The sequence below is a fragment of the Lissotriton vulgaris genome, chromosome 5 (genome assembly GCF_964263255.1).
Source record: "Lissotriton vulgaris chromosome 5, aLisVul1.2, whole genome shotgun sequence".
NCBI classification, from domain to species: Eukaryota; Metazoa; Chordata; class Amphibia; order Caudata; family Salamandridae; genus Lissotriton; species Lissotriton vulgaris.
In genome coordinates, this window is record NC_141693.1 from 402,418,523 (window position 1) to 402,995,238 (window position 576,716).

Below are 576,716 nucleotides of genomic sequence, written 5' to 3' on the forward strand. Positions count from 1 at the left end.
TGTTCCTACTAATCCCGGTTAAAGTTAACCAGAGCCTCAGCATCACAAAATGGATGCTGCTGCCACAGACACAAGTCTGACCTCCTGCTGCTGGGAGTCCTTCCAGCGAGGGAGGCTTGGGCAATAGGTTTCCTGCCTTGGGAGGTGCTAGCACCACCCCAGACAGGCTTTTGTGCATTGGGGCAGGGAGGGCTGAAAGAAATGAGACACTGCCTGGGGCACACAAGGTGTCCCATGCATAGTCCAGTTCAAACCGGTGCTGGGGCTTCCCAGCCCCAGCTCTGGCGCGAAACTGGACAAAGGAAAAGGGGTATAACCACCCCCTTCCCTGGTCCCACCCATAGAAAGGACCTAGCAGGTAATCCAGCCCCTAGATTTGGTATATAGGTAGGAGCTGAGTCCCAAGACTTTAGATTTTATCCTGACTGAAACTTGAAACAAAACTCTGGACCTTCGACATTCTACCTGAAGATAGAAGACTGAAGAATCTCCCTTGTGGTCAAGGAGTGACCACCCTGTGCAAGCAGGCACCATCCAGCGATCAACGGCTTGATTTGTGGATGCTCCCGCTGGAGCCCGAGCACAGAGCCTGACAAGAACCGGACTTCCAGACTTCCAACAGCCCGATCCACAGTCCCAGCAGAGCTGAGACCCGTGGAGGCGACGAGAGACGTGGGACCGGCCATCTTAAAAAGTCGGTGACTTGCTTTTTGTGCAGCATCCGAGGCACCCTCGAAGCTGTGCATTGGGGATTGAGAAGCCCCAGCCCGAGCATCATTTGCACCGAAGATCAGCCCTGCACCCTCCACGAGTTCTGCGTGGGGCCCTTCTGCATTTTCCCGCTCGACGCGTCTGTCCGGTAACTTGCCCGTTGGCTAGTGGCCATATTGACGACGAATCTTTGAATTTCCACCACTGGTCTGGTTGCTCAAGACTGGCCCTTGCTTCCCTGAAAAGAAGCAGTCCATCAGACCTTGCTGGTCTGATTAAGAAGCCAACTTCGTTTCCTGCGGGGTTGCCTTTGTCAAGGTTTGTTGACTCCTATCCGGAAGCCGACACCGCCGACAGGTAGAGCTTTCGTGGGACAGTCCGTGCTTGACTCCTGGTCGTCGTCGTCGACGCCTCCTGGTCCATGTGGCTGCAGAGACAAGCTTCACGACATCACCTGATTGCTTCACGACATCGCCTGGTTCCTTCCTGGCTCCTTCCTGGTCACTGGCTAGTGACCCAGACTCTGTCCCCTCTGCTTTCAGGTCCTCTTCATCCTCGATCCGCCCTTGGATCCAACCGGACACTTCTCTCCTGGTCGCCTGCAGCATCTTTCTTCAAGGCTCCATAGGATTCAGCGACGAAACCCGACACACTTTGACACCTATGCACCCGCTTCCTGTGGGTGAGGTAACGTGAGTGCTCCGGTGCTCCTGTGGGTATTGACTATCCAACTGTCTAGGTTTCAAGTAACTTTCATCGAGACCAGTCAGAAGTGCCCTAAAAGAACTAGTTTCTATCTTTTACGTTCCCATTCTTTCTCTATGGTAACTCGCGTGTGTGTTTGGACACTGAACACGCATCCTGTGGACCACCTGCTTCCTAACTCTTGGTAGTTCAGCATAGCCCCAGCGATTCCCTAGGCCCTAGGCCTATTCACTTTCCGTGTAGTGGTCCTTTTACCACTATTTTAATATATGGTTTAGCGTGCCCCTAGGGCCGTACTGTATTTTGTGCAACTTATTGTATTTTAATTAAGAATCTTGTATTGTGCTTGTGCCTCTGACCTCATAAAGAGTTCATAGGGATTGTCTAGAAATAAATAACATATCTATTTTATATATATCCTGTGTGGTATCCTTTCATTTGGTATTAAAGGGGTTACATATGGTAAAACAGCTGGCTTCACATGCCCTATTGAGTTTAGCCTAAGACTGCTTTGTCCATGCTACCCCTAGGATAGCTGGTCTATAAGGATGACTTTACAACCATCACCATAAGGGTTGTTTGGACTGGTGCAAGGTGCTCACTAGAATAGTGAACATCATATACCAGGCCAACTTCTCACATTGGTGTGCAGCGGTTGGGATTTGAGCTTGCTGTTGTTTTACCAATTGTAATCTTTGCAATATCATTTGAAAGATCACATAGGTACCTATAGGTGCATATAAAACAAGATTAGAATACTTAAGTTCTACTGAACTTAGTTGTTGTAGAGCAAAGTGCCTAGCACACCCTGACTACAACTCCTAGAGAGGTTTAGTAGGAAAACACTTAGGGTAGGTAGCTGCACACACCCACACCTCACTAGAGAAATGTCTGGCACAGGTGAGTCCAGTGGACCTCTACCTGTGGTGAGTGACCCTCCCAGGGCACCCTCCAAATTAGCTATCCTCAGTTTTAAGGAACTGAGGCACTTGTGTACCACAAGAAAGCGGAAACAAGGGGCTAGCCCTACCCTTCAGCAACTCCTAAAGCTCTTAGATGAGTCTGAAGCTCCAAAAGCCTCTGGTTCAGGCCCTACAGGGAATGCAGATGAGGTCCTACCATCTTCAGATGATACCACCGACCCCCCTTAGATGATGAGGAGAATGAGGTTGAGGAAGAGTCTGGGGATGAGGTAGGTAGCCAGGTCGAAGTTAGGAGACTTAGCCAGGCTAACCTAAGCCTACCTGGGGCTGCAGATGGGCTAGCCCCATACAGACCTATTAGTAGACTTAACCAGAGGTATAGGAGGGATAGATCTCGCTCAGGAGACTCTATTCACTCCAATGCTTCTAAGGGTTCTCAGAGGGGAATGACTTCTCCTCAGAGAAGAGAACACCAGGCTAGGATGAGGGAAGTCAATCTCAGAATTGAGAGAGAGGAACTTGCCCTAGCCAAGGAAAAACTTGCTTTTGACAGAGAAAGGAAGTTAGGTGGGTTAGAGCCCATTGGTGACAGCAATATCCCTCAGGATAAAGACAGGTCCTATGACAATAGACACCTGAGTAAGATTGTACCCCCCTACAAAGATGGGGATGACATCCACAAATGGATAACTGTTTTGGAGAGGTCCTGCAAAATACAGCAGGTACCCCAAAGTCAGTGGGCAGCAATCCTGCGGCTCATCTTTTCAGAAAAAGGTAGAGATAAGCTCCTCACAGTTAGTGATGAGGATGTTGATAACTACAAAGTCCTGAAGAGTGCTCCGATTGATGGGTTTGGCTTATCCACTGAACAGTACAGGTTGATGTTCAGGGATACCCAGAAGACACAGACTCAGGACTGGACTGATTTTGTAGATTGTGCTACTAAGGCTCTGGAGGGCTGGTTATTGGGCAGCAAAGTACATGACTATAAAGGATTGTATAATTTGATTATGAGGAAGCAGATCTTTAGTAATTGTCAAAACCAGCTTCTACACCAGCACATGGTGGACTCAGATCTGACCTCTCCTCAAGAATTGGGTAAGAGGGCAGACAAATGGGTCAGAACCAGGATTAGGCCTAGAAATCAGGGTGGTGACCAGAAGAAAGATTCCACCAAGCCTCAAGAGAAAGGTGGGGATAAATCTAAAGACAAGATGTCCCCAGGGCCCCAAAACTCCAATGATGGGGGTGGGTCCCAGAACACTTCCTCTAACCAAAAGAATCCTTATTGCCATGACTGTAAAAAGCCTGGCCACTGGAAGACTGACGTTTGAAAAGAACAGGGGTCCTAAACTTTTTCAATAAAATTAGAAGTAATAAACATAGACTTAAATCCGGACTGTTTAAACAATACTGTACTTGTGAATTGTCTAACTGTTGTTGCAGTAGTTGTTGGTTTGAGCTTACACAAGATTGCATTGTATTGTAAGCCACCTCTCTCTCCACTCTGTTTGCCTGTTATTTTTTCCCCTGTATTGTCTTCTTGTCACTTGGTACAGGCTTGTGCCCAGTTGTTTGATTCTTTTCGTGCCCCACGTTATTTGTCAACCTTTACTTAATCCTGGCAATAAACATTCCTCTATCCGGCTGGACATTGGACCAAAAAAGCAACATAGTCCTTATTTAAGTCTATGTTTATTACTTCTAATTTTATTGAAAAAGTTTAGGACCCCTGTTCTTTTCAAACATTAATTTACCCAAGCTCCTCAACTACCTAAACGGGTTCCCTTGCTGCTGATACTACCACTGGAAGACTGACAGCAGTTGCCCAAAGGCCAACAATAAGGAAAACATTCCCCCAAGTAATACTCCCAGACCTCCTGTTACTATTAGTAGTAATCCCCCAGGTGGTGGGAGTGCCCCCAAGAATGTGGCTGGGTTTACTTTGGAAACCCATGGGGACTCTGGCCTAACCAGGTCCCCTACCATAGCTACTCTTGTCTGTGAAAATGGCATGGGGTTTGCCAAATTCACTGCTTGTCCCAACACGTTGGGCAAGTACAGACAGGAGCCCCACATCAATGGCCAGAAAGTTAAAGCCTACAGAGATACAGGGGCTAGCATCACTATGGTGACTGACAGTCTAGTCCCCTCAAGACAACTTTTACCTGGGTTCACCTATCCGGTGATCAACATTGATGGAGTGCAGAAAGATCATCCCATGGCAGTAGTTAATCTCAGCTCGGGAGGTGTCACTGGCCCCAAGAGAGTGGCAGTGTCTACAAACTTGCCTGTGGATTGTCTACTGGGGAATGATCTAGAGATCTCAGCCTGGGCTGGGGTAGAACAAGAAACCCATTCTAAAATGGTAGGCCTTCCCGAAATGGTTAGTGGGGCTGTGATGGCCACAGCCCCAGCCCAAGCAGACTTCCTTCCTAAAGAGGTTGGAAGGGCTGTGAGGGTCACAGCCCAAGCTCAGGCAGACTTCCCTGAAAAGGTTGGCAGGGCTGTGATGGTCACAGCCCACACCCAAACAGAGTTCCTTCCTGAAAAGGTTGGTAGGGCTGTGATGGTCAAAGTCCAAACTCAAACAGATTTTAGTGTTGTGAAGCCTGAAACTATGGATCACTCCACTCAGACAGAGAGCATTGGGGAGTAAGAAAAGTCTCCCTCACACCAGACATTAGGTGAGAGTCAGCCTCCTCAGGGAACTGACCCTACCCCTTGTGAAGGAACTGCCCCAGAGGTAGTCAGGCCTAGCCTGGCAGAGCCTCTGATGTCAGTGGACCCTTCCAAGGTGGGACCCAGTCTGGAACAGGTAACCTGCCCCTCCCTACCCTGCCTCAGTCATCCCAGGGCTGCAGAGATAATGGAGGCCAGTGGTGAACCCCAAAGGGCCCCCTGTCCACAAGAACCACCCCATCAGCAGATTAGCGGCACCAAAGCTAGCTGCCCTAGCAAGGCGAAAATGTCAAAAACTCCTAAGGGATCTCCCTTACACTTAGTTAGGAACCACCCCCAGATGGATTCTGTTGGGAAGGCCCCAAACCTGACCTGTCCCTCCAGTAAGCCAACAAAAGGGACCCATCCTCTGGCTGTAGGCAGCCAGAGGTTGACCCTGAGAGCACAGTGCAACTCAGTCCTGGAAAGAAAGGCATACATGGTGGAAAATGATTGGAGGAAGCTGAGGCCTAAATTAGAGGAGTCTAACTTCAGTACTCCATCTCAACACCAGCCTTTTACTTTGCCAAAACACACCACAGGTAGAGATTCCCTATGGTGGAGACCCTATGATACCCTTAGGGTAAGGGATTGCTTAGTGGACCATAAGACAGGGGGTAACCATGCTAGTGCAGGTACTTCCTTATATGGCTACTTAGGCAATATAGGCTTACCTGGTCAAGAATAGCCTTATCTCCTTTCGTTTGGGGGGGGGGGGGGGTTGTGTAGGAAGGTGGATACGGGACTATGGTTACCCCAGATTTTTTGCCTAGTGTTTAGCTGGTTTTCGACTTAGTTGGCCTGGAATCCTGCTAATCAGGGCCCCAGGGTATCTGCTCTCTCTGTAAAATGGACTCCATGTACTTTAGGTACATCTCCAATTGGATATTGGGTCACATTATGAGCCCCTGTACAGTGTATTTAGATACCCAGGGCATAGGTGTATCCAAGGCCTACCAGGGGCTGCAGCATGTATTATGCCACCCCTGGCTGGCCACTCACATTGACACAACTGGCTGATCACTCAGCTGAGGCAAGGTTGTGTAATCACCCCTTGCTTAGATATAGTATTCCTATATCTAACCTTATATCTAGACACATATACACCTATAAGCCACTTCTATGGCAGGCCTTAACAATCCTGGAGGCAGAGTGCTTGGTTTTATGTGAGATGGTGCTCTAGCATGAGCTGAGCCTGTCTCCAGCTTTTGGAACCATGTCCCTATAGCTGTTCTAGGATATTGCCATACCATATACTCTTAAGTGCATTATGAACCTCGCGGTTAAATGCTAACTCTGGTTTGGCTTTATCAAAACATGTCGAGTAAGGTGTCATACTTTTTGGAATACTATCCCCTCACCAGTTCTGGCGACGGGGGTAGCATTTCACCCTTCTAGAGGGAGAAGACATGTTGTTCCTACTAATCCCGGTTAAAGTTAACCAGAGCCTCAGCATCACAAAATGGATGCTGCTGCCACAGACACAAGTCTGACCTCCTGCTGCTGGGAGTCCTTCCAGCGAGGGAGGCTTGGGCAATAGGTTGCCTGCCTTGGGAGGTGCTAGCACCACCCCAGATAGGTTTTTGTGTATTGGGGCAGGGAGGGCTGAAAGAAATGAGACACTGCCTGCGGTACAAAAGGTGTCCCTTGCATAGTCCAGTTCAAACCGGTGCTGGGGCTTCCCAGCCCCAGCTCTGGCGCGAAACTGGACAAAGGGAAAGGGGTGTAACCACCCCCTTCCCTGGTCCCACCCATAGGAAGGACCTAGCAGGTAATCCAACCCCTAGATTTGGTATATAGGTATGAGCTGAGTCCCAAGACTTTAGATTTTATCCTGACTGAAACTTGAAACGAAACTCTGGACCTTCGACATTCTACCTGAAGATAGACGACTGAAGAATCTCCCTTGTGGTCAAGGAGTGACCACCCTGTGCAAGCAGGCACGGGGAAACAGCGGCCCTCATCCTCCTGGACCTCTCTGATGCGTTTGACACTGTCTGCCACCGCACCCTAGTGAAGCGCCTCAGCAACATCGGAATCTGAGAGAAAGCACTGGAGTGGATCATCTCGTTCCTCGCCGGAAGAACCCAGAGAGTCCGCCTCCCTCCGTTCAGATCCGAGGCCACCGAAGTCATCTGCGGTGTACCACAATGATCTTCACTCAGTCCAACCCTCTTCAACGTCTACATGAGCCCCCTCGCAGCCATCACACGCCAACACAACCTCAACATCATCTCCTACGCTGACGACACCCAGCTGATCCTCTCCCTCACCAACGACCCCACCACCGCCAGAGCCAACCTACACGAAGGGATGAAAGACGTCGCCGACTGGATGAGGAACAGCCACCTTAAACTGAACTCAGACAAGACGGAAGTCCTCATCCTGGGATCATCACCCTCCGCCAGGGACGACTCCTGGTGGCCCCCGGCCCTGGGCACCGCTCCCAAACCAACGGACCACGCACGCAACCTGGGCTTCATCCTGGACTCCTCCCTGTCGATGACCAGACAAGTCAACGCCGCCTCATCTTCATGCTTCAACACCCTGCGCATGCTCCGCAAGATCTTCAGATGGATCCTCACTGAAACGAGGGAGACCGTCACCCAGGCACTCGTCACCAGCCGACAGGACTACGGGAACACCCTCTACGCCGGAAACACAGCCAAACTTCAAAAAAGACTCCAACGCATCCAGAACGCCTCCGCACGACTCATACTGGACATCCCCCGACACAGCCACATCACCGGACACCTGAGAGACAGGCACTGGCTACCCGTCAGCAAGAGAATCACGTTCAGACTCCTCACCCACGCACACAAGGCTCTCCACGACCTGGGCCCCAAGTACCTCAATGACCGCATGACCTTCTACACGCCCACCCGCCAGCTACGATCGACCAGCCACGCCCTCGCCACCGTACCACGCATCCGCAGAGCCACCGCCGGAGGAAGATCCTTCTCCTACCTGGCAGCCAGACTTGGAACTCCCTCCCCACCCAACTTCGGCGAACCCAAGACCATCTCTCCTTCAGGAAGCAGCTCAAGACCTGGCTGTTCGAGCAGTAGCATACCCCTCTCCCCCAGCGCCTTGAGACCCTCCCGGGTGAGTAGCGCGCTTTACAAATGCCGTGATTGATTGATTGATTGATTGATCCCGCGATCAACGGCTTGCTTTGTCGACGCTCCCGCTGGAGCCCGAGCACAGACCCTGACAAGAACCGGACTTCCAGACTTCCAACAGCCCGATCCACAGTCCCAGCAGAGCTGAGACCCGTGGAGGCGACGAGAGACGTGGGACCGGCCATCTTGAAAAAGTCTGTGACTTGCTTTTTGTGCAGCACCCGAGGCACCCTCGAAGCTGTGCATTGGGGATTGAGAAGCCCCAGCCCGGAGCATCATTTGCACTGAAGATCAGCCCTGCACCCTCCACGAGTTCTGCGTGGGGCTCTTCTGCATTTTTCTGCTCGACGCGTCTGTCCGGTAACTTGCCCGTTGGCTAGTGGCCATCTTGACGATGAATCTTTGAATTTCCACCGCTGGTCTGGTTGCTCCAGACTGGCCCTTGCTTTCCTGTAAAGAAGCAGCCCATCAGACCTTGCTGGTCTGATTAAGAAGCCAACTTCGTTTCCTGCGGGGTTGCCTTTGTCAAGGTTTGTTGACTCCTATCCGGAAGCCGACACCGCCGACAGCGAGAGCCTTCGTAGGACAGTCCGTGCCTGACTCCTGGTCATCGTCGACGCCTCCTGGTCCACGTGGCTGCAGAGACAAGCTTCACGACATCACCTGTTTGCTTCCCGACATCGCCTGGTTCCTTCCTGGTTCCTTCCTGGTCACTGGCTAGTGACCCAGACTCTGTCCCCTCTGATTTCAGGTCCTCTTCATCCTCGATCCGCCCTTGGATCCAACCGGACACTTCTCTCCTGGTCGCCTGCAGCATCTTTCTTCAAGGCTCCATAGGATTCAGCAACAAAACCCGACACACTTTGACACCTATGCACCCGCTTCCTGTGGGTGAGGTAACGTGAGTACTCCAGTTCTCCTGTGGATATTGACTATCCAACTGTCTAGGTTTCAAGTAACTTTCATCGAGTCGAGTCAGAAGTGCCCTAAAAGAACTAGTTTCCATCTTTTACGTTCCCATTCATTCTCTATGGTACCTCGCGTGTGTATTTAGACACTGCACACGCATCCCGTGGACCTCTTGCTTCCTAACTCTTGGTAGTTCAGCGTAGCCCCAGCAATTCCCTAGGCCCTAGGCCTATTCACTTTCCGTGTAGTGGTCCTTATACCACTATTTTAGTATGTGGTTTAGCATGCCCCTAGGGCCCTACAGTATTTTGTGCAACTTATTGTATTTTAATTAAGAATCTTGTATTGTGCTTGTGCCTCTTACTTCATAAAGAGTTCAGAGGAATTGTCTAGAAATAAATAACATATCTATTTTATATATATCCTATGTGGTGTCCTTTCATTTGGTATTAAAGGGGTTACATATGGTAAAACAGCTGGCTTCACATGCCCTCTTGAGTTTAGCCTAAGACTGCTTTGTCCATGCTACCCCTAGGATAGCTGGTCTATAAGGTTGACTTTACAACCATAACCATTAGGGTTGTTTGGACTGGTGCAAGGTGCTCACTAGAATAGTGAACATCATATACCAGGCCAACTTCTCACATTGGTGTGAAGTGGTTGGGATTTGAGCTTGCTGCTATTTTACCTATTGTAATCTTTGCAATATCATTTGAAAGATCACATAGGTACCTATAGGTACATATAAAACAAGATTAGAATACTTAAGTTCTACTGAACTTAGTTGTTGTAGAGCAAAGGGCCTAGCACACCCTAACTACAACTCCTAGAGAGGTTTAGTAGGAAAACACTTAGTGTAGGTAGGTGCACATACCCACACCTCACTAGAGAAATGTCTGGCACAGGTGAGTCCAGTGGACATCTACCTGTGGTGAGTGACCCTCCCACCCTCCAAATTTGCAATCCTCAGTTTTAAGGAACTGAGGCACTTGTGTACCACAAGAAAGCGGAAACAAGGGGTTAACCCTACCCTTCAGCAACTCCTAGAGCTCTTAGATGAGTCTGAAGCTCTGAAGGCCTCTGGTTCAGGCCCTACAGGGAATGCGGATGAGGTCCTACCATCTTCAGATGATACCACTGCCCCCCCTTAGATGATGAGGAGGATGAGGTTGAGGAAGAGTCTGGAGATGAGGTAGGTAGCCAGGTCGAAGTTAGGAGACTTAGCCAGGCTAACCTAAGCCTACATGGGGCTGCAGATGGGCTAGCCCCATACAGACCTATTAGTAGACTTAACCAGAGGTATAGGAGGGATAAATCTCTCTCAGGAGACTCTATTCACTTCAATGCTTCTAAGGGTTCTCAGAGGGGAATGACTTCTCCTCAGAGAAGAGAACATCAGGCTAGAATGAGGGAAGTTAATCTCAGAATTGAGAGAGAGGAACTTGCCCTAGCCAAGGAAAAACTTGCTTTTGACAGAGAAAGGAAGTTAGGTGGGCTAGAGCCCATTGGTGGCGGCAATATCCCTAAGGATAAAGACAGGTCCTATGACAATAGACACCTGAGTAAGATTGTGCCCCCCTACAAAGATGGGGATGACATCCACAAATGGATAACTGCTTTGTAGAGGTCCTGCAAAGTACAGCGGGTACCCCAAAGTCAGTGGGCAGCAATCTTGGGGCTCTCCTTTTCAGAAAAAGGTAGAGATAAGCTCCTCACAGTTAGTGATGAGGATGCTGATAACTACAAAGTCTTGAAGAGTGCTCTGATTGATGGGTTTGACTTACCCACTGAACAGTACAGGTTGATGTTCAGGGATACCCAGAAGACACAGACTCAGGACTGGACTGATTTTGTAGATTGTGCTACTAAGGCTCTGGAGGGCTGGTTATTGGGCAGCAAAGTACATGACTATAAAGGATTATATAATTTGATTATGAGGGAGCAGATCCTTAGTAATTGTCAAAACCAGCTTCTACACCAGCACCTGGTGGACTCAGATCTGACCTCTCCACAAGAATTGGGTAAGAGGGCAGACAAATGGGTCAAAACCAGGATTAGGCCTAGAAATCAGGGTGGTGACCAGAAGAAAGATTCTACCAAGCCTCAAGAGAAAGGTGGGGATAAATCTAAAGACAAGACGTCCCCAGGGCCCCAAAACTCCAATGATGGGGGTGGGTCCCAGAACACTTCCTCTAGCCAAAAGAAACCTTATTGCCATGACTGTAAAAAGCCTGGCCACTGGAAGACTGACAGCAGTTGCCCAAAGGCCAACAATAAGGAAAACATTCCCCCAAGTAATACTCCCAGACCTCCTGTTACTATTAGTAGTAATCCCCCAGGTGGTGGGAGTGCCCCCAAGAATTTGGCTGGGTTTACTTTGGGAACCCATGGGGTCTCTGGCCTAACCAGGTCCCCTACCTTAGCTACTCTTGTCTGTGAAAATGGCATGGGGTTTGCCAACTTCACGGCTTGCCCCAACACTTTGGGCAAGTACAGACAGGAGCCCCACGTCAATGGCCAGAAAGTTGAAGCCTACAGAGATACAGGGGCTAGCATCACTATGGTGACTGACAGTCTAGTCCCCTCACGATAACTTTTACCTGGGTTCACCTGTCAGGTGATCAACATTGATGGAGTGCAGAAAGATCATCCCATGACAGTAGTTAATCTCAGCTGGGGAGGTGTCACTGGCCCCAAGAGAGTGGCAGTGTCTACAAACTTGCCTGTGGATTGTCTACTGGGGAATGATCTAGAGATCTCAGCCTGGGCTGGGGTAGAACAAGAAACCCATTCTAAAATGGTAGGCCTTCCTGAAAAGGTTAGTGGGGCTGTGATGGCCAGAGCCCCAGCCCAAGCAGAATTCCTTCCTAAAGAGGTTGGAAGGGCTGTGATGGTCACAGCCCAAGCTCAGGCAGACTTCCCTGAAACGGTTGGCAGGGCTGTGATGGTCACAGCCCACACCCAAACAGATTTTAGTGTTGTGAAGCCTGAAACTATGGATCACTCCACTCAGACAGAGAGCATTGGAGAGGAAGAAAAGTCTCCCTCCCACCAGACATTAGGTGAGAGACAGCCTCCTCAGGGAACTGACCCTACCCCTTGTGAAGGAACTGCCCCAGAGGTAGTCAGCCTAGCCTGGCAGAGCCTCTGATGTCAGTGGACCCTTCCAAGGTGGGACCCAGTCTGGAGCAGGTAACCTGCCCCTCCCTACCCTGCATCAGCCATCCCAGGGCTGCAGAGGTAATGGAGGCCAGTGGTGAACCCCAAAGGGCCCCCTGTCCACAAGAACCACCCCATCAGCAGATTAGCGGCACCAAAGCTAGCTGCCCTAGCAAGGTGAAAATTTCAAACACTCCTGAGGGATCTCCCTTACACTTAGTTAGGAACCACCCCCAGATGGATTCTGTTGGGCACAGCACAAACCTGGGACCTAAAGGCCCCAAACCTGACCTGTCCCTCCAGTAAGCCAACAAAAGGGACCCATCCTCCGCCTGTAGGCAGCCAGAGGTTGACCCTGAGAGCACAGTGCAACTCAGTCCTGGAAAGAAAGGCATACATGGTGGAAAATGATTGGAGGAAGCTGAGCCCTAAATTAGAGGAGTCTCACTTCAGTACTCCATCTCAACACCAGCCTTTTACTTTGCCAAAACACACCACAGGTAGAGATTCCCTATGGAGGAGACCCTATGATACCCTTAGGGTAAGGGATTGCTTAGTGGACCATGAGACAGGGGGTAACCATGCTAGTGCAGGTACTTCCTTATATGGCCACTTAGGCACTATAGGCTTACCTGGTCAAGAATAGCCTTATCTCCTTTCGTTGGGGGGGGGGGGAGGGGGGGGTTGTGTAGGAAGGTGGATACCGGACTATGGTTACCCCAGATTCTTTGATTAGTGTTCAGCTGGTTTTCAACTTAGTTGGCCTGGGATCCTGCTAATCAGGGCCCCAGGCTATCTGCTCTCTCTGTAAAATGGACTCCATGTACTTTAGGTACATCTCTAATTGGATATTGGCTCACATTATGAGCCCCTGTACAGTGTATTTAGGTACCCAGGGCATAGGTGTATCCAAGGCCTACCAGGGGCTGCAGCATGTATTATGCCACCCCTGGCTGGTCACTCACATTGACACAACTGGCTTATTACTCAGCTGGGGCAAAGTCGTGTAATCACCCCTTGCTTAGATATAGTATTCCTATATCTAACCTTATATCTAGACACATATACACCTATAAGCCACTCCCATGGCAGGCCTTAAGAATCCTGGAGGCAGAGTGCTTGGTTTTATGTGAGATGGTGCTCTAGCATGAGCTGAGCGTGTCTGCAGCTTTCGGAACCATGTCCTTATAGCTGTTTTAGGATATTGCCATACCATATATTCTTAAGTGCATTATGAACCTCGCGGTTAAATGCTAACTCTGGTTTGGCTTTATCAAAACATGTCGAGTAAGGTGTCATACTTTTTGGAATACTATCCCCTCGCCAGTTCTGGCGACAGGGGTAGCATTCCACCCTTCTAGAGGGAGAAGACATGTTGTTCCTACTAATCCCGGTTAAAATTAACCAGAGCCTCAGCATCACAAAATGGATGCTGCTGCCACAGACACAAGTCTGACCTCCTGCTGCTGGGAGTCCTTCCAGCGAGGGAGGCTTGGACAATAGGTTTCCTGCCTTGGGAGGTGCTAGCACCACCCCAGACAGGCTTTTGTGTATTGGGGCAGGGAGGGCTAAATGAAATGAGACACTGCCTGGGGCACACAAGGTGTCCCATGCATAGTCCAGTTCAAACCGGTGCTGGGGCTTCCCAGCCCCAGCTCTGGCACGAAACTCTGGACCTTCGACATTCTACCTGAAGATAGAAGACTGAAGAATCTCCCTTGTGGTCAAGGAGTGACCACCCTGTGCAACAGGCACCATCCAGCGATCAACGGCTTGCTTTGTCAACGCTCCCGCTCCCGCCCGAGCCAGAGCACAGAGCCTGACAAGAACCGGACTTCCAGACTTCCAACAGCCCGATCCACAGTCCCAGCAGAGCTGAGACCCGTGGAGGCGACGAGAGACGTGGGACCGGCCATCTTGAAAAGTCTGGGACTTGCTTTTTGTGCAGCACCGAGGCACCCTCGAAGCTGTGCATTGGGGATTGAGAAGCCCCAGCCCCGAGCATCATTTGCACCGAAGATCAGCCCTGCACCCTCCACGTGTTCTGCGTGGGGTCCTTCTGCATTTTCCTGCTCAACGCGTCTGTCCGGTCACTTGCTCGTTGGCAAGTGGCCATCTTGACGACGAATCTTTGAATTTCCACCGCTGGTCTGGTTGCTCCAGACTGGCCCTTGCTTCCCTGAAAAGAAGCAGCCCATCAGACCTGCTGGTCTGATTAAGAAGCCAATTTCGTTTCCTGCGTGGGTTGCATTTGTCAAGGCTTGTTGACTTCAATCCGGAAGCCGACACCGCCGACAGCAAGAGCTTTCGTGGGACAGCCCGTACCTGACTACTGGTCGTCGTCGATGCCTCCGGGTCCACGTGGCTGCAGAGACAAGCTTCACGACATCACCTGATCGCTTCACGACATCGCCTGGTTTCTTCCTGGTCACTGGCTAGTGACCCAGACTCTGTCCCCTCTGCTTTCAGGTCCTCTTCATCCTCGATCCAACCGGACACTTCTCTCCTGGATTCAGCGACAAAACCCGACACACTTTGATACCTATGCACCCACTACCTGTGGGTGAGGTAACGTGAGTACTCCGGTGCTCCTGTGGGTATTGACTATCCAACTGTCTAGGCTTTCAAGTAACTTTCACAGAGTCCAGTCAGACGTGCCCTAAAAGAACTAGTTTCCATCTTTTACGTTCCCATTCATTCTCTATGGTAACTCGCGTGTGTGTTTAGACACAGCACACGCATCCTGTGAGCCTCCTGCTTCCTAACTCTTGGTAGTTCAGCGTAGCCCCAGCGATTCCCTAGGCCCTAGGCCTATTCACTTTCCTTGTAGTGGTCCTTATACCACTATTTTAGTATATGGTTTAGCGTGCCCCTAGGGCCCTACTGTATTTTGTGCAACTTATTGTATTTTAATTAAGAATCTTGTATTGTGCTTGTGCCTCTGACCTCATAAAGAGTTCAGAGGGATTGTCTAGAAATAAATAACATATATATTTTATATATATCCTGTGTGGTGTCCTTTCATTTGGTATTAAAGGGGTTACATATGGTAAAACAGCTGGCTTCACATGCCCTCCGGAGTTTAGCCTAAGACTGCTTTGTCCATGCTACCCCTAGGATAGCTGGTCTATAAGGGTGACTTTACAACCATCACCATAAGGGTTGTTTGGACTGGTGCAAGGTGCTCACTAGAAGAGTGAACATCATATACCAGGCCAACTTCCCACAGAGAGCAAGAGACAGACCTCTAGGGATGGATGGCCAAAGGGTTGTTGAGGAAGAGACAGTGTGGTAGGGAAAAGTGGAGAGACAGCGAGACAAGGGCTGATGTCTGGAATGCAAGTGAGAGGTCTAGAGGAGATAGATGGAAGTATGGTGTAATACGGGGCAGGCAGCAAGGCATACCTTTGTAGCAAGAACTATTGGCTAATGTTCTGTAGCCCCACACCTGTGATATGGATGCTCAATAGGATTTTCTTAATATAGTGTTGTGAGGCCACACTGAAGAGTATGCGCTACATAGAAAACTGTCAAATAACGTAATGTGAATGATTTAGAGGTTGTTGGATGGGCAGCATCGATCATATTTGTTAAAACCGGATATGCATTTTTAGCCTAGAAGCCTGCCTGAAAAATGTGGCAGACACTCTGAGCTGAGGCAGCCACATTATATGGCACTAAACACCCCCTCCTTCTTTACTGTGATTTGAAAACCCTGCAGCAAAAGGCACCCGCCTTGAATTCCATGGCAACAGCAATATTTCACTGTCCTGACCCCAGTCCGAAGTGCAGCTGTAGGGTTATTTCTGGGACGAGTGCCTGGGGAGCCAGTTGCATACCCATAAGCTTTTAGCAAATGTTTCTCTGTGGCTTGTTATCATGGCAGGCTGGACAGCTGACCGGAGGTTAAAAAGGCCCAGGCAGCAAAAGGGGAAGTGCCCCTAAATGGATATATATTATAAAAAGTGAAACACATGTAGCCCAAGGAATCCAGAAACAGAATGCACAGTCTAAAAATATTTAGAAGCATATATGTGTCTGTATGGTAAGGCGACTGTGTATGTGCCCATATGGTATGGGACTGTGTTATAATGTCAACTTAAATGTAATTCCCCTTCTCTGGTTATTATTGACTATCACTCACAATGGATCGTCACACGTGTGGTACCCACTATAACCACCAAAGTGATGAAAGATTTCTTTAGAGACACAATTTCTGTGGAAGGAGTTCCTAGTGTTATTATTACAGATAATGGGGTGCAATTCAATTCCCAAGTGATGGAAGACTTCCTAAACCACCTGTCCATTATCCATCTCACCACAGCATTATACTTTCCTAGAGCTAATGGGTTGGTAGAAAGAGTAAACAGAATGATTAAAGAAAACTTACAGCTCACCTCCAGTTTGGGTATACCATTGCAAAATTCTCTAAGAGATTTATTGTGGTCTTACCACACTACTTCTAATGCGGTCACAGGAGTATCACCTTTTGTACTACTCTAGGGAAAAATACCAGGCACCAAACTGAAACCCAATTGGTTAGGTGGGAGACAACCGGTTTGGGTACAAAGAGAGAATATTGAGGATGGGTTACAGCTGCCCAAGAGAGGATGCATGAGATGATATAATTCTCATCACTACTCTGAGATAAAAAACATGGAGAGTAGGGGACAAGGTCATGGTACATCTTCCTGTAGCATGCAGGAATACTCACAACAAGGGTTCTGTGCCAAGGGTCATAACAGAAGTACGGAAAAATGTTGTTGGTTTGAATGATGGCAAGGTGTGGAAATTGGACAGAATTGTAAGGTGTTGTGAAACCAAACACAAGGATGTTTGTGTCTAGAAAACATGGAAGGTAAAGAGATGGATGTATCCACGTTCTATTCCACTAGAATGAGACATGAACTTCAATACCTTGAAGATTATGTCACACCATAACTTTCATTACCTTGTTGTCAGGTCCTCTTCTTTATTATATCCATGCTATAATTTGTAGCGGGTAATACAGTATCCAAACCTTCTGTGCATTGTTCTTTTTATTAGTTAGGAGGGACGTGTGTTATAATGTCAACTTAAATGTAATTCCCATTCCCTAGTTATTTTCTTTACACTGCCTTTTATCCTTCCTTGTGACCCCCCACTTTTTTCCTCATTGTTGTGGCCGGGAGTGCACCTTAGAATGTTCAGGTGACACTCCTGCATTCTGCTGAAGTGACATGGAGGTGTCAGTAGAATAATGAATGTTCTCCTTCATGAGTGTTCTTGTCTTAATTACAACAGACTGTATGTGTGTCCGTGGTGGGATGGGGAGACTGCAGACACATGCACTCTTAGGGCCCCCTTAGGATGCCGGGCGGAAAACCACCCCGACCGCCATGGAGGCGGTAAACAACCGCGCACCGGGACCGTGGAGAAACCGGCGGTCAGATTAGGAACAACTGCCAAAAAAGACAGACCGCTGCAGTAGCGTGCCAACAAAAAACGCCCGACGTGGGCGGTGACGTACAAAAACTGACCGCGGCGGTCGGAAAAGCAGCGGAAAAACTACAACCCGCCGCAAGCAAAGCGGAGACACCGCACGGGAAATTATCCCGATGGTCCCTTGGTAAGAACCGCTGTTACCGAGCATCGTGGTCGCACACTGCAGTGAATGGGAGAGCCAACGGGATTGCTGCAGCATGGCCACCGCTGCGCACAATCCTCATAAAACATGGCGGACGATGCAAAAACACCACAACAAAGGCAAACAGTGCACACAAAAAATTTAGCCATGCCCCCCAAATACACAAAACACTTCCAAATGATAGAAATCTCTAAATGCCAAACGAAAACATACAAATTCCAGGACAACTCCCACAACACACCTGACAGCAATACCCCATTATGACACACCCACACAGCTGAGTATAAAACCAGCCCCTTTACTGACCACAATCCTTTGCAACACTCCAGAAGCGAAGGGCACACACCAGACCTGATAGGAGAGGCAAGACAACACAGAACACCCACCACCACCACCTCCACCACCACCATCACACCAGCACCAACAACCCCGTAGCACATAACACACCTCACACAAAAACACAACACCCACCACCTACACCCTTCCACCCACAAACACTTCAAACACCACACACAACCTCCTAAAGTAAGCCACCATAGTTTTGTCCCGACTAGGGAAGGCCAGGGTACCCACTCAAGACCGGGCTCTCATATGGGAAATGCCCCCTTCGAGAAATCTCTCCCCACAATCTATATGACCAAGGTTCCAAAACTCACGAGCGATCAAAGCTATGAAAGCCGCAAATCCCTTCAAAATAAAGTTATTCATTGGGTGAGACATATAAGGGGATGTAGGTCAGTAATAAGGGAGGATGTGGCAAATGTAAGGAGGGTGACAGTGGGAAGTTCGCAGACTGACTGTATTGAGATACAGATATTTAATCCCGTAATTGCTGAGAACCTAGTGGCACTAGAGTTCCGCACCTCTCCACCAGGGCACTCTGCAATACAGATACGCTCCTCTCCACTATGGTCATTAGAGAGGGAGGGGAGAGAGTCTGGATTAGGCATAGTTGATTGACTGGATGAGGCCCGGATATTGGATCCCAGTAAGGCCCAGGGAAGACAAGCCTGCAATTTCCAGTAGTTTAGAGAATAGCAGAGAGGAGGGGAGGAGTACTAGTGACAGGTGCATTAGGACAGTAAGGGAATCTGGGGTAATCAGCCTTCTCTCTTGGAACATAGCAGGACTACAAAAAAAACTGCTGATCCCAGAGTTGAATGATTTTATTGACACCCAAGACATCTGCTTATTCCAAGAGACATGGAGCTTGGTCCCCTTATATAAACCTGGGTTTGCTACTTACTTTATCCCAGCAGTAAGCCAGGGGAGGGGTCGTCCATCGGTCGTCCATCGGGGGGGTCTCCATTTGGCTAAGCATTTCTCTAAACTGGAAAACCACCATGCTTATTACTCCATCAAACAACATTTTACACCTGTCAGTGAAAGGTCCTCCTAATAGTCCCAATGTGGAAATTTTTAATGTGTATGCCAGAGGGTCACCCGGGAACCAACCATCAGCTACCATAGCAGAATTGGAGTCCGTACTGTCTACCATCCCTCCCAACTCTGTCATCATCGTGGTGGGAGATCTTAACTGTACCTTCGAACCGCTGAGTGGGGAGTATGTTTTGGGTATTGGGGAGCAGGATAGCAAATTAGCTATTCCGCCGCTCAGTTTAGCCCCAATTAAAAAGTAGACTCAAAGGGCCATCCAATTGAACGCCCTAACCGAGGAGTACTATCTAAGAGCGGTGAATGGTAGGACACGTTCTGATCTAAAAGGGTCTAATACATACAATAGGTCTTGCTGCCCCTCACAGATTGATTACATCTTGCTGGACATTCGGCTGTGGGGTGACCTTTTGGATTTGGAAGTGAAGGCAACCCTGGATAGTGACCACAATCCCCTTTGTAGGCAAATAAGAAACAACTGGGCTGTGTCTAAGTCCTCCAATTCAGTGAGGATGCCAACAAAAGAGGTAGTACCCTCTAATTGTAACCACCTTCTTAAATGGCATAAGGTTGCATGTCAGGAGGATAAATTGAATAGTATAAGAGAACTCATTGAGCATAAGACCATAGAGTTGGTGTCAATTAGGGATGCCGTAGAGGATATAGAGAATTCCCTACTGCCTGAATTCTATCAAAAGATGATAGACGGATTGGGAATGTTCTTTGCCATTCCAGACCCTAGCAATCAGAGTACCAAAAAAAACCATCTCCCCAGGCCTTCTAACCTGTGGTACTCAGACGTTTGCAGGGAAAAAAGGCGTAGTCTTTCTTTGGCACTACAAAGTAACAACCCCTCTAAAATAGCTAGGAAAGAGTACTCTCGGGCAGTAGAGCTAGCTAAGCGCAATTGGGAAGAACTGCATTGGCAATTGAAAGACACCGCTGTGTTTTGGGAAATACTCAACAAGGCATCCGGAAGGGATCCGATCCGATCCCTAACCACATATCAGAACATGAATGGTATGCCCATTTTCTTGGTCTATATTGGGATGTTGGAACTATCTCACCAATCTATAATGAGAACCTCTCACTACCAGCTGGGGGACTTACATCAGATGATGCACATGAGGACTCTAAAGTATTTGAACCTTTTAACCTCAAAGAAGTTGCTTCTGCTATAGCCGGGCTAGCCGCAGGAAAGGCGGCGGGTCCAGATGGTCTCCCTGGCGACCTCTTGCTACGCGAAGCAAAAGTGTGGGCTGACTTCATTCTGCTTTTAATGAACCTGATAGCTAGAGGCCATCCAGTCCCGGACTCTTGGAAGGGTGCAGAGGTAGTGGCAATATATAACAAGCATTGGAAATGCAATAGGTCTCGCATTAGGAAAGTTTGAGCAATTGGTATTGTAAATGACACTTTTTTTATTTATGTGTTGGTTTTGAAACTAGCAAAAGTAATAGCTTTGTCAGTTACAATGTCAATAGTTTTAACTTTCGCAAATGTGACACCTATAGCATTTGTAATGCAATGTGTGTTGTCTTTACGTGACTTAGATGTATTGATATTGCAAATAACAATGGCTTTCAATTTTGTAAATAATTAATACTTAAATAAAATTTATTGTAATTTATAAATGGCAATAGCTTAAACGTTTGTAATTTAATTTTGTGAAGATTATGTTCAGTGTATTTTATTGTGACGAAAATCCAAGAACATTGCATTTGCACCTGGTGGTGGATGTGGTGGTGGATGTGGTGGCGGTGGTGGATGTGGTGGTGGTGGATGTGGCGGTGGATTTCATGGTGGATGTGGAGGTGATGGTGGATGTGGTGGTGGATGTGGTGGTGGATGTGGTGGTGGATGTGATGGTGGATGTGATGGTGGATGTGGTGGTGATGGTGGATGTGGTGGTGGATGCGGTGGTGGATGCGGTGGATGGGGTGGTGGTTGTAGTGGATGTGGTGGTGGATGAAGTGGTGGTGGGTGTGGTGGTGGTGGTGCATGCGGTGGTGGTGGATGCGGTGGTGGTGGATGTGGTGGTGGTGGATGTGGTGGATGTGGTGGTGGTGGATGTGGCGGTGGATGTCACGGTGGATGTGGAGGTGGATGTCGTGGTGGATGTGGAGGTGATGGTGGAGATGATGATGGATGTGGTGGACAGTGCACACAGTCAGAGCAGCGTGCACCAAAAACAAACACAGCCCATACAAAACCGAAACAGCATGTATCAAATGCAGAGACGGTTCACACAGAACATGAGCACCGTGCACCTAAAGAACACACAGCCTATGCACAACTGAAGCAGCATGAGAGGAGAGGGCATTGGAAGTCGTGGGAGTGGGACATCTGTACGCATATGCCCTCTGCACAGCAACCCCACACAGGACAACAAGACAGTAAAACCGAGGGACTCTGCAGTGGCACCTACGCCTCTTAATCACTTCACGAGTGCTTACCTGAAACTGATTTGGAGGCAGGTTTGGGAGTTTGTTCAACCGCTGTGTAAGAGATGGGTCTGCACTGTAAGAATGTCAGCTGTATCTGACCGTATACGTAATTACACTAATGATTTGGAAAGTAACTTACCAATTTATTTTTGTATTTATTTAATAGCGCAGCGCTAGTACTAGTCCCACTGGAGTGTGTTGGAGTGGTGGCACTATGCATCAAACACACAGACATAGAGAATGAATCATGCAACCAAACGTGGTTGCCGTGATAAAAAATAAAGCGCCGTCCGTTTTTTAAATATGAATGCGTGCGGCAATATCAACCCTCTGAAGCATATGGCAGGCTGGAAGTGCTTGGCAGCCTATAATAATGAGCATGACTGGAAAAGAAGAAAGTTTACCGACTAGAATGCTCTGAATTTCCAGCGGCTCACAAAGGCAGGTGATTGTCATCACAGCACGGTCCTGCAAAGCTGGCAACTGATCCCTTGTTGTCTTCTGCGGAAAATACGGGCAAGCCTTTTTAAGGTGTGCATGCATGCAATGGCAGGGTGTAATGGAAATAAGCGGCGCCATGCTCAAATACAGCACGGACCCCGTGTTTAACAAGTATGAAAACAAGAATATTGAGAAAAGGAGAGGGGAGGACGGAGAGATGGGAAAAGAACGGAGAGAGAGGGATAGAGAGGAGGCGGCGAGGTAGCGAGACTTGGAAGTGTAGTTAGGACACTAATGGGGGTGGGGCAGTGGGGAGATTAAGTGACAGCAGCCTGGCGGCAGTGAAAGAAGTGTAATTAGGGGGAGGAGAAGTGAGGCCGGGTGTGCTGGAGAAGCAAGACGGAGGGAAGAGAGAGAAGGGGAGGAGAAATGCGACACGGCGGGCAGGGGAGGGGGCGGAGTGGGGAGAGGGAACAGACGGAGGGAAGGCAGATAAGGGGAGGGGGGAGGAGAAATGCGACACGGCGGGCAGGGGAGGGGGCGGAGCGGGGAGAGGGTGTGAAAGCAGCAGGGGCCTGGAGTGCGGCTGAGGGAACTGATGTGCACGCGCTTTTAAGCTCAATGCGCATGCGCATTGAGCTTAAAAGTCACGGGCACTGCAAGGAATCGCCACGATTCCTTGCAAGTTAGTTAAAGAGTGGTTAAGCCCCCATAGTCTCGCAAGCTCGATGCGCAAGCGCATCGACAGGCGAGACCTAAAAAGGGCAATAGGGAGGATCCTGCCAACTACAGACCGATTAGTTCAATCGACGTAACACAGAAGGTGGTTGGCAGGGTCCTCCTAATGAGGATAAGGTCATGGATGGATGACGGCAACGTCCTTTCGCACTTCCAAGCCGGGTTTAGACAGAAAGTCGGCACAATGGACCAAGTGTTTAGATTTTGCATGTTACATTGGAAAGTAGTGACCATCGGGAAAGCCAGTTTATATCTAGCCTTTATCGACCTCAAGACCGCATTCGATCTGGTCCCTCGAGCCAAGCTTTGGCAGGTGTTGTCTGATTTGGGCATCCCACCTATGATTCTCGATTTTACCAAGCGCCTCCATAAGGGGAATTACGCTAGAATCAGGTGGGGTAACCAAGGACAGCTGACTGGAAGGGTGGCGGTGAATAGGGGGGTTCGCCAGGTTTGCGTGCTGGCTCCAACTCTCTTCTCTCTCTTTGTAAATGAGGTGGTAGACCATTTGAGAGATGTTACAACTGACGCGCCTACCCTTGCGGGGGAGAAATACCCCACCCTCCTATTCGCCGACGACACCCTATTGGTGTCAAAAAGCCCTAGTTGTCTACAAAAATTGTTAGACAGGTTCAGTCAGTTTTGCGATTTACGGGGACTTTCCATTAATACTAGTAGAACGAAATTAATGACACTCTCCCCGTCTAAATGTTTTAAGAATGGCATCACTTTGAATGGCACTCCCCTAGAAACCGTAGAGTCTTTTGACTATCTGGGCATTCGGATGAACAACTTGATGAAGTGGAATGCCCATCTGGCCAAGATGCTCCTTAATCACAAGCGGGTAGCGGGGGCAATCTTGAGAGAACAGCAGCTTTCATCTAGCAGACAAATAGGCCCGGCTCTTGTGGTCTACGATGGTAAAGCTTTGCACTCAGCACTCTACGGGTCGGAATTATGGGGATTCAAGAATGTCAGCGACTTAGAGAAATCAGAAAACACGTTTTACAGAGGTCTGGTTTCTCTTCCACTTTCTACCCCTCTAACGCCACTCCGAAAGGATTTTGGGAAGCACTCCATTTCAGAGATTGTAAGATTACGCCCGCTACTTATTTGGGTGCGCCTAAGATGGACCCCAGAACTGGCCAACTATGCTGCTGCACTGAGCGAGATTATCAGTTTAGACACAGGGAGCAAGATCAAATGGATCTGCAAATTAAAACAGTTAGTAACAGCGATAGGGTATGGAGATTCATGGGCAAGTCAGACCCCACCAGCGAAGCAAATAATCAAGAAGGCATACTGGGAGAGGGTAAAAGGGGAGGAGACACGAAAATCCAACTGGGAGACTCTCACAGAACAGTTTCTGGAGCATAAGCCCAATGCTAGATTTGAATACTATCTCGATTATATACAATCTCCACCAGATAGAACGCTATACATGAAGCTCAGGTTAGGAATTCTCCCTGTTAATGAGTTGGTAGCAGGCTGGAGAAGCAAAAGTTTATTTTCTGTGAAATGCCCCGGTTGTTAGGCGCCCTCAGAATCTATCTCCCATTTCCTCTTTGCTTGTCCCGCATATAGGGCTGCCAGGAGGAAATGGCTTAAACCCACTTGTAAAAATCTGGGGTTTATGGATTACAGGGTAGCATTACGCATATTTAAAACAGATCCTTCTTCTCTCAGTATGACCTGTACGGTAGCCAAATACTTGGGCAGTGCCTGGTTGATACGTACTAAGCTGCTAAAAACACAACAAGAGTTAGTGATTCAAGGGTCCCAAATCTGTATTATTGCACCCATTATATGACATGTGTTTTTTTATTGTATATACTGTATTAATTTTTTTACTGACTTTTTAGATAAATTATTATTGTCATTAGTTGTATGTAATGATGGTTTTCTTTGATTGCTAAATCACATATGTACATGCTTCTATGATATTTTTATATCGAATAAAGTACATACAACACACAACATGGCATCACAGAAAATGGCCAAATTCACAGAGAGTGAGTTGACAGTCATGGTAAATGAGATAGTCAGAGTGGAACCACAACTGTTTGGTAGCCTGGTCCAACAGACACCATTAGCAACAAGGACACAAATGTGGGAAAGGATAGTACAAAGGGTCAATGCAGTAGGGACCAGCCCGCGATCCAAGAAGGAGATCATGAAGCAGTGGCATGATCTGAAGAGGGTTGTCAAAGTGAGGAGGAGCAAAAACTGGGAGCTGGCTAACCGGACTGTCAATGACCCTCCCATCCCACAGAAAACATTCACACCATGGGAGGAGAAGGTGCTTGCCATACTGTATCCTGAGAGTCTCACAGGAGTATCCCGGGGAGTGGAGGCTGGTAAGTACAAACAAATGTTAACCAACACACCAATATGTACTGTCTTGCACAAACAAAAACCCACACCACCCAAGACAAATCCCACCACACACCCACCAAAAACCTGTCTCACAGATCCAACCTTCAATCACTCCCATTTACCCTAAACATAGCCACCAATATTACCATGGGAGCATGAGCACAGGCAGCCTGTACCACTACTCCCACCATACTCTCTGGCCCACACCCCAGCAGGAAAGAGCACTCCCCCACGCACAAGCAGTTGGAAGCCATTGCATTGTCCACCCTCACCTTACAGGTAGGTAGCCATCTTGCTTGGGAGGCTTGTATGTGGGAGGGAGGCCTGTACCACTACTCTCACCATGCCCTCTGTCCCACACCCGAGTAGGATGGAGCTCTCCTAACACACCACCCAGGAGCCCATGGAAGCCATTGCATTGTTCACCAAACAAACTTACAGGTAGGTAGCCATCTTCCCTGGGAGGTCTGTTTGGGGGAGGGAGTCCTGCACTACTACTCCCACTCTGCCCTCTGTCCCACACCTGAGTAGGATGGAGCCCTTCTCCCACACCACCCAGGAGCACATGGAAGCCATTGCATTGTTCACCAAACAAACTTACAGGTAGGTAGCCATCTTCCCTGGGAGGCCTGTTTGGGGAGGGATGCCTGCACTACTCCTCACACCATGCCCTCTGTCCCACACCTGAGTAGGATGGAGCCCTCTTCCCACACCACCTAGGAGCACATGGAATCCATTGCATTGTTCACCAAACAAACTTACAGGTAGGTAGCCATCTTCCCTGGGAGGCCTGTTTGGGGGGAGGGAGGCCTGTACTACTACTCCCACCATGCCCTCTGTCCCACACCTGAGTAGGATGGAGCCATCCTCCCACACCACCCAGGAGCACATGGAAGCCATTGCGTTGTTCACCAAACAAACTTACAGGTAGGTAGCCATCTTCCCTGGGAGGGGCCTGTTTGGGGGAGGGAGGCCTGCACTACTACTCCCACCATGCCCTCTGTCCCACACCTGAGTAGGATGGAGCCCTCCTCCCACACCACACAGGAGCACATGGAAGCCATTGCACTGTTCACCAAACAAACTAACAGGTAGGTAGTCATCTTCTCTGGGAGGCCTTTTGGGGGAGGAAGGCCTGCACTACTACTCCCACCATGCCCTCTGTCTCACTCCCCAGCAAGATGGAACCCTCCTCCCACACCACCTAGGAACACTTGGAAGCAATTGCATTGTTCACCAAACAAACTTACAGGTAGGTAGCCATCTTCACTGGGCTGGCTGTTTGTGGGTGGGAGACCTGCATCACTACACACAGCACCAATTGCATGCAATGCATTGATACCTGACATGTACGAGTAATTGATGTTCCTCTGCACCATGTAATGATGCACAGTATTGCACTTAATAATAATAGTGAAGATCTCTCAATTGTGTAGTGTACAGACAGTGGATGACACGCACTTAACAGAATACTTGCACAGTGCCCAACACTGACCATTCCCCATCTAATCCACAGGTGATGAAGAACTCACTGCTGAGGACAACAACGACCAGCAGAGCCAGTCTCCACCCCCAGTACATGGACTCTTGGATGTTGACTCCCAGGATAGTTTGGACGATGAGCTCCAGGCCGCCCCATCTGGTGTGCCAGGGACCAACAGGTCCCAGGACCCCATCCTCCCCACCACCACGTCTGCTGCAACAACAACAGCACATCAGACCCCTGCAGTCACGGCCTGTGCCTCCACCGCTGCCACCTCCACCACCACCACCAATACCACCTGCAGCACCCCCCCTGTCCCAGGGGATGACCAGGCCACACCAACAGCTGTGGGCGGCAGGGAGAGTGTGCGGGGACCCACAGTGGTGAGGCAAAAGGTCCGTGGCAGCAGGACAGGTGGGAGGGCCAGGGTCACCCCTCCTGAGGGTCAGTCGCCACACAAACTGGAGCCAGCCCTGATGGCAACCCTCTTCCCCACTGCATTGACTGTTTGGACTGTCCTTCCCCACACTGCCTTGTGAAGACACCTGTCTGTTGGACTGGGTCACATCGATGTGGTGTCTACTCTTGCATCTCATTTACCATGACTGTCATCTCACTGCTCCATCACCATCTTCATGTAAATATGCCCGCACCCCTCACATGTCAACTTAGTAAATAAAATACCTTACACGCTTCAATTGGTGCAGCTTTGTCTTTAGTGCAATATTTACAGTGTTCAAAATGTCCATGATGTATCCAAAAGATGTACAGTATGTAGGCCTGGATAATTTTGAGGCACCTATGGAGACACAACAGAACAACAGTCACTGGCGTTAGTGTGGCATCACAGACATAACACAACACCAAACATCCACATACTTCTACAGGCAGACAACACAATGTGCAACAAGTGTCAACAAACAGAGTTCTGTATATGTTCACATGTGAAATATCACTGCCACATTTCTACACACAGGTGACTCAACATATGCCTGTCTGTACCATCCGCACATAGCCCTTCACAACAACAGCATTCACACCAGACAATGTACAAGTCGTATCTCGTCACCCACCTTCAAGTGAAGTAGCGGATGATGAGCTGTTGACGCATGTCAACTCCTTCCTCCTCTCCACTGTCCTCATCACTGGACTCAGGGCCCTGAACAGGCGGGGGCCTTGGGTCCTCACCATCATCCAGGAGCAGGGGAATCCCCTTGTGAATGGCCATGTTGTGGAGCATACAGCATGCCACAATGATCTTGCAGACCTTCCCAGGCAAGTATGACAGTGCACCTCCAGTCCTGTCAAGGCAGCAGAATCTTGACTTGAGCAGGCCAAAAGTCCTCTCAATGACACGACGTGTCCTGCCATGGGCCTCATTGTACTTGACGTCAGCCGGGGTCCTGGGATTCCATAGTGGGCTCAGCAGCCATGGGCGGCTGGGATATGCAGAGTCACCTGTGAATGACAAACACACATTGCAACATTGCACAGGCAGAGGGCAGCAGGTCACACACAGCACGCCATATCACTAGGCATACTCACCCACAATCCAAGCACGTTCGTGAAGCAGAATAGTCATCAGCCTGGGCACAATGCTGTTCCTCAGGATGTAGTATGGGCTGAGCCAGGGAATCTGGCACACACATGCGCTACAGTCATGTCCTCAAGGCACACCACCTGCACATTGATAGAGTGATAATGTTTTTGATTCCTACAAAATGTGCTCAGTCGCCTGTGGTGGCACCAGACCAACATGGGTGCAATTGATGGCATCAACAACATTGGGGATGTTCCCAAGCGGATAGAAGTTTCCCTTCACAACTGCCAATTCTGCCCCCCTGGGGAAATGTATGTATCTATCCTTATAGATCATCATGGCTGCAAGTACATCCCTCAGCACCAGGCTGAACATGAGTTGCGACATCCCTGCAGCGCTGGCCACAGTCTCCTGGAAGGAACCAGTTGCAAATAAATGGAGGGCTGCCATCACTTTGTACGTTGGTGTGAAAGCAGTTGGGTAGTGGCGACGAGGCTGCAGGTGGGGCTCCAACAGATCACAAAGAGTGGGTCTGTCGAGGCGGAATTTTTGAATGATCGCAACATCCTCCATGTCCTCCAGCAGTGTCAAGTGACATAGGAGATTAGGCCTCCTCCTAGTTGAGAAGAACATGGACAAATGTCAATGACAACCTTCATGAGATGCCCACAGCACATCCCGTCAAGGATGTCACAGAAAAAGAAAGACTGCCATGTGAAATGCGTGACACTCCAGGTTACATGGGGGGTACATTTGTGACACACAGAGGGGACACCATGCACAAGTCCCGCAAACAACAAATAGGTCAATGTGAATGCACACATACTGAACCCCACATTTCACATGTGCACGCCTTGTAGCGTGCCATCCAGCCAATGTGTGTAAAATTAACATGACTGTCTCATATTCATCTGCTGTACCTGTCACACCTCAATGCATCATGTAAACTTGGCACACATCCACAATGATCACAGTAGGCGGCGAACTGTCATTTGTGTGCATGATCAGATATGAAAGCACAAGTAAGTAACAACACCATACAGTGAGACAAGCCTTGCCAAGGTCAGCAATGACACACAACACATTGATTTGTTACACATTGTTGAGTCCACTACAACACTGTCACGCATCATCAACCATCAAACGCATAATTGACATGGCAGGGACCACAGACCAATGTACGTCACACATAGCCAACCATGGCACGTGCGTCAACCTGTGGATTTGATGGAATAATGGCATTATGTGCACAATGATTTGCCCTTAACCATGTCTCCGCTGTGTACTGTAGAAGTGTTCACGATGGACATTGCCATTGCACATGACCCAAATCGCGGTAGCTACCGCCTGGCCCCGGCGGTGTGACACCAGCACCACCACCCCCTTCACAAGTGCGGTAGTCATTGGCATGAAGACATGGGTAGATGGTGGTGGGCATGCTCCGTCACCTAAATCGCGGTAGCTACTGCCTGGCCACGGTGGTGTGACACCGCAATGGAGCATTGCCTACAGCTAATGGGAGTGATGATTGCGGTGGCAGGATGCAGTTTTGAAATCGCGAAAGGCGTGCACTGCCACTGCGGAGGCTGTCATTTTATGGGTTTGAAAAAGGCAGACTTGGACAACCAATTGTTGCAGCTTGGCACCTAAGAAACCCATCCCAGGGGGCTATAAATCTGTGGGAGTGAGCCTCACATTTCCACTGCTCACAGAGCGTGCTGCCTGGGACCCTCTCCTGCTGCTGCGTCCAGAGCCTGCTGCCTTGGACCCTCTCCTGCTGCTGCCTCCAGGGCGTGCTGCCTGGGACCCTCTCCTGCTGCTGCCTCCAGACCGTGCTGCATGGGACTTTCTCCTGCTGCTGCCTCCAGACCGTGCTGCCTGGGACCCTCTCCTGCTGCTGCCTCCAGTGCCTGCTGGCTGGGACCCCTCACCACTCACTTCCACCACAGGTATTCCATGACCACAGGGATGGCAAGGACAGAGAAGATCTGTGCCAGTCCATTCACAAGCGAGGAGCTGGAGGTCCTTGTGGACGAGGTGCAGGCACAGTACCCAAGGCTGTATGGGGCACCCAATGTTGTGGTAAGTCATCGTAAAGGGAGTAGTATGGGGTGGGGTCAGAGATGCAGTTGTACTGCTGCAGTATAAGCCTGAGGGTGTGGGGTTGTGTCGTACACTGACAAACATGCTGTCTCCAGGGTGAGGGAGTGTGTGTGTCCCAAAGTCACCGTTTACCCTGCCTGCAGTTGTATGTCTGAGTCGAGTGTGTTACATTGTCAGCCATACAGAGCCACAGGATGTTGGACATGCAGGTGCCAGGACAGTAATTGCTTGGGTGATCATCTCTGTGTGCCCCTGTTGTCCAACTCAGCGGGTACCCAGAGACTATGCCCAGTGCCCACCAACCAAGACGAGATGACATCACTGCACTTACTGTGTCCTTACTCTTGTTCATTCACACTGAAATAAAGATATGCACCATTGCAGCCCTGTATAATTGCACACGACCACACTTGTATAGATGGCTGTTTTGTTGGTGAGTCGATGTACCCCGATGCCACACACATTACATACACATATGTTCACAGGCCATGCTCATTGAATGCTGCCCAGTCATGCACACAGTGATTATACACACAGACACAGGTAGATATGTGACGTTTGTAGTGGCCAGACGTGCATAGGACTGGAGATGTGTGCAAGCCACTTAGGGGGTTCAGTGCAGTCATCCTGCATGTGTGTGAGATTATCAGGGACCCTGTACGCCCTCATAAATGCATACAATCACATTTGTTTGGACCATGCAGAGTGCCCTTGTGAGGTGTACCCCAGTTTGGGATGGTAGGAGATTACAATTGGTAATGAGTCTGTGTCTTGCTACTGTACTGATAGATGTTGGTCCATGACACTGTCTCCCTGTTCATGTCCCCTTCTCTTCTCCCATGCCTGCAGCTCACGGTACACCAGTGTAAGGCCGTGTGGAGGGCCATTGCAGCAAAGGTGCAAGCCCTGGGGGTATCCAACCGATGACCACCCACTGCCACAAGAGGTGGGACGACATCAGCCGGCTGGCTATGAACGTGGCAGAGATGAACGCAGTTCGCGGTGTTGCAATTCGTATAACCTCTCATTTCCCAGGTGAAGGAATCATTCAGCTTGATGATTTTATGTGTGGTCGTGAAGGCACAGGCGCTGCACATCCCACAAGGGTAGTGTCCCTTAACTGCGGGCAATTGCCACAGGGTTGTTTGGTGGTCCACTGCCTTTCTCTTTGGCCTAGTTTGGATAAGAATATCCTTGATGTTCTTAGATCTCTTGAACGCGAACCGTTGTGGCTGAAACTCAAGGAGTCCTGTGTTCAGGATATCCTAGTGTTTCATCAGGATTTTCTTGAGTTTGTCAGAGGCTGGTGTGAAGGTGGTCACACATGTCATCAGTTCGTTATCCTTAGGTTCCTCTGTTTTTCGTTCCAGGAGGCTTTCCCTGTGGTTGTTTTGAGCTCGTTTCCTTGCTAGAGAAACATTCCTGCGGGGATAGCCCCTGTCTGTGAGGACACTAGTGAGGATTTTGGATTCGGACTTGTATCTTTCAGTGCTGCTACAGTTTCTCCTCACCCTTAAAAATTGCCCAAAAGGCAAGTTTTCTCTCAGTGCTTTCGGGTGGTGGCTCCTGAAATGTAGGAGGCTGTTGCGGTGAGTACTCTTTTCGTACATTGTAGTGGTGAGGTTGTCCCCTTCAATGATGATGGCCAAGTCCAGAAAGGCTATTTGGGATAGGGATGCCGTGATTGTGAAGTTCAGATATGGATTCAAGGTGTTAATCCATTGAAAGAATGTGTTATATGACTCGCTGTTGCCTGCTCAGAAGATCAGGATATCGTCTATAAAACGTCTCCATAAACTGATGTTAGTCTGGTATTGGTTGGTGTCATGGAAAATGTGTTTACCTTCGAACTCTGCCATGTACAGGCAGGCCACACTAGGGGTGAAGGTACTCCCCATTGACGTACCTCGGTCTGGTGATAAAACTGTCCCTTGAACTCAAAGAAATTTTCGGTTAAGGCTAATGTTGCACATTCCATGACAAATGCAGGTGGTGTCGGTGACTCCCAAGGAGAAGCGTTGAGTACTTCCGTGATCACCCCCTGTGTGGCCCTCTGTGGGATGTACGTGTAGAGGGCCTCCAGGTCTAGGGTGATGAGGAAGTCAATCTGGTCAGTGCTCTGAAACTGGTTAAACAGACGTAGAACATCTGTTGTGTCCTTGATGTATGAGGGGATGTGCTTAACCAGCGGTTGCAAAAAATGATCGCAAAATTGCAATTATGGTTCTAGGACCGAGTCTATCCCTGATACTATAGGGTGGCCTGGCACTGGTGTGACCCCCTTGTGAATCTTGGGGAGTACGTAGAAGTACGGGGTTCTTGGGTCCTTTTTATCTAGGAAGGCTGCTTCCTTTTTGCTTATCCATACTTGACACTCCGCTGACTCAACCAGTCCCACGATGGGTTTTTTGAGACGTTCATTAGGGTTAGCAGGAATCAGAGTGTAGTAGTGTCTGTCTCCCCATTGTCTGAGACATTCTGTCTCATAATCTGTTGTAGCCATTATGACAGTGGCGCCCCCTTTATCTGCTTGTTTGACTGTGATGGTGTGGTCATTGGCTAGGGATTCTAATGATAGCATCTCCTTCTTTGATATGTTGTTAAAGTGATTCATTCCTGTCAGGGCTTTGACGTCTTTTAGTACTGCCTGTTCATAGGTAAGCTCTTCGTTGGGGACCATTCCACTGTGGGGTGTGATGTTGATGGATTGTGTAGCCCTGAGTCTTCAATTGGTTCAAAGGTTTAACCCTCAAAGAGCGCTTTGAGCCTTATCTTGCTAAACTGTCAATTTTGGGAGTGGGGACGAACTAGAGTCCTTTTTGAAGGACTTCCTCTTCAGTGTCTGTTAGCTGGCATGTAGATAAATTCACTACCAGGCTCATTTCTTGCTGGTTTTGCTCCTGGTATCCATACCCTGTGCTGGGGATTCTTCCCACTGCACTCTTTTCTCTTGTTGGCTGCCTCTTTTTCGCCCGCGCCCTCTGCCCCAGCCTCTGCCTAAAAAAGCAGGCTTGCGCCTTGGGGGACAAACTGTGGTGGGTACTGAGGTCCAAATTGGGGTGGGGCCTGAGAAAACATTGGATATTGCCAAAAGGGGGGACCTTGTTAGTGGGGTGGTGGGTACCTGTTCCGGCCCTGTCTTCCACCTCTTCCCCTTTGTTGGTTGGGCATCCAGTCATCTCCACTGGAGTCACTGTTGCTTTTGGAGCCTCTCCTTGAGGATGTTGTGCTCGAGTCTGACAGGTAGCTCGTCCCAGGCGGGACATATCCGCTTTAAGGTAGGGATAGACCTATTCCTTTTCAAAGCGCTTGATGTCTTTTTGCAACTTAGTGATTTTTTGCTTCATTAAGTATTCCTTGTGTTCTGCCAGCTCGTTATTCAATTCGAAGACTTTAGCTTTAAAGCTTGGACTCAGGAGTGTATTTTTAAGGGCACTTTCAGCAATTTGAATGCGGGCTAGTAGTTCATCTGCTAGTTTCTTGGCTGTGTTTACAATGAGGATTAATAGGTCGCATGCACATTTCCAGGAGATTTGTGACCATTCCACCTTGAACTGTCCGTCCTCCCAGAATATCCTAGGGACATTTTTACTACTAACCCATTAGGTGAAATGTTTGCCCCGAAGTATTCTGCCATTAATGCCCCCTGTAGGGTAATTTTGACCCATTCTCTTTTCATATCAGATAGGGTTTGCCAATCTGCTGAGTGGCTTCCAGTCGCTCCATCACTTTCCATACCAAGGATGGAAGGAGTCCTAAGAATTGCTGCTGCTTCATCCTCCCCATAACTTAGACCTTGACCTTGCATGTTATGGTGGCCCAGGATCTATTAGGGCAGGGGGGTAAACAGACACCCTAATGTGGAGGGTGTGTTAACACTTGGGGTGAATGAAAGTCAAAGTCGGGGGATAGAACAGATCTTATCTGCCTGAGGGAACTCCCACAGGGGTTAGCCGTGCATAAGTCTGTGTTCAACAAGGGCGAGAGAGAAGGGGGCAATTTCCACTACTCAGGAGTGGGAGGTCCAGCACCAGCGTGTGCCCCAATAGAGTTATCAAAAAAGGATTGCTGTGCCGTTCCTCAGGGGAAGGAAGTACGAGTCACACTTTTTTTATCTGGATGCCACTGGTCTCACTGAAACTTACATCCAACAAAATGGATGCCCAACTGTAGGTTTCAGTGAGACCAGTGGCATCCAGATAATAGTGTGACTCGTACTTCCTTCCGCTGAGGGAGGGCACAGCAATAGTTTTTTGATAACTCTATTGGGGTACACGCTGGTGCTGGACCTCTAACTCCTGAGTAGTGAAAATTGCCCCCCTTCTCTCTCCCCCTTGTTGAACACGTACTCTCACCTGTGCCATGGACACTGGCCCTGTTGCTCTGCTGTGTCGGACTCTCACCTGTGCAGCCTCTCATGTACCTGCTGTGCCACCTGCCCTAGACACTGGCCTTCCTGTTTGGAGTTCGCCTGTGCAGATTATCTTGCATATGATTAGCATTTTGTGCCTTGCTCTTGTCTACGGTTGATCTACTGTCACATCTGTGCAATATGTGAATAAAGACAGTTACTCCTGTTGTCTGTTTTGTCAGTGTCCTTGCTGATTAAAGTTATTTTGGTGTGTGCATTTGGTTGCCTGTGCCCCATGCTCTATGTGTTACTTCAACATTGCCAAGATCTTTACCTGCATCAAATTTGTATACAGTGTTGAAAAGGGTGTGTGACTTGCACATCAGTGTTGTGTTTGTTTGATCATCAATGTGTCTTGAGTGTGTTTGTGTGGACGGTGTGGGCCTGCTGCTCCACACTGCCATTGTGGTTGTGTTTCTCATGCATTGCATGCACCCAGTGCCTTTTCTCCTCCTGTGTGGCATGGTGTGTGTGGTGTGATGCCATCCCCTATGTGTGCCGCTTATGGCTCCCCATTGTGGCTCAGCACTCCCTCTTTTTGTGTATGGTAAACTCCTTCCATGTCTACTACTGACAAGCAAGTGAGTTCACTTTGATGTCAGCTGTCCCCTTGGTTTACATGTGTGTGTGCCTCCCCATCACTTCATTTGTGACACTGTGCGTTGTGGTGCAGTTCTTGGGCCAGGGCAAATGTTCAACTCTGGACATTGCCCCAATGGTTTATGTGTGGTGTTCTTGTGCTATTAATCAGTGAGGATTGCTCATGTGCACTTCAGCTGTGTGTGCTGCCCAGTGCTCTGGTCAAGATGGTTCTGCTCTTGTGTCCCGGAGTGGTGTATCTGTTGTTGTTGTGTTGGATGTATGTGTGTTGGCTGTGGTATTGCTTCACTTCCTGGGTGTGCGGTTGTGCTTGTGCTGTGCTGATTAGTGTTGTGTGTGTTGATTTGTGTAAGTCATGTCTGTGTGTGACTATTCTGCTTGTTTTGCACACACTGCTTGTTGTGCATACAGTGCTGTGTGTACGTGACCTTGGCATTGCCTGATGTGCATCCCCTGATGTCCTGTGGTGTTTGTTCATTTTTGATTTGATGTGCATCTGTGGTTGGTTTCATGTGGCAGTGTAGTTCTGTGCTGGTGCTCTTCTTGTGTGATTTGTGGTATGTTGTGTGTGTTTTGTTCCTGTGTGATGAGGTTATGCACTCCTGTTGTGTCTGTGCTCCCATTGCCTTTCCACAGTTTGGCTGACGGGGTATGTCTGTTTCTGATGTGGATCTGTGTTTGTTCCTGTAGTGTTTGTGTGTAGTTTTTGGGCAGGCATCCCTGTGGGTGTGTTCTGTGTATGGCTACACCCAGGGTGTGTGTTTGTTTGTGTGTGTATGTGCTGGCAAGTATTGGCAGCCTTCAGTGTGTGAGGCACTGGTGTTGGGTGTTCCTTGTCAGCCACTCCTACAGTGGCTGTCTCCATGGTTGTTTGTTGTGTGGTGCAGGGTATGTATTGTGCTTGCTTGTTGCTGTGCATGGGGGTGCACAGGATGGGCACCTGTCCTGTGACTTGATGGGGTGTGTTGATGTGTGGTTGGGTGAGGTGTGTCCCTGTGGTGTTTGTGCCCTGCCCATGCCTTGGACTGGCCCTGCCTTGTGCATTGTGCGCATGTGTTGACCGCTGAGATGACGGGACCGGGACGTTGCTGCATGGTCGTGGTCGATGTGTGTCAAGGATGCAGTGGGGTGACTTGGTGGCAGGAGGGTCATGTGTGGGTGCCCTTGGGGATGTGTTGTTGCCCCCAGCAGGGTGTCTGTTATGGTTTTGGACCCAGCGCCAGCCCGTGTGTTGTGTGTTGTATATTTGTGTATTTGCCTACCTGCGGCGGCGTCCGCGGCGGCCCATTAGATGATAGTGATGTAGCAGGTACAGCACCGGAAACACATGTAGAGCTGGGTCCATGGTGGTCGTGACCGAGTGTTGTGGACCGGGTCTCTGCTCTCGTGCTCCGCTGTCAAGTTTCCGCCGTCTGTGGTTGGGCGGTTTCTCCGCTGCGGTGCGTCTGCCTGTTTGGGCCATCCTAATTTGTGGAGCGAGGCGGACGTCATTCCGCACGGCGGAGATTATCCATTGGCTCCCACCGCCGCGGTGGCGGGCGCACTTTGATGGCGGTGCATGGCGCTCCGCGGCGAACAGGAAATGACCTATGTTTTGCTATACTAATATAGCGGAATGAGTACCGCTGCTCGCTGGCAAAAAAAGGCATTTTTCCGCCCGCCAGCACCACAGTGGTGCCATCCCCCAACATCCTAATGGAACCCCTAGTGTTTATTTAAAAGTAAAACAAACAAGCATTTCATTCATCATATTTTTGTATACTTTCTCAAACAAGGCTTCCGGACTCCAAAACCTCGTGAGCAACAGCAAAGTATCAACTGGCACGATGAGCACGCAAATCTGTTTACCTAATTTGGGATTTATTTATTTAGGCTCACGCTCTCTCATACCTCAGTTAATGACTGTGAAAACAACCTTGCTGAACCCAGATGAACAAAACATACTCAGTGCTTCGTGGTCCTACTTTCTCCTCTTATTTTAAATTAGTAAGAGGCAGAGAAATGGACGAAGGACTCAAGAGCCCATTATGAGCCCGAGAGAGAGCGGGCACCATCTTAAAACTAGCGCAATGGGCCAGAGGCAGAGCAGCAGCACCCGCAGTAGTCGCCGCCCAGAAATAGAGAGCCTTATGTAGCACAGGGCTAGAGTGGCCGACCTTTAATTGGTGCTCGTGTAAATCGGTCCAATAAGGATTGCAATACACAAATAACATTACCTGTGCGGTACTCAGCATGTCCCCTTCCTGCGGGTCCTTGTCCGAGGAAAAGCTTTGGGGCCTAGGGCGCAGGATGGGCAGCTTGGTGAGCACAGAGCCCCCATGATGAGAGCGTGAGGGGAGGTCAAGCTGCTGCACCTGGGTAAGAGGTTGGGGGAGGAGGGGATAAGCAGAAAAGCTGACATGCTTGCTCACATGGGAGAGAGTTAATTAAAGAAATGCGTGCAGACAAAGAAGGTTGATTAAAATCCCAATGAAATTAAAGTTTTCGAAGAAACAAAAAAATGTAGACGTGCAAGCTGCAACAAAAAGATTTCTTCAAAAATGCAAGGTAAAGGGAATCAGATGCCAGCCTTAATGTAATAAAAGTAGTTCCAGACATAAAATCAGATACATGAGAATGAGTATGAGTAATTGGGCAACGGGATACTGAATACACAAGCGCCCCCTAAAAAAAGCTACAGACAATAGAAATAAAGACAAGCATTTGCAATGCAATAGGTCTCGCATTTGCGAGAGTTTGAGCTATTGGCATTGTAATGACAATGCCTTCGATTTATGTGTCGGTTTTCAAAGCAGATAAATAAAAAGCATCGTCATTTACAATGCCAATAACTCAAATTCTCGTAAATGTGAGATCTATTGAATTGCAAATGCTTGTTTGAGGTGTGTAATAAGAGCCAAGTCTAGAATTTGCCAGTAATCCCCTTCAGCGGGAACTGACCAGGACCCGACGTTGCAGAATTTCCTTTCCTTGTTATGGTGACAAAAGTGAAAGAGGTAGAGGTGAAAGGCAGGATGGAACAATGGAAGAAAGAGTGCACGGAAGGATGGAAGGGAGAATAGATGGAAGAGTGAAAGGATGAATGAGTGAAAGGATGGATGGATAGATAAAGGGATGGGTGGATGAAAAATGTAAGGTCTAGAGTGATAGAGCGTATGAATAGACGAAGGGTTAAAGAATGGAATGGGTGAAAAGAAGCATAGATGGAAGCGTGTAAGAAAGAATGGAAGAGTGAAAGGATCAATAAGTGAAAGGGTTAATAGATGAAGACTTGACAGATGGGTGACAGGAATGAGGAAAAAAGAGAGAAAGGATAGACGGGTGAATGGTGAATGGATAGGTACATGGATGGATGAATGAGAAGGTGAAGGTGTAGAGAAATGGGTGCATGACTAGATGGAAGTTTGAAAGGATGGATGCATGGATGGATGGAAGGAGGATGGAAGTTGAGAGGTACTATTAGCTTTACTCGCTTCACATGCGCGAGTGATTAGAGGCAAGGTTCAAATAGAGTTATTTTCATTAGTTACATTTTCTGGCTACTTCTATGGAAGGGTAACACCGTCCACCTCTAGCTTGTGCCAGAGCGACGACGAGGCCCAGGTGGGAGAGCTGTGATTGGTCAAATACATGATCACATCGACAACTCCACTCAATCAATTCTGGGAATCCAATGAGGAGGACATGGATCTAGTCAAGTGTCCACCCCCGATTTACTACAGCAAAATTACTCAGGGGGGGGCCGAAGTAAAGGAAAGACAGGTATACCACAAGTTATCCCATAAAAGCAGTGGACCACTGAATATACAGTGCAGATTGCGTTAACAAATAAACAAAACCATAAGAAATAAAAAATAAAAAAATTGGTCACTTTACAAAGCTTACCGTTAAGGCTTTTTCTTTTTTTACTCAAAGCAAGTTATGTCTTTATAGACCTCAAATGGCTGAGTGATGAGAACTGGTAACTATAAGCAATCACGGGACAGCCACATCTTTATCGTGGTTCGACCCACTGAACTAACTTGTCTTGATTGACATCTATGTGGGAGGAAACTCTGGTCTAGCCATTGAGTTACACTGAACTGAAATGAGGATCTTTAAAACAGGAAGTGTTGCACCCATTTAAAGCCATGCCGGGTGCTGGTCTAAACAAGTGTTTCTGCAGCTTTCTAATGACTCCCCACGGCTGTTTCACCTGCTCTTCTACATGTAAACACAATTTCGTAATATGGGTGTTTTTGTATCGTGTTAACTTCCTCATGTAGTGTTTGTTCTCAGTGGTTTGCTGTATGTTGTTAAGGATCCTGGACCCGAAATATACCCGATTCTTTAGGTTTGATTACGTAGACAGTTTAGCGCACCATTGGGAGTGTTCCAACCAACAGCAATACAAAACTGAGGGACAATATAATGACCTAAGGCCTATTCAAATAAGAACCACAGCAAACCTCCAGTCCCCCACACTCTTCGTGCCTCGCTTTTGATCGTCCTCATGGGGTCTCCGTAACGGGCAGGAGAGGCTCGAGCCTGAGATGCAACGAAGAAGTCTGAAAGCATTTACCTTAAATTTGTCACGGACGCCTCTTAGCCTCATCCCGCCAGCGCACGATGCCTCGTTTAGCGAGCACAGCTCCGTGTCCCCTGGAGGTGAATATGACACGACGCTGGCAGCAGTCTGGTTTAATATACTAAAGCGGTTATCCCATCAATAACTGTTGCTCCTCGGGCCCACATCTCATACCACCAAGGGATCGGCATTCCCAGTAAATCCCAAAGACACCAAATCATTTTTCGATCAATGTTCCCGTGGGTTTCATCAACAGTGACGTTTTGACTGATTTTCTCCAACTGTGATACCAAGTTTTATGTTGATTTTTAATCACAACTCAACCTGCAGCTAATGGTAACACCAGTACGGCAGCAGTACCACGGAGTGAGGAGTTTTTTTTTAGCATATTCTCCCTTCCTTTATTTTTGATGTACATTTTCTCAGTACTGGTACTGATTTATCTTGGTAGGAAACGTGCACAGTAAGTAAAGTGTTGTTCTACTTTTTCAGTAAGTTTCAGCCTGAGACCTGTAGCACTGGAAGGTTCATGACGCATATATGGGCATACTGCTCACGTTGGGGTTGTTCAGTGAGTAGGCTACAAAATGATGGATGAAAGGATTGAATTCGTTTTACTCATGGTTAATAACTCTGGGCCACAATTTTAGTCAGTGTTTTTATTCACTGGTCCTCTGCAAACAGAAGATCCACCAGATGCAAATAAGTCACACTAAAAAGAGACAGTGCGATTTGAAATGCTAGGGCTCGTTCCATCTGTATTGGAAACAATCAGTGACTAACACTTCTTGGTGGTGTTGAGGCTCTCTAGTGAGGTGACGCTTTAGTGCTATGGCAAAGCAGTCCCCCTTAAGGTTATTTACTAAAAAGATCAAAATTGATGTGTGTGTGCGTGGATGTGCGTGTTTTGGAGGGAGGGAGGGAGGAATGTGGTGCACCCTATAATTGGTGACGTAGACAACCTTTTCCTTATTAAAAAAACAGATATTTCTTGGCATCGTGGGAGAAACAAGCAATTGCAGCAAGAAGGTGAAATCATCTCTTCGCAGGCATTGCAAGAGCGACTCCGGGGGCGGGCGAAAGTCACAATGTGTGGGAAGCAGGGGGGCGGCGAGCGGAAAAGGAGGTTCGGTTAGCTGAGTAATGGAGGTGGAAAGCCGGAACCCATGACCCAAACCACGAAGTTCCTATGAAAATAGAAACTTCCAAAGCCTACTAACAACACTTCCTTTCCCCGAGACTTCTAAGCTTTTTTTCTGCAGCCTGTTCTGTGGCCGCTCACAGACGATTGTTCCTGCCCTACATAACACGGCTGTGTGATCCTGCGCAGAACAATGGCGATTATCTGACGCTGAGGGCACCACTCAAAGGTGTTTCAGTGGTGCGCACAGCCGGAAGTCCATGTATGGCGGTTTCACCTCGCTGGAGCAGCACAATAATTACTAACAGATGGCACAGCTGCTGGCTCCCGCGAGGTAAACACCATACATGCACGAGTACTAATAGGAAACAGTGCAAAACATGCACGAGTTTCAACTAAAGCCTGAAGCGATTCCAAGAGGTCCTTCCTAGCAGTGCTTGCGCACTGCCTAGGCGAGACCTAAAAAACGAAAGTGACACGCACAAGGGAAAATAACAAGAGAAGGGGGACTGTAAGACCCTGATCCTTTTAAGATATATTGAATACAATAGATTTCACAAGCACAGTGCAAGTGCTGGGCAGGCAAAACCTAAAAGGCTGCAATGAGCATCGAAGAGATCCCATTCCCAAACACTCTATACGTTTGATCCATTTTCTGATAACCCTGTTGGGGTGCAGGATTAGGTATTGAGTAGGAAGTGTGTGGGGTTAATAAAATTGCTAGCTATCACAACAAGAATTTCCAATTCTTTTAAGGACATGGAGGTGAGGATTATTCTCTCCATTTTTACTATAAAACAGAGAGCAGCTACATACATGCCAACATTTTAGACGCGAAAAGGGGGCGATTTGAACAAAAATGAATGGGAGAATGTATTTTTCCCATTGACTTCCATTGAGGCCTGAATCAGTTCAGTTGTTATGTGTGGGACTTGTAAATGTGCTGTTGAAGGATAGGGCGGATTCCAGAAATGCAAATATAAATATTTTTCTTGCAGGTTCCTGGCAGTGCATACTCCCAGTCACAGAAGACCAGTCCCTGTCGGCAGAAGAACAGGAGGAATCAGGCCTTTACATTCAGGAATCGGGAGAAGAGAGACTAGCCTTGAAATTGGTGGTTTCCATTCTGAATCAGGAGAGTTGGCATGTATGGCCGCTAATCAAAATACAGTCAATTTAAACTACACATCATTGAACAATGTGTATACTTGTCACAGATCACGTGCCAATCACCTTATGACTATCTCTTTCAGTACTTAACTCACCCTCTTTCTTGCACATAGAACAGTTAGCTTACAAGATTACACTTTTGAGCACACAACAACCTTTACGGCTGTTAGACCTGGCACCATTGGCATGGGTCTCCCTTCCATTTTTGCTGTTGCCTCATGTGTTTTTGCTGGTGTTAGATGCTTTGGGCACTGTGCCACTGCTGTCCAGTGCCACAGTGCCAGTGCTCCCTACTGTAAATTAATGAATGGATTAGTGATTCCATGATTGGCTTGTTTGGTTTACTTGTCAGGCCCTAGTATAGAGCACTGAGTGTGCCCAGGGCTTGTAAATCAAATGCTGCTGGTGGGCTTGCAGCACTGGTTGTGCCACCCACAGAAGCAGCCTTGTAAACTGTGTCTAAGGTCTGCCATTGCAGAGCCTGTGTGCAGTCTGGTACTGTCATGCTGACTGGGCAAGTGCATCCACTTGCCAGTCCCTAAACCTTCCCTTTTCTTCATATCAGACACCCCTATGGTAGGCCCACGGGCAGGGTGCATTGTAAGTATAAGGTAGGACATGCCCTGGTGTGTGTGGCATGTCCTAATAGTGAATTATAGCCATTTTTGTGTTTCACTATTGCAAGGCTACCTGTTCTCTATAGGCCAGAATGGGCAGTTAGATTATTACATTCTTATAATCCTAACTGACTCAGGGAACATGGTAGAAATTCGAGTTTAGTATGCCTGAATTCAGAATGATAAAATACATCTTTTAGCAAAGTTGTGTTTAACATTCTGTGTTTGAAAATACCACTTTTAGAAAGTAGGTATTTTCTTGTCTAACAATCCAAAGCCTGCCTCTGCTAGATTGTGTATTCCTTATCTGGAGTTTGAGTGACAGGGCTGGGGGATTCCAAGAGACAGAATGAGTCAGACCAGTGGTGAATCGAGAGATCTGCATCTAGATGAGTGGGAAGAGTTGCACCTGAACCTTGAATAGGGCTGTGCCTGCCTTCCACAATGCTGGCTTCACCTCCCGGGGTGCAGCTGATGCCTCTGCCCTGTACAGTGAAAGAAGAGAAGGAATCCTGTCAACAAAGTGCTCCAGGGCTGTGCCTTTCCTCCACAATTCTGGCTCCACCTCTTGTGGGGCGTCTGATGTTTCTGCCCTACACTGCGAAAGGAAAGAAGGAGTCTTGTAAACAGAGTGCTTCAGAACTGGTTTGGACTGGGCAAAGGCCCCTCTCCCCTCAGAGAACAAAGGATTTTGGGGTATAAATATTGGAACCCTGATCCCATGAAATCAGATCACTTTTGGACAAACAAGAAGAAACCTCTGCTGAGGTGAGGAACCTGAAGAAACTGAGAAGAGACTATTCCTAAGCTGAAGTGCTACTTAGGGGATTGGCCTGCAGTGGTTGTCTGACAGCCAAAGAAAGGAGAAAGAACTTTGCGTGCTTTACTTTCAACTTGTGAAGGATTTCCAAGGGCTTGGAAAAGAGCTTGCCTCCTGCTGAAGACTTCGGGACAACAGACTTCACCTCCCAGCTCCCCAGAGTTCTTTAGAAGTGCCTGCTGCTGTTTTGGGCCTTCTGAGGGACTGTGTGTTGCAAGGAGATGGAAGCGCACCTCAACGAGGAAGAAGCGTCTCGCTGTCGCTGCTGCTGCCGTCGCTTCTCTGAACAAGGGTGTCGCCGCTAGAGCTGCCGTATTGCACCGTATCGAGAGAAGCGTCTCGCAACGAAGAGGAAGCATGTCGCCATCGCTGCTGCTGCTATCGCACTTCTGAACAAGGGTGTTGCCGCTGGAGCTGTTGTATTGCACCGCATGGAGAGACGTTTCTCACAATGAGGAAGAAGTGTGTTGCCTTCGCTGCTGCTGCCGTCGCATTTCTGAACAAGGGTGCCGCCGCTGTAGCTGTCGCATTGCACCGCATCGAGGAAGAGGGCCTTGCAACACGGGGGGCGTGGCTTGCAGCGAGCATGGCGGCAGCCTAAAAGGCAAGCTCAGTGGATAGAGCGGCCTCTCCAACTATCCGACCATCAATCCATGTAAATTACGAACTCCAGAGGAGGGACCTGAGGCCCAGGACCAGGCGGAACAGACGGCAGCGACTCCGGTCACGATCCGACACCGGAGGGTGAAGCTGTGGTCGGCGGTACTGGTGGCCTGGGCAGCACAACGGATCCGGGAGCTATCCTGTGGATGTAGCCGGCCGGAAGTGCAGCTCAGTCGGAGGCCCTGAACAGGAAGTTTCCGGTCGGGAGGCACGGAACAGAAATACATCGGCAATCAGCCGGATTGGAGGACCGGAGTATGCGGAGGATGCGGGGGCACTGAAGTAAGGCGAAGTGTGGCACCGTAACACCGATGGAGAGTCGGGCCCCGGCCTGTGGCTGCGGCAGGCAGGGAACGTACGAGGTGTCGAGCCGCCATATTTACCGGAGCCAACGAGCCCCTGGCATGGGAAAATCCCGGCGCACGCATAATTGGGTGGAACAGTGGTGAGTGGCCAGAACAAGGCGCCCAGGACTAACGCGCACAGGGTTCAAAGGCGCCTTAACCCTAGACTACGCAGGGAGCACAGAGGAAGCTCGGGGCACCGGGGAATATCCTCAGACTCTGAGCGACCGGCCGCTTGTTACCCTGATAATACCTTAGTGCGACCCAAGACTAAGTGGTGGAAGACGCGGGAGAGGTGGCAATTTGAGAAAGTACCGGTGGGGGAGAGCTGTCCCGTGGACGTAGCCGACCGGAAGTGCAGCGAAGTCGGACACCCTGCACAGGAAATGCCCGGTCGATAGCAAAGGAACTAAAGTGCATGGGTAACCAGCCGGACTGAAGGACCGGAATATATAGAGGCTGCGGAGACTCTGATGTGAGGCACGGGGTGGCACCGTAACACCGGTGGAGAGTCAGACTTCAGGCTGTGGCTGCGGCAGGCAGGAAATGAACGGGATGGCGAGCAGCCATATTGATCGAAGTTAACGAGCCCCAGACACGTACAGATCCCGGCGCTCGCAAAGTGGGGTATAACAGCGGTGAGTGGCCCGAGCAAGACACCCAGGACTAACCCGCAAAGGGATTGAGTGCCCCATACCCTCAAATGACACCGGGACCACGGGGGGAACTCAGGATACCGGGAAATACCCTTAGGCATGAAGCACGCGGCTGCTTACTACCCTGCATATTTTCGGGAGACCCAAGAATAAGAAGACACAGAATAAGTGACACACTGAGAAATTACCGGTGAGAGAGAGAAACCGTATCGAGTCAGGAGCCCCGGGGGTACCAGAAGCACGATCGGAGTAGGTGAGCTGCCTGGGCGAAACAGTGCCCGGAGTAGCACCCCGAAAAAACACTGAAACATACCGGCACTCCTCCAACAAGTGCCCTCACGAACAAGGTCCCATCATTGAACACGGGAACAAGTCATCATGGCGGGCAAGGCCGGGAAAGTTAGCACCATGCAAACCCGGATTGACAGATTCGCCTGCGACAAGAGCACACCGCCCTCGACTGACGGGAAATCACCGGCTGGTAAAGCGGCGGAGGGCGCAAATGGAAAGAAAGCAACACTGGACGATGTGATGAAGGCTTTGGCGCAGGTCCAGGCAACAGTAGGCACGATCTCCACCGAAATCACACTCATTAGGGCGGACTTCCACAAAATGTCCGAGAAGGTGAGCTCCATGGAGGTGGTAACGAAGTCTAGGGTGGAGGACGTTTCAGAGCTCCAAACTGCGATGGAAAAGATGTCGGCGGAAAATAAGGTGTTGCGAGAAAGACTTGACGACCAGGAAGGACGCTCTCGAAGGAACACCGTGAGAATCCTTGGGGTTCCGGAATCTGAAGGCACGAGAGCGATGGACCTATACGTGGAGGACTTGATCAAGAACGAACTCAAACCCAAGGGCCTGTCCACTTTCTTCTCAGTAGAAAGAGCACATCGAGTCCCAGGGGGTCAGCCGAAACCCGGCGCAGCTCCGCGACCGATCCTGGCCAGACTATTCAATTTTAGGGATCACAATGCTATTTTGCAAACGGCACGAGTGGCACCACCAATTAAAATCCAGAACTCAACGCTGGCCTTCTTTCCGGACTACACAGCAGAGGTTGCTCGTCGCAGGAGAACGTTTTTGGATGCTAAAAAGGAACTCGGGACACAAGAGATTCCGTACTCAATGCTGTTTCCAGCCAGGTTGCGGGTGGTGGCAGACAATAAAACCTGGTTTTTCGACAATCCTGAGATTGCCCGAGACTGGTTGGACGGCTGGAGACCAGCAAGTAATCCACGTAGTTCACAAAGGTTGCAGAAGAACCGAGACAGGACGCTCTCCAAACTCCCAATCGTCTGGGCATGAAATGGGGGAAAACTCGCTGCTGGAAAGAACTGAGGCGGAAGATGATGAAGAAGAGCAGTAGCTGCCCGGCGCACACAGAACGTTATATTGTTTCACCTAGCTGCCCGATGGACTGCCTCTGGACACTGGGCTGAGGGCATCCAAGGAGAGGGAGAGAGGCCGTCGTCTCTGGAATGTCCTTTACGCCAGCGAGCAAGTATTGTTGAAAGTGGGGTTGGGGTTAAGCACTCTGCTAAGTTGGGGGGGCGGGCAGTTCATGGTCCGTATAGCAGGGAGGCAGGGAGGGGGGGGAGGAAGGGAGTGGGTTGCGTTTGTTTTATTGTATTGTTTTGGTTTTCTGACTCAAAGTGATAGGATGTGGCACATTACTCACAAGAATAGAGCATGCAGTCGTCGGACCTTGCTGCCGCACGCCCCTCACTCGGTTCAGGCTAGACACACCGCACAGAGGTCAGCTACACTGGCACCAGACGACCCCATCAACACATAGTAAGGAGGGGTCCCCCCGAATCCCAAATGGCTAGTCAAATGCAGACTAACACACAAAATGGAAATTCTCCAGGAACTCCGGTGTCACCACTGCATATCATGTCCTGGAATGTCAGGGGATTGGGCGATAAGATCAAGCGGGGACTGGTGCTGCAGGGTATAAGAAGAGTGGGGCCCACTTTAGTCCTTCTTCAGGAGACACAACTTACGGGCGCGGCCAGGCAGTCCCTTGACAGGCGGGGATATTACATGGTAGCGCACTCGGAATTCACCTCTGGATTGCGGGGGGTGGGTATTCTGTTGCGTAAATCTTCACAGTTCATAGTCCAGACGACCAAAGTGGATGAGCAGGGCCGCTTCGCGGCCGTACATGGGCAGTGGGAGGGTACTCGGTTAAACATAGTATCGGTGTACGTTCCTCCGGCGTTACATGCGGTAGCCTTACCTGACCTGGGAAAGTTCCTTCTGGAGCTTCCGGAAGGCGATCTGATCATTGGAGGGGACTATAATGCAGTCATTGACAACACGCAAGACAGATACCCACATCGAACACACCCACCTGGCACCTCACGCTTTGGTGCTTTCCTGGAAGCACAGGGGCTAATCGATATCTGGCGCCACATGCACCCAAATGAACGACAATACACCTACTACTCAGCTACACATAATAGCCTATCCAGAATCGACTACTTCTTCACCTTAGGCACCGGCCGTCTAACGATACAGGAGGTACAAATTAGACCGAGAGGCATCTCAGACCACTCACCGTTGACGCTAACCTTGTCCAGTAAGGAAAAGGCTCGCAAAAGAATATACCCAATACACCCGGGATACCTCAGGATACCATCCGTGGGCAAAGATATGACGAGGGCCACACGAAACTACTTCGCGGAAAACCAGGCCTCGGTTGAGTCCCTCTCGATATTGTGGGAGGCCTACAAGGCGGTCCTAAGAGGACAGGCTATATCTAGCATTGCAAGCCACAAACGTATTCAAAGGAGGGAGTTGGTGGAGCTCGAGATGGAACTCGGCAGAGCGAATGAGGCCCACATGGCTGACCCGTCAGACGACACACTGCATGCTCTTCAGCTGCGTCAGCGTCTCCATGATGACCATCTAAAACGCCAGACGATGGCAGACGTAGCGGCCCCCGCCCACAAGGTATACGACATAGGGGACAAGGCCAGTAAGCTTCTGGCTTGGCTAGATAAGAAAAAAGGGGGTACCAAGACTATCCTACAGATAGCAGATGTGAACGGGGTAATGCACACTCATCCTGAGAAAATTGTAGATATATTGGCGGATCACTTCCAAGGGGTATATTCCCCGATGGTGGAGGTCTCGGCAGACATGGTGGTAGCGGCGCTCTGCGGTGGAGGCGGCTGCGGAGCTGGATGCCGACTTGACGACTGAAGAGATTCAGTTGGCTATAAATGCAATACGGTCAGGCAAAGCCCTAGGGCCCAACGGGATACCAATCGAATGGTACAAAAAAATGTCGGAATCCTTGTGTGAACCCTTGTTGGCAATGTACGAGGAAAGCCGGGAGACAGGTATCTTGCCCTTCGATCAACGAATGGTGACTATTGTGGTGATCCCGAAACCGGGCAAACCACCTGGAGACTGCGCGTCCTACAGACCGATATCGCTTCTTAACGCGGAGGCCAAAATCCTAGCGAAAGTATTAGCGAATAGGTTAATACCCCATTTGGCACACCTGATCCACCCTGACCAGTCGGGCTTCATGCTGCACAGAAGCACGGCACTCAACTTACGTAGAGTGCATGGAGTACTGGCGCGTGCCCCGTTATTAAAGGAGCCGGCCGTTATACTGTCCCTAGATGCCAAAATGGCGTTTGATATGGTGGAGTGGCAGTACCTCTTCGCGGTTCTGGCCCACATGGGGTTCGGCGCCACATTCAACTCCTGGGTGAGGCTGCTCTACACGAGTCCGGCTGCACGTGTGGTGGCAAACGGACATATCTCCCGTGAAATACCGCTGGCGAGGGGAACCAGACAGGGATGCCCGCTCTCCCCACTGCTATTCGCGCTCGTTCTGGAGCCATTGGCCGTGACAATTAGGAAGACCCCACTGCTAAGGGGGATTTGTTGGACCAAGGCCTGGAAAGACAGAGTCTCTCTGTATGCCGATGACATGCTGATTTATCTGACAGACCCAGTGAGTGGAGTCCCGAACTTGTTGGAAGTGTGCGACACGCACGGGCGTGCATCGGGATACACCATAAATTGGGCAAAGTCAGTCATCTATGGCTTAAACGGCTCCGCTCCTACTCTTCCGGAGGTATGCCCATTGACGGTGGCAACCACCTCCTTTAAATACCTAGGGATCTACGTTACTCAGGACCCCAACGAATTCTTTCTGAATAATTTGCAACCCCTGCTTGTCAGGCTGCGGAATGATGTCCAACACTGGAAGGCCCTTCCGCTGACGTTGCTGGGTAGAGCGGCACTATTTAAAATGATGGCGCTGCCGCGCTTCCTTTATGTGCTTGAGAACACACCAACATTGATACCTACAAGTTACTTCCAAAAGGTCACCGGGATAATGACAGATTCGTTGGGGGGGGGCAGCCCGTATAATGCACGTAAAACTGAATAGAAGCTGGTATGATGGTGGCGGCATCGCTCTGCCCAATGTGCAGTTGTATTATTGGGGAGCACAACTCAAGATTATTAACCAATGGTTACATGCCCCACAGGACGATCCGGCCTATCTTGCAGACAGGACCCAGCTGGGCCCACACAGCTTACTGGCACCACTATATCACAAGGGAGCAGTGGCTAAATTAATAGGACCCACCAGACACACGGCAACATTGTGGCACAAGGCACAGGCGAGGTTGAAGTGGGAGGGAGTCATAAGAAAGCTAACACCGTTATGGGACACAAGGGCTCTGGGATTCCTACGCCGCTCCAAAGGATTCACCCAATGGGACAATATAGGGATCTCTACAGTAGGAGATTTGTGGTCAAGGGAGGGAGTAGTCCCATTCTAACACCTTCAACTACATTACAACCTAGGTCCAAAGGAAACATATAGGTATGTGCAAATTAGGCACGCCCTAATGGCAGTCATCCCAGCAGGTACTGCAGGGCTGGAGGCCTCACCGCTTGAGGATCGCCTGCTCACTGACTTCATGCAGGATGGTGCGACATCCCTTACATATCGTAAAATCATAAATAACCTACCTGACCCATTAATAAAGCTGCGAGAAAAATGGGTGGACGAGATAGGTGACTTGGATGAATCAAACTAGAATGTAATGTATGTAATGTATAGGCATTTATATAGCACACTACTTACCCGGAGGGTCCCAAGGCGCTTCGACCGCTGCGAAACCCTTCCTGGCTTCCCTGAGAGATGGTCTCTTAATGGGTATCTCCAGGGTGAGACCAGGCATCCCCAGCGGTCTGGTGGGGCCGTTAGTGAAGATGAGGCAAGCTAATGCCCAGAGTTGCCGAGTGTGATCACTGATCAGAGTGGGCACCGAGGCGAGAGAATTATCGAGTCCGCTGACCCTGGTCCAGAAACCTGCCGCGCCGGGAATCGAACCCTGGTCCGGGCCGTCCCCTGCTCTCGGGTCTGCCGCCTCTAACCAGTGATGCGGCATTAGCGTCTCCGCGCAAGGCGGGTATCTCAGCTAGATTCCGCCTGGTACAATTGAAAATACTGCATAGAATATACTACCCCAGAACGACCCTATTCAAACTTTGCAGAGCAGTACACCCACTCTGCCTCAGGGGCTATGGAATGGAGGGTACCTTTCTACACACACTTTGGGATTGCCCAGCTTTGATAAGATACTGGCAGCAGGTGATGCGTACCATTTCGCAGACACTGGGACTGTCCCTGGTGCCCGACCCGCGGATATGCCTGCTGAATATATGGGGCCCGAATGACTTAACGTTCCAAAGTAGATTATGGGTCACGATAGGTACAATGACAGCAAAGGGGGATATAGCACAGAGATGGGGGGCGGCGGAGTTACCAACTCTGTCACAATGGTGTAGAAATATGGATGCAATTATGGTGACAGAGTGGGCGGTGTATCAACTGAGAGCAAACCCCCCGCAAATGGAACAAAGTATGGCTGCCGTGGAACGCATACAGGGGTGATCTATGTGAACCCTTGGAGGAGGAAGATATTGACAGCTCGGGGGATGAGATGGAAGATATTTAGCACATGGAGTGACAGATTACTGGACTCATTAGACGGAAGGGGAAGATCGGGTCGTAGACCACTCTAGTAGTTTAGAGCCGGGGCTGGGGGGGGAAATGCGGGGTGGTTGTGAGGGGTGTAGTAATTGCCGTATGGTAGAGCAGATGATGAATAGCACACAATGTCACTTATATAACTATTGAGTCAAAAGTTTTGTTATGTTATTAAAAATACAAAAAGCGGGGGAGGAGCTACAACACCAACCAAGATGGCCGCATAGTCTCCCGGCTCCGCTGACCCCGTCCTACGCTCGCTTATCCTGTCGAATATCCTGATCTCCTGCCCCGGATTCGTGTGGGTGAACTAGTCGGCACCCCGATGGTGTGATCACAGAATTTTTCTGATGTTCTGGGGCTAAGTAACATCGAAAATGTTTTGAGGCCTAACTCAGACTGGAAGCCGGGGTCTCGATTGCTGGTCTACCCGGGTCCAAAGTGAACAACAACGGACTGCTGAGGGTGGTCGGGTCCGGTCCCTGGAACTTTTGAGATTTTTCTGGACTGCTTTGCAACCATCTGCCGCCTGGCGCTATACCTGAGGTGAGGTGACGGGTGGCGCGCGGCGCTGAGTCGCGGGGGGCCCCGGCCCGGAGGCCCGGCACTAGCACCGCTGGCGCCCCGGGGTGGGGATCCCGCCGTGTGTTGCTGCGTGCTGCTGGCCCGTCCCTCACGGCTTGTTTCTGCTCCGGCGTATCCTGCCCCGGAGAGGGTGCCCCTCCGTGGGGATCGTTATACCTGTGGTGGCTGTATGGAACCTGGCGGAACGGACTCAATGTGGCCCTTCTTTGCGGATGGTAATGGCAGAACTTGCGGCGCTTCACGCGATGGTGAGGGCCCAGGTTAATCATTGGCTGTCGGCGACAAATGGGATCATAGAACCGGGAGCAAGCCCTGATCTGATTTTTGAGACCCGGCAGCCGACTTGCCCCCCGTTGGAAGCCTTACCTGCGCATCTGGACCCGGTGTTGGAAGCTATGTATGCCCCCGAAGGAATGGAACTCATCGTGCGTGCTGTGATTGGTGACTCTCTCACGTTCTCGGAAACATCAGTCCTACAGTTACCGGAGCATTTCTCTGCTTCCCCCATCCTGGACACTGTTGACCCATACTTTGATCTGTATCGGAACGAGTCGCCTTCCCTCCCCAATCGGTCTCCCAACATGGTGGATGGAACGATGCTTGGCCTCGGAGACGGGGAGGGACATCATTGGTGCAAGCCATGTGCGTCGGGATCTGCTATTCCTCTCCCATTTGCTGACTCAAGCTCCGGCTGCTTCTGTGTGACTTTTGATTTTCTGGGGATGGGGCTTTTCTTATCCGAGGGACTCTGCAACTTTGTTAGACGGGGCCAAGGCTGAGATTGTGGGTTGAATTGTTTACGATGGATCTATTGGTAACGGGACTGCTTCATTATCAGACGGATTCCGGGACCGGGGTTTGTGGTTCCCCCCGGGGTATTTATGTAAGGTGGGCGACTCTAATCGTGTTGGCTTAGGGTGGCCCCTTTGTTAGGGCGGGGGGGGAGAGACCGGGAGCGCATAGACTATTGCCCTCCTCCACTTCCCCGTTAGGTAGGGTTTCCTTTCTTTTTACTTTTCCCTGTTTCTTCTATATTTCGGGTTTGGTTCTCGGGCGACAGGCACACTGCCGGGGGGGGCGTAGTCATCTGCAGGGGTGCAGGGTGGGGGGTTGGGGGAGGGGATTTTTTGCTTTTCGTTTGTTTCTATGGCCTTTTTTCACTTCTCTTCTCTTTCTTTGTCTTTTTCTTTTCCGGGTCAGTGCAGTGGGTTTCCTATGGTATCAAACACTGCTTTTTCATCTGTGCCTCAATTTTAGTGCTGTTCTCTGGGTCTTAGGGCAGGTGACTGCAGGCGCGAATTGACCGTAATATTCCTTCATATCCTGTACCTCCTGTTTCTGCGCCATTGATTTGATCGATTACTGTTTACTGTGGACATGCTTACTATTCTGCCTGCCATTTTTCGCTGCTAGGAAATTGTTTGGCACCTGATCCTACCATCCTATACAATAAAATGAAAACCTTTTATATCCTGTTTTCCTAATTGTGTTGCTTAGTGACCAAGAGTACGCTAGCATGGAGATTCTGCTCCCCGAGGTGCTGCATGTGATTGCAAATTGCTCTCTGCTACTCTAACTGTTTAGCGGCCGGCCCGGGGGTTGTAGGCCCATACTTGTATTTGGTTGAAATGTCAATAAAGGTTTAAAAAAAAAAAAAAATACAAAAAGCAAGATGATACTTATTTATGCATACAATAGTTATGACACAATTGCAATGTATATTAAAAGATATTCTGCCGGACCGATGGTTGTCGGCTAAATAGCTGTGTAATTCTTGCCTAGACTAAATAAGGTTGATTGTAGCCGGCCCCAGGGTTGTAGGCTTGATACGGTACTCTATTGAGATGTCAATAAAATCTTGCAATAAAAAAAAAAAAAGAAAAGCGCCTTGCATCCCCCAGAGAAGCGCGCCGCCGTCGGAGCTGCTGTTGTCGCATTTTTGAACATACGATGTCGCCGCTGTAGTTGTCGCATCGTGCGGAAGCTTCTTGCAAACGTCGGAGAAGAGTGTTGCAGCTGAAGCTGTTGCAGTCGCATCGCTGAGCAAGGTTGCCGCCGCTACAGTTGACACATCGACCTAAGACTTCTCGCATCATCGAAGAAGCGCGCCGCATCTGGAAGATCTTCACGTCTTTATTTCTTTGCACCGGAACTTTCCTGCATTTCCATCGCTGCAACATTGCTTGTTGTAGAAGCGCAACACATCGTAAGGTTACATTGACGCAAAGTGTCGCATCTTAAGTACTGAACTAAGCTAAAACTACTATCTTAAGTATAGTATTGTGTATTTTTGTCGCTTATGGTCTTGTGTTAAATCTACATAAAGAATATTTATTTTTATTATACAACTGTGTGGTGTCCATCTGTAGTGTTGTCACTGGGTTACTGTATGTGGTGACAAATGCTTTACACACTGCCTCTGAGATAAGCCTGTCTGCTCGTGCCAAGCTACCAAGGGGGTGAGCAGGGGTTGTTTTAGGAGTGTATCCCCTTTACCCTGACTAGAGGCAAGGGTCCTTATTTGTCACAAGTACCTACCTGTGCCAGCTAGAGACCCCCAAATCTAACAAAGGCCAATACTTTATAACTCAAACTGTCTGTCAAAAATATGCTCTACTCCGACACTCATTTTCACAAACTTTGACAAAGGAAGTGTAGTGTCTTGTGATTTAGAGATGACAGGACCATTTTGGTTACTGACTAGTCTGTAGATCAGTGACATAAGTGCTTGGGTGTGGTTGATAGACTTTGTGATGAAGAATTAATCATACCCGATTTGTAAAGCGCTGCTTATCATCCGTGAGGGTATCCAGATGCTGGCGTGTTGAGGAGGAATGTTCACGGTTAGAAGCTTAGATATAAAGATGTGTTATACCAAGCTCTATGTGTGATGTGATTATTTACATGCTTCAAGCCTGGGGAGGACAATACAGCTGGCTACGAGGTAGGAGGTAGGTAACCCGAAGAACCAACAGTGCACTCCAGAGAGTTTGCCATGGTCCAGCAAGCTGCTTGTGCATGCCACACTTGTCTCAGTCGAAGTGAAGATTGACAGGTTGGTGTATGTAGAGTCAAAGCGTTACTCCAGCTAGTGCAGAGATTTCGAAGAAGATGAAGGCCTTACAGAGAATTTTTTTTATTATCGGTCCAGAACCTGCTGGTGAAGCTGTTAAACGGGTACTGCCACACAAAAAAAGAAGGAGCTGCTCATCTGATAAATGGGCTAAATAACCTGAGTTCAAGTACTGAGCCAGCACTTCCAGAAGGTACAAAAGTAGGCGGCTCATAAGCGCTGTCCGAACAGTACATACGCCAAGTGTCAACAAGTTCCATAACTGGTTACAATCCACTGCTTTCCTGAAACCACAGATTTCATTCGATACTGCCAAAAAGCAGAATATTGGCACCAGATGGACAGCCTTGTTTGAAAATGTTGATGACCTCATTGATACATTGAAAGAAGCAGCTAAGAAAAAGATAATCAAATATCTCAAGAATCTTGTAGGTGAAGGCATAAAGGAAGCAATAAAGAAAATACCACACACTGATGACATCTCATACCATGAAATCAAAGAGGCGTTAAATATCAAGCTCAATCCAATGCCATATTTGGATTATGAGAGATACATTTTCAACCAAGAAAGGTAGAAAGCTAGTGAAACGATATACAAGTTTGTCAAAAGACTTGATATGCTCTTCAAACATTGCAAGTTCAGTGAATTCAATAATGAAGATCAAAGTCATATATGCTTGCCTTTTTGATTCCTTCAGATGACAAATTGATGATAGAAATGCTTCCTCTGAAATGAGTACTCATAGCTGCAAGAGCCGAAGAACGTGCAGACCTGCAAGCTACTGACAAGGAGGCCAGAGGAGCCCAGATCGAATCAGCACTGAAAATGAAAAGTAAGCAGAGACACAAGATCGATAGCCACACAGGGATGTCCCCAAAGAAAAAGAAACTATGTTTCAGATGCAGTTTTTTATTTCCACACAAAGGTAAAGATCCCGCCATTGGTCGGGGATTTAAATCTCTGGTTTGATAACATCCTATCAGACCCCCAAGCAGCAGAGACTAGGGACCTTCTGAGTGATCTGAATTTAATACAACATATAGATACTCAGACCCATCAAAAGGGCCACAGTCTCGATCAACTTTGGTCATTGAATTTAGCCATTGATTTTATTGATATTAAACCTTGTAGCTGGTCTGATCATTTTATTATTAATTTCTCATTTTGTGTTGAGAAAGCTCTTCAATTTAAGCTGAAGGCTACCAGTCTGACTCGGAAATGGTCCTCGCTGGACTTGTCTGCTTTCTTAAATCTGTTAAAGTCTACTCTGCCAGAGCAGAGCTCAGATGTGGAGATAGCCAAAGGTAGGCTTCAAGACTGGCTAAATTCAGCCATTAATGTTTGTGTTCCCCTCACTCGTTTTGATAACTCGCGTGGCGCGGATGCGCATAAATGGTTTACACCGGAGTTGAGGAAACTAAAACTTGAAGTGAGGCAGCAAGAGAGAACATGGCGCTCCAATTATTGTCCTCAAGCAAGGATCGCTTATTGTTCTACCCGTAAAGCCTACCAAAAAACATTGCACACTCACAAAACTGCTTATTTCTCTTCTAAAATACTTAATGCCACCAACAAGTCGAAAGAAATTTTCAGGATTGTGACGGAGTTGTGCAATGATGAGAGAACTTCTCCCCCGGTTGTCCCTTCACAATTGCTCTGCAATTCGCTGAATGACTATTTTAATGATAAAATAGTGCTGATTAAGGACACTTTATCCAAACTTCCAGTTTGTGCCCCGATAGACGACACTTTTTTAAACCCTCTTACCCTGCATTCTTTTCCCTTAATCACTCACCAAACCCTTCAAGACTTACTCACTAGAGTTAAATCAGGATCTCCTCAGGATGCCTGCCCTCCCCAAGTAATGAGAGAAATTGGTCGGGCGCTCCCAAATAGCCTGATTCCACTGCTTAATAACTCCCTCGTGTCAGGAAGTGTCCCTAATAGTTTTAAACAGGCCTTATTGATTCCTCTGAAAAAAAAACCTGGCATTGATTCCTCAGACCTCTCTAATTACAGACCAATATCGTTACTGCCTTACTTATCCAAAATATTGGAGGCGCATGTAACCAACTGCCTATCAAGTTTTGTGGAGGCTTCCGGGTATTTACAACCCAACCAGGCAGGCTTCCGGCCTGGTCACTCCACTGAGGCAGTGATATTGGCCGTTCAGAATACTCTAAGGTCTAATGCAGACAGGGACTTACACCAGGCTTTGGTGTTACTGGATCTGTCTGCGGCGTTCGACACGGTTGACTATACCATCTTGGTCAACCGTGTCGAACAGGCCGGTCTTCGAGACTCGGCCTTGGCCTGGCTCAAGTCTTTTATTTCTGGACGTACTCAATCGGTTCGACTAGGTTCCTTCACAGCCCCTAAAAAAATCTCCTTCTGTGGGGTCCCTCAAGGATCCTCCTTGTCCCCTTTATTATTTAATTTGTACATGCGCCCACTGTTATTCTCTCTACGAGAGTTCAAGGTCGATGTCTATAACTATGCAGACGACCTGCAGTTGGTTTTTGTGCTAAACTCCCACAATGCTGCCGAGGAATTTCGAGCCACCATGTCTTTTATCCAGAGGTGGATGTCTCTAAACCACCTTAAGTTAAATCCGGGAAAAACGGAGCTCATTCTACCTGGGAAGAGTGAGATCAGCTGGAGTCCTAGTTTCTGGCCATCGGACATGGGCTCGCCCCCAAAAAAATCCCGTACAGTGAAAAGTCTGGGAGTGACTCTTAGTGAGGACCTTACCTTGGTGAGCCAAGTTGGAACTGTGGTCTCCTCGGGGTTTTTTCAATTGAGGAAGATCAGAAAAATAGCACATCTTCTTACAGGCCTGGCTTTAATTCAGACAGTCAGTGCTCTAGTCCTGTCTCATATTGATTTCTCCAATGGCCTCTACTTGGGGGCGCCTATTGGCCAACTCAAAAGATTGCAGTACTTGCAAAATCAAGCTGCGAGACTTATCTGCAAAGTACCTAAGTGGGAGTCAATCAGACATGGACTAGAGACCTTGCACTGGCTGCCTGTGGAACAGAGAGCCACTTTCAAGGTGGGTTGTATTGTGTTCAAGGCTCTGGAGGGCAAGGGCCCTATGTTCCTTAGATCACTACTGCGCAAATATACACCTTCGCGCAGTCTGAGATCAATCCACAAAGATCTACTCGAGGTCCCTCGTTTCAAAAAGAAACGTCAAGGAGGCAGCAGTTTTCAATTTTTAGCCTCCTCATTGTGGAATTCCCTCCCCTTGACCCTGCGACATAGCAAGGATCTCCTTGCTTTTAGGAAGGCATTTAAAACTCTTCTTTTTTCCCAGGCCTACTGTAAAAAATAATTGTATTTCTTTTATGTATTGTTATGTTTGATTCTCTCACCAGCGGCAAGAAGCCCCAGGGCGTATGCGCGCTTAACAAATAATAAATAACATAACATAACATAACATTGGACAAGTATGCAAGGGCTATGGGAAAGAGAACCATTTTGTAGGGGTCTGCAAAGTGAAGAAAAAAACGAAGTGTGCCCCGTTGAGAGAACAAAAATGACACCCGAACGTTTCAGAAGCGAAGTTCTACTCACGCTCACAAGGCCAAGTGGTGATATCAGTTGAGGCACATGGAAACTAAACTAAATTAATGAGGACATTCGTCCTGTTGCTCAGCGACATTGTCGAATTGCATTTCATTTACAAGAAACTGCTGAAAAAGAATTTGAGACATTACTAAAGCATATTGTCAATGAACAATCTACTGGTCTGACTCCATGGGTTTTGCCATAGTGATAGTGCCTAAAAAGGACAGTAAAGGAGCTGTGCGCATTTGTGTTGATATGTGTCAAGCTAACAAGGCAATTGAAAGAGAACGACATTCAGGTTCACACATTGCCGAAATGATAACCCAGCTAAATTGTGCCAAATCCTTTTCTTGCTTTGATTTGAACAAAGAATACCATCTGTTGGAACTAGAAGAATATTGCAGGCACATTATTACCTTTTCTACCCATATTGGTTTGTTCAGATATAAGAGGTTACGTTTTGGCGTTTCATCAGCTGCAGAACTGTTTTAAGATGTCTTTCGCTGCATAAACAGCCTATCAGTCATGCTTTCAATTACAGTGATACAATATGTTTGTATTTGGGATCACATAAAAAGAATATGATAAAGTTCTTATACAAGTGTGTCTTTGACTTGCTGATGCAGAACTCACTTTGAAAGCAGAGTAGTATAAGTTCCACAAAAGGAAACTCAAATTATTTGGCCATTCTCTGTTGGGAAATAACTCCAGAACCGGATAAAGTCCAGGCTTTGTCTGCCACCTGTCCCTCGCAAGATGTTCCATTGTTATACTCTTTTCTTGGCATGGCTGGCTACTGTTCTTGGTACATCCATTGTTTTGCCTTAGTAAGAGCCCCATTAAGAGACTTAACAAAAAGATATGCTTAATTTCAATGGTCACATGAATGCAAACAAAACTTCAAGAAAATCAAACATACACTAGAGAACGCCACTGAAATGGACTACTTTGATCCAAAGCTAAATACTAAAATTGTTGCTGGTGCAGGCCTGCTAGGGTTGGACGTGATTCTTTCCCAACACACTGGAAATACAAATGCTCTAAGCCATATTGTGGCTTATGCTAGCAGACGTTTGCCACAAACTGAATGTGTGTATTTACAACATGAAAAAGAAAGCCTAGCTGTGTGTGGGCTTGTGAATATTTTCAGGTGTTTCTATATGGAAAACATTTCACTCTTCTCACAGATCATCAAGCAGTGCTTACCTTCTTTGGCAATCCTAAAGCCAAGTAGCCTCCTCGCATTGAGAGGGAGGGGTTGCGACTGCAGGAATAGGACTACACTATTGTGCACTGACCAGGGAAAGATCGATACTCTGCTGACTACTTTTCACAAGTGCCAGTGCAGTGTCTATGTTGCTAAATCCTACATTGACTTCATCATAAAGTCCGATACACCTGCCTCTATATCAGTGGAACAAATCATTGCTGCCATGAGCACAGACAGTGATATGCTAATACTTGAAGACATTATTGCTCAAGCCAGGAAACAGCACACATGACCTCTTACAAATGGCAGTGAATATCACAAGTTAAAAAATGTCAAAGATGAACTTTCCTTTACCTAAGAAGGCATCATCTTGCGAGGTTTGAGAATTATCATACCAGAGAGACTGAGACAGCAATTCATTGAAGTGGTACATGAGGGACATTATGGAAGTGTTGCCACTAAGCGAGCTCTCTGTGACTGAGTTTGGTTGCTCATCTTGATGAAAGAGTTGAAAGGGAATTAAAGGCCTGTCATTTGTGCAACGATTTATCTCCCAAAACAACCCAGCATCCATTGAACATGTCTGATCTTCCAAAATGTGTGTGAGAAAAGAAAATCATTGTAGAAGTCTTTGGGCCCCTGGCCAATGGGCATCATTTAATGGTAGTCATTGATGAGGATTCTTGTTTTCCCTTAGTAGAAAACCTCTCGTCTATCACTCAGGAAAAAGTCATATAGAGGCTAGATGGTATTTTTGCACCAAAAAAAAGACTGTTCAGCATGCTGCATTGGAAAAGCTTAAATCAAATTAGCTCTCCGTTCTGCTCTTCGTGCTTACCGGTAACCTCCCCATTCAACTACAGGTAAAAGTCATTCAATCCTGATATTTGTGAGAGCCATGATGACCAAGTTGCCACAATGGACCACTGCAAGATTGATTGAAGATTGTGAACTTCGTCAAACAGATTCATATCACAAGCACAAAATGAAGACCTATGCAGACAAACGTCACTCTGCGAGGATCACTGTCTTTACAGGAGACCGAGTCTTGCCGGACAGAAACTAAAATGCAAGTTTGATGCTCCTTTTGATGCTGACCCACTGAGGACTGTGTCTAGTAAAGGACACATGGTGACTGCTCCTCATCCTGGAAAAACAATTACATTGGATTCTTCACAATTCAAGCACCTTACTTGACATTCACCAGGTCCAGATGTCAGGAGCGAGACTTTTCACCTGATAATCCTCACAGCTCAATGACTGTACCTGTGTCTCTTACATCAGTGCCAGTCATGGACACTCCTCCTATATCTCCGCAGGCTCACATGACAAGATCTGGACACTTGATTCAAGCACCAAAACGACTTATTGAAGAGTTATAATGTATATATGTATTATTTATATATTTGGGATATGTAGTGTCTTGTAAGTTAGAGATGACAGAACTCTTTTGGTTCCTGATGGGCTCCATAGAACAGTGACGTAAGTGCTTGGGTGTGGTTGATAGAATTCATGATTTAGAATGTTCAGTTAATGGTTACACACTGAGAAAAAAAGATGTCTAATACCAAACTCTGTGTGTGGAGTGATCATTTACATGCTTTGAGGCTAAGGAGTAAGCAACAGGAAATACCTCATGGCTTCATGTCATCACTTTCCATTGAATAGGGTTGCCACCTGCAGCCCTGTCAAGTGCCACACATTTCATGTTAGACTAACACATTATAGGCAAGGCCACTAAATTTATGTGATTGTGCAGCCGCTGCTATTTTTCATAATTGTAGATTTGCCACGTAATCTGTCATCTGCCACATAATCTGCAGATTTTAACCCCCCCCCCCCCAAAATTGTTTCTAGCTCCAGTTAACACGTTTAAAAATAACTAAATTATGAGGTACTACTATCATAAAATGTGCAGCACAATTTGGCTTTTCTTTCCCCATAATTCACTCAGCCCTGCTGCATAATGTAACCCTCTGCTGTCACATAATTCCAATGGCTCTGATTATAAATTTTGTTACAGCATCCCCTCCAGACATGCTTACTGTCACACAATGTATGGCACTTGGCAGGGCTGCAATCAATTGAGCTAACGCCTCTGCTTGTCCCTGTACAGTAATATGAATTGCCGAAATTTACAGTGCCAGAGAAGAGCTGCTTTAATGCGTGTGCAGAAATGTGGATATGTTTTTTTAAACACTAGTACATTGCAGAGCATACAGCTCCCTACTTTCACAGCATGCTACATTGTATGCACCTGCTTGCAAAAACCAAAGCAACTGAGATCACTATGAGTAAGTAGCCGTATTTTCTATTACCTCAAACCTCGAAGGCTCCATTCTAACGGCATACTGTTCAGCCGGTTCATAAAAAAAAGACTATCAATTTGATAAAAAAAGAAAAATATGAAATATCATCAAATTTCTTTGACAGATTATGCAGCCTTTCTGTGGTCCACTTAGGTAGAAGTTTTGAAACTGGAGCCTAACTAAGCTAAGCGTGAAAGAACATTTTAGCCCATATATTTTTTTCTAGATAGGAATCTGTTACACCTAGTTCATCTGGTTTATCAGTAACGCATACATATATTCTTTGACACTCTTATATTGTTATTTGTAAACATGCTCTAATTCCATCAATTTATGCCACTGTCATATGTTGCCAACTTGGTACATTCCACTCCCCTGCCCTGCGCTTCTAGTTGGCACTTTCCAGTTCTGAGGAGGCTGCTTTAGAATGTTGTGATGTGGTGCTTGACTGGTGGAGAGAGGAGCAGTAGAGAATAAAGACTACTCAACAATTCTTCTTCTTGGAGTCTTTTTATCAGTGGCGACGATCTGTGAAAGGGGACAGATGGTTCCTGCTCCTCCCCTTCTGATTGAACTCCATCATCAACTCTATTTCTTCATACTACTTTGACAAGTTGTGGAATATTTCCTTCCACGTCTCCAAGCAAGCTTATTGAGAACCTGATTTCATCTTCTTCTTCTTCAAACTTGGCGATGAGGTCTTGTTTAAGTACTTTTGGGATTTGGCTGGTGAACCTCTTCACGTCTCCCTTCGTCATCGTGGAATATCCTGGATGATTCTAACATTAATTATTCGCCATTCATTTATAAGAGCACCTCTTATGACTTTATCGAATCTCCTCTTAATTGCCTCTTTGTAACATCCTTGCCACACTGCATTTCATCGACCAGCCGCGTTGCCCTCTTAGCAGCATCAACGTTTAAGAGTACAATAGGCTAGAACTCAACCCACTCCGTTAGTGTCACCTCAGCTTGCCACCTCCGTCACGCTGCCTTCTCATGCGGCCAGCCGCAGTGACTCCAGAGCTGCTTCCCTGTCTAGGCTGTATTTCCGGCTCTTCACCTCAGCTTGCCACCTCTGCATCACATCAGTCACGCTGTTTTCATAGCGATCAGCCGTTTCTACAAAGCGACTTCCCTGTCTCATACGAGCCTCTGGCTCCTTGGCGGGATTCTCCTCAGGGCAGGACATATCAAAGCAGCTAGGCTGCGCCTCGCTCCTTCAAAGGAGCTCAGGCGCACCAGACCTCGACAAATCCTCAGCGGCAGCCTTTCTTTCATGGGCCAGTCCAAGTACGTGTGGTGTTTCCTCACGGCAGCTGCGCAGTGCGGTCCCTAACTAAACTGCCGTGTTTGACATTACCTCCGGCGCCCCAGCCGCATTAGAACCTATGTTAATCCCTTGTTGTAGCGTTGTTCGGAGATACACACACCTCTTGCGTGTCAATATCTGGAAGCTGGCGCATTTATTGCGGTGACACTCGCATTTCCCGACCTATTTAAAAGTCATTATATCTTTCAGGAAGCTACCATCGGAGATACGCACTCCATATGCGTGTCAGTAACTTTTACTTGCTCATCTACTGCGGTGACACGCACACCTGATTCGCACAAGCAATTTCAAAGTATTTGTCTGGCAATCTTCCCGGTGGCACGCTCACCTAGTTTCTCAGCGTGTCAGTTGATTTATTATTCATTTGTGCATAGAGGTTATACTGAATGAAGCTTTATTTACCACACAGTATAATCTCAATTGTTTGATTATTCATTTGTGCATAGATGTTATACTGATTGAATCTTTATTTTATACACAGTGTAAATTCAAGTTATAATGCAAGTGAATAATTTCAAGTTATAATAGTTATTTGAAGTACACTAAAATTTCTTTCAATTGGTGATACAATTCAATTTTGGCCATGCGAGCTCTGTATTAAGTCCTTAGCTATAATTACAGCCTACCTGAAAGGAAACTTATCTTGTTTTTCTCCTTTAATGTGCTCCTGCTTTAAGGCACAGTAAATTCCTCCTTCCATTTTGGGCATCCCTTCCCTGGATCACCTTTCTCCTCTTCTTTCTGGGTATTCACCATGGCAGCTGCCAGCATGTCACAACCAGCGCCTTTTCTAAATGAATTTGGGGAACGCAGTGTTCCATGGGAAGACTGGGAGAAAGTTTTTGAGTCCTACCTGGTGGCCATTGGAGGGAAGAAATTTAGTGCGTTCAGGAAGTAACATATTTTATTGCACAACTTAGGCCCCACTGGTAGGAAAGTGTTTGAGTCACTCCCAGAACCAGAATTAGAGGATGAAGACTACGACGTATACAACCTTTCGCTAATTAAGTTACGTTTTCATTTTGGAGACAAGGTGAATGTGGTGCTAGAAAGACATAAATTCTTTAGTCGCATTCAGGGAAAACAGGAAAGCATTTCCACTTACGTTGCAATACTCAGGGGTCTCAGTAAGCTGTGCGAGTTCCAGGACTTAAATGATTCTTTAATAAGGGACCAATTAGTAAGTTGCACAAACAACAAAGAAATTCAAAAGAAGTTGTTACAAAAGCAACCGGATCTCCAGGTAGCTATTAAAATAGCTAAATCAATTGAACATACAAACATTTGTATTAATGAAATAAACACTGACCCCAGTGAAAAAGTAGCAGAAGTAGTCAACATAGAAGAGGAATCTGAAATCTGCAAAATAAGAAACGATCACTACAAATCAAAGAAAGACCACGGGCAAAACCATGCTGGGGACCAGGAGAGTATAAAAGTAAAATGTTATCGTTGTGGGAGCAACAATCACTTGGCTAATGAGCCTAATTGTCAAGCAATATCCGCATGGTGCAGGAAATGCATCAAGAGAGGGCACCTATCCAGGGTGTGTGGATGCTTCCCAAGGAAAACTTGGAGCAATAAACCAAGTGATGATAGAACGCAAGTGAAAACCTGGAGCAACAAATCAAGTGATGATAGACCGCAGGTGAAGAGATCATTCTGCAAGTCAACGAAATAGGAGCTGATGAAAGGAAATATCCGGAATGCGATGTAAACATTGAATCGAAAAACTTCAAAATGTTTGCAGATTCTTGCTCTCCTTTCACCCTGGTGAATTACTCGGACTTTAAATCTTTAACAGATCATGATCAAAATAAACTCTCCAAGGCTGATATAGCCCCCAGTGGTTACAACAGGAACCCCATTCCCATGAATGGAATGTTCAAGCCAATCATTTCTTTCAAGAACAGTTCCACAGTTGGCAAAGTCTATGTGGTGGAAAAGGGTTCTAACTTGTTGGGGTGGCAACCAAAAAGAGTTAGAAATCAAGCTCGACCCCAACGATCCAGAGCAAGTGTTATTCACCAACCCTGCAAATAATAGTGAACACATTGTCAAGGAATTCCCTGAAGTGTTCTCTGAAAAGTTAGGGCTACTTAGAAAGTTCCAACATAAAATTCAATTGAAGCACAATGCCTGTCCTATGGTTCACAAAACTAGACCGATTCCTCACCTGATGTGGGAACCATTAAAGAAAGAGATAACCAGGCTGAAGAAGTTGAACATCCTTCAACCAGTGGATTGCTCAGAATGGGTGGCCCCCATTGTGATCGCGAAGAAGAACCATAGTCAAGACATCAGGATGTGCATTGACTTACGAGATTTAAACAGCAGCATTTTAGTGGAAAGACATCCCTTACCCCGCATCCACGAGATGTTGAGCACTATGGGGAAGGCTACGCACTTCAGCGTTCTGGATCTCTCCATTGCCTATCATCAGGTGGAGTTACACCCTGATTCAAGGAAACTCCCGGCGTTTAACACCCCTCTAGAAACTTTCATGTTCTGTCGCATGCCGTTTGGGCTAGCTTCGGCGGCAGCCATCTTTCAGAAAATTATACAGCACATTCTCGAGGGAGTACAAAAAACGCTATGTTTTCAGGATGATGTTCTAATTTATGGTGCAAGTGTTGAAGAACATGACAGAACATGACAAGATCTTGAGACAAGCACTGCAGAAGTTCAAGGAGGCCGGTCTCACACTAAAAAAAAGAGAAATGTCTGTTAGGATTGGAGTCAGTGGAATGCCTGGCACACTGCATTTCAAGAAATGGATTCAAACCAAAGCTCTGTCTTGTTGAAGCGGTCAAAGAAGCCCCAGCACTCACCAATAAAGAAGAACTTAAATCCTTCCTGGGGCTGGCTGAATACATGGCGAAGTATGTCAGTCACTTTGCAGAACTCACTGCCAATCTAAGAGATCTCACAAAGAAAAATGTTCATTTCAATTGGTTGGAAGAACACCAAACGTCATTTTCAAGAGTAAAAGAAAGCATACATTCGGCACCATATCTTTGTAATTTCGAACACAACCGCAAAACTATTCTCACCACAGACGCTAGCGGGAAAGGCTTGGGAGCTACCCTGTCACAAAAGATTGATGGAAAGGAAAGAATTGTAGCATTCGCCTGACGTTCTTTGACCAAAGCGGAACTGAACTACTCAGTAGTAGAAAGGGAAGCATTAGCTTGTTTCTGGGGGGTGAAACACTTCAAGTTTTTTCTGTTGGGTTACAATTCTGCATACGCACCGATCATAAACCATTAGTATTTATGTTCAACCCGAAAAACAATTCTTGCAACACACCCCGCATAGCAAAACTAGGTGGTTGGTTAACAGGTATCAATGTGAATGACTAAGAAGGACTTTACAATTTAATCATGAAAGAGCATCTGTTGAGTGACTGTTACAATGGGAAGTTACCTCAATATCTGAAAGACGCAGGTCTACCTTTTTCTCTAGAATTGGGGAAGAAGGCAGACCACTGGGTCAAAACAAGGGTAACCAAAACTACCACTGGTGGGGGTGACCAAAAGAAAGAGGCCAGTAAGACCTCCAAGGGATAGATGGTGATGAAAAAGAGAAAAACAAAACTTCGTCTACAGGTCCTCGAAAAATTGGACAGGAGGGTGGACCCAGAATCTCTTCACAGCCCAAGGGTGGGTACCAGGGTAAGAACTCGGATTCCTAAAAAGGCTTTGTGTCATGAATGTAAGGCCCGTGGACACTGAACTGGAGGCCCTAGCTGTATAATCAAAAACAATGCCTCTAGCAAATCAGCAGTAAATCCAGTAGTGAGTCTCCAGATGTAAGCTTAGGTGAGCCCCGGCCATGTCAAGGTGCTCACTGAGGCAACTCTAATCTCAGAGGATGTAGCTACCCTGGCTGTCTAGCCTAGTAATCAGGAGAGGTACAGACAAGAGCCAAATATCAATGGGGTTAGAGTGGAAACCCTGAGAGACACTGATGCCACTATCACCATGGTGACTAAGCAACTGATGTCCCCAGGCCAATATTTGTTTGGAGAGACCTATAAAGGCCTCAACACTGACAAACAGGCTACAGTCAATCCACTGGCATTGGTGTCAGATTGGGGAGGGGTTACTGGCCTCAAAAAGGTAGTGGTATCTTCTGCTATCCTTTACAGTGTCTGCTTGGCAATGATTTGGAGTACTCAGTATGGGCTGAGGTAGAAAAGAAAACCCATGCAGCAATGTTGGGAATCCCTGAATGGGCGTGTGTGAAAACCAGAGCACAGTGTAGAACCCAGAGTGAAAAAGAGGTGTTGGAGCCTAAAAGTATGGACCAACCTTCCAAGAGAAAGGGCAAGAAATCTGGGAAGCCAGCTTCTATTATGACACAGGATCAAGTCCTCTCTCCTCAAGGAGAAGGCTTGTCAGTCCTAGAGGGAACTGAGACCCTGGAGCCTTTCACAACAGAGCTTTTTGGCTCAGGGAGACCCTCTAGGGAAGATCTGTGCTAGGGGCATAGAACCTGTCCCACTCTTGAAAGCCTGAGGCAGCAAGCTGCTGAACAGGAAGTGTCAGTGGTTCCCACAGGACCTATTGGGAAGAGGTACTATTAAACACTGAGACCAGAGACCCCAAACCTGGATCCATTAGGAGAGTGGTAGTGTCTCCTAAAATCGGCCCATGACATTCGCTAGCTGAGCATCTTAACCAGACCAAAACATGGCGTAGGTTGGTGAACCACTTCTACTGGCCAGGAATGTCTCAAAAGGTAAAATCCCATTTTTTATGAAAATCGATGACCTCAGACCTTACAAGACTTCTCAAACTGGGCAAAAGTTGTGATGTTTTTTAAATTTTTCATGTTTTGACTGTACATGGCTTTTTTATATGAATCGTCACGTTTGGAACTAAAATAGGCATGTTTAGGGTCTATTTAATGTTGAAAATAGACCAAAACACAAGTTTCTGAGTAGGAGGAAAAGTCTATGAAATGGCATATTTGTTGAGTTTGTAGCCTTAAATTGTCTTTACTCCCTACGGGGTGTCTTATAAATGAAATTTGGCGTAATTTTCTGTTCATGAATAAAAAACAATTTTTGGATGAATATTGATGACCCCGGACCTTAAGAAACTTCTCAAACTTGCAAAAAATGTAGATTTTTTAAATGTTTCATATTCTGACTGTATATGACGTTTGGGTGTGCATCATCACTTTTGGACCTAAAAGAAGCGTGTTTAGAGTTATTTTTATGCTCGAATTATGGTATCACACAACCTTCTGAGAAGGGGAAAAATCTATAAAAATGACACATTTGGTTACTTTGAGGCCTTAAAAAGCTGTTATTCAACATGAGGCATGATACACAAGACATTTGGAATAATTTTTTGTTCATGCCCAAAAATCCAATTTATGATTGAAAATAGTTGATCCTGGAACTTACAAAACTTCTCAAAATGACTAAAAATTGTGATTTTTCAAATGTTTCATCTTTTGACAGTATATGACTTTTGGATGTGAATTGTCACTTTTAGAACTACAACACGCATGCTTAGAGTCTTGTTTGAAATAGACCAAAACACATGTTTCTGATTAGGAGGAAAATTCTATGGGGCCGATTACGATGGCAGGAAATCCACGACTGCCGGGTCGGCGGTGAGGACCGCTGGCCCGGCGGTCGCGGATTTCCCGCCATCACCCTGAAAATTCCCACAATTCCCACAATGTGAAAGGTACTGCGGCGGACGGAAAGACTGTGTGCCGTGGTCCGCAAGGCGGGCCTTTTCCACCCGCCTTGCGGGACCCGGTACCATGGGCATTATGATGCCTGTCTTTTGCCGCCGCAAAAAGACAGGCGGAGAATGCCCTTGGGGGCCCGTTGCTCAGAAGTTAGGAGTCCTAACTTTAGGACTCCTAAATGCCTTCTGTGAATACCAAAAGTCTTAAAGTTAGGATTTTTCTCAGTTTAGGAGTAGTAAAGTTAAGACTCCTAACATTAGGACTCCTAAATGCCTTCTGCGAATACCGAAAGTCTTAAAGTTAGGTTTTTCTCAGTTTAGGAGTAGTAAAGTTAAGACTCCTAACATTAGGACTCCTAAATGCCTTCTGCGAATGCCAAAAGTCTTAAAGTTAGGATTTTTCTCAGTTTAGGAGTGGTAAAGTTAGGACTCCTAAACTAAGAAAAATCCTAACTTTAAGACTTTCGGTATTCACAGAAGGCATTTAGGAGTCCTAAAGTTAGGAGTCCTAACTTCTGTGAATACCGAAATGAGTAAGTGCCTTCTGTGAATACCGAAATGAGTAAGGGCTTTCTGTGAATACCAAAATGGTAGTAAGTTTAGGATTTTGTCTTAGGTTAGTTGAGTTAGTTCTGTGAATCGGGCCCTCTATGTCATAAACTAGGCATTCTCAGAGCTTCTTGGCCTTCTGGTCTCCATCCACATTTCAATGACCACAAAGAAATTAAATAAAACCCTTGAAAAGTTTTTAAGGTGTTACATTTTTCCCACTCAAGACAATTAGAAATCCTCCTATACTACATCTGAATTTGCTTACAAGATTTACAGAATGCTCTCCCATTTTCACCTTAAATTAGTTATATGCCCAAACCTTTCCACATCTCTCAGAAACTGGGGATTCTGTACCTGCCATATGAAATTCTTTAGAGAAATTAAACATTTTCAAGAAAAACTACTCAATAATATACAAATTGCTTTAAACAAACAAATGTCTTATGCGAATAAACATAGAATCCAGCTCCTATTTACAACGTGGATGACAAAGTCTGGTTGACCTCTATGAATCTACTACACTTTATTACTGGTTTAAATCCTCTCCAAGACATTATGGTTGTTAGATCTGACATCCTCGGTGTGGTGTTCTCCCAAAACTTTTTGCCTTCACCCCTGCTCTTTCCTGAATTCATTGTTGTTGCATTGGAATTCTGTCCACTTTACCACTGCTAATCAGTGCTAATGTGCTTGTGATCTCTCCCTAAAACATGTTAAAATTGGCCTACACCTGCTTGGCACATGTAATGTACTTGTAAGGAAATAGTTTATGGTACTACATGTACCTGGGACCTGTAATTTAAATGCTACATGTGAGCCTCCAGCAATAATTGCGCCACCCACAGGGGCGTGACCTGCAGGGGCAACATGGCGGACATGCTCTGGTGCGACTCCGCCATGGATCCCCATAATCCGTTAAATGTCTACACTGCTGCACAAAATCAACCACCAGACACTCTGGTGGAGATCCCTACTCACCCTTGGGGGGGCTGTCCTGTAGCGGTGGAGGCAGGGGGCTGTTACCCAAGGCTATGGCTGGCCCCGGAGAAGTTTTTGTCAGCTGGCAGGAGTGCAGAAGTGCAGTGGAGAGCTATGTGAAGAGGCTACGGCAGCTGGCCTCGGAGAGCGGGCCGCCTAAACAGTTGGAGACTGAAAAGGGGAGCTGTGGGAGTTGAGTGGACCGTGCTCCACAGTTAAGGAATAGCACAGAAGGCGGCTGTTGAAATGTGGGAGGAGCGGCAGCTGAGAAATGCAGAGGCGCATCACGCCACAGGCATCGGTGTTGGGTGTACAACAGCCTGGCCATGGGACAGGGAGCGGGCGAAAAAGACTAAACTTAAGACACAGCAGGCGGGCACCTGGGAGGTGGAGGAGGGCGCCCGGCCCTGCCGAGATCGTGAACACCCACTTTGAACACACCATTAAGATCAATGGGGTCACCCTGTCTCACTCGGAACCTGGCTCACTTTGAAAACACAGCAGGGGAGGTGTGGGCCTCCAACAAGCCGGGAGGTGACTCATTGTGCTCAGGCCTGGATATAACGGCCCAGGACCCTGCGAGCATGGACCCTATCAGTCAATGAGGGCGAGACACAGCCGGACTCAATAGACTGCCAGCAACAGCATGCGCCCGTTGGGATGGACCGTGGCTGCACACTGAGGCCCAGTACATAACACAGTGCTCCCTGCCAGGCGTGCGCCGGACTCACGATGTCCAGCTGGAACCTGTGAGATGCTTGGAATTTAGCCCTCTACCTCAGGTGCGAAATGAAGTAAGTGCCCCTTGGCACCAGGGTGTGACGTGGACACCGAAAATCTAAATATTAGTGTCACATTGACTCTGCAACATAACACCAAGGCCTGCTAATAGGCGCATACATATGTGGCCTTAGCTATCATTGCTCATCTGCTTAGTTGCACCCACCTGCACAGAACCCACAACAAATTCATTGTGACCATCAGAGAGAGGCGATAGCGCTGAGCCCTGGTGGGCTAGGACACAGGTTCTCCCTCTCTGCACTGCTGCCATCGGAGCTGCACAGACCGGTGTGCTGGGTGCCCTGGCAGACAGCGCTCACCCCATCCTCTGCTGCACCGGGTGGGCCAGCGGAACGCCGCGTGACTGTCAGGACCAATTATTAATGAAACTACAAAGATGGAGCCTCACAAGGGGAGCTGGTGCTCGCAAACTTCACGCACAACAGACATGGAACAAATACTGCACACTGACCAGCCTCACCCCCCGGTGGATAGACTGGATGCAATTCTGAATGCCATTGAGAGATCCAGAGAATCACTAGAATCCAAAGTCCATAAAGTAGCAGCGGACCTGACGCTACTACACACAGACCACAGGAAGCTGAAAGACTGAGTAACATCCACGGAGCAGGACTTGGCTGATCTCAAGCCGGCCACAGACTTCATTAAAAACAGCAAAACGCACATGAGGCCAGAATATGCTACCTGGAGGACCGGGTGGAGGATGCGGTGGGCCGCTACAGGCAGAACAATAGGCGATTGATTGGATTACCGGAAGAGGCTGCGGGCCAAGACTCAGTCGCATTTGTAGAACAATGAGTTAAAGATTTGCTACACTCTACCGCTGTATCCCCATTCTTCACGGTAGAATGGGCGCATCGCATCCTCTCTAGAAGACCGACGCCTGGTAGGAGCGCCCTCCCACTCATCTTCAAGGTGCTGCACTAAAGGGGCAGGGATGCGATGCTGAGAGAAAGGAGGAAACTCCCAGCAATTCAAATAGAGAATGTGAAAGCCCTTTTTTTCTCCAGAATATACATTGAGAGTGCAATGCCAGAGGTGCTCCTTTTTACAAATAAAACAGAAACTTCAGCAACTGGACATTCAATACTGGCTGTTATACCCAGCAAGGCTTTGTGTAGTGGCAGACGGTAAGGCAAGATTTTTCGACACGCCACAAGACACATGGGATTGGTTGGAAACCACAGACTAGTTTTGAGGACCTCATCAGGTATGACCAGAATTTGGAACAATGCAGCAGTAGTACCCAGGACTTGCAGCCGACGTACCAAGAAACTCCCATTCAGCCTGGCAGCGATGCCGGACCTGGAACAAATCATGCAGGAACTGCATAAGCCTGCACGAGAAGCAGAGCATATTGCTTTGATCCTGGAGGCGACTGGCAAAGATGCAATACCAATCCCTTCTTTTGGTGATGAGGGCTTATCAGTGACAGGCCCATCAGACACTGCCTCACTAAATTTATTTATATATTTAAAGAGTTTTATATAGCGCTGGCTAGACCCGGAGGTATCAGAGTGCTTTACATGAGAATCAACAATGTAACAGAAAAAGTTCAACAATTACACAATAAATCCCCAAAAATAGGCAATACAATTAGGAGAGGAGAGAAAGGAGAGAGAAAAGTAGTGGAGGGGGCAGAGGAGGTGACAGAGGGAGAATAAGGGAAGAGACAATAAGGAGAAATGAAAAGAAGTCTGTCTAAAGACCGACTGGGTAGGTGAAGACCAAGGAGGGAATCCAAGGCCCATCTCACCTATAGCTAAACCAGGTAGCTCCATCGGGTATCAGACAAAAAAGTTCAGTCTCAATACAATGAGAGAGGGGAGAAGGAGAGACATAAATAGAGGGAGGATGTGGTAGGAGACGACAGGAGGGACGAAAGGAAGTGCAACAATGTGGTTTAACAGTATAACAGAAAAAGATCAACAATTACACATTACATTAAACCATCAGTAATACATTAGGAGAGGAGAGGAAGGAGAGAGAAAAGAAGTGGGGGGTAGGTGAGGTGAGAACGTGAGAATAAGGGAAGAGACAACCGTAGAGACGAGAGGAAGTCCGTCTAAAGATCGACTGGGTAGGTGATGACCAAGGAGGGAATCCACGGTCCATCTCCCCTATAGCTAAACCAGGTAGCTCCATCGGGTATCAGACAAAGTAGTTCGGTTTCAGGTGTCGAGGGAAGAGGTTCGCAGAAAAACAGTATGGGAGGGAGAAACGGCAGAAAGACGAAGGAAAGCCTGCCCAAAGACCGGCTGGGTAGGTGACGGTCGAGGGGGAAGTCCCAAAACCCATCTCCTCTATAGCTATCGGGTAGCTCCACCGGGCTATGGCCAAATAGCTAGGTCTCAATGGGAAACATTTAAATAACATGAAGGGCAAAATAAATGGAGTGTAGAGGGGAGGGAACAGGGAAGGTGAGAAAGGGAGGATAGGGGAAGAGACAACAAGGAGAAACAAAATGAAATCTGTCTAAAGGCCGACTGGGTAGGCGACGACCAAGGAGGGAATCCAAGGCCCATCTCCTCTATAGCTAAACCAGGTAGCTCCATCGGGCATCAGACAAAATAGCTTGATCTCAAATGACAAGGGAAAATTCACAGGTAAACAGGGTGGGGACTAGGGATAGGACACGGTGAGGGCAGATGTCAGTAACAGGCAAGGGGAGAGGAGTAGAGCAGGGAGAAAAGAAAGAATTACAGATGTTCTCAAAAGGGTAGGCGCAGTCCTAGACGGGTAGAGTAAGTCAAAGTTCAGCAGGGGGGGGGACGAAGTCATCTTTAAAGGCCATGATGGGGTCAGGCATCCTTGGACCCTGTTCCATATAAAAGAGTGTCGAGAGCGGCGGATCTTTGCAGGGTTAGGGGCAGCCATTAGTTGTAAGACAGCCAACAAAGAACACCCCTGGCGTCCCTGGGCGCCCTGCCCTGTTGGTGCGCTGGGACACAGTGGGGGCCACCATTTTGCTTCGCGTATGGGTGAGGGGAGGAGGGGGTCGCTCACCTCGCTTCTTCAGCAACCGGAGGCTCAGGGCAGACAAGCTGGCATGTCCGCATGGCGGCGATCGGTGCTTTGCTGTGAAGAGGTCCCTTAAAGCTTGCGCGGGATCCTTGGGTTTGGATGCTGCGCTGGACCCGGAGGGGATCCGGAGCAGAGTATGTGGAGGTCCAGCAGAGCTGAGCTGGCCACGGCAGCAGCTCGTCTCCCCCACCGTGAACCAGAGAGCCTCAGGCGGTGTTCATGCGTTAGGCTGCCTTGGTGCTCACCGCAGGGCCCAGCTCTGTCTGTGACGGTTGTGTCTCACCCTTATTATAATTCGCTGAAAACTGCTGGGTAGACAAAGATATGTAACCCCACAGACGTCAGATGATATAATTTGACACACACTTTGTCATTTCAAGTCTGAGCCTTTTTGGGGATCCTTACCCACATGTACACTGCTATACTACTTACTTGAGATCTCACTTTTACACTAAGTGCACAGGTACGACACTCTGCATCGAAGTTAGGGGATTCCATCACTATTAACTCTGCAAGGTCCCGCTCCCCCTTTCTCCCTTTTTCGCACAGGGAATTGACTGGCATTGCGGGAGGTTTTCTTTTCTCAGGTTTAGGCAACTCCTTCTATTCGTGGAGCCCGCCCTTTTGGTATTTCTATGTTGCCACATTGGCTCTTTTGTTCTAAACCTAGTAATGTTGGCATCTTGGAGGGGTGTGGCTGGGGACAGTCGGGGTCATCAACATACATACATACCAGCACACCTTGACCTGGAAATGCTCCCAACTCCCCCTATTTTTGTGCTATGACAGACCAAAAGATCCTCACTTGGAATGTTCAAAGCCTCCGCACACCTTGCCGCCGTTAGGCGGTGTATTCCTACCTTAAGAGACACAATGTACGTATTGCCTTTCTACAGGAAATGCACCTAACTTGGATTGACACAGCTAGATTGCAGCGGAAATGGAGGGGCCGAGTGTTTGCCACAGACTTTTCCTCTAATGCCCCAGGGGTGCTGATCTGGATCCGTCCAGGCACCCCTTTTATGGAAGAGGAGGTTGTATTGGACAAAGAAGGCAGATATGTGTTTATAAAGGGTAGGCTGGATGGACGTCACCTCTTACTGGGCAATATCTATGCCCCAAACACAAATCAGGGATTCTTCCTGAGATCACACTCCTTTTACTCTGCATTACACACTGTACATGTCCGCTTAGACAAATTCCTGAGCAAACCCTCCCTGCTTTACTATGTAGTAGACACAGAAAACCTAGGTCGCACACATTGATCCCACAATATATCACACTAGCTAGGGAAAATAAGAACCCCCTGATTCCCACATGAGGTTACAGCTGGCAATGCTGGAAGATTCTGTAGTCCAAGAATCACTTGGTAATGCTATCAGGGAATACTTTGAACACAACACAGGTACAGCCTCATGAGCCCTGGTGGAATGGGATGCTCTAAAAGCCACGCGTTGGACGTGCCTGGGAATGGGGAGCGGTATGCAGTGACAAATAGAGTAAGAACTACTGTAAGTAGAAAAGGGCCCGCTTCCATTTGAGACATGAACGGTAACAGTACCCCCTTACTCCACCACATTATTAGAAGCGCAAAATAAGCGTTCAGCACTATTGGAACATTTGAGATGCCTGAACTACGAGGCACACTCAGTGAAAACTCATGAAAAGGCTGACTGCTCCAGGCCTCTCCTTGCCTGGCTAATCAAACAGGATCAGCCGTCAGGCCCTATCACATCGCTCAGCTCACATAATGGAGGGTTGAAATACACACAACACAAAATACATATCGTGTTGACCATGCACTTTAAAGAGCTACACCAGTCAGTGCTGGAGGTATGAAAGCCAGACATACACTCTTTCTTAGACAGCCTTAACTTTTCCACCCTCACACCAGAACAACGCACTGAACTAGAAGCCCCCATTACGCCAGAAAAAATACGTGGTGCAATGCATGCCCTAGCTTCTGGGAAAGTCCCAGGTCCAAGTGGCTTCCCACCTGAGTTCTATAAAACAAATGCCGAACTCTTAACACCACAGCCACACCGAGTGTACGCAGAGTTATTGCAGTTTGAGAGCCTCCCAGTCTCCCTCACAGAAGCCATGTTAATCACGGAATGTAGACTATAAAATACTGGCGTGAGTTCAGACAGGACGGTTGGCACCACTTTCTCCACACCTCATACATGTGGACCAGAATGAGTTTTTTCCTGCACGTAACACTTTTCTGAACATATGCAGGCTCTTTCGAGTAATGAGATACGCTGCGTGTGACTGACCAGAAACGGGCTGTCTGGTTTTAGACTTGGAAAAAACCTTTGACACCATCGAGTGTCCCGGAAGCTTGTTTCCTTCCCAGTATAAGAATTGGCTTGGTAGTTTGGTTTGCCCTGTTCCCATCATGCACTGGGACAGGAACAGACTAATTTGCATGTAGCCAGGTTCTGAGCTGGGATGGTGCAGTGAGCTAAAAAACGGTGATGGATCATGCCCTGATCTCTTGACTGGGTAGGAGTATTCTGCATCATTCAGAAACTCTGTCCATCACCACCCCCTTTTCCAAAATCGATTTTGTCCACACTAAGGGGCCCATTAGGATGGCGGGCGGATTGACCCCGCCAGGCTGGCGGTAGCCACCGCCAGCCTGGCAGGGGAAATCTGCCCGCCATCCTTCCCTGTATTCCCCCCCGCCATATTAGAATGGCGGGGGGGACCACGGCGGTGCAAAACACCGCCCGCCACCTTTCCGCCCCGCTCGCCTTGCGGCCGGGGCGGAAAACGAGTTACATGCAGGCGGTGTCTGTCAGACACCGCCCGCAGTATTACTATAGGCATTTCACAATGCCTTTCCGTGGCGGCATTGCCGCCACGGAAAGGCATGCGGTGTTCACTCTGGGGGCCCCCTGTGGGCCCCCAGAGTGAAGTACAGGTGGGGGGTGTACATGGGGGGGTACCTATGGTACCCCCCTTCATTTGCATATACAAAGCGGCAGGCACCGCGCGGTGCCTGCCGCTTTGTATATGCAAATGCTGAAAAGCATTTCTAGCATTGTGGCGGGCGGTGCTGAGCGCTCCGCCCGCCACAATGCTAGAAATGCAGGATGTGCCCGCCACAGTGGCGGGCACATCCTAATGCCACCCCCGGGACCCCCGCCCTTATGGCGGGCGGTCCCATTCCCCGCTAGGATGACGGGCGGACAAAGTCCGCCCGTCATCCAAATAGGCCCCTTAGTGTGGAAGGGTATACTCAGACGTGAGTCCCTTGCTCATTGCACCATCAGGATTCAAGCAAGCCGGGCCGACGACGGCTGAAATGCCAGAAACCGGTCCCCGGAAGCTTGTTTCCTTCCCAGTATAAGAATTGGCTTGGTAGTTTGGTTTGCCCTGTTCCCATCATGCACTGGGACAGGAACAGACTAATTTGCATGTAGCCAGGTTCTGAGCTGGGATGGTGCAGTGAGCTAAAAAACGGTGATGGATCATGCCCTGATCTCTTGACTGGGTAGGAGTATTCAGCATCATTCAGAAACTCTGTCCATCACCACCCCCTTTTCCAAAAACCATCGAGTGGCCATACATGTTTGCTGTAGTCCAGAAGTACGGATTTGGACCATACTTTTGAAGCCTGATTAAACTGTTATATGGAGCGCCAACTGTGCGATTTCACACAGTCTCCTTGCTTTCACGACCCATAAAGATCTGCAGAGGCACCAGGCAGGGATGCCCCCTTTCACCACAAATTTTTTCCCTAGCTATCGAACCACTAGCATTGGCAATGCGGGTATCCGATGGGCACTGGGGTATCCAACTGGGCATGGAGATGCATGCCATATCGCTATACCCAGATGACATTCTGTTATATATCAGGGATATCTGGGCAGTCCCACCAGTAATACCCAACAACCTTAAACTCTGCAAGACTGTCGGGGATTATGAGTTAACTGTGCGAAATCATGCTTGTTTCCCTATGTCCCCTGCATGACAGCCTCCCTCCTCACTGTTGATGGCACTACCGTGATATGGCAGCCGGACATGTTCCATTATTTGGGGATACGGATATACCACACGGACCGGAACATATTAGATGGCAACCTCACTAGAGAGATCACGGCTCGGACTTCACAAATAGAGCTCTGGAAAACTCTTAATCTCTCAATGGCGAGAAGGTAGCGCTCATTAAAATGGCATACCAGTATCCTTTTTCCATTGTTTGGAGGGCACACTCCAAGACCTTATCTGGAATTAAACACACTGCAGGGTAGCACTTGCTAAACTATATCTACCTCCGACTCAGGGAGGTCTGACCTTACTAAACATGGAACACTACTATCTGGCCTCCCAGCTGCAATGGGTAGCAGGCTGTATGGCGGAATTACACCTTGCAGACACAGCAGGAAATGGCCCCCTCGTATGTCATAGATGTGCGCTTGCACATTTTTCACCCATGTACAAAACCGCCCAGGTCCCTTCCTATACTGGTACAGGTGGCCCAGAAATGTTTTCACCGAGGCCTGTTTCTAACCAAGCAAATCATGCCATATGCGCCAGCTCTTCCAATACTAGCTCTGCCAGGGGGAGAAGGTAGGGCTAGAATAGCTGAATTTACAGCCTGGCATGAGGCAGTGATTTACACGTTAGCTGATCTTTATAACAACACCACGTTACAGACATATGAGCATCTGATATGCGAGGCGGGAGTCCCACCAGGACTCTAATTCATGCCTGGTGGGTGGGCATGCTGAGGTGCCAGTGGGGTGACATCGCACAAGAGCCACAGACACACTTATTGATGCAATACATACAAGAGATGGGAACATGCTGACATCTTACTAAATGGTTCGCGGTGGCAGTTTGTGTGCACTCTGCAATAGATTTGACACCCTTGCAGAGCGGAAGGGAAGCAACCTTGGGTCACCCATGCATACCCAAAGAATGGAATACGATGTTGGAGAGCCCCAGATTGATCCCCAGGAATCCCAGGTTCCACCTGATTCAGCTGTATATAGTATACTGGGCATACCTTTCCCCAGACAGAATCAAGAGATACTTACACAAGACAGATGCATGCTGTCCACGCTGTAAGTTAACTTACAACGTTTTTACACATGCTATGGTCTTGCCCTAAATTACGTACCTATTGGGAGGGAGTGACAGAGTGCTTGTCCACCTGCATCGATGGAGAACTTCCCAATACATGGGAGGCCTACATTACGGGAGTATTTGCTAGGGACAAAAAGCATAGAGCCTTTGACTAATTTAGTTCTAAGCTACCAGAGGGTTAAGCACAAGTTCATTTAGTGACTGCTGTGGTTAACCTTGACAGGGATTGTAGTGGTTTCCTGAACAGGGCTTCCTTCCCTGTCACCAACCAATAACCCAATTTCTTACAATGGTCCTTTTGAAATCTCTAAGATGATAAACCCTGTTTAGTTTAGTATATTTTTATACCAAACTGACATGTAAGATTTTACACCTTTGTGTGATTGTCAAATTAATCTGAAACATGGCCTATTTAAAATTGTATATTTTAAATTGCTGTCTCCTTTCCTACCATATTTTATATATCTATATCATAACAAATTATTATCAATTTGATAAATTAGACAGTATTGTATGATTTTTAAAAGGAAAATGTTCTTATTTTTTTAAAGAACTTTGTTGCTAAGGTTTTAATCAACTGTACAATGTATTTTGACTTGAATTGCCCCTTGCTAAGCCTTAAATGTCCCATTTAAGTCAACCCTAAGATAGAACGTAGGTAGCCCATAGGGCAGGGTGCTTTTTAATTAAAAGGTTGGACATGTACTTTTAGGTTTTACAAGTCCTTGTACTGAAAATGTCCAAATTTATTTTTCACTTCTATGAGGCCTGACTGTCCCATAGTATAACACTGGTTTCCCTTTTTACACCTAATAACTGCTAATTTATGACTAAGGACAGATAGGCATTTCATGTTTGGTATCTATGATATTGTAATTAAAAATCCTCTTTATTGGTGAAATCAGATTTTCCTGCCCTTTGCCATTTGGGACCTGCATCATGTCCTAGGTCGCATGACTGAGTGTAGTTGGCAGTTACACTTGTGAATTCCTCCCAGACAGTCACACAATAGAGGGATTAGGTGTGTCTGAATATGCCATCTACTGCCAGGATGTGGAGCAGAGCAGGGTACAGCCTCACTTGCAATTGAATAGCTTGTGTTCTGACTTCACACATATGGCTTGTCACCACTGAATGTCCTTGCAACCAACCTGGAGCCAGGCAGGAGAGTCAGGAAATTTCAAGCACTTAAATGAGGAACCTATAGAAACTTCTCTTACTTCAAAGAACACACCAGGTATAAAAATAAGAACCTTAGACCCACTCTTCAGTTCACTTTTTGGACCAGCAGAACGTCTCTCAGAGGACTACCCCCTGCTGAGGTCTGCTGCATACTCCACAAAACTTTTTTGCTGCACCTGGAAGGACTGTTTTTTTATTTTTTTACGGAGTTTTATGTAGTGCGAACTTGATCGGGTAGCAGAGCGCTTTACATAGCACCAGTTGCATTACATGAGGACACATTCATTTTTGTTCGGCAGGGGGAGATTAAGTGATTTGCCCAGAATCACAGGATGTTCAGTGTCATTGCCGAGACTCGAACCAGGTTCCCCAGATTTGAGGTTGACCGCCCTAGCCGTTAGGCCAACAGACCACTTTGAACCCTCCTGGGCCTGCTCTGCTGCTTGACCCATGCATCCTCACTGGTACCAAAGACTACCAGAGTTACTCCAAGGGATAGTTTGCTGGCCTTCTGTTCAGTGCTTCACGTGAAGAAAAGGTACCCACCATCTTGAATCTGCACCTGGACCCAGCCAGTCCTAACCCCCAAGTGGTGTCCCTCCAGTTCTGCACCCTTGGTGGTGGTGCTAAAGGTGACCAGATAGCATAATACAAAGCTTGGGATTTCTATAATATTTGGCTAACAATTACTCGGAGATCCGAGGTAAGAACATGACCAACCAGCTCATCTATCCATCTAAGGTGCACTGCTGTTCAGCCTAACTTCACGGCAGCTCCCGCTTTGCTCTTCTATGCTGCTGCAAATACTGTTTAGTAGTTCTTTGCTAAGGGGTATCCAGCCTCGTTGGATTTCCATTAGCTGCTGCCTTCCTCCTCTTCCCGCTGGACATTTTTTACTTCAATGAGCTGACTAGGTCCAAACACAGCAATAACCATGGTGACTATGTCTAGCACATTCCTGAAAATGACACTTCCTCCTTTGACACCATCTGCAGCCTTGCCCTGCTAAGCTTTACCTTATCAGAACATTTTTCTTAGAATGTCTTCTAAGTTTGAAGATAAGCGCAGATCGGACCCAATCTACTTTATGTATCAATTCTGCACTCCATTGCAGTCTGCCATAGTTTTCGACTATGACCTGGTCTCGCATAACTAGATATCTGTGGTTGATGCTTTGATTTTTTAGGCACTCGTTTTACCTTAAACTTCAGGTGCTGCTAATTGAAATTTTGCCATTTTGGTTTTAAATAATGTATTTCATTGTACTCTATTGTTCTAAATTGGTGTGGGATTTTTCTTGTGTTGCAATTTCACTTTATTGCTGTTTGTGTGCTTCATAAATACTTCACTCATTGTCTCTAATTTAAACCAGACTGCTTTTTGAGCAAAGCTACCCAGAGTTAAGCATAGGTTAATTTATTGACTTTTGTGGTTTACCTTGACAGAAAGTGTGGCTGCAGTTTGAATAGGGGTCACCCATCCGTACAATTAGCAACCCAGTTTCTCATAAACCCTGTCACAGTGCGGTTGAAACTTCCCCTTTTTTTTTTTAGATGAGATTTGAGAAGTATTCAGTGATCTTATTAATGATGACATTTAACATGTCATGAATGATGTCATTGAACTTTCAATAGAAAATCCAGATACGGTGAAGAAAAACATTGCATATTTTTTCACACCAGCCTAGGGATGTATGTTTCTGACAATCATAAAAATGAAAGGCAGTGATTGGCATGAAGATTACCACATGTAAGAGCCACTTAATTTGTGGAACTCCTGCCACAGAGACTAGTGTGCTCCCTATTTGCTCTATTGATTAAGTCTGGGTGGTGAACTCTGCTCGGGGAGTTTACAGAATTTTTGCACTCCATGTTATGGTGAGCTTGCGGAGTTCTGAAAAACGTTTCCTCGCTCGCGTTCATCAACGTTAAGGTGGTGAGCGGGAGCGTCAAAAATTCACCTCCCGGAGAGATTTTTCCTTGTTTGTGATCGTTAACATCAAGTTATCGAGCGAGAGTGGGGAAAATCTACCTCCCGGTCAGATTTCTCATTGTGAGAGGTTGTGTTTTCTCGTGACCGCTGGCATTGAGAAACTGTCCGTTCGCGTAGGGAAAGCTTCTGCTCGAGTAAAAATCTACTCGAGCAGAAGGAAGCAGCGACCGCCTCAATGTGCATGGTGTCATTCGTGATGATTGCACAGTGCGGACAAGCACCTAGCACTGAAAATCACATTGTATGGTATTTATCTAACACACTCCGCCGCTTGTGGAGCTCCGCGTAGCACGGAGGAGTTTTTTTGTACTTTGCTGAGTTCTGCGGAGCGGAACTCCACAAACTCCGCCCTGGCTTACTATTGATAAAAGAGCGTACAATAGTTTGAGGTCAAATTATAAGTACTAAACACAGTAGACTTATTTATTAGCTGCCATGGCACTTTATTCATTTTAAATGTTTGTAATGTCCAATTCAATTGTTTTATTGCTCACTTCGGAGCCTGCTCTTGATGGAAAAGATTGAAATCTTCCTTTAAATGATAGAGGGCAGATGAAATATTTGTTGAAATTGTCTATATTAATTTTGAGACTCTTTGAAAAACATTATCAATAAGGATTAGTTTCTTACCTGTAACTCCAGTTCTGTAGTAGGGGTATCTCTGTTATAGTCATAATCTGTGAATAGTCCCGCCCATCTCTTCAGTTGTCTTCTCCTGCAGTCCTGCATAGACATTGAACAGAAAATCAAAGACAATAATGAAGCCCATCATTAACCAGGCTACAATGGCCAGCACTTCATCCTGAAGTGAAAAAGGATAGCCAAATAATATATAAATGTACATATTTTACAGAGTTTTACACCTAGAGAACACTCCCCTTCACAAAAATCCTTTGTCATGATAGACAAGCCTCATAGGCTGCCATGTGTCTGGAAAAAGGATAATATGCCTTTAAGGAACACTCCAGAGACCCTCGGTATCCCATGATGCACAGCCCCAGGCAAGTTAGTTTCAGTTCTTTTTGAAGGTGTATAAAGCCAGGCCTGTAGCATTCAGGTAATCATTGTTTCTTCCACCGGGGAGGTGGGCGGGTCGCTTATGACTATAACAGAGATACCCCTACTACAGAACTGGAGTTACAGGTAAGAAACTACTCCTTCTGTAGTAGGGGATCTCTGTGTATAGTCATAATCTGTGAATAGAATGGCAAGCCCATCCCAAAACCAATCCAGCGGTGGAAGAAAACTAATGACTAATTACTGAGCAAATAAATTCCTCAGCGAAGCCTGCCCAACTTGCGCATCTGCCCTGGCATCACAATCCAGGCAGTAATGCTTCGCAAATGTGTGGACAGACTTCCACGTAGCTGCCCTACAGATGTTTGCAATGGTAACATTACGTAGCAAGGCTGTAGTAGTCGCTTTGCCACTAGTTGAATGAGCCTTAGGCTTACCCCCTAGAGTCTTGTTAGCCTTCTGGTAGCATAGTTGTATACAGGACGTAATCCACCAAGATATGGACTGTTTGGAGGTGGCAAGGCCATTCCTGACTGAACCGTAATTCAAAAACAATTGATCTGACCTATGAATGTCCTTGGTCTTATCTAAGTAAAATTTCAACACCCGCCTCACATCCAGTGAATGAAGGGACCTCTTCGCCGGAGAGGAGGGAGGTTGAAAAAACGTTTGTAAAGTGATGGTCTGGTTGACATGGAAATCAGATATCACCTTAGGGAGAAATTTAGGGTGAGTCCTCATGACAACTTTGGAAGCATGAAATACTGTATAGGGCTCTTGACAACACAAAGCCTGAATCTCACTCACCCTGCGCGCTGATGTTATATCCACAAGGAAAAGGACCAATGCTGTAGAGAAGCCATATGAATAGGCTCAAAAGGCTCCTTTATCAACCTGGACAGTACCACATTCAGCTCCCATGAAGGCGAAGGATGCCTAATGGGGGGAAACACCTTCTTCAAACCCTCCAAAAAATCTTTAATAACCGGTATCTGGAAAAAGGTATGCAACTGTTACAACGCATTTTTTACAACGCAATACCATAACCACGCATCTTTTACAATGCAAATACTTTTACCACGCATACATTTACAACGTATACTGTTACAACGCAAGTACTTTTACAACGCAGGTACTTTTACAACGCATTTTTTATTGATATGAGTTTATTTGAATTAGTTTGCTTTCAAAGTTTTTATTTTATTTATTTTAAAGGGTACTAGAGTATTAATTTATTTTATCAAATATATATATGAAAATTATAGTTTAAAAAAAAATTAATTTAATACTTGTTTTTAATACTTGAGTATTTATTTTTTATTATTAAAAGTAATTTATATTATTTGTTGTTTTTGTTTTAGCTTCTTAGTAGTACTTGAGAATTAATTATAAATAATGTTATTTATTTTCTTGCTTTCTTGTAATTTTTTGGGATGAGTACTTTAGAGTACTTGAGTATTTTATATTTTTTAAATATGATTTAATTGATTTAGCTTGTTAGTATTATTTGAGAATTAATTAAAAGTAATTTTTTTTTTCTTTATTATAAAAAATATATTAATATTTGTTTGATTATTATTGTTATTTGTTGGTGATAATTTTGTTTTTATTTTGGATTCAATTGTAATTTTTGGGGATGAGTACTTTAGAGTACTTGAGTATTTTATATTTTTTAAATATGTTAAAAATAAGTATTTTGAATGTAGATTTATATTATTTTTTATAGTATAGAATTTAAAAGATAGGTATGTAAAAATTATTGACATGTATAAGTTAATTATAACTGATAAATAGTATTTTAAAAATATTTTTAAGATTATTAATATAATTTACATTTTATAATTGTTTTTATTTATTAAAAAAATAGTTATTTACTAAAATAATATAATGACTTAATTTAATTTTTAAAAGTATTATTGTTTTATATTTATTTACTAGTAATTTGAAAGGATTTTTTTATCTGTGTTAAGTAAGTATTAAATTTAGTTTTAAAAAAAATTATTAATTCTTTACATATATAAAAAAATTTTTTTTAAATATTATATATATTTATAAAAAAATAGTTTGGTATTAAATATAGTAAAGAAAAAATATAAGTGAATTTATAACTTACATTTATTTTTTTGTTCCCACGGTTTTACATTGTTTGCTATGGGTTATTTTGTCCTTCTTTTATTTTCACTATTATGGATATGTGTTCCGCGGTTCGGAAATAGAATGAAGTAAAGAAGAAGAAAGAAAAGCAAAATTAGGGAGATGAAAGTAGAAAACAGGTAAGTTGAGAAAGTAGATAATTTAGAAGTGAAATGTAATTTTTTAAATTTAATGCTTATGAGAATGAAAACAATGTACATATGATAAGTTGAAAATAGTACATATTTTATTTTTCAAAAAAACATAGAAATAATGGTGTCATTTTAAATGTTTTATTGCATATTTTTGCAAATTTTTATTAATAAAGTAATATGTTTAAAAAAATAAGTTTTAAATAATATAATATATATATACACAAAAACAATAGTCCTTTCTTTATCGTTGCAGCATTCTTTGACGTCATGACGTTAACGTGAGCGTAAGCAGCCATTTTGAGGAGCATCGTAGCAGGAAGCAGCTGGAAGCTGATCTGCGTCCAGGTAGGAAACACTTTATTTAAAGCAAATATTGTTAAAAAGATTATCATTTATTGTAAGGAAAGGATAAGTAGAGGTTGCTCAAATAGTAAATAATGTTAAATACGAACACATGTCGCTACTCGTATAACTAGAATATGCCTATGTTGGGTCTGTGGTGGGGGAGGATCGGAAACTTTAATGTTTTGGGAAATAGTTGTTTTGCATGCTAAAGAAGAGATTTTCTGTTAATGTTTCATAAATATGTAATCGTTTTGAAAGCAATGTTTAAAAATGCATTTTAGAAAGTTTCGATAGTTTTAAGAAAAAAAGAAAGTGAAAAAGGTGGTTACATAATTGTTGAAAAAAGCTTAAACGATTGAAAACTTTGATATTTCCATTGTTGTTGTTATTGCTGTTGTCAAAGGTATTGGTTTTTTAGCTTGGATGTCTTGTACAATACGGTAAAAATAGATTACGAAGGCTGAAATGTTTTTTACCGATTTCTTGATAATAGGGTGCAGGTTAAATTTATGGTGTATTATTGTGTTCTTAAATTTCGAAAAATATTTAGTGATTTTGAAATTTGATTGTACAGAGGAATACGTTGTGTAGTATATTAAGTTGCAAATACGTTGTACTTGAAAAATATTATACTACATAAAACAAGAACATTATTTATTATACACCAGTATTGATCTTGTAAAAATGTACTTGTTTTTTAAGGTAAATCAAAAAGCAATGTATTTGTGAATTCAAAAATTTGTATTTATTTATGTATTAAAAATACATTGGATGTGTTTTCTTCACCATTAAGAAAATGAAGATCAATTTATGAAAAATTGACAATTTTGAAAAAAAAAATGATTTAGTTAAAAAAGGTATAAATTAACAATTTTTGGAAAACTTAGAGTATATGTCAATGCAGATTGTAGATTTTTTGTTAGTATGTTTTGCAAAATAATGGATAATTAGATGACAGCTTTGGAAATATTTATTAAAAATAAGCTTACTTATTTGTAAAAACTTTTCACAACAATTTTTTGGGAAAGAGTGAAAAGAGGAAGAGATTTTTATTTCTAAAATGCATTTTCAGAATTTTGTAACATTTTGTGCAAATGTTTTGGAGAACAAATATATATTTATTCAATCATTATTGAAAAAAAATTATCTTTCCTATTTAGGATTTAAGGAATTTTTTGGTAACTAAGGGGTTTGTTAAAAAGTTACACAATCTAGTTTTTAAAAAAAAATATAATAAAAAAATAGGTAAGGTGACCCAACATAATTTATAGACAATTTTGAAAAATAAAAAAATATATTTAGCCAATTAAATTTAGAGAGGATTTAAATTTAGAGCAAAGCAGGAAAGTAATGTGAAATAGAATTTTAAAAAGATAGAATGTTAGCTAGATTTTGAAGGTAATCTAGAGCTACACACAACGAAAACTGTTGAATTAGTGCCAATAGTCGTTCAGACATTTCTTTAGTTTTTGGAGTAATCCGTGAGTTTAGACTACCTGTTAGAGTTTGAGATATTCTTATTTCTTGGAAACTTTGCTCCTTCTTCAAAGTTTCCAAAAATGAGTAGAAACTCGGGTGGGGTTTTCTAATTACATGGTTGAAGGAGTTATGCCATCCCTCAATGGCATTATTTGTTTTAGCCTCTCCCTGTAGGCAACTCGAATAACAGTTCCACCACTCCACATGGAAACGTGGCTTCCTCCTGCGACCCGATCTGCCTAGGTGTCCAATCCATGTGTCTTCCATATAATTTAGAATAGGTGCCAATTTATCCTCATTTGTTAAATAATAATCTGATTCTGTAATGGCAGTGTAGTACTCGTCTACACTTTCGGGAGGGACAAAACAAAGAGCAGTTAATTTTTTTAATTCGACTTGAAGTTTGCTGTCTGTTAAGTATTCTGTAACTAGGGATGTTTTCTGTAACTTACGCCAGAATGCCTGGGAAAAATGGAAAAAACACCCCTGAATTTGGGTATCCGTGTACATTTTGTTGATCACATTGATCATGCTCAATTCAAAATCCATTATTATTTTCCTAGGGCTTTGGTTAGTTTTTGATTTAATCACAGTTAAAAATTCTGTGTATGTTGCAGAAGTCTTATCAGGCAGCAAACTATATACTAGGGGAATTACACTATTGTTAATTTTCGTGTGTATAGTATAAATTTGGCTGAATGGATGGGGCGTGCTTTTAAACGTCCCATCCATCATCCAAATTTCACTACTTTCAAGTTTTAAAAGGTTGCGGGGTGTACTAAAAATTAATATACGCTTTTGAGGGTTTTCATTATCATGCAGAAGGAAAGGTTCATTAGCGAAAGAAATAGTAAGTTTGTGTGGTATAATTATGTCAGAAAAGGTATGCTGTGTATTAGTTTGAGTATTACTTGCCTGCTTTTGTCGTTGAATAATTCTACGCAAATTATGGATGGTAGGCATATTACTAGCTACATGAGTAGGGACATGCTGAGCAACCTCTCTCAAAATGGATCCTGTGGAATCATTGGAGGTGCTTGCAATTACTTTCATTTCATTCACTGTTTCTCTAACATCAACTTCCATTGCAGAGGCACAGTGGTTATGGTCTGTTGTTCTTACAATAATGTCATCGACCGTTACCGCTCTGCCGCTGCAACGGGTTGTAAAGTATTGCACGCACCTCCAATGATTCCTTGGAAAACTTATCCTTGCCTTATAATAAATGTAACCTGCATGATTAAGTAGTCGGTTTCCTTTCCTGGACTTGATATATTTGGCAGTAGGATGTGTAGACATTTCCTGCAAAGACAAAAAGTTGGTCTTTTAGTTTCTTGTACCTTTCTTTATTTAATTTTTTGCAAAAAAACTAACATTTTGTGTACAGCATAAGTTTCTTGGTGTTAGAATTTAGAAATATACCCCTACACTATCTTGAGTTTTCTGTACTGCACCACTTTCCAGGATTTAGAATAGCAAGTAATACCCCTACACTATCCTGCACTTTTCCACCTGCAGCACTTACATGGAGTTACTATATTAAATAATACCCCTATATTATCATGCACTTTCTCTACTGCAGCACTTTGCTGGATTTATAATAGCAGTTATCTTGAGTTAGAATAGTAAGTAATACTCCTATACTATCCAGCATTTTCTTAATTTCAGCACTTTTCTGGAGTAAGATTAGAATGTTATACCTTTATACTATCCAGCACTTTCCCTACTGCAGCACTTACCTTGAGTTGGAATACTAATTTATACCTCTATACTATTCAGCACTTTTCCGACTGCTGCACTATCTTGGAGATGGAATAGTAATTTATACCTCTATACTATCCAGCACTTTCCCTACTGTGTCACTTACCTGGAGTTAGAATAGCAAGTAATACCCTCACATTATCCAGCACTTTCCCTATTCCAGCATTTACCCGGAGTTACAATAGCAAGTCATACCCCTACACTATCCAGCACTTTCATTATTGCAGCACTTTCCTGGAGTTTGAATAGTGTTTTATACCTCTGTACTATCCGGCACTTTCCCTACTGCAGAATTTACCCGAAGTTGGAATAGTAAATTATACCTCTATACTATCCAGCACTTTCCATACTGCACCACTTACCTGGAGTTGGAATAGTAATTTATACCTCTGTACTATTCAGCACTTTCACTACTGCACCACTTACCTGGAGTTGGAATAGTAATTTTTACCTCTAAACTATCCAACACTTTTCCTACTGCACCACTTAACTCGATTTATAATATTTTGAATATTCTCTATATTATTGAGCACTTTCTGCACAGCAGCACTTATTTACAGTTACTTTAGCAAATAATTTTTGTTTTTGATCCACTTTTATAATGTGTGTCAAGTTTAATCGATTTTATTTACCTCAAAGATTGCAGATTCTATTAGTGGAAAGGTTGTTTTTGATTGATTGTTTCTTTGGCTGTTGATTGTCAAGAGTTGGAAAGTTTTTGATACGATTCTGGAAAAAAAATATGCAAATAAAAATGTTTACTATGAATCTCGTTCAATATGAGACATTTTTAAATGAAAATGTTATAATGTATAGCTATTTATTATTGCTTTTATTGGTGAACAGTAATAGAGTTAGAAAAAATGGTAGACACTTTTAAATTTCACCACAAGTTCACTATTGTAGCACTTCCATGGAGTTTGAATAGTAATTTATACCTCTATTCTATCCAGCACTTTCCCTACTGTATCACTTACTTGGAGTTAGAATAGCAAGTAATACCCTCACACTATCCAGCACTTTCCATATTCCAGCACTTACCCAGATTTAGAATAGCAAGTCATACCCCTACACTATCCAGCACTTTCATTATTGCAGCACTTTCCTGGAGTTTGAATAGTGTTTTATACCTCTATACTATCCAGCACTTTTCCTACTGCAGCATTTACCCGGAGTTGGAATAGTAAATTATACCTCCATACTATCCAGCACTTTCCCTACTGCACCACTTACCCGGAGTTGGAATAGTAAATTATACCTCTATACTATCCAGCAGTTTCCCTACTGCACCACTTACCTGGAGTTGGAATAGTGATTTATACCTCTGTACTATCCAGCACTTTCCCTACTGCACCACTTACCTGGAGTTGGAATAGTAATTTATACCTCTGTACTATCCAGCACTTTCCCTACTGTAGCACTTACTTGGAGTTGGAATAGTAATTTTTACCTCTATACTATCCAACACTTTTCCTACTGCACCACTTAACTCGACTTATAATATTTGGAATAATCTGTATATTATTGATTACTTTCTGCACAGTAGTACTTATTTACAGTTACTTTTGCAAATAATTTTTGTTTTTGATCCACTTTTATAATGTGTTTCAAGTTTAATGGAATTTATTTACCTCAAAGATTGCAGATTCTATTATTTGAAAAGGTTGTTTTTTGATTGATGGTTTCTTTGGCTGTTGATTGTCAAGATGTGGAAAGTTTTTGGTATGATTCTGGAAAAAAAATATGCAAATAAAAATGTTTACTATGATTTTCGTTCTATGTGAGACCTTTTTAAATGAAAATGTTATAATGTATAGCTATTTATTATTGCTTTTATTGGTGACCAGTAATAGAGTTAGAAAAAATGGTAGACACTTTTAAATTTCACCACAAGTTCACTATTGTAGCACTTCCATGGAGTTTGAATAGTAATTTATACCTCTATTCTATCCAGCACTTTCCCTACTGTATCACTTACTTGGAGTTAGAATAGCAAGTAATACCCTCACACTATCCAGCACTTTCCATATTCCAGCACTTACCCAGATTTAGAATAGCAAGTCATACCCCTACACTATCCAGCACTTTCATTATTGCAGCACTTTCCTGGAGTTTGAATAGTGTTTTATACCTCTATACTATCCAGCACTTTTCCTACTGCAGCATTTACCCGGAGTTGGAATAGTAAATTATACCTCCATACTATCCAGCACTTTCCCTACTGCACCACTTACCCGGAGTTGGAATAGTAAATTAGACCTCTATACTATCCAGCAGTTTCCCTACTGCACCACTTACCTGGAGTTGGAATAGTGATTTATACCTCTGTACTATCCAGCACTTTCCCTACTGCACCACTTACCTGGAGTTGGAATAGTAATTTATACCTCTGTACTATCCAGCACTTTCCCTACTGTAGCACTTACTTGGAGGTGGAATAGTAATTTTTACCTCTATACTATCCAACACTTTTCCTACTGCACCACTTAACTCGACTTATAATATTTGGAATAATCTGTATATTATTGATTACTTTCTGCACAGTAGTACTTATTTACAGTTACTTTTGCAAATAATTTTTGTTTTTGATCCACTTTTATAATGTGTTTCAAGTTTAATGGAATTTATTTACCTCAAAGATTGCAGATTCTATTATTTGAAAAGGTTGTTTTTTGATTGATGGTTTCTTTGGCTGTTGATTGTCAAGATGTGGAAAGTTTTTGGTATGATTCTGGAAAAAAAATATGCAAACAAAAAGGTTTATTATGATTTTCGTTCAATGTGAGAGCTTTTAAAATGAAAATTATTATAATGTATACCTATTTATTATTGCTTTTATTGGTGAACAGTAATAGAGTTAGAAAAAATGGTTGACACTTTTAAATTTCACCACAAGTTCACTATTGTAGCACTTCCATGGAGTTGGAATAGTAATTTATACCTCTATTCTATCCAGCACTTTCCCTACTGTATCACTTACCTGGAGTTAGAATAGCAAGAAATACCCTCACACTATCCTGCACTTTCCCTATTCCAGCACTTACCCAGAGTTAGAATAGCAAGTCATACCCCTACACTATCCAGCACTTTCATTATTGCAGCACTTTCATGGAGTTTGAATAGTGTTTTATACCTCTATACTATCCAGCACTTTCCCTACTGCAGCACTTACTCGGAGTTGGAATAGTAAATTATACCTCTATACTATCCAGCACTTTCCCTACTGCACCACTTACCTGGAGTTGGAATAGTAATTTTTACCTCTGTACTATCCAGCACTTTCTCTACTGCACCACTTACCTGGAGTTGGAATAGTAATTTATACCTTTGTACTATCCAGCACTTTCCCTAATGTAGCACTTACCTGGAGTTGGAATAGTAATTTTTACCTCTAAACTATCCAACACTTTTCCTACTGCACCACTTAACTCGACCTATAATATTTGGAATAATCTCTATATGATTGAGCACTTTCTGCACAGCAGCACTTATTTACAGTTACTTTAGCAAATAATTTTTGTTTTTGATCCATCTTTTATAATGTGTGTCAAGTTTAATGGAATTTATTTACCTCAAAGATTGCAGATTCTATTAGTGGAAAGGTTGTTTTTGGATAGATGGTTTCTTTGGCTGTTGATTGTCAAGATGTGGAAAGTTTTTGGTAAGATTCTGGAAAACAAAATGCAAATAAAAATGTTTATTATGATTTTCGTTCAATGTGAGAGCTTTTTAAATGAAAATGTTATAATGTATACATATTGATTATTGCTTTAATTGATTAACAGTAATAGAGTTAGAAAAAAATGGTAGACACTTTTAAATTTCACCACAAGTTCACTATTGTAGCACTTCCATGGAGTTGGAATAGTAATTTATACCTCTATTCTATCCAGCACTTTCCCTACTGTAGCACTTACCTAGAGTTAGAATAGCAAGTAATACCCTCACACTATCCAGCACTTTCCCTATTCCAGCACTTACCCAGAGTTAGAATAGCAAGTCATACCCTTACACTATCCAGCACTTTCATTATTGCAGCACTTTCCAGGAGTTTGAATAGTGTTTTATATCTCTATACTATCCAGCACTTTCCCTACTGCAGCACTTACCTGGAGTTGGAATAGTAATTTATACCTCTATTCTATCCAGCACTTTCCCTACTGCACCACTTACCTGGAGGTGGAATAGTAATTTATACCTCTGTACTATCCAGCACTTTCTCTACTGCACCACTTACCTGGAGTTGGAATAGTAATTTATACCTCTGTACTATCCAGCATTTTCCCTACTGTAGTACTTACCTGGAGTTGGAATAGTAATTTTTACCTCTATACTATCCAACACTTTCTCTACTACAGCACCTAACTCGACTTATAATATTTGGAATAATCTCTATATTATTGAGCACTTTCTGCACAGCAGCACTTATTTACAGTTTGTTTTGCAATTTTTTTTATTTTTGATCCAGTTTTATAATGTGTGTCGAGTTTAATGGATTTTATTTACCTCAAAGATTGCAGATTCTATTCTTGGAAATGTTGTTTTTGGATAGATGGTTTCTTTGGCTGTTGATTGTCAAGATGTGGGAAGTTTTTGGTAAGATTCTGGAAAAAAAATATGCAAATAAAAATGTTTATTATGATTTTCGATCAAAGTGAGAGCATTTGAAATGAAAAAATTATATAATGTATACCTATTTATTATTGCATTCATTGTTGTACAGTAATAGAGTTAGAAAAAATGGTAGACAGTTTTAAATTTCACCACAAGTTCACTATTGTAGCACTTCCATGTAGTTGGAATAGTAATTAATACCTCTATACTATCCAACACTTTCCCTACTGTACAACTTACCTGGAGTTAGAATAGCAAGTAATACCCTCACACTATCCAGCACTTTCCATATTCCAGCACTTACATAGAGTTAGATTAGCAAATCATACTCCTACAATATCCAGCACTTTCATTATTGCAGCACTTTCCTGGAGTTTGAATAGTGTTTTATACCTCTATACTATCCAGCACTTTCTGTACTGCAGCACTTAATTTGAGTTGGAATTGTAATTTATACCTCTATACTATCCAGCACTTTCCCTACTGTAGCACTTACCTGGAGTTGGAATAGTAATTTATACCCCTATACTATCCAGCCCTTTTTACTGCAGCACTTTGTAGGAGTTAGAATAGTAAGTAATACCTCTACACTATCCAGCACTTTCCCTATTTTAGCACTTACCTGAAGTTAGAATAGTAATTTATATATCTATACTATCCTGCACTTTCTCTACTGCATTAGTTACCTGAAGTTGGGATAGTATTTTATAACTCTGTACTATTAAGCACTTTCCCTACTGCACCACTTACCTTTATTTGGAATAGAAATTAATACCTCTTTATTAATAAATTTTTAATCTATTCCAAAAATTTGATGGACTTTAAATAGTAAATAATATTTCTATATTATCAAGCACTTTCTGTCCTGCAGCATTTACCTCGAGTTAAAATACTAATTAATACCATTACACACTTCAGCATTTTATCATTTGCACCACTTAATTTGAGTTACATATACTATTGATTGATACTTCATTATTATCATGTATATTTTCTTCTGATGCATTTACCTGGTTTTTAATTAGTAATTAATTTTTTTCTGTTCTACTTCTGTGGGTTATATTTCCTTGAAATATCCTTAAAAACACTTGTAATTACTATACTCTACACAAATTGACATACATTGCTGAAAAATGTCATTAATCTGCTTTTCAATTTATTTACCTTTTGAAACGAAGCTTGGCTTTCAGATTTTCGTTTAAATGGCTGGTTTTTGCTTTATTGTTTCCAAAGCTCTGTTTACGTATCTAAATCAAGGAAATAAATAACATTAGTTTTCATGTTTTTAGTTTATATGTTTTTTTCTATTGGTAATGTTCACGATAATATTTTTTATTATTTTACAAAAAAAGTTATTTAAAAAAAAATATATATAAATATTTTACTGTTATTATTTACTACACTTTGGATATGGTTGCCACATTTGATAATATGGGTTAGTAATTTCACTAGGAATGTTCGATCTAATTTTCGCACAAGTTCTTATTAAAAATAAATTTAATTACCTTTTGGTTAAGATGTCGGTTCACTTTATTCAGTCAGAAATATTATTGTATTTATTTATGAAGTGATGTTTGCTGTGAAAGTAATAAAAAACAGGGATGTATTAAGTAATTTATTTCGGCTTGTTTATTTTAGAGTACTCAAAATAAATGTGAAAATGTACCTTCTATTTATTTAAGCACAGTACTGTTGGCAGTTTATTAAAGTATATTGTCTGCGGATACACGTCTTTTTCCTCCAAGTCGTGAGTTCTTCGACTAATAAATTAAATAAAATTTTAGCACATGTTATAGTAAAATATATATTTGCTTTCTTAATTTCTTGTTTCGTTAAATAATCGCATTATGAAAAAATGTATTTTTCGTTAAAAAAAATATCGGCTTTTCAGTACGTTTATATGTTTATTTTATTCTAAAATATGTGTTTTTAAGTAATTACATTTATAAGTAATAATATTAATAATGTTAAACATTTTTGTAAATTTGTTATAAATAAAATAATTTATTTAATATGTCGTCAACTAATAACGTTACTCACTTGTAAATCGATTAATACTTCTTCTCAGTTGTGATAACGAATTAGAAAAGGTGAAAAGGTCAGAGAGTCAGGTTTGGCGTCTGGTCACTCTGGTAGTTGAGGATCAACTGGTTCAAAAATGGTGTCTGCCTCGTATTTATAAGTTTGGGTTACTGACTCAGTTTTTAATTTTAAAATAAGCGTTAGTATTGTTATTTTTTGCATGTTTAATTTCTCTGTAAACGTTTATTTTAAAACTTAGTTAAAAGATATGTTCTTTGCGTTTATAATGCCGTTTTGGCATCCATTTTAAATGTTGTGTTGTGGTATTAATTGATAAAAATAGTAGTAGGACTATTTTATGAGATGCTGTTTCAAAATGGCGGCTACTTTTAATTCCATATATGTATGAATTTCATGTGTTTTAAATATGATGTAAATTATTTAAATATATAAGTATATGTTTCATTTTTTTCGATTTCGGAATGTTGTTTTGTGAAATATGAGAATTTTTAGCAGTTAGAGTATTAATTTAAGTACCAGAGTATTAATTTTCATACTCGAGTAGTAATTTTTTTTTATCGCTGATTTGTTTATAATGTTGTCGTTTTTTTCACATTTTTTAATACACTTCCCCACCCAAAACCCCTATTTTCCCTGCATCCCGTCCCAGGTTTTATTATTCAAATAAAAAAAAATTATAATTATATATTTTGCGTTGTAATGGTATGCAATGTTATTTGTTTCGTTGTAATGGTATTTTTACATTTATTTTACTATATTGCGTTGTTATAGTACTCGTTGTAAAAACATGCGTTGTAATAGTTTTTGTGTTGTAAAAAATGCGTTGTAATGGTATGCGTTGTAATAGTACGCGTTGTAACGTCATATATCCCTGGAAAAAGGATGTTTGTGAAGGGCATTTCCTATATGCAGTTAATGCTGCGAGGTGAACCTTAATGGAATGGAAATAAGGCCAGATTGAGTCAGTCAAATGCAAGAGGTATGGAAGGATGACATCTTCCTTACAGGTGGTAGGGTCAGCGTTCTTGGATGTGCACCAAACAAAGAACCTCTTCCACTTGTAGGCATAGGAAGTCCTGGTGGATGGCCTTTTCGCCTCCTTAAGTATTTCCATACAGTTGTCAGGCAAGTTCAAGTGTCCATATTGTACTATCTCAGGAGCCATGCCGCAAACCTCAACAATGAGAGGTTGTGGTGCACCATGTGCCCCCTGAACTTCGTTAGAAGGTCCGGCCGGCATGGAAGCTGCAAATAGGGTTGGAGAGACCGGTGGAGCAGGTCTGTGAACCACCACTGTCGAGGCCACTCCGGAGCAATGAGGATCATTCGCACTCTGGACTGAGACAGTTTGATGAGCACTGCCGGCATCAGGGAAATGGGTGGAAAAACGTACAGAAAGCTGTTCGACCAGCTGATCCATAGCGAATTCCCCAGAGTCAACGGTTGGTAAAACCTGGAGGCGAAGTCTCGGCATTTGCTGTTTTCAGTGGTGGCAAACAGATCTATGTCTGGAGTGCCCCATCTTTCGAAGATGTTTCCTAGCACCTCGACGTTTAGAACCCACTCGTGGTTCTCCTGAACGAGCCTGCTGAGTGCGTCCGCCTGAGCATTCTGCACACCTGGCAAATGGGTTGCTGTTATCGTCAGTCCTCTGGCTAGCAGCCAGTGCCAGATCGCCTGTGCTTCCTGAGACAGTGTGCGCGATCTCGAGCCTCCCTGCTTGTTGAGGTAATACATCGGGGTCGTATTGTCCATCTGTACCAGCAGGGAGTTGGTCTGGAAGGACGGATGAAAGGCCTTCAGTGCCAAGTGACTGCTCTGAGTTCCAGAAAATGTATATGGTACGTGGACTCTGCCTGGAACCACGTTCCTTGGATCTGCAGATGGTCTGAATGCGCTCCCCAGCCCTGGAGAGAAGCATCCGTCACAATGGTCTGTACTGGAATGTCCTTGTGGAATGGAACCCCCTTGAGGAGATTCCCCGCTGAACACCACCACTGAGCGTGCTGGGACAGTGTGATCTTGTCCTCCCAGCTCCCTCGTTTCTGGTCCAACTGATCCTCCAGACTTTCCTGCAGCAGTCTCATGTGGAGGCGTGCATGTGGTGTAAGGAATATGCAAGAAGCCATCGACCCCAGGAGAGACAACACAGTCCTTACTGTCGTTGATGAAACAGACATGAGAGTCTGCAGTACGGCAGCCACGTCTATGAAAGCTGCGAGTTCGATAGCACTTCTGGGTCGGTATGACCGACTATCATGCCCTCATTCACCGGTACCGTTTCCGGGCCTGTTCTTGACTGGGGAGCCCCCCCAGAGGCCGATGCACGGGCAGAGGATGAGGATAGAGTCCCTCCACGCCCAGAGGTCCCACCTGCTTCTTGATGTCTCCTCTGCTCCAGGCCTTGGAGGCAAATCTCCCTGTCACGCAGGGTCCTCCTGGAGAAAGAATGGCAAATATCACAGGAGTCAGGCACATGAGTAGCAGGCAGACAGAGTATGCCCAGTCTGTAGGGGTCAGACTTGGCCTTCTTCCTACCACACTCAGGGCACTTGTCGAATAAAGCTGGCATTTTGACAAGATAGAGGTGGTAAAACTGGCCAAAGAAGACAGCAACTGGAAGAGGAAGACCTTGACGTCGAGAGAAACACAAACCTCACTCAAAAATATCCCAAAATTGAAGATATACCCAAAAAGGTAGAGCTCAGTGCTCCAGGGTCCTGCTAGCAGGAGCCGGAAAAAAGAACTGAAAGTAACTTGCCAGGGGCTGTGTATCATGTGATACTGAGGGTCTCTGGAGTGTTCCTTAAAGGTACGGTATCCCTTTTCCAGACACATAATGGCAGCCTATGAGGCTGGTCTTTCCAACCCTTCCTCTCTATCATGACAAAGGATGTTTGTGAAGGGGAGTTTTCTCTAGGTGTAAAACTCTGTAAAATGTGTACATTTATATATTATTTGGCTATCCTTTTTCACTACAGGATGAAGTGCTGGCCAATGTAGCCTGGCTAATGTTAGGCTGCATTATTATCTTAGATTTTCTCTTAAGTGTCTATGCAGGACTGCAGAAGAAGACAACTTAAGAGACTATTTTGATTGGTCCGGGGTCCACGCACATGGGCGGGACTATTCACAGATTATGACTATACACAGAGATCCCCTACTACAGAAATGTAAATATTCTTTGTAGTATTTCTGTGCCAGTCTTTCTAATTCTTTCTGCACATTCTCTTTCAGAATATGCTTGCTCATCTTTTATAACAGCATACTTGTGGGTATATGCAAGTCATTTATTTTTTACAGGATAGGAACTCTGGAGAAACTCACTTTAAATCAATGTCTTCACCAAGATTTGACAGGTGTTTCTTCATAGCAGTAAACCTGGAATAGGATTACTATCATTGGCATAACTTGCCAACATGCCATGGGGGAATATATATATTATGTCAGGGATCTGGTCTGCTTACTAATGGACCATTAGCTTTAGGAAGAAATCTGTTCATACACACAAAAGTATCTATTGACCGGAAGGCAATTCCATCCGAGTTTAACAGAATTTATTATATGTTCATTCTGCACCATTTCAGTTAATTTACAATCATTAAAAAACGCAAGGCTTGTCCATGTTTGCATAATGTTTTGCTAAGAAATATAGGGGGAGATGTACAAGGAAGTGGCGAAGAGAGGCGTTAGCCTTCCTGACTTAAGGCCTCTCTCCACCACTTCTGAAATGCAAAACTGCACCATATTTACAAGAATGTGGTGCAGCCGTGCATTTCCCCCTGCGATGGCGCTAAGTTTAGCAACTTAGTGCCAATGCAGGCACCCTTGCACCATAGTGCAAGGGAGTCTGCCTGCAGGGGAGGATTGTTTATGTGCAGGAAGGTGTCCCTTCCTGCACATAAACAATCCTAAAATGCCATTTTGTCACTACCATGTGTGCTGCTTCATTCAGCACACATGAAAGTCACAAAATTATATATTTTTTAAAGGAATGTTTATGTACAGGAAGGGATACCTTCCTGTACATAAACAATCTATGGTATTTTGCCTTTTCCATGTGTGCTGCACAAGGCAGCACACATGGAAAAAGCAAAAACGAGGAGAAATAATTCAGTTCTCCTCATTTCACCAACTTCATACTAGGTTTTCCATGGTCTTAATTTTGGTGCTTCCTCCTTTATACGCCACCCTTCTACATAGGGGGCAGCGTGAACATCAATGGGTGTTGCAGTGGAACACCCAACGCAAACCCCACTGCCCACACTAACCATAGCGTGAAAGGGGGCCTTGTTTACAAGGCAGCGTTAAGCCACGTTAAGTGGCTTAACTCTGCCTTGTTAATAAGGCTAAGCCCCTGCCGCCACCACAACGTCTGTAAAAGTGACGTTGTGGTGGCGATAGGGGCTTGTACATATGCCCCACAAATAGGGTATCAGTGCCCGTAAAATTTGCCACCCACACATTTTTTTATTTATATCTTCCTTCCAATATACATAATCTTGCTGTGCAAATGATTCAATAAATGATGTGAAATAGATAAATCTGTGATCAGGAACTTTTCCAATATTCTCTGGCTCTTCACTGTAATAAAAGGCAGATGGTTTAGACCCGTCATCCCTTTTAGAATAAGGAAATCCCTTCTGGAAACTTCTATGACTAATTATGGAAGGGCCCAAGAATGCTCCCACCATGGGCCTCATTTATGGGGATTTGGCATAGGGCAACACAGTAAGTCACCTTACTGCACAGTTGTATGTCAAAGTGAAAGTGCAGGAATGCACCGCATTTTTCCAATATAGTACATTCCTGTCCTTTCTCCCTGCACTGGCACCGTTTCAGCAGCCTTACCCCAATGAAGGCACCCTAGCACCGTGGTGCAAGTGTGCCTTTTGTTGTCTTTTGTTGCCTTTTTGTGCAGGAAGGGGCATCTTCATGAATAAAAACAATCCTAAGAGGTTTTTTCAGTCAGTCAGTCAAAAAAACTTTATTTCGGCAATTGCTGCCATAAAAGCACAATAATATAACAATTATATATGCAACATCATAAAATAACATACTAAAAATTTGAAAAAAAAGCAATTAATAATACTATTAACATTTAAACCCCAGGTGACAAGAAGGTGACAATATGGAGAGGGTCACACCCCCTTGTGTTAATAACCCATAAAGTGCATTAGGCATATGCAGATATATCAATTAAGGGCAATTTTTAGCAGCATATTGGATAATGTCATCATATGGCACAATCCATTTAAAAATATAAATAAAATAAAAAACAAGGTTAAAAAAAGTAAGCATCAATTAATACCATTTAAAATCAGGGAAATTGATCGTAGATAAAACAACACCATCTCAAGTCTCAACCCTAACTTTTCACTGAACATCTGCGTTTGCACAACATTGCAAATAGAAATTTTGTTATAGCAGTGACAAAAAATGGATGTGTATCCTACTTTAGTAACCTAAAGACCTCTCTATGGTTTCTTATTCCTACGTTCCTGCAAAGTTGGAGAACCCATTTGGATCTAGCCACCTTATATGCAGCCAAAAAAAGATCACATGGGTCTCCGTCTCTTCTGTCTCATTGCACCCAGGACATAATAGTTTATTGGCACCCACCCAATTGTTTGTAAATGCGTAAAGGGGGAGTGTCCCATGTCGAAATTGAAGAAACAATTTCTTGGCTGCAAGAGGTTGAATAAGATCGAAGGCCGGCTCAAAGCTATAGTGCAATTTTACTTCTAAGAACCTGGAGGTTAGACTGGATGACTCAGTAGACCGAATGATACATATCAGTCGGTGATCTTTCAAAGCAGAGGTTAGTGACTGTTTGGAAGTAACAAGACATGACTCCTCAGGTGAAGACAACAAGTCATTTCTCCCTATTTTACGAAATGCATCCTGAATATAGGACAACCAAGGGATTTTCCCCGCCCCCAGAATAGACATAACTGATTTTAATTCCTCTCTATAGTTTACCAGCTCTGGGGGAATGTATGTCATTACATCGCATACTAATACCACTCATGCCATTACAGCGTGGGTATTAGTACGCAATGTCAATGACATCGCATGCCATATCATCGCATACTTTTACCACGAGTATGCTTTTACCACCCATGCCATTACAACGCAAAGGCATGCGTGGTAAAGCTATACTTGTGGTAAAAGTATGCAAGGTAAGTAACATCCCTATTCCTACACCTACACAACAGACTACTCCCACCCCTACACTGCCCCAACCCAAAAACACTGCCACACTACTACACTACCCACACTACTCCAACCCTTACACTACCCTAAACCCTAAAACACTACTACGCAACCCACACTACTCCCACCCATAACACAACCAAAACCCTAAAACACTACTACGCTACCCACACTACTCCCACCCCTAAACCCTAAAACAGTACTACGCTACCCATACTACTCCCACCCGTACACTACTCTAAACCCTAAAACACTGCCACGCTACCCACACTATTCCCACCCCTACACTACCCTAAACCACTACTACACTACCCACACTACTCCCACCCTTACACTACCCTAAACCTTAAAACACTACTACGCTACCCACACTACTCCCACCCTTACACTACCCTAAACCCTAAAACACTACTACGCTACCCACACTACTCCCACCCCTTACACAACCAAAACCCTAAAATACTACTACGCTACCCACACTACTCCCACACTTACACTACCCTAAACCCTAAAACACTACTACGCTACCCACACTACTTCCACCCCTACACTACCCTAAAACACTACTACGCTACCCACTACTCCTACCCTTACACTACCCTAAACCCTAAAACACTACTACACTACCCACACTACTCCCACCCCTACACTACCCTAAACCACTACTACGCTACCCACACTACTCCTACCCTTACACTACTCTAAACCCTAAAACACTACTACGCTACCCACACTACTTCCACCCCTACACTACCCTATACCCTAAAACACTACTACGCTACCCACGCTACTCCTACCCTTACACTACCCTAAACCCTAAACCACTACTACACTACAACACTACCCACACTACTCCCAACCCTACACTACCCTAAACCCTAAAACACTACTACGCTACCCACACTACTCCCACACCTACACTACCCTAAACCCTAAAACACTACTATGCTACCCACACTACTCCCACCCCTACACTACCCTAAACCCTAAAACACTACTACGCTACCCACACTACTCCCACTCCTAAACCCTAAAACAGTACTACGCTACCCATACTACTCCCACCCTTACACTGCCCTAAACCCTAAAACACTGCCACGCTACCCACACTATTCCCACCCCTACACTACCCTAAACCACTACTGCACTACCCCCACTACTCCCACCCTTACACTACCCTAAACCTTAAAACACTACTACGCTACCCACACTACTCCCACCCTTACACTACCCTAAACCCTAAAACACTACTACGCTACCCACACTACTTCCACCCCTACACTACCCTAAAACACTACTACGCTACCCACTACTCCCACCCTTACACTACCCTAAACACTACTACGCTACCCACACTACACCCACCCCTACACTACCCTAAAACACTACTAGGCTACCCACACTACTCCCACCCCTACACTACCCTAAAACACTACTAGGCTACCCACACTACTCCCACCCCTACACTACCCTAAAACACTACTAGGCTACCCACACTACTCCCACCCCTACACTACCCTAAACCCTAAAACGCTACTATGCTACCCACACTACTCCAACCTCTACACTACCCTTAACCCTAAAACACTATTACACTACCCACACTACTCCCACCCCTACACTACCCTAAAACCTAATACGCTACAATAAACAAACACTGCAACACTACACTACCCTAAAACCTAAAACACTACTACGCTACCCACACTACTCCCACCCTTACAGTACCCTAAACCCTAAAACACTACTACGCTACCCACACTGCCACCCTTACACTACCCTAAACCCTAAAACACTACTACACTACCCACACTACTCCCACCCCTACACTACCCTAAACCCTAAAACACTACTACGCTACCCACACTACTCCTACCCTTACACTACCCTAAACCCTAAAACACTACTACGCTACCCACACAACTCCCACCCCAACCCTACTCTAAACCCTAAAACACTACTACGCTACCCACACTACTTCCACCCCTACACTACCCTATACCCTAAAACACTACTACGCTACCCACACTACTCCTACCCTTACACTACCCTAAACCCTAAACCACTACTACACTACAACACTACCCACACTACTCCCAACCCTACACTACTCCTACCCCTACACTAACCTAAACCCTAAAACACTACTACGCTACCCACACTACTCCCACACCTACACTACCCTAAACCCTAAAACACTACTACACTAACCACACTACTCCCACCCCTACACTACCCTAAACCCTAATACGCTACAATAAACAAACACTACTACACTACCCTAAAACTTAAATCACTACATAAACACTACCCTCCCCAATACACTACAATAAACAAACACGACGACACAACACACACTAAAACGTTTTTAAAAAACACACACAACACAAACATTACCACACTACTTTTAAACTACCCTAAACCCTATAAAAGTAACCCCCACCACATGCACAAAGCCCCTTGCCTCTCCTATCCAGCATCGCCGTCGGATCCTGCTTCCTCCTTCCTGCTTGCTTCACATCGTTGTGAGGAAACGGCCTAAGTTTCCTCACAACGATGTGAATAGCCGCCCCCGCCATTACACATTACATCGTAAAAGCGCAGGCGATGTAATGGTATACGTGGTTTTACCACGTGTTGTAACATCGCATGCGTTGTAATGCATGCGATGTAAAAGCAACGCGTGGTAAAACCCGCGTTGTAATGGCTGTTCCCCCTCTGGGGTGCACCATAGCCGTCGCCAGTAGAGGAGTGGGCTAAAGGCGATCAAATCGGCAATGGGAATTATGCCCAAGTCCATCCTTAAGGGGATTAAAGGGGTGCTTTGAGGGAGACCCAAGAGTTGCCTTAAAAATTGTTTTCAGTCACTGTTAAGCGTTTTAATTGGACAGTGGCCCCAAAGTTCAGCTCCGTACAAGGTGGCTCCCCTTGCTTGAACCTTATAAATTTCTGCAGGAGGGCCAATAACCTTTACGGCGCAACTACTATGGACTTTTAAAATCCCCCCACTTGCCCGAGTTAATTTTAAGCTTGGCTTGGTAATCTGCGGCCCCCATTCCATTTTGTCATTTAGGGTAAGGCCCAAGTAATCAAAAACAGGCACCCTCTCTAAGGGCCTAAGATCCATTTTAGGGTGTGGGCAGTTTGTAGAATCAACATGGAAGACCATATACTTTGCTTTCTTTATATTGACCTCCAGATTCCTTTTCTTACAAAACGAGTTAAATTCCTCTAGGACACGCTGCCTCCCCATAGGTGTTTTAGATAGGAGCAGCGTGTCATCCGCAAACATTAATGCTGGTATTTTGCGAGTTAGCAAGTTCAGGGGAATCTATATCCTTACCTGCTAGGAGTTCCTCGATTAGCCAGTCTAGGAAGAGGGAGAAAAGAGTTGGTGCAAGCACGCAACATTGTCTCACACCCTTCTCTACGGGAAACAGAGCTGAAAGTTCCCCGCTATTCCCGAATCTTATTTTAGCAATGGTACCTTCATGGAGGGATTTAAACTGTTGACAGAGGTAAACTGGAGCCCCCATCTCAAGCAATAGGCCTCACAACTGGTCTCGATCTACCATATCAAACGCGGATTTGAGGTCCACGAATGTTAGGTAGAGAGAACCTCCCTTCAACAATATAGTTTTCCAATAGATTAGTTGAAGTCTAAACAACTGATCTATAGTTGAGAATTTGGACCTAAAACCTGCTTGTAAGGGAGTGAGTATGTTATGATCATCCATCCAGGTCTTCCCAAAAGAACACGTGCAAAAATATTTTGTGTTCCATCGATTAGGCTAATAGGCCTATAATTTGCAGGTTCTAGAGGGGAACCTTTTTTGTAAATGGGAATGATCTCGGCACCCGCCCATGTTTGAGGGGGTGTCAAGCCATGAAGGATTGCATTAAAAAGGAACTGCAGATATGGAGCCCAAACTAACTGTTCAGTTTTGAACAGGTCTCCTGGAACCCTATCCAATCCAGGTGCCTTTTTGGCAGAACTTTGGTCAGGGCCGCTGTTACCTCAGCCAGAGAACAGGGGGAATATCGACGAGAGAAACATGAATAGAATCGATGACGGGCGGCCCCATCTCAACGGGTCCTATTTGGAACTTAGTATATAACAAGTTAAAATGGAATCACCAAACTTCCTCCCCAAGGTTTGGCTCAATTGCATTCCTGCCCTCGGGTTTTCATGTCTTCACCAGATTCCAAAACCCTCTTGGATCTCTATCGTCTAGGGCTTTCTTAATGGCCTGCCATCTATCAATATCTCATTCAGATTTTGCTTCTAAGATAATTTTCTTAAAAGATGCCCTTGCCTCCCTAATACGTACAATGTCACCCTCTCTGAGTTTAATCAACAGAGCATTCTTTGATTCTCTGCATGCCCTGTTGTACCAGGAGTTATTACTTCTTCATTCCTTTCTTTTATGGGTTGAGTTGCTATAAAAGAACTCTGCCAGGGTTCCAACCATATCCAAGTGGTTTTCCCCCAATGCCTCTAAAGAGTCAGTGACAACGCTATTATCTATAATAGAGCTTGCCTTTACCAGAAAGGGTATGATGGATTTATACAGGGAAGCCATTGCCTCAGATGATTGTGAAAATGTTCCCCAGCGGATTCTTCTGCCACCATCAATTGCAATTAGATCAGAAGGAGGCGGGATAGTCACAGCCTGTCCTGCTGCCAGTTGGCACCAATCCAAGGTAACAGCCAGCGGATTGTGATCACTCTAATGCAGGACTGTACCAGAAAGTTCGCAATCCTATGCCAGATATCCACCTTCACCAAAATATAATCAATTGTGGAGGCCTGGCCATTTCTTTCAAAGGTATGTTTCCCTGGGTTATCCGCAAACAATCGACCATTACATGCCCTCAGTGAGTAACTGAGGGTAAATGAAGTCAGCTGCAGAGCTAGAGGGGTCCAACCCCTCATCGGGTAATGATTACACATTGGGATTCCCCACGTTGAATCCTCATCGCTCGTAATAGGGTGAGGTAAACCATTTAGAGGTTCGAAGTGGCAGTTGAAATCCCCACCGATGATAGGAAAGACTTGTTCAGGCAGCAACGAGAGAAAGGCGGACAAACAATCTAGCGTCTGCGAGGTCTGCCCATACCTAACAGGGCGAGAATAAACATTAATAATAGCCACCTTTGGGAATTTGTTAAGAGAGAATAATACAGAAAATATCAGAGGAATGGGTATATATCGTCTTAACTGAACAACCAAGGTGTGTACCGACCCAGATACCAAACCCCCCGATGGTCTGCCCCTAGGCCCCTGAACAGCCGCTTTACAGTAAGTGGCAAACCCAACTCTATGCAAAGATTTCAAGGCCTAGATCTCCTGGAATAGACACATCTCAGGGTATCAATGAATTCACCCCAATCGGGAAGGTTCATTTTAGCATTTAACCCAGATATATTTCAAGAAAACATCCTTAGCCCTTGTGGTGTAGCTGCCTTAATACTCTGCGAAACTATAACGGGCACCCCTCTCTCATGGGCCACAGACGGAATCTCCTCCTCATGGCCACCGGTGGTTTCAACAGTGGCCTCAAAGTGACTAACTACTTTCACTTTACCATTCTCTACTAGTGCCAAATCGTTGCTCGTCAACGGAGGATAATCAAGAACCACTACTCCCTGAGGCCTTTGAGCTTCTATGGCCGGGGATAGAGAAGTAGGCTCTCCCCGTTCAATTGCATTGGGCAAACTCACCACCCTACCAGGCGGAATACTATCTATAACCTCCTCGGTGTCATCGATGGTTCCCCTAGAAATTTCTTCTCTCACCAATTCCCTGCTCAGTGTCTGATCATGGGCCACAACTCCCTCAACAATTGGGGGTAAGCCTAGCTGTTGGCCCTTGAGAGAAAAAAATTGACTACTAGAGATCAGTCAATCTACCTGATCTAGGATGCTGAATCTATTACTTAGAGGGAAGGCAGGTGGTAGGAAAGTATCATATTTACAGCATCTGTTTTCACTTCCTACCTGTGCTCTTAATTCCCTACTTTCCCTCGATAGCCAATACTATCAAATGGGAGGTAGGGAGGATAAGGAGGGTAAAAGTAGGTTAAAGAGAGGGACTGTATCCCAGTGGCCGCCCGCATCTGATGCCAATCACATATGTGTTCGACCGCCCACCTATCTCTAAAGTTAATCAAAATGCAATTGCCCTCAATATGTTTTTTTCTTTGTCCCACCGAGCTTACTCTACGGGCAAATAACATTTCACCACATACCTGCGGTGGAAGTGGTCTAATAATATTTAACGAGTGGGTATACATATTTTTTAGGTCAGAATACGACTCATCTTTACCTTGTTCCAACACAGGGTCACCAGCCAATACAACAAAGTATGGAATTGATGCAGGTGGTAAGTCTATGCATGGCAGGCTAGAGTTCATTACACCACGACTGAGAGTGCCTACGAGAATCATAAGCTTTATCTTTTCTCATCGATTCAGGCGCTGAACCACCCCCCTGAGTAGATATCGCTAAATTTGTATTCTCGTTAGATTCTCCCCCACCATGTGTCACATTGCCAAAATTCCCGATGGTAACCAGCCTCAACATACCCACTCGAAGGGGCTAATGTTATATTAGGCGGCAATGGGATAGGTGGACTAATAGGGGCAGGGGGGGTTGCACATTGTATTTGATGCTGTTACAGATAACCCAGTGTGACCCCCTGTGGGTTGTTGTTATTAGCATGGTTAAGTGCAGAACATGATTCAAGATGCAAAAGTTTTTCCTCTATTGAAGAGAGTCTTTCAAGAATTAGTAAAAGGGATGTAGTAAATAAGGCTCCCATATTCGCCCAAAAATACTCTCCAACTTGAGGTAAATGGGCATCCGCCATGTCCGAATCGAATGTGCCCATTAAAGGAGCCGGTAACCAAGTCTCCAATATAGGTGGCGTTGCTGTGGACTCCGCCACACCAGTCCTAGTAGATTTTTTAATTTTAGCATTTTTATGCCTCTGGGGGCCCCAGCCCCGCTTTCTCTTTGTTGCAGGTTCCGGCAATTGGACTGTGGCTTGCAATGCGGCGCTAAGTGCAGACCTCGTTGAAGGTCGAGGAGGTGTGCTGCGAACAGACTCTTTTGTTACCGGGGCAACAAGCGAGGTGGTAGATAAGGGTTCCAATGATGAAGAAATGTTAACTGGGCTCACCGAGTCCTGCGAAGACTGGTTGCTGCCTTCTGCCACGGCGGGAGGATCGGTAGCCGAATCTGTAGATTGCTCAGGTGACCTTGCATACAATAGCCCAACCAGAGATGATCGTTTTGATAGCATGGGGTCCAGCGATAAACGCCGTTCAGTCAGGGCTATTTCGTGGGCCAAAACCGATGTTGCTGTAATTAAGAACTGTTCCAGTGTCCCCACCACTGTCCCACCCGTAGCAGAGTTCCTCCCCTTTCCTCCTCTGGTGGCCATCAAGGTGTTCAAACCAACACAACAACTGATCCAGGAGTCAAAGTGCCGGGTAAGGATAATAACACGTGTCTACGAATCAACTAATAGAAACTGACCTTATAGTACTGGTTAGGTCAGAGGGGGGGCCCGGCCCGACCTCTTCCGATCTCAAACAGGCTTAAACAGGACCGCCCTTTGGACCGGGATTCGCCGTGCCCGCGCGCGTTCAGCGCAGCGGGTGCCGCAAGGCGTTAAGTAGCGGCTGGTGGGAGGGGCTGATTCGCCTCAGGTGGTGTGGGCGTAGGGCTCCTGGAGTCCATTTCCAATCCGGCAAGTCTCCCCCTACAAAGTCACCTTCAGCGATGCGGCACCCGTGCAGTGGTTCCGCGAGGCTTTAAGTAGCGGCTGGTGGGAGGGGCTGATGCGCCTCAGGTGGTGTTGGCGTAGGGCTCCTGGGACCTGGAGTCCGTTTCCAATCCGGCAAGTCTCCCCCTACAAAGTCACCTCCAGCGATGCAGCACCTCTTTCTATGTGTGCACACATGGGAAGAAGGAAAAACAAGGAGAAATAAAGTTATTTCTCCTCTTTGCAGCCCTCGCCCAGGGGAGAAATAAGGCTTTGGCCGATACCCAGGTTTACATTTCTTTGTAAATCTGGGGAAACGCCAAATTCCATGGTTGTTGCGTTGAACGCCTTTCTACTGAAGAGTAAAGCAATGCAGTGACTTGCTCTGCCTTGCCTTACTCCATACCTGAGGCCATTCAAATGCATGCAAAGTGACGTTGTGTGGCCACATAGATGTGGCATAAAATGTTATGCAGCACCGTTGTGTCACTAAAAGTGTCCCAATGGTGGCACAAGCCTCTCATAAATATGCCCCTACATGTATAAATATTAAGCATGGGCGAATTTTGCGACTCTGGCGTTCGCGAATGTTGCGAATTTGCGAACTCGCAATCCGCAAAATCCGCGAATTTGCGTTTTTTTTGTGTTCGCAAGGATTTCTGCCAGTTCGCAAGGATTTCTGCCAGTTCGCAAGGGTTTTGTACCAGTTCGCAATTGCGAACTTACATGTCGGCTCGCAACGGTCACGATTATGTTGTTTCTACGTCTGGTTCATCATCACAGGTTCCCAGCACCCTCTGTTTCACCCCTGCCACCCTCTGTTTCACCCATGCCACCCTCTGGTACATCAATGCCACCCTCTGGTTCATCATCACTGTAGATTATGGGGGGAAAAAGAAGCACACCTGCCTGCTTCAACTGACATGAATTAATTTGGGGTTGCTTTATTAATGTGTCACTGTTTTAAAATTCCAGTCTGGCACCTGCTTCCTTATCTGTAATTTGCTTTCTGTTGCAGTGCAATTTTTTTTTCCAGGACCTTTGTGGCCTACTTGTAGCTATTCTATGAGCCTGCTGTGAGGGTCAGAGCAGGGTCATACAATTGTTGCAACTAGCAACTGAACTCTGGAGGGGCCCTTGTCAGGAAGCACTACAGGGAATGGTTACTAATGATGAGTTTGAACTTTTGAACCTGCTGAATGCTTTTGTGTTCGCAAGGATTTCTGCCAGTTCGCAAGGATTTCTGCCAGTTCGCAAGGGTTTTGTACCAGTTCGCAATTGCGAACTTACACCGCACACCGCAAAATTGTATCACCAAGAAAAAAAATCCGCTGCGTGCGAATTTGCGGATTTTCGGTAAATTCGCGAGCGTTCGCGGATTGCGAATTTACTGAAAATCCGCAAAATCCGCGAGCGTAACGGATTTTCCGCCCATGCTTAATAAATATATATTTATCTTGGCTGCTTGATTTGTGAATGTAATGGTGTGCGTAATGATGAAAACAAAACAGCACCTGATGATTTCCTGCATGTAAATCGTTATAAATTCACTTTCTATAGAGGCATACAAACTTGGATGAATCATTAGCTGCTTAACAGCATTTATAGCCCATGAATTTGAAAAAGGTGCAATAGTTATGTCATCAATGAAAGTTTTAACACATAGGGAAATTGAATATTTTTTTTCTGACCCATTATTTCATAATCACCATCCAGCATAGGATACACAATGATGTGTACAGCATGATAATCCTGCTGTGCAATGTGAGAAGACGACTGCGGTTGTGATTTTTGAACCACAGGAAATGGCACTGCCTTATCAAGAATGTAATTCTTGTGTTCTAAAAGCAAAATGATAATCAAAACTATATTCCCTATTACAATGGGTAAGACTCCAGTAACAATCTAGATGTATGACCACGGTGGAAAAAAGTATTTGTCACTGAACCAACAGCAAGCCAATAGCTATCTGTGGTACTGACTGACTGGAGGAGGGTTAATAATTTTTTTTTCAAAATCGGATTCAGAGTCCTTTTTGCATAACACAATTTATTTTAATTATATCATTTTAATTTGTGTGGGTTCTGTTGGTGGTCATAATAAGCCAAAGTGCTGCAATTATTGATTATGCAGCATCAGGTTTTCTAACTCAAAGTGGCACTTTTTGCAAAGCTGTAGACATAGCAGTCTCATCAGACTCTGGAAAGGGGATGAACATTTCAATGTGGGTGTACTCTTCTAATGGTAATTCCTCCACAGCAGGATTAGGATCTGTTGATCTATTCTGGAGACACTTTCATATCAACGAGGGGTCTGCTGAGCATAATTGGCCACACAGTGTTTTTTATTGTGCTCGATCAACATCTCCCTATTCTTCTTGGTACCCGGAAGTGGCAGCAAATTTACTGTCTTGTTGCCTTTTATGACAAGAACAGATGGTAATTATGATGATCCAAGGACGTGCTTGTCAGGGGTCTTTAACTTAACTGACTCTCCTAGTTGGGGAGTCACCTGTCAACAGCTTTAGTGACTTTATCTTTAGTTCTAGTTTCTTGAACAGTCAACAACAGATTTTAGCAGGAGACAAAATAAGGTGTTTTCAACTATGTCATCTTTCCAGGGACATCAAGATCAGGCACATACATTGTCACTCCAAAGAATAATTTGAATAGGGTGTGACCACGTAATACTACTACACAAACTATTTAGCGTTCTCTGAACCTCATAAAGGCAATGCAGCCAGGTCACTGTTGTATCCAATAGCTTAGCAGTCAAGGCTTTTTTAAGCATATAGTAAGCTTGTTCTATTATGAACAGACAATTCCTCCCCGAGCACTTCCTCTAGTAAATAATAAAGTTAGTTAATAGTGTTTAAGAAAAATTAAGCATATGGTATTAGGTACAACAAAGAAAAGACGATATTTGTCACAATTTGCATATCTCAAAATAAATCTTGTGCTTCGCCAGTCAGTCCTTATTATTGCCCAGACGGTGAATTCCTCCAAATTTGTAAAGATGGTCCAGCAGTAAAGGCATCAAATGTCTTATTTCAGAACAAATATCAGTAATTCCAAAATTCAAGCTAATTTCATCATCAATTGCAATCGGCAGCCAACACGTGTTTCGTCATGCACACATTTGTGCCAATTGACTTCGTCAGGGCTTTAAACTCAAATTCCAAAATGTCCAATATTAAACCTCCCGAGATATTTAATAACTTTGACCACTGAATACTTTAGCCAGTTCGACAATAGTATATATCCAGTAATCATCAACAATAGAAATCAATCCAAAAGTATCTTGTAACTAATTCATAATAAACATGAGGATGCTTCTGTACTCTACAATGTCTGAAAAATTATCCCATTCCTCAAATATCTTATGGTCGAGCATTCACGAGTACGTGACCAAAGCAACGTGTCTATCCCTCCTATAGTTTGTTTGCGTACAAACTATAGGAGGGATAGACACGTTGCTTTGGTCTGGACCATCTTTACAAATTTGGAGGAATTCACCGTCTGGGCAATAATAAGGACTGATTGGCGAAGCACGAGATTTATTTTGAGATATGCAAATTGTGACAAATATCGTCTTTTCTTTGTTGTACCTAATACCATATGCTTAGTTTTTCTTAACCACTATTAACTAACTTTATTATTTACTAGAGTATGTGCTCAGGGAGGAATTGTCTGTTTATTAGTTGAATACCCACTTTGTGGTTGCTGTGGGGTTGTCTGGTAACCAACCTCCTTCTACCCTTAGAAGCACTGTTAAGTACGTATACTTTATTTACTACACCCTGACTGACGGTAGTGCGCCCTGTCTAAACCTGGTTGCCAGGACTTTTGTTTTGTTCTACTATGAGATTCAATTCCGGGCAGAACAGGTGTTAATATAGCAGTCATACTCCCAGAGCAGACATAGCACCCTTAAATGACTTAGCAGTAAATGCAAGACCATTACCTGAATGAAACATATGAGCTGCTCCCATTGCTACTAGGCACTGCAAGTCTTTTGTGCTTGCTCAAGCAGAGGCAATTTTTTGTGATCAACCCCAAAGGAGTTTAAAGCATAAATAGGCTGCAAACAATATGTATTTATATTGATTGACACGAGTGGCCCGATATGGTTGAGGAAAATTACCCCAAATGGTTTATCAGCGATAACAAGGGGAATCTGTGCTGGTCTTACAATAGCATATTTTTGTTAGCTTTGATAAATATGTTCACTGTTATCGTTACTGTAGCATTGATACTATATCACTGATTCCAGCATTAGCCAAAGCTAACCCCTCATGAGCTGGTCTAGAGTACACACATTGGGAATACTAGCTTTTGATGTTTCTTCCAGTTTAACTATGGGAGAAACTACTGTTTGTTTTTCCTGTGCTGGAGGTCACACTTTCAGTATACCTGTCTCTACTTCAGCGATCATTTTCTCAGTAGGAGTAAAACACTCCTCAGCAGAGGAATACACGTGTGATCTTCAGGCTATGAGATATATCTGTCCCTCATTATTAACTACATTTGTGTAGCCAGAAGTGCTGGGGTAAACCCAAATTACAAGGTTTGCTTTGTTGTCCCGTGTCTGCAACTATTTAGTCTCTAACATGTCTGCTTGCAGCTCAGGTAAGATAGGTGTGTGTTTTATTAAATTCTTTTTTCAGAAACAATGGATTGATTTATTCATACACGTACATAAACCGCTAACCTGGCTGTTTGCTGGATAATCTGTCTCCTCCTTTAGGTCCCTGTTCTGTTATCGTTATGTTTTCTAGCTCTTTTCTATGGTCTGGAGCTCAAAGCGCCGGGACACTCCTCTGGAGTAGCCGTTGCGCTATAAAAGTCCCATTTTAACATTTTTTTTTTTTAAGCATCTAGTGTCATTTAAGCTCTTCCAAAGTTAAGAAACCCATAAGGGCTTGAAAAGTCTTTAGAGAATTCGCAGGTTGTAAACCAGCACAAGCATGCAGGAAAGCAGGTGGCAATTATTTATACTTCTATGACAATTTCACGTCTAAGGAGAATCACAGCAAGCTAGCTATCCAATTTTGGATTCTTTTATAATTGATTTTATGCCCATGTCAGACTAAAACCTTCACTATTCTATTCACCCTAGCCAGGTGTTCAGTGAAGACATATCTGTAGTACATAAATCTCATCTATCTATTCTTCTTGTATGATCACCATGAACTTTCCTGCAAAGAGTCCAGGGCAGTTCTTATACACTAAGGGCTGTCTTATGCAGGCATATTGAAAACTGCAGAATGGAAAAGTGGTTAGATACTGGGAATTAGGTGCTATTTTGAATTATTTCACTAGATCTAACATTGTTTTGTATTTTTCCCTGACAAATCATTATTAATTCAGTACTGAGAGAGTTGTGTAGCACATGAATGCCATTTAGAATTCGATAATCCAGAACTATTCTATATGAATTGTCACGTTTTAACACCAGAAAAAGTAGTGTTCATGGCAGAATGACAATTAATTTTGTACCTTGATATTGTAACTGATTTCGAATTGCTTTCATTGCGGTATTAGAGTCTGGCTTCAAACTATATTGAGCCTGAACTTGGGCTTCACTCCTTAAGAGTATCACAGGTGAAACCGTTTTTTGTCTAACCCTGCTTGGTTTGAATATAGTGCAACAGCCTGCCTTATGGACATCCTTATGCATATTTTTTTCCTACGTCTTAAGGTACTAAGGAGGAAAAAACTTGCATTATTATCTACTTACATTGACGTGCATCCTTACCGCTGGCCAGTCATACTCTGCAAGAATGATGCCATGAGCATCCGAAAAAAGAGACCAGAATATAGTTTGGATTTTGAGCAATCTATAATCCAAAATTCATTTTCTACATCATAAACCCTGTCTGGAGAGTTTACATGTCTAGCTGGTGTCTCAATCGATATATATTCTTTAGTTGAAGTCACTAGCAGATGTTCTTAGAGAGTTTGGTGAAATATTGTCAATTCACCTGCACTCTTCATGAGCGCCACTGGTCCATTCACGTTCCACAGAATTGTCCATAGTGCATAGGGCATGCTTTCATACTAAACCCACACCTTCTTTTCCTTAAAGTGAGTCTTCGAGTCTGGACCTGTCTCTTCGTTCCGTGTATGAAAATGTCAAATTCCCGTCGGTTCACTTTTCTGTTTGACGCACTCATATTTTCTGAAACACTCATTACGTCCACTCCTTTCTATCCTGTGACCTTCGAAAGAGTCCTGTACAGTACGGTAAGAACAACTACCAAAATGCTAATTTTGGTACCCCTTTCAGATTTGATCATGGTCTCTTAAATTATATTAACCTCCACTAGACGGCATCCAGCTTTTGTTTTTTTGCCTACTCTTTTTTTCTTAGCCACCTGTGCAACTTTCTCCTTAGTGGAGACCTCATTCTCATTTGTAGGTCGAGCCTAAACGCAAGCAATGCGAAGCATTGCTTAGTCTGCTCGACATCTATTGTCACCCGTTTCTGGGAATGTGGACACGAGAGCAGATTTCACCTCGTGGGCGCGCACGGAGCCGTGCCCATCTCCTGCCTCAGATTCCCATGCTCAAACACACACACAGCCACACTCACGCATGCGCACATACACAGCCACACGCATACACAGGCACACACACACTGCATACACACACGCAATCCCCCCTTAAACAGACATGCGCACACAGACAAACACACGCACAGACACACTCGAACACGCACAGACACACTCGAACACACACAGACACACACGCGTACACCCCCCACCCCCCTCTCCAGGCTCTTTCCGCGTGTCCCTCGGCAGCCAGCATTCAGCGTGCAGGGTTCCAGGACGTTCTGCCGGCAGTGCTTTCCTGTTTCTTTGCAGACCCCGCCCACATCCCAACGAAGGCTGCCTGACTTCCGCTAGCACTCTGTGGCATCACGTTTAACTTGGCTTTCGGTCACGAAGTAGACAATGCCGGACAAGGGTGAGTGACGACAATGGTACCCTACAGAGGTGTGGGGGTGTTGCTTGTTTTGTTTGTTTGACTTCTATTTAATATTCTTATGTGTTTAGCAGAAAATATTGATACTCATTGGCTAAGTTAGCTACGTGAATTATATGAAGATTCCCATAGAGATGTTAAGTGGATACTCCATTTGTTCCAGTTTGAATTATTTGGTTTTCATACATGATTGAACAGGTGTAGACTGGAGAACAGACGAGATGACATAAATCCTGGAAATGTAGAAGGTTTGAAGATGCTCGCTTGAACTCGATTTGGGCTATCCATGCGTGTATATTTTTTGGGGGGCTGGTGGGGCGGACATAGGCGTAGTTAAGTAACAAATGTAAATCTTTCACTTTGCTATTTTCATATGAAAACCGTGACTTTAGCAATTCTAACACAAACTGAATGGCTGTACATAACGTATACACTTTGCAGAAACTCTGCGCTTATTGTTTGCAGTGCCATGGTGCCTAGAAAACGCTGCAAAGGGGTAACTTGCACGTATATTCTGCCACCATTGTGCATAGAAGAGCTTTGTAAAAGATGAACTTGCAGACCAGTGATTACTTGTCTGCAAGTTCAGTATTGGCACAACTTTTCCTCCTTTGCCGCGCTTGACTGGATTTCAAACTATCTCACCATGTGTACAAATCTTTGCTCTGGCAAAGATATTTCGGGAAAAGTAGCACATTTCACGAAGGGTGAACATCTTAAACTACGTAAAAAGTTACTCCATAGAAAAACGTTGCACATTTGCTTTTCTCCCTTAAGATTTAACAGATAATTGCATAGCACCTTTTTGTGTTTCGCAGTCCTATAAATATAGAAACGTGCTGTAAATGTCTTGCAGTTTAATAAACCAGCGTGCACAAGCGTCTGATTTGTCCGAGCCTAAGTCACACACGCTTGCAGCATTGGAGCCAGACGAACATATCCTTGTTGCAGTTCACAAAATCAATTACTGTGCAAGTCGACCACAGAAGAAGTCATGAGTTTTTCCACCGATTTATCAGGTGGTACAATTCTCACCCAGTAAAGACTTTTTGAGGCTTCACCAGCAGATTTTGGAGTTTACTACCCCAATATCAGCATGTTGTGGTAAATGCCGGACATTTTTCTACTGATACATGTCGACAAGTATGGCCTGTTGATATTTAGCACAAACCCCATAATTACAATTGGCGAGGTAACCGGCGTTGCCGCATATACCTCAGTTAACCCGTTCATAACAAGGGCCTACGGTAAACAGTTTCTGTGCAAGCAAGTTTACCCAAGAACAGTTGTTCCGTCTGTTGATTTTGAGGATACCAAATTCAACTTTTGTTACATGTTCTCAGTGTCACAATTTGCCAATTCTAATTTGTCCCAACAGTCGGCCTTTCGGAGTCCAACCTTCAAATGAGAATGCAGTGATATTGTTTTAATGACCTTATCAGCAGAGTTGGGAAGTTGTAAAATACCCAATTTGGCTTGGTTCAGTATTCCACAGGTGCTCAAGGACTTTAAGCACTGCCACCCCCTCAGTGAGTTGCATTGGTGCTGCTCAGCATTCCTTTGCAGGATATACCAGAATAGCGCTCTGCTGAGCTGTCACCACCACAGCATCACTCAGCGCCACCCCACCACCACTCAGCGCCACCCCAGCATCACTCAGCGCCACCCCAGCATCACTCAGCGCCACCCCAGCATCACTCAGCGCCACCCCAGCATCACTCAGCACCACTCAGCATCACAACATCATCACTCAGCGCTACCCCAGCATCACTCAGCACCACCACAGCACCACTCAGCACCACCACAGCACCACTCAGCACCACCACAGCATCACTCAGCACCACCACAGCATCACTCAGCACCACCACAGCATCACTCAGCACCACCACAGTATCACTCAGCACCACCACATGTTATAGGTGTCACATTTGCGAAAGTTATAACTATTGGCATTGTAAATGACAAAGCTATTAATTTAGCTATTTTCAAAACCAACACATAAATAAAAAAATTGTAATTTACAAGACCAATAGCTCAAACTTTCCTAATGCGAGACCTATTGCATTGCAAATGCTTGTTTACTTTGAGTTGCGGTTTGCAGCATGAGAATCCAAGGTTGATTGGTGCACAGAAGTGTAAAGTTCTAAAATATTCTTAGGATGTCTTTTGCAAGGAACAAATGCTCCCATAGCAGTTGATTGTAGAATATGCTGTTGAAGTTACCTATAAATTGCCACTGTTTGTAATGTGTCTTACTTCTGCAGTTGTCAAGTTTGCTATCTCAGGATACAGTGTATACCCAGAAAATGCAGGCCAGCTATACCATTCATTGCTCAGAAGACCCAGTCTAACATTTAGAACTGCATTGCGGAGTTGACTACCAAACCAGGCTCAATGTTGTTAATATCCTAACAGGACTTCAAAGTCGTGATAAGCTTCACAATTGGCTGGAGTTGCAGCAGCTCTATAAACATGAAAGTTTCCTGTGTTGGAATCTACAGCATCAAACTCCACCCATGGATAAAATATTTCAAAAGGGTATGCAGCATGTGCATTTACCACAAATGTTACTTGATCACAGTCTTAGTGAATCCCTAAGAAATAGATAGTGTAACTGGTGCGCTAAATGTTATCCACATTGGAATAAGGGGTTTGATATTATAAAACAGATTCAATGAGACTCAAAACCAAAATCAAAAGGGGGAATAAAGAACCCTTTAAAAATCAAGTGTCTGACAAACCCACATTAGAAAAGAAACACCTATCTGAACTTAAGAAGGTAATCAATATTAGCGAAGACAATGGGTTGTCTCCCCTAATAGTAATTGTTGGTAATTTGAGTTTGTTATCCAAATGACTCCAGGATGTGGAAGATTGAGTACTACGCTGGGCACCAGTGATATGTTTTCTGGATTCCTTTCCAGAACACAAACCAGTTATAGGCTTTATAGATCATATGGCATGAGTATATTGTCAACGTGTCAATCTGAAACAGAAAGCCATTTGGACTGCAACCCCCACCACCCACTAAGCATTCCTTGTGAGAGATGCACTCTAGAGACACCACATGGATAGTTAGAGGCACACTAATTCTCTTTCATCATGGAAAGGCACACTCCACTCAAGGACACTGGGAAACCAAGATTATATTTTCAAGATTTTATTTTAAAATCAAAATCCTATTCTAGTACACACAATATGAATAGTAACTGTTATAAAAATCTGCAAAATAGTGGAAACAATACTTCTCAGGAGGGTGAACAATAAAACATATTGTAACACTGTGGTGATATCATAAAGCATTCTCTATACTAACATCTCCCATCCCACCTACCTTTCTCTTGGCTAACTAAATTAAACATAGCACAGAAAAAGGTACCTTGGTAGTTTGTACAGTAATTGCAGTAATGTGCACATACAATAATAGCAGTCCAGCTATAACCAAGCACCCCTGCCCTATCATGAATTATACATTCTGACGTTGTGAAGACATATTCAAAATGTGAGCTTAAATTAATGATTTATCAGACCTAATAAAGTGCTTCTTTTCAAGTATTCTGTGGTGAATATTTGATCATTATTATGTATTGTCCAATTTATATCCTACAACATGTGTACTATTGGTGTATATTGCTTTGGAAAGAAATTCTGCTAAGGTTGGGTCTGTGCAACTGCTCCCTGTAGGAGTTTGCTGCTGACCTCAAAGTGCAAATGAGGCAATCTGGCTGGCCTCTTGAGGATAATTTGTGAACTTTGCCGAGAGTACTTTAGTGTTTATGGAGGTGTACTCGTTACTTTGTAAAAATAATAAACGAATAAATAAATAGAGTACTGTTAAATGGGTTATTTTAGAAGCCAGTTGCCCGCACGACTAATGCCTTTGTTGCCGAATACAAAGACTGTTTGCTCTTGATTCTACCTTTCTTCCACCTCCTGACACTCAAGCCATTATTGCAGGTTCCCTTTTCATCTCTGCTTTCTCCCTTTGTCCTTGTTTTCATTTAGTTTTCTTCCTCCTTGTTTTATTTCTGCCATTTTCTTCATTGCTTGGGTCAAAGTCTGATGATAAAATATATGTTTCGGTTCCCAACAAAGGTGCATTCCTGTATTTTCACATTGGCGTAGGGCAGGGCCGCAAGAAGACGTGTGGTGCTGCCCTAGGCAAATTCCTCATAAAAGAGGTCCTCAGTGTTTAAATACTTATACACGTATTTATACATTACAAACACAGTGGCAGTGTTTTTCACTTCATAGCAAAAAACCCACCATATCATGGAGCCATTGTAGCACTAGCTACATTTTTATCAAAGAGCATTTGTATTCATAATGTAAAGTTCTAGAATAACATTATTACAACATTGTCAATGAAACCATTGTCATATCAATTTATGCACACAATGCAGCATTTTCCAAGTTTGGGTGTAATGGTAACTTTTTTGAACTCCTATTATTGTTGCTGTCCCAGCATGGGAGAGCCGCCAGCAACAGAAGAAACCCACCCAGCAAAACACAGATCCCACTGAAGTAGAAAGCAATGCTGTACGTCTGGGTCCAGTCGTAAAACCAACCTGCAATAAAAACAGAACATACATCAGTGATTTTCATTTAATTTCATTTACATGAGCACCCTAGCATGCTGCTCACACCTCATGAGAATTTTATCACTTCAACCCTCCTTTGCATTTTCTCATCCTACTTAGAGGATAGGCAGATGATGGCTATATCAGAGTATTCAATCCACCACCATTGCCGGGAGAGAAACCTCAGTGCTAAATCTTCTGTATCCAATGGCATTCTTACACCAATTTCATTTTCCTGGTGTGAAAACCCTCAGCAAATCAGATATATTTCAAATGTAGACAATGCAATTGTACCTCCATGTTGGAGAAAGATTTCCATGCTCCATATTTGTGAAAGTAGTACTACCATGCCACCTGGTTACAATGCTTTTTTCACCCACAGCAGCTTTCGCCATGCCGGTGGGTGAAGCTTTAGGTAAAAAGGACCACTATATGCGCAGCAGTCTCAAGATAGCTTAGATGTTCAAACGCAGGTGTGGTGGAGGTGTTTCCTGCACTGCACAAGCAGTTTGATGGGCTGTTCAACAGTCCTTAAATCAGGTATTTTGCATAAATTAGCATACAAGTCAACAAGCAAAATTAATATTGGGATGAGATATTTAGAAAACAATATGATATTTAAGATTTTAGGCATAGTGATGAATGTGAACTGCAGTAGAACTAACAAGATAATGTAGACTATGGTGGACCAGCTGACAGCCTGCCCGGTCACCGAAGGCGGTGGCCTCTGCTCCTCTGGCAAAAGATGGCCCACTGTAGATAGAGATATGCAGGATCTAACTGCCTTCTGTGTGCACTGAAGATAAAGACCTTTGTCAAGTGTGTGGCATGTTTGTTTAAAGCCAGGAAATTGTTTTTGAAAAACAGAAATTCCATGGAGCTGATGCACTGAGTGTTGTAATGCAGCATGTGGGGTTATTTGTGTTTTTTGTATTCAGTACTGTAATCCTTTCTTGGCAGTCCTGAAAGAAAGAATGTCCCGAACAAGAAATTTGTATAGCAAAATGACTAATCTTATTAGTGTGGGCCTTCTGAGATACACTAAGCAACGTAACTGTGATACACAGATAATCAGTCAAAGGTTTCCAACAGCAAAGTGAGCTGTAGCTCTGCCAGCAGAACACTTACATTTCACCCACCTCTAAATTATGGATGCCCTTCTTCTGCCAAACACTGATGACAGACTAAATTATACTTTATATAAAACACAAATTAACAAAGCTAGCTCGAAGGTTGTAGGATGTATATTCTTCCCCTTAAAAAAGGCTAGAATGTAGCTTTATTATTAGCTCCATGTGCAGGGCGCAGGAGGTATTTGGGTGCAAGGAGTGTCCTCTTATGGAGATTCAATACAACATTGAGAAAGCCACAAAAGTGATGGGTGCAATGGTTTGGCTCAACCCCAAAAGTGACAGTTACCCTGTGCAGATGAACAAAAGCAACTGCAGATGTTTTCTGCATTGTTAGGCCTCACCAGTAAGTTGCAACCTGTGTTTAATAGTTCAGCAAGCTTTGAGATCAGCTTTTGGCATACTAGTTAAACTTAAGACTCCTGGTATTGATGTGAATTCAAATGAATTCCAACAAAATAAAGGCCTGATATGGTGGATGTTTAACACACAAGACCTGTGAGTGATGAATGTAAATGACCAACACAAGTGTACAATGTAAGCATGTTGTCCAGTATCTTAGCCTGCGGTCTTTGGCATCCTACATGTCATTATTAAAATCTTGCATATCGAGACAAAGTGTGATGTTCACCCTATTCCTGACCCTATACATACAGATATACTATATGTTATTATCAGTGATATTTATGCCATTACGAATTATATCTAATTGATTTTACAACAGCTTTGTGATACTAATGCTGTTCTTTAATAGTCTGTCCTCGATACAAGAAGCCACTTAATCTTTTGCATACTACGTTAACTGGCACTAACTTTACTTGTTCAATCATTAGTTTGACAATCTTTATAAAACTGTAAACTACATTTGTGGTAGCTTTTTTTCTGCTACACAAAGCCAGCACAATCAGTAGATTTTGACCATTTCCTTGATGGAAACTATTTACTCAACTATATTAAATTTCAGAGCTCAGTTTAAGCCACCAAAAATATAAAGAATGAATTCCCAAAATGTATAATGACAGTGTATTTGAAGTGCACTGCTAAAAAAACACAGATTTCATAGGACAAGTAAGGCCGTGCTGAGAATATGGTTTTGCATATCTTACCAATTATTGGTGGTCCAAGGCAATTTCCAGTTCCAGCGAAGAACATTAGAATCCCATAGGAATGGGTGAGCTTTTCCAGTCCAACTGTTTTGGTTGTAACGTATGGAAATATTGACCAGTTCCCAGACAGAAATCCTAAAATTCCTGCTACTATGGCTAAAGTAATGTAGCTATTGGCAAATGGGACCACTAGGAGAGCCAACCCAGTTCCCAATAATGTACTGACATACAGGTATATTGAATTTATGAACTCGAAATCTGCCAACAGTCCTAAAACAAATTTTCCAATTACGGCTGAAATTCCAATTATCGAAACAAGTGGTACAACATATGTTTCTTCGTTGATTCCAGCACTTTTTGCTATGTCCTCAAGAAGTAGTGTTGGGGGAAATCCACCAATGTCAAAAAGAAAAATGGCCACAAAAAGAGCTGAAAATACTTTGTTTTCAAAAAGAACTACAGTGTCTTTCCAATAGTTTACAATCATATGCCACTTGCTTTTGGCAATCTGTTTGCAAACACACTTCTTCTGTCTAGCTTTAGTCTGATGTGAACTTCTTTCTTTTGAGTGCATTGAAGGTAACATATCCTTGACGCTGATCTTTTCATGTTTACAGTGACCAGTACACAAAAGCGCTGCATTGTTTTCCATAATAGAGTTTTTTTCAAGGATGGTTAGCATTTCTTTGTTTCTTGGTTCCCTTTCATGGTAAATGAAATATTGATCTGGGATTCTTTCCATGCAATCTGTTTCTGCCAATGAGGTATCAAATGATTTCAGGGGTCTCATAAGGATACCAAATGCTAATATGTTCAGAGATAATGCACCGACTATCTGCAAGCATCCTTCTACCTTGTAGAGTTCAATAAGTTCCCTTTGTAGAGCTGCATAAACAAAAAGTCCAAGACTTGAACCTAGGTAAACAGAACATGAATAAGACTTTAGTTAATATTGCTGCATATTATAATTATTTTACACATATTGTACTGCTTACATTTCCGGACACTGGGTGGCCTATCCACGAACTACATTTTGTAGTATGTATAGTAGTACCACAGACTGCACAATGTATTCACCAACTTAGAAGCCTACATGAAGAGATCTCCACCTCTGCTATCTTTTCCTTGCAGAGATCTCTGCCCGGCCACAGAAATGTCTGGACATGTGCACCTGCATTTTAGTAGTAAATATGGGAGGGGCATGGGAGTGGGAGTTAGCATGAGGAATACTTACAACTAAATAAGAGGGTGTTTAAAGGAGTAAAAAGGATTAAAGAAGGGCTCCAGGTTGTGTAGGAACGGATACACACTCACTCATAAAAAAAAAGATTAAGGCCATTCCTATTCGCAAACTACACTCCAAAAGTGAGTACATCCAAAAATGACCAACACCAGTAGTAAATGTGCTCTAGCTCAGACCTGGATTAAGTGCAGAAGCACAGGTGAGATGGTCAATAACTGGTATTGCAACACACTCTCATAGAAAACAATAGAAGTAGGGACCTGAAGTAACACCCTACGGGAAAATCGGGTTAAATGACTTTAAGACTCCCTAAAAAAATAAAATTATTATATATATATATATATATATATATATAGAGAGAGAGAGCGAAAGACCACCTTTACTTTCTACCTTTTTAAAGGACAACTAGAACACGCAATTTTAATCTTTTTGTCAAGTACTCTCTACTTTTCTATTTTAACAGTCAATGTAAAGTACACAATTATTGTTTTTTTAAAATCATTTTTCCGTGACATTATCTCCTGAACTATGCAGTATTATGTATCAATCACAGTGAAGTACTCTTTGCTCTAATGTTCCTCAAAAAGAAGACCATTATAAAATACAATTACTTATTTCATTGATCTCCCAAGCTCAATATTTGACAAAAACACTACGGAAAAACAACATACAGCTTTCACTAATTCAGTGAAGGTTAAAGTGCATTCATAGTTCTCCTGTGCACAATTAACTTGGTCGGACAGCACATGATTGTATTTTTAAGATGCAGAACTTCAATAACTTATACTATGTTACATATACATTTAATGATTATTTTTTTACCAAAACTTTTTATTCAAAAATTGCATATAAATATGGTTGCATAAAAAACAAATATAAAAATAATAATAATACATACTTGAATTGTAAAGTACACATATTCCAACAATTGTTTTTATATACCAGGCAACAATATACCAAAAACATAATATTCATATAAAGTGCAAGTGCTTACTTAGCTATTAATGCCTAAAATAATTGAATAGCCATGTTGTACATATTAATACATGAGAGATGGAGCAGCTTGTTTAGATGGAAAGTACAATTAAAAAAATTATCCTCAGCTGCATATTAAAATGTAAGGCACATAAGGTGCATAGATGTGAGCAGCTAATTAATTTCTCATGGGGAGCGTAACCACAATTTTTGCAAGAACTTGCCTGTATACTTGCATATTAAATATAAGGTTCAACTTTCTCAATAGCTCTTTTGTACTTAATCTTTTGGCAGCGTTTGTCAAAAAAAAATGCTATTGCATTAAAATAGAATAGCTTGTTTAAATGCTAAATGCAATTCTAAAAATAACCATCTACAGCATAGTAAAATGTAAAGCGCATAAAGTGTGTAAGTTTGAATAGCTAATTAATTTACCATAAAGGGATTGTCCACAATAATGCATATTTAAATATAAGGTGCAACTTTCTAAATTGTTCGTTTATACTTAGTTTTTCAGCAGCATCTATTATATAAAGTGCTAGTGCCTACATAGCTATTGATGTCTTTAGCTATTTAGTAACCATATCATGCAAATGTATTCAGAAAGAGATGGAGCAAGTTGTTTAAATATTAAGTGCAATTTGAGTTAGCTCTCAGCAGCATATTAAGATGAGCAGTTCATAAAGTGCATAAATATGAACAGCTGCCAAAATGTTATAAATGTACGTGTAATTCAGCATCCAAGTTGTGTCCCATGGGTGACTCAGTCCCCATTTGTATGATACGCCTCGACCCCATTCTTCTCAGTAGAAACTGTCGATCCGCTCCGCTTTCAGTCTTCTTTATGTGTTTGATCCCAAAATACTGTAGTTCTTTCACATTACCTTGATGTCTTCCCAAAAATGCTTTGCGATAGGATAAGAATAATATCTATTTATCTCAGCTCGAATATGTTGCAGGCTTCTTTATCGTACTTTATTTATGGTACTCTCCAAACAGGACTTTATGCATGGACACACTTAAACATATACTACAAAGTCTGTGTTGCACGGCGCCATGGAAGGAGTCTTGATGCGTATCAAGGTGTCAATCTTTAGCCTTTGGAGGTTACCTCTACCATAAGGAGAAATTGTGATAGATTACAACTTAAAAAAGCCCTGATGAAGTTCCACAAATTTTGCTTTGGGAACAAAACGCGTTGGCTGTTTTTATGAATGAATATGAATTTTGGAATAAAGAAAGAATTTGGAGAAATCATAATGGACTAAATTCATTTTCTTCTGGGCGCCTCCTTTTGTTTACTTTATATTGTCCATGTAACCATAGCTTTTTCAGGGAATTTCTAAGGTTTTTAAATTCTATTTCCTAACTATAACGGCCCTGTAACCTTTGATTGTTTTAGTGAATGTCTAAGGTTTTTTAAAATGTATTTGCTAACAGTAACCTGTGACATTTGAGAGTAGGTGTGTGAGTGGTTGTGTAGGTCAATTAGTGTGTGGGTGGCTGTATTTCTCTATGAGTAGATGCTGGAGTAGTCATATGGGTCTGTAAGTGGGTTGTGTAACTGGTTTGGCGGATGTGTGTGTGTGAGTTCTGTATGTATCGGCCAGTGGATATTAGTGGCTGTATGGACTTGTGAGTGGATGTGATCATGTAATCATGGTGTAATCAAATATCAGAGTAACCCCAAGTCCAGGTAGTGTATTGTCCTCCATGGTGGGGATAGCAGAGGTGCTTTTAGCGCTGGTGGGGCCCCGACAGGGCCAAAAGCATTGGGTTTTTGTTGCAGCAAAATCGTGACATTTGCTACAAAATTCTAAAATAACATCTCACCCCCCAGGTAGCCAGGTCCTGGAGATGTGCCTGCACCTCCAGATAATAATAAAACTACTTATTATATGTATGATGTCATAAAATGTAAGAAGATTGGTGAAAGATAGATTATAAGATCAACTGTTGACCAGCTGCAGCAATACATTTAATGTGATCTTTCTGGTTGATGTTGAAATTAAAAGAAGTGGTACCGAAACTGGGGAAATAATGGTCCATGTCTCCGTAAGTGAGAAAGTGTAGATCACCTATAGACCTGCTAATAGTTTAGGGTAACCCTGGGTGATGAACTTCACTCCGCTCGCGGAGTTTGCGGAGCTTCCTGCACTCTGCGTTACACAGAGCTCATGGAGTTCAGAAAAGCTCTGCTTCGTGGAGCTGAGTTTTTTTCCTCGTTCGCGTTCACCAATGCCAAGTTGGTGAGCGCGATAGAGGAAAATCCACCTCCCGGCGAGATTTTTCCTCGTTCACGATCGTCAGCATCAAGTTGGCGAGCGGGAGCGTGGAATATAAACCTCCTGGACAGATTTCTCAACGGGGGTGGTCAGGTTTCTCATTGCGAGTGGTCGCGGATGCTCGCGACCGCTCTACTCAAGCGGCATTAAAGGAAAGCTTGCGCTGTGCATGGTGCACAAGCATCCGGCCCTGTGCAATCACAGTGAACAGCATTTTTCTATCGCACTCCGCCGCTTACGGAGCTGTGCGTAGTGCGGCAGAGTTTTTTTCCCACTTTCCCGGTTAGGGTTAGTTTAAAGTCTATACTTCAGGTCAACATGTTTCATGCCCTGTGTAGTCGTGGAGAGATCAGTTGGCATTGCGTCAGGTCCAAAAAACTGAAAAACATGTTAATGTGACCTAATCTTCTCCACAGTGTAAGGAGCTCAGTAATAACTGAAAGCCCAAACCATGCATAGGTGATAAGGTGCCTACTGATATCGTACCACCACTGTAGAGCACTATCTAACAGAGTGCTCTAGAAACGGTAACCTCCATTTAGAAATAACGGGAACCTCCATTTAGAAATAATAGAACATATATATTTATACACACATAATTAGAACCTTGTCATTAATAAATGTTTAAAACAGTGATGATGGCACCCACACCCACATATACTGCACACTTGACATGAAGTGCTGCTCCGAATGGGGCCCATGCTGCCATGTAATGTGTGCAGACACCCCTGTGAACATGCCTACGAGTGATCACACTACAAGAGAAGGACTTGTAAATGGGAGTAATAACCCAATAAGGCGAGGGCAAGCCAGTCCCATCCTAGTTTGAAAAAAGACATTCTTTGACTTTGAAAGGAAAAGGAACACTGAAATCCCCTAGACTTGTGAGAGTCAAGAAGTGAAAAATCATATCCCAAATTGGGAATCCCGAAGGGGTGTAAATAATGGCTCTCACCCACTCAATGAGTGTCATGCTTCATCATAGGGCCACTAAGACTCCCTGGTGCAGAGCAACATCCTGAGGAGCACTGAGAAAGCCATTCACTCCTTTTGAGGGCAAATAATGCCTTTTTTTTAAATTAGGATGGGACTGACTGGCCCTCGCCTAATAGAGTGAATCATATAACTAATAAAATATATTTTGAGTTATTACCCCTATTTACAAGTCTTTCTCGTCTAGTGAGTTGCATAGTTGGTGAGGGAAGGAGGGCAGGCTCAATCTTTCTTCCCTTTATTTTTGTGGATCTACTATGTGATCACAAATAGTGGATCCCAGTGTAAGGATCTTAAAAAGGTACAGCATACCAAAATCAAATCCTTACCCTCCTAAAAATCTGGGAAAATAGAGCTATCCAATAGTGAGGATGTAATGTCAAAGATCAACCTGCATCAGAAAAGTAAATACGGAAAGAAGTCACAATATCAGTAATCCTGAAATGTGCACTGGGCAAATTGCAGTATCAAAGTCTAGTAGAGCCCCCCTGGAGCGAGCGCGCTTGCTAACTGAACAGTACTTTTGGATGCCCCCACTTACTTGCCAGTTCCGACAAGTGCTTGATAGCACCTACCACGCCCTCACTTCCGTAGGTATCCAAAGGTGCTGGTGGTGGGGTTATGAATATCGTGGCTAGGTAGCAGTGGCCAATGGGAGGAGTCCACTCCGACATGTCTTCTGTCGTATGCGAGGTCCAAGCAGATCGGACCCACGTAAGGAAGGCCTCACAGGCGTGTGTCGTGTGATCGGATTGCTACAGCTCAGAACACACGGAGGTGCGCCAGGTGAGAAACTAGTGAGAGAAAGGCTATTGAATAGACACTGCTGTGTCCTAGGTCATCTATATTAGATGCCAGGAGTTAGGATTCTAAGGAGAAGTGAATGATTGTGTCTCACAGAGATGAGACTATGGTGATCTTGTTCTGATACAAGGCAGTGAATCTCAGATAATCACATGCTCAGTATATCAATCACCATAGTGTCAAATAACCCACAGGCACTTACCCTCATAACGTGGCCACAAGCTTTATTACAACAAAAGGGACTCATGTCCCATATGAATTAGGTACATGTCACATAGATGGCTAGTAGGTGGAAGCCTTACATGAATATGAGTGTCAGTGAGACCCACTTGTTTGTCCACAGGATGTCGTCATTTAATCCTGAGGAATCGGTCTGGAGACGGAACACCCATCATTGTTCCTTCTTATACAGTCTCCTCGTGATGTATTGGCCAGTCACAGTTTCAATTAATGTCCATCTGAGATCAGTGGTGGTGTGGTTTGTAGTGGCAAAGTGTGTACTTAGTTTGGTGGTTAATCTTTTAAACCTAATATTGCACTGATGTTCATTGATCATGGTCTTTATGGCACTTGTGGTCATCCCCAAATATCTGAGGCTGAACAGACCGGTTATGAGATACACATAATTTTTGGATTGGCAGTTGGTGTGCTTCACTTGTCGCTTTCCTCACTGAGACCTAGTTGCAGAGTCTTGGTAGCTAGAGTAAAGGGACACTCATTGCACCTCCCACAGTAGAAATGACCAGTGACTGGAACTAACCCCTATGCAGTAGTGAGGTTTGTCTGCCTCTTTGTGATTTAGAGTCCAGTGTGGACCACCAAGTCCCAGATGTTATTTGTGCGCTTGTAGGCAAAAAGAGGTTTATCTGAGTTCCACCACATTAAGGATCGATCATCGTTTGCTAATTCCCTTTATGATTTTGTTAGAAGCTAGTGTAAATGTGGTCACCCATGTAAGCTGTGAGTTTTGGGGGTCTGTCCATCAGGGCTAGGATGGCCGTGTGATGTTTATAATTAAGCACTGGTGATAATATCTTGCCAATAGCTTTCGCTCTAGTTCATCAGCTTGTTTTTCAAAATTGCCAAACTCACTGCAATTCCGCTGGAGTCTCTGGAATTGTCCCTAAGGTAGGTTGGATCTCAGGGAGCAAGGCTGGTGACTCCCGAACAGTAAAAGGCTGTTTCAATCTGTTAGTTTATCAAATGTCCTGGTGAAATTCTGGCAGCTAATCAGGGCTATGCATTTTCCTGCACAAGCTTGTTATTATTTGCAAATTAGCTGCAATCGCAAATGTAAATACTTGGATTTCCTTAAATTTCTCAACAACTCCTAAACAGATTTACACCAACTACTGGAAAGCCTGACTTAAGAACCAAAAGCTACCTTTCTGGCAAATTTGGTGTCATTCCATCCAGCAGTTTCGGGCTGCAGTCGTGTCTAAAGCTCCTAAAGGAATTAACAATGGGAACACACTTGGACTTCCCTTTTTTCTTGGGTCCTGCTTGACAGATCACCCAAAAACTTTCCATCCTCATCAAGAATCAATGTGGCACTTTTTTGGACAATTTCATGAAGATTCCGCAAATGGAGCTAAAGATATAGGCAAGTCAAAAAACGCTTTCCTATGGAAAAATGGGCATATATAAAATATATGTAATATATACATATATATTCACTGAAAAAAAAAACAAGGTTACAGGGACGTTATAGTTAGGCTAAGATTTCACTCATATAAGACCAGTGAAATTCAGCAGTTATAGTTACCTGAGCTAACCATAACTTACGCCTCTGCAATGACCCGATTATGATCTCACATATGCATCAGTCATGACATGGTCAGTGACATCACTCATGACATCTCAAATAACATAACTCATGACATCACTGATGACATCATCCAAAAAAATCACTAACATACCCACTCATTCTCCCATAGAACCTTTTCATACCCCGACTTCCACACAACCATTCATAAACCCATTCGCAGATCCACACCAGTACTTACACAGCCACTCGCTGATTCATTGATCTACACACACACACATCTAATCACTCCCCCATACAGCCACTCAAACTCCCACTCACTCAGTAATACAGCCACTGACATATCCACTCATACACCCATACACCCATACAGCTACTCACACACTGAGTTACCCATGGAGCCACTCACACACCTCCTCACTCACTGATACAGTCAATCACACAGCCACTTACTCATCCAAAATTACACAAACGCCCACTTACTTACTCATACCTATACTAACACGTACTAACACACAGCCACTGACACAAGCAAACACCTATACAGCCACTCTCACATTACTCATTCCCTCATACATCACTCACCTATACTGCCTTTCACATTCCTAGTTATTCACTAATATTCCACTGCACATTCACTCACTCACCCACACAGCCCTCACACACAAACTCACTACCTCAAACAGCCATTGACTCACCCACTCACTCATCCATAAAGGCAGTCTCACACCCCATCACTCACCCACACAGACAGGTACTCAAACAACCAATAGCCACTCATGTACCCACTCACACCCCATATAGCCACTTAGGCACCAACTGATAGACTGATACAGACATTCACACAACCAGTCATTCACCCATACATTCACTGAGACACCTAATCACCCACTTATACAGTCAGTCTCGTACCCATTGCATTATCCATACAGGCATTCATACACCCACTGATTCACCAATGCACCTTGGTATATATATTTAACACTCAAACTGTTTAAACACTCACAGTCACTGGATGATGTCATCAGCGATGTCATTTGAGATTTCACCAGTGATGTCACTGACCAGGTCATGAGTGATATAATATGTAAGGTCATAAGTAGTGCAATGTGGGTGCGAGTTATAGTTAACACAGCTAACTATAACTGCTGAATTTCACTGGTTTTGTGTGAAACCTGAGCCTAACTATAACGTACTTGTAACCTTTGGTTTTTCATTGAATGTCTAAGGTTTTTTAAATACTATTTCCTAACTCTAAAATACCTGTATATAATCTACTTACACTCACCAGTAATAGTTCAGACCTAGTTTCCATAGGCAAAGCGTTTTCCGACTTACCTATATCTTTGGCATCATTTAACAAATCTTCACATAATTTTCACCCAAAAAGTGCCCTGGTGATTCTTGTGGTACATGGAAAGTTTCAGGGTGGTATGGCAGGCTGGGGCTGAGAAGAAGTGGGGTAAAAATAGGTGTGTTTCCCATGTTAATTCCATTAGGACAGTTAGACATGGCTACAGCGTGAACTGAACAGAATTACGCCTAATGTGGCAGAAAGATAGAAGTTCGTCCAGGGAAGTGCGTTTTTGTGTTTTGGTGCAACTGCGTTCAGTAGTTCCAGAGCTTTTAAATGAAATTCAAGTTTGTATATATATAGGGATGAAGAATCCGCGACACCTCCCGATCTTGTGTTGAGATCTCGTTTGCTTGGGACTCAGCTTGCGAAAAATATTAAAGAAAAGAGAAGGGGACAGAGTAGAAATACCCTGACCCCCTAGGCTTCTTGGGAGTGCCCCACAGGGCCAATAAAGCATACAAAAAAAAAAATTGCACTGGATCCACGAATCCCACCAAAACGTTTAAATAAAACCAAAGTGAGCTTTTTCTTAATAATGGAGGCGAGGCACATGGGCCACACCTCCTGGGGCCTATTATTGCCCCAGGGACCACCATCTCCCTTGGATTTTTTTTAAAGCAGGCCTCTCAGGCCCCCCCCCCCCCCAGTCCCTGAGCGGCCACCACCTCCCCAGAGACACATGCAAAAAAGAAACTTCGACCCCCAGTGCACCATGAGCCACCTCTTCCCCGGTGCTAAATCATTGCTATGAGTGCCTCTAGGACCTCCCCTGAACCCAGGGACCACCACCTCCATGGGACCATAATCATTTTGTAGTGGGGGGCCTCAGGGACCACCCAATCCTTGGGAACCACCACCTCCACAGGGCCATCTTTTTTTAAAATGGGCGATGGACCCCCCTACCTGGCCGTTCTAGGCCCCGGGGAATACCACCTCCCTGGAACAGACCTTACAAATAATAAAATGCAGGGGCTTTAGAGCCTTAGATGGCCACAGGGACCATCACCCCCCAGGGCTGGCTCAGCTATGTCCCAGGGTGCCCACCCCCGGGACATAGCTGTTTGCTGTGGCTTGGCGGGAGCTTTACCGCTCCCACCAAGCCACAACAAATGCTCTGCTTCCTGTATACAAGAGGATTGAAAATGCTCCCTCTTGATTGAAGCGGAGCAGAATTGCTTTTAGATAGAGGTAGATGTATGTTTAGCCGCTCCCTACATCTAAAAGCAATGCTGGCTCCTGCAAGAGGTGGGGAGCCGACAGGGACTGCGGGGACCTTAAGGCTGCCCCTGCGGACCAATGGAGAGTAGGTGCCTTGGAGACACCCACTTTAAGAAGACCAGGCCCCAGTGGAGGGGGTCCCCGAGGCAAAATTCGGTCGGGGGAGGGGCCGTGCGACCCCCTCTTATTGCAACTAGGCCTGCGCCCTGGGGATGGGCTCCCCGGAGCCAAAATCATCCCAGGACAAGGGCTGCGTGGCCCCCTCCTCTATGACAAATATTTTTTTAAAATTTTTTTTTTTTTTTAAAGGCCAGGCCCTGGGGATGCGATAACTGGGGCAAAAATCAGCCCAGGGAGGGAGTTCCGTGCCCTCCTCCCCCATTCAATAAAGGCCTGACCCCGGGAATGGGATCCCCGGGCCGAAATCAGCCGAGGGAAACGGGCCACACGCCCCCCACTCCCTTAACAAAAAAAAATCCAAATTAATAAACTGACCGGCAAGTCGCAGAGGCCTACCCCCTTTTACCACTAAAAACATGCCTCCTGGTGCACTACTACTTGGAGGATGAAGTCTTCTTGGCTTTTCAGGGTCCTTGGGGGCCAACTACCCCTCCTATTACATCTAGTAAGTCCCAAACAGCGGGATTGCTGAGAGGTCATAGGAGGCCACGTGCCCTTTCTCCAACACTCTGCAAATGCGCCTCCGGGAGCATTACTGGGTTGTGGAAAATTCCCTTTGGCTGCTGAGGGTCCTTGGGGGCCAACAAGCCCTCATGATACCTTCAGTAAATCTGAAAAATCTGGATTGCTGAGAGGTAATTAGTCCCCGCCCCCTTTCACCACCATTCGGCAAATGCGCCTCTTGGCACAGAACTAGTTGGCAGATGAAGTCCCCTTGGCTCTTGAGGGTCCATAAGGTGTCCCTATGTACACAAAAGTAATCCTGCATGCGACACAGGCACCCTAGCACCATGGTGCAAGGGTGCCTGCATTGGCATTAAAGCAAAAGACACACAGATGGACAAAATGCAGAGCAAATCAAAAATTCTCCCTCAGACAATAGGTCTGGGTTAAATACATTGTTCTTTCTCAACATGTAACACCAGTTTAGAACCAGCCATAGGCAAATCAGTCTTGACCCTGTGCTTTATGGGAACAGTCCAGACAGAACTGCCAAATTGGGTGTTCCCTGGGCCGGAAACAAGCATCCAGGGACTGGTTTTGGGGCATCAGCCTTCATAAGCCAGGCTAGCTTGAATCAAGTGGCACAGTGAGCCTGGGACCAACGTCCGGGCATACCCGGCACACTAAAGGCGAGAAAGCAAAAGACACACAGATGATGGACGGAATGCAGAACAAATCAAACATTCTCCCTCAGTCAATAGATCTGGGATAATTCAATCATCTCTCTTCTGCTCACTATGCCACCCTAGTTTAGACCCAGCCATATGCAAATCAGTCTTCACCCTCTGCTTCATGGGAACAGTCCAGACAGAACTGCCAAGCCGGGTCCTCCCTGGACCGGAATCAAGCATCCAGGGACCGGTTTCAGGCATCACCATTCATTAGCCTGGAATCCAGGGGCACAGTGAGCCCGGGACCCACGTCTGGGCATACCCGGCGCACTTAAGGCGAGCGAGCAAAAGACACTCAGATGATTGGCATTAGACATCCCATTGTGCACCAGCACTGGGTAAAGGACAGGTATGCACAGTATTGCAATAAATACTACACATTCGTTCCCTTTCCCTGTAATACAGCACATCAAGGTGACATGCTGTGCTGCGCTGTGCTGCATCACAATTTGCTAAATACGGCCCTTAGGTTCTATGACATAGAATCTTTGCCCTGTTGGAAACCTTTTCTGCAGAACCAAACAAACGTGTGTTGAACATACTAGACACAAGTCATTGGCTGTAATCTGCACAGAGTTACTCTTCAATACAAAGATTTATAATGTCTTCAATATCACTACACACCTATGATGCATTAGCACATGCGTTTTGTACATACTTACACCCATTAGATGGACACAAGCTATAGAAAATTAGGTAGAAATGTAATATGGTAGTTACTCACCACTATGTACACTATAAAACAAAATGGATGATATCAATGATGTGATTTTTGATGTCATAAATTAGGTCATAGTACACGTCATGAGTGATGTAGTATGGGAAGTCAAAAGTAGTACATGAGGGGGAGCAAGTTATGGTTAGCTCTGCTAACAAAAGGTGAATTTCTATGAATTCTTTCTAGGTCAAAACATTACTGTGGTCACTCACAAATTAACTATAACGTTATTTTAACCGTTAGGTTTAAAAAAAAAAAAGCTCTTTTTATCAAATCTAACTATAACGTTGATGTAAGCTTTGGTTTTTTCAGTGACCTTCCAGGGTGTTTTTCAACATAAAGTAATATTAAATTACCATACGTAAATGCAACCTTTGCCTATGTGTGGCAGGGACTTGGCTGCAGGGACCCCACATGCAGTCAACCCCACGCTGTGCATGACCTTCAGCAATTTGCTTTAGCCACAAGGCCTGGCTTGTAGGTGGGCTCTTCTGGAGGCTTGAGGAGGGGTTCTATGCTGCACCCGGTTGCTGAGACTGTTCCATGGTTGAAACGGTGTGGTGGCTGATTTACTATTCCCACTCCAATCTGTACCAACAGTAGAGAAAGTGTTAGACTTCAAGGGGTAAAATGTGCTAATCCTACTGCAGTCTGTGCAACAGTAAAGAAAGTGTTGGACTTCAAAAGGATACAATGTACTATTGCCACTCCAGTCTTTGCAAAAGTCGGGAAAGTACTTCACTTACCATATATGAGCAACCCTTTTAATTAATCTACAACAAATATAAAACTCTTAATATGTACATTATTAATTAACCACATAATATATTATATATATATGTATGAAAAACAATGACACAATTTAAATGATTACTAAACAATGTAATAATCAAATGTCAATTAAATCATTTATTACTTAATTAACTTTCCACCCTAAACCTCCACAAACCAAGAAGCATATTCTTACAAAATAAAATAAGTATAACATAATTAACATGATAAGAAACTCAATATGTTTTCATTAATTAATAATTAATTACTACTTAATTAACTTCGACCTATATTCCTATAAACGCAGCAATCTGCACCTAATATATAAATATATAATATATAAATATAAGTGTTACACAATTTACTAAATTAATAATCAATTAATGAATGAATAATGAATTCATAATTTTGTATGAATTATTGCTTAAATAACTTCCCATACCCGTACAAACCCAACAGCTTGCACCTATTATATAACAAAAAAGTATAATTATTACACATTTTATATAATTAATAATCCATTAAATAATTAGCAATTCATTAATACTTATTTTTGTTTTATTTATTACTCAATTAACTTCACACCCTATACCCCTACAAACTCAGCAGCCCACACCTAATATATAAATAAAAATAATTATTACACAATTCACATAATTAATAATCAATAAATAATTAAAAATACAAGAATAATTTATTGTTAATTAATTATACTTACTAACTTCTCACCCTATACCCATGCGAAGCGAGTAACCCACTACGACAATAAATTACTATAAGCAATTCAATGAAAAATTATAAATCACTTAAAATTACTAACTATATATAAAATTATTAACAATTATACAAACAATAATAACACATAAAATGAATATATCAACTAAAACACAAAGATAATTAAAAGAAATATTTTTGGTGGCACAACCAGGAAGATGGCCGATTAGCTGCGCTTTTAGCCAGTTCTGCCTTTCTGATACAGATCCTGCAATAATCCTGCCATCCGTCAGCAAATTGTTCTGCTCAGTTAGGACTCTTAAACTGAGAAAAATCCTAACTTTAAGACTTTCGGTATTCAGAGAAGGCATTTAGGAGTCCTAAAGTTAGGAGTCCTAACTTTACTACTCCTAAACTGAGAAAAATCCTAACCTTAAGACTCGGTATTCACAGAAGGCATTTAGGAGTCCTAAAGTTAGGACTCCTAACTTCTGTGAATACCGAAATGAGTAAGTGCCTTCTGTGAATACCAAAAGGGTAGTAGGTTTAGGATTTTGTCTTAAGTTAGTTCTGTGAATCGGGCCCCAACAGTTTATCAATTTTACAGACATAATGCTCTTTGAAAATAATGTTGATACTGCCGCCTTTTTTGTTTTCTCTGTCCATTCTCAAGATTCGGTAAGAAGAGGACAGAGCTATAAACACATCCAGCCCGAGACAGAATTTAACCAAGTCTCTGTAAGAAAGACCACATATCAATCAATAAATCAGGGGATTGTGAAGCGGGGCATCTGGCCCATGGTATGTAAGCAATGAATGAGGTGGTCTGCACACCATGTTTCTTAGGATATTCAATTGAGTCCAAATTTATTTAAACTGCTTTGTCCTTTGCGTGCAAACTGGATTGTGCCTTGCCATCATGCACTTTACGTAAGCATAAACTGTGGGGAACGCGAAAATCACGCTCCACTCCAAGATGCACTGCATGTATAGGATACTAGATCCAACTTCTATTAATCCATTTGTCCATGTTAAATGTTAATCCATATTTTAACCAAAATGTTTTGTCTTATTTTCACCTTTACTTTCACTTTTATCCACATATGCAACAAATTGCGTTTTAGGAAACTTTGCGTATCAACATGCGCCAATCCAGGCTTCCTTGTAAATACGAATACTCCTCGTACCACGCCATTGATTTATAGGGGCCAATCAGGATTCATGCCCTGTAGGTCGACACGTCTTAATCTTAGACACACACACAATTGGTTGGCTACAGTACGGGATTAACACTTTCCACATATTTTCCTCTCCCGAGTCGCAGAAAAAGTGGTTGACATGGTACATTGGCCATTCCTTGAGCAGACAGTACAAACCAATCAATCAGGATTGATAAAGCGCAACTACTCACCCCTTAGGGTCTCAAGGTGCTGGGGGGGTATTGGCTCCATTGATTGCTGGGGTCATCTGAAGAGCTAGGTCTTTAGGTCCTTCCTGAATGGGGGCAATGTGGGAGCTTGCTGGAGGTGGAGGGGGAGGGGGAGGTCATTCCAGTCCTTGGCTCTGAGGTTGGAGAAGGATTTTCCTCCCGTTCTGGTCTTGTATATGCATGGGACGGAAACCAGAGAGAGCTCGACTGATTGGAGGTTTGTTTTGGGTGCGTGGAAGGAGGCTGTTGTCAGGTATGTGGGTCGGTGTTGAGAAGGGCCTTGTATAAGTGGGTGAGGAGTTTGAAGGTTATTCTTCTTTCGTCTGGGAGCCAATAGAGATCGCTGAGGGATTGGGAGATGTGACTGCAACGGGAATATCGAGGATCAGTTTGGCTGCGGCGTTGTGGACAGTATGGAGTTTGTGAAGAGGTTTCTTGTTGGTTCCGGAATAGAGAGCGTTGCTGTAGTCTAATCTGCTGCTCATGAGGTTGTGCGTGACAGTTTTTTTGGATTCAGATAAACTCTATCTGAACGTCTTTCAAAGCATGAGGAGGGTGTTTAAGCAGGTCGAGGATACGGCGTTGATCTGGCGGCTCATTGTGAGCCATGAGTAGTCTAGTATGATGCCAAGATTTTGTGCATGGTCAGTCAGGGTGCGGGATTTCCAAGGGGTGGGGGGGGGGCACCAGAAGTAGTCCCATGCAAAGGTGGTGGAGCCAAGGATGAGGACTTCTGTTTTCTCCGAGTTGATTTTCAGTCAGCTGTTCTTTATCCAGGTGGCACTGGCTTTCATCTCTACTTAGAAGTTGGGTTTGGTGATGTTGGGTTAGTTGGTGAAGGAGAGGATCAGCTTGGTGTCATCAGTGTAGGAGATAATGCTGAGCCCGTGGTCCCTGGCGATGGTTGCAAGGGGGGCCATGTAGGCATTGAAGAGGGTGGGGCTGAGGAAGTAGCCCTGGAGCACTCCACAGTTGGTCTCTGTTGGTTCAGAGAAGCAGGGAGGGAGTCTGACCCACTGAGTTCTGTAGCTGAGTAAGGAGCATAACCAATTGAGGGCCTTGCTGCAGATGCCGGAGTCATGGGGTCTAGAGGCTAAGACTGCCGTTTGTCCCTGGTCGCGGAGGGAATGGACGTTATTGGTGGCGGCAAGTAGGGAAGTCTTGGTGCGGTGCTGTGGTTGCTGCGGATTCCAGATTGGGAGGTGTCTAGGTCGTTGTTAGGTTCAATGAAGTTTGTTAGCTGGGTGTTAACGGCCTTTTTGATTACTTTGGATGCGAATGGAAGCAGGGAGATGAGCCTGAAGTTCTTGAGGTCCGTTGGTTCTGCGGAGGGTTTCTTCAGGAGTGTGTTAACTTTGGAATGTTTCCAGTCATCGGGGAAGGTGGCAGTCTCGAAAGAGCAGTTGATCGTCCAACGTAGTTCTGGTCGGATGGCAGACGTGGCTTTGTGGAAGATGTGGTGTGGGCAGGGGTCTAGGGGTGAACCGGAGAGGGATGCTTTTCATAGCCTTCAATGTGTCTTCAGTTGTGACCGGGGTCCATTTGAGCAGGGTCTGTTTGGTGGCGTCGCATGGAAGGGGGGAGCTGGAGTGGAAAGGAAGTCTTGGTTGTCAAAGTTGCCGTATATCATCTTAGTCTTAAGGTGGAAGAAGGTGTGGAGTCTGTTGTAGAGGTCTTGGGAATGGTGAGACATCTGTTTCACTGCAGGGTTTGGCAAATTCTTTGATGAAGAGTTATTTGGTGCTGTGAGCGTTGGTGAGGATTCTGTCTTGAAGGGATTTCTTCCTTTTGGATTTGATGAGATGGTGATGTGCGGTGGTGGGTGCTCTCTAGGTGGCACAAGTTTCCGGGGTTTTGTTGTTCCTCCATGAGTTTGAGTCTACAAGAGCATCTGGATTCTCTGATTGCAGGAGTGAACCAGCTTGCTTTCTTGATGAGGGTTCTGGTGGCTTTGAGGGGGGAGAGTGACGGCACAGTTTGTGATCCTGTGATGGAGGTTGCGCGCTGGAGTGTTTGAATCTGGCATAGTCACTGGTGGAGTGCTGAAGAGGGCATAGGTGAACTGGTCTTCGGTACTTTGTTTCAGCTTCTGCGGGGGAGGTGGTGGGCATGCTTGTGTACGGTATTTTTTTAAGGAGAAGTGGATGCAGTGGTGATCTGTCCAGAGGTGTTCCGTGGTGCAGCTGTAAGAGACACTGTTTTCTTCGGCAAAGACGGGGTCGTGTGTGTGTGTCCTACTGTGTGCATGGGGGTGTTGATAGTTGCTTCAAATCTGCGTTGGCGAGGTTCTCTATGAGGGAGGTGGTGTTTGAGTCATCATGGTTGTCCAGGTCGAAGTTTAGGTCTCAGAGTAGGATGTAGTCTGTGGAGGGGTGGGCGTGGGGTGCGATGAGGTCAGTGATGGAATCGGTAAAGAGAGCTTGTGGCCAGTTGGCTTGTAGATGAGGGTTCGCTGAGTGATTTTAGGGTTGGTCTGGAACTGGATGTGGAGGTGCTCCATGGGAGTCGTTGTCCGGGAGGGTGGTCATGCAGAAAGTGCTTTTGTAAATGATGGTGATGCCTCCACCTGGACAGATGGGTCGGTCCTTGCGCAAGGTCTTTTATCCATTGGGAATGGCAGTGGCGATGTCCTGTGTAGAGTTGGCGTTGGTCTAGGTTTCTGTGAGGAAGGGAACTTCAGGCGAGTAGGTGTTGAGGAGGTCCCAGATTTCTGTATTGAGCTTGTGTGGGGAACGTACGTTGACGAGGATGCAGTTAAGTGGTTTGTGAGTGGGGATGTCTGGGTGACTGGAAGATGCTACTGGGGTGCGGAGGTGGGGGAAGGTGCGGTGGCAGTGTAAACAGGAGAGAGGGTGTTGTTCAGCATCAAAAGTTGACTGTTGTCGTGTCCGGGGTTGAGATCGTGGAGGGTGATGGAGTTGTAGTGGGCAGGTCGGAGGATCAGAGTCCCTGGCACTGGTTGCGGTCGGGTCTCGGATTGCCACACAAGGGCTTGCCTTTGGCGCGCCTTCTGCGTGCCAGCGGCGCAGCCACCATTAAGTAGGGATCGGGAGACCCAAACGTTTAGGTTTGGCCCCTAGTATAGAAAGTGGGTGGCCCTGCTGCATTGGGATCCCCTGGTAGCCATCAGAGTGAACCTGGTGTTGTCCTCCGAGTTTGATTGGGATGTTCCTTGGCCCAGCTATTAATTGCCCTCACAGTCGAATCTCTTGCATGCATGGTTAGAGCATGTCCAGATATCCGGGGGTTTAGTATTATAGCACTGCTGCAGAGGAAAAAAAGATATCACTTTAGGTGGATGATATCCGTCTCTATATCACTAAGTCGGAAACTACAATCCTGGAGATATTTGAGATCTTTGGGACCTCTGGGGTGCACTCAGGTTACAAGATGAATTGGGACAAATCCGTGCTGTACTTACCAAGGGGACTGCTGGATCCTTCACTACTCCAACAGGACTGGATGTGGCTTCTGATCTGTTTTTTCCGCAATCTTGAAAGGGTTGTATTACATTTTCAGGCTGATTTTAGGCAGTGAAGGGGGCTCCACCTTTCCCTGCTAGGATGGCTGGCCTTATTTAAGATGATCACACTCCCTAAACTGTTGTATGTACTCCAGAACACCTATTATCGGGTTTCACATGCTGTGTTCACCATGATAGAGGGGAAGGTGCATTCTCTTATTTAGAACGGTGTACACGCTGGAGTGCCACTCAGAACTCCACAGCGAAATACGTATAATGGTGCGATTGCTTTCCCCGATATAGAGGCATATTATTGGGCGGCACACTTGATCAATATAAATGATTGGGTGTTCACACCTTACGATCACCCTGCCTTTCGATTAGAATGAGCTATGGTAGAGCATAGACCTAATTTCCATAACCTTTATGGCAAAGGGGCCCAGCATTTGCCACCAGTGACCCAGGTGGCCTTGGTTGGATGGCATACGGCCAGGACGATTGGTTGAGCACGTACATTTACACAAGAAGACACCCCTCTTTGAAGGCCTTCGGTTAGGAAAATTGACACAACTTTGAGGCTTTGTGGCCTCAGACAAGATCGCTATCTCTACCATTGGGGACATACTGGAAAATAGGGACATCATGCCACTTCTCAGTGTCAGTAATATCATCTCCATCCAACCCAGTTTCTGAAATACATGCAGTTGTGCCATATCTGGCAGGCTTAAGGGTTGGCTGGGACAGAGATCCCAGATATGCCCCTTTAGAGGGGCCCTCTTACTGGAAGAGCTGTGGAAGGATGCACTCTCCCTAACATATAAGACATTAAATAACAACATTTTTGGTAATCTAGGTTCACTCACAGAGAGATGGTCACGAGATGCAGGGGAGCTTGAGGATATCGACAGGGAGGCGGTACTGATGCAACCATGGAGGTGGCCATCAAATCGCGTCTGGTAAATACAGTTCAAAATGCTCCATAAGGTTTATTAAGACCGACACAGACTGCATGCTGTGGAAAGGGCCATCTCACCAGGATCTATACGCTGTGCAGAGGCAAGTGGCTCCTTTATACACACTATTTAGGAATGCCCCAACCTTCAGGCTAACTGGACTGTCATCATTAAGGAACTTAATGCTATTCTAGAAGTTACTCTTCCACAAGACCGGAAATGTGTTCTGTTGGGATCCCGATTGATGCAGACGTCCCACACTTTAAGTTCCCCTTTAGGGCTTTGGGGTTAGTAGAGGCAAAAAGAGATGTGGCCAGGTTATGGGGGTTGCGGACGTTACAACCATTCATGAATGGAGGAGGGGGATAGATTTATACATGGCAGCTGAAAAGGTCATCTATCACAGCAGGGAATGCCCCCATAAGTTCCATAAGGTAAATGAAGCAGGGTGGAGTACTATGGTCTTGAGAAAGCAGCTCTGGTCCTGCCTTATCCAGACTTCGACCGTCACCTACTACCTACAGGGAGACTTGTGATCTTCTTATGTAATGCCTTTCTACTGTTGCATTTGAGGGGGGGAGGGCTCTGTGCACTTATACATACACTGTAGTAACTGTTGTGTACTCCTATTGTTTTTTCCGCATTTTCTGGTGCATGTTTGTTCTATACTGTACTCTGTTTCCATTTTCTTTGGCATAAAATAAATACATTGTTTTTCAAAATTATATCTTTACACCTATATTATTGAAAGCGATATTGACAATGACGATATTCTTGTCAATGATATTACTTACCTAAAAAAATCAATATTCTTGACAACGACATTCCTGCACCACAATATTTTTAGATCACAATATTTTTATTTCAAAATTCTGTAACTTGATATTTAAAACAAAATATTTTGTCCAGATACCTTTAGTACCCAGAGCCCAAGATAACTATGTAACACAGCACAGAGGTATTGTGAGGGTGTATCACTGGTTGTCAACACTTCAAACTCCCATCTGGTTTTGAAAACTCAGTGGGAACAAGACCTAATGGCCAACAATAATGAAGAATGGGTGAAGGTCAAAATGGCATCTAGGTTTCTGGCGATCTCATTGCAGCTCAGACTAATACATTAAAAAATATAAATAGACTGGTAGGATCCTGAAAGGTTCTGGCTCAAGGAAAGGAGACACAATCCAAAATGCTTGGGGTGTGGTGGAGTTGTGGGTAACTTTCTCATGAGACTGCCCCACTATGACACTGATCTGGATACAAATACACAACACACTGTGTACGATAGTTGGTCAATGGATATCCCCAACCCCAATCATTTGATCTTTGGAATGAAGTACGACTGACCGGGTTCACACAGGTCCAGTACATGGGTTGCTTTAGGAATGATGGTGATTATATGTGCGATTGCATGCCAGTGGATCATCAAGGAAGCCCCACCGTATGAATAGTGGCTGAGATGTATGGATTACTGTGAAAGTGTCAAAGGAATGTATAGAGAATGTGTCCAGAAACAGAACAGGATCTTAGGGCCATGGTGGCAGCATTTTCAAAATATATTGCCCAACATGTGATTTCCAGGTGCAGATGTCAAATGAAAATATTTTTATTTTACACCTTGAGGGGTTGTGGGGTTGATATTCTTTTGCAGTGAAGCCTATGAGTTATAATAATTGCAAAGGTCTTAATAAAAATTGTTCATAAAAAACTATAAATAACCACCTCAGTTTTTTGTCAACTTCATGGCAACCACTTTTGTATGCAGTTAAAAATATAAGGTAGTTTGAAGAGGTGTGCTTTCAGTAGTTTTTTTAAATGCACATAGATCGACTTTCAGGTGCGAGCTCCCAGCATTTCAAAATGTAGAATCGGAATCTCTTAAGATTTATCCCCAGGCATCAATTGCTTGAAGGTGCATTGGGGTATGATGTTTGCAGCTAGGAGTAAAGAAAAATCCTAGTTGGTATATACTAGGGTACAATGGTCTGTAGACAATATAGCTCTTTCTCCACAGTACACTTTATTAACTTAATCATTGCTGGAAGAGGGTATATCGGCTTTCAGAGCTGGATTGACTTGGCCATGTTTGCGACGTACAGGTACTTTCTGGCTCTGTTTTTGCAGCCTTTGTAGCCTATAAAGGAGGTACTTTGGGGTCCAGAGCATATTATATTCCAGTTACTGAGGTGTGCCATGATCACTTCCCAAGTAAGCTCTACCTGGTGCGCGGTGATTGATTTAGAGGAGCAAAAGGATTTTCCATAGGATACACAACTGTATAATGATCTCTTTAGACATGATGTTAACTTGAGTATAAAGGAAAGCTCCGCTTTGAACAAGATTGTCCGCTTTTTTACTTTTGGTGGCTAGGAGGGTGTGTTCTGATGGTCTGTGTCCAGAGAAATGTTTTAAAATTGGTTCTGTTGTACTCAAAACCAGGATTAATGTTTCAGCATAGGAGAGGATGTTGATGATGTTGTGAGCCAGAGGGATCATGTAAGCGAAGAGGGCGGGGTGAGGATGAACCTTGAGGCACTCTGCAGAAGAGTTTACAGGCTTCAGAGGAGTAAGGTGCCAGGATGGTGGCTTGCATTCAATCCGTTAAGAAGGAGCAGATCCAGCGGAGAGCTGGTCCTTGAATGCCAGTCTCCTGCAGGCGCCTGATGAGGATGGGGTGTGAGACTGTCAATGCCGCAGAGAGGTCCATGAGAATGAAGGCTGCAGTGTCTCCTCTGTTAGAGATCATGTGGATATCGTCTCTTGCGGCAATGAGTGCTGTTTCTATATTGTAGTTCAGCCTGACTTCTGACTGCTTGGCATTGAAAAGCTTGTGGCTGCTGAAGTGGTTGGTGAGGCATCAGTTGAGTAGTTTCTCTATGACCTTTGCCGAGTATTGTATGAGGGAGATGTTTATGTAGTCGGAAAGTGTGGCTGAGTCAGTGGATGGTGTTTTGAACAGGGGCACAATGATGGTATGTTTCCAGGTGCCTGGGAATGTGGCTGAGTCTATAGAGGTGTTGAGGATGGGTGTGAATGATTGCTAGGAGTCCGTTGGTGATGGTGTGGCAGGGGCAAGAGTCATATGGGGTTCCCGAGTGGATGGTCTTCATGGTTAAAGTGATTTTGACAGTGGTAAAGGCAGGCCATGAGGTCAGGGTTAATTTTTACTGTCATAAAGGGAAGTTGAGTTGCGACAGGGATGGGGTGTGGTGTGGTTGAGAGTAGAAACTGCTGTTTATTGAGGTGGTTTCATTACAGAAGAATTACGAGAGCTCTTTGAAAAAGTCTCTTGATGGGTTGATGTTACTGACAGCAGCAGGAGTCGCAGAGAAATTATTGATGGTAAAGATTTCTTTGCTTTTGTTTAAATGTGATCTGCAAGAGCAGAGCGCTCAGTTTTTTGTATCTGCTGGTGCTAGGGCTGATTGGAAGGTCTTTATCTGTGGTGTCTTGACTTGTTCTTCATTTGCGCTCCAGTTGCTTGCAGTGGTGTTTCGTTAGCCTGAGTTCCTCTGCGTACCAACTGGCCTGTGGTTGTGCTATTGGCATTGGGTTGCACTTGAGAGGAGTCAGTGATCCAGCTGTTTAGATTCTTGATTGCTCTTGGCAAGTTGCTGGTGTGATTGGGCTGGCGGATGGAGAGAGCAGAAGCTCACTCCTCTTCTGGGATGTTTTGGAAGGGTACATTTGGAAGCTCACTGTGAGGTATTCCAGGGACTGCTATATCCCAGACTGGTTTTGTTGCCTATTCATCTGGGTTAGGTGGTCCACCTAGCCATCACTGAACAGCAGTCAAGGAATATTAAGTCAGATTTTTTGTTCTCATCCAGAAAGAAGATGAAGATTTGTCTATTGTTTGTAAAGGTCAATTCTAGAGGAAGCAGTTCTTTCAACATCATCCAAAATATGTTTAGTAATCTCCTTTCCCAGGATTTTTCTGAGGCATGGTAAGTTAAAGACTGGGAAGTATTTGACCAAAATCTTCGGGTCTCCTAGTAATTTTTTTATAAGTGGGGTAAAGATTTCATGTTTTATAGGGTAAGAATTACTCCCTTCTGCAGTGAGATGTCTTACGTTGAGGAGAAACAATTAAGAAATTGATAAACCCACCATGCTCAAAAAGCATTTCAAACCCTCACAGTGCATGTGCTATCACACACAAGTAGAAGTTGTCCCTGTATCAACTATAACACTGAGACGTGGGTTAACACCGCAATGAACTCTATTCACTCTGAGGTTATCATTTGGCAAACAAATAAATATAATAAGCGAGATCAGTTCTTCTAGAACTACGCCCACTAGCATCATTGTATTCCTGTTATGGGACATGACATTAACTACAGATATAAATATTAAAACTAACAACATGTTCCCTGGGAAAATGCTTAAATGTGATACCTTGCTTCAAATTTGAAAGTACTGTAACCTGGCCCCAGTTTATCATCATATGCAGAAACATGTACTCTTGGAAACAGAAACTCAGGTTTGCTCATGTTAAAAAAATGCGGTAAGAAATATATGCTTAATAATCTCCTATTTCCGAATTTGTGAGGAATGGAAACTTTACCATCTCTCCTACATTGTTTCACACGTTCTCATCTAAACTGCATATTTTTTCAGATTCTAAATCACATCAGGGCAAGCATAAACATCACAAAAGTGAAACAGTGATATATGCCAGCGGCAATTTTGAAGAAGCTGGCCATGGTAGTACCTTGTAGTAAATGGGCTTGATTATTTAAATAAAATGAATGTGGTGATTCACAAAGGTAAATTTACACTTGTGTACATATTGATTGTTTACTATTTACATAGTTATTTTACAAGTGGTATATTTATGACTGCAGAGTGTCCACACATATAAAGATAGGACCGGAGTTGCATGAGTGCGCAAAACAAGATGGCTGCCTCTCCTGGTCCTCCATGAATACCAAATAACCGACGATCTTTATTCAGACTAAAGGCTGGTATTACATCATCATTGTCGAGTTTCGCAAACGTTTTGCTCAGCTATTAACACCCTGTAAAGCTATTCTTGTCAAGAATTGGAGTAAATTCCTCTCAACCTGCAAAAGGGAAGAGTATGCCTTATTATTTCATGAGAATGTAGTAAAAGGAGGATCTGCTCAGAAAAGTGCTTAATCAAAGGACAGAAACCAAGTTTAAAAAAAGCAAGATGAGCTATTTCACATTCTGCCATGTGCATTCCAGTGGAGTAGTGATGTGCTCACTGCAAGTCTGGGCAACTCATACAATGTATATTTAAGAACATTTTAATGTTATCCAACTATGCATAGAATTGTTCATCTCCTGTGACTCAAGCTTTAGAGTTTAGGGGTACACCGATTCCAAAAGTCCTATTTTAAAAACAGTCAGTTCCTGAAATTAAGTAGTAGGAAAGTTTAGGAGGACTGCACAAGGCCACAATATCTGATAAGGGATAGAACCGGAGTGTGCCTTCTCGCTGGTTTGGAGGACAGAATTGAGTTTTACTTAGTCACTATAAAAAACTGTTGTTTGAGACCCAATTAGATATAGATTTTCAGCTGAAATAATGAAGTGGCCTAGGATGTATCCTCACGTTGACCATTTATTTCAACCACTTTCACAGTCTGTAGTACTTTACTTTAGCTTGTATTAGCATTTCATATTTCACTCGGAACAAAATGAAGGTAATTTAAATTACATCTGATTTTACTAGTTTAAGTTGTTCAATAGAATAGTCAATAATTCCATAGAGTTTAGACATTTTGGTTGCTTAACAATTACTTTAAAACAATACCTGTTGAAATCAAGCCAAGTGCAAGACCTCTGCGCCTGTCGAAATACTGGCAAGTAACGGTTACTGTTGCGGTATATGCCAGGCCACACCCAAGACCTAAAACCAGAAGAACAGCATTTTACGTCATCCTAGAAATCAATCATCAAATACATTTGTTATATTTCATTCAGCATAGTTAGTTGTTGTTGTGCTAGCGTAAGAAAGAATGGTGTGCAAAGTCTCTTCTCAAATGGAAGCCTTACGTGAACATGAAGCTAATAAACTAACCAAATACTTGGAAACATATGAAGGAACCAATTCCTAAAGCTTTGTTGCTTCTAGAATGTCCAAATCTGTCGGGCAAGGTAAAATAAGCCAACTTATAGGCTTAGGAGAGAGTTTTTGTATGTCTGCCAGTCAGTCAAAAGATGTACCTGATGATTACTAAAAATAATTAAACATCTTCAACACCATATAAAGCCATAATAAATCATGTTAAAACAAAATGTTTTTTTATTTCTATCGCAATTCCAGCAAAAAGTCACAACATAACATTTACAATTAGGGGCCAGTTATAATCTTGGTCAGAAAGCCTCCAACCTTAGGTGGCAGGCTTTCCAACCGAGGTCGACGGTTTCACTTCCGACTGCCTAATTACAATTTAGGCAGTCGGAAGTGAAACCGGCTGGTCATTCCGGCTGGATTCCGATAGGCTCATGGAGCCCGTCGGCCAGTCGGAGACCAGCACGTAATCCATATGGGTTTTACCCCGTCTGGATTACGATGCTCCGTTTCTGGCAGGCTTTCCATGCCGGACTTTCTGACATGGAAAGCCTGTCGGAAAGTGAGCCTGGGGGACCATAGCAGGGCCCCTTGTGTTTGTGGCCTCTCGTTTGAGGCAGAGGAGACACCACAGGATCCCTGCAGCGTGTGGCAGGCACCCTGAGGTGCCAGCCACGCGGTGCAGGGATGAACACAACCTCCCATTTCCCTATGGGAGCTTGTGCTACGACCGGTTTATGGCCGTAGCACATGCTCCCATAAGGAAATGGAGTATGCGACTGCACCATGTGCAGTCGCATCGTAATTAGGCGGTCAGGAACGCTGACTGGAGGTCAGTAGGACTTGTATCTGCGACGGTGTTGGGCGGACGACATTGTAATAAGCCCCTTAATATCTGAAAGGAGATATACATGTAGTAAAAAGTTGATGTTACTTCTAAGTAATGCAGTTAGTTCTGGTCCACTCTTTATCACATTCACTCATTCCAAGCTAAAATTACTTTATTTTCGAGCACCATTTATATGGCAAACCAATAGTGATCTAACTATTTAGCACTTTAAAGTTGGCACAGGACTGGTGGCTCACATATACTTTGATGCTTCCGAGTTAATTTATCCTTAGCTGTGGTGTGTTAGACCTGGCATATTTGGTGTGATTCTCTCCTAAATATTTGACTTTAACCCTCCTGTTTTGCTTACTTTGATTTGATGGCTTTTGGACTCTGAACACTTTACCACTGCCAATCAGTGATAAAGTGCTCTCTCCTTAAAACAAGGTAGAATTGGCTTATACTAAATTGATCTGTTAAATTTGCTTGTAAGTCTCTCATAAAATGGTACTCCACGTCACCGGGGCTTATAAATTAAAAAAACACTGGTGGGCCTGCAGCAATGATTGTGCCTCCCACTTAAGTAGCTCTTTAAACATGCCACATCCCTTCCAATACAACCTGTGTGTGCAGTTTCAAACTGCTACTTTGACCTGGCAAAAGAAACCTCTGCCAAGCCCAAAACCCAATTTTTAATACATACAGGTCACCCCTATTGTAGGCCCTACACAGCCCAGATGGCAGGGCGCAGTGTATTTAAAAAATTGGACATGTGTGTTTAGGGTTTACATGTCCGGGTAGAGTAAACCCTTACTGTTAGAAGGGGCGGCCCCAGAGGTCAGGTTATGTCTACCCGACCGCTCCGTGACCCACCTCTCCTGTCAATAATGCCGAGCCTTGACGAGAGGTCCCCACCTGGGAGGACTTCGAGTAATGAATCGTACACACTGAGACCACATCACACTTACGAACGGACACCACACTGTAGGTTTTCAGTAACACGTTCTTTATGAACAGGAAAAAGGAATCAGCACTCTTATTTACAGGCGATCGAGGGATCGTAAAGTCTCAGAGATTCGGGTAACAGGGAAGCGGGACAGTCTTAGTTGTTGGGCCAGTACGATGCGTACCCTGCGCACAGCTCTCAATCCTCGAGCCGGGGGGACATGGGAGATGATGATCGTACTGGATGTCCTACTCACTTCGGGTTACTCAGTTCGTGTTGGTAGCGTCGATGGCCTAGCCAGACCAGAGTATTCCTCGAGCCGCGACCACGTCAGCAGGGCTCGGGAAGTTCGATGAAGATCTTTAAGGTTCAAGATCGAGCCGCGACAGCGTCAGCAGGGCTCGAAGAGTTCCAAAGTTCAGTTTACCCCAAGGGTCACCCGCGATCAGATCAGCAGGGCTTTCTTGTCCAGGATACAACTGCCCGCTAGTTCTTGGGCGAGCCTTGATATAGTCCAGTGGCTCTTTGATGTCTGGACCCTCGCAGGCGGAGGTCTTAGGCCTTGGGGGCTGGTCGTTGGTGAGGTCCGGCGGTTGGCCCTTTGATCTCTTTGAGGATGCGTCTGGGTATTCCCAGACGCCCAGCAGGGTTTGGAGCCAGCACTCGGGGAGGCCAGAGGTGCGATCGAAACCGGCTCCCAGGGGATGGCCAGAGGTGTGACAGAAACCAGTCTCTCAGGGGAGGCCGGATGTGTAATCGAAACTCCCGGTCTTCTCTCACTCGGGAAGCTCTCACCCTCCCAGCGGGGGCTGGCGTGTCTGGAGTCTGAGTGTTGCTGGGGCTGGGGGTCATGCTAGGTCCAGGGAAAAGGGAACTCGGGAAGGGAAAATGGCTGCCGGTGGGCCTATGGGGCCATGCAGGGTCTGGCGCGCAGGGCCAGGGAAGGGTACGGGGGTAAGCCGGGGCTGGTCGTCGGCGTTTGGGCGGACATGGATGGGACGATCAGGGATTTCTGGGTGCGGGGCTGAGCTAATGGGGCGCTGAGGATCGGGGAGGAACCACGCCACGAGGCCAGGTCCAACACTTGCATTCATTATTCACTCCTGTGTGGCATAACTCTCCCTTAGGATAACATTGGGTTACCTTATTACATTTATTAAGTGATAACCTTCAAGAGGTTTCAGGTGGACAGGTCGATTTTGGTGCCTAAAGAATTGTAATTAAAAGTCATCTTTAATGGTAAAGTCGGAATTTTAATCAAAATTCTGAAAATGCAGCTTTAAGTTGGCATTTTCTTCTCATAACTATTTGGTGCCTGCAACCTGATTCTGGTGCACAGGACTAGATGTAGCTGGCAGTCGGTCTTTATATATTACTCCCAGACAGTGAGACAAAGAATCTAGGTGTTTACAGGGGGTCTACTGACCAGGTTTAAATACTATCAGCATTCTGCATGGTGGAGGTGTCAAGAATGGAAGGAAGTGGAGGAAGATTCCTGGTTAGACCAAGCAGTCAGAACGGGTGCAGTTAAGAAGGAGGTAGCGTTGTGGTACAATACCCTGATCCAGGCAGAAGATGATATAGACAGTGATATACAGAGTCTTTGGGGGGGGTTCTACCGAATGTAAATCTGTGGGAAACTTGGAAAGTCTCCTTTACTTTACTTGGGGAAACAGTTAAACCTGCCTACTTGAAACGCAACCTTCTTTTTATTGCATACAGTGTATACTGGTCTCCTGCAAAATTAGAAAAAATTTGCTGGGACAAAGTACGAATGCCCAAAATGTAGGAACATAGCTGTTGATGATTTGCATATGTTTTTAACATGTCCTTATATTGAAAAATTTTGGTTTGAGGTGTGTGAATTTATCACTGAAGTTATTGATACTTTAGTGAGGGTAAGCTTAGCCCTGGTCTTTTTTTAAGTTTGGCAAAACAATGATATAGTGATCAGCAAGTTGGACGCAAGATTCATCTTTTATGTAATTCTTTTAGGGAGACGAGAGATATGCAAACTATGGAAGTCTGATTCTCCACCCCTTTCGCTGGTATGTAAAAAAAGTGTTATATATGTAAGCAAACAAGACTTGTGTGATACTAGTGTGGGCTAAGTTGATGGACTGGTCTCAGAAGTATGAAATCCAATGATTAAGGCAAGGATTAGCCGTCGGTTCTGTTTTCTTTCCGTGCTACAGGCACACCGGGGAAGGGTGGAAATGGAAATGGCTCTCTTGTATGGAAAGACACCAACCTGGCCTGCATCACCAGTGAAGGAAGGGAGGATTGCCAATGAGTGAAATGGCAGAATGAGGACATCACAAAAGAAAAAAAGAAAAAAGCCCATCTGTGGATCCAGGAGACCCAACACATCTCTTCAGCAGTGAGGTGCATCTACCACAGAACCGGCGCATCACCTCTGCTGCTTGACGCATTGTCCTCAGATCCGATGCATTGCCTCTGCTGTGAGGACTTCCCAGATGCAAGGACTTTGCATCGCCCATCGCAGACCTTCGGAACCGTCCCTGCTCAATGCATCTCCATGCAAGGACATCACCTTGCACTTCCTAGTTCTTCAGAACCACCACTGCATGACGCATCTCCACCCAAGGACATTGCAGCACCCCACACAGCACACTGGAACCACCACTGCACTTTGCATTTTCTCGCCAGGGCCTCACATCACTACTGCTGAGCAATGCATCCTCAACGCGGGACTCCACATCTCTTTGCAACCAGGATTAAGGTACTGTCTTCAGCTGGCCCAAATGGGTCCCTGTAGCCGCTTCTTATGATTTTGTCACGGTCCAGTGTGACCAGATAACCACAGTTGCCACTCTGTGCTTCTTGTCGCTATTTTCACTGAACTCTTTAAACTTGCATATCTCTGACTCTGCTGATTGGATTCTCGTTGTTTTGGTCTTGGTTTATTTTAGAACATTTACTCTAATTTACTAAATCATTACCTGGATCAATAAGGAATAATATTGTTTGGCATGTTTTTATTCAAGCATGTGTTGTAGAAATGATTTACATTGTGTCTTATGACAATTGTTTTATGTCTTTAATTCCGTTATGCAGTGTATTGTTTTTTCTAAGGATATGTTATATTCTAATGTAGATTATTGGTAGCAACCTGTTCCAGAGGTAATGGGTTTCCAGAACAGAGTGCGGATCTGATGAGAGAGAACTGGGAGAAGGAGCTGGTGCTGCCAAGGGGTGTCACAATCTCACTTGAATAATAAACCTTCACAAACTGATCTGCTCAAGTGTGGTCTTTAAAACATCGGACCTTGGGAATGTGGAATGTGGCAACGTGCGATCACCAAACAGAAGGATGTCATTCATTCATCATCTTTATTCAGTCAAAATATATTTAGACCATAAAAGGATGGCTGTCTGTTTTCTGACCACTGAGTCATGACCATTAGATGTCCTTAAATCTTTTAGTCACAATACATGTGCTGACTTGTCTTTTTCTACTGATCATCAATCAGTTCAAAATAAATGTGGTTGTCCTCAACATACCTTGGAAAACAGAGCCTTAAGACCCTGACGAAATATGCAAACAGAATCAAAAAATGAGAAAGAGGTCTTCTTCATTCGTCTTTTTGCAGGTCTATCTCTCACCATAATGTGCAAGCCTTTTGCAGATTTAGCTTTGTTTACATACTTTGGATTTTGGGGTTTTAAAGTGCAGTGAGAGGCCAATGTCTGCCTCATTATCTTTGCCTGTAGCTTTCATGACCGAGCCATTTTTGTCACTCCTAGCCTCAATTCCAGGGTCTTGATTTCATGTGTCTTTGGGGCACCTGGGACCTGAGAATGGTTGTCACCTAAAAACCATCATCATGAAATCAATGTATTTGGTGGCTAGGGAACATCAAATGTAGAGAGGGATTCATTACCATTTTAAGCAGATATCCCTAAAAGAACCTCAACCCGTCAATCAAATGCAGATACAAATATCACCCAGTGTCTTCGGACGACAAATCTAATGTGGACAACACAAGAAACTACACCGTAGTAGAGACAATTCCTTGGTGATAAAATTACAAAGTTGTTTAATTTGTTAATGTCAGTAAGAAAACTTATAAAAGACCTAAAATTACGACAGACTACAGGACCAAACATGATTCTTCAAAAGAGCTTCATGGGTCTAAATGACTGGGGGAAAGAAAGACTAATAGGCAATAGTCCAACTCTTCAGATCCTCTTGACAATTTCTGGAAATTTAGGATGAGGAGTGTAATTGTACCAAGAACTAAATGAAGAGCTGGAGTTCAGTCAACTGATTAGCCTTACCGATGTCAATCAGAAGATCTATATTAACATCATTTTGAGTCACATGACACAGGGGATATATGAACACAAACCCATAAAAATCACACAAGGCAACCTTCAAAATAGCCTGCCCACAGTGAGCCAGATAGTTTCCAGCACCAGGCATGCAGGAAAAAATGCCATTATTACTGATGTTCATGGATTGCAGCCAATCTTCTGACATCAAGGAAAGTGAATAGTTATGTAATGCGGCCCGAGGAGAAGTGAAGGTCGCAGACCAGTCTTCCCCTAGGGAATTCGGGCAAACACCGGAAAGGACAAGATGTGGGTGGGATTAGAGGAGTAAAGGGAAGGGGAGGGAGTTGGGAGATTTTATAAGGTGTCGGAAGAGGAGAATCAGCCTCTTCTCAACGCCTGAGCACCACCAGGGGGGACACAGAAAAATTTTGAAGACATGTCTTAAGCAATGGGCTTGGAGTGGTTTTTTTGTCTGAACGTGCCAGTTTAGGGCAGGTTGCAGAGCAGAGACGTTGCGGTACTTTGGAGGGGTGGTGAGTCACATACGGGTGGATACACCACTCGGGAGGGGGGGAGAACGGTACACGGGTGACTGATAGCGGGGTGCCGGAGGCAATGAAGGAAATTCAACAGAGGATGCTCAGAGGGCAAGTGAAGGTGAGAATAGGGAGTGGAAGGAGGTCACCGAGTGAATGAGGAAGAGTCAAACAGGTGAGATGGTTTTGAGAAGGATGAATGGAGAATGAGTCTGTTTGGGATGGGGGAAATATATTTATTGCATTTATGTACTATGTAATAAAGTCTAAAGGATTGCAACCTGGTCCTAATAAAATGGCCTTTTATGCTTCAAGTAACAGCGTGGAGTGTGGTTCTTGCTCGAACTGCCTCGAGATGCGGGCTCCCGGGCTCTTTATTATCTTTCCCGTTACGTCCGGGCCATTCCAACCTAGTCCGACGCAACGGGAATGGGTGAATGACACCCTTTGCTTGGGAGGCTACATGGAATAATCCATGTAGCCTCCGGAAACATAACAAGCTCAGGATACTCTATTCTGGTTCTTAAGACACTGATAGCCCATGGATCACTTTTAGCCACAACAGAGAACTGCTGCAAAAAAGTTTACTGGAAGGTCAAATCACAGCACACTGGTAGACGTATGAGAACAACTGAAATCTGTAAGGTGCTCAGTTGCGTGGCATATTGTTACCAATTCAGATGATAAAAGGAATTACCAGCCAAACCAAGCCACACAGGTAAAGCGCAACTCATAACTGATTTCAACTGGGTATGCCACCTATCACTTTGTAATTAGAAAACATATTTGGAAATCAGTGCAAGAACACCAATTCCTGTTATACCCACTTTACAAGTGAAAAAGTTGTAATATCCAAGCATGCCCACATTCCAGAAGGAAGCTCTAGATTTTCTTTTGCAAGCAAACAAGTATGGTGAAACACTAAGGGCAAGATGTACATAGATTAAGGTTTGCGAGTACCTAATAGTGAATTTTTGCGATTCGCTATTAGGTAATCTTACACAGTTATGTGCTACAGTGTGTTTTTCACGGTTTGCGATTCCCGGTAGGTCGCAAATTGACCTACCTCATTAATATTCATAAGGTATGTCACAATTTGCAAAAAACACAGTTGATGGGCAGAATGCAGAACAATGTCTTACATTCACACCAGTACAAAGATCTGGGCCTAAATCCATCGTTTTTTTGCACTCCACACCACCCTAGGTCAGACAATGGCTATATGCAAATCAGCCTTGACCCTGTGCCTCATGGGAACTGTCCAGCCCGAACTACGCAAATTGACCTACCTCATTAATATTCATAAGGTATGTCACAATTTGCGACTCATTGGGAATCGCTAAAATCACAGAGATGGGGAGCAGGCCACCATTTCTTTGACTGCTATTAAAAATAGAGCACATTTTTTTTGTTTGCTTTTTAAACGCAACCCTTTTTCCTTAAAGGGATATGGAATGCTTTTCAAAAACAAACATTTTCATTTCATTTTTTTAAGTTTAGGCAGTGGTCCGTGAGACCACTGTCTGCTCTTAAAAATACTTTTTTACAACCACTTACAAAGGGGAAGGGGTTTGCGACCTAAAAAAGCATCATAAATCTGGCCTCAAATTATTTTCTAGCAGAGCTAGCAATTTCTTGACCTCAGCTTTGGTCACTTATTGCAAATGCTTTCCACCCACTATTGTTTGTGTAATAATAGATGGTTTGCCTGTTTATTGTGTCATAATCCCATTATCTTAGTGATCTTTTATTTAGTGTTCTAGTCCATGTTTCATCTTAGGGTGTTTAAGGTCTATGAAAAGCCAGTTTTACCTTACCATGGTATGCTGCGTCTGCTGAGTCCTTCAGTCCCAGCATCCGGAATAACGTTATCTGACTGAAATCACGCTTCTGGATGAGAGGGACACGCAGCATTTCTGCATCTGACAGCTTCAATAGAGGCTAAAGCATTCCGTCTGAGTCCTCTGGCATCCCATGGGTAATGTGAACTCCTTTTAAAGTTATGGGCCAAAGTCTGCGCCTATAACACCAAACTCTAAAGTTTTGAGCACGCCACACACAATACAGGTAAGCATATTCACTCGTCATTGGTGAGTGAATATTCTTACCTGCATTGTGTGTGGCATGCTCAAAACTTTAGGCCCTGTACTCCTTCGGTTCTGGCAGCGGCCAAAAGACTAGTAGGGGAATTCTCGGCCAAAACATGTAGACCCGACCACTAGGTGTTGGCGACCAGTTACTTATCCACTGAACACAAACTCTTTCTTTTAGCCTTATCCCTATCCTGATTCTCTTTGTTTGATAAACTTTTCTGGGAGATAATTTTAACTTCTCACTACTGTCAACATCCAGACAGCCTCCATCCTGGTGGAGAATGGTTTCATCACTTGAAACACAGAGCACTCAAGTGACAGACCCAATTATGACACTATCCACCAAGCCACACGAGCGGAGATAATACACACCGCAAACTATGAACGTGTGGTTGAGGGTCTCCGAGACAATTTTCTCTGAGACTCTGGTATATCGACATATACGGTTCATCCCCCCGCCCCGCCCCCGATTAACAGTTTGAAGTCCTGCTAAGACTGTCGTTCATATCAGCATTGCATGCCAACATTCACAATGCCACATAAGTAACGCAATATCAAGGTTGATACACAATCACCTGGTGAAAAGCTGATAAACAGCGAGCAAAGGGTGAATTTGATATCTTATACAGAGTGCGGTGCCACTCACTTGTATGCTAGAGGCTTGGCATCCTTAGAGTTCATGCAGGGTTTTGTTTCGTAAAAAGGACACTGAAAGCGGAATCACAAGCCTTTTTTTGTATTTTAAAGGGGGCAGGGAAGGCTTCTAAGGCATTGATGGACACTCCTGACCCCTCCATTAACCTGCCCCTTAAATTACCCTTACAGGGCTATTTAGGTAGTGAGAGTTGAAAGCACCACCCTTTTTAAGCCCAACTCTCTCCCACATTGACCATGAGGATTAGGTTGGCAGGTGTGCATGCAGTACACACAGTGTTAACCCAGCATCTCCAAGGGCCATATCTCCCTATTGTCTCCAGCATGCCACTAAGCTTTTTGTGCCATACATAACTCATTGGACAGATGAGGCAGGCCTGCCTAGATTCGACCATGTGAACCTGTCCCGTTAAATGTGTTACTCCACTTTATACCTCTTTTTCCCCTGTAAAAGTAATAATAAACATGTACTGCATAACCTCGGAACATAAAAGAAAAGACACAACATTATTATGTCATTTTGAATGAATTAAAAATAGAGAAGTCAACTTACCAACAAGAATTCCATATGAGAAAAATAGAAAATATATACTAGGAGCAACACTGCTTAAAATCAGTCCTCCTGCCACCATGAATCCACTAAAGATTGTTACAGGTCGTGCTCCAAAAGTAGACACACACAGACTACACACTGGACCTATGAGAAAAAAATCACAATGTTAGTTATAATACTTTGAATGTATGTATATTTATTTGAAACAGATTTTAATTTTGAGAGATTATTACAGTTTTAAAAATATGGTGTTTTAAATTCCTATAGCTTTTTTGTCCCTCTTGCCATGATGAATTACAAACATGAAGCCCTTGTGCCTCCCTCCCAAACTATAAAAGCCCCTTCACTCTCACTTCCTGTTCCTTTTTTGTGTATCTTTCTTAGGGCAGGCGCGGTGCTCTGCTGCCTTCCAGCCCTGCGGTGCTCAATAGAGTTGGTGCTCAGGCAAGATTCAGCTTAAAAATGCAAAAATCAACACGCCTGTGGATGGATTCCTCATAATGACGGGCATGCTGGTGAGTGTTGTTGGAAGGAGGGAAGGGACTTGATTACCAGTGGGCTTTTCAACCCTGACTGTCTTTCTACAGGCTTGAGCACGCACGTCTCTCTCCTCTCTGCTTCTGGGTTTAGGAGTGCGGGGTCTACCACCGGCCTGGGGAAGGGGGGGGGCATTTCATGGTCCAATCAATCAATCTGGGAATTGTAAGCCCACTACTCACCCATGACGGTCTCAAGGCGCTGGGGGGGGGGGGGGGATATGGGGAGCAGTTCCATTTAGCCAAAGAGCCAGGTCCTAGGAGCCTTCCTGAAGGAGTTCAGGGAGGGGGCAGCCTAATGTTGATCGGGAGCTCGTTCTAGGTCTTGGCCGCGATATAGGAGAAGGCTCATCCCCCTACTTTGGGTTTGCGGATGTGTGGGGTCTCGGCGAGGATGCGGTTTGCGGATCGGAGGTTTCTGCTGGGTACGTGGAGGGTGAGTCTATCATTGAGGTATTGGGTCTGGTGTTGTGTAGGCATTTGTAGGCGTGGGTGAGTATCTTGAAGGTGACTCTTCTCGAAGGGGAGCCAGTGGAGCTTCTGTAGGTGTTGGGTGATGTGCTCGTGTCGAGGCATACTGAGGACGAGTCTGGCGGCGATGTTCTGTATCGTCTGGAGCTACAACCGACACAATATGTAGGCAGCGGGACGTCGGTTGAATCGAGCCCAGTCGAAATACATACTGATGCGTATTTTGAACAAGAGGGCTAAGAAATAAAGACTACATTCAATGTTTTTGCTCTCGATCTATCTGCATTGATTGCTGATATCATTGGGAGGCTATTCAGCCACCACATCTCTTTGATTGTGGATCATTAAAATAAAGCTTAATTTTATCCACAGCACGCTTGAAGGAACATTCATCTCCATACTAAATGTCTTGAAGATGGTCTACTGGATATATACTATATTAGACCGAAACATCGACCTTCACACCTATTTCTTACATTATTGGATTGAAGGACATGCTGCCTGTTTAGTCGGTGACATTTTCCTATGACTGTTTTTGAAAAGGTGTTTACAATATTAACAAAGAGGTGTTTTGTAATATTGAACCATTGTGAACTTCTGGTTACATTGTTTTTTATGGAATATCTTATATACATGTTTCTGTACCCTTTGCAAATTGTTTTGCTAATACAAATCTAATTGTTTGAATACATATAACCATGATTAAGAATTTTTTTGAGGATTTGCTCATATGGAAATAATTGAAAATATATTTGTAGAAATTGAATTGTAAGCTACTGGACAGAGCTTGTTAACATTGATTGCAGAAACTAATATGAATTTATAGTTGAACAAATCCCTTGTAGGCATATGTACCTGACATTGTCTTTACAACAAAACATCCCTCTGATCTCCCTGGGAGATTGTATGGTGACAGTCGACCTTCAGAATGCATACCTGCATGTCCCTGTACATCCGGATCACCAACCATTTCCGAGGTTTGCACTGGGATCATCATATTTTCAGTTACAAGTGCTGCTCTTCGAGCTGAACTCAGCTCCTTGTGTTTTCACGAAGACGTTGGTTCCTTTAATGGCTGTTCTCCATTAGCAGGAGATTTCCATCTTTCCATACCTGGACAACTGCCTGGTCAAGTCGATGTTTCTTCTCATGATGTCCTCTCATGTGGTGACACTGTTGGATCTTCTGTCATCTCATGCGTTTCTGATAATTGTGACGAAATTTCAGTTGAGTCCAGAGCAGAATCACATTTTTATAGCGGCCCGGTTCAGGACAGATTTGGGCATTGTCACTCTGCCGAACTCGAGGGTGGTCAAGATTCAGGAACATTTGTAAGACCTGTTGCCAGTTCCTTTTCAGGCGGTCTCACACTGGATGAGGGTGCAGGGGGGATCTGGCTGCCACTATTTTTGGTTCTTTGAGCCACATGCGCGGCCACCACGGATCAAAGGTAGGGGCTCGGGTGCAGGGGATGACGCAAGGGAATTGGGTATTAAAAAATAAAATAAAAAACTACCTTCTCGCTGCGTCTCTCCTCTGTAGTCCTCCTTCACTGGCCTGAACAGGAAGCGCACACAGGATCCCAGTCAGTCAATAACAATGCTGCCTTAGCAGCATTGTGATTGGTCTGAGCACCGTGTTTCGGTGCTCAGACATGACTGGGAGCCTGGGCATGTACTCCACACAGGCTTTAATGCAGCCTGCATGGAGACCATGCGAAGTCCACAAGACTGTTTGGCCAGCCCAAGAGGGCCGGCCAATCAGACATTGCACACTTAGGAGGGTGCTACCACTCCTGCTCTGCCCCCTCATGCAAAGCTGCGAAAGGAGAAAAAAAAATGATAATAACGCGAGTTATTATCATTTTATTTTCCCTTTATTTCACTACTAAAAAGCAGTGGGGCGATGCTCCTCCACCTTAGCAGAAGAGCCGCTACTGCTGAGCCAGACGGCACCTCAATATCCTCATGACATTCATCCTGAGTCCGTGGGTTCACAGCTTGCAGGATATGCCTTGTCTTCCCATAGTGACAGATGTGACACGGCTGGAGCTGGGTGGGTTTTTCCCTCTAATAGCTTGAATAGAGTTATTTTGACTGCTCATGTATAGATGATCATCACAACGGATGCCAGAGAAAGTGGTTGGGGGCATAGTCGGGGCCTCTCCAGGTCAAGGGTGTCTGGGATGTCAGCCAAAGCTGCGGGTCCTCCAAATGAAGGGAACTGGAGGCTAGTTTTTCTGCACTTTTCTCACCTGACTTTGGGCAACGATGTTGTCATTTAGACAGACAATACCACTGCCAAGTCCTATGTAATTCATCAGGGGGAAGAGGACCCTGTCATTGCTAAAGATTGTGTATCAGCTCTTTCTATGGCCTCAGTCCCATGTGTGTACTCGCTGGGCCTCTTATATTCAGAGGGTTCTGAATTCTCAGGCCGATCGCCTGAGCAGGGAGATTCCGTCCTCCCAGGACTTTTGTCTCTCTTCCCGGGTGTTTGCCAGGATTTGTCTGATGTGGGGACGCCCCCTGTTGGATATGTTTGCGAGTGTTTGCAATTCCCATCTTCCCCATTTTTTTTTTCTAAGGGGAAAGAAGGTGTTGGCTTCGAGAGTGGGTGCTCAGACATGTCCTTGACCATCCTGCCTGATGTTTGCTTTCCTTCCATTTTCTTTAATCCAGAAGTTTCTGATTCGGCTATGGGGGAGCAGGCACAGGTCATTCTGGTGGCTCCAGCATGGCCTTGCTGTGTCTTGTTTCCTCTTCTGACAGCGATGAGGGTGGGTCAGGAATGGCAGCTTCCCCTCTGGGTTTTCCTGTTCTCCAGGTCAAGTCTCTTGCTAAGATCAAACTGACGGACTAGAGGTGGAACAGGAGGGATTGATTTTTCAGGGCCTTTCGGACTCAGTGTCTTATTCTATAAAGGCTTCCACAAAATTGTCCACCAGGTCTTCATATGCCAGACACTGGAAGAATTTTCAGAAGTGGATCTCTCAGAAGCAACTGCTCCTGTATCGCTTCCTCAAGTCCTTCAGTTCCTTCAGGATGGGTTTCATTTGGGACTCGTTTTGGCCACTCTTAAATTTCAGTGAGTCGCCATGAAGGCTTTTGAGTCCCCTTGTGTTATGTGCCTGAGTTAGGCCCATGTAGCAACGCAGCACATTTCCTTACATTGCCCTCTTTCTGGACAATAACTTTTTACGATAACCTCTTGCACATATTCATGTGCATTACAATGTTGGATTTGTTTCTCTGAAACTGCTTTGCTTCCACATTTTGTTTTGCGCAACATTATTATGCTGCCATCAAGTACAAGGCCTTTGTACACGCTGTACAATGTCGTTCTATCTTCATCCACGGGGCAACAGAGCTATCTGTAAACCCATAATAATGCTAATTTGTATATACATCACAAGGATGCTTTTTATTATAAATACATAAGCATTTCTGGGAGTTAGACAGAGAAGACAAGCAGCTGCCCAACATCTCAGGAAGGGGTGTCCAGTTTGTGACCAAAACAGGGTTCTACATTCTGCCCCGACAGGTATTGGGGTTGTATAATCCGGTGGGGGGATTCTTGGAGATATATATATGTGACCAAGACTGTGGAGACAGTCGAAACGCGTAATGGTGGGCGAGCTAAGCAATATGCATTAATAAAGCACCTTTTTGTTTGGCACCAGAACTGGGTTCAACTCTTCGTTCGTTAATCCGATTGAATTACTAATTGGTGGCGCAGGCTGCGCCGGACGAGTATTGCTATATATATATATATATATATATATATATATATATATATATACATATACATATACATACACACACCCTCTAGACACATGTAGGGTAGGGATAACAGGAGTTCGCCTAATTCCTATATTGTTTTATATGCCAGCATATATACACTGTTCTTAGTACCATAGTGGAACTATACCTGCTATTTAATATTTTGGTACTGGAAATCACTTACATATGCTTCTGTCTAGCACTTGTGCTCTACAAGAATAACATTGGTTCAAAAAGTATATTGAAGAACATCCCTTTGTGTATTCTCTGTTTACTTCTGAGGACAAGAGTGAACAAGTGACTGAGCGAAAGTGCCCTTGATCTGTACCACGATCCTGAGCGGTCAGGTTTTTCATTTTCAGAGGTTGCCAGAAAGCATTTGCTCCTTGTGCAGTTTAGGGGGACTTATTTTGGCACTGTGAGCTAACTGGTCTCTAGGCCAACATATACTAAGGGGGTGCAGGGAATCAGTCTAAACACCTGACCCAAAGTTTATGCTGTTCACAAACGTGCAAATCCTACTGATTATTGGGAACAACATGACACTTGGGGTGGTTTGGAAGACAAGCATGGTTTGATTTCCAAGGTTTTTGGGGGGGGGGGCTCTTGAATCTACGCCCTGTCCCTCAGGAAGTGTGCCCTTTCTAAGACTTGCAATTGGTGCTTCAGGCTCTAAAATATCCCTCTATTGAACCTTTGTCCTCAGGGGAAATTCGTTTTGTGACACTTAGGATATTATTCCTGATGACCATCACATATGACGGGGGAATTGGGCTCCCTTTGTCTCCCTTCATTTTTTAGGTTATTTGATGACAGGATTGTCCTACAGGTGGACCCTGAGTTTGTTCCAAAGGTGAAGTCCATGTTTCATCTGCAACAGGAAGTGATTCTGCCTGTTTTTTGTCCAGCTTCTCAGTCTCCAGAGGAAGAGGCTCTTAATTCTCTTGAGCTTAGGAGGGAGGTTTTGAGCTAGGTGGAGAGAATGTAGGAGCTCACGGTTTCCTCTGCCTGGTTTGTTAATTTTAGTTCCCTTCGTTGTGTTGGTAAGCCTTTTTCTCAGACCTTAGGCAGGTGGATCAGATCTGAGATTACTTTGGCATACAAGCAGTTCGGTATGTCGTCTCCTCTGGGGATCAAGGGGAGGTTGTGGAATGTGGTATTCAATGGCGGAACTTCATGGGGCCTCTTGGTAAGAAATTTTTTGGGGTCCAAGGTCTTGAGGTGCCTGATCTATTGAGTTCTGAAGTATTGGCCAATGTGATGTACCAGTTGGTTTGTGTTTCTTGCTGACTAAAGTTTTTTCTGAATTATGGTTCCAGTTCCAGTTTGTGGCTTGCATACATCTCTTGTTTGTAATTCATAACAGTGAGAGGTAAGAGGAAGTAATGCTTCGATTACTTACAGGTAATTGCATTACTCTGAGTCCTTATCTCACTGTGATGATTAACCCCTCTCTCCCACCTTGTCTGCCAGTGTAACTGTAAGGTAGAATAGGCTTGGTAAGGTACAGGAAGTAAGGAGGAGGAGGGGCCTTTAAAAGCTTGGGAAGTTAGATACAAGGCCCTCTTGTTTGAAATTCATCACGGCAGTGTAATGCAATTACTGATAACCAATTAAAGCATTATTCTCCCTCACTCAAAAGAGGATGTGATAAGTGTGTGTAAGCATGTGGCTGCCATGGAGTCTCACTGAAGTTTTGTATCAATGATTTCTACTTGCGGTTCACGGCCTGCTATCCCCATACAAGTCTGCTACAGCATGGGCCTGAGCAACAAATTATTATTTACATTAGCTGACATTTACCATCATAATATATTGGATTTCCACAAACAATATGGAAAAGCATGCATGTTTTTCTGCATGAGTAAATAATGGTAAGGGACATAAAAGAAGAGGGAGGGGTCTTCCAGGGAGTGAGGGATTTGAATGCTAAATCAGAGAAATACCAATAAAGTTGAACCTGTGTGGGTAATCATCATTTTCCCAGACTGGATACACAAACCTGAGTTTCCAACTCGAAAAGTAAATAACCCACATTTTTGGGAGGTTTAAGTGGAGGAATTTCTTCACAAGGAAAATGTTGCTCTCTGGGAAAAAAGTGACAAATATATAGGCATATTACGCTTAGATTTTCGGATAAAATTAGTGGGTTGTTCGCTGATGAACCCTTCAACTGAAGTAAGTGAAGAGAAGGAAGTTTACAAAAACAAATATATGTGAGCTTTAAATGTGCATGGGCAGTGAATTGATATGTTTTCAACTCCTTCATAAGAGTAAGTCTCAGACAAACTTAGGGGAATATTTAGAAGCCCTCACCACCCCCAGAACGTCACTTTTTTTGCGCTTCAGTGGCACGGCTCTATATTCCATATTTAAAAGGTGGCGCTATGCCACTTTGCGTGGCTTAAGGCCACCTTGTAAATGTGCCCCGTTCTACCACAGTCCTCTGCAGCAAAGGGTGTGCAATGTGTGTTGCTGTGGGCGTTCCACAGCAACACACATTGCTTTTTGACGCTGCCCCAGATTTACAACGCTGAGTCTACGCCAAAAACTAATGTTATGGAATACCAGGTGTCAGAATGGATCACGTAAGGTACAAATCACCATTATTGTTTATGTGCAGAAAGATGTCACTTCCTGCACATAAACTATCATCCCTTGCAGCATGATGGCAGGGGAGTCAGCGCTGCCACTAGGCAGCTTTTTTTTGCACCAGCACTAGGAGAAACATAGGGGTGCACCATATTCTTGTGAATACAGCGTATCCCTGCGTTTAGAAAATGTCAGCAGTTCTGCGCTCCGAAATTGCATTGGAAATATGCCCCTAAACTTATTTGTCTACTCAAATGGTTACTCCTGCTATTGTGAATTGCATCCATGGCTCCTAGTTGAGGAGGGGACCCATACTTTTTTCTTTGCTTACCAACAAAAATACATACACGAGTATGGTTATGTGCTATGTGCAGTAATTAGTTCCTAACCAAATGTTGAGTGTAAGCATTCGCCTCTGAAGCCCCACTTTGGAACTCAAGTCTTTGAAAGATCACCTGCTCATCACATCAAAAGAAGGAATCTGATGAACCTGTCCGTTACTGCTGAAAATTGCAATTTATCGATATGTTGTAGTTATAGATTAAACTCCCATATCCCAACATAGACATACTTTTTAAGTTTGATGTTAATCAAGACCTTTTGATTTTTATAACATGATGTATATATAAATACACTAAAATGCAGGTGCTCTCAGCCAGCTCTTTTCATCCATTCATCTATTGCTATGCCGTTCACAAGTTAGGATTTTTCTCAGTTTAGGAGTAGTAAAGTTAGGACTCCTAACTTTACTACTCTTAAACTGAGAAAAAACCTAACTTTAAGACTTTCGGTAGTCACAGAAGGCATTTAGGAGTCCTAAAGTTAGGACTCCTAACTTCTGTGAATATCGAAATGAGTAAGTGCCTTCTGTGAATACCAAAATGTGTAAGTGCCTTCAGTGAATACCAAAATGGTAAAAGGTTTAGGATTTTGTCTTAAGTTAGTTCTGTGAATCGGGCCCCATGCACTTTGCAAGGGGGCCCTTCCAGTTTCGTTACACCACTGAAACATACTACTTACACCATGTTACTGTAGGACGCAAATCTGAGCCCCCGTTTATCTAGTTCCAGTCTGGCTGTCAGCAGGCCAAAGCATGCTGACCTATTTCTCCTGCTTTGAATCTCCTAATGAAATATGAATGGGGCTTTACGTTGTACTACGGCCTCCCTCTAAGCTTTATCCACAATACAAGCAGAGGCCAAATTTACACTCAACTTCCATCACCTGTTTCGCTATGGTGTCCCAAGAAGTGATCTATCAAAGTAGACCTAGGCTCTAATCGGACAGGGTCGTACGGGAATCATAAATTAGAAGTGTGCACATAAGGAAGATCACCAAAATCAACAAATGACAAAGAACTGCAATTGAGACTTACCTCAGGTAAAAATATTCAGGAATGCAGGTTATATGACTGTTTAGGTTAAAATTAAACAATGTGTTGTGAGTCTAGTTTAAGTTCCAGTAAGACTGCTGACGAGGCTGACTCATCCCGGAATTGAGGCGGGAGATGACCCTTGAGATTTCCTGTGCTGAAGAACTGAGGCTGTGTTAATCATCACTTAAACTAACCCTCATCTACTTCTGTGATCCTCAAGCACATGATTAACCACTTGAGCGGGAATGTTAGCTAGATTCCTCTGAAGGACATCTTAAAAACTGGAAATATGTAACCAAAAAAGGAACTTCCCTGCTAGAATTTATGATTCAAGTTAGACAGCAGCAGGAATCTGCTTCCTTGCCGTACTTTATTTTAAAAAGTGTGTCTGCCCAGACTATGTCGTAGGTAGTTGGATATCTGTGTCCAAGTATCTCTGGGTGACTATGTGTGTAAATATGCAAGGATAATTGAGACATTCATGAATCTCATATGCAGCATTTTTAAACTGTGAAAGTACAACAAATCCGCCGCATGAATAGCCTGCAATGCATTGGTCGCAGACCCCTCCCCCAGCGCATAATGTTCGACAAAACCGCATGAAAAAATAATGAGTTAAAAAATGTCTGTCCGATGTTGACTGACAAGCAGTGCTGCGAACGTTAGTTTCTTTCTGGTCGCCTTGACCTCACAAAGATTTATATTTTTTTATGTGCAATCTGTTCTTCAAAAGCTGGAAAGCGGCGTGAACTTGTGTCCTTGTATCTTCTGCGGGTGTTTACAGAATTGAAATTTGGCAGGCATTCAAGCATGAGTGCATATATATTGGTTAAATAAATGTGAAAATATACTAACTTCCGCTTAATTTTTCCACAAAACTCCAAATAAATATGGATAAATACAGGCAGTTTACAACAGTACAGTGAAAAAAGGTAAAAAAGAAAATTTGTGCCAGAGCAAAAAAAGCCAGAAAGTGGCTTGGTAGAACTTTGCACCTGCCGAGCAATGGTTAATAAAGTGTACAAAAAAATGGAATACGATGAGCAGAACAGGGTGGAAAACGGTAAGCACAAGAAGGTGTGAGAGGGAAGTAACAGACCTAGTTCAGTGAGTCACAGGGCAACCAGGGTCTACTGGCCACAAAAGTGGGGCTCAGGGTCTTTTGTCTCAGATATACTGGGGTCTCTCCTACGTTAGATTTTCAAACCAGACCAGCACACCCTTACCGCACTTGCTATCAGGGTAGCGAGGCCAAGCAGTACTATGCGTCTACGGGATGTGAGGGAGGTAGATACTCAACACAAGCGGTCAAGCGGTCATATAATAGACTCAATAGGTGAATGTATCACCCGTGCTTCTCTATTAAGAAAGAGAAGAACCCTAATCGCACTACAACTCAGATCTCTACAGAAGGAACATGTGATGTCCCCTTGCCTCCAGAAGACTGGCCATCAACAGTGCCAGCTCTGCCTTACAGCAGCCTTCTGAGTACTCTGGTCCTTGGTCAGTGAAGAATATTGGAAACTGAAACAAAGTGAGTAAGATTTGGCCCTATCTTTATAGACGGTTTTTAGATAGGGGATGTGAATTCACTGTCTGAAGTACAGGAACCTGTTTGCGGGCATTCCTATTCCCATTCCATTTTTTTTGTTGCAGTGCAGAGACAGTCTTTGTCTAAGATGGAGGCTTTCAGAGGAGGTAGTGATCACCCTGGCTCCAAGTAGGAGTACCCAAAACACACGCAAAATAAGTGTAAAGCTCTGCTCCTGGATACAGTCTACCTTTCTCGATGGGCCCAGTGGCATATCTAGGCCTTAGGCTGCCCAATCGAAGTGCAGCGGGGGGGAGGGGGGGATACTGGTGATTCATGCGGCCATAGATAGGGTGGGTTTGATGGGGTGCTGCCGATTCTTGCTCCCTTGTTGGCCACAGGTAAGAGTGGGGGAGGGGGCTCGCCGCCGCACCCAAAATTCATGCCGCCAGGGGCAGTCCGCCCGCCCCCCCAGCAATGCCACTGGATGGGCCACTCAAGGGGAGACAAGAAGACCAGACTCAGCCCAGAAACTTCTCTTCCTCTAACAACTGAATCTACTGACTAATCCCCAGGTCATCAACATCAACCAAATGGCAGTGCTTAGGAAATCGGCCCCTCATTTCAGCGCAGGGTGTGGCCATGACTGTACACTACATGAGCAGACCTGTAGGCATGGCTTTCTCAAATTGGATGAGGTAAAAAGGCGTGTCCAAAACTATGTATTCAAAAATTATATGTTGCAACCACCACTCACAGAACATGTCCCAAATGGCACAGACAGAGGTCTTGTGTCTGTTACAGAGTATACGTTTGGTGTCCCTCATGACCTCAGAGCTTGCGGTGGGGCGCTTGGTCAATTTTGGGGCTAGGCCTTAGCATGCATGCAGGATTTTGTGTGTGCTATGGCCAAAAGAAAATCAGACAGCAGTTGCACAATCAGCCAGGTTATTCAAGACAGGGTTGAACATCACTTTACCAGGCAGGGCACATTCATCTCCGAACAGGATGCAAATACAGACCATGGCAGAGGGGCTAAGAAAGAGGCGGAAGTATGGAGCATGCAGCTGGGGCAGAAGAACAAACAAGGTATATATGGAGTGTTGAAACACAAAAAAGAAACAGTACCCTACAAGCAGCGGTGGAAGGATATAACTCACCCAGCCAGAACACAGACCGATTTGCTCATCGGTGAAAAACAAAAACAGATGAAAAAGTAAGAACACCGAGTCAAATCAACATTAACATGTGAGAAAGACAACATATCTATCCAATCATTACCAAAAGGCTGACCTAAATTGTTTCTAAGTGTATGTTATGTATTGGAAAGAATGGATCAACAAGTCTATCATAAGCCTCAGAATTAACAGGATTGATGAGATTACATTTCCGATTAAGGAAATAACGAGTTGGCTGCACTCTTCACGGTGACAAGATGTCAGAAAGGGTCCTTGTAGAAAGATATAGGTCGATATAGCATTAAGCACCACACCAGATATAGCTGCAAGACAGTAACCACAGTTCACTTATAATTTTTTTTTTTAACCTTCTCATGGGGGAAACAAAAGGTTGTCAGAGTAAAACACACAAAAGTGTGCAGAAATTCGACCTTGTATCAGGGAAAAACATTTACCAAGTACCTTTGCATATCGTTTGACCAACACATACCCCTAATTCCATTAATTCAGGATGCTCTCTGCTTATTTTGGTCTGCTGGGGAGCACAGGACCACAACGCCCATAAGCACCCAGGAGAAGGAGGCGGGCACTTCCTGACAGCCAATGCCTATCAAGTGCCAATGCTACCAGCATTGTGGGATGCTCTCCTCATTTGTGGCCGAGGGCGCATAAACTCACAACTCCCTCAGTCACCCAGGAGAAGGAGGTTGGGTACTTCCTGACAGTCAGCGGTTATCAAGCGCCAACACTAGCCGCAACGCAGGAAGCTCTCTGCTAATTTGCTGTTGCTAGGTGCACAAGACCACAATGCCCACAACCACCCAGAAGAATCAGGCTGGGCACTTCATAACAGTCAGCGCTTATTCAAGCACCTACGCTAACCACTGTGTGGGATGCTCTCTGCTTGTTTTGGGATGCTGGAGCGCAACAGGACCACAAAGCTGACAACCACCCAGGAGAAGGAGGCGGGGCACTTCCTGACAGTCAGCGCTTATCAAGTGCCAATGCTACCAGCAGTGTGGGATGCTCTTTGCTTGTTTGGGCATTCTGGGGAGCACAGGACCACAAAGCCCACAGCCACCAAGGAGAAGGAGGTGGGGCGTGTCTTGACAGCGCTTATTAAGCGCCTGTGCTAGCCGAGGCATGGGACACTCTCCTCTTGTTTGGGGCTACTGGGGCGCAACAGGACCACAAACCAGACAACTGCCCATGAGAAGAAGGCGGGCTCTTCCTGAAGTTCAGCACATATCAAGGCCAACGAGACCTGCAGCTTGGGATGAGCCAGGGCTCTGCTCAGGCCAAGAGCGGGGCCATCGGTGCCCACCAGAACTTGAAAAAGACCTTGTTGCCCTCTTGGCTTTGTGTGCCTTGAGCAACATATCTCCTACTCATATTGGAATCTTTTCTTCTCGTTTTACTGTCTTTGTAAGAATGTATCTAACTAGCGCTTATTGGGCAGCACCAATAATTTGACTGCTGAGTTTTACTCATCTCATGCTACTTAAAGGACTGCCTTAAGCCTGGGTATTTGCTGTGGTGTAATTTTTTACGATGGTTAAAAGTAAGGCTGCAGATGTACCACAGGAGGCTGGTAAACCAAAGAAACAGTCACAATTCAAGGTGAACGCATCCAGCAATTGTACAATAAGTGAGATAGATGTCATTATAGAGGAGATCGAAACAATGCTCAAGCCTCAGTCCCCTGTATCTGCCCCTATCAAAGATAAGCTTATTGCCAAACTTTTCACCAGACCTCAAGAGAAAGTTCAAATATCCAGTGAGCCACAGACATCACTTAGTAGCCACAATGTTACAGCTCTAGTTAATGCTGATGCTCAGCCACAACAGAGCATTCTTCATTTCATGCCCCCACCACATGAAATTGCAGTGACCAGTACAAACAGATTTGCGGTCCATGCAAACGAGGAAGTGGTCAACAACCCTAGTTCCCTTGGGGGATATATGCTCCACAACCCTGGTTCAACACCAGATACTCCAGCTACAAGGAGCATAGACTTTGCTCAAACAGTAATAGAACTTAAACTTGAAATGAATGAATGAATGAAATTAGATTTATAAAGCGCATGGCTGCCCGAAAGCGTCCCAGCGCTAACAGAAAATAGAACAAAAAGCAAACTGAGGATGAAACCAATAATTAGGAGTCCTTAGGAAAAATAATTGTTTTAAGTGCCTTTCGAAACTTAAGATGACAGGGTTCTGCGCGAATCCAATTGGGAAGGGAGTTCCAATTCTTTGCTGCATTTAAGGAAAAGCGGCGACCCCCTCTGCGTGCCTTCATAACTCTGGGGACCCTTGCAAGATTACCACGGTCCGACCGGAGAGCCCGGGATGATTTATAGGGGCATATCAGGCTCCTGAGGATCGGAGGTCCTTTGCCCTGAAGAGCCCTATGGGTGATGCATAGCGCTTTAAAGATGACTCTTTCGCATATTGGCAGCCAATGGAGTGCTCTCAGGGCCGGTCTAGCTGAAGATCTTCTTGACGTACCTGCAAGCATCCTGGCTGCAGCATTCTGCACCCGTTGGAGAATGTTAAAGGTGGCTTCAGGGGCTGCCAGAAACAGGGCGTTACTGTAGTCCAGTCTCGATAGTATTAACCCCTGAATCAGAAGTGTCCTGGACTGGGGAGGCAAAAGAGGGAGAACTTTCCGCACTGACCGGAGCAGTCCGAAGCAGGTCCCTGCAACTTTCTGTGCATGTGTCTTAAAAGTCAGATCGGGCTCAAGCCACACCCCTAAGCTTTTAATTTTGTCCTTTGGTATGGGCAGCTCACCTAGGCAGGAGGGCCAGGCGGCTTTGGGGAAAGATGTAAGGTGATGACCGAGGAGCATAATCTCTGTTTTCGCTCCATTGAGTTTGAGCCGCGAACTGGACATCCAGGAGAATATCTCAACAAGGCAGGCGGAGAGATTATCCAAACATCCTTCTTGTTGGGTTAGCGAGACGACCAGTTGGGTGTCGTCCGCATAGGTGACTGTTTTAATCCCAAAGGGGGCGACTACTTCCTCCAGTGGGGCCATATAAACGTTGAACAAAGTAGGGCTCAATGAAGAGCCCTGAGGGACACCACACTGGAGGGGGGTAGATTTAGACAGCACACCACCTTCCCAGATTCTGAAAGAGCGATTATTCAGAAAGGATGTAAGCCACTTAAGGGCCATTCCTGCAACGCCCAGTTTGGCGAGACGGTGCATTAGAATTTTATGATCCACCGTATCAAATGCAGCGCTTAGATCCAGGAGGATCATAACAGCGGATCCTCCTGAATCTAAGATGCACCTTGCCTCTTCTGCCACCACTATAAGGGCTGGGTCCGTCCCTTGCCCCGGACGAAAGCCAGTTTGAGAATTATTCAGCAGCTGATTGATTTCCAGGAATCCGGAGAGCTGCTGATTCACCATTTTTTCAGCGATCTTACTCAGGCCGGGTAACAGTGAAATCGGGCGGAAATTGGCCAGGTCCAAGGGATCAAGCCCAGTTTTTTTTAAAAGGGTTTTGACCCTGGCCTGTTTCCAGCTGGGTGGCACGACCCCACAAGAAAAGGAGGCATTTAGAAGCTCTGTTGCCACTGGGGCAATAGTGTCTGCAATCTTCTAAAGAACATACATAGGCGCAGGATCGGCCGGGGAGCCACTTTTCATGGAGGATAGGGCTTTACAGAAATATTCCCTAGTAATACTGCTCAGAGAGTCAAGCCGGGGGCCAGAAATAGGTGCCAAATCTGTGTTATCATCTGGTGCAGGGAGATTCTGTGGAAGACTCTCAAGGATGTTTACTATCTTGGAGTCAAAAAAGTCCGCAAGTTGATTGCATCTTTCTTCTGAGCAATCTAGGGTATTAACAGAGGAAGGCACCTTAAATAGTTGTTTAACTATCTTAAAAGTTTCTCTCGCAGAGTTGGAGGCCGAGTTGATTTTATTCTCAAAAAAGGCCACCTGTGCTTTTATCAGGGAGATTTTATATAATCTCAGAGCAGAACGATATGCCTCTTTATTGTTAATTGCCCAGTCTTTCCTCCATCTGCGTTCTAATTTTTTGCAGATTTTTCTGAGGTTTCTGAGCTCTGAGGTATACCATGGAGATTTAAAAGTGCTACTTTTCTTTGTTACTGTTTTCAACGGTAATACCTGATCCAGGGAATTGTTCCGCCAGTTACAGAAGCTAATATCTGCGGCCAATGGGTTTGGTTCTATTTTAGGGGCAGTTTGTTCGAGTGCTCGGGTCAGCTCTTCCAGAGATAATTTGGGCCAAGCCCTATCCAAAATACGAGGCGGAGCTTCCCGTTGTACCTCTATACCTGTTTTCCAAGAAAATGGGACTAGAAAGTGATCGGACCAGGGTACAGGAAGGGGGGGGGGGGGGGGAGTAGAGATAAGCTGATTACAATTTGAGAAGATAGGGTCTAAAAGATGACCCTTATTATGAGTTGCCTCTTTATTTACAAGCCTTAGCTTAAGCGATTTAAGATCTGAACAGAGATCAGTTGCAACTTTGTCATTCGGATCATCAAAATGAAGATTCAAATCTCCTAGAATCAAAAAATTCGGAGACAGAGCCGCGGCCGTTAAAGTAGTTTCTAATAGGGATCCTGTGAACTGTCTTATGCAGCCCGGCGGGCGATAGATAAGAAGACCTGAAAGGGATTTGTTAGGTGTTATTTGGATGGTGAAACGAGCACTCTCTGAGTCGGATATTTCACAATCTTCAATTCTGCAGTGAAATTTGTCTTTGTAGACTATAGCAAGACCCCCTCCTTTCCCCTGTCATAATCATAAGTGAAATAATAGCATCCTTTCTTGAGGAGCACTATGGTGATCTAAGAGCTCAACTAGCCTGGGAGATAAAAGAAACAAGAAAGCAAGATAACAGTAAAAATTGGTTTAATAAACAATGTAAGGATGCAAACCTTTCTCTACTTAAGTCAATTAAGAATATGGACCAGGGGGGCGTGGCCAAGATGGCGACGGAGTGAGTCGCTCTCTGCGTTCCCTCCGGCGCCGACTTCAGCAAAGCACCGAATAGCACCCCCGGGACCGTGCTCTGACCGGTGGTTCTGCTGCCAGGGGGCACCGGAGCATGGTAGCTGAGTTCTGGTGGCGGCGCTAGTCCATCGGAGCGACCAGCGGGGAGAGGCGCGCTCTTGGAGCTGGAGCGGTGGAGGGCCTGCCCGACGCCGGACTGGCGTAGGAGGGAAGCCGACAGGAAGTGCAGGCAGAGCGGACGCCGTAAGGGGATGGAGGTCGGCCCGATGCCTGGAGCGGCACCTCAGTAGCCGGCGGGATCTCCGGAGGTCGGCGTTTGCCCCGCTGCCCCCTCCCCGTGTGTCGAGCTGTGTGGAGCGGCGGCGGAATCAGGGGCTGTATGCGGATCGGAGGAGCGGAGGCCCTGCAGTACGGAAGGAGGTGAGCGCCTGGTGGCAGCCGGAGGGGGCTCAGGTCCGCGATTTGGCACGCGGAGGACGCCGGCGGGGCCGGGCTGCTGGACAGGACCTGCGAGGAGGCGGCATAGGACTCTGGCCGAGTGCGAGGACGGCCTGGTGCGGGATGGGCGGCCCCCCCTGAGTGGGCCCACTGAGGATTGCAGCCACACGTAGCCTACGTGTACAGGGCACACTGCACGGCGGCGGCCTGTGGTAGAGGGGTGGCGAGGCACCTGAAGTCTAGGCTGCAGCCTGCGACCTGAGTGAGGCTCGGCTCGGAGGGCCTGTGCCGAGCAGCGAACTTTGGCGCCATACCACCGGGGAGCAGTGGCCCGGGCCTGTGAGGCGCTCTCTGGTCTTGGGGGACGCGCGCACCACTGGACTGTGACCTGGTGGGGGCTATCGCAAGATCTGAAGGGCTGGCAGTGGAGTGGAGCGGACCTGCTATAGCGGCCCAGGCACCTCGGAGGAGGACACAGGGAGGCCCGCGGTGTGGAGCGGGGGAGGAGGGGGCCCGCCTCGGACGCCTCACCTCGCGGGCGGCTATTGCGCAGTGGGTTGTGGTCGCCGGCGAATTGTGGACTGCTTGGGGTGACGCACACGACCGATCTTGTGATGGCGAACAACCAGAGGAGGGGGAAGGTTAACAAGGATGGCCTGACCAGGGGCTCCCAGCTCCCGCCATCGCCTGGGGCGAGCTCCTCCTCCGCATCGGGGGACGGTGAGGCGCCGGTCACAAAGGCATTCATGACTGAGCTGTTTGCCTCCATCAAAGATGACATCTCAGAGCTGCGGTCCCAGCTTGCGTCGGACCTTAGGGAGGTGAGGAGAGACTTGGATGGGGTTGGCGAGAGGGTAGCCACCCTAGAGGACCGTGATCTTAATTTGGCTAATGATGTCCATCAGCTGCAACAGGATGTGCTGTGTCTTAGGGAGCAGAATCTGAACCTGCAGTCCCATGCGGAGGACCTGGAGAACCGCTCCAGGCGGAACAACGTTCGTATTAAGTCGGTGCCGTGGGACGGGGAGTCCGGCGATCTGAGAGGCTATGTCCTGGCGCTGTTCCAGCAGATCTTGGACGACGACGAACTTACTGATGTCAAGATGGACAGGGCCCATAGAGTTGGTCTTCCTAGGCGCGGGGGGGGCCCTCCGCCAGACATCCTAGTCTGCGTCCACGATTTTCAGTTGAAAGAGCGCATTCTGAAGAAGGCCCGGGAGGCTTCGTCTATCCAGTTTCGTGGGCACCACCCGCAGTTGTACCAGGATTTGGCGGCTTCTACTCTACAGAAACGGCGGGAGTTCAAACCAGTGACTGCCTTCTTGCGGGACCGCAATATTGCTTACTCCTGGGGCCACCCGTTTCGCATCATATTTCGTTGGAACAACAGGCTTGAACAGATCAGGTCCCTTCAAGTGGCAATGGATCTACTGGGGATCGACGGCCCGGATGCTTCACATGGCGATAGGAGTCCCTCTACGAGGGGCCGGCGACGGTCCCCCTCCTGGCACAGGGTGGGCGGGGAGGGGGGGGGGGGGAGGGTGCCTGACAGGTCCACCAGCATGCAAGAACGGAACGACGCGGTGGCCTCGGTTGCCACCGCCACGCTGTCTGCCTCTCAGCTTGGTTCCGGGGCGGCGTGATTTCTGAAAAAGGATCTGGCTGGCGCCGGAGGGGCGCACCCCTGCAGGTATCGTGGGTTCGTATGTACTTTGTGAGAAGACGCCCAGGTACGAGATTTCTGGGGGACATCGGCCGATGTCTCCTCGCTATCCCATGGAGGACCCTTTTGGACTTTCGTTGGTTTGTGAGGGGGTTTCCGGGGGGGGGAGGGTCTTGGGGGGGTTGTTTGGGGTGTTGGGGTTGGGGGCGAGGGGGGGTGTTGGTGGTGACGCTGTCGTGTTGTGGAGAGTGTTGTGTGGTGGTGAGAGGGAAGCTGGGAGGTGCTGTTGGTATGGGAGATGCGAGGCGGGTAGGCATGGGACTCGAGGTTGGGACAGTGGGGCGGAGGGCTGGCGGGAGCCGGATCTTAACACGTGTTGTCGCCAGGGCATCACCCGACAGGGGTGGAGGGCATGCCCCCGAGATATAGAGGATTCTGTTTTTTTGTCTCCCGATGCCTGTTAGCATAGGGACCTGGAATGTTAAGGGACTGAACTCTCCGCAGAAAAGGCAAAGGGTGTGGAAATATATAACGGACCACCAATTAGATGTAGTGGGTCTGCAGGAAACTCACCTTACACGTACGGATGAGCTGCGTTTGAAGCATAAGGCGTATCCCCTAATTTACAGATCCTCTGCATCCACAAAGCACAAGGGGGTGGCCCTCCTCTTCCATGCCTCGCTGCGTTTCCAGCCTGTGGCGATACGCACGGACAGGGAGGGCCGCTGGTTGATGGTGAAGGGGCTGGTCCAGGGGAGGCTCTGTACTTTTGTTGTGCTGTATGCTCCTAATACTGGCCAGAATAAGTTTTTGCAAGGTTTACTGCATAAAGTGGGGGATTTTGTTGAAGGGCAGTTGTTCCTCATGGGGGACTGTAATTTGGTGTGGGACGGGGCGCTGGACTGTTCTGGCGCTCGCAGGGCGGATACTGGTGTGTTCTCAGAGATGTCACGGCAGAAAGTTACGGAAATGGGGTTGGTTGACGGGTGGCGGTTTCTACATCCAACGTCCAGGGATTACACGTTTTTTTCTCATGTACACCACTCATATTCACGACTGGACCACATATTCCTTAGCCAGGCTCTTAGAGGAGATGTCCTTGACTCCACCATACTGCCCCTCTCGGTCTCGGACCACAGCATGCTGGTACTTACTTTGCGCTGGTCGTCGGCGGGCACCGGGCAACGGAAATGGTATTTCCCGGCTTCGGTGCTTCGGGACGAAACCTCTAACAAGGCGCTGCGAGTGGCCATCAGGGAGTTCTTTGCCCTCAATCCACCGTCTGATACCTCGGTACCCAACACGTGGGATGCCTTTAAGGCGTCCATCAGGGGCACTTGCTTGGGCCTTAACGCACAACTCAATAGGATGCGACGCAAGGAGAGGGAGGCCCTGGAGGCTGAATTGGCTTCTCTCGAGCAGGCGCATAAACTCAACCCCTCGAGGGTGACCCTCCGGCCTCTCACGGCGGTACGGGGGAAGTTGAGGGCCCATTACAGTAACAGGGCGGAGTTCACCCTTCTGAGGTTGGGCCGACAGTCCTACTCTTGTGGCAACAAGGTGGGGAGGCACTTGGCCCGACAGCTTCGTGACAGGCGGGAACGTGAGTACATTGGAGGGATCCGCGACTCTGCTGGACAACTTCAACATCGGGACGAGACAAAGGCGGCCATCTTCGGTCACTTTTACTCGGACCTCTACAAGGGGGAACACCTGGACGCGGCTGCCCAGAAAGAATACCTGAGACGTCTGCCCCTTCCGCAGGTGTCTAGAGAATGGAATGAGCTCTTAGGGGCACCGATTACCAGGGAGGAAGTGCTAGCTGCAATTAAGAACTTGAAGCTTCACAAGGCGCCCGGCCCGGACGGTTACACTGCGGTGTTCTATAAATCTTACGCTTCCGAGCTCTGCGAATTCTTGGTCACCCTGTTCAATGACGTGGCCGCCTCTGGTTCTTCCACTGGCTCCCTGGCAGAGGCGATGATTACGGTCTTGCCAAAACCGGGGAAGGATCCGGCACATTGCGCCTCCTTTCGCCCGATAGCGCTTCTTAACTTAGACGCCAAACTGTATTCGGCGATCCTGGCACGTAGGCTACAAGACCTTATGCCGGCGCTAATCCATCCGGACCAGTCTGGCTTTATCAAGGGGCGCCAGACGCATGACAACACTCGTCGGGTGGTGCATCTCATAGAAAAAGCGGAACGATTTCGTATACCGGCAGTCCTAGTGGGCCTGGACGCCGAGAAGGCCTTCGACAGGGTGGACTGGGGGTTCCTATTCAATACCATGACTGCCTTTGGTTTTTCGGAGACCTTCATCACTATGGTGAGGGCTAATTACTGCTGCCCCCGGTCCCGGGTTGCGGTGAATGGTCATGTGTCAGCGTTCGTTACTCACACTCGAGGCACTAGGCAGGGCTGCCCTCTGTCCCCCCTACTATTCGCGCTGAGCATCGAGCCGCTGGCGGTAGCGGTGCGGGAGCATGGCGGGATCCGGGGTCTGCCATTCGCGGGGGAACAGCATAAGATTTCGCTCTTCGCGGACGATGTCTTGTTCTCTATTACTGATCCGGAGAGCTCGCTCCCTTGCATCAGGGAGGTCTTGTTGGAATTTGAGGGGGTGGCAGGCTTTAAGGTCAACTACAGCAAGTCGCACATCCTGAATCTTACCCTGTCGCAGGTCGAGAGGGACCGGGTGCGCCCGCTGACTCCGTTGGCCTGGGCCACAGGTTCGATTGTCTACCTGGGGGTCCATCTGACTCCGACGGTGAGCGGGCTGTTCCAGGCCAACTTCCCGTCTTTGCTGGCGAAGTCCCGGGCGGAATTGGATAGGTGGAAGCCAAAAATGTTGTCATGGCTGGGCAGAATCCACGCTGTGAAGATGGTCCTCCTCCCTAAATTCTTATATTTGTTCCAAGCCTTGCCTATCCCCATGGGCAGCGATTTCTTTCGACGGCTCAAGACTTCTATATTGCGCTTCGTGTGGCAGGGGGGTCAGGCGCGGGTCTCCTATGCAGTTCTTCGTCGGCCGAGATCGGAGGGTGGGGTTGGGCTCCCGGATCTGCAGTTATATTACAAAGCGGCGCAACTGAGAGTTTTGGTGGAGTGGTCGCAACAGACCTCCGAGAAACACTGGCTCCATATGGATCGATGCGTTGCCGGTAGGTCAATCTGGGACCTAGCCTGGAAACCGAAGAGGGACCGCCCTCTCAATGCATATATCAGTACGCCCACTAGCACGGTGTTGAAGGTGTGGGACTCACTAGCGGGAGATGACCGTTGGACCACGTTCCCTTCCCCTTTTACGCCCTTGCATTACAACCCAGCTTTCCCACCGGCACTACATGAGGGGCCGTTTACGGTGTGGAGGGAGGGGGGCTGTCGGGCGTTGACCCATTTGTTCCACGGCCAGGACACCCTCACTTTCGCTAACTGTATGAGAGATTATGGGGTCCCCCAGACTGAACGTTTCCGGCATGTTCAGCTGCTTCACTGGGCTACGTCACCTGGAGTAGTGGAGGCGGCTACGAGGCCACCGACGCCGTTTGAAGCCTTTATATTGCGGACGTCTGCCATGAAGGGGGCCATTTCCTTCATTTACCAGCTGTTGCTTCAATCGACAGTAGCTCCTCGACCTCGTTATATGGGGCAATGGGAGGAACTGCTGGGGCGAGATGTCTCGGACGCGGAATGGTCGGCGCTGTGGCGCGATTTGACGACCTTTAACCATTCCTTGCACTTGAGGGAGGCCCACCTCAAAACGATCATGCAATGGTATATGTGCCCGACTAGGCTTCACCGCATTTTTCCGGGGACCTCAGATAGGTGCTGGAGGGGTTGCGGTCTTCTGGGGGACTTCCGCCATATCTGGTGGGACTGCCCGGTGATCCGTCCGTACTGGGAGGAAATCCTCTCCCACGTGAAGGACATATTGACTTATCCCATTGATGAATCTATGGCTTGTGTCCTGCTAGGGCTGCGAGACCCTGGCCTCGTTTATCAGACCAGGGCAGATAAAAAGATTTTGTGGCTGTGCCTCGGCGCAGCGAAGCTCACACTGGCTGCGGCCTGGAAGAAGAAGGAGGCCCCGGCGGTCTCATTGTGGCATGCGCGGCTGTGGAGGTTGCTCAGTCTGGAGAGAGTGGCGGACATCTTCCTGGGCCAGTATAAGAATTTCCGATATCAGTGGGGTCCTCTGGTTTCGTTTCTTTCTAAGGGGTTACCCTCGGCCGTATGTCCAGCTTCTTTGAGATCGATGCACCTCTTTCAAGTGTAATGTGGATATGTTTGAGTGTTGAGTGAATGGCGTCACCACCGGGGGGGAGGGAGGGGTGGGATAGGGTTGTTGGTTGTTTTGGTTTTTTTGGGCTGTGGAGGACCCGCGAATTGATTATTTGCACCGCCTGTATGGAACTTGGAGGTCTGGGGTCCGGCACACTGCGGCACTGGTCATCTTAGCCGGACTGACCTAATGATAAGCCGGTAGAACACTGTGTACAGTGGCCCTAATTGATATGTTGTCTCGAGCCTGGACTGGATATGCGTATGATATGATATGGTTTGGGTCATTGCTGATGTGCGTACAAGGGGTTTACCTTGACTTTGTGCACTGTGCGGTTTCCCCCGCAGCCCTATGTTTATTTTTCTATGCAACTCAAAAATAAAAATTTTACAAAAAAAAAAGAATATGGACCAAAAGGACATCAAAAGCTCTAAAGAAAATTACATAAGGACTCGAGATGGAAAAGGACGAATGGGAAAGGAAGATCTGGCAGGACTTAACTGTAGCACTTAAAACAGTAAATCAGAAAACATTCTGGCATATAGTTGCACAATTATGTGGACAGGTTTTGAACTCTATATGGATAATACAAAATAAAATTTCTACAGCAGGAGGGTATCTTAGTAAACAAAGCACTTTACCTGTATGCGCTATTTTTACTATTTCAATAATGCATTGCATTTTGATCTTGTATTCAATTTTCTCTTTTTAATCATGATGTTCTTTAATGAGTTTAGACACTGTTAATCCATTGTCAAACTAAATGTAACATTTTGTATTTATATCACATTGAATTGATTGATTAATATAGATGTGTTTGCAGTGCTGCTGTAGTGGTGCTACAAGGGGTCTTGTCAGCTGGACGAAGAAAGGATCTCACAAAACCTTAGTGGTTGTGAAACAGCAGGGAGTAAATGTCTGAAACCCAGAGTTAATGCAGTTCAGGTAGAATTCGGCAGATGAACCAAGTTTGGCTGCTTTATTGCATCAAATGAATTGGAAAAATCAACAAGCACTGGCAAATGTAATTTTTTTAGAGTTGGTATACTGAAATGCTTTTATCATTTTTCCAGAAGACACACAGAATGAGGTACAGCAGGGCAAAGGTGGAACAGACATTAAAAGTGAATAGGCGGAGGGAATGTGAACAATGAAGGAATGGGTCATAGATGGAGTTGTATGCAAGGAGCTAGTCCTCAGGGCACAAGCTGGGGTACATTCGGGTGGACGGCGTCCATCCACTATTTTCAGCTGGGCCCCACTGTAAGAACTGCTGAACTCGTCCCGGTGTAAATTTCAAACACTAGAACACATTCAGCAGTGCCTGCTCGTTGTCTGCTTTCATTCCAAGCAGCAAAGTGCAGGCTGAGAGGGGAGGTTGGTATTTTAGACTCCAGCATAGGCCGAACTCCAGGCCGAACTCCAGGGTCCATTTAGCCCCCTTTTGTTTAGTTATCCAGGCTGGGAGCCGCCTGTAGCCGCACATGTAGGTGCAAATGCAGTGGAAGGGAAACAAAAGCCACGCAGCTTATGGCACTTCAGAGGTACTTAAGAGAGACACGATGTTGACTTAGTTCAGACCCCGTATATAATAGATATGTATGTACTGTAAGAAGGTTAGATAGGTTGCTCTGTCCCAGTACAAAACAACAATTTAAATACCAGTATTTTTATTTCTTTTATAGCACTATTCATCCCAATGCAGGGTGTCAGAGCGCCTTACAAAACACGTACGCATTACATTGACAATATACCATACAAGTGTGTAAATCAATGTACAGAATGTGTTAAGTAGGACAGTGAGGGTTAGTGAAGTAGTGTGGCTCAAGTGAAGTAGTGTGGCTCACTGGTTAGAGGCGGCAGACCCGAGAGCAGGGGACGGCCCGGGACCAGGGTTCGATTCCCGGCGCGGCAGGTTTCTGGACCAGGGTCAGCCGACTCGATAATTCTCTCGCCTCGGTGCCCACTCTGATCAGCGATCACACTCGGCAACTCTGGGCATTAGCTTGCCTCATCTTCACTAACGGCCCCACCAGACCGCCGGGGATGCCTGGTCTCACCCTGGAGATACCCATTAAGGGACCATCTCTCAGGGAAGCCAGGAAGGGTTTCGCAGCGGTCGAAGCGCCTTGGGACCCTACGGGTAAGTAGTGCGCTATATAAATGCCAATACATACACAAGGTGTGGGAGTCACATATCATCATTCATAGCTCACTTTGCTATATTAGAAGGATTACAGTGCAACTGCAAGTAACAAAAGGATCTCTGTGTTAAAAGCAGTAACCCACTTACCTACCCACATAAAAAAATCTGTTACCTGCATGTTGCATGATGGGCTTTGCAGTAAACACATTAACCTAGTCTGCTACTTTGAGTCAATTGGCACTAGACAAAACACAGATCTTTCCACCAAATGTGTTAACCTCCAGAGTTATCTTATCATTATTACTATTCCATCAAAGTTACTGGAAACACAAAGATCTCTTCAGCAGGTGCCTTAACCCTATAAAATATTTTTTACATTCAGACTTTGCTGCAAATTAAGCAGAAACAGGTCTACTTTCACATTTCTCCTTGTTGCCAATTTATTTGTGGACTAGTATTAAAAAATAAATGTATAAGTTAAAGGCCCAGATTTTGAGTTGGGGTTGCATCACATTTCTGGCACAAACTTAAAGCAAATCTATTTTGTGATCTTCAGTGCCACACAAATCCTGTTTGTGTGGCTTTGTAAAACAAAACAACAAAAAGTCAACACATTACCCTGCCTTACGTTACCTTGCACCATGTAGGCACATTACATGGGTGGTACTTGTATGTTCCAGTGCATCCACCCATGTATTGAATGTTATATGAAATACGTATTATCCCAATATTGCTAAAAATAAGCCTCGGAAAACTTGGTTTTATTCTTAGCTTTCATTTATATACCACCTTTTTGATATCTGCTGAGTAAGACTTGCAGGACTTCATAACCGCATTCAGCTGTTCACCAGTAATGATTGTCATTGAAGGTAGACGAGGTAGGCCTTTAAAGTAAGTAATCATTTAGTTAGCATGCCAGCTGTTTCTCAGCACTGCTAACAGCACGTGTTACTATCAACCACCTGAGTGCTACTTCACTTACACGTCTTCAGAAGGCTAAAGTTCTGAGTCAGCTGTGCCAGGATTCTAACTGGTAACCTGTAGATGGCCGTATAGCTTAGCAGCAATTGTTTATCTTGTTCAGTCATTTGATGCCAGGGAGTTTTTATGCTGTGATTGACGTGTGTTACTGTTAGTCAAAACTCATTTTATTTATAGTGGGAAAAAAACAATCTTCGAATGATTAAAGATTGAGTGAAGCCTTTATTTTTTAACACAATTTTTATATAGCGCAAACTTGAACTGAATCGGGTATCAGAGCGCGTTACATAGCACCAGTTGCATTACATGAGGACACATTCATTAGGTCTTGCCTACGCTGCGCGAAAGCGCTGCATAGGAGGAGACCTCTTGGAATTGATTCGCTTTTTAGGCCAAAAACATACACACATTGCATTGCTTTCAATGGCAACGCGTGCACGTTTGGCGATTCCCTTGCGGGAGCGAGCTTTAGGACCATCTGTCAGCAATTATCGCACCTTGCTGCTCACTCCCGCAAGGGAAATGCCCGCCAGAACTCTGCTGTCCATGCCTTTCCACCACAACCTGCCATTGCTAATGCTTTGTTTATTTGGATTTGTTATGTTTACTGTTCGTTTTATGTGGTCGTAGTCTATCAGGTTACTTATTCCCATTCTAACCCTGCTTGGACGCCCCCTCCTGTGTGTGAGTGGATTCACCAGAGCATCCGCTAATCCGTAAAACAATAAGCTGGGGTAGACTACACGCATACCCTCTGTTTACGAGTGAGTTGGGGAGAGGAGGCGTGTACCCTAAGCCCTGCTGCAGCGCCTGGACCCCCTCTACATGCTGAGCTTCGGGGGAGCTCCCTCACCGATGCCAGCCAGGTAACTGCCGCACTCTGCACCCGAGGTCTGCATGTGCATATGGCAGGGCACGGACACGGCACTGGGACTTGCACTCTCAAAGACCATGTGTTTAGGGGATAGGTCTAGCTCGTGATGTGTCTGAATGTCATGTTTTAGAGGTAAAAGGCTCTTGCTGCCTCAAGGGCGTGCAGTGCCCTCTCAGCTCTATTAGAGCCGCTGTCTAAGTGCTGATTAGAGCCTTGAGCGGGGGTCAGCGAACTGGAAGCACAGCAGCGCATTCTTTCTAACACAAACGACGCCGTGTCCGCTGCGGCCCCCGGGGAAAGCAGGTTGACAGACCAATCTTTTACCCGGAGTGTTCGCGCGCGAGAGGACGGCAGGCAGAGGGTTAGGTTAGGGGGTGGGGGGATAGGAGGTTACTCAAGGGGACAGGAGGGGAAGTACTTCCTCTTCCTGTCCCCAGTGCCTCAGGGAATAGGTTTAGTTTTGTGTTTGTGTGCTTTTAGGTAGGCGGGCTGTGATCTAGTTACTGTGTGTGTCGCCACTGGTGCCCCGGTGTGCGGTACAGTCCCCAGGTACAGCGGAGGCAATTTCTCGGAGCAGACGATCGCTTTAGCCGGCATGGACACGCCCGATGCAGCGGCAGTGCAGGCAGCATTGCAGGTGCTCGGCCGGGCTGGGAGGGCCGACCTCCTTCAGCGCGGCGTTCTGGATCAGGCGTGGGTCGGAATGACCCGCACGCCTAGGCCCGCTTCAGCGCGGGTTGCTGCGGCCGTCGTTGCCTGCATGGACGAGCCCTCCAGGGCTCGTGGAGGTATGTCGGGCGGGGGAGGGGGAAAAAAACACAGGATGCCCCCAAGCGCGGCGGGAAGCGGTTGAGCCCTCCTGCGCAGGCAGAGGACGTAGTAGTGGCCCCGGGCGGTGTGGGAGGCCTTGTGGGAGGCGATAGGCCCACGCAGCAACAGGCTGAGGACCCCGGGCAGGGTTTGGTGGTGTCTGGCTCACCGGCAGGGGAGCCAGGCAGTGAAGGCCCCTTGGTGGACTATGGGGTTAGCAGCGAGGGTGAAGGCAGTGGGGGGGAGGACCTGGGTGAGTGGGAGGTGTCAGCTGGGGATGAGTTTGCCCTCATGCTGTCGGGGGGGGTCTGGGAGGGAGGAGGTGGCCCCCTTGAATGAGCAACCAATGGATCTTTCTAGTTATAGGAAGGATGTAGTCAGGGCACAGGGGTCCAAGGGCAAGGGCCCTCTGAAGGCACTGCAGCTTCGGGGACTGCGGCGGGGAGCCCACCGGCACCCCCGCTGGGGAAGGGGTCCCTGGGGGACATGGAGGGTAGGGGTTCGTGGTATGCCAGGTGGGAACTCATGTCAGAGGAGGAGAGGGCCAGCGACCAGCGTCGCATTATTGAGGAGTCGGAACGGGAGTGGCTGCGCCTTTGTGCCGCCAGGGAGGCGAAGGCGGGTCGGGTGCCCAGGGGCAAGGGGGGCCTCGGCAGGGTGTGGTTGGTGCTCGGGGTAGGGGCGCTCCGGGGGCCCAGGGGGAGTGGGTCTGGGTAGAGGGGTCAGGGACTGCCTTGGCGGCGCCGAGACCTGGTGGCACTGGGGCCTCCCTGGGCGCATACAGCTCGGGGGGGGTGGGTGCAGGCCAGCAGGGACAGCTGGCAGAGGTTGGGGTGGGCCGCAAAACAGCCTCCAAACGCCGGGACGAAGCAGCAGAGGGGTCCGCGGCGGCCTGCCCTCCATCGAGGGAGCGGGCATTGGCGATGTTGGAGTGTGAGTTTATGCCTGGAGTGAAAGGGAAAGGTGCGAAGAGAGTAGTGACTGAAGTGCGCGAGTTGGTGACAACGGTTGGGGAGGATGAGATGTTGGATTACGAGGATGAGGAGGATGAGTTGGAGGAGGGTGAATTGCGTGAGGTTGAGAGCTGGGGGAAGGGCAGAGCGGGAACCTGCAGGTTTGGTGTTTTCCAGGAGGCACGAGATGGCGTCGGTCGGGCCATCACTGGGAGTGTGAAGCCGGCAGAGACGCGGCGGACGGAGCGGGACGCCCCGGCAACTTTATCAGGTGAGGGCGCCTGGTGGGACGGGACTAAAGGGGGAAGGAAGAGGGCCTGCAGGTCGGTGGGTGTGGGGGACGGGTCTGTGAGGGAGGCAGGGCACCCAGGTGAGGTGCGCATTCCTGCCGTCTTCAGCCCGGCTTGCTTGAATCCAGTGGTTTTTGCATTTGTCACCCCGAGTGGGATGGGTATGCTCAGACATGAGTCCCCTGCACTCCACACCACACTACTGGATTCAAGCAAGCCGGGCTGAAGACGGCTGGAAATCCAGAAACCGGTCCTCGGAAGCTTGCTTCCGGCTTGGCAGTTCAGGCTGGACTGTTCCCATGAGGCACAGGGTCAGACTGATTTGCATATGGCCATGGCTGAACTGGGGTGGTGTGGAGTGCAAAAAAACAATGGATTTAGGCCCAGATCTCTGTACTGGGGTGAATGTATGACATTGTTCTGCATTCTGTCCATCACCTGTGGTTTTTGCATTTATCTTGTTTGCCGGAATCGCAGGTCAGGAGGAGGTCAGTTGCCCTTTCTGATTTCAGGTGGTGGGTCTGCAGCTTTCTCTTTCCCCTGAACGCCCACCGCCAACGAAGGAACTGTGGCCTGGCGCCTTTACATCCTGTGCAGACCCCTCCTCTCCCTCACAAGCCATGCTCACTGTGAGGAGGACCGCCTCATGGGCTGCTAGTTTGTTCCAGGGCACAAGCCAGGCCAGACTGCCTGCAGTGTCACGAGAACTGCACACCGCCCCAACACCATCAGCCCTCAGGTGCCTGTGGCACCAGACATCGGTACCGGCTTGCCGCTTGTCTGCCCTGTTATGTTCATTAACTTTCATATAGTGTGACTCACGCCGAAGTGTATCTTGGCGCTGCAAGTTCTTAATCACAACTCAGGACCCCCATTTCCTGCTGAGCCAAGCCCTGTGAAAAGCAGCCCTCGCCAGTGCGGCCCCAGAGAGCTCGGCAAGTGCACACATGAAAGCTCCAGCTTCCTGCCTACACCATAGCTCCCAAATGAGAACATGACAGACCGGACCTAGGCCATCAGAGAGACACCCGCGTAGAAATCATAATTTCATTTCAAAGGTGACCTCTGCCATCCGTTCAAAGGTCAAGTTCCACACTCCTACCATGTTTTTGCGCTTCATTTCCAGACAAAGCAGCATTTTTTGCATTTCTTGCCCTAATCTCGCCCGATCAGCTAACAATCGGAGCTTTGCCTAAGCAGGACAAATAATATGAAAGTGTGTCAGTAGGGCACGCCGTGCAGCGCACTGCTTCCTCGAAAGTAAAGCAACAACACGTCATAGCGCGCAAAGAGTGCCACATAAATCAACAATGCTGACGAGGAACTACAACGGATCTTTTCAGATTTATGCATCCTGGATATCACGCTTGCAGGCACAAGATGCCAGTGCAAACAAACGTCTCAAAAACAAACAAAAAACACAGGAACCCAAACTCGTGGGCAGGAAGGTCAACAAGCAGCCAATTCAGAGTGGGCAGAAATGGAGAGCCTGTGCTAGTTCTGCTTCAGTGGTTTATCTGCCTTAGTGGTTACATGTGGCCCCCACTGACATTTATTGGAGGAGAGCGAGGCTCTTTTCGACCCTCACTCTTAAAACACTTGGTTCGAAACACGTGTATTACCTTCAGTGATGCAAACATAGAAGGACGTGAACACCTGCTATGAAGCAGTCTTCAAACAGAAGGGGGAGCAACGTGCCCAGTGTTCTTGACATCACAACTAGGCGCTACCTGGCGAGATGCCATTTTCATTCGTCAACAAGTGAACAAAGGAGCGAAACAGTGTGTGTGTGTGAGTGTGTGTGTGTGTGGGGGGGGGCGGGGGGTGAGGGGGGCAGAGATAATGTTTCTCATTAAAGTCATGATGGTTTTTACCAGCATATATGAGCAGCATGATTTAGGCTTATAAACCATATATACATTATATTTTGTAAATAGCACACTGAACTCGATTAACGTCTGAACTTTTCAAAAATCTGCTGTCAAATGAAAAAAGACACAGAGAAGTGATGCAATTTGCCTAGAATCACACAATTTGATCAAGTGAGAAGCCATGATTACAGTCTGCAGTTCAGCCACAGGAAATTACTACTTACATCTAATTGTATATCAAGAACAATACTTTGTGTATAGTAGCCTTTCAAGAAATGAACCAGCAAGCTGACATGCAAAGTACCAACCACCATCACACCATTTCATATAACTCTTTCTAGAAACAGCTTGGGCACAAAAGTGAATTAACTTTTAGAATATGAGTGTTGATCAAGCTAGTAAACTACAAGTGTGTTTTTCTTGTAGTAAAAGTGTAACAGTGGGACCCATCTTCGAACCAATAATTCTATGTTTAAATAACGGCCTCCCGGGTGGCAGAACATACAAGATTGGCATAACTTGTGTGGTCTTAACTCTGTTTAATTTGCATTATCGGAGGCAGGCAATTTTTATGGAAATTGTGCTGAAAAGTGATACTGTTTTATTACCAATTTTCAAAGACCTCTTCTGGAGGATATGCGCCCAGAACCCTCCTGGGGATCACCAAACTTGACTGGTAGTTCACAAATGTATTGGGATATTTCAACTTGTTTTTTTAATCTTTCATTTGACTATTGAGGTGTCAAATTCACAATGTTGTCCCATTTTTTTTTCTCAAAAATGTCTCAGGGAAGGTGGGAACCCTCTCCTACTATACCTGGATCTTGCTTTAAAAAAATAAAAAGATCAGGCTTACTTGGTTCTATTCATGACTACTAATTCCGCAAACAGCTAAAGACGTGGTTATTTGACCAATAGCCTTGTATATCTTCTTTACCCCAGTTGCTGATCCATCCCTTAATTAGCGCCGAGACGCCCACGGGTATTCGCTGCGCTCTACAAATGTCAATAAATAAATAAATAAATAAATACTAATCTATTTACGAGCCGTTACTGCTTGAAGCTAGGCCTGATACGAACAACAAAACACAATAAGAACTGGCAAAGCCAAATGTCTGGTGTTAGGTGACAGACTTCTGGCCTTATCCAGGCTTGATTTGTTTAAAGATGTTTTATGTAAAACTTTTTTGTTAGGGGAGCTAGTGGGCCCTCACCATTGTAAAAATAATAAAAAAAACACAACACAGTGTTCCCTGGAACTGAATGGAACTATTTTGTGAGAGAATATGCCTCATGTGAACGGGCAGAATGCTGTCACTCACTGAAGTTTTAAATCACAATTTTTACTCTAACAATTGCACGTGAGCAGCTATATAATATTATTCGAAGTCTTGCAAAACCAATCCTCCTGCTGCTTTTGATCTCATTAGTGTTGCGAGTGCTACTCTGCATCCCCCAGTTCCCCATAAAAATTCCTTCATCAGTGTTTGGAGATGCTGAAACATCCCCATCGGGATCCAAACTGGGAGCACCCCAAAAAAATGTAATAGTCTCTGCAAGGTCACCATCTTCAGTAGGGCTACCCTGCCTGCCACTGATAGGGTAAGGATGCCCCAGAAATCAAAACATGCTTTCACTCCCCTAAAAGCTTTCCCCACATTTCCCTCCAACAGGTCCACCTGGTCATGATCAAATCTGGACCCCCAGCTATGGAAGGCACAGTTTTTTCCCATAGAATTCCCTCCACAGCCAGTAGCCATTCTCTACCCTCCTTGGCCAGGAAGAGGCACAACTTCTTCCAATTCACCTTAAGGCCTGTCACTCTCTCCAGAGCCACTAGCAGTTCCCTGGCTCCTTGAAGGTCCTCCCCCGCATTGCTTAGGAATAATAATAAATGATCAGCGTACAGTGCTATATGGTGAGTTTGGACTGATGCTTCCAGTCCACGGTTGAAGCGTCCTTTCCTAGCTCTAGGCACCAGGAGTTCCATGGCCAAGGCAAATAGCAAGGGGGACAGGAGGCACCCTTGCTGTGTTCCTCGTTCCGCCCGGTAGCAGTCCGATATGTGCTTTCCCATCTTAACTCTGGCCATAGAATCCTTATAGAGTAAGGCCGTCCATGGCACATATATTCAGGCCCCAACCCAAACATTTGTATCACCCAGACCAGGTATGAACATTTGAGGCTATCAAATGCCTTCTCTATATCTACTGCAAAGATGACAGCTTCCTCCTTGCAGTAGGAATGAGCTTCAAGTATGTAAAATAGTCTCCGTACGGTCATCGTAGTATTCCGGGATGGTATAAACCCTGCTCGATCTTGGTGTAGGAGGCCCACCACATGCGACAGGAGACGAGTGGCTAGTATCTTGCTCAGAACTTTAATATCCAAATAGAGCATAGAGAGTGGTCTGCATGCTGTTTTATCAGATGCCTGTTTCCCTGGTTTCGACAGAAGGGATAATCATTGCCTCTCAAGTGGACTCTGGTAGTTTCCCAATTTGCTTTGCTTGGTTCTACATCTCCACTAAGCAGGGGCCCAAGTGTTCGACATATGTGTAAAACTCAACTGGGAGCCTGTCTGTCCCAGGCGTTTGGTTTCTGGCCATAGCCTTGATGGCACTTCCAACCTCCACCAGCTCTATTTCCCACCCTAGTGCCTCTGCCTCTTTCTCTGGTATTTCTGGCAAGTCAATATCTCCCATGAAAGAGTCTATCTCGGCTGCCGTGGGGGATGGATTACCTGCTTTCATATAAACAGGTATAGTATCCAAGGAATATGCTGTTGATGTCCTGTTGTCGATATCGGACCTCTCCCTGCCAGTCCCTCATTTCCAGGATAACCGACCCTCTCCTAGCATGAAAAGGTAAAAACTTTGACCAAGACTGACTGCGGGGGGTAGCCATGCAGGGCCCCATTGTTGTCAGCCTGAAACTTTGACTTTGTCCCTGTCTAGCGCAACCAGATGTCCCAATAGGCATCATATGTTTCTATATGCTATATAGTATAAATCTTTAAAACTTCATATCTACGGTTACCTACATTTCTTTTTTTTGGTGGTATTTTAAAGATAAAACTCTTATTTTTATAAACTGTTCGGTGTTTATTGTGTGTTGTGTCTTAATTATTTACTGAATTGTTGTTTTGAAATGCTTTACATACCTGTCTGAGGTTAAGCCTGCCTTCTCGCAGCCGCGCTACCAAGGGTTAAGCATGAGAACATTTTTATGAAACCTATTCTGAGCCCTAGACTGTACGGGTGGCCTTATTGCCAGTGGTAGATATGTATTTACCACTACTAATAATTTAGGCTCCCTGTTTTCCATTTCTACAGATTTTTACAGATAACTGCAGACAGAAAACACATTGTTTTCTGCCTGTATTCATTTTTTTAAAAGATATATATTTTTATTCGTTTTTGCCTGTTGATACAGTGCAACCACTTTGAACATATACATATGAATGTGTACATTATCTTTTCATCAGCAACCTTTTCTATCAGTACATAGTCACAAATAAACATTTTTATAACATTTGAAAGCAAACTTTCCACAGTTACTCTCGAGTCTTTTAGTCCTCTTCTGAATCTGAACTATTTTCATCTCGGTCTGATGGTGGCTGACAAATATTTCCCCTGTATTCGTTCTATGCCCCCCAGATTTTTGTCCATTTTTTGGGGCAACCCCTGCTACTGAACACTGCTCTTTCCGCTATCATGGCTGCGTCTATGTCATTACTCCATGCTGTTAAAGTAGGACTCTCTGCTCTTCCCCATCTCTGTGCTATATTCCTCTTGGCTATCATCATGCCCATTGTAACCCAACCTGGCCCTGAACGTGTGAGATCATTTGGTTCCCATATGTTTAATAAGCAACGCCTGGGCTCAGGTAGTAGTGAGACCCCCTCTGATTGCGACATTGTTCTTAACACTTCGGTCCAATATTCAGCTATTTTGGAACACTCCCATATGGTATGGTAAAAGGTACGTTCCTACCCTCAGCCTCTCAAACAGTATGGATGATCTATCCTTCCTATTTTATGTAGGGTGCATCTCGTGTAGTATGAGCGGTGTAGGATGCGTAATTGTACTAATCTGAGTTGCAAGGGAATTCCCACCTCTTTTGGGGATGCTAGTGCTTCCTGCCACTCCAATTCATCACTCTCCCAAATATCATGAGCCCACTTTTCTCGTAGGGTTCCTGTCGGGTCAGGCAGATTATTCACCAGCTTCCAGTATGTTAGGGAGGTAGCCCTCTTAGGCATGTAATCCGTTGATAATCTGTTTTCAAGAGGGGATGTCTCTGGGACCTCTGAGCCAGGTGGTAGTGCTGTTAGTAGGGCATAGGAAGAACACAGGGTCGTGGCTCTGACCCAGTAAGGCTAAGCCCACTGTAACAAAAGAACACAACTGCCAATACTGGACTTCACTTTCTGCTATTAGTACTGACCTTTATGAGTAAAATATACCGGTCCGTTTGCGTGATTGCAAGAGCAGGACCGCCACCATACAAGAAGGCGATCCCAATCACCCCCTTGATGGCGGGCGGACTTCAGACCGCCCGCCATCGTAATCAGCCCCTTAGTCTCCCTGTTATGAAAGTAGGACTCTGACCATGTGTATTGTAACTGGTGCTAATGTAAAGCACTCCAATACCCTTGGGCTGCTACAAAAACTGAAAAATATGTATCCAGAGACATTTAAAAGGTATTTGCCGAGGACGCCCTCCTAAAAAGGGAGCCTGGAAAAGTGAGTAGGACAGTTGAAATTCCTGTCATAATAATTTAGCTCATTCAAAATAGCTTATTTTTCTAATGTGACAGCCGAGCAAGCTTAAAAGAAATTTAGGGCAGGCTTTAGCAAGGGTTTACGCCAGGGGAAAGTCACACAAACTGAAGCCAGGCAGCACAAACTATTTCCCTTTTCTCAATACAAATAACGATTTGCGCTCCTTTGTGCCGTACTGCTGGGTTTAACTTGATCAGTTTAGCACAAGCACTCATAGTTTTGATGCAAAGTCTAACACAAAAGCCAGACCATGCTTCTATAAATAAATACCACCTTGTAGCAGGGGCTAACATGTACAAATGTTTTAATTTCTCAGAGCATTCCAATCAGTACATATGTGCTGCTCTGTAGAGCACACCTACAATGTGGAAAATGTTTAACAATTTGACCAGGCATAGGATTTGTACTGGAACGGTATGCTTCTAGTACAAAGTCCATGCTAGTCAGCACACTCACAAAAGTGAGACATGGCGCTAGGCAACCTGTTTGTAAAGCACTGCAGAGGTAGTGAGCAGAAGCAGACCCTTTCTTACTAAATATAGCTTTGAGCTGCTTTCTCTCCCTTGCTCAATGCAGTGCAGCAATTTTGGTTCGCTACACTGTTTTGTACTAAAAAATTATAAGCCTGCCTCTTAGAGTGCATACCTGGGCTGCCCAGCCTTAACGCTTGCATTCGCAGGCAGTTGGTAGCAATTAAATTGAAAAATTGTCTGTGTCACTTTTCTCTCCTTACTTCACCTCACCTCACCTCATCTCATCTCTTCTACTTTAAACCTCTTTCTTAAACGCTTTCTCTATCCCTGCTTCCCTGTGTGCTTTCACCCTCTCTATCTCAGATATCTCTACTTCACCTTTCTTTAACTCTCTCTCACGATGCTGCTGCCCCTTTCTAGATCTCTTTTTGTGCTTACATCAATATCAATATCGATCCCGTCTGTCTACCACAACTGTCTCTACTTCATCCTTCTCTCTGTACCTCACTGCTATTTTTTTTTCATCTGAACTTCCTGGTCGTCATTCACAAAGGGCCTTCCCACTTGTGGCGGAGGCCACGCAGTTGAGGGGGGAGTCTCATTGCGGAGATTCTGCCCTGAGTGCGGAAACTCCCTCATGCCTGCAAGTCTCCGACATGAGTACAGAGGCCCTTTGTGAATCAGGTCCCTTGTATCTTTTCTCCATCTGATTCACTCACACAACCTCATCTCTAGTCTTATTTCACTTTGCTCCATGTCACTACTATGTTACCTCCCCATCATCATTATCTCTGCTACAGCACTCCTCCTCATTTCTATATCTCATTATTCTCTCAACATCACATCTTCCTCATTACCATACTTCTCTCTGCCTCATCACACACTCTCTCACTACCTGACCCCTCAATTGACTTAATCATTAGTTCACTATCTCCAACTCCATTTCTCTCCTTCTACCTCTGTTCCCTTTCCCTCACCTCTCTAAATATCTTATTCCTTTCTGGTTATCTCTAATCTTCTTCTCTATCATCAACTTCTCTCTTTAACCCACTCTGACTCTCATGCACAAATATATATTTATCTCTCAACGTCCTCCATTTCGACTCAATCCTTCCACCTCATCTATTTCTCTCAGCATCTTTACAGATTCCTCTACCTCACCATCTTTTCCTCTCATAACTATGTCTTTATATAAACCTCAATTCTATTTCACATCTTTTAACTTCCTTTTTTTGCTCTACACATTTCTATTTCTTCTTTTCATCTCACTCTCTACCATACTGTCTATCCCACTTTTCTTTTTAACTGACCTGTTTTTCTATACAACTTCTTATGTTGATCTCTCTCGCTCGCTTCCCCTTGCATCTATTTGTTTTTTCAAGTCCCCTAGTCTAATTCTACCTCTTGCTCCATTTACCTATATCCAATTCCCTTCTTTCTCTACATTACCTCACTCTGTACATCACTCTTTATAATACTGTATTCTTCTGTCTAGCTCTACATTTCTTTTTCTCTATCTCGCACTCTAAAACTATACCCTTTTCTCCACCTCACATTCCTATATTAGTCCCTTTCTACCTTTTTTATCTTTTCTTGTGACTAACTCACCCTTCTCTCTCAACCTATATATAATGTGGTTTATTAGTCGGGAAAGTAGGTGTCTACCACTAGTAATAAGGCCGCAATCACAATATTTGGCCCAGCCATGGTCTCAATAAATTATTCCTTAGGTCAACCCTGGGTAGCTGGCAGCGAGCAGGCAGACTTAACTTAGGAGACAGGTGTGTAAAGCATTTAAAAACACCAATACAATAAGAATACAGCACCAATTTATAAAAACAAGAGATATTTTATGATTAAAATGAGACCAAAACGACAAAAATCCAATGTAGGTTAATGAAGATATGAATTTTGAAAGAATAAACACTTTCCAATGCCTAAAAAACAAAAGCACCACTTCGCGACATTTGGTCACGCTTGACCAGGATAAAGTAAAAGTTTCAGTGTGAAAGGGATGGTGGCGGATCGGATACACTTAGCGGTAGGGCACTTCTGACGTAGTTATTTGTTTTTAGCTTTTTCTCTTGACGTCGAGTGAGGCTCCTCATCCGGCGGCTTTGGGTTTTGAGACAGCAGCTTGGCTAAGTGCAACACATCGGTCAACTCCTGAAAGTCTCGTTGTCGACAAAAACCCCGGAGTTTCAGGGGAGCAAACCTGAATCTCAGACCGAGGTACATTTTGACGTTGCTGTCAAAAAATTCTCCAAACCTCGGAGTCTTATTCCAGAAGGTCCTTGTGGGGTTTCAAAGTGTCCACAACACCAATCCAACGTTTCAAAATCACTGAGTTGCTCCTTGGGATGTTGGGACTACGTCACCCACAATGCACCCGGACAAATTCTTTAAAGACCAGCTAAAGGTGGTCAGCTGGTTTCTTCTTGCTGTAAATGATGCAGGTGAGGCTCTTTTAACGAGTTGGTTTCAGGCAGTCCACTCCTTCCCTTTTCAAAGCAAGACAAAGTCCTTAGGGCTGTAGTCCCAAAGTGTGCAGCAGGTGCAGTCACTCACAATATAATCATCTTGGTGCAGGCCTGGATTTCAGCAAGGCAATCCTTCTTGTATTTCTGGCAGGGATCCGAGTTGCTGGGCAGCTCTCCCACAGTGTTCCAGTGTTCTTGGGTGACAGGCGGGGAGGTGGGGGCCACCCCTGACCAATGAGGTACGGGTACCACCCAGAAGTATGACAGCTTCCTCCAAAGGGTGACATATTTTTGACAGAGAGAGCACTGTTCTTTTAAAATCCAAAATAGAGAAACTCTCTCATGGATGTTAAGATCTGGCTAAGCCAAACCACCGGTGAGGCTAAGTTTCCCTAAAACTCCCCGTCCAGCCCCTCTGCTAATTCAATGACTGGGGTTTCGGTCTTGCTGGGAGTTCAGGGTGTGGGGGTGAGAAGGTGTCCTGTCCTACCCGTCATTCCCTCTTTGAAGATCTATTTGGCTACTCCACCCCCATTCTGCTTTTTGCTCTGCATCTGCAGATCTCCTCTAAGCATGGGCGGAAATCCGTTTCGCTCGCGGATTTTGCGGATTTTCGGTAAATTCGCAATCCGCGAGATTCGCGAATCTCCCGCAAAATCCGCAAATCCGCGAGCAGCGGATTTTGCTCGCACTGTTCGCACTGTTCGCGTGAGTTCGCGGCTTCCCAGTACAACTTCGCGCCCCGCGAATAAGTGCAAAATTGCAGAAATACGATCTTAGCAAAACTGAAACTACTTACCAGGTTCAAAAGTTCAGGCTCATCATTAGTAGCCATTTCCTGTAGTGCTTCCTGAGGGGCCCCTCCAGAGTTCAGTTGCCAGTTGCAACTATTATGTGACCCTGCTCTGAACCTCAGAATAGTTACACATATGCCACAAAGGTCCTGAATTACAGCTAAGGGAGACAAGCAGGAGCCAGGCTGGAAGTTCAAATCCATTAATCAGCCCCTAATTCATTATTGTCAGTTGGGGCAGGGCAGGTGTTGTAACTAATTTTGCAACAATGAAAGCACTTAGCAAGTGCAAAAGATCACTAATCAGGAAGCACTAAGGAAGCAGGTGCCAGCTAAAAAAATATTCTGTGACACATTAATCAGCCCCAAATTAATTCAGGTCACTTGAGGCAGGGAAGGTGTGCTTGCGTTGCCACAATAATGTACACTGACTGGACAACCAGAGGGTGCTGTGATGAAACAGAGGGTGGCATGGGTGGGCCAGAGGGTGGCATGAGTAGTCAGAGAGTGGCAGTGGTGACAGAGAGTGGCAGTGATGAAGAAGAGTGTCCCAAACAGGCTGGACACGTAGAAACAACAAGTTCGCGAAACTTGCGACCCGACAGGTAAGTTCGCAATTTGCGACATTGTACAAAACCCTCGCGAACTGGCAGAAACCTGCGCAAACACAACAAAAAAAAAATCCGCAAATTCGCGAGAATTCGCGGATTTTGCGGATTGCGAGTTCGGAAATCCGCAAAATTCGCGAACGCGAGATTCGCAAAATTCGCCCAGCTCCTCTCACCAGCTGTCCTTTGTCTCTAAGCAGGCCATTTCACACCTCATCAGAGCAGTTTGGCTTAGCCTGTCAAAGGATGGCCAATCAAGAGATGATACTGGAAGGCTGGATTTTCGTTCATCAGAGACAAAAGGTATATAACTTCTTTTCTGTGACAGTTATAATACATCTTATATTATTTTAATACTTTAAGGTATATTTGTAGCTCACTCCTATCAATGGTTATGCCAATGTGCTACAAAGGGGAACAAGTAATTGCAATTTGTTCCCCCACCAGGGCATATAAAACACCCTGACTACAGTTAAAAGGTACCCTGATCCTGGAGCACACAGGGAAGACCTTGGGTGACATATGTAAAAATAAAGTAGTTTAAGACTTTTGAAGTACTTTAAAGTCGAATTTTCATATAATGTAATTGTAAAAGCAGCCTGCAAAAGCAGGGCTGCCTTTAAAATGACAGCAGGCAACACCGCAGTGCACAATTAAGAGCATTAAATCTGCTGGGCATCTAAACCTACATGCCCCATCATATACTAGAGGCTTACATATAGGTTGTCATACCATTTGTAATTACACCTAATTACCATATAACTTTTACACAGAGCACTGGTCCTGGGTCTGGTTAGCAGAGCCCAGGGCACAATCAGAGTATCAGTCAAACAAATGGGGTGATCAGGGTATGAGGGATGACTCACTCATATCTTCCTACATCCTCTCTATCTATATGCCCTTCTCCCTCTCTTTCATACGTCTAGTTATTCTGCTCTCTTTATGCGTCTGTCACTCTCCTGCATCTTGCCCTGTACCATTTCTCTTACTCAGCAGTGTCACAAATAACAGTCCTACCAGATAAGAGCACATACATAAAGAGCAGAAGAGGGACAAGGCAGGGGAAGAGAATTTAGGAGAAAATTCGATTTGAAACAATGGAATGCTGAAGACCCTTCGAGCAGTACTTCATTTTCACTGCTACAGAACGTAGTCTAGTAGTGATGGTGGATATATTTGTGATTACAAATATTCAGCAACTAAAGCAACAATTTTAGGCACAGCTTGAATATATCTTATTTTAATATTATGTTCTAGTCAACTAAACATTTAAAAAGTCTCCCTTGGTATATTTTCTTTCAATCCATTCAATTCCATGTAATATGTTGTTGCAAATAAAAAAATAAAAAACTAGATCAAGGCTCAAAAAAATATGGCTTTATCAATGCTTCTTCAAGCTTTCTTTAAGGACTGTTTGGCTGGCTGCCACAAGGCAGCTACATATCTCAGCTGAGCCTGAACTCATTCATATGGTGATTTTTGCATGTCATGATGAAGTTGAAGGTTCTCCAAATTAGCAGAAAGCCACTACAGTTTCACCTTGCCTACTCTTGTAAGTGGTTGTTCACCCAAAATGGATGGCACATCGGACTGCAGGGAGTTATGTTTCTTCGCCGTCACCTGTGGCAGTGGGGAAACAGTAGCTCCTGCTTAGCCACATCTTCTCTTCTCTTTTCCTTAGGCTGTATGCCCTGCCTTTGGACCGGTGGCAGGAAGGAATGGGAAGTGGAGTGTGGCATTGCAAATAATTACTAATGTAAGCGGCTGTTGCTTGGAGCCATGCATGAGCCACGCTTGGCACTAGAAAACTTCCCACTGAAAAGGTATCTCCTATTTAACAGCAATCTTTGCGGTTAGCACATTTGCAATTTGTTAAATTTTAGTTGCAAGTTTATCCAAGGGAGCACCACGTTGTCAAATCATGTTTATAGGGCATTCCATTTTAATACTTCTATGGATTTGTTTAATGGTTAGGTCTTGGCAGCCATTGGGCATAGTACAAATCTGAGCAGGAGGCATTATCTTGTGCTGTTGAAGGGCAAGAATCTATTCCTAGGGGTTGGGTAGTATTGTGCCTAGTGGGTAGTAACATAATTTGAGACTACCTAGAATTTGAAACTACCTACACTGTGAGAAGTTGGTATGGCGAATGGATTTGTAACCATTCTATGTATGATGTTGGGTAGAAGTTGCAGATGAGACCTTGGCCACTTAATGGAGTCTTTTGTCTCACTTTTGTGGTGCCGGATTTAATAGCACTGGAAGTTTTGGTAGACACACCCCATTTTATTCTATATGACACGTACAGCCCTTTAATACCATTTTAGTATAGCCTCAGGCTAAGGCTTAAACTCCTTCTTACCACATGTATTCATATTTTTAGCTGTCTTTTGAATTCTAATCTGAGACTCATCCATTCAATGAATATGAGTGATTTGCAAAACATCTGCTTATTTTCCAAATTCTTGCCATTAACATTGGAGGACAATATTGGATTGATTAGGCATATTGGTTAGGTGTTTCATCCGGTCAGCCACTGAAGTATCCAGAGAAACAACTGGAAGGCCCATCCCTACCAACGTGAGGTGACATGTTAGTGCTCTTTCCGTTAAATACATCACAACCTCTGAGGCTGTCTTTTTTTGTTGTTGTAATTTTCAAAACATTTATTTGGAAAGAATTGCACAGCACAATTACATAGTTCCACAATAGCAGAAGACTAAGCACATCAATACATTGCAGCACAGCAGAGATAGTTGCACACTTGTGTCACATTAGAGCCAATGCCATGGAGATTTCTCATAAATCCCAGTGAGGGGCTAAAGCAGATGACCAGGGAAGGCACCAGGCATTGAGGGGAAGGCAGGGAGAATGGAAGGGCCATGAACAAGAATGGAGCAGCTCATGGACTAACAATGGCGGCCGCCGCGGGCGGGGAGCCGGCGGGTAGCGCGGAAAAAGTCGCAGAATGCTGGGGGTCATGGCTTGAAAGGTAGGTAACAAGTGGGCCCCAGACCCGGCTAGAAAGAGGTTCCAGAACTCAAACAGGAGGTTCTGGCAGGGGAATGCTTCTTCAAGCCAGAGGGCCGCCTTAGGCGCAGGCCTGCAACCCCAACACATAGAGACCCTATGCCGCGCGAGGACCAACAGCATGGCGGTCAAACGGCAAGAGGCATCCAAGCAAAATTTAACAAAGCCTAAGAGGCAGATCACAGGGTCAGGTTGGAGTGGTGACGAGGTGATTTCGGAGATAATTGCACAAACCTCTCGTCAAAATGCCGAGACCCGGGGGCACAGCCAGGCAAGATGAGCGAAATCAGCCGCGGGCGCGGAGCAGCGCAAGCACCTGTCGCTTGCTACAAGACATAATCGGTGAAGTTGGGCGGGGGTGCGATACAGCCTGTGTATGTATTTGAAGAGGCTGTCTTTAAGGTTGGTCTTTCAATGCTCGGAAGACTACTAGAGGAAGTCCGGCATACGTGTGTTTTTGTGCATACTTTGAATATTGAAAGAAGGAAACTTAAAATTAATTCTTCTTATCAATGTTTTTTTACTTTTTTTTAATAAACATCCTTTTGTTTTTTTACACTGGTTAAAACACAATATTTAATCTGTCCTTAGTTTTAACATGTTCACTGATTTATATTAAATTTGGCAACTTTTTCTAAAGCCATAGAGCTTTAAGCATTCCTATTTAGTTGTTTTACAAAGAAAACAATTAGCAAGTACACTTATTTGCTGATGATAACCAAGTTTCAGAAATATGACATTGTTAAACCAGAGTACACCCTTTCCAATGGGAGTCCAGTGAACATACAGTCACAAAGGAACCAGGGGTCCTTCATTCTAAAAGATCGGACCGGTCGCTTCTCCTAATTGTAGAGAGCACCAATACCAAATCAAAAAATCAATGCAGAAAATATTAGCACCAGAAACCTAACAAATCTGGGCAATACTAGGATTCAAAAGAGCAAGAACAAAGGTATATAATTGCTAAGCCCTGAAGTTGCCTTTGTGGTATGTAGAACCAACGAAACTAAAGAACAAGTTACTTACCTTAGGTAACAATATATCTGTAAGAGACATATATTAGTTTTAGATTCCTTAACTTAGAATTACCCCCAGACACCAGACTGGATCTGGAGAATTTTTCTTCAGGAGTACCCCTGCGCGTTGGTACGTGGCGTCGGTCGATTCCACGTTCGCCGTCGTGATCGCCGGAATGACTTTGCGGTATCTACTTAGACTCCGCCCCTGCACGCTGACGTCAGTTCTCTACATGACATTCCATGCCAGAAGCGCAGATCCATGCAAGACACGGACCACTGGTGCACAAAACTAGAGTCTTGAAAGGGAGTCCCTTGCTCTAGAAGTCAGTTCGCAGAACAGGGAGGATGGGTGAGGCGGTAAGGAATCTATAACTAGTGTATGTCTCTTACAGATATATTGTTACCAAAGGTAAGTAACTTGTTCATCTGAAAGAGACTATTAATATAGATTCCTTACCTTGGAATAGATACCCCAGCAATACCAACCCCTGAGGTGGGTCTGTGAACCAAGTTCACACCAAAAGTCCTGGAAAGCTGAACGACCAAAGAAGCCGTCTCTGGACTTGGCAATCCAGGCAGTAATGTTTAATGAACGTGTGCAATGATGCCCATATGGCAGCCTGGCAGATGCCATTGAGGGGGACTCCACATCCCAAAGCTGTATTGGCTGCAGTCACCCTGGTGGAATGGGAGCGCAACCCTACAGGAGGCTCCTTTTTCGCCAAGGAATAACAGATTTTACTGCACAGAACGACCCTTCGAGAGATGGTTCGTTTTTGCGTGGCCCGACCTTTCTTGGTGCCCACATAGCTAACAAAGAGCTGATCATCCACCCGGGATTGTTTTCTGCAATCCAAGTAAAATGATAGTGCACGTTTTGGATCCAGATGGTGGAGCCTCTCCTCCTCTTTAGAAGGATGTGGGGGTGAAAGATGGTGGGCAATGTGATGGTCTGTGCTATGTGGATAGAGGTAACCACATTGGGAAGAAAAGAAGGTCTAGTACGAAGGATAACCTTGTCCGGATGAACAGCAAGGAAAGGGGGTTTGGAAGAAAGAGCATAAAACACACCCTGGGAGCAGAGGTGATGGTAACCAGAAAAGCAGCCTTTAAGGTCAAGAGTCTGAGAGGACAAATATATAGTGGCTCAAAAGGAGCACGCATAAGATAAGTTAAGACCAGATTCAAGTCCCACTGGGGCATTACGAAAGGAATAGGAGCAAAAAGGTGAGTAATGCCCTTAAGAAATCTATTTACAATAGGGGACTTGAAAAGAGAAGGCGAAGAATGGCCAAAATGGCAGAAAGATAACTGCTCAAGGGTGCCCAGAGCAGAGCCCTGCTGGGCCAAAGAAAGAATGAAGAGGAGAAGCTCTGAAAGTGGGGCAGAAAGGAGGATCTACCGCCTTTGCTGTGAAGCATGCCACAAATTTGTTCTATTTACAAGCGTATACCGTTTTAGTGGAGAGACGCCGGGCTGCCAAGATGACATTACAGACTTCGGGAAGAAGGTCAAAAGCGGTCAACTGTCACTGCTCAATCTCCACGCAAGGAGGTGGAGACTGGACAGGTTTGGATGCAGGACCGTCCCCTGCTGCTGTGACAGAAGATCCTCCTGAAGAGGCAGCCTGATCGGAGGATCAATGGCCATGTTCAAGAGCTCAGGATACCAGACTCTTCGTGCCAGTCCAGAGCCACAAGGATGATTTGGGCCCGGTCGCGCTTGATCTTCTTCAGCACTCCGAGTTGAAGTGGTATAGGCGGAAAGGCGTATAGAAGACCGCGATTCTACTCATGACGGAAAGTGTCACTGAGCGAGTGCCGCCTTGGAAATTCCAACACACAGAGCTGCTGACATTGCGCGTTCTCTTCGGTGGCAAACAGATCTAACCAAGGCTCTCCCCACTGCTGAAAGAGACCTTACACCACCTCCGAGTGAGGACGCCACTCCTGATCCATCATACACTGGCAGCTGAGTTGGCCCACGCTGGCGTTCAGGGAACCTGCCAGGTGTTGAAGCACCAGGGACATGCCCTGATGTTCCAACCCCATCTAGAGGCGGAGAGTCTCTTGACATAGGGTCCACGACCCGACCCCGCCCTGTTTGTTGCAGTACCACATGGCAGTGGTGTTGTCCATGAACACCTGCACTACTCTGCCCTGGACAGAAGGAGGAATACTTTCAGTGCAAGACGGATCGTCCGGAGCTCCAGAAAGTTGATGTGGAGCCCGGACTACGCCGGAGACCAGAGGCCTCTGATCTCTGCCTCTCACATGCGGCCACCCCATCCCAGAAGTGACGCATCTGTCACCACCGTGGAGTCTGGTTGTGGAAGGGAGAGGGATCTGCTGTTGACCCAATCCTGGTCCATTAGCCACCACTGCAATTGGTGTGCAGTGCCCTCTGAGATCTGGATGACATCGGAAAGATTCCCCTGATGCTGCGCCCACTGGAACGTCAGGTCCCACTGCAGAACCTGCATATGCCACCTGGCATGATCTACCAGCAGGATGCAGGCGGCCAAGAGGCCCTGCAGCTTCAGAGTCATTCTCACCGAAATCTGGGATAGAGGCTGAAACATCAGTAACATAGCCAGAGAGGATAAGCCCGAAACTGCACTGTATCCAGAACTGCTCCGAGGAAAAGGAGCTTCCGAGAGGGAATCAGGTGTGACTTCGGCACGTTGATAGTGAACCCCAGTGAATGCAGGATGACCGCTGTAGTCTGGAGGTGGAAGACGACGCTTGGGGTGAGCCCGTCTCAACAACCAGTCTTCAAGATAGGGGAAGACTGGAACCCCTGATCTGAGCAGATGAGCTGCGACCACCGCCATCACTTTCGTGAACACACGAGGAGTGCTGGTAAGGCCAAAGGGGGCCCAGTAAACTGAAAATGCTTGTGGCCTATCGTGAACTGTAGGTAACGCCTGTGGGCTGGCAGGACAGGGATGTGGAAGTAAGCATCCTGCAGGTCCAATGCTGCCATCTAGTCTCCAGGGTTGAGTGCAGAAAGGACCAGGGCTAATGTCAACATTTTTAACTTCTCTTTCCAGAGGAAGCAGTTGTCGTCCCTGAGATCGAAGATAGTACGCAGGCCTTTGTCCTTCTTGGGCACCAGGAAGGAGTGGGAGTAACAACCACAACCTACTTCTCGGACAGGGATTTGCTTGATAACTCCATTGGCCAAGAGAGCCGTAACTTACTGACGAAGAAGAGACAAGTGATCTTCCGACATGTGATGGAGTGTTGGTGGCATGGAGGAAGGAGTAGGTTCGAATGGGAGGAAGCCTTTTTGGACTATCTGTAAAGCCCACCTGTCCGAAGTGATGTTGCGCCAGTGGAGGAGGTGATGGCAGATCCTGCGTGCACCAGGAGTCGAACGACTCGAAAAAGAGGTCGAAAAACACTAGCCAAAAAATTACAAAGGGTACCACTCTCTCCGGATCTGTGCTGGAGGCGTGGAAAAAGAAAGAACTGAAGTCATCGCGCATTGGCGGTGTCTAAGTAGATATTGCGACGTCATTCCGGTGATCACGACGCCAATGATGAATGCAGAGTCGACCAACACCATCCACTGGCGCGCAGGTGGACTGCTAAAGAAAAATTCTCCAGATCCAGTCTGACGCCTGGGGATAATTCAAACATAATATAATTAATAGTCTCTTTCACATTAGAAAATCAAACAAATGCAATGTAAAGAGTAAATTCCCTATTTTACGAATCAATAGGAAACATATTTACCTATACTTTAAAAAGCTTTCATAATCCTTAAATGGTCAACGATTTCACTGAACTTAATATTCAACTTGTATAAATATAGTATTTGAACTTACTTGCTAAAAGTCCAACTCCTGCAGCAAGTGATCCAACCCACGCAGTCTCTCCTTTCCCTGCTTTAAAAATATCAAGCCATTCAACATACAAGATGCCAACTGCAAGTGGGGATCCATATGCCAAGAACTGAACGAAGAAGGAGATGGTGACAATGACCCAGCCCCATCCGCCATCCGGAGGTTTTTGAAGCATGATTTTCTCCGATAGAATGTATCAATTTCTATTGAAGGTGCTATGCAAAAAAAAAAAAAACATTGCATCAAAATACATTTCATTGCAAAAGGCTGCAACTCTCTATAGTCTTAAAACATTTGAACAACCAAAACTGGAAAAGTATTTTTTTTAGGCTAGACGATCAAGATATTACAAATACCCTAGTTACCTTCCCTTGTTGGTGTACACAAATAATTCCTATCTATTTGGCAGTCATACTATTATTTATGTTTAACCTGTTTTGTGAATGCCTGTTTTCATTATTAATCGTGCTTGGTAAGTTTTGAAGGGCAGTAACTGTCATTCAGAGCTTAGGCCATACCTGTGAAATGTTGGCTATAATTGTATTGTAATTTTCTGCCCTTGTTTTTATCCAACGAAAATAAATGATTTCATAAATTATTCTCAAATGATTTGATTGATTGTCATTTGATTGTGTACTGTGAGAAACAGCTTCTTGACATCCAGTCCTCCTCATATTTAGACCATTGAGTTCCAATGTTGTAGCACAACTACAAAATATAAACTGGCACCAATTTGTGCTTGAGGTTTTCACCCTTCCCCTCTAGCTTACTTCCACAGTCAAACATAGTAGTAGGCTCTCTTCTTGTTTTTATGCAGATAAATACAAATTATTTACTAAATAAATGATCTGAGTTTTGAAATCATAAATACCAGGGATCACATCTCGACGTTTCCATCACACCAAATGTAATTTTTATATTACCAACCGAACGCGATATATCCTTTATATTCGGTAATCAATAATGTCACCTAATCTTACTTCATTAGGCAACATAATTTTTTAGTAGTGCCCATGACGGTATACACTTTCAAAGCAATTACGTCATTACACCATAGGGGCACTGGACGTTGTGTGGACTACTTGTTGAGCATCACTCCTTTGTCATGACTACTCTCCGCGATTTTATGAGGTGTGGATATTTAGTTGCAGACCTTCCCTGGAGATTTGGTGTCACTGCATACTGTGAAAGATGTACGTTACACAGGAAACCCACTTCCAGATGTTTTTACTACAGTGTGATTTGCAAGCATGGCTCCAACGCTGTACACCATTCAGCTTGCCTCAGTAATAAATGTAGTGTAGTTTACCAGTCTATTGTTGGTTATCCACAGTGTCTAGCTGAATGTGCTCTTTGAGTGGTTAATGCATACCTGTTGACCTCGGACTCAAAATGGTGGCTTTTGTGAGGTGTTTCAGAAGGGCAATCCTATTAAGGTCAGTAGAGAACAAATTTTTATTTGGATGGTGTTGAAGGCCATTAAAGGATGGAGAGACAATGTCTTGGGTAGGTGCAGACCAATAAAAGGAGTGTCACAAACATCACAAGTTGGTAAGTTCACAGATATGGCAAGTGCCACGGACGCTGCCAAAGGTTATGTCTATTGTCAGTTGATTGCTTTTAGAATGTTGGTCACAAGTTTAACCAGTTGAATTACTCCCAGAGCAGAAAGCCTATATCACTGTCACACATATTGGACAATGTCTTCAGTGATGTCATCAATGATGTAATTTGAGATGTCATGAGTGATGTAATATGTGAGGTCATAAACAGTGCACAACAGGTACAAAATTGTAGTTCACTAAATTATACCTAGCATATTTCAGGGTCAGGAGTCCTAGAAGGCATTTAGGAGTCCTAAAGTTAGGAGTCCTAACTTCACTACCCCTAAACTGAGAAAAATCCTAACTTTAAGACTTTCGGTATTCCCAGATGGAATTTTGGAGTCCTAAAGTTGGGAGTCCTAACTTCTGTGAATACCGAAATTAGTAAGTGCCTTTTGTGAATACCAAAATGGTAGTAAGTTTAGGATTTTGTCTTAAGTTAGTTCTGTGAATCGGGCCCATGGTATTTGTTTTTATGACTTTCTGTATTTGTCCTTATTTTGTTTTAAAGGTATTGACATGCATTCATATTTATTTTTAATTTGATGAAAAACGACATGGCAACTAGTATCAATGTTGCAGCTTTAGAATGTCTGTCAAAACCTTTTTCCTCGGCTCTTATTATATTAACTAAGCACTATTTAATAAATTAACCACATTCACTCACTTTCATAATCCAATCACAAATGTCTTAGAATTTTGTAATCTATGGGAATGGTCCTGTTTGCATGGGGAAAACAATCACAAAGGGTGGATATTTTATGCACCCAATAATCAGAAAGTCCACACCCTTGGATTTTTCTCACTCTTAATTTCGGCAGACCACAACTGCTGAAATTGAACAGGTATTATGGACTGACACCAAAACTCACGTTATTCCCCACTGTTACTTGTAAACTTGCAACAGGTGCTACTTATCTGACTCGATAAATTCTAATATTTTGGGGTATTGGGTTTTATTGGTTGAGATAAATAGTATAGTACTCTCCAAGCTGCACTTAATTTGGACTAGTGTATTGTATTGCAATTGAATTTATATAGCGCTTACTACCCCTGACGAGGCGTCGAATCACTTTTTGGGCGAGTAGCACGCTACTACGGGACACCTAGAGGATTAGTGTTGAATTAGTATGCTTCCCTTCTCCATCGACGAACTGCTACATAGGACTTTGAGTCTGTGACAGATGCTCACCAGGTGTGATTTTGGTGCCGGAGGTCAAGCCACAAATCTAAGTCCAGCAGGGGCTGAGTGTCAATGAACCCAAAGGACATACTAGACTGCGAGGCGAAGCTCTACATCGGCAAACATTGGAAGAGTCCTCGTTGTGGCCAAGTCCAAGGTTCAGTTTTGGCTTCATTCCTCATTTAAGAGCCACAGGAGTCGATACCGGAGTCAATCCTCTTTGCACTTCAATTTTTCGGGTAAGCAAAAAAAGTCCAAATGGAACTCAGCCTCTTCCCGCTACTCTTGAACTACTGAGAGGGGCCGAGGATGGCCCCATGCCTCTCGATCTCATTCCCAAATTGATCAATGCAAGAGTCCATCCCTAGACCTGTTCCCGCAGAACCTGAGTTTCCAGGGCCTTTTGCGAGACCAAGGTAGATCCAAGAGTTTCACAAAGATATGCTTTGAGTCTTCAGATTCCTTACGACTCACTCTAATGCGCCTTTGGAACCTACAGAGCTAGGAGGTCCTCCATTTGGGTCAGTTGGACCCTCTAAACCCATCACCAGGTTGCTTCTGGTGCTCATACCGACTCCGTCTCCTTCTCCACATCTTACACCGGTTCTCAAAACGTGACGCCAATGCAAACTCCATCAATGCCAGAGGAAGAGGTTCAAGTTGTGCACTTCAACTCTGAGTCAGTGCCACTGCTACCTCGACCGAGACAAAGCTTTGTTGCTGTCGAACTACAACCTGCACCTCTTGACTTCCTTCCTCTACAAAGCAGATCTCACACATTATATATCTTATTTGGCACAGATTCTGACAATGATTATAAAACACAGCTAATAAACTGGCCAACCCTACCATAAAGGCCCGATATGATGACCTACAAGATGCAAGTGGTCTATGCACCTCTCCTGGTTCTGTACTACTCACACATCCACGTCTTGCCACTGAAGAGAGCGCTTCTTTTGCAGTAGTCAGGAGAACAGCAAAGTTCTCAACCTCCAGTTTCCCACCTTAGAAGTCAAAACCAATACATTGTCTGAAGTACTCCAGCTGCGGCAAACTACTATTGATCCTCTACTAACATGTAATGAGGCCCTCACTGATACCCTCTGGCTACATACCGCCTGTAGTTAGTCTGGAGCCTGGCCAGGGAAGGCAGGGCATCTGTGCACTTCAAAGGCATGCCTCTAGAAGCTTCTCCCCACTTCAAATGCACGACTGTACATAAAAGAAGGACTTCAGACACCACCACCTCAGTACACTTGTGAACCCAAGGATACTCTGCCAGGAAGAAGTATTTCTGTGCTGCTGAAGGACTTACACTCCACTAAAATGCACTTTGCTGGACTCCTGCTTTGCTGTGCTGACCTGTGCCCTCTTGTTTGGGTGAGAAGGAGTGGACCTTCATCAGTCGAACCCAGATAGACGCCAAGGACTATTTGGCTGACATCCTGGTCTGAAGCCTCAGGGACATAACAGGCTTCCAACCATCTTGCACCTGCCCCTGGACTCTGCGATCTGTTAGTCTACCCTGCCAAGTGGTGCCACCCTAGTCCTGGACTCTTAGAAGTGTGTCTAAGGTGCTTTCCATCTGATCAAAATTGACGCATCTCCTTTGCTGAGTGGCACATCCCCAAAGAGAACCGTGGCATCGCCACTACTGCATGGACTGGACCCACTGCAAAGACCATCGCCATCTGCAGCTTCTCAAGTCTGACACATTGTCCCGGCAGCACAGCACACCCACAGATTCTCGCTTCTCTTGTCAGCGGCAGTCTCGACGAAGATGCTGGACTCCACATCGTAGCCTTATTGCTCTTGGAACTAACGCATCGCCAGCTGCACGCCGCATTCCCAACACCAGACATAACATCGCAAGCTCGGTTGAAGGGATCATCAATCATGATGCAACAGGACCTTGCACTGCAGCCTCGCTGCATCTCAGGATCGACACATCGCTTCGACTGCGTGGCACATCTCCGACCTGGATCCACGCACTACTCCGCAACCAGAATTTTAGGTACCTTGTTCAGCTTGCCTAACTGGGTTCCTGTAGCCGGACCACACTCTATCGCGGTTGTCCAGAGCTTGTGATCTTTGTCCCAGACTGGTGTGACCATATATTCCCAATAGCACTTTTTGGCACTATTTTCACTATAAACTTTAAATCTCCTGTTCGACTACTTGGATTTTGATCTTGTTTTATGTATTAAATCCAGCTCTATCTTTCTAACTGGGTGTGGGATCCCTTTTGTGCAGTGTTTTTTTACTGTTTTACTGTCTGAAGTGCCTCACAAATACATTACACATTGCCTCTAGGTTTAAGCCCGACTGCTCTGTGCAAGCTACCAGGGGATTGAGCACAGGTTAATTTAGGGTTTGCTTGTGCCTTACCCTGACTGGGATTGTGGTTTCTGCATGACATGGGCCCACACACCAGTGAACCAGTAACCCAGTTTCGAACAAGTGCCCTTAGAGGCCACTATTGTATTAGGGAGCTTAGGCAAAGGAGTTTTAACAGTTGACAATTGGTTTGCAACAGTAGGGTCATGTTAAGGTCTATACTAATAATTGGTGTTTGCTTGATAAGTTTATATGTTTTGATTAGAGAATTTAGATGCTATTTAACAAACAAGAGGAATGAGGAAAGAAAAGGGATAATCAGAGAAGAATTAGAAATGGAAGAGAGAAGAATAGAAAGCATAAAAAGTTGAAGAAAGATGAAATCCTCAAAAATAAAGAGAACAACTCGTGAAAATGAGAGTGTAATCTACAGATTCTTTGTAGAGAATTTGTGATGGTTAATCAACCATCAGCAGAGGCAAGCAGGGTTTTCTGTATCTCAATCTTTGAGTGTACTCATTCAATAATCCCCGTCACTGGTCATGCATACCTTTGATGGTTGACGAAGAGAAATGAGGAGCAATCATCCATATAACCAATACAGAGTTAAAGATTTACTATTGAATCAACAAAGAGTTAAAGTGAGTCAAAAGGTTTTATTTTCAGATCTATTAAGTTTTTATCTATATTTTTATTAGACAGTAACCTTCAGATTTCAGCATTAGAAATTAATGTAATCCATCATTCGATATTTAGTAATAAAATAGAACAGAATGTTTGTCAAAATCATGGTCAAATTAGTAACAAAACAACAAATGTGTTCCAGACAGGAAACTCCCTATTCTAGGTGGAATTTGGATTAAGAGAATAAAGGTGTCAGTTCAGAAACTCATAAAGAGTTCTGATGAGAGAAAAATCAATGCATAAGTATACTATAAAGCCTTTGCATTATAGCTGGAAAGGACTCACAGCTCAAAATAACAGACAATTCAAGGAATAATCGAATTAAGCAGCCTCACAAAGAAAAGCAATGGAGACTCAAAAGGTGAGTCTCTGGCCAGATCCGCCCAATTGGGATCTGAGGTCTATGCTGTGCAAGCTCTAAATTACTCTAGGAACTAGCACTGTTATAAACACACAAATTATATGTTGCAACATTATTTTCTTTTGTCTTCTTCATCCACCAATAGAATATCAAAGTCCTGGGAACTGGTTCACTACCCATGCTCTCACCACAGCATAACAGACTTTCAGACATTAGTCCTAGGAAAGGTTACAATGTTGTTTTCTTGTGGTCCAAAACTTCTTCCATGAATCATTCTTCATGCTGTTATTGTCACTTCCCTATAGCAACCTCACTATCAGTTGTCTAATACAAAACAAGTGTCCATTCACTATCTAACGGTAGGCTTCTGAAGTTGCAACATCTGCAGCAAAGAAAAGAAAAACATCTTGCACAACTATTTAATAAGAAAAACAGGCCTTTCTGTGTTAATGCATCATTTTCGAATTAACATGGAAACAGCAGTGAGGCTAACTTAGTTCTGCACTTTATTTAAGTGCAGAGCTGTAATAGTTATGTATGGTCACCTACTACAAATTTTCTTTTCTTCATTTCGCATGTATTATTTTTAAACATAAAGTTGTGCACAATATTAATGTGTTCAACAGCAGATAACATTGGCTGCAGCACTCCATATTATCATAAATAAAAGTAAACGTGATTCTAAAGCTGCATTCATCTTTCTGTGCTCCAAAGGATCTCTCAGTCACCATGTAAACAAACACTGGCTCCTCAAAGGCATTTCTGTACAGCTCACCTGCCTGAGAGATTTCACTCTGCTCCTGCGTCCAGGATTGTGCGAGGAACATTTCCCCCTGCCTGAGAGATTTCAATCTGCTCCTGCGTCCAAAATATGCACTTTTGTTGCTGTATGCTGGATTTGACCCCTTTATCTTCATCAGCCAACTGAGAGGCCTGAGGCCAGTTTGAACAAGGAAGTGAGTCTCAAACAGGTAGGGTCTCTTCGTCAAGGACCAAACCACAGCAAAGGCTTCCCTTTCAATGCCACTCCAAGGCTGTTCCCAGGGGAGTAAACTTCTCCTAATAAAACCAACAGGTTGGTCCTGGCCATCATCACTGGTCTGGGATAGAATTTCCCGTATCCCATGTTCAGAGGCATAAGTCTGCATAATGAACTACTTCGTATAATCTGAAGCTTTTAGAATGGATGCTGAGCACATTGCTTCCTTCAGTTTCAAAAGCCTTTTTAACAGCTCACTGTTCGGTTTAACTTCTTTGGTTGCTTCTTGGAGGTCAACTCTGTGAGTGGTGCCGCAATGGCACCACACCTCTTCACAAACCTCCTGTAGCACCCAGTCAAGTAAAGGAATGCCCTGACTTGAGTCTTAGTTGTTGGAGCTACTCAGTCCACAACTGTTTGGATCTTGGGCTGTAAGGGTGGAATTTGGCCTCCAAACACAAGGTGGCCCAAGTACACAACAGATCCCTGCCTTATCTGGCACTTGCTTGCCTTGATAGTGAGGCCTGTACTCTCCAGGGCCTCAAGGCCCTTTCAAAGGTGGATCAGGTAAACATGCCAAGTAGAGCTATAGACAACAATATCATCAAGATATGCTGCACTAAAATACTCCAGTGAGGACTTTGTTACCAACCTTTTCAAAGATGACAGTAGCATTCTTTAATGCAAATGGCTTTACAGTAAACTGGCAAAGAATACGGATTTCTCTTTTGCTCCCAGGGTCAGATCAATCTGTCAGTACCCTGAGGTTAAATCAAAAGTACTGAGAAATTTGGCGGCCCCCACCTGTCAATTATTTCATCAGCTCTAAGGATAGGGTGTGCATCTGTCTTGGTGACAGCATTTAGCCCTCTATAGTTCACCCAAAACCTTAGCTCTGATTGACCGCCTTTGGGACGAGTCTTGGGGACTAAGGCCACTTGGCTAACCCAAGCACTTTGAGGGTTCTAGCAGTCCCTAACCTCACCTGCCTACAGCTCTGATGCTTTCCTTAACTTGGTCTGACTGTGTATTTTGCTTTTGACAGGAGTGCTGTCTGCACTGTCCACATCATGGGTACACCAGGTTGCCTGATGCATGATCCACATGTTTTAGCACACTATACAAATTGAATGGCCTCGGTTCAAGGCACCGATTGACTGTTACCAATTTAATTTGACATATTCTACCTTTTATGTAGGTTACACACGTGTCTCTGTGCTCCTTAGCTTTCTGGGTAAGGCCTTAAAGACAGTGTAGCTTATAAAAACAAAACAAGTGCATGGACCCAAAAATGTTCTTAGGTGTTTAGTTCAGAATGCTGGGGTTTCAGAATACCAAAGCTACCTAGTTGTGATGCCAACAGCTTACATTTCCCATCTTTTTTTTTATCTCACTCTTGCAGGTTCTTTTTCATCCTTTTCTTCATGTTTTCCTGCCATTCGCTTCCCCCTTCTCCTCCCTTTTTGGCTTTTCTCTTGCTGGGTAAAGGTCCGATGATAAAAAAAAGAGTTCCTGTCACCCGCTGCCCCCTCTTGCACCCACCAGGACAAATAAAACACTGTTTAAAGATGATGCAGTTAATGTCATGCTGCTCCTTTTCTCTGCTTTTTTGTGGGAAGGTACCCCAGGCATTTGAATTGCGATCCGACCGTGTAGATAGAACAATATTGACATCAGTCAAGGAGTAATTTTGAGAATGGGCTCCCATGAGGAGCCTAAGTACACTGTGAATACCATGCTAGACCAAAGCCTGTACATGCAAACTTATTTCACAAGGCAAAAACAAGGAAGAACAAGTGAATGGCAGCACTACTCCGGTGGCTGTGGACAGTTCCCTGACCTGTCTCATGAGGTCGGGCCGCGGCGTGTCTGCAGTGTCTTCTCCCTCTGGGCTTCAGCCACGCCAGGGGAATGAAGCTTGTGCCTACAGGACAATCCCTGGTCTGTGTTTTCCAGAGAGTTGGAGACCGCGTTCTTGGGGGCCCGGAAGTGGCAGAGAGCCAGCCATTAATAACAAGTCACGCAGACACCCCCCCACCCCCCACCCGACTCTTCCCTCTGTCCAATCACTGCTCAGGCCTCCTCTCCGCCACAGAGGCTGATGTCACTGAAGTCCTGGAGAGCTGCAGTCAATCCCGGCGCAGCCCTCTGATGACGCGGCGGGAACGGCTGAAACTTTGAGCCAACCACAGCGGGGCACGGAGGTGACTTAGGTGGAGCAGGCAACGGCGTCCCAAGGTTCCCGGGCTGCTGGCGGTGCTTCTAATGGCAATGTTGAAGCACTCTCACACGGCGGTGAAGTTGGGGGGTAAGTTCACACACCATAAGAACCTCGGGCCAGGAGCGGTAATCTTATTACGTACAGCGCTTTCCCTGCAGCGCTTCCCAGTTCTAAATACGCAGACTCCACCCTCCGCGCGTGTGTGTGTTTTTGTGTGTGTGCATGCGTGAGTGTGGCTGTGTGTGATTGAGAGAGGCTGTGAAACGAAGGCTGGGGATGTGCACGGCACCGTGCGCGCCCTTGAGGACAAATCTGAGACAGCAGAGGCGCGTGGCCGAACGCTGTCTCAGATTCCCTCGAAAGTGAAAACAATAGGTCTTTCGCTGACGCTTGACCTAAAAAGGCCTTACCAGGTGGTGTGCCATATTCAGGGCTACAGCACTGCATGTAAATGAATAGGTTAAATAAGATATAAGGGGAGAGGATGTTGCCTAACGGCTAGGGCGGTCGACCTCAAATCTGTGGAACCGGGTTTAAAATGTAAATGTATTGGCATTTATATAGCGCACTACTTACCCGTAGGGTCCCAAGGCGCTTCGACCGCTGCGAAACCCTTCCTGGCTTCCCTGAGAGATGGTCCCTTAATGGGTATCTCCAGGGTGAGACCAGGCATCCCCGGCGGTCTGGTGGGGCCGTTAGTGAAGATGAGGCAAGCTAATGCCCAGAGTTGCCGAGTGTGATCGCTGATCAGAGTGGGCACCGAGGCGAGAGAATTATCGAGTCCGCTGACCCTGGTCCAGAAACCTGCCGCGCCGGGAATCGAACCCTGGTCCCGGGCCGTCCTCTGCTCTCGGGTCTGCCGCCTCTAACCAGTGAGCCACACTACTTCACAATCTCGGCAACCATGCTCACCATCCTGTGATTCTGGGCAACTCACTTAATCATTATCATCATCAAATAAACCTATTCGACAAATTAAGTCATAAAAGCATTAAACAAAAACAAATAAAGGAGTGGATGAAAACAATTATCACAATATAATGTATAACCTAGTTAAAACAGCGTGACAATGAAGATTGACCTTTAAAAAGAGAAGTAAAATATGTACAATTTACTCTAAAATCAGTATATTAAAACCAGTTATTGGGCACAATAAGTTTTACAATTTTCAAGGCGAAGAAAGGGCTTCCCACCAAGATCGATCACGCATCTACCAGAACGCCTCCATTAGAAAATGTAATTAACTAATTCACTTTTCTTAGGTTTGGCGAAGGGAATTAGATCTTAGCGCCCACGACCGCCCTAGATATTTTGCCATTGCTATAACAATGGATACTGTTGTATCAGTGTGCAAAATTCTTTAAGCACCACTGTCCCTTTTGTTCCTAAAAGCTTACAGGTTGGTAACAACCAAACTCGACGTGGAGCATAGTATCCAGCACAAACAAATAGTAAATGTGCCAGAGATTCGACGCTATCCTTGCATATCGGGCATGCTTTATCCCTAGATGTGTTCCAACTAGCTGTAAATGCTCTCAGTGGCAGCGTGCCTACCCTAAACTGGAAATATAATTTCCGGTTCAGCGGCTTTGTAATAAGATCCCAATATGCCTCCATCTTTGGGATAACCTTAAATTCCAAAAATTGACCAGTTAGAGTAGAAGACTCGCTAGTTCGGAGTGTGTTATGCTGGACCCATTCCCAGTACTTATCTTTCAAACATTTCTTAGTGGGGAAATCCCCACTAATCTCCCCATGCCTAACAAAAACAAAATGAATGTGTCCTTGTGTAACACAACTGGTGCTCATGTAAAGCGCTCCAATACCTTTGGGTCAAGTTTGCACTATAATAAAACTTTTAAAAAAAAGGAAGGAATAATTCATCTTTTACTCCTTGTAAGATAATGCAGTCACCCTTTTGCCACTGCTATAATCAGGGAGAATGAGGGGAAGATTGTGGCGTTGCAAAGAGGCAGAAAACTAAATTGCTGATCTGTATTGAGTGGCTGCACGTCGTTAAAGAGGCCAGCCATTAAAAAGAACACATCTTATCATTTTCCCCAATAATAAGGGTCGGGAATGTCCCTTTGTTTGATAACGTCTGATTGGGTTGTAAAACCTAATGTGACATCAAGTACAATTCCCCTGTAAAAAGTAGTATGTGCGAAAGACGAAAAAAGGTGCAAGGGCGGCTCAAGGGGCGGAGCGCTCCAGTGGAAACTGCAAACCAATGAATGGAGTCAGATGCCAAATAGGGGTAGTGAGTCCTGGAAGACCCACGGTTCAATAGTTATCTAGTGCCCCTATGCATTGCAACCTGGATCGGTGGAACAGAAACTATCCATGTTTCAGGCCAGGTACCAAGAAAAATAACTTTAAACCTCAGAGGTTTTACAGCAGGTTCAAATAATGGGGTATGTAATTTGACAATTCCTTATGTTATTATTTCATGTAGTAAATTGCATTTAAGATAATTTTTACCTTCAACCCTCTTTCCTTTTCTACTCCGTCTGTTTCAAATAGATTTTAGTTTCAAACTGTGCATGAGAATATACATGGAGGGGATAAGATAAAAGTTACGCCAGCTTGATGAACTCAGCCGGTGGACAGCAAATCTACACTTCAGTTAGGAATATCACACCTGATGGATGATGTCATCAATGATGTAATTTGAGATGTCATGAGTGATATCACTGATCATGTCATGAATGATGTCATGTGCGAGGTCATAAGCAGTGCAATGAGGGCGTACATTTTAGTTAACTGAGGTAAATAGAACTGCTGAATTTCTATTGTTTGGTAGGAGTGAAGTGTGAGCCTAACTAGAACTTCCCTATAACCTTGTTTTTTTCAGTTAAAAAAAATATATCTATGAGATTTGGCAGTTTGATTTCTGTGACGGGTGATGAGCTTCATGGATGGATTATATATATATATTATATATATATATATATATATATATATATATATATAAAAACCAAAGTTGCGGTAAATCACCATTCACGCTCACGAGTGGGTCGGAGTAGGGCTCCTGGTCACCCACTCAATTCACGAAAGTCTTCCATTCATTCGAATAGACGTCTCCGACATTCAAAAGTTGCTGTGCACGCAATTTTCCTGCTGATTAAAATTGCGTGCACAGCAACTTTTGAGTGTCGGAGACGTCTATTCGAATGAATTATTGACCGAAAAAAACCAAAAGGTTACAGAGACGTAGTGGGGGCTGGTGGATTTTGAGTGGTGGGGCGAAAAATGTTGTACCCTAATGTAATGAGTGAGCTGCAAAAGGAGGGTGCGGGGGGGTTCTCCCCCACAAGAAAATGTAGAAAAAAATTGATTCAAATGGTGGGTTTGGCACCACATATTTACTGCACATTGTTGGAAAAAAGGGGGATCCAAATATAGCGATTATGAAAAAAGGAAGCAATAGTAAGAGGATGGGGAGAAAGGGAAGGGGAGCAAAGTGAATGAAGAAGGAAGAAGGGAGGGAGGGCTGGAAGTGACATAGAAGAGGGAGGAGGAAGGTTGTGTGAATGATGCAAATTGATAAAGCACTGCATCACGCATGCTAAGCAATCAGTGATTACTGGTTAAGCACGGTTTATTCAAATTTACACTCTAACTCGAGCAAACAGCAGTGGCCATCTTCTCCTACATGCGCTTTCTAACATTAAAGGCAATCCTGGTTCCACTAGATCGTCAGAGACAGGGCCTCAAATTATTCGAGTTGATGTGGATTAACAAAAAAAATATGCAATCCCTATTTGTGAATTTACGTTGAAGTCGGAGTACTTATGTTACATGACTGCGCCCATGTTATCGACCAGACAAGGATACCGGTCAGAATCGCCCACTGGGATTAAAGTGTGCAGGTATCTGCGCATGCGCTCCACTGACCCATCTGACTAGCTGGCCCGGCTATGCTGGTCACTGCTGTGCTTCACTCCCCAGTGAATAGGTGCTTCTGGCTCATAAGGTTCATAAAGGTCGTGAACTGGTTGTGTTCAGGGGTGCCTGCACTGGTGATGTTTCTGGTGGGAGAGCTCGTCACTAGAGAGACAGGGTCCATGAAAAACCACAATCACCCAGGTTGCCCACTGCAGATTCCACTGTCAGGCGCTGCACATCTGGGCTTCAAGGGGCACGCTGGGCGTCGCGGCTGTTGCAGTCTGGGGCTCCCTAACTCACCTGGCTTTAGTGCATGCACAGCACCGCTGCCCGTTCGTGCAGCGCCTAGAACCATGTGCATCACTTTAGTTACTACTCGCGATGGTGGCGCACTCACTCATACGGTTTTAAAAGAAAGGGAGAGGACCTACTATCCAAGGGACAGGGTGCCAAAACTGTAACAAATAGAATAAATATTCCCTTGGAATCAACTGTTAATCAATGAGTCGCATTCAAACATACACTATGCAAAATCCTTTCATAAGAGAATATCTTCAAAAAAGAATATCTTCAAAAAAGAATATCTTCAAAAAGCCCCACATATAATTATAACAGTAGCAGTAAAGACTTCACAGCAGGTCCAGTGGCCCGAAGCCTTTGTGCGCCATGGGCAGTCCGGGAGATGTGCTCTGAGCAGCGCAGGCACCTGGCGCGCAGCACATGAGGCAATGCTGCTGGGCGTCACGGGTTCCCACTGTAATGTTTCTCATCACACAGGCTATGGTATTTTGCACGGTTTTGCAGCTTATGAGAAAGCAAGGAGCCCCAGGGAGAGAGAGGGAGTTGCCACAATCCATTCCTGTCGAAACAAAGCCACGGAGAATAGTTGCGAAATCAGGCTTCTTGATGGATGGCACAAGTCGGAGCAGCTAGAGACGGCATAGAATGAGGTTCTAAATTCTGTGTTTTAATAACCCCAAGTTATATGAATGGGTGTGTGCTCCTGGCTGCATGCAGCCTACATAGAGAAAAGGGAGAGTGCGCATGGCTGCTTTGGTCGGCCCCAGGCCGACCCAAGCAATCAGGGCCCACAACATTGGGCAAGCTACTCCGCCCCCCCCCCCCCCCGCCCTCGAGCAGGACCGCCCTTCCAGAACCAGGCACTCCAGGCACTTCTGCTTTCTCGCTGTGCAAGATGCAGAAACATAAAATGGTAGTTTTACGATTTTATGTGCACCCCCACGCCCCTATGGAGGAGCCGCCAGTGCAGAGACGTTATAGTTATCCTCAGGTTTCATTCATACAAAACCAGAGAAATTCAGCAGTTCTAGTTAGCCGAGTTAACTATAACTTGCATCCCCGCAATGCACTGCTTATGATCTCACATATTACATCACACATGTCATCGGTGATATCACTGACCATGTCATCTCTGATGAGATGAGAGCATGGGCCTGCTCTGAGAAACTGTTCCTCATGTGCAAAGCCAAGAGGCTCACTCAGGCTCAGTGCACCGTACATATATGTAAATACACAGCATCCAGCAATGATGGGACCAGTAGTTCCAACTCCAGCTTTGACAGCCGCTTACTGAGCATTTCCAGGTTGTGCCAGTTGACCAGGACACTGGTGGTTGCAAGTTAGTATTAGTAGAACCTTCCAGATAGGTCTGTGCAGGGTATTCACAAACCCAGAGTCACTAAGTTACCCAGCCTCACTTGCACTTGGCCCCTGACATGGAGGAATGTGTTGAGCTGCATGGAATTCATTTGGATGAATGTGCATGTTCAGGAAGGTTCCACGCCTAACCGAGATTGACAAAATCAATCAATTTAGTATTTTATAGTGTAAACTGTTCTGATGGGGCCTGCAGCACGGGAGATGACCGCTATGGGTGGGGAATACAGGAGATGGACATTAGGTGCTCATGAAATAACCACACTCTTGCTCATGGTCAGAGTCGGAAGTGCCGCCCACTTGCGGACGGCCTCCTTTTATTATCTCCCCGCAGACCACGCCTGGCCTGCGGATGTGTGGATGAGTGGGGGTGGTGTGTACAACAACTAGAACTGGGACCATTACATAAACCATTATTGTTTTGAATACGATCTAGTTTGGTGTTCTAATGCTCATGGACGTCTGTGGTGAGGTGAGTATTATATTTGTTCTGAGGGCACCAATAGTAAGATATTTTAATACAACCATGTTTTGTATCTCACATAATTATAACGAAACAGCAAGAAAGTCCTTGAAACTAAGAATAGTGTGAGAAACACGGGGTTCAAGGCCAAGTGAAGCCTGATAAAGTTAGCCAGGATATATCTATCATCCTTCAATAAAAATGTCTCATGGTACATATTTCAGATGATAATGTAAGGGTAAGGACAGACCAGGGTGTTGTGTTCAATAAGCAGAACACACCAGAAAGTTGTACTTCTTTTATTATAAGTACAATGGAATTGGGGCCAACACTTCCAATCTCCTCAGTAGACTAATAACATGGTCACCGACCTCGTGTGACGTAATGAGCAATAATCCGCGTTCTGGGAACTGATGTCACCAAAATCTGGTATCCTCCCACTTCATTCCTGCTCTGCAGAAACCGACCCCTCCCACCATAGCAGGACACTCCCTGTCTGTCCAGGAAACCACGGGGGATCCAGTAAATGCCACTCACTAGACAAAGACTTTGTGTAAGGTCTGCCGCCTTGTCGCCAGTGCTCAAAACACACAGTTAAAATGCACAAATGTACATTTTCGAAATATAGAGCATGTTTCATAACCGTGATTGATATGGCCCACTGTCTTGTTCTGGGCAATAAGTGCCTAATTTGTAACTGTGTTCACTAGGCAGGTTTCCTGCAGTATGGAATGATGTCGATTGTTTATTTGTTCCCAACTGCTAATAAATAAATGCATAACAATAAAATGTGGTGTTCCAGTTTAATGAAGAACAAACAGACATAGGCCTCGATTACCAGTGCCCCGGAGGCTAGGCAATATTTATGACTTCTGGGCCTTCATAATTAGTTTGTCCAAATAGGATGGCAAATAAAAAATCTTTACTCCAGGGACAGGTATTTATCGCATGTGGTAACTACCACCTTTACTGAGTTTGTACAAGTAAGGAGGGATAACATGGCTAATCATTCTGTAACACAATGAATTTCACATTCTGGAATTTATCAGGGGAAAACTGCAAGCATTTGATAACTATCACAAAATTTGTAATTCCAATCCCAGTGCAACTATGTGTTTGGTCTGGGAATAGGAATTTAGCCCTTAACTCTTAATAAGGGCCCTGGCAACATCAGATATCCTGAGGTTCGAAATGTACTGGGTGAGATCACTAAATAAATAAATAAATAAATAAATAAATAAATAAATAAATAAATAAAATAGCACCTTGTATGAGTTTGGGGAATAACTTGCAGATTTTTATGTATTCGTCACCAAAATATGCATGTCCTGGTATTTACATAGCCCTTTTCCCTTGTCCTAGTTTTAGCATGTTTTACCTGCCAAAATTGATCAAGTAGGTGTAATTTTTACTGCAACTGACGTTACCCTGGTTCAGGAAACTCCACACCATCTGATCTGTTTACCAAAATAAATATGAAATGCTATCATCCTAGCCTATCTTATTATACATGGCACAGAGTAATGGTGTGAGAGCAAAGACAGGCCTGAAGACTAAGAAGAGCAAATTGTGTTGCAGGAGGGAATAATCGGAAGACCAAGTATAAACACAAAATTCTAAACCAAATCTAGCTTACAAATCACCAAAAGAAAGCTCTGCATTACAAAAAGGCAAACATGTTGGATTGGGGGCCCCGATATGGCAGCTGCTTCAATGCTGCAATTAATCATTACATACATCCAGTAACGTAGCCAGGATGACACAGGCTAAGGTGCAAGCAATGAAAATGACCTCTTTGATTGATGTTGAGGTAGTAAAATACAGTATTATCTGGGTTCAATAAGCCCTAGAGAACTCTGAGCCCCAGTGCCACTGCACCTGCAGCACCAATGTAGCTATGACCCTTCATACAATACACTTTAAAGACAATCGGCCTACCCAGAAGAATCCCAGGTAAACCTTTAATTTGAAACAAATTATGTAATGTGAGCAGGGAAGAGAATAAGGCAGGACTCGATAGAAAAGGGTGAACGATACAGGTGTGAATTGAATGATTTGCAAGCCACATTATCTTGTAAAATACAGCACTTTTCAAAATGTTCTAGCCTGACTTGCACGACGCAACATCCTAATAAAAAGTTGTGAGGCTTTAATTGGAAAAACAATGAATGTGTGTAGGAATGGAATAGGGTTTGTTAAATGCAGGCGAGGCAGCGGATTAAACCACAGCCCAAAATAGAAGGCTGTTCAAAAAATGTTCTACAAATAACCTAATACATTACAAAATAGTAAAAAACAAAAATAAAGTTGAATTCAAGGTACTGTAGTAAATTAAAAAGGTATGGTGACACATGCATAAGAAACCACGTTGCCCTCTAAAGGTTGTGGCCATTGTAGTGTCTTGCGAGTTAGAAATGAAGGAACCCTCTGGCTTCAGGTAGGAATGTGATGCAAGTGTTGGAGCGGAATTCACTGAAGGATGGTTTCGACTGTGGGTTTCACGGTTACACGCTGAAGAATAAAGACGTGTATTACTACGTTCTGTGTGTGGCGTAGTCCTTTGTGGGGACCCAGGCTGAGGATTACGCTCCAACTAGCAACGAGTTGAGGGATAAGTAACCTGAAAATCGACATTGCTCTCCCAGAGTGTTTGCTGTGGTCCATGCAAGCTGCTTGTGCATGCCATGTGTGTTGCAGTCAAAGTGAGGAACCAACGCTTAACACACATGGAGTCAAAAGTGCAACGCCAACCTTTGTAAAGAAGTAAAACATTATGAAAGCCTTGCAAAGAACTCTTCACATGGATGCTGCTGGTCAGATCATATGTAAAGGTACTGCACTACTATGCAATATACAGTCATATGTAATTTGGAGCATGAATGCTAAAAGCAGATAGAACCAGGTTTTCAAAGAGAAGTTAGTGATAATCACAAAGTGCAAGATAACATTAAAATTAGAAAGTAGTGAAGACGAAAGAACACACAAAGAGTCGCCTAAGAATAAAACAGTTATTTACTCACACAAACCTGAGTAAAGTGAGATGGCATAAACCTCAGTCGGGACGCCGCAACCCAGGTCAAGCAAAAGGATTGTGTTTGACAGGTGCGCGACTATCACCACTGTCTCAGCTGGCAGAGTAGGAAGTCACGTTTCCAGCTATCATTATGTATGATCGTGAGGTAAATTCCACACTAGATCACAACGCAGCTGCTTTCCTGAAACCACTGTTTGATACAGTCAAAAAGCTAAATAGATTGGCTGCTTGAATAGAGACATTTCATGATTTAATCAATGCACTTGAGGAGACTGATAAAGAGATTATCAAGTATCTCAAATCTTGCTGGTGATTGTGTAAGAGAAGTCATAAAGAGAATACCAGGACCTTTGAAGAAGTCGCATATCGTCCAATTAAAGAAGTGTTGAATCTCAAGTTTAATCCAATGCCAAATCTTTATTACCAAAGATCCATTTTCAACCAGGAAGGACAGAAATATGGTAAAACCATTGATGAATTTGTGGAGAGAATCGACACACTCAGCCATTGTAAGTTCATTTAATTTAATGATGAAGAAGCTATACGTCTATCAGATTTCACTACGCCACTTCTAGGACGCCACAGCGTCAAATCCTTACCCCTGCCTCACAGCAGGCGTCAGTCGCAGGCCCTTTCACATGGGGCTTGCCCCATGTGAAAGGACACATTGCTGGGGTTGCATCGGTTTTCAGACACACTTAAGCAATGCATCAATTTTGCGCCTACAGATACGTCAGGAATACTGACATATCTATAAATCATTGCAACATGGAGTGCCGTACAGTCAATACGGTGCATCCATGGTGCCACAAGGAGGGTGCACTGAAAAGTGTTGCATCTCTGTTTTCATGCAGCGATGCAACACTTTTCATAAATGAGGCCATTAGAGTTTTATTTTTCATTTGTTCCCCTACCCCTTACAGCAAGAAGCTACAACAGGACTACTGGTTAGTCAATATTTTGATGCCATAGGGAAGAAAGGTTGAGTGATCTCAGTTCCAGAAAAGGTGTCAATGGCATTATTAACAACAGGTTATATTGTAAAAAAATAAAATTAAACATTTTTTAAAAAAATCAAAGGAATGGACAAGCAGATTTCTTAAAGTTTCAATATATTTTTCGAAGTTGACTGACTGGCATTTACTAAAGAGGAAGTAAGCAAACTTTGGAATTCTGTGTAGTTAGTTTCAGGCACCAAAACCATGGCAGTAAAATACCCTTTACCTTGTTAAGCAATGGATCTAAAGTGCAATGTTGATAAGTAACAGACACATCAGCAAACTGCATTATACAATCTATACTATCAGGAAGGCAGAGGTTATTAGCAACAAAACATGGTGAGGTTGAATCCCTGTGTTTGAATGTTCAGCGTGATACTAATCCAGTGCTACAGCCAATCCGTTAAAAAGATCAATCAAAGTTCAGGAAGGTGATTCTTCCTCCCCAAAAATAGTTGCAGGGGTTGTGAAATCCAGGGTACTGCACAGCAAAATACAATGCACCATGCAGTACCGTGGGTTACTGGTCCCTTAATGGAAAATTCCATCGGAAAGTGATTTCTCCTAGGATGTTCCATATTGTTTCGTTTTCAAAAACTCAGGAACCTTTCACTCCCCTGCATTTTGGATGTGAAGCACTTGCTTTCAGAATCTGCCAGATTGCCTCCTAAAACAATGCCAGGTGATGTTCATTTAGGAGTGCCCTCCCTTAGCAAGGTGAGAAAACACATAATGTTAGGCATATTTTTTGTCACAATAGCCCAGGAAATACGGGAAGCTTCAACTGTCTGTTACTGATTTTGATCAGTGTTTGTAGTCATCATTTCCTGTATGAATGGTCAATTATCCTGAGACCTCTTACCAGGATACTGTACCAAGATATTAATTCATTCTTTAATATAAGCATGTTAAGAAAGTAGAGTCCATAACACTGTCTTGTAGCTCATAGGGTTATCACTGGTCTGAAAAGTATGCTTAATCAATGCAGGTGACCACTCACTGGATTTCTAAAATGCAGAAATTCACGAATTATATTGTTCTAGATTTTCCTGAGTACTACTATCTCACAGATTAGAAACTGCAACTTCCATTTGGAGAAACAGAAAAAACCTACAGGTCTAGTGATGACTCATATGGACACTGTAGACCTGGGATTGGGGCGCCTCGTGATTGTTAGTTGATCGGAAGAGGGGCTAGAAGTGGTCTAGTTGATGAGCGGGTGCTCAGCTTCAACCCAAGCCTTACTAAGAATTCAGGTGCCTTTACGAGAATCACTAGGGATCAATTATCTAGTGTACTCCCCAGACAGCATATATGTACCCTGATTTTTTTTTTTACTGCACAATTACTTACAATCGTTGCAAATTGTGACACCGTATCAAAAAGTAACAGTTAAAACAGGTCTCATTCCTTTTGCGAAATGGAGTTTTACGCTAAAATGAGGCATAAAATTACAATTAAAAATTTGGTGGCGTCGCTTATATAATTAATGATTGTAGGCGAAGAGTAATTTACCCTCCTTGGTAAGGAAACACAGTTCCAAGTATAATATTTTTGTACATTGTAATCATTGGATTGAACTATTCCACCTCGTGGAGACCTCCACAGTCCTCATCTACCAAATTATCTAGTTTAATGGAGGGCTGTATTCCATATCCAAAGACGGTATCCACTATCCCCACATCTGGTCTTCATAGGTTCTGGGCTCACATCAAGGGAGGGGTCTGCTTTTCTGCAGTTACTGAGGTGGGGCTGAAAGGTCAAACAGGAAGGTGGCCAGGAGTATATAGCTATCAATCGTGCAACCGGTGCAGTGGCATTGAGACCCATGGGTGTGAGGGGCTCACTTCGCTCCAATCGGTGGCTGTTTTTGCTCCCTAACAAGGTAATGGTGGCTCCATATCCCAGCCTGCATTAGGACCCATGGTGCCGTTACTATGCCACTGCAGAAGGCAACCCAGGAAGAACCATGAATTAAAAACTCTAAACCTGGAGAGATAAACTTTGAAAAACAAATGATGTCTTCTGGGGGCATTGAACTGCACTGTCCTACAAATATGAGATGGAATACACTAACGGGAAGAAGTTGCTTATTGTGAAAAATATTTTTCGTATAGACTCGGAAAGTGAGCTATAAGTCTTTGTTTGACTCGGGCATTGCATAATGTTTTGAAATCTGATTTTAGAATTGCATGGAGTAAGCTAACGGTAAATAAATAGCAGTATGGAGGCATTAATGTGTTCTTGTTGTTTGCATGTGTGGTGCAATGATATTTGGCATTGTCTACAAAGTAGGCCTGAGCGGTAAATTCCGTTACGCTCGCGGAATATGCAGAGTTTGGATAATTTCGTGTAATTTTGCAGCTGCACCTCCCTCGGAGGCCCGACGTGCTGGGCGGTCTCCGTTTGCCACGCCTGCCAACAACAAGTCCAGGTGACCCACCTCCTCGAGAAGCGCAAAGTTTGTGCCATCTTTGTCTCAGCCATACCGCCAAACAGGAAACCCACCGCAACCACAACAAGCACTAGTTCACTAAATTAATTGAAAATGATCGATCCTATTATCAGTCACCATGTCAACTAAGGATAAAAATGTGGCAGGTTATTAAAATTGAATGGTTTTATAACGTGGACTATACTGATAGCCCAAAACGTAGTGCAGTCACTGGACTGCACAATCTAACCCAATCCCACTGGAGGCACACCTCCCCATGGTCAGCTGTCCCCAAGACCCCAATCTGCTGTGCTCGCTTTGAAAAACAGATGTTTGTGCACAAAAGTTGATTGTTGCTTCTGTATGTGCCGCAAAGAGCTTCCATGTGGCCCATGAGGACCCGCACTAACATTACCTTTGGACCTTAGTGAGCGAAACAACAACTATGTGCGTGCTGGTCTACTTATATAAGTGTATATTGAAATGCAACCTCTCTCAGAGTCCACCGACACATTCAAAGTAACAGTGACCTAAAGCATTCTGTTTGCCTTTTGCTGAGTTATTTGCAAAGCTCGTCATTCCTCGAGGTTTACTGGTAGGTCGCTCGTGACCATGGTTTCCAAAACATAAGTACACTTGAAGAGAAAGGTCAGGGTTACACTTTCAAAGGCTTGTAAACGCCCATCCCTTTGAGATGCATACTTTTAAAATACTGCAAAATTTGCTTCAAAATCAAAACTGTGCAATTGTTGTCCCACTCAAAGGGTGTTTGTTCAGCAAAGCCCTTAATCCCCTTCCAGGGTGTTAGTTCGTCTTATCCCTACGTGGCGTATGCTATTTTATTTTGCTTCCTTGAAAACAAACCAATTCACATACCTAGAAGGACTACCTTAGCAGGCCACAGCCACACAAGCAGAACTCAGCATTCATACTATAGTTAACAAATCGACCTTCTCCTCTTTACAATTCCACATCAGCAAATGCGCATTATAACAAAATCACCAATTTCCTTTTCATTCATGACATCAACCCCATATACGTTACAAAATCATGATTACAAATCTTCTCCAAACACATCGACTACCATGGCCCTCAAGGCTCATCTCTCAATTGCATGAATCGGCAAACCCACACTGTTTGGAGACTTAACAGATGTTCATAAAAAGACTCTCCAATTCAAAAGATTGAATTTCAAAGTGTTACCTTCAAATCCCCCCAAAACAGTGCTTAATGTATAAAACAATAGGTGCCTGGACCCTTGTCAGCAGCCATTGCAGCTTGCATCCCCCATGCCGGCATGGCCAGTGACAGCTACTAACCATCACACTCCTCCTACAAGTGTGACAATTCAGTCTATTCCAATCCCCCAAAGCCCTAAGAATGGCTCAGGCAGCAGGTATTACTATTTTTTAATATATATTCAGTTAATAAACAACTGTTCTTGTGCTCATCTGTCAGTTAGACAAGCAGCGCCATTGTGTGGCAGACTGCCTTAAGTGCAGGTGCTGACAATTTGGTGCTGGTGCCGAGCACCGGAAGTCACCGGCTCAAATTAAGTACTGCCCCAAAAGCCCTAAAATTCTCACCATTGAAAATCCTTCACACTCACATCATCTACCACCTTCCAAAGATAAAAGTTGACAATCGATCACCTCACAGAATGTTTAATAGCATTCTATGTAGATATTCCATTTGAAGTCTGGAGGACCACTGTATATATATAATTTTTTTTGCAGATGTATATAGTGCGAACTCGACCCGAAGTTATTGGAGCGCTTTACACGAGCACCAGTTACGTTACACAAGGACACATTCATTTTTTTTTTCTCGTAGGCATGGGGAGATTAAGTGATTTGCCCGGTGGTCGAAGTGGGGGAAAAAAGTAGGAGAACTGTGGGCGGAGAATTAGAGGTGGGAATAACCTAAGGATTGGGTCAGTGCACGGAGTCAGAGGTGTGGCCAGAAAGAGCAAATCATTCTAATTTTTAGTATTTGATTGGCATTTCACTACCCAGTTACAGCTTATTACGCTATTTAATTCAACCAATGAATACACGTCTATTTAAGGTATAATATGAGTTGTTGACATTCAGAAAGTGGGATATGTTTCCAATCACAAAATGCCCCAAATACACTTAGAAGTGGAATCACAAGCCATTTGTCTCAGAGCATGGAGTTTCTGTCTTCAGCACTTCTCCCTTTTTCTATAAGTGCAGTTCAAACATGAATGGCAAAATATCCTAGTTTGCAAATATTTTAATTTAATTACTATATAATTAGGGCTATGCAATATTTGCCACATAATGCATCATCTGCTGCATAATTTGACGATTGTAACCAATAATGTCTTTGTAGCTCAAACGGTTCAAAAGTTACTAAAAGATGAGACTTGTGTTACTGAGGTTGACTAGTCACCTTTCTCACTACTGCATTTGTATGTTACACTGGTATTAATAAGGCAAAATCTTCGCAGAGACTGTTAGCATGTGTAGAAATGTCAAAATAATAAAGTATCAGAAAATATGCCCCCCATTACTGCATAATTCCAGTGCCCCAAAGCAGGCAGCACATGCTAAAAATGCATGTTCATGAACTAGAGTGACCATGAAGTTTGTGAACTTAGTTTGGAGTGCGTGCAAATCCTTCATTGCCGATCCCTGGTGTGTTGCAGCTACTACTGTTGAAACAAAGCCAATAGAAGTACCTATGGATGAGACGGACTGGCCTCAAGGGCAGGGCTGGCTTTAGCACTGGTGCAACAATGTTTGTTGGTGCCCCCAATGACCACCTACGCCGTGGATTCTCTCCAGTGCTGGATTTAGCGCTGGTGGCAACCTGTGCGACAATCTTTTTTCGCACCGCTCTTCCACATGACCTCCTCCTTGGATTCTCTCACTGCCATCTGGCCAAAGTGCCCCTTATCTCTTCTTAGACCCTCTCTCACTTACATTTAATTTGTTTTAAAGGGCTGGTGAAGGCTGGCTTTACTAATCCACTCATGTATCCACATAAAATATAGATCTGTTCTTTGCAGCAGGCATATTAACCTGCTGTGCAACTTTAAGTCAAAACTGCCTCTAGACAAAACTCCATCTCAGTCATTCTAGCAGGAACATTAATTACAAGAGTTATCATGAATGTAAATGTAAATGTAAATGTGGCGTATTTGTATAGCGCGAACAGTGACCCGGAGGCATCCCGGCGCTTGTACTCCTACCACAAGGGAACCCCTCCTGGCTTTTCCTTGTGGGGTGTCCACTCCTGGGCATCCCATGGTGAAACCAGGCATCCCTTGTGTATCAGGGGGCCTTTGTGGAGACTAAGCAAGCTATTGCCCAGAGTTGCAGCATGGGACCCATGCTTAGAATCGGCACTGAGGCGAGAATATCCGGTCAGAGGAATTTAAGCCCGAAACCCGCCGAGGCGGGAATCGAACCCTGGTCCCTGGCCAGCGTTCTGCATCAAGGTCTGCCGCTCTAAGCATTGAGCCACACTTCTCCACGTATGGACATATGTATTGGTGCCTGAAAGCTGGAGGCATAAGGAACTCTGCAGCAGGTGATTTTAAATTGTAAGTTGGTGGTAAACACTGCACCCCCCTGAGGGTCAGTTCCCCCCAAACAGGTCAGCACCCAGTGCCGCTGCACCGGCCGCTCCACCCTAAAGCCGGCCCTGATTCCCTCACTACCACCCTTTAACAGTGCTCCTCAAGTCTCAATAACCACACTCTCTCTCATATGCATTTAATTTGATGTACAGCGCCACTGATACCAGTGTAGGTTGTCAGAGCACTTTACATCACATACATTACACAGAGAATCAATCATACATCTGTAAATCACTGTATAGGAAATATTACATAAGACAAAGGACTACAAGGTGTAGGAGTCCCTTGTCAACCATACTGGTAGGCAGTATAGTTTAATAGTGGTTGGTTTGGAGAAACACAAACTCTGAATTTAGAACGCATCACCATGGTTGGGGGTTTCTCTTTAATAACCAGAATTGATTTCTATCCAAATTAACCCTTTTTTCAACATTAGAATAATCAAAGACTGGGGGGAAAAACAATGCTCTAATTTATACCTTGCAGTTTCCATTCAGCTCTTAGAGGACAGTTAATAGCTCACTGTTCTAGGTTAGGATTTCAACTTACAAACGGCAAGTAACAAAAAGATCTCTCTGAAAATAGCAGTAATCCACTGACCTATTTACATTATGTGCAGTTTGTGACCTGCATGGTACATGTTCTCTGCAGCAGGCACATTAACCATCTACACTCCGTTTCCATGAGTCAAACCTTCCACTAGACAAAACTCCATCTCTCTCTCTAGGAAGAACATTAATCACCAGAATTATCATGGCAATTTTATTGTAGCCGGAAACTGCTGGAGGCCAGGAAGGAGGCAGCAAGTGCTTTTAGAAACATAATATATTTGCCCATAATCCTGTGAGTTTTCAATCCTGTAGATGACTCCTTGTGAAAATAAAATAAAATTCAAGTCTTTATCCTTAAACAAGTTTTATATGGGAATACTTCGGATTCCAGACATGTACTTTGATGACTTATCAGACTAACAGGGTACACACATTCGAAATTCCAAACATCTGCACAGCTGCAGGAACTATGGTTCACAATTGCCTTAGCAAGGATGTTATGGACCACAAGGAACTTCAGGCGTTAACAGTGGCGGCCGCCGTTTAAAGTCTTGGGAGAGTCCGGTGACTCCTTAGAGATAAGCTGTTCTATTTGTTTCCTGGGCTGATTTCGAAACGTGCATCACTTTTCCTGACCTTAGTGTTCTTGAAAGAGTAGAGCCTCCTTATAAAACCTGCCATGCATTCATTCAGCTGTTTAGTGTAGCGCCTCACTCTCAGATGCGAGGCTTGTTTTCATTCAGCTGTTTAGTGTAGCACCTCACTCTGAGATGTGAGGCTTGTCTTCAAGTGGTGCCCACACACTGAGGAACCCCCCACCTCCCCACTCCTTCAATCCTGAAAGCATGCATGTTTGGGACATCAGGTGTAATACAGCGCACAGAGGTGAGAGCGTCATACGCAGTGTCCTAACAATAAGCATATGTATTTCATCAGCACACTTTAGGGTCACACTTGGACTTTTTAGGTCACGGCCTGGCGAAAAGCAGCGCCCTTTTGTGCACGCGGGCAGACAAACGAGACATAAGATGTGCACGCGGGGATTGGATGCTTTACTGGTGGTGTGATACACTGGGGACTTTTTTTTCCGCCGCCAGTAAAGGCAGTCCCGCCCTGCACATCTTCTGTCCGTCTTATGATGGGCCGCGCTTGTTTCTATTGGCTCCGCCCTCTATCATCCCCACACCCATATTGTTTTTTAAAGCATCAGTGAATGTGCTTCCCCCGTTTTTTTCTTACTTCTCCAAGCATATTTATTTTGATAACGTTTAAAAAAAAATCTTTTTCCTCAACTTTGCCCTTTGAGCTACAGTCCGGTTTCACTTTTATAAAGCTTCACCCTTCAGACCGCTCTCCTGTGCATTCAAACTCAACGCTGCGCTCTCTTGTTCGTTCGCCTCCACCATTCCTTTGTTCTTTCTCCATGTTGCTTCCCTCACCGCACCCTCTGTGTTGCTTCCCCCACGACCCCCCCACCCGTTTTGCATCACCTGCCATTCCTGTTTCACCCTCGCCCTCATGTTGCATTCCTACTTCCTCCTCTTTATGTTCTTTTTCCACCCAGGTTACTTTTTTTGTCTTTACTGAGCCAACTCTGATGGGTAAACTAAAATGATTTTAAAAAACGCTGTTATTTGGTAGGTTTGGCAGACATGCACATACTTGGTCCATATGCCTTTAATGTGACGCAGTTGGCCGCAAATGCTTTTTTTTCTATTAGCTGTCTTGCACAGCATCACGGATGGCTTATCCTTTGGATTCCAAAAGGCAAGACCTATTGGCTTTGCAGTGTTTGTTTACTGTTCGTGCTTTTGACCTGTGCAGTTATGCATTCACTCCAGCTTCAGTGCCCTCTTCTTTTGCCTATGAGGATAAATTGGTACAATACAAACAGCTCTGCTTGCCTGCTTATGTGTGGCTTTTTTTGGTTTGGGTTATTTATTTTTTGCTTCATTTTATATCGACAAGCCCCAGTTAGCTTCTATACATATGAGTGATTGGTGAGAATTATCTGTATGTACTGCTACTTCTGTTGCGGAACGAGTTTTTAATGCTACAAGACTTCCCAAGAAAGGCTTTCTTTCCTTGTTAAGCAATATTTGCATAAAAGCCTGCATACATGCCAACTTGAAGAACAATCTCACTGTGTGAGGTGGAGGCGGTGCCTCGTGATGAAAAGTACCTATGAGACACTTCTGAACTCCAACCCGCCCCCAAGTCCCCTCCACCCCTTCCAACCCCCTCCTCCCCCCAAAATAAGCATCAAAAATGCAATCGGTCTTGCCTTTAATGAAGTTAAAGCCATTTGCTTTGCTATACAATACCACTAGCAAAGCAAATGGCTTTAACTTAATAAAAGGCGAGAGCTATTGCATTTTCAATGCTTGTTTGTTATAGTCATAATCATGATTGTAATTATTGCTGCTGTTATTTTTACTTTTATCTCGGACTAAGCCAGTGTTTCACCTGTGTACTTTAGGAGTCTGGCTGAGAACCTCTTTAACAGAGAGTAGCAGCTGTAGCCCAAGGAGAAAGTGGAAAGGAGCTGGCCTATGTAACTCCCGACTCCCTCAAGAGGTGAACTGAGTCCTAATCGTTGCCACAAATCGCCCAGAGTTCTCCTTGCAACAGTGATGCACCGACCAGGCTCTAAGTCCAGCTTTCTGGCCAGTGCTTCATTTTATCTTTTGGTGCTCTCAGTCTAACTCCTATGCGGATAACGGCCCCCGTCCGTCATGCACAGCGGTGGGCGTGTGCTGATGACGGCTGGGGGCCATCATGAACCCGCCCACTTATTAAAAGCGCCGTACAGGCGCAGAATCGCGGCCGCGCCCAAGGGGTTAAGATCTCTTTGAAGCGCCTACAAAATAAGCAATATTTGTTTCGGTTTTTTCACATTTTGAACCATTTATTTCTCTACGGCCCTAGGCTGCACTTTGGAAGAACAAAATGTCCAAAAAAGACATTTCCAGCATAAGGGTTTTTCGCTTTTGGATCCATTTCACAGAGGAACAAATAAAGGAAAGGAGGAAAGAGGGTGAGGAGCAGTTTCTTGTAGTCATGGTGTCCAGTAAGTGAGGAGAAGCAAGACAGAAAGAGAGGGAGGATGAGTGAGGAAGACAGGAGGACCGCTGTCAGCGGCAGAGAAGAGGTCGACACTGACCTGGTCTTCTCTGAGGAGGGAGGAAGAGACGTTGCCGTTCCTTCTCTGCCCGCCAGGGCCAGACTAACTACCGGACAGTTTGGAATGCTGCCGAGCTGGGGGCTGATTTAATTGCAGTGGGGGCTGCTTTCTTTCACGGAGACCTGCGTGCGCTTCGAAATAATTAAAGCAAAATTAATTTCGTTTAGCACATGCAGGTCTCCATGAACGAAATCAGCCCCCAGCTCAGCAGCATTCCAAACTGCCCGGTAGCCAGTCCGGCGCTGTTGCCTGCCCAGCCCGTCCCTGGACGTGTGTTTAAAATAATAAAGTAAGGGAACCGAATCAATCAAATTAAAGAAGTAGGGGCACGCCCGTGCCCTGCCGATTTCGCCCACTTCGACCACTGGGTTTGCCCAGAATCACATGATGTGGAGTTGGCCCCGAGGCTCGAACATTGGTTTCCCAGCTCCAACGTCGTCAGTCTAGCAGGGACAGACTGGGAACCGAAGCCAGCCCCGGCAAAGTGCTCCCCCTGGGGTGAGGGGGGGCGCAGCCCACATCCTCCCTCGTTGTTGACGTGAAACAGTTCTGTGACGCGAAAACTCTACAGATCTACACCATATCTTATTTCCCTCCCTCGCAAAGCTTGAAGCATCCTGGTCCTAATCATCTATGGTCTGACAGAGTGACTAGAAGCCCTGGAAGGAATTTAAACACCCAGGGCAACACTTTGCACTCCAAACCTGCATACTTCTGTGAATAGTGGAAGGAGATTTCTGAACTCTTCTAGCATTATTTGGACGCGAAAAATACTGAAACTACAAAAAACAGCAACTGATACAAAAGTTTGTATCTTCCATAAAGTATTGCTGAGAAAATAGTGTCACATGTCAAATTAAATTGGCAGGAAGCCACGATAATTATCTAAGCCAAAGCCATGAACCATGCATGGAATGTATTTTCTAGCAGTCCCTTTTGGGGCAACATATGATGTGCCATACAACTTGTATGTGTATTCTATTCTGATGAGTGGAAATGAATCTGAAAGACATGTAAGATTTCTGACTTGCCGGAGTACTGGTTGAATCTAAAAAACAGTAGGTGAAATGCGACGGTGTATAAACAATATAATAACATCAGTATTACCTTCTTGTTATATAGCACTTCTGCGTTTTCTAAGCTATTGATATAGAAGTGATTATTAACCCAATTTATGGCAAAAGTAATTATCCTCGTAGACAACTATTGTCACGTAAAACTGAATTCGAATTTATTTTTGAAAAACAAATTGGAGCTAACAATCATGCCCGCTATATTCAGGTAATTGTTTCGGAAAAATCTATTGCAGTGTGCGCGATTTACTAAAATGATTTGTTAGCACTGAGCTGGAGACTCACTAACAGTGCATTGGTGTTGCGGTCAGGGCCAGGCTGGATTTCTGATGTAAGAGGTCGCCGTCATGACGACACATTGCGCCGTGGCACGTGAGAGCACGAGGCCCCTACCGTGAACCTGGCAGAAGCCTCAGTCGGGGCATCTATCCCTCTACTCGCTATTGTGAAGTTCAAGGGCCCTGCTGCAGCATGAGACACAGTACTCTGACATGGATGGAAGACAGTGCAATTAAAATGACAAGGAGGAAAGAAAATGTGCACATCTTTCTATCTATCATACTGCAGAGTGTTGCTACCAGTACATGTTCACTGCAGATTAAGGAAGTAACAGTGACTGAGAGCGTGGCTTTGCATCATTACCTCCCGTCGTCTTATACTCGAGTGCACTGTGCAGTGCTTGAAATGGAAAAACAGAAGTGCAGGTACTCTGTACCAGAGTACCTGCTTGTTTCTGAGAAGTGCTGGTACTCTCCAATTAAAAGTATTACATCTCTCGGTAGAATTGCTGATACTTTCCCTCTCAAAATAAATAATTGCTGGTACTCCGTACCGGGCAGTACCGGCCCATTGAAAGCACTATCAACAAGCATGGCACTGCCTCTCGTTTTATGTTCTTCACATGGGAGTTTAAGAGCAGGACTGGGTTCTTTGTTTGTAGTCTCTGCCTAAAGTTAAAGCCTCGTTGATCGCCTGACACCTGCCAGGCACAGCTCCTGTTATTAAAGCACGGAAATATGCAGGCGGCAGCTGCACCAAACTCAAACGGGTGTCATTAACGAGATATGTAACATTGTTAAATTCCCAGCCTCAAAACTACATAAGACTAGACTTTTGCAGCACCTTTCAAAATAATTAGCAGACATCCCAAGGCCCCCTTGCAATGTCTATGCGGACATATAACAGTGCCTTTAGATTCTATTTTTTTCTTTCAAAGAGCTGTTTATTTATGGTCAATAAGAGTATTTGCTTGTTTCGGGGGTTAAAAGTGTGACACCTTAAGGTATTGTTGCTTAATTGTCGTGAGATTATGTGCAGTAGGACCCTTGAATTCTGGGCGGACTTAATAGAGGGACTTTTGTAACATGCTGGGAGGTGTTAAGGTGTCGTTATTAACGGTTATGACATATTCGGAGGAGTGTCTGATTGTATGCTGAGGAATAAAGATGTATATTCCAAAGCTGTGTGTGGCGTATTCATTTGTACCTGTGCTGGGGAGGATGCTATGTCTGGCGAAGAGTAGAGGATCTGTGCCCCGAACAAATGAGACTGTTCTTCCTGAGAATTTGCAACACTACAGCAAACTGTTCGGTGTGACACGTGCACCCAAATCAATAAGAAGGTCGAAGTTGGTGCGTGTGGAGTCGACCCCCAATCCTGCCCAGATACGACCTTTTATAGAAGTTGAAGGCCCTACCAGGGCAGGACTGGGAGCTGAAAGCAGCCCTGGCAAATTTTGCCAGACCATCCCCTGTTAGGCTCGTAGCGAGCGAGCGCAGCGAGCGAGCCCCACCACTAATAGGGGAGTTTGGGGGGTGTTCTCCCTCCAAGAATTTTGGAAAACAACAGACCAAAAAGGTGAATTTTACAGCACATTTTTCATTACATATTCAATTGTATCAACTTTCAAAGCACAGTAAATAGTAGATGATGACCTTAAAGAGCACCAGGTTACCAAGTGGGGGAAAAAAAGTAGAGGAACTGTGGGCGGAGAATCAGAGGGCTGAAATAACCCAAGGATTGGATCAGTGGGCAGAGCCAGGGATGTGGCAAGAATGCGTAAACATCCCAATTTTTAATATTTGTTTGGCATTTCACTGCCCAGTTTAATTAACCAATCGATACACATGATTATTTAAGGTTATAATGGGTTATTGACATTAAAATACATTCACAAAGTGGGATATGCTTCTTATCACAGAATGTCACAAATACAATAAAATGTGGAAGCACAGGCCATTTGTTGCTGAGCCATAGAGTTCGTCATCAGCACTTCTCCCTTTTTCCACAACAGCAGTTCAAACACGAATGGCAAAATATCCTAGTTTGCAAATGTTTTCTGTATAATTATGGCTCTGCCGTATTTGCCTCATAATGCAAAATCTGCTGCATGATCTAACCATTTAAACTAATAAATTGTTTAAAGCTCAAACGTATCAAAAGTTTATAAAAAAATGTGACTTGTGTTGCTGCTGAGTGGATGGCTTATTGCAAAGGCTGTCTGGTCACCTTTCTCACTGCTGCATTTGTATGTTCCATTGGGATTGGTGTCAGTACAACGCATGTTATTACAACGCATGCTTTTACATCGGATTTATTACAACGCAACTGTTATTACAACGCGTTTTTTTACAACGCATGCTATTACATCGTAAAATAGTCTAACTAATTCAAAAGTACTATTACAACGCATTTTAATACAACGCATACCATTACATCAATTTTTTTTTTTTTTTTGTAAAATAAAATCTGGCACGGGATGCAGGGAAAATAGGGGTTTTGGGTGGGTAAGTGTATTAAAAAACGGGTAATTAAACTACTAAAATATCGCGAAATCGATTTATTTATTTAATAAATTAATACCCGAGTATTTAAAAACAGATTTATTTATTTAATAAATTAATACCCGAGTATTTAAAAACATATTTATTTATTTAATAAATAAACACCCGAGTATTAAAAAAATGATACATTTCAAAGCATTGAATTATATATATATATTTTTGTTTTGGTAAAATAAAATCTGGCACGGGATGCAGGGAAATTAGGGGTTTTGGGTGGGTAAGTGTATTAAATAATGGGTAATTAAACTACTAAAATATCGCGAAATCGATTTATTTATTTAATAAATTAATACCCGAGTATATAAAAACAGATTTATTTATTTAATAAATAAATACCCGACCATTAAAAAAAGTATTTATTTATTTAATAAATAAACACCCGAGTATAAAAAAAATTATACATTTCAAAGCATAAAATTATATATATATATTTTTTTTTTGTAAAATAAAATCTGGCACGGGATGCAGGGAAATTAGGGGTTTTGGGTGGGTAAGTGTATTAAATAATGGGTAATTAAACTACTAAAATATCGCGAAATCGATTTATTTATTTAATAAATTAATACCCGAGTATATAAAAAGAGATTTATTTATTTAAAAAATAAATACCCGAACATTAAAAAAATTATTTATTTATTTAATAAATAAACACCCGAGTATAAAAAAAATTATACAATTCAAAGCATAGAATTATATATATATATATTTTTTTTTTGTAAAATATAATCTGGCACGGGATGCAGGGAAATTAGGGGTTTTGGGTGGGTAAGTGTATTAAAAAACGGGTAATTAAACTACTATAATATCGCGAAATCGATTTATTTATTTAATAAATTAATACCCGAGTATATAAAAACATATTTATTTAATTTACAAAGATGGGTTTAAAAATAAAAATAATAACACGATAGCGATTTAGACCATTAATAAATCAATACTCGAAAACATATAAAAGTAGTATATGCCATGGAAATCTTTAACAGTTTCCAAAACTCGATAGACATAAATAGTCACCTAACGAAGAAATGGCCGCCATTTTAAACACAGGAATGAAAAATAATGTCCATCTACTATTTCAATGCCCTCCAATGTCAACAAGAAAATCAAAATGGATGCTAAAACGAAACGAAAGTTTGTTGAACATACTTTTTAATAAAACAGTTTAAATTATACGTTTCCTCATGAAATGAATCCCCGAAAAAAATGAAAGAAAAAAATGTAATTTAGGAAAAATATAATGCTATTTACGAAAACTTATAAATAGACGTGACCCACCATTTTGAAAACAGTTGATTATCAACTACCAGAGTAATCAGACGTGACAACCTGACCCTCTGACCTCTTGAGAAAAATATCACTGAAAGCAAGCGTAGAAGCATTTCTATTTCAGTAAACAGTAAGTAATTGAAAACGATTTAGTAAAATAAAGTAACTTGACATAGTCTTTACGAAATATTTTCTAAAACTGTTCCAATTTTGTATTAATTAAATTAGAAGTACACATTAATCTAGTAATACATAAAACAAAATATTTAAAGTTGTTTGCTTTTTTGGGTAAGATATTGAACGGTAATAAGAGTTCAAATGTATATTAAGCGAAATGATATATATATAATGAACCATAATTAAAATATAATTAATTCAACGATATAAAAAATATCATGAAGCAAGAATGAGTTTAAAAATTTATTTATAGAAACGCCAACATTTCTAAAGTAATGAGAGAATACATCTAAATAATTCTTCAAAAATTCGTACATCAAAATGCATACTAAACGATTTAATAATAATTAATACCTAGATTTCAAAAGAGGAACAACAATTACAACGCAACTATTAATCTATTTTAAAATTTTCTATAAATAATTTCTCTGCCAGACCTAACTGAACTCAATATATACAAAAAGCAGACTCCATTCCATCGGAAAAAAAAAAAATAGTAATACAAAGTCGTACGATAATATGCAGTAATAAATAATTTTTAAAATTCAAAAGGAATCAAAAACACCACATATAATTTAAACTTGTGAAATTGTCTTATTTATAGCCAAACTGAAGAATTCGCAAAACTCACAGAACGTTGAAAAAGCAGCCAAAATCGAGAATATTGTAAAGAATTTTGAAAAATCATCTTTCAAATACAAAGGTAATTTCCATGAATATATATATTGCGTTTATAGATTTCATGGCAAATAAACAACCATGTAATCAAGGTTATAAGTGCAGTATAAAAATAACATTATCCATATTTCTAACCATCCTTCAAATAGAATATTTTCCCCCCACATATATATATATAGAGCAGCCTAAAAAAATGGTACATTTTCAAATCATTAATCACCTTTTGTACTTGTTTTGTTCTCAGCGTACCAGAAAGCACTGGAAAGCAGATATCCACAAGAAATCAGCCTATTCCACAACTAGATACAACTGTTTTTCGAAAAAAATCCTCCCTCAACCAAAGGTAAAATTCGTAAATAAACACATCTAAGTATCATTTTATAGAACATTTTAAAATCATTTGAAAACGCATTCTAAATTCAGAATAATAACCAGTAAAGTTATCCAATTATTATCTTAATTCTGTGAAAGTGCAAGAGTAGGTAAAGTGCAGGATAGTATCTTATTGCTAGTTACTATTCTAACTCCAGGCGAGTACATATTCATTGAAAGTTCTAAGTCCAGGTGAGTCATATTCAGAGAAAGTCCATGGTTAGTGAAAAAATGGCAAATACTATTCCCACTCTATAAAACTGCAGGATAGTTAAAATTTGCAAAATACCCAAGTGCATGTGTAGAGAAAGTGCTGGATACTGTCCAAGTGCAAATTTCTATTCTAACTCCAGGTAAATGCATATTCAGGGAAAGTGCTGGATACTATCCAAGTGTCAATTACTATTCTAACTCCATATAAATGCATATTCAGGGAAAGTGCTGAATAGTGTCCAAGTGCCAATTTTTATTCTAACTCCAAGTAAGTACATATACAAGGAAAGTGCTGTATAGTGTCCATATTTATAATCATGCATACAGGTAAATGCTTTCCCCCCTAACATATAATTATGAAACAGCCAAAAAAATAATACATTTTCAAAACATTGATCACCATTTTCCAATTGTTTTCTTCACAGCCTACCAGAAACCACTACAAGGCAGATATCCCCAAGAAGCCAGCCTATTCCACATCTACAATCAAAACTTTTTTGCAAGGAATCCTCCAAAACACAAGGTAAATTTCTAAAATAAACATATTATAAGTTAAAAAAATAACAAGTAAAATAATCCAAACTCTATCCCAACTTTGTAAAAGTGCAATAGTAGGTAAAGTGCAGAATAATGACGTATTGCTAGTAACTATTGTAACACCAGGCGAGTGCATCTTCAGGGAAAGTGCTGGATACTATCCAAGTGCCAATTACTATTCTAACTCCAAGCAAGTGCATATTCAGGGAAAGTGTTGGATACTGTCCAAGTGCCAATTGCTATTCTAACTCCAAGCAAGTGCATATTCAGGGAAAGTGCTGGATAGTATCCAACTGCCAATTACTATTCTAACTCCAAGTAAGTGCATATTCAGGGAAAGTGCAGGATAGTGTCCAAGTGGCAATTACTATTCTAACTCCAGGTAAGTGCATATTCATGGAAAGTGCTGGATAGTGTCCAAGTACCAATTACTATTCTAACTCCAGGCGAGTGCATATTCAGGGAAAGTGCTGGATACTATCCAAGTGCCAATTACTATTCTAACTCCAAGCAAGTGCATATTCAGGGAAAGTGCTGGATAGTGTCCAAGTGCCAATTACTATCCTAACTCCAGGTGAGTGCATATTCAGGGAAAGTGCTGGATAGTGTCCAAGTGCCAATTACTATTCTAACTCCAAGCAAGTGCATATTCAGGGAAAGTGCTGGATACTATCCAAGTGCCAATTACTATTCTAACTCCAAGCAAGTGCATATTCAGGGAAAGTGCTGGATACTGTCCAAGTGCCAATTGCTATTCTAACTCCAAGCAAGTGCATATTCAGGGAAAGTGCTGGATAGTATCCAAGTGTCAATTACTATTCTAACTCCATATAAATGCATATTCAGGGAAAGTGCTGAATAGTGTCCAAGTGCCAATTTTTATTCTAACTCCAAGTAAGTGCATATTCAGGGAAAGTGCTGTATAGTGTCCATATTTATAATCATACATACAGGTAAATGCTTTCCCCCCCAACATATAATTATGAAACAGCCAAAAAAATAATACATTTTCAAAACATTGATCACCATTTTCCAATTGTTTTCTTCACAGCCTACCAGAAACCACTACAAGGCAGATATCCCCAAGAAGCCAGCCTATTCCACATCTACATTCAAAACTTTTTTGCAAGGAATCCTCCAAAACACAAGGTAAATTTCTAAAATAAACACATTATAAGTTAAAAAAAATAACAAGTAAAATAATCCAAACTCTATCCCAACTTTGTAAAAGTACAATAGTAGGTAAAGTGCAGAATAATGACGTATTGCTAGTAACTATTGTAACACCAGGAAAGTGCATATTCAGGTAAAGTGCTGGATACTATCCAAGTGCCAATTACTATTCTAACTCCAGGTGAGTGCATATTCAGGGAAAGTGCTGGATAGTGTCCAAGTGCCAATTACTATTCTAACTCCAAGCAAGTGCATATTCAGGGAAAGTGCTGGATACTATCCAAGTGCCAATTACTATTCAAACTCCAAGTAAGTGCATATTCAGGGAAAGTGCAGGATAGTGTCCAAGTGGCAATTACTATTCTAACTCCAGGTAAGTGCATATTCATGGAAAATGCTGGATAGTGTCCAAGTGCCAATTACTATTCTAACTCCAGGCGAGTGCATATTCAGGGAAAGTGCTGGATACTATCCAAGTGCCAATTACTATTCTAACTCCAAGCAAGTGCATATTCAGGGAAAGTGCTGGATAGTGTCCAAGTGCCAATTACTATCCAAACTCCAGGTGAGTGCATATTCAGGGGAAGTGCTGGATAGTGTCCAAGTGCCAATTACTATTCTAACTCCAAGCAAGTGCATATTCAGGGAAAGTGCTGGATACTATCCAAATGCCAATTACTATTCTAACTCCAAGCAAGTGCATATTCAGGGAAAGTGCTGGATACTGTCCAAGTGCCAATTGCTATTCTAACTCCAAGCAAGTGCATATTCAGGGAAAGTGCTGGATAGTATCCAAGTGCCAATTACTATTCTAACTCCAAGTAAGTGCATATTCAGGGAAAGTGCAGGATAATGTCCAAGTGCCAATTTCTATTCTAACTCCAGGTAAGTGCATATTCAGGGAAAGTGCTGGATAGTGTCCAAGTGCCAATTACTATTCTAACTCCAAGTAAGTGCATATTCACAAAAAGTGCTGGATACTATCCAAGTGCCTCTTACAATTTAAAGACCACATTATACATATTCAAAAAAGGTACAGTTTAATGATATCATGTGCCATATTTATAATCATACATACAGGAAAATGCTTTTCCCCCCAACATATAATTATGAAACAGCCAAAAAAAATAATACATTTTCAAAACATTGACCACCATTTTCCAATTGTTTTCTTCACAGCCTACCAGAAACCACTACAAGGCAGATATCCCCAGGAAGCCAGCCTATTCCACATCTACATTCAAAACTTTTTCGCAAAGAATCCTCCGAAACACAAGGTAAATTTCCAAAATAAACATATAATAAGTTCAAAAAAATAACAAGTAAAATAATCCAAAATCTATCCCAACTCTGTAAAAGTACAATAAAAGTTAAAGTGCAGAATAATGACGTATTGCTAGTAACTATTGTAACACCAAGAAAGTGCATATTCCGGGAAAGTGCTGGATACTGTCCAAGTGCCAATTACTATTCTAACTCCAAGCAAGTGCATATTCAGGGAAAGTGCTGGATACTGTCCAAGTGCCAATTGCTATTCTAACTCCAAGCAAGTGCATATTCAGGGAAAGTGCTGGATAGTATCCAAGTGCCAATTACTATTCTAACTCCAAGTAAGTGCATATTCAGGGAAAGTGCAGGATAGTGTCCAAGTGGCAATTACTATTCTAACTCCAGGTAAGTGCATATTCATGGAAAGTGCTGGATAGTGTCCAAGTGCCAATTACTATTCTAAGTCCAAGCAAGTGCATATTCAGGGAAAGTGCTGGATACTATCCAAGTGCCAATTACTATTCTAACTCCAAGCAAGTGCATATTCAGGGAAAGTGCTGGATAGTGTCCAAGTGCCAATAACTATCCTAACTCCAGGTGAGTGCATATTCAGGGAAAGTGCTGGATAGTGTCCAAGTGCCAATTACTATTCTAACTCCAAGCAAGTGCATATTCAGGGAAAGTGCTGGATACTATCCAAGTGCAAATTACTATTCTAACTCCAAGTAAGTGCATATTCAGTGAAAGTGCTGGATAGTGTCCAAGTGCCAATTACTATCCTAACTCCAGGTGAGTGCCTATTCAGGAAAAGTACTGGATACTATCCAAGTGCCTCTTACAATTTAAATACCACATTATACATATGCAAAAAAGGTACAGTTTAATGATATCATGTGCCATATTTATAATCATGCATACCGCAAAATGCTTTTCCCCCCAACATATATTTATGAAACAGCCAAAAAAAATAATACATTTTCAAAACATTGACCACCATTTTCCAATTGTTTTCTTCGCAGCCTACCAGAAACCACTACAAGGCAGATATCCCCTGGAAGCCAGCATATTCCACATCTACATTCAAAACTTTTTCGCAAAGAATCCTCCGAAACCCAAGGTAAATTTCCAAAATAAACATATTATAAGTTCCAAAAAATAACAAGTAAAATAATCCAAACTCTATCCAAACTCTGTAAAAGTGCAATAGTAGATAAAGTGCAGAATAATGACGTATTGCTAGTAACTATTGTAACACCAGGAAAGTGCATATTCAGGGAAAGTGCAGGATAGTGTCCAAATGCCAATTACTATTCTAACTCCAGGTAAGTGCATATTCATGGAAAGTGCTGGATAGTGTCCAAGTGCCAATTACTATTCTAACTCCAAGCAAGTGCATATTCAGGGAAAGTGCTGGATACTATCCAAGTGCCAATTACTATTCTAACTCCAAGCAAGTGCATATTCAGGGAAAGTGCTGGATAGTGTCCAAGTGCCAATAACTATCCTAACTCCAGGTGAGTGCATATTCAGGGAAAGTGCTGGATAGTGTCCAAGTGCCAATTACTATTCTAACTCCAAGCAAGTGCATATTCAGGGAAAGTGCTGGATACTATCCAAGTGCCAATTACTATTCTAACTCCAAGCAAGTGCATATTCAGGGAAAGTGCTGGATAGTGTCCAAGTGCCAATAACTATCCTAACTCCAGGTGAGTGCATATTCAGGGAAAGTGCTGGATAGTGTCCAAGTGCCAATTACTATTCTAACTCCAAGCAAGTGCATATTCAGGGAAAGTGCTGGATACTATCCAAGTGCCAATTACTATTCTAACTCCAAGTAAGTGCATATTCAGGGAAAGTGTAGGATAGTGTCCACGTACCAATTACTATTCTAAGTCCAAGTAAGTGCATAATCAGGGAAAGTGCTGGATAGTGTCCAAGTGCCAATTACTATTCTAACTCCAAGTGAGTGCATATTCAAAGAAAATGTTGCATTGATTTAAAGTGCCACTTACAATTCCAAGAAGAAAAATGTACATTTCAAACCTGAAATCAACAGTAAAAGCAAATAAATATTTTTCAAATTATGTTTAAAAAAAAAATTATAAAATGTGTGTATCTTAAATAAAATATAATTTAAATTTCCTTTTTTCAACAGGAAATGGCAAGCCAAAATACTGCAACATACACCAAATCTCGCAAAGGAAACAGACTCCTGAAACATTGTGGGTATGTATACTGTAATGAGAGGCTAAGTCAACCCAGGAGACATTGGAGGTGTGTGCAATATTATACCGCCCATTGCAGCGTCAGAGCGGTTACTGTTGGTGAGATAGTGGTAAGAACCACAGACCATAACCACTCTGCCTCTGCAATGGACATTGAGATACGCGATACCATCAATGAAATGAAAGATATTGCATCCACCTCCAATCAAACTCCTGGTCAGATTTTGAGAGAGGTTGCTCAACATGTCCCTGGACATGTTGCTTGTAATATGCCAACAATCCCAAATTTGCGTAGAATTATACAAAGAAAAAAGCAGGCAAGTAACACCCAAACTGTTACTCCTCAAACTTTTGCTGACATTATCATTCCTCATGATTTAACCCTTTCCTTCTCTAATGAACCTTTTCTTCTTTATGATAACCAAAACCCTCTCAAGCGCATATTAATTTTTAGCACTCCCTGTAACCTTTTTAAATTAGAAAATACAGAAATTTGGATGATGGATGGGACGTTTAAAAGTACACCCCATCCATTCACCCAAATTTACAGTATACATGCACAAATTAATAATAATGTAGTACCTTTAGTATACAGTTTATTACCAGATAAGCAATCAGCAACCTATACTGAGTTTTTATCAGTTATTAAAGAAAAAACTTCAGGAATAAGTCCTAGGAAAATCATACTAGATTTTGAATTGACAATGATGAATGTCATCAACAAATTGTACACGGATACCCAAATTCAGGGATGTTTTTTCCATTTTTCCCAGGCATATTGGCGTAAGCTTCAAAAAACATCCCTGGTTGCTGATTACTCATCTGATAGCAAATTACAAGTCGAACTAAAAAAATTAACTGCACTTTGTTTTGTACCACCTGATAGTGTAGATGACTACTACACAGCAATTTCAGAGTCAGAATATTTTGTAGAGCATGAGGAAAAATTGGCACCTATTTTAAATTATTTCGAGGACACATGGATCGGACGTCTAAACAGGTCGGGTCGCAGGAGGAAGCCACGTTACCATGTGGAGTGGTGGAATTGCTACTCAACCTGCTTAGAAGGTGGTGCAAAAACAAATAATGCCATAGAGGGATGGCATAACTCCTTCAGTCACACGATTGGCAAACACCATCCTAATTTCTACTCTTTCCTGAAAACTTTGAAGAAGGAGCAAAGTTTTCAAGAAATGAGACTTGCTCAGGCATTGTCAGGTATTCTAAACCCACGTCCTTCTCGGCAAACAAAGGAAATGTCTGAAAGACTATTGGGTGTACTACAACAATTTTCGTTGTGTGTGGCTTTGGATTACCTCGAGAATGTTGCTAATATTATACATTTTTAATTTTTTTTATTTTACTTACTTTCCTGCTTTGCCCAAAATTATTTTTTCAATTTTTTAATTCATTTGAAATTTTTTAAACATTTTTAAAATTAATACTTGTCGGGTTCCCTTACCTTTTTTACATTTTTTAATCTCTAAGTACAACTGTTTTAAATAATTAAAAATTATTCCCTTATCTCTTTCACAAGAAACAAAACCCTAAAATAATAGTTGTTATAAATCTTTTTAACAATTTAATTTGAAATAATTTCCATTCAATTTTTTAAAAAAATATTGTAAACATTCTGAACGTACCAATATAATTTATAGTTTACAAAATGACACCCCTTTATTTTGGAAAATTGATGCTGGCTTGTAATCATTTATATTAGTAAACTGGTAGTATTATAGAAAAAAACGTTTTGTTTCTTTTTTACATTTTGCCAAAATTTCTGTGCTATTTCAAACAGAAATATTTTTTGAAAAAGATAAAATACTGTATTTTTCTCTGCTTAAATTAAAAGCATTATTTTATGTATTTTATCAAATGTACCCCTATCAATTTGACTTTTTCATTATTTATTTCAAACCAACCTAACTGCAGTTTTTCTTACTAACTACACAACCTAACTGCAATATTTCCCGCTAACTTAAAAATTCAAATTGGCATTTTTTCTAAACAAAATTACAACTTTCAATGACAATTATTTTTTTCCACAATATAAAAACAATGAATTCTAAAATGACAGACCTCGATAACAACTTTATCAAACAAATCGATAACTTCAAAATGAAACCAAATCAATCAATTATAAACATTTTTCTAAATTCTGAGAAAAAGCAAAGAAACGAAACCTTGCATGATATTTAAACGACGAAGTATCTTTTAAATTCATAACAACCAGTTTTCTCTTATACAAAACAAGCCAAGTACAATCAGTTTTCCAAAACATTATTTCTAACAAATCCTATCTGTCTTCATCGAATGAAAAGAATCCAAACTATTCTACCACTACACAAACAATATTACGTTCAAAATGTATACAATAGAAATCATCTCTCTATGAATTTAAACATATTTACACTTTATTTCTCCCGTAAAAAAAACCCGACAATGGCATATAACAGTGAAATGTTCGACGACATGTTGCAAAATAATCCAAACAACTATTAGTTTAATAAGCAACCTCTACTTAACCTCTCATTACATTACATATATCTAATTTGATATGTTTTAGTCTTAAAAAAGTTCGAAAAGTTTCCTACCTTTAGCGCAGATCAGCTTCCAGCTACTTCCAGCAATCGGAAAATCCAAGATGGCGGCTTGCGTCGACGTTAACGTGAAGACGTCATCCAAAGACATCAAAATAGAAAATGGACATTTACATTATAATATATTATTTTTTTAATTTATTTTCTAAATAATGTTGTATGTTAATAAAAAAATAATAAAAATATTTACATTTGAAAAGAAAATAAATATATTTTTTTACATTTAATGTCATCAATAAACAAAATTTTAATCCAACTTAATATGGTTTCAACTTTTATTATTTATATTAAAAACGTTAATAATTACAATAAAGACATGCAAAATTATCTTTTTCATCACTTACCTTTTGCCTTCCCTTATTTCCTTCTTCACCCTCCTGCATCCGTTGTTTTCACAGCATAGCAAACTGTCCCGCGGATCCCATTCAAGACGTCAACGAAATAAATGAAGGACTAAACGCTTCATTGGAATCAATTCAAAAGCGTGGGAAAATGTATAAATATTATTATTTAAATATTTTTTTAAATAATTTTATTACATTTAAAATATTATAAACTCTAAACAATATTAAATAGATTTTATTTTTAATAATATTACACTTTACAATATTAAATTAATTTTTTAAATAAAACATGAGTTTAAATACTTGTTTTTTTAATCTTCTTTACTTTTTATAATGAGTAAATATTTAAATTAAAATACCAAAAATAAAGTAATACTAAACATGGTATTTAAATTATTAAATTACCTGAGAATTAATATTTAAAATATAATTAATAATAAATAATTACCTAGATATTCAGACTTCCTGCATTAGTTAAATTATAATACATTACATATAAGTATATATATATTTAAATATATATATATATATTTCTAAATCAATTAATGAAATTATTAAAAATAAATATTTATCTTAATACCCCTATATTAATTATTTACAAAATTAAATCAATGAAAATATAAATAATTTAATTATTAAATTTAAATTTATTTTAATATTATAATATTTAAATTATTAAAAGTACCTGAGTATTAATACATACATTTAAATTGTTAATAAATAATTACCTAAATATTAATACTCCCTACATTTATTAAATTAAAATAAACTAAATATTTATTTATATATAAATATAAAAAAATATATATATATATATTTCTATGACAATTAATAAAATAATATAAAATAAATCTTTATCTTAATACCCCCATAATAAAAATTTACAAAAAAAAATCACTGAGTATTATAATTTATTTAAAAAAATAATGAAATAACAAACATAATATACTAATACACTAATTATATAATTAATAATTAAATAAATAAATAATTAAATAATTCTAAATATATCTATAATACCCAAAATCTACAACTAATCACTAAGTATTAAAATTAATTATAATAAAATAATAATTATTTTAAATAATAATTATATAAATAACTATGTATCTACATACACTAAATAAATTAAAAAAATTAAATTACGATGTAAAAACATGCGTTGTAATAGCATTAGCGTTGTAACACCATGCAGTGTAAAAACATGCGTTGTAATAGTAATTACGTTGTAATACCTGCGTTGTAATAGCACTACGTTGTAATAGTTGCGTTGTAATGGATGTTCCCCGTTCCATTGGTACTAATGAGGCCAAATCTTTCCAGAGACTGTTAGCATGTGTACAAATGTCAAAAATAATAAAATATCAGAAAACATACTGCGTTACGCTGCAGCCAAATCCTGCATTGCCAATCCCTGATGAGTTGCAGTAACTACTTCTGAAAGAAGCCCAATGGAAGTACCTATGGGTGAGGCAGACAGCCTTCAAGGGCAGGGCCGGTCTTAGCACTGGTGGTGTCTTGTGCATTAATGTTTGTTATTGCCCCCCAATGACCACCTCTGCCATGGATTATCCCACTACCACCCTTTAACAGTGCCCCTCAAGTCACCATAACCACACTCTCTCAGATGCATTTAGGATAATCAAAGACTAGGGGGAAAAAAAATGCTCTAATTTATACCATTCAGTTTATATGCAGTTCTTACATGACAGTTAATAGCTCACTGTTCTATGTTAGGATTTTAACTTATTAACTGCAAGTAACAATAGGGTCTCTGACAAAAGCAGTAGCCCGCTGACCACTTTACATTATGTGCACTTTGTGATCTGCATAGTACATGTTCTTTGCAGCAGGCACATTAACCCTCTGAGCTACCTTTCCATGAGTCAAAACTTCCACTAGACAAAATTCCGATCTCTCTTGAGGAAGAACATTAAACACCAGAGTCATCATGACATTTTTATTGATGCCGAAAATTGCTGGAGGCCAGGAAGGAGGTATAATGCCTCCACCCAAAGTCAGCCCCTGGTGCGGTCACACCGGTTGCACTGCCCTAGAGCTGGCTGTTCAAGGGTCCTGTGACCTCAGTGACAGAGTCACTGTTGTTCTATGGTGTGCTGCTTCATAGTCCTGCCTGCAAGACGGAGGTGAACTTTAGTAGTCATAGGCATAGTCAAGTTTATTTGTTTGATTAAGTAAAATCTTGAACTTTAGTATGGATTGTGGTGGACAAGCCTTGAAGGTTAAACCACACATGCCACTGCTAGGGTTCACCTGCTGGTGCTAACACACCAGGGCTTCTAAGGTCTTGTGAAGCCTTCTAAGGTCTAGCATGGGATTGTGCTCTCTCAGGAGAGTGGTCTGATGGACTGGATATTAAGGCTGAACCTGGTTCCCCAGTTCCAAATCAGCAACTCTGGCCATAGTGCCACATCCTCTCCCCCACTGAACACCATACTGCCCCACTGAGAAAAAGTCACACTGCCTTCAATTACAACCCAATTGTTGCCGGCTATAAACACCTGGATGCGGCTCAATTTAAATGACGCCCTAGACAACAAGAGCAATATGTGGCCTACAAAAAAAAATAACATCCTAAAAAAGCAATCACTCATAGGGAATGCAAAATTAGCAAACCATGTGAAATGTAAGCAGGAACACGGTTAGCTTAGCGCTTTTACACTCACTATTCAGAAATCAGTGAGTGCTTTTGCCTGAAAAGTTGAAAACAGGACTACAGGGCCCTGAATGAACCCATTTTAATGTCCATGATTATATCCTTACAAAATGTAAGCAGTATGGTAAAAAAAGACCTCATCCCTGGATGCAGAGCCGCAGTGCACATTTTGTTTACCAATCCACACATTGCAGTACCTCCAGGATTGGTGCAATAGCTGCAAGCCAAGGGAAAACAAAGACAAGAAAACAAACACAGCGCATCTGGCAAACTTTGTAAAAGTGACCCTAATGTGTTTGGGTGTAAATACAATCAATCTGGTCTGTTCGCTACCACTCTGCCTTACTTTATTTAGTTATTTTATCATATTTTTAACCTTTTATTCCTGATGCTGCACCTTGGAATTAAAATAACAGAAAAATACGACATTGCAAGCAAAAGTGTTTTACTTTTTTGGATCCATTTCACAGGGGAGCAAATAAAAGAAAGGAGAGGAAAGAGACATGAGACGCAAATCGCACTGTGAACTAGACTGTCAATCAGCGCTGCATAGTCACTCAGTCCTGCGGCTTTCAGTGTCAGGCAGTAGGCGATAATCTTAAACCTGTGCTGGTTACAGAGTCAGGCCTGAGGCCAGCCACCACCTCGCTCCCTGCTGCTCACATTCAAATTAAGCAAGCAACAACAAACAAAAGCCAGTGCAGTGCCACTGTGCTGCGGAACCGGGCCGAGGCCTAGAAGCCCCCTTGCCCCTTCCTTCCTTCCTTAGGCCCCTTTTGGTTTTAAAATTTCTGGTCAGCCCCAGCCTGTTCGATGTTCGCACCCCCTGGAACCAGGCCCAGGGCAGGCACACTGCCCAGACAGTACAGTGCCAGCACGCCACCCATATATCAATAGATTCCCAGTTCCCAGTCCGGCCCTGAGCTTAACCCTCAGCTAAACAAATTTGCCCCGGTCAGCCTTGACGAATCTCGTCAAGCTATCCTCTCCACCAAGTCAGGCTCCCCTTTTGATCCATGCCCCCCTCTGCTGCTCCACACTCTAGTAGACACAGTCAATCCTACCATAAATACTATCATCAATTCCTCTCTAGCCACTGCCGCCATTCCATCCGAATGGAAACTTGCCGCCGTAAAACCTCTTAAAAAAAAACCCTTGCTGACCCCACCACACTCTCCAACCTTCGCCCAATATCACTGCTTCCGCTACTGTTCAAACTCACAGAGGCAGCGGTAAACAAACAGCTGACCAGATTTCTGGAGGACAATCACCTACTACACCCTAGCCAGGCAGGTTTCAGAGCAAAACACTCCACGGAGTCAGCCTTCTTACACACAGTGGAAACCCTCAAGATGGCAATGGATCAGGGAAAAAAAGCCGTCCTGATCCTGCTCGACCTGTCGGCGGCCTTTGATACGGTCTCACACCCCTTATTAATTGGCCGCCTGGCAGACTCGGGACTAACAGGAACCGCCTTAAATTGGCTGAAAAATTTCCTTAGTCATAGAAAACAAGTCACTATATTAGGAAACTATCGGTCAGACGAAAAAACTCAACACAGGGGTGCCACAGGGCTCCAGCCTGAGCCCAATTCTTTTTAACCTTTATATGACCCCTCTGATAAAGCTCATCACTTCTTTCAACATCAGCACGATATCGTACGCTGACGACACTCAGCTTATCCTTGTCCAAGACAACAATACAACTACAGCTGAAGAAAACCTGAGAGACTGTCTCACCGCAACCTTTGAATGGATGAGAACCCACCACCTCAAGTGTAATTCAGGGAAAACGGAAATCCTCCCCTTTGGTCAGGATAACCTTTTCCGCCCTAAACATTGGTGGCCCCAAGATGCCGAGGTCCCGCCGAATACCATCAAATCAGCCCGTAACCTCGGGATCAGGTTTGATGAAGCACTATCCTTCAAACAACAAGCTGGCACTGTGGCAGGGTCCTGCTTCAACATCATCAAGGGCCTGAGAAGGTTCTTCGACCTCCTCCCCCTGACAGCTAGGAAGACAGTAGCAGTGGCCCTTATCACATCCCGTCTAGATTATTGCAACAGCATCTACGCAGGCTCCAATAAAAGTGTTCTACACAAACTGCAGATGGTTCAGAACACTGCAGCCCGCCTAGTACTGAGACTGCCTAGGAAGTCATCTGCCACAGCAGCACTCAGAACCCTGCACTGGCTACCTATCCACAAGAGAGTGCTATTTAAAATCTTACTTATCACCTTCAGAGCCTACCACCAGTCAGGTCCCACCTATCTGTCCCAAAGATTTGGAACCTGGATCTTTAATGCCTCCGACACCCTTTGTCTAGCACTAATTTAATTTAACTCATTTCTTTCTCAGGTTCACTATTCTCTCCCCCTTTTCTGGTCGCTCTATGCACTTCCTTCTCTCCCCCCCCTGTGACACTCTGTTACTAGCGCCAAGATGCTCCGTGGAGTGTAAGTCGCGCTCTATAAAAGCTATATCATATCATATCATATCATATCATGTCCCACCCAGCAAATGTTGTGTTTTGAATGATTTTTATAAAAACCACCAACAACGAGCACTAGTCAATAAAAAAATAGGAATGAAATAAAGGCCTTGCAACCTACAAATATCCTCATGATGGATTATATAATACCAGCTATACAACAAAATTGAACATAGCAGCCCACACCAGAGTGGGTGGGAGGGCAAAGATATAGACCGTGAAAGAGAATAAAGAAAGATTCGGGAACTCAGACATGAGGGGCCTGCTTGTCCCAATCACCAATTGCTTTGAATGGAACTTTGCTCCATCGAACTGTTAGTGACTACTAAATATTACCTAAAAAATACTTATTTTCGCTTTTCTGGAAGAGTGTTCCAATACGAAAACAAGGAATTAAGTGGGCAAACCATAACAATTTTCACGTTCTAAATAGAAATTGATGGAACACTTCATCACACCAGTTACATTAAGGTTCAGTGGAATAAATCATAATGGGTTAAAACCGAACACTAACTTTTTTTTAACAACCGAACACTAACTTTTTTTTTTTAACTCCAATACAAGTAACAGCTGACATGCAACAGCTTGTGATTCGGTGCTAGATACTCCCCCAGACCATAACCTCCAGATGAAGATCATTAGACTGGCACTATCGCCAGCCTGTAGCAATCTCAGAAAGTTTTACTCTTTACCACCAACACTCACAGGCATGTCCACCGGGCCAGGTTCTTTCTGCTGCTTATCCAGTAAAGATGTTGGCTGGCAGGGCCAATGTTCTGAGGCGTGTCACACCCAGTCATGTCTGAACTGGGGTGGCAGAGTGGGCTAAAGAACGGTGATGGATTAAACCCAGATCTTTTGACTGGGTGTGAGTGTTTGATTGATTCAGATTCTCCGTCCATCACTACCCCCTTTTGTACCGCTTTTGGCCGCCATAAGTGTGGCAGGGTATACTCAGACGTGAGTCCCTTGCTCACTTTGCCACTGGATTCAAGCAAGCTGGGCTGAAGACGGCTGGAATGCCAGAAACCGGTCCTCGAAAGCTTGTTTCCGGTCCAGGGAAAACATGGCTTGGCAGTTCGGGCTGGACTGTTCCCATGAGGCACAGGGTCAGACTGATTTGCATATAGCCATGTCTGAACTGGGGTGGCAGAGTGGGCTGAAGAATGGTGATGGATTAAACCCAGATCTTATGACTGGGTGTGAGTGTTTGATTGATTCAGATGCTCCGTCCATCACCACCCCCTTTTGTACATCACTACCATGCAGCAGCAGGCCCTCACCCCACCCTAAATAAAACTGCGGTGCGCAGACGTGGAGGCAGTGATATCTGCCGCAGCGCGCTGCGTGTGTCATCATCAAGCAGGCTCTCTAACTATGATCAGGCGGCAGCACCCTACTCATTACAGTTTATTAAACAAACAACACCACCTGACCTATCACCTGACATTGATGATGATCATCATGGTCAGGTGACAGGTCAGGTGGTGTTGTTTGTTTAATAAATTATAATGAGTAAGACGGGCGGCACCCTGCCGCCTGATCATAGAGCCTGCCTTCCTGTGAGCTGCAATGGAAATCGGCGGACACACACGCATCGGAGCGGGAGCACCAGCAAGCATTTTTGTGCTCACAGTGAGGCTTGTCCTTATTGCCAGTGAGCCCAGACCCTGTTTTTGGTGGTAACACAGTGACAGTCAGCACCACCAGGCCGCCTCAGACAGCCCGGCGTCCTGATTTGTGCGTGGTCACTCACTGTGTTCTGTTGGGGCCGATTTGGACCGACCGTGGTCCAAATCGCCCCAACAACAGAACCAGCTCCCTGGGGCAAAACCGGCCCCCACCCCATCCAGCCTACCGGGGGATTGCCTGGTGCCCGGAATGACCAGTCCGGCCCTGGGCCCTACAGAGGAACCACCTCGAAAAACCACCAGAAACCCACTGGCAAAGCTAAGAGAAGGAGATACTACGGCGCATCAAAATACAATACAAAGCCATTATCCATGCAAAGCAAACACTTAAGGCAGGGACAACCAGATACGAAAGTGCAAAGTATTCACCAGAACGAGTGAAGGAAGTGCCACACAACCTTGATTCGGGTGTGACGATCAAGCCAGGTTAAGCTGCTGACACGTGCAAAGCGACAAGTGGCCTCCAGTGTATCGAAAGGCCTTCAGAATCATGGCATTTTTCAATGGCTGCCAAAAGAAGCACGAAAAATGGTGCTGCTGCGTTTCTGAAACCACTACCATCTTTCGACCGCCAAAAAGCAGGATACTGGCACCAAGATGCTCTGGAAGAAGCAGATAAGAAAATCATTAAGTACTTGGAGAATCTGTCAGTGATAGAGTGAAAGAAGTGATAAAGAAAATATCCGAGCTGTTGCAATATTGTCGCCAAATCAAGTAAGCCTTGGAAACTAAGTTCAATCCAATTCCAAACGTCAACTATGAATCAAGCATGACAGCAGGCTGGTAAAACAATGAATGAGTTTGTTGAGAGACTTGATATTGTACGTTTACTGAATTTAATGATAAGGAGACCATCCACAACAGTCATATTTGGTTGTCTTTTTAGACTCTTTCCTAAGACGAATGTTAAGAAAGACGCGCACTTTAGAGAAAGTACTAATGGCTGCAAGAGCTTAGGAATGAACAGATTACCTGGCAGCTGACATGGAACCTGGAGCAGCGAAAAATGAATCCGCGTTGGTCATGAAATGCAAGCACAAGCACAAAGTACATACAGGCAAGCTGACATCTACAAAGAAAAGGCTGTACTTCGGATGTGGATTTTCATTTCCCAATGAAGGCAAATGTTCATCCAACGAACAAATGTTCAAAGGGTGTGGTAAGGAAAACTACTTGATAATGGTCTGCAAAGTGAAGGAGAAACTAACTACGTCACAGCGAAAAGAGAAAATGGCTACCAGAATATTCCACAAGTCTTCTATACAAGCTCAACAAGCATTTGCAATGCAATAGGTCTCGCAGTTACACGAGTTTGAGCTATTGGCATGGTAAATGGCTATGCCTTTTATTTTGTTTTTTAAAAAATAAATAGAAGACATTGTCATTTACAAAGGCAATAGTTTAAACTCTGGTAAATGCAAGACCTTCTGCATTGCAAATGCTTGTTTTATATGGATTAATGATGTCCAAAATTATTATTACATTTGTGTGGTAAAATTTAGAGATGAAACTAAACACACTTTGTGGGGGCTGTCACGTTCTACATTACAGTGAAAATATATCATATTAATTAATTTTATTTAACTGTTCCGTAGTGCCTTTGCATTATAAGGTGTCAAGGTGCCTTACAATCAGCTGAAAAGGGCGATATATAGAGAGCAAAACGCTGAATACTGAACAGGAACTTTTCAATGACAGATGTGTTTTTTCACACCCAGAAATGATGAGTTTTTAGTTGGTTCCTGTCAGTGCTTGCACATGTGGCCTCGTGATCATGAACTTCAGGCCCAGCTTAGTCATGAGAGTACTAAAAACCATGCTACAGGGGAGTGTGCTTAAACCCACCCTACAGGCGAGAGTGCTCAAAACTTGCTACAGGTGAGAGCGCTTAAAACAAAGCTACATGTGAGAGTGCTTAAAACGCGCTACAGGTGAGAGTACCTAAAACCATGCTACAGATGAGTGTACTTAGAACCACGCTACAGGCGAGAGCGCTAAGAACCACGCTACAGGTGAGAGTGCTTAAAACCACGCTACAGGTGAGAGCGCTTAAAACCATGCTACTGGCGAGAGCACTTAGAACCACGCTACAGGCGAGAGCGCTTAGAACCACGCTACAGGCGAGAGCGCTTAGAACCACGCTACAGGCGAGAGTGCTTAAAACCACCCTACAGGTGAGTGCTTAAAACCACCCTACAAATGAGTGCTTAAAACCACCCTACAGGTGAGTGCTTAAAACCACCCTACAGGTGAGTGCTTAAAACCACCCTACAGGTGAGTGCTTAAAACCACCCTGCAGGTGAGTGCTTAAAACCACCCTACAGGCGAGAGCACTTAAAACCATGCTACAGGTGAGAGTGCTTACGACCATGCTACAGGTGAGAGTGCTTACGACCATGCTACAGATGAGTTCTTAGAACCATGCTACATGTGAGAGCGCTTAGAACCAAGCTACAGGCTAGAGTGCTTAAACAAAGCTACAGGTGAGACTCCTTAAAACCAGGCTACAGGTGAGAGTGCTTAAAACCACGCTACAGGTAAGAGTGCTTAAAACCACGCTACAGGTGAGAGTGCTTAAACCATGCTACAGATGAGTGCTTAAACCATGCTACAGGTGTAAATGCTTAAAAGCAGGCTACAGGCGAGAGTGCTTAAAACCATGCTACAGGTGACAGTGCTTACAGCCACGCTACAGGCGAAAGTGCTTATAACCATGCCACAGGCCAGAGTGCTTAAAACCGTGCTACATGTGCGAGTGCTTAAAACCACGCTAAAGGGGAGAGTGCTTAAAACCATGCTAAAGGGGAGAATGCTTAAAACCACGCTAAAGGCGAGCGCGCTTAGAACCACGCTACAGGCGAGAGCGCTTAGAACCACGCTACAGGTGATAGTGTTTAAAACCACCCTACAGGCGAGAGTGCTTAAAACCACGCTACAGGTGAGAGTGCTTAAACCACGCTACAGGTGAGAGTGCTTAAACCACGCTACAGGTGAGAGTGCTTAAACCACGCTACAGGTGAGAGTGAATAGTAAGTGATTATTCTTTATTGACAGGTGAGTGCTTAAAACCATGTGGCAGGTGTGCTTAAAACCACGTGGCAGGTGAGTGCCTAAAACCATGCTACAGGCGAGAGTGCTTAAAACCACGCTACAGGTGAGAGTGCTTAAACCACACTACAGGTGAGAGTGCTTAAACCACGCTACGGGTGAGAGTGAATAGTAAGTGATTATTCTTTATTGACAGGTGAGTGCTTACAACCATGCTACAGGAGAGAGTGCTTAAAACCACGCTACTGACGAGAGTGCTTAAAACCATGCTACTGGCGAGAGTGCTTAAAACCACGCTACTGGCTAGAGTGCTTAAAACCACGCTACTGGCGAGAGTGCTTAAAACCACGCTACTGGCGAGAGTGCTTAAAACCACGTTACAGGTGAGAGTGCTTAAGCCACGCTACAGGTGAGAGTGAATAGTAAGTGAGTATTCTTTATTGTTTGATTATTTAAAATCTTACAATATTACAATTCATAAAATGTGCTAGAATAATTAAAACCAATTAATAAAAACAATTACACCATAAAATTCATTCGATTTCATTAAAAACTTATATTTTAAATGTTTACACCTAGTTTTCTTTTCGCTATTATTAGGAACCTTACAAAGGTAGCGTTCAAGCTTATATCATTCGAACGGAGACAGCGTGTCAAGGCCTGCCTACATGTCCTTATTCCTCGTACATTAAGCGGTAATTTGAGTAAGGATCTTCTTTCGTTTTGGAGTTCAGGACAAATCCATAAAAGGTGGACAATATTCTCCTCGCACCCTTATTACAGAGTCTGCATAGTGTGCAACTTTTAATGTTTTTCCACGGGGGAAGAGGACAAAGTCCCGGCAAAAATACAAATCTCGCTTGTTTATTTTTTTCTGACCAGGGTGTTTCCAAGAATTGTTGTATTTCCATTTTTTTAACCATTTATTATTGTCCAAGCATGTTTTCTTTTTGTCAGATTATCTTTATCATTTACAAGGGACAGTTGGTTTGTAGTTCTGTTGATTATTTTTTTGAACGATGCATTTGTTATCGTATTTTCCCAGATTGTACTGACCGCAAACTCATCTATCGCTTCCTTAAGATAATTCCATGCAGTTGACTTTACGTTGTTATTTATTTCTTTCCATATTAGCTGTAATATCTGGTTATCGTGGTCATTTTTTATCCGAATCCAGGTTTTAATAAAATGTCCCTGTCTCGCATAGAATTATTTGGTTAATCCACACTCCAGTCTAATTTGTGCAGACGAGGCATTTAGTGGGAGATGAAATAATGGCTTATATGTTTTAGCTAACGCCTTAATTATTATTTCGGTATCCTTTCCCATTAGTGCTTCACTGCCATAGGTGATGGTTGGTAGCAGTCTTGCCCCTATAATCTTCAGAAGCAGCCCATATGTGATGTTGCTAAGTGACTTCTGTAAGATTCTAAACGCTGCAGTCAATGTGTTTGTCTTCCGTTGTATATCCCTTTTCTGTGGCTGGTAGTTACCCTTCTCAACAAAAAGCACACCCAAATACTTCTATACTTCAACTTGTTCCAATTGGGTGTTCTCCATGTACCATTTGCTTTTATGTCTTACGTTTTTATTCTTGGTGACTACCATGATCTTGGTTTTTGTTTCATTTATCACCATCCCATTCTCTTTTGCATACATTAATGTTTGATTGATTAGACGTTGTAGTCCAACTTTAGTGTGGCTTAGGAGAATGGCATTGTCTGCATACAACAGATTAGTGATATGCTTATCAGAAAGTTTCGGAGGGAGAGCATTTAATTCATCCAAGTTCCCAGTTACAGGTGAGAGTGCTTAATAGCACGCTACAGGCGAGAGGGCTTAAAACCACTCTACAGCCGAGAGCGCTTAAAACTACGCTACAGGCGAGAGGGCTTAAAACCACGCTACAGGCAAGAGTGCTTAAATCAATCTACATGATCCCCTTCTATGTACTGCCAGGCTTGAAACGCCCATTGGGCTCAAAGGGCTTCAATCACCCTTCCCCCCCAAAAAGAAAAACTGTCTTGGTGTGCGTCTGGGTGAGACAGCTTCCCGGGCACACACACAGACAGTTTTGAACTGCTGTGGGCTGGCTGGGCTGGCGTCCGTCTTCTTGCAGCTGCATGCAAGTACTTCACAGGTCTTTAAATTACCATTTACTTGCTAACGAGGCGGTGATGCTTTTTCACCCCTTCTTAGAGCCCCTGCAGCTCCACTCGGACAATCGGTGATAGAATTTGCCCCCCCCCCCCACGAAATGTGGCACTGGTTGCGCCTCTGTATACAGCGGTGTGCCTTTGTGCATCAGCCCCAGGAGTCTATGCGCCCTAGGAGCCGAGGCGCTTTCTTTTCATTTAGGCATTTCCTTATCCGGGGCCTGTCATTCAGTGAATCGGGGGAATCCCCATGAGAGATAGCTCTGCTGCCCGGCCTCAGACTAGAATATCCGGTACTGTCTCATTCAGGGCAGACTGGGAACAGCAACCAGCCCTGGCAGACTGCTGCTCCACCGGCCCTGGGAGGGAGGGAGGGGGGTTGTTAGCGAGAAGCACCCCTCCCTCAGTTTTACTGCGCGCAAACGGTAATCTGAGGCAATGTTATCACATATTGTACTGATGTATTCTGATCAGATTCAAATACTTTTTTCCACCACGCAAGAATTACAAAGAAAATGTGCGTAATTTGTACTTTCTTAATTTTTATATATTCTGAAATATCAGCACAATTCATTTTTTGTGGTGTGCTCCAAAAATACCATCCGTCACCGTCATCTCCCAGATGGCTGTTCAGCAGGATGTGTTCTCCATGTACCATTTGCTTTTATGTCTTACGTTTTTTTATTCTTGGTGACTACCATGATCTTGGTTTTTGTTTCATTTATCACCATCCCATTCTCTTTTGCATACATTAATGTTTGATTGATTAGACGTTGTAGTCCAACTTTAGTGTGGCTTAGGAGAATGGCATTGTCTGCATACAACAGATTAGTGATATGCTTATCAGAAAGTTTCGGAGGGAGAGCATTTAATTCATCCAAGTTCCCAGTTACAGGTGAGAGTGCTTAATAGCACGCTACAGGCGAGAGGGCTTAAAACCACTCTACAGCCGAGAGCGCTTAAAACTACGCTACAGGCGAGAGGGCTTAAAACCACGCTACAGGCAAGAGTGCTTAAATCAATCTACATGATCCCCTTCTATGTACTGCCAGGCTCGAAACGCCCATTGGGCTCAAAGGGCTTCAATCACCCTTCCCCCCAAAAAGAAAAACTGTCTTGGTGTGCGTCTGGGTGAGACAGCTTCCCGGGCACACACACAGACAGTTTTGAACTGCTGTGGGCTAGCTGGGCTGGCGTCCGTCTTCTTGCAGCTGCATGCAAGTACTTCACAGGTCTTTAAATTACCATTTACTTGCTAACGAGGCGGTGATGCTTTTTCACCCCTTCTTAGAGCCCCTGCAGCTCCACTCGGACAATCGGTGATAGAATTTGCCCCCCCCCCCCCCCCCCCCCACGAAATGTGGCACTGGTTGCGCCTCTGTATACAGCGGTGTGCCTTTGTGCATCAGCCCCAGGAGTCTATGCGCCCTAGGAGCCGAGGCGCTTTCTTTTCATTTAGGCATTTCCTTATCCGGGGCCTGTCATTCAGTGAATCGGGGGAATCCCCATGAGGGATAGCTCTGCTGCCCGGCCTCAGACTAGAATATCCGGTACTGTCTCATTCAGGGCAGACTGGGAACAGCAACCAGCCCTGGCAGACTGCTGCTCCACCGGCCCTGGGAAGGGGGGGGGGGGGGTTGTTAGCGAGAAGCACCCCTCCCTCAGTTTTACTGCGCGCAAACGGTAATCTGAGGCAATGTTATCACATATTGTACTGATGTATTCTGATCAGATTCAAATACTTTTTTCCACCACGCAAGAATTACAAAGAAAATGTGCGTAATTTGTACTTTCTTAATTTTTATATATTCTGAAATATCAGCACAATTCATTTTTTGTGGTGTGCTCCAAAAATACCATCAGTCACCGTCATCTCCCAGATGGCTATTCAGCAGGATGGTCCCATACATCCTCTCCCTGTGACATCAGAGGAATAAAAGTAGACACCGAACTCACTAGAAGACAGAGCCTGACGTTTGACCTCTGTCTTTCAACACACAGAAAACGTCACAAGATCAGAACAACATTTAAAACCAGACAGCTGAGCTGCCTTGTAGGCTTCGATCTAAAAAGGATTTCCCACGCCCACTAGAAATGCTGTAAACCGCATCCAGAGATAAGTAACCCATGTTTGAAGAAATTGTGCAGAACGCACCGTTTTACATCATATTTTAAAACTTTTTTTTGCATTTTCAGGAGGGGTGCGAAAAGGTCAATATGAGGGACTCACTCGGCAGCTAAACAGGTCATAAAATATTATTCTAAAATATAATTTAAAAATGTTTTTTTTAAAACGCCCAACTAAAAGAATCTACAATGCTTTGATAATCGAACTCTGGATATTTTACTTTAAAATAGGCGCTAGGACCACTTTTTGATGCGTGATACAGTCAGGACAGATTAGCCAAAGATCCGGAAGAGCACTCGTTAAATGCACTAGCGTTGTGCCGGTATGGACTCTGCCACCCTCGGGACGGGAGGGGTGGAGAGGGTCTTGTGGGTGGAGGTGAAAGGTCACCATATGGTCAGCCTGTGACTGGATCGGATACAGTGGTGCTCATGGGCACTGTTTATGAACGTGTCCTAAATCATTTCTAAATGAAAGGGTGGCTTTTCTATTTGCAATTTGGAGGTTTTGAATATCCCCCTTCTGCACCGGACTTCAAACAGGGAATGTAACACCAAGGGGTCATTAGGATGGCGGGCGGGCTTTGGCCGCCCGCCACCCTACCGGGGATGTGGACCACCCGCCTACAGGGCGGGGGTCCCGAAATGGGCATTAGGATGCGCCCGCCACACAGGCGGGCGCATCCTGTATATTTACCATTGCGGCGGGCGGAGCTGAAATCTCCGCCCGCCGCAATGGTAAAAATGCACGTTGTGCATTTCAAAGCACAACATGACAGGCACCGCGCGGTGCCTGCCGTGTTGCACATTCAAATGCGGGGGGGTACCATAGGTACCCCCAATGTGCACCCCCCAAGCCCCGGACTCCCAGGGGGCCCGCAACGGGCCCCGCAGGGAGTCTCCGCATGCCTTTCCGTGGCGGCATTGCCGCCACGGAAAGGCATTGACAAATGCCCATGGTAATATGGCGGGCGGTGTCTAACAGACACCGCCACCATGTTACTGGTTTTCCGCCCCGGCCGCAAGGCGACCGGGGCGGAAAACATGCGGGCGGTGTTTTGCACCGCCGCGGTCCCCCCCGCCATACTAATATGGCGGGGGGGAATTGGGCTGTGGATGTCGGGCGGATTTGCTCCGCCAGGGTGGCGGTGGCCACCGCCACCCTGGCGGAGCAAATCCGCCCGACATCCTAATGACCCCCAAGTGTTCGCGCAGCTCCGCCTCTTCTCCGCCTGAAATTCTTTACGCCATCTCATGCGGGGCATATATCTTGCGTTAGCCAAGGCCACATTGGCAGACTTCCATCTATATTGCTGTGAGTTGGGAATAGCAGAGCCCTGGGTCTCCTCATAACACCTGATAGGTCTGCGAGCGGGTCTGCGTTGGGTGAAAGGAGTACCACACTGAGTTAATACTCCATGGGAGAGCCCGGTCAGTGTGTGGTACCCTTAGTATTGTTATTGGCACACGGGGGGGGGGGGCGGAAAACTCACCTGCTGGGGGTGTGTGTCTCACAGCCCTCTAACTCCACACAGCTCTTGGGCCCTTCGAGGTCCTCACACCCCGCCCCGGCTCCGTGGGGCCCCCGAAGAACTGCTCTTCACACGGTCCTGGACACACACCTTTCCAGGGGTCCCTCTGGTGTGCCCCGGTCCTCCCCACGACCTGGTGACGCACTACGAAGACAGCTGAGCTCAGGGCAGCACCTGGAGGAGAGCGGCAGGGCGCTTGGAATGGCGGGGTCCGTGCTGTGCGTGAGAGGCGGGGCACAACAGCACAAGTCAACCTGTATCCCTCAGTCGAGAGACCACACCCGTGTCGCATCACCCCTGGAGTTTCCATGGTTAAGGTGAGGGGGGCAGGCCGCTTGGACACTGGAATTAATACCCCGAGCAGGGCAGCACCCCTGAGGGCAGAGGGGACTATTGGTTCAGAGCATACAAGCCAGGCCGTGGCTGAAGTGACGTCACGACCCAGTATCCTCTCTGGAGTTTCCCAGTTTTAGGCGGGGAGGGGGAGGGGAGCCGGCCACCTGGACATTGGCAGCGCTCCTGAAACAAGAAGATGAGGGCGGAGGGGTTGATTGGTACGGTTGGATTGGGATAAAAAATATATAGGTCCGGGCACACTAAAAAATGTGGCAAACGGTGCGGATTGTGTTTTTCTGCAAAAATACTGCTTTTGTGTTTTAAGTATTATGAATTTTTATGAAAGAGGCGTGATTTCTCAACTTCGCTGAGATTTTTTTTTAAAATGCAAATATTTCTAGTACTCTTTGTACACAGAGGAGTTCACAGTTGTGAACCACCAGAGGCGCAACTAGAGCCAAATTTCGGGTGGGGGGGGGGGGGGGGGTGGATGGGGGGCGACAAAGAAAACATTTCGGGTGGGGGGGGGGGGGCTGAACCTTTAATCAGTAGGCAGAGTGAAGCTGCAGGGGCTCTTAGAAGGGGTGAAACAACTGCAAGGCCTAATTAACATTCAAATGGTCTTTTAAAGACCTGTGAAACGTTCGGGTGCGGCTCTGTGTATGCCCGGGATCTGTCTCATCCCAGGCTGCCATACACGAGGGGGGGGGGGGGCGCCTGTGAACCACGCCTAAATATAAGTGAGGACACTTCTGCTCAGCCCCCCCCCCACCCACAAATCTGCATGCTTTAAAGAGTGCACCAGCCAGAGGCCGGGAGTGACATCTTCACCCCCTTGGTAAAGGATGGTAACAGAGGCCCCTCTGCCTCGGAAAGGCCGCTCGGGCCCCCACTGGGCCGCTGGCAGCATCTGGACAGCGCAGACAAAGCCCCAAGCGGCCACCTCGCTGGACAAAAAAAAGCGTCCGACAGCTGCACCTCCGGTACCGCCCCAGAGTCCGCCTTACCAGCCGCCCCATGTGACACAGAGAGGATGATGCACCATGGCTGAAGTGACGTCACGACCCAGTCCTCCTCCCTGGAGTTTCCAGGTTTAAGCAGGGTCAGGGGAGGCGACCAGGCCGCCTGGACATTGCTAGCCAGGGACCTGAGCAGGGCTGCACCCCTGAAATAACAGGAGGGCGGGGTAAAGGGGTGATTAGCACAGAGATGACGAAAGGCCATGGCTGGAGTGAAGTCACGGCCCCTGCACTTCAATGGGAAGGGGTCTGACAAGGTATGTGTCTACTCATTGTTGGTCAGAGAGAGATGGAGAGGGGGGGCTGACCAGAGAAGTCACCCCAAAATTGGAAAACGACAAAGGCAAATTACCAAATGGAACACCAAAATTCATTAGGACGATGCCCCAAAATTACAATAAAGGTCAATGGTCGCCCTATGACCTTTTTCATAGATGGTACATCAATCAACATCATGCCAGTCGACAAGTTTTACAAGCCTACCTCCTGTGCCATGTCTCAATCGGTCCAACACAACGGTTTACACGTGGACTGCTTCTGAGCCATTGCAGAGTCAAGGGACATTCACAGTGACACTGAAACATAAAGCAGGATCGATACAAGGGTCAATTCATGGTCTTCATGGAGCCTTGACCAGTGCACGCCTGCTCAGTTTTGCCACTGCTGCTGACATGGGGCTGATAGCTCTTAATTACAACCTCCACACTCAATCTGAAGTTGTAAGTCAGTTTCCATAGTTATTTCATGGCCTAGACAGGCTCAAGACTATGAAAGTGTAACTTCATATCAATGAGGATGTTAGCCCTGTTGCTCAATAGCATCGCAGAGTAGTTTCCATTTTCAAGAATCTATTGGTAAAGAGCTGGAAATGCTATTGAAGCATGAAACCAATTAAACGTTACAACTCCAAGTCATTGAACTGACCTATGAAGGACATCGTGGCATTGTAGCCACCAAAAGAGCCCTAGAACCCAAGTGTGGTTCCGGCATCACGACGAGCGAGTTGAGAGGGAACTACAAGAGTGCGATATCTGTATATCTGTAATTGCCTTTCCCCCTATGTGATGCAGCATCCATTAACAATGTCTGACCTTCCTGCGCAGTCCTGTGAAAGAGTTGCAGTTAATTTATTTGGGCCCTTAGGAAAAGGACATCATCTTGTGGTAGTCATTGATGAGTATTCCTGCTTTCTTTAGTAGATGAATTACCTTTGACAAAGCATGAGAAGGTCATTGAGAAGCTAGATGACATCTTTGCAGTGTGGGGTATACCCACTATCCTCAAATCTGATAACCGTCTGCCGTTCAATAGCAAATAATTCAAAGAGTTCCTTTTCAGACTAAATGTCAAGCATCAAAAGAGTACACCTCTGTGGCCCCAAGCAAATGGTGGTGTGGCATGATTCATGGGTACTCTCAAAAGAGTAAATCAACGAGCAGCAATGGAGGAAATTGAGTTGAGCCAGGCCCTGTATCATGCCCTCCTTGCTTATCACTCAACTTCTCACTCCGAAACTGGTGAGAGTCCTGTACTCTGATGTTTGGGAGAGCCATCAGAAATAAATTGCCACAGTGGACAGTGGACAGTAGACCGATCCTTGAATGCTTATAAGGTTTGTGTCACAGACATTTCTCACAAGTGCAAGATGAAAACATATGCCAATCAGCGCCGATGCACCTAGGAAACAATCTTCACCAAAGGGGACTCATACTGGTCAAACAGAAAAGAAAGCGGAAAACGGCCACTTTGTTTAATGCTGGCCCAACAGTTCGAGCACTTCAGCGACTCATTGAGGAACTATGTTGCTGATGCTGTCTGTACTTTTTATTTAATAAAGGGGAATATGTAGTTTCTATGTGTGCTAGGACTCTTGTGGTCTGGGCGAACTAGAATGCTACAGTTGCCTTTGAATCTAATGACAACTGACATGTATGGACAGGGTCCAACACACCATCGATGGGGAAAACAAACTACTTGCCCAGAAAGCAAAGAGCTGCTGGCAAATAAGTAATATGTTATGCATGATGTGAGTGCACCGGATCAATTAAAGCACATTAATTTGACCACACTTTAAATACCGGCAGCACATGCTTTACAGCAGGTTTCAGGGCAAGCAGCACAGTTACGAAATGTATATTGCAGTTTATCTCTGGATGCTTTCCTTCTTTTTAATATGTGTATGTTTAAGGGCGATTTTTCGCTTAATGATATTCACTTGAATGAGAAGTGGAGTGATTGTATACTGGTAGAGTGATCTGATTTCATAATATCTATTTATGACCAGGTAATTTTGTATTTTCATCCCCGGCTATGCAGAATAGTCCATTAGCTGCAGCTCTCTGTAGCGAATCCTTGTAGGCCAGTCGTTGCCTCTTATCCATCGTAGGGCAATAAAGTGTGCACTATTCTTTCTATGGAAGAGGGGGAGAAATGTCTGCAATATTTCTTGGGATTACACAGTGATAAATTTGTTGGTTTACTCATGAGTAAGTGTAAGTCAAGTGTCAAACATAAGTATTAAAATGTCACACTCAAGCACACTGTAAGCATGGACTTGTCACACATAAGCAACCTAAAACAAGCATTGGCAAAGCCAATTGGTCTCGGCAATGTGAGATCTAATGGCTTTTCAGAATCTTTTAGCCATGTTATATAGAAGCATGGTTGCTATTCACCATGGCTAAAAGTTATGGAAGAAGCACTATAACGCAGCTAGCAGTGGCCACATCATATCACTTTTCCATCTGGCAGGACCGGCAGGACAAGGAATACAACGCAGGGCAAGCAACACACCATGGGAGGGGGTGGACGTAGGATGGGGAGAAGGTAAAAAAAACGCTATTACTCTGCCATCACATCATAGAGCTTTGTTTTGTTTTAGTGGGTGAGGGGGCAACACGGCAACAGGAGGGAGGGAGCAGACGGGCACGGTTCTGCCTCTGCATTCAGGAGCAGCTCCTATCCACAAAGTAGTCATGGAAAAAGGAAAACAGACAACACAAATTAGGGCGAGGGGGGAAATGAAATATGAGTGGGTGGAGGTGGAGAAGAAATGGTGCATAGGGATCGGTGGATAAAAAAGCAACATGGATGGGGAGGGTTGGAGTGGAAAAAATCAACATGGACGGGGATATGGGAGACAACCTGAAAACACAAGCAGTCATATAGAGTGCTCGAACACAAATAAAAATAGCTCCAAAAACGTCAGCAGTGGAAGGACACACGTACTTGGTCCATGTTCCAGGGGAGGGCCAAACACAGAAAGTGGACGTGACACATGCATGCTATGACAAATGGAAACAAAGCAATTGAGAGTAACGCTGAAGCTAATTAATTGTAAGCTATGGGTGGGCTGTTAACCCACTGATTGTAAATAACATGTCTAGAAGAGATAGCCTATGCGCTGTCTAGCTGAGACCTTAAATTGGTAGCTTTGGTCACAGAACCCCTATGCTCATCTCTCCACAAGGAAAATGCTACTTACCAGTATGCATCTGTTATTGGCATGTAGAGTTGCAGATCACTACACTATGCATTAGATTGCCACCTGGTGTTGGGCTCGGATGATTGCATGTTGTTGTCGTCTTGGAAGAAGTCTTTTGTAGTCACGAGATAGGTGACTCCACCCTTGGACGATAGTGCGCATGGGCATCGGCTCCATCCGTAGATTGTTTTTCGCCATGATGGGAAATGATGGAGTTAGTAGAAGAAAAGAAAAGATGTCCACGCGTGTGCATCTAAGTAAGATAGAAACTGGAACAGATACAAGTCCCGGGGAGGCGGGAGGGCGTGTAGTGATCTGCAGCTCTACATGCCAAGAACAGATGCATACTGGTAAGTAGCATTTTCCGTTCGAGGCATATGAGCTGCAGATACTACACTATGCATCGATTGTGCAGCAGTGTCTCCCCTAGCGGTGGTCACCTGTGTCTGTTGCAGTTGTTTGAAAGAGAGTTTTAAGAACAGCTTGGCCTACTGCAGCTTGCTGCTTGGCTTGCACATCAACACAGTAGTGTTTAGTGTAGGTGTGTGTTGTAGACCATGTTGCGGCCTTGCATATGTCTTCTAAGGGGATGTCCCCTAAGAAAGCCATGGAGGCTCCTAGCTTGCATGTGAAATGCGCTCTAGGAGGAACTGTAAATGTACGTTTTGCTTTTTGATAGCAGATTTGTATACATTTTTTAATCCACCTTGCAATTCCACCCTTAGAGATGGGGTTTACTTTATGAGGTGGGGAGAAAGATAAAAAAAAATTTTTTTGTCTTCCGAAAAGATTTAGTCCTATCTATATTGTAGAGAAGAACGCTTTTAACGTCTAGGGTATGTAGAGCTCTTTCTGCTACAGAGTCAGGGTTTTGGAAAAACACTGGCAACTCTACAGATTGGTTTAAATGAAAAGGAGTAATCACTTTTGGAAAGAATTTAGGATTAGTTCTTAGATCAACTTTGTTACGATGTAGTTGTAAGAAAGGTTCTTATATAGTGAAAGCTTATATCTCACTTACTCTTCTAAGAGAGGTGATAGCAATAAGGAAAGCTGTTTTCCATGTGAGGAAATGTAGTTCACATTTGTGTAGAGGTTCAAATGGGGGTCCCATGAGCCTTGTAAGAACCAGTTTAAGGTTCCACACTGGAGAAGGTGGTAACCTGGGTGGAATGATTCTCTTTAATCCTTCCATAAATGCTTTAATTGCAGGTACTCTAAAAAGAGACAGATGTTGTCTGTTCTGTAAGTATGCCGCAATTGCTGCAAGGTGTAGGCGTATGGCTGAATATGCCAAGTTAAACCTTTGTAAATGTAGAAGGTAGCAAATGATATTTTGGATAGAAGCATCCAGGGGATCAATTTGATTATTATTGCAGTAAATGGCAAATCTTTTCCATTTAGCAGCATAACAAGCTCTGGTAGTAGGTCTTCTGGCCTCTTTAATGATGTTCATACAGTCTGGTGGTAGGTTAAGATAACCAAACTCTAAGACTTCAGGAGCCAGATCGCCAAATTCAGTTGATTTTGGTCTGGGTGTCTGATGTCTCCATGGTTCTGCGTGAGTAGGGATGGAGTCAGTCGTAGCTTTTGGTGTGGGACTGGAGATAGTTCTAGCAGTGTGGTGAACCACGGTTGCCGTGCCCATGTGGGAGCTACCAGGATCAGTTTTAGAGACTGTTGTCTGAGCTTGCATACTACCAATGGTATTAGTGGTATGGGCGGAAAAGGGTACGCAAATCTGCCTGACCAGTTCACCCATATCGCATTGCCCTTGGACAGCGGGTGTGGAAAACTGCCGGCGAAGGTTGGGCATTTTGCGTTTATGTGCGTGGCGAACAGATCTATGTCTGGATGACCCCACTGGTGAAAGAATGGTTGAAGAACCTGCGGATGTAGTTCCCATTCATGAATTTGTTGTGTCTGTCGATTCAACAGATCTGCTATCTGATTGTGAACTCCTGGAAGGTGCTCTGCTAACAGATATATGTTTTGTGGAATAGCCCATCTCCAAATGCTCTGTGCGAGTTGGGACAATTGTAGAGAGTGTCCCCCCCCCTGTTTTTGTATGTAATACATGGCTGTCATGTTGTCCGTCCAGTTAAGACAGCTTTGTTCTGTACTTGTACTTGGAATGTTTTGAATGCTAAGAAAATTGCTAGTAGCTCTAGATGATTGATATGGAGCCATCGTTGTTGACTGTTCCATTGTCCTTGAGTTGTATGATGTAGTAGATGGGCTCCCCATCCTGTGAGGGATGCGTCTGCTGTAAGCACTAGCTCTGGAACAGGTTCGAGGAACGGCCCCCCTTTGTCAAGTTTTTGGTGTTCCGCCACTGCAGAGAGCGATGTGTGCGGCTGTCTACCAACACCAGGTTAGTTGACCTTGAGCCTGGTTCCACTGTTGTGCTAGACATTCCTGTAACGGACGCATCTGCAGTCTTGCATATGGTACTATGAAGATGCAAGATGCCATCATGCCTATTAGTCTCATGAACACTCTGGCTTGCAGAGATTGTTGCTGTTGAAAAAGTGTGACTAAGGCTTGAATGCTCTGTATCCTTGCTGGACTGGGATACGCTAGAGCTGTAGACGTGTTTATTGTAGCCCCTAGATAATGATGTATGTAAGAGGGTTGCAGGTGCGACTTGGTGTAGTTGATGGTGAACCCTAAGTCGTGCAACGTTTGGATTGTCTGATGTGTGTTTTGGACACACTGATTGAATGACTTGGCTTTTTATGAGCCAGTCATCTAGATAAGGGAAGACATGTATTTGTTGCCTTCTGAGGTGTGCTGCTACCACTGCTAGGCACTTTGTGAATACTCGTGGTGCCGTTGTCACTCCGAATTGAAGGACTTTGAACTGATAATGTTGTCCTTCCAGTACAAACCTTAGATACTTTCTGTGAACAGGATGTATAAGAATGTGGAAGTAGGCGTCCTTTAGGTCTAGTGTCGTAAGGAAATCACCTTGTTGCAGCAGTGGGAGCACTTGTTGTAAAGTGATCATATGAAAATGATCTGATTGTATGTAATAATTGAGGGGCCTGAGGTCGAGAATTGGTCTTAGTGTCCCGTCCTTCTTGGGAATTAGAAAATACAGAGAGTAAACCCCTGTTCCTTGTTCTTGTAAAGGAACTATTTTTATTGTGTCCTTTTGTAGAAGTGACAGAACTTCTTGTTTGAGCTAAGTAAGGTGTTCTGTAGACATCGGACGCTGCCTGGGTGGTATGTGTGGAGGGGTTGCTGTAAGTTCCAGGCAGTATCCATACTGGATAATCTGTCTTACCCACTTGTCTGTTGTGATAGAGTTCCAGACAGGCAGGAATTGCGTTAATCTGCCCCCCACAGGAGTGGAATGCTGTTGGGGGAGCAGAGGGAAGTCACTGTTTTGTAGCGGAAGAGGTTCGATTACTGTTGTTCCCTCGACCTCTTCCCTTGTTGTTATTCCCTCTTTATCCTCCTCTAAAATATCCCTTGTTAGAGGATGTTTGAGTGTTGGATTTGAAGGATGTTGTGCTGTACCTGTTTGTTTGGAGCCCCCTCTGTAGAAGGAGCGACGAAAGGAACCTCTAGTTTGTGCGGACTGTAAAGCTCCCATAGATTTAGCAGTGTCTGTATCCTTCTTCATTTTTTCCAGAGCTGTGTCTACCTCTAGTCCAAACAATTGGTTTTGATTGAATGGTTGATTTAAAATAGTTGTTAATTGTTAAGAGGAGCAGGAGATAAAGGAGAAGGAAGTATAGGTGAAGAAGGGTGCATAGGGGATGTGGCAGAGTCCTTCTTCTTGGCAGGAACCACAGGTGTGGATGGTTCATCAGCCTTCCTCTTCTTATGTGGTATGGTGGACACCTGACCTGTCTTAGGGTCGATGTAGATCTTCTTTTGCAGAGGATCTGGCTAGAAAAGTTCTTCTGTTTGAGGAACCTTTGTCGGCGTCAATTCTTTCGGTGCCGGATGAGGTTACTGTCTGTCTTTAGCCTTAGGAGGTGTTACAATGTCCTTTGGCGTAGTTTTTGGCACTGAGTGTGTTGTTTTTGGTGTCGCAGGCTCTTTCGAGGGCTTGGGCGCATCGGAATCAGGCCTTTTTGGTTTCGGCACCGAAGACGATGTCTTCGGAATGGAAGAACAATTGTTACTTACCTGTAAACAGGTAGTTCTCCAGTATTGGTGTCTTTCATTGATTCACATGCTTGAATATTCCCCGTCGTGGAAGTAGGAGTCCCACGGTAAATAAAATAGTAATAACATACCAATAACATATGTATGTAAATACCTAACACATGAAATAATACTAGAAAATGCATAATAAATACTCAAAAACAATTCCTACATAGAAATACATGGTAGAGAGAGAAAACACTTGCAACATATTCCTGTCATTATATTAGTCCAAACTTTAGCCAATCAGGCACCAGCACCCTTCCAGAACCTTCTCCTCAGAGCTCAGACCCTCACATTTTTGTAGCACAAGAGTGACAAAAGAGTCGATGAGGAGAAGCGAGCCTCTGAGGGGAGGTGGGTGGGTCGCATGTGAATCTATGAAAGACACCAATACTGGAGAACCACCTGTTTACAGGTAAGTAACAATTGTTCTTCTCCAGTATTAGGGTGTCTTTTATAGATTCACATGCCTGACTAGAATAGAGCAGTAACAGCCGAAGAGGCCCGATTGCTATGTAACAGCATGGAGAAACTAAAGAGACAATAATAATACAGTCATGAAAGAACTGATAGCAATCATATAAAACCATAGTGGAGGAGGGAAGACAGAGGCTCACCTTAGTTAAAAAGATGACAAAGTACTGCCTGTCCCACTGCTGTATCCGCCTCGTTGACGGCTTCTAAGCAGTAGTGCTTTGTGAACTTGTGCCCGTTGGACCACGTGGCTGCTCGGCAGATCTGATGAAGCGGCACACCAGCAAACAGGGTGGTAGAGGATGACATCGTCCTGGTGGAATGAGCCCTCACTGAAGATTGTAGAGGCTTGCCGGCCTGCTGACGGCAGAAGACAATGGCTGAAGAAATCCAACATGCAATAGTTGGCTTGGTAACAGGGCGCCCTTTCCGCACACGTCCGTAGGCAATGAACAGTTGATCGGACCTGCGAAAAGGGGCTGTCCTGCTGATGCAAAATTTAAGGCATCGTTTGATGTCCGAAGAGTGTAATCGCTGCTCTGCCGGAGATTGAGGATCAGCAAAGAAAGTCTTTAAGAAAACAGGCTCATTTAGATGGAAATCCGTAGGCACCTTCGGCAGGAAAGTTGGATTGGTGCGAAGCACCACACAGTCAGGTTTGCATTGGAGAAAAGGAGGTTTAACAGTGAAAGCATGAAGATCACTCAGGCGACGAGATGAAGTCAGAGCAAGGAGAAGGGCTACCTTCCAGGTCAGAAACTTTAAGTCCGCCCTATGGATAGGCTCGAATGGCGCCTTCATTAGTTGGGCTAAGATGACATTGAGTTGTCAAGTGGGAGGAGGATGCCGAAGAGGTGGGAATGTCCGGAACAGTCCTTTGAAAAACTGACACATTACCCTGGAAGAGCAGAGAGAGGAGGAGCCATCCTGCCGAAAACGAGAGATTGCCGCCAAGAAAACTCTCAAAGTAGTATGGGAAAGCCAGGATTGAGCCAGGTCCAAAAAGAACGGAAGTAGCTGCTCCGGAGTGGAATGGATAGGATGGATATTCGTAGCCACGCACCAATGGCAAAACCTCTTCCATTTGAGCTTGTAAGTCTTACTGGTAGACGGAGCTCTGGCCTGAGCGAGAATGTCTCTGCATTCCGGCGAGATATTTAAATGCGCAAATTCAAGGTGCTCAGGTTCCAGGCCGACAATTGTAGAGAGGAGGGGTTCAGATGGCAAATTTGACCCTTGTCCATCGTGAGGAGGTCCGGTCAAGGTTGGATGAGGATGAGCTCGCACTGGGACAGAAGGAGCAACTCCGAGAACCACGCCTGTCGGGGCCATCGGGGGCGATCAGGAGAATGTGGCAGGGCTGCCTCCGCATCTTCCACAGCACACGAGGCACCAACGGGATCGGAGGAACAGCGTAGGCGAATAGATCGCACCAATTCATCAAAAGGGCATTCCGGCATGACCCGTGGTGGGGATGCCAACTTGCGTAAGATGGGCATTTCCGGTTCTCCGGCATTGCAAAGAGATCCAGAGACGGACGACCCCATCGTTGAAAAACAAGGTCGAGAGTTGGTTGATGCAACTCCCACTCGTGGGTCGATGACGTGGACCTGCTGAGGGAATCCGCTAGGATGTTGGAGACGCCCGGCAGATGCACCGCCGCCAGGGTAACTTGATGAAGGATTGCCCAATACCAGATCGACTGAGCCAGCCGAGACAAGAGTGGAGATCTGGTTCCACCCTGCTTGTTGACATAGTGCATACTGGTGGTATTGTCCGTCTGAATGAGCACCGATTCCCCTTGAATCACAGGAAGGAACAACTTGAGTGCCAGAAAAATTGCCATCAACTCCAGCCTGTTGATGTGCCAGGAACGTTGAAGTAGAGACCATTTGCCTTTGATGGAAAGGCCTTGAAGGTGAGCACCCCAGCCTTCTAAGGAGGCGTCTGTTGTGAGCGTGAGTTCTGGAGTGGTACAGAGGAAAGAAGTTTCTGTCGCAAGGTTGGACGGTTGCGCCCACCATTGGAGAGCTGATCTCATGCGAGTGGTGACACTCACAAGGTCGTTGAAAGAACCGGAGACCTGATGCCACTGTACGTCCAATTCCTCCTGAATGGGGCGAGTCCGTAGTCTGCAATTTGGGATCAGTGCAATACAAGACGATGCCATCCCCAGAAATGACTTTAAGATCCGGACAGAAACCGACAGTCTTGCCCGAATCAGAGACACCAAGCGGAGGATCTTTTGTTGACGCTCTTGGGACACCAATGCCCTTGAAAGCATTGTGTCCAATGTTGCTCCCAGAAAATTCCTGCTTTCAGCCGGTTCGACCTAAGACTTGTCGGCACTGATGGCTAGGCCGAGAGATCGAAACACGTCCTGACAAAGACGAGTGTGTTGAAGCAGTTGTTTGCGAGACTGTGACTTGAGGAGGCAGTCGTCCAGATATGGAAAAATGTGGACGCCTCGGAGACGCCGGTAAGCCACTACTGGAGCCAATATGTTCGTGAAGACACGAGGGGTGGACCGGAGGCCGAAAGGCAACACCTTGAACTGGAAGTCTCTCCGTCCCACCTGGAAGCGCAAGTACTTCCGATGCCTTTGAATAATTGAAACATTGAAGTAAGCATCCTGAAGGTCGATGGTGGCCATGAAATCGCCCATGGAGAGAAGACGCAGGATCTCTACTAGTTTAAGCATGCCGAAGTATTGGCTCTTGAGGTACCTGTTGAGCGCTCGCAAATCCAGAATCGGTCGCCAATCTCCCGTCTTCTTGAGTATTAGGAAGAAACGGGAATAGAAACCCTTTCCTCTCTGTGACTTGGGAACCACTTCGACTGCACTTTTCTGAATTAGAAGACAAACTTGATGGAAAAGCTCCTTGAGGTGGGGAGGAGGCGGGCCAGACGGTGGAGTGGGAGGATGAATCTTGATGAACTCTAGAGCATGGCCCTTTGCCACAATGTCCAGAACCCAGCGGTCTGAGGTGATGGAGGACCACTGAGAAAAGAAGGACAGAGAGATTCGACCTCCAACACTGGGGGGGATACACAAGTCATTGACGTTTGGGAGTGGATCCTCTATACGAGGATTTTCCCCTGTAGGATTTTGTCGACTGCTGTCAAGAGGACTGCTGTTGGTTGGCAGAGTAACGTTGGTTACCTTGATGGTAGGAGCGATATTGAGTGTTTCCTCCACGAGAGTTGAGGAGGTGCCGCGTTCGCGTGTACCCCGAAATGGCTGCTTCCGAAACTGTAAAGTCCCCAATGAGCGAGCAGTATCAGTGTCCTTTTTAATGGACTGCAAAGCCTCATCTATGTGTGCCCCAAAAAGCGACTCACCATCGTACGGCATATCCAGGATCTTGGATTGGACTTCTTGGCAGAAAGAGGTGGACCGTAACCAACCCTGTCTCCGCAAGACCGCTGCCCCAGCAAGCTGACGAAAGCCAGTGCACGCAATGTCAACTGCGCAATCAATGATTTCCTCCGATGTCCTCTCTCCGTCCTACAGAATCTTTAAAGCTTCAGCCTTGGAAGCGTCAGGGATCTGGTTCACCAGGGCAGACAAGTCCGACCACATCTGGCGGTCGTAGCGGCCTAAGATGGCTAAAGCATTAGCCGCCCTCACCGTAGTGGACGCCATAGTGGAGAACTTGTGTCCAATCGCATCCAGGTGACGACCCTCCCTATCTGGAGGCGCTGAAATTGGAGACGCCGGATTACGGGAACGACGTTGTGCAGCTTGAGTGACCACTGAGTCAGGCTTTGGATGAGCGACAAGGCACGCTGGAGATCCTATGGGCGCCTTGCATTTCTTCTCAAGGCGAGGCAGTTGAGCTGGCAGTGAATTTGGAGTTTGCATGAGCTTCACCCCTTCAGTCCATATAAAGTTGATGATGGGTATAGTGTGGACTTGCTTGAATGGTTGATTCTTAAAATCATAGAGGAAACAGTCCTCCTCCCTCTGGACTCTAGGCAACTTGAAGCGCTGGGACGCTCTATTCATCAGCTGATGGCAACTTGCAATGTCCACCGGAGGCGAATCCCCGGGCTCTACCGGAGGAGGGGAAGGCGTCTGGATTGGGTAGTCGTCCCACTCAGCCATGTGGGTGGCGGCGTCATCATCATCATCGTGGACTTCTCCATCTTCCCGTTCCGGAAAGACGTCATCATCATCAACCGGGTACACGGTAGTGTGTATCTTCACTGATGTCTGAACCTGTGGTGAAGGCGTTGGTGGCAAAGGTGGCGGAACAGGGACAGGAGCTGCCGCAGGCACATGAGGCATAGGCGGACCCTGCGGAGAAGGCGGGAAACGCCGGTTGTAGTCATCCAATATATGTTGGAGATTTGAGATGAGCGACAAAGGCAGTGTCGCAGTCGGAACTTGTACAGAGTGTTCTTCTGCTTGAGAATACTGGTCGTCATCAACACCGTAATCCTGGCACTTAATAATCAAATCCGAAGGACTGCGTGCCACTCTGAAGGCATCACCCACATCATCGTCAGAGTCAGAATCCTGCTCAGTGTCAGGATTATGCTCCACAGGATCCGGTCGTTGCTATATAGGGGTCCACCTCCAGTTGTTACAAACTACCTGACTGTACTAACAGGGAGTTCGAACCATCAGGTGAGGGAAAAAGGGAGGGGAACAAATTGCATGGAAAAAAAGGCTCTGTACTTACATAAGCAGAACAACACAGTTACACCCCACTTATAATATAAGGCTACTCTCATATATTCTCACTAAAGAAGGAATGGTACCTGAGAGGAACAATATTCATTCTTCAACAAAACAGAAGCAGGAATCAGAACCCCTCATATAAGATAACCAGACATCATATCAACTGGAAATCGCAGATATCGGGATATCCATAGTGGTAGTCAGTTCGAAGAACCCAATAAAAGAAACAAATGAGAACTGTCTTAAACACAGCTCTAATGGATTCCCAAGTATGTTAAGATCCAAGACTATTGTTCCTCATAATTCCGTGGAGTCTTTGTATAGCCAAAGTTTGGATGAGAACTAATATAACATAGTAGAAAAAAGGAATTGTACACACGGTCATTCGTAGTATCCACTACTGAACTCCACTGCACGGATAACCTTGTATGTAGGCAAACATGAAAATAAAGGTTTCACAGTAACGTGTGGCCCTCCCAGACACACCTCGCTCTGCTTACTGGCTATAAACCTATAGTCAAACACCAACAAACACGGTAGCGCGTGGCCCTCCCAGACACACCTCGCTCCGCTCTTATGAGACAGAAATTGGAAATGTTATTACGGCAGCGTGTAGCAGGTACCACTACGCTCCGCAAAAGAGTCAGCATCCAGCGAGCAAAGGAACGGTAACGAGTGGTCGGCCGACACACCGCGTTCCGCCCAATCAAGATCAGAAGAAGAGATAGTGATTACGGCAGCGTGTAGCATATACCACTACGCTCCGCAAATGGATCAGGAAACAAGAAGCAACAAGAATGGTAACGCGTGGTCGGCCGACACACCGCGTTCCGCTCACCCTCAGAAGCGCAGCCGCGCTCCAGGGACTCACCGCAAAGAAGTCTTCATGCAGCACAAGGTTCCACCACACAGTACCACAGGTGGTGCGGAACAAACACCGCCTGTAGGAACCACCGCAACCAAGATGCCGGGACCGGGATAACAGGAAACAGAATTATGCGCATCCGCCTCAGCGCGTTTCACCGTGAAGTACCTCCCTACTGCAAAGGATCATGGGAGCTGTAGTTTTAATCGCCAGGTAGGCGCTCATGCTTGCGAATCCTGACACTCAGAGCCCGTGGCGAACATGGGCGAGGGAGGCTGCGGATCTGGGATGGATAATTGGTCAACTGGCCGTTGACGACGATGGTGCAAGGGGTCGGCGGTGGAAGAGCCAGACCCGGTGGAAGACAAGGGCACCAAAGGCAATGAGGCAAACGATGAAGGAACCACCGTCGACGGTGTAGTCGACGGTGCCGCCGACGACGCTGGCAGAGGTGTCGACAAAGTTATTGCAGAAAGATCCACCGTCAATCGAGCCACGTCGACGGAACCATCGTAGACGGAAAGGTCGTTGATGAAGTCGTCGGCGAAGATGAAGCCACCGTCGACGGAGCTGACGTCGACGAAGCCGTCGTCGACGGGACTGGCAACGAAGATGATTTCCTGTGATCTTTCGTCGATGATGACTTTGCTGACGACGAAACAGATTTCTTCGTCGACGACGAGGAAATAGGTATCGTCTACGAGACAGTCTTGAAACTAAGTGATACCTTAGTCGACATGGAAGACGTCAACGTAGCCGGCGACGACAATCCGGAGGCTGATGTCGTCGTCACTGTCGCCATCGACGATCCGGAGACGGCTGATCTCGTCGTCGGGATGAACGTCGACGCTCCTGTCGACGATGAAACATGTTTCGGAGCAGAAACATGATGGGAGGCAGCAGAAGACGCCTGAGAGCCAGGTCTCGTGGGCGTAGAGGTAGTAGGAGGTGGTGAAGACACCGCAGGAGCCTTAGACAGGGAAAGTTTCTTCCTTTTTAGAAAAGGTGAAGGCATATCCTGCACACTACTACACTTGGAGGCTGCTTTAGAAGGTCCAGACTGCAAACTTTCTGCATCTGACAGTGCCAAATCCTTATCCTTAAGACGATGGAGCCAAATGAGGAGTAGGCCTTCTCTGTCCTTAAGGCTCTTTGTAGAGAAAGTCCTGCAAAACTTGCAGTTTCCAACCTCATGGTCGGGATAAAGACAATAAATGCACTTCCTGTGGGGGTCTTCAGAGTAAAGACGCAATTTCCCACAAGAAGAGCACGGTCTAAATAAAGACTTCTTACTTGAAGACATGCTGAGAAGACTGGAACTTGAAGTTGAGAAAACTGAGCAGAGCTCAGGGAGACTCCCTTCACACGACGTGTGGTAGAAAATCTGAGGGTCTGAGCTCTGAGGAGAAGGTTCTGGAAGGGTGCTGGCGCCTGATTGGCTGTAGTTTGGACTAACCTAATGACAGGAATATGTTACAAGTGTTTTCTCTCTCTACCATGTATTCCTATGTAGGAATTGTTTTTGAGTATTTATTATGTATTTTCTAGTATTATTTCATGTGTTAGGTGTTTACATACATATGTTATTGGTATGTTATTGCTATTTTATTTACCATGGGACTCCCACTTCGACGACGGGGAATATTCAAGTATGTGAATCTATGAAAGACACCCTAATACTGGAGAGGCTGGTCTCGTCGGCTTCGAGGCGTCGGACGCTGGTTTCGTACCTTTGTCTTTAGAAGTCGACGGTTTTGGTGCCGAGGGAGCTGGTGGTATAGGCACATGCCGTTTGCTCGGTACGGAGGTACCAGAAGGCTTAGTTATGTTCTTCGGAGCCGGGCTCGATGGCGGGGCTTTTGAAGTGGTTTTTCGATCCCGAGTGGGCCCCGGAGGCGGGTTGTTGACCTTTGCCTTTGATCTGGGTAATGTGTGTGGTGCAGGGGCAGTAGTACCACGCGCTGACCCGAAGGTATGGAGTCATCTGAGTCGTCTGCCTATGATATGATCTGGAGATCATCTGAATCTTCTTCAGGAACGAGCTGAGCCTCCTCGTCGAAAATATCCACTGGTTCCTAAGCTGATCTCTGCATGTCGTGTCAACGGATCCTCCGATCCCTGATGGTTTTCTTGAATCAAAAGGACGCGCAGGCTGTACAGCTGGATTCGTCGTGTTCTGGCGATAAGCACAGGTTGCAGAGCTCGTGGTGGTCACTGAGTGGAAACTTTGCTCCACACCTGGGGCATTTCTTAAATGGCATCCTTTCCATGAGGTGTAGGCCTCACGGCGTGGATAGGCCCAACGGCCCGCGTTGACGACTGGAATCGAGCTGATGGAATCGAAACGATGTTAGTCGGTATCGAAGTTAGTTTGATGAGTTTTGAGAAGTTGTTTGCGCTTCGAAGTGCTTGAAAAGTATTTTTCTAGCCGGAGCGGAAAACCTTCATCCGAAACCAGTGGCAGAAAAAAACAATCTAAGGATGGAGCCGATGCCCATGCGCACTATCGTCCAAGGGAGGAGTCACCTATCTCGTGACTACAAAAGACTTCTTTCAAGACGACAACAACATGCAATCATCCGAGCCCAACACCAGGTGGCGATCTAATGCATAGTGTAGTATCTGCAGCTCACATGCCTCGAACATGTTGATATTATTAAACAATGTTGTCTACAAACAGCAGCCTTGATGCATATTATATGCCCAGGGGAAAAACAATAGGTTGCCAAGACTTGTTTACCAGGCGCCAATATTTTTAGAGTAAGTAATATGAAATAACGATGCATGTAAAATAAGTGGTTATAATGAAGTGCTTATCAAAACAGAACCATAAGGACGATTAAGCAGAAAGCAATGTGAGCACAATAAAAGGTAGGATGGTTCTTCCGTTGTAGAAGCCAATATGAGACAAAGTGATCAATGAAAGTCCATTTAGAAGATGTAGATATTCTGCCAACCAAAAAGCCTCCAATCAAATGAATGGGGCTATGTAGCATTTGGAAATAACCACACTTCATTCAAACTTTAACTTGTGTATGCACACAACTTTAACAGCTTCAGTAATGGCAGGGCTAAAATTCAAATCTTAAAATTGGCGGCAATCAATTAAAAATCTTTATGTTGAGAAAGATCCGTTATATCAAGCTAAGACACTCCTTTGCATTGCCATCATTGTCCTGTCGGGCGACCTGGGGCATTCCACTTTTATAGGTAGCATTTGACATCTACGTGGTCTCTGTGCTACATCCTCTTAAATTAGGCAACTTGAATTGTTTTACATATGTGGAGGACAAACATATTTATGTACATGTCCCTTGCTGACATCTTCAACATAACATTTAAAAAGTAACTTTTAGCGGTCATTTTGCACTCAAGGTCACAATACATCTCAAAACCCAACCATGCACCACAAACAAAAGGCAATTTGGGGATTTGTACTGATAGAGATTGTTTGGTGGGTTGGTTCATTAAACTATATGATTTCTGTTGCCCTAATAAAAGTGACTCTGAAACAATACATCATCAAGATCTAATCACCAATAGTATCTCTTCCCTCCTAAATTCAAGAAGCAAAGCACATATTGAAGCCATCATTGCTAATTCATTCTGGATCACTGCGATCCAGCAGCACAGATCTCTAACCTTTTCTGTAATAGGAGCAACTACATTTCAACTAAAAACTTCCCAAGCTACTAATATTAATAGTTTTGTAATAGTGAATAGGTCAAGCAAGATTACATCAGCTGCAATCATATGCAAGATTACCAACAGTGATCACCTCAATGCATCAAACAGGGTCCACAGACGTAATGTAAAAACAGCATTATCAATGTGTAATGCCTCTACATGGGTAATAAATGACAGCCATAGTTTTAATGTCTCTAGCACCAATGTAATAATATTAGTACAAAGGGCCTGATTCCGATGGTGGTGGGACCGAAGAGACTGCCTGCCACGGATCCGGCGGGCTCAAGGAGCCCGTGGGTCAGTCGGAGGGACTTGTATCCCTACAACAGTGGCGGTGCGGACCAAGCTCTACCATGGGGAATTACAATGTCCCTTCCCGCTGGCCGTTTCATGGTGGTTTACCCGCCATGAAAAGGCAGGCGGAAAGGGACATTGGGGGCCCCTTAGCAGGCCCCACTTCCTCCTTGGCCCTCCGATATGGCCCCTGGGGGGCACCTATGGTGACCCCAACATATCCCTGCACTGTGTGCCACATAGAGCATGGATATGCACAGGGTGCATATTTTGCACTGCGGTGTGTGCTGCACCAGCCACAATACAAAATATACACTTTGCAACTGCCTTGAAGGGGATCGCATTGTGATTCAGAGTGCGCGATCACCAACAGCTTGTCGAGCGGTCCTGTTTCCCACCAGGATGGAGGTCAAACATAAATCCAACTGCCATCCTAATCAGGCTCAAAGTCTCCAGAGACGATGATATATAACTCATATGTCAGCTTTAAATATGTTTTGGAAATTAGACTATTTTTCTTCAAACATCAACTTATGAGTTCTAAAATGCACACATTTGACTCAAATACATGCTTTACAATTTTGAGATACATATACTAATCCAACTGTGCAAACACTTCTAATTTGGTAATCTGGTCTGCACAAAGGAGAGTTACTTGCAGGTAGCTGAAGAACTACCACTATCTCACAAGCTGCTCTTTAGACAAGCCTAGTACACAGAGATAATCTATTGTTGCAGATACGCCGGACTGAAACAGCTCGTCACTACCCCCACACACAAAGCAGGGCAAACCCTCAACCCCATTTTCGCAGGAGGAAACAACATTCGCTTCAGCCACACCACACAACCCCTCATGACGGACCACCACTGTGTTCAGTTCTCCTTTTCTAAATCAACTGCACACAACCCTACACCACACCCCGTGCAGGAACTGGAGCAAGATCACCGAAGAGCACCTCAACGCTGCACTCAACTGTGCTCTTCCATCCACTACGACCGAGGCCAACTCTGCAGCCAACAAACTCCATAGATGGATCACCGACTGCGCAAACACACTGACCCTCTTCCAGAACTACAACAGACAACGCACCACAAATGCCACCTAGTTCACCACTGACCTCCGAGAATCTAAGCCCACATACCGATGACTCAAGAAAGCTTGGAGGAACAGCAAAACCTCAGAAGCACTCACTGCCTACAAGACAGCCATGACAGAACAATACCAACTCATCAGAACCACAAAGAGGAACTTCATCCAGGACAGAATCTTCTCCAACTCACGAAACTCTAAGGAGCTCTTCAGCATCATACAAGAATTCACCAAACCCACCAGAGAATTCTCTGACATCCCTCCCTCCCAGAACCTCTGCAAAAACTAGGCTTTTACTTCCATCACAAGATCAGGACTCTCTACCACAACTTCGATGAACAGAACCAAGGCGCCGACACACCCCTACCACCGGCAACGCCACCCAGCCTACCATAACCACCTGGACCCCTGTCACCACAGAAGACACAGCTAAGACCATGAGGAAGACACTCAGGAGCCCCCACTGACCCCTTCCTGCCGCACATCTTCCACAGACCCGCCTCCACTATAGCACCCGAACTATGACATACTATCAACTGCACCCTTGAAACAGGCACTTTCCCCGACGACTGGAAACGCGCTGAAGTAAAGCCCCTCCTCAAGAAGCCCTCTGCAGACCCGATGACCTTCAAGAACTACAGATCCATCTCTCTCCTCCCCTTCACAGCCTAAGTCACCAAGAAGATAGTCAACAGCCAGATCACGAACTTCATAGAATCCAACTCGATCCTTAACACTCACAATCCGGATTCCGCACAATCAAAGCACCGAGACTAAGGCCACACGAAAACCCTCATTGTACTAGACCTTTCAGCAGCCTACAACATCATCTTCCACTGCACCCTAACTGCCAGACTCCATGACACCGGCATTCAGGGAACCGCCCTAGACTGGAGCTGCTCCTTCCTTGCCAGCCGAACTCAAAGAATCAGACTCCTGCCCTTGCTCTACGAACCCATAGAGATCAGCTGTGGAGCACCCCAAAGATTCTCACTCAGTCCCACACTCTTCAACAGCTACATGGCCCCCTCTCACTACCATCGTCAGAAAATACGGACTCAGCATAGAATCCAATGGCAATTACACCCAGCTCATACTCTTCCACGTGCTTCAATACACTCCACATTCTCTGCAAGACCTTAAAATGGATCCCCCCCTCACATCCAGAAAGACCGTTACCCATGCACTCATAGGCAGCAGACTGGACTACGGGAACTCCCTCAAGGCCGGAATCAACAAATCACTACTCCTCAAACTCCAAACCATCCAGGATGCCGCAGCCAGACTTGCCTTTGGCATCCTATAACAAGGCCACATCACCCAGCACCTAAGAGACCTCCACTAGCTCCCTGTCAAAAAGAGAGTGACCTTCAAACTGCTCACTCACGCCTACAAATCCCTCCACAACACAGGACCCCAATACCTCAATGAAAGCATCTCCTTCTACAAAACCCAAGAGAAACCTTACCTCCGCCGACCTTGCCCTGGCAGTAATCACACGCATCCCCAGAGCCAGAATGGGTGTAAGAGCCTTTTCCTACATCGCGGCCAAGACTTGAAACAAACTCTCCCTCAGTATCAGACGAACCCACACACTGCAAGCAATCAGGAAGAGCCTTAAGACCTGGCTCTACGGATGAGACGGAGCTGCTTGAATCCCCCCTCCCCCCCAGCGCCTTGAGACCCCCATAGGTGAGTAGTACGCTTCACAAATCCCTGATTGATTGATAAGTCAAAGTGGGTCAATTCACCCAGCTCTGAGATATCTTCTTTCGGCTGGATATAGATTCCTTACTGCCCTTTTCCTATGAAATGCATAGGCGCCTAAGTACTTCCCTGTTTACCTATTACACTTCAGATTCTGCATTAACAAACGCCCTATTATTTTGCCTGATTAGAAGATGTGGAAATGATTTCTAGGGAAAAACCACCGAGGTTCGAAGTCATCAAATATGTTCTGCTGAGTTCCGAACCTATTTCCTACTCTTTGAAATTTTAAATAGCGCATGCAGCCCAGGATCTATTTGTCCTTGGTACACAGTATAGGTGAGCAATGACTTGGATCAAAGACAGTAAGAATGGATAACTCTTAATTTCATTTTTATGCCAATGAATGGGAACTACCTGTATACTTCACTGCACTTATTTCGCGATTTATTTGGTCCCCATTTGGAGACAACCAAAACCTTGCCCGGCAGGAAAATGATAAAAAGAATCCTGCAGAAGGAAATGCTGCACCCTGCTGGGACTTAAGCCTTTCCCACAAACCCAGCCTGAGAAATGCCCAAATCACTAATTACTTCCGTCCACAATAAACATTTCTACCTACAAATAATTACCATACAGCCTCTCTCCGCGATTGTCTGACTAGTAGGCAGAAAACGTGTGTTTTCTTTTACAAGGGCAATCACTTTCAGAAGTTTAACATAGTTCTCTAGATCCAGCTCCCAGAGTAGGTTTATTGCTAAATAGTGCATAGATTTTGGCATATCCCAAGTACCCTTTAGGTCTTTTTAGCAAATGTCAAGTAAATGTAAACTTACAATTTGGAAAATGTTAACACTTGAATTTAATTAATTGCATTGGCATGCTTTGGAGTGTAGAATATGCATGTGTTTTACTAGGTAACCTTATACCAATGTTTAAAGGATGTTGCACTGTAACTCAGTTTGCGCCCCTTAGGTTGTCTTCAGTCGGAACATGGCTTTTGGTCTTCACTTGTTGCACCTTTTGAATTTTTATCCGTTGCTTGTGCTGTAGTCCTGTCATGCTAGCGCCTACTGGACGAGAATCCTGTATGAGAGTCATTTCTCTTTTAGAGTAAAGGCCTTTTAAGGAGTATGATTGATAGCCAAGTGCTTGAGTAGGTGTTCCTTTTTTATCTATAAGGAGAGGTCTCCTTTAGATGGGTTTTACATAAGACACCTGGCCCCCACATATGCATGGGGTTGTATATATAGTTCATACAGTCCTTTAGATCTCCCTTGATATTAGTGGAATCCATGCACATTGGCTGTGACACTCACTGTTGGTTCACAGGCTGGGAGGGCCTGAAGTGACCCAACGTTTGCTATGAGTGCCTCTCAGACACCTGTGTGCATGTATTTTACATGTATTGGGGGCGAGAATGGTTCGAGCTTCTTTGATAAGATGAACTGGGTTGGAATTTAGCAGTTGCCCAGTTAACCAAGTGCAGAGGTGGATGTCATAAACCGCTGCACAGTGCTATTTTCTTATAGCTCTGACATGATTCAGGCCAATAAATAGAAGTGGTTATGCCATCGCCAGCAAACAGCAGAGTGGAATATTCATAGGAGGAGACGAGCCCAACATGGCCGCACCTTCTCTCGTGGTAGGTATGCTAATTTCCAATTTCCTGATGAGATTGGTGTTCTCTTCCAGAGGTGTCCAGCCTGCACAGGCATGAATCCACTACTATTTGACCAATGTAGAGAAAGGAAGGGCTTCATTTTGAAGTGCATAAAAAGTTTAGAACATCGAAAACCGTAACAAAAATGCAGAGTTCACTATTGCCTGGAAATGTAGACTTTTTTTTGGAAATATGCGGGCAATGCCGTGTGTATTTCAAATTTCAGTTCCTCCTGCCTTTTCCTCGTAGAAGCAATTGTGAGGATTTCCTTGAAGCAAATTAAATGATTAACATTTTACTGTAAATCCACAGTAATAATGAAATGTGTGATACTACCCATACCTCACACTTTTGCCACTAAGGCAGCACTTTAATGGAGGCTGTACATGACACTTTTTTCTTACTTTGGGTTATGTAGCTCAACCAGGCCCAACAATAACTGTGAGCGCCGAGAAGGGGCCTGTGTACAATCCAGCGCTACATAAAAAAACAAATGAATACATTAATACATCTCCATGAGGGTGGAGGCAGTTTGTTCGTCTTCGAATACAGAATGTGGTGATGGTAACTTCTTGGTGGGTATTTTATTTTCGAGCCATAGCATTGTTCGTCTATGCTGGCTCACTTTAAACTCACGGCAGTGAGGAGGTACGTAATTGATTTCAGGCACTTGGCAGTGTTTGGCTGCACTGCACACATCTCCAAAGGAATACATTTTATATATCATTCCCCGGGGCCTCCTCCTCCTAACAGATATCACGGTTCCTCTGTCTTACATGTAGAAGCAACAGCAAAAAACATAGAGTCGATGGTTTGCATATGGTGTTTGCGAAACTGTAAAGATCTTGCTACATATATTACTGTATCATCCTGCAACACTGCACATTAATTCGTTGTTTTTCTAGTCAGAGAAACATTGCCAGAAATGCCCGTCATAGAAAGGTGAAGGGGTGCACTTTACGCTCGCCCGGAGGCACAAATGTTCGCTGGTAGACCCCCATGTTGGTGATATACCAGGGACAGGGGAGCAATTCAGACCTCTGAAGCCTCTGCAGACCCACTAAGGAGCCCCCAAACCTTCAAGGGGATCCCATTCAGTCATGGGCAATCAGTGGCGGCTCCTCCTTAGGGTCGTGGAGGCGTCGCCCCACGGCTTTCTCGAGAAGCAGAAACATAAAATGTAAAACGATCATTTTATGTTTCTGCGAGAAAGCAGAAGTGCCTGGTTGTGGGCGGGCGGTCCTGCTCGAGGGCAGGAGGGAGTGGCTTTCCCAATGTGGTGGGCCCTGACTGCTGTGGTCGGCCTGGGACCGACCAAAGCAGTCATGTGCACTCTCCCTTTTCTCTATGTAGGCCTACACAGAGAACATGGCCTCCGATTAGGCTCCCGGCTGGGGCGCTGTGCACATCCACCGCACCAATCACAACGCTGCCATTGCAGCGTTGTGATTGGCGCAGGGGAGGGAGGCTGCCTGGGTGGCAGCTTTCTGACTGAAGAGAGCTGCGATAGCAGGAAAACGTGGGACCAGGGGGAAGGTAAGTTTAAAAAAAAAATGTCAACGCCTCCCCCCTACCCACACCACACGCATCCTCCCCACGTGATACCCCCATCCACCCGTCATGCCGTCCACGACTGCATGTAAAGCATGCGTTGAATCCTAGGGAGGAAAATTATCAGTCCTAGGCCTTTAAAATGCGTTACCATAACGTAGGCTGAGGAAAGAAGTTTTTTATGGGCTAGGGGACCCCATGAAAATGCCAGTTTGAGCAGGAAGAGTTCAGTATTAAAGCGCTAATTACACTATTGAAGTATAACACTTTCATCGTGAGATAAAGAGAGATGCAGAGGTTGGCAGCAGACTCAAGCTAATTCAATTAGGTATCCGAATGCTAATACAAATTACAAAGGCTGGGCAGTGAATATGCAGATGCAGACTGCGGTGCAACCAAGTATGCTTTGAAAGGTGCGGTTTGATGCGACCATTGGCAGCTGGTGACATTTGAAAGTGGGGAGGCGTAAACGTTTTGGATGAGTGGTTATTGGCATCCGAGTGCTTCAATGCGTTGGAAGACTGGGGTCAGTGTCTTTAATGTAGTACTTTATTCACATTTGTGACAGGAGGAAATAACATTGCTGTAATTGTGTGCACATCTCTGCACCTACGGACTATGTATACTTTGTAAGTACATACCGCATAAGGGGAATTTCTATGGAAAATTAAGTACTTGGCGAAATTTTCTATGTAAACGCCTCCTTTAGTTATTGTGTACACGTATTTCAGTTTCCTATACATGGGTAACATGGGGTAAATGTGAATATTTTCTAATTTGCACAGAAAATAGAGGTTTTTTTCAAATACCGGATGCCTTTTTCTGATCATATTTCCAGATGCAGCAAGATGGTTTACACATTCCATTGATTACCTAGACTAGAAATGTATAAACAACCAAATCCAAATTAGTGTCATAAGTATATAATCTAAGTGAACCATGGAGAATTCCTTGAAGACTACAAAATATGCATGATAATGGCATGAAACTTCCTAGATTCAAACTAGCCAGATTAAAAGAAAAGTGCAGCACAGAAATGGCAAATGTATCTGTTATCGATGCTGCACCAAGGACATTAAACAAATAAGAGTCATGCCTGCTAATTCTCCTCAGCGTCACTCCTGCCTTTGGCATGGTCGACCATGAGATTCTCCTCAACATACTCTAGGAAAGAATGGGAATGGATGGTGCGAGTAGTGCACAGGTTGGATTGGTAACATCTCCTCAGATGCTTCACCATCTCCTTGTGAAACACCACAAGGCTCTTTATTGGCCGCACACTCTTTAATGCCTATCTTGAAGCCCTCAAAGAAAAAACACAGAGAACTAGGCCTTTGTAGCTTTCAATACATTGATGATAATAAGCTCTATTTCAAAATCAGATACCAGGAAGAACAGTTTCAAAGTAACTTAGGCATTTCTTTGCAAATACTTCCCAAAGCTCATCCCGCAACAAATCAGAAATTCTTCTTATATACCCTACCTATGTCTGCAAGTGGATACTGGGATCGGATCCATTAGAATGCAAACCTAAAAGTATTGGCATGTTCTTGTGTTTCACACTTGAAAACTGACTCTCACTACAAGGATACGTTAAACACATTTCTAGAAACCCTCTTTAGTAATTGTGCAGCATTGATCTGGGAAGGATAGCTCAATCCAGTACTTAGTTATCTCCAATCAGGACTTTGGGACTGTCTTACATGCTGGCCTACCAACCTCCAACCTGATTGGTACTGACCTCAGCAGCATAATAATCATAAATACAAAAAAGAGAAATCACATCACCCCAGTCATAAGATCTCTGAGGTGGCTATCGCAGGAGAACCACTGCATACACTGGACAGCATATGTGACATATAAAGCTTTACACCATAACTCCCTAGTCCAGCTGCACAGAAATGGCTTAATTTACAGCAAAGCAGAAACTCCTAATAAAAAGACTGTTACAACACATGCAGAAGTTGAAGAATCAAAGAGCATTGAATCGATACTTACCCTGGCCCATTTATCAGATAAAAGCAGGTGAAATTTCTGCGTGGGAAAGTGTCCAAATATGGGGAATTCCAGCAAGAACTGGGTGCAGTTAATCCAATTCCTGCGGCAATTCCCCATTTCTCAGAGGCTGTCAGTATTCCAAGGGATTCCCTCTTCCTCAAATTCTCAAAACCTGAGATATTGGTAATTTTAGGTATGAGAAACAATACTGACATTCTTGGCTCCTTTGGAACAAGGGCTTACCCACAGATCAATCAATGGCTGAGGTTTGAGATACTCTAGGGATGCATTTGATGCTACCAGTTCACATCTTACTTAAAGTCAGCTTCACAAAATTGTCTGGCTACCTCACCTGACAGCTTACATGCAAATGTTTTTCAGTAGACTGCTTAGCATCTCCCAATATAACTCACTGCAAAAGAAGACCCAGGCTGTCAGAAAAACAGCACTCTGAAACACATCGTATTCCATTCTCCTTACAGATCCTAGATGCATTAAGCACACTTAATTAATTCTGCTTTTTTAGGTCCTAGCCTCGGGATATTGAAGGCGCTGCATGGTAGTGTAAACAATCTACAAAGGAGCATAAATAAACACATCAGAAATTCCAATGACATTAAAAGAAAATAGTGTGTGTATGTGTGTTTGTGTGTGTGTGTTGGTAGATTACGCATGGGTTGATCTAAACATATTTTACGCTGCTCTTTGGTAATAATAAAGTAGCCTACCATAGTTCAGTAATAATATTACCCAGAATATGGATCTTAATTACAAACAAAAAACATTCTTGTCATTCTTCACTGGTCAAGACAGAAAAACATGTTAGTTGCCTCACCAGCGATATCAGTGAAGGTTAACTCACCCTATTTAAAATATCCTTTTTTTAACCAAAAATATTTTTTGCTCGTTACCTTAAATATTCATCTAGTTCTTGTTTACTTTTAAAAGTATTTAAGTCTGATTGGCACTGCAAATAGAGCCTAAAGGCCTTCTCCAAAGACATTTTAAAAACTGTAATGATGTGTTTACTTGTATGCGGTTGGAGGTAGGCTCTTTTGTGGCATTACCATTTTATTCATTCTCCTAACTCAACTCAACTCACAGATAAGCAATGCAACACATTATATAGCTCAACTAAACCTTACCTGTAATGACAATGCAAGAAAAAAGTGTACTTCGCTCTGATTAGCTCACTGAAGGCTAGAAAGAAAGATCCGATAAAGAAATCTGAAACTCCACATTTCCGGTAGATTTCATGAATATGACAAGTGCAGCTCAAATAAAATGTCATTATTTCCTTCACAGTATTTGTTGGAATTCATCTATTTCTTTCACAAGATAAACTATATTCAGAAACTGCAGCAGCTTAATGTGCGAAATGACCTCATTTTTGCTGTGGTCCCCATCCCTCTATTTTTGACTGTCTGATTTTACTGGCTCCAGGACTCTAGGCACTTTACACTCCTAAACAATAGTAAGACCCCTGTGCTTCACCCAAAAACGTGCTGTTAATTGAAACTCCTTGTTTGGCCCATTTAACTTCCCTGTACGTCCACTGTAAACGATGCAAATAAATGCACCCATACCTTGAAAGGTTAACTGTCATCTGTGGGTTTAGGAGTGTATTTCTACAACCTGGCTATATGAAAAAAGTGCATTCCTGCGGGAGCAAAGCTCTGCTCTTGTTCGACTGTAGTTTAAATGCCTATAGTAACACACACCAAGGATAATGCCTTGGTCATTTAGGAAAAGACTATTTTTATATAATAATAAGTCACCCCAATATTTGCCTTTCAAGCCCCCTTGGTAGGGTGCTCATATAATATATAAACATAGGGCATTTTACATATTGAGAATGGTATGGTGTCACAGTGAAATAAAACCCAAAAAAGTATTTCACTGCATAGGTTTTAATAAACTTTTCTCTGAACAGGCCTAGTCTAGAGTAAAATCCTCATCTCCTATCTCCAACTGAGAAAGTGGCAGAAATTTGCTTCAAAATTGTATAAAAATGTACTTTGTGTTGCATAAGCCAAGACTGGCCTAAAACCAGTTTTCCCACTCTGTCTCTCCACAGGTAGTACACACATCCTTTGCTTGGTAAATTAAATACTCTGGCTCAAAGGACAATAACCTCGCTCTGAGCGCAAGAAAACCCGATGGGCTGACGATTTTGCAAGGATTAGCTATCTGGGAGTAAACAGGAACAGTTGGCAGAACTAAGGGCAGATTTAGCACTACCTCTTTTGATTTAGAGATGCAGAGGAGACCTTCTGATATTTATTCTCAGGACTATGATCGAAACCCTTACTCCAATCACAGACAAGGAAACAACCTGTCTGGCAGCTGAAGGGTTCTGCCATATTGAAACAGGAGCTCCTCAGTAATCTTACTGTAAGCAAAAATGTCATGCTGCAATGGAGGAAGGGGGACTGCAGGAATATATTTAAGATTGTGTGGCAGAATTTCTTTAGTAGTCGTCAAGGAGGAGGGAGAGAGATCAGTCGATCAGACGGGCACCAATTACCACCCTAAAAAAGGGGGGAAGGTCCAGTGTCAGCTTGTGCCCGTGTGTGTCACACGTTCAACAAAGGAGAGTACTGAACTGTTCCTAAAGAAGATTAAACAGACTGGCATGACCATAGGTGTGTGTGTGTTACACCTTTGGGCATCCATTATATTGGACGTGTTTGCCTCACACACCCGAAAGGGTGTCATGCTTCATCATAGGCGTTGCTCCTCGTCGGGGTCAAACACTTTATTCTGGGGGTCCCCCTACTGCAGTTAAACCCAGCGAGCTAGTCCCACGTTTTTAACTGCAGTATGGGGACCCCCAGAATAAAGTGTTTTCCGGCACCCCTTGCTACATTTTAATCACTTTTTCTCCAGGAAACTTACTGCCCTGACCCACATACCCGCACTTCACCAATAGGCTGTTGGACAAAAAGATCTCCGCCAAAGAGCCCCTCTCTGAGGTGAGCCCGTCGGGGATTGCACCGCCTCCCCGACGAGGAGCAACGCCTATGATGAAGCATGACACCCTTTCGGGTGTGTGAGGCAAACACGTCCAACATAATGGATGCCCAAAGGTGTAACACACACACCTACGGTCACGCCAGTCTGTTTAATCTTCTTTAGGAACAGTTCAGCACTCTCCTTTGTTGAAAGAATTTCTTTAGTCACTGGCTAATGCACAGGATAAATATTGCAGCTCAACCAGCACCCCCTTAGAACATGGCTGTTTTACCTGGGAAGACTACATATGAAGAACAAGCATTTACAATGCAACGGTTTCGCCTTCGGAAAAGTTAGAGCTATTGGCATTGTAAATGACAAACTTTTTATTTATGTGTTGGTTTTGAAAACAGATAAATAAATGGCATTGTCATTTACAATGCCAATAGCTTACTCTGTCGCAAATGCGAGACGTATTGCATTTGCACACACACACCACACAAGAGCCCCCCACACACACCACACAAGAGCCCCCCACACACACCACACAAGAGCCCCCCCACACACACACTCACGCAAGAGCCCCACACACACACCACACAAGAGCCCCCCACACACACCACACAGGAGCCCCCCACACACACCACACAAGAGCCCCCCCACACACACCACACAAGAGCCCCCCCACACACACACACGCAAGAGCCCCACACACACTTGCAACTGCTATTATAATCACATTAAATGCACGATCGTATGTAACTTTTATGTGTTCATCGTTCAAAACCCTGCTGGCAAGCATTGTGTTGTGCATTAGAGAATGTCATGCAACAGGGTCAGATGCGCCAAAGGTACTCGAAACTTTTGGAGAAACAACAAAACGAGTATGGTTTTCCGACAGACAGCAAGATATCTTCAATTAGCTCGAAGTGTATTTGTAACGAAACATCGTGTCAGAGTACAGAAAAACACATTTTATTGCATGTTATTATTCACATTCTATTGCATGTTGTTATTCACAGCGGATCCAATGCAACAGTCAGCCAATAGTGTGTTTAAAAAAAAATAAACTTGCACAACATCACAATGTAAAAACAAGCATTTACAATGCAATGGTCTCGGCATTGTTAAAGTTAGAGCTATTGGCATTGCTGATGAAATTTTTTATTTATGTTTTTGTTTTTAAAATATATAAATAAATGGCAGTCATTTACAATGCCAATATCTTAATCGCTCGCAAATGCGAGACCTATTGCATTTGCACCCACACACAGAGCCACACATACAGAGCCACGCACCATAAATGACAAAATGGAGTGGGAACCACAAATCACTAAAACAAACCTAAAATTAATTCAGGCTACTGGGGGGGGGGATTTTAAAAGTACATAGGAGTTGTGCTGTAAAGGTTATAGGTCCCCCTGCAGAAATGTATAAGATCCAAGCGAGGGGGGCTTCGATGTATGGCACTGAACTCTGGGGCCACTGTCCATCTAATATTCTAACAGTGACAGAGAACAACTTTATAAGACAACTTTTGGGCCTTCCAAAAAGCTGTTATGTCTATTTTGGGGGCGGGAAATATACAGTGGTTGTCTTTTATTAGGAACTCATTTCGGGCTATAGGGAGGGATGACCTATGGTCTGCACCGGAGGAGACATGCTCAGCCATTTCTAAAAAATCACTAACACTTGCTCTGAGAGAACCCAAATTGGCACGTATTCTACAGACAGTAGACTCATCCAGCCTGACTTCTAGGTTTTTGGATATAAAACAGCACTATCATTTGGAGCTGGTGTTGGACTGTATTCAACCCCTTGCAGCAAAGAAACTGTTTCTACAATTTAGGCACGGGACGCTCCCGCTGTATGCTTTCACTAATAATTAGGAGGGTGCTACTAAACAACTTTGTCCCGGGTGCATAGCAATGGAAGAAACAGAAATTCACGTGATATTTTTTGCCCGGCCTTTAGAAGGGCAAGATCTAAATGCGTGCTGTAACTCTGTAGAAATCTGGGTATAAGACATTATAGAGAAGTCTTTAGGATACTAAAATATGACACTCACCCAGTTTTTGCCGTTGCAATTTCTAAAGTTTTATTTGCAATGTGGTGCAAAGGTAGACAACTATTGAATGATTGAGTCGTGAATCTGGGTCATATTGCCTTCTTATGACTAATTTTGTGACTCAAACTCGTACAAAGTTAGGGTATGAACTTTTTTTTAATATCTTTTGTTTAATTTATATTTTTAAAGAGTCTGTTTTAATTGTGTATATTAGCTCAAATTTGGACTATGACGCCCTGGTTTTAGCAATTTGTTAATGTTTGCTGCCCCTTTTGTGATAATTGACTCTAGGGGGCGGGACCCTCTACATATTGATATTTTCCAACTGTCAAGGAGTGCTAATTACAATTTGTATTTCTTAGTTTTTAAATTATTCTGTCATTTTTTGATGTTTATCTGAAATGTTATATAATATGTGCTTTTATGGCTGTAATAGCCGAAATAAAGCTTTTTGACTGACTGACTAAAGCCCTGACTTGAACAAAGTCCTCATTGCTCCTGCAGGATAAATGGGTGGATGCGGACCCTTGACCAAAGCCCCCGTTGATCCTGCAGGATGAATGGGTGGATGCTAACCCTTGAACAAAACCCTGAGTGCTCCTGCAGAATGATTGAATAGATGATGACCTTGAAGCTAAGGCCCCATTGCTCCTAGTGGATGGATCATCTCATGGTGGCCCTCGTGCCTCACCCTCGCTATTTCTGTAAAATGCTGGCCAGTGAGTGGGGCTGTCGGCTGACACTGCTGTTTGTCTGCGTTGATGCTGACCCTTGACCTATGCTGTTCTTTTACTTGTTAGATGCATGTCTCCTGAGCTGGGTTCTTGTCTAACACAGCTGTTCCCAGCGTTCCTCGTGGTACTGCAGCTGTTTCTGGCAGGGTGCACTACAGTGGTGTTGCATGGGCTCCACCCAAATCACACCAGACAGGTGAGCTGCAGTTTTCCCCCAAGGAGGGTTAATATTAGCAGTGAGGTGCCTGCATCAGCACTTGAAAGGGCCCTCCGCCCTCTAACCTGCTGGGCTGTTTAGCCCTTGATCACCTACAGGTAGACAACCAGGAACTGCATTGTATTTTGCATTCTGCTGCATTTTCAGCATAATTATAGATTTGCCGCATTTGTCATATAATATATTATTTCATGCAGAATTTGCAGACTTTACCAAAAAGATCAATTGTTCCAAAACAGTGCAGCAACACGTGTTGCGCACAGTGAAAAACCCCTTACAAAAGTCGACTGGTCAAGTTATAGTTGCCTATTAAGGTATTTGAATGCTACATTTTTCTAATGATGTGGAACTTTTACCCAGATATGGTTAACTTGTGTAAGGAAGACAAAATAATGCACTAATACCGTCTCAAAATGTGCCACATTACTCTGCATAATTTGCCTTTTTTGCTTAATATTTTAGTCAACCTTGCCGCATAATTTGATTGTCGCATAATTCTAGTGACCCCAGACTATGGCATATGATACTATCAGCCTTCCCTGGCTTTTCAGTAAACAGCTTGTTCAGTGTGCGCCTTGTAGTTTTGCTTGAATCTCTGTCATGGACTCAAAACCCCAGCATGCAATTTACTGTTGACCAAAATGCCAGAACTGGCAGCAGGCTTTATACATGAGATGGTGCAACTTGTTAGTAAACATGCTGCACTATGAGCACTCACCTTGCCCTGATGGTCGAAGTGATTGAAGCTGTGCCTCCGGTTGGAGGGGCTGTACAATACCCTCAGTGGAGTCCGGCTCTCTTGCACTCTGCATTAATAGGTATACTATAGAGGGGAGGGAGGAGCCAGCCTCCGCCAATCCGCTGCAGCATCTATGAATGCGTAAATATACGAAGCAAAGCAGAGATAGAAAGATGGTATGATAGTACAGAAGAGGCTAGCAGACTCCGCCCTGCCCTTACACGCCTCTTGGCATTCAGTGTAGGACAAACTCAACGGTACTCGCAGAGCCGAATCACACAAATATAACTAGTAAACAAATATATATAAATAGTAAAAAAATATATATAAATAGTAAAAAAGGAGCACACCTCGAGCAGGAGTGATATGTGCACCCTAAAGGTTTAACGAAGGTTCCTATAGAGGGCGCATTAACCCGCGGCACCCAGGCTGTTTTATGGCACTAAAGCTGCTTTATTTCCCTGCCTGAGACGGAAGCTGGTAGCACACAAACTGCTCGGGTTCAGTAGGTAAACTCGCCCGTATTTTGAAAACAGCCTCGCGCTGCAGAAGCCTTTTCCTAATTTGTGCACGAGACATATGGCGCGTTAAAAGTGTCCTAGGGCGGCGGAAAGGCCACTTGTAGAAGTCAAGTGAGCCTTGCACGAGAGAAAAGCCCCATGAATTAAAATGCCACAACCTCCGGGACAGACGGTAACAGGGCGCAAGGAAACCCGGAGGCTCGACCAAAGCGTGGGCAACAGACGAACACGGCTACCGACAAGGCGCAAAGGCGAACCATAGGACTAGCGCAACCCGGGGGCAGGAGCTGAACGAAGGAAGACAGGCTGCAACTAAGGAAGGTGCGAGCAAAACTGCGAGCCCCGCACAGCCAAGGTGTGTGACAGAGGAAATTACAGGAGGCATTACAGCAAATAGACATCTGAGGCAGCAGAGCTTACCACACAAGGAATTCGGGGAAACACACAAAAGAAAACAAGCTTTTTGCCAAAAAAAAGTGAAGCATAAAAAAATGTGAGAGCGGGACGGAGGAGGGATGCAGGCAGAGGGAAGTGGGGGGGGGGCGAGAGCAGGACGGAGGAGGGCTGTGGGCAGAGGGAACGGGGCGAGAGCAGGACGGAGGATGGCTGTGAGCAGAGGGGGCGAGAGCAGGGCGGAGGAGGGCTGTGGGCAGAGGGAAAGGGGGTGGGGGGGGGGGGCGAGCGGAGCCGAGCAGCTCCAAAAAGAGCTTAAGGCGAGAGACGGACGCAACGCCCACGGATCGCATCAAGCCGGGAAAAGAGTATGGGACCTCGGCGAGAGGGAGGGTGTGGGGGGCGGGACTTAAAAAAAGAGACAGAAACGCCCACGGATCGCATCTAGGTGGGGAAAATAGTAATTGACACACCTCTCTTCCAATGGCTAGCCTCCATTTACGGAGCTAGCCAATGGAAGAGAGAGGCGGAATAAAGCACACTGTTGAAGTCAATAAATCTCGGGCTCTGCCCACACTGCTTACGCAGTGTGACGCTAGGCCCGAGACCTAAAAAGCTACACATCTTAAAGGACGGATTCGTTATGCCCTGGATTACAAAAAATCTTCTATTAATAGAGGTCTTGGCGTCTCGTCATTCTGATTTTCTGAAAAGGATATTTGAATTGGGGTATTTCAAGTGCTTTCTTGAGTCTACTGTTAAAAACGGACACCATAAGAAATTCAGACTAGGCCTGTAGTAAAGCTCCGACTCAAAAATTGCCCGCAAATGGAAAGAAAGAATGTTAATCAAGGTTACCACCGGATCATTTTACTGAGTTGACATTCACTCCAGTGGTGCATATGGGTGGCCAAGAATATGACCAGGAAAAGAAACAAGTGGTAGTCAAGAGCAAGAAAGATCCACAGATTTACTGTGATGTTCGACTGTCTGTGGGAGGTGAAAGGTTACTTATGTCATGAAGCATTTCCGGCAAAGTCTGCTGACATTATTGTGACTGGAACTAAAGAAGAGAGACGGAGAGAGGTCTGACCATTATTAAGTATTTTTTTACAGCTTCTTTTTTAATTTTCTTTTTTAATATTATAGTGCGGTTGGTTGTCCTAATTTCTGCAGTGTTAAGACGTACAGTACAGCCTAGTATCTGTGGACACCAGCCGGTGGTAGGGGAGCCAGGTATTCTGCCTACAGTGGTATTCTGCCTACAGTTAGCGGCAGCAACTACCACTATAGTAGTCAGATAACCTGATTCAGAGGAGCGAGACCAATCTTCACCACCAGAGGAGCCAAGTGTGTGTTCAGGAGTGGATGGGGTGGAACTGGTTCAATCTTAGAAGGCATCCAGGTATTTTCTATTTGTTATGGTTAGAAGGCTAAAACACAGTTAAGCAAACAGTTCCACAGCTCTTAATGAAATATCAACAAACATGAGAAACTGCCAAACATATGGAGTCCACCTAGAAACACTGCCTTATGCCCACTCTATTGTTCACATGCGCAACCAGATTACCTGAACATGACATAAAGCGGGGGCAGAAATGCTTCTGTACAACCAAAGCACTCATCAGGCAATTGCGACATGTTGTTAGTGACTACATAATACCAGCATTGCTCTAGACAGACAAACTAACATGCAAACAAAAAAAATCAGGAACTATATAGCAGGCAAGGGGATACTGGTATAAAGATGTTGAAAGCAAAATAATGCAGTGTTTTGCTCTGCACTGTTTGCAAGCCAGAGGCGATCGCTCATGTCCTACCTAACATGGCAATATTTTCAGAGCTGCAAGAAAGCTGGCCAGTCTTGATCTAGGTGCTTATCAGGTGATGTCACCTACCACAACAACGATGGCAGCCTATACCAGTGTCACTCATGACGTCTTCAAAAACTAAATGCTTTGCTTGGGTTTCATTAGCACTCAGCTGCTTTGCTGGTGCTATTGCCGAGAGAAACAGCAACACTTTACTCACATTTAATTCAATATGAGGTTTACAAAGGGTTCCTAAGCTTTTGATAAAAAGGCAGGGCTACTCTTGGTTTATGGATAGGCGAGTTTGCCTCTCATGACAGTAAGGTTAGAATCTGGAATTATGGAGAATTACTGTTTTTCGTGCAAGGCTTGATCTTATCTCACTCCTGTAGATCACTGAAACCTACGACATGTGGTAATGAACACTCTGTAACGTCTTTAACCAGCTGAATATCCCTTTAGACGCAACTATGCAAAAACTAGAGGTTTTGGTAATCAGCAAATCCACGGCGGCCCGCTGAATAGATATGCTTAAAAAGTGATTAACTGCATTACAAGCTACATTTTCGGATTTATTAATTCTAGACTGCAGCGCTCTACACTTTGCACAATCCCTGCGACTCCTCTAACCCATTGAACACTAGGCGTATGGTCTGCAGAGTGCGAATAAGGGCTGGGGGAGGCTGGCTGCACAAGGTCACCATGAAACTAATTGTACAGAATAACCCTAATGGGCCATGTGTGGACTTTATACACAGGTTGCTTTCTGACCTCCAGGTTGGGAAGGATTCCAAGGGGCACCGCACTGCCCCCCACCCAACCTCGACAGGGACTTTACCTGCAGCTGCTGGAACTCGTCCTCCAACTCCCCCCAGTCCGCCCGGCATCTCTCCAGAGACATGGCGGGGCTGCAGGAGGACATCCTGCACCACTAGCACCCGGCCTCCGCAACAGCTGCTTCAGCGCGCGCGAGGCGCATCATCATCGCTCGCGTGCATACCCCGTCTCATCGACAGAGACGATACACCACATGGCGGTGCCTCAGCAGAGCATAGCGCCGCCATGTTAGAAACACCGCACGGCCATTGGTTGGGAAAAGGCTTGTCACTTGAATCCATATTTTAGTCGAATTTGTATGTTATTGATCCACTGAAATCTATAATAATTTTTATTTTAAACATTAAATTAAAGGGAAATTTGAAAAACACTTCATAAAAGAATGCCGAGTGTGTTACACATTTTTTTCGCCATGAATATATATGTGCAATATTAAAAAGTAAAACATTTTCTATTATACCAATGATACATCTTTGAGGGTATCACAATGAAATGATTGAACAGTGTCGCCTTTCAAGCATGGCCGAACGTTTCGTGAGATCAAATGAGGCTTTTCAGGAAGGTTGCGTGCTAGTCTTTTTGGCAAGTTTTCAATGATCCAATGAGAATCTTGCACAAAGGATCAGGTCACTCTATGCATGCAACCACAATTGCAGATTCTTCTAACCTCTTTATATGGAAATTAATGCTTTTATGTATTCAATTTATTTGTGGCCCTCAAGGTCCACTCGGTAATGGGCCTATTTTTTGCTGCTCCCTTCCTGAAAGGAACGGACAGTGGGAGGGGGGCGGTAAAGGCACAGAAGCAGGAGCGGGAAAGACACGGACGGTGGGGGGGGGGCGGGAAAGACACGGACGGTGGGGGGGCGGGAAAGACACGCACAGCGGGAGGGGGGAGGGAAGGAACGCACTCACCTGGACTTCTTCCGGCGGCCGTGGTCGGCATGAAATGAGGAAAACAAACACCCAAAAAAAAAAACGAAACTCCGCCCACCGCCCAATGACGATGCAAAAAGGGTGGAGAGGGAAAAAAATGCAGGAACGCCCACGAATCTGGTCCGACCATGACGCACAGATCTCTGTTCCAATGGCTAGCCTCCATTTATGGAGCTAGCCAATGGAACACAGGGCGGATTCAAGTCCCCCATACTGAAAACTAAAGATTTCTCCTGTGGGCGGAGCTAGGAGCTCCGTGCCCCAAGCGAAACCTAAAAAGGGCTACTGGAAGAAAGATACTCAAAGACTCCTGGCTCTGCTAGAAGAAAAGGACTCAAAGAATCCTAGCTCCTACTGCAAGAAAGATAACGTCTTACTTCTAATTTCTGTTAGAACGGGGACTGCTCTCCAAGGGTCAGGTGTGTGACCTCCTCTCTTTCTGCTCAAGGGACACGAAAAGCAGAAAGACTTTTGCGGGGCTCAATTACCCAGAGAAGACCGGAACCCGCAAGATCCCTACTGGAGATTAGTGCTTAGAAGTGCCATATCCTTCTTGGGTGTCCTCAGGATTGGCACAATGCTCAAAGAAGCCCTCTTCCAGAACCAGAGTTTGTGTATACTTTAGTAGTTCAGAGTTACAATGGGCCTGATTCACAAAGGTAAACGTACACTTTTTGTACGTTTACAATCGTTTCCTATTCACAAATGTATTTTATGAGTAGTATTTTTAACACTGAGGGTCTCCACGTATAAAAATGTAGGACTGTTCTATCTTTTTATGTGTGGAGAATAAGTCGGTGTAAAGATACTACTCGTAGAATAGCTTTGTGAATAGCAAACAATCGAAACCTACACAAAAGTGCAGGCCTAACTTTGTGAATCAGACCTAGAAAGTTTTACCGAGAGGGGAGGGCATGGGAAAGGGGTCATCTGGGGAGTATAAGTGAAATCATAAAAGGACAATATGTAAAATTAGTCTATTTTTTTTTAAAAATAATTTGGACTGATTTTATCAACCTGTCTGACTCGTTAAGAATACTGTTACAAGACATGCAAAATTTTAAGCAGCACAAAACTCTCAGGGGGATATTCTCAAGAAATGGTGTGATAACCATTGCAAATGTGGCTCAGCGCAACTTTGCATATCGCAGTCTATTGCGAGAAAATAACACTGTCTTAACGTCCAATTCCCAACTCGGCGGCACCATGCGATAGTAGCAGGATAACACGCCAAATGACCATGTAAAAATCAATGCAAAACTCAAATGCCCATAAAGTTGAGATGCCCCAAATCGAGATACCAAAATCAGCGACAACCAGTGACAGGCCTGCAATTCCCACGCGTCATGCGGAAAAATGCACCATAAAAGCAACAATAAAAAAAACACGCCAAAACCAAATCATACTGCGTAGCACCATGGATGCACCCGGGCCGAGTGCAGAGGACAACCGGAACCCCACAAGCCCCACGGAGGACCAGCCAGGAACCCCGTGTTCAGGGAAGGGCAAGGAGAAGAGGAAGACGGGGTTCAGTCCGCAGGAAGACCAGATCATCGTCACAGAGTTGAGCGAACACTACCAACAACTGTTCGTCACCTCCACTGCGGTACTAGCAACACAAACGGAAATATGGCAGACCATCGTCAACAACGTCAATGCAGTCGGAGTGTCGAGGAGGTCAATGGAGGAGGTGAAGAGGCGCTGGCGTGATGACCAAAGCCAGACCAAACAGAAAATCGCAGCCAACAGGAAGGCAGCAACGGCGACTGGAGGTGGGAGTCCTGCGCCACAGGAGGAGCTGGATGAGCTTGAAGAAATGGTGGCCACTGTCACCAGTGTGGAGACGGTGGCAGGAATTGGGGGTCTGGACACAGCCCAATATGACCTGACCCAACAGCAACAGGGTGAGTAATGACCAGAGACTGGGGGGACGAGGGGAGATGGGCACAATGGTACACATGCACAATCATGTGTAGCACACGCACAATAATAGTGAACATGTCCCTGATACCCTTGGCACACTGCAGCACTCATACAAACACAAAGTAGGCCCCCGTCTACCATGTGCACATATGGGCCCCCTCCAAATCACCAACGACACAACCTACCGATGCACATGTGGTGAATCCAGAAAAGCAGCGGCTGTGTGAGCCACACTGACTATGCAAGTGACACTGCATGACCGATACCATGGCTGCAGTCAAAATACTTGGCATGGGGCACGATTCGACATGGAGGTGGCCCAGTGTGGATCACGTCCGTAAAGGAGCAGGTCACACTCTGACACATCCATGTGCACCCATAACCCATGCGGTCCATTACACGCAGCAGACAAACAATGCACAAGACAACAAAATCTGTCCAAGAGCACAAATGACCCAAGTTGCAAATATTTCAGCCCCCGAAAAGCACATAATTCAAAGGCACACCGCCTCAAAGGGATAAGGGTCCAAGAAATCAGAGCTGCAGTGGCAACTCTCCCACAATACAGCACACACACATAGCAATCACAGCACATCAACATTGACAGCAATGTGGTAGAAAGTGCAACACCTACACAACAGGACAGAGGACACAAGAGGTTCCGCTTGTGCGTAGTAACTGGCCACTCACATCTGGCATTGCCTGACACTGGGTGATGATAATGTACGAGTACAATCACACATCTGTCATGTAGTCGAAATTCCCACTGTCTGCCATCAAATAGCCAGCTCCACCAAAACAGTCACAATGTACATTGTCATGCAGTCTGCATGCAATGCGTCAACGTATATGGGATACTCTGTTATCCTGCATCTCCCCTTTACATTGCAGAGGGACAATCAACACCTACTGCAGAACAGACCACAAATCTCATTCGTGTTGAGGAGGAGGACAACTTGCACATATGTTCAGACACCCTCCGCACCCCACCCCTAGGAGCAGGGAAGCCCTGCTACCTCAAGGTGACCCCATCCCCTGCACAGACCACACAGCAGGAAACACACACCACCACAACTGTCTCCCAAGACCCCTCGAACAACACATGGAATTCCAATGCCGTGTGTTGGGTTGCCAGGTGGAGATGGGGTGGGTTTTGAGCTTGTGGCAGCCAAACTCGATGCCATACGTGGGTGTCTTGAGTCCCATCAGGGACCAATTACATTCCCTAACAGACAGCCACTGTCCGCACCATGCTCCACAACAATCCTTGGCTGACATCGCTGGGGCCATTACTCAGATACAAGAACTGTCTAGTCAGACAGGCACCAGCGATGACAGCACAGAGTTGGCACAGATGCGCAGGACAATGGAGACCATGGAGCAGATGCAGGCTAGAAGTATGGTTGCCATGACTGGACACCAGTGAGATGTAGCCGGGATCTTTCATGCCTTGCACTTCTTCATCTTGCCATTGCTGCCACTGAACCTGTCCAAGATAACTGCTGCGGGAACTTCGACGAACACATCTCCGACCCCTGATGTGTCAGTAGCACACAGTGATGCAGCCTTATCACCTTCGCACCCTGATGTGTCAGTGGCACACAGTGATGCAGCCCTATCACCCTCGCACCCTGATGTGTCAGTGGCACACAGTGATGCAGCCATTACACCGCCACAAACACCGGACACACTGGACACAGAAGAAGTATCAGAGGAGTAAGATGTGGATGGTAATTACTGTGTGAGGAAGGAGGTAGAAGCATCCATCATTGCTTTAAGACACTTACACACAGCATGGGAACATGTTGAGGTGCATAAATGGGGAGGCAAAAATGTACACAAAATCTTTTCAGATGGCAACGGTCTCAGTCCACCTTGCCTTGCTGGACGAGTCATGAGATGTTTGGCGTCTGCTCATTGCCCTGTGTGAGCGGACACGACTCACAGTCCATGGGATCTGCATAGTGCTGTGCAACCGGACAGCGCCGACTGTCTGCTCTGCAGACTGTGATCAGGTGAAAGGGTCAGACAAGGTCACATGTCGTGCTACATTGCCATGTGTGTACTCTCCCCCAGCAGTATGTCCAAATTAGGAACGTTGCCAAACGATGCAGTGCTGCTCCAACAATGGAACTGCATCACCTTGCTCAGGTGTGGGTACACATGTGTAGTTCCACGCACATGCATTCTGAGTCCAGACGAAGGCAGGCATGTCAACTGTTGAGGTGGGATATGTGAGCATTCCCCACGATACAACAAGGTGTTGGGACCTGTGCTGTGGGTGACAATCCGATGTGGCTGCAGAAACGTAGTTACTCTTCCATGAATGAGAGGGCAGCTTCAAGGGCAATGGGCAATGTGTACCTAAAGTACATCGTTGTCAGGTTCAAGGAACACCAGGGTGAGCCAATCTATTAACTGGTCTGGGCAGATGTGCTCAGTCCACGCCGTTTCACCAATCTGCAACACAGCCCAATAGGGGAGCGCCTCAATGTGGTCACTGCACACGAGGAGTTGTGTAATCTCCCATGCACAACTGCCAGTACATATGCCAAAGATCAGTGCATCCCATGCACGGCTATCCCGGTGAATCTTCTGTTCATGGGCCAACAGGGGGCGCACTGTCAGGTCATAACCCAATTTAGCTACCGTTGCGTTGGATAGGCAGACCTCCATGGGCCCCTTGAATGTGCATGATCGACAGTGGAACCAGGCCTGGACGCGGGTGACGAAGGCAAGATGGAAAATCAGATGGAAACTGATTCGCAACACTGCCATTGGCACAGATCCCAACAGATGCAGCATTTGTGCACAGTACAGTTCCACGTGACCGGGGTAGTGCATGTGCCCGGGAATGCCTGCCAGTGCAATTGTTGGTCTTGTAGCACTGGCACTCCTCAGAACGGCGGCAATTCAGTTGACGATATGCCACAGCCCTGGGTAATGAGTTGGATGTGTGTGCAACGTTTGGACGTATGGGTAGTTGTTAACCAATGTGTCAAGGGTATCCCTTGCAGGTGTAGCTCGTGCAGGGACAAGTATGTGTGGGCACGTTGGTCTTTCATTAGCGCAGTTCGTGGTGTGGGAGTCGTCGGAGGTTGGTATAGTATCTCACGCAGGGTGTGCCAGCCACATCAGGACCGAGGTCGGGGGATCGGTTGTCCTTCCGCCTTGTGTATGGAGCTTTCATACCTAATTTTAGTCTGACTACTGCTTTCATCTCTTAAATGTGACGTGGCCTTCGCGCTGACTTTGATGCCAGGCCTGTGATTTGGGGTGCACCAATTTCGAAACAAACACAGCTGTTGGCATGTTTGAATGAGCCAAGGGCCCGATTGGCATTGCGCTCCTTTTTTAGTCTCTCTCTTTCTTTCTCTTTCTTTCTTTCTCTCTCTCTCTCTCTCTTTCTCTCTCTCCCTGTCCTTTGATGAGTGCCTGACACACCTTCTTATCTTGGATATTGTCTTGCAGGCTGTGACTCACAGATTGTCCAGGGATGCCCCACCATGAATCTTCAAAATAGTTGTTTGGAGACAAATTAGAATGTGAGATTTTGTTTGGACTTTCAACGGTGAATGAATGAATCAGGATTTCTGTACTTGCATGTATGTTGATTGTTGTAATTGTGCGACATCAGACGGGTGCTTTTGTTCATAATTTTGAGCCGTTGATGTGCAGTATCTTGGTCCGGTGGAGGTGGGGGGTGCTCGGGGTAGGCCCGGGGGGTGTGTGGTGGTGGGGGGGGGGGTCCTCTTGGGTGTCTGGCCCGCATGTTTAGTGGCTCCATGGCATCTGTTGCCCTTCAGATGTGGCTCTGGGCTGAGCTCCCTTTTGTGGTGCAGGCTGTCGTCTGACTTTGCACCAGGTCAAAGCAGATGTTAATTTCCTGCTGCTAACGTGCCTTATTGCATGTTTTGTGATCTTATCGCCGATCTGGCTGGTCGTTGAGAATGTTGCAGAGTGGTGTTGTTGCAAATTTTGGCACGGGAACGCCTACTCTGCATCTCTTTAGCGATAGTTGCCGGGGTCGTCTATGGCGAAGTTTTGTGTGGCTACTTTTTTGCGGCTGCTATCGCGGGTAAGCTGGTGATATCAGCTTTTAACACCAGCTTGTGAATGGGGTGATAGTTCCTTGAGAATATGTCCCTCAATCTTCTTGGAGTAGGACCCAGAATCTGGAATAACATCCCTCAGGATCTGAGGACTGCCCTTACAAACATCTCATTCAAGAAGAGATTAAAGAACCTTTATCTAACCGATTAAATACTCCTGTAAACTGACGTAACAGTACTGCATTCTAGAACGAGGGGCTAACACTTACCTGCTTAAACCCATAGACCCCTTTCACAAGAAAACTAATCTTCCTCCGATACTCAAAAAAAATGTAAGATGAATAAATACTATCCCCCTCACCAGTAAATCACACCACTCCTCCATTGGGTGCCTGCTTTGTGATCTCAATCCAAAAAGCTTATCCCAAAGATCAAATCTACATTTTTACTGTTTTCTATCAAGGACTGTGCTATCAGTACAACTTTTTAAATATGTACCTAGATTTCATTGACACATGCCTCTAAAACATTGTTTTCTCTTAATCCACAATTAAATTTGCTTTCTTATGGTTGCTATCAAAGAGTGTGATAACAACACGGCTTGGCAAATAAACATTGCATCAACACATTTCTCACACATTTGGGTGTCTGTTCAAACTGAGAAGCAGTCTGACAGTGACATGATGTATGCCATGCTATATAAAACTTCAAATAGATAAATTAATTGAAGTAAAACTCTCATTTACAGTCTAGCCACTACCGATTCCTCACCTTCAGGTCTAGGGAACTTACTTAACAGAATAAAGGGTAACTGAGTCACTACATATTGGAGTCTCTCCAACAGGTTGCAAACCCAAAACATACCGGGAATAAACCAATTATTATCTTCATGAAAAACTGAAGCGTTTAAACCATAGTGATATTATTACAAATATTTTGGGAACAATCTGGAAAGCTAAATCAGCCTTAGTGTATGCTACCTGTACTATAAAAGAGACACCTCTACTTTATGACAATATATAAAACCTACATTCAAATACTTAACAAGACACGCTGAACGCTCCTCAAAAGAGCTTTACTCTTCAGAAGTCCTATACTTTTTAGCTTATATACTACCCCACTTGCATCTTTTATATAAAACTTGTGTTTCCTTGTACTTTTCTGTGCTAATGACGTCCAGATTTACTTCTCATTCCCTACGTACATGTATGCAAGTCTTTCAGACAGTCTCTTTCAGTTACTGAAATATGAATGGCTTCTCACTTTTTTAATCTAAACATCTCTAAGACTGAAAGTCTCTGTTTCCAACATCTGAGTCTTTCTTTACTTCTAATGGAATTTCCTTTAGGATCTCTCACACATTCCTCTTCCTGCCATAATATGGGCATTTTGTTTGATTCTGCAGTAACTTTACAGCATCAACTTTTCATGGCTGCCCTGGTATGTCACTTTCAACTGTACAAAATCAAGAATATTTGTCTCTTCCTCTCTTTAGTGTTGCTACACTGCTCATTCAATCACCTGTTACTTTATCTGGAGTTCTCTTCTTTATCTGCTGGTCTTCCCCAATACAGTGTTCCCCCATTACATTGTATTCTTCACTCTTCTGTCTGCATTTTATTGGTCTCAATACTCTCTCCTTATCACTTACGTACGTTGTCTACACTATATATAGATTTCAATTGCATTACTTGAGTATCATTATCAGATGAATTAAGCTTCCTCACATCTTACAGAATTGTTCAGTATGCACCACTCAGCATGTAATCTTTTCTCTGTTCATTAAGTTCTTCTGAGAGTTCTTCTAAGAAAACCTAGTTTCCCTTGTGTGTCTTTAGTTTTAGTGTCTTTGTCTGTTTTAGGTCCTGAGTTATGGAATGAGTAACTAAATGTAATTGGACTATTCACACCTCTTTTCGTTTTCAAAACATAGTTTAAGAGTCACCTCAGTAGCCTTGCATCTCCTTACTAATGTTATTTAATGTATTTGCTCCTTATTTTGTTCACAACATTCTTGACATATTCGTAACTGTGTGCGGTTTCTTAGCGATTTGAATACAAATGCCTAATAATATCACTAAATTAATATTTGCATATTCCTTGAGCAGATATAACCCATCCTAGCAGCACCATTACTCTATCTCTGCAACAGTTATGCAGAGGCCATGTATATTTCTTCAATACACAATGCAATACCACTCACTCTTCTACATCTCCTCAGTTCCAGATCACTACTGCTGCCCACTCACCTCAGCCATTCCCTCTGATTTCTCCATAGCCACCAGGACAGAAATATGCAGTGCCTTACAGGCCTTCTAAGCAGTAAACATCGTTTACCCCGAACCCGTAACACCGAATGCAATTACACAGCAGTCGTCACAACGGCCGCATTGTAACAACGCGTGCCATTACTCCGCAAGTTGGGACAACGACTTACGGAGGGGTCAGAAGTTGTTGAATTTAAAACCCAACACCTTCCCTACTGCTTCCAATGACTGGAGTTGGAATAGTAAATTATCCAAAATCCAGTGCCCCCTCCCCCCCCCCCACCCCCCGAGCTAGCCGTTGTTCCGACTTGCAGAGTAATGGCATGTGTTATTACAATGCAGTTGTTGGAAAGTCCGCGTTGTTATTGTATCCGGAAAAAAAGCATGCGTGGTAAGGGATATGTTTATGTGGAACATATCCCTCAGTCACAGCAAAGCCCTTCAAGCAAAGCAAGCAGAGATGACCCTTTAACTGAAAAGCCAATTGCGGTCCTTGCATACTGCCAAACCTTTGATTCATTACATGGCTTTCCTGTATAAATAAATGCTTTTAACCACCGTCTCCACTGTACTTTTTGCCCACCTAGAATCCCATGGCCTTCTGAATAACTTTCACAGTATGCTGACACTATACCCCAACAAAGAAGCTCAAAAACAGCCCATATAAATGGTAAAAAAATATAAATTGCTAGAAATTGAAGTCACTCATGGGCTCTGATCTGATTAGCGCCAACTTTGTCTTTATATAGTTGTTTGCTTCTGCGGTATCACCAAGTGAAACTAGGTGCCTTCATACCTGAAGTCTAAAATATCTTATGAGTTTCTGACCTCTCCCTTTTTTCAACATCATGACACCAAATGTTCCAGATAATTAAAAGCTTGGACCCCAGCTAAACATGAAAATTGATGACACATAGCTTCACTTCATGATACAAGAGCGGAACAATCAGTAGCAGAATGCCTCCTTCGGATTTGACGCTGTCTAATTCATAATCGCCTTTATCTACATTTCAGTAAGATGGAGATTTACCAACTTAGCCTCAAGACACCTGCCTCCCCTTTACGATTCATGGACCCCACCCTCCTGACTCCATCCCACCCCAAGAACCACACAGTTTGGTGGTCAAATTTGGCTCTCAGTTGTGTCCTTTGGGCCACATGAAACAATGCTTCAATATTAAGACACTAAGGGGCAGAATTACTAAGAGTCTACGCCATGCTTGTCACAAAAGTGATGCAAATCAGAGCAAAATCTTTTTGTCCGATTTTCTTTCCAGTGCTAAACTTGTTTACTGCTGGAATTTATATGAAAATAACATGAACCAGTGCATGGAGAGTCTTTGCATTACGTAGCGCCAAGGGAGCGTACCATGGGTGGTGCATGGGCGTTCCCATGCACCCACCCAATGTTTCTGACGCTAAACCCAATTGACTAATTAAAGTAGACAGGGTTTAGCATCAGAAAATAGAACACCCTTCAAACAGGCCCTATGAAGGAGAAATGCTTTTTTTCTCATTTATGTTCTAACTTCACATGTGTGCTGCACTGTTTGGCACACTGACAACGTGGGAAATGTTTAAAATGAGTCTAAGCAAAGTATTTTAAACTGTCTAAGCAAAGTATTTTGTCCTGGAAGTGTATCCTTCCTGTACAAAACATATGATTGGCTCAAGGAGACACCCTTGTAGTATGGGGCAAAGATGCGTCTGTGGCGCACGGCAGCCAATTTTAGGGCCAGCACTAGGAAGAGGGGAGGAGAGTGCCATATTTCCGTTACATTTGGCACTCTCCTACTCGCTCCATCTCTTGTAGCGCAGCATTTGTGGCTGCTGCACTGTGCTGCGTGAGAAATTGGTAAACTGGCCCACAGTTGTCTTATCCAAGTTTCCTGCAATTTCCAATTCAGATGGAAACACAGTTTTTTTGCCAAATAGGGATTAAAAAAGTCTCCTTCTGATAGTACATTCCTTCTTCTAGCACCTTTCCCCGGACCATTCAACAGATAAAAGCAGGGGAAATGTCTGTGTGGGAAGGTGGCCTAATATGGGGAATTCCTGCAAAAACTGGGTGGTTATTCCAAATCCTGTGGCTATTCCCCATTTCTCAGGGGCAGAGTCAGTATTCTATTGGATTCCCTCTTCCTCAAATTCTCAAATCCTGCGGTATTAGTAATTTTAGGTATGAGAAACAATATTGGTGTTCATGTATCCTTTAGAACAAGGGCTTACCCACAGATCAATCAATAGCTGAGGTTTGAGATACTCTAGGGATGCACTTGATGCTACCAGTTCACATCTTACTTAAAGTCAGCTTCACAAAACTGGCTGGCCACCTGACCTGACAGCTTACATTCAAATGTTTTTGAGTAGACTGCTTAGCATCTCCCAATATAACTCACTGCAAAACAAGACCCAGGCTGTTAGAAAAACAGCACTCTGAAACACATCGTACTCCATTCTCCTTACAGATCCTAGATGCATTAAGCAAACTTAATTAATTCTGCTTTTTTAGGTCCTTGCCTCAGGATGCTGAAGGCGCTCCAGGGTAGTGTAAACACTCTAAAAAGCAACATAAATAAAGACATAAGAAATTGCAATGACAGCATAAAAAGAAAATATTGTGTGTGTGTCTGTATGTTGGTAGATTATGCGTCGGTGGTTCTAAACATATTTTAAACAGTCCTTCGGTAAAAAAGTAGCACACGATAGACCAGTAACAATATTACCCAGACTATGGAGCATTAATTACAAACAGAATAATTTCCTGTCATTCTTCTTTGGTCACGACAGAAAAACAAGTGCCCTATTTGGACTTTGATAGAGCTGTAGCTTCAGCAGCGATCACAGTGAAGGTCAACCCACCCAATTTAAAATATCCATTTGTTTACCAAAAATGATTTTTGCTTGTTAACTTCAATATTCGTCTTGTTCGTGTTTAAGTCTAATTGGCACTCTAAATAGAGCCTAATGTATTTATAAAGCAAGGCCTTCACCAAAGACATTTAATAAAACTGTAATGATATGTTTACTTGTAAGTGGTTGGAGGTAGGCTCTGTTGTGACTTTGCCATTTTATTCATTCCGCTAATGCAAACCAAGCTTCCCTTCAGAGATGTAACAACAATAGTGTCTCAACAGGAATATCAGGTAAAAAGACAATTAAAGGCGAGGGTAAATCACATAGCACAGGGAAAAAGAACAAGGGAGATCAAAGGATAGTTCAAGGTTGTTATTCACATATAGAAGCACATAAGTACAACTAAATTGCAGTAACCATAACAACCAGATGTGTACTGGCAATGTGTAAGTGAGTAAACGGCGCAGTGACACAAGTGATTATAAAACAACGTGAGGCGGCGCAAGGTGAAAGGTAATCAGTGAAGGTCAAGATAAGATATTTACAATTATAGACAAAATTTCATTATTTGCAAAATGACCAATAGAATGCCGCAAATGGCGTTGCAGGGTCGATGGCGTTTCAACCTCTATAACTTGAGGTCATCATCAGGACGATGGTTACACGAATGGGATCAGTGCTCTGCCAGGTAAGTAGGTAGATTCCGCGTCTGGAATCCAGAGACCACGTCTTAGGAAGTAATCAAATTCCAAGAACTAATCGATAGAAGGCGGTGCAATGTCCGAGGTTGGCGGTGGGGTGGGCAGAATATCGAGCTCGTGTAAGTGCAGCAGAGGTTCTGCAATTGGGGTTCAAATTGTTCAGCGAGGCTAGGAGCGCCAGGCTGAATTGGGCCTTAGCTCAAGGAGAAGGCAATTGATGCCGGGTAAATCCGACGCGCCTCCGGGGAACCAGATGGCCGGTAAAGGACGTGCAGCGAGTCCAACGAATGAAGCATCTACCTTGCGTCATTTGTCGGACTTTACCCGCCATCTGGTTCCCCGGAGGCGCGTCGGATTCACCCAGGATCAATTGCCTTCTTCTTGAGCTAAGGTCCAATTCAGCCTGGCGCTCCAAGCCTCGCTGAACAATTTGAACCCCAATTTCAGAACCTCCGCTGCACTTACACAAGCTCGATTCTCTGCCCACCCCACCGCCAACTTCGGACGTTGGTCATTTTGCAAATAATGAAATTTTGTCTATAATTGTAAATATATTATCTTGACCTTCACTGATTACCTTTCACCTCGCGCCGCCTCACATTGTTTTATAATCACTTGTGTCACTGCGCTGTTTACTCACTTACACATTGCCAGTACACATCTGGTTGTTCTGGTTACTACATTTTAGTTGTACTTATGTGCTTTTTTATGTGAATAACAACCTTTAACTATCCTTTGGTCTCCCTTGTTCTTTTTTCCTGTCCTATGTGATTTACCCTCGCGTTTAATTGTCTTTTTATGTGATATTCCTGTTGAGACACTGTATTATTGATACAACTATTACCCAGTCTCAACTGGGTTAACGGGTTTACTACTATTTTGTGTTTATTCCCTTCAAAGATGAGCACGCAACACATTATAAATCTAAAATCAACTACATCTTATTTTTAAAGACAATGCAAGAAAAATGAGTACCTCGCTCTGATTAGCTCACTGAAGGCCAGAAAGAAAGGTCACATTATAATAATCACACACAAAACTGTTCGAAAGAAATCTGAAAATGCATATTAATAAATGTCAGTATTTCCTCCAGCGTATTTGACGGAATTCATCTACTTCTTCCACAAGATAAACTATACTCAGAAACTGCAGCAGCTTAATGTGCGAAATGACCTCATTTTTGCCTTGGTCCCCATCCCTCTATTTTTGACTTTCTGATTTAACTGGTTCCAGGACTCTAGGCACTTTACCACTTCTAAACAATAGGAAAGCACCTGTGCTTCACTCAAAAACATGTGCTGTAAATTGAAACTCCTTGTCTGGCCTATTTAACTTCCATATTCCTGCAATGTAAGTGATGCAAAACATGCACCTATGGCATGAAAGGTTAACTGTGGGCTAATGAGTCTATTTCTACAACCTAGATATATGAAAAAAGTGTATGTCTGCAAGGAGCAATACTGTGCTCATGCTTCACTGTAGTTTAAAGGCCTATAGTAACACAAGGCAAAGAAAATGCCTTGGTCATGTGGGAAAAGCCTATTAGGTTTTGCCTAAGCGAAAGCTGCGCACTGCGCAGCTTTTTCGCGTAGGCGAAAACCTTATGTTTACAGTAGAGTGGCTTGGGAATCCGCCCTCTGTTCCATTGGCTAGCTCCATAAATGGAGGCTAGCCATTGGAACAGAGATCTGTACGTCATGTCCGGACCAGATTCGTGAGCGTTCCCGCGATTTCTTCCCTCTCCACCCCTTTCCGATCGTCATTGTGGCGGTGGACGTGTGCAAAATTTTTGGGGGGTCTCACCATGTTTTCTTCATTTCCACTGTGTCTTTTGCAGGGGTGGGTGGGCTGATCAGGTAAGCAGCATTTTTTAATACTTTTGTTTTTATCCCGTTCCCGACCCCCCCTCCCGCTCTCCGTGTGCCCGTTCCCGCCCCTGCCCTCCCTCCCGCTCTCCGTGTGCCCGTTCCCGCACCACTTGTAAATGCTTATTTACAGTGTGCGCAGCCACTAAGTCTCCAGTTCCGGAACTAAGACAAGGGAGGCCGTGGGACTGACCGGGAGTATGGCAGTGCGAGATGCAAGAGGTACCCGGAGAGAGGGGGGCGATGGTAACACACACTCAGAGTCACACTTTGATTTTCGCCGCAGCCCGGAGGAAACACCGGAAGAAGATGTCCGGCCTGCCGCCTGGTTGTGGGCGGGGCAGGGAGGACGTAGTTTCCCGTCACCTGTGCGCTTCTCCCCTGCCTGTCCATGTTATGCTGCCCTCCTGTACGTCTCCCAGAAGAGTTGCTTTCTAATCCATGTGCTCCTCCCCACCCACTCCATGACGTTCTTTCGCCTGTTGCTTCCCCCTAACCCCGACCTCCATGTTACTTTCTGCCACCCGCACCCTCTGTGTTGTTTCCCCACCCTCATCATTTGCGATTCTTCATTCCACCTGCACACTACATGTTGTATCACCCTACCCAATTCCCTTTGTGATGCTTCCATCCATGTGCATCCTTTGTGATTCTCCTCTTCACGCGTGACATCAATCTTGCCGCCCACTCCCCCCACCTTGTGATGCTCCGGAGATGCTGTAGATCATTGCTAAAAACCAGTGGCAAAATCAAGGAGTCCCAAAGGCCATTTCTGTTGGTTTTGTCAATACTTGTTCTTCAAGCATCTTTATTCCTCAGCGGCAAGAAATACATGTGAAATTTCTTTTTTTTTTTAAATAGTTTTGTTACAGATTGTCTGCTACGTTCGCCTCCAAAATAGGCACCCTGCCTAACATAATTATACAATGACCAGTGTGAACTGGAAGCGATGCATTGTCCATTATAATACTGTTTTTTTTTCACCCAAAGTCCAGAAAATGTTTAACAAAGAGTAAAATAAAAAGGGCTCAGTTATAGTTTTTGTGGCATGAAAACTGCACATTAAGCCACAATTGGCGTTAGTGGTACGTATGCATTTAGTTACACCCCTTACTTTCTGGCAAGGACAAGGCTTTGTGTTGTGCTCTTAATGTACTGTGACTATGTGGTACTTTCTAAATCGCCCTCTTGGGTGGTTAATCTACTGCTGCACCCCTTGGGTGCCTTCACTTGGCCTCATGTTGAGCTCCTTTGGTGCTGACCATTTTCTGCAGATAACACAAGCCTGTTGGAAATAAAGTGCATTGTGACTTGCTTTCCGCCATCTCTCACAGCCTGCTCTGTGCAAAAGTATTTTACACCCTTCGACACCTGTCTCTTGCCTGTGAAGAACCCTTTCCCACCTTTGAGTTAGTTTCACAGCCCAGCTATCTCACACCTACCTACTGTCTGCTGTTCCTCTGTGACACCTCGCTATTGTCTGCAGCACTCCCTTTCACCGGTGTACATCATTGCAGCCCCTTTCACACTTGTTTGTTGCCTGTACAATCCCTTGTACACCTGATGTTACACAAAGAGCTTTTCCCACCCAAACCTACCCATTATCTACACACTCTCCAGTCTGTCACCTTTGAAGTCCTTTTTACACCTGTTGGTTACCTATGCGGTCGGTTCATCTCTAACAACAGTGTATAACTTGCACAGGGGGGCTCGCAGTGTGTGGAGGGCTCTGTGTGGGTGTGTGGAGGGCTCTGTGTGGGTGTGTGGAGGGCTCTGTGTGGGTGTGTGGGGGGCTCTGTGTGGGTGTGTGGGGGGGCTCTGTGTGGGTGTGTGGAGGGGCTCTGTGGGTGTGTTGAGGGCTCTGTGTGGGTGTGTGGGGGGCTCTGTGTGGGTTGTGGGGGGGCTCTGTGGGTGTGTGGAGGGCTCTGTCTGGGTGTGTGGGGGGGCTTGCAGTGTGTGTGAGGGCTCTGTGTGGGTGTGTGTGGGGGGGCTCTGTGTGGGTGTGTGTGTGGGGGGCTCTGTGGGTGTGTGTGTGGGGGCCCTGTGTGTGTGGGGGGGCTCTGTGTGGAGGGGCTCTGTGTGGGGGGCTCTCTGTGGGTGTGTGTGTGTGTGGCATTTGCGAGAGATTAAGCTGTTGGCACTGTAAATGACAATGCCATTTATTTATCGGTTTTCAAAACAAACACATAAATAAAAAAATTGTCATTTACAATGCCAATAGCTCTAACTTTTCCAAAGGCGAAACCGTTGCATTGTAAATGCTTGTTTTATATAATAATAAGTCACCCCTATATTTTCCTTTTAAGCCCATAGGGTAGGCTGCTCATATTATATATAAACATAGGGAATACTACATATTGAGAATGGTATGCTGTCATAGTGAAATAAAACCCAAAAGGTATCTCACTGTGAATGTTTTAATAGACATTTCCCTGAACAGGCCTAGTCTGAAGTAAATTCTCAATCTATCTCCCCCCGAGAAAATGATACAAAATTGCTTCAAAGTTGTTTTCCACTTAACTTTCAAAATCTGACTTAATGATAAAATATTTTGATAACTAGAGTGGAAAAGTAACTTAATAAAAATGTATCTTGTGCTGCATACGCCAAAACTGGCCTAAACCGGTTTTGCCACTCAGCCCCTCCAGAGCTTGGACACACATCCTTTGTTTGAAATAACGACTCTGGCTCAAAGGACAATAACCGCCCACTGCCGATAGGGCTGACCCTTTAGCAAGGATTAACTATCTGGGAGTGAACAGAAACAGTTGGCAGAACTAAGGGCAGATTTAGCACTACCTCTTTTGACTCAGAGATACTGAGAAGACCTTCTGATATTTATTCTGAGGACTATGCTCGAAACCCAGGCTCCAATTATAGAAAGGGAGGCCAGTTCTAAAACGGGTAGCAGCCACGGATTTGAATGGAGGCCTACCTGGCAGCTGAAGGGTTCTGCCCTATTGAAACAGGGGTTCCTCTGAAATCTTATTGTAAGTAAAATGAAATGCTGCAAAAAGGAGGAATGGGGACTGCAGGAATATTGGAAGGATTGTGTGGCAGAAATTCTCCAGTCACCAGCTAATGCACAGGATAAATATGGCAGCTCACCCACCACCCGCTTTGAACGTTGCTACTGGACCTGGGAAGACTACATATGAAGAAAAAGTCCTGCTGGAAGAAAAAAAAAACAAAGAATCCTGGCTCTGCTAGAAGAAAAGGACTCAAAGAATCATAATTAGTGCTTAATAGTTTCATAGCAGTCTTGGATGTCCTCAGCATTGGCGCAGGGCTCAAACAAAGCCCCCTTCCAACACCACAGACTGTGTTTACTTTAGTAGTTCAGAGTTACAATGGGCCTCATTCACAAAGGTGAACTTACACTGCTGTGCAAGTTGACAATGTTTTGCTATTCATAAAGGTACGAGTAGTATCTTGATGACTGTAGAGGATCCACACATAAAATGTAGGACTGCTTATCTTTTTATGTGTGGAGACTCCGCAGTCGTAAAGGTACTACTCATAAAATACCTAAGTGAATGGCAAACAATTGTGAACCTACACAAAGGTGTAGGTTTGCCTTGGTGAATCAGTCCCAGAGTGTCTAACTGAGAGGGAAGGGTGTGTGAAAGGGGTCATCTGTGGAGGATACTGGAAATTATAAAAGGACAATGGGTACAATTAATATTGTTTTTTTTTTTAAAGAGTTCAGACTGATTTTATCAACTGGTCTTGCCTATGAAGAACGCTATATCTCCATTACCCACTCTATATGGGAGAGGGGCAGTGATCTATGTTCAAGGACAATGTAAAACAAAATGTAAAACATGTCAACGAGCATTGAGAAAACATTCAGCAATCCTGCGTACACTCTTCAAGTTAAAATCTACTATTTGCGATTTATCATACCAGAGATTATAGCTTTCTCCTTCTTGAATTGCAGCAGTTAATAGCATCATGCTCAAATAATACCAAACATAAGTGAAAACACAGGTCTGGCACTCTAATTGAGTCACTTAAGTTCCCAAAATAAGAATAACCTGTTCAGCAGAGTCTCAAACTTTCATTACTTTCTAAATGCTCTGTCTTGATTTACACATTATAACAATATTCACAGGGAGCTTTCCTGAAGCAAAATGCAAACAACATTTAGAAACTACACACATCCTTACAACATAAGAGCCAGGGGTAGCTTCCAGGAACATATTATTGCACCATAGCCAAATAGTTTCTGTTAATCCTAAAATTAGTGATTCAGAAAGTCTTGAAAGAAAAAAATCTGTTTTTTGTTCTTGATAAAGATATGTGAAATAAACATTCTGAACTTGAATTTCTGAGGGAATTTTCTTTAATATATGCAGTATCAGAAGGGCTCATACCTGACAGTAGAGTAAACCCAGAGGTTAGACCTGTCAGCCTTAGGGTGGTCTTCCCCCAGACATTTTGCCTTTCTCCTCCATTTCTTTTGCTGCTCTCGTTTTTGCTGACCTCCGGCCTCTATGCACTTTACTACTGCTAAACTGTACTAAAGTGTATGCGTCCACTCCTTAATATATGGTAGCACTGGCATATACCTAATTGGCGTATTTCATGTATCTATAAGTCCCTGGTAAAGTTCTACTGCATGTCCCCAGGGACTGTAAATTAAATGCTAGTAGTGGGCCTGCAGCACTGATTGTACTCAAGTAGGCCTTTAAACATGTCTCAGGCCTGCTATTACAGCCTGTGTGTGTAGCTTTAAACTGCCATTTCAACCTTGCAAAATATAAATTATTCCAGCGCCCAAGCATTCCGTTTTTAATACATATGAGGCATCCCTAGGTTATGCCTTGGTAAGTTTTTCCTGTCCTGGTAGAGAAAAACTCTTATATTTGTTTTTCACTTCTGCAAGGCCTACCTTTCCCATAGGCTGACATTGCAGTTGTCTTATTATCTGCAATAAGTGATCATTTCAAAATCAGAGCAGGTATTTAGTTCCTGTTTGTTGTCTTTGGAATTTTATTGAAAAATCCTCTCTCATGGTGAAGTCGGATTTTAAACTGCAATTTTGAAAATGCCACTTTTAGAAAGTTGGCATTTTCCTGCCTTAGCCATTTAGTGCCTGAAGCCTGTCCCTGGGCCTCATGACTGGATGTCATTGACATTTGGACTTTGTGTATTCCTCCTAGACATCCCTCTGAATGGAGAGCATAGTGCCTGGATGGGCCAGCACAGGCAAGATCGGAGTGCGGAGCTACGTACAGCTCTACTCACACTAGAATAGGCTATGTGCTGCCTCCACACATAGAACTGCATACCCCATGTCGTTAGTCGTGAGCCAGGGAAGGCAAGGTGCTTGGGGACTTCAGAGAGAAACTTCTAGAAGCTTTTCCCACCTCAAAGACTGAATTGGGTATACATGTTGAACCTCAGATACCAGCTCTTCAGTATACTTCTGCACCTATGGATGCCAGGAAGGGCGGCTATGCTGCTGAAATGACTGAAACTCTGCTGGACTAGTACTATTGCCTTGCTGAACTGCTGCCTTGCATGTGTTGAACCCAGGACTCCAGAGTAACTCCAAAGGATAGTTGGCTGGTCTCCGGACAAGAACCTCAGGGTCAGAAGCTGCCAAGTGGTGCCACCCCAATCCTGGAGCCTTGAGAGTGGGCCTAAAGGTGCGCAGCCAGCCAATCTGTGGATCCAGCAGAACCGATGCATCTCCCATGCTCCGTGGTGCAACTCTGAGCAGATCAGATGCATCACATCAACTGCCAGTGTTCTGCCGATGCAAGGAGTCTGCATCAACCTTTCGCGCCCTTCGGAAATGTTGCCTGTGCAAAGCTTTCCCAATGCAGGCGCTCGCATTGCAAATCTTTTGTTGACAGCAGCCTCGAAGACAACGCAGCTTTATGCATTACAACCTCACAAGTCCTCAGAACCGACACAAAGCCTCAGCCACGCAACGTTTCCTTCTTGCGGGACCTCGCAACACTCCACAACCAAGACCCAAGGTACTCTTGTTCAACTGCCCTGTAGCCAGCATCTACTTCATCAAAGTTGACCTGAACTTGTGACTTTGTCTCAGCGTGATCAGATATCCACAGTTGGCGCATTTTGCTTTTTTGCATTATTTTCACTGAAATCTTAAAACCTGCAAATTTCCAGTCCGATGATTGTTTTTTGTTGTTGTTTTAGTCTTATTTTATTTATAAAAAAGTACTTTATTTTTCTAATCTGGTGTGGGATCCTCTTGGTATGTGTTTTCACTGCGTTACTGTTTAAAGTGTTGTACAACTACTTTACACATTGCCTATAAATTAAGCCTGACTGCTCTGTGCTAAGCCACCGGGGATTGAAAATAGGTCAATTTGGGATTTGCTTGTGAGTTCACCTTGATAAGGATTATGGTTTCTGCCTGAGTAGGATTCTACTCCCCCAATCAGTAATTTCTTCCCCAGTCCTCAGTATGCTGATTACTTACCCATTTTTCACGGTCCGGCCTTGTGTTTGCTTTGACAGCACAGCTGTCACCAGACAATTATGTGAGCATCTTTAAAGAAGGAATTTGGCTCCACCACATGTTGGGCATCAAGAGTACATACTTTGATTGGGCAGACATTTGCTTGCCCTTCACACAGCTGTTATTATTTTGCTCATTTATCCAGCTGCCTAACCGTCAACTTTCAGGAGTCCACACATGACATTGGTGTGCTATTAAAGTGTCTTATATAACTACATAATTTATGGTGTTTTTCTCTGGCAGCAGCACAGATGGGGAGGAGGGCAGTCATTAACATACATGAATTTTTGGGTCTGGCTTGACAGTGCAATTTTCACCTGACCTATTAATTTACACCAATATTAATCTACAATTCTGTTTCCACATACATATCTATTCCCATACTACTTACTGGTAGTGATTCACATTACCATACACCTTTCCTTTAAAACGAGACCTATCAGCATTGCCAATGCTTGTCTTTGAAGTCAGCTTCCTTGGGCAGCATTCCACCTATAGGCACTCTTCGCAGATTCTTCAAACTGAGCATGGACCCTTGGGTGTAAGACCCTTTTACAGATTGCGCGACAGCCACCACTCTAAGGAGGCTGGGATTTGAAGTACTTTGGTTCTTTCATCTACAATGTGCTATGCAACCAAGCAATGTTTAGAGAAGTGCCTGCCTGCCTAAGAGGTCACAAATAGGTTTTGAAAAGTTTCTGCTTCCTTGCCACGAACCACCAATACCCCAGATAATGTAAGTGGTCTCAGAAGCATGGAATGAGAGGGGGTTACATTCTCCCATTAAGAGACAGAGAGTTTTAACTCATCTTGCCAAACTGAGTGCTGATATCGCTTTTCTTCAAGAAACTCACCTTACGGAGGCTGAATCCTTGAAATTAAAAATAGGGTGGGTAGGGGAAATTTTATTTTCTCAAGGAGATGGTAAACGAAACGGTGTTATGATATTATGTCGTAAATCCATTCCAGTTACATTTATTTCACAAAATTCAGATGCGGAAGGTAGATGGTTAATTGTTAAAATGTTATGGAGAGGTGTTCCAGTTTCTTTTCTTAATGTCTATGCTCCCACTGGAGGAGATGCTTCCTTTTGACCTACTTTAGCTAAACATATTTTTCAATGCATTGAGGATAATTTTATCTTAGCAGGTGACTGTAATCAAGTCCTAGACCCTTTTATTGATAGGAATTCCAAAGTATCTTTTGTTCCCAATAGACCCCACAAATCTTTTGTTCACACTATTACCCAACATAAACTTATAGATGCTTGGCGCCTATGTAATCCAGTCACCAGAGAATATACTTTTTATTTTCCAGTTCATCAAACTCAGTCAAGGATTGAGTATATATTTGTCTCCCACAATATATCACAATCTCTGTCGTATACTGGTTGAGGCCCCATACTTTTATCTGACCATGCCCCTGTCTCAATTGGCTTGGATATATTACCCAAGATTAATACTCCCAGAAGATGGCGATTTACCAACACTCTCCTCTTAGACCCAAAATTCACAGCCTCGTTTACCACATTTTTTGATGATTACTTTGCAATAAACCAGGATTAGTCCTCTACTATTTAGGACGCTCTTAAAGCTTCAGCTAGAGACTTCGTCATTAGTTTTGTTGCAAAGAAACGGAAAAACACGTGTAAACTCACTAATGATCTCCTAAATGACATTAAGAAACTGGAACACTCTTACTATGTTTCACAAACGCAAGAACATCTATCGGCTCTCATAAAGGCTAAGTTACAATTTAACAAAAGCTCAACTGACGCCGCCTCTTTGTGTATCTTTTGAAGTCTAGCGCAAAATTCTATGTTAACAAGAACAAGGCAGGAAAAAAATTGGCTAATTATTTAAAAGTTCGACAGAAAAAATTGAATATTGATTCTGTTTATGACAGTCAAACTGTTTTAAAATTGAAGGAAACACAAATTTTAAATGAATTCTCTCTCTTCTATCAATCATTGTACACTTCTGAAATGCAGCCTTCTGATCAATTACTGTCAAAGTTTTTATCAACTATCCAAAATCCCCAACACGATTCATTGGATTTGTCTTCCCTTGAAACTGAATTGACACAACAAGAACTCTTAAAAGCCCTCCAAACCCTTAAGAAAGAGAAATCACCTGACCCAGATGGTTTTACTGTTGAGTTTTATCTTCATTTTTCTAAACTTCTCTTACCCAAATTGTACACCCTACTACACCTTATTCAATCTGCAAATAGTTCTACAGGTTCCTTCTCAGAAGCCCACATCTGCCTTATTCCTAAGGATGGCAAAGACCCCAAATATTGTAAAAACTACAGACCCATCTTCTTGGTTAACATTGAATACAAAATATTTTCTAAAGCACTAGCCATACGCTTGGATTCCCATCTACCCTCTTTGTTGGGGAAAGAACAGTCTGGCTGTGTTAAAGGAAGGGTTATAACAGATAATACATGCTTGTTCTTCAATGTCTCATCCAAGTCTTCTCATCTAAAACATTCGCTAGCAGCAATAGCTTTGGATGCAGAAAAGGCTTTTGATAGAGTTGAATGGAAATATCTGTTTTATACTCTTAGATGGTTTGGTTTTGGCCCGAATTTTATGACTTTAATATCTCTCCTTTACTCCAACCCTTGTGCAGCAGTTTGCGCTAATGGCTTGATTCCCCCTTTTTCAAACTAGGTAGGGGTGTACGCCAAGGATCCCACCTTTCTCCAATTTCTTATCCAAATTACGTCAAAATCCAAACATATATGGTTTTCAAACTTCGAAACCATATCCAGCTCGCAGCTTATGCTAATGATATTCTTCTCTTCATGTCAAAACCGGATGTATCAGTTCCTGCTTTTTTAGCAGAAGTACAGTCATACACCCTTATATCTGGTTATCAATTGAATAATGATAAGTGCGAAAATCTACCCCTGACCAAATATACTTTTAAAACGGAGTTCACTGCTTCTAAATTCACATGGAGTTCCAATCACATTAAGTATTTAGGTTTACACTTTACTTCCTCAGTATCGGATACAATAACATTATGCATGAATAAACGTATTCAAAACCTTTCAGAGTTAACTGCTAAATGGCACCCCTTATATCTATCCTGGTGGGGCTGTTTAGATACCATAAAGATGATGCTAACACCCATAGTACTATACATGATTTCCAATGTTCCAATCCCTGTCACTACTAAGCTTTTTAAGAAAATGAATTCTATCCTTTCCTCTTTTTTGTGGAGTAATATTAAACCTTGAATGGCTATTTTTAAGTTATCACGCCCCAAGAAAGAATGTGGAGTCAATTATCCTGATTTTCAAGCCTACCAGATGGCTTTCCTGTTGCGTCAAGCCTCACTTTGGTTACTTGACTCTACGGACGACTGTCCTTTATGGACCTTTATTGAACAACTCTTTTTATCCCCCTTTTCCCTTTCGTGAATACCTTTTCTTGTCACGTAAGCCACAGTCTCTCTATTACCCTATAATAAAACATACCTCCAAACTCCTTGACTTCACAACTCCCCCTACTCACCTTACTAGGGACTTTCTCCTTACATCAACGATTTGGCATAACAGAAATGTAACTATCCGAGGTAAGCCTTTTTATTGAAAGACATAGAGACAAAAAGGACTATTATGGATTCACCAGTTATTTTCAAATTCGAACTTTATATCTTTTCACATACTTAGCCAATCGAGTCTACCCTCCTCCTTCATTCACAAATATAACCTGCTTAAGTTAACGATTATGGATGTATTCATTAAACCTCCCATTGCACATGACACTCCGGTTATTCTAAACCCCTCTATTCACGACTTTGTACTTTATTAAAAACATCACCTAAAGCATCCATCATCTATAGATATCTATAAGACTCAGTTGTAGATAGACAAAAATCCAAAGTAGAAGAGGGCTTGGAACGAGACTTTACGACTGAATGGCCATTATGCCTTTGGAAAGAAATATGGATTAAGATACGTAAGTCATCAAGGGCAGCCAACACAACGCAAACATTGTTCTTTGTTTACAACAGGCTCCTACTAACACAGGCTATTTTGAATAAAAGATTTCCAAATACAACAGATACGTGTTGTACTTGTATGGAATCAAAGGCTGATCTATTTCATGTTATTTTCTTTTTCACATGTTTGTTCTTTCTGGCAACGAGTATGGTCTCAAATGAATCTCATCTTTAATACTAAGTCTTTTTCCTTTACTCATATTTTCTTGGGTAGTCTTTCTTCTGTTTGGGAGAATACTATATTCAATGTCAAGATTATCGATTTATTGTTAGCAATTGCTTTTCAGCAAATCACTGTTAATTGGAAAGACTAAAAAAAATTCCTATAAAGCATGATGGTATGCGGTCTGCCATAATCATAGATTAGATACCACTTTTGTCTACCCTCTACGTATGGCAATGAAATGTTTGGACTTGTGGTCACCAGTTACATTGTACATTGATGCATGTGCCCAAAAAAGTTGTAATCCTAAACCACCCTAACAGGAAGTTTTGAAGCCACCTTGAGTCCTCAAACATTTTCCTAATATGCTTGTATTCTACGGGCATTCATATTTTATTTCGTTTGCTTGATTTTTTTCTCTCTTATTGAAAGTCCAATTCATATACTTTTATTGTACTAGATTTGTGATGTATTGTTATGATCTTAATACTTTGTATTGCATACAGACATCTTTTATCTCTATAATAACATTTTCTTGAACTTAAAAAGAAGCATGGAGTGAGTACCTCCCTGGTGGATAGTGCTCTGCAATAAAACAAAACTGATGGCCCTGAATGTTCGGTGAGGTTGGAGATTCAGGTTGCTGATGTGTGACAAGAAGGCAGCCCTGAGGAGCTGTGGGATGCAGCAGCTGGAGAGACTTAGTCATTTCCCCACTCTGGAGGATCAGGACAAGGTGCTGTAGTTTGTCCAGGAAGGTCGCACCCTGGGTGGGCAAGAAAGCCTCATTCCTCTCACTCTGACTCCAGTCCTACCCAGCCAAAGCCGGGAGATCTACTTGTTGAGATCATTTCTTAGCCGTAAGGGGTAATATGGGACTGTCACTTCACCTAGTCCTACATTCACCCTCTTATTTTCACTCTGTTCCTGACAGAGACATAATTTCTGTACACAATGTTTATATTGGCAAAGAAAAACAGTTATATCTACCAAAGGACAGAACGAGCACTGATCATAGAGGATTCACCACTGGACTTTTCCTTTCCAGCGTCCCCCTTTGCTAAGATGCTTGGGCTTGACGAGCTATAGCCTTGATAAAGAGGGGATTCAGGCGGGTCAAGTGACCCATGCTACACCACTCGGGAGTGCACTGGAAGTGTTCTCGTGTAGAGTCATTTATTTGGAATGAGGAAAGGGAGCCATGATGGCATTGAGGTTCCCCTATAATGAGTCAAGCGGCTTTGCTGTTCTTGTCTAAATTCAATTACTTCAAGGTAACAGACAGTCAACGTGACCATTAGAAGTCTACTGTAAATGTACAGGTGTAACAGCTTGTGGGACGTGGACAGAGAGGCAAGTTACCATGCAAGGCAGCCTTGTCAGGATGAGGAAGCCCTACCCTCTTCCTCCTGATTCCAAAATGGATGTGCCCTGCTAAATATTCTGCATACCGCTTGCAATTTTCTAGACTTTAGCAAGTAGTAGAAGCTCCATAGAAATATGGGAGCCTTGTGGACTGTGAAACCATCTCCTTTCCCCTCTCCCAATGAGTATTGCCTGACCAGCCTGTGCTTTGATTGTATCCTGTACACTCTTGCAAAGTTTTACCTTGCTCCCTCCCTATATCTACACCCACCACCCACCACCCTTTCCCCCTTCTCATTGTTCTGATGTCGATGTGACAAAAGTGCTTGGTCTACCCCTCATCTGTTCGGTTTCGGGCGCTATTTTTCAAGGTGTAAAGGTGTCATTTAAGAGGTAATCAAGAAACTTCTCTCTACAAAAACCCTGCTTCGTCTGCCTGAGGCAAATAACTACAGCTGCCTCATGACATACCCAGCTCTGTTGACAACAACTTAGGAGAAAGGCCCAGCTCTAACCATGTGACCACTGCATCCTTCCAAAGAATGTGTTTACTTAACTTGAGAGGGAGACAGCCGAAGAGACAATATGACTACAGAATATACAAGTAACCTAGGGTTAAGCATACAGAATGGTGCGGTAAGGAACTCAGTTCGAACTCAAAAAGGTTTAACATAAAAAAGAACACCAAATCTCGAGTTTTTGGTCTCTGTCATTGAAATATATAAATCCCACTGGCAATGCTGAAGAAAATAAATAATATACCAAGCAACGTGGCCCGGACATCGGACCTTGCATGCATGGATCAAATCCCAAGTGGGAGGCAAAATATATGGATTAGATCAGTGGAATCATCCATACTCTCTTTGTGTTCCAGCACTTCTCAAGGTCAATGCCTTTCTTATTTAATACTCTAAGCCTACGTACACCCCCTGGGCACAATTTCTTTTAGCATCATCAGGATAATTTTCAAATGTGCACTAACGACAAATCCACTGTGAGCTGCAAAACAGTTGAGTTAGCCAAACTTACATCTTCCCATGCCCGAAAAATGCGAAATTCTGGTGATAGGAGAAGTACAGTATGGCTCATTACAAACACCTACCCCCTGTCCTCAGAACACTCCCAAGTAAGGAACCTGGGGCTGTTTTGAACTCTGAGCTCTTTTTTGCTCCATGATGTATTTTTAATTTTTAAATTTCAGTAATATTTATTGAATTTCAGTATAGTATACAGTGAACACAGTACAACAAAGAATACAGTACGTCAAAGAATGAAATATAGTAGAGCAATTTCAGGAGAAGTATGGAAACATCAATTTACATCGGTATGGTCCCCGATTTAATGCAGTGTTCAAGGGTGTCATCGTGTTGCTCTCCTCTCTCTGGACAACCCTCTCGTTTTTGGAGGTTAGAATTACTATTTTCCTGGCACACATTAACTACTGCATCGTCATTTACACAACAATCAAAATAAAGACCTCAACATTTTGTAAAGGCCACAAAACTAGACAGCTAAAACTTTCATAAACTTGTTTTAAGTGCAACTATACTTTCAACCTGCTACATTTTCTCATGGTGGTTAAAAGGGTCCAATTTAAAGTCCTTTACACTGTTCTCAAAAGTTACTAGGTCATAGATCTAGTATATTACCTAAGGTTGGACTTGACTACCTGCCAGCTATGAACCTATGTTCAGTGACTGCACTCGTGTGATCACCTAGTGAACACTCAGGCAGCTGGAACATGGAGGCAGATCACTGGGACTCAAAGGAACAAGATTATGAAATGCATTGAGCCCAAGCTTGAGAGCAGAACTAAGGGCCTGTTTATGATGCTGTTCGGACGACTGTGGTTGAAGCAGGACCGCCCAACTAGAAGTCGGCAGTCCCGCTGCCTGCATTACGATGTGACCGCCTTCATGGCTTTGCATTGCGGCCTGTGCTGCGGGTTGCAGCACACGCCGCAGTACAAAATATACACATTTTAAACATCACTGCACTATGTGGCAGGCATCATGCGTTGCCTGCCACTAGTGCAAGGATGTTGGTGCCCCCCAGGGCCCAGAGCGGAGGGCCAGGGGGAAGGGAGCCCTGCTTGGGGCCCCCAAAGTCACTGTCCGCCTGCTTTTTCATGGAGGGTTTCCTGCCATGATAGGGCCAGCAGAAAGTGACTTTGTAATCCCTATAGCAGTGCCTGAGCAGGCACCACCCCATTATAGGGAATAGGAGAAGCACTGGCAGCATCACCGGCTCGGCGATGCTGCGAGAGCAGAATAAGTACTTTTATTTATTAATTTCTTTACTCTCCACTTTCCGTTGTATGTCACACTCCACTACCCCCCACCCAGCCCCGTTTTGCCACCCCACAGCCGTACTTGTGCGAGGATTATATGACGTTACAACTCAAACAATTACAACGCATGCCTTAACAGCACGGTTTTTACATCGCAACTACCATTACAAAGCATGATTTTACAATGCATGCCATTACAACGCATTTTTAGAAACTACCATTACAACGCATACCATTACAACGCATACCATTACAGCACATAATACTTTTAGGTCAACAGTGGGGTAAGTGTTGGATATTGTAGGGGTAAAAATTACTATTCCCACTCCAGTGAGTGCAACAGTAGGGTAAGTGTTGGATAGTCTAGGGGTAAAAATACTATCCCCATGTACCTCAAAACCCATAGCCACCTTTAAACTAAAAAATCCCCATTACTTACCTTATAATGCGTTGTAATAGTATGCGTTGTACTGGTATGCGTTGTAGTGACATGCGTTGTAATGGCATGGTTTGTAATGGCATGCGATGTAAAGGCAGGTGCGTTGTAACAGCTGCGTTGTAAAGGTAGTGCGTTGTAAAGAATTTGTTGTAATGGTTGTTTCCCATGTGCGAGCCGCCACTGTCCTCCGCCATTACGGAGGAACCGGCTGTGGCATAGCAAGCAGAAGACAAACACCTAGGAGTACAAGTCACGCTTAGGACATGGGATTTCAATAAGAATACTAAAACTCAACAACACTAAACAACAATTATAAACCCTAAAGAGAAACTGCTTTGAATCTTAGGCTGAGATAGGCAGAGTCACAGCAAGAGCCCACATATAACTGCAGAAAATCACAATCATTACCTATAATGACGGTCATCACATCTGCTGCTCCAATGCACTTCAATCCTTTTAACATGTTCTAAAGGTTATCTTAGTACCACTCTGCCACTGGTCTTCCCTGCAAAGACATTCTTGACACCAAAGTCCAAAAAGCAAATGCAAACCAGGACTCCCGGCAGTAAATCACTGCCTTGTTCCTTCCTTTTTCCGTCTCCACAGCATGATTGCTCAGCATTTCTTACATCATAAGAGTTTGACAAATAGGTAAACAGGCAGCATTGCAAAATCTATTGTACATCACTCTATACCTTCAGGCATATATCTTGAACCCCTTAATTGCTGGCCCCTTTGTTGGCTATTTGGGGTAGTTTGCGCTTAGAACTCCATCATTTTATGTCTGTAAAAGCTAGCTCTATCCACATCAAATTTAAGTCCTTCTTTTCAAACATACTGGGGGATTCTAAAGGTACTCAATGTTTGTGGATTCCCCTGGAGGGGATTGAGAAAATAGGCAAAATATAGCTACATTTATGAGTTTGACGGAAAAATACAAACAAAGTGCTCCGGATAAAAGTGTCTGTTTTTTCCCTAACAATGGCATCAACAAATAGTTTACTGTGCTATCTTCGTAGCTTTCAGAAACATGCGGAGATGAATAAAAATGACTAATTAAATGTTGTAATTTAATTTATAAATAACAATGTTTCAAAATTATTTAAAAACAAATTGTGAGGCAAATTTGGTTAAAGGCATTGAATACGTAGTTATAGTTATGACCTAGTTACCTTAGGAAAAGCATTTTTTGGCGTGTTTATAACTTTGGTACCATTTGATGAATCTTCACTAAACTTTTTAAAAAATGCCCTCCTGTGTCAAATTATGTATGGAAAGTTTCGGGGTGACCCGTCAATCGAGTGCTGAGAAAAAGGAAAGTTCAAAAATGTGTTTTTTCAATGTTGTTTCCTGTAGAGATTTTAGACATGACTACACTCACACTCACTCATAGACCCACATAGACACTCACACACCCACTCACAGACCTACTCAGACACTCACACACTCATTCACAGACTGATGGACCCCCTCACAAACCACATTCAGACTCGCACACCTACTTACAGACCCACTCAGACACTCACACACCAGCACAGACACAAACCCACTCACAGACATTCACTCACAGACCCACACAGACACTGACACACCCACTCACAGACCCATTCAGACACTCCCACTCACAGACCCACACAGGCACTCCCACTCACTCACAGACCGACACTAACACACCCACTCACAGACCCACACTATCACACACCCTCACAGACACTCACACAACCACTCAGAGTCCCACAATGACACTCACACACCCATTCACAGACCTACTCAAAAACTCACACACCCACTTGCAAACCCACAGACACACACACCCACTCGCAGACCCACAAAGACACTCACACATCCACTCAGAGCCACTGAGACACACACACTCTCACAGACCCACTCAGACACTCACACACCCACTCACATACCTAGACACTCATACATCCATTCGCAAACCCACAGACACTCACACACACACCCACAAAGACACTCACCCACTTAGACTCACTCAGAAACTCACACACCCATTCAAAGACCCACACAGACACTCACACATTCACTCACAAACTCAGACACTCACACATCCAGAGACACTCACACACCCACCTACAGACCCACAAAGACACTCACACACCTCCACAGACACTCACCCACCCACGTAAACACACACTCACTCACAAACCCATAACACTCACACAACCACTCACAGACCCAGTCAGACAATCACACCCACACACAGACACTGACACATCCACTGACAGACCAACACAGGCACTCACACACCCACTCAGAGACTTGCACAGACATTCACACACCCACACTGACACTCACACACCCACTCACAGAACCAATCAGACACTCTCAAACCCACTTGCAGACCCACACAGATACTCATATACCCACTCAGACACTCACAGACATGGTGAGCGCAGACAGTGGCGTTTTTTGAGATGTCATCAGTGAGGTTATAAGTAGTGCGTAAGTTATAGTTAGCTTGGGTAACTATACCTGCTGAATTTCTATGGATGTGTGCATATTAAATCTGAGCCTAACTATAACGTTACTGTAACCTTTGTTTTTTTCAGCGAATATATATATATTCCAAACACCCAAGGTAATGAGAGGAATGCTTTTAATTTGTCTAACAACAAGCAATCGCTAGGGGTAGCATCCTAACCCATCATTCTTTTGACATCATTCCACCTCAGTTTGGACCCAACCATATGCAAATCAGCTTTGAACCTGCTCCTCAAGGGGAAATTCAAGCCCAAACTGCCAGGCCAGGTCCTTACTGAACCAGAACACAAGCAACCTAGCAATAGTGTTGTCCTGATAAGTGCTCATCAGCCAGGTATTGCTTGATTCCAGTGGCAGAGTGAGCACAGGACCCAGGTCTGGGCATACCCTTACCACTCTAGGGCCATACATATAGATAAAATACATGACAAGTAATTTTGTATTATGGGCAAAAATGGCATCAAGGATGGCTCTGCAAGGGTGAGCTTGTCAGGCATGCTGATTAATGGTCCAAGAACAGCCTCGTCATGGTATAGGTGTTTTTTTAAACAGCAATGAAAGAAATACAAAATGCTATGTTTACCTTTTTTATTTGTTTATGGAAGTTAAATATCCAGCAAATTAATCTAGAACTCTTATTATGGGAAATAAATCACTGTCATGCCTCTTATCTGTGAAACCACTGGTGAAGAATAAATAAGAATTACAGATATAATATTTTAAAATTCATGTGGCCGCACTCAAAACAGGACTGAAACTCACTAATCGCTTTCAGCTGGGGGTTTGGGGTAAGACACAACCTGTTTGTGGCATAGTATCTGAAGGCCAGTGCATTTGTAACTGTTCTTCAAATAGCATGCTACTGCAAGCTGCATGCCCTCTGGTGCATCCACATGTACAACAAATTTTAAATTAATTAATTGTGCTAGTTTAATTCTGCGCCTCTACTGTTTTCTATGGGAGTGTGTTGCAGTACCAGTTTTAACAGAACTACTGATTGGCCATGTGTGGTGTCCCTCCCAAGCATTTCCTACATTTTTCCATAACCTCATCCATTTCTTAATTGCTATTCTCCATTTTCCCACCACTCCTCCGGTCCCTCCCACATTTACTACAAAGTATTTTACTGATGTGTGTGGAGATGTCCACACTAAAAAACATAAGAGAGACAGGGGTGGGGATTTTCACCAGTATGTTTGTTAATTGCCTTTTTTACAACTAGAATACTACATTACATACTACAAAATGATGGAGCAAATTAAAAAAAATTCACGCAGCGCAGCAACCAATGTTACTGCATGGCTTTGCAATGAAAGGGAGAGAGCAGGGTACTGCGATATTTACTGATCTACGAATCCGGTCCCAGGATGCTTGTTTCCGGTCCAGGGAAGACCTGGCCTGGCAGTTCCGGCTGGACTGTTTCCATGAGGCACAGGGTCAAGACTGATTTGTGTATGGATGGGTCTGAACAGGGGTGGCGATGTGAGCTAAAGAACGGTGATGGATTCAACCCAGATCTGCGACTGGGGGTGAGTGTTTGAAAAGTTTCAGCACCTAGTCCATCATCTCCTTATGTTTACTGTGCACTCTCTCCCTCTGCTGGTGTACTTTTGGTTGCCTTGCACCTCACAAATACACTTACACCATAGTTCAAGGGAGTTTGTGTGATGTCTAACATACGTTTTGTACTGGAAGGGTATTAATCCAGTACAAAATACTATGCTTAGACATAGTTTAAATCTTTCTCCATGTTTGTATGTGTGCTGTACAGTGCAGCACAAAAACGTTGATAAGCTTTGGAGAAAAGAAAACTTGTCTTGAGTGACACTCCTGCCTCGAGGAAGTGCATTTTTTTACACAAATCCCTGTCTACCAATGAAGGAAGATAGGGTTTTGCATCAAAATCCATAGGTGGTTGCATGAGAGCACTCACCAGTCATAAGCCTCCATCACCCAAAGTAGTACAATGTAGTGCACACAGCTACTTTGTGTTGCTTTATGGTTATTTTCCAGCAAAAATCAATCGGGCAAAAAGTGCTGTATCGTGATTTACTTTCCAGCGCAAAACAACTTTTGCACTGCAAAGTAAATCCCAGCAAAACAATGTGCCATTTTTCCATCACATTTGTTACGCGAACCAAGAGCAAAGAATTTGTAAATCTGACCAGCAGTGGCTACCCAGGGTAAGCAGAGCTAACCCAATCTTCCTACATCTCCTTACAACATCCCCTAATGTGGACCAGGTGTTCCTTACTATTTTACAGGTCTGGGATGTGAGTGGGGCTGTCTGTAAATGTATTACCCTAGTTCACAACATTATAAACTATCCAGAGACTATCAGTGTCTGTTTTGGCACTCCATCAGTTTAAGTCCCTGTCTGCTTCCTTAGCTCCACTACAAAGGAGGAATTTATGCTGTCACATTTCCTGGGAGAAGTATCGACAGCCAGCTGTGAAAGGGAGCCGAGTGCTTTATTCCTAAAGTGAAATTCTTAGATTACAGAATACTCTTGATAACCTCTTAGGTGCAGATTTACAAAGAATCCGCTCCAGAACAAAGTCCTGCAAAGTGATGGAAATCAGTGCAAATTCTTGGACGGCATTTACTTTTCAGTGTAAAAGCCATTTTGCACATATTTGCCTTTTCAGTGTGCCCTATTGTGGGGCAAACTGCATTTTGTACTGATTTGCTTCTTTTTGCGTCATGGGACGTTATATGGGCAGATCAGTGCAAGCACCCATAGTTTTTAATGCAAAGCCCAATCTACCATCCCATGGAGCTCATGTTGTGTGTCAAAAATTAACGCTTCTTTGAAGCAGGCATTAACTTTCCACACATTGTGTGTGTTCTACAATGTAAAACATATATGCAATCTGTGGGATGTATTACAATTTGTGAGGCATAGCATTTTTTTTTACTAGAAGGGAAGTCTTGCAGTGCAAATCATATCCTAGATATATTTCACACACTTTTGGACCACAGTGCAAAGATTGTGCCGGGCACTAGACAGCTTGTTTGTGCACCAGGGCAAAGGATGAGAGCAGCAGCAGGCTTTTTTTTACTAATAAATATGGCTCTGTATTAATTTATCTGCCTTGCGCAAAACAGCGCAGCATCTTTGATTGCCGAGCTGCCTGGAGTAAAAGAATTAATCTGACACCGGAGAGGCATATTTACAAGGGCTTATTGCCACAGGAGAGTCACTTTTTGCAACATTCCTGTGGCGATAATCCCTTCGCCTTATTTACAAGGTGGCGTAAAGCAAAATAGCATGGCTTAATGCCCCTTTGTAAATAAGGCCCCCTTTCAAGCTACACTAAGCGTGAAAGGGGCGGGCAATGGGTGATGCGGTGGGCATTCCGCCGCAACACCCATTGATTTTGACGCTGCCCAGCCACGGTCGGTAGTAGGAGTTTCTGCAGGGCGGTGACGTGGGGAGAGGGAGGGGCAGGGTGGAGGGTAGTAATGTATGGACTATGGAGTTTAACAGGTAAGTAAACATATAAATAAATAAAACTAATTTTGTTGCGTGCACTTCATTACCAAATGCGATGCAGTGCGCGCAACGAAATTCGTTTTATTTATTTATAAGTTTACTTACCTGTTAAACTCCGTAATCCATACATTACTACCCCCCACCCTGCCCCTCCCCCTCCCCACGTCACCGCCCTGCATAAACTCCTACTACCGACCGCGGCTGACGTTGCCCCCTATTTAATAGGCCAGCATAAATATGGGACAGCGCCAAAATTAAGACCAGGTAAAACCTGATCTTAACATGGCGAAACAAGGAGAAATTTTTAATTTCTCCACTTTTTGTGGTTTCTATGTGTGTTGTATTTTTTTTTATTTTTTATTTTAGTCCTCATCTCACCAATAAGCATCTGCGGGTCTTATGAAGCCGATGTCACGATCTGGGGGCCTCCCGGCTTACCGCACTGGCTTAGGGCGCCCGACCAGTCCCATTTGTAAGGGAACTTGGTGTAATCATAGGGCCGGCTATATTAATCTTAAATTACATCCCCAACTCATGAGGGGTGCCAGATGTTTATCGACTTGTCCTCTGCACCTTCGTAATCCAGGTGGGCCATAGCAAAAGTGGCTTTAAGCCTGTCCTCTCTTTTCGGTGGTAGGGGGTCTTTCAACTTCTTACAGACCTCTCTCCGTGCTAGTATTACCAAATATATTAATAACCATCTGTGAGACTGTGATACTGTCTGACAAAATAAACCGTTATTCTCGAAAAAAACTAGTGACAAATTAACAAAATATCTTGGAGAGTGTTGCCAATCTCCTTGCAGAAGATTTTTAGTTTTAGTTCAGAGCACTCAAGGAAGATATGAAGGTCATTGGCTATAGGCGTCATGCATCTTGGTCATTTTGGCGTTGGAGTTGGAGCAAACTTGGCTATCTTTGCTGGGGTATGGTAAAGCCTATTGATGACTTTTTTAGGCTGGCGAGTTTGATATATTTATATAGTACCTTAAGTGAGGGCCAAGAAGGGCATCTATTGAGGATTCAAGAGGGGTTTGCTTCTAGGCCGTGGTTGGAGGGGGAATCTCCAGGTCTTCAACTTCTAATAGATGATTGTACCCCACTGATATCTCTTTCCTTATTGGGCGAACAGATTGACACAAACTTTCGATATCCCCATTCCCTCTTACTTCCTCTTTTTCTGCGTCGAACCAAGATACCAGCTGAAGATATTTGAATCTAGAAAACCCTATGTCAATCCTAGCTCTCAGAAATTTCCAACGATGAATCCCCTCAGAGTCTGCCAGATCAGATCAAATAGTTATGCCGGTTCTCTTGATAGGTAGCGCCAAGCTATCTCTAAGGCAGCAAGGTGTTCCAGGTGAGTCCCAAATAGGAGCTAGGTCCGAGTAATAACCTATACCCCATTTGAGTCTGACTTTATACCATATCTCCAAAGCTGCCCTCACAACCTTCAGGCGTACTCGCTTGAAATACTTTGGGGCCCCAAACTTATATAAAAAAGCCTCACCACCTCCACCTCCTACCGTTCTAGCCATTTTTTCCTAACAACCTTCCCCAGGCTGACTCTTCTAGTTTCACAAGTAACATCCGAATGCCTTTAAACTGAAATGCTACTGCATACCAACTGATATCAGGAAGAGCCAGCCACTCTTTATTGAGTCTGCGTCTCAATTTCTTCCAAGCCAACCTGACCCCCTTGTTTCCCCATATGAAACTCCCGATCTTACTCTGTACTTTACTAATACTCTTATGTGGAAAGGCCAGAGGTATAGTAGTAAATAGGTAGGAGAGCTTCGGGAGAATAACCATCTTTACTAAGTTGACTTTCCCATAGATGGTTAAGGGGAGGTTCCTCCATCTGCCAAAGAGGTGATCAATTTCTTTGGTGGTTATGTTGAACTTAATCTGGGGGATTTTGTCTAGGTCTTTAACAATGTAAAAACCTAAGTATTTTAACTCTGTGCTGGTTACTCCCCCCCCATTGATCTAGGTTCCAGCACATCACCTCTGACTTTGATATATTAACTAAGTAACCTGACAGAGACCCAAATCCTTCCAAAAGAGCCTCCATACGGGGAATAACCACCTCGGGGTTGTTTGTATATAATATTAGGCCATCCGCGTACAGAGCTAACTTACAACTATAAAGTTGGGACTTAAAGGGGTAGATTGATTCATCTAACCTGATGGCTTCTGCCCGTGGCTCGATATAGATATTAAATAAAAGAGGCGAGACCGGGCATCCCTGCCGGGTCCCATTCTGGATGTTAAAACTTGAGGTCAATAGACCGTTCAGAAGAATTCGAGCAGAGGCTCCCTGATAACAATTCCTCAGGGTTTGGATAAAAATAGGGCCAACTCCCATTACCTCCAATACTTCCCAAAGGTACACCCAACAAACTCTGTCAAATGCCTTGGCCGCATCCAAGGCAACTATGGCCAATGGATCAGATCTCTCCATGGCCAGGTCGATGTTACCTATTAACAGTTGTGTCTGTTCCTGGGTGTACAACCTGCAACAAAGCCCTTCTGGTCAGTATGAACCAGCTTGGGGATCAATTGCGCTAATCTCCCAGCTAAAATGCCCATAAAGATCTTATAATCAGCATTCAGCAGAGCGATTGGACGGTACGAGTCGGCTTTTAAGGGGTCCTTGCCTTGTTTTAAAATCAGAACGATTGTGGCCTCCTGCCAAGACTCGGGGACCTTACCGGAGAGACAATAGACTGAATTGAAGGTGGTACCCAATACAGGTATCAATTCCTCAGCTAGACATTTGTACACTTTGTTCGGAAGCGAATCCATGCCTGCGGACTTTTTGTTCTTACATTTTTTGATTTGCTCAGTTATCTCTTCCAAAGTAAAGGGAGCGTCTAAGTTATTCCTGCTCTCCTCTGACAGGGAAGGCAGGGATTTGGTCCTCAGCCATGATTGTATGGAGCTTGGGGACGGAGCAAGATCTTCTTTATAAAGGTCAGAAAAAAGGGAGAGTAGACCGGTTTGCATATCTTCAGTTCTGCTCGATATCTCCCCATTGCTGTTAACTATCAATTTGTTGATGTTATTCTTTGTACGATCAACTCTGGCTTTCCAGGCCAATAAAGCTCCAGCTTTCTCCCCATATTAAAAGTTTTGCATGTTCTTAGTATGCCATTGTGCTCTGCACTTTGCATCTAATTTCCCCCTATACTTCTGTCTTGCATCGTCTAGCTCCTTCAAGACTTCTGATAAACGCTCTGGGCCCCCATGATTTGATCTGTTCCTCTCGATCTCTAGCTGGCTTATTTTTTCCGCAATTATATTTAGGGCCCTAGCCTCTGCTATATTCTTAGAACAAATTAGGTCGTGGAGTCTACCCCTCAAATTTGCCTTGTAGGTGCCCAAATAAAATCCATGGTTGTGGAGCCCTTATTCAGAGAAAAAAAATTCTAGAGAGGGATACTTAATAGCCTGGATGATTTCAGGATCAAGAAACATGGCTTTGTTAAGCGTCCATCTTGACTGCAACGGGAGCCCATTACTTTGATATGAAAATTGCACTGGAGCATGATCTGAGAGGTGACTTGGCATGACTGAAATCCCTTCCAGGCCATTCAGGGTGGATCTATCCATCAAGATATAGCCGATCCTGGAGGAGTGACTATACTTTTTGCTATAAAATGTAAAGGCCTGTTGGTCTCCCTTCTTAGCACTTCATACATCAACCAAATTCAGATCTTGTAACATGTTTAACAAAGCAAGACGTAATGTGGGGCCCCAACATGACTACTCAAATTAGACCTATCTTTTGATGGGTCCAAGAGAACATTAAAATCACCTCCAATAATAAAGGGGGGGGGTTTCCAAAGTCAGTATTGATTGCAATTTACAAATATAAGTCAGGTCGTCTACGTTTGGGCCATAAAACAACGCGCAAACAAGATCTGTGTTTTCAAGAGCCAATTGTGCTACCAGCCTCCTCCCGGTCAAATCTGACTGCAAATGTTTTATAGAACAAGGGGCGCCATGTTTAACCAGGATTGCCACGTCTCTACTATGAGAAGTCTGTTATGATACACAGTAACATTTTATCCAGGGAACCCTGGAGAAGATTGAGCGGCTCTTTGTGAAGCTCGAATGTGTCTCCTCTAAGAAACAGACTTGGGCTGAGGAAAGATCCAAGTATTTTAAAATCAGCCTTTGCCTACGGGGCATCTTAACCCATTAACATTATAGGAGATAAAGATGGTCTTTATAACCCTTAATTGGACAAAAGAGAGAGGTGGCTCACTCGGTCCCAGGGGGCTGAGCCTAGTCTAAGGAAAGCAAAAAAGGGTTCCCCTGGACTCAAAGTTACAGGTGTATATTGACAACAAATCCTTCTTGTTACTCACACGTATATCAACATACAACATTCATTCTTCCCTTCATACAGTGCCCCTCAAAAGTTACACCCACTGTGGCATAAATCTAAAACCAAACTGAAAAGTAGTGCTAATTTATGTTTATTTTATAAAAAATACAAAAATTATAGTTACTTCTGCACAGATATTAAAAAGCTCCTTCATAGTTTTTTTTAGAAGAGGCTAACACAATTAAAAACATACAATGTATATATAAAAAAACACATAATTTGAAAACAATTTATAATAAAAAAATTGTTTTCAAATGATTTTTTTAATATATACATTGTATGTTTTTAATATACACCTGTAACTTTGAGTCCAGGGGAAACCTTTTTTGCTTTCCTTTATAACCCTTAAGCCTTGGTTTCCTGCCATTTACCTGTAAGACTATCACACCAGCATGGCAGGATTTCCTTATATCTAAGGTGAAATAGGGTTCATTTTTTTTCTTTTTTACCCACTGCTCCCCACCCGTGATACCCATCCCTCCCCCTCCCTGCTCCAGAGTGCCCCCCTTCCCATGAGGAATCCTCCCTTCCAGTAGGCAAGCCTATTCAGCCCCCCCTGTCCCTCTTGGGATAGAAAAACTACAATTGTTGCTTAGTTCTTACTAGGGTCTTGCTGTCAAGTGAAGTCAAGTGGATGTACGTTGTTACAACGCATGCTTTTACCAGGCATGCCTTTACAACGCAGGTTTTTCAACGCAAGTCGTTACAACGACTTGCGTTGGGGGGTGCTGGATAGTGAATAGTTTAATTTACTATTCCAACTCCAGTCCCCGTGGATAGTAGGGAAGGTGTTGGATAGTAAATTAAACTGTTACCTATCTTACAGCGCCCCCCAGCGCAATTTGTTGTAATGACTTGCGTTGAAAAACCTGCGTTGTAAAGGCACTGCGTGGTAAAAGTTGCGTCGTAAAGGATGTTTCCCAGTCAAGTGCATCTCCCTTTCCTCGCTGTCCCCCTACTTCCCCCCCACCCCGCTCAGCTTTGATTTTTCCTAAAAGGGCATCTTCTTCCTCTCCTGATCCTATTTGGTACATATAGTTATTCCACATCACGCGGAGAAGTGCTGGGAACTTCACCTGTGCCTTGGCCCCGATGATATTCAGCTCCTCCAGCCTTTTCCACAGCTCCCACTGTCTTGTTGCGGTCATGTGAGAGATGTCTGATCTTATTTGAAAAGAAAAGGGGTTAGAGCTATTAAAGGTTATGGTACCTTCTTTAAAAGCAGAACACAGAATCTGTTCCTTGACTGAATAAGTTAAAAAGGTAACCAGTATCTTTCTCTGCTTTTGTTTGGTGAGGTTCCTTTTGAAGGGGTCGCGATGCACCCTTCTCGTGCATGAGGTCCACTTCTGGTCTGGCACATTCTTTAATAATGTCCCTTTTAATACAGATATCACGAACTCCTTAATGTCAGGCCCCTCCAGAGCTTCTGGCACATTTAATAGCCTTAGATTGTTCCGCCGGGAGTGATTCTCCAGGCGTTCGAGGTCGTCTTTCAATTCTTTTTTCTGGGCTGATAGTTTAGCTAATTCCCCTGTAGCGGTGCGCACAGAGTCCTTAATTTTAGGAATTTCCAGTTCAATTGCCTCTGCTCTTATTGTGACCTCATCTAGTCTTTTTGCTAGTACTTCACAAGAGGCTTGGATTGGTGCCTGGTTTGCCTCAGAGATTAAAATTCTATTAGTCATCTCCGCTTGATTTGTTTCAGATACAGTAAATCTGTTAGCAATTTCGTCTTTCGTTGCAAGTAATATGTCAGCCAAAGAATGTGATGTTGTGTCGGTTGTGACTACTGTGTCAGAGCCATCCATAGTTGCGTTTTCATCTTTGAGGTTGGAGGGTGCAGAGTTGAGAACCTTTGATGATTCTACAGACAAAGTTTGAGGTTCATTCACAGCCAAAGCTGAATATCTATTTGAGAGACTTACTACTGAATGCGTCCTAACTAGGACTGTATCTGGTGTACACAAGGTGTTGGCTACCCTCTCCTTTGGAGCACTCAATGAGCTAGGAGCCTCCAGGGGGCTGCTCTGGCCCAACTTCTTTAAGGTGCCACCTGCTGGGGCGGTAAGGGTAGAGGATGTAGTGGTGGTGGACATAATACGTTTTGAGCAAGGAGATGATTTTAACTTTAGAGGAAAACCCCTTCTCACCCCTTCCTCTTCTCTTACCAATGTCGACCTCTTTGTCTTTAGACTCAGTATGTTACTATGTGTGCTGTATTGTGCAGCACACATAGAAACAGCAAATCGTCATGAATGATTGTTTATGTGCAGGAAGGTGTCCCTTCCTATAATACAATGCTGCTCCATTTCCCTTTTGCAGGGAGGAGCTAGAGCATGACAGCCCTGGCGAAAAACCCGAGCTCCCGCCCCTAGAGAAGTGAAACAGGCAAAATAGGAAGACTGCATCCTTCAAAAGGAGTTGCACATTTTGCAGATTACTGGCTTTAACTGTTGATAGTAGGCAGTGGGAGGGAGAAACTTCACAGCATCATAGGAATGCTGCCTGTGAGTGACATTAATCACACTAATGTCTCTGCGAACGTTCAGAAACAGTTTTAAAGAAAAATGCACAAAGAGGCAATTATTTGTCACTCTACAAGCGCTTAGGTCCTCATTCAAAATGAATTTTGGGTGTAATGGGACACGCATAGAAATAGATCAGTCACAAACATAAGCATAAGTTAACAAGTCAGACTCACTCCATACCTCGAACAATAGTTGGTTTCTGACGATTTCCTGATTAAACATATGGTCAGAAACTCTGTTCCTGAATTTAGCACACAGTTGCTACATTACATTGGCAATATAGGTGCAGAATTAACACGGCTTTGGCCCTGATTTAGATCTAGGCAGACTCGTTACTCCGACTCAGCAGTGACGGATATCCTGTCTGCCGAAATATAATTCCCATAGGATAAAATGGGATTTATATTTCTGCAGACCATCTATCCAGCACCGTTGTGACGGAGTAAGCCTTCAATCGAGATCAAAAACAGAACCTTAGTGTCGGTGCAGAGTCACAAAAAGCTACATAAATCAGTGCAAAGTCTTGAACTTAGATCAAGATTTGCATTGGAGAGTAGCCCTATAGTAACTCAAAGAATGACTCATGAGTGCTACATGGACATTCCCATGCAACAACCCATGGATTTTGACACAAACACCTACCTGCTAAAAAAGGTAGGCAGAGCATTTTGCCAACAATGTATGTCTCCTCGAGGCAGGAGTAATGTTTGAGAAAAGTTTTCTTTTCTCAAAGCTTTTCCAATTTTGCATTTGTACTGAAAAGTAAACCACGCATACCAAGTTAGGAACATTTAAAACTTTGTCTGAGCCCAACATTTACATGAAGTATTCTCACTTTACACTGATGTTAAAGTCGCTTGATTTTGAGTATATTTCTGAACTATATTCAAACAAGAAAATGCGCTGTGAGTTTTTCCTCTTTCTACACTCCGGCACAATATGATTTAAAGAGGGAGTCTATATTACTACACATAGTTCAAGAAAATCAGGTCACTGAAACGTAACTGAAATTTTAAAATGGATTACACAAATGAGCTCAGTTAGCAAAAGGTTGCTTCACTGCATTATCCTAAATCCCATCCCATCTTCATTAACTCCTGTGCTCCTGTCTACCTCGCTGTCCAAAAAACTCAGGGCTCTTAAGATGCTTGTGTGTGTGTGTGTGTGTGTGTGTATGTGCGCACGCGTGTGCACGTCTGTGTGTTCCTTCTAAGTAATATCAAATAGGTAACAAGGGCTCATGGATGTCGATTCATCAAATTGCATGGGGTAGCGGAAGAGACGTCATGTGACCCCCGCCTCATGTCACAGGAAGTGACATCATATGAACTTTGACCTGGAAACATCACAGGACGTGACATCACCTGCCCTTTGACCCATTCCAATGATGTCACAGGAAGTGACATCACAAGGCATGTGGCCTGATGACATCACAGGAATTGGCATCATGTGACCTTTGGACTTCATAAAATTTAAGGAAGCGACATTGCATGACCTTTGGTTGATGCTATCACAGGAAGTGATGCATCTAACATTTGGTTACTTACATCACACACAGAGGCTGGAACATCTCTACAGATACAAATGAAGTACCTATAAAAAGACATACTTCAAATCCTATTGAAAATGCATCGACATACATTGTTTCAGGCAATATCGTCAGATATATAATTAAGATAAGGTAGCATTGATTAAGAACCTATCAAATAGTGTAGAGCAATGTAAAATATGCTAGTCAAATTGAAAGCAACCATTATCAATATTTTAAATAACTTATAAAATGGGAATGTTGACAGGTCTATAACGTTCAAAATAAATTCACTTTATCATTTGTTTTAGAAACTAAAAGTACCATGTAATTAAATCTCTGTCTTAGAACTTAGATAACAGAGCTATTTAATGCAAGTCAAATTCTCCCAGCAGCCTTTCTTGTCATAATATGGTGTACATATTTCTAAACCTGTGGTGCCATTGAAACTTTCCAGGTTTACTACCATTAATTTCTTCTACAGAAAACATGCACATCACTTGTACAGTACTTGTGTTGATAAATAATATGTTTTTTCTGCATTAGCATACCTTACTAGCAACAAACATCGTATCTAACAGCCAGAATGTCCAAAAGCATGAATGCTTGCTTTACAAATGATGATGTTACAGTCTGCATTTTAAAATGACTCCATTAATCACTGCTCCAAAAGCAAAACTTTCCACATTTTCAAAATCCATCACTCACACATACAGAGAAAATGAATCATACAAGTGTAATTCAGTGTAAAGAAAATGTTACATAAGGCAAAGGAGACTACAAGGTGTAGGATTCACGTCATCCATACTGATCGGCACTTTTTAAGGGTGCTTTGTCTGGAGAACCACACATTCTAGATTCAGAACATACAGGGTTAGGGTTGACATTAATAATAATAATTTATTTCTACCCAAATAAAACATGCTCAGCCGCATCAGGATAGAAATACTGGGAAAAAACATAACTTTCTAACCTGTACCATGCAGCGTCCATGCAGCTCATAGATGGCAGTTTATAGCTAACTGTGCTAGATTACGATTTTAACCTATGAACTGCACAATAACAACAGAATCTCTGTGACAAAAGCAGTACCCCATAGATCTCTCCACATAAAATATTGTCCTTTGATTTGCATGGTACACGTTCTTTGCAGCAGGCATGTTAACCCTCTGTGCTACCTTAGATAAGTGAAAACTGTCACTAGACAAAACTCCCATCTCTCGCCAGCAGGTACATTAATAAATCACCAGAGTTACCTTGACACTTTTATTGTTGCCCAAAAACAGCTGAATATGCAAGGAACTTTGCATTGTTTTTAAAACTGCTGTACTGCTACAAAACCTGCTCCACTAACAAAGCCTGACCCCCACTCTTCCATCCTTTCATGGAAACGCCTGTCTGTCTCCCGATGCCCCGGTCATTTCGGCCTTGGTGCTGTTCAAAACAGACAATGTCTTGTTGGCCAGTCCACCAGCAGGACGGGCGTGAGTTTGCTGTGGCTACACGGATGCAGTGTTCAACATAAAACAATGGCAATTAATGTGTTATTCACATTACCTAAACGGTGGCTAGACTGCTAGAAGGGTCAAACTGAAATGTGTGCACTTTTACAATCATTTCAGAAGTTTTTCAACAGGGCATTTATACATCTTTTGTCAACTCCAAAAACAGATAATCTTATCTTACTTTACTTGTTGATTCTATTAGATGTTTGCTCGGGCCTGCAGCTCAAGGGAGTCACAAGGAGCAACTCACTCACAGCCTGGTTGGGACTGGGAGTCTGTTCTCGAACTTTGCTTTGAAGTCAGTCACTCACTCTAGAGACTAGTGACACCCAGCACCTATGCCACGCAGCAGGCACAAGTCTGACTCCGACTTAGCGGTCATGCCACGTGTCACATGTTTTTTGCAGCAGGCATATTAACCCTTGGCACTGCCTTAGATAAGTGAAAACTGCTACTAGACAAAACTCTGATCTCTCTCCAGCACGTACATTAATAATGCACCAGAGTTAACTTGACACTTTTACTGTTGCCCAAAAACTGCAGAATATTCAAGGAACTTTGCTGTGCTTTTAAAACAGCTACACTGCTACAAAACCGTCTCCCCCAACAAAGCCTGCCACTCACCCTTCCAGCCTCCACTGGAAAAGCCCGCCGGCACCACCACAAAGGGAGCTGGAGAGTCGAGGCTCTAGTCGGGTCAATGTGACGACTCAGTCAGTCTCACACAACCTCACCTGCCCCACGGCCCGCCCAAGGTCTGAACGTCCGACTAAGTCAGAGAATGACAATCAAGTGAAGCAAGTCACTCACGGAACGGTCCTGAACTTGCATTGATTCTAGTCAGTCACTCTAGAGTCTTGACAACCAGCACCTACACAGCAGGCACAAGCCCAACTTGACTCCGAGGCTGTGCCATGCCAGTGTGGCTTTTAGTGACGCGCAGGGGCTGTCCAATAATTTTTGCCATGGTTCTCATCATTGGTAGCGATCGCGCGCCCTACCATATTGACGGCCCTGGAACCCAGTCAACGGCCCCAAACACTGCACCAGGCACCACACCCTCAGCTAGGGTAGGGTGCGGCAGGTGCACGCTTTCACTTACACAGCCGTGCTGCTAGCTGCAACACGTGAAGTAAATCACTGTCCATTCATGCCCAGCCATGCTGTGCGTGCTTTGTGCTCATTCGCCCTGCTTCCTGGCTCAGGCCTGCAGCGCATACATACAATGTATCAAATCAAGGACTGCGCCGGCTGGCCTGCGGTCACAATTGCAACAAATGAGAAGAGTTCTTTCCCCCACCCAGGTCCAGCCTGCAGGCCACCATGATGTCTCTGCAGGCATAGCTTCAGCACAGCAATGCAATCAAGTGCTGCTCACACTACAACTGATTTTATGCCACCGGAGTGCTTGCCAAGGCTGACAAACAGTCAGGAGTCAACAGGAAGATGACAGGGGTCGCAACTGGTGGCTTAGAGTTTGCAGTTGCTACCCCTGGTGACCTTAACTTGACGTCCATGCAAGAACGGGGGCCGGGGCTCAAGTCGCCTTCAAATTCACTTGGCACCTCGAAGTAGACAACTCCACATTATTGACAGGTACCTATGTACAAGTTTATGTAGTCTATGCCCTCCTTCCTTTCCCTGCTCAACTGTGCACAGGTAGAGGGATCGATCAAAGAGGAGCCATGCACAACCTGGCCTTTAAAGAATATATACCTGGTATCTGCCAAACCAACCCCCTGTCATCATCACCATCTCCTGCCAAATATATCAAAAAGGCATTGGCATCCTATCACCCTCCTACATCTCCCTTAACAGTTCCTTGTGCATATCTTAATACAAGAACAAATTCCGGCATCTACTGCCCTCATCCACTACCCTTCATAGCACCCACTCCAACCCAACCCAGTACTTTAACATGCATTAGCAAAGTCAATTTGGTCTGGTGCTGACTACCTGTTTTTTGGCTTTGTCATTGCTTGTTGGGAAGTGGAGGTTGCCAGGCCCTTAACCACTATAATGAAATACACTTACTAGAAGCAAAGCATTTTTTTCTTCTAAAAAAACACACTGTCATATGAAGAGAACTACATTGTATTAAAACAATGCAATAAATGGCATCCTACCAACAATGCATATTACACCCCGGCGACCCAATATGCTCTTCACTCTCGGAAAGGGAAGAGAGCTGTTTCTGCTCTGAAAGCAAGTCAGTGAGAGCCGCCTGTCAGTGTTGTCTTAATTTCAGTGCCAGTGTGGGACTAAAGAGACAGAAGAGACAGAGGTTGGTGGCAGATCACTTGCAATCAAAACACAGGCTGCAGAGCCTGGTGTTACATTGCTCTGATATCAGAGCAGAGAATACCACAGTTTAAAAATCCCAAGTACAAGCGAATAGCTTCCTTGGAAGCAATGCATTACAACAAAATGCACCACTACCCCTTAAATCGGGGCTTGCCAGGTGTTTAAATAGGTTCTGAGCATTTTCAAGCTCATACACTAGGCAAACTAATCCATATTTTAAGCAAGCCTAGGTTCTTAATTTGACAAAATACAGAGCACATTATTTGACTTCTCAAGATATCCACTTTGGAAATGCAATGTGCATATTTTAAGCACTCATGGGCCTTTTCACAAACTGCATTTTGTTTTATGTTTTTCAGTACTTACAAAATGCTATTCACAAACCTATGTGCTGAGTTTACGACTCCGCCTCTTCTATATATTTTTGTGAAGAAAGCTCGGCCCAGAGTGCAGCATCTGTGCACATGTAAGTATATATATGTTGTAAGTATTCAATGCTTACAGTTTTTTCTGTTTTTAAGGGCTGTATTTATTCCATTGCCATTTAGATGACTAATTCTGCAGTCTTAACCCCGGATGAGCTTTCCATGTTGCTCCCACCCTAAGTGGTTACCCATTCCTGATGAAGACCCGCTTTGAGGCTTAGATTGGCACCCTAGCCACCCCTTGCAGGATCAAAACGTCGACATCCAGCCTGGATTGTATAATGGTTTCACAAAGGGGCACTTACAAATGATACGATTGCCTTCCTCTAGATGAGATTGTATTTATGCTGGATAATAAGTGTATGCAAACAGGCTATTGTATAAAGGAGATGATATGCGTGATGGGTGTATTTCTTCTCTCCTTTATTTAACAAACTTCATGGATGAGCACTTTTTTCCTGAGCACCCCTTCATCTCTAGGGAGAGACCATATGTATATAGAATGTATTTATACTAGGTGTTTTTCAAAATACAGAAATATTCATACATTTAACCCCTTAAGTGCTCCCGTCGGCTGTTGGCCGTCGCAAGCACTACCTGGCGCCCCCTCCCCCCGTTTCTTCGAACGTTCCGCACTGGCGCGGAACGTTCGAAGCAGCTAAAGTGTTACATGTGTATCTCTTGTGTGTGAGGGTTAAATTTATGACAATATAACATCTTCCCCTTGATATTCAGGAGTACTACCTACCCCTATCGTCAAGTTATATGGGTTGGGGAAATTGAAATAATAAAACTAGGTCCGTTACCTCCGTAACCCTGGGGTGCAAAAAAGCGATTAATACAGCGAAACAAGCTCGGTCCTGAAACACAAGACCGATAAAAGACGTCGGAACGCCTGGGGAACACGAAGATCAGTCAAGAACGGCCGCCAGTAGCAGTCCGCAGAAGACTTGGGCAGCACACTCGCCAAGCAGACAGGGTGGGTGAGGAACCACCAAAATGGCGCTCTAATCAAAACCGAAGAGCCGTACACTTGAAGGAAGGCGCACGGAGGCGGTGTGGACATCGGAGTAAACAAGAGACGTGTATGGTGATCGCCGACACCCCGGTCGCTTCGCTCCACAACTAGTAAGTGCCATAAGAGTGATATACAGAGCTGAAGTGGCATAATGTACGCCGTACAAAACCGAAACTAGAGAGAAAGCGAAAGTACGACTGGGGGCCGCCATCTTAAAGACCAACCCGTTACTTCCTGAGCGCTGCTGGTGCGAGAGACAAGCGTAGTGCTAACGCCAATAACAAGGTACTCCGCTGAGGGTACAACCAGGAAATTGGCATTGCCGCCGAACACAGAGAAGCAAAATCAGCTACGCGTGTGAGGCGACACAGAATGCGGAACTTAACAAAGCGCAACACACGAAGAGGTGGAAACTGAAAGAGCGTCTAGTTGCGGCCATTTTAAATCCTAGACCCACCCCACAAACATCGAGCGACGCACAAAGACTGGGGACTTCCATACAAACACCTGGTCAAGCCGGGAAGGGAATTAAGCAGGCGGTCACAACAAACACAGCTGCCCCAGCGGGAACCCAAACAACCGAAGGGAGATTACTACATTGGACACAAACAAAACCGAAAGGGCTCTAAAGGGCGCCACCATTTTGTACCACACTGGGATAATAGAGGAAACCGGCGGGGTGCTGCGAGAGACGCAAGTATCATAAGTGCACCACAACACAACGAGTGACGGCCACAGCGCCCAACTACCACATAAAGGAACTGCGAAGAGCGGAGTATATCATACACGCTCAAATTGGCAAACAGGGCATCATCAACTGCAAAGAAGCTGTTACAGGCTGTCAGGGAGCTCCGGAGCACCAGCGAACGAGCAAGCAACAAGTGCAAGGCGGGAAGTCAACTAACCAAACAGTGGAAACTGCAACCTAAGACTCCCATCATTGTCTTCCACAAGGAAGCAAGGAAACAGCAAAGGAAGGGAGAATTCACAAGAGAAGACCTGGCAGGAGCAAAGACCAGAACCAGAACCATCAGGGAACCAAGCAGGTTCAGGCTGAGCCGCCAGGACACGGACAAAGGAGAGCCAATTACAAAAAAGGCACCATTAAACCCCCTTAGCACTCAACAGAAAGACGGAAGACTAGAGTGCTATCAGGTCAGGAGAGGATTTGCAGCGATGGCGGGACATTACAGTAAACTAACTAATGACATCAAGAAATACAGGAAAGACATTCCCGATTCGCCTCAAAAACAAAAAAGCGAGATAACCCTAGATTTGATCCTCAAAAAAATCAACGAAGGCAACGAGCTGGGCAAATCAACGAAACAGACAATAGACAATATGCAACTGGAATTAGCAGCCATAAGGGTGGATCAACATAAAACAAATTGCAGGATCGACGCTACGGAGAAGCGCATCAGCAACATAGAAGACGACAATGCACAGTCGAACAAACCCCTACACTCCATTGCAAAGGCCTCATCCGCCCTACAGAAGCAGCTAGCAGATCAAGGAGACCGCAACAGAAGAGGGAACATAAGACTGCTAGGAATCCCCGAAGGAGAAGAGGACAAGCCCGGCTCTTGCACCAGCTTAATAGAAGAACTGATACCACTACTAACAGGCATCAAATTCGACAGACAATTCGAAGTTGACAAAGCATACAGAGTGCCTGTACCAAACCACCTCAAGGCCGTGGCCCTTGACTAATCATCTGCAAGCCCCTAAGATCAAACCAAACTGAGGCGATCTTTGCAGTAGCAAGGAAAAACCCGAATCTAAGATGGAACAGCCACAAAATAATAATTACGCAAGACTTCTCAAGGCAAACAGTTGAAACCAGAAAGGGATTCCTAGCGCTAAGAGAAAGAATGCGGAAGGATAATGTCACCTTTAGCTTTGCGGGCCCAGCCAAAATAAGAATCACGGACAAATGGCAAACACAGATCTTCGAGGACCCCAGCGACCTCAGAAGATACCTCCAAGGCCCACCAGCAGAAGATATGGAAGCCCAAAACACTGGTGCTGGAAAAAGGAGAGCATCAACAGGCAACAGTGAAACAGAAGGAGCTAAGGAGAACTAGGTAACAAGACCTCGCCACAACTGACCACAGTTTTCATATACTGAAGAAACCATCTCACACAAGGAAAGACTAAGACTATTTGCAACTGAACTACCTCAAGTTACATCAACCTACCTCAACGACAGGATCAAGGCAAAACGCAGCGACCGCAGAAAGAAGTAGCACAACAAGAACTCCCATATATCCTTTAAGCTATCTCTGGATAGCACTGTCATCAGCCCATGGGAAGTGGGACTCAGCTCATTACAAGCCTCAGGGGAAAGGAGGGGAGGAACTTTGCTGTTGCACGCTCGTATTGCAATCAATGGGGGGGGGGGATGGGGGGGGGTGGGAGGTCCTCCGAGTACAGTTATCTGGGTTTTCCATGCTTTCCTTCTTCCTTCTTTCCTTCTCTTTCTCTATCATCTCCATCCTAGTCGCGGTCAGACACAAGCATTTACAATGCCATCACACAAGACAAATAGTACACCACATAGGGGCAACATCCAAAGAAATCCAGGGTCACCAAGCAGGGTGCCCAATAATACATCAGATCTTCACAACACTTAGAGACACTATATCTAAGGAATTACATCAATTACACACAACCAAACACCCACAACCATTATGGTAGTCTCATTCAATGTTAACCCCTTCACTGCGGCGGCTATTCCGCCGCAGTGCTAAGGGGGCGGGGCGGCCGCGCGGCGGCCGAATGCTGGTGACGGAACCGCTCCGTCACCAGCGCCAGTGGCGCTGTGCTTATGACGGAGCGGTTCTGTCATGGCCCGCCCCGCTCAATGGAACGCTCAGCACAGGCGCGGAATTCGCGCCGCGCAGGAGCGCCGAGCGGGCCATGACGGAACCGCTCCGTCATCAGCACAGCGCCACCGCAGCTGATGACGGAGCGGTTCCGTCATCAGCAGGCAAGGGGTTAAAGGGCTCAATCTCCCGGTTAAGAGGAGGAAAGCCATAGAATATCTTGGCAAAACCAAGAGCGATGTGTGCGTACTCCAAGACACCAAACTGTCAGCAGAAGATGCACAGCGACTGAAGGCTAACTGGATAGGCCAATCACTATGCTCGCCAGCGGTTCACAAAAAAAGGGGAGTCATTACACTTATAATCAAAAAATCTAGACTAATAGTACAGGACAACTACGCTGACGAAGATGGGAGAATCCTAATTACCAGTGTCAAGAGGGGGGAGGACACGATACACATTGCCAACATATATGGACCCAACTCTGAAGATTCCACAAGACGACCTCCTAATAGTAGCTGGCGACCTCAACCAAGCACTAGATAGCACAATAGACAGACACCCACAAAGAGCCAGCCACGGCTCACCAGGACAAAACATCCTAGGGAATCTATGCGCCAAGCTCAACCTAAAAGACCCATGGCGACTACAACACCCAGATGAAAGAGACTACTCCTTCTACCCTAACCCTCACAACTCATATAGTAGAATTGACTACATTCTAATCTCCGCACCCCACACCCACCTCATACACCACACAGAAATTGCTCCTAGAACAATATCAGACCACTCACTCATCAGTCTAACACTCAGGGGGAGACACAACGAACAGCCTAGCCGGAGGTGGAGATTCAATAGCGACATCCTTAAGAACCCGAATAACGTGGCCGAAATAGAGGAGACCATAAAGGAATACCTAGGTTTCAACGACAGCCCAAGCACTGACAGAGGCACCCTTTGGGATGCCCTTAAAGCCACAGTCAGGGGAAAAATCCTTAGCATCAAGGCAAGAATGAACAGAGAAAGAAACAAAAAAATAACAGACCTCGAAACTCAAATTAAAGACCACGAACTTAGAAGACAAAAACACCTTGACAGAATTAACCAAGAAAAAATATGAGCTTAACAGGATCCTAAGCGAAATGGCTGGTATGTGGATAAATAAATACAAAGCTATAAATCTATGTAAAGCGAACAGAGCAGGGAAAGCATTAGCCTCATACCTCAAGAGTAAACAGCGACAACACACTATTGCAGCGATAACTGACAGCGAGAAGGTATCGCAAACGTCAAACAAAGAGATCCTTAAGGTTTTTAAAGGCTTCTCGAAATGCCTGTATAAAGAAGACAAAAACCTCAAAGTAGACAAAGGGGCCAGCCTCCTAGACAGCCTTAACCTACCCAGTTTAACGGAGGTGCAGAGAACATCATTAGAACAAGATATCAAGGGGTCAGAAATAGAGAGAGCAGTGGCAAGCCTCAAAGACAATAAGGCTCCCGGGCCAGATGGTTACACAGCAGGATTCTACAAACAATTCCTCCGTCAAATCAAGCCCACAATGAAGGAGGTGTTCACTCACTGCTTCCACAGAGGGAAAATGACTGCCTCAATGACAGAGGTCAATATAATAGTCATCCCAAAAGAGGGCAAAGACCCACAACATCCACAAAATTACCGCCCCATTTCTCTTATTAATGTTGACTGAAAGATCTATGCTAAGGTCTTGGCGGCAAGGCTAAACGCGCTACTTCCATCCCTAATCCACAATTCTCAGGTGGGCTATCTCAAAAACAGGTGGTCCCAAGACAACGCAAGGCCTTTATGTCACCTAATTAACCATGCCTCCTCTAAAAGCGAACAAGCAGTGATGATAGCACTGGATGCCGAGAAAGCATTCGACAGAGTGTTGTGGCCCTTCCTTGACCAATGCATGCGCAGGTTTGGTCTAGGAGAAAACTATAGAAGAATGGTGATGGCACTATATAATGAACCAAAAGCCCGAGTAGTAGTCAATGGGTGCACCTAAGAGACGCTACTCCTAGAAAGAGGCACGAGACAGGGGTGCCCACTATCCCCAGCACTCTTCCTACTCTCCATAGAACCACTGCTGTGCATGATTAGAACCAACTCAGAAATAAAGGGAATCCAAATCAAGGGGAACACAGTCAAGTTAGCTGCTTCGCAGATGACATACTCACCACTACAGAGAACCCAGGACACTCAATAGCAGCCCTAATGGCTACCATTGAGGAATATGCACAGGTCTCGGGCTACAAACTCAATAGGGACAAATCAGAATGCAAACCTCTAAACGTGCACACAACCAAGGCAGTACTAGGGAACTCAGGCTTAGCATGGCAGAAAGGAGCTTTGAAATAGCTTGGGCTACACTTTGAGAGAGATCTCAAAACAACACTGGACCACAATGAAAAGACTTTTCTAAATAAAGTGAAAGAGAAACTGGGAATCTGGACACCAACGTTTGTCAGTTGGTGGGGCAGAGTTGAAACAATAAAAATGATGATAGCACCAATGATTAACTACATGCTCAGCATGCTCCCGCTAATAACCACAGAAGACTTCCACAAAAAACTAGATACCCTGATAAACAAATTCCTATGGAGGGACAAGAAACCCAGAATAAGTCTCCAGAAACTAAGGCTGAGCAAAAACCTAGGAGGCCTCAACCTCACTAATTTCAAAACATTCCAAACGGCATGCCTAGCCAAACAAGGATTACACTGGCTTTCGCCAGGACAAGACTACACACCGGCTTGGCCAACGCTAGAAAGAGCAATCCTAAATGGTCTGGATCCCACAGCCCTACTCACAGCCAACAGACACCCCGAAGCCAACAGCACCATACTCAAAAACACTAAGAAAGCTATTTTTAAAGTGGACAAAAAAATGGAGAATAGCATTAAAAACAAATGGTGGGAATCCATTTGGTTCAACACAAGAATAAAATACAAGGACAAGATACTGGACATGAACTCCTGGTACGAACGGGGCATCTCCACCCCCAACCAACTAGAAAAACTAAGCACCCCACTCACATTCGACACCCTAAACACCTCCACAACCTACCAGACATAGATTTCTACAGCTTTCTAAAAATAAGGGTGGCACTCAACAAGGCAGATCTAAACAATGAAACCCCATCAATCCTGCAATACTCGGCTAACCTAAACAAAGTTGGCCACCAAACGTTGCATCTTTACAAACTGCTAAGCCCAACCTCAACAAAGCTAAACGACAAGACACTAGAGTACTGGGAAGGCCAGCAAAACAGGCGCTTCAATGACAAGGAAAACATTCGCCTTTGGAACTCAGTAAGCACAAACAAAGTCACACCAATCCTAGACAGACAAAATACTGGCTCCTACACAAAGCATACTGGACTCCGGCCAGACTAGCAGCCATAGTGATCCGAGACAACGACCTATGCTGGAATTGCCACAAACAAAAAGGTGACCTAGCTCACCTTCTCTTTCACTGCCCCAAAGTCGAAACATTCTGGAACAAAATAAGAGACTTCATAAATAGCATAATGGGATTCCCACTGCAAACAGACTTTGTAGGGGTAGTCGCGGCCTTCATGAATCAAGAAACACAATCTAAGGGCGACAGCGAGCTAATAGACATCCTACTAACAGCAGCAGTCAAAACAATCCTGGCAAACTGGAAAGACACAGGGAAGGCATCCTTCAAGAGCTGGTTTAACTGGATCCCCTTCCTTAGAGGAGCAGATAACATAACATCAAAACACACACCCAACTCTACCACGAAGGGAGAGATGTGGCACACCCTGGACAACTATCTAGTATCACACAAGCCAGCATAGGCAAACTACAGAGATCAACACTCTAACACACTCCCCACACATTCATGAGGTGTACTCCAGTGGGACGGCACTTAGCAAGATGCGCCAATAGTAATTGTCCGCTACTGTATCCCTCCTTTCCGACCTTTTTCTTTTCCTTCCTAGGAGGGCAATATACGAACAAGGCCAAGTCATAATACGCCTAGCCTATGACAATGTACATCAGTCTATTGCATGAGCAAGCCCGAACGATTGACGCCAATTGTAACCCCACCGGCGTAAACCTACAACAATATTGCCTTCACCATATCTGTACTGTACCTATAAAAATTTCTAATAAAAATCTTTTGAAATAAAAAAAAAAGAAATAGTAAAACTACATTATGTTTATTAATTTAACCTCATCGGCTAAGTGTACCTCCCTGAGCTGGAAGAATAGCCTAAAAATAATTATCAGGTTCCTCAGGTGTTACAAATAGGGATGGATTCTGGAAGGGAACTAGATTAAACACAAAATCCAGGAGTGGGCGTTTTTAGGAGTATAAGCTTGTAAGAAGAAATACATAAATGAATGTATATATGTATTTATTTATGTAATTATTTATTTGTGGCATTTATGATGTGCTTCACAATACACTTAGCATGAGTCTGTAGATTAACTTAGAAACCTTTTCTCACAATTTGCAGACAATTATTGCCAGTGCAGGAAATCAGGGTGATCAATCTGGATCCGAGATCTGACAAATATTTTTGAGCCAGATGGGGGATCCTTCCTGTCCCCAGTAAAATATACTGAATTTGTCCCAATATAATTGGCTGACACTGGGACACATTCAGCAACGCCCGCACGTTGACTGCTGCTTGTGAGGGGCGTTTTTATTTTCAGTTCTAGCTGGGCCCAAAGCAAAGGCATGATTCAAAGGGCCATCAGCCCTCCTTTTATTCAAGTATCATCCTAGCTGGAAGCTATCTAAAACCAAACATTTAGATGCCAATACAATGGTAGAACCAAAGGCACATAACTTATCATTTCACAGGTACCTAAAACAAGCTACAATTTAGAGACAGGTTTTTAATTTTGTTTAACACATGTAAAAGATATGCATGTACTGTAAGAATAGCAGATATATTGAGCTGTATGAGTAATTACACAAATAGTGATTTAAGTAACACTAATTTATGTGTATTTCTTTTATAGCGCTACTCATCCTAACTAAGGCTGACAGAGCGTTTCAGAGTGATTTGCATAACATGCACACATTAAATAAAGACAATAAATCATACAAGTGTGTTAATCAGTATACAGGTTATGTCACATATGACAACAAGGGTTACAAGGTGTAGGAGACATATACTGTCCTTACCGGTTGCCATTATATGTTAAGAATGCATGGTCATAAGAAACTCAAAGTCAGGATATAAAACCTAACAAAGTTGTTAGGGTTGTCTGTGCTAATATGGCTTTATTATTACCCAAATGAGCCATTTTTACCAACCTCAGGATAAGGACAGATCGATACAGAATAAGTCTCCAAACCCTTGCCTTGCAGTTTGCATGTAGCTCCTTGATGCTGGCTCACAGCCCACGAGCTACATTAGAAGAGGTGCAACTTATCTCTTTATAAAAAGTAGTAACCCACTTACCTATTTAAATAAAATACAAATCTGTGATATACTTGATGCACAACGTGCCTTCCTGAAGACACATCAGACATTATGAAACCTCTATTTTAGTTAAGTGACAGAACTGAATCCTGGTTGGGACTGTGAAGAATACTGACATGTGTATCTTTAGTGGTACGAGGTAACAGAGTGGTCTGTGGCAGAAGGCATTGTGAATATGTAAGTCATCATTTTAAACTTCCATTACTCACAATATAAGATATGCTGCTACAAAATACGCAAAAAGGTTTATGATAAAAAAAATGGTTTCAAAATATGGATTTGAGTAATAGACTGTAATAGCGCAATCTTTTTTATAACTGTCTTTTAAAAGCGCACACTTCACACCTTAGCTGGTAGCTCCCTTGAAATATCTCTGAAAAAATAAACGTGTGACCATAAAGCTTCAAGCGATTCCCTCAATTAAAGTCAGTACCGCCTTCCAATTTAGATTTTCAGATTGACCAGTTGCACAAATTTACATTTATTTCAGGGAAGCAGGACACTGGCAAGAAGGCTTGTTTAGCTTTCTGCCCTTCCTCGGTTTCCCTACACAGGAGATTCCCTGCCTTTTGTGTCAGGTGAAGCATTTCAACTGTCAGAAGTAACCCTGCCGGGACGGTCGTCTTCTTACACAAAGTAGGGGAACAGTTTTTCTAAAAATTAAAAAAAGTAGGGGGCACATCCTGCCCACACCACCAGCTGATCCGCGCCGCCAAGAAAACAGCATTCAAGGACCGGTTGGACAACAACGCACACAACTGCAAGGAACTCTTCAACATCGTCAAAGAGCTTTCCAACCCCAGCGCAGGAAACAACGACATCACCCCATCGCAAGACCTCTGCAACTCCCTGCCTTCATACTTCCACAACAAGATCGCGGACATACACAACAGCTTCAACAACCAACCAACGCACACCATGACCGAACAACCACCCCCCACCACCACCCTCCACGCCTGGACCCCGATCAGCACCGAAGACACCATCCGCACGATGAACTCCATCCACTCCGGATCACCGACCGACCCCTGCCCTCACCACGTCTTCAACAAAGCCGACGCTGTCATCGCACCCCACCTGCGAGACATCATCAACACATCCCTCGACACCACCATCTTCCCCGAGAGCTGGAAACACGCCGAACTCAGCGCCCTACTCAAGAAACCAACAGCGGACCCCACCGACCTCAAGAATTACCGCCCCATCTCGCTCCTCCCGTTTCCAGCCAAAGTCATCGAGAAGACCGTCAACAAGCAGATGGCCGCTTTCCTCGAGACGAACGGATCCCTCGACCCCTCACAGTCCGGCTTCCGAGCCAACCACAGCACCGAGACCGCCCTCATCGCCGCCACCGACGACATCCGAGCCCTGATGGACAATGGAGAAACAGCGGCCCTCATCCTCCTAGACCTCTCCGCGGCATTCGACACGGTCTGCCACCGCACCCTAGTACGGCGCCTCAGCAACGTCGGAATCCAGGACAAGGCGCTGGAGTGGATCACCTCCTTCCTCGACGGGAGAACACAGAGAGTCCGCCTACCACCGTACAAGTCAGAGGCCACCGAAGTCATCTGCGGCGTCCCCCAAGGATCATCTCTGAGCCCCACCCTCTTCAACGTCTACATGAGCCCCCTCGCGGCCATCGTACGCAAACACAACCTCAGCATAATCTCCTACGCCGACGACACCCAGCTGATCCTCTCCCTGACCAACGACCCCGCCGCCGCCAGAGCCAACCTGCACGAAGGGATGAAAGAGGTAGCCGAGTGGATGACGACCAGCCGCCTGAAACTGAACTCGGACAAGACGGAGGTCCTCATCCTGGGCTCCTCTCCCTCCGCCTGGGACGACTCCTGGTGGCCTCCCGCCCTGGGCACCGCACCCAAACCGACAGACCATGCACGCAACCTGGGCTTCATCCTGGACTCCTCCCTCTCCATGACCAGGCAAGTCAACAACGTCTCCTCGGCATGCTTCAACATCCTACGCATGCTACGGAAGATCTTCTGGTGGATCCCCACCGAGACCAGGAAGACCGTCACCCAGGCCCTCGTCACCAGCCGACTGGACTACGGCAACGCCCTCTACGCCGGGACCACCGCCAAGCTCCAGAAGAGACTCCAGCGGATCCAGAACGCCTCAGCCAGACTCATCCTCGACATCCCACGAACCAGCCACATCTCCGGACATCTGCGAGACCTTCACTGGCTCCCCGTCAACAAAAGAATCACCTTCCGCCTCCTCACCCACGCACACAAAGCCCTACACGACCAAGGCCCGAGCTACCTCAACAGCCGAGTCAACTTCTACGCTCCCAAACGCCACCTCCGATCAGCCAACCACGCCCTCGCCGCCGTCCCCCGCATCCGAAGAGCGACTACAGGAGGAAGGTCCTTCTCCCACCTGGCCGCCAAGACCTGGAACTCCCTCCCGACCGACCTGCGCCTGACCCAAGACCACCTCTCCTTCAGGAAGAAGCTGAAGACCTGGCTGTTCGAGCAGTAGCGGCTCCCCCCCCCCCAGCGCCTTGAGACCCCACGGGTATGTAGCGCGCTTTATAAGTGTCACTGATTGATTGATTGATTGATTGCCCTCAGATCCAACCCACTTAGACCACTGTTGACTCCCAATTTAGGGTCCCCGGAGTATTTTTTCCAGTTCCAGCAATGGTTACAGTTTAAATAGCCATAATTCGAGCGAGTTGTTTCCTGAATTGGAGTAAATTGGGGTCTGCTCTCAGGTGAAGAGGGGGCGTCAGTTTCTTTGTTGTAAAATCTACTTTGCAGCAAAATACTAATTTGATTGCAGAAAAACCGTGGGAAATCAATATCTTTTTATATTTCACTTAAGGTAAAAAAAAACAACGTGTACACAGGGTTGTTTTCTTTAAGACCGCCTAAATAAGCAGTGATTTTGTGTTTAAAAACAAGTTATCAATCTATACACAGAATGGAGTTATACAAAAATATTCAGAACTGCATGAATCCAGTTTTGTTCATGTTCTAATACTTTCCCTGCATATAATTAACTGCTCATCCAGCAGAGATGAGACGAGACAAAAGTGTTTAAATTAAATTAAAGTGTCTCAAGCAGCACTCAAAGTATAACGCGACCGGTTACTTCGCTTCTGTCCTGTACAGTCAATGAATACAATGTCAGCACAATACTGCACCTGCTGCTACATTGAGAGTGCCTCGGTTCAAGGATTCCTGATGCCAGGTGCAGCAAACGTGCTTTGTGTTCTTTAAGTTGGCGGCTCGCCCATACAGCTTCTACCCCCCACGAAGCCTCAAAACATTGTTCATCTAAAATCTCAGATAATGGAGAGAGGCATCCGGCGCTGCTTAGAATAATGCACCGCCAGCTTTTTTTCAGACTATTTGGCATCCTAATAGTTCTTGCCACGCTCTTTTGTTTGTCCTTCTAATTTTGCCAGCTAATCGCAGCCGAGTTCCGGCTATACAAAGTGCTTGTCAGCAAGTGCCGGCGGCGAGATGCTACACAAGCGCTGAGAGAGAAAGGGAGAGACATTATATTTGGGCTAACTTGTTTTTTTTCTGAAATGACAGACAACTTGCCCTACTTCACTGCATAAGTAGATGCGGGGCTGGGTGACGACAGCTGTCTGTCCCCGGTATGAAAAAGATGGACCAGTTAGCCTGCCTAGTAGAGTCTTGAAATGCCACCCGTCGCTGTGAGGCTGTATTAACACTGAACTCCGAGCTAGGACTCTGTGTTGTTATCACAAGGCTTCTCCTTTCACCCTCTTGCCTGCCTTTAAACTTCGCGAAGGAAAGCTCTCATGCCAGTGTGCCACCCACTGGCTCGCACACACTGCTGGCAGCGTTCTTCCTGCCCGCTGCACTCACTGCAGGCAGGAGCGCGGCGCCAGTTCACAGGGACCGCTCTGCCCACCCGCGCACCCCGCTGCCAGCGTTACCTGTGCGCCCTCTCCCCGGCGCGGGCACCCTGGCATCGGCTTACGCCGAGGTGCTGATGGTGGCCGGCTGGCGGAGGCCGCGGGAGCCTCGGCGGCTGTCACTCGCCCGTCCGTGGCTGCCCGCTCTCGGATGAGCTTCCCCGAGACTCGCAAGCACCATTTATGGCCGGCGGTTACTGAGTAATCGCCGCTGCTGGGGCCCAGGACGCCGGCTGGCACCTCTCAGCGGCACTGGGCGCCCGCTCACAAGACGCACGTCAAAGTGGCAGCTTTTTTTCCCTTTCCTCCCCCTTTCCTACTGCCGGTCTGAACCGGTTCTAGCTCGGGTTTTGCATTGTGCGAGATCAATAGCGAGCGTTTTGAAAATGAAAGCGGGCTGCGGCGAGGGGCCCTGAAAAGACCGCTGTCCCTCTCTGCCGCGGCTGCTATGAGAACATATCTGACATGTTCCCCTAGCCCCCAGCGCCCCAGCTTCCAATCCCCGCTGTCATGCACGGCTGAACTTGGAAGTTCGCCAATGCATACTTTCTGTAAACTAAAGCTCTCAAGGAATCCTGCTGCAGTCACTGCTGATTCAGGTGCAACTGGTTTCCAAGTTTACAAAAAAGCGAAATTACTGCGTGGGTTAAAGCATACTTCTTATTTGTATAATTCTTCCCTCCCAGCCCACTATTAGTGCGTCAGTCATGGCCGTGGCTTTAATTAGTGTGACAGGTGCAGTGGCACCGGGGCAGAGAAGCCTGAGGGGCCCACGTAGCACTGATTATAGCTGTGTTTTTTATTTGAACAGCAGCCAGGAGGTCCCATTGGCTTCTTTGCACTATGGCCCATGACACTCTGGCTACGCTACTGGGTATAGACGGGTCTGAATGAATCAACGGCCGCCTCAGGGGGAATAGGACATCTGGCACAGTGGTACCCATGGAACAAATTAAAAGATATGTATTACCAGTGCTGGAATGAAGGGATGTCTAGCCTGTAGAGAGCCACCCGGCCTCTGCGTAACAAAGTTGCACCCTGTAGCACTCCTCAGGCGAGATGTCTGTTGGGCATGTAGATGGAGAGGCGGTGGTTAAGGTATGCAGGTCCGGCTTCATGCAGTGCTTTGTAGGCATGTGTGAGGAGCTTAAAGGTGATTCTTTTGTTGATCAGGAACCAGTGAAGGTCTTTCAGGTGCTCAGTGATGTGGCTGCGGCAAGGGATGTTCTGGAGGAGCCTGGCAGAGGCATTCTGGATGTTATGCAGCTTCTTTTAGAGCCTTTGGGTGGTGCCATCGTAGAGTGCATTGCCATAGTCAAATCTGCTGCTGACGAGTGTGTGGGTGGCAGTTTTCTGGCATCAGTGGGGATCAACTTGTAGATCTTCAGAAGCAGGTGGAACCTGGGGAAGCAGGAAGACAAGACAGGGTTGATTTATGTTAAGGCTGTGGGTTCTGACAATGGCTGTGAGTGGGGTCATGTAGACGTTGAAGAGGGTGGGGCTCAGGTAGGAGCCCTACGGCACTGCGCAGCTGATCTCTGTGGGTTCTGAGTCAAACGGCAGAAGTCTGACTCTCTTTGTTCGGTCGCTGAGGAAAGAGCAGATCCATTCTAAGGCTTTGTCATGGATGCCGGTGTCATGGAGTCTTGCACAGAGGGTGTGGTGGCAACCCCCACTCATTTGCAAAACACTTGTAGCTCCTTCATTGTGTAGATGTACAAGTACCAAAAGTTGATTTCCATTTTTTCATGGCCTCACAGGTACAACTAACCAGAGTTCAAGTTCTCAATAATACTTCCAGAAGGCAAACAGGGAAAGACAGTATGTGCTACGTAATGGTCTGTGATATGGTAGAAGTGTACGCTAATCACTGTATGTCAAGTGCAAACGCAATTCCTATCCCACCGCTGACAATCAGTGTTAGAAATGGGGGTCTCTAGTTGGCAATGGTTTGCACCTTTGTCGAAATAGGGACCCGTCCTACTAGTCAGGATAAGAGGGATACACTACTGAAATAACCCCTGCTCACCCCTTGGTAACTTGGCATGAGCAGTCAGGCTTATCTCAGAGGCAGTGTGTAAAGCATTTGCACATAACCCACAGGAACACAGTGAAAACAATACAAAAGGACACCACACCAGTTTAAAAAAAATAACCAATATTTATCTGTGCAAACAAAACCGAAACAATGGAAGACCAACATACAGTAATCAAAAATATGCACTTTGCAAGAATGACTTTAAAATGCAGTTCCTTGAAGCCGGTAGCTCTGTCCGGGGCTACTGCGGTGCTGAAAACAACAGAATCCAACAGCTCCCGCCGACTGCAACGGTGCGGACCAGCGTCAATGTCAACAGACTCATAAACAGTACCCATTGCGGTAGCGATGTAAAGCATAGCGGGTGGTGTGGGGTTTTCAAGTCGCGGTCCAGGTAATGGCTCGGTGAAGGCCGTCCAGCGGCGTCGGTGTGAGCAGGGCTGCAGTGCGGAGTGAGGCAGTGTTCGTTGCACTGCTGACAGGTAGCAGTGCAAGCACCAGTGCCGGTTGATGGGCGCTGGCGTCAGTCGGCCCAGACTGTGGTGTGGGACGTGGCGGTACATAGTGTGGCTCAGAAGCGGTGACCTCAAACCACGGTGCAGTCATGGGTGTCGTGATCAGAGTGCAGTGACATCAGTGAGACCAGGGCAGTGGAGTGAAGCAAGGCGGTGCGGAGTGTGATGCCCACAGGCCGTATTGCAAGCAGCAGTTCGGAGGCGACTGCGGTGGTCGTTTTCGGTGAGACCAGGGTTGCAGTGCAGAGTGCGTCGATGCTTCTGCGGTGCCTGCAGGACACGGAGCCAGCAGCAGTGTCAGTGACTGTGTTAGCTGCTTTCCCGCTCTGTGGCAACTGAAATCCACGGTTCCAGAGGCGATACCCAGAGGTAAGTAAAGTCTTTGCTGTCCCTGAGACTTCGTGAACAGGAGGCAAGCAGCTCGGTGGCGTTGGCAGTCGTTCGTGTTAACACCAGGATTGCGGTGCGAAATGCGGTTGTGCATTCAGGACACGCAGCCAGCATCGGTGTCGTTGACGGTGTCGGCTGCTTTCCCCCTCTGTGGCAACTGAAACCCACTGTTCCATAGGTAGTACCCAAAGGTAAGTGAAGTTGTTGCGGTCCCGGAAACTTAGTGAACAGGAGGCAAGCTCTATTTCAAGGCCTTGGGGATACTCAGCGACAAGTGAAGAAAGATCAGTCCAGTCCTTTCACTGCCCAAGGCAGAAGCCACAACTGCAGGCCAACCCAGCAAATCAACAACACAGCAAAGGGGCAGTACTCCTCCTGGCAGTTCTTCCAGCTCTTCTTCTTGGCAGGTTCTTTGATCCAAGGTAGCTCTAAAGTTCTGAGGTCTGGACCCCAATATTTATACTCTGTTTCTCTTTTTTCTCTTGGGCAGAGAGTGTCTGTGCTCAGTCCAAACCAGCTTCGTCCGCTCTCGCCCAGCTTCCTGCCAGGAGGTGGAAACAGCATTGTCCAAGGCAGACCAGGCCCATTCAGGTGCAAGGAAATCTCCTCCTACTACTCTAAATGTGGCCCAGGTCCAATCAGACCAGCCCTGACTCATCCAGGAAAGGCAGGACACACCTCAACCCCCTCAGTGGCTGTCTGAAGAGAATGCACATCCCCAGCCCCTATCACTCCAAAGCCAGACAGTCAATCCACAACCCAGCAGAGGCACACAGGATGGCTAAGCAAGAAAATACATACTTTATAAAAAGTTGTGTTTTCAAACACAGAACTTTAACATCATCTTTACTAAAAGAGGCATTTCTACAATCTGAGTTCAGGCATACTGAACTCCATTTCTCTATCCTGTCCCTATGGGAAGATATACTTGTAAAATGTTTACAAAATATTCCCCATTCTAACTTATTGGAGATAGTCTATCAACAGTGAAACACTAAATAGACTGTATTTCACTATCAGGACATGTCACTTGCACTGGTACAAATCCGGTTTCAAATGCACTGCACCCTGTTCATAGGGGTATCTTGGGCCTATCTTAGGACTGACTCACATGTAATCAAAGGGAAGGTTAGGGCTTGGCAAGGGGGTACACTTGCCAAGTAGACATGGCAGTAAAAACTGTGGGCAGAAACTGCTGTTGCATGTCTGAGAACCCTTATGAAGGCTGCTCATGTGGATCACACAATTAGTGCTGCAGGCCCACTCCCAGCATTTGATGTACAGGCTCTGGCACTGTCAATGCATTTTACTAGGGACTTACTGGTAAATCAAATAAGCGAAACATGAAACACCAATTCCTAAACATAATTTACCTGGAGAGCATATGCACTTTAGCACTGAATAGCAGTGGTAAAGTGATTTCGTCCTAGACCATTAGAATGTTCTGGATTTAGCCCTGTCAATAACTCATTAGCCTTGATCTCTGAGATCAAAAACCTTGTTGTTCCATGCCAGACCACTTTTAGGGATGCCGGATTGTTAAGGAAAGCATTGGCACCCTTATCCTGGAAGGGTTTGAAAAGCTGGCGAAGTCGCCACCTTCTCTCAACAGTGGCATGACAAAAGTCCGGTTTCACAAAAAATGACACATCCCCAAGATTCCTCTGGGCCTCGGGTCTAGCTTTTTCAAATACCGCCTGCCTTACAAGAAAATTCCCAAAAGCGACTTGGACGGCCCTTGGTTTTATCCCCTCCCTGACCGAGTGTCTCAAGGTAAATGGTGTCCTGTGTACACGTTGAACTTCTAGCTGCCAGTTCCTATCTGAGAGCTCCGGAAATGCTTGCTGAAAGAGACTGGAGCAAGAGGTATAGGGTCATGGAGATGATAAAATCTATCACCACAGATATTGTCTGTCTCCAAGAGACACACATATCATGGGATAAACGGGGACTAATCATGGTAAAGGGGTACTCTCTATTGGCATGTTCTTCTTAAAGTGCTAACAATAGAGAGGTGGCCATTTTAGCAAAGAATGGAATAGGATCGGCTAATCGGAGATTGGTCGATGCCAGTGTAAGGTGGGCCCTGGTAGAATTGGAGTTGGGAATAACAATAGGTATGGTCTATAGCTCGAATCAAGATGAGCCAAAGGTATTAGAAGATTTGGAACTAGAGCTTGCATCTTGGCCCACCCCTCTAATTATGTGTGGTGATTTTAATATTCATCTAGGAGTGGGAAGCTCTGAGACAAGTAGATATCAAGGACGGAAACCCATAGTATACAGAGCTTTGACATCTCTTATGATAAGTCATGGATTAACAGACGTATGGGACTCTAAATGCTCCCTGGATCCTGGGTACATTTATTTCTCATGTCCACATGAAAATTATGTCCGGTTGGATTATTTCTTCGTATCAAATCAGATTTTGGATGGAGCAGGGATAGAAATATTGCCAAAATGAATGTTGGATCATAATCCTATGATTCTAGAGATAAAGGCTCTGCAAATACAACCACAGAGTGCCAATGGACATTTGACCGGAAGCTGTTGGTCGACTAGGACTTTGTTGGTATTTTAAAAAGTGGATTGAAGATTTTTTAAATATGAATAGATATAGCGCATCACGCTATATGGTATGGGATGCGTTTAAGGCAGGGCTGAGGGAGGAAATGGTCAGCTTTGTCTCGCACGAAAGACTGCAACAGGAGTTAAAGATTAGACTACTGCGAGCCAAGCTCCAGGACTTAGAAAGAGAACATCTGGCTAAAATATTGTGGGGGGAGGATGTGCCTTCTGCACATTTAGACATCACAATAGTCAAGGCGGAGATAGGCGCATACTTTTCTCAAAAAGCAGCAGCAGCAGAATATCAGGTACACAGGGCTGAGAGGTATGAGTTTGGGGAAATATTAGTGAGGTTTCTTGCTTCAAAGATGAGACAAAAAGTGGTAAAGAGTCATATACCCTCAATAATAAACGGGGGGGAGCACATATAAAGAACCAGCGGCTATAGTCACTGTGTTTCACAAATTTGATCAAGATCGTTACACCGAGGAGCAGGGACTTCTGGAAAGCCTACAAAGGGGGTCTCAATATCAAGAGCTGAGCAGGGATGAGAGTGATAAGCTGGAATCTGAATTAGCACTGGAGGAAGTGCTAATAGCAATATAGCAGCTATTCTCAGGAAAAGCAGTGGGCCCGGATAGGATCCCGCTGGAATTTTACAAAATCTTTCAAACTGAACTAGCTCCTATATTGCTGGATTTATTTTTGGGGGTGCAATATTCTGGGTGTCCCCCGGGATCTTGGAGTGGTACTAATAATTATTTTCCCCCAAAAAAGATAAGCCAACTGACCCGTCTACCTCTTATAGACCCATCTCATTAATTAATGAGGATGCAAAAATCTACAAAAAAATCCTAGCAGTTCGCGTTACAGGTATCATAGCCAGTCTTGTTTCCCCTTGGCAACATGGCTTTATTCCCGGAAGGGACATAATGGATCATATAAGGTTGGTCGTTGCTCTGTTTGATATTGCTAAGGAAACTAACAGAAATCTGGCTATGATCCTCCTGGACATGGAAAAGGCATTTGATTGGGTGGCATGGGAATACTTATGGGGGTTCTGGCTGCTAAGGGATTTGGCACAAGGGTTATTACAGCAATCAAGCAATGTATAGAGCACCACAAGCAAAATTTCAGTTGAAGGGCATGGAATCCAAGATCATTAGTGGGAAGGGGAAGGGGAACAAGGCAGGGATGTTCCTGCTCCCAATCTTATTTGCTTTATACATTGACCCTTTTATTCAACAGATTATGGAGATTCAAGCAATAACGCAGGGGTTTGAAACCAAAGTGTTAGCCTACGCAGACGATATTGCAGTATTAACATCAAAGAGAAGGCAATAAAGGAAATTGAAGCCATGGCTATCACATTTGGACAGGAGTCGGGATATCTACTGAACAAAACTAAGCTCCAAATAATATGCACTGATAATATTATCTTTCAGGCTAATAGTTGAGCCCGCACAGCCATCTATCTTGGGGTCAAGATTACTCTGGTAGTAGATCAGATCACAAAAATTAATTTTGACCCAATGATCAATAAAATAACAGCAGGTCTCAGACGGATGAATTCATTACATATCACCATCATAGGGAGGATCAACGTCCTTAAGATGGTTATGCTCCCCAAGATAATATATTTATTTAGGGCGCTTCCAGTGGAAATTGAAGGTTCAATAATTAAAACACTAGAGGCCATATTTAGCAACTTTATTTGGCAATATGGTAATTTTAGGAGATCCCTGAAACTTCTCACATTGCCACAAACACGGGATGGTTGGGCTGCTCCCAATCTCACGTTTTACCACTGGGCAACTCTACTGCAATTTATGAATGTACTTCATTTTGAAATGGATGGTAGAGAGAGAATCGTGGGACGAGGAACTTCCAACAATCTATGAGTTGGCACTTGGGGATTGGACTAAAGCACTGCTACTCCGCCAGCTTGAAACTAGCTATTTTGAAAAGGTGTGATTCAAAAGAATTAGGAATGCCTGGAAAATTTCGGGGGGAAATGAAAAACATACTTGAGTAATGAAAAATGTACAAGGTATACACCTATTTGGCGACCGTCCTTCTTTCCCTTGGCCTTTTATGATATAATCGGGAAACAATGGTAACAGCTAGTTTTGAGGATAGTAGGAGATATCTACGCAAGTGGTCAACTACATCTTTTTCCTGATTTGCAGAGAGAGTATGGAATCCCTGATAGACATTATTTTAAATATCACCAAATCAATGGATTTTTTGGTAAACTGAGACAGGCGATTTTGATGGCAAAGATTTCATTGTTTGAGACCCTGGGGGGATCGGTTAGAATAAAACACTTATATGGTACTACGATGGATGAAGCCCCCGATGATATGGAGAAAACAGATAGGATATGGACCAGCAGATTAGAAAACGAAGATATAGATGTAGATATGTCACTTGAGCTGGCTAAAAGAACACATTTATCAAATAATTTAAAGTTCCAACATTTCAAAACATTTTTTAACCTATACTATACACCTGCAAAACTATTCACTTGGGGAAAAAGGGAGTATGATATGTGTTCCAGGTACGGGATCAGACCAGCAGAGGCAATACATATGTTTTACGGCTGCTCCAAATTAGATCAGTTAAAAAGGGAAATGGAAACTGTTAGACCTGTCTGCTCCTGTGAGTCCCCTTACAATTATGATATATTTTGTCCCCTTTAGCCTCCTAGTGTTACTAGTTTTTTTTATGTCCACCAGGATTCTTTTTAGTGTGGCAGGGGGCTAGGTGTTCCTTGACTAGGCCGGCCTTCTTTTCCTCTGAGGCCTAGTCCATATCCTGAAAATTTAGGGACGCCTGGAAACCTAAAATGGTGTCCAGCAACTGCCATAACTGCCACCTTAGGAGAACAGATCCATTGGGTTCTATGGAGAAGGTTCTGGAACCTCCTGGCTGGTTCTGAGAGCTCTAGGTCAGCCTATATAAGGCAATGTCAGGGGTGGCCATTGTGTAGCCCTGACCAGTGTGGAGGGAGGCGACTACAGGAGGAGAGCTTTGCACCCGTAGGAACACGATCGACTTGTGGGCCGGCTGTTCTCTATTTGGATGTGACCACCCTGAAGATGACCAAACCCCACTGAATCAGAATTCCTTTGTGCACCCAGAACATAGACTTTCACCACAAAAGCACCGAAGAACCTATCGGTGTGAACTTAGAAATCAGCGGGGGTTCATACACCCCTGGGACACTCTTGTCATCATTCACCTTGATTACCCCTTTGAAACGGCATTACAGTGAAGAAGGAAGAGGAGCTGAAATCACAACCGCTGCAACTGACTTCGCGACAGGCGAGGCACACTCACTGTGAAAAGAGTAGCGAAGCCTGTAGCGACGGCCGAGGGAGAGATTGTCCATTCCACTTGGAATCATCTGAAGCGGCATTGGTGAATCTGAGAGCCAGCACTTCCGTGGTTTCATTGTGGTGGAGGACGGACCAACGCCAGCAAAGGCGGGGCAGAGGAAGAGCTTCTGGAGGGTAGTCGAGCGTCATCGAGGAAGGCGGAACTGCACCAGGGGCGGACCTGCACAGAAGGAGGAGCAGCGCCACCACCGGTGAGGAGATCGTCAAGTGCGGCGGCGTGTCCCGACGTCGCTTCACGAAGAAGTCCTACTGAGAATCCCGAGCCGCTTTGGAAGAGCGCCGTACGTCTCCATTCCCAATCCTGAGGAGAGATTACCCACCGAGACTGTCCCGCGCCAGTGAGGCAACTCCAGCATAGCACAAGTAAACTGGGATTGACACGGGATGAGGGCGGAGGCTGAACTTAAAGGAACTGGGTCCTGAGGGGTGCCAAACGAATGCCGCAGTGAATGCGACCAGGCCAGCGGTATTTCCCTATTCTATCCTACCACCTTACCAACGAACAGACTCAAAACTGGGCTTGTTTAACCCGTGGACTGCCGCACTCATAGGCGGGGCAGATTAAATTGGGAGAGTGAACCTCGTGTGGGATTTAGGCCGATGACACAAGGAGGTTAGAGAAAGGGGTAACCTCATTATAGAAAAAGTGTGTTTAGAACCACCAAAGTTTCTCTTGCAGAGGAAGGAGAATTTCACTAGGGCAAAGTGAGATGTGTGGCTAACTTACCTGTTCTTTTCTAGTGGGGCGGCTGTGCAACGAAGTGCCAACCCATTGAAAGACAGTGGTTCTAAAATATCTGTGTACCTGCAGGCTTAGGGGTAAAGTATACTCTGGTTCTCTCTAAAGAATCATCAATCGCAATACTTATTCTGTCTGCAATTGTCTTGTATTGATTTCTCTAGGAACAAGCATTTGCAATGCAATAGGTCTCGCATTATTTAAGTTTGAGCTATTAGCATTGTAAATGGCAATTGTTTTTTGCTTTGTGCTATAGTTATTTTTTTACATAAAAAGCTACATATAAAATATGTTTTGTTAAAGTTATTTATGCAGTATCTAAATTTTGTTTGCATGAAAGAGTACAATATTATCTTAGTAAAAAAGTCAAATATTTTAATGGTAATTCACCAAATGTTCATTTATGAGTTGGTTTTGAAAATAGCTAAATTAATAGCTTTGTCATTTACAATGCCAATAGTTATAACTTTCGCAAATGTGACACCTATAGCATTTGTAATGCAACATTTGTATTTATGTGACTTAGATGTATTGATATTACAAATAACAATGGCTTTTAATTTTTTTAATACTTAATAAAAGTGATTGTAATTTATAATGGCAATAGCTTAAACTTTTGTAAATAACTTTTGTGAAGATTATGTTCAGTGTATTTTATTGTAACGAAATCCAAGAACAGAAGTGAAATATTAACATCTTTTTGTGACATTTGTAATAAAGCTTGAAACATTGAGAGAACATATTTGTGCTGTGGTGGTGCTGAGTGATGCTGTGGTGGTGCTGAATGGGGCTGTGGTGATGCTGAGTGATGCTGTGATGGTGCTGAGTGATGCTGTGGTGGTGCTTTGGTCGTGCTGTGGTGGTGCTGTGGTGGTGCTGAGTGATGCTGTGGTGGTGCTGAGTGATGCTGTGGTGGTGCTGAGTGGTGCTGTGGTGGTTCTGAGTGATGCTGTGGTGGTTCTGAGTGATAATGTGGTGGTGCTGAGTGACTGTACTCACTGTCACTCTGCACTCACTGTCACTCTGCACTCACTGTCACTCTGCACTCACTGTTACTCTGCACGCACTCTGCACTCACTGTCACTCTGCACGCACTCTGCACTCACTGTCACTCTGCACGCACTCTGCACTCACTGTCACTCTGCACTCACTGTCACTCTGCACTCACTGTCACTCTGCACTCACTCTGCACTCACTGTCACTCTGCACTCACTGTCACTCTGCACTCACTGTCACTCTGCACGTACTCTGCACTCACTGTCACTCTGCACTCACTGTCACTCTGCACGCACTCTGCACTCACTGTCACTCTGCACTCACTGTCACTCTGCACTCACTGTCACTGCACTCACTCTGCACTCACTGTCACTCTGCACTCACCCTGCACTCACTGTCACTCTGCACACACTCTGCACTCACTGTTTCTGCACGCACTCTGCACTCACTGTCACTCTGCACTCACTGTCACTCTGCACTCACTGTCACTCCGCACTCACTGTCACTCTGCACTCACTGTCACTCCGCACTCACTGTCACTCCGCACTCACTGTCACTCTGCACTCACTCTGCACTCACTCTGCACTCACTGTCACTCTGCACGCACTCTGCACTCACTGTCACTCTGCACACACTCTGCACTCACTGTCACTCTGCACGCACTCTGCACTCACTGTTTCTGCACTCACTGTCACTCTGCACTCACTGTCACTCTGCACTCACTGTCACTCTCCACTCACTCTGCACTCACTGTCACTCTGCATTCACTCTGCACTCACTGTCACTCTGCACTCACTCTGCACTCACTGTCACTTTGCACTCACTCTGCACTCACTGTCACTCTGCACTCACTGTCACTCTGCACTCACTGTCACTCTGCACTCACTGTCACTGTCACTCTGCACTCACTCTGCACTCACTGTCACTCTGCACTCACTGTCACTCTGCACGCACTGTCACTCTGCACGCACTCTGCACTCACTGTCACTCTGCACGCACTCTGCACTCACTGTTTCTGCACGCACTCTGCACTCACTGTCACTCTGCACTCACTGTCACTCTGCACTCACATTTCTATTATGATATAATGCGATTTTAAGTGCTATAGTGCCGGCTCATACTATCGATTCAGTATATTATAAAGCGATGAATACAACACTTTAGAATATTTCCGTTCCCCAGGTGGCATGTCAAAAGCCTGGCATTTCTTGTCCACATCGATGCCGTGGCTGTCACAGCCTTCTGGGAAGCCGAACCTTTTGTTTCCCCGCCACAGAATGAGATCTGCATATTCAGTGGAATGCAGTCACATCACAGTTGCTGTTTTGGGGTGAGACGTGTTGCCAAACAGCTGCTGCTTTGTCTTGCTGTCCCAGAGGTCCCACGGGAGCGGGCCATTTTTCGGGTTGTGTTTTTTGGACACGCATGGGATACGCTGTGTAAAGGACAGATCTGAGGAGCGGCACGTACACACGCAAAAATAAACAACATGGAGTGTAGGGGGTTTGGGAGTAGAGTGGGGGGTCGGTGTAAGTGGTGCTGGGTAATTAACATTGAGGGGGGTGCTAATAATGCAGGCTTTGAAGGGGACAAACGCAAACCAACAATCGCAAAAGTAGAAACTCTTCAGCAACACAAACCTCCCCAATACCCTCCTCAGGAAATAGAATGCTACTTAACATTTTGATGACCTGATCATTCTTACAGAGTGCAAGTATACTTTTCTCTCACAATTAAACTGTGATTACTATTCAACTGAATGATACTACTTTTATCAACCTCACAAGGGGGAATGGTTGAATCGGCTATGCTGAGATTCATACCAGTGGCCTACGTGCAACCCTATTATTTCGGAATCCAGTGTTTAATCCGGAAAATATTTTACTGTGAAATTCTGCTACAAATATGATATCAATTCGTGGCACTACCGATATGAACTGCAATTCAACAGATGTTCTCTATTTTAAATGCACACTGCCTTCTGAGGCGTGCTTTAGGGACTAAATAAATGGAAGAAGATTCATACATGCGATTTTGGCCTCATTACTGAAAATATTGGGGGATGCAAAAAGACTAGCAGCGCACACGGCTATATAGCATAGGTGGTTACCATTTCCGGATGTTTACATTTTAGAGAGCGGTGTTGGCAACAATTAGAATTAACAATTGAAACCAATAATTAACAAGCAGAACATGTGCCAGTTTACAAATAATACAATGTTCACAACTTCGCTTAAAAAGTGATTCTGTATACCTTCAGTTCTCATTCCCAAAAGAGCATCTAAAACTAAAGGTAGCAAATTTACTATCAGCTGTCCAGTCACCAGTGTACACAACGACTTCATACGCTGACCAATACACTTGGATGTCCGCTATCCCGAAGTCCCGTACCTGAAACTGCTCGATGGTCTTGAGCGGCTCTGTGCAATTGGTTAGGGTGTCTTTAAGATCGTCTCCGTTAGCTACACCCAGGTCCTGCAGCCCGGAAGCCCGGAAAACATTCTACGCGTCCGAAGGGCTCCATCACCCGTCCCGGTCAATTCGCTTCCGAGACGTGAACGAATCACGTAAATCTAAAGAACAACTTAATCTAATTACATTTTTTCCCCACTTCAGTGCCTGAATAAAGTAATTGAGAACTGAAAAGTGTTGCATTACCTTTGCAGACAGTTACATGTGGAGACTGCGTTATAACACCCAGTTCAGCAGTAGAATTCTCCTGCGAGCAGGAAGTCAGGCAGGCCGGGGGCGGTACTGCGGGACACCTCTGTGACGTCATTCCCGGGCCGCGCTCTGATTGGCTGCTGGCCCGGGACCTGACGTGCAACCAGGAAGAGGAGCCGGCAGCAGGAAGTGGCGTGAGCATTGCGGCCCCGGGGCTCCCGTGACCAGGAAGGAGCCCTGGATACTGTTTCCCTTAAAGTCCCGGTCCCGAGATGGGGGACCGGGTGAAGACCCGCGGGGCGAAGCGGGCGCACTGAGGAGGCAGGGCTCCCATGTGGAGAGAGAGCCCCGCCGAGCGCTACCACCGCCCGGCCACAGAGAAGCCTTCTGTCCAGCAGCGGGCCCCCGTGATGTGGGGAGAGCCTGCAGCTGCGGAGGAAGGGAAGGAGCCTGGAAACCCGGGGAGCGCCTGCCAGACACCGGTGAGTGGAGCCGGGAGGAGAGGGGCTGGTGTGTGTGGAGGGGTCTCTGTGTATGCGTGTAGGTGCGGCGGCGGCGACGGGGGGTGTGCCTGTGTATGCGTGTGTATGTGCGCATGCGTGAGTGCTGTGTATGCATGTGGCTGTGATGTGCGCATGCGTGAATGTGGGTGCGCGTGCAAGCAGCTGAATCCAGCCGGGGAGAAGCGCGTGACAGTTTCTTGTCCGTCATTCCCCCGTGTCAGCTCGCTATAGTTCTCCACCTGGACCGCATCCTTCGGATGCGTGTTCCCAGGCTCGACCTAAAAAGGAGGGTAATGTAAACTGATACTGAAACGTGTTATGAAATGTATTAAATGATATAAACTGCATTAATTTGAAAGGTGATGTACCAATGTAACAAAAGAGCTATCAAACCAAAGAGAACAGAGTCTATTTTTATAAAGTACGAACCTTATTTTCCTAACAAGGTGTAGTGTCATTTTTGGAATGGATGGGCGCTGAGTTCCTGAGAGATTTTACGCAAGCTTCACACATTAAGCCTTTGGAATTAGTCTTCCCCTCTGTGCCATGCTATCCACGTGTTGGCTAGGAAACCCCTAGGTCTAACATAAACATTTTGGGAAAAGATTTTAGGAAGGAGTGTTGAGCTAACCCCCTCGCTTATGATAATGGGCCACGACAATAGTATCAGGCTGGACCGAGGTCAGATTGGTATTGTATTTATTTCAGTTACGGTTGTTAGATTAATAGTGGCAACAAGGTGGAAAAACTCGTAGCCCCCCGGTTCCAAGAGTGGCTGGCTCGCTTAGTTGCAATTTATAAAATGGAACAAGCACTATGAATGCAGGGGTTATCAGGCTAATATATGGGGGAAGAAACCTTGGCTCCAAATATCAAATTGGCTGCTCGGGGTAGATTAAAGATACTTAGAATTGTTGCACAATGATTTTTGCATTTATATAAATACTGCTATTACTTGATTTTCTTTTTTTTTCTTTTAGGAAATTAATTATGATGTGAAAGGGATAATACCGGATTTTGTACAGTGTATATCATTCAATGTAATTCAATGTAATTAATTATGTAACAGAGAAAAAGAATAGTAGTAGTAAAGTGCCCAGAGTTTTAAAACCAACAAAAACAGAGTCAAAAACAGGAGGCCAAAAAACAAAAAGTCTGGGGGTAAACCTGCTTAAAAAGCCAAGTCTAACCCTCCTTCCGGTCGGATGGTGCGGTCCTTGTGGATGATTTTGTAGCTATCTGGGATGGCAATGGCGATGTTTGTTGCTAAGATGAGGTTCATCCAGGTTTCAGTGAAGAAGCCGATGTCGGTGGAGACAGATTTGAGCAGGTCCCAGATCACCACAGGGTGCTGTGGAGAGAGCAGGTGCTCAGCAGGATACAGTTGAGCGGTCTGGTTCGGTTCTTGTGGAATGTGCTGTTGGTCGGTCTGGTGTGCAAATTCAAGTGAAGGTGCGGTTGCAGTTACGGCAGGTGAAGGGACACTGTCATTCAGCAATGCTGGGTGGCAGGTGCGGAATCGTCCTGTGTTGAAGACGTGGAGGGTGCTGGCGTCATATTGGTGAGCGGTCCGGGATCCAGGGGTCCATGGTGCTGGGCGCCGTCCAGGTGCAGATAGGTGAAGACGGGATTACCTTTGGTGCACCAGCGGCGCGTCCACTGCGTGGCTGTGCTGCGTCTGCCATTAAGTAGTGCTGAGGAGGGATGGTCAGCTCGGAAGCGAGAAGCAGCGCTGGAGGGGGTGTTGCTGCAGGAAATGAAGCAGTGGCAAGTGTGGGAAAAGGGAGATACAGAAAGTTGCAGAATAAGAGAAAAGGGGAAAGTAAAGAAAATATTGAACAAGCATTGGAAATGCAATAGGTCTCGCATTAGGAAAGTTTGAGCAATTGGTATTGTAAATGACACTTTTTTTATTTATGTGTTGGTTTTGTAACTAGCAAAAGTAATAGCTTTGTCAGTTACAATGTCAATAGTTTTAACTTTCGCAAATGTGACACCTATAGCATTTGTAATGCAACATGTTTTGTATTTACGTGACATAGATGGCAGCTCTGGTCGTTAGGCCACATCTCTAGAGAGCAGGAGAGTGCAGCAGGGGAGAGAAGCACAGCAATATATAGATTCAATGTATGGATACTTTATGTTGATATAGTGAAAATCTACACAGTTCCGCCCATGAGGGACAGACCTTCACAAACCTGCTCCAGAACATCAAATCAAATTAGGATGTAAAGAAGTTTAGTAACAATGTAACTGGATTGCTGCATGTATAAATACTATTATTAGTAGACTTTGCAACTATTGCACTTCAAACAACTTATACATTTCCGACTTGTTTTTATCGTAAAGAGCTTGGAAGAGCCATATACACCACATGAACTTTATAAAAAAAGCATATGTTAATTAGGTATGTTTAGTACTAATTTACTCTGGTAGTAGTACTGTAAAGTCAGAACAGGACAGGGGGCATGGTGTCTAGGAGACAACAGTAGGTGGAACGGGGAGGGGGGGGGTGTTGAGGACGAGCACGAGGAAGTTAGGTGCAATGTCTGACGAAGGCAGGCCCACGGGAGGCCGCAGGCGGAGGGAAGGAAAATATGAAAGCCTTTGGAGGGATTGTGGGCAAAGGGAGCCAGGAGTAAAAGGTGTGATCTTCCATGAGGTGGAGTGGGGGCTCAAGTATATGTGGGGTGGCGGGGATGCGAACTAGGGGACTTAGGCATTCATAGAATTGTTAATGGTGGTACTGCATTGCGTGCTGCGGCAGCCTTAGACACTTGTTTGTGGTGGGCGGACTGTAAGACACTGGGTTGGGCTGGATTTTGGTAGGATAGACGCACTTTGTGCGAGAACGCGCGCACATTTTTTTCCCATTACTGCCGCGCCCACCTTCACCGCCACAGCAGGCAGCTCACTACGAGAGTAAGATTGCGTCAAGTCAGCCTGCCTACTCAACCAGACTCGTAGTAATTAGTATGCGTAACACGAGGCAGGTTAATAATGAGTAAACAAAAGGCCATGAATGCTCTTGCAACCCGTGTGAATGTGCCCCTCGCTTCGAGTCTCACGCCTCCCTCGTTCTCGCTGTCCCAAGTGAGTCCTTGTCGGCCTGTTCGCCACAGGTAAGTTCAGTATTAACTTACTTTGGTAGTAGTACTGTACTGTCACGTCAGAAAAGGGCGGGGGCATGGTGTCCATGAAACAACAGTAGGGGGCAGGGGGGTGTTGAGGACGAGCACGAGGAGGTTAGGTGCGATGTCTGTGGAAAGCGAGCCTACAGGAGGCTGCGGGTGCAGGGTTGGAAAATGAGAAAGGTTTTGGAGGGATTGTTGCCATGTAACTCAACGTCTGCTTTTGTAATCAGTTCTCGTGTAATGCTCTTACCATGTATCATTTTCGTTCCTATTGTGAAGCGCTCTAACACCCTTCGGGTAAAGTGTGCGTTATATTAAAAGGCCTAAATAAATACAAAAGTACATAAGTAAAGTTAGTGGAAGTAGAGATCACGCAGCTGAGATTGTTTTCTTGTATCCGAAGCAGCGGATGTTGTGATGGGGTGACCATTTGTCACTAAACTGAAATAACACGTGGCAGCGCCTGCTTAGTATCCTTTTGAAGTGTCCCTGTGCTTTGTAACAGTCTACTTCTAATGAAAGCGGAAACAGTGTTGATGGCTGTAGGGTGGGGGAAAGGATGTCTTGAACAGCGTAAATGCAAGTAAATGGCTGCAGGCTGGGGGAAGGCTGTGTTGAACTGCCCATGTGCAAGCGAATAAAACGAATACAAACGTGAAATGGAGTAAAAAGCACGTAGAAATATGGTGAATTGTTAGAGGCTTGATAGGGGTAAATGGAATTTTAAATGTAAGAACGTAGTGCAGAATACAATAATGCGTTTCATTTGGCATGGCAAGTTATAGTGTCTTTACTAGTTTTGATGTGTATCATTTTGTGCATGCATATCACTGTTGACACGCAGAGGTGAAGGGTGATAGTGTCCGTATCACTGTGGTTTGCTGCGAGATTAAAAAAAACGTCCAAGTAACGATTTCCAAAGCAGTAAAAGTGTGTGTATCACTGTGGAGACACAAAGGTGGTACAGAAACAGATGACCAGCTGAAAGGTGTGCACATCACCATGCAACACGCACTAAGGAATTTTTCGCTGTACCACGGAAAGGCAGCACACTGGCGTGGAGAAGCAATCTCACATGAGATGGCTGTTATTGATGTTGATCACACGCTGAAGGGTGTGCGTGTCATCGTGTAGACATGCGTTGTAGAGGTAACTGTAGAATACCTTGAAAAGGCACACTGGAAGGAGAGCTTACATAAGATGGTCGCTGTTGTGAGGCGTGTGAGGGAAATGGCTGATGACATGGGGGAGTGCGCTGAAACTTTCGAGAGGATCGAGTGCTCAGGCAGTTGTGAGCAAAAAGTACGGGAAGACGGAGGGCATTTCTGTGGGGAGGGGGGAGGAGAAATGCGACACGGCGGGCAGGGGAGGGGGCGGAGCGGGGAGAGGGAACAGACGGAGGGAAGGCAGATAAGGGGAGGGGGGAGGAGAAATGCGACACGGCGGGCAGGGGAGGGGGCGGAGCGGGGGCCTGGAGTGCGGCTGAGGGAACTGATGTGCACGCGCTTTTAAGCTCAATGCGCATGCGCATTGAGCTTAAAAGTCACGGGCACTGCAAGGAATCGCCACGATTCCTTGCAAGCCAGTTAAAGAGTGGTTAAGCCCCCATAGTCTCGCAAGCTCGATGCGCATGCGCATCGACAGGCGAGACCTAAAAAGGGCAAAACCAGCATAAAGGAAAAAAGGCAAAGAAAGGAAGAGAGCAGAAGCAAGAAATGAGCAGGGAGCGGAGAGGCTCACCCACTCGACCAGCAGGGATGAGGCGCAGGTGCCTGCGAGGAGAGCCTCAGACATACGAACCTGGAGTTCAAGGGGCAACAGCTATAAGGCAAAGCTTTGCGGTGGGGGTGATGGAGCAGTGACTCGTAGAAAAGAGACTTGCTCGGACACAATCCTCTCAAGTACCTTTTAAACCCCTGTATTAACCTTGTATTGTGTAAATTAATATGCACAACAGACTACACTAAAGAAGAAGAAGCTTGCCTATGTGTTTTACTAACAAGTAAATCAAGTGAGATTCTAAAATGGCCGGTAACTGAAAATCTTTAGTACCCATGCGTCTACTGCATCTACGTAGTATGACATACTTTCGCTTAAAGGGAATTTCTTGTGCTTTCGCAGTTGCCAACAAGATGGCTGCTTTCAAACTCACATGCTTGGCATCTCCTTTGTTGGAAAATAAAACATAATATTTTACTATTGGAAAGTATTAATAAGTAAATGGGGTTAGAATAGAGATAGGTGGTATACAGTGAAACCATTTATTCTTGAAAATAACATCTGTCTTTCTGACTTCATTATTAGTGCACCTTAGGGTCTATTAACAAAGGGCTAACTGAAAAGAGTGATATGTAAGCATGGTGTGAGGATCACCTCCCTTTGCCTGTCCAATCCCAGTTAGGCGTTTCATGATATTGAACATTTTTTTGGGAGGTACGTCAATTTTGTAGGGTATAATTGAGGTAGCTCTTAGTTAGTAAGCATTGAGAAGCACAGAGCATGAGCTCGGGATACTGCCCGATAACTCGTCGATACTGAATGCTGCAGAGACCGAGATGCTGTCGGAGTGACGAGTGATGCTGAAGAAGAATCGAATTGCGGAGCCATATACCTTAAGATACATAATTTAGAAGAAGATTGTGGTAGAATCTCGAGGAGGAAGAGAGTGTCAGAAAGGGTGATAGAGAGGTCATCTGTCCTGTCCTGATTCCTGTCCTGATTCCTGTCCTGAAACCTTTGGTCACTAGATCTTTCCTTTGGGACCCTTCCCAACCCCTTGGCCAGGGGGTTGGTTTTCACTCCATACTTGACCGGTGATCAAGGTGACCGAGTTCGCCGAAACGCGCCTGGTGTTTTGGGCACAGCAAATGCACTTTTCGATGATTTGAAAATAAACAATACCTGCAACTGAAGCCATCGTAAGAGTCCGTTTCTCTGTTTGTTGCTAATTGGCATCGTGGAGTTGGTGTTTGATAATTATATGTCTGTTTATGTGCATATGTCCTTTTCTTTCTATCCTCTCCTTTCCATGCATAGCCATTGCGTAGTATAAATGAATGCATTTAATAATTGATTTATTAAATCTTCCTTCCTAATAAATAACGGAGACTGTTCTGTACTTTGTAAGTGGTTCACATGAGATTATTCTTAGATAAAGATTTAAAATACTTCCTGACTCTGTGGTCATTTAATATGTGTAAGTAAATTGATTTATGTCACTTCACTATCATCTAGTTCAACGAATGGTCCATCGACCAGAGGAAATAACTTTTTGATCAGTGAAAGATTAGTTAGGAACCAGAGGTAACTAATCTTGATATGGTAAGCAATTCAAGCATGACCCCAGTGGTTATTGCCAGGTTTTTGTGTATGTGTGTATGGGCCCAGGTGAGTATATGCTGTTCGATTACATGTTGCTGGTAAGCCGCTGGATCAGGGGGAGCAACGCACTGATAAGGTCAAGTGATGTTTATGCTTTGTAAATATGCTTTAGTGTTGAATGGGTGTTTTTAATTCCTTTGTTCATAGTACAGGAGACATCCTGCCAGTGATTAATTTGCAAAACTATAAGTGCCAGGACCCAATAAATCTCTCAGGAGGCAACTTCCTCTTGCAACAACCACTGCCCCTGCCAACACTGCCAAATCGTAGGACCAATTGCCTGAACACACTGCTATTATTATATTTTAGGGTATATTTAATTGCTACTCTTATCTCTTCTGTTGCAAATAGACAGACAGCACCTCATTGTGATGGGCTGTCATAAAAAAGTGCTACTGTGAAAAATGAAATGTCAGTGCTGAGCATCAGTAAACACCAGCACAAATTAAGAACTGCCTCCTGAATTCCCTTTCACCCAGAGGCACCTCAAGGTCGGTATTAGCCATTCATCAACAGTTATTTTTTAGCAAAAAAAAGAAACTGTTATTGTATACTTTAAAAATAGATTGGGAATGTTGTTGCCCTTAGATTCCTCCACTTCAACCACTGCTTTCGAGTGACATAAAGTAATTCCTACATAATGTATTGTCTAATGGCACCACTGTGTTTCCTACTCTGTGTTTTTTAGGCGTATATTCAGAATGTAGGAAAGACCCTTTGCATTTTTTAGTGCTTCTTTTTCTCTGTTGGTGAAGCCAGTGGCCCTTTAAAGGAAAAGGGTTGAAAAAACATCACTTTGAGAATGTGGAAACGGACATTCCCTTTGCAGAGCACCATCTCTGCAGTCACAGGAATCACAGAGGAAATGCTGCCTCATTAATATGAGTTCAATCAGTTCAAAAGTAAAGTTTATTTAAACCATTTGGTCTTTAAACCACAGCACATATATTATCATTTAAAAATAGTCTACACATTACAAAGTCATATTCTTAAACAATAAAACAAATCATAATATCCTTAAAACTTCATTCCTACCATAAACAATTAATTTTATTTTAAATTGCAAAGCACCTCGCTACTCTTAAGCTTCAACTGGACCAGTATTAATATGAACTGAACAGCTGTTCTTCAAATCTGTGCAAACAGCCCCAATGCCTTCTAGAAGATTAATACATCTGGCATAGTTCACAAATGGACTGGGTAGTATCACAGATGATTTGTAAACGCAGAATGATACAAAATTTTCATTTGGACATCGGGTCACAAATGAAGACAATATGTATGAAACTTATAAAGAGGATTAGTTATCTTCACCTGCATGGACACAAAGGGCAGTTCCCTGGACCACTGGTTGCTCCCTCAAGGCCAGCAGTCATTATTCCAAAAGGGAAAGCAGTCCATTAGTGACACATGACCTTTTGAAAAGCAATTGTGATCACAAATCTTCGATATATCCCTTTGCCACTCACAATAGGGAATCATGAATGAATGACAAGATTTATGCCACACACAGTTGAAGAGAGAGAAAACTGACAAACCCAAATATCAGGATGTTCGAGTAAAAAGCCATGTTTCAAGTAGCTTGTGAAACAGAGATTCATTATTGATGCCCCAGAGCTTGAAAAGGAGGAGGTTCCAAGCTTGCGCTACCAAAAAAGAAAAGGAGACACCCCCTTTCCTACTACGTTTGACTATAGGAATAACAGCAAGTAGAGCATCGTATAAATCTGTCCAATGGATATTAGGGGACAGAGATATAGAAGGCTCGATAAGCAAGCACTATGGTTTGAATAGAACCCTTTTTTTAATTGGCAGTCAGTGTAAGGCATTGAGATGGTGAGAAATGTGAGCCCGATGAGGGAATGAAAAAATATATATATATATATTAGTTTTAACAAGTAGCCGCATCACTCACCAACAATCCATCAATGCCACCACAAAATGCATCAGATATGTATGCATAGTGCAAGCATCAGAAAATGTTAATATCGTTACACCGTTAGTCCATTTTGTGCCGACCACCTGCCCCATATCTTGCAATGCATTCGGGGTATCCCCGTGCCTCGTAGGTTGGCTTTTCTAGTCGAGGACACCAGTCCACCCCCTTCTTCTATACCTCCAGCGACAGGGGCTCTGGCAGTTTCCAGGCACAAGCAATATCCCTTTTGGCCTCCAGTGTGGTCCCCCCAATAAAGGTCCTTTCCAGTCTCAAAGCCCAATTTCCTTTAAGAGACCCAACAGGGCCATATTAGGACCAAGATCAATCTAGTGGCCCAGTACCACAGAGAGCTTACAGCCTATCCCTCCCCAAAAGAAGAATATCACTTTGGCATAACCAGGCCAGGTGGGATTTTTAACAGCAGGTGAGCAGCCACATTCTGTATCACCTTTAGCCAATTGATGAGACAAGCACAAGATATTAACATAGCACAAGACATTTGCATAGTCCTATATAGAGGTGTCCAAAGTATGGACCACAGTTTTCCTGCACTGAAGCGGCAGAAGAATAAGACATTTCTATAGTGCCCACAGCAGCGCAAAGCATGAGCCTGCCACAGCAGGCACATGAGGCTGCTCTGCCAGTTTAACTTCCAAACGGAAGAGGAAGAGGGCATCTCTTTTACCCACCTCTTAAATGCAATTCAGAAAGGTTTGCAAAGTCCCTTTTTTGTGAGTCACAAAGTCTTTTCTGACTCACAAAAGGGCTTTGCAACATTGTAAAAAGGTGTATTGCAGTGAGGTTTTGTGTATTGCAGGCTTTGTAACCACAAACCCTCTTTGTACATTGGGCCCAAGATTCTGCTGCTGTTTTGTCCAACCACCCTGCCATTTTTCATGTTTGCACTGCAAAAGTTCCTTTATTTTTTTGGCTTTGTCCAAAGAGCCGTCTGAACCTTAGGAGGAGTGAGAAGGTTTGGTACGCGTGGGTCCTCAGCTTCCCAAACTATAAACTTTAACTCACAAGAGGGAGGGTGTACCCAATTGATCCTCTATACCATCTATTGTTCTATGGTGTGCGTGGATGTTACAAATATCACAAGTAAGTGTGCGGATGGCACACAGGTAAATTAGTGCCCACGTCACATTTCTTGGATATATATTTTTATATAAGTTTTTGGGTCCTCATTCATCACATTTCTTGGATATACATTTTATATATATTTTTGGGTCCTCATCCATAGGTACCTCCTTTGGCTTGCTTCATCATTGGACCTACACCCAGATCACCTATTGTGACTGGGCGGGCACTATGAGTTTGTAAGCGGAGCTCTTTGGAGGTATATGCTGGGAATTAGATTTGTTAAAAATGCCTATAGATCCTATAATCCTATTGCAATGAGTGAGGTCTATGGCAAGGTTGAAAGCAGTTAGATGTTTGTCAGGATACTATGGTCCTTAACATCTATAGGTCGACATGTTTCAACCTTTAGTTTGCCCGTGAAGGGTCAGACGGATTTTTCCAGGGCCTAAATTGGTATTTTTACCCTGCGTCTGAAAGTTTATTTTACCTATCTTTATGCCTTCATTTCAACCTTTCATGAAGTATGCACATAACATACAAACCATACTTGCCGGACTCTTTCTGGTTTGGCCATTGATAGGTTAAATAGTGTTTAGACATCATGGGGTTTACAGGGGAGGACAGTCCTTGTAGTCACACTTTCGTCAAGAGAACTCATCTGCCGTCCAGACGTGACTGTCTCCCTGTTTCCCCAAATGTTCCACGATACAATATATGGTATAGAGGATCAATTAGGTGCACCCTCCCTTTTGAGAGTACACATTTGTCCAATGAGCCCCAGATTCAAGGAACCACAAACAGCAACTCTAGAGATAAACTGGGTCATTGTTAGTGCCAGTAGTTATGGGAGTGATCTCAAAGCTGTCTCCCTACTATCCCTGTCACGCATGGGTCCTCTGTCAACCCCCTTACTTTTAGGTTTTGGTTGGAAGATGTTTATGTTGTGGGGTAGAGAGCAACTGCACCCAAGAGACAATGCCTAATGCTCCATCACATGGAAATCTAGAGACCTTACAATAATAATCTCTTTCTTTCACCAAGAATTGATTGCTAACACGTTTGCAAAGGTCAATAAGAAAGTGATTGAGAACACGAGAAAGACTGCAGCCACGGGATGCTGCTCTAAGAAAAATACGGCTAGCCCATTCCTCACTTTTGTACTTTCGCCACTGAGTTCTGTGGGTTGGATACACATAAGTTCTCACTATAACCGCATATAATAGAGAGTAACCTGTTTGGTAACATGTGAATTCTCAGTATGTTTTGGGAGCTGGGTAAGCGTCCACTGCCAAACTACATGCTCTCCTTCAACAGTGCAAAAAACAAGGTCATATTGAGTGGCCGGCATCAAAAAGTAAAACACTATGGGGCATATGTACAAGAACTTAAGGCCGCGGTGGCATCAATTTTTTGACAGCCTTTTTTATTGCAGTATTTACAAGTTGCCGCTAACTGCAGTTAGCAATAGTTTTGCAGTTAACATGAATTTTCTGGATCGCGACATCTGTTAGTGGACTTAACGAAAATGAGATGCAAGGTGGGCGTTCCTGTGAAAAAACTGCAACAAAATCCACTTCACAATATTTACTAAGAAATTTCTTTCCAGCGACAAGCCCCCCAAAACTGCAGCTAAGTCCAGTTAGCGGCAGGCTTTTAAGACCAGAAAATAGCTGGTGTAATGGTGCAAAGACAACTGTACATAAGGGAAACAATCCCAGAATCACATTAACAATTTCCAGGACACCATGGAGGTACTACTCTTGCAGCTTGGAGCTCCAAAAAGACCACCACCACCTCCACCACCCCCACCAGCACCACCACAGAGGCAGCACCGCAGAAGAGAGCGGGTCTACAGCCAATGGATCACCCTGATACATTTCCCACCAGAGGATGTGATAGCCCACTACAGGCTAAAAAGGACCTCCATCCTAGGCCTACTCACTCAGATAGCGCCAAGACTGCAGGCACCATCCCAGTGATCCACAAACATCCCTCTATAGACTAAGCTACTTGCAATGCTGTACATGTTGGCCGCAGAGGAGAGCAGGTCTATCGCCAACGCATCACCCTGATAGAGGATGTGATAGCCCACTACAGGGTAAAAAGGGCCTACTTCTACTCACTAAGATAGCGCCAAGGCTGCAGGCACCATCCCAGCGCTGCACACACATCCCTCCGCTGACAAAGCTACTTGCAGTGCTGCACATTTTGGCCTCTGTTACCTTCCAACCACCCACTGCCAGAGTCGTGGAATCGTGGACCACCTGGGCCTGTTCATCAATGTTGTTGCAAAGTTTCAAGGGAGTGTGCATGACTCATACATCTTTCGCCAAGCGATCATCAACCAGAATTTGGAGAATAGCACATATGGAAATTGACTGCTTGTTGGTAAGTACAAACTGGACACACCACACACCTCAAGTCCCTAATCATGTAGCTCAAATATGTGAGAATGCACATGTAGCAAATGTAATATGACATACCTTGTAACAGGTCCAACTACTATACACAAACACCCAATGCCAAATAATCAAGACATATGTAAGTAGGCCCGCCAAGGGAGTAGCCCAGAAAATCTCACACAAACCACTATGTCGTTCTCGGAATAAAGATTTTGCAGAGCTCCTCAGACTGCAAGGGTGCCTCCCTCATGGGGATGCAAGTATTGCTGCAGCAAGAGAGCCCCAATTGCACCCAATCAATCACTAAAGTTGATTAAACATTAGTCTGGGTCGTGTCAGAATGGAGCATGCATAAAAGAGCAAACAAACAATGGAAATCTAAATCTCATAACATGTTGTGCATCCATATGGCTCCCCTGGTGATAACAAGATAGCCACTCACCTGAAATCCAGGTGGTTCCACTTGGGCGAGGACTGTTCCTGAATACCTCTGAAAGTACGCAAAGAATTATGATTTTATTATGCATCAAACTGTTACGATCTCCCAGGGGGATATGGATGAAGAAACAAAACAAGAGAAATAAAACAAGGCTGCCAGCTGCTTCTGGATAGGAACAGTCATCTTCTGGGAACTCGAACTGGCTGTTAGTGGGGTTCACAATTGTTCCATTACTGACTCCTGAAGTGTCACCAAATATGTTATAGTACTTTTTGATCAGGTTTGCCGAACAAAAGAAACATCATTAAACACCATGAGTCTCACCTATTGTGTGGTGTTGTACAAAATATATGCATCAACTGAGAGTCTAACAATTACCTTAACATCAAGGAATCAAAGTAGGTATACATGAATTTTGTTGTTATTAGCTGGGTAGAAATCTGTGAACAATGTTCAATTAACTAGAGCTCTGTGAGTGAATAAATAATAATAATTAGAAGTTATGTCCTTTCACTTGTGACTGTTACACTATTATAATAAAGGGAAAAACATTATACCATTCAATAATAGAATGACGTTAAACCACTAAAGGAAGTTATAAAATATTTCCAAAACGATTTTTCTCTGTAGCGTCTTAGTCTATTTTTTTGATCTCAGAACGATTCACTGAATGCCACAGAATTGTCTCAAGATTAAGTTTTCTAATATCTCCAAGCGCTGTGTCTCTTCAAATATTTCCAAGCGCTTTGTCTCAGTAACTTTTCTAAGTTCCAAAACAATTCTCACATAGTAATAGTTTGTCGACAGATTAGACGAAAAAATAATGCCTCATCAAAATACATTGGCTCGCCTTTACTGTAAACGTTGTCTTCTTTACTGCAGGTATCTGGCCAATGAGAGCGGCTGAGAAGAAGGAACGCCTCTGGAAAGAGAGACGTCGCAGAGAGCTGAAGGCCACAGGAAACGCCTCTGTAGTCGGAAACCAGAGCAGGAGGCAAGACGGCTAGGGATTGCAGGACCGGAGACTTCGGTAAGCGGAATCTCTTCTGGAAACAAAGCTAAGCAAAGTTCATTTGTATGCTTGAGCTTTAAATAGATGGAGGGCACATGTGCTGGAGACTCATTTGCTTAACCACCATCAGGTGCTTGATGGCTGCAATCACTTGTGCAGGAGGTACCTAATTAGAATACACATGCTGGAGGGAGTGTGTGGACATTTTTAAATCTTCATTTAAATACATATGGCAGTCTTTGTGACTAACTGCTTTTCTAGGCCTTGTGCATCCATAAGTGAGAGGTTTATAAGCAAGACAAAGGATTATTCTCGATCCCCAAAGAAAGGTAGCAATACTGTCTTGGGAGATCGGGGGTCCGACGAAACTGGCTGCCGTGATCCTAGCGGAAGTTATATACAGAAGATGATGTCTCTTCCTCAAATCTCACTTATAACATAAGCATTGGACCTTATAGGTTTTTATGCATTTACAGGATATTCTATAATCAAGTTATTATCCCAATTATCCCAGGTCCCCCACATTCTGAATCTTTTTCTTGAAGAGCTCGCAAGATCCAATCTATGGATGCGTTTCACCAAGGATACCCAGTCTAATATCATTATAGGTTGAGAGGAGATCCATTTTAAACAGATTTTCCTCCTTGTAAGCAAAATTAACAAAAATAAAAGAGAAACTTGTGAATTGGAGAGATTATAACTTAGACTCACTTCCGGAAAAACCCCAAAGATAACCAAGATCAGGCTTACCTTAATTTCTTGCCCCAACACCTCAGAAAGAGTCTTACTGACATTATGTCAGAAACCCTGGATAGAAGGACACTGCCAGAACATATGTAGATCATCCTCATTATCAGAAATGCACTTTGGGCAGAACTTCTGCTGATCTCCTACCAGTTTTGAAAGTTTCTTCGCTGTCCAATATGCCCTATGGAGTGTGAACATATGGTTTCTGTTAGTTGGGCAGCTTTAACCACATGCCATAAAGTGCACATCGATACTTGCCATAGGTGTGTTACATTGGTCAAAGACAGATCTCTTCTCCAGGGCTCTTCCATAGGTAGGAAAGGTGGCTACCCCTTAATCAAAAGCCAATACCACTTGGAGACTTCTTTACGTTGATGAAGGGGACCCCGTAGGATGATTTCATGATCTTCATTTATTTCTCCCTCTTTATCTAATTACAGCCCAGCTTGATAACTGATAAAACTTGAATCTTGAGAGTCTTTGATGTGTAGTATTGGAAAGTACTTCCCATGGTAGAAGTTTATTCTCTTGTAAGAGTTAACCCAAATTCAAAATACCTTCTTCCAGTAGTGGAATAGACAGGCTATCTTTTAGACAAGTTAGAGTCCCTGGGGAGTTCCAAATAGGGACCCCTGAACTATAATATGGAATTTTTAGGATCTTCCTTTTGTAATACCATACTTCGCAGGCAGACTCTAACACCTTAAGTTCGATTTTTTTTTAATATTTGGGGTGTCCAAACTTGAACAAACAACCATCACCACCCTGAGGAGTATTTTTGGCCATCGCTTAAAACATTGGTGAGAAACAAGAAGCATTAGATAGGCGGGGCCTTGCATTCTTTAATTGGAAGGCATAACAGTAAAATCGAAGGTCAGTACAGGCAATGCCTCCCTTCAACATGGCGCATCGCTACTTCCTTCATGCAATTCTTACCCCTTTGTTAGACCAAAGAAAGCTATTTATAAGGCCTTGCAGATCTTTCAAAGAAAAAAGAGTGAAATATAAAGGTATTGAATAAAAAAATTAAGGTAAACTTTGGCAGACAGACATTTTAATCAAATTAGAGCAGACCAAAATAGACAATGGAAGACCATTCCAGTATCTTAGTAATGCAGTCATCTCTTTCTTTTTAGAAAAGAGGTTTACTTGTGCTAACTCAAAGATCTTATGTGAGATTTGTATGCCTAGATATCGAATTTGCTGTTTACTTATCACATTGCTAGGTGGTGTACTACATGTCATAATCTCTGTTTTTTGGGCATTAATTAAGTAACCAGAGACCCTCCCAAAATTCATCAAGATTTTCTCCAGGCAAGGCAGGATAGCAGGGAAGTCCCTAGTATAAAACATTAAGTTGTGCGCATATAAGGCGACTTTCTTTTCCCAACCCTCCCACTCCAAAGGAGCAAAGGTATAGCTAGCCCTAACACTGCAGGTTAAAGGCCCTATATATAGATCAAACAATAAAGGGGAAAGGGGTCACCCCTGTCTCGTCCCCCGCTCCAACCTTATTGATTTCAAAAGGTTACCATTGACAATGAGTCGAGCAGTGTTTTTTTATAAATGTTACTATTTGCACTAGCAAAGTGACCCCCTAGTCCAAACGTTCGAGTCATATAGGTTAAAAAAGGCTAAAAAAGGCCAATTCACCCTATCCAATGCCTTTTCAGCATCAAAAGTAAAGATCGTAAGAGGTAAATTATTAGTAGAAGCAATGTCGATCGCACCAACCAATTCATGGGTTAAACCGTGGAGTTGATGACCCCTAATGAACCCCTTCTGGTCAAGGTGAATCAAAGAACTCATTACCGGGTTCAACCTCCATGCTAGAATTTGCACAAAGTTTTATAGTCGCAATTCAGCAGGGAGATAGGCCTATATGACTCACATTTTCTTGGGTATTTATTTGGTTTTAAAATCAAAGAGACAGCGGCCTCGTACCAAGACTTAGGGTTTAAGCAGCTATCTGAAAATATCCCATCCAATAGAGTAACAAGGACAGGGGCGATCTCTTCTATCAATGCTATAAAAAAAATTCACTAGGGATACCATCAGTACCATCAGTACCCACTGCTTTTTTCGGTGTTTCATTCCAGACTTAAGTTCTGCCCAGGAGATGTTCTGATTCAGCAGACTAGTTTGATTTTCTGAAAGGGATAGTAGAGATATGCACTCAATATATTTTTTAATTCGGGATTCTGAGTCTGCTAGATCTTCTGTATATAAGTCCTGAAAAAACCTTCAAAAGCCTGTTCTATTTTGGAGTAATGTGAAGAAACCTCACCTGGGTCAAGCAAAATTACTTCTTTAATTAAATTCCTGGTCTGGTTTATCCGAGACCTCCAGGCAAGGAGTTTCCCACATCCTTCACCACATTCGTAATTGGCTAAATTACTCGCTTCCCACGTTTTCCAAGTTATGTCATCTAGGTGGTCTATTAGCAGTTGTCTTTTAGCTAAAACCTCCTTTCTTTCCTCCCTGCCTGATTTCATATCTGTGAGGGATTTACTTTCATTCCTTGCTCTGGAAATATCATCTTCCAATTTCTGAATCTTCCTTCTATCCTCCTTAAATTTCTTGGCAGCCAAGCTTATTACGCAGCCTCTTAGAAAAGCCTTATAGGCATCCCAGATTACCTCCAATGAAGCTGAGTCTTTGTTAGATAAAAAAAGATACTGTATCTTTCTTTGCAGGCGATATTATTCGGGGGTCTAAAAGTATGGTTCTATCAAAGGTCCACCTTTTAGTTGACACACCTCCATGTGCATCCTCATTTAAATACACATGGCAGTTCTTGTGAATGTTTGCTTTTCAGTCATGTGCAGCAAGGTATTCCAACTGATGATTTACAAACACAAGAGTTCTTGATAATTATACATGTTTATAAATGTCTTCAGAGTTAAAACTTGCTATGTTTATGCAGCCAACTGTGCATGATTGCACAAACGAGAAGTGTGTGAACAAACAATCATGACGTGTGGAATGGAGTTCATGAAAGGTGAGTTGTAGCAATCTGATTAAAAAATGTAGCCAAATAAATGTGTGTTGATTGGGAACACATGTAAGTATCTATGGGTATTACCCCAACATGCATACAAGCAGAGTCAAAGAACTCATGCACAAGGACATCATTACACATGTACGTTGTCTTCACATGTCCCAGTAAGTCAAGTTTACCAGGTAGTAGTGCTACTATCAGTCAAACACTGACCCACCTTGGTGGCAAGGTGTATGTAAAGAACCCACAATGAGTAAAATGTTTAACATCCAAGGGGCATATTAACAAGGCTAAGCGATAATTATCACTAAGCGCACTTAGCGCTAGGATAATTATCGCCGGCTAACTCTGAATTTTATTGCGGTGATAGCGTGCTATCAGCAACGCTTATCTCCAAAGCGATAAAATTCAGAGCGCAAGCTGCCAATTGTGGGATTATTTCTGGAAATACAGCGATAATCCGACAAGGTTTGGCGATAGCTTGCTGATAGGGATAGACATACTTAGCCATGATATCCACCTTACATAGGATATCATGGCTAGGTTAGAAAAATACCAGACGTTAAAAAAGCAGCGTTAACCGCGGTTAGCGCTGCTTTTTTTATCGCTAACAGGGTTAGCAATATCCTTCATAATAGGAGAAATGTCGCTCAGCGACTACTGCAATGGGTTGATGGCTGGAGTGAAAAAGTCCACGCTGAAGAAGTTGCAAAGTGTACAGCACGCGGCTGCAAGATTAGTGTTAAAACTCCCCAGGAAATCCTCAGCCTCAGCCGCACTAAACCGTCTTCATTGGTTGCCCCTGCACAAAAGGATCCTCTTCAAACTTCTACTTACAGTCTTCAAAGCACTGAAAAACATCGGTCCTAAATACCTTGTCAACCGTTTTGTTCACTATGACCCCGTACGAAGCTTAAGATCCTCCGGTGGTAACCTTACCAAGATCCCGAGGTATAAATACAAAACTAGGGGCGGAAAAACTTTCACAGTCCTAGCAGCAAGGGCCTGGAACAACTTGCCCCTAAACCTTAGACTGGTTGAGACTGAGAGCCTTTTCAGGAAACAACTGAAGACCTGGGTCTATCAGCTATCTGATGCTTATGTGATGGCCGCTATTTAGAATTTCCATCATCTTATTCCATCCACACACAATTTCTCAGCGCCAAGATGCTCCTTCCGGAGCGATAGGTTGCGCTCAACAAATACCCACAAATACAAATACAAATACAAAAGTAATTTAGAAGCAAAAATGGAGGAAAAAAGTGAGAGAAGCTCACTGGAAAAACCATCCGGGCCAAGGGCTCTGGCTTTTTTTAATGACTTAAGCGCATCAGTAATTTCTGGAAGGGAAATATCCTTCGCAAGGGATACAAGAATGTCAGGAATGGAAGGAGGGTTAGGGAGTCCCTGAAAAAAAGATTTAATATCTCCCTCAGAAGGATCTGTATCCTCAGTATATAATTGTTCATAATAGAACTGAAAGGCAGTTATAATGTTAGAATCAGAGGACATCCTCTTATTACTATGTTCACAGCGAATAGGGCCAACAGTTTTACGCTCCGATTTGATTTTCAAATAATTATCTAACATTCTACCAGCCTTATTTTGGCCTCCATGGTATTTAGACTTAATTTTAAGAAGGACATTACAAGCGTCAACCGTAGCAATTTTATTCAAGGCAGATTTAGCTTTAATCAGATCCTGTAAACTCGACTGGAGGTGAAGTAGGTATGTTTGAGAGCTTTTATATGTTGGAGATTTGAAAGGTACTTAGCATTCAAGGCTTTTTTCTTTCTGGCAGAATAAGCGATTTTAAAGGCCCTGAAGGAAGCCTTAAAAGCATCCCAGTTATTATGAGCAGAGGTATATTTAGATTGGTTGATTTGAAAATATTCAATAATAAAAGAGGTTGCTTCTGAAATAGACCTTTGGTCTGATAATAAAGTATTATTAAAGCGCCACTGGTCCTGTTTAGAGGTGTTGAAGGACATATCAAAGAAGACAAAACAGGATCATGGTCGAAAATGAAAATAGAATCAATGTCTGATGATTGAATAGATGGAAGTATGGATTGGGAAACCAAAACATAATCAACACGAGACGTAGTTTGATGTACATTGGAAAAAATGAGAATTAACATATAACAGGGTTGCAAGTTTTCCATACATCAAGGAATGGACAAGAGGAAATGGCGGATTGAAAAGCCTTGTGAGATTTATCAGGTTTAAACTTACATTAAGGCTTTCTATCAGTGAACAGGTCGAACCAATCGTTATAGTTACCAGCAATACTGATGTTGGGATTAGAAATAGAAGAAAGTTTCAATTTGATATTGTGCCAAACTTCAGGGTCAGATTTAACTGGACCATGTACATTAAAAAAGTGACTTGCTTTTGAAATATAATAGCGTCAACCAAAACCCATCGTCCATTCGTATCACATTCAGTTGAAAAAATTTGAATATTAAGTGACTTGTGGAATAAAATGGCAACACCACCTTTATGATTAGCAGCAGGAGAAAAAATAACCTGATTAACCCATTGACGTTTAAGTTTGAGAGATTCAACATCATTACAATGCGTTTCCTGTAAAAAAGCAACATGGGTATTAAGTTTAGATAGATGAGAACGTACCTTTTGATGCTTTACGGGATGACCCAGACCATGAACATTCCACGAGACAACATTAAACATGATGCCGGGTGAGGAAAGGTAAACGGAAACAGGTACAATGGGCTACAAGACCAATAGAAGAGACAAAAAACACCAATTAACAACCATGAAATAATATGATCAGATAGTTATGAGAAGAATGGAAAAACAAATAAGGAAAACTCTCATATGAAAAGAAGAATAAAGAGAGAGGAAGATAAAAAAAGAAAAGGGCCAAATACAAGAAAGAGGAGGATAGGGGCAAGAGATAAGAAAGAGAGAAATGTGAGACAGATCAACGATAAAGATCCAGATCTGAATTGAAATGGTTAACGGGAAAGCGAAGGGCATATTAACGCAGAGAACAAGGACGGCAACAAAGGGGAAACTAAGAAATTGTACAACAAGTAGCCTCATAATAAATGGAAACGTAGAGACTGATGAGTAACGGAGAACATAGCGTATAGAGAATTAAAGATAATTGGTTACATACATAGAGAAAGAAAGAGAGAAGTACTATAGAGCAAAAGAAAAAGGAGATTAGTAGTAAACAAAAAGAAATATGTAATTAGAGTAGAAACCAAAAAAAAGGTGAGAGAGCTTAAGTATATTTGAAAATATCAAGCATTAGTCTCCATTTTGTGAGTTGTAATACTACGCAGAAAAAGTTTCAGCTTAGCCGGATCCTTGAAGGAACGCGAGATGCCTTCATGGGTGATCTTGCAGAGGCATGGATCAAGAATGCCATATTGAATGTTCAAGTGTCTCCTCAAGGGGACGAAGAGCTAAGAATTCTTTTTGACGGGCATTGGTTGCTTTGGAGACATCCTGTGAAATAAAAAGATTATGGCCAGACCAAATAAGGCGACGTTTAATTTTAACAGCCTTCAAGACACGCATCAGGTCAGTGAATTCCAAAAAGTGCATTATGACGCCACGTGGTTTAGATGAATGAGGTTGATGACGGCACAGACGATGTGCCTATTGGATGTTGAGAGGCTGTGAAGGTTGAAGATCCAGGAGGTCCGGAAGAAATTGCTTCAAGTAGGACAGAAGATCAGAGCCCTCAATATTCTCAGGAAGACCGTAAAGGCGAAGGTTATTCCGTCTATTTCGATTTTCAAGCTCTTCAGGGTGAAGCTTAAGATTTTGGATTTCTTGTTCTAACATATGTATTTTGGTAGTTATATCTTGAAGGTCTACCACATGTTGTTGTAATTCTGACAACTTCCCCTCCATAACAATCCAACGATCCTCAATTTGTTGTAATTTTTAATTAGTTGCGCACATAAATGGTTGAAGGCCACGTACCTCATCCAGGATAGAATCTAAGACAGGATTCTGGGAAGATAAAATAGGAGAAGGAGGGTCCTTCTTCGCTCTTTTTGGTTTTGTACCTGAAGAAGCAGGTTTGGAAGATGCGTACAAGACACTGGCGAACATGCGATGATGAATCGGACGTCGTGTAAGGAACTGAGAGGAATGAGTCCGGCCCATACACCAAAAAGGAAGCAGTCAGCTCAAATGCTCGTTGAAGAGCAAGTAATCAGAAAAAAGGAGGTAAAAAACCCCAAATAACTTCAGTATTTACAAACTTGCAGATATCCCGAAATAGGAGTATCAAAAAAGTAGTATCAGGGTGTAAATAGGTAAAGTAATTTAAAGATAGCCATGTTGGGGAGAAGAACCTTCACTGAGGAAAACATGAAGAAGCCGGAGGAGGGCCAGAAACCACTGCACCAGCGGGTCAAAAAAACACATTCCACAGACAATTGTCCAACCATGTCAAAATCATCAAAGGCAAAGGAAAAAAAAATTAATTGCAAGAAAGATGTAGAAAAAAAAGTGCAAAAGCTTTAGCACGAGCGATGCGACTTGAAATGGCAGCCGCCATCCTTACACACCTGGCCAGTCATAGGCAGACATCAATGTGAGTTACGAGTGCCTCTTGACAGCTCTGGATCACTCATATCAAGACAGTCTAGGTAGACTACACTCCAGTACACCACACAGATCACATCACATATCCATATTGTGTTGTTAGGCCTGCTAAATCAGGAAAAATGGTACATATACTGATCAAGTAGCAATTTGCGGATAAAATGTTACTGCAAATCCATGTTAGCGTTAATATTTTTCATAACCGCCATGGAAAATACTCGCAAAATACATGTATATACAGGAAATATTCCAGCTTACCCCTTAGCAGATAACATTTCTTTGCAAAGTCTGAAAACGGGTCACAAAGGTCAGGAAGTGACGTCATTCTGCATCCTGTTCCATGGAGGAGTACTGTACACTTTCACTTTCTCTTTCAACCACACTGTTAGTGCCTGTTGAGAGTTTTGGAGGTGTTGCAAGGTGTCTGCTGGTGTTAGTGTGTTGGAAAGTGTTTCTGTGCCTAGTCTACTGCCCCTATTGTCCTTTTTGAGTTCTGTGTCTTTGTCCTTATGTGTTTTTTGTGACTTTGTGATTGTCTTGTCGGGTGTATGTGTTAAGGTTATCTTTGTATTTTACACAGTTATTACGGGTCATTTGTGGGTTCTTTTTCTTTTTACTGGGGTCACTTGTGTTTTGGGAGATGTTGGGTCAGGGTAGGGAGGGCAGGATGTCCGAATGGGACCTTGGGGAGTTTCCTATGGCCAGTAAAATTGTATATGGATGGTGGAGGCTGGAGAACATATCGTTAAAATCCAGATGGTCAGGTGGGAGCACATCCGAGTGCAGATGATGAGAATGTTTGGCGTGGACAGGACTGTCCACCAGTGGAAGCACCATTGGCAGGATTGCGTTGGGCGTGTGGGAGACCTCATGGATCACCTGGGAGTCCTTGTTGGCAGGCAAGGTGGGAAGTACATAACCAACATTGTTTCAGATCAGAGGATGAATCCACTGAATACTAATTAGGTTCAGGACTAAATCTATGCCCCCCTCATGGAATGTGCTACCTAGCTAAATGAAATATTTGTCATGCTGTTCTGTCCATTGCTACACGCATTGATATTGGAACACTTCACATGACTAACTGGCTGATTTTTCCCACTGATCCTAGCCGGATTGTCCAGTAGGCCACAAGGCTGCAATTGTCATGCGTTGGGCGTCAGACAGGCAAAGCTCATTGCAACATGTATTTAACGTGGACACACACGTGACTGTTGCAGTGAATGAGTGTATCAAGAAGACCTCAATGATGTACGTGAAACGTGTCAAATGTAATGTTAAATACATATATCTTTCTTTCCATCCATTTCTCACAGCTGGAAGACCCTTCATCAAACAGGGAGATGTGAATGCCGTCATGGACCAGCATGCCACTGGTGAGTGCGTTGCCCCTACCTTTGAATTGCATATGTTGACATATATATATGGCATGCCCCTGTATGTTGTTGTACACAGTCTGGATGTGCATCACATGGACCTCACCTCTAATGTGATGATGCAGCATCAAGTATAGAGTTATGCACCTCATCATTCCGGGACCTTACAAGGAAATAGTCCATGAATTTAATAATGTATTTTTTCATGTCATTGAGCCAATTATGCAGCATCCCAAACATTTATGCACCCTGACATGATTGTGCAAGGGGGCCAGCTGTGGTGCTAGCCAGGGCCGCACTGAGAACCAAAACCAGCCCTGGCAAAGTGCTTGGCCGCCCCCTCACCCTCCCAGGGGCATTGGGGGTGCCGCAAAGCTCTTTTCCAGGGCTGGATTTCGGCCGATTTTGTTACAGGGCCGATTTTGCAGCTATGCTGCAAAAACATCTCTGTAACAAAAACGGCCCCCAGGGGCCCAAAACCGCCCCCCATCCGTGCGGCCCATCGGGGGATTGCCCGGTACCCGCTACGGCCAGCCCGGCCCTGGTGCTAGCCATTGCAAGTGTACACTGTTGTAAATGATAATTGTCTACCCCTGATCTGTTGTGGAGTACCATTTGCTATGTGTTGTAACATATTGAAATTAACTTTGGACAAACATGAAAACACAGCCTTATTTCCAAATTTGGCCATATACAACCATTCTCATATGATGTTTGCACCCATAGAATCAACGGTGTCACCACAATTCAATTATTTTATGTAAGCTGTGGCTGTGGGTACTCATGCCGCTTTGAATGGAATATGGAACTTAAAAACAATGGGCAAACACTTTCTGATGTATTGTGCGTATTCTCATCCAAATCTCAAAGTGAGAGGACGGCCCGGGACCAGGGTTCGATTCCCGGCGCTGCAGGTTTCTGGACCAGGGTCAGCGGACTCGATAATTCTCTCGCCTCGGTGCCCACTCTGATCAGCGATCACACTCGGCAACTCTGGGCATTAGCTTGCCTCATCTTCACTAACGGCCCCACCAGACCACCGGGGATGCCTGGTCTCACCCTGGAGATACCCATTAAGGGACCATCTCTCAGGGAAGCCAGGAAGGGTTTCGCAGCGGTCGAAGCACCTTGGGACCCTCCGGGTAAGTAGTGCGCTATATAAATGCCTATACATTTACATACATTTACATTTACATACATTATGGTTCCTTTTCATAGTATAATGTGTACAGGTCAGCTTGGGGACATGTTGCACATCAAGTTAAATACGTTTACTAAGCATGGAATAATTTGTCACATGAATATTGTATAGTTACGGGTACAGTATTTCTGAGCCCATTGATGCGAAATGTGTATATCACTCCAGCCAATGCAAGTACATTTTAGAGTGTACATTCTTAAGAGGATACATTTGAGTAATGTTGTTGATGGGTCTGACCAGACCTGGAATTCATTGACACCCAGGACTGATGTGCCTGTCAGCAATTGACAGTTATTTTGAGTAACAGTTGTTATTGCCAGTTAGTTGTACAAAGGGCAGATCTCATAACCACAATTACAGCTTGGTAGGTGTTACAAATGTTTAAGTGGCATGAGCCAACTTTGAAAACTTTTATGAAGACTCTTGTCAAATGTAACACAGATTGAGATAACCTAAATATGTTCCAAGTGCCAAACCAGTGATAATCAAGTCAACGTAGAACAAAACCAGTGATAATCAAGTCAACGTAGAACAATGTCAACTCATGCATTAGACACCCTTTCACACAACATTTAGGGGATAAGGGGTGGGCACTATAACCCTGCTAACCAATCCATCTTCACGCAGAACCATTTCCAAAGGATCACCTTGAATATGGGGAGTCCGTTAAGTTTAGAACGTGAACAACAGTTTTTTCAAGCATGTTCTGTACTGTGAAATGATCAAAATATCATCAACGTATATGTTATGACATGTTCAGCATAGTGTGGCATTCATGAAATACGCTATAGTCAAATGATTGATCAAGTGCCTGACGGTGATCCTTCCATCACATGGACTATCTTATGCTCAAGTCAGTCATCATAGCACTATTGTGCAAGGGTGCATTCCGTTGCACTAGCGTGAAGAGGTTCATACTGATACACTAGATGAAAAGCAGTGCAGCCAAATATGATGTGGAAATGCAGCAGCTTTGCTGTCCCATTGTGTCATAGCACACCAAGGTGCAGAGCAGGCTAATACCGCAACACAATAATTCATGAAACATGCCCTCTTTAATTCCATTACTCGAAATGTATGGGTATGTTTACACAGATTTGCAAGTAAATTTATACATCATCTATTATGGATGTGTAGTTAGGTTGATACCTCCAAATTGTTCCTAATATAATGGAATTGCATTTCTTCAAAAGTCCTACATGAGTACCGCTGTTGTGATTAGTCATCTACCATGATTGCAGACAGTGCAGCCTACTATCTTTGTGTAGTTGTAATGGTCAAGATTCTGCAATGGGTTTGTTAAACTTTAGCCTTACGGAACTTCCCCTGTTGGACTCAATCAGTGTTTGCTAATTGCAAACAGCTATTCCACAACTGTTGTCACTGTACTATGCCCTTGCTATGTTCCATCCCATGAGTCAACATGTTGTTATCAACATCAGATTAGGATTACTGTTATTCTTTACTTAGAAGTTGTCAGGTCATGTGTGACATACAATACTTTTTATGATGTTGTTTAGAGGCAATTCTTTGTGCGTAAGGAATGGTACTTACACATTCAACATGTGGCAAAGGGCTTCAATGACATGGCACAAGCACCAAGAAAGATGACAAGAAACGTGCTACCCTGCCTGCCTCATCAACACAACAGAGGCACACACATCAAATTCCTGGCCCTTCAGGTGTCCAACACAGTGGCAGATATCCACAACCATCTGCAGTTCCAGGTTCATCCACCCAGGATCAACGTGCTGCACCCACCTCAAGGCAACTCTAAATTGCCCCATCACAGAGTGCTCAACCAGGCACATCATCATTGAGACCGACAGATATCAGTCCTGACAAAGAGGGAGCGGAGGTTGCTTTTCAACCTGAATTTTCGTGTGGCCCATCTGGAATGGGACAGTGATGAGATAAAGGGACACCTCCAGGACATTAGGGGGCCCTGAGGCTCCCCCAGTGAGTCTCAAATGATGTTTGCTGTCCCCCATGTACAGTCACCCTATTCCCTTCATTAATTTTTCTCACTTTTTGGACAATCTTTTGGTATTTAGTGATAAGTGTATTGTTAGATTAAGGCTAGTATAGTGTTAGGTGTAGGTAGTTTTTAGGATTTCCAGATTGTTTACTTAGTGTTTCAAATTAATTTTCCTTTTCCTTCGGGTGGGGGTTGATATGTTTTTTGATTTGTTCTAATAAAAAAAAATATATATATATATATCTATGCTACTATTATAAAGAGAGAACAGACACCTTTTGGCAAGGTAAACTCAGGAACCACAGCGCCAATCCACACACCCAATACATTGTTGTAATCCTCAGGGTGTGTAGATGGACATAGGCTGCATAAAATTTTTAAAAAATGTAAATAAAAAAATTTAAGTTTAAAAACAAAGTAGTCCCCTAAAACAAGCGCCGGCCGCGACGTAGCGCTGACCGTGACCTACACCTGCGTGATGACGACAGGCGGGAGGAGCGGTGACTTGCCTTCAGTGATTAAACAATATAGCACGCCACCGCGTTCTGTCGTCACAAACCAGTTCACAGGCAGCCTTCCCAGAATCCAGAAGAACACGCAAACATAAGCTCTTACAAGAGAGTACTTCAGCACAGACCACGTCTCTCAGCTCAATCAAACTTCATGTTGCAAAGACACTCCGCTTCCACCAGCTCCGCTTCCTGCCTCTGCTACACAGCTTCTCTCCTGCTCCCGTGCCCCCTGCCTTCTGTCTCCCGCTTCACTCCGGCAGCCCCCGGCTGCACAGTCTCTCCTTACCCTCTGTGCTGCTCCGGCAAAGCTCTGGCAATTTCCCGGTTTCCCGCGGTCTATCGTGGCTCCCTTAGCTCCGGTGGCGTCCCGCGGCTCCCCACAGCGCTGGCAACTTCAGCAGTTGCATTTCACTCTCCGCTGGTCACCCTCCTCGTAGAGATTCCGACGGAACAGGTTGGTGCTCAGGAGGCGTTTGTCCCTCCCCTTCCAAGGCTCTCACCACAGTCCCGAGGGTCTCAGCGGGGTCCGATGCTCTCACCATTGCCGGGGCTCTCACCCCTGCTCGAGGCTCTCACCTGGCTCCGTTCTATCGAGGCTCTCAGAGTTTGAGGCTCCGACCGCGAAACAGCCTGGCACATCAAAGGACATCTTACTCTCTCTCTTATACCGGTTCACTAGACTAACTTTACAAGTATAAAATACGAAAAAAACAAGAATTACTACCTGCATTTTACAACCTTTTAAAGGATAAGGATCACCGTGCAAGTGCAGATTAAAATTAAAAAGTAATAAGACCCATGTGCAAATAAGCAGAATATGATCTCCACACCTAGCATACGGTAGAAGTTTAAAAATGGCCTATTTTTTTTAATGTAAGGTCATTACAGTTATCAAAAAACCGCAATTGAACAATTTATGCTTTGTTGTTCCTATCCCAGACAAAAAGTATAACATTTATATATCTATACTCTATACTACTATTATAAAGAGAGAACTTGCACCTTTTGGCCAGGTAAACTCGGGAACCACAGCGCCAATCTACACACCCGATACATCTATGAAAATGTGAGGGTGTGTAGATGGACATAGGCTATATAAATAAAAATAAAAAAGGACATTAAAAAAATTAAGTTTGTAAACAAAGTAGTCCCCTGAAAGTAGCACCGGCCGGGACCTAGCGCTGGCCGCGACGCGACGTGCGTGATGACGACGAAGGAGGAGCGGCGGTGTAGTGACGAGCGGCTGTGCAGTGAGGAGCGGCGACACAGGTAAGGAAAGGGAAAGTTCAGTGCGAGACTGTGTGATGCAGGGGGAGGCAAGAAGGACCTTTGCAGTGCTATCAGCTGGAAGAGGCAGCAGTAAAGGAAAATGTTGGAGCGCGAGTGAGTCGGGCGGTAGGGGGGCGCGAGTGAGTCGGGGCGGGAGGGGTGCGTGAGTGAGTAGGGGCGGGAGGGGGGTGGGAGTGAGTCGGGGCGGGAGTGAGTCGGGGCGGGGGGGGGGGGCCTGGTCCGTGTCCGTGCATGGGCATGCACGGACAATGTCGGGGCGGGCGGGGGCCTGGGCGGGCGGTTGGCCCTGAAGCCTCATTGCCCCCAGGCAACGCTGGGGCGGGCTGCTAGTATATATATATATGTATGTATATATTTATATATATATATATATATATATATTCCAAATGAAGTTGCCCGAAGACTGAGGAGCCACACACAACATCTGTTTCACCCTTTATTTCCGTTAGACCGACAGCATACTCAGCTAAGCTCCCACAGCAAAGATTTTTGGCCAGCGTTTTGGGACGAACAGTCCCTTGTTCTCTGGCTCTTTGGGAAATGGCTATTCAAGTTCAATAGCACTCGCGATATTTAAAATAAATTCCGCCACAGTGGGCATGCAAAGGATCTTGGTCTTTGTAGTGAGGTAGGTATTCAAACATAGTGATGGTTGCTGTGCATTCCTTTTATTGTTTTACACAATCCCTCTGGATCGCTGTCTGAGGCAAAGCCAGGCTGCCACCTCATTCGCGTCACACCAGAAGGTACATTGTTCCATACGCGCCCTCACTTCACTGGCGCATGGACCCGCTACTGTCTGCGGTGGGGCAGCCTCGCGGCCAGGGCAGGCCGCTAAAACATTCCAAATGAAGTTGCCTGAAGACTGAGGAACCACACACAACGTCTGTTTCACCCTTTATTTCTGGTAGACAGGCAGCATACTCAGCTGAGCTCCCACAGCAAAGGTTTTTGGCCAGCGTTTCGGGACCCACAGTCCCTTGTTCTCTGGCTCTTTGGGAAACGGCTGTTCAAGTTCAATCGCACTCGCGATATTTAAAATAAATCCAAAAATGTTTGCTGTGGGAGCTCAGCTGAGTATGCTGCCTGTCTACTGGAAAAAAAGGGTGAAACAGACATTGTGTGTAGCTCCTCAGTCTTTGGGCAACTTCATTAGGAATATATATATATATATATATATATATATATATATATATATATATATATATATATATATATATATATATATATATATATATATATATTAGGATGTATGTTTAGTTAGTTCATGTATAGGTTAAGCTGTCTTTGTCCTGTCCCTGTATGTGCCTTAAGGGGGGAGCTGGGTTGATGTATAATATATGTTGTTGTGTGTATAGAATTAGGTAAGCTAGTTAGTTTAATCTAGGTTTATATTAGTACAAGTTAGATTAGTGTAGTTTAGAATAAGTCATTAGCATTAGTTTAGGTTATTAAGTGTGTATTTTCTATAATAAAATCCTAGGGCCCGATTCACAAAAGTAATCTGAGACAAAATCCTAACTTTACGCCTTTTTGGTATTCACAAAAGGCATTTAGGAGCAGTAAAGTTAGGATTCCTAACTTTACTACTCCTAAATGCCTTTTGTGAATACCGGAAGACGTAAAGTTAGGATTTTGTCTCCGTTTAGGAGTAGTAAAGTAAGGAATCCTAACTTTACTTCTCCTAAATGCCCTTTGTGAATATTGAAAGTCATAAAGTTAGAATTTTGTCTCAGTTTAGGAGTAGTAAAGTTAGGAATCCTAACTTTACTACTCCTAAATGCCTTTTGTGAATACCTAAAGTCGTAAAGTTAGGATTTCGTCTCAGATTACTTTTATGAATCAGGCCCCTAGTGGTTATTGGTTTGTGCTGTCAATGATTGTTGGTGTGTTGACGTGTACTGGTGAATTTGTAGTTGATTACAACAGATGCATCACCCGCACAATCGATTTGAATATCTACAAATGTAATTACGCCATCTTCAAGGGAAAGGCTATTGTCCATCTGCAGTTTATTATTGATTTGTAGGGTAGCAAAGTTCAGTTTCGAGTTTGTTTTGGAGTATTCTGATGAATTAGTATCCATATGATACTATTTTGCAAGTACAAATATACACATAATGCACTGTAGGCATTGTGCTCACACAGCATTGGTTACATGATGTATTATGTTGTTAGGATACTTAGGGGCATCTTTGATAACACCAGTCCCCACAACAGCTTCACTTTCCATGTGGGAGTGCAGGGGATATGTGCTTTGTATTATTTACTAGTCATCCTAAAGCCTCTGTATGTGTTTCAACACAGCCTTGTACATTGTGGAGAATACTACAAAATATTTTACATACAAGTGTAGGGCAAGGAGGGTTGTAATGGGCATTACAGCACAACAGTTGTAGGATTTGATCCAGAAACACACTTTGACATATTCTATCCTACACCATTCCTCATCTTACAGCTAGATTCTTTTTTATTCATATGTAACATGTTGAGGGAACTGACTTTACATGTGTCATGGCTTGACACCCATCTAAACAACCATTGTCCACCCCATTGACCTGAGTACATGTTCTAGGCATTCCTTGTTTGCAAGGAAAGTTTGAGCTACTTATGTGGCTTGACAGTGACTTGAGTATTGTTCCAAGTCACGATCAACATCCTGAGCATAGGGTAATTTTAAGTTGCTGAAACAGTGTTGTCTTTGAGATCTGAGCACTGGTAGATTTACACATGATAGGGATTCTCACTGCCTATCAGGGACACAGAGTCAGCGGATTCTCTTTTCCAAATGTCCCTCAGTTTGTAGTGGTGGCTAAACTGACCATGCTTTTTTGACACGTTTAAACATAAATGTTCACAGACAACACGCATCTTAGTTTTTTTTTTATTGAGAGTTCATTGCACAATTACACATACAGAAAAAGAACAAGGTGCTTATAATATTCAATTTTGGTTGCCACATATCGTCCAACATGCATGATAAATCTATAAAATTTATTTCAGATGTCACAATGAGGGTATTACTTTAAACTAGATGTTAAGACTAACTCATATTGCACAATTCCCCTTGATAGCAACAGAAAATAAAATTAAGTAGTGTCGGCGTAATATTTTAGTCTTAAATTATCTATTGGCTAACTTCCTATGGACTTCCAGTGAGTCTCAAACTTTCCATATAAACCCAATCTTAAAGCATAACATCTCTCCAGTTCTATAACTTTATGCAATTTAGACTGCTAGCAATGAAAAGTAGGTATGTTCTCGCTTCACAACTTCTGAAGAATTAGTGATCTCGCCACTAAGGTCAACATATATAGACCTTCCTCTTGTATATTGCTAGTGTTTATATTTGGGGAACATCCAAGGGTTGCAATGTATCTATCGATAACTATTATAGGTCCTAGCTTGTGCCTACAGTATTTCTTTAATTCTTTCCAAAATTGTTTAATCTTTGGGCAATCCCAAACAATGTGGGTCCATGTACCTCCCTCTTCTGCTGAACACCGAAAACATCTATCCTCTATCTGGGGATTTATACCATGCAGCAAGGTCAATGTCCTGTATAATAGCCATTTTGTGTAGAATTGCATTCTCCTAAAATTGCCACCTCTAAGTAGTGTTGTATCAAATTTGTTAATTCTGTTCCAGACCACCCTTGAAATCAGTAGGTCTACTTTTGCTTGCCATTTATCTAGAGCTTTTTCGTACGCCTTCAAAGTCTTATGCTCATTGAGAATTTGTATGCAGCTACTTATTGATCTACATCTAGATGTTTCTAAAAGAGCCTCATTAAGGGCCATATGTATCAAAAAGTCATTTTGCGATTCTCAAATAGCGACTTTTTGCGAATCGCTATTTGAAAATTGCAAAATGGTATGTATGTAGGATTTGCAATAAATTTTGCGAATCCTACATATTCCTTAATTGCGAATCTCAAATTGCGATTAGCAATTAAGGAATACCTCCCCATTCATTCCTATAGGCCAAGAGGCCCATAGGAATGAATAGGAAGACATTCTCAATTTGCGATTAGCAATTAGCGAATCGCAAATTGAGAATGCAATTTCAAGGGTGCAGGGGTGTCCAAAGGACACCCTGTTGCACCCCTGAAATAAGCATGGGTGCACATGTGGCGCACATAGATGCCCTAAGGGCATGTATGTGCTTCACATAGCACTTTGAAAAATGCAAAAAAGTGCATTTTTCAAAGAAATCGCAAATTACCACAAACTTGAAGTTGGTGGTAATTTGCGATTCCTTAAGGCAAAATTGCACTTTTTTGGTGCTTCTTACATTGCATTTAAGGAATCACAAATTTTGCGATTCCTTATTTTGCACGTAGATTTGCTTCATACATACCATTTAGCAAAAATGCGATCGCAAACTCCGAAATTCAGTGAATTTCAGCGTTTGCGAACGCATTTGTGCTTGATACATATAGCCCTAACTTCTAATTTTGCACAAAGTGTGATCGGATCTATATTTTCTAGAAAGTGCCTATTTTGAACAAAAGACCATTTAAGTATATCTTTAGAATGGCTCAGACCATACTCTATCTCTGTCCATCTTTCACAGGTATCATTAATAAGAAAATCTCCCATGTGCTTATATTCATTCTCCTTCCATTTCCTTACAATATTAGATTGGATTAGCCATTGCTCCCCGACCTAGAGATCAGCCAAACGTGTGGAACCATTTATCATAGGTATACCATAATGCTTAAACAGTTGGGCTTTTTGTTTTAAAAACCCTGGAAGACCTTATAGTGTACCTTTTTGGGGTTCTTCACAAGCCTCATGAGATCTAAAATGTTATATTCCTTCAAAATCCTTATGATAAAAAATAATTCTATGCAAAGAGGGTTGAGATAATAAAACAATCTATATGTATTGTGTGCAAAATTTGCGTAGTAATATTCCCTCAAATTAGGAAGGTCCTTTATGTATACAAACTGTACCCATTGATATTTCCATGGCTGGTAACCCTTCAATGTTTTGTCATCAAGTGGATTATGTCGGGATCTCGCCCAAGTGGTACTTTAAAAACCTAATAAAATATGTTTTAATAAAATAAAAAGGAAGGTCCAACCCTCCTTCCTCAATTGAATTGCTTAAAGTGGCAAGTGCTAATCGCGTGTCTTGTTGGCCCATATAAAAGATGAGAATAACCCATCGATTAAAAAAAAAATGATATTTGTAGTGCATAAGGAATTGCTGAGAATAGAAAATAAAATATTGGGAAAATCGACATTCGCATTAGTGCTAGCCATCCAATTATTGAGATTGGGAGTTGGTTCCATTTTGCGAAAAGGGGAACATAATTTAATATGTATAGTTCATTAAAATTTTCAGACAAAACTATACCTAGATATCTCCTAGGCCTCAAGTTGTATAATGACTGGAGTTCTGGTATTAATGTGTGTTCTGAATAATTACAAAGTAAAATTTCCATCTTAGCATTATTTATTTTGTACCCACCCAATGCTTGAAATTCAGTGAAAATTGCAAAAATGTCCTTTTGAATATTTTCTCCTGGTTCAAGAAACAGAACTACGTCATCTGCATATAATTTTATATTAGACATACCTTGCAGTGGTGCTGTTTGTGGCACTTTTTGTCTAATGGCTATTTCCAAGGTTCTATGAACTGGGCAAAAGGAATTGGGGATAGACAACACCCCTGTTGTATACCCCTATTTACTTTCCTGCAACCTACATTTCAGGAGTTGGTAATTATTTGTGAAGAAGCGTCCTTATATAGATGTTTCACTATATATTTATAAACCTTTCCGGAAACTAAAATCTAGTGGGAATTAAAAAAAGGCTTTCCCAGGACACCAGATCAAAAGCTTTCTCTGCATCTAAAAATAACACCTGTGTCTCTATTTTGTTCTGAGTGAAGTAGTCGAGAGCTTCTATTAAGAACTTTGTATTTGAGTAGAGATGTCTGCCCGCTACAAAACCACTTTGGTCACGGTGGATAATTGATCCCACGATCTTATTTAGCCTGTTAGCGAGCAGTTTTGTAAAGATTTTATAGTAAGAGTTAAGGAGGCTTATAGGCCTGTATGAATTGATGTTTTGCCTGTTCTTGTCTTTTTAAAAAATACTGACTACCACAGCCATGGGGAATGATGTCGGGGGTTCTCCACCTTTTAATATGGGATTGGCAAGCTTTAACAAATTTATGTAAAATTGGAGCAAACTTTATGTATATTTCTACTTGCTGGCCATCCTCCCCAGCTGCTTTACCATTGACCATTGAACTCACTACTGTATCTATTCCCTCAAGAGAAAATTCAGACATTACCATTTGATTTTGCTCTCTGCTTAGCGACAGTATAGGAAGTTTCTCTAAAAACCTCATGAGGCTCTCAGCCATTATATGTTGATCCGTCTGATAAATTTTCTCATAGTGTTTTAAAAAACATTTCCAATCTCTAAAGAGCTGGTTATCTGTGTCTTAGAATCAACATCTGTCAGCAATAGGATCATATATGGAACCTGTCTATTCTTTGCCTGCCACGCAAGTAATCTACCCATGTATTCACTCTCCTCGTATACCCTTTGGAGGTAAGCAGTGTTGGCAGTTTTGCCCTGTGCATAATAGTTTCCCTGCATATCTGATTTTGCCTGTGAGAGCTCATGTTTTGTGGCTAAATTGCTGTTTTGAGAGTATATTCTGCTAGCTTGCTCCAGCCTGATTTCGAGCTCGTGTCATCTTACACTTTTTCCTCTCTGTAGTAGGATTTCTTTAGATGTAATAAAACCCTGTAGTACGGCCTTAATGGCATCCCACACAATGTCTACCATTTTAGTATCTGTGTTATTTTTAAAAAAAGCTATTAATCTCATCAGTTACCTCTATACACCATTCTCTACTCTCTAAGTTGATTTTGTTAAAATACCATCTTCTGGTTACTCTTTCAAGCCCCACCCCGCTACTTCCATTTAGACCATCGCATGATCTGAAAAGACGTTTTGAATGTATTCATGAGTGATCATTTTCAGCCCATGCGATACTACAAATTAGTCTATTCTGAAAGCGGTATTGTATGTTGCCGAAAAACATGAAAAGACTTGTTTCCTAGAATACTGAGAGCGCCATGGGTCTACCTGGTCCAAATCCCATTTGCAATAGGCTTGGGCAATGGCCACCTGCGACTTATTTTGTTTTTGAGTTTTAATAGGGGATTCAATTAACGGTTACTTGGAGGAAGTTGAAATCTCCACACAGGATAACCTGACCGGGGAAATTAGTTAGGGCCTGTTTAAGCTGTAGCAGAGGGAGTGGGTTATCTAGAACCGGTACATAGATTGTTGCTATAGTAAAGTTTGATTGATTAAATCTCCCATTTAAAAATGCCCACCTTCCACCCGGATCTATCTGCGTAGCTTTCACCCGAAATGGTACATGTTTACCCACATATATCCCTAGCCCCTTCTGTGCACAGCTGGTATTAGATAGACAATAACATCCAGCCCATCGTTGTAAGATCTAATTTGCGCTGCTTATGTACTTAAAGTGGGTTTCCTGCAAATGTATAATATCTGGGCTGGGACCTCTCAGCCAACTTTCTATTGCCTGGGCTTTCCATTTATTATTCAGTCAATTAGCATTAAAAGAGATTACTTTCAAAACCTCTTTACCTATTATTTATTAATAGATGCACTAAATTGACTTATGCTATTGTAAACAGAATAATAATTCCCCCCCTCTTCGGATAAAAGTGCTGCATGCATTGCTTAATATTATAACTTCGTTCCATCTAGTCAGATATAATAGCTGCAAGAATGTAGCCCATTAAGGTCTAAAGTGCAATGAGTGCTCAAAAAGTGACTCCGGCATTTCTCCCCCCCCATTAAATAACTCCAACAGCGACTGAACTAATAAAATAGCTTCTGCATAGTACTTTAAAAACCCGTATCAAATGCCGCAGCTTCCAAGAAAATGACAAGTTGATAGCAATATTAAAAATATTAAAGTGCATCAAGTGCACAATTTAAGAGAAAGTGATGTGCAATTGTAGATTTTTGTTTAGACTTTCTATTCTCAGTTCCGTATGTCATCACATAATTCATCCTATGTGTTTCCTCCCACAGTATATTTAAGCACTTAAATTTGAACTCTCCTTTTCTATTTTGCCTCACCCCATCACTCCTGCCACCCTCACCACCTCAAACTCCCCGTGACCTAACTGGAAGATGGATCTGCCCACTATTCCTTCTTCGGCCCTCCTATCTCTCGATGAAATTGTATTGCATCCTTTTCTATCTCCTGTCCCCCCAATAAGGACTGGCGCTTTTGGCACCCCTCCTCCCACCCTAAAAGGCTTTTACTATGAAACTAACTGAATGGATTGCTCACCCGCTAGCTGACCTCGATCCCTTACTTATTCCCAAAAGCCAAATATGGTAATATTGATTGGGGAGCCCGTCCTCATTGCCGCTAGTCAGCCGGCCATCATTGTTGGGGGACTCCAAGCTTCAACGCTCCAGGAGGTGCTGTCGCACGCATCTGCACCAGGAGGTGCATAAGAAGCCTCAGGGGCTCCCTTGGCGCAGGCGAGCGTTCCCGGGCCACGCCCCGGCCAAGGGCAGGCCCATCTGCACCCGTCCACAGACGAACGAGACTGGGCTGGGACCACTCTCTTGGCTGGTGGGTCTGTGGGACTCCTGGAATTTGGATACTCTACTTTCCTTGTCTTCACAGTTCAAGTGGAGATTGTTGGACTCCAGAATCTGAAGGTACTTTGGTTGACTGGCTGATTGATCTTAATTGCGTGGGATTTGAGCCATCCAGATGGGAAAATGGAAAGCAGCTGAGGGAGGGCTGGGAGTAGTTCACAAAAGGAAAGTAAAAAAGAACGCCGTGAGAGGGAGCCCAGCTGGTAAACAAGCATTTACAATGCAACGGTCTCACCTTTGCCAAAGTTAGAGCTATTGGCATTGTAAATGACAACATTTTTATTTATGTGTTGGTTTTGAAAACAGATAAATAAATGGCATTATCTTTTACAATGTCAATAGCTTAATCTCTCGCAAATGCGAGACCTATTGCATTTGCACCCACCCACACACCCACAGAGACCCACCCACCCCCCCACAGAGAGCCACAAACACACACACACAGAGCCCCCACACACAAACACAGCCCCCCCACACACACATAGAGCCCCTCACACACACAGAGAGCCCCCCCCACACACACACAGAGCCCTACACACACACACACACACAGAGCCACTCACACACACACACACACACAGAGCCCCCCACACACACACATAGAGAGCCCCCCCACACACACACACATAGAGCCCCCCAGCACACACACAGAGAGCCCCCCCCCACACACACAGAGCCCCACACACACACACACACAGAGCCCCCCCACACACACACAGAGTGCCCCCCACACACAGAGAACCCCCCACACACACAGAGCCCCCCCCACACACACACAGGCCCCCTCCCCCCACACACACAGAGCCCCCCACACCCACACAGAGAGCCCCCCACACCCACACAGAGAGCCCCCCCCCACACACAGAGCCCCCCACACACACAGAGCCACACACACACAGAGCCCCCCCACACACACAGAGCCCCCCACACACACACACAGAGAGCCCCCCCCCACACACAGAGAGCACCCCACACACACCCACACAGAGAGCCACACACACACACACACACACACAGAGACACACACACACACAGAGCCCCCCCCACACACGCAGAGAGCCACACACACACACACACAGAGCCCCACACACACACAGAGAGCCACACACACACACACACAGAGCCCCACACACACACACAAAGCCCCCCCACACACACAAAGTCCCCCCCACACACACAGAGTCCCCCCCACACACACACACACAGAGCCCCACACACAGAGCCCTACACACAGTGAGCCACCCACACACACACACAGAGCCCCCCCACACACACACACAGAGCCCCACACACAGTGAGCCACCCACACACACACAGAGCCACACACACACAGAGCGAGCCACCCCCACACACACACAGAGCGAGCCCCCCCACACACACACACAGAGCCACACACACACACACACACAAGCACAACGTGGAAACAGGGGGGTGGGGGGGTCAGAAAAGCGAGCACAACAAGGAAACAGGGGGGTGGGGGGATATGAAAAGTGAGCACAATGAGGAAACGGGGTAGGGGGGTCAGAAAAGCGAGCACAACGAGGAAACGGGTGGGGGGTCAGAAAAGCGAGCGGAACGAGGAACAGGGGGATCAGAAAAGCGAGCGGAACGAGAAACAGGGGGGTGGGGGGCCGAAAAGCGAGCACAACGGAGGAACAGGGGGGTGGGGGGGCCGAAAAGCGATCAGCAAGCACAACAGAGGAACAGGGTGGTGGGGGGTCCGAAAAGCGAGCAGAACGAGGAACGGGGGGGGGGGCAGAAAAGCAAACACTCACCTGCTGGGGCGGAGGACTCGGCAGCTTCTCGACTTCTTCTGGCGGCGGTCGGGCAGAAATGGCGTCAGAAAAGCGCCACCATTTTCGCATTCAGGGGCGTGGTTTTGCAGTTGAGTGACGGATGACGTCACAGAGTTAAAAACTGCAAAAAACACGCCCCCGAATCCGAAAAAGACGGGGCTTGAATTGAGTGACGCCCCTCTCCTCCAATGGCTGGCCAGCATTTACGAGGCCAGCCAATGGAGAAGAGGGGTGGGTTCAAGTCCCCACATATTGTAACAATAGATCTCTCCCTGCGACTGCGCAAGCGCAGCCTACGCAGGTCTCGACCTAAAAAATGTATCTTGTGGTCAGTATCTGATTTTTTCCTTGTCTTGTACCTCTAATTCACACACGCTAAAGGGTGGTAGCCATGATTGTTTAACAACTTGCCGTAAATACAGACCTAATTAGTTTGAAGGAGCATGACATTAGCCAGTCTTCTACTATCATTTCAGTCTTTATTATTCTTGTAGCTACGGCTCGAATGAATATACCAGTTCCACTAAACAAAGACAAATCGACAGGCAGTAAAATAGCTACCTAATCGCAGGGTTTAGGTCCAAAACAGTTTCCGAGCTTTGGAACAATTATGTAGAACAGTAAGATATCTGTTTATTTCAGGAAACGTGGTCCGCTGCTCCGATCTACTGCCCAAGCTATCTTAATTTTCACATTCCTGCTGTAGCTTGAAGTAAGAGGCGCCCCTCAGAGGGTCTAACGACATGGATTCGCCACAGTGTGTGCCTTTTGGTCCGGGAGCTCCCCTCAGGTAATCCTGACATGCTTGCCATTCGATTGACGTGTAGTCCCTCTAGCATCCTTGAGATTTACAATTGTATATGCGAGAGGGGCCAGAGGAGGGAGGCAATCTAGTACTGTAGAGGCCCTAGATGAGCTCTTGGGCACTAGATCAGGTGAATCCTTGGTTATTATCCTTTTCCATGCGTCACGGTGAACGTGTGAGGAGGATGTCCGGGGGCCATCTGATCTGCGCACACGTCAGATTCAGCCGCACCCCGGTGGAATGTCCGCCGTGGCAAAACGGATATAGCAGGTGATTTTCATATTACTTTGAGCCAATGGACAGGGACAACAGTGACCTTGCAGAGGAGGAGGGTGCAGCCTGGGGCATTCCTAAATTGGAGTTAGATCCAATAAAACACAGAGAGAGGCCTCAGGGCGGCTACTGGTAGAACCATTTCTGACAGAAAAGGGGCCAATACATTCAATAATGGGTTCCATACTAGTCGTATTGATTACCTCCTCATTGATCTACCTCTGTGGCACACCCTAATTGAAATGGCCGTTATAGAACGGAACGAGAGTGATCATAATCCACTCTCTGCAACTCTTACACTCTTGCCACCGGATGTTCTTGCCCGCCCAGTTAGCTTAGTGACGACTAGAGACATAATGGTTAGAAACGACACGAGGAGACTCAAATGGTCCAAAATAATTAGCGACCCGGAGGCACTGTCCTCTATTGGCAGAGATGTTGAAGAGGCGATTAACACCTCACTACTCGACAAAGTACGGACCTATTTCCAGAAACCTTTCAGTAAAAAAGGTTCTTTTAAGCAAAAGAGACAAACCTGGTATAATATAGAATGTAGTAGAGCCTGTAAATCTTTAGGGGTATCCATTAGAATTCAAAATCTGGACTTTATTAGGGAAGATAGGAATGCTTACAGAACTGCGCAGAGTAAAGCAAAAAGAGAATGGAATGAGCAAAGGTGGCAGGAATTGAGGTTAGCATGCACAAGAAGTAATCTCCAAAACTTTTGGGACCTTGTAAAATGGGGCACTGGGGCACAGCCTCTGCCACCGGAAAATCATGTAGCTCCTGATCAATGGGTAAAACATTTCTCTCAACATTTCTCTCAACAGTATTCAGAAGATGATGCAGGGATCTCTGAACCTTCATTAAGGACACCCAGTCAGATGACGAGTTTTGTATTCGAACCCTCGTAAGTTATGGTTGCCCTTAATGCAATCATAGGGGGAAGAGCCCCGGGTATTGACAGTATCCCCGCAGATGTTTTTTTTACATGATAGGGAAGGGTGGTGCAGGTATATAACACTGCTAGCAAACGGTTTGACCCAAGGTGCCCCCATTCCAGATTTGTGGAAGGGGGCCAAGATTATTACAGTTTACAAGCAGGGGGACAGATCACAGCCTGTGAATTACCAGCACATTAGTCTCATCGACTCCATCCAGAGGTGGTGGCACACCTTGTACTGGGAAAGGTTCAGGAATTGGTCAACGATAATAGCATTTTAACCCCTCAGCAGGTTGGCTTTCGGGCTCACATTAGGACTTTAGACCAAGTTTTTAGATTTATTTTGATATCCAGGCAGATAGTAGTGCTTGGTGAAGGCAGTATATACGCAGTTTTTGTCGATTTAAAATCGGCTTTTGATCTAGTGTCTCGTAGCAAACTGTGGGAGGTGCTGTGGGATCTAGGTATGCAGGCTAATTTGTTGACTTTTCTAGTGCACCTTCACAAGAGCAATTTTGCTCACATTCGTTGGGGTGCCCATGGGGAAATCACAAACCCATTCCGGGTCGATAAGGGAGTGCGTCAAGGGTGTGTTTTAGCCCCCACATTGTTCTCCCTTACTTATTAACGAGGCTGTGAAATTTCTAGCCTCAACACCTACTGATGCCCTGTCTCTTGCTGGCTCCAAGGTCCCAATTCTTATGTTTGCGGAAGATACCCTTATCATCTCCAAGACCCCTAGCGAACTACAGCGTGCGCTGGCCCTGTTTGAAGAGTTCTGCAAACTTAGAGGGCTTAAGATAATACAGACAAAACAAAGCTCATGATTTTTAATAAACATTGATCATCTAGGGGGAAAATCATCATGGAGGGCATGGCACTAGAGAAAGTAGATGCATTCACGTACCTAGGTGTCACCATGGAGAAAAGGATGAAATGGAAACCCCATATCGAAAAAATGGCATTAAGACACAGACAGCTAGCGGGTGCACTAAGCAAAGAATTCAGCTTGTCCTTGACCAAACCAGTCAGTCCAGTAATACAGATATATAATGCCAAGGTAATCAGCTCAGTTCTTTATGGCTCGGAATTATGAGGGTATGGATATTTTACACATCGCTGCGATTTCTAGTCTCCCCAAGAGTACACCCTCACTCCCATTGCTTAGCGAAGGCATCCTCTAGCAGATATAGCAAGGCTCCGTTCCCTGCAATATTGGCGCCGAATTTGGGTCACACCTGAGTTAACCACCTTCGCAAGTGGACTCAGGGAAGTCCTAGCTGCTGATTGCCACCATAAAATAAGGTGGCTGAGAGATATTAAGGGGGCACTGGCCTCAATGGGTTTGAACAAGCTATGGGAGAATCCGAGCAACCTAATGTCTGTGCCTAAAGCTGTACTGAAGAGCAAATACTGGGACATGGTGGGTCAAAATACCAGCAGGCCGAGCGATAGTACGACGCTGACTGGGGGGGTTCATGTTAGCAACCATATTGGGATAATATCTTCAAACCCCTTGACCGGAAACTCTATTTCCAATTTAGAGTCGGTTGTTTACCGCTAAAATCCTTTACTTCAAATTGGTCAGATTCGGGAGGTGACAAGTGCCCATATTGTGCTGAACATATAGAAACTTATCCACATGTTCTTTTTGTATGTCCTGCCTATGCCATCCCGTAAAAGACTGGCTAGTGCCTTTATGTAAGAACTTGGGCACTAGGCAAAGCAGTGAAGCTCTAAGAATGTTGATGACTGATCCTTCGCTTCGCTATGGTATTCCTCTAGCTAATGCTATTCCTCTAGCTAAATTCCTAAAGTGGGCTTGGTGCATCAGATCAAAAACTGCACCAATATAAAATAACCTTGCTCCTTTGCTACTAGATCTCCTCTCTGATTAAGTATTAATCTGATTAGCATTAATCTGATTTTTAAAAGGGTATAAATTGAATCCCATTGTGTGAAACTTTCTTACTTGTATTTTATACCATATTAGTAACATTTTAACCTTTTGCCACAATCATTTACAAATGAGTTTTATTATATGCTTGATCTTATTGCCCTGATACTTATATTGGCTACCCACCAATTGATTATTTCTGGTTTTGCATGGTTCGTCTTGTGGTTTGTGACATTTTGTGTGTTGCTACTTAATATATTATATACCATGTTACCACTGTACACAGTGTACGGTATGTGATTCTATGGAGGTATTAACGGCAAGACTGCTTTTTAAGATGAAACGATTAATGAATGCTTTATTTGTACATATTGATACAGTTTGACTTGTAAGACCTATTCAGTAGTCAAATTATGAATGCTTTGTTGTACTTGCTTTTATGACAATATTATCGAATTAAAGCTTTTTGAAGTGAAGTTAATATTGATTGAGCCTCCTGAATATCCGTAAATAAGTAAAATTGCCCTTTAGATAAAACTTTAAGCTTGGATTGTTGTAGTATTATCGAGGCCTGGCCCCCCTTCTCCTTAAACAAGTCAATCATCTTAACAAACTCTTTTCTTCTCCATGCTGATGCCGCTGACATGTGTGAAAAGATCTTGAATTGCGGGATTTCCATGGCTGTGAAAGACCTCTTAGCAATAGCAGTACTTAGTATTCTTTCCCTGATTCGATAGTCCCCGAAGTTCAGTAGTATTGTTTGGGGGAATCTTGCATTTTATTGTCTCTGTGCGGGGACTCTATGAACCCTTGTAATCGTTAAGTCCCCTTCCAGCTCCGGCATTACTTTCTTTAGCAATGAACTAGCCCATTTGCATTCTTGGACATCTTTGCATCCTTCCGGGACACCCACCAGGTGGAGGTTGGAGCGACTATTGTAATTCTCCAAGTCCTGGAGATTCAGCTCCACCTGACTCTTGTTTTGACCCAATTCTGATAGTTCATGCTGTAGTCAGTTTATTCTCCAATTCCGAGGTGCAGCTTTCTGCTTCATTCAATCTTTTTGGTGTGTTGGCCATATTCTCTTCCAACTTAGACAGCCTCTCATGTAGTGAAGCAAACTCAAGGGCTGCAGAAGTCTTTAGATCTCTAATTTCGCCCAGTATGGTGATCAACAAATTTTCTCTCCGTCTTCCAGTCTTCTTGTTGGTGGCTGTTTCAGGCGGTCTTCCTTCATATGTTTTCTACTTAACGTTGCATCTCTCTCTTCATTTTCACTGACTGTCTCCCAAGGGGTCCTTGTTGGTGATTGAATATCCTGAAGAGATGATGAGCCATTAGGGAAACTTAAGGACAGCATTTTTCTTGTAGTTGGGGTAAAGGCTGAAGACTAGCCTGTTCTCTAACATGTGTGGCTTCGTTAAGTGGAGGTAAGACTGGCTTATGTTGCTTTTGTTTTTTTAAAGAGTGGGTATTGTAAGGGGGTAGAACTACTACTCATAAACAAAGTGTGTCTCCTGTGCTTCTGTTCTCCTAGCCTCACATCGCACATTGCAAGTTGTATCCAATTGTGGGTCGAGCTGTAGATCCAGCTGTGGAAGCCTCTCTCTTGTTTTGTGCCTCTGACATTTTCTCAGTGTCTGAGGTATCGTCCAACTCTGCTTGTCTTTCTGTCTCAAATAGTGCATGAGTGTTAAGCTCCATTCTGTGTTGAGCGTTCCTCTGACCCCTGCATGTAGTTCTAGGAGCGGGTGAGGGAGTAGACTGGTCTGGCATTTCGTTATTATTTCTTCTCGTGTTTTTTGACTGTTTTGTGCGCATTCTATAGTTTTACCCTTCTGACCAATCTAGACCCAGAAATACGAGTGACTGCCCTGCAGCTTCAAGGGGGCATTACTCTTGCAAAAATAACAAATTAACTGTCTCACAATTCCCTCCAGCTGTTTTGAAGGAGTGCCTGCCCCCTTTGCTTGATTCTCTGATGCGGCAGCACTCACCTCCAGTCCATGGCAATAGTGTCCCCCACTGGCTCTCTATCTACTCTGGTGCCGTGAATTGCACATATTTCCAGCACTATGGGCATCTCTGCCGCTTTCATGCTGTCGGCCTCCTCTTCTGGTCAACAGTGAACAGTGAAGAGCAGGGTAACTAAATCAGCAAGGACTGCAAAGACCACAGTGGTCGTAGACACCGTTGCCTCCCTTAATTGGGCTTCGGCTTTGGCATTACCTCGATGCCGCAGCAGCAGGGTTTCTTACCTGTTGCCTCACCAGTCACTCTTCAATCGTGGCTGTGTGAGTTGCGTTCCATCGCCTCTGCGGTGTCTCTCCGAAGGAGGAAGTGGGCGGGAGGAGGAGGGAGAGCTGGAGTTCTAGCAGCTACGTGCGTGGGCCACGTCAGCCGCTGCAGTGTCCTGTCTTAAGTGAGAGACGGACACTATCTTTATTGAAAGGAGCTTTATTCCTCACCTTCATTCATGACCACGTCCTTACTCTAACTGCCTTGAGACTGTCCCCAGCTCCTCCTGTTCCTGTTCCTCCCCTTAGCTCCACCCCCAAACACTAGACTGCATCACACATTATTACATCTCCCGCTTTGTTAACAAAAATAAACTTAGCGTCCAACATGTTTATAGTTCCTCAATCAGCCACACGGGTCTGTGGGCCGCCCGTTTAAGCTACGGAGACTCATCTCCATTTCCTTTGTGTGGCTTTCTGTTGCCTTGACGAGAGCATCCTTGACTACAGGAGTGCATATTTGAAATTGTGAGATGTCTCGCGTGATCTTCTTGTTCTCAGATTCGTGGCGGTTTCCAATGAGCTCCTGGGTTATCCACTCATCTTCAGTTTCTGAGGCGATCATGAGTGCCCCTCGTGAGGTGACTGTGAAGAGCTTAGCTTGATGGCGGCAGTCTGTCTTCCTTTGTGGCTCTTGTTCGATTGACGCGCGAGCTCCTTCATGAGTGGATGTTGTTCTGGTTCTCTTCCGAGCACCCACATATAATTTTACTTCCTTTTGTCTTGTCCGGTCGAGGGCAACACTGTCCTCCTGTTCAGAGTCATGCATACCAGACGGTAGGGCACTATCTGAAAGGGTCACCCTAATTTGGTTCGGGGACTCATTTGCTGCCTCTGGTCGTCTCGCCCACTCCCACTCGCGTTTGGGACTGGTGAACCCTTTGACTATCTGGGCATGTGTCTGTTTTTCTCTCATCCGATGATGATCTGTCGCTGTCACCACGTCCGGCCTTCCTTGTAGAGTGACTGGATAGTCCTTTCCCATCCAGTTGGTAATGCCCCCTATATCTGTTTTCCTTCTGTAGGCCCTTTGAGTCAGCCTCGCTGACCCCATCAGGGGTGACGGTATATTATTGATGTCTTGATATGCCTGCCACTGACATGACATGTTGTCTTGTGGGGTGATTGAGTATTCAGAGACATTGGTGTGAGATATGTTGCTCTGGATGGGTTGAATGTCCTGTGGTTCTATGGTGTGTTCGGGTGGTTGATGCCATGACCGTTGTCGGGACCATGACTCGGTCGACCCGAGGGATCGGATAGACATGCTTTCTGAATCAGAGGAGTCTTTTTTTGATTTCCTTTGAGAACGTTCCTTTGAGTGTGTCTTGAATGGTACATTTTTGAAGCGGGTAGGCCGTGACGAACTGCTCCTTGAGTCAGTTATCTTTGGGATATTTCTCCGGGTACCTTTCTTGACGTGTCTTCGTTGTCATTTCGATGGAGAGGTTGTTTGATAACCACATGTTTACTTCTTGTGTTTGATCCCAGGGTACTTTGTCTCTGCCTCTCTCATCTAATGGTGATGGCCTCCTCTCAATTTCCTCGTTGTCTCGGGTGTTGTTGATGCGTTTGTCTTCCCCTTTCCGGTGCCTTAGTGAATCATTCCGTCTTATGTGGTTCGCTTCTTCTTCACGCTTGTTTGGTGCCCTGACATCTGTGCTACGGGTGAGATGTGTCTCACTGCTTGATGCTTCCTCGGGCTCATCTCCAGAATTTGGCGAGCAGTGAAGTGCTCGGGCGTGTTCGTGTACCGATTTCCAGTGTTGACGTGACTGGTCCAGTCTTCCATAGCTTGTCTTTCTTGCACATTTGTTGGGCAGGCTGTCATCTGGTCCATTGGTGCGATCTGTTGTCTTTCTTGCACATTTGTTGGGCAAGCTGTCATCTGGTCCATTGGTGCGATCTGTCCCACTTGACACTTCATCAGCTTCAGAATCGTTTGCACCATGCATTGAATGACTCCTTGAGGTTGAATAACTCCTTGAGGTTGTATCAGTGAGGCTGTCGTAATCCTGGATCATCCCGGTCTTTTGTATTGTTGACTCAGAGTATTTCATGTCACTTTGTCTCTCCCGCTGTCTTATCTCTGGTCTGCCTTCACCCTCCCTGTTTCTGGTTTTGTTTGTTTCTTGGGCTTTATTTACAGACATGAGAGATGTCTCTTTCCTGGTACCTTTGTGTCTTGCATTCTGGTGCAATTCTTTTGATAATTCTCTTGCTTTGACCCGCACTCCAATTTCGGCCTTCCTGAGGATTTCCTTTAGCGACCACTGCCCTCGAAGGATCTTGCGCTTTGTATTAGAACTTGAACAGCCTTCGATTACCCGGAGTCAAACTGCTTCCTCATTTGAGAATGTGTTGAAATGGCAGCACTGTACCTGACTTTTCAGCCTTGTGATGAAGTTTGGCAATGATTCTCCTGGTTCCTGCTGTGCTGCATTGAAAACCATGCGTTCATGATCCACGTTTTCCTGCGTGTTGAAATGAGTGCGTAGCGTCTCTTTGAGGTTTCTATATGTCTCTGTGTCCTTTGCTGAAAACGTCCTGACTAGGACCCACCAGCTGATGTAGTAATAAAAGACGGTTGCTATCTCTTTGCTCTCCGGTTGTTTCAAGAAATGCATCTAGTGATTCTAGCCACCGGTTCCATCTAGAACCCAGACTCTGGTCGCTGGTCTGTGTCACTGGGGGTGGCACCTCAATGCAGATATTGGATTTTTGTTTTCCTTTTCTCACCGACATGGCGGAGATGAGTCCTAGTATGCTACTGTCACGGGCCTGTTCACTATGCTTCCCGCGTCATTCTATAACTCTCTGCGGTCGAGGTCTTGTGTACAATTGTTTTCTCTTTGATTTCAATTGCTTACTTTCACTTAGCGCTGGAACTTGCTTTGGGACTTGTATTTGTTCGTGTTTTTGCATTCCAGACTTGCATTTGCTCGGGCTTGTTGCATCTGAGGCTTGTATGGGCTGGTGTTTGTTGCATTTGCGCTTGGTATTGGCTTGTGTGTTGCATTTGTGACTTATTTTTACCTGCGTTTTTTGTAGTCACGCCTTACATTTCCTTGTGCTTGTTTACATCTGATGCTTGTTTCTGCTCGGGCTTGTCTACTTCAGGACCTGCAGTTGCCTGTGTTTGTTTATTCTCGAACGTTGCCTTTGCTTGGTCCTTACATTTGCTTGTACTTGTTTTGTTGCAATTCTTGCATTTGTTAATGCGTGTTCTTTTTACGCTTGCCAAGGCTTGTTCATCTACATTCATCAATGCTTGTTCCTTCACGTTGTCAATGTTCGCTCATTTACCTTTGCCAATGGTTGTTTGCTTATATTTATCAATGCTTGTTCCTTTACATTTGTCAATGTTTGTTCTTTGCATTTGCCAATGTTTGTTTGTTTGTATTTACCAATGCTTGTCCTTTAAACTGTATTTGCCTGACTTCAAAATGGCCGGCACAGATCCCTGACAGGGGATTGGAGGAAATCGCCTGTTCCTAAGATGTCCGCCGACTTGGTAATCTCGTTTTCAACGAGATTTGGGCTCTCATTGATTTCTATGCATTTTCCACTGCATCCCGGTGTTCACTCAAGATGCCGGGCTGCAGGCACCGGCGCACCAGGCCAGGACCACTGCACCTCCACGCCGGACTTCCAAGCTTCTCCAAATCTCCTCAGAGGACTGCTGTGACAGAGCTGATTAGCAGGTAGGACCGGGGTAGGCTCCCGACGTCCTTACTTCTATGCACCACATGTGACGCCACGCATGTGGGGTGAGCACCCAGTTTCAACACCCAGCGGCGCTTCCGGGATCGCGCTCCACGTGGTTTCCGACCACGGAGCTTCCAGGCATCAATCGCCAGGCTGTCCGCACCTGTCTCAGCGGCAGTCTTAACTCGGGCATATCGCTCGCGACAGCGACCTGCTTCCAGTGCCTTGTGGGACGGGTCACGCTGCTCCTAGGATCCGCACAGTGGCTTAGCACGACGATCCCACCCTCGTCGCCAGCTGTAGTGTCCTGTCTTAAGTGAGAGACGGACACTATCTTTATTGAAAGGAGCTTTATTCCTCACCTTCATTCATGACCACGTCCTTACTCTAACTGCCTTCGAGACTGTCCCCAGCTCTTCCCATTCCTGTTCCTCCCCTTAGCTCCACCCCAAAACACTAGACTGCATCACACATTATTACAGCCGCCTATCCCTTTCTTTGCCCAGGCAACACACATTTAGTGACATAAGTGCTTTTATTTACATGTGAATTCACTGAGGTAGCAGACTTGCCCAGTTCTTTAGACAAGACCCCCCCACATTGTATACCTGCCAGTGGAGGGCAAGACAGAGTCCTTGGGGGTGAACATAATGTGTTTGCATGTAACGCATGTAATCCTAAATCCTTATGTTTTTCAACTGGTCCTTATGTAAAGCGCTCTGACACCTTCGGGTAAAGTTCGCGCTATATAAAATCGCATAAATAAAACATGTCTAGAGACATGTTGAGGAAGAAGCAGAGTTCAGTCAGCAGGCTGATCGCAGTGTCATTGGGAACAATGGCAAAGTTGGCAGCCCATATTAAAGTCCAATGTGAGTGTAGCGGAGTCAAACAGAGGACATGGGAAGATTATGTTTCGAGGCATTATGGTATGCACAAGACCAGGCAGAAACTGTCCATTTGACACAGATAAATGCTACAGCTGACTTTTTTGTCTGAATGTTAATTCATCCACATCTTCCTCCTCTGATGTGTCATGTGCCTCCCGTGAGCCAGATGGTGGATTGGCAGGAGCACTGTGAGGCAGTGACACATCAGGGGGGTAAGAGGTGGATGATGAAGGTGCAGCAGCATTCATCTGTACCAAATGATGAAGCAACACTGCATTGATGATAAGCTGTAGGGTTTGCAAGACTCCAGAACGTCTCTGTGGTAGGCAGCCATGGCCAAGTGGGAAGCCTGCATCCACTCCATGATCTCCATGATCTTTTGCATTTCACACCACTCCTTGGTGACATTGCTGTAGCCACTTTGATTGTACAGTTGTTCTTGTGTCTGAGTAAGGACTCCAGCAATGTCAGCCATGGAATGCTGAATAGCATGGAGCAGACTGTGGGTGCCTCTGATGGACTCTAGGTGGTCCCTAATGGAATTGAGACACCCACGGATCCCATCCAGTTTGTCCGCCAGGCTGTCCAACCCCACCCGCACCTGACCAGCCATCTCATGCTGGACTTCTACTGCACTATATTGACATGTTAACAGTGGGTCCTCAAAGTCCTGGGACACAGCTGTTGTGGTAGATGCTGGCTGCTGGTTGTTTTGTGCTGCTGGTGGAGCAACACCGATGCTGCTGGATGTCCCTGCTTCTGGAGATGGGCTGCCAATGGAGTCGAGCAACTCTTGGAGGGTGTCCTGGTCGATGGTTGAGATGCCTTCTTCCGCTTCATCCTTGAAGAGTGGGACAGGCTGCTGAACAGGAAGTTATTTATTTACCTCTGCAATGTAAAGGAGAGATGCTGTTGTATGTGTTTGCCCACTTTGGTCTGGCATTTAAGCAGTTGACAAGCAGAGTGCATAATGATGTCCATTCTCTATTTTTAAAAGCTACACCTATTACACACAGGTTTGTAAATCATCTTAGAACATTACTGATGTGACATTGGGTTGATCTTGGTTTTGGACAGTTTCCCTGTATGCCAACTGTGAGGGGCCTGTTTCTACGCACATGCTGCACCTGTTATATCCTCTGTTCAGTAGTGACAGTGGGGCTGGTTGTTTCACATTATTGGCAATGCAGATTTGATCAGTTTCATGTGTCTTTACACTGCATTGTGGTTGAGTCACCCCTTCCCAGTTAAGTTTACATGTTGTTTTTATTATCTAGGCTGAGAGGTGTAGATTAGACTGCACCCCACCTTGATGTTGGCACTTCAACATAATTTTTTAGTGTGGCATAAAGAGGTCAATAATGCACTTGAGATCAGGGATGCAGTGATGTACACCATGATATTACAGGTAGATGTGCTTGATTTGCCATACTCTGACTACGTGTCTATGTATTTGAAGGTGGCCAAATCACATTGACACATGTCATTCACATTGATGTATGTTGATATGCAGGGAGGGACATCTTCATGCTAATTGCCCATTATTCACTCCACCCAGTCACCCTTGCACTTTGGTGCATTGGCAATGGTGATAAGTTGCAAGCTGGAGGACATTACTCTGAGGCAGGCTTAGGAAATGTGTGCATTGTTGTACCGCAGACGCTTTTCTTCCCTCACTGGGGCATAGTTATAATGAAGTGACAGAGTGAGGCGTTATCCATACGAAACTAACGCCTCACTCCGCCACTTCAGAAACACAGGCCTGCACCATAATTACAAGATTATCGCACAGCCTTGCATTTCCCCCGGCGCTGGCGCTTAACTTATCAGCCTAGCGCCAATGCAGGCACCTTTGCACCATAGTACAAGCGTGTCTGGTTTCATGGAAAGATTGTTTATGTGCAGGGAGGAGCACCTTTCTGCACATAACAATAAGGCCAATTTGCTGTTTCTATGTGTGCTGCACAACGCAGCACACATGGAAACAGCAAAAACGATGAAAAAAGAATAATATCTAATTGTTTGCCTGTTTAAGATCAGGTTTTGGCTGGTCTTAAATTTTGAGCAGCCTCCTATTTACACCAACCTTGTGAATAGGGGGCAGCCATTACAATACCCATTAGCCTCCCCTTTGACACTAAGTGAAGCGTGTAAGGAGCCCTTAATTACAAGACAGCGCTTTATGCTTGTAAGTGGGGTGAAGCCCCTATCGCCATCCCAACATCACTAAAAGTGACATTGGTGTGGCAATGGGGACTTGTAATTATGCCCCTCGGATGGACACATGGATGTTATATGCTGTCCTGCTCAGGGTAATTGGATGCCTTTGTTTGTGGAAGGATGTTTACATACATCACTGACTATGCATTTGTTCACTGCCACTGTTGACTTTACCTAAGGGCCAGTTTCCATGCAGGTCAATGTGTCTTGGACATCCCACACCAGGACTATGATGACAATCCAATACTGCTAACTGTATAACACATGTAGATACTTTGACGTGGATGCATTTTGGTGGATAGGGTCAAGGTGACATGTAGCAAAATAACATGCATTAGTGTGACATTGTGAATGGAGTTCATTGTCATAATTCACTTAACATACACGTGACAGGGAATGTATGGTTCTGTGAGCATGGCAAACAGAACAAACATGTTGCTATTTTAGGGGACACATTCCTGAAATGCAGAGTCCTTACACTGTACTTTTGAATGCATATCCCTTCTGCTCATAGTTGAAAAGCATCTGTGCCCTCCAGTATATTCATTTTTGACATGTATGAAATGTGCACATTTTAGACACAAGGGGGTATATTTACAATTGAGTAGCTATGCATGTGGTTAAGCCGGGAAGACTAACAACATGCTTCGTCACTTTGGGAACACGGGCTGCACCATATTGACTACAATATGGTGCAGCCCTGTGTTTCCCCCTGTGCTTGCACACCATTTAGCAGCCTACTGCCAACCCAGGCACCCTTGCACCATTGTGCAGGGGTGACTGTGCTGTGGGGAAGATTGGGTATGTGCAGGAAGGTCCCCCTTTCCGCACATGAACAATCTTTCACTCAAAAATCTTCCACTCAACATGGTGCAGGTACCCTTGCATTATGGTGCAAGAGCACCTGCATTGGTAGTGGGCTGCTAACTTTTCCCCAGAGCAGAGTGGTTCACAGGGCTGCATCATATTGTTGTCAATGAGATGCAGCCCTTTGTTCCCAATTTAGCTGAGCGTGGTGTTGAGCCAAGGAGGCTAATGCAACACTCTGCCGCCTCTATAGTTAATATGCCCCTTTGCTTGTTTATGTTGCCCAGAGTTTTGAGACTCATAAATGGTAATTTTTCAATATCTTTGAATATTTATATGTGCTGAATTACAAGTGACTGACACCAACATTATGTGTATTTAATGCATTCAACAGCTAAAGTGATGTGGATATATCCCCAGGTACCTATGTATCTGGAATTTGTGTGGGTGTGCACTGAGAAATGTGTAGTTGGACAGGAGCAACATTAGTCCCCACTCCCCACAAACCCTGGTTCTTACTTACCCTGCTCCTGATGTAGCTGGTCATTTTCAGCACTATCCTGTCCCTGGACTCCAACCACCGACTCCTCGCAGATGACCACGGACACCTGCTCCTCCAAGGCATCTAGCTCCTCCTGTGGCACTGAACTCCCACCTCTGGACTGCAGTGCTGATTGCGGATTGTTGGACAGTTTATGCTTGGTCTTGCACTTGGCATCATGCCAGTGCATTTTGCAGTTGGTCACTGTCCTCTTGACCTCTGCTACTGCATTCACCTTGGCTATGATGGACTGCCATATAGAATTTTTAGTCCCCAATGGCACCATGGAGCTGACAAGGAGATGGTGTTGTTTCTCTGTCACCTCTGCAATCAGGATCTCATTTTCCTGCTAGCTGTACCTTGTTTTTCTGTTCCTCTGTCTTGGGTCTCTGGCTGGTCCTCCTGGTTGTTGGGTAGCTTAGGGGGGTCGTTGTCTCCTGCAGAACTGGGTACAGCATGCTCCCTTGTGCTTCCAGGGATAAAAAATAAATAAATTGAGGTGCTTCATGGGCTTATTGTAATATATTTTTCCTGCAAAGCGTGAAAAAGTGCCATCAAGCTGATTAACGTGCTTTTTCTGGTCGCTGACTGGCCGGCGGTCACTTTTTTCACATTTGCAGCAAGATTTTTAACGCAGTGACATTGGTCTTAACATCAACATTTCCCGCAGCGATGCAATGCTATCGCCGCCTAGCGACGTATTGTAAATACGTCGGTACCATGGTGATTGTTTTCGGTGGTACGCAACGGCAAGACAATTACTGCTAACTAACGCTTACGTTAGTTAGCTGCAATTCTTGTACACATACCCCTATGGAGCATATTTACAAGCCCCGATTGCCATGGGAACGTAATTTTTTACGACGCCTTATTTAGAAGGTAGCGTTAAGCCACTTAACGTGTCTTACCGCTGCCTTCTAAATAAGGCCCCCTTTCACACTATGCCTAGCCTGAAAGGGGAGAGCAATGGGTGTTGCTGTGGGCATTCCACTGCAACACCAATTGAATCTGACCCTGCCCCCTATTTACAAGGGAGGAGTAAATGGGAGGCAGCACCAGAATTAAGACCAGGGAAAACCTGGTTATACCCTGGTGCAACGAGGAGAAATGTTTAATTTTTCCTAGTTTTTACTGTTTTCATGTGTGCTACGTTGTTCAGCACACATGGAAACATCAAAATGCCAATGATTGTTTATGTATAGGAAGGTCCACCTAGTAAAAATGCATGCCTCTATGGGAAGGGAAGTGGCTGAGTGAGGCATTTGACTTCCTGGCTTAACACCTCACTCCGCCACTTCAGAAACGCAGGCTGCACCATATTTACAAGAATATGGTGCAGCCATGCGTTTCCCCCTGGGCTGGTGCTAAATTCAGCAGCCTAGCGCCAACGCAGGCACCCTTGCACCACAGTGCAAGGGTGTCTGCATGCTGGGGAAGATTGTTTATGTGCAGGATCAGTCTTTAAATGCTGCTTTGTAACTTCTATGTGTGCTAAGAAAAATGATTGTTTATGTGCAGAAAGTTGGACTTTCCTGTAGATGAACAATCATTGGCCCTTTGCTGTTTCCATGTGTGCTACATAAAGCAGCACATATGAAAACAGCGAAAACGAGGAGAAATGAAACATTTCTCCCCGTTGTGCCAGGGTAAGACCAGGTTTTCCCTGGTCTTAATTCTGGCACTTTCTCCTATTTACGCTTGTAAATATGCCCCTATCTGTGTTGTTATTAGCAATGGGCAGCTGCCCAACTGCCAAAGATAGGGAATAAAACAGGAGCCCCACTCCAGCACATTAAGGATTGTCACCTTGACAGAAACTGGGAGGATCTAATGGTTTCTTTATGTATATTTCCAGCTGTGTCGCCATGCTGCATGCTCTGTTGCTGTCATACTTGACGGTGTGACCTACCCTAGCTAGGCCCAGGTACCTAGTTTAATTGCCCCTCAGTGCCAAGAAACCACCTAGATTCTTCTCCAAATGCATTCAAGCCTTCCTTGGTCTGGTGAGCATACTCTCTTTTAGTGCTCTTTTCTCGTACCCACTAGCCTCACCATTGTGTTGCCTAGAGAGAAGCTCATCACATAACACTTTGGGCTTTGTACTACCAAATTGTGCCCTGAGTCACAACTTGGAGTCCCTCTGACTCCCACTGTCTGCCTGACTCTCACTGTCTGACTCTCACTGTCTGCATGGTGGTCCTCCTGGTTGTTGAGTGGCTTAGGGGTGTTGTTGTCTCCCGCAGAACTGGGTCCAGCATGCTCCCTTGTGCTTCCATTGATAAAAAATAAATAAATTGAGATGCTTCGCGAGTTTATTGTAATATATTTTTCCCGGAAAGCGTGAAAAAATTGCCATCACGCTGATTAACATGATTTTTCTGGTTGATGACTGGGCGGCGGTCCAAGCACATGCCAAATAACCTCAGTGACAGTAATTAAAAGAGCTCTGTTGTGTGACCATGTCCCATTGTGGGCCTACATCACTGGTGCATCCAGAACTAAGGGCCCATACTGAATCCCATTACCAGCAAGAGAGATAACTACACTGCAAAGAGAATCTTCATCAGTATCTTTGCTATTGAAGGGACCCAAGATATTGAGGTTCTAAGCCAATTTTGGTCACTAGCAATAACCTGGGAGACAACTTCAGTCTTCTAGAGCATCGTAGCATTGAACGTTTGCAACAAACACTAGTGGTTCCAAATATATAGACTGTAGATGGGAATATCCAATTCCAAATATGGACTAGGCACAATATTGAGGGATAAAATATCAAAAATGCACAGAGGGAAGTAAGGATTTACTATTCTTATCTCCACATTTACGTATCTTTAAAATATTTATATCTGCAATGTACTTATACGTGGTGTTAGGTAAAGAATATGTATTGGGCGTGGCCTGATGCAGATGAGCTAGGACGTGTAGCTGTGGCAATCCTGGCTGAGCTCTGCCATCCGGTAACATCCTTAAGTACCCACGGTGCTCTCACCCCCCAGTGACGATTGGGGGTCAGCCTAATGGGATGTCGAGGACGATTTGACAGTGTGGGCAACTGAGGTGTCAGACGCGCTGCAAGGGTGTCGGGCAAAATGGCGGCAACACAGAGGCCGGAAGGCTCCTAGCCTAGCGGAGGCAGAGACACCATATTCCCGGCCTGACTGATGGGGTCTGCAGGGGTGAACTAGTGACCCCCTGGAGAGTACGACATTAGCGACGGCTGGAGTGGATTAACTGAGGGCGACCACAGAGCAGAGGTTCCCGGCAGTGTGCTCCAGAGAAGAGCGGAGGCATTGGGCCTACCCCGCTGCCGGGACCCAGTAGGGGAGGTGGCCCTCCCATGCGGGGACCCCCCTGGCTGATTCCCTCTCTCAGGCTGGCGACGAAGAGGCACAGGGGTGGGGTGAGTGACATTGCAACACCCCAGTATATGAGCCTCCTACCCCCTTAGAAGCTAACTGGTCTAGGGGCTCCTGGCTGGCGGTGATCACAACGCTTTTAACGTCTGGGGACAAGCAGAGTCAGGGGTGCTTACCTGACAGTGGCCCCATGTAACAAGGGCCTGGCCAACATTGAGAGAGGAGAAGTGTGCTCTGGGGGCCTGTTGAAAGAACGGAAATACCTGTGGCTCGCCTGCACAAACCGTGTTGCTCGACGCCGGGGCCTAGCGGAAGACAGCGAGGGGGCTGCCATAGTGGTGCTCCTGTGTAGCCACTGTCACATTGGTGAGTCAATGGCCTGAATCCCTCAATTGGACAACAGGGCACAACAGATGCGGTGTAACAATTGTAGTGTGTCTTCTATGTTTATTTACCTGTTCATTAGGTTCCTGTACGCATTTCAATTCCAGCACGGCATGCGCTGGAATCAACATGTATATGTTTAAAAGTGTTACTCGTGCTGTGATTTCTCAACTAAGGCAGAATGCATGCAACAGCCATATGCACTCTGAACTTCATTGAGGAGGGATGCACTCCAGTTGTTTCCGCCATGAAGCTTCACTAAAGTGCTTTAAGGTAATCTGGAACTTCACGCTTTATTTCCTGCTACAAATTCACCCTCTTTACATCTGGCGATGAACAGTGCTGGTGGAGTTCCACCACTTTGTGCTATTACTCTATAAAAGACACATTTTTTGGAACACTTCTCCTTCCCTGCAACTTCCTTCCGGATTCCTCTGTTTCCGCTGCAAGCCTCAGGTCTGACCTTAACATTGGCATATTGGCATTTTCAGCAGGGCATTCTAAAAGAACTTGAAAGTCCAATTTGAAGTATTTAAGTTATTTTAATTAAGAATAAATGAGCAGCACAGCAACAGGACTGTTCATCTGTAAAGCACCAGAACAAGTGATTCTCTTAAGCTACACATTCTTAACCAAGGTTCTACAGGAACCAGAACACTGTATAAATGAAAACACTTACAGGCAAAGTATAAGGAATACAACACATTCATTGGCAGCTCCTTCCCCATGCCGAGTCTCGAGACTTGTAGGTCTCTTCCTCATGTGATGAAGTCATCACGCATTGGACGCACGGCGGCCATCTTACTTGAGTAGGAAATTTACTACTATTCAAAAGCTTCATTTTCAGTTTGGCAGACCATGCTACATCACAAAATTTTATTTAACATTTCAGCGGATTACCTCAAGGAACCAGCGATTATTTGTCATATTCCGGTGGCTCAACTCTCTGTGTCTCTTATGGTCATTGCAACCTTCTATGGATAATTTCCTCTAAAGGGAAATACTGGTGAGATTTTAAAACGTATTCCTTTGTACATTATTTACATCTAAATATGGTTTCCAATCAGCACATTTTTCAATTGAGTCATTTTTTACCATCTCCTGGGAAACCAAAAGAAACATGGAAAATATGGTTTCCCTCTTTTGAAAATTATCTGGTGGCCATTGATGTGGAAGAATATTCCCCTAGTTGGAAATTGGCTATTCTCTTCAGGTATTTGGGAAGTGCAGGCCAACATATATATGATAACCTCCCAGTTTCCTTACCTCCAGCTGGAGATGGAGATGGTTGGAACGTTTATACAGATGCTATAATAATAATAATAATAATCCACATTTGGAAAGCACGAACCATCACCCGTTAGGGTCTCTAGGCACTGGGGGCCATCAGGAAGATTAAGCAAGCTATTGCCCAGAGTCACATGATGCTGGGCTAATCTGCCGCCGGCAACGGGGATTGAACCGTGATCCCCAGATTCCGGAGTCAGTCACCCTGGCCGCGGCGCCACACCTCTCCCCCCATACAGAGACTTAACAAGAAATGTTTGGATCAGCCGAGTATTATTCTGGAAAGATTCAACTTCATGAAAAGAAAACAAGACCCTAATGAATCTGTTGAGGAGAACATTTCGGCTTTGAGAACTTAGCAGCTAATTGTAACTTTGGCCCTTCTTTAGACACTTACCTTAGGGATCAATTTGTTCATAGCTGCTATCACAAAAAAATGGAAGAACGCATATTAAGCTCAAGAGACCCGTCTCTAGAAGAGGTTGTTGATATGGCGGAAAGTATTGAGAGAGCAATAATTTCGTCAAAATGTATTTCAAATGATAACTTTTCTTCTGTTAATTTAATTCATGCAGATTCTTCTATTAATGCACTTTCTTTCAAAAACAAAATCCCTAAACCTTTTCATAAAAAAACGAATGCAATTTGCTATATTTGCTATAGATGTGGATATAGGTCTCTCCTAGGCAACAGCCCCATATGTTCTGCTTTAGGTAAAAGGTGTCCAAAATACAATAACGTTGGTCACTTACTTTCAGTATGTAGAGGTAAAAATGTAGTTCAGGTCAGTATTGTCAAGCTCATGATTGCATTGATCCTAATGTTTCTGAAATTGATGTTTCCTTACAAAAGGATTTTGAAAGACTAAGGGGTCTATTTGGATGTCGGGCGGATCGCCACCGTCCGCATGGCGATGGCGATCCGCCCGATATTTCCCTCTGCCCGCATCCCATTTCCCCCTGCCCGCATCCCATTTCCCCCTGCCATATTACGATGGTGGGTGGTCCGCGGCGGACGCAAAGACCGGCTGCCGCTTTTCCGCTGGTCGACTCATCAACTGGGCAGAATACATCTCCAATATGGTGGCAGTGTCTGCAAGACACCGCCATCCATATTAGGATTCAGGCGGAGATCAGTCTTTCCATGGTGGCGTTGCCGCCATGGAAAGGCATGCAGTCTTTGGCATTGGGGGCCCGTTGTGGGCCCCAGGGTGTTGGGGGGGTGCACATAGGGGGTACCTATAGTACCCCCTTGCATTTGCATGCACAACGAGGCAGGCACCGCGCGGTGCCTGCCATGTTGTGCATGCAAATGCACAAGGTCCATTCATAGCATTGTGGCGGGTGGTGCTGTGAGCACCTCCCGCCATAATGCTGGGAATAGGGGATGCCACCGCGGCATTCTAATTGCCGGTGCAGGACTGCGGCACCATTGGCGGCCAGTCCCTGCACCGCTAGGGTCCGCCCCCATCCTAATGGGCCCCTAATTCTTTCCATTGATGCTGATGCCCCAGTTCATCAGTCTCATAGAGCTAAAGATCACATCTGTCAGGTTATTGTGGGTGATCTCGAGCTTGACATGATGGCAGACTCAGGGGCTCCTGTCACAATCATTTCTGATTTTTTGTTTAAGAATCATAGGGCTTCTCACATTTCTCTGGAGCACACTGATATTATTCCAAAAGCTTACAGTGGCAAAGAAATTGATATGCTTGGATTTTTCTGTGAAAACCTATCTTGTCAAGGGAGGAAAATATTCACAAACATTTATGTTGCCATAAAAGGAAAGAATATTGTAGATGGGCAAGATTTGGGTAAAATGGGCCTCATACTGGTACCTGGTTCAGACATTCCTGTGAAAATTATTGATGTGACTGTATCCATGATTTCAGAGTGATGATGTTCAAAAACGTATTTCTGAATTTCCTGACGTATTTAGTTCTACTATAGGTAAAATAACCAGGTTTAAACATGTCATCAGATTGAAACCAAATGCAATGCCCATCTCTCACAAGCCAAGGTTGATACCTTTGAGTGTCAGAGAAGATCTCAAAAAGCTTTTTGATAAATTGGTGTCTGAAGGTATTATTGAGCCAACTGATTCTTCAGAGTGGGAACAAATGCACGAACGAGGAAAAAGTCTTGCCAGGATGTAATTTCGCTTGCTCGCGGTCGCCAACTTGACGTTGAGGACCGCGATCAAGGAAAAATGACCGCTACGCGTGTTTGCACTGTGCTACGTGCAGTTCGCGTAGTGCAAAGTAGCGCAAACTTCGCAAACTACGCGAGCGTAGCGTAGTGCTTTGCCCAGGCCTAATCACAACCCAATGCTGCTCACATTAGACTGGCATATGGAGAGACTGGTGATCCCTGATTGGTGTCACAAAGTAGAAGCACTGGAGGACCCGGTATTTAAGCGGACCATAGGCGGCACCATTTGTGAATACTTTGCTGATGATGCCTGCTCAACGGCATCCCCCGTAACTGAGTGGGATGCCTTCAATGCAGTCACCTGGGGCATATACCTATCTGAAATAGTGGGACTTAGACGTACTCTAATATCAGAGGTAGAGGCTAATGAGACCTGGTTGAGGGAATCGGGGAGGGCACGGCCTGAGCGACTGGATTTACAGCAGCAACTGCTGAAAGCACAGGAATTACTTGCAGATGGCACGAAGAAACTCCACTGTTTTCACTATTGTGAATGCATCATTTGAGTCCACTGTGAACAAGATAAGGCAGGAACTTTACTGGCATGGCTGCCTAACCCTGTGCCCAGGAGCTTCCCAATTCTGGAAAAAGACACAGCAGGCAGAGACAGACAGTATGGACAAGGAGATATTAAACAAAGATTGAAAGAATATTATACAGCTCTGTATGGTCTCCCCGGCTCCACTGCCAAGGGTCCTTATGGAGTTTTTGGACCCCATAGCCCTCCTGAGACTCAATGGGGAGACTGAAGAGGATCTCAGGGGCTCGATAACCCTTCAGGAAGTGTGAGCTGCTGTCACTACCACGGCCCGAGGCAAAGTGCCAGGTACGGACCGACTCCAGTGGAATTTTATGCAGCATATATAGAGGAGCTGGCACCTAAACTAGTTGAAATCTATGACGCTGCCCAGGAAACTGGCAGACTCCCATCAACAGGAGAGACCTTAGTGATCCCATTACTGAAACCGGGTAAATCCCTTCAGCATGTGTGGTCGTATCGTCAATTGTCAATGCTGAAGATCGACTACAAATTCTTAAGTCGTATACTGACAAGTCGCCTCATCCCCCATATTACCACGCTTATCCACACAGATCAAAGCTGTTTCATACTAGGAGTTTTTTCAAGTTTAAGTTTATTATGATATCGGAACTCATTACGAGGTCCACATAAAAGACATAAAATACATACAAAGAAAGCTTAAACATAAAATGTCAACAGGTACATAGAATAAAAATACACGACAATCTAAAATTACCAAATTAATACAGATCCAGAAAACATTTGAAAAATTTGTACAGTTTGAAACAAAACATTTCATTAGGAGGGTTAATCATAGCCGCACTAAAAGAAGGGGCAGACAAAATGTTCAGTTTCATACTAGGATGGAACATCAATTAAAATATTTGTTGGCTCCTCTCAGCTATGGAGATGACAGCACCTGAGGAAGACAGTGCAGTGATAGTCTGTATTAGAAATGGGGGTCTCTAGTTGGCAGGTTGTTATCCTGTCTAAGTAGAGACCCTTCTTCCTTGTCATCATGAGGGGATACACTACTGAAATAACCCCTGCTCACCCCGCGGTAGCTTGCCACGAGCAGTCAGGCTTATCTCAGAGGCAGTGTGTGAAGCATCTGCACACAACTAACAGTAATACATTGAAAACACTACAAAAGGACACCATACCACTTTTAGAAAAATAACCAACAATTTATCTGTGCAAACAAGACCAAAAACTATAAAAATCCACCATCCAATTTTCAGCAATATACATAATCAGAAATAGACTTAAGATACCGTTCCTTGAAGTTGATAGCTCCGTCAGGGGCTATCATGGCGCTGTGAACAACAAATCCAAACAGTTCTGGCGGACCGCGGCATTGAAGGTCAGTGTCGGGGAGACCCGCAAAACAGTACCTTTAGCATGGCCGGACTGGCCATAGCGGGCACCGGGCAATCCCCCGGTGCGCCACACAGGTGGGGGCCGGTTTTGGACCCCTGGGGGCCGTTTCTGTTACAGGGCCGTTTTTGTAGCATAGCATAGCCCTGTAACAAAAACGGCCGAAAACCGGCCTCAGCAGAGAGTTTGGGGGCACCTCCAACCACCCTCCCCCGAGTGGGGAGGGGGGGGGGGCGGCCAAGAACTTTGCCAGGGCAGGTTGTGGCTCCCAGTCTGGCCCTGACCTTTAGAAATGCAGGGTGTCATGGACCTCTCATTGGGCTCTGAAGAGCCGTGTCAGTAGGCATCGGTTCCGCAGGTCAGTTCAGGAGTCGTCAGGCCCTTGAAGTCACACATATTGCAGTTCGAACTCCTCGCGGTGGAAGTCGGGAGCAACAGCTTCGGCAGGTGTCATGGCTGCAGAGCAAAGTGCAGCAGTGTGCTGTGTGGTGCCCTCAGATTGTGATGCAGGCAGCGGCTCGGTGACGGTCATCCAGCAGCATCAATGAGACCAGGGCTGCGGTGCAAAGTGATGCGGTGCTAGTCGCTGTGCGGGCAGGTCATGGTGCAAGCAGTGGCGTCTTCGTTGCGGAAGTGCTGTTGTCGGCTGATGAACCGGAGTCAATGGCGCCCGCATAGGAAGGCCAAGGCTGCGGGCGGGATGAGGGCAGTGTGTTGTGTAACTTACGAATGGTGCCCTCGAACCACGGTGCCAGCAGCGGTATCAATGTCAGCATAAGTCAGCGTCACTGGGGAAACCAGAACAGTGGCATGAAGCGAGGCGGTGCGAAGTGCGGTACCCACAGGATGTGATGCAAACAATGGCTCAGTGGCGGCACCTGTCTGACCAGGGTTGCGGTGCAAAGTGCAGCAGTGCCCTCTGTGGTGCCTTCAGGACATGAAGTCGGCAGCTGCATCGTTGACAGCGTCAGTTTGCTTTTTCTTCTGTTGCAGCACAGCTCTACCTTAAGCCCTTGGAGAACTCAATCAAACAGGTCATGGTGCAAGCAGCTGCTCGGTGGCAGTGGCATTCTTCGGTGAGACCAGGGTTGCGGGGCAAAGTGTGGTGGTGCCTTCTACGGTGCCTACAGGACATGGAGTCGGCAGCGGTGTCGATGACGGTGTCAACTGCTTTCCCCCTCTGTGGCAACTGAAACCCATGGTTCCAGAGGTGGTACCCAGAGGTAAGTGAAGCCTTTGCTGTCCCTGAGACTTAGTGATCAGGAGGCACACTCTGTTTCAAGCCCTTGGAGATACTTAGCGACAAGTGAAGAAAGTTCAGTCCAGACAGAAGCAGCTACTGCAGGCGAACACAGCAAAGGGTAGTTCCTCCTCACAGCCTCCCCAGCTTTTCTTCTTGGCAGAGTTCTGAGTCCAAAAGAGTTCTAAAAGTCTGGGGTCCTGGCCCCTATATTTATACCACATTTCCCTTTGTTCTCTTGTGGCAGAGAATGTCTGTGCTAAGCCCGAACCAGTACAATCCTCTCTGGTCCAGCTTCCTGGCAGTATGTGGAGACAGCATTGTGTAAGGCAGACCAGGGCACTTTAGGTGCACGGAAATCCCCTACTAATCCAAATGCAGCCCAGACATATTCAGCCCAGCCCTGACTCATCCAGGAAAGGCAGGACACGCCACAACCCTCCCCCCCCCCCCTGTGGCTGGTTACAGTGAATGCACATCCCCAGCCCCTGTCACTCCAAAGCCAGACAGTAAATCAACAACCCATCAGAGGCACACAGGATGGTTAAGCAAAAAATTACCTACTTTCTAAAAGTAAACACAAGGAGATGATGGACAGAGAGCTGAAACTTTGCCTCATGGGAACAGTCCAGCCCGAACTGCCAAGCCAGGTCTTCCCTGGAGCAGAAACAAGCATCCAGTGATCGGTTTCCGGGTAACACCCCTCATCAGGCAGGCTAGCTTGAATCCAGTGGCAAAGTGAGCAAGGGACCTATGTCTGGACAGTTTTTGCTGCACCGATCGTTAATAGCAACCATACAAGCCCACTGGAGAGCTGGGTTGGTGGAACCTCCTGTCCATCAGAGCAGCCAGGTCCTCTGTACAACACCTGGCAGGAGACGGGCTGTGACACCCCAGTATCCAGCAATATGAGCAGATATCAATGTTCCCCTAGTGGACCTGAGGAGCAGCGGGAGGAGGATGTGGATCTCCTGATCGACTTGGACCACAATCCTGAATGATATATACAAAGTCTCTCGTAATGCAAGATTTAAACTCATTAGCTTTTATTTCCTGCACAGGCCATATCTTACCCCTGGGACAATGAAGCTGCTGTTTGGAGCACTAGATGCTGCATGTCTCAGGTGTGGGGTACAGGGGGCGGAGATGATTCATATGGTATGGTCTTGCCTGGCTATACGTGACTTTTGGGAGGGGATAGTGACTTGTATAAACTAAGTCAATGAAAGAACAATTCCATGCAACCCCCTAGCATTCTTTTTGGGGGGATTCCCATGCTCAGCCCAATACAAAGTGACTACTATATTTATGGACCCTGCACTAATGCTTTTTAAGCATGAAATCGGGATGAAATGGAAGTTCACAAGCAGCCGCCAAATGGTGTGAGACTGTGTTTCCTTGGGTGGGATACGAGGTTCAATTCGCCTCCAAGAAGTGAGAAAGGGGCACAGCACTGTAGATGTAGCTAGGGCATGGGATGTATTAGTGGAATGTCTGTGTTCACTGGGCACTGATTCTCCTGACCATTCCATAAGCAAAGATCATGACCCCAGGGAGGAGCATGCAAATGGGACACCAGGAGAGACCTAACCTAAATCATAAATAAATGTGGTGACTTCTGCAAAGGAGGGAGGTTTGCTTGCTTGTCTGCTTTGAGGCTGCGGTGGGAGGTAGGGAAGGGGAGGAAAGGGGAGAAATGGGGAGTTGTTAAATGACTGTGCAAGGATTGGGTGGTATGTAATTATCTGTATTATACAGCCTATCATGATACGTAAACATTTCAGGTTTCTAAATATTAAGGCTGCTAAGCAAGCACTACATTACCCTGTGACTAATCATGTCTCAATATTTGAACCACCTGCGGAGTCCATGTTTGTGTTGTTGAAAATACATTGAAATTTCTGTTTTTTTAAAAAGTATATAAATATAGCTTTCAATATTTTGTAACTCAATATTGTGTTAACAATATTCACTTGTGCCAATATGTGGGATTTTATATTCTCAGCCTATACCAAAGATATACCCTCTTGAAACTATTGGACTGGTTTGTGGGCTAGCCTGGATCTTACTATGTCACCTTAGGTGGGATTTTCTGACTGTGGCCAGTAGATCCTGAGATATCAGTACTCAGTTCAGGCAAACTGAGGCATCATAAAAATTCAACCATAATCATCAGGGACCGAGATGCAGTGCCATTTAGTATGTTTTATTCTATTTAATCACTTTGGAAAGGTGGGAAATTTCAATCTAGAATTTGAACCAGATCTCTAGAATCCCGTCACAGGTCGATTAGACCTTTGTACCTGTCATAGAGTGTAGAAGGTAATCTTTTTCAACGAATCAATTCGGACTACTTCCATCTCCTTCCCCAAAGAACCACTGACAAATGGTCAAATTTGAAAATGTATTATAAAGCCAAAAGCAGTTGTGTATATAAACACCTCAGTAAAAGGTTCAGCAAATATACAGGTACTAATACAAACATAATCCTACGGAAAAGTCTCAATCGACTGAGAAACAACACCAATATTATTTCCAAGACCACTAGGCTTGCAAGAATTGCTATGATTTGGGTCTTGGTTGGCATGGAAGAAAAGAAGAAATACATCCAGATAAATCTGTCCCTACACTAAACTAAGTGACATCCCTACATCCAGGTTCTCTCCTAACAAAGGTGTCAGCCGTGGTGACTTCCAAAGAAGTTCACTCACTCAGTTCGGACTTAGCCTATTGAGCTCCTCTCGCATAGTAACTCTCTGCCTGCCCAACATCTTTCTTCGCCCTCGTGCGCTTCTGCTCTCCTCTCCTCCCGGGTGCTGTCCCTAATACGAAACCCACATTTCGGATGTCACGCCCCAAGGGACGCCCCTCTCAAAGTATTAGTTTTCAAAGTGGCTTCATTATGATGTCTTCATCCTTGTTCGTTGAAAAACGGCCTTGGGTCCCACAGTCGTCTCCTCTTGAAGTTGCTTCCCTAAAATTCCACAGTCACTCCTCCGGGTCTGTAACTACCATCCTAACTCTCATACACAATGGGCCCTTCTCTACTATCTTTGGTTAACCTTGCACCTGCAAAGGAACGCACATAAATTGATTCGCAGTAACATGCTACTTGCAATTTATTCTCTAAGGCAACCTTCTAGGAAAAAGGCAGTTCCATGATTTAACGTTAGCAGAAACATTCCTAGCTCGGCCTACACAATCCTCTATCCCCACCTGGGCCTCTGCACATTTCGAGATGTCACCCCCTAACATTGGCAAACAGTTTTGCTCGTTAGGCCTACATCATTATAGCAAAAGAAAGGATACATTTTCCAACTAAACACTTCTATGTCGTTACATGAATACAATAATGAATTACTAAACATGCATAGAATATATCAATGCCTCTTTAAGCATCCTTTAACTGAATTAGCACTACTTCACAAATACATTTCTAGGTTAACATGGCTTTTGTATTTCAAAGAAACGCTTTACGTTATAGCAATGTAGAGTCTGGTACATGATTTCACGGTTGTGTCACACTTAAACATGATTATAAACCTCTATATATGCGGGTGCGGATTACTTGTGAATATGATACACCCCTACAAATTCTAACACAGTTTTGCACTCTCTCAACTTCATAATGATGTAGGAAAGGGCCCTTTTTGTATAGTCAACCTACACTTTTTTCTCCAATGCTGATGTTATGTTATGTTACTGTCCATTTTCTAAAGCGCACGTTCACCAGAAGGTCTATTGGCCCTAGGTAGCTGGCCTTAATTCACAATTACTGGTAAGCCTGTTTAAAGAGCCATGTCTTTAGAACTTGTCTGAATGTAGTGTAGTTAGAAGTAGTCCTAAGCTCCAAGGGTAATGTATTCCATGCTCGAGGGGCAGTGACAGAGCGCCTACCCCCTACAGTCCTTCGTTTTTTATGAGAGGGGATGACTAGGTGGAGTAGGTGACAGGATCTCATTTACAATGCCAATAGCTTAAACTCACGTAAATGCGAGACCTATTGCATTGCAAATGCTTGTTGTTATTAGCTGTGTTTCTACTGCCAGAGACCGTTTCTAGTCATCAGTGCAGGATGCGCCCGGGTGCAATCACACATGCCGTTCCTAGAGTTCTTAGTAGAGGCAGGCACCAGGACTATGCAAACAATGTTGCAGTACCATAGACCACTACTAGAGGTTCCTAGAGAGGAAGACGCGCATGCGGTGTGAACTATGGTGCACTAGCACAGTATGTTGTTACTAGAGGTCACTGTATAAGCTAGCTATACAGAGGTCCGTGTATAGCTAGACTTCCACGCTGGGTGAACTATGGTGCAGTAACGCAGGCTGTTTCTACAGGCCCCAGAAGTCTGGCAGCAGAATTTCACATGGGGGAGAGGATGTGGCATAACAACCAGAGCTGCCCACTTCTGTAACTACCATCCTAACTCTCATACACAATGGGCCCTTCTCTACTATCTTTGGTTAACCTTGCACCTGCAAAGGAACGCACATAAATCGATTCGCAGTAACATGCTACTTGCAATTAATTCTCTAAGGCAACCTTCTAGGAAAAAGGCAGTTCCATGATTTAACGTTAGCAGAAACATTCCTAGCTCGGCCTACACAATCCTCTATCCCCACCTGGGCCTCTGCACATTTCGAGATGTCACCCCCTAACATTGGCAAACAGTTTTGCTCGTTAGGCCTACATCATTATAGCAAAAGAAAGGATACATTTTCCAACTAAACACTTCTATGTCGTTACATGAATACAATAATGAATTACTAAACATGCATAGAATATATCAATGCCTCTTTAAGCATCCTTTAACTGAATTAGCACTACTTCACAAATACATTTCTAGGTTAACATGGCTTTTGTATTTCAAAGAAACGCTTTACGTTATAGCAATGTAGAGTCTGGTACATGATTTCACGGTTGTGTCACACTTAAACATGATTATAAACCTCTTTATATGCGGGTGCGGATTACTTGTGAATATGATACACCCCTACAAATTCTAACACAGTTTTGCGCTCTCTCAGTCCCCCCTTTGATGACCTGTGTCATCACCACCATCCCACATTTCTTAGGGTAGGGACCGATTTTAAACAGCACTTGTGGCGACGTTCCCCCGCCGGAGCATTTCTAATGCTCTTAAACTTCTGTATTGATTGTCCTGCAACTCTTCCATTCTTTGTGCCTGTGCCCTCACTGATATAACCAACAAAAATTAATACAGAGTTCCCCGGGCAAAGTCAGCCAAATGACTGGCATTAGCCTCTCTCATCGAATCAGGCAGAAAGGGTGAATGTTGTGAACCCTTTTCGGAATTTGTAGGGATACCTCACACAGCTCACCGGTTGGACTACATTTGTAATCCCACCCGGTGATCGTCCAGCGTCATCATCGGTATCCTGCCCCTGCGACAGACTGGCGGTGCAATGCCTGTCGGGCAACAAAAGATGTTGCACTTTGGCGGGGATCTTCTATTCCTTCGCCAAAGGGTGTGTGGGTGTAAGGGGCCTAAAAAAGAAGGGGTTTGTGGTTGTGCAAAAGTGAGCGTGGGTAAGATTAAAAAAAGTCAGTAGAGTCCAAAAAGATAGACTTTTAATGGTATGGCTCACTGCTTTATTTAAAATAATAAGGGGTATAGAGGCGGAACAAGCAAGGTAGTCGAGCCTCATTCAACCCTTAGTGAGTCAATGGTCAACATGTTTCTCGCCAAGAAGGCAATTCGTCAGGACCAAAAATTGTGAATAGTGCTCATATAATTGCAGAGGATCCCTCAGTGATCAGGGGGATCCGGTATACGACCTGGTGTGTGTCGTATGGCAATCCTTCGTCAGGGCCCTTCCCAGAACTGAATGGGAAAGAGGAAGAGAAGGGTGTCATCAGAAGATTCTTTGTGTATCTCTGTATCCCTCGTTGAAACTTACATGCACCTTTAGCATGCTAGTGTGGTGTAGCGAGGTGTCGATGGGTCTCTAGAGGCCCCATCGTGAAGAGATATGAGAGTGAGAGAGAGGCAGAAAGCCATTGTGAAGAACGTGGAAAACTCGCGTTCTGTGATTGTTACGAGTATACAGTGGGTGGGCATGCCTGTGGTCTACCCTAGAAAATATCATGCACAATAGTATCAGACACATTTAGCTGGCACTTTTCATGCGATAAAAATCTTGTGATATCAAAGGCTGTCACTCAGCCAATGGCCTGTATGGTTGCAAGCAGTATTTAAGACAACATTCGTGGGGAGAAAAACAATATATAGACACATCCTTGAACAATTCAAAGATAAACACTAGATGGCGTCAGTGTGTTGCAGGAGACTAACCTTAACGTGAACCATAAAACATGCCAGGATATTATGGTGTTAATGAACCCAGTTATGACCTTACCCGTATTCTTTACTCGGGAAGCTCCCTCGCGCTGACCTGGTGGGGCCAGAACTTGGTGTAAAACACCTAAAAGGAGCCGCCGGGTTAGGGGCTGGGCGGTCAGCGCGTCTTGCCGATTTCTCGCTTAGAGCTCGGTCCCTGCCGCGGCGATCAGAAAGGAACGCACGCGGAGGGGGTAACACGGAGCATTTCGCCTTACCTGGTAGTTCTTGGCAGAGGGCGTCTAGGCACCTACCCCTCCCACTACGGACGGTACCGCAGGACAGCCGGTGGAGCTGCAGCGTCCGAAGACTCTGTTTAAGACCGAGGAGTGCGGCCATTACAGAGGGCGTGTTCAGGGCGTGTTGCTAGGCAACGGAACGCCGTGGATGAACATCGAAGATTCCCTCGCTGTAAGGCGAGGAGGGACGGAATGCTGAGTGCCATCTTGGAAGGGGGTAGTGATGTAAACATGCTGTCGATATTACTGGGGAGATCGTAGGGTGCGCATTTACAGATCCCTCTGAGTTGATGACAAAGACAGGGGTAATTCAACTTCCTGGTTCGAAAAGTTATGGCATATACAGGACAAAATGGTCCCAGCATTTCAGCTATCTGGTGAGCATTGTCCAGGGCACCGCATCATTCAGACCATTTTCGTCGGTGTGTAGACGGTGCACCCATCTCTGCTCCAGTCTAAAAAGGGCTTGTTGGTTCATTCCTGGTTGGCATTCTAAGACAACCCACTGTATGTCTTCAGTGGTGTGTTTGTATTCTTTACAGTGGTCGTAGAGCCTGGTGTGTGTTTTGGTACATCGGATATTGTTATTGTGTTCCATTATGCGTAGTTTGACAGGACGCATCGTCATCCCGATGTACAGCATTTTGCAAGGGCACACCAAGATATATATACATCTCGAGCTGTTACAGTTGGTGTGTTTGTTTATAGTCCAGATAAAATCCCCAGGGAATTCAATCGTTTTACCTTGGATAGTTTGGGGGCATGCTACACAGGAACCACATCTGTAGTGTCCAGTGACAGGGGGAAGATCCCATAAAGTCCTGACTGGTCGGGTCACTGATATAGCCAACCTATTGGACCTATAACATTTGTACAATCTCAACAAACCCCATATACCAATCACACAGGCCACTATGATGATAAGGGGCTCCAATATGTATTCAAGAAAACTCCTTCCCATGTTTGCAAACCAACTTCCAACACTTCCAAATCCCTTGCCAACCTTTTCCCATGTGTTTTCTTGTGTCAAATCGTTAATCTCATAGTGGATTGCAGTAATGTTGCGTATATATTTCTTCAGATCTTTAGAGTTGTCCGGAATATACGTGCAACATTCCTGGACCTTCAAAAGTTTACAGACTCCGCCCTCTTTTGCTAATAGGACGTCTAAGGCAAGGCGGTTTTGTAAAACCATCGCCCGTATCGACAACATCTCACCATGAATCAACACCAGTGATTTTGCCGTACTCATCGATAATTCATCCACCACCGTTGTTAATCTCCGTATCTTGACGTCATTCAAGATCACTCCCAGCATTGGTATCGCAGCTCCAAACACATCTCCCACTATGGCACCGGCACTTTCTCCTCTCTTCACTCTTGTCAACTTGCCACCCTCCACCTGAGCAAAATCCTCAGTATGATATATCTTAGGAAAGATAATCGCCAGGTAACATGTCCCATACCACTTATCCAGCAACCTTTCGTACGCATTTCTTCCACAAACAAAATACACCGTAGGGATCACTTGCACCACACTCTTCAGAAAGTCCTTGGTATAATATTCTATTTTGAAAGTGTGTTCACAAGTTGTCTCACCCACATACACGTTTTCGTAATATGTCTTTGGCCTATGCAAACACAACTTCCCCTTCTGTACTACGTCTAAGGCTATCGGACCATAACTTCCCTTTGACTTATGTCCAAGCTCTTCATCCGTCCAATCCACCTTACCCTGACCTGACGTCTGTAACTGCTTCTGTTTTTGGTATCTGTCCTCAACCTGTTCTACAAACTTCTTCTCTACCTCCGTCAATGAGCAGGTCAAGTTGTGTCGGTGTGCATATGAGGTATCTATGGTTTTCGTTGGAATGAAGAAGTATCTAAGTCTATCCTCTGATTTATATTAATCCCACTTGTTCAGATGCTTATAATTTGGGACTTCTGGTAACACACCATCATAATTCGAAAAGAAATATTCAAAATGAGATCTCCCATAAAATATGCTAAGCAGCAAACTAGATGAAATTCCATACGTTAATGGCAGGTGATGGTATCTAATAACCTCATCTACTGAAGCTGGCAATTGCCTACACACGTAACAATCTTTCGCATCCATCGCATCAATATACTCATACAACAATTTAGCATAAGCATTCTTCCCAAAGTTTACTTTGGACAAGTCAACATGTAATCTACGGCTCTCTTCAGCTAGCAAAGCTTTTTCGGCTCCTATGTTTACCTCTTTGTGGCTAGGAGTGGTAGGTGTAGGTGTTCCCTTGACCTCCGCTTCCTGCTCTTGTGGTGCTAAATAAGAAACTAAAACTACTACAAATATAAAGAAAATCACTAACCCTAATAGTGTACCTATAATGCATTTTGCCCTACGAGTCGGGTTCCCAGCCTCCATGGTCTCAGACAGTGTGATTCGATTCTAGCAGCAACACAAAGTCCTGGCAATACAAAGTATCTTGCTTGGCTTTATGAATTTTCTCGAACCACCTCTAGAAGCAGAGATCCCCTTTCAAATTTTCATTTCCATTTTGTATTCAGGTGACCCTACCCTTCTCCGTCCTCTAAGGGATGTCCCTAAATTTCTTCTTCTTCCACTCGGCTCTAAGTAACTTCAGTAGCTATTTACAAAGTCTTTACTGCGCATCGATGATAAGATTCTCTCCAAGTGCACAGAGTACGTAATCCAAGAGTTCCATATGAAGGACTATTGATTCATAGGCAGGTATTTCAGGGCCAAATGTAGGGAAAGTCAATCTATTTAAGATCAAGTCATTTATCTTGCTTAGGAGAGGGGGGTTAGGAACAGTGATTGTCAGTAAACCTTCGATTTCCAGTCCAGGCACCAACAGTATCACTTCCAACTTATAGTTCGGGGCCGTATCCGTCACCAGCACCGACCTCACCCTCCCGGATCTCAGTACACCTGGCATTTGTCAAAGGGTAGGTCCACTCCGAAGTGGCGTATCTTCTGCAAGGTACTCTCACCCTCCGTGATCTCCTCTGACCCCTTTCCTCTGACTCTTGGCCTTCTCCTTCCGGGTCTGATTCTTCAGATACAGGTGCAAGATTTCTTTCAGAGGTCAGCCTCACATTCAGCCTTTTCCGTCTTTCAGGCCAATTTGCCTCGGTGCCTTTCACTCCTCTGCTCCTTGTCGGCACAACCTGCTCATCCCTGCCTTCAGCTCTTTCAGAGTTGAGATCACCTTCACAGCAGCTTTCCCATTCAGTGACAGATTCAGTGTCACTGCTGTTGTGATCTCCTTCAGCTCTGTCGGATGAGTTACCAGCCTCTTCAGACGCCCCCACAGCTTGACTCGTCCCCTCTTGTGGATCTTCCTCCACAGCTGGATTTTCTTCTACGAGAGGAGCTGTTTCTTCCAGGGGTGCTGGGACTCTTCGGGTGTGAGAAGCGTGGACCCAATTTGGCAGTCCACCACACTTCACAGCAGTATTCGTCACCAGGATGACTTGGATTGGCCCTCTCCAGCGGACGTCCAGGCAGCTCTTCCTCACGTGCTTCCGCACTAGGACCCAGTCTCCGGGACACAGGTCGTGACAGAGGTCTCTAGAAGTCGGGATTTCTGCCGTCTGCACCTGAAGGGACACAGAATGGATGACGTCAGATAATCCTTTGCAGTAATCAAGAATCAGATCATCTGTGATATTCAGCAAGGCCGCTGAGGGGACTGATGGCAATCTCATAGCTCTTCCCATCAGCACCTCATGGGGTGAAAGTCCTGTTCTCCTGTCTGGGGTACTACGCATTCTCATTAACACCAACGGCAAAGCATCTGGCCATTTCAGGGACGTGGATGAACACACTTTCGCCATTCGTGCTTTGAGCGTTCCATTTATTTGTTCTACTATGCCAGAAGCCTCCGGCCGATAGCTACAATGCAATCTTTGATCAATGTTTAATGCAGAACAGAGCATTTTCACAACTTCACTGTTGAAATGTGTTCCTCTGTCCGATTCCAAAGAGGTCGGGACCCCGAATCTAGGTACTAACTCCGTCAACAATAATTTAGCTACTGTGAGTGTATCGCACCTACGAGTGGGATATGCCTCGACCCACCTGGAGAACACACATACAATCACCAAGACATATCTGAGGCTGTTACACTTTGGCATCTCAATGAAATCCAACTGCATTCTGTTGAAAGGCCCTCCAGACCCCCCACATGACTTAACGTGACTGGTATCCTCTTTCCAACATTCATCTGTTGACACGTAACACACCTCTGACACACTGCTTCTGCAGCAGTTCGGAACTTCGGATTATACCAGGTCTGCCTGAACACTCGTATCATAGCATCTCTTCCCAAATGCACAGAGCCATGTATTTGTCGAGCCATCGGGCTCACCAGTTCATTTGGCAACACAGCTCTCCCATCTGCCGAAATCCACAAATCCAGATCCCCTTTTGTACAACCAGAAGTCACCCACACTCTTTTCTCAAAGTCTGACGCTTGCTCCTGCATCTTTCTCAATTCATCCCAAGTATCTGCCACTTCGAGTACCATGTTTAGCTCAGTCCCTCTGTGTATTCCCTCGACAACTTGGTTGGTGAAGGAGTAAGCTTGCTCGGCACAATAACGTGCTACCTCATCCGCATATCTGTTACCCAGGGACACGAAATCAGCACCTTTGCTATGTGCTGTGCATTTCACCACTGCAATTTCTGCTGGCCCCTGCAGAGCCCCCAGCAGTAACCTGACAAATTCTCCATTCCTGATAGGGGAACCGGATGATGTCATGTAACCCCCCTGAGACCATAACTGACCGAAGTCATGAACCACACCGAACCCGTATCTGCTGTCGGTGTATATGGTGACTCGAATCTTGTTGGCTGCCAAACAGGCACGCTTCAACGCAACTATCTCAGCCACTTGAGCGGAGTGTACTCCTTCTAAACAGGCAGCTTCGATTATCCCATGAATCGTACAAACGGCAAAAGCCGCTCTTAACTGTCCAGCATTGTCTCTTATACATGAGCCATCTACAAAGAGAATTTCATTCGGGTCTTCCAAAGGCTCATCAACAATGTCTGGTCTCGGTTTGGTGCATAGTTCAGTCACTTCAAGGCAGTCATGGTCTTCACAATCATCATCTAAAACATTTGGCAATGGCATCAAGGTAGCAGGATTCAAAACTGAGCACCTCTTTAGGGTCACATTCTCTGCAGCAAGTATAACCTGCTCGTAACACGTGAGCCTGTTGTTAGTCAGGTGCTGCGTTTTGGTCCTTGTCATTAACAATTCTACTGAATGTGGAACGTGTACCACCAATGGATGCCCCATCACAATGCTCTCACATCGCTCAATGCTGACACCTGTTGCAGCAAAGGATTTGAGACATCCGGGCAACGCTGCGGCTACTGGGTCTAAGGTAGCCGAAAAATATGCAACTGGTCTACGGGCACCTCCGTGATCTTGGGTCAAAACTGCTAACGCGCAGCCCTCTCGCTCGCAGCAGAACAATGAAAACAGTTTGGTATAATCAGGCATCCCCAGGGCCTGAGCATGACATAAGTCTTCTCTCAACGCTAGGAAGGCCATCATGCAGTCTGTGTCCCATGGTACCGGATCACTCACGTCCTTGAGCGTCAGTTTCTGTAAAGGCTTCGCTTTTAGTGAGAAGTTTGCAATCCACTGGCGACAGTAGCCAACCATTCCCAGGAACATTCTAACCTCTCTGTGTGGTAGGCACCATCATTTTCATGATTGCCTCTATTCTGTCTGGGGACACTTTTCTTATTCCCTTCTCTATTCTGTGTCCCAAATACTGTACTTCAGGAAGACAGTATTGTAGCTTGCTGGGAGATACCTTATGACCATTTTCTGCCAGATGGTTCAACAAAGCAATGGTGTCTATTCTACAGGCGTCTTCTGTCTCTGACGCAACAAGGAGGTCGTCTATGTACTGTACAAGAACCGAGTTCTGGGGCAGTACTAGACTTTCAAGGTTCTTCTTCAATAATTGATTAAAGATCGATGGACTTTCTGTATACCCCTGTGGGATACGACACCATGTTAATACACGGTTTTCCAGCTTAAAAGCGAAAAGAAATTGGCTGTCCTCATGTAACGGTATTGAGAAAAATGCCTGACATAAATCAATCACAGTGAACCACTCAGCCTGTGCTGGAATCTGAAACAGTATTACTGATGGATTCGGTACCACTGGACAGCATGGAACAACAATGTTGTGTACTTTTCGTAAATCCTGCACAATCCTAAACTTCCCGCTAGGCTTCTGCAAGCCCATAATCGGAGAGTTACACGGACTGCCCATTATCTCTTTTAGGATTCCCTGTTTAATCATGGACTCAATCACAAGTTTTATTCCCACAATTGTTTCTGGGGTTAGCTTGTACTGGGGTGTTCTTGGAAATTCTGCATCATGTCTTATTTGTATCCTGACTGGCTCTACACCCTTGATCAGCCCAATCTCTTCTCCTGTAAAATCCCAAACTTCCTGTCTGACTGTCTCCCTCAAGTCCCAGGGGAGTTCCTCCACTGTCAGTGCAGGATACAATTCTATGCACAGACATGTGTTTGCAACCTTAAAGGCAGCATCATCATCATTTGTCTCCAACTCTACTCCCTTGGGTGTACAGTAGATGGTACAGTTTAGTTTACACAATAAATCCCTTCCTAGCAAACACACAGGACTAGAATCACATACCACAAATTGATGGTTGTCCCTGAAATTTCCTATCTTTACTGGGACTGGCTCGGTCAGTGGATTCGTCATTTTCCTATTTGCCACACCCACAACTTGAATGGTCTGTCCTGACATAGGAAGGTTAGGGACCACTGCGGACCGTACAGTAGAATGAGTCGCACCCTTATCCACCAGAAAGGTAGTGGGGTGTCCGGCTACCTCCGCATCTACAAAGGGTCCTCTCTGATCTATCTCTAATGCTGCTCCCAAGGTGCACTCTTCCTCCCCGTCCAGACACCTTCCTGTCACAGGATTAAGGGCATAGTATTCATCTCCGTCTATCAGGAGAGGCATCTGCTGATATATCTTATTCCCTGCTCCGATCTTCGGTGGCTGGGGAACGGGAGCTCTAGGAGCGGAAGTCCCCCCTTTTGCCACTTTGACCTTGACCACTGTTGATCTCAGAGCTTCGGGAGCCTGACTCTCCTCTTCTTCCTCTTGTACCTGATTTTCTGGATTATGGGGACACTTACGCCTCCAGTGCCCGATCTCGTGACACTGATGGCACCTTGTTGTCTTTTTCAGAGTCGCCAGATCTACCCTTGGCCTTGGGCCATCTTCACTGTCCCTTTTCTGGTTGTTCGATCTTCTCCCCAATGTTCCACTTCCAGACTGACCCTGTCCTCCCGCTTGCATTTGGACTAGCATCAGTTTATCTTTGAGCTTCCTTGTTTTCGAATCTATCTCATCACTGCAGTACCTAGCGTACCTCAGAATCTCATCTAGAGGCTTGTTCTGCCAACAAATCAAATGTTGCTGTATCATTAGACAGATCTCGGGTCTCAAGCCCAAAACAAACTTGGACACAAACTCTCCCATATCCTTTGGATCCATCACATCCAGGCCACTGCACTGCTTAAATATCTGTAACAGTCTCTCATAGTATTCATGAACTGTCTCTTTTGGTTCTTGTCTAGTTCGATCTATTTTCACCCAATCTATGTCTTGTGGTGGCACCTTGGTTTTCAACCACGTAATCACTAGCTCATACTTTATCATTACCCTTGGTGAAGGTCCATTCGTGAGTGCCTCTCTTTCTGGCTACTCTGTGGGCCATTCGACACTAACCTTGCATGCTACCCACAGATCTCCCGGAACCACAATGTCAAACAGTGTGTTCAGATCAACCTACAGTACCTTTGAAATTTTGACAAACCTCTCTACCTGCTTGTGCCATTCTACTGGGTTTTCCCTCAATTTTGGAAATGTGTTCGTAAAGGCAGCCAAATCTCCCCTACTCCCCTACATATCCTCCATGGGCAACTTCTCTCAAGGGGTATGCTTCTGCATGCATTATCCCCGCTCCTGGAGGCGTCTCTATAGTGCTCCGTCTAACACTTTTTTTTTTTTGACCACTTTTCCTCCCATTTGTCCAATTGGACCCATATTCGGATTCCCACTACTAGTTCTCTGATGTGGGTTTTTAATCCGATCACTCTCTTCTCGTCAAGATCTTGGTCTGTATACTGCAACCTATGGCCACCTTGGAACGCCTTTGTCCTGGTCAGGTCCACTGAATATTTGTTCGCTAATTCCGTTAGTTTCTCGTGAGCTGCCCTAGCTCGACGAGTAACATCTTTCGCTACGAACAACAGTTCATCTGGTTCGTAATGTTCTATTCTCTCCAGGGGTATTGTACCTTCCACTATCTCTTCTACCTCTGACTTGAGTCTTAGGACATCTATTCTCCTTGCCTTTATCACCGCTCTCAATGTGCCTTGACTAGAGGTTTCACTCGGGTCTCTCCCTTTACATTCCTGACTCACCCTTCTGTCTTCCTCAGGGGTGTTATGGGGAACACTTCCTCTCTCCCATCTTTCACAATCCCACTCTTGCCGTCTTTCTGCAGTCCCAGGGGTAATCGTTCCCCTATTTTCCTCACTCCCACGGTCCCCTTCTTGTCTACTTCCATTAGACCTGCAATGGGATACTTCCTTATTCTCCGAATCCCATTGTCTGCAATCGTCTCTTGACCTGTCGCTCTGGATATCCGCAACTGTCTCCCAGGTCCTCAAATCTGGCCTCAATTCTCTAATCGACCGGGGCCGTGGTCCTCTCAGATCCATCGGTCCTCTTAAGCCCCCCTGTTCTCTTGAGGAATCCGCTGATGCTGCCAAAGGGGTGCTCCTTTCTATCGGTCTGGACCATTGATTCCACTCGTCTGCCACATTACTCCTACCTTCGCTGGTATTTCTTTCCCTGTCCATCTGTGGCAGACTCTCGGTTCGTGTTTGTTCTGGATTGTATACTGACACTATCGGACCTATGGTAACAGGGACCGTAAGGGCATCTCGTAACCTCTGGGCATTGGCCCCCTCTTCACAGTGTACCTTCTGTACAGTGAATCTTCCCACTACTCTTGCTTCCGGGGCCAGTTGAGGTACCTCACCTTCCACTGAGCCAGCCCTGTTCCCTACCGGACCTAAGTCACTCTCTCTTAGGATTCCACCGTCCACTGTCGATGTTCCCCTTTCTGTTGGTAGTGGTGAGTTCCCTTCTATTTCTGGATTATACGGAGGTGGTCTATCCGACAACAGCCACTCTATCAGATTATCTTCCGTTTCACTGTCATCGTCTTCTGTACTCTTTTTCTGCGCTTCCTTCTCATTGACCAACAGTGGGTACAGCCTATCCCCTTCTATGGTCTGTACTCTCCATCTCTTGGCTAGTGCGTCCCACCTCGCGTCCTGCACCGCCCTAACTGATCTGTTCACTCTTTCTTGTCTTCTGTCTCTATTTTTCTCGTGGGCTGCCCTGATCTACGCATTCAATGCCTCAAACTGTGTTGGTCTGGGCAAAGGTCGCAAAGAAGACATAATCGCTTTTAGCTGGTACAACACCTCTAATCTGAATGTCCCGTACTTAGGAAACGTCAGTTCCTCATTCCCCTCAGTCATCTTACACCAGTTCTCAAGCCACAATATAGTATGTAACCCAACATTCGTAGACATATAATGAGCTGGCGTATCCTCGGGTGGAGCCTCTTCCCCACCCGAGGTTCTAGTTTCTTTTCTCCCGAAAAACAACTTTGCAACCCTTTTAGACATTTCATGATGAAATTTACAACAATTCCTTGTTCGCTCGTTCACTTCACAATGACAATCCACCAATCCCAGCGCGGCTTCACTCTGGCCGTCCTATCCTAGCGCGGCTCTTCCCTGACGTCACTCGCTTCCCGCTGACCGCCCAATCTCAGCGCGGTTCCACGCTAACCGTCCTATCCCAGCGCGGCGCTTCCTGACGTCACTCTCCTCCGTTTGCAGCAGTTCCCCCCCTTTCTCTGCTTGTCTCTCGGTCATGCATGCGTCCCAATCATAGACTTTGAAATGATCACTTCCGACCAAGCAATCACCTCTCTGACTGTACGTCCACAGTCTGACTGTAATTGTCACCGACTGGCAAATGTCTGTCCGCTTAACGTCCAAACAATCGCCTCTCTGATAGGTTTCATACACACGGTAACTTCCGACCAGCGTCCGTTACCCACGCATTCACACATTCGTTCCCCCTATCTCGGTCCTGCGGGCGATCAATGGTACCTCATGATCCCCTTTCAATGGTCGACAATTACTGTGGGTGTTCGATACACCCGAACCACTTAAGCTCTCCTTGAGCCTAAGATTTTCACCGGTTGCGCGCGCTCACAACCTGATCTCCTTTCACACTACAGGCACTCAACTCCGCTAGACAATACAATTTCAACAACACAATACACACCGCAATCTAACACGCATGACCCTTTTCATACTCACTCTCCTACGACCTGCTGCTTTCTGCCGCACCGTCACTCTCCGTCATCTTCCGTGGATCGCCATCCTCCGTCCGCTGCTCTATAGACGCACATCTTCGGATCTCTATGGGCCTTGGGGAAATCTTAGCCTATCTGGATTACCTTCACTCCAGAAGATAAACCATCCTCTGCTACCAACTGGAAAGGCGGGAAATTTCAATCTAGAATTTGAACCAGATCTCTAGAATCCCCTCACAGGTCGATTAGACTTTTGTACCTGCCACAGAGTGTAGAAGGTAATCTTTTTCAACGAATCAATTAGGACTACTTCCATCTCCTTCCCCAAAGAACCACTGACAAAAGGTCAAATTAGAAAATTTATTATAAAGCCAAAATCAGTTGTGTATATAAACACCTCAGTAAAAGGTTCAGCAAATATACAGGTACTAATACAAACATAATCCTACGGAAAAGTCTCAATCGACTGAGAAACAACACCAATATTATTTCCAAGACCACTAGGCTTGCAAGAATTGCTATGATTTGGGTCTCGGTAGGCATGGAAGAAAAGAAGAAATACCTCCAGATAAATCTGTCCATACACTAAACTAAGTGACATCCCTACAACCAGGTTCTCTCCTAACAAATGTGTCAGCCGTGGTGACTTCCAAAGAAGTTCCATCACTCAGTTCGGACTTAGCCTATTGAGCTCCTCTCGAATAGTAACTCTCTGCCTGCCCAACATCTTTCTTCGCCCTCGTGCGCTTCTGCTCTCCTCTCCTGCGGGGTGCTGTCCCTAATACGAAACCCACATTTCGGATGACACGCCCCAAGGGACGCCCCTTTCAAAGTATTCGTTTTTAAAGTGGCTTCATTATGATGTCTTCATCCTTGTTCGTTGAAAAACGGCCTTGGGTCCCACAGTCGTCTCCTCTTGAAGTTGCTTCCCTAAAATTCCACAGTCACTCCTCCGGGTCTGTAACTACCATCCTAACTCTCATACACAATGGGCCCTTCTCTACTATCTTTGGTTAACCTTGCACCTGCAAAGGAACGCACATAAATCGATTCGCAGTAACATGCTACTTGCAATTAATTCTCTAAGGCAATCTTCTAGGAAAAAGGCAGTTCCATGATTTAACGTTAGCAGAAACATTCCTAGCTCGGCCTACACAATCCTCTATCCCCACCTGGGCCTCTGCACATTTCGAGATGTCACCCCCTAACATTGGCAAACAGTTTTGCTCGTTAGGCCTACATCATTATAGCAAAAGAAAGGATACATTTTCCAACTAAACACTTCTATGTCGTTACATGAATACAATAATGAATTACTAAACATGCATAGAATATATCAATGCCTCTTTAAGCATCCTTTAACTGAATTAGCACTACTTCAAAAATACATTTCTAGGTTAACATGGCTTTTGTATTTCAAAGAAACGCTTTACGTTATAGCAATGTAGAGTCTGGTACATGATTTCACGGTTGTGTCACACTTAAACATGATTATAAACCTCTATATATGCGGGTGCGGATTACTTGTGAATATGATACACCCCTACAAATTCTAACACAGTTTTGCACTCTCTCAACTTCATAATGATGTAGGAAAGGGCCCTTTTTGTATAGTCAACCTACACTTTTTTCTCCAATGCTGATGTTATGTTATGTTACTGTCCATTTTCTAAAGCGCACGTTCACCAGAAGGTCTATTGGCCCTAGGTAGCTGGCCTTAATTCACAATTACTGGTAAGCCTGTTTAAAGAGCCATGTCTTTAGAACTTGTCTGAATGTAGTGTAGTTAGAAGTAGTCCTAAGCTCCAAGGGTAATGTATTCCATGCTCGAGGGGCAGTGACAGAGCGCCTACCCCCTCCAGTCCTTCGTTTTTTATGAGAGGGGATGACTAGGTGGAGTAGGTGACAGGATCTCATTTACAATGCCAATAGCTTAAACTCACGTAAATGCGAGACCTATTGCATTGCAAATGCTTGTTGTTATTAGCTGTGTTTCTACTGCCAGAGACCGTTTCTAGTCATCAGTGCAGGATGCGCCCGGGTGCAATCACACATGCCGTTCCTAGAGTTCTTAGTAGAGGCAGGCACCAGGACTATGCAAACAATGTTGCAGTACCATAGACCACTACTAGAGGTTCCTAGAGAGGAAGACGCGCATGCGGTGTGAACTATGGTGCACTAGCACAGTATGTTGTTACTAGAGGTCACTGTATAAGCTAGCTATACAGAGGTCCGTGTATAGCTAGACTTCCACGCTGGGTGAACTATGGTGCAGTACCGCAGGCTGTTTCTACAGGCCCCAGAAGTCTGGCAGCAGAATTTCACATGGGGGAGAGGATGTGGCATAACAACCAGAGCTGCCCACTTTGGAACTGGGGAACCAGATTTGAGTTGGTTCAACGTCTTGTGATGCTGGGAAAATCACTTAACCTTCTTGTGCCAAAAAAGAATTACCTTGTGTAATGTAACTGATGCTTAGGTAAAGCACTCCAACATCTTAGGGTCACGTTTACGGTCATAAATTTGCATTTAAAAAAAGGGGTTCACTGAAGTCCATTCCTAGAAGTCTTTGGAGTGTCAGGCTCTGGTGTTGGGTGCACTACCGCAGGCCGTTACTAGAGGTCCCTGTAGAACCAGTCTCTAGTGGTGGGTTCACACATTTGCACTACCGCAGGAGCTTACTAGAAGTCCCTGGAGTGCCAGGCTCCATCTCTGGGAGTCTGTGTGTAAGAACCTTACAGCCTGATTCATCAAGCTGAAATCGGCTCGCAAAGGGCTTGATTCTCAGAATCTGGCCCTTTGCGAGTGCGATTTTTGCATTTTGGATTCATCATCCCAAATGCAAAAATCGCTATTTAGAAAATCGCAAATTTGCGAGGAATAGCTTTTAAGGAATCTCTATTAGAGATTCCTTAAATGCTATTCTTGAAACATTTTAAAATTGCGAAATCGCAAATTTCGGCCGCTATTTACCGCGAGGTCAAACCTCGTGGTAAATAGCGAAAACCCAGAAAAATGCTTTTAAAAGCATTTTTCTAAGTTGCGTGTTACACACACACACATGTCCTTAGGACATGTGTGTGCACAACACCTGTTGAAAAGTGCATTTAAGGGGTGCTACAGGGTGTCCTTTGGACACCCCTGGCACCCTTCAAATCGCTATCTTATTTGCAATTAGCAAATTGCTAGTCTCAAATAAGGAATACTCCCATTCATTCCTAAGGGCCTTTTGGCCCATAGGAATGAATGGGGAGTTATTCCTTATTTGCGATTAGCAATTTGCTAATCGCAAATAAGGAATCTGTAGGAATCACATTTAATTTTGCGATTCCTACATGAATCTCGTTTTGCGAGTCTGTAATAGCAATTCCTTATGAATCGCTATTTCAGACTCGCAAAACGGGTCTTTCATGAATCTGGCCGATAGACTGTTGCTTGAAATCTCCGTACACAAACAACAGCTACAGGTGCTCAGTTTACGTAGCCATTTCGACATTACATTTTAGGCTAGTTCTTAAAGACGCAAATTTTATCCATTTTGAGGTTACCCAAGCGCATATTCTCCCTTTATGAAAATGTTCACAAATTATCAGTTAAAAAGAAATAATGATAACGAGGCTCCTTATTAAAACAGCTCTTCGAATATTTGAAGACGACGGCTTGAACCCTTTTTTCCATACATTTCTAGCGCATTATAAGCTTTGCTAAAAAGAACAACAGGTCCCACAGGGACTTGGACTTGAAGGACAGTCAAAGGATAGACGCCGGGGAATCCTCCAGAGTACTTCTGTTTTACCCAACAAGATCTTCTGTAATAGAAAAGTTCCAGAAAAAGTACAACGATCAATCGGAATTAATGCTAAACGTAAAAACTGCAAGAGAATCCTCACTACATAAATCGCACAGATAAAAATAAAAATTGCACCAACGTCTTCCGCCCCGGGAATCACACACCTTTTAAAACGTGCACCAGTGTCCTCTAACTGCGTCCGTACACAGTACGCGCAGCCAGTTTGCCAAGAACCAATTAGCTAGTCTCCATAAACTGAAAATAGTCTCCGAAGCAGCAATTAACACAAAAAAAGGAGGGGCACGGAGCAGTGACGGACACCAAAACTGGGTTAAAGATAATAACAGTGGGAGCACAACACAAGCACATTAAACACTGTAATGCAGGAGCAGGTAACAGTGGAATACACCAAAAGTGGATACATCAAACACTGCAATACAGAATATGAAACCTGCGGGAAAAAAATTTCAAGGCAAACACTTCATTCCACAAATGAAACAAAACTGGCCACGAAAGTGGACGAAAACTGTAGTTAGGCGGTGCTGCTTGCTGATTAAACGGATGTGACGCATCGCCTCTACAGCTAATAATAAGCCCTGTAACAATAGCAATTCCTGTGTAAACAAATGGCATGCAGCAGGAGAAATTCCAGAGCAAAAGGCGGAGTTTCACCTCTGATAGAGATTACTTGATGTCTCGGAGAGACAGCGCATGCCTGCTGCCTACGCGAGACCTAAAAAGGCATTCCTGACAGGAACAAGTCCTCTGTACGTGTTTCCTCTGGTTTTCATTGTTACAGATGTGGCCTGCCGTCTCATCTTTCTAATTCCAAAAATTGTCCTGCCATTTCCCACGAATGTTACAAGTGTAAAAAAGCTGCCCACTTTGGCAAGGTGTGCAGAAGGGGGCAAACGTTTCCCAGTTAGAAGTGTTCAAGACCTATCTTCCAATGAAGTTCCTGATGATTCTGATAAAAGAATGGAAGAATTGTCTTTATCTGTTGTTTCGGTTGATTATCTAAACATAAACAATGTCCAGTCAGATAAAAAAATTGGGGATCCATTTGTTCAGGTTTCCATCCAGTCTCATGATATTTACTTACTTATTGACTCAGGGGCTAGAATCACCATTATCTCTATTGATACATTTAAACAATCGTGGTCCAAAATGGTTTTGGTACCACCTGATGTTATTACTATTGCATTTAAGGGTAGCAGGAGTGATCTTGCAGGCTATTTTGGAGCTGATATTACCTTTCAGAATAAAACAATTCAAGGCAAAGTTTACGTTGCTCTTAACCCGTTGGCTGCGTCGAACGTTCAGCTCCAGTGCTGAACGTTCGAAAAATGGGTGGGGCAGCGTCGGCCAACAGCCGTACGCAGCACTACCAACGCGACAACCGTTAGCCGACGGCAGCAGCCAACGGGTTAAAGGCTTCAATGTTTTAGGATGGTGGCACCAGGCTGAATTTGGAATGATCATAAGACCTGGTCAGAAAAATCCTTTTTCTTTCATTAATTCAATCTCTGATTCCTCTCGATGGAAAGATAAATATTTAAGTCTTTGCAAATAGAATTGGTAAAATAAAAGATTTTGTGCATTCTATTAAAATTAAAGAAGGTGAACCCCGAGTCAAACACAAATTGAGGAATGTTCCTCATTGTATATGAAGTGATCTTACCAGTATGCTTAACAAAATGATTGATGACAGCATAATTGAACGCGTTGATGCTACTCATTGGTTATCTCCCATTGTTTTAGCCAAAAAAAGGTCTGGAGAACTTTTTTTATTTGGTATCAAAGTACTTGTGTCATCAAGCCCAACCCTTTTCTAAAGTCAGCTTTAATGGGACATGCACCCATGTGGCAACCTTGGAGGTTGCCCAACTGGTTGCCCCATCATTTCTGTGCCCTGGCTGACAGCCTGCAGCTGCTGCAACCCATGTCAAAAATCTGAACCTCTGCTAAGAGGTGAGAATTCTCTCAGGAGGCAGAAAAAAAGCCTTTCCCGGGCCAGAGGTGCCATCTCCCTCCCTAGCAGGATGTCTCATAATGTGGCACATCAAGCTGGAAAATTAGGTAGTCAGGAGTTGTATACCCCCAAAAGGCTAGCCACACCCCTAGGGTGGCTACCCAATCTGTACATCCAAAGAAGAGCTCCGCCATTTTAAAAAGTGGCAGAATAGAGGCTTCTGGGTAGAAAAGGTGCTACCCTCCACAGGAAGTGATTACCTAAGGAGCAAATAGTCACTTGGGCTAGTAATAGTCCATTGGCTACTAATTCCCACACCCCTAATACCCCTAAATATAGGATTTAAAAGGCTCTCATGGCACCAGAACTTCATAGCTGATCAACATGCAACAACAGACAAAGAATAGACCCAAGTCTGTTATTTTAGGACCTGCACAAAGCAAAAGCGATACCCTGCACCTCTGGCAACTACCCTGCAACATGACGGTGACTCATCCCGGACCAGAGACCGGTACCAAGGGAAAGACAAACCTCTCTGAAAACCAAAGGCAACAACAGAACTCTCTTGGACTAGAGGTACTAGTCCCCTGCAGTCCACAGGAAAAGCAAACTCCCAGAACCAAAGCATAAATGTCCATCGAGCTCGCCATGGGAATCACCCAAACGTAAAGGGTCCAGTGCATTATGGAAAATATAGTCCTGACCTCCAGCAAGTTTCAGATATTTACCATTTCCCTCAGACTCCAGAACGTTGAAATACCTCAAGGCTAACCTTTCTGCTGCCAAGGCTTGTTGGTGGCCAGTCTGGCTACAACTACCTTTGTTCGACGCTGGGCCTCTAAGGAACCTCGCAGCACCTTTAACACACAGCCGCAGTGGGCCCGTTGTTGACTTTCTGCACTCTTTCCTCATCAACACTGTCTAAGTGGTAAAACCTGGAAATCCATGGCTCCCCTTCAGCACCAGGGACAGCCAGGATAACTCTGCACCTGGGCCCTACGAGCCAGGTAAAATTCAACTGACTGTCAGACCCTGGTACCGGGACCCCCATCACCTTATCACACAGTGTGTTCCCCTGAACTTGACGGTCTGCAAGTGACTGATTGTTACTAGTGCTTTTTCCCATTGACTGCACCATTATTGTTTTGCAAGAGTGAAATACACTGATTTATTTTTCCTTTTAAAATCCAGAATTCCAGTTATACTCATCCGATTGTCTTTATTTTGGTGTCTAAATTTACATTAAAATCTGCTTCATCTTCATAAATTGGTGTCCGTTTTCTTTCGAGTCTAGTCAATTCAATCAAAGATCTTTTATTTCGGCCAAGGCGGCCATAAAAACACAGATAAAAATACAATACAAACAATTCAATAAATAAGTGGTCAGTCATTGCTAAAACCCATCCAATTGATCTAATTAAAACAGCAATATAATACGTGTAAAACTCAAATAACCACAGATCTTCCCTTGTTGAACAAAGCAAAAGTTTGAATTTGTGCTAATTAACTTGAAAAATATAAGCCACTCATGAACAACGTCGGGCCTTCCGTTTTAAAACTGGTTGAGTGCAAATGTAATCTGTGGACAACAAAAGGTAATGTAAAGTGCAAATGCAATTTGTACACCATGTTAGAGCCTGTGGAACAGAGTAGCAGCCTCATGATGTATGGACTTAAAAAATTAATAGAAGGCCAGACCCTTATGCCCTCTGTAATTTCCTGATTCCTAGGGCCCTGGAGAGAAGTTCGCACTACACAAGTTATGTGTCCCCTCTTGTATTCCTGAGGCGCATTGCTGCTCTTAAATAATTCACCGTGCAGTACAATGGTAAGATGTCCGCAGATAATTTCAAATAAAGTAAGGCCACCTTGGCCTGTTTAAAAACAGCCTTTTTCAGAATTCTTTTTAAAAAATGTTTTCTTGGGAGCGTACAATGTGGACATAACAGCACAAAATGAAGGGTATCTTGCGGAGATCTATTATCGCAGCCGCAAGGACCCTTTTGCTCCACTGTTTTAGTAAAACCGGCAGGCACCGCTAGGCTGTGATGTATAAGGTCCAACCAAAAGCGTGTCATAAGGAACCTGTCCTGGGGACTAGAAATAAGATACAGGTAAGGTTCCATACCTGGGTCAGATTTTGTTAAAATATGCATTCTCACTGTGGGTTTTGTTATCTCAACATTTTCCCTATTAGAGCCCAATAAATTCAAGAACTCCCTTTTAACAATAATCTTATCCTTTGCCAGTAATTTCGTTGGATGGGTAAAACAATCCAGATGATCCATGGCCTTGAGAGAATCTCTAATGTATTTAAGCCATGGAATATTCATTTCCTTATCCCTTACCAGACAATCACAGATGATCTCTCTTGTCAATGTGGCCTCTGGGTTTGTCCATATCCTAATCCAGCAACTGATCGTTTTTAACTTTATCCTGTCCTCTAGATGAGCAACGCCCAACTCCTCATGTACAACAGAACCTGGGGTGCTTTGTGGCACTTTCAAAATTCTTCTTAGAAATTTGTTCTCTACATTGTGAAGCATCTTGGGGGGGCGTGGTTTGGACGCCGATCGGGATGGCGGCGTGAGCTTGCAGCTCCGCGCATGGTCCCGCTATTTCTCCTGAAAACCACACCATTGGCGCTAACGGCGGTTTCTCCGTGGGAAGTGTTGAGGAAACATCGGAGAGTAGCTGGGGGCTTCCAGGAGACCAAACATAGAGCTGAGACCCGATGACGGAGGGCGGAGGTGCTGCGCTGAGAGTGAAGAAAATGGCGGCGTAGGGAGACAGCAGAATCTGCTCGAAGGGCGAGGCGGGTCAGAACCGAAACGAACTGTAAGCGTCTTCCGACGCGGCTCGAGGAGCTAGGGCCCATTTGAACGGATCTGCGGAGAGGACTTGGAGGTGTGGGGGCCCGCGTTGGACTGGGGCACGGCAGACACGGCATTCGCCTCCACCCCCCATCCCCCCCAATCTCTACCAGGGCGATTGTCTGAAAGGCGGCCCGGCTTCTGGTGGCTATCGGTACCGTCGCAGGGGGTCACGGCTCTGCAGCCCAGTTGAGGCATTTAGACGAGGACCAACAATAGTGGGAGAGGCTCCCGAGACGGGGGATACGAGGCCTGGTGGTATATCTGAGGCGGCCGTATGACGACGCTCGAGGCAGCTAAGATGGCGGCTGCTGGCGGGGTCTCCGCCATGGAACAGGGCCGGGAAGACTCGGCCGCGCTGGCTCGAGATGGCGGGGCTCAGGCTTTCCCGAGGTGACGGAGCAGGAACAGAGGCTGAACCAGCGACTGGACAACATTTTGGATGCAATAACAGCGACCAAGGAGGCTTTGCATCAGGGCATTGCACAGGTCGCCACGGGGCTGGGTCTCCTGAGAGCGGACCATGCCAAGCTATCGGACAAAGTAAAAGATCATGAACAATTGCTTCAAGAGCTGAAACCGGCGGTGGTGACCGCGGAACATAAACTGACTGATATCCTCAGCCGCCTGAACACGCTAGAGAGACGAGCAGAGGATGCAGAAAGTCGTAATCGGAGGAACAACGTGAGGGTAGTAGGCCTTCCGGAGAAAATCGAAGGGGACGACGCAGTGGCCTATATGGAGAACTGGTTCAAAACGGTGGTGGCGCCAGAGGGCCTATCTCCTTTCTTCTCCCTGGAACGGGCACACAGGGTACCTGCTCGCCCACCAATGCAAGGCCGACCACCTAGGCCGATGGTGGTGAAACTCCTGCACTATAAGGATCGGGACCTGTTAATACAGAGGGCTCGCACATTAGGCCCCTTTCAGGTAGACAATAGCCGGGATACGGTCTTCCCGGATTACACACAGGAGGTCCAAAAGAACAGAGCGTCCTTCCTGTCTGTGAAAAAGAGCTGAGGGAGGAAGGCATTCAATACTCCTTGCTTTTCCCGGCCAAATTACGTGTAATCCTGGATGGGAACACCCAATTTTTTCAGACCCCGGATGAAGCATGGTCGTGGCTTGAGTTGTACCGAAATGGCAAAAATCAACGGGAGAGACATAAACCGCCCCAGGTCTGAAAATCGCAACGTATCCGCTCACGAAACAAGCTCAAGAGAGCGGTGCGGGATGGTCAGATGGCCGCGGACAAGAAGGGGGCGCTGGCTGCGACAGCAAGTATCACGAGGTCGCAACAGGAGAAGGCGCTAGTTGAATCGGACTCTGGTGAGGATGGAGGAAGATCTGGAGACGAAATATCGGAGGCTGAAAGTACGAAGGGCCCTGCGGTCACCCCACAGACATCGGATGGGACCAATTCCGTTGTTTCTGCGGGGGCAGGCTCTCCTAGTGATTGACGGGCTGACAGGTATAGTGCTGTAAGAGCAGTGTGGGTTTGAGGGCGCGGGGCTGGGGCTCTGCCTGCCCTGGGTCGGCGGTGACTCACCCCCTTGTGGCCCTTAAGGCCTTCTGTGGTGGCGACCACAGATTAGTCTAATGTGTGCTGTGTTACAGGTTTGGAACAGGGCTGAAACTGGGTTAGTAAGCTCTGTCCTGGGGAGTGGGGTTCGGGGAGTTTTTTTAACAGTTTTGATAGGGGGAAGCAACTGCAATGATGTGGGCAGCAACTGGTTGCCATTGAACTGGTACGGTAATAATTACCATGGGGACGTTACCTAATCTGAAATGCCTAACATGGAATGTCCGGGGACTACGAACAATGGTCAGACGCCACAAGGTGCATGCTTATCTGGTGAGGCGAGGTATCCAGATTGCAATGTTACAAGAAACTCATCTAACTAAGCAAGAATGCACTGCACTGCAGAAGAGATGGCGGGGTCAGGTATTTGGCACCACGTATTCGGCGTTTGCGAGAGGGGTGCTGATATGGGTAAGGGCGGGCATACCGTTCCAGGTTACGAACCAGTTGGTGGATCCTGAGGGTAGATATGTGGTGGTGGAGGGGAGGCTATATGGCAGGGATGTGATTTTATGCAGTGTGTACACCCCCAATGTCGATAAGGCCCATTTTTTGATGACCTGACGAGTTCACTGGCCTATTTCCTGGCGGGCCCCATCATTCTGGGAGGTGACTTCAATTCAATTACTAATGTGGTGCTTGATAGGTCGCACCCGCCGTTGGCCGATTCCCCGGTACGCAGGTTAGCCACACATAGGAAGGACTGGCAAGAGAGGTGGGGATTGCTAGATATATGGAGGGAGCAGCATCCTGATAGTAGGGATTATTCCTTTTTTCGGCTCTACATGCATTACACGTCAGAATAGACTCGGTCCTGTGTAGTGGCCCCATAGCTGCCATGGTCACTCACACGGAATACCTGACATTGACCCTCTCCGATCACAATCCCTTGCTGATGTTGGTGCAGTGGCAGCGTGCGAGATCAGCGGTTCCAACATGGCGGCTGCGGCCTGACACATTGGAGGATTTGGTGTTTAGTGATACGGTCCAACAGGGCATAGAGCACTACTTTGAGGAAAATGAGGGTTCTGCTACTGCGAGATCAATAGAATGGGATGTGATGAAAGTGGTGGTGAGGGGAGTATGCATGGGCAGGTTCTCAAATGCAAGAACGTCAGTTTTGAATGCGCTAGCGAAAGCGGAGGATGTATTAAGGGACCTAGAACAGCGTAGGCCTGAGCGACCGGAATTACAAGAACGGTTACTAGAGGCCAAAGAGGTGGTGGCGACCGAAACGGAACGGCTGCGGAGTTATGATTATAAGCAATACACCATTAAAGCACGTGCTGAGAGGGATAAAGTGGGTACGCTCCTTGCCAGGATTGGTAACCCGGACATTAGAGGCTGCCCCATTATGACCATAAGAATGGACTCAGGAGAGATGGTCTACTCGCAGGCAGCGGTGCTGGCGTGTTTTCAGGCTTATTATGCTAAGTTGTATGAATGCCAACTAGAGGTGGAGGTGTCTGAAATCAGGGAATACCTGGACTCAGTGCCACTGCCAGTGCTGGATGATGAGGAAGCGAAGGAACTGGGAGGGCCCATAACGCTAACGGAGATTAGAGTGGCCATTAAACAAATGGCAAGGAACAAAACACCTGGGGTAGATGGCCTGCCAATAGAATTCCATCTGAAATACATTGATATTTTGGCGCCCAGACTATTGGTGGTATACACTGAGGCTGGAAAGCTGGGGTGCTTACCCAGATCAATGAGGGAGGCACTGGTGGTGCCACTGCTGAAACCCGGTAGAGAGGCATCTGATGTAACGTCCTATAGACCTCTGTCCATGCTAACTGTGGACTATAAGATATTGAGCCGTATCCTGGCCACTCGATTGCTTCCACACATGACCAGATTGGTGCACGGGGACCAAGCAGGGTTTATTCCTACTAGGAGCACATCACTAAACATACGCCGACTGATCCGGATATTGGACAGTGCTGAGGGCACTGACAGAGGACCTGCGGTCTTATCAGTTGATAATGAGAAAGCTTTCGATAGCCTTACTTGGATGAGGTGCTGGGGAAGTTTGGTATAGGTGAGGGGTTTGGCAGATGGGCAAGAGTGCTGTACTCATCGGCCACAGCAAGGGTACGACTGGGTTCGATTGTATCTTCAGATTATCCGGTCCGGAGAGGGACAAGGCAGGGGTGCTCGTTGTCCCCACTGCTGTTCGCACTGGCAATGGAACCGTTGGCGGCGCAGGCGAGGGCCGGGGCCATGTATCAGGGGATAGAGCAGGGTGAGACATCGCACTACATTTCTTTATATGCAGACGATCTGTTGTTATACTTAGCGGATGCGGAACAAGCCCTGAAGGGAGCGGTGGACATGCTGACCAGGTTTGGCCGTTTGTCGGGCCTTAAGGTGAACTGGAATAAGACTTGTATCTTTCCGCTTCGGGCGGACACGCCGTGTCCCCCTCACGAGTTGGGGGTGGTAAGGGAGCCGTCTTGCTTCACGTATTTGGGAGTTCGCATCTATCATGAAGCCGCGAGTCTGTTGGAGGGTAACATAGGGCGTTGTATACGTGCATTGAGAGGTTGCGTATCCTTCTGGGCTTCCCTCCCTTTGTCAGTGTTGGGCCGAGTGGCGCTACTGAAAATGGTGGCGCTTTCGAGGCTGCTGTATTACTTTCGCACCCTGCCAATCTGGATCCCCAGCGGATCTTTAAAGAACTACGGACGTTGATGACGGACTTCCTCTGGGGTCACGGGCGACGCAGAGTAGCATTGAATACTTTGATTAGGCCCAAGCTCGAGGGGGGGGTGGCAGTCCCCGATTTTGAGCTATATTACTTAGCAGCGCAGCTTCAAATATTCACACAACACGTTGCCAGGGAATTCAGAGGGCCGGAACATGAACGAGGGACTGGTATACAACGCCACGTCCTGGCATACATAGTTATGCAACAGAAACTAGAGATAAGGGACCTTACAATGGAAGAAAAGACGATCATGCTATGTTGGCAAAGAAGCCTGAAGAGAGCAAAGAAAGCCCGGCCGTATGCCCCAGAGATACCACTGGGAATGTTGACTGCTCTGCCGCATGGGGGTGATTGGTCCCCGCTGGCAGAATGGGAGGAACTAGGCTTACAGATGGTGGGAATCTATATGTAGACGGCATGTTGGTCCCCTTTCAGACGTTGCAGGAACAGTTTGGTCTACCGGAAGGGAGCTTTCTTTTACATGCGGCGGTGGTAGCGACGATACAAAAACACTGGAAAGGAGGGCTCATTGAGCCAGAAACGACCATGGCCTGCCAATATGTAGTGATGGCCGTGGGTACGTTTAAAGCGGTGACCTGCCTCCATAACAGGATGTTAAATGAGGGATTGGAACCGCTCCTGGCGCTGAAGTCGAAATGGGAGGATAGTATAGGTAGGCCCATTCCAGACACGGTGTGGGGACATATTCTGAAACGAACATGGAAAGGGACAAGGAATGCAGGTTTTCAACAGGTTCACTTTTATATCCTGCACGGGGCATACCTGACCCCGGAAAAGATTAAACGGTACTTTCGGGTACATGACGCAATGTGCCCGAGGTGCCTGGCGCCTGAGGTTGACATAGACCACCTGCTGTGGAGTTGTCCAAAATTGGGGACATATTGGCCGGAAGTGGGGGGAACTCCTGAATGTGGTTACCGACAGAGTAGTGGACTTTGACATGGCGGCGTGCCTATTGCTTTGGTTTCCGCACACAAAGAACACAAAAATACCGAGCAAATTCATTGATCTAGGGCTCATGTTGGCGCAAAGAGAAATTACCTGGCACTGGAAGTCCAAGGAGGGTCCGTCGGTAAGGAGATGGATGAAGGAACTGCTGAAATGGTCTGGATGTGAAAGTGTGCTCCGAATGAGACAGGCTGTCAGGACTGACAATGATAAGAGCTTGGAAATGGCGGGAGCGTGGGAGATGATAATCCAAGCGTTGCGTGACTACATGGTGGAGGATGAAGAATAGACACACTATACACTTAGGGCACCATGAGGCTTGAAAGAACGAAGGCACCACCCGATTTGTAGCGTGCACCATTATTATGATAGCGAGACTAGGCCCACATCAGCAGCGGTTGGGGGGGAGGAGGGCAGAGGGGATTGTTTGGGGAGGGTTGTTAGGCACCGAGGCTACGCTCTGGGAGATTCTGAAGCTGAATCTAGGGCTAGGTACATTGCAAAGGGTTCCGAGAGGGCCCGAATAGGCTGCCGGGGGTGACAATAGATATACCCCGGACCGACACAATAGGCGTCCACTGGTAGATAGGAACAGGACCAGGGCTACATATATGATGTCGCTTATATGGATCGCCGGAGCGTGCTGGCTGGTGTAAGGGGAGGGGCGGGAGCTTAGGGGGGTAAAATGCAGATACAAAATGATGTTATTAACCAGCTATCCCTCTGGGGTAATCACTGTGACGCTCTTGCTGGACATACGAATCGATGTGCCGCCTGGCCTCCGGGTTGTGGGCTGACTGGCTGTGTACGAAATTATGCTAACCTTGTCTATGCATTGTGACGCCATAAGTGTACTGGTTGATCTATTTTGTGAACTGGTTTCTAATTCTGCAATAAAAACAAATTAAAAAAAAAAATACAGTGTGAAGCATCTTTGCATCAGCAAACTCCCATATCTCGCAGCCATAGAGGGCTTTGGCAGAACATATTTAATTATATAGGTCTGGTCAGGGGCCCATCGTCCTAGCCTATGTGCATGATTCATGATTGCCCCCATGCTTCTAGTTAGTATGCAGCATTTATCCTCCAGCAATGTTTTAAAATTGAGCCTAGAGTCGACCAAGATGCCTAAGTATGAGAAGCACTGGACTTTTTCAATGCGGTGTGCCCCAATCGTATATATATATATATTTCCTTGGGGGCACCAATCCTACTTCCATTACATAGGATTTGGCTAGGTTTGCTGACAGATCTAGGCTCTCCATGAAATTAGTAAAACCATCTATGAGTGTTTGGAGGCCACTTGGGGTTCGGGCCAGGAGTACAGCATCATCTGCATAAAGCAGAACCTGGACCCCCTTTGGCCTATCTTGGGTGAGTCCACTCCCAACCCAGCCAGGACTCTCTCTAGACCATTGATGTAGAGGGTAAATAAGAAGGGTGCAAATATGCAACCCTGCCTCACTCCCCTGGTGCATGGGAACTTATCTGTCAAACTGCCCTCCTCGTTATACCTGACCTGGGCATGGGTATTTCTGTGGAGCGATCTCAGAATATTTACTAGACCCCGCTCCTCTCCCAAATACTCCATCAGTTCCCATAATTTAAACCTGTTAACCCGGTCAAATGCGGCTGTGAGGTCCATACATGCCAAATACACAGTTCCTTGGGATGCTATCGTGTATTTGGCAGTCAGGAGATACAAGTTGAGGAATTGATCCGTTGTGGAGCGACCACCCCTAAGTCTAGTCAATTACTTATTGTCCATTTTGGTACTCTGATGTGCTTAACACATGTTTCTCTAGTAAAGCCTCATTGCTCTGTGCCACACTACAATGACTGAGCTAGGGATTTATTGGTGTGAATCTAAAGGATCTATTTGAGGTAATGGGAAGGAATTGCATAGTGAAGCCTAGCCAGCCTCACTACATATTACCCCACTTTTCTACAAATAAAAATACTATATTTGCACTGGACATGTTTTTTAAAAGTGTCCTGTGATGAGGTGGGCATTGGCATACGGGCCAATATTCCATCAGAACTGCGTGGCAACCATCTCAGCCACATCATCAGGATAAACTATGTTAAATTTTAGGGGAAACTGAAAGTTGTCTGTGGTGCTATAGTACCCGTGGCTTCCACTTTCATGGCAGGATGCACTGTGAGTGAAAAACTGTGTGGTGGCTCTTGCTGTAGCCGCTGACTCTCTCACAGGCCCTGTCCCTCATGCTCTGGCTTCTTGACTTTCCTACGACATTGTCTCATTTTGCTCTGGTTTTTCTGAATCGTGCCCCTTTGTGCTGTTGCCTGCATACATCATCCAAACCAAACAAGGGGTACATTTCCAGTACTCAGATTACAAATATCCCAGATGTTCGGACAGATTTCTCCCGGGACGTTATAGACATTTCCAGGATTCCTGTGGAAGACATTTGTGGCATACATGGCAATCTTGCACAGAAGTTACAATAGAAACATTGAAGGGCTGGCCACCCTAAGTTGGAAGGGCAGGCCAACACCTTCTTCAATCAGTTGTGCTGGAAGTCAGTAGAGGCTGATACGGGGCAGTAGTGGTGGGATGGGGATGAGGGGGTTAAAAAAATGTAAAAAGGAATCTTCACTTACCTGCCAGCCGATGCCTCTCCTCCATTATCTTCGGTCAATGCAGGAAACAGGAAGCCCACAGGCTCCCATAAATCACGAGTGCAAAAAGAACAATTGATGGACAGAAGGCAGAACAATGTCATACATTCACCCCATTACAGAGATCTGGCCTAAATCCATTGTTGTTTTGCACACCATGCCATTCCAGTTTGGACCCAGCATATGCAAATCAGTATTGACCCTGCGCCCACTGGCAACAGTCCAGCCCAAACTGCCAGGCCAGGTCATCCCTGCACTGGAAATAAGCATCCTAGGACTGGTTTTGTGGTTCCACCCCTCATCAGCCTGGATAGCTTGACTCCAGGTGCATGGAGAGCACGGGACCCACCTCTGGGCATACTCGTTCCTCTCTGTGTGACAAATGCAAAAATATCAACTGATGAACAGAATGCAGACCAATGTCATACATTCACCACCGTACAGAGATCTGGACCTAAATCCATTGTTTTTTGCACACCATGCCATTCCAGTTTGGACCCAGCCACATGCAAATCAGTATTGACCCTGCACCCAATGGGAACAGTCCAGCCCGAACTGACAGGCCAGGTCCTCCTTGGACTGGAAACAAGCATCCTAGGACCGGTTTTGGGGTTTCACCCCTCATTAGCCAGGATAGCTTGACTCTAGTGGTAAGGAGAGCACAGGACCCCTAAATCCCAGATCCATTTAAGGCCGCTTCCTGATAGGGGTCTGTCCGTGCCACTGTGTTGACCTGTCTAGATTGGTATTAAAGACCAGATTGAGATCCCCTCCCAACACGTCCTCCTTGTTTGTAGTAGAGAGTGCCTCGTCCAGGGCTGTGTGTAGGAAAGTTTCCTGACCCTCGTTTGGTGCATAAAGCGACCCCACCGCAAAAGTCCTATCTCCTAGTGTAAACTGATATGTGAGCAATCTGCCTCTCAGCTCTCCCCTTTATGTCCTACTGAACATTTAAATGATTGTGCTACCAGTATTGCCACTCCCGCCTTCTTTGAAGATGCAGAGGAAAATAATTGGTGAGGGAACGCCAGAGAGCGTAGCCAATGGCAGTCTCTTGATAGGAGATGTGTTTCTTGGAGTAGGCATATGTCCGCTTCAGAGTCCTCTAGATATGATAAGATAGCCTTGCGTTTAATCAGGTTGGTGAGGTCTTTAACATTCAGTGTTAGTTGTGATTGTTATAATAAATAAAGTTTTACATATATTATGCATGCTTCACTCAGAATATTATTGCTAGTTTGCCTCTACATCTCTGACAAGCCTTTGTCTTCACCCTGAAACTCATGGCACATCTTTAAGCTTAGGTAATAAGGTTTGCATGAGAACTTTCCTCATGTAACAGAGTCCTGAAACAGTGTTTAAACTATTTATATTGACGTAAATGTTTACTGTAGAATCGGGAGACGAGGCATTGGAAGTTGACGACATGATCAGATGAGCTGTTTCCATTGGTTCAGAGGAGTCAACGTCTAATATGTTTTGATACAATATTTTTTTTTTTTTTTTTTTTTTTTTTTTGATACAATATTGTGTGATTTTATATTAATGATTGTTCCTAGCTAGTAAGCAGAGCAGCAGAAGCAGATGGGAAGAAGGGACCCTACAGGCCCTAATACGAGACTGATAGAACCTGATTCATAATACCTTTTCCGACACTTCTCCTAGAGAGTTGATCTTTTACTCGTTACCTATAGCTGCTGCTAAAGGTGACTTATTTTCTTCTATCTAAGACCCTTTTTGATGAATGCTACTGCAGAAATCATTATATTATTGGCGGTTGCTACTGCAGCTGTAGGGAACTCAGCGGAGTTTCTAGAATGATTCTTTATGGGAAGTTCTTATATCCTCATTTTATTATTTCTGAAAGAAACTCTGAATGGGTTCTATATAGAATAGGTTCAGTTCCTTTGCTAGTTTAGAGACACTTTATTTTATGAAACACTCAGCTACATTCATCATAGTGCCGTTTTGCGAGTCCTTAATAGCGATTATTAAGGAATCGCTATTAAGGACTTGCAAAACGGGATTCATGTAGGAATCGTAAAATAAATTGCGATTCCTACACATTCCTTATTTGCGATTAGCAAATTGCTAATCGCAAATAAGGAATAACTCCCCGTTCATTCCTATGGGCCTTAGGCCCATAGGAATGAATGGGGAGTTATTCCTTATTTGCGATTAGCAATTTGCTAATTGCAAATAAGGATGCAATTTCAGAAATGTAATCTACATTGGTGTTGCGCACACACATGTCCAAAGTACATGTGTGTGTGTAACATACAACTTAGAAAAATGCATTTAAATGCATTTTTCTAAGTTTTCGCTATTTACCACGAGGTTTGACCTCGCGGTAAATAGCGGCCCAAAATAGCGATTTCGCAATTTTTAAATGCTTCTTGAATTGCATTTAAGGAATCTCTAATTGAGATTCCTTAAATGCAATTATTCGCAAATATGCGATTTCTAAAAATGAGACTTTTGCATTTGGGATGATGAATCCCAAATGCAAAAATAGCGCTCGCAAAGGGCCAGATTCTCAGAATCTGGCCCTTTGCGAGCCGTTTTCGGCTTGATGAATCTGTCCGACTGTGTTTTGATTTATGCTGTCACTAATCATTCTCACATTGATATTTCTGTAAACTGACTAATTTGAGTAAAGATGAACAATAATACTAATACTTTATGATAAATAAAGGTGTTAAAAACTTCACCAACTTCTCATCATTAAATGAATATTTAAACTAATTTTCGGTAATATATGCATAGTTTATGTTTTCGTTCCAGCTTTATTCTAACACAGTGGCAAACGTCCATTATCCTTTTCATGAGCCATCGGGATTTCCCATAAATGAAATCTATAAGCTGGGTATTAAATCTTGAAACCATACTTGGAAAGTCCTCAGCATCCCGCATTGGTGGCCGGCATCTTTATGGCTTCATGTGGGCAGCCACTTTCATCTGTGGCGCGGGAGAATTAAAGGATCTCATTAGTAGAAGAAAAACACTTTACTCAAGTAATACTAAAATTCTAATTTATTCAGACAGCCACCAGAATCCTCCAGAGACTGAAAACACAGGCAGTATGTACACAAATCTGCACAGTCAGAGGTCATCCATCTGGTACCCCATAAGACGATGACTGTAGAAACATAATATTTTAAGGCTCAACAGGTGTGTGACATAATTTAAGCAAAGCTTCATGCAATTAGAAAATGTTCCAGCTTCCCAATACACGATAATTAGTAAAATACATATTAGTTCAGCCTTGTATCGTGATATATGGTAAGCAGTGTGTGGTAATAGCAGCTTTCTCAGCGCAGAAACTGCTAGTTCATATTCTTCCAGGGTTAACAGGTTGATAGAGATAAAAAGTGCTTTTGGCGGTGAGTGTCAAATTTTCCAATAATTTTTTTACTTTTTCCAGACAGTTGTTGTAAAAAAATAATGAGGTGCTTGATGCAAAGAGAGTCCAAATCAACCTAGTTGTGTATTTCAAGACTTTTTATTCTTTCTTTTTTTGTGTTGTAGCCGTATTAATTTTTTGTTGGTAGTCAACACATGTTTCACCACATTTATTGCCTGCAAGGCAGGGTCTTTCTCAGGGCTAGAAAATAACATGTATTGAGTATGATTATATCACAAGTTTATGGCGTGCAAAAAAACGATGGATTTAGGCCCAGATCTCTGTACTAAGTTAAATGTATGACATTGTTCTGCATTCTGTCCATCAATTGTTGTTTTTGCATATATCACAAGTTTAGACACCTCCTGTGAAGTGTGCATGGAAAATCAAATAATGTGGATTGGACTTCCGTCTCTGGAATTCGTGCTCGAAAAATAACTATCAATGAAGATGAAAATCTTATTTACCCTTATAACAGAAACATTCAAATTGTCACCTGCTTGACAAGGAAAGGTGTTTGCCCAGGACTTTAGCCATTATGGGTGCATTGAAGAAAGCATGCATTCAGCCCCTAAGGGTTTGTGAACTTTAAGGATAAAAAGTAAAAAGGGAAAAAAAAAGAAAAAGAATCAGGTTTAAGTATAGTAACCAAATAAAGCAAACACTGGTACTCCATGTGACTTATTCAACCATAATATATTTTTTAAAGATAGAGATACTAATGCTAGGTCTGCTATTGATCCTTAATACGAGATTTGTAGACAGGGAATTAACAAAGGTAGTTTAAGGCTTTGTATCAGCCAGAACGTTCAATTTAATTCCTAATAATTATAGATTACGTAGAGTCAACAAAGGATACCAAGTATATTAGTCATTAAATGGTAAACCTAAGAAATCAGCTACATATAGGCAAATCATAACTTTGTTAAAAAAAGGTGGGTCAGGTCTTTTAGCATAAACCGGTTATTAAGTGACACTGGGATAGAGGGGCAACAAGTAGGCATTCCCTAATGCAGCAATGCTAAAACGACTAGAGAGACGGCAAACCCAGCATTTTTAAGTTCTTAAGGAAGAGGTGCTTCCATAGGTTCTGCCATACCATACACGGGGGCATGGTGCAAGATCAATGTTGGTTATTTTTCAAGCACAAATTCTGAGTATGGAAGTCCAATACACATCATTTGATTTTCCATGCCCACTTCACAAGAGCTGTCTAATCTTGTGAGGGAGGCGATATAACCATGTTTAACCATATTCAGTATATGTTATTTTCTAGCCTTAAAAAGTCCCCGCCTTGCAGGCAATAAATGGGGTGAAACGTGTTGGCTACAAAACTAAATTTAAATAAGGCTACAGACTCAAAAAAAAGAATAAAAGGTCTTGAAATACCCAACTTAGGGTCCGATTATGATGTCAGTTGGAAAGGTTCCGAACTGCATTCAGTTTGTCTGAATCCGATTCGGAACCCGTGTTTCCGACCGACTCAGATACATTTCCGACCGACCGACTATAATGTTAGGTAACCGTTCGGTCCTTCTGACTCGGTTCCGACCTGCATTCGGAGAAAGCGAGTCAGTCAGAGCCGACTCGTACGACTTTATGGACCGCGTTTCCGACAGACATATTACGATGTCTGATTCGAACAGCCGTTCTGAATCGGTTTGCCTGACACGGATTGGCTGTCGGAATCTGACTTTGGGGGCCTGTAGCAGGCCCCCCTTCACCCAGAGGCCTCAGGTTGGGGTCCTTATGGGTACCCATGTGTCCCCTCTTTCCAACTATGCAAAGTATGGCAGGCACCATGGGGTGCAAGGTTTATCGCATCCACCCCTTTCTTCAATCGGAGCCTGTGTGTGTCGGTCGTAACTCAGGCTCTCAGTGAAGTTAATTGGAGTCCGACAGAATGGTGTTCGGAAACATCGGACTCCCCAAATCCAATTCAGTCAGAAACCATTCCAAGACTGAGTCAGTCGGAATGCTTTCCGACCAACATCGCAATCGGCCCCTAAATTCTTTTGGACTCTCTTTTCATCAAGCACTACATAATTTTTGACAACGACTGTCGGAAGAAAGTGCACATTATTGGAAAGTTAAACACTCAGCATCGCAAGTATTAGTACATGAGGAGGAGTTGGCCCAACCCATAAGGAGGCTCCCCTGAGTTTTCCACAACAACCAGACAATATAACAACAATTGATAAGAAAATTAGGTTTGTAAGGTTGGCTAAGTAGAGGGTTGGGCTTTCAGCCTATAAACAACAGAGATGAAAAGTGACCTACTCAGATATTTATGGTGTTGAGGACAGGGGTAGAGTTAGAAGGTCTCACACACACATCCAGACCGAGAGAGACACGCACGCGCACACACAGGCACAAAAAACCCACACTTTTTTGGTTTTCTCATAATGGGCACTGTTATGTTGTCATGGGCATTGTTGTGTCTTCCACACATAGAAGAGTCTATCATAGTCTTTGTGGAAATATGCCAAAATGTATCATATGAAGTAGAGTGCACCTGGGAATTTCCAGAATGCACTTCAGGCTGATAGTTTTGAAATACAAAGTGAGTATAGAGTACATCTTTGACTCAAGCTTGGGGAATAATATTTAAAGGAGCATGACTATTGTGTTTCAGCAGACATGGTCTCCCGTTCTCTTTTGGGTTTGATGTTGAGTATCTTTTTATTGAGGTCGTTCATTAGGAGATACCATTGTACATGTTCCGTACCAGAGAGCTCATGCAATGCTTTGCATTATTTGAATATCCTTCTCATGATTTTCTTCTTCTACCTGACTCCATTGATGAGCAGGTCTGTAAGGTGTAGTTGCATCTCCAAAGGAAAAGCTCCTCACGCAAAAGTAATGACGCAGGTCCATTGTATGGTGCCTTTCTCCCATGGTGGCGCAGAGAGTGTCGCGGAGGGAGCGGATGCAGTACTACCTGTTCAAATGCTTCAGTAAGGCATACCTGCATTTCAGATGTATTGGGGGACAGCAAGTTACATTGTGCTGCCATAATTCAACAAGTTATATTTTGCAATTTTTGCCTTGTGGAGCTTTTAGGCATGGTCATGTGGTATTGGTTTAAGTCGCCAGTCTTTGCATCGTGCTTGTTTCTGGGAAATCATTTGCTGTTTGCAGTTTTGATTGCTGTTAATGCCATGAAAAACAAGACAGTTATGCAAATGTTCTGCCACAAATCTCAAATGGGAAGTCTTTAATGCAATTTTTTTTATAACTTTCCTCAAGTGGACCTTAATGACTCTGTTTACTCTGATGTCATGCTAATTCACGCTTTTAGAGTTAATTACATTGTTTCATCCAATCCAGGGGCAAATGGCAGAAATCAGCTGAAGGAATTTCCTTTATAAATAAGAAGATGTATGTACAGCCTTGTCTAAATATTAAATCAACACGTATTTAAAACAAAGACACCCCAACTTTACACTAGGGACCAAGAAATCCAACATTAATTTAATGATTCCTCTTTCGGAGAGATTTTAATCAGCAGTAATGTAATTTCCATCCAGCATTAGTATTATTTAGGCTCAGGCATCCAAGATAAAACAATTAAGGATTAAGAAGAATTTCAGATCATCTTGTACTCTGGCAAGAACTGTGAACCTACTCAGCCTAGACCCGCCCACCATACAAGGTGCTCAACATGCTGTTCTAAAGAGGATTTGCTTGAGTGACCTCCTGCACAGAGCTCTAGTATTGATTAAAGTCAGACTTTAGTTAAGATCATCCAGAGATCTGCCAATGGAGAATTATGCGTCAGAACCCAGCAGTAGATGCTTCATCAGGTGAAGAAACAGTCCTTGAACCCTCATGAACTTGACAAAGTCTTCCCAATCTCTAACTAGACATATTTTGGTAAAAACCGCGAAAGAGTGATCAATAAGCGACTTCATGAGTTTTTTAAATCAGTCAACTATTAGACAACTTTCACATGGGGTTTAAAATGAGATGAGGGGTTGAATTTCTGGTGATCATTTAAATGAGCTCCGTCAATGGTAGGCAACATCCGCCCTGTGAAGTCACTTGGTTTGAGAGGTTACACCACTTTGATCACAGATCATACAGTGTTAGCGAGCTGCTATCTGTTGTGCTCACTGATACTCAGTTGGATCTCATGCTATTCGAGACCCTTTCGAGTTTAATTACATTACATGCATATTACTGTTACTTATAGAGGCTTTCAGCCAGCCCACTTCATCCATTGGTCAGTTATTGTCTCATTCACATTTTCTTCCATCCGTTACAGCATAAGACATGGAGCAATGGGTCAACCCACTTCAGCTATTGGCTATCTTCACTGTGAGTGAAGTCATTCCGCCCATTCAACCGTACCATATCCAGTCACCCAGTAGTTACCTTCAGTACCAAGGACTACAATGGCAATGCGGACATTTTGGAACTAAAAATATATTTTTTGTATACAGATATTTTTGTTTTAAATCGACCAGGACTGTATAGTTTCTCCAACAATGTTTTGCAACCCCACCTTACCCCCCTCCACCCTCCACCCTCCCCACCACCCTCCAAAACATAGTAAGCATTGACAAAGCCTTAAGGTTAGCAGCCTACCTCTGACCTTTAGCTTTGTCATGTTTTTCTAATTAAAATTTTGGAAAAGCTGTTCTGTTAAAGTGTAAACGCTAATGGGATTCAGTGCAGGTCATTGTTTGTTTGGGACGTTTTTGGCTAGTATATACAATTACTTTAAACCTATGTGGGTCTTGTGACCCGTGAAGAGCTGAATGTATTAGAAATTGGTGTTATTAAATATAGACTTTTTTAACATTTGGAAATAAACCTGTACACATTTGCTTTAATGTTTGTGGGTCTGACTGACTGTGTGTGTGTTTTTTTTAAAACCAGTTGTGTAAGTTGGAGCTGGTTTCAACAGGTCGTGCTCAACCTCAGCATGCCTTCTTGATATAATCATGCATTAAGATTGACATGTTTATCTCGAAACTAATGCAGTTGATCTACATAATCCATGTTCTATTTATTGTAATCTCTTGCATGTATTCTAATCCTATTCGTTTTACTTGTCGATGCTTGCTGCTCAATTAAACAGGTACGATTGACATTTTGGCATCCCTTCAATAATGTTCAGACACACATTCATTGTGTATAAAAAATCAACTTACAAGGGAAGTTCTTTATCTTGATTGGGAGAACGAGGATTTGTTTTACTTGCACTGGGCATTTGTGATTGCAAAAATCCCAAAAGTATGTTGAATTTCTTTTTATTGCAAATGTTATATTAGGATGGGTTTCTTGTGATAAAAATTACAAACGTAGGCAAACAGTCTCAAACGTACAGGTTTGTGCTCAGTCACATATCCATTGCAGAGAGGTAGGACCCTGAAAATATATACACATGTACTGCTGTGAAGGCTAAAGGGTTTCTAGGGTGGGAATTTAATGAGGATGTAGGGAAAGTTAATCTTCAGCATGGAATTTTTTTTCCTGATGGAGGAACAAAAAATAATTTAAATAAGCAATAACCTATCTATCACTCTCCCACATGCAGAAATTCCCATTTGTTACACTCCGAAGCACTCCTGGAGATCTACTGCTAGCACAGAATCCCAAATGTACTCCGGAGATTGTTTGAGAACCAGGCACTTTTTCAGACCATGGCCAAACGTCTCTGACTGCCCTTACTTCCCAGGGCTATCGGAGATGTTTGGCCATGTCGTACACAGAGTAGTGTCCCCCATGGCCAAACTTAAATGGCTACATTTCTGCCTGCCCAATTTAGATGGGCAGACATGCAGTAATTTTTTACTGTTTCTTACCACCAGATAAAACCTGGCCATAATGACCAGTAAAAACATAATAATTCTCCCCGCCATGGGAAAAGACTCCCATGGCGAGGGGAGAATTACTGTTTTTCTTTTCAGAAAAAAAAATCCCATTTGGGGATTTTCTCTACAAAAGAAAACAATAATACTGTTTGCTACGGGCTGCATCCTTCCGATGCAGTCTTGTAGCACACAGTAAAAATGCATTGGCAGGAACCGCCATGATGGCGGTTCCTGACAGTGCCTTTATAAATGACTGCCTGCTTGGATGTCATTTATAAATTAGGTGGACAGTCTCTCCACCATGGGAATGGAGTAGTTTATTCCATCGCCTTGGGCTATCTGCCTAAACTTAAATCAGACGCTTAGTGGCCTATTAGGATGGCCCTAGCGGTGCTGGGACCAACCGCCAGTGGTGCGGAGGTCCCGCACCGGCAATTAGGATGCCACCGCCACCGTAACAACATTGTGGTATACACAGCACCGACCGCCACAATGCTGTGGCTGCTTTTTGTGCATTTGCCTGCCACGTTGTGCCTGCAAATGCAGTGTGCACACCCCCCCCATTACACAGGGGTCCCGCAACGGGCCCCTATATTCAGAGACTGCATGCTTTTCCATGGAAAGGCACTTCTCTGCCTGATTTGTAATATATATACACCCCCTTTTCCGCCCGGTCGACTTGGCGACCCCGCGGAATGCCGGCGAACGGTCTTTCTGTCCACTGGGTCCCCCAGCCATCTTAATATGGCGGGGGGAAATGGGATGCGGGTGGAAGTAAATGTCAGGCAGATCGCCACCGCCATGCGGGCGGTGGCGATCCGCCCGACATACTAATAGACCCCTTAGTGTTACTTCTTTCACTTAATCACAGAACAGTCGCACCTTCCACCATCAGTGAAAATAGGCATAAAACATAAAGAGATGGGGATTTTTCCTCTTTGCAGTAAGTTGACATGGCTGGCTCATTAGGGAGGCGTTCCTTGGGTGGAGCATGGATGTTCTCATGCACCCACCCACTGATTTTTGCGCATTTCCAGATTTGCCATGAGTGATAGACCTAAGCATGTGTCAAAATGCTACGCCTTCCCTGTGGAGGTGTAACAAGGAGAAACATTGTATTCCTTATTTTTTCCTCTTTCCACATCATAAGTGTTTTAATAGCAAATTAGTCAATGTTACAAGCAAATCAAACTTCAGCAACTTACTCAATCTATAGAAAAGCATTATTGTCAAAACTTGCATGTTATAAAAAAAGATGCAAAATATAGCAACATGGAGTAGACAGAGTATTAGGTAGACAAATTCCATTAAGGGACTACCCTATTCTAAATAAGTTTTGACAGGAAGAAACCTGTTGTAATACTTATAATTCACCCCTAAGAAGACCTTGAATAGTACAGCGTGCCTATTATTTTCGATTAGGGGATAAATATTTAATGTTTTACATGTCCCCCCACTGAAAAACCTCCAAAGTTGTTTTTCACTGCAGCAAGCCTGGCCCCCATTGGCTAGCCCTGGTTTACACTATTCCATGTAATAAGCTCTAAATCTATTTGAAAAATAGCTATAAAAATGGTTCAAGGACTCATTTTACAAGTTATTTTTAAAAACACAATGTAATAGTAACGTAGATTTTTATATTATTATTATAACGCAACAGACACTTTCAGAAAGTTATCTGTTTCTGACCAACACCAAAAGGCTTTACTACCAGTGTCCAGTTGTCACCTGATGCATGATGTCTGCCCTGGAGTGAGATGCTCCCAGACAATGGACAACGGACTCGAGTGTTGGTGGTGTCTTTTTCCTTGTGTAGGATGGCATGGGTGCTCTGACCAGCCCCTTCATTAAATTTAAATGGCCCATAATGGGCAAACGTAGCTTTGCACAGGGAAGAAAGATTCTGCCATGTTGGTTTGCGTAAAGAAGCCCAGTGTGGGGCAGAAACTGCTGCAAACTTGGGAACATTGCCCCTGGGAACCTTTTCCCTGTGGGTTAAGAAGGGCCAGGAGTCACCCATACACACAAGATAGTGGCAGGCATAAATGTGGCACCCGAGGACACATTCTTCAGAACACTACTGGACCTATGGGAGACAGAAGAAGGACTTCACCTGCTGGTAGAGTGTCTACATGGACGGATGGCAGAATGTATAGATGGATGGATGGCAGATTGTATGGATGGCAGAGTAGATGGATCTATGGATGACAGAGTTGATGAATGGATGGACGTTTGTCAGAATTGATGGGTAGGTTGATGAATGGCAGTGGATGGATGGATGGCTAGAAACCAGATGGATGGATCGCGGAGAGGATGAATAGCAGAGTGGATGGCTGGGTGGCAGCGAGAATGGGTGGTAGAATGTATGGATAGATGGATGGATGGCAGAAAGGATGGCAGATTGGGTGGATTGGTGGATGAATGAATGGATACAATGGGGGATTGAATGATGGATGAAAGAATGACGTAATGTAAAGGTGAAATTGTGGATATCAGTAGGTGAATGGAAGGGTAAAAAATGAATAGGTCGATGCATGGATGGAAGAGACTGAGGGGCATATGTAGGTAAATCAGATTTTGCGATTCGGAAAATGCGATTTTTCATGAATCAAATTTTCCGAATCGCAAAATCGAATGTAGGTAAAATATTGCAATTTTTTTTGCGATTCCCTAAAATTCGCAGAATTAATTGCGATTCCTGGAATTGCGATTCCTTATTTGCGAATTCTCTAATAAGGAATCGCAAACACGGGAAAGAGCAATTCAGGTGCAGGATGATGACATCACAACCAGGAAGTGTGAGTCTCCATGCTGCACCTAATTGCCTGCACCTGTCCCAGAGTCAGTGCTGGCTGAGAGACAGAGTGAAGGGTGTGTGTACTTGGCTCTGAGCTCAAACATTGCAAAATGGAGTCACAGGCTGCAGAAAAGGAAGGTGGAGAGAAGCAGGCAGAAGAACAATCCAGAAAAAGGAAGCAGACATTTTCTGAAAGGGAGTTGGAGGGTATTTTTTGAAAACATTTTTTGTTGGTTTTCCTCATATATCATTGTGGAATTCTTGAAGGGAAACTAGGCAGCTCAAGATGATTGGTCAACCTTCTCTGGCCCTGATGGTAGAGACCATAATCAATAAGGAGCAGTGCCAGTTCCCTCAAGTTGCCACTGCTTTCCCAATCCACTCCTGTTCACACCGTACCTGACACCCTGTGTGGTACTGGGGAGATAAAGGAACCGGCAGGGCCCATAATAAATCATAGGAAGACCATATTACCTTTCACCTGTCCTGCCATGCCACAAGGGGCGCCCAGATTTTATCGAAATTTGTAGGATCACATGCCATGTCGGATTTACTTGTGAGAATAACATGTTTAAGGCAGTTCAAAAAGGTAGGGGATATAGGGTCTTTCAATGCTCTACAGATTTTGCGCCTTGCCAGAAGCATAACATAAAAAATAAGCCTTGTATGGGGATCATTGACATTGTAGGCAGAGCCCAACCCAAAAAGAATAGTGCTAGTGGTAATTTCCAACGGTAGTTGGAGAACATCTTCCAAGAAGCCCTGGACCATGTCCCAATAGTTTCTTATTTCAGGACAAGCTACAAACATATGTACATCATCTGCGGCCAGGTGTCTGCATCTTGGGCAGCAGTATTCTAAATTACAAAATGTCATTAGTTTTTTGGGAGTTATGTATGCTCTGTACATGGTGTAGAGCTGATTCCTCTTCAATGTGGCGGGCTTAACCACAGCTTGGAGGATGGTAAATGAATCAGTCCACAGGCCCACGGAGATTTCGCTGTCCAAGTTTGATACATTATCCCAAAGTTTTTGTAGCTCAGGTTCTGCGATGTTTTCGGCTTCTAGCATGGCTGCATACCAGTACGAAATTTGATGTTCCCACATGCCAGTCCTGAATATAAGGTCACATTTAGGGTTTAGTTTATTAAGATTCCAAGGTCTAGATAGCCACCATCTGGATACTGGTAATATTTGAATCTAGTGAAGGTTCCCCCAGTCAGACTAGATAGAACCTCCCAGTTTAGGAGCTGCGAGTCTTCCTGTAGGTCTCCCCAATTTTCAATCCCCGCTATCCTAAGAGGCCGAGATAGTTGGTCTTCTAGGCAAGCCGTCGTACCGGGAGATTCCTAGATCGGGGCCTGCTCTGCATAGTAGGGAATGTCAAGCCTCTGCCTAACAAACACCCAATTTCTTAAAGCTGTCCCCAGAATCTTAAGTCTTACTTTTTAAAAAAACTTCGGGTCCCCATATTTAAAAAGAAAGTGTGCTTGGCCCTGTGGCACATCCTGCGGCAATGCTTGAAATAATAAGCCTAAAGACGATGCATCAATTTCACCCGCCAGTGATCTGAAGTTTTTAAAATGGAAAGCGTGACAATAGACCAGTAGATCGGGGAAGGCCAGTCCCCCTGTTTTTAGTGTTCTCCTGAGCTTTTTCCAAGATATTCTTGGCGATTTTGAATTCCAAATAAAGGAGCCGAGCTTCCCTTGCAGCTTTTTAATAGATAGTGTATGAAATGATAAAGGGATAGAATTAAATAAAAAAGTGAGTTTAAAGAGGATGATCATCTTGATTAGATTTACTCTCCCAAAGATGTTTAAAGGGAGAGATGACCATCTTTGCAAAAGGGCACAGACATCCTTTGAAACCCTGTCTAGGTTGATTTTTGTTATATCTTCAATTTTATGGGCCAAGAGGACCCCCAGATATCTCATTTTGGACTTAGCTCCCACAGTCCCAGCTTCTTGGTTCCACTCCATAATTTCAGTTTTGTCTTTATTGATGGAGTAGCCAGAGACCTCTCCAAACTCTTCAGCTAGATCGATTAGTCTGGGGAGGGCATCCACCGGGTTTGAGGTAAACATAAGCAAATCATCTGCGTATAATGCTAATTTTAACTCTAAATCAAAAATTTTAAAAGGTTTAAACACCAAATCAGATCTAAGCAAACATACAAAAGGCTCTATATACAAATTAAACAACAAAGGTGACAGTGGACAGCCTTGCCTGGTCCCGCGGGCGATAGGTTGGAGGTTTTAACAGAGAAGGTGGTGAGGCACCATGATCTTGTTTTTGGAAAAGCCTCACTTCGTGTGCTTGAAGCAAGAAAGAGGAAAATTTGGGGAGAAATTCAGGAAAAATTAAATGCTATTGGTGTTACCCATCGAACCAACGACGTTCTCTGGAAGCGGTGGTATGACATGAGGCAAAGGTCCAAGGAGAGGGTTGCCACGAGATTGGCAGAAGCAAAAACAACTGGAGGTGGGAGCTCCACTACACCAGAGCTGACGCCCATGGAGAAGTTGGTGGAGACAACCCTAAGGCCAGAGGCAGTGATGGGCGTGGCTTCCCTGGACAGCTCTGAAGCCAGAGACACAACAGAAGGTAAGATGCATGCCAAAAACACACAATGCATTGCCATCCCACCCAATCTCCAAAACTTGCATGCATGAATAGGAATCCAGTCCATGTTTTTAGTAATACCCAGTGAAGCATTTTGGGAAATGTAGTCAAATGTCATGTACATAGTGGCAGACACACATACAAAGGTCATGTAGGCAACAGGTCCAAATCCAAAATGTAAAGTACCCAAAAAAGACAAGCAGGCATGTAAATAGTGTCATTTTAAATCTTTTAATTAAAAAAAAAAATTATACACAACTCATGTGTGATTTTCTTTTTACAGATGGACCAACAACCCAGGACATTATTCCACCAGAGGAAGAGTCCGCTTCAGCAGAAGACCAGGCAGGGCAGGAGAATCAGAGTGCCACACGTGACACACCTTCTGTTCCAACAAAAAGGCGCAAAACTGTCCCTGCATTAATCCAAATGCAATCAGGATCCACAGATGCTGAAGATGAGCCACAGGCTGATGTATCATCGAGGGCTTCTCAGGTCACATCACAAACCACCATTTCAAACATGAATGGCAGTCGAGCCAGACAGAGGGCATGGAGCAACACCTGCAGTGCCACCACAGGTTCTGAGTCTGTTTTTGCTGGGCTGGAGGGCCAAATGCTACAAGTGCAGGGCCTGCAAAGTAAAGGCATAGCGTCAAGTCAACGTCAGCTGGCACAGCACAATAGGCACATGTCTGAGGTGAGAGTCGGCATCAGACAAATTGCAACATCAACAGAGGCACATTTAAATGAAGCTAGAGCTGCTAGCCAGGCCCAGCGCAGGAAGCAACAACGCCTAACGACACGGCTAGACCAATTTGCCCGGGCTGTGAGCTGACAATCTACATCCATAGCCATGCTTTGCAGAAGAACAGTGAGTATGCAAAATGCAATGACACACTGCTGTCAGGATGTTGCCAGGAGCCTGGTGTAGGTGACACATTCACTTGATCAGTTCCGTGCAGCTGTAACTGGGGGCATTGTTACACCAGGTAGCATTGATACAGATGGGCAATCAAGCCGTAGCACACCTACACCACCAATACCAGCTGAAAGGCGTAGGAGTGGCCGTCAGGGAAGAGGTGTGGAGCACTACACCGAAAACACAGACCAGGCTGACGTGCTGTATCAGGGAGTTCACGCCGTAGATGAAGCAGCAGAATGCACAATGGAATGTTGTGAAGCAACACATCCCATGAGGACTTTAGTTAATGACATATTGGCACGGTGTGGACATGAACACGTGCAATTTTGTGACTTACACTTACATTGTGTGACATTACTACTACTCCATTTAAGGAAGTACATTTTTTTCTGATTAACAATATTAAGCATTGTGGTGTATTCTCTTACCTAGAAGTAATTTTGCGTGATGTCATCACGTCGCATGCGCGCAGCAGCTGCCCCAGCTCCTCCTGCACGTCTCCGCTGGGGGGCTGGTTCCTCCTCATCGGAGGTGTCGGAGTCTGGCAGATCCACTGGGGTGCCCTTCTTGATGGCAATATTGTGTAGCATAGTGCAGGCCACCACTATCTTGCAACATGTCTCAGGGCTGTACTGTAGGGCGCCTCCACTCTTGTGGAGGCAGCGGAAACAGCTTTTCAATATTCCAAAAGTTCGCTCTATGGTGGCTCTTGTGGCTCTGTGGGCAGTGTTGTATCACCGCTCAGCAGCAGTGGTTGGATTCAGGTAGGGTGTGAGAATGTAGTCACACATAGGTATGGGCGAATTTTGCGAATCTCGCGTTCGCGAATTTTGCAGATTTGCGAACTCACAATCCGCAAAATCCGCGAATTCCCGCGAATTTGCGGATTTTTTTTTTTTATGTTCGCACGGGTTTCTGCAAGTTCGCGAGGGTTTTGTACAATTTCGCAAATTGCGAAATTGTACAAAACGCGTGCGAACTTGCAGAAACCCGTGCGAACACAATGTGCCCAGTAGGGTATGTGCCTCGTCTTGTGTGAATAAAAGGTCAGAGAAAGATCAGTTCAGCAGATGAAGAGAAAGAAGCTCCTGGTCACAGGAACAGCACGGGTATTGCGCTCGTGAAAGTCAAGGATGCAAAGCCTATCCAGCATCACAGCTGATTTTCCACGGTAGATTTGGGAAGAAGGCACACCTGTCCAGCCTCGACGACGCTCACGATTGTTTTTGGGCTAATGAATGAGTCACTGAATTTGAGCATCAACTAGTTCGAGCGTCCATGTGTGTGTTACTATGCAATCGTCCCGAAGGGCGCAGGGGTCCCTTGAGTGAGCTGTGAGCTGTAACTATTTTACAATGGCGCCAGCAAGCTGCCAGCGCCGTTGTAAAATAGTTACAAAGTTAGCTTGCACAGGAAGCACTTAGATAAAATAAAGCAGCAACTGCTTCGTTTTATCTAGTGGTTCCTGTGCAAGCTAACTTTGTAACTATTTTACAACGGCGCTGGCAGCTTGCTGGCGCCATTGTAAAATAGTTGCATGAGTGGGGGTTCAACTTTTGAACCCGTTACGTTCGCTGATTTTTTTTGCGGATTTTGCGGGAAATCCGCAAAATTCGCGGATTGCGGATTTCCCAAAAATCCGCAAAATCCGCGAGCGTAACGGATTTCCCGCTCACACTTAGTCACACACAGCATATGCACTGTCTCCTGCATTGAAGAAGAATGGTAGACTTTAGTGAGATGTTGTCAATTGTAACATATTTTACTACTGGTTGTGTGTGCCATATATTTACCTAGCAGGTATCCCTCTCCAAAATCACCATTTGAAAGTCTACGGTGTAAAGCACAGTGTCTGAAAATTAAGAAATCATGAGTGCTCCCTGGAAATTTAGATACAATATCTGTGATGAGTTTTTTTACATTACATACTACCTGGATGTTAAGTGAATGGTATGATTTTCTGTTTCTAAAAACATACTCATTGTGTGAGGGGGGGACAGTGCAATATGTGTTCCATCCACACAGCCAATTACGTGGGGAAATTGGGCTACTTGATAAAAATCCTGTTTTGTTTGGTCAAGTTCCTGCTGTGTGTCTGGGAATTTTATGTGGTTATGCATTCTGTGCATCATAGCATTAAGGAAAGCATGGAAGAAACGCGAAAGAGCGCTCTGGGACACCCCTCCCACTGTAGCAATTACCCACTGGAAACTCCCTGAAGCTAGGAGGTGCAGTGAGCACAACACCTGTATGTGTGTGTGGATGGTGTGAGCCCTGTATGTGGGGTGCTCAAGCATGGGTGTCAGCTCCTCTATCAGTTCAAGAATACTGTCTGGATGCAGCCTGTAGTGCACATGGATGTCCTCCTCAGTGCGTTGGAAGAGGGTGATGCGTGTCCTGTAGACCCTCTCCTGGCGTCTCCTTCTCTGTTCTGCCTCTCGCATGCGCAGCCTCCTGACTATTACGTAGAGCCCAGCCATTGTGAGAAACCACTGATGCATCATGTAGGAGAGTAGGGTCTGCTATCCTATGGTCACCCCAAATTTTTGCTTTTTGCTTCACTGGTTTATGACTTAATGTGGCTGTGGGCCTGCTAATCAGACCCACAGCCTGCTGTTCTCTCTTTAAATTACAGCCAATGCACCCAAGGTGCATTACGAATTGGAACTGGTTCACCTTATTGGCCCCTGTAACAGTGTACCCTAGGTACCCAGGGCATAGGTGTTTCCAAGGCCTACCAGGGGCTGCAGCATGTATTGTGCCACCCCTGGCCTGGCCTCCATATTTGACACAACTGGCTGATCACTCAGCTGGGGTAAGTTGGTGTAATCACCTCTTACTTAGATATAGTATCCCTATATCTAACCTTAAACTGGACACATATGTTCCTATCAGCCACTCCTATGGAAGGCCTCAGCAATCCTGGAGGCAGAGTGCTTGGAAATATGTGAGATGGGGCTCTAGCATGAGCTGAGCCTGTCTGCAGCTGTCGGGAACCACTCCCTTAGCTGTTCCGGGATATTGCCATACCATATACTCTTAAGTGCATTATAATCCTCGCGGTTATTTGCTATCTTTGGTTTGGCTTTATCAAAACATGTCAAGTAAGGTCTCATACGAATTGGAATACTATCCCCTCGACAGTTCTGTCGACGGGGATAGCATTCCACCCTTCTAGAGGGACATGACATGTGTGTAGCCTTAACCCCGGTTAAAGTTAACCAGAGCCTCAGCATCACAAAATGGATGCTGCCACCACAGACACAAGTCTGACCTCCTGCTGCTGGGAGTCCTTCCAGCGAGGGAGGCTTGGACAAAGGGTTTCCTGCCTTGGGAGGTGCGAGCACCACCCCAGACAGAGTTTTGTGTATTGGGTAGGACAGGGTTGAATAGATTGAGACATGCCCGGGGCACACAAGGTGTCCCTGTGCATAAGCCAGTCCAAACCGGTCCTGGGACTTTCCAGACCCAGGCCTGGCGAGGAGCTGGACAAAGGAAAGGGGGTGTAACCGCCCCCCTTCCTGGTCCCACCCAGAGGAGTGACCTAGTAGGTGATCCACCCCTCAGATTGGGAATAAGAGTGGGAGCAGTGCCATTGCACAGCAGATCATCCTGAAATCAACTTTAAACAAAGAAGAAGACCGGACTTCGACATTCTGCTGCACAGAAGACTGAAGAGAATCTCCCTTGTGGCCTAGGAGTGGCCACCCTGTGAAAGCAGGTACCAACCAGCCAATGGACGTCTGCTTTGCCGCCGCCTCCCGCTGGAGCCCGAGCCCAGAGCCTGACAAGACCCAGACTTCTCACAGCCCGATCCACAGTCCCTGCAAAGAAGGGACCCGTGGAGGCACCGAGAGACGTGGGACCGGACTTCTTGGAAGACACCCGAAGAGCTGACTGCGCAGCATCAGAAGCATCCTCGATGTTGTGCTTTGGGGACTGAGAACCCCCACCACCGAGCAGCCTTTGCATCGAAGATCAGCCCCCCAGCATCTCTACAATCTGCGTGGGGCCCTTTTGCATTGTGCCACTCGACGCGCCATCCCGGCCACTAGCCACGTGGTCAGCGGCCATCTTGGCAACGAAACCGACAAACTACACTGCGGGTCTGGTTGCTCCAGACTTGCCCTAGCTCCTGTAAAAAGGAGCACCCCCTCTGACCTTGCTGGTCCGAGTGATAAGCCTTTTTTGATTCCTGCGTGGCTTGCATTAGCCAAGGCCTGTTTGCTCCGATCAAGTTGCCAACACCGCCAACAGTGAGAAGCCTACGTGGAACAGCTCGTGACTGACCCCTGGATGTCCTCAACCCCCGGTGTCCACGTGGCTGCAGAGAGAAGCCACACCTCAACGCCTGTTTGCACCTGACATCGCCTGGTTCCAATCTGGTTCCACGGTAGTCACTGGCTAGTGACTTTGAACATTGTCCCCTCTGCTTTCAGGTCTTCACATCTTCAGATCCACCCTTGGATCCACCGGAACTCTTCACATCGAGCCGCCTGCAGTATCTTCAGCTCCAAGCACCATCGACCAGCGTGATGAAACCCGACACTACTTCGACGCTATGCATCCGCTTCCTGTGGGTGAGGTAACTCAGCTCCGCCAGTGTTCCTACACTGGTACACATCTCTAGGGCCTGTGTCTCAAGTTTCAGCTTTCTAGGTCACTCGGAAGGTTCCGAACTAACTAACTTTGTACTTTTTACACACCATAGACTTTGCATTGGTGAGTGCGTGCACTTTAAACACTGCACCCGAGTCCCGCGGGCCTTCCCCGACTTAGTCACTGCTAGTCCCGAACAGCTTCAGCGATTCCCAAGGCCCTAGGCCTGTTTCCTTTTAGATTGGTATCTCTTATACCACTTTCTTAGTATATGGTTTAGGTGGCCCCTAGGGCTCATCCATATTGTGCAACTTTTGTGTATTTTAAACTGTCTTGTGTTTAACGCTTGTGCTTCTGTGCTCATAAAGAGTCCAGGGGATACTTTTAGTTAATAAATCCATATATATTTTCAATATATATCTGTGTGGTGTCCTTTCATTTGGTATTCAAGGGGGTTGTGTATGGTAATACAGCTGGCTTCACATGCCTTTCAGAGTTTAGCCTAAGACTGCTTTGTCCACGTTACCACTAGGATAACTGGTCTATAATGTTGACTTACAACCAATCATCATAAGGGTTGCTCGGCATGGTACAAAGTGATCACTAGAATTAGTGAGCATTATATACCAGGCCAACTTCTCACATTGGTGAGCAGCGGATTGGGATCTGAGCTTGCTGTTGTTTTACCATTACAATCTTTGAGATTATCATTTGAAAGATCATACAGGTACCTTTTAGGTACATATAAAACAAGACTAGTATACATAAGTTCTACTGAACTTAGTTGTTGTAGAGGATAGGGAGTAGCACACCCTGACTACAACTACTAGATAGGTTTAGTAGGTAAACACCAGTGTAGGTAGATTGCAACATATCCACCCACACTAGAGCAATGTCTGGAGCAGAGGGTTCCACTGGGAATGTCTCTGTTGAGAGTGACCCTCCAAGGGCACCATCCAAATTTGCTATTTTTTCCTTTAAGGAATTAAGACAGCTTTGTGTCTTAAGGGGTCTGAAGACAGGGCCTTCCCCTACTACAGACGACCTTAGAGAGATCTTAGACCAGTCTGAGACTCTAAAGACCTCTAAGGCAGACCCCACAGGGAATGCTGAAGGAGGCTCTCCTTCTGAGGATGACACTGCAGAAGCCCCTGTCCCTATAGTCCTGGTAGATGAGGAAGCCCCCATCACTGGAGCTCCTCAGGTAGATGAGGAGGAGGAAGAGGAAGAAGAGACAGAAGGGGGGAGCAGTGAGTCTGATGATGACAGAAATAGTCAGGTGCTGGTCAGTAGACTGAACCAGGCTAACCTAAGCCTATTTGGGACTGAATCTGGGAACAACCCATTCAGACCCCCAGGTGGACTTAACCAGAAGCCTAGGAGGAGGAGGACTCACTCAGGTGACTCTAACAACTCCCATGCTTCTAGAGGTTCTCATGGTCACTCCAGAAGGGAGATGACTAGCCCTCAGAGAAGGGAACATGAGGCCAAAATGAGAGAGGCTGAATTGAGGATCCAGAGACAAGAGTTAGAGGTTGCCCTGGCCCAAGAGAAACTTGCTAGAGCAAGACAGCCTAGAGAGAGTGGGGTAATAGAACCCACTGGTGGCAGCAACATCCACAAGGATAAAGACAGGTCTTTTGATAACAGAAACCTGAGTAAGATTGTGCCGCCCTACAAAGCTGGGGATGATATCCATAAATGGATGACTGCACTTGAGAGAGCCTGCAAGGTACAGCAGATCCCTCAGGAGCAGTGGGCAGCAATCTTGTGGCTCTCCTTTGAAGGTAGAGGCCGAGACAGACTCCTCACAGTTAGTGATGGGGATTCTAGAAACTACCTGGTCCTGAAGAGTGCTCTGATTGATGGGTTAGGCTTAACCACTGAACAGTACAGGTTAATGTTCGGAGATACCCAGAAGACACAGACTCAGGACTGGTCTGAATTTGTTGAGTGTGCCACTAAGGCTCTGGAGGGATGGTTGCTGGGAAGCAAGGTTACAGACTATGAAGGATTGTACAATTTGCTGATGAGAGAACAAATTTTAAATAATTGTCAGAACCAGCAGTTGCATCAACATTTGGTTGACTCAGATTTGACCTCTCCCCAAGAATTGGGAAAGAGGGCAGATAAATGGGTTAGAACCAGAGTTAAGCAAAGGAACCAGGACCAGAACCAGGGTGGTGATCAGAAGAAAACAGACCAGAAGGGTGGGGAGCAGAAAACTAAAGACCAGAAGTCTTCAAAAGGGCCCCAAACTAATGCAGAGGGTGGGTCCCAAACTTCTAAAAAGAAGAAGAAAGAAGGTCAAAGAAAACCCTGGTGTAGTACTTGTAAAAACACCTCTCACTGGACAAGTGAGTGTAAAAGGGTGGAGCCCCCAGCACTGCAGACCCTAAGGCACCTGCACCCACTAGTACAGCTAGCAGTGCTGGTCCACAAACCAAGGGGGTAGTGGGTATCACCTTGGGAACTGAAGGAGATTCTGACCTAGTCAGAACCCTTACACAGGCTGTTCTGATTTGTGAAGGGGACATGGATTTGACTCCTGACATAAGTCCCAGTAACCTGGGCAAATACAGACAGACACCTTTGATTAATAACAAAGTGGCTCAAGCTTACAGGGACACATGTGCCAGTGTCACTATGGTGACACCTAACTTTGTGGACCCTGGACAATACATGCCAGGTGATAATTACCTGGTGACCAATGCCAGCAATGCCACTACTACACATAGTGTGGCAGTTGTTAACTTTTCCTGGGGAGGGGTAACTGGCCTAAAAAGAGTTGTGGTTAGTGCTTATCTCCCAGTTGAATGTTTGTTGGGCAATGACCTGGAGAGCTCTCTATGGTCAGAAGTTGAGTACAGGACTCATGCAGAGATGTTAGGGATATCATCACATGTCCTTGCTGTGACCAGGTCACAGGCCAAAAAGTGCCTCTCTGAACCTCAGGTCTTGGATCCTGGAACAATGGACCAAGTACCTTCCAAGAAGAAGAACAGGAGGGTTAAGGCTGTGCCTTCCCAACTGCCTGCAAGTGAGGGTCAAGCTTCACAGGAAGCTGGTCTTGAGACCCCTGAAGGAACTGTCTCTGAAGAACTTGAACCTGACCAGGTTGAGTTTCAGGGGACAGGGGGACCTTCTAGGGCAGACTTGGGGCAGGCTCAGTTAACCTCTCCTTCTCTTGAACCCCTCAGACAGCAGGCTGCTGCTGGGGCTGCTGGGAATGCTCAAGGTGCCCATAAAGTTTATTGGGACGAAGGACTCCTTTACACAGAGGGTAGAGACCCCAAGCCTGGTGCAACCAGGAGGTTGGTTATACCTCTGCAATTTAGGGGTTTCCTTCTCACCTTGGCCCATCATATTCCCTTAGCAGGACACTTAGGCCAGAATAAGACCTGGGACAGGCTTGTCCCTTACTTTCACTGGCCTCACATGTCTGAAGACACCAAGGAGTTTTGTCGCTCCTGTGAAACCTGCCAAGCCAGTGGTAAAGCAGGTAGCACCACAAAGGCCCCCCTGATATCACTACCTGTGGTGGGGATTGATATTGTAGGTCCAATGGATCCCCCTACAGCATCTGGGCACAGATTCATACTGGTGGTGGTGGACCATGCCACCAGGTACCCAGAAGCAATTCCACTTAGGACCACAACAGCTCCTGTTGTGGCCAGGGCCTTACTTGGAGTTTTCTCCAGAGTGGGGTTTCCTAAGGAGGTAATATCTGACAGAGGTGCCAACTTCATGTCAGGATATTTGACAGCTATGTGGAAGGAATGTGGTGTCAACTACAAGTTCACCACTCCTTACCATCCACAATGTAATGGGCTTGTTGAAAGATTTAACAAGACCCTAAAGGGTATGATCAAAGGATTACCTGAAACGCTCTGGCGGAGATGGGACATCCTTCTACCCTGCCTTTTGTTTGCTTACAGAGAGGTCCCTCAAAAGGGGGTTGGCTTCAGCCCCTTTGAATTGTTATTTGGGCACCCTGTAAGAGGACCCCTATGTCTAGTGAAGGAAGGATGGGAGTTACCTCTCAAAAAGCCTAAACAGGACATAGTGGACTATGTACTTGGTCTCCGCTCCAGGATGGCAGAGTACATGGAAAAGGCATCCAAAAACCTTGAGGCTAGCCAAGAATTACGGAAAGCTTGGCATGACCAAAAGGCTGTCTTGGTTGTGTTTCAGCCAGGACAGAAGGTATGGGTGTTGGAGCCAGTGGCCCCAGCAGCACTCCAAGACAAATGGTCTGGACCCCATACAATTCTGGAGAAGAAGGGAGAGGTTACCTACTTGGTGGACCTAGGAACTCCCAGGAGCCCCCACAGGGTGCTCCATGTCAACAGACTAAAGGCATATGTCAACAGGGAAGACATGGGCTTGCTCATGGCTACAGATGAGGGACAGGAGGAAGAGAGTGACCCTCTCCCAGACCTGCTCACTCAGAACCCTGAGGATGGCTCAGTTGATGGTGTGGCCTTAGATGGCAGCCTCACTGAACATCAACAAAATGACTGTAGACAAGTTCTGCAGGCATATGTTCTCATTGACACCCAGTCAGACTAACTGGTGTACCCATGTGGTGGACACAGGTGACAGTCTTCCTGTAAAGAGCAAGATTTACAGGCAACCTGATCATGTCAGGGACTGTATAAAGACTGAGGTGCAAAAGATGCTGGAATTAGGTGTCATTGAGCCTTCAGAGAGCCCCTGGGCTAGCCCAGTGGTTCTGGTCCCCAAACCTCACACCAAAGATGGCAAGAGAGAGATGAGGTTCTATGTGGATTACAGAGGACTCAATGCTGTCACCAGGACAGATGCACACCCTATTCCAAGGGCAGATGAGCTCATTGACAAGTTGGTTTCTGCCAAATATTTGAGCACATTTGACTTGACAGCTAGCTACTGGCAAATCAGGTTAGCTGAGGAGTCTAAAGCCAAGACAGCATTTTCTACCCCTAGTGGGCATTATCAATTTGTGGTGATGCCCTTTGGTTTGAAAAATGCACCTGCCACCTTCCAAAGGTTGGTGAATCAAGTCCTCACTGGGTTGGATGACTTTTGCGCAGCATATCTGGATGATATTGCTGTCTTTAGCTCCACCTGGGAGGATCACCTGGTCCACCTGAAGGAAGTGCTTGAGGCTCTGCAGAAGGCAGGCCTCACTATCAAGGCAACAAAGTGCCAGATAGGGCAGAGTAAGGTTGTATACCTGGGCCACCTTGTAGGTGGAGGCCAAGTTCAACCCCTGGAGAGTAAGATCCAGACCATCAAGGACTGGTCCCCTCCAACTACCCAGACTCAGGTCGGAGCTTTCTTGGGCCTGACTGGGTACTACAGGAAGTTTGTTAAGAACTATGGGTCCATTGTGACTCCTCTTAATGATCTGACATCCAAGAAGATGCCCAGAAAGGTTCAGTGGACAGAAAACTGTCAAAAGGCATTTGATGACCTGAAGAAGGCCATGTGCTCTGCACCTATCCTGAAGAGTCCTGACTACTCAAGAGAGTTCATTGTCCAAACAGATGCTTCTGAGTTGGGAGTGGGAGCAGTGCTTTCACAGCTTAATGTAGATGGCCAGGACCAGCCCATTGCTTTTATTAGCAGAAGGCTGACCCCCAGAGAAAAACGTTGGTCAGCTATTGAGAGGGAGGCCTTTGCTGTGGTGTGGGCCCTGAAGAAGTTGAGAGCCTACTTGTTTGGCACTCACTTCAAGATTCAGACCGACCATAAGCCCCTCTTATGGCTTAATCAGATGAAGGGTGAAAACGCCAAATTACTCAGGTGGTCCATTTCCCTACAGGGGATGGACTTTACAGTGGAGCACCGCCCAGGGACTGACCATGGCAACGCAGATGGTCTCTCCAGGTACTTCCACTTAGAACATGAAGACACAACTGGTCAAGGTTAGTCTAATGTCCCTGCGTTTGGGGGGGGGTTGTGTAGGAGAGTAGGGTCTGCTATCCTATGGTCACCCCAAATTTTGGTTTTTGCTTCACTGGTTTATGACTTAATGTGGCTGTGGGCCTGCTAATAAGACCCACAGCCTGCTGTTCTCTCTTTAAATTACAGCCAATGCACACTAGGTGCATTACGAATTGGAACTGGTTCACCTTATTGGCCCCTGTAACAGTGTACCCTAGGTACCCAGGGCATAGGTGTTTCCAAGGCCTACCAGGGGCTGCAGCATGTATTGTGCCACCCCTGGCCTGGCCTCCATATTTGACACAACTGGCTGATCACTCAGCTGGGGTAAGTAGGTGTAATCACCTCTTACTTAGATATAGTATCCCTATATCTAACCTTAAACTGGACACATATGTTCCTATATCAGCCACTCCTATGGAATGCCTCAGCAATCCTGGAGGCAGAGTGCTTGGAAATATGTGAGATGGGGCTCTAGCATGAGCTGAGCCTGTCTGCAGCTGTCGGCAACCACTCCCTTAGCTGTTCCGGGATATTGCCATACCATATACTCTTAAGTGCATTATAATCCTCGCAGTTATTTGCTATCTTTGGTTTGGCTTTATCAAAACATGTCGAGTAAGGTGTCATACGAATTGGAATACTATCCCGTCGACAGTTCTGTCGACGGGGATAGCATTCCACCCTTCTAGAGGGACATGACATGTGTGTAGCCTTAACCCCGGTTAAAGTTAACCAGAGCCTCAGCATCACAAAATGGATGCTGCCACCACAGACACAAGTCTGACCTCCTGCTGCTGGGAGTCCTTCCAGCGAGGGAGGCTTGGACAAAGGGTTTCCTGCCTTGGGAGGTGCGAGCACCACCCCAGACAGAGTTTTGTGTATTGGGTAGGACAGGGCTGAATAGATTGAGACATGCCCGGGGCACACAAGGTGTCCCTGTGCATAAGCCAGTCCAAACCGGTCCTGGGACTTTCCAGACCCAGGCCTGGTGAGGAGCTGGACAAAGGAAAGGGGGTGTAACTGCCCCCCTTCCTGGTCCCACCCAGAGGAGGGACCTAGTATGTGATCCACCCCTCAGATTGGGAATAAGAGTGGGAGCAGTGCCATTGCACAGCAGATCATCCTGAAATCAACTTTAAACAAAGAAGAAGACTGGACTTCGACATTCTGCTGCACAGAAGACTGAAGAGAATCTCCCTTGTGGCCTAGGAGTGGCCACCCTGTGAAAGCAGGTACCAACCAGCGAATTGACATCTGCTTTGCCGCCGCCTCCCGCCGGAGCCCGAGCCCAGAGCCTGAGAAGACCCAGACTCCCAGACTTCTCACAGCCCGATCCACAGTCCCTGCAAAGAAGGGACCCGTGGAGGCACCGAGAGACGTGGGACCGGACTTCTTGGAAGACACCCAAAGAGCTGACTGCGCAGCATCAGAGGCATCATCGACGTTGTGCTTTGGGGACTGAGAACCCCCACCACCAAGCAGCCCTTGCATCGAAGATCAGCCCCCCAGCATCTCCACAATCTGCGTGGGGCCATTTTGCATTGTGCCACTCGACGCGCCATCCCGGCCACTAGCCACGTGGTCAGCGGCCATCTTGGCAACGAAACCGACAAACTACACTGTGGGTCTGGTTGCTCCAGACTTGCCCTAGCTCCTGTAAAAAGGAGCACCCGCTCTGACCTTGCTGGTCCGAGTGATAAGCCTTTTTTGATTCCTGCGTGGCTTGCATTAGCCAAGGCCTGTTTGCTCCGATCAAGTTGCCGACACCGCCAACAGCGAGAAGCCTACGTGGGACAGCTCGTGACGACCCCTGGATGTCCTCGACCCCCTGTGTCCACGTGGCTGCAGAGAGAAGCTATACCTCAACGCCTGTTTGCACCCGACATCGCCTGGTTCCAATCTGGTTCCACGGTAGTCACTGGCTAGTGACTTTGAACATTGTCCCCTCTGCTTTCAGGTCTTCACATCTTCAGATCCACCCTTGAATCCACAGGAACTCTTCATATCGAGCCGCCTGCAGCATCTTCAGCTCCAAGCACCATCGACCAGCGTGACGAAACCTGACACTAATTCGACCCTACGCACCCGCTTCCTGTGGGTGAGGTAACTCAGCTCCGCCGGTGTTCCTACACTGGTACACATCTCTAGGGCCTGTGTCTCAAGTTTCTGCTTTCTAGGTCACTCGGTAGGTTCCGAACTAACTAACTTTGTACTTTTTACGCACTATAGACTTTGCATTGGTGAGTGCGTGCACTTTAAACACTGCACCGAGTCCCGCGGGCCTTTCCCGACTTAGTCACTGCTAGTCCCGAACAGCTCCAGCGATTCACAAGGCCCTAGGCCTGTTTCCTTTTAGATTGGTATCTCTTATACCACTTTCTTAGTATATGGTTTAGGTGGCCCCTAGGGCTCATCCATATTGTGCAACTTTTGTGTATTTTAAACTGTCTTGTGTTTAACACTTGTGCTTCTGTGCTCATAAAGAGTCCAGGGGATACTTTTAGTTAATAAATCCATATATATTTTCAATATATATCTGTGTGGTGTCCTTTCATTTGGTATTCAAGGGGGTTGTGTATGGTAATACAGCTGGCTTCACATGCCTTTCAGAGTTTAGCCTAAGACTGCTTTGTCCACGTTACCACTAGGATAACTGGTCTATAAGGTTGACTTACAACCAATCATCATAAGGGTTGCTTGGCATGGTACAAAGTGAGCACTAGAATTAGTGAGCATTATATACCAGGCTAACTTCTCACATATCATGGGCCACTTTATATAGGTTGTAGTTGGTTACCACCTGGCCTGAGTTAGTGGTAATTGCGAGGTGCAAAATTGCGAATTTTGAAAAATCGTAATTTGCGAACTTTACCTACATGGAAAATTGCGAATTTGCTTTTTGCGTGACGGAATTTGCGAATTTCGCAATTACTCTTCCGCAGCTTGCGAATTCCCAAAAATATTCACAGAATCCTAGGATCGCTAAATTGCTAATCGCAAAAATTGCTAATCGCAAAAATTGCGATTAGCAATTTTGCACGGCAGATTTCTTACCTACATAGCATATCACACTTTTGCGACTCGCAAACGCATAAATTCGCAGAATTTATGCATTTGCGATTCGCAAACACCTACCTTCATATGCCCCCAAGAAGCTGTTCTTTGGAGGATTTGACTCACTTGCTCCTTTTACTTAGTGGCTTCAGCTCTTTAGCTCAAAGTGGCAACTATTTTAATTCTCTGGCTACTCCCTTGCACTACTACCTCCCTAGTTCTTAGAATTCCAACTAACAATTATTGAGAGTGACAAACTGATTAGCACCACTTGCCTTTCAGGTGCTACTAGTGATCTATTACCTGGATCATATGGGAAACTAATTAAGGATTTCAGTTAGTCCCTACAGCCGAGATATTTTTACCACCTCCCTACTGAGAAGAATTGTGCTTAAATATTTTAACCAGGCTACAGTAACACCCATTTTTACAAAAACATATTTGCAGTCCACTACTCTTGCAAGCCTGATTCAGACGAGGAGAAAGTACTGACCTTGTGGTTATTAAGATTAATCTCTTTCTTTCTGTCAGATATATCACAATCAGTATCTCTGCAACAGGTCAATTCTCAACCTAAATTCTTACTCTGAAGGAACCCCCAGGGATCAATATTGTCCCCTCTTCTCTTCAATCTTTACTTGTGTCCATTAGCACAGAGGCCACACAATTTTCATATGAATGCTTACTTCTATGAAACAATATGCAATTTATTTTCAAACTTCAGGCCAAGACACCAGATCGAGAAATTGACCTAAAATTAGTGCTTACTACCGCCCAAGAATGGATGACTAAAAACATCTTGAAATTAAACCCATCCAAAACAGAGGTCCTCCCAGACTTTCTGAATGGGACAATTCTGTCTGATCATCTTTAATGGACTCATTGGTAACTGTATGCTTCCAGTCCAGAATTCTAGCTTTTCTAGCTTTTTCTCACAACCTTACTGTGGCTAATCCTTATGTACAATTCTAGCATGATTTTGGAAATGCAACTACATTGGTCTTTCAAAGAAGTGCAACTTGTGCCTTCAGCACACCCAAAACTCCTTTATCAGACTTTTAATTAACCTTAGAGAATCTGATGAAGTTTCAACATACAGGCAACAACTCCATTCGCTACCAAGAACCAAGCCATTCTAGCATACTTCATAATGGTTACTATGAAAACCACGCCACCTTAGTTTCCCAGGAACTGTGAAAATATGACCCCTTGGGATCAAGCAAAACAACTCACTTCAGTCTGAAATCCCTAATATATGGGGTTGAAAAATGGGTAGGTAGAGTCTTCTCTGCTCTTGGACCAGCGTTTTGAAATTAGTTTTCATTTTAATGGCAAGCTGAATCAAATCTTCTAAAACTCATTTTACATTTGAAAACCTGGCTGTGCACCCAATAGCTATCTTGAGATGTAGGAAGAATTTGAGTCAATCAATCAATCAAAGAAAGCTGTATTCGATTGTGAACAAACAATCATAAAAGCATAACATAATTTCATATGTGGAAATTCATATAAAATACATATATGCAATTAGTTAAAATTCATTGAAAAAAGTTAAAAGAATAATAAACACAACAGACTTTCCTTGGATTAAAGGAGAATTTAAGAAAGAATCATAAGTTTCCTTAAGCACAGTACTTTTTTAAAGAAAATTATCATCCTATAGACACTATGCACATTATCAAATTGTTGTAAAGCCAAAAGACAGGTCGACATTGCCGGAGCCCAAACCATTTTAGCACAGGGACTAAGCACATTTTCATGGCATCAGAATAAAATCTTCAAAAAAGTACCTCGAGTCAAACACATGCATCTAGGCACTCTACTGATGAGTGATAGTGAGCGCTGTAAATAATATTAGCAATAATAATAACGTCTAAGCTATAACTTTCAGAACTGGGTACAGGAGTCCAATATTGACCCTAAAAGTAGGTTGTAGTAATCCAGGGGAGACACTGAGAACTCCAAACAAGGTAGGGCTTCAGATGTTAGGCAACACTTCAAATAAAACCAACAGAACTAAATGCAACACTTCAGATATGGCCAAGAACTAGACACAATATGAAATATACTGGATCCATAGTAACAGCAGTGCTCTACATGTATCCAGACAACAATCATATGTTGCGGACAAGAGGAACATTCACAATACTATTTTTTTAATTTTTTTTAATCCTCATCCGCCTCAGACCGCATTTGACAAGAAGTAGGATGTCTATACCATGGCTCGATACCAAGAGACGTAGGCACTTGAATTAGATGGGGCCCCTGAGAGAAAACCATGCCCGCCTACCAGTATATGACAAACCCACAAAAGTCGCATGCCCCTTTCCTAGGAAAGGGGTGGTCTCACTCTCTTCAATGGCGAACCACAAGTGACTGTTGGTCAAGGTCCATACAGGATGGTAATTTGATCGCCCAACAGGACCCGACCCAGTCCGAGAGTATCCAACGAGGCATAATCATAGGATCAAAGATGGTGTTTTAAATTCAAAAACGTGACCAACATACACCCTGTATATCTAGAAGTTAACCACAAAATAACTAATGCTGAGACAAATTGAGCAACCCCTCCCATATTACTTTCCTCTTACTATTCTGAAGTCTATCCAGATCTATCTTGGAAATTTTATACAGCGGGGATAGCCAATCTGAGTAAGTTGGGGGTACAGCCTCTGCCCATCTCCTACAGATCTCTCTCCTAGCTAAGAGAATTGAATAAAAGAGAAACCCCCTTGTGGGACCTGAAACTTCACTGACTATGCTGAATATAATCAGGGCAAGAGAGATTTTGACTGGAATCCCTATGATGTCTGTTAGGGTTTCCACTATGCTCTCCCAGAATGCTGTTATTGCTGGGCACTCTTTAAACATGTGTATATCTGTGGCATTTGCCAAATCACATTTCTTGCACCTAACCGGGGGACCCTTTGCTATTTTCTAGAGTCTGTCTGGAGATAAATAGGCCCTGTGTATTGTGAAATAGTGGTTCCTCCGGAGCCAGGCAGGTTTTACTATAGATAACAATGTCTGGAAGGAGGTCTGCCACACCTCCTTCCAGCGCACATCTGGCACGGAGGCTCCCCACAATTCCTCTGCCAATTTAAAATCCTCATCAATGGTTTTGACTAGAGACCAATAAAAAAAAACTTCTTTCCCTCCTACAGGCCTAAAAAAACAGTTGTTCCTCCAGGATGTTGCCTAACCTATAAGCTTTTTAAGATTCTGCGACCAGCTCAGCAATTGTATGTACTTAAACGTGGACAAATCATTCTCCAGCGTGTTATGAAAGAACTCCCAAGGTAAAAGGGACCCTTCCGAGGCCAGATCTCTACATACTGTTAACCCTGCTGTCTTAAGTGGGATTGCTAATTTCTCCTTCAAACATTTCGGGGCTCCAGGAGAGTCCCAAATAGGAGCAAGGCTAGAATAATAATTGAGCCCAGTAGATTGCTTAATTCTGAACCACATTTGTGAAGCGGCCAAGAGGACCTTCATTCTTATTTTCTTGAAGAAATTTTGATCTCCAAACTTAAAAAGGAAACCCTCAAGTGGTAATCCGGCCCCCCTCAGCATCTCAGCAAACATAATACCTCTTTCTGAGCCATCTGGGGATTTTAACAACATCCTAGAGTGAGATGACTGAAAGGCCCAGGCGTAATACTGAAGGTCAGGGAGCGTGAAGCTGCCCTTCTCCCTTCTACGCCTTAGCTTTTTCCACGCTATTCTTGTTGATTTATATGCTCAGGCGAATTAGTTTATGGCTTGTTGTAATGTATCTAGTGCCTGCTTTTCAAAATGTAGAGGGATGGTGTTGAAAAGGAAAGTAATTTTGGGTAGTATAACCATTTTAATCAAGTCAATTCTACCGAAGATAGTCAGAGGAAGATGTTCCCAAGATTTCTTAAGCTTTTGGCAATCTCTAGTAATATTTGCAATATTGGACCCTGCTATTCTATCTATATATTGTACAATCCTAATGCCTAAATATCTAATTTTACCCTTGGTCTGGTACCCATTCCCGGGCAAGTTCCATGCCATGATCTCTGTCTTCTCTGCGTTCACCTCGTAGCCAGAAATCCAACCAAAATCTTGCGCTAATCTAAAGACCTGGGGTAAATACACCTCTAACTCTGATGACAAGATCAAAATGTCATCCGCATATAGGGCGACCTTCCTCTCCCATGCTCCAAACTTAAATGATGTAATACTCCGTTCTTCCCCCAGACACTGAGCAAAGGGCTCGATATACAGGTCAAAAAGGAGCGGGAGAGAAGGCAGCCCTGTCTAGTTCCCCTCGTGATCTTGACAGAGTTAGTCAGTGTCCCATTGACTAGGAGTCTTGCAGTAGGGTCTTGGTACATAAGCTGTATAGCTCGGCAACATTTTTCTCCTAAATTGAACCTTTCCATTACAGTTGTTAAGTAAGTCCAGTTAACCCTGTCGAATGCCTTAGTGACATCCAACGTTATTGCTGCCAAGGGTAAAGAAAATGTAGAGGCCAGTTCGATTGTACCTATAAGATCATGAGTTAAATCGGATAGGTTTCTACCCCTTACAAAACCCTTTTGGTCCGTGTGTAGCATGCTACCTGCTATAGCTCCTAGCCTATCTGCCAGAATCCTTGTGAATATTTTATAATCCGTATTGAGGAGGGAAATCGGTCTATAAGACCCGCGGCTTGCCGGATCCTTTCCTCCTTTCACAATAAGTGAGATGGTGGCTTGACCCCAAGAGGCAGGGGGTCTAATTCCTTCAGATAATATTCTATTAAACAGGTCCGTCATAATAGGTATTATTGTATTTCCCAGAGATCTATACAATTCCGCTGGGAACCCATCGGGCCCAGCTGCCTTATTCCCCTTGCAGGCGGCGATGGCCTTCCTAACCTCCTGCTGGGATATATCCTGCTCCAAGTTGTCTCGCTGAAGGGGGTTTAGGGGAGTTAATATGCATTTCCCTAACCACTCTTGTGCAAGGGCTTTATCCATCTCATTTTCCTCCTTATATAGTGTCTGAAAAAAGGCGAAGAAAGCCTCACCAATTTCTTCGTCCTGTGCTGAATGTTATGTTATGTTATGCGTATTTATTAAGCGCACAGATGCTCCAGCGAAGGAGCGTCCTGGCGCCCGACAAGGTAGCAGCACAACACAACTAAACAGAAGACCCAGGAAATCAGAATACTAAATAAATAGGAAAGTTTTCACCGCACGGCGAAAGGAAAGCAAATCCCTAAGAGCACGAATGATGGTATCAAGCTGGTCTTTCAGGGTTTGTAGTTCTAGCATAACTTCTTGTCTTTTCGCTGTGTCTATTTCCATATTCAACATTATTTTAACAGCCTTCATAGCAGACTCTACCATTGAAATCGCTGCAGAGCTGATGTTCAACTCAAAAAACCATTTAGTTTCCTGCGATAAGTGTTTAACCTCTAAGTTATCTAAAAGCAATACACAGTCAAATGTCCAATTGCGTGAGAGTTCTCCACCTGCCAAGCATAAGTCCATCCAGACCGCCGCATGGTTCATGGTCAGACAGGTGAGGCGTCAGATAACCTATATTCTTAATCTTACCCCTAAGAACATGACTGGCCAGGATATAATCTATCCTTGATTTATGACCATATTTGTTGTTATAGTAAGACTCGCCTAATTGTACGCTCGACCTTTCCCTCCACCTTCAGAAGGCTCCTCAAGACCTGAATCTTCGAGCAGTAGCACCCCCCCCCCCACCCCCCACCCCCTCATTGCCTTGAGACCCTCACGGGTAAGTAGTGCGCTTTACAAGTTCATTGATTGATTGATTGATTGATATATCGCAAAGACCCGTCCGTGTCATCATGGTTTTTAAATATGACCGAGATTTGGACAATACATTCGCTCTAGCAGGGGATTTATCTAACACAGGGTCTAAAACTATGTAAAAGTCACCTGCCAAAATCCGGGCTCCGGAAATTCCAACAAATTAGAAAAGTTGGTTTTCAAGGTAGAGGGATCATCCTGGTTGGGACCATAGTAGCCTATCACTGTGAAGAGGGAACCTTGAATTGATAATTTTACAGTAACCCACCTGCCTCCTGGGTCGGTCAGAGATTCCAAAATACGCGCATTAGCTTGCTTTTTAACCAGGATGGCTACTCCTCTAATATTGGCACTCTGATTAGTGCTAATTAGATGGTCCACTCATTTAAGCTTACTAAAAAACTCAATCAATCCTCCTCTTCAAAGGTGCGTTTCTTGCAATATAATAATCTGTGCAGGCGTATCTCTAAGATACTGCAAGATTTTCCCCCTCCTTGACTTTACTCATAGGCCGTTAATGCTCCACGATAAAAACTGAACAACAGACATGGCGGTTTAATCAACAGAGACTGAGACCTGAACAGAGACCTGAGTGTACCGGATTGCCAGGCCCAAACCAAGGGTGAACAATGCAAATACATGCGGCTAGAAGGTGAATGAGGACAATTTATTTTATTTTTTCCCATATGCTCCCCACCCTGTGCCCCCCCATACCCTCCTCCAACCTCCCTTTCCCTACCCCACCTGTGGAGAACCCTACCCCCATTTATCTGGACTAATAGTCCAGCTTCTGCCTGCCGGGGCAGCCCACCCCATCTCCTCCTAACTTAAACATTCCAATGCAGGCTAAGTAGTGATCCCCGAGATCATCTTGGATTCTGTCAAATTGTGGTTAGTTCATTTTATATGTGCTCTTTTATAGAGTCGTAAATTAACTTATATTAGTTCTAGCCCTAGTAGATACTAGTAGGAGAGGACACCTTTCAAAAAGAATACCAAGAAGAATGAAATGAGAAGGGACCCATATGAATATTTATCACTTAGCTATAGCCAACCTTTTTGAAAACTGTGGCAATATTCAGACTTTCAGACTTTCAAGCAACTGGTCTGCCTCCTGCACTGTTCTAATATTGTGCATCTGATTATTGTGCATAACCTTCAAGTGTGCAGGGAATTTTAACAGAGCAACCGCACCGAGCCTTCTAAAGTCCTTCAATCTCCTGCCCAGTTCCCTCTGCCTATCCAAAGTTGTTCGAGCCAAATCTGAACGGATCTAATAAGCAAAGTCTCTGGGTTTCAGGGATTTTTGTTTTAAGGCACAATTGAGAATCTTTTCTTCAAGGAGAACATTAAAAAATGTATTAGAATTTTTCTTGGCTTCGGCCGGTTAGGATGTTTTCGGAAAGGGTCCCTGTGGATCCTCTGAATGTCCTTTTTCAGCTCTTCAACTGATTCACCGATCTGGATCGATTCTTTAATGAGAGTAGCTATGAAAGACTTAATGTCCTCTCCTTCACTCCCTTCTGGAACATTTAGAAGGCGCAAATTATTCCTCAGTGAGTTGTTTTCAAGCACTTCTAGGGGCATATTATCAAGGAGTTGTATCTCCGCTTTTTGGGCTTTAAAAGACAAGAAAGCGGAGATAAAATTATCTCCATATTACCTAGCTGTCGCTAACACCAGTTAGCGACAGCTAGTTGGAGATAGCGACCATCTTGGGCCCCGCTTTGCATGTCAGTGATATTTATCACTAATGACATGCAAAGTGGGCATGCTAAGATGTTAGCAACTGGAAACAGTCGCTAACATCGCTATCTCCTATTACCAACTTTTGGAGATATTCGCGCTAAGCGTGAATATCTCCAAAAGCTAACACCCGCCCCTGAGCAGTTCTTAGCCATGTTATCCAATGGTAGGTGGATAACATGGCTAAGAGCATTAGCTCTGTAATGCATGAATATCGCTGACTTTTCAGCGATATTCATGCATTTCGGCCGATTTTTATCGCTTAGGAGATAAACCTTGATAATAGCAAGGTTCCTAAGCGATCAAAATCGCGGCAGCTCGGCGATAAAAATATCCCCGCTAAACCAACATAGCGATAATTATCGCTAGTTGTTGGTAATGTGCCTCTAGTCTTTCTCTGAGTGTTATCTCCTCTTTCTTCAATATAGCAACATCAATTTTAGCAACCTCCAACTCCTTCTCAATTTCTCTAACAGAATTTTCCAATGAATCCGTTCTAGAATTTAAAAGATCAATTTTTTTGTCTACGTTTTCGCAAAAAAGACGAATTTCACCCTGATTGGCTTCGGATACGGAAAAACCCCTTTTTATGTCAACCGACAAGGAAGAGAAAAGAGCCAATGAGGACCCTCCGGTACCCTGTTCCTGCTCCTTAGTATTTTTCCGGCTTACCACCATTCCATTATCTAGTGTGTTTATAGGTTGGCAGGCTGGAGTAGTCGGTTGTGAAGAGATGTTATCTGAAACCCTCTTTAGTGCTGTTGAAGCTGTTACAGCTGCCATTTCGTCGAGGGTCTGCTCCTCTAGAGGAACTTTACCCACCAGGTCCATCCTTTCTGTCTCTCCCGAATGAGAAAGGGGCTCAGACCGTCGCTGTTGGTTCCTTCCCAAGGCTACCCCTTGTGGAGGGATGTCTAAGTCTAATGGTTGGACTTTGAAATATGACCGAAGGGAAGGAGTAATCTTAAGCTTATTATCTAGAAAGTGGCCTTTTGCTCCCCCCGCTTTAATACTCCTGCCTTTTACCTACCTGTGTTGGAAAGTGGAAAAATTACCGACTTTCATTGAGTCAGAGAGTGTATTCAGGCCTGAGTTTTCCTCTCCCTCACCACGTCTACCTGTAAACTGGGGCTTGGGCTAATATTTGGGCTCTTACTAGTAGTCTGATAGCTGGGGGCTTGAATACCTCTATCCGCTTTAGCGCTGTTTTTAGTGATTTTCCCTAACTCAGGAGTCGTATTGCTTATAGTCTTAGTTTTGAACGCCCGCTGTGTCTCAGCACCGCGTCCCCTCCCCTTCTTGCCTTTACTTTTAACTGGTGAACTATCAGGAAACCTATTGTCCTCCTGGGTCCCCTGTGCCACTTTAAGTGGGTTGGAGTACGCTATCTGTGCTGCTGAAGTCACCAATTTGCCTCCCTTCATAGCCAAAACAGCAGTACCTGGTGTGGAAACTCGAACAATCCCCGACCGTAAGTCTCCACCCTGCCTCCCCTGCACCTGCTCTTGCGGTGGTGAGTCCTGGGCTCCTGTGCTGTGGGTTTCCACGTCCGCCTCCACCTTGTCTTCGGGTGGCAGAAATGCATCGATTTCACCGTGTGGAGGATGCCGGGCCCCGGGGGAAGCACAGTCGCAGGGAGCACATGCAGGGAGGTTTCTTGCCACCTGGCGGGGGTTTCCGGGGCTACCGCCTGCCCCCGCCCCTCCCAGTTTGGGGGGCCATGTCCTGGGAAGGCAAGGCACGGGAGGAGCGGCTCGTGGCGCAGATTCAGGAGGCTAGGTGGGCTGAGCAGACAATGGCACGGGTGGGTGCTGTTTGGGGGCCTGAGGTTGAGGGCCCGCCCACCCCGACCTCTGAGGAGGAACGGGAGGCGGAATTGGAGGAAGCGATGAGGCATGAAAAGGGCAGGAAGTCGGTAGTGGCAGGGTCTAAGGGCAAGGTTCAGGGTGCAGGGACGGCCGGGACGGCTTTGAGGCCCGATGATGGCGGGGCCCGCTCAGGCTGGAGCGACCTGAGGGGCGGGCGGGGAACCAAGCCGGCAGCTGTCGGCAGAGCTAGGGGGGGCCTGGCAGGGAGAAGCAGAAGCAGGCGAGAAGCAGTAGGGCAGTCCGCGGCGGCTGTCCCTCCACCGCGGGCACGGGCTACGGGCTATGGCATCGCATGTGCTGGTACGCCTGGTGCGCCTGTTGGAACGCAGAAAGATGTGAAGAGGGCTGTGAAGGATGTGTTGAGTGCGCCTGGGGAGTTTGAGCCGGTGCTGGAGTTGGATTATGGTGTGGAGAGTGATGAGGTTGAGGATGGGGAGGTGAGGGATGACAGTGACGGCCCGAGGGGTGAGGTGGACAACAGAGACGTTGGTGTTTTACAGGCCCGGAAGACGGTGAAACCCAAGGACAAGGCACCGGCAGTCGGTGGCGGCGTCGCGCGGACGGTACTCGGGAGTTGGTGTCTACGGTCTCAGGTCAGGGTTCTTGGTGGGCTGCCTGGGATGGGGGGCCTAAGGTGGGTAGGAAGAAGGCTTGTCGGTCAGTGGGGGTGGGGGAGGGGTCGGTCCGGGAGTCGGGGTGGCCAACGTGCAATCCACCCGTGGATGGTGAGAAGGTGGATGGTAAGTCTGTGGCTACGGCAGAGGTGCAGACGGACAGGGTGACGGGAAGGAAGAGAAGGGTGACACAAAACTGCCGAAGAAGTTGCCCTACATGGGCTTGGCAATGCCCTTGGGGTCGCATTTGTCAGAGATTCAGGTCCAAGATTTGGAAGCACGAGGATGTGGATGTTTTTAAGCTTTTACATAGGGAGGTGCAGGCGAAGGAAGGTTCAAAGGAGGAAGAGTGGGAGCTGACTAGGAGGCCCCCGGTTCCGATAACGATGGAGAACTGGACTTCGGCGTTTCTCATTTATGCCAGCATATATTGTGAGAAATATTTGGATCGGGCGATTGCGCTACTGAAGTATATTTATATTATCCGCAAGGCGCAGATGCAGTTTGGGGGCTTTGCGTGGTTAAGCTACGACGAGGAGTTCAGGGCCAGAGTTAGTGCGAATGCAGAGAAGAATTGGGGGGAAGTGGATCAGGAGCTCTGGATGCAGTGGATGGCGCCCACGCATTCTGCTGCCTCTACCCACACGGCCAGTGGCTTGCCCGTGCCGTACCGGTCCTTTCCATCGTGTCCCGCCCACGGCGGGGCGGGGGGAAGTGCGGTTCCCAGCACCATCACTTCTGGCCAATCTGGCAAACAGGGAGGCTACACCACGGGGGCTTGTTAGAGCTACAACAGAGGGCACTGTTCGCGGTACCCCTGTCGGTACAAGCATGAGTGCTCTAAGTGTGGAGGGAAGCATGCCCTTACGCAGTGCTTATCACTGGTCACCCTCTCTGAGCAATGGTGGAACACCAGGGGCAGGGGCCAGCCTGGACTGAAGAGCGCCTACATCGGTTAAGGTGGAGGCGATGGCCCCTTGGCTTTCGTGTTACCCGGACAGGGCGGCGGCCCTGCGAATTTATTGGGGTTTCACGGAGGGCTTTAGGGTAGGCTACCAGGGTCCCAGGGTGCGCAGGTGGGCCGACAATTTGAAATCTGCGAAGGAACTACCTGACGTGGTGGCAGACAAGCTGAGGAAGGAAGTTGTTGAGGAAGAGTGGCAGGCCCGTTTACTGACTGGCCTCTGGATGATCTGATCGTTTCTCCACTGGGGGGGGTGCCCAAGAAGGAGGAGGGGGAGTTTCGTATGATTCATCATCTCTCGTGGCCCGAGGGCCAGTCAGTGAACGATTTCATCGCGGAGGAAGATTCACGGGTGCTTTACGCGTCGGTGGATGATGCGATCCGTCTGGTGAGAGCGTGCGGTGCGGGGGCTGAATTGGCGAAATGTGACATCAAGTCGGCTTTCCGCCTGCTGCCAATTCATCCCGCGGATTTCTCACTCTTGGGCATGCAGTTTGGGGGGGCCATCTACGTGGACAAAGTGTTGCCCATGGGGTGTGCCATCTCCTGTGCCCTGTTTGTGCTCTTCAGTACGTTTCTGCAGTGGGCGGTTGTACGTTTTAGTGGGTGCCGCGAGGTCACGCACTATTTGGATGACTTCCTCTTCGTAGGCCAGGCAGGCTCTGGGGATTGCGGCAGGGCCCTGTCGCGGTTTCAGGAGCTCACCTTCCATTTTGGTGTTCCGTTGGCGCCTGAGAAGACGGCGGGTCCCAGCTTCTGTCTGACGTTTCTGGGTGATTGAGTTGGACTCTTTGCAGTGGCAGGCCCGCCTCCCCGCTGCCAAAGTGTATGAGATCTTGGCATGTCTGGAATGGGCAATCGGGGAGAAGAGGATCGCGTTGAGGGCAGTGCAGAAGCTGTTGGGTTTCTTGAACTCTGCGTGCCGGGTGGTCAGGGTAGGGTGGACGTTCTGCAGGCGGCTCGGCATGGCCATGTTGGGGGCAGTGCTTCCACACCACATGGTCAGGATTTCCATGGGAGTGCGGGCTGACTTGAGGACCTGGCTGACGTTCTTGAAGGACATCAACGGGGTGTCACTGGACTTTGAGGATGACAAGGTGGTTTGGCAATGTCAAGTTTTTTCTGATGCAGTTGGGTCGGCGGGGTTAGGCATCTTCTGGGATGGGTGGTGGTGTGCTGAAGGTTGGCCTGCTCACTGGATGAATCAGGGGAGAAGCATTGCGTTTCTGGAGTTCTTTCCTTTGCTGGTGCCGCTGGTGATTTGGGGGCAGGAGTTCCGGAACAGGTCTGTGCTGCTCCACGTTGACAACATGACGGTGGTGGAGCTGGTGAACCGCCAGAGGGCCAGGGATCTGAGAGTGCTGCGTTTGCTGCGGAGATTCATGTTGGGTTGCCTGCAGTTGAATGTGGTGTTCAGGGCCAAGCACGTCCCTGGGGCGAATAATGACATTGCGGATGCTTTGTCTCGTTCGCAGTGGCAGCGGTTCCGGGAGCTGGCACCAGGAGCGGATCAGTACAAGACCGAGCTGCCGGACGGCATCTGGGCCTTGGGGGAGTGAGGATGATTGGCCTGGCAGAGCGTTCGGTTGCTGATACCACGAGGAGGACGTATCGGCTAGCTTGGTCTGAGTTTGGTGCTTTCATGAATTGGGATCAGGAGTCGTGTCTGGAGGATCGGACTGGGGTTGAGCAGGGTGTTCGGCGATTTGTGTTGAATTGCATTGATAAGGGTTTGACTGTGGCTACAATTTCTGGAAAACTGGCAGGAATATCCTTTTATTGTTCTTTGTTTCTGGGGTCTGATCCTACAAAAGATGTTGTTTTGAGCAGGATGCTCAGAGGTTGGGGCAGGGAGCGCGGGACGGGGTGGGGAGGGTAGGTTGCGGGAGGCGATTACTTTTGAGTTGTTGGTACGGCTGGTTGGGGTGTTGCCGGTGTGTTGCTATGATCCTTTTGAGGCCAGGATTTTTCGGCTGTGCATGGTGTGGATGTTTTTTGGGGCTTTTCGGGTGTCCGAGTTGCTGGGCACAAGGGCAAGTGCTGGCAGGCGGTATGAGGAGATACGTGTGGATGGCGGACGCTTGGGGATCTGGTTGGGACGCTCTAAGACTGATCAGTTGGGGCGGGGCAAGTGGGTTTGGCTGTGTGAGGCTGGTGGGGGAGGTGTGTGTCGGTGGCTGAGTGGAGATTGTTTGTAGGGGCCTCGCTTGTGGTGAGTGGGGAGATTTTCCGGCATGAGTCTGGAGCTCGGGTGACGGCCAGCCAGTTGTTGGCTGTGTTGCGCATGGCTTTGTGATGTCTGGGGCTGGAGCCTTCTGGTTTTGGGACACACTCCTTTAGGATAGGGGCCGCGACAGCTGCGGCCCGGTTGGGGTGGTCCTGGGATAGGATCAGACAGATTAGGAGATGGACGTCTCGTTGTTGTGAGAGGTATGTGCGGAAGTGAGCTGGGGGTCCAGTGGGGTGGACTGCGGGTGGGGTCTTGGTTTTTCGATTTGTTCTAACATACCTTTCTTTCGTAGGTTGCGTGGGCGGACCGGGGAACAAGACTGTGACCTGGATTGTGGGGCACTCCTTCGTGCACTGGGCGTCTAAGTACGTGGAACAGCAGGTGTACGGCTGTAACCTGGGACTGAAAGGACACTTACACGAGGTACAATGGTGGGGAAAAAGTGGTATGCGATGGGGGGTACTATTGCCGTGGCTTGCTAAGATGGTCCCGCAAAGAGGATGCCCGGACCTGTTGATTGTGCATTTGGGGGAAAACGATCTGGTGCAGCTGTCAGGTTTGGCGCTTTTACAGCTCATGCAGAGGGACCTGGAGGTATTGAAATCAAGACTTGCAGGGACCTGCATTGCCTGGACTGAATTGGTGCCCAGGAAAGTCTGGAGAGTGGCCATGAAACATGGGGCAATTGAGAAAGCACGTAGGAAGCTCAATAGGGCAAAGAGACTTTTTTGCAGTGACAAGGACATTAAGGTGATCTCGCACGCGGGCATTCGACTGGAGAAGCCTTTGCTTTTCAGGGACGACGGTGTGCACCTGTCTCGTATGGGGAATGCTTACTATATGATGGAGATGAGGGATGTGGTGAGCAAGTTGTGGAACGAGGCGATTTGGTGTTGCAGGGACTGAGGCATGGAACGGGATGTGTGACCCTTAGGAGCCGGAGTGGGGGGGCAGGGAACCGCCCTACAGGGGGTTCCCTGGTTGGCGGTACTTTGAAGGGAGAGGGCGGTCAAGAGCGGGCACCCCCATCCCTTGGGGGGGGAGTTTTGAATGGCAGCTAGAGGCATGACAGGAAGCTCACGAGGATCGGGTAGGATGACAGGTGATTGGAGGATGAATGAGGTACGGTTTGGGGTATGGAGGGGCCTGGTATGAGGTAGAACGGCTGAAGCATGTGTGAAGAGAAGTGTTGTGTGGGGGTTCGAAGTTGTTACTGTTATTGTTTACTGTTATGTAAGATTACGCAGCCTGGTCTAATAAATGGCCTTTTACACTGACACTGCGTGGTCTATTTATTGCGCGATACTGCCCTGTGCTGCCTCTGCCTCTACTCGTCTCCACCCTGAGGTACCCGCGAGCCACTGCTCTGGGGCCCCTCCTCAGCTTCAGGGCGGCAGCAAACAAACAATCCCCTGATACACCCCACACATCCGGCTGCCAGAGCGAACACCTCTCGCAGGACCACACACCAAAAAAATGAGGAAAAGACACCCTAACGATGTCTCCGGGAGTTCAGAAGTCCAAAAGAGCCGATTCCCTGCCTCACATTGCACTGGTGAGTAGATATGGCTTATCCGACAGCAAGTGGCGGCTTAACTCGCAGCCGCCATGTTCTCCAACCTAGGTCCGTGCCCCGTCACTATACTATTTGTGAGATTAATCTAAAATCTGGTGAACATAATATCCATTTGTAAGGACATATGCTGAATACAAACAGAAATACTAAACAAAAAAAACTCTTTACCAACCCATCAAAAGAAGAAGAACAAAACAAATAACACAAATAATCACATGAAACAAATCACTCGAAAAACGTTGGGGCTGTTAGGTTTTTAGCACACAACACCAGAAGGACCCACAATTGTTTAAATGACAGAGTGAGAGGGGCGTGGCCAGGCATCATGGCCGAGCGGACGTGACTCTAATCGGCTCTATCCCAAGCCCTGTAAATCTTATGGCCTGAGGCAATTTCCAGTGTCCCCCGACAGCCTCACAGACAACCAGGTGTGGGGAAAATGTTGAGCAGCGGATTAGGAAGTCCAGAAGTACCCACGGAGCTAGCAGAGCCAAAATAATGGACGAGACTGCCTCGGAGAGAGTTTCACAACATGAGCTGCTCAACCCCGGCTCTGGACTGCTACGGCCCTTCTTCGGTGCGCACCTTTTTCCCCACGTGAAGCGGAGCGAGTGGGGCTTCTGTGGAGCATCGGCGATTGCCCCTAGATAGGTGGACAGGTCCGATCTCCGGATGAGGGTGAGGAGAGGACGGTGGCGCTCAAGATGGCGGGCGGCACCTCGCCTTCGACTCCGGCCGCCGTTGGGAGGTAGGATTGAGACCTGCGCTCCCCCGGCCTGGCCAGACTCTCGCTGACTGTAGCGGCGGCTGCTGATGGGAGATGGCACTTCTAGCCCTACCGGGACGGCGACACTCACCGGGGAAGCATCCCAGCGCCTGCCTGACTTCAAGATGGCGGCCGGCGGCGACTTTAGAATGCCGATCGCCGCTTCCTCTGGCTCACTGCTTCCTCTGGCTCGGTACACAGACAAAATATCGATTTTTAAATATCGATATACAAAAATATCGAAGTTTAAATATCGATGGGACAAAATATCGAAGGTAAGTAATATCGACAGTCTTAATATCGATATTAGTATGATATCAGTAATATCGAAGTTGTAAATATCGATGTCAATAATATCGAAATTAATAACTTCGATGTTACTAATATCAATTTTTAAATAAATTTAGTGTATATTATATTGTATTTATTATGTTTTATTATTTATTTTTAATGTAATTTAATTAAATATTGTCTTTTACTACTGTAGCGGGTTGTGGGTTTATAGGGGAATAGGGTGGGAAGTAATTTAATTATGTTAAATTAATTATTAATTAGTAGGAATTATTAATTAATTAATTGAGAAATAATTTTTAATTATTTTTAATTAATTGATTAATTGATAAATATATTCTGTAGCGGGTTATGGGTTTATAGGGGAATAGGGTGGGAAGTAATTTAATAATAATTAATTAATTGATATATGTTTGTACATATTTTAATTAATAATTAATTGGTAATTAATTTCTATTAATTAGTTAATTAATTAATATAATTTTGTACATATTTATAATTATTAATTAGTTGGTAATTAATTAATATTAATTATTTAATTACATTAATTATAGTAATTTTTTTATATATAATTTATTGTTATTCTTAATTAATTAATTGGGAAAAATAATATTAATTATTAAATTAAATTAATTACAGCAAATGTGCTAATATATTTACTTTATTGTTATTGTTAATTAATAATTAATTGGTAATTAAATAATATTTATTAATTTTGGGTAAAGGAGTATTTTTAGGGTTCAGGGTCAGTTTTCAGTTTTTGGGTAAAGGGGTATTTTTAGGGTTCAGGGTCAGTTTTCAGTTTTTGGGTAAAGGGGTATTTTTAGGGTTCTGGGTCAGTTTTCAGTTCATGGGTAAAGGGGTATTTTTAGGGTTCAGGGTCAGTTTTCAGTTTTTGGGTAAAGGGGTATTTTTAGGGTTTAGGGTCAGTTTTCAGTTTTTGGGTAAAGGGGTATTTTTAGGGTTCAGGGTCAGTTTTCAGTTTTTGGGTAAAGGGGTATTTGTAGGGATAAGGGTCAGTTTTTAGTTTTTGGGTAAAGGGGTATTTTTAGGTTTCAGGGTCAGTTTGGGGTTTTTGGGGTACAGGGATATTTTTAGGGTTCAGGGTCAGTGTTGGGTTTTTGGGGTACAGGCGTACAGGGTAAAAACAAAAAAATATTACATTAAATCAAATAAATTACATGAAAAGAATTAAAATTACATTAAATTATTAAGTGTTTTATTTATTTTAAATGTATATGTATTAGTTTTAATTTTGTTTTAATATTTTTATTTAATATTTGTAAAATTATTTGTATTTTAAAATTATTTTTACATTATTATTAATACATTTAAAAAAACGATATTTTTGATTCCGATATTTTTGTACTACAATATTATTTTTTCGATATTTTTGTACTTACCTTAATGAAGATAGGATTCCGATATTTTTGCTGTCGATATTTTTGCTCCGATATTTTTGCATTTCGATATTTTGTCTGTCGATATTATGTCAGACATTCCTCTGGCTCACCCCTGCCTCTGGTCTAGCCCCGATTTCTCCGCCTGATTCCAGGCTGTCCCCCAGGGTGGGTCCTTGCTCCATCAACTTTGCCGACTGGCCCAGCAATACCTGCCTCCAGCCCCGAACAGCGTTCGGTAAAGCAACTTCCGAGGGGGGGCCTTGCTCGAGGGGACCCTGGCCCTCGCGCCCCGCAGCGCCAGCAACTACTTCTGTTGGGCACAGGTCTCCCGAACCGATCCACCACCTTCTGCTGCCTGTGGCTGTGTCCGGCACGCTGTGAGGATAGTGCCTCTGGTGAACTCTGATGGTCGCAAGCTCTCCAAGATGGCGATGCGCCTGCAGCTGGCCTCCATCTCACTCCTGGGCTCCCACCTTCCCTCCTGGACTTCTCGACTTGCGTGCTATCCTGAATGACACTTTGCTGCTGTTTTCGGACAGTTTTCGTTGGACTCTAGCCCTTCCCTCCATACCTTGCATCCCACCCACCCTTCCTCTATGCTGTGACTGCATCTTTGACCGATTGCAATAATGCTAAGCTTTGGTATTCGCTGAAGTCCTTACACCATATACCACCCCTATGCGTCTCTTAGAGTTTAACCAGTCATATCCCTTCCTATGTGTATGTAGTTGACTCTTATCACTAGTGTTTGCAGTGGACCTTGTACTCTCTACCACCCCTATGTGACCCTTAGAGTGTTTCCAGTCATATCCCTCCTGTGTAGATAGAAGATAACTCTAATGACTAGTATCCTATGTGATTTTTAGATTGTATCCATGTGTATCCCCTCCCTGTGTTTAGAGTTATAGCTTTAACGACTAGTCGCCTGTGTGACTGTTGGAGTATAGCCATGTGTATCCCTTCCCCCGTGTGAAAAGATAACCCTATTCACTAGAACAAAAAGAAATGTGTTCCTTATGTAACGTAACTGATTCTATGTAAAGTGCTTTGATAACATGTAACGGAACTGGTGCTATGTAAAGCGCTCTGATAACCTAATCGGTTCAAGTTCGCGCTATATAAAACTCTAAAAATAAAAATAAAATAAAAATAAAATGACGGAAGAGCCATGGCACTGGGTGAATGAAGCACGGAGGTCAGACTGAGGAACCTATCTTAATAAGAGCCCCGTGGATGTCTTCTTGAGCGCTCCTGCTCGGTGCGGCGAAACAGACGAGCAGTGTGCAGCCAGCAGGAGGTCTTCACATCCCCTCCGGATTCCGCGCTGCAAAGAAAATGGCAGGCGGGCGGACTGGTCGGACTGGGCCCCCGCGGAGCTGAGGTGAGAGCGTGAGGGGCCTCAGCTGCCAGTCTTGGAGCCACTGCCGAAGTGAAATCGATCTGGTGGGGATAGTGGAGACCCTGAGAGAGATGCCCCCGGGCCCCTACGAGGCAGCTGAGTGAGCGGGATATCTGGAGATCCCTCAGCAGACAAAAGGGCCGTAGCGGGAAATGGGCGGCTGCATCGAGATCACGGAGTGAGGCAGGAATCTCTGCAACAACACCCACCTTATTTCGCTTGAGGGAGAGCGCATCGGTTGGAAGGCCTCCCGAGCAAACTGGAGTCGGGTGCGGGCTGCAGTGACCAGGCGTGGGGCGAGACCAGAGCGGTGAGGCCTGCTTGCCTCTGCCCGCAAGGTGGTGGAAATTCTGCAATACTGGTGCAGCGGCCCCGGACGACAGAGTGGGGACCGCCGCAAACTGCTCGGGGCCTCCTGGTGGGCAGTGAGGAGGCCAGTGATCCTGAGATCGCCCTGCTAGACAGAGACAGAGCTCTTGAGGCGGAAGCCGAGAGCAAGAGACACTTTTAAAAGAATACTTTTTAAAATTGTACTTGTGATAATTCTGTGTTTTTAATACTACTTGTACCTCTTTGCTCCCCTTCGTGATTCGCCTCCCCGCGCAGCCGAGTCAGGCGCTGCAGCGGGTCGCAGGAGAATCGCCGTGACCCCCGGGCACCGCCCACTGACCCAGGCCACGCCACCTTTGTTACTTAAGGTGCGCTTTCTGGCCAGCGCTTCGTAATAGACAGAGCTCTTGAGGCGAAAGCCGAGACCAAGAGACACTTTTAAAAGAATACTTTTTAAAATTGTACTTGTGATAATTCTGTGTTTTTAAAACTACTTGTACCTCTTTGCTCCCCTTCGTGATTCGCCTCCCCGCGCAGCCGAGTCAGGCGCTGCAGCGGGTCGCAGGAGAATCGCTGTGACCCCCCGGGCACCGCCCACTGACCCAGGCCACGCCCCCTTTGTTACTTAAGGCGCGCTTTCTGGCCAGCGCTTCGTAATAGACAGAGCTCTTGAGGCGGAAGCCGAGAGCAAGAGACACTTTTAAAAGAATACTTTTTAAAATTGTACTTGTGATAATTCTGTGTTTTTAAAACTACTTGTACCTCCAAGCTCCCCTTCGTGATTCGCCTCCCCGCGCAGCCGAGTCAGGCACTGCAGCGGGTCGCAGGAGAATCGCCGTGACCCCCGGGCACCGCCCACTGACCCAGGCCACGCCCCCTTTGTTACTTAAGGCGCGCTTTCTGGCCAGCGCTTCGTAATAGACAGAGCTCTTGAGGCGGAAGCCGAGAGCAAGAGACACTTTTAAAAGAATACTTTTTAAAATTGTACTTGTGATAATTCTGTGTTTTTATAACTACTTGTACCTCTTTGCTCCCCTTCGTGATCCGCCTCCCCGCGCAGCCGAGTCAGGCGCTGCAGCGGGTCGCAGGAGAATCGCCGTGACCCCCGGGCACCGCCCACTGACCCAGGCCACACCCCCCCTTCTCTGACATATAAGAATGTGTTGCTCCCGGAAGCGCAGCGGACGGGCGCAGTGGGCGCGCCGGCGGTGCGCCGAAGGCGCGCCAAAGGCAAGCCCGTCTGCGCCCGTCCGCGACCATACGGGACCAGGGGCCACAGTCCCTGGTTCCCACATAACCCAGGTCAGGACGTACAGTTCGGCAGCCATCCACAACATAGGAACTATAGCCGCTGTACACTGCACACACATTTATTCACCAGCTGAACTCCCCTCTCGCTGCCTTGAATGTAAACATCCCTTTCACAACACTTCTTCGCCAGCTGCGACGCAGGAATATTGTATGTATGTGCTAAACTGCCGGTCATTACCGAGGCACAGCACACAAATTGCCCTGCTGCTAGAGGAGCGCAAGCCGGACGCCATCTTTTTGACAGAGACATGGCTTACATCTCAATCCGAGCCAGACATAGTCTCAGCCTTACCCTCTGGTTTTCAAATCTATAGGTTAGACCGGACAGAGGGGAGAGGAGGAGGCCTGGCTATCATACTAAAAGACCAGTATCGCTGTCGCACCACAGCTGAAACTATTCCTGGGTGCGAGAGCTTAGCATTCAGCATAGATTTTACTGCGAACAGCTCCTTCTCCGGCACTCTGATATACCACCCCCCAGAGCTGGCTAAGTTGTTCCATAGGTCTCTTCCAGACATCATAGCCAAACAAATTATGACCTCCGCTAATTACACGGTCCTAGGAGATCTTAATTTCCATTTCAACTCCCCTACAGATCATACTGCCATGGAACTAATAGATGATCTAGCAGCCTTACAATTAACTCAGCTTGTCACAGCCCCTACTCATGAAAAGGGTAACCTACTTGACCCGATCTTTAGCAACTGCACCGAGCTTGTGGTGGGCCAGCCCACTCGCCTTCCCTGGTCGGATCATTTCTTAGTCCCGCTTACCTGGCTCACCTGCAAAACCACCCTGCCTACCCCCCAAGTCATAACGAAGAGGAATTGGGCTAAACTACCTATGGAGTCTTGGATAACCAACTTAGATTCCACCCGCCCATCTCCCCGCACAGACCCCAACTTGGCAAACAAGAATTATGAGGGCTGGATCACGAACTCACTGGATACGATTCTCCCTTTTTGGAGATCTATATCAAAGAGGCTGCATAAATCAGCACCCTGGTTCTCAGACACCTTAAGAGAAAAAAAATGCCTCTGTAGGAAACGAGAGAGAGCGTGGCGTCTAGATTTCCTACCTGGAAAAAAGTCCCAATATAGAGAGGCTATCAAGGCCTACAGAGATGAGGTTAGGGCGGCCCAGGCCGCCTACTTCGCGGACAAAATCATGGAAGCCAAATCCAAACCCAAGGAAATTTTTCACTTGGTAAAAAAATGCACTAAAGTGAACACAGCTCCTCCCTTGGCAAAAACGCAAGAACAATGCAATGAGCTAGCGGAATTCTTCCATAATAAAGTTACCCAGATCTACTCTTCCTTCCAGATAGCAGCCACAAATCCAGGAGCAGCCGACCAAACATCTTCGAGACACCCCACTCCCCCAGACCAGCCAAATCTTGAACATTTCCCCCCATTAGACCTTGACACCCTTAATCAATTGGCACACCAAGTCAAATCTGGCTCTCCTCGTGACCCAGCTCCCCCGGAGATCTTGCTCCAGGCAAGCCAAGCCACCCTGCCCGTAATTCTGGATCTATTAAACTCCGCCATTTCCTCCTGTACAGTGCCCACTGTATGGAAGAGAGCCATGGTACGGGCACTGTTAAAAAAAAACAATCTTGATCCAGAAGATCACTCCAGTTACCGTCCTATTTCACTACTCCCCTGGGTAAGTAAGGTCCTGGAGAAGCATATAAACACCCAGTTAGTCCAATTTCTTGAGAACAACTTGCTATTGGACACGACCCAGACAGGCTTCAGACCTAAGCACGGTACTGAAACCGCCTTGTTAGCGGTTACCGAAGAATCACGCAGGATACTAGATCAAGGAGGATCAGTGGCAGTGATCCTCCTTGACCTAAGTGCAGCCTTTGATACGGTCAGCTATGCCACCTTGCTGAACCGTCTACGTAACATCAGAGTAACAGGCGATGCACTGAGGTGGCTTGACTCCTTCCTGACCAACAGATCTTTTCAGATCTTTGACGGGGAAATAGTGTCAGCCAGCAAACCACTGAGCTGTGGGGTGCCGCAGGGCTCTTCTTTAAGCCCTGCGTTGTTCAACATATACATGAAACCACTGGCTGGGGTCGTCGGACCGCACGGTATTAAAATCATATCGTATGCCGACGATACCCAGCTAGTGGTTTCTCTGGCTCAAGAGGGCAACAGGCAAACCTCGGAAGGCCTGATGAAATGTCTAGAGGATGTCAAGGAGTGGATGACATTCTCCTCTCTAAAACTCAATGGAGATAAAACTGAGCTCATGCTCCTGGGCCCAGTATCACCAGTGCCACTCATCTCCCTATGGCCTTCCTGTTTGGGCACCCCTCCTACCCCTAAGGAAAGTGTAAAAAGCCTAGGAGTATGGCTGGACAAAAGTCTCTCTTTCACCACTCAGGCCACTAAGCTATCTGCCACATGTTTCGGCCTACTCAGAACACTGAGGAAAGTTCTACCCCTTCTGTCAATGGAAGCCAAACAAGTGGCAGTACAAGGCCTGATTCAGTCCCGGCTAGATTCGAACAACGCCCTATACGTGGGAGCCCCTGAGATGACCTTACGAAAGTTGCAGGTGGTACAGAACTGTGCAGCCCGTACCTTGCTACAGATCCCACGCACTCAGTCAGCCAGATCCAGATTAAAAAGCTTGCACTGGCTGCCAGTGAGGCAGAGAGTGGCATTCAAGGCACTATGCATTGCCCACCGGGCCTTCTGGAAGACAGGCCCAGCAATCAATGACAACTTACTCACCCACTACCACCCAAGTAGAAATCTTCGCTCTGCGGAGGCTTTCTTGGCTGTGGTACCCAAAGTTAGGAGAGCTAGGACCGGAGGCAGGATGTTCTCTCTGAACGCCTCGAAGTTGTGGAACTCACTTCCTTTACAACTCCGGTCCAACTCGAACCTGCTCTCCTTCCGCAAACAATTGAAGACCCTTCCGTTTGCAAGGTCTACCGAGTTCTAACCTCTTCGACACTGCCCAGCTCTGTCTACATGCGCAGCGCTTGGACGCCCATTGGGCAGCAATCGCGCTATACAAATCAATATTCAATTCAATGCTGCATGCAGCACGGTGACTGCGGCCTATGTGGCGGCCTACAATAGTAGGGGGCAGAAGCGTCTGAAGTGAGCCAATAGGTGCTACGGGGCCTGCAAGACAAGTCTGGACACAGAAGGTGAGGTGCCCCCCCCTCCCGGGGTAAGGCCTGGAACGCTCGCTCCTCTAGCCCACGTTGAAGACTTTAGAAGGGGTGGTGAGGAGACACCCACCCCCAGAACGCAAGAGATCTCTTAGTGCCAGAAGGACCACGAGGCGCAAAGCAGGGCCCGAGCTACCCGCCCCGCCGGTCTGGGTCAGAAGCTCATAGAAGACATAACACACAGGCTGCCCAGTGCCGGAGGGGCTGTGACGCACAAGTAAAGGCCCAACGCACTAGCCCCACGAATTGGCAAACCCTGGAGTTGCATGGAGTGGCGGTCTGCGTAGAGAGGTTCGGTGGGGGCATATAGCTATCCTGGCTAGCTGAGGGCGTGACCGGGGACATATTGTCAACACTGAGGACCAGGATTCTGGTTTGACGGCGGGGGAGTGCACCTGAGGGGGGCCCTGTGGAAATACACACAACGTAACTGGCCTAATGGGACCCCAGAAAACGGTATACCAAGGTTGCGCTGGACAGGAGGAAGGACAGGCCCCTTAGAGGTGCCCAACCAAATAAAATAATGCAATATACGGTTCCCGGCATGGCAGTGACAGATCGCCACAGAACAGTCCCAGACCAAGAAACTCATCAGAATGCAGCGGCCCGAGACAAGGCCGACATATTGGAAGCAATTTGTGACTCCAGAATGGCGCTGGAATCCAAAATGGACGGAATGACCATGGACATTAACCACCTGCGCCTAGATCTCAGAAAGGTGGTGATTAGGGTTACCACAACCGAAGGTGACCTGAATGCTTTGCAGACAGAGGTCCGTCAGCTAAGGGAAACGTGATGGCATTTCGGGACCACACGGCTTGGCTGGAAGATAGGGCAGACGATGCAGAAGGCCAGTTGCGGAGAAACAACCTCTGTTTTTTGGGATTCCCGGAAAAGGTGGAAGGGCCGGCGGCAGACCTATTCCTAGAAGACTGGATTTGCACAACATTTCCAACTCTCCGCCTCTCCAAAATTTTCGCTGTTGAGAGTGCCCATAGGTCGCTTGGGCCGACGCCGCAACCCGGAGCCCCCCCCAGAGCCATGATTGCTCGATTGTTCAACTTTAGAGACTGGGACGCGATCCTGCAACATTTCCGCACTAATGGGCCGCCCAGATTTGAAAACCAGGATATCCACATCTTCCCGGACTACATGAAAAAGGTGCAGGACATGCGTAATGGCTTCCTGGGTGTCAAACGTCGGATGCGAAACCTCAACATTAAATATAGCTTAATGTTTCCGGCCCGGCTTCGAGTTCAGTATGACGGCAAGGTGCATTTCTTTGATAACTCGGCGGAGGCAACAAACTGGATGTACTCGCTGGGCTTGGCTGGGCAAGACCAAAACCATGGCTGACAGGAACAAAGGAGGCAGAGTGGACAACAGCGGAATTGACAATGACGCGAGGTGGAACAACGGTCGAGAACCCAAGAGCTGGCGGATAGAGGACGCATCATGGTGGGACCAGATGGCACACTCCTCACGGAGCGGGAGGCGATTCCCACGCAGAACAAGTTCTCTCCGTTATACCTGGTACAAGAAACACAATTGGACTTGGGGGGTGCCACCAGCTAGATTCGTGAGGGCTCTGGCGCTGGATGACTGGCGGACTGGGAGCTGTGATTGAAGAGTCTGGGTCATGGACACCGTGAGTACATGCTCTGCACCAAGGGGCACTGGACTTAATTGAGGAACTTGAGTGGGGGGGCCAAGGGCCCGGGACTTAATGGGGAGGGGGAGTGGGAGACAAGTTGTTGGGAGGGTCACACTATCTCGCTAATGTACCTTTTTGGAATGGCCGGCTGTAGTGTGCTGAGGTGGTCAGGCGGGCCGTGCGGTGCCAGGCAGTCTGTTACATTTTGGTGGCTGAGAAAGGGGTTTCTTCTCTTGTGAAAGTAGGTGCTTTGATAATAGTTACTTCAAGTTGGGCGGGGTGAATTGGGGGGTGGGTGGTGCATTGGGGCGGGGTTCGGAGTCCTCAGACCAGGAGTGGGTTATGAGAATTAAGTGCTACTGCGTGTGTGTGGGGGGGCCGGGGTTTACATTTTGGTTCTGTTGGGGATGTTGCCGGGTCTGGGCATTATTGTACGGGTAGAGAGGTCTGAGTAGATCAAATGATCGGAGGTCATGCTACAAAGTGATAGGGGGTCCCCTACAACACTATGGGGCGCGACACCACGCACTGCTGCGGACTCATGCCAGGTGACACACAGAGATATAAACTAATGACGTGAAATGTTCGGGGGCTCAATAACAGGGTCAAGTGGATCCGGGTGGCAACCTATCGGAGGCGCTATGGGATAAGTATAGCCCTGCTTCAGGAGACGCACTTATGGGGAGACTGTCTTAAATGTGTTCAACGTAGATGGAGGGGCCAGTTTTCCGTTACCTCCTACTCGAGGTTTGCCAGGGGCGCGCTTATATGGGTGGCCCTGGGGGTTCCCTTTAAGGCCTTGCATACAAAACAGGATCCTGAGGGGAGGTTTGTGATAGTGGAAGGGACGCTTAATGGGCGTAGTGTAAGTGTAGTGGATATATATGCCCTGAATAGTGATGATGGGGGGGGGGGGTTTAAGTCCAGTTTTGGGGCAGTTGGATCTGGATCCAGACACAGAATTGATTTTGGTGGGAGATTTTAATTGTGCCCTTGATGGGAAATTAGACTAACACCCTCCAAATTTAGATGCCAAACCCAAAACTAGAGAAGCGATGGGCAAGATGCTTCAAAACTATGGCTTATTGGATATATGGCGACACTGCAACCCAGATAGTCGGATGGACTCGTGTCAAACACCTGCTGCCAACACCTACAGTAGACTAGATTACTTTCTTGTCCAAAGGACGGCAGCGCACCAGATAGCGGAAATGCAATATCTGGCCCGCTACTTGTCTGACCACTCCCCGCTACTAATAACTTATTTTCTAGGTAGACCGCGGTCCAAGATACCGCTGTGGAGGCTCAACACTGAAGCATTTGGGGACCCGACCTATAAGGACGCCATATCGACCGGGCTGGAAACCGGTTTTGAGACGAACTAGGGCTCTGCTAGTACAGGGCAATCGAATGGGATGCAATGAAGGTGGTGGTATGGGGGTATGCATGTCTACTGAGGTGGGGGTCAAGAAAGTGCTAGAAAGAGACCTACGCCGGCAAGAGGAGCATTTAGCGGCTCTGGAGAAGGAGCTTCCCACAAATAAGGAGAGGTCAGCTCAATGGGACAATATGCAACAGAAGATTGAGGACCTATGGGACTCGCTGGCCAAATACAATAAAAATGTGAGCAGGCGTCGCTGGTATACAGTAGGGGATAAGGCGGTTCGGTTGTTGGTGCGACAGATTCAGGCGGAGACGCAACCCCTCCCGATTTTGGCACTAAAAAACGACCTCGGCCGGGTGGTCAATACGCAAAACGAAATTAACAAAATCTTCTGGACCCACTTATGTAGAATATACTCTGAGCCCGACGCCCCTGTGGCCCCGAGGATGTGGAGACTTTTCTGGCAGGGTTGGAACTGCCCTGTGTAGACCCGGAGAGTCAGGAGGCTTTAGGAGCCCCTTTTAGAGGGGATGAGATACGGGCGGCGATCGCCCATCTGAAAACCGCTAAGTCCCCTAGGATGGATGGCATGGTGGCGGAACTGTATAAGGAATACGGGGGGGGTCCTGATTCCTAAATTATTGGAAATCTCGGAAGAGGCCGGTGAGTGTGGACAGCTCCCAAATTCCATGGGGGAGGCACTGATAGTAATGATCCCCAAACGAGGGAAGGACCCCTGTTCCCCAGTTGCTATGGGCCAATTTCAATGTTGAAGGTAGACCTTAAAATTCTAAGTCAGGTATTGGCCAATAGGCTCCTTCCATATCTACAGCGACTGGTTCATGAGGACCAGTCCGGTTTCATACCGGGCAGGAACATGCTGCGGAATATTCGTTGCCTCGCCCATGTTATGCAAACATTGGAGGGACGGGCCCAACAGAGCACCCTAGTGTTCCTTAATATCGAACAAGCGATCGACTCGATCAGATGGGTCTATCTCTGGCAGGTACTTCTAAAAATTGGCCTGGGCAAGTGTTTTGTCAGCTGGGTAAAATTTCTTTATTCCCATCCGGTGGTGAGGGTGTGCATGGGACGCTATGTGTCGGACATAATACCCATAGCAAGGGGGACCCGGCAAGGGTGCCCGCTCTCCCCCTTGCTGTTCGCCCTGGCTATGGAGCCATTGGCCTGCCACCTCCGCAGGGTACTTGAGGGACAGGGCATATGGATTGGGGGTTCGGAGCATGTCGTGTCCCTGTATGCCGATGATGCGCTCATCTACCTGGCTCGGCTGACCTAGACCGTACCAACCATGATCACTGCACTAGCGCGGTTTGCTGCCGCCTCTGGGCTTTCCGTCAACAAGATGAAGTCGCAACTTTATGCGATTGGATCAGAGAGTGATTGGGAGGTGGCCCAGCGTCCGGTGAAGGAACTCCCTTGGGCGGTGGACACGCTCCGATATTTAGGGATATGGATCGGCAGGACTGAGGCTGTATTTAATAAACACAATATCGGAAGTATTATCCATGGGCTACGGGGTAGTATTGCCTTTTGGAACATGCTTAACCTCTCCTTAATGGGAAAGATCGCCTTGATAAAGATGGTGCTCCTGCCTCGATGCCTCTATACAATGCAAGGGCCCTTTTTTGAACTCCCGCACAGAGTATTCAAGGAACTGGATGCACTCCTAGTCCAAATATTGTGGAACGGGAAGAGATGCCGGGTCAGTCTTGAGATCATGAAGTGCAGGTGGGGAAAAGGGGGTCCAGAGGTCCCATATTTAGAACTTTACTACTTTGCAGTGCAATTGCAACATGCCATAGCATGGCTGGACACGGACCACTCCTGGGAGAGGTCACTACTAGAGTGTACTTATGGGGATCGGCAGCTAGGAGCGCTTCTCTGGCGGGTGGGGGGACAGCTGGATCAGAGTCCTCCATTGGTGAGACTCGTAACGGCACTGTTGAACTGGGTGTCATGACGTCTGATTCAGGGATGCCCGCGGAGGCGGACTTCTGGCTCATGCCACCCTTTGCCCACATAGACCAGGTGATGTCCACGGATAAATGGAAAGATGGGGCCTGCCTGATGCTGTCTGACCTTTACCTGGATAATAAATAGGGGTGGGCGGAATTTGCGTAATCGCGTTACGCAATTCTTCGCAAAACGGTAAAAATCTCTGCGAACACGCAGAAATTCCGCGAACATGCAGAGTTGCTTGTTTGCGATGCTTTTTTCACTGTTTGCATGCTCGGGTGGAAATATCTAGCGAACATGCATTTTGAGATCGCGAACGAGCAAAAAATTTCACGAAGTCGCGGAACGGACAATTTTGGACAATTTACGCGAACGGAATTTACCGCCCAAACCTAATAATAAATTCATTACTTATCAGGAGGCGGTGAGTAATTTTGAGCTGGGATCAGGGCAGTTTCTGCAGTAAGATAGCGGCAAAGCGCAGCACCTGTGGCCCTCATTCCGAGAAGCCCCAGAGCACACTCACACACCTGGTCACTATGCTTGCCATGGCTGGGGGGCGAAAGTTTATTACTCACCTCTATAGGGCGTTACGAGAGGATAAGAAGAATAGCCCCCTAAAAATAGAGGATTCTTGACAGCAGGTGTGTCCGCAAGAGATTACGACTCAGGACTGGGAAAAGATACACAAAGGGGTCCGGAAGGTAACAGTATGCAATCACTTTAAACAAATTCCTTATAATATAATACATATGACCTATCTCTCACCCACACAGCTTCAGGCTATTGATAATTCCAGAGACCCACACTGCCCCAGATGTCGTAGTGCTCCGGTGGATTTCCTGCACATGGTGTGGTCATGCCCAACATATTGGCGAATGGTCCTATAGGACCTGACCGGGATAACGGATTGGGTAATTGACCTGGACCCGAGCGCTTTCCTAGTAGGCCTGATTCCGCAAGATCCTAAGCACAAGACGAGTAGGCGGTTCCTGGTTCTGGGCCTCGTGATAGCCAAAAGGCGTATCGCGATCCATTGGCTAACCCAACAGGGGCCACTAGTGGCAGAGTGGAGAACAGATTTAAGAGAGTGGGCACTAGCAGAAGAAGTGCATATGCGTAACACCAGGAGAGATAACAAACTACCGGAAGTGCTGGTGGCATGGGGAGTAATGATTCAAGAGATATCAGGACACACCGCACAATCCACACAAGCAAGTTCAGAGCTGACGCCTTCTGCAGGGGGGACGGCCCCAGGTTCCAAGGGGCAGACACAGGGGGACCCAGTATAGACGATACGAAGCATGGACCTCGAGTTACCCAGACCCGGCAGGTGGGGGAGAGGGGAGGGAAGGGACAGGAACGGGTTCAGGGGGGGTCAGTCGGGGAGGGGGGAGTTGATTTGCAGTTAAGTTTTGATGATGTTCATAACAATGAAAAGGAACAACAACGAAAATTGAAACGGAGGACTCCTCCACGGACAGGACGGATGGTCTAATTCCTGACTTGTATTATCACAAAACCGTGCTCCACCTCAGCTGAGGCAGAAATGATTGTTGTTGATTTTTGTATATTGTCTGCCTAATAAAAAAAAAAGCAGGTGCACTGCACTGAGTTGACGGAAACAGAGGACATCCGGGGGATCACTGCTCTGGTTCCTGTGGGCGCGTCAACCTCGGGAGCCACTAATGGGGAAAATCAGTGAGAACGAATGGGGGGCGGACAGTGGAGAAGAGTGGGCCGCAAGACCAACATCACTCCGGACTGAGTGTTGCGTCCAGTGGACCCTGAGACCAAGCTTTCTCCAACAGTCAGATCACTCCGCCTCCCCTTCTTACCCCATGAGGGCAAACACATATTAATATGGAGAGATGGATGGAGCGAAGGGCTTGCAACTCACGAATCTGTGGGACAAACAGAGTATTGGACTGTGTGGGTGGCACTGGGTGAGAGGTTTGACCCCCTGAGGCTGCCGGGGCAAGCCTTGCTTGCTGTAAGTGGACTGCAGAGCGACTCGTCTCTCAGGGGGTAAGAAGATCCCGGTGGGAGGATGGCTGGAACGGAGGACTTGCATTCTCATGGACACTGGTAATGCAGCTGGGTCTCACAATCTTGAATAACACATGCCGGGGTGTTAAGGCAAATGTTACTCATCAGTGGGTTGTTTGATTTCGCAAATCAAATGCCTCAATTGATATTGTTTTGGGGGCTTGGGGAAGGGGAATGGTTACGTTCCACGAGGTTGAACTGGTAAGGATAGGACGGGATTCCCCACACTCGATCCTATTGTTTGTGCTGGATTGTTAATTTAGTTCGATGCCATGGTGCCTTTTTTTTATATTGTTTTTGGGCGGGAGGGAGAACTGGAGGAGGTTCCAGCTGAGTAGTTCATACAGAGACCCTCGTGAGGGGGGAAAAGTCCCTTTCAAATATCGAAGGCTGTCAGGTCTTTAACCTGGAATACCCAGGGCTTAAATTCCACTTATAAGCGACAATGCCTTTGGAAATATTTGCTAGATCATAATATCCAAGTGGCGGCCCTCCAGGAGATGCACCTCAAGAAATCGGAGGAACATTGCTTGCACCTCGAAAATTATCCTCTTATATTTAGATCCTCTCACGCATCCAAACAAAATGGGGTGGCGCTATTATTCCATGCGGGGGTCCCGTTTCAGTCACAAAACACTAAGGCTGACAAAGCAGGGAGGTACATTATGGTTCGGGGGAACTAAGGGGCAGACTATCCACGTTTGCAGTTCTTTATGCACCAAACATGGGCCAACAGGACTTTATTCTCTCCTTCCATATGGCTTTGGAGAACTTTGCGCAGGGAGACATACTGCTCTTGGGAGACTTCAATCTCGTCTGGGACCAGGGGTTGGACAAGACTCACTCACAGAGGGCATCGGGAGGGGTCTTTGGCAAAGCACTCAAGTCACAACTCCAGCTTATGGGATTGACGACGCTTGGAGAGACAGGAAACCCACTGTTCGTGATTACTCTTTCTTCTCCCACCCCCACAGAATATACTCCTGCATTGATCAAATCTTTTTCTTTTTTTAAGTCAGTCTCTGCTCCCCTCAATTCTGCAAACACATTTCCACTCGATATGTCTCTCTGGCCATGCTCCCCTAGAGTTAACCCTCACCTGGCCGAACCCACGTCCAAAGCATGTGCGCTGGTATTTCCCCAACTTCATCTGCAGGGATAGACTTTTATCGCGACGACCTCAGGAAATCTATTAAGGATTTCTTCAAGCAGAATGACCCAGAGACTACTTCCCATGCCGATACCTGGGTCGCCCTCAAAGCGGTAGTCCGGGGTAAATGCATTGAGCTGGCCACTACCCTGAGAACACAGCAGTGGGAGGAGCGCCTCATGCTAGAACGAGCCTCACAGTCTGCAAAGCATGCACATAAGGCTAGCCTTTCTATCCAGGCAATGAGAAAAGTCACAGCTCTCGAAGGGAAGCTACAGGCCATATATACTAATAGGGCGGAAAAAACATCTTACGCCTACAGTCTACAGGGTAGGATGGTGGGAACAAAGTGGGATCTCTGCTCGCATGCCAACTCAGGGCTAAACAGGAAAGGGAGTACATAACACTTATAGTAGATGACGCGGGCGTCTCACACAAGACAGAAGAGGGGAAGGCACAGGCCTTTAAGAAATGTTACCATACTCTTTATACTTCTGAACTCAGGGAGCTCAGGCTCAGAGGGAGTACTTGGATCTCTTGGACCTCCCCCAAGTCTCGGCTACTACCAATAAAGAGCTGGCAAAACCCATAACTTCTGAAGAAGTGCAGAAAGCAATGGACGCGCTTAAACTTTGGAAAGCACCAGGGCCAGATGGTTTCTCTGTACACTTCTATGAGACCTTCGCTCCGGAGCTGTTCCCTTTTTTAACTACTCTTTTTAATATCATTGCCTTAACACAGCAGGTCACTCCTCCATGGGTGAAGTGATGGTGGCAGTGATCCCAAAGCCTGGTAAGGACCCCACAGCCTGTTCCTCCTATCGTCCCATTGCCCTTCTGAATTTAGATGCCAACATTTACTCCAAGACCTTGGCCCCTCGCCTCGAATCTGTGCTCCCTGGCCTTATTGACCCAGACCAATCAGGCTTTAATTAAGGGGCATCAGACTCATGATAATTTGTAGCGCATCATTCGTATAATAGAGAAGGCCCGGAAGAAAGACATCCCAGTGGCTCTTCTATCGTTAGATGTGAAAAAAGCATTTGACCGTGTAGAGTGGACCTTTTTATTTCAAGTGCTCCAGCGCTTTGGTTTTGATTAAACCTTTATAGGGATGATTCTCTCCCATGATCACTCTCCTAGTTCCCATGTCCTGGTCAATGGCTCTGCTTCCCCCCTTTTAGCTTGTTGCGCGGGACATGACAGGGATGTGTGGCTCACTGATTAGAGCAGCAGACCCTGAGGCAGAGGTCTGGCCCGGGACCAGGGTTCAATTCCCGATGCGGCAGGGTCTTGGGATCAATGTCCACGGACTCGATAATTCTCGCCTACGTGCCTACTCTAATTATGGGTCCCACTCTGCAACTCTAGGCAATAGCTTGCTTAATCTCCACAACGGCCCCGAAAACGCTAGGATGCCTGTCCTCACCTTGGAGGTGCCCAGTAAGGGGACATCGCACAGGGAAAGCCAGGAAGGGTTCCACAGCGGTATACAGCGCCAAGATACCTTTCAGGTGATAGTGCGCTTTACAAGTATACACACATTACATTTACATTACATTTTACATTCATTTTAGTTAGGCACAGGGAGATTAAATGATTTGCCCAGAATCACAGGATGTTTAGCGTTGTTACCGAGACTCGAACCCAGTGAAAGAAGGGCTCTTTCAGGAACTGCAGCAAATGCTTACTAAATTTATATGGCTGGGGAGAAGGGTACGCCTGCCACACCGCCTGCTCATGCGACCTCGTAGGGAAGGGGGCCCAGCGCTACCAGATTTTAAAGGGTATTACAGGGCAGCGCAATTACGCGTAATCACCGAATGGTCACTGAGGGAATCAGAGAAGCACTGGCTCCATATGGACAGACAGATAGTTGGCCTCACAATTTGAGATCTATTATGGAAGCTTAAACATGATAGGCCGCGCAACCCTTACATTAGCACTTCATTAACCACCACACTACAGGTATGGGATGTCCTTACTAGGAGGCTGCAGCTCAACACCTTCACCTCCCCTTACACACGCATACATTTGAATGCTGCTTCCCCCCTTGCACTACAAGAGGGTCCATTCAAGGCTTGGAGGGAGGGAGGCTGTCATATGATTTCCCACTTATTTGATAAAGGCGAGCTCCTCACCTTTCAAGAATGAAGGAAACAACTTGTGCTGACTGTCAAAGAAGAGTACCATTACCTACAGCTAAAACATTGGGTGCAGCAACTCCTCGTGTGGCTGGCCGCCACCAGGGACTTGCTCCCCATAACGAAATTTGGCCAATCGGGGTCCACCTCCAGGGGATGCATTTCTATATGCTCTCATACAAGCCCTGAGCCTCAGGTTGATGCTGAGCTATAAACGCTTTTGGGATGCACTTCTGGATAACCGTTTGACGGAAAAGCAGTGGGAGCATTTAAGTAAATATGTAGTGAAATGTAATCGCTCGAGGTCCCTAAGGGAGGCACATTATAAGCTTATATATGATTGGTACCTATATCCCCAGAAACTACATAGGATCTTTCCCACTACCTAGGATAGGTGCTGGAGGGGATGTGGACTGCTGGGCAGCTTTCGCCATATCTGGTGGGACTGTCCCTGCATTCAGGCGTTTTGGAAGGAAATTTCATCCCAAAGAAACTCATTCTTGGTTCCCAATTCCTAGGTCTCTGGAACATACTTTGCTGGGGGTGAGAGACCCAACCCTGAAACGCCAAACACAAACCAATAGGTCAGTCATGTGGCTTTGTATGGGGGCAGCAAAAATGGCATTGGCCGCATCGTGAAAAAAACAAGAGGCACCATCTTTAACGCAAGGCACGCAAGGCTGTGGAGGGCATTGGCGTTGGAGCGCATGGCCGACGTAGTGGACAATGCCAGAAAAGGCTTTGAATATATATGGTCCCCGCTGGTGAGCTACCTGTCGGAGGGGCTCTCACTGACGGCTTGCGCCCCACGCCTTAGGGCCCTTAATCTGTTCCATATCTAAAACCCACAGCAGTACAGTAGAAATCCCCGTTAATATTTGAACCATGACAGCACAGTTTTTGGTAGGCTTTTCTTTTCCTTTTTCGGTTTGCTAAGTTTCCTTTTCAAGTTACTCTTTCTGGAGGGGGGATACTTCATGCAACAAGTTAAGAAGGTGATGATTATAAGTTTTCTAAGCCATGTACCTTGTGACTAAGCTGTAACCTACATGTGAGTTCTGTAACTGTGGGCTTATTCTGACAATTGTTGTGTGTGTATTGCATCTCTGTATCAATCTGAGTGGAAAATCCAAATAAACAGAATTTGATATAAAAGACAGAGTCAGTGGTAAGGGCACATCAGTATTGATCCACTCTTGCCATGAAGTGATAGTCCTCTGATAGGCCCTTTGGTGAAAATATCACTGTTATGATGACAAACACAGTCTTATTATTGAGGATGCTAGTAACAGAGAGACGTTAATGTTTCGGTCTCTGTTATATTTAATATGTGAGACCATCCTCAGGACAAAGCTTAGAGTAAATAATTTAAACACCATTATGTTTCTGCATGCTGTGTGTGAAGACTGTTGAAAATTGACAGCAATTAGATATCCACTGTTCCTTTAGACGGGTAATAAATACCAATTTAAAGGATGGATATATCATTCCAATATGCTTTTCTACAGTGCTGCTCATGGATACTGGAAATGAATGCTCAATATGGACTCTAAAAGTAGGTTGCAGTAGTCCAGTAGAGACACTAAGGGGCATATATACAAGCCCCTATAGCCACAGGACCGTCACTTTTAATGACGTACCTGTGATGATAAAACCTTCGGCTTATTTACAAGGCGATGTTGAGCCACTTAACGTGGCTTAACACCGCCTTGTAAATAAGGCCCCCTATCACGCTACACTTAGCTTGAAAGGGGTGTGCAATGGGTGTTGTGGTGGGCGTTCTACCGCATTACCCATTGATTTTTACACAGCCCTCTATTTACAAGGGTGGTGTAAATGGAAGGCAGCACCAAAATGAAGACCAGGAAGAACCTGGTCTTAACAAGGCGAAAGGAGGAGAAATGGTTGATTTCTCCTCATTTTTGCTGTTTCTATGTGTGATGCATTGTGCAGCACACATAGAAATAGCAAATCACCATGAATGACTGTGTATGTGCAGAAAGGTGTCCCTTCCTGCACATAAGCAATCATTGCAAAAAATGACGATTTTTCAACTTCTATGTGTGCTGCACATTGCATTACACATGGGATTTTCCAATCGGCATTCTGGATTGTTTATGTGCAGAAAGGGACACCTTCCTGCACATAGACAATCATTCTCCCTAATGCAGACACCCTTGCACTAGGGGGCCTGCGTTGGCTCTAGGCAGCTAGATTTAGCACCCAATGCTAGGGGAAACGCAGGGGTGTGCCGCATTCTTGTGAAATAGGGATTCAGATCTTTTATAACAACTGAATTAAATGCAACACTTATCAGATATGGCCAAGAACTAGACACAATATGAAATATTCTAGTGCCATAGGTAGCAGCAATGCTCGAGATGTATCCAGTTCCTGATGCCACAGCAGTTCACAAGTGACTTCAGGCACTTGGTATAGTTGTGGCTTGCACAACTGGTCACAATAATCCAGAAGAGGCATTCATAACTGGACACAACTCAGCAGATCTTGGCTCTAGAACTGGATTCAATATTTTAGTTGTGACCTCCAGATCTCGACATGATATAAATGAAGCCTCCGTAACTGAACACATTTCTGATATGTTCTACCAAACTGAGCACAATATTCCCTGTTATGCTTTACCAGTGGCTTGCACACTTTTGAGCACTTTCACATTCCTCTTGGTCTCACAGTGGCCTTGTCATGATTTGTACCCATTTTGAAGTAATGTGATCAGATTAAAAATGCTCTAAGACAAGTGAAACCTGCATTGTTGTTACCTTATGCTTGAACCGTGAATTGCACCATAGTAGCTACCAGGAACCGGTTTCCCAGAAGAAACATGTAATTAGCTCCCCTTCATAAACACCTATGGGTAAATCTAGGCTAATACTTGTTTTCCATTTTTTTTAATTACCTTTTTATGCTTGAATTTGGCATCCCACTTCACTCTGTGCCTTAGGCGACAGCACAGTTTGCCTCTAAAGCTTTAACTAGTGAAAATATCTAATAAATGCATGGGTGCGCTATCTCTGCTGTTTCCATTCTTTGGGAGTGGTGAACTAACTCAGAAGCAGCTGCATGTCTTTTGTCATGGTCCCTTCCACTTCCTGTATGTTGCTCTTTGTCGCCACCTGCAAGAGTGCCTGTGCAGTGGCCTCCATGCTCCTGATGGTAATGGTTGGTCCATGTATGTACAGTCCTTAACCGAATCCATTCTTTCATCTCACATCACCTGGGCTGCACAAGAGCGCATCCGCATGAGAAGTAGGCAGGATCCAGGGGCCTCATTTATGAGCCCTTGCGTCACTTTTACGCCGCCGGTGCGTCACGTTTTTTGACGCACCAGGGGCGTAAAAAATGCTCCTTGTTGCGTCATATTTACAAAGTGACGCATCTAGGTAGATGCGTCACTTTGTAAACACCTGCGCCACATTATACCTGCGCCATAATGTATGCAAGGGGGGCGTATTGACGCAAGGAAGGGTCGTAGAAGTGATGCGGTGAAATCTATGAGATTTCACTGCGTCACTTTTAGGACACCGTTGCGTCATAATCCTGCGCCTGCCTCACAGCAGGCGTAAGACTGACGCAGGCTCTTTCACATGGGGCTTGCCCCATGTGAAAGGACGCATTGCTGGAGTTGCGTCACTTTTGTGACACACTCCAGCAATGCGTCACTTTTGCCCTTACAGATACGTCAGAAAAACTGACGTATCTGTAACTTCTTGCGACATGATGCGTCATACATTAAATATGACGCATCAGGAATGCCGCAAGGAGTGCGCACTGAGAAGTGACGCATCGCTGCTTTCACGCAGCGATGCGCCATTTCTCATAAATGAGGCCCCAGGAGACAGCGTTAATCACCTGAATATTTTTCAGTGCATGATATCTAACAGTGGAGTGAAATGGGGGGGGGGCAGAATCTGGTAAATGGTGGGGACATCTGAGATGTATAGTGCAGAGCTAGTGCCCGAGCATAGGTGTTCCCCAAGGGCTTGCGCCTCCTCTTTTGACTGACTCCACATGGACCATGCTGATCTGCCACAACAGGAAAAAAGTCTCCCTCTCGACCTAAAATCCTTTTTCACTTAAATTGATCCAAATACAAGACGTGAGCACAAAGAAATTCTCAATAACCAAATACTCAAACAATTAACAAAAATATATTATTTTATTTCATTTCATTTCTTTTATCAAAAATCTTTTCATCATGATACTCTTTTTATACATTTTTTAAATATATACTAAACAACTCAACACAAATAGTTTCAAATAATGACATAACCATATCTCAATAGAAAAAAACAATAGAACAATAAATAAAGAATATCCCCAGGTAGAGAAACACAAACCAAATTCACACACCACCATTCAAACCATACTCTCACAAACCCAGACCAACCTTCACACTCATTACATATATCTGGGGAGCTTAACTACTGCTGATCTGCCTTCATAGCAAAATCACCCCTGATTCTGGTTTTCCTGTGGGAGATGACATCTTATATTTGCATATTTCTGTGTCATTTGCATTTATGAGTTATTCTTAATTTATTGAGGTTTCTCTGGTTGGAGTTTCTGCGAACGTCCTTTGGTATGTGCCTTTTGGTCTGTAGCAGAACTAGTTGTGTCGCTGTGGGAGTGACTTATTTGTCCTGCCCGCCTCTACCATGTGCATCAACGTCAGCACCAGCCGCAGCCAGGGATAACAGGCCATATTATCAAGAACGGCGATAACATTATCGCCGCTTTAGCGGCAGGAAACTGCTGCTAAAGCGGCAATAAGGGGCTTGATAATATGCCCTTGTAAATTCCCATAGAAGCCCAGGTTTGATGTCCTTCACACCAGAACCTGGGTTTCTATGGGAATTTTCAAGGGCAGTTTCCTGCAGCTGAAGCGGTGATAATGTTATCGCCGTTCTTGATAATATGGCCCTTTGCCCTCTCAGCCTGGTAAGAGGATTGTTGTTCCTCTTTACATTTCTTGTTTTATTTACTCTTGCAATTCAGAAGAGTATTTGCTTTTTCCAGGAAGGTGTGTTTCTGTAATTTATTTTTCGTGTGACATGTTACCCAAGTATAGTGTATGCTGTGAAGAGTTACCTCTAGGTGTTTGTGTGAGTTCAGAATTTTTGAGTGTGTTGTAACTGGTCTGATAGGTACACCTCACATCTCAAAGGAGGGTGGAGGAAAGAAAGACGAAGGAGTAAAACTTCAGTATATATCAACGACCCTCAGCCGCTTTCACAATAATAACAAACTCAGACCCTAGACGATTGTGGAATCGAAACTATTTACTGTTCCTCACTAAACTAATTGTCCTTACTGACTTACCACTGATTTTCCCTTCAAGTTAACATTTATCAAGTTGTATTGTTTCTCTCCCATTGTTATAGATGCACAAGCTCACTGTTTTTGCCACTTTGCATTGCCAATTTCATTGCCCCATGATACCCAATTATGGCTGGTGTGCTGTATGTGTTGCATTTTCACACAATCCCTCCCAACCTTGTTTTAACTTATTTTCACAAATATCCTTACTAATTACCCGGTCGTCCAGCCGCGGCCAATGCAGGTAAGAGCGGTGGGACCAAGGGTAAGGGGGGTGGGGTGATTTCGATTGGCCATGACGAAGGAAAATTAAATAAAAAAATATTTTTCCCTCGTTTTTATCTGTTGGAGCACCCCCACCCGGCCCCACCGCCCCACCGCTCTCAGCTGCACGGGCCGCGGTCGTCTCCTTAGTTCTGCTACTTTCTTTGACTGACATAGCCCATGCTACAATGCTGCTCATGTCCATATTCATGTTACTCGATCCAGCTACGTTTTCTCCAAACTTCTCTGTGAACTCTCCTTCGTCCACTCTGAACCCTATGCCCTGGATGTGCAATTTACTTGTCCCCATGAACAAGTGCCCAATCAATGTCACATCCTCTGAAGGTACAGGATACTGGTCTGCAGCCGAAAGAGGAGTGTAGAACAAAGAGAGAAGAAGTGATAAATGCTCTTCAGTTTGTTAGTTAAACCAGCCCATATGACAAGGCAAAAAAAATGCCTTTCCAACTCACTCTATGCAGATACCCCTCTTTTATTCACACTGCTCTCATGTATCTTCCACAAATCAATGCCCAGACAGGCATCTGTGCCATGCACCTTTAAACCGTACCCTGAAATCTCATTTTGTTACCAGATGTGTTACGCGTTGTGCACGTGCAACATACTGCATTCTTCTCCTTTGTAGTTTTTCTGCATTTTCTTGGAAAACAACTCTGATTAATTGAATTGCATGAGGGAAACTTTCACTGATGATGTCCACATTAAGCCTACAGTTGCCAAGTGGCCACATGTAATGGGTTTCACTTCGAAAATCAGAATAGTCATGGTTTCTGTCCGGAGTGGTATAGTGTGTGATAAAATAATGGCCTGGATGCAGTTCAGAATAATTACCAGTGGCTGAAATTAATCTGAGAATTCCACCCATCACTTTTTTATTTTTTGTTCTCCCTTTTTTATGTGTGACACCTCCAGCTACAGCTGAGCGAACCAGCTTATTAAGAGAGGGAGTTGAGTCAAGGATCTGGCTTTTCCCTAAAAGCCAAAGTACTAGCTGAGCCATCAATAGATTTTGCAGATAAAAGACACAACAAACATCTCATAAAAATATGATAAAGCTCTTTCAAATTACAACTAAATTAATTCTCCAACACAGGGTTTCACTTCAATACTATACATTGGATTAAATCACTTCATTGACATCATTTTAAACATGAACTCCCCTGCCCCCCACACCAATGCTGTGATGACACTGGTTGAACCTAGAGATGCCAATATGTCATGAGCATTGGATATATGGCCAATATAGTTATTTTATGTGGCGTGACATTATTGTGCATTAACAATAAGAAGAGGAGGAAAATACTCACAGTACATCTTCTGAAGCAGAGACCTCAACAAACACAATGGGTAGGGTGTAGAAAAGGGGATGGGTTATTATTTTCGCATCCTCTCTGAACCCTAGGGTCAAATTATAAATTCAGCTTTTCTGGATGAGAAAACCTCACCCACATAATGTGGCATACTTCATCACTGGCTACCGCACCCCACAATGATAAGATGAAACCACCAGAGTTAACTCAACCTCATGTTGTGAGGGAGTTCTTGATAAAAGTTGTGCCTGGATAAAGCAGGGATCCATATAATAGTAAAATAGCTTAGGATATATCTGAAGAAGTTGCCTTTATTAATAGGTACCCTCATTATAGTTTAAAAAATGAATCCTGGATGATCTACGCACAATGTTCCTTTCATCCAATAACCTACCAAAAAATGTGAGGTAGCCGACGATGAAGGCTTCCTGTGAAGAAAGTGGTGTATCATATGGTGGTTGTGAGACCTTACTGTGTAATACACTCAAGATACAAACTTGGTTCCAGTCAGGCTCATTGATAGCTCGACCCTGGGTAGCTGTGGCTTCAAGCCGTCAGGCTTAAACAAAGGAACAATTGTCAAACATTTAGAAGCACCAAAACAACAAAATAAAAAAATTCATTCAACACAAAAGTGATCCAACACCAATTAATAAAAATGCATCTAATTTTTATGAATTTTTAGACACCAAAATGAACAGAATTGACATGAGGGTTTTGGAGGTATACATTTTTCAGTAAATAGAAAATCACTGCAAAATTCCAAAAAGCATTGGTAATAGCAAAGTTTGAAAACTTTGTAAAACATTTAAAGAATTGTGTTCGCTACTCCAGCCCACTTTGGGCAACTAACTCCAGCGGGATAAGGTCATAGGGGCCAGTAGCAGTAGTAGGGCAGTTATTTTGTCACCAAAACAGTATCAAATCTAGTTCCAGGCTCTAGGAGCGAACCGCCGTAGACTTTAACAGAGTGGTCCTGATGCATGTGAGACAGGATGCTGAAGATGCTCCAAGGTGCTGAGGATGCTGTGCGGTTAACGGGGAGTCTTCCTGGGTTGCTACTTGGTCCATAGTCCTGATGGGGCAACCTTGGCCACAGGGGTTGATGTCCCTCGAAGTCCTCTTTGGTCCAGCAAAAGTCCAGTTCCCAATGAATTACTGGTCTCCAGTCACATTGAAACCAGCGATTCACTTAGGTGAAGGCTGGAGTCTGTCTTGGGCGACCATTCTACACTCCAACAACTCTCCCAGGTCCAGTAGACTCAGGTGCAACTTTTGAGCATCAGGACTGGGTCTCCACGGCTGCACATCAGCGGTCAGTGGTGATCCAGCCATTGAGAATACTGACTTCTGACCCTAGTACTGTAACAGGAAGTCAGCCAACTAACTGTTGGAGTTCTACTTTTCTGTCTGGGGAGCATATTTTCAATGTGCCAGGCACTATAGGCACAGTCCTGTCTTTACTAGCCCAAGGATCAGCAGATACAGTTCAAGGATTGGTGTGCATCCTCTCTTTCCAGATCCAGAGAGCAGCATGGTAGTCCTTTTTTGGTCCTGCCTCCAGTCCAGATGTGATCTGAGGTTTGGGTGCCATGTTTATGCCCAGATAATGCCCTCAGGATGCAGCAGATATTATCCAATGGGCTACTGGGACCCTCCCTTCCTGATAACTACTTCCTGCAATGTCTTGCATCGAGCCATCAGTATTCTGTCCACTCCCAAGATGGCAGATACTTCTCTTAGTGTGTGGAGCTTGGTAGCCCACCCTAGAGGTGGTCCCGTCACCAATCTGTCCACCTCAATAAAAGAGCAGCCCATCTCGTGTGTGTCCACTGTATGCCCTTCAAAGGCGGCTTCCCCTTTGAAGTTCTCCTTCATGGCTCACACCCTGGGTGCCTTACTGCCAGGGAGATGTGATACCTCTTCCAACGGAAGCCATCTATTGCTCCCCTCTTTTGGGAGTCATTCACACTTCTTTCTATGGGGGCAGAAGGCTATCTTGTGGCCAGCGTCTGTGAATGGCCACTGGAAAAGTTGGACATCAAAGTAGCAACTCCCCGAAAGTTGCATGTACTCAAAAGTTACATTAAATTCGACTTGGGCATCAAGCTGGCTTTCATGGACAATTACTTTGCTACTTTGAAATATGAACTTTAGTAGCCCCCTTCAGAAATTAGCACAGCTGAGTTGTGAACGTGTAACCCTGTACTCGCCAATGGGGTTACTGGTTGTTCCGTAGTAAAAACCACAATATGAGTTTTTACTGTTGGGACATATTTAAAAAATCCAACTTTTTAATATACAGCACATTGCCATAGGACTTGATAGGCCAGCTGTATGGGTCATTTATATATCTCTACCAGCCGGCAGGCACAATAAGGGCTGCAGTCCTGGTGGGGCACTTTGACTTAGAGACCCAAGTTACCCCTAGTATCATACACTAGGGACTTATAAGTAAGTAAAGTTATGCAAATTGGGTATAAGCCAATCAATCATATACTTTTAATGACAATAAGTTGGAAGATGATCTTCAAGCATGGGCGGCATACTTGGTGCACTAGGGGACTCCCCGATCATAGCCACCTTGAAGATGTAAGAGTTGAACAACATAGACTGGAATAAACAAAATGTCCAAATGCACAAGAAGAGAGTGACAGGCTGGGTCTTGCCCAGCTCGACAGAGCAAGAACTGAGATGATATCAGTTAGGAGCATTATACATATGCACTGGCAGGTTGGGGCGGCCCTCGATGAAGAAAGGGTCCATTCAATGAGGAGTAAAGTGTATTTTACTGGCACAAACAAAGAGCAGTCTGGGGCAGGGGGAAGTTGGGATGTTATCAGCAATTTATTCATAAATATATGTGATGATGGAAATGTGATGGTAGTGTATGCTATGTTGAAATGCAATAAAAACTGTCTGAAAAAATCCCCTATAGTTCTAGGGTCTGGGTACTGGCACTGGGGTATGGTTAGCAGGCCTCAGTGCACTCTCAGAGTCTAAAAACCTGCAGCATCATACAAAAAGAGGCAATCCTTAACACTTACTCATCCAGAAAAGTTGATTCACCATTTTGTCCTAGGGTTCAGATAGGATGTGAAAATGAAAGGCCATCCCTTCTTCTACGATGGACCTATTGCGCTTGTTGAGATTATTGTGTAGTAAACCATGCAGAAGTGAACTGAGTCAATGTGCTCTTATATGTCATACTTACTCCTTCAAAATAAGGCACAGTGAAGATAAGTAAGTTGTGTAGAATAACACAGTTTGATTTAGTGTGGGAGCTGCGATTTGAAAACAGATGCTCTGTCCCTGAATTATTTCATGACCTAAATTAGTACCCTATTTTCATTAAACATAAGCATCATATGCTAATTCAATCACACATGATATACATAAATATAAAAAGTTACAATTTATTTCTTGAACAAAAAAATACAAAGTTAAGCGCAAGGGACAAGAAGAGGCTATTTTTATGGTAATATCAGTTTTATTTCCAGGCTTATAAAATGGTAAAGAGAGAGGGGTCAGCACCTCAAGGACTGCAGTTAAATAAATTATCAAACGAAAGAAAAAAATATATATCCCAACTCCCCACGACTGCTGTCCTCTTGCATGCCTTTCAGTGAGACACATAAATTGCAGCTCAGGCATGCTGCAGACTAGGGATGTGTGTGAAATCATGTAATTTTTTCACAAAATTCCATAAATGTTTTGTGGAATTAGGCTGTTAGAGTGAAATGTGTTTCGTCTGTAAATTCTGTGACTTTTTCATGAGCGTGTGCTCTTACATATGCTGACTGAGAGGAGACTGGTTTGAGTACAAAATGTCTCTCAGTGAGGCATTGTCTACACTAACAAGCCTCTGCGATGCAACACAATTATGCAAAATTGAATGCGAAATTTAGAAAAATATAATGAATTGTGTGCAACACGAAATTTGGAAATCAATAACATTTTGAAAACATAATTGCAATTTCTCCTAGCTTACTAAAGATACCCAGCACAAAAGTATTTTTATAAGAGGTCCGCTCAGTTGTGTATCAATATTGTGTGTATTTTAAAAATAAATTGGGGGTGGAAAATGTCACTGGAAGTGATGCTGGGCTTGTCTCTATTTTTGCTAACCAGTCATCACGGGACAAGTGTTAAGCCAGAGCAAGACATTCTGGCCAAGCCTCCCTTGAGCCTAACTTGACCTGGCTTGGCCACCTCTACCTCTAGCCAGCACTGGCTTTTTAGCTGATGGCGTCAAGATTTCTGTGGCCATACTTTCAGTGTTAACAAGCAATGCTGGACAAGAGGGTCAGTCACCTGAATCGCAAAACCAGTACCTATTATTAACCAGAAATGAGTGTGAGGTGGCTCCATGATTTTGTCCCAGTGGCGCACATTTGTCAGCTCCCATACTTTCTGTATTTTGTGTTCAGAGCAGCTTTCTTGAAAGGGTGAGCAAGGCCTCTTATTTTGAGTTTTTAAGGCCAGAAAAAAGCTGGTCTAAAATTTTTTTGCACATACACCTGCATATAAGGGGGACTAATCCAGACCCTCATTGGCATTCTCAACAACGCCATATACTACTTTTACTGTTACACTCACTGGAGTGGGAATAGTAATTTTTACCCCTACACTATCCAACACTTACCCTACTGTTTCACGCACTGGACTGGGAATAGTAATTTTTATCCCTACACTATCCAACACTTACCCTAAAAGTAGTATGTGTTGTAATGGTATGCGTTGTAATGGAATGCGTTGTAATGGAATGCGTTGTAAATGTATTTTCTAAAAATGCGTTGTGATGGCAAGCGTTGTAAAATCATATGTTGTAATGGATGTTGCAACATAAAAACTGTGTTGTAAAGGCATGTGTTGTAAATGTTTGTGTTGTAATGTCATACATTTGTGCTGCAAATGTTGACCTCTGGTACCTTCCAACCAACCACTGCCAGAGTAGGTGAAGTCTCACAGTCATCCTTCTCCAGGTTCCTCCCGACTGTGTTAGATTCCATCATCAGCCTGATGCCGCAGCACCTACGCTTCACCAACACTGTGCAAGAACAACTTGACAACAAGCAAGGCTTCTATGCCATTGCTGATTTTCCACATGTATTGTGGGCAATTGACTGCACCCATGTGCAATCTGTGCCTCCTGCGGACACTGTGCAGATATACAGGAAGAGGAAGCACACACACTCAATGAACGTGCAGGCAATCGTGGACCACCTGGGCCTGTTAATCAAAGTTGTTGCAAAGTTTCTAGGGTGTGTGCATGACTCCTACATCTTTTGCCAATCAATCATCAACCAGCGGTTTGAGAATGGCACATATGAAAATGGACTGCTTGTTCGTAAGTACAAACTGAACACGGCACACACTCAAGTCCCCAATCCTGTAGCTCAAATATGTGAAGATGCACTTGTAGCAAATGTAATACCATATACCTTTTAACAGGTCCAACTACTATACACAAATACCCAATGACAAATAATCAAGACACATGTAACTGGCCCAACAAGGGAGTAGCCCAGAAAATCTCTCACAAACCACTATGCCACTCTCGGAATATAGACTTTGCAGAACTCCTCAGACAAAAATTGAAATGAATCAATGCAGCACATGCCACAAGACATATGCTTCTGCTGGGCTACATCCACCCTGAAATAAAAACAAGTACCATATGTACAACAAGAGGACAGATCACTCTGCTATCCCCGGTGATGGTGCACAATTAGCTGACATGCAAAAACACAGTCAGCCATGCACCATGCTGCAAGGGTGCCTGCCTCATGGGAATTCAAATATTGCTGCATGAAGGCAGCCCCAACTGCACACAAACAATCACCAACGTTGATTAAACATCAGTCTGGGTCATGTCAGAATGGAGCATGCATAGAAAGAGCATACAAACAATAGAAATCTAAATCTCACAACATGTTGTGTCTCCATATGACTCCCCTGGTGAGGTATAGCAATCTGATGCACATATGTAGCCAAATAAATGTGTGTTAAGTGGGAACACACATGGCAATATCTATGGGCATTATCACAACATGCATACAGGCAGAGTCAAAGATAACTAATGCCCAGGGACATCAATACACATGTCCGTTTTAAAGTACACCAGTTAGCAGTGCTACCGTCACTCAAAGACTGACCCACCTTGGGGACAAGGAGGATGTAACAAATTCACACTGAGTAAAACGTTTAGCAGCCAAGTATTTTCGCTCTCAGCTACCCTCAGCACAATAACTCCCAATGACGTATCTTGCTGATGTTCAAGCATAGTAATCTGCCAAAAGTCAAGGTGGCTGCTTCACCAGGCCCATGCGCCAAGGGTGTACCCTAAAAAATATGTGAATAAGTGATGTCCTGTTGGTGTAATGGCCCTGTAAATAACCCCAAATCTTTTTTGAGTGACCCAGACATCCTGAAAGTCTCAACATGGAAGTAATACACAGGATTTGGCCAATGGCATCATGGTGATGTGTAGGCTGTTAAGTATGGCAAGTCAATTTCAGTGATGTAGGTTAATTGTCTGAACCACCACGTGACAAAGCAGAAATTACAAAGTTGCACAATGCACACACACCAAAAAAACTACTCTGCAAACACAGCAGGCACAAATACTAATGAATATATCTCTTCATTATCTGTTTCAGGTAATCAAGCATATGCACTCTCACCATGGCTGATGACCCCCATCAAAGTGACCCACACACAGGCGCAGAGAGTCTAAAATGTTGCACTGGGACGCACAAGGCTCAACGTTGAATGGACCTTTGGAGTCCTTAAATCAAGGTTCCGGTGCATTGACATTTTGGGGGGGAGACTCCTGTACTGGTCTGCAAAATTATACTGGCTTGTTGCATTTTGCACAGCATCTGTGTACGGACAAACACACCATTGCCAGAAGACCATGAGGAGCAGGACAATCAGGAAGATGGCCAGGACGAAGAAGCTGATGCAAGACACGCCACAGCTTCTGCTGCGGGAACAGCAAGGAGGGATGCCATCATCCGCAATTTATTAACTAATCACTGTTAACAAATGTCCCGTCACAAGAATTTATTTATAGTCCACAGACTGTTATTCTGAAAAATAAAATATCAGTACAACAATGTCTTGCATGCTTGGTTTGTGACTTCTGAAGTTGATCAATTTGGTAAGTTAAAGTTAACAAAACAACAGTGCCACACAGCTCTCACACCTAGCAGGGGACATGACACCAATTAAAGGAAGAGTTGGAATGGAACAACGTATTAGGCATCTAAGCCATTTACTGTGCATGGCCCCTCAGTGAGAATCAATAACGGTGTGTTGTGTCTTCACAGGAGCACCTACAGGTCTGTTTACATACAAGAGCATAGTACAACATACACTGTAGTCTACTGCATCATTGTAGCTGTGGCCACATAGCTAAAAACCATCATAATAGGTTAAATACAACATATCTGTGAATTCCATGACACAGGAAAAAAGGTAACTGACAACATTATCAAATATACATCACTAATCTGCACTGCATCCACTTGTGGGTGTGGAGGATGAATTTACAGAGGATAGTACAGATACAGTAACTGATGTATCAACACAGCAAGGAATGCTACAAACACCAAGCATACACAATAAAACGACAACAGAAAGTGGGAATACCTCCAAAGATGACACATGTTTCTATTGGAATGACAAATAAGCTCGTCATGCATCACTAACACTGTGCATGAACAATCCAACAATACAGTAGTGATCTGACAATACTATAGTCACATAAGCACAGACAATGACACATATGTCAGCCATGGGCATACTGGTAAGACAGCAGCCCACAACAATGTGTATGTAGAACCATGTACCTGCCACTGCAATGTCAATAAAGTGTGGATGCCCCATGCACAACACCATGAGTGTGTCATGGCAATGAATGGGTAGAATGGGCTACATCCTCATCCAATAACTCTTGCTCTGTGTTGACACCCCCAAGACAGAGAACAGACATACTCATGTGTGATGTGCTACGGGGAATACAATAAGTACAGCCCAAACATGCTAACAACATGCAACCTATGACAACAGGAATGGACATTATTTTGGGTAATTTGGACATAAACATAATTATTTTAGCCCCCTGAAGGTACACCATCTTGAACTGGATTATCACTACAAGTTTTCTCATGTCAATTGAGTTTGTAAATTTGCACTTCAGCACAACTACAACAATCAAAATAGCCACACTGCTACAGGCACAGTTGAACACTTAGACAAACATGCTACTAAGAATAAATGATAATGTTGCACAATGTTGTATCTCTCAAGCAATGTACAAATAATCCTCATGGAATGGTGTTAGGCAAGCTGGCCATCCATCATGTATGGTTCATGTAGCAGTCCAGTGTGGACAACAAGCCACTACATTCCAGTCAGAAGTATGCCTGACAGAAATATCTGTCCCAATAGCATCCATTGAAATCCTACGTACACCCAAGAGCTCAATAACATTTGGGAATGATATGCTGCACCACATGTTTGCCTCATGAATGGCAACATTGGCAAGCAGATCACATGTTCCATATTGTCCCTGGAAAACCAGGTAATGTGCAGATACAACCCCTGGTCCTCTCCTGCTTCACACCCAACCATCTCCCGACCTTGAAAACAAAAACCAGGCCTCAAATCACAATATACTCTCTGAGTCACTGACTCAGCCAGCCTAATCCTTGGTCAGTCCAGATCATACAAGTCTGGGTACAGGATTGTACTCTAAGTATGCATTTGAACCTACAGATAGAGGAGATGCAATTGCATCCTCTCAGTTGCCTAATCATAGGTTCCCTGTATCACAAGTCTTGCAGAGTAGAGAGGCCTCACCCTCGACATTGATGGACAGCACAACCTACTCGAGCATAATGACATTGAGAGGCACTTAAAGAAATAGGATTTCTCCTCTGTCAAACCAGTGTCCACTTGCTGCATGTCATGCAATGCACACCACCCTCTGTACATGATCAGTAGCATCTTGAATGATCAACACAGCAAGTTGCACAATGCGTACTTCTCATGTCAGCAATGTGTAAACCTTTAACATGCCAGTCTTGGTCACCAGGTAATGGTCACTGCTGATGCACTGATGGCAAGAGCCAGGGCCAACTTTCTCACGTACAACGCAGGCATTGACATCAACGTCAGTCTGCTGTACCACTGCAGTATCTGTGTCTAGCCACCTTGGTCTCATACAAAAGCACAGTGTGGTCTCCAGGCCATGCGGACTGGTTGCACTTACAGGCATTGATATAACATGTTTGTACATGGCTCAGTGGGGCTTGTTGACCTATGCATTCTGCTATCTGTCACACACATTTAACTATGCATTATCTGAGGTGTCCCTGTAAGCTCTTGTAGCCATTAGGAGATCTGGGATGGCACACTAATATCAATAAATTGTACTGCTATCTGTCCGGCCTAATATCATTGTCCTTACCAGCTACTATTTCCATATTGTTGTGATGCTAGACTGATTTTAAAATGTTGCTTGCACAAGAAGATCCTTACACCATGTAAAGTCTGGTTTTGCATATTTTGAAATGGTGACAATGGATCTGGTCAGTAGACACCGGTCATAGATCATGTCATGCCTAGCACAGCATGAAATGCGTAGACCAATCTCTTGAAAATATAGCCATGAGTACCTTTGTGCAAACCATTGTCAATGTGCACCTCTGTGCCTCCAGCTAATCCAGTGTTCTTCAATCTGTGGGGCGCGCCACCATCCCAGGGGGGGCGCGGACTCCGCTCGAAAATCTTCCCTTTGTTTCTTGTTTTCCACTGTCCCACGCCAATGTTCTCACCCATTTCAAATGGAGATTTTTGATTGGCTGCTGCTCCCGTTTTCTCCAATCAGCACGCAGGGGAGGGGGGGAGATGTTGGGCTGATAATTGGCCATAACGGAGGTTTTGATCATTATGCGTGCCTTGTAGAAGCCTCCTCGCACACAGCGATTTATCTGCGCATTGCTGCACTGCAGGGAAGCACTTTAGTCTGTCTGCAGGTGACCTCGTGACCTCGTTAGTATTCATACCACTCAATACATATGGCAATCACACCAAACGCAAACAAATCACCCGCACACACACCTGTGTAAGGTTTTCAATATGCTTTCATTCTGGGTGGCGTGGCCTTCATTAGTGGAGCTTCCTTTTGCATTGCCATGATATGTTTCCCTTTCTCTTTCTGAACGACGCGTAAGTAATTTACCGAGTGCTCACTCACGGAAGAATGGACTGCTTGGTGGAGACAATTGGGAGGTTATGGAGGATATTTACGTGGCAAAACGGATCGGGTAATAGTTCGTCCTCCAAATGTAAGTGCCTCAAGACGTAGCTGCGCAAGGCAGGTGGAGTTGGACGGGGGCTGGCACTTATGTCCTGGATGCTACAGGGCTGCCCTGCAACGTGGTTATCATTCACCCACTCTGGAACCCTTCTGTGCTGTCGGATTTCAGTGCTGGGCTGCACTGTTTCAGTCGTACATGAATTACTATTGCACGGTTTGCAAAGGGATGGTGTGAAGCTGGCAATGATGTTGGTTTTTCCTTTTTTTTTTCGTTTTCTTTTTTTTTTTATTGCAATATTAATACAGGGGCGGACTGTATTTGAAATAAAAATGTCCTAGTATTTCCAATATGCAGTTTATCACCATCCCCAACACTCTGTCTCCATACTATCCAGAATGCCGTTTCATTTTGCTTATAAATATGACAGGTTGGGGATAAATAATATTTTAACATGTACGATTATTTCATGTTAGAAATGGAGGGTCAACAATAAATACGTCCGAGTGATCACCAGAGTACAAACTTTGCAGGAAGTCACACAACCGATGTCCTGGGATACCCTGTTCCAACGCCCATTTGTGTCTTTGTTTGCAATTTAAAAAGAAGTGCAATAAAATTAATAAATTGCTTCCCTGTTTGTGCGAACAGCTTTACGTTGGAGGTCCTTTTTAAACAATCTGCACACATACCCTGTTATCATAAAAATAATCCTGAAAGGTAAAATATGAAAACTGGTGACAAATACAGTCACATGGCTACAGTTCAAAAAACATAGGGGGCACGAATAAAAGAGCAATTTAAGCAACATATATTGCTATGTCACAAAAAACGATTTAAAATGCATTGACAAAGAATTTTAAAAAAACTGAATAAAACGGAGTTGTTGGACGATAAGTACATAAAGAGAGTCTTGGGACAGTCCTTCACAGGTGAGTCAGTTTGGGGGCCTCTTGCATTCTTCCCTGAGAAGGCTGGTGAGAGTGACATAAATAATTAATTTACTCTTAATTTCTATGCAGGTAAGTACTTAATCAATAATAACTCAATCGGAAATGAAAGAAAACAGAGTCCGTGGTGTTAGAGTTCTTAGGGGTTTTATTCCTTAAAAAGGAATGGTCATGGCCAAGATATCATGTTCTGACCACCACACAGGGTGTCAGAAGGGATAGAGCGCGCTACATTTTATTAACAGTACATAGCTTATATACTTATTGTACACCATTGAAAATAGTATAGAAGGCGTAACAGCTGAGAGAAGACAAGATAACAGTTTACACGTAGTACATGTGCGTAATCAAGAGGCGTGAACTAGAGGTGTGTTCAGGAAACGTCACTGATAGGTGTCACAAAGGGGTGGCACTAACAGAAAATGTGGCAATGTCAGCAGAAATCGGAAGCTTGGATGCGCGCGCAGCTGCATGACGTGTAATTGGAGGGGTGCAGGGGACTTGACATTTACACTGACGGAAAGAGACAAGAGTCTGGCATGTCAGATCAACTTGTGCTTCTATCATATCTGATATCTGATGTTTAGGAACTAAGCTATCTGGGCAGAAAGGTCTCTAGAGCAGAAGCTATTCTATACTTGCTGTGGATGCGTGTATAAGCGCCTGGGTGTCTGTATGAGAAGCGTGGGGGCATGGGGCCTTCCATGGAAGCATGGCAACGAAGCTATGAATTACTTGCACAGAGACAGGTCGGCCCTTTAGCCCTGTAGCTGAGGAAGGATGTTTACTGAAGCTAGCAGGCAGGAATGTATTTTCGGGGAGGGAAACAGATAACTCGAAGGTTATAGTCAATCTTGGCAGGCAGCAGGCTGAGCCGAGCGCGAGGGGCCGCGCTGAAAGTAAGTCAGAGTTCACGAGTACAGGGGCTGCCTGGGCAGAGATTCTCGGAGTCAGAAGCCAGAAAAGAGGTTCGGTGGCAGAGATTCGGGGCCTACTTCAGCCAGGGCTGGAAAACGTAGGAGCACACTACAAAAAGACGTGGGCATAGCATACTTAGGAACGGACCATTCGACCCATTCATGGTGGGTCTGAAAGAGGACATGTTAACGTTGGACGCAAATGTATTTGCGTCTTCATAGCTGACACAGGAGGGAAGTTACATGCACTTTAACTCGTACATGGAGACGGTGGGGTACTCGCTAGGGAACACAACTTGACCATAAAATTTAGATTACCTCATTCCCTCCTTGTTCCCTACGGACCCTTCATGATATATCGATCATCATAAATCGATCGGTTTGTTCTTGTAACATTATATGTTCATCTTTCCTTCTTTGACGATTTGAGAGAAAACTGGAATGTTCAATGCACGATGTGGCACACAGTCCACATATCGCTGGTCCACATTGTAGGCACAGGCAGCAACTGAATACTATGACTAGGCCAATGCCTAGGAAGGATAGGATCTTCCATCCCCAAGCTGTTAACGTTGTCCAGAACCAACCGGACCAAGTCCAGGTGCCTGGATTCTGATGTATCTGATTCGCAATTTTATGCAGACGGGTAATAGCTTGATAGACAGATGGTGCATTTTGTGGGATGAAAACGCAGCAACTTGACCCGATGACCTTACAGGCTCCACCTCTATCTGCCAAGATGACGTCAATAACAAGACGATTTTGAAGGACAACAACCCGCATAGCAGATTGCTCCTCTGTTAAGTTACCTAAGGCGGAGGCAGTTTCATGTACTACTGCTTCAAGTGTTCTAGTTAATCTACGTATTAATTTACTGTTTTGGACAGGTCCTAGGAAGAAAAAGAATCCTTTATTGAAATCAGTGTACTGTTCCCATGCCGTTTCTGTGTAGTCCACAAGTGGAATATTTCTTTTGGGTCTATTCGGTACTAGATTCGTATTTCTATGGTAATCTGGGGGAGCTAAAAAAACAGGTGGCAGAAGGAATGCAATATAACAGGTACCATCCCAGTCTGGAGGCAAACGTATGTATGCGGTATGACCACAAACAAAATAAGAGTGACTGATAGCTTTGAAAGACGATTTACCCTGATCACTGAATTCGACCACAGTAGTGCATTTACTATGACCTACGTGTACTGAACCTTTCTTGCTAACACATAATTCACCTGTGACTGGTAATACTAACATATGGGGCAGAACTGGAGCAGCCTCGGATTCAACAGTAAGGATCATAAGGCTAATTGTGTAATTACCTAATCCATATACTTCATTTTCTAGATCAGTTCCTATTCGAGTGGGAAGTCCCTCTTTATCAGGATAACAGACGTCGAGCAGGACTAAGTTCAAGTTTCCCCAAACCCAGCCCCCATCGAAAACAGCAATATCAGGATCTAAGGAATTAATTATTTTAAACCATGCACCACAGGAGCCATTGTGAGTGAACGGGTACGGAAAGAGGGGCAGAGCTCCCTTGTAATTCTGGTAGGGAGGGAGTCGGCCACATATCCAGCAGTCGGTAGCATTGTTTGTCTGATGGGAGTGGTGTAACATACTAATGAATGTATTGTTGCGCAGCGCAAGTCTGTAAGAGAGTTCGTGTGCAGGAAGTTCACTAAAAGTGTGTTCAGCAGAGGCATTGTAAACAGATTGTTCACGCCTGAAAATAGGCCAATATATAGGTAGCAGAATGCTGGCAATAATAATTAGAATACTTAGAAAAAACATTATTAACAACGTCACTATACAGTGACTACGCAGTGATTTACAGTATGTACGTTTCTTTGCTTCTCTCTCTCTCTCTCTATCTCGATCTAGGGGATACATGTCAGAAACTATTTAACCGATTCACCTAGGGGAGGACTTAAACAATTAAACTGTCTGACTTGCTAGATCGGAGTTTCATACGATATTGTTCTTGGGGAGTCTTTTCTCGTTCAGACACTGTAAAGTCTTTTCTTTCAACACGGTCTTTGGTGGGGGTGGACGAGTCAGAGTCCTGTTTTAGTCCGTTTTTTAGTTCATTGCAAAGTTTGATGTGACTCGTGTGGACCCACCCCTTTCTCCCCTCTATCTTTACGGCGGTCCTCGTGGTGAGAAGAACGGTCTTCGGGGACTTCCAGCGGGGCTCCAGCGGACTTTTCCGGTCGAAATTCCGGACGAGTACCAGATCCCCAGGACGGACCTCGTGCTGCTTTACATCAGTGTTGTCAGGAAAAGCTGCGGCAACCTGTGAACGACATGATTGGAGTGCAGACATCAAGGAGGCAAGGTAATCTGTCAACATATTGCAATCAACATCAGTGATTTTCTTCGGAATGGGCGTCCCCCACATATTCGGTGGTCTGCCAAAGACCACTTCGTACGGGGATAGCCCTGATCTTGAATGGGCGACCATTCTCATGTAGAATAGTGCCACGGGCAGGGCGATTATCCAGTCGACCCCCTTTTCCTGACAGATCTTTGCAAGGCGTATTTTTAGTGTCTGATTATGCCTTTCTACAAGGCCTGCTGCTTCGGGATGTCGGACACAGTGGAACCTCCACTGATATCCTAGCAAAAGGGAAACCTGTTTCATCAACTCGGACGAGAATGGCTGTCCGTTATCTGAATACACGACACGGGGCAAACCGTACCGTGGGAAGAATTCACGAACCAACTGTCGGGCAGTGGTCGGAGCAGTGTAGTCTGGAACTGGGTATGCTTCGGTCCAGCGGGACAGAGCACAAACAACTACAAGGACATATTTGAATCCTCGACAACTGTTCATCTGGATATAATCCATCTGGAGGACTTCAAAAGGGTGATCGGGAGGATGAAATCCACCTTGTTCTACAGGGACGCTTTTCCCTGGATTGAACTGACAACAGATCATGCAAGTACGCACTTTCTGTTTTGCTGCTGCTCGTAAGTGTTTGTTGTACCAGAGATTCTGTAAACTGTCTAACATCGCTTTCTCTCCTAGATGTGCCGGGCTATGTGCTGTATTTATCATGACTTGAACCATTGAGTCAGGGAGAAACCATATAGATTTTTCCTTCGTTATCCAACCTTGATCTGTCTGAATCCCTCCTAGTTCAGTCCATTTCTTTATTTCATCTGGAGTAGCATGTGTCTGGATATCAATTACGTCTAGGGCGGGATCTCTAACTGTCATACACTTTGTCGGTACTATTGTCTTTGTCACATCAGTAATCTGGGTGTGAGTCAGTGCTGTATGTTTTGCTGTCTGGTCTGCCAGGTCGTTACCCTGGGACACAGAATCTGTAACTTTAGTATGTGCTTTACACTTCATGACTGATATGCCCGAAGGCAAATGTATTGCTTCTAACAGTGCTTGAATGAGGGGACCGTGTTGAATCTTGGCCCCATGAGAGGTCAGGAAACCTCGTTCTTGCCAGAGGACTCCGAAGTCGTGTACAACTCCGAAGGCATAACGGGAATCAGTGTATATGTTAACATTTCTGTTCTTGGCTAGAATACAAGCTCGGGTCAGAGCGATGAGCTCTGCTGCTTGAGCAGACAGTGTGTCAATACGATGTGTTTCTTTAACTTCAGTTTCAGTGGTCACGGCATATGCGGCCACTAATTCTCCTGTACTTGTTCTCATGCATGAACCGTCCACATAAAGTGTCAGGTCTGGATTCGTCAATGGAACATCTGTTAAATCTCGTCTAGGCTTTGTTACTGCATTAATGATTTCTATACAATCATGTGGGGCTGGATCTGTCATAACTGTTGGTAACAGTGTTGCGGGGTTCAGGATACTGCAGCGTCTGATTTCTATGTGTGGCTGGAATAGTGTTAATTCATAACCTGTCAGTCGTGCTATAGTCAAGTGTTGAGTCTGGGTTCTGTTTAACAAAACCTCTACAGAATGTGGTACTTGAACTGTTAACTGATGACCTAAAACAATTGAATCACTCTGTCGGATTGCTAATGCTGTTGCTGCTACTGACTTCAAGCACGCAGGCAGTGCCTGGGCTACTGAATCCAATGTACTAGAAAAATAAGCGCAAGGCTTATGTGAACCTGCTTGATCTTGAGTGAGGACAGACAACGCTGTACCATCACGTTCTGTAACAAAAAGTGTAAACGGTTTGCTGTAACATGGTGTCGCTAAAACTGGTGCTTGACATAAGACTTTCTTTAAGTCTTCAAAAGCTTGTGTGTGTTCCTGAGTCCAAGGGAGGGCAGTCGAAGTTGCTGCCTCCTGTGTCGTTAACTGGATGAGTGGCTTGGCTAGAAATGCATACTGGGGAATCCATTGTCTGCAGTACGAGGTGAGGCCTATGAAGGCCCGCACTTCCTTTTGTGTCTGGGGTTCTGGCATATTTGCAATTAACTGAATGCGATCAGGAGTGAGCTGTCTCCCCACTTTGGACAGCAAGTGACCCAAGTACACAACTTGCTGAACACAGAATTGTAGCTTCGAAGGAGACACCTTGTGTCCCTTGTCGGCCAGAAATTGTAGAACTGTCAGTGATGCTTTTTCACATTCGGGCTCACTTCGTGCGGTGATCAGCAGATCATCGACGTATTGCAGTAAAGCGGTGTTAACTGGCATTTGAATACAATCTAGTTGTCTTTTCAGTGCTTGACTATAGATGCTGGGGCTTTCTGTGAATCCTTGAGGTGCGCGCGAAAATCTGAAGCTGCGTCCATTTAAACTGAATCCGAAGAGATATTGGCTCTCTGGATCAATAGGCACGCTGAAGAAGGCGTTCTTGAGATCAATTACAGTAAAGAACGTTGCTTCTGAATCAATAGCAGTCAATAGGGATGAGATATCGGGGACCACAGGATACTGTGGAATAATGCATTTATTTAATTCTCGAAGATCAATCACCAGCCGATATACTGGCGGTGCATTGGGATCTGTACGTTTAAGAATCGGAATGATGGGTGAATTACAGATATTGGAGTCGGTCTCGACGACCACTCCTTGGGCAATGAGCTCGTCAATGATTTTCAGTAAAGCCACTACAGCATCGGGTGGTAACTTGTATTGTCTGATTCGGGGTAATACAACACCTGCCTTGAGTGTAACGCGGTATGGTGTAATGTGCATACAGCCTACATCAGTTGGGCCTTTTGCCCACAAGTAATCTGGTACATTTTTCAATCTGACATCAAATTCACGCAGAACATAATGACCCTTGAAATCCCGCAGAAAGAGTCTAACCCCCTCCGGGGAACAGCATATTATAGCTCCTAGAGCCTTCAAGGTTTTAATTCCTAACAGATTTTCTGGACATGATTTAGTAAGTAACAAATCTGTAACACGCGATAATGGACCCACAGCCAGGGGGACTGGTTCGGATACTTCATTTACAATAGGTTGTCCTGAAAAACCAAGGGAAACATTTTGTGAGCCTGAGAGGGGTGCCCCTGGAACTTCATCATGGCTTATTGTAGTGCGACTTGCCCCTGTGTCAATTAAAAACTTTCTGTCTTTTCCCAATACTTGACTGTGTACATAAGGACCTTCTTGATCTACAGGAATCTCAATAAGAGGCAAGCCACCTTCCCTCTCTAGGCTGTTTCTTGTATATCGTGAATATTCGGGGTAAGCGGACTGGGCATATTGGTACATCTGCTGTGAAACTTGCTGAGTGGCGGCAATGGGCTGTTGCTGTGGTACTGCTACGGTCTGTGCTGGAGTCGAGGAAACATGCATAGGCTGTGTACTCTGTGTATTCTGTGAAGACTGATACTGGTTATGGTCTTGTCTAGGCGGATGCGGTCTTTCTTTAGTTTTACCTGTCGCTATGTTATGTTTCAGAACTGGGCATTCATGTACGTAGTGACCTGGCTGCTTGCAGTAATTACATGTCCCTTTAACGGGAGCTGCAGTGTGACTGGTCTGGGTCGTACCTTTTCTGTGACCGTCGGATGGAACCGTTTGTGCTACTAACATTTTCATTTTCGTGTCTTTCATACGTTTCTGTTCCTGATCTTGTTCTTCTCTAATTCTGTTCTGATGATATTGTAACATCTGTAACATCTGTGATGGCGTATTTGCTTGCCATGTACTCTCAACCTTGTATACACGGTTTTTAACTAACGGTAGGGAATTCTCGACTAACTTTGATACATAAAGATGCGGGTACGACTCACTACTTGGCTGGAGGCCACTATTAATAATAAAACATTTCTCGAATCTTGAATAGAAGTCACTAGTATCTTCATCATGTTTCTGTTTACAGGACGAGATGGCGTCCCAATCTTCCTTTCTAGTTGTCAATAATCTGGGCAGAACCTGTACTATCAAACCTGGTAATGCTTTAGTTTTGTCCCCAAGGCCTAACCCTGGGACCCGTTTCTTTTCTTCGTCCTCTATTTCTGCCCAGGCAATCTTTGTGTCTCCCACCTCCCATTCCTTTTCCTTTAATTTCTCAAATATACCTGTAGGCAATAATACCTTCAACATTTTCATGATATCATCATACGTGTAATCCCCCATTAGTAACATGTCTTTAAGCTCTCTATGAAAACCTGCAGGGTCTTTATCATGGTATGGTACTAGTTTCTTCATTTCTAACAGTTCTAATTTAGTCAGAGGCGTGTGTACATACACGCGTTTCAAAGTTTTATCCTCACCCATAACAGGGTGCACTTCTCGTAAGGGGTTCTGACTTTCAATACCACCCCCGCATTGCATGTGGTACATTTTTCTTTCTGGAGGTGGGGCGGGAACATATTCAGAGCTTACAAAGGTATCATATCTATGTCGCTGTTCTAGAATTATTTGAATTAGTTTGGTACTTAAGCCTCTCCATCTATCCATCAGTAGTGCTTCTAGTGTTTCATGTAAGGGACCTGGATCAGAATAGTGCTTTCTGTATTTGATAAGAAGGTGCTGAATCATGTATACACCTGCTAATTTCTGTTCGTCGGGGGAGAGGTTCAGAAATGTCTGCGCCACTGTGTCATCATTATATATGTCTGCATTTTCGGCCCATGATACAGCTGATCGGGCTAGTTCTTGTTCATCCATAGAATTGAGTACATGGTACCCAACTCGATCTCGAAGCCGTTTATCAGTTTCCTGGAACTGATGCTCGGCAGAATTCGGATTTGTCAAGGCAGAGAAGAAAACTCTCTTGCTCTCTGGACGGATACCCTTCCTAAGGTAAGTTCCCTTACCTACATATGCTATGGTGCCTACATTTCTTTCGGATTCTTCCTGTTCTTCTTCCTCCTCGGAGGAAGCCTTTTCGTTCCCTTTCTCGTGTACTGCTATCACTGCTTTCCTAATCTTCTTGTACATAGAGGCTATGCAATTCTGTCTGTCATGTTTTCCTTCAGCTATATTTTGACCCCACTTGTTCAATGCATCTAATTCACTCTGATCTGTTCCGGGCCTGTCTCGTTCTCTTATTAGACAATTTATGAAAAATCGTAGTATCAGCGCTTGCATGTCAACTTTCTGTTTCTCCATGGCATCCTTAATACTGTCAGGGTCCTTTCCTGTCTGTACAAACTCATATATTCTATCTAGACGCTCCTTCATTCCTACATAACATAACAAGTTATCAGTAGCAGATCTTAACCGTAATGATGCCAATATCATTAAATCGTCCTTTCCGGGTACTGGATCATATCTGCAAACTGACATATTTTCTTTTAATGTGTCAAGGCGGGATGAATTAGAGGAGTGGGGAGACCTGTACGTAAAAGGACTCTGCATACCTCTGAGATTGAATCTGTGAGTCGGTGGCGGGGTCTGAGGACCCGCAGTCGCACCTCCTGAAACAGAAGCTTGTGCATTACCTCCCTGCGGAGTCTGTATCTGAACTTGAATTTGTCGTTTAGGTGGATCAGGCAAACGTGGTTTCGGTAGGTCAGTTTTGAGTACGGGAAGCGGCGGGGCTGGCGGAACAGGGGAGGTCTGTTGCGGTACCGGCGGAACGTGACCTGGGGGTGGAGTGCCACCCCCGTCCCTGTCAGTAGGCAGGGCACGAACAGGCAGATTGGTGTAAGCTGGTGCTACATCCTCTAAGTATGAGTTTAGGAATATGTCTTTAGTAGTCTTGTGCATTACTTTAGTTGGAACTAATGGTGACGGCAAATTTTTCGGTATTTCTGAAATGGCGTCAGGTGTACCCTCGGTCAAAAGATACATGTTGTTCACTTGGCTATTTCGGATGCGATCTATTTGTTCTGATTTTACTCGAATTCCTTTCGGCACGTTTATGTGATTCCTTACGCCAAAATTCTATGGCGTCTTTCTGAGATTGTCTGGCTTTCTTTTTCCGTAATGCTTCTTCTACCTTTATGATGCATTCGGCATCCCATGTTCCGTTAACTGGCCATCGGTATCTTTCCTCTAGGTGCTTTGTATAATCGGTCCATAACTCTAGATACAATATGGCGTCTATGCCATGTTTGTTATACATGAAATTACCTGGAGTGTCCCTAGGGGGGATCGGAATTTCTTCCTCTAACATCCCTTTCCTAGTTCCTATCTGCTTTAACTTGTTGAAAAACGGCATTGTGCCTACTTGATACTGAAATGCTCGATCCTTGATACTTAATTCTGAATGTAACTAGTTATACAAGAAAACACAATAATGCACAAGAAAAAACAGTCACATTCATACCACGACATTAATCACAAAAAACGTTTAAAACATAGATGACTACCCCACTATACTAGATGTACTGCTCAACAGTACAGATACACTGGTGTAACAGTGCAAAATTTCAGAATACTAGATATACTGCTAAACAGTACAGATACACTGCCTAAAAACAGTGCAGACCGGACTTGTGTACCCAAACCCGTCTAGATACGTCCCAGCAATGGTACTCACCGGGAAGCACGGAAACAGAAGGCCTCGGAAAACTCGACTGGACTCGACTCGATACTTCGGAAAACTTCGGAAACCTGGTGGGCCTCTTGACACCTCGGACCTTGCTTCTTTCGGCTAGGCTCTGGTCGGGATCCTCCGCACTCCTCACCGCCTCGTCTGGGCACTGATCGCAGTCTTCGTCACCTCCGTGGGTCAGAGGGAGATGCAGGAAATCCTGCCGGTACGCGTATGTTCCATCTAACTGATGGCAGGGGACAGAGCTTGCAATGCGCCAACCGGCGCGTGAGGTGGGGGAGGAGTCCCTGTTCGGGCGCCAAATGACGTAAATAATTAATTTACTCTTAATTTCTATGCAGGTAAGTACTTAATCAATAATAACTCAATCGGAAATGAAAGAAAACAGAGTCCGTGGTGTTAGAGTTCTTAGGGGTTTTATTCCTTAAAAAGGAATGGTCATGGCCAAGATATCATGTTCTGACCACCACACAGGGTGTCAGAAGGGATAGAGCGCGCTACATTTTATTAACAGTACATAGCTTATATACTTATTGTACACCATTGAAAATAGTATAGAAGGCGTAACAGCTGAGAGAAGACAAGATAACAGTTTACACGTAGTACATGTGCGTAATCAAGAGGCGTGAACTAGAGGTGTGTTCAGGAAACGTCACTGATAGGTGTCACAAAGGGGTGGCACTAACAGAAAATGTGGCAATGTCAGCAGAAATCGGAAGCTTGGATGCGCGCGCAGCTGCATGACGTGTAATTGGAGGGGTGCAGGGGACTTGACATTTACACTGACGGAAAGAGACAAGAGTCTGGCATGTCAGATCAACTTGTGCTTCTATCATATCTGATATCTGATGTTTAGGAACTAAGCTATCTGGGCAGAAAGGTCTCTAGAGCAGAAGCTATTCTATACTTGCTGTGGATGCGTGTATAAGCGCCTGGGTGTCTGTATGAGAAGCGTGGGGGCATGGGGCCTTCCATGGAAGCATGGCAACGAAGCTATGAATTACTTGCACAGAGACAGGTCGGCCCTTTAGCCCTGTAGCTGAGGAAGGATGTTTACTGAAGCTAGCAGGCAGGAATGTATTTTCGGGGAGGGAAACAGATAACTCGAAGGTTATAGTCAATCTTGGCAGGCAGCAGGCTGAGCCGAGCGCGAGGGGCCGCGCTGAAAGTAAGTCAGAGTTCACGAGTACAGGGGCTGCCTGGGCAGAGATTCTCGGAGTCAGAAGCCAGAAAAGAGGTTCGGTGGCAGAGATTCGGGGCCTACTTCAGCCAGGGCTGGAAAACGTAGGAGCACACTACAAAAAGACGTGGGCATAGCATACTTAGGAACGGACCATTCGACCCATTCATGGTGGGTCTGAAAGAGGACATGTTAACGTTGGACGCAAATGTATTTGCGTCTTCATAGCTGACACAGGAGGGAAGTTACATGCACTTTAACTCGTACATGGAGACGGTGGGGTACTCGCTAGGGAACACAACTTGACCATAAAATTTAGATTACCTCAAGAGGACAGGTCTGTGTATGTGGGGTGAGGGTGAGGGTCGCACTGTCCATGGTGGTGGCTGGAGGCCATGGACCCAGGGCCACCATAGTCCATGCTGGCCGAGGAAGGGTGGGAGAGATGGGTTAAACCAAAAATGGAGGGCCCCGAGTTAGTCATGCTTTCCACATAGCTGTTGCCCACGTAGACGGGGCTGCCCTGTAAATGCGGATTTCCATAGCCATTGTTGCCCTGCAGTCAGTGGGCCTCGTACTCCGGCGTGACAGCTGCCGTCCCCGAGTACCTCTTCTGGGGAGGCGGGCAGTTGTTGAGGGGAGGCGGATATGACGTGTGCAGGTAATAGGCGTTCTGGTGTGACTTGGTGAAGGACGGGGGCGACTGGGGTTCATAGGGCACGCTGTTCACCAGGGAGTGCATGGAGTTCAGGTACCCCCGCCCATCGACTGGGGCAGCGGGGTCCTGCTGGGGGACTGGCCCCCGATGATGTCATCATCCCCTTTCCCTTCTGGTCCTTTTTGTATTTCATCCGCCGGTTCTGGAACCAGATCTTGATCTGCCTCTCGGGGTATTGCACCGTTACAACGCAACTTTTACAACGCACTACCATTACATCGCAACTTTTACAACGCAAATACCATTACAATGCATGCCATTACAACGCATGTCATTACAAAGCAGATACTATTACAACGCATGCCATTACATCGTAAGTATAGGTAAGTATATTATTTTTATTTTACATTATTTTATTATTTTAATTAATATTAAAAATAAAATAAAATATTAATATATTAATTTAAGTAATTTTGGGGTATTTTTAGGTTTTAGGGCTGGGTTTGGTTTTTGGGGTCTAGGGTTATTTTTAGGTTTTTTGGGCAGGGTTTGGTTTTTGGGGTACAGGGGTATTTTTAGGTTTTAGGGCAAGGTTTGGTTTTTGGGGTACATGGGTATTTTTAGGTTTTAGGGCTGGGTTTGGTTTTTGGGGTACAGGGGTATTTTTAGGTTTTAGGGCTAGGTTTTTGGGGTACAGGGGTATTTTTAGGTTTTAGGGCTGGGTTTGGTTTTTGGGGTACAGGGGTATTTTTAGGTTTTAGGGCTAGGTTTGGTTTTTGGGGTACAGGGGTATTTTTAGGTTTTAGGGCTGGGTTTGGTTTTTGGGGTACAGGGGTATTTTTAGGTTTTAGGGCTGGGTTTGGTTTTTGGGGTACAGGGGTATTTTTAGGTTTTAGGGCTGGGTTTGGTTTTTGGGGTACAGGGGTATTTTTAGGTTTTAGGGCTGGGTTTGGTTTTTGGGGTATAGGTGTATTTTTAGGTTTTAGGGCTGGGTTTGGTTTTTGGGGTACAGGGGTATTTTTAGGTTTTAGGGCTGGGTTTGGTTTTTGGGGTACAGGGGTATTTTTAGGTTTTAGGGCTGGGTTTGGTTTTTGGGGTACAGGGGTATTTTTAGGTTTTAGGGCTGGGTTTGGTTTTTGGGGTACAGGGGTATTACGACTTTAAATAAATTAAATTAATTTAATTCATTTAATAAAATTTAATTAAATTAATTACACTTTTTAGAATTAAAAAAATAATTGAATTACATTACTTTAATTAAATTTATTACTTTTTTTATTTATTTAATTTATTATATTTAATTATTATTATTTACAATTTTTAAATTAATTACATTTCTTTTATTATATTAAATTTAATTAAATTAAGTATTATTTTAATTTAATTTAATTTATATTTATTGTAATAAATTACATTATATTATTTACTATTTTTAATTTTATTATATTTCATTAATAATATTATATTAAATATAATAAATTAATTAGAATTTTAATATTAATTAAATTACTATAATTTAATTAAATTAAATTAATTACTGTTTTAACAATTTGTAAATTATATTTATTAATTAAAATTAATTACATTAACTTTATTACATTTTTTAAAAAAAGATATACTTACCAATACTTACGATGTAATGGCATGCGTTGTAATAGTATCTGCTATGTAATGACATGCGTTGTAATGGCATGCATTGTAATGGTACCTGCGTTGTAAAAACTGCGTTGTAACGGTCTGCGTTGTAAAATAACGCGTTGTAACGACATAGATCCGCCTCTCGGTGAGGCTGAGCAGGCTGGCCATCTCCACCCGCCGGGGCCGGCACAGGTACCGAGATATGCGGGTGGCGGTCAATTGTGAGTGTACCAGATTCCCGAAATTTCTGTCAGGTGGAGGGGGGCCCGACATTTCAAGAAATTCAGCTGGGGGGGGGGGGCTCAACCTACAAAAGTTTGAAGACCTCTGAGCTAATCAAATACTCAAATGTGAATGTGCAGTCATAGCTGCGCATTGTATGTTGCATCACTACTCTTATATGCAAGTAATGACTGCCTGTTGGTCAAGTACATGTGTGTAGCAAGCCCATCTAACGGCCACAGACATCACAGCAAAGTGTGATGTAAGAGTCTCACATGTAGTGACACATACCACCAATGCTAACCCTAATGAGTGACACTGAGGCATGCTTTTTCTTACACACGAGACCAGTCATAGACAGACATCAATGTGAGTAACTAGTGCTTCTTGACAGCTCTGGATCACTTATATCAGGACAGTCCAGAAAGACTACACTCCAGTACACCACACAGATCACATCACATTCCCATATTGTGATTTTAGGCACGCTAAATCAGAACAAGCATTTGCAATGCAATAGGTCTCGCATTAGGAAAGTTTGAGCTATTGGCATTGTAAATGACACATTTTGTATTTATGTGTTGGTTTTGAAAATAGCGAAATTAATAGCTTTATCATTTACAATGACAATAGTTTTAACTTTTGCAAATGTGACACCTGTAGCATTTGTAATGTGATGTGTTGTATTTACGTGACTTAGATGTATTGATATTACAAATAACAATGGCTTTTAGTTTTTTTAATAATTAATACTTAAATAAAAGTTATTGTAATTTATAATAGCAATAGCTTAAACGTTTGTAAATAACTTGTGTGAAGATTATGTTCAGTGTATTTTATTGTGATGAAAATCCAAGAACAGAAGGGAAATATTAACATCTTTTTGTGACATTTGTAATAAAGCTTGAAACATTGAGAGAACATATTTGAACCAGTTGTTGAATGGTTGCACAGATTGATACTGTGGTGGCGCTGAGTGATATTGTGGTGGCGACAAGTGATGCTGTGGCCTTCAGTGATGCTGTGGTAGCGCATAGTGGTGTTGTGGTGCCCCTGAGTGATGCTGTGGTGCCCCTGAGTGATGCTGTTGTTGTGCGATAGATAGAGTGAGGGCGATAGATAGCTAGAGGGAGGGCGCTAGGTAGCTAGAGGGAGGGGGAAAGATAGATAGAGTGAGAGCGATAGATAGATAGAGCGAGGGCGATAGATAGCTAGAGGGAGGGGAAAGGTAGATAGAGTGAGGGCGATAGAGTGAGGGCGATAGATAGGTAGAGGGAGGGCGATAGATAGCTACGGGGAAAGGGAGAAATAGATAGAGTGAGGGTGATAAAGTGAGGGTGATAGATAGATAGAGTGAGGGCGATAGATAGCTAGAGGGAGGGGGAAAAATAGGTAGAGGGAGGGGGAAAAATAGGTAGAGTGAGGGCGATAGATAGAGTGAGGGCGATAGATAGATAGATAGATAGATAGATAGATAGATAGATAGATAGATAGATAGATAGATAGATAGATAGATAGATAGATAGATAGATAGATAGATAGATAGATAGATAGATAGATAGATAGAGTGAGGGTGATAGATAGATAGACTGAGGGCGATAGATGTTTGTGGTTGTGTGTGTGTGTGGTTGTATGTGTGCTGTTGTATGTGTGTGTGTGTGTGGTTGTATGTATGTGTGTGTTCTGTGTGTGTGCGGTTACAGAAGGATGTATGTGGAAGAGAGCAGCAGATCAGCATATTATAAGAGAACAGGGAGTTAAAGAAGGATGCATGTTAAAGAGATCAGCAGATCAGCACAGGAGAAGAGAACAGGGAGCTAGAGAAGGAGTTTGTTGGAAGAGAGGAACAGATCAGCAAAGCAGAAGAGAACAGGGAGTTAAAGAAGGAGGTGGGGTGGAATAGAGCAGCAGATCAGTACAGGAGAAGAGAATAGAATAGGGAGTGAGAGAAGGAGGTGTGGTGAAAGTGAGCATCAGATCAGCAGAAGTTGACAGGGAGCTAAAATGCAATGCAATATGTTTCTCATTCGGAAAGTTTAAACTATTGCTATTGTAAATGACCAATTTTATTTTAATGTTTTGTTGTGAAAAATAGAGAAATTAATTGTTTTGTCATTTACAACGCTAATAGTTATAACTTTTGCAACTGTGACACCTATAGCATTTGTAATGCAATAAGGGTTGTATTTGTGTGACTTACATGTATTGATATTACAAACAACAATGGTTTGGAGTTGGAGGGTGGAGTTGGAGGGTGGAGTTGGAGAGTGGAGTTGGAGGGTGGATTTGGAAGGTGGAGTTTGAGTTGGAGTGTGCAGTTGGATGGTGGAGGGTGAATTTGGATTTGGATGTAGGATTTTGATTTGGATCTTGTAGTTTGATGGTGTATTTTGATGGTGTAGTTGGAGGGTGGAGTTGGAGGGTGGAGTTGTAGTCTGTAGTTGTAGTTGGAGGGTGCATTTGGATTTGGAGACTGGAGTTGTAGTGTGTGTGTGTGAGAGAGTGTGTGTGTGTGTGTGTGAGAGAGAGAGTGTGTGTGTGTGTGTGAGAGAGAGTGTGTGTGTGTTAGAGAGTGTGTGTGTGAGAGAGAGAGAGTGTGTGTGTGTGAGAGAGGGTGTGTGTGTGAGAGAGAGAGAGAATGTGTGTGTGAGAGAGAGAATGTGTGTGTGAGAGAGAGAGTGTGTGTGTGAGAGAGAGAGTGTGTGTGTGAGAGAGAGAGTGTGTGTGTGGAGGAGAGAGAGAGTGTGTATGAGAGCGAGAGTGTGTGTGTGTGAGAGGGAGTGTGTGTGTGAGAGAGAGAGGGAGTGTGTGTGAGAGAGAGTGTGTGTGAGAGAGTGAGTGTGTGTGAGAGAGTGAGTGTGTGTGAGAGAGTGAGTGTGTGAGGACTTGGAACAAAATCATGTATATTAACTTGTAACATAACTTTGTTTGCTTTATTAGATAGGGGTCGTTTGCGCATCTCTTGAACACATTTAAAAGTGCTTTCTATTTACAGCTGCCAGTGCCACCAAAAGCATGATCATGACTCAAAACAACAGTAAATGTTAGAGATGCACTGAAGGAGGAGGTGTGCCATCCTTTCATGATGTGTGTAATATATGTACGTACTGCTTTAAAAGTGGCAATGTGAGGCTGGCCGAAACCTTGGGTGACTACCTTCTGCACTTAAAAGGCCTGTGATCAAGCACTTTTAGAGAGCCTGGGGGCTGAGACAGCAGGTCTCTTGTCTTCAATAGAACGCTGTGCCGACAGGCTCACGTTACTCTGAACACTGCTCTCATATACACCAATGAAAGTGTAATATCTCCATATGAAAGAGCAGCATTGGGATTGGCTGTGCTGTGCTTGAGCAACAACAGCAAACTTCACGTAACTGATTGGGCTTGGCCAGCGGAAAACCATATGGCTCTGGAAGCACTAAGAATAGAAAGAGTGACACATGGAGCCCTTCTGGCCCCTTTCGGGGCTAAGTTACCTGCATTACACAAGATGGCAGGAATGCAAACTATTATTGGATATTAATGTGAATAGTCTGAAAAGGAAGCATACACAGATTCAAATGATGCAGGAAGAGGTGAAAACAGTTTGCCTTACGTTCTCTTTGGGCTTATATATAAGGAACATGCAGGCAGCTTCACCACTTTCAAATGTGACTAGCCGCCACTGATAACCTCACCTCATGAGGCATATACTTAGTATTTATATATCTGCACATCAATCACATATGTCAACGGAGATGTGTATTGGCCATGTGTAGAAGGCAGACACGTGAATAATAAAAATATTCAAATTTCAATTACATTTTGTTCTACAGTTGTGTGTCACAGTTGTGTGTTTGTATGTAAGGAGTGGTTGAAGTGCGCTAAGGGTGTGGGCTCAGTGATTATGGGTGCGGGGTAAAAGGTGTGTTAAAAAATAGCAGATTGCCAGTAATATTTGTGTGGCCTGTCGGCGTCAGATAACTGTCGAAAAATGATTCACACAAGAAATGACCAATATAGAAAAATATAAGAGTTTCTGTTGCACAAGCACCGTAGGTGTCTGTTATATTATATTTATATTTGTGTAATTTATATAGCGCGCAGCTACCCCAACGGGGTGTCCCGGCGCTTCTGAGTGAAAGCAGAGTGATAGTCCTGGGGGAATTAACAAAAGAGAAAAGTTTTTAGTGCCTTACGAAAGGGTAATTCTTCCTGGATCATCCTAATTGCGATCGGGAGTTTGTTCCAGAGAGTTGTGGCACAGACCTGGAAGGTTTTACCTCCAGAACGTGCTTTCCTGAATCTTGGTATGGAAAGCAGATGTTGGGAGTTAGAACAGAGGTTCCGAGAGTTACAATAAGGACGGATACTAACAGAGAGGTAGGCCGATCCCCTACCCCTAGTTGCTCGATGGGCTAAGGTCATGGCTTTGAATGCAGCTCTTTGATGGATTGGAAGCCAATGTAATGCTCTGCGATGTGGCGAAATATGGGTGCGTAGGGAAACCCCGCAGACCAGCCGAACAGCCGCATTCTGGACTGTCTGGAGCCGATGTAGGAGGCCCGCGGGCAACCCTAAATACAGGCCGTTCGCATAGTCCAGGTGAGATGTAATCAATGCCTGGACTATGGTTTTCCTGGTATCACTAGGGAGATAGGTGATGAATTTCCTAATCATCCTGATCTTGGAAAAACAAGCGGCTGAAACGGTCTGTATTTGGTTGCTAAAAGAAAGATTAGACTCCCACTTGACCCCTAGATTTTTTACAGAGTCCTTAGGGACAGGGGGAAGGCTGAGTTCCTGTGGCCACCAGAGAGTTGAATCAAGAGGGGAGGGTTGATGGAAAAAGAGAACCTCCGTTTTCGCCGCATTCATCCGGAGGCAGTTATGGTCCATCCATTTTGAAATGTCCCGCAGACAATCCTTCAAAGGATCAAAAGTAGTTT

The 576,716-nt window shown here is 44.9% G+C and overlaps 1 protein-coding gene and 1 pseudogene across 3 annotated transcripts; both read right to left on the reverse strand.

The window, feature by feature from the left end:
* Positions 1–120,503: 120,503 nt before the first annotated feature.
* On the reverse strand, positions 120,504–366,584 carry SLC16A9 (solute carrier family 16 member 9). Of its 3 annotated transcripts, none has more exons than XM_086921751.1 (6): positions 366,307–366,584; positions 207,965–208,197; positions 160,167–160,310; positions 149,996–150,091; positions 124,171–125,085; positions 120,504–121,922 (listed from the first exon to the last, which is right to left on the reverse strand). In XM_086921751.1, exons 2-6 carry the CDS (start codon positions 208,155–208,157, stop codon positions 121,741–121,743), a joined length of 1,530 nt encoding a protein of 509 aa, XP_086777877.1. In that variant the 5' UTR covers positions 208,158–208,197; positions 366,307–366,584; the 3' UTR covers positions 120,504–121,740. The 3 variants fall into 3 exon arrangements, with proteins under 3 accessions (XP_086777877.1, XP_086777878.1, XP_086777879.1); XM_086921752.1 differs by lacking the exon at positions 366,307–366,584 and adding an exon at positions 365,539–365,650; XM_086921753.1 differs by lacking the exon at positions 366,307–366,584 and adding an exon at positions 259,186–259,283.
* Positions 366,585–569,596: 203,012 nt separating this feature from the next.
* Positions 569,597–571,840, reverse strand: LOC147710965 (homeobox protein Hox-A3 pseudogene; annotated as a pseudogene).
* Positions 571,841–576,716: the final 4,876 nt, after the last annotated feature.

Coding starts and splice junctions, on each gene's coding strand:
- SLC16A9 (XM_086921751.1), bottom strand. CDS start 208,157: ATGCTTCAAAAACCTCCGGATGGCGGATGGGGCTGGGTCATTGTCACC. Junction 160,311..207,964: donor AGGAGTTGGACTTTTAGCAA/GTAAGTTCAAAT, acceptor TTTTTCTCATAG/GTCCAGTGTGTAGTCTGTGT. Junction 150,092..160,166: donor CTCATATGGAATTCTTGTTG/GTAAGTTGACTT, acceptor TTCTGGTTTTAG/GTCTTGGGTGTGGCCTGGCA.